Here is a 560,028-nt window from a genome sequence, read left to right as displayed (position 1 = left end):
CATATCATACTTTACAGTGAAACATGAGATAATATTTACTGATTGTTCTTCCTAGTGATGCTATTATATACTTACTGCCAAAAGAAACCCAAACCATAGAAACATATAAAGAAGTTTGTATGGTAAAAAGAGATGTTTCCAATGTGTTCCATTTACTGACAAAACTAACAAAGAGTCAAGTGTTACCACAGTGTGTCTATTCTTATGAAATGCTCACACGATTTCCAAACTTTACATGCTAATCCTGCACAAGACAAATGGTGCATCTGGAGTCATGGATCTATGACGTCATGTGATGCGTTCATGAGCATCGGTTCACACAACATTCCACTGTGTTCGTTTGTGCATCAAACCTATCTAATATCTCTTGAATAATAATTACTCATATACATGTATTAACCATTTTGTTAACCAGCATGTATGGTAATCGCCTTTCAGTTGGCGGTGAGTATATGTGTGAAGGGATGGTGAGGCATTGTCATGGTTTTACAAGAGGTATGTTTATATTATGTACCGGTACCTCAGACAACTTATTACAGAAGAGATTGATGGTTACTGTACAACAGAGACCATATAATAGATCTATTATATGATCTCTGTTTACAAGAAGAGTTTACATGTGTATATACAATTATATATGTTGATACAGTTGTTAGTATTTATTGTACAGGCTGTTTCAGATACACCACGGGTGGCATTGGAAAGGAAATCTTGTCAGTTAGCTCTTGTCCCTTTGTGTTCTGTGTTCTGTGACTTTGTTCCCAGGATTCAACCAGTATTTCCTTTCTTTGTGAGATAAATTAAGAGAATCACCCTCCTAACTTGTTTAGTTCAGTCTGACTACTGTATGGGGTGTTTGGCTCAGTGTCCAAAACTCAGCAGGGTGAACTGAGAGCCTTAAGGGCCAGCACATATAAAATAATGTAGGCCCAGAGGAAAAACTGTAGGCCCAGTGGAAAAACTGTAGGCCCAGTGGAAAAAACTGTAGGCCCAGAGGAAAAACTGTAGGCCCAGTGGAAAAACTGTAGGCCTAGTGGAAAAACTGTAGGCCTAGAGGAAAAACTGTAGGCCCAGTGGAAAAAACTGTAGGCCCTGTGGAAAAACTGTAGGCCCAGAGGAAAAACTGTAGGCCCAGAGGAAAAACTGTAGGCCCAGTGGAAAAACTGTAGGCCTAGTGGAAAAACTGTAGGCCCAGAGGAAAAACTGTAGGCCCAGTGGAAAACACTGTAGGCCCTGTGGAAAAACTGTAGGCCCAGAGGAAAACCTGTAGGCCCAGAGGAAAAACTGTAGGCCCAGTGGAAAAAACTGTAGGCCCTGTGGAAAAACTGTAGGCCCAGAGGAAAAACTGTAGGCCCAGAGGAAAAACTGTAGGCCCAGTGGAAAAAACTGTAGGCCCTGTGGAAAAACTGTAGGCCCAGAGGAAAAACTGTAGGCCCAGTGGGAAAACTGTAGGCCCAGAGGAAAAACTGTAGGCCCAGTGGAAAAACTGTAGGCCCAGTGGAAAAACTGTAGGCCCAGTGGAAAAACTGTAGTCCGAGTGGAAAAACTGTAGGCCCAGTGGAAAAACTGTAGGCCCAAACAGGGAGACATACTCTTGCAATACAAATTACAAAACACAAACAGTCAACTAGAAAGCATTTACTGCTATCACACCAAATTCCCAGAGAGTCTGTGGTGATAGATGAAGCTTACATTTATCAGATAATTATCAGCTTGTAAAACGTCTTTTCAACTACATGTCATTTGAAAGGTCTAATCCTTCTGTTTATAAGTATGAAAGTTATGTTATCACATTACTTAAATAATGCTTAATAAATAATTACTTAGATAAACTGTTGGCCATAAGGGCCTGCTAAAATTTAAAACTTTCAGCCCAAAAACAAATCTGTTGGCCTTGGGCCTATGGCTGATGTCTATTTCGAACACTTGTTTGGTTGGCATCTTGCAGGTTACTCTGACGAATTCAGGGACGCACATAGGGGTTGCACTTGAAATACATGTTTGTTGTTTGTTTGTTGTTTAACGACGCACTCAGCAATATTCCAGTTATATGAAGGCGGTCTGTATATAATTGAGTCAGGACCAGACAATCCAGTGATTGACATCATGAGCATCGATCCACGCAATTGAGATCGATGGCATGCATCAACCAAGTCCGTGAGCCTGACCACCCGATCCCATTCATCGCCTCTTAGACAAGCATAGTTGCTTTTTATGGCAAGAATGGGTTGCTGAAGACCTGTTCTACCCTGGATCTTCACGGGTTATGTCAACAAATGAGTCTATTACATAATAGATTAGCAAGTTTTAGAAACATTGGGGTCTGGTGCACCATGGGCGTGGACTCTGGAAAGATTTCCTCTGCCTAACCCCTGCTTCAAAGTTTGCTTGGCTAAGGTAACTCTAACTCTATGTAAATGATGTTTTAATACTTCCAGCCAGAGATTATGAAGTCTATATATCTGCATTTAGAATTTGGAAGAACATGAATACGTGACACTTTTTAAGGATACCAACTTCTGTTATTCCTTGTCACAGCGTTTCAGAGCATCTTCTTGCTCCTACATCAGGTGAATGCTGAGTAAGTGCATAGAGTAACTACACCTCCAGTGTACCTATTGAATCATCTCCAGTTAATCCCATTGGTTTCGTTATTATATTTTCATCTTTGTACATTCATCCAACCTTGTGTTGTGTAAACATATAATGATCTATATATACATATACCTTAACTCTATGCACTTACTCAACATTCACGTTATCAGGAGTAAGAAGTAGTTCCGAAACATCGTGACAAGGAATAAAAAGAAGTTGCTATCCATACAAAAGTCATGCATTCAGGGATTAAAAACAATTCGAGGCTGCGTTATGGATGGAAATATTCACAGCAGTCCACCCCACATCACATCAGTGTGACCTGAAGCAATGGGTTCAAGATGCCAAACTAGGGCAGATCGATCAGATACAAGTGATACGGACCAGCGACAAAACTGTCAAGGCAGTTTGGTCCTGAAGCCTAAATTGTTCAATTTGTTTGTTTGTTGTTAACGCCACACTCAGCAATATTCCAGCTATATGACGGCGGTCTGTAAATAATCCTGTCTGGACCAGACAATCCAGTGATTGGCATCATAAGCATCGTACCACTCCATTGGATAAGATGACATGCATCAACCAAGTTGGTGAGTCTGACCACCCGATCCCGTTAGTCGCCTCTTGTGACAAGCATAGTCGCCTTTTGCAGCAAGCATGGGTTGCTGAAGACCTATTCTAACTCGGGTCGTCAAGGGTCTAAATTGATAAAAAGAAACAGGTATTGTCAAGATGGTAAAATGAAACCGAAAAGCAACCAGGGGATGATTAACCCCCAGGACATGAATAACAGTCCCCACACATCCCATGTAAATGCGCGCCACACCTCAAATTTAGCTTTGATAAAGTGAATGTTAAGTCGTACCTTTGAACAGAATGACGATCAGCTGATGTCTCTTTCAGCTATGTCATTATCAACAACACTAACCATCTTCACGAGGCAATAGAGTTAACTGACTTTAAAAGTCGTTTCCACCCTTGCCGAACTAGGCTGGTATTATGGAGTTAAACATTTTGGCTGGACAAACGATGCACACTCCAATCAAAATCGCGCAATGAAATCGAAATCCCGTTCGTAAACTGTCGTGCAGATTTCGGTCGATTGCAGGATTTGCAAAGCTAAGGAGAGGCTTAGAAGGGATTAAACTCGTAATAGCCACTAGTAGTGCCACGATCGAACCCAGGAATTCCAGCCTCGTTCGGCAAGGGTGGAAACTGGACTTTTATAGTCAGTTTACTCCCTTGACTCGGGAAGATGCATCAAACAAGATATGATGAGGGTCATTTCTTGCCCATGTCGAGCAAGCACACTCCCCTACAAAACCATATGAGGATACTCACCATCATGAACATACAAGGAGCAAGGATACTCACCACCAGGACCATATATGGAGCAAGGATACTCACCGTCAGGACCATATATGGAGCAAGGATACTCACCATCAGGACCATATATGGAGCAAGGATACTCACCATCAATATACTATATGGAGCATGGATACTGGCCATCGGGACTATATATGGATAATGATAGTCACCATCGGGACCATATAAGGAGCAAGGATACTGGCCACCAGGACCACATATGGAGCAAGGATACTCCTCAGTCCAGCTGCTACGAGGGCTGGCTGAAAAGTTCTAAGCCTAAGTGGGATATCTCAATCGGATTGAAACAAACTTTTGCCACCAACTAGTACAATCATTTAATGCATCATAGACATGAGAACTGCAACTGTAGTGTTATTATTGTCTTTGTACCAGACCATCTTGTGAACCTACCCATTGAAATCACCAGAAATGGACAAAACTGGCAGTCATGAAGTACCTGCAACTTAAAGGGCAAACTCCAACACAGATACATGCTGACATGGTCTCCACTTTAGGGGATGATGCCCCTTCCTTTTCCACTGTAAAGAAGTGGGCTGCGGAATTCAAGCGTGGCAGAAAGAGCCTTGACGATGACCCGAGTCCAGGAAGGCCTTCAACAGCAACCATTCCGGAAAACATTACCCGGGTGCATGACAAGGTGATGGCTGATCGACGATTGATCACTCAACATATTGCCAGTGTTGTGGGCATCTCTCATGAGAGGGTTGAGCACATTATCACCAACGAGTTGGGAATGACAAAAGTTTCTGCAAGATGGGTGCCAAAGCTCTCGACAGTGGATCAGAAACGTGTCAGATTCCTGACGTCCCGTGACAATTTATGCCGTTTTGAAGCAGATCCCAATGATTTATTGGCCCGATTTGTAACCATGGATGAGACCTGGATTCATCACTTTCAACCAGAAACCCAAACTCAGTCTAAACAATGGAAGCATCCGGAATCACCAGCCCCCCCAAAAGCCAAGTCAGTTCCTTCTGCTGGAAAGGTGATGGCTTCAGTCTTTTGGGGTTCCAAGGGTATTCTGCTGATTGAATATCTTGGAAAAGGCCAGACTATCAATGGAAGATATTATGCTGACCTACTGAGTAAGTTGCGTGAAGCTATCAAAGCTAAGCGACGGGGCATGCTCACTAAAGGAGTCCTGTTCCACCAAGACAATGCTCCTGTTCACAAATGGGTGGTTGCCATGTCAGCGATCCATGATTGTGGCTTCGAACTCATTGACCATCCCCCTTATTCACCCGATTTGGCCCCTTCAGACTTCCACCTGTTTCCCAAAATGAAAAAGGAACTACCCGGTCGCCATTTTCCTCGTAATGATGACGTCATTTCCGCTGTGAATGATTTCTTAGGGTGGCTGAAGAAAATTTCTTCTTGACCGGCGTCCAGGCCTTTCAGCATCGCTGGCAAAAGTGTGTAAACCTGGAAGGGGACTATGTGGAGAAATAAATGAAGACCATCGACTTGGTACGGGTCTTTCACAGTTAGGCTTAGAACTTTTCGGCCAGCCCTCGTATATTACAGACGCTGAGCCCAAGTGTCCTGAATAAACGGAAACACAGCTGTGTTACTTGACATCTAGCACAACACACAACAGTCCCAAGTTCACACGCCAAAGGTCCGGTTGCATTCTCCACATGGGTACAAAGTGTGAAGCCCATTTCTGGCGTACCGCGTGGTGATATTGCTGGAATATTGCTGGAACCAGCGTAAACCCATACTCACTAACTCATTCAAAGAGAACATGCGCGGCAGTAGATGTCAGTACCCAGGTGCTCCTGGTACAGAGTGAACGAGAAGAGGGATGACAAGATCTACTGGACGAGCAGAGATCTCAGAGGGGAGACGTCAAGGAACATCCACCTGATCGGTTGAATATCAGAAAATGGAATCAAAATATCCGTCGACGAATCAGTCAGGAATACAGGATTCACGTTTTCATGTTGATTTTTCGATGAAGCAATACGTGGGGGAAGGGCAAGCTGATAAAGTTGATATATTTCCTGTTTCCATGTATTATAGTCACATTACAGGATACAACACGGTTTACATATATTCAAGAAATTGTCCAAGTGTACGAGTTTGTTATTGGTCGGGAGATAAAACATGTAAAAGGTGAAGTTTAAGACGACAGCAGCCAGGTTAATTGTGGATGGGTGAACGACTGGCGAAAAGATTATAATGGGAAGCACGTGACAGGACGATTCTTCGTCGTTGACGTTGACGTAGTCGTTGGTGATGTGCAATCTTAGCCGACGCCACGACTGGCTGTTCACTCCGTCCTGCCTGTCGATGACCTTGGCCAGTCTTCCTGTTTGACCACGTGGGTGCAGATGTGTCATATAACGTACCATGGTGGAGATCTTGGTTAGAATTGGTTTTCAGCAACCCATGGTTGTCAGATCTGGCTGTCAGACTTGACGACTTGGTTGATGCATGTCATGGTATCCATATTCCGTTGATAGATACTCATGTTGTCAGTCACTGGATTGTTTGGTGCAAACTCTATGATTTGCATGCTGCTGTCATATAGCTGGAATATTGCCGAGTGCTATAAGTGGCGGTGGGGTAGTCCAGTCAATGAGAACTATGGCCGTAGGTTAGCCAAGTGGTTAAAGCGTTCCCTCGTCACTCCGAAGACCCGGGTTCGACTCCCCATAAGGGAACATTTTGTGAAGCCCATATCTGGTGTCCCCCGCCATGACATTGCTGGGATATTGCTAAACGCGGCGTAAAACAATACTCACTCACTCGGGCGCATTACTCGCGAAACCCTAAGTGTGTCCTCACTGTTGTCCATGATTGTATGTACCGTATTTCCTCTATTAGACGCCCGGGCTTCTAATTATTTCGGACAAGCCTTTGACCCGGCGTCAATAAGAGGCCCGGCTTCTATTAATACCCCCATTTTACTATGACCACGAATTTAGGTCCCAAAAAGGGATCATTAATTATATCAATTGATCGACCCGGCGTCTTTTAGAGGAAATTCGGTATGTATTACAGGTAGCCGTGGTTATTAGTGACATTAGTAGGCAATAGTGTTCTCTTCAAAACTCTAATTTGTAATTTCCATGCAAAATATCAGTATATGTAATGAGACCAGATCCCTCCGTTATGTGAATTAAGGTACAGGTTGTTTGTTTGTTTGTTGTTTAACGCCGCACTCAGCAATATTCCAGCTATATGACTGTGGTCTGTAAACAATCGAGCATCAATCCACGCAATTGGAATCGATCAACCAAGTCAGTGAGGCTGACCACCCGATCCCGTTAGTCGCCTTTTACTGCAAGCATGGGTTGCAGAAGACCTATTCTATCCCGGATCTTCACGGGTCAGAGGTACATGTGATACCTCGGGCAGCAATGCAGTTGTGATGGTGCATAGTTTCACTGTTAACCGCATACCGACAGACCCATAATATCAACTGATTCTCGAAGTGTCTGTAAGTTACAATTAGATTTTAAACAACAAATTCAAAACGTCAACGACAGAGACTAATCAGTCTCGAATATCTGCCTAATTAGATTCCAGTGGACGGAAAGGACAAACATTAAATTTTGTGAATAGATCGCTGGAAACCAGTGATGACACAGGGTGTTCGCGAAGAGGGTCAGCGTGACCTCTCTCCGCAGCAGTTACACAATTTTCATCTAAAATATTTGTTTGTTTGTTGCCCATGCCAACGCCACACCCAGTAATATCCAAGCCATATGACGACGGCCTATCCGGATCAGACAGTCCAGTGATTGATATTATGATCAATGATCCACGCCGTCAGGGTACGACGTCAGGTACATTTTGTTTGTTTGTTTGTTTGTTTAACGCCACACTCGCAGTCTATAGATAATCGAGTCCGGACAGGAAAATCCAGTGATTAATATCATGAGGTTGGTTGGTTGTTTGTTGTTTAACGCCGCACTCAGCAATATTCCAGCTATATGACGGCGGTCTGTAAATAATCGAGTCTGGACCAGACAATCCAGTGATTGACATCATGAGCATCGACCCACACTATTGGGATCGATGACATGTATCAACCAAGTCAGCGAGCCTGACCACCCGATTCCGTTAGTCGCCTTTTACGACAAGCATCGTCGCCTTTTACGGCAAGCATGGGTTGCTGAAGATCTATTCTACCCCGGAATCTTCACGGGTCTGACATCATGAGGTAGATCCTCGCAATTGGGATGCGATGACTTGCATCAAAGTCAGCGAGCCTGACCATCCGATCATGTTAGTCGCCTCTAACGACAAGCATAATCGCCTCTTACGGCAAGCAGCTGTTGCTGAAGACATATTCTAACCCAGATCTTCACGGTCGTACAGCTTGGTACAAAGGTTGCCATAATTTTGAAGATGTGGTATAAAAACATGGACATACGAACTTTATATTAAACTGTTGTGAACAGGTTGCATAAGAGATGTGAATTTAACTGAAGTAGGACTTACGCGAAACTACCGACTGATCTATTTGCGTCGTGACGTTAACACCCATTTCACCTCACCTCCGTGCATCCCTATCTTCAGTGCGTCACACACGCCTTTATAAACCTTTACACACTCTTCTATTAAGTGGTTTACACAGCCATCATTCGTTTATATTGTAGGGCGGGTTATAGGGTACACGTGAAAAGCCGTTTTAGATGTGCTTGATAACAACTGAATATCTCAAAAGTGTTTCAAATCTCAAAAACTGTTCTTGTGGTTGTCAATTTTAATTCGTATTTATCATATCGTAGACAAACTATCCTGGGATTGATCAATTGATCTCAGCATTTGGCATGACAAAAGTGTCCGACGCAGTTAATTGATCTGAAGATTTGAGAGTTCAATTGTCGTTGACTAACCTTCTATAGTTTTATGATAATCACATTTTCCTACACAGTGAATTGATCTAAATATTTGAAAGTTAAACTGTCATTGACTACACTTCTATAGTTTTATAATCTAATTGATCCAAAGACACTTGTCGTGGATCAAACCTTGGCAAGTTTAGTATTTTCGTATTCCGGAGTTTCCATTAAGAGAAACAGATGCATGACTATATAGGACGAAACCTGTGTTGATCAGGAAAATAGCATCATTCACTTGGGGAAAATAGTCGATTGTGATTGGTCAGTCAGAGGTTTCGAATCAGAATAACCAACTAAATTTATCATTTGAAAGCCCACCCTGTTTATTTGATTTCATATTCAATTTAGCCCCGCCAAATACAATTAACATAGTCCTACATTAAAAACACAGCATGTTTATGTCCTGATTACGCCCTCAGCTTCCTAGTCAGAAGAAAACAGTATAAACTTTGTAGGCGGTAAATATCAGCACGCCAATGTTTGATGGCTTTAAGCAAATCTGACATTCAAGTCCGTTAATTTACACATGTAGCACCATGGTGCTACCAGGTGTGAACACGTGCTAGTCCATTTGTAATGTATGTCTTATTATACATACGGTTGTTTGTCTGTTCTATGACGGCGGTCTGTAAATAATCGAGTCTGGACCAGACAATCCAGTGATTGACATCCGCGCAATTGGGATACGATGACATGCATCAACCAAGTCAGCGAGCCTGACCAACCGATCCCGTTAGTCGCCTCTGACGACAAGCATTGGGTTACTGAAGACCTAATCTACCCCGGATCTGCACGGGTCTATTATATATATATATATATATATATATATATATATATATATATATATAGGGGCGGTGGGATAGCCTAGTAGTTAGAGCGTTAGCTTGTCACGCCGAAGACCCGGGTTCGATTCCTCACATGGGTACAATGTGTGAAGCCCATTTCTGATGTCCTTCGCTTTATATTGCTGGAATATTGCTAAAGCCGGCTTAAAACAACCCACGCACCCATGCTTATTATATGTAGAAAACATGCAGATGCTACGTTAAGTAATTAATCTTATCTTAATAAAAGATGACAGCATTGACAAATACGTCAATAGTGACGGGTTGTTGACAAGCCCTATATATATATACACTCTAGTGAACCCGGATCTTCGCATGTAGAAAAAACAACGTTTATTTTTAAGGTGGAGAGAATAACAAGAATGAACGAAAGGCAGGCATGCGTCGTATGCATTCATTGTCACATGACCACAGCGGAGAGATACATACTCGCATGACATGAGCTAGGCCTAGGGAGAAGGATACAGTTCACGCCGAGTCTAGCAGTGCACGATGACACAGTGTAATACTGGTATCACGGTGGGGGTGATCGCTTCCATTCTGGTGGCGGTGGGTCTAGGAGCGACTCTGTACGTCAGCACGACGGGTAGCGGCAACGGTGGGAATACGACCACCACAACAACGACCCCGTCAACTACAACAGGGTAAGACAGCCATGGTCCCAGGTGTGTGTGTGTGTGTGTGTGTGTGTGTGTGTGTGTGTGTGTGTGTGTGTGTGTGTGTCTCTCTCTCTCACTCTCTCTCTCGATATGTATAGTATTGATGATGATGATGACGATGATTTTGTTTCTTTGCTGCGTTTAGCTAACCGTGACATATTCAATGTGAGCGTATGGTATCTGTCTTGTCCGTCGTCCGTCTATTAACATTGAAACTTAAAATCTCTTTCATCCCATTAGATTTGAACTGATCGGCTTAAAAGTTGTACCCATGTAGGGATTCGAACCCAGTCCTTCGGGTTGACGAACTAACACTTTAACAGCTGATCTACCAAGCATGTATGTGTTAGTGTCGAAAAATGGATACAGAATGAACGTTTTTTCACATTTGCCATGACATGATGACAAGGTTCCTAGCGTGTAGAGTTCGACCAGTGGTTCATCTATAGAGACCCGCGAAGATCCGGGGAAGAATAGGTCTTCAGCAACCCATGCTTGTCGTAAAAGGCGACTAACGGGATCAGGTGGTCAGGCTCGCTGACTTGGTTGATGCATGTCATCGTATCCAAATTGCGTGGATCGATGCTCATGATGTCAATCACTGGATTATCTGGTTCAGACTCGATTATTTACAGACAGCCGTCATAGAACAGACAAACAACCGTATGTATAATAAGACATACATTACAAATGGACTAGCACGTGTTCACACCTGGTAGCCGTCATACAGCCGTCAAATAAACAAACAAAACAGTTACAATACGTCGTGTCGACGGAATGTCGGAGGAATATAAACATGACACACTTAATGAGTGAGTGAGTGAGTGAGTGAGTGAGTGAGTCGGGTTTAACGCCGCTTTTAACAGTATTCCAGTTAAATCACGGCGTGTCAGTTTAATGTGGGAGGAAAGCCCGAAGTGATGCAGGTCTTAGACGTTTACCACTTCGGTGAAACCCACGAGCACGGGTATGGTGCTGATAAACCTAGAAACATAATCGGGGCGAACCGGGATTCGAACCCACAATCATTGGTTTCTGGCGTCCCCAAGTGACGCGACCCTGCACAGCGAATCGCGGCGCCTTAGACGACTGGGCCACCCGTGCCCCCGACACACTTAATGAAACCATGGAGCTAGGGTATGATGCTGATCATAACCGGATCATAATCGGTGTACATATGTGATCCCACAAGCAGCAGATCCGACCGCCTCCGTGGTGTAGTGGTTGGGAGTCTGCCCGGAGGACAGATGGTCGGCTTGGATCACCGGCCGAGTTATACCAAAAGATGGTACTTGTTGTTACCCTGTCTGGCGCTCGGCATTAAGGGGCTAAATAAAACAAGGACTGGTCGGTTCGGAGTCAGTATACTGTTTCTTAATGGGAGATTCTTGTTAAACTGCGGCATGGTGTCTCAGTGGGCTAGCACTATAAAATCGGCATTAATCCGGCCTAGTACAAGCAGACACACACACACGCACGCACGCACGCACGCACGCAAGCACGCAAGCACGCACGCACACACCAGAGCATCCTGGCACAGCTAAGGGACACAATTGTGCATGGCTATTCACGACAGCTTTGGACACGGATTATTGACTAGACCCGCCACACCCTGGAGAGAAACGTTTAGCGACGTTGTCGTGTTGTGTAACGTGGAGCTGTTTACGTGGATGTACCTAGAAGATGTATACTGGATAACGACTGGCTTGACGCTGCACCAGGAAGTGAAGTTGTCGGTGGTGGGTGGATCGGGTCGGGGTAATACAATCTGCGACAGAGCATGACAAACAGAGTAGGTGAGGTGAGGTGAGGTGAAGTTCAACGTCTCGCGCGCGTGCGTGTATGTGTCATACATACAAACAAATAGAAAACAAAAAAAGACAAACAAACACACAAACACACGTGAATGCATTTCGTTATATAAGTGCAACAATATTGAACGCGGCAGTAAACACCATTTCCCCTCACCTTACCACTATATTCCATGGTAGCTATAACCTGACAAATGAAACCACCGAACTATTGTTCTGTTGTTTTTATCAATTGCCGTATTCTACACTACTGCGTGGATGATCAGGCAGGTGCCCATACGCGGGACAAACTAATTAAAAGGACAAACTCCTGTTCACAATCATAAGAAGCATGTGTTTGCGAATCACTATCCAACAGTCACGATAAGGTTTGTTTGTGCTCATTCTTTGTCTCTGCAACTTGTGTCAACGTATCACTGCCCCATCACCACGTGACGACATTTCAGGTCTATGTATTCCCCCTTCATCCGGGAAACGATATTGAGCTCTAGGTATTGCCTTTATCCGAGTAATCGCATTGAACTCTTGGTATTGCCCTTTAACCGAGTAACGACATTGAGCTCTAGATGTTGCCCTTTATCAGGGTAACGACATTGAGCTCTAGATATTGCCCCTTATCAGGGTAACGACATTGAGCTCTAGGTATTGCCCTTTATCAGGGTAACGACATTGAGCTCTAGATATTGCCCCTTATCGGGGTAACGACATTGAGCTCTATATATTGCCCTTTATCAGGGTAACGACATTGAGCTCTATATATTGCCCTTTATCAGGGTAACGACATGTCAGCTCAAGGCATTGCCCTTTCAATCGGATTCAACTCTATGTATTACCCCTTAAATTTGTAAGGACATTTCCGGTAACATCAATTGATGTTTAGGTATAGCCCCTTTATCCAGTAACGACATTCGATGTCTAGATAAAGCCCATTTATGCAGTAACGACATTCGATGTCTACGTATAGCCCCTTTATGCAGTAACGACATTCGATGTCTACGTATAGCCCCTTTATGCAGTAACGACATTCGATGTCTCGGTATAGCCTCTTTATCCAGTAACGACATTCGATGTCTCGGTATAGCCTCTTCAACAGGGTATATACGTCCTTGTCGTGTCATTTTATCCAGTTGGCGGCATATGTTTAATCTTAGTATTGTCCCCTCAGTAAAGTAACGACGTTTCAGAACTCCTTACTTCTTCGTGAGGTTAATCAAGCAGGTTTCCCGTCAATATGTCCGCCAACTTCGAATGAACAATCGATGGTGTCATAGTATTGGCACTAGATTCGCCTTTGTCTGTTTAAGGAACCCTTACCAGACGCCATGCGGGCTCTGTGGCCCTGAGATCGACGTGGCGTTGAGTGTAGTGAACTCCCTGGTTGAGCCCTACTTCAATCATTCCGTTGAACTGTACGGGATGAGACAACGAGAGCTCATCTTCTTCTTGGAGAATGCAGCGAAAAAGCAAAGGGAGTTCAGGTATATGTTTGACGGTGTGAGTACAAAGGACAAAGTCATCCTAGATCCAACTACAAACTTACTCTATATTTATAAGAACTAAATATAAATACCATTAGCCCATCCACTACCATTGCTTCGTAACAACCGATATCCAATAGCCAATATAAGCCTTCCCAATATCCTTCAAACAACGTTGATGATATATTTTAGCCTTGTCTCTGCATATGTGTTCGAAAGCCTTCACTACAGGATAGTGGTTTCATACATTGACACACCAGTTGCCGTGGGTATTGTGGAGGTGCTAAATTGAAAATCTAGCGTCGTTTCAATTGTCATCTATTCTTTCTATACATCAGTGTAATTGGACTAAAGATTATTTCTTCTCTTAAATAAAAGCAATCAAACTCAAAATTATACGAAATCTCTGATGAGAGATATTCTGTTTTGTCTCCATTGTTGCTATTATGTCTCTATTGTTATTTCTATGTCTCTATTGTTGTTATTATGTGTATATTGTCGTTATATTTGCCTCTCTATTGTTGTTATTGTGTCTCTATTGTTGTTATTATGTGTCTCTATTGTTATTATGTGTATATTGTCGTTATATTTGCCTCTATTGTTGTTATTATGTGTCTCTATTGTTGTTATTATGTGTATATTGTCGTTATATTTGCCTCTATTGTTGTTATTATGTGTCTCTCTTGTTATTATGTGTCTCTCTTGTTATTATGTGTCTCTATTGTTGTTATTATGTGTATATTGTCGTTATATTTGCCTCTATTGTTGTTATTATGTGTCTCTATTGTTATTATGTGTCTCTATTGTTATTTTGTGTCTCTATTGTTGTTATTATGTGTATATTGTCGTTATATTTGCCTCTATTGTTGTTATTATGTGTATATTGTCGTTATATTTGCCTCTATTGTTGTTATTATGTGTCTCTATTGTTGTTATTATGTGCAGGTTTGCCGGAAACTATCATGAGAAGTGGGGCTTTTTCATCGACACCATCAATGGATTGAAGGCTGACTTCAATCTGAATAAAACATGGTGGAAGATAACAGATCAGGACATGGTGTCTCTCTCTCTAGGTAAGGTCAGGGTCCATTCGCAGGACGGTGACAAAATTATTTTCACTGATCACTGATCACTACTATTTTCTGGAAATCAGCCATGCAGGTGCCTCGCTAAATTAGGATTAAGAGGGAGGGGGTCGTCTCGTAAGCAAATGGTAAATAATTCAGGGTTCACCAAATTAGACAGACAGACAGACAGACAGATCGTTTATTAATATCTCGACTCAATATATGATCATAAATATACAAGATAAAATACATAAACCATGAGCCGCTCCCTACGGAACTAGTTCTACGAAATACTAACAGAAGTCCAACGTGATATTCATCCTCAATAAAAAATACAATACAATACAACATTCCTCTCAGGTAAAGGAAAGCTATCTTATCTTCCAGTTTCAACTCTTAAGGAGGCAAAACCACATCTGAAAAATGCCAATATGCCCGTCTATTTACATAAAATTCAGTACCAACTTCATTTTTAGAAAGTTGAATATGTTCGAAGCTTATTACCGCCTGTGCCAGTCCTACCATCCGATTTGACACTGCTTGTTTCCATTGGTCATTAAATATACGATTGAGACACAACAAAAAGGAATTTACAATGGTCAAGGCTAAGGTCAGAAAATTTTACATGTACTCTAAAATTCCGATTTCGTTTCTTTTGTAAAACCAAAGCTTGTTTACTCTTAACTCGATTTCCATCTAAATCACACAAGCGCCTGTACAATCGCAGTCAACAACAGTGACATGTCAAACCATATCACAAAAACTATCATTTTCTGCTGCATACAATGACATCATTAATGTTCAATTTAAAAAGTAGGGGCGATAACAAACAGTGTAAGTATACCAGGGTGTATAAAGGCCATAAATGCGTACAGAAATCTGACATTTTTTATAAAGTGACAGCTTTAAACGTATTTCAATTCCCACCAACTTTACTCCATTTATCCCATAGTAATGTCCTATCAATGACAGTCCTATGTCTTTTTAAAATCAATAGCTGTAAAACTGGATTGACGTCGGGACTTACGGCTTTCTATAATAGAAGTCATACAGTCGCGTCCTTTTTTTATTATCATGAATGAGTTTCATTACACGACTTTTTGTATGCTCGCAATGTTCGGGTATTTATGTTAGGTGGACTGTAGGCTAACAATACAATTGAGGAGCTATTCATATAGGAAGAACCATTTCAAGTGTAATTGAAAAGACATGACGGTCAGATATGAATCGTATTTCAATCATTAAAACGCTACCTTTTGAAACACAGATGGTATTCCGAGCTGATTTGTTGTTCAGTCAGTTCGTGTCCTATTTACAGCGATGACTTCAGCATTATTTGTGTTGACAAGAGAGACCATATCGAAGTTCTTGTGAATGTTAACTCTTTGAAAATGTAGCATACTTACAACTTCACACATGCTAATACACCCGTGAAGATCCGGGGTAGACTAGGTCTTCAGCAACCAATGCTTGCCGTGAAAGGCGACTGACGGGATCGGGTGGTCAGGAAGTCGTAGTTGAAGAGAGTATCTAGTAGCATTATTTGGTAGCATTAGTTGTAACATAGCAGTAGTAGCAGTAGCAGTAAACGTAGCAGTAGTAGTAGTACTAGTAGTAGCAGTAAAAGTAGCAGTAGTAGTAGTAGTAGTAGCAGTAAAAGTAACAGTAGTAGTAGTAGCAGAAGCAGTAGTGGTAGTAGTAGTAGTAGTAGTAGTAAAAGTAGCAGTAGTAGTAGTAGCAGCAGCAGTAGTGGTAGTAGAAGTAGTAGCAGTAAAAGTAGCGGTAGTAGTAGTAGCAGTAAAAGTAGCAGTAGTACTAGTAGCAGCAGCAGTAGTGGTAGTAGTAGTAGTAGTCAAAGTAGCGGTAGTACTAGTAGTAGTAGTAGTAGTAGCAGTAAAAGTAGCAGTAGTAGCAAAAATAGTAGCAGTAGTAGTTTTGGTAGCGGGAGAAGTAGAAGTAGTAGAAGTAGTAGTTGTAGTAGTAGTAAAAGTAGTAGTAGTAGTAGTAGTAGTAGTAGTAAAAGTAGCAGTAGCAGTAGTTGTAGTTGTAGTAGCAGTAGTAGTAGTAATAGTAATAGAAGTAGTAGTAGTAGTAGTAGTAGTAAAAGTAGTTGTAGTAGTAGTAGTAGCAGCAGCAGTAGTAGTAGGAGTAAAAGTAGCGGTAGTCGTAGCAGCAGTAGTAGTAGCAGTCGTAGCAGCAGTGGTAGTAGTAGTAGTAGTAAAAGTAGCAGCAGTAGTGGTAGTTGTAATTATTGTAGTCCAGTAGTAGTCGAGGTGTAATTGAGACACTTAAGATATCCAGACGGCCTCTATGAGTGAGTGAGTGAGTGAGTGAGTGAGTGTATTTTGACGTCGCTTTTGGCTGGGTGAAGCATGGCGAAGGCGCGGGCCTCTTTGGTGAATCCCACAGGTGTGATGATGACAGACGGGTGATAGTAATCCGGCCACGTCTTGGACTCGAACCCACGCTCAGCAGATCCTGCTGCATGCTTGGAGATGACGTCACACGGAATCAGACGCTGTCATTTGCCCTAGCTTCTTATGCATGTTTCAACACATTGTGGAATTTTGTTAAATGTTCATCATTCGTTAAGTGAGGTTGCCGTGGACATTATGACTGTTTGGCCATTGTTCTGAATCAAATGTCCAGGTGCAGAATCTTTGGGGACAAGTTTTCTCAGGACTACTGAAGTCACATGCATTTAAATGTGCATGCTTATCTAAGAGATACTGAGGTCGAAAATTGGTTCCTTAATGTATGTCTAGTGTTACGTCCCTTTCTACACATTTTGGGCGGTCAGACCTAAGTGAGAAACTACGTGAAAGTTTAAAGGGTATAAGAGATAGTTACCCAGACTGAACTAACCGACTGCATTCGTCACCACTCGCCCCTTTCCGTAACCTGCAAGAAGACTCGTCCCCCTATCGATGAATGTTATGTGCGAAAATACGACAAATCATTTAGAATGCGCGTATGGTTTCAAGTTCTTCGTCAAAGAATCCCTCAGAAATAATTTCTGTTTTTACATATGTCTTGCATCTAAAAATATACCCAAGACACAGTTAAATGTGTTCAATCATACTGTATAATTTCGCATGTCCTGATGTGCTTTTAATTGCATCTGAAATATAAATGATATATTGGGAAATATATGTGAACCATTGCGCAACGAAATTGTTTTAGGTATGCCCGTTTGCGCTAAGACGGAACCCGGTTGCAAAAATGGCCACAAGAGGGGCACGAGTCGCTATTCGGCTTGTCCCGGAATAACGCGAGTTGGTCACGAATGAACCGACTGGTGCCGTAAAAACGTCAAAAGGTTACGTCCATGATCCATGTTTTTATTATTTACTTTGTGGCTGCAATGGCAACACGTTTTCTGAGTAGCTATTTAAACTCAAATATATGAAAAATGTGATTCTATTTTCAGGGGTCAGTTCCTACGTCCCTCAACACCAGGAGACGCTCATCTTCACCTTTGTGCAGAGCGACGGCCACTAAATCACGGCGAGCCACGGATGTTGCACATGCGTCGTCTTATATGAAATGAGGAATTGTTAGATCTGTGATTCTGTATGTCTGTTTTGTCAATGTTAATACCGACTTCCTGCTATATATAATATATTTTTAAACGACTAAAATGTCTCTGCTACAGCGGAATTTATCTTATTGTGTTAAACGAACGGGCGAACAAGTGTGTGTGTGCGTGTGCGTGTGCGTGTGCGTGTGCGTGTGCGTGTGCGTGTGCGACTTCCATGATATGTCCTCTTGAAATGGAAGATTTGGAATGATTATTAATAAATAACTGTTACAGGCATACTGTCTATCACGCTGTCGGCTTGTACTTGTCCAACTTTAAAGTGGTGGCTCACATCACGTCTGCTCTAACGAGGAAACACTCGATATGTATATGAAACATGACATATTTCCTGGGTTAAAAATTTCGAATTGGAGAGCAGCAATATGTATATTAATGGTTTCCGGTCGCGTGTTTTCTGGAGGAGTCCTTCACATCCGCCGAAATGACTGTCCACTGATTGGTGAAATATGATTTCGATGGCACAAATCAGGACAATTTTGAAAAGAACGTTTGCATTGCATGTGTCGAGTGCATTTATGTCAATCAGCCGTCATAGAAGCGAGTGAGAATGGTTTTACGCCGCTATAAGCACTATTCCAGCAATTTTCATGGCCAGAAATGGACACCAGAAATGGGCTTCACACATTGTACCCATGTGGGGCATCAAACCTGGGTCTTCGGTGTGACGAGCGAACGCTTTAACCACTAGGCTACCCCACCGTCCCCGTTATAAAAAACGTCCTCCAGCGCATGATTTATGTACTTAAAAAGCCAGTGGATCTTTTCTCACTCTCCACTAGAAGCGAGGGATTACAAATTGGACATATTTATTGACATTTTGAGTACGGAATGTGAATTCTGACAGGATATTCAGCTGACAGAATTGGTTTAATCAACATGAACGGGAAGGAGCTCGGATATTGACCTCGGATATTGACTTGCAACAGTAAGTTGCATGATGTACGAATGTGTTCTCACTGGACGGCGAATTGCATTTTAGACAGAGCGGTAGGTGGCAGGGATGGGCCTTGGCTGGGGTGGGAGGATGTGTGTGTCTCTGTGTGTGTGTGTGTGTGTGTGTGTGTTATTAAATGTTGTCTTACATACATAGTCATGATGTCCCAACTCAAATTGTATCGAGACGGTCAAAATACCACCAATCTGAGGCGCACGTAAAATCCGCCATACATCACAATGAATAAATAAAAGCACAAAACCCTTTCCATATTCACAAGAAATCCACTGTACGAATCCGACTATATACTATCAAACAGCGATGACACCAGGTTTTCACGGTAACAGAGCGCAGCCTGCCCCGCACCCGTCACAAACACACGCACAGGCAAGTGAACCGCTCTTCTGAAGTGATACACGGGAACACATAACAAAATAGGGAATTGCAGCCGTCATCATTTTTGTCACTTATGCGCTAAACCCGGAAACGTCCCGCACATGTCTACCATAAGATCCCGAACGGGCCACCGATCGAACAACGTTTCGCATGACCCCGCCCCTCAGCCCCTTGGGGGCCAGCCCCACCATTTGTACAATTTTGAATCCTCACCACCAGGGAATGTCCCAACCATATATGGTTGATATCTATATCTTAGTTCCAGAGAAGAAAACGCTTAAAGCAATATAGCCATATTACCCCGATTTGGCCCCGCCCATCAGCCCCTTGGGGGGGGGGGGGGGGGGGGGTCAGCCCTACCATTTATACAATTTTGAATCCCTACGACCGGAGAATGGTTCGAACCATATATGGTTGATATCTAGCTCTTAGTTCCAGAGAAGAAAACGCTTAAAGCAATGTAGCCATATTACCCCGATTTGGCCCCGCCCCTCAGCCCCTTGGGGGGTCAGCCCCACTATTTGTACAATTTTGAATACCCACCACCTAGGGATGCTTCCAGTCAAATTTTGTTAATTTCCAATTAGTGGTTCAGAAGAAGAAGTCGTTTGATAAAATTGTTGATGTACTGACGACAAGCGGGGGCACGGGTGGACCAGTCGTCTAAGGCGCCGCGATTCGCTGTGCAGAGTTGCGTCCCTTGGACACGCCAGAAACCTATGATTGTGGGTTCGAATCCCGGTTCGCCCCGATTATGTTTCTAGGTTTGTCAGCACCATACCCGTGCTCTCGGGTTTCACCAAAGTGGTAAACGTCCGAGACCTGCATCACTTCGGGCTTTCCTCCCACATTAAGCTGACCCGCCGTGATAAAACTGGAATACTGTTAAAAGCGGCGTTAAACCCAACTCACTCACTCACTCACTGACGACAAGCTCACCTTGGTCCTTCTACAAATCACTTCATACTAGTAGGAAGTGGCGCGTCACAACGAGCTGAAAAGGTACAGATCAACTCATAATATGCATTGGTTCGTTACAGCTGGAGCTGAAACATTGGAGACCAACTCATTATATGAAGTGGTGCGTCACAACTGGAGCTGAAACAATGGAGACCAACTCATTATATGAAGTGGTGCTCACAACTGGAGCTGAAACATTGGAGACCAACTCATATGAAGTGGTGCGTCACAACTGGAGCTGAAACATTGGAGACCAACTCATTATATGAAGAGGTGCTCACAACTGGAGCTGAAACACCAACTCATTATATGAAGTGGTGCGTCACAACTGGAGCTGATACACTGGAGACCAAGTCATTATATGAAGTGGTGCTCACAACTGGAGCTGAAACATAAGAGACCAACTAAAATGAAGTGGCGCATCACAACATGAGCAAAAACATTTGAGACCAATACATGATATGAAGTGTTTGTTTGTTTGTTGTTTAACGCCGTTCTCAGCAATATTCCAGCTATATGACGGCGATCTGTAAATAATCGAGTGGTGCGTCACAACGGGAAATAAAACATTAGAGAGCAACGAATTAAACGAAGTGGTGCATCACTACTGCAACTGAAACACTAGACTCCAACCCATTATATGAAGTGGTGCATCGCAACTGGAGATGAAACATATGAGAACAACTCAATACATGAAGTGGTGCATCACAACTGGAGCTACAACACTAGAGACCAACTCATTATACCAGGAAGTGGCGCTTCTCAAATGATTCTGAAACATTGAAAGACCAACTCATTAAAATAGGATTTTGCATGTCTGAACTGGATCTAAAACATTAAAAGACTAAATCATCGTTAATGGAGGTGGTACATTTCAATATAGACTATAGTTTTGATTTTGTTTTTGAAATGATCCTATGGTAGTGAAACGCAAATCGTTATAAATCTCTACAAAAGTTACTTGCCGGAACGGGTATGCACAACAGAGATCCATAACACGAAATCTTTGCATTGACTATTGTGCTTAATAATGGCCAAACGGAGTCAGTGTATCTGTTCATTTGAACCGGAAGCTGAGAGCTTTTTAATATCTATCAGTATATGTGCTCTTGAGATCAGACTTCCCGACGACCTCAGCTGACACTACAACTGCCTTTCTACGGTAACTGGGGTATCATTGGGTGTGGACAGCACCCGCAACTCATTCTTACACTTCACCATGAATGCGGAAGGTTATACTTTCTCCACTACTCGGAACATTCGGACCAGCAAAATACACCCCTATATCTACTGACCACATTCTTCACAGAGAAAGTCCAGCATAACATGGCTTTCTCAGAATGGAGCCCACATGACCACGGACAGTTGCAATGTGTAACCCATGTCCAGGCACCTTGGTCGTCTAGGTATAACCTACAATTGCAGAAGGACATGCCTACATTCAGTCAACGTCACTGTGACTATAGAAACTATATGAAGTTAAAGTAGCGCCGAGTTTAAAGCATCATATTGAAAAAATATGATTCTGTCTGGAAAAATAATCTGCTTCGTCTAAGTGATGCGTCTCAACTGGACATAAATCATAAAAAACAGCTCATACTAGTAGGAAGCGGCGCGTCACAACTGGAGCTGAAACATTTGAGAACAACTCATTATATGAAGTGGCGCATCACAACTGGAGCTGAAACATTAGAGACTAACTCTTATGAAGTGGTGCGTCACAACTGGGGCTGAACCTGGGCTTGACTGGATTTGGGGGCTTTAACGTCTACTTCACAGTTAATGTATTTCGTAGACGGGGTAGGTGGGGAATGATAAATATGAATACTATTATAAATATAGATAAATCACCATACCCCAAAAAACTATAACTGAAGGGGTAAAAACTGATAACACGTATGTCTATAATGTTTTCATATAATGTATTCATAATTAAGAATGATATCTTTAGTTATTATTACAAGAGAGGGTATAGATGGTTTAATGAATTTGGAAGAGTTGTTAATAATTTAAAACACAAAATTATAGTATGACAACTAAAACAGCTCCTACTACCCTAATATAGTATTAACGATGCATATATATAAAGTATAGCATAATGGGTTATAAATGTATTACAGATAAGCTGTAATTAGATATTGGACCTACTGAAGAAAGAATAAAGGAATAAGAGCCTAGCCTAAGTCTATAATCGCTGGGGTGGGGAGTCGTGGTGGCGAGGTAGGGAAGCGATTATTGCAGTGAGCAGTGTTATCGTGTCCTTGACATTGACATTTGGCTGAGTAATTGATGTTCTTTGTTAGTGTTAAGGATAAGTGGAATTTCGCGCGCGGACGAAGAATACAGTTCGCGCTGGATATTTCGATCCCGATTCTAAATGGGAAAAGGTTTGCTTACATTATGAGATATTGAAGCAGAGTTTATTTGGGATGTTCTAAAATTTGTCCCTGAGTTTAGCATTAAGAAGGAAATTGAAAATGGAGTTGTATATTGCTGGAGGGTTGAATAGTAAGGAAATGTTGTGCTGATAGTGAGATGGGATAGAGTAATACTAGTTGAGGGTGGAAAGTGCTATAAAGTGGACAGCGGTTAAAAATGTGATCTAGATCTGCGGAAATGAGGCAGTTTGTACAGTAACCATTTAGATGTCTGTTTTGCTTAAATAAATTATAGTTAAGATGTGTATTGCCACTGATAATAGGGGATATTATTTTATAAAAAAAAGGTCGAATTGTTAAAAATTGTGGCATTTATAGATAGGTTTATGAAATATAGTCTTAATCCAGGTTAATCCAGTAGAAATTTTGAATTTTGATGGATTGTTTTATTTAAGATTTCAGCTCGGATTTGGAAGTGTGAAAATCAATGGATGGTGATGGATGAGTCATGGCTACTTTAGTTGCTATGTCTGAAATGTTGTTACCAGGTCTGTTGGATTGGTCAGGTACCCACTGTAGACTTATAGATTTATTTTCTGATTTTAATTCTGAAATGAAATGTAATGATGTTGTATATTAAGTCGGGTCGGGTTTTGGAATATTTGTTTTGAATTTGTTTTAATGAGCCAAGAGGGTCTGAAATAATTAGAGAGATGTTTTGTTTAAGGGGTTTTACTAGATGGAGGGCTGTAAGTGTGGCTCATAGTTCAGCAGTATTAGTAGTAGTATAATTTTTATAATGATAATTAGGGGTTATTGGTTTGGCCTAGTCTACATGGATACCTAGTCCTGTGTTATTGTTCTTATCTTGTGAGGCGTCAGAGTATATGTGTGTGGGGGGTGGCCAGTTGGTATGTATGTGGTTAAAATTAATGATGGATTTTTCTGTAGGGGAGATGTTGGGTTGCGTATGTAGTACACTGTGTAGTGAGGTTTCTGTTTCTGGTGCTGGTTGATCAAGTATATGATGTTTGGGTGGGGGAGTGTGTTTAATGTTGGTGGGATTGTGGGTATGTAATAGTTTGTATAGGTGAGTAAGGTATGGGGCTTTTTCTTGGTGGGTTTTGAATATTTTTATTGTGATATTTTTGTGTGAGTGTTTTGTATATTGGGTTATGTTGGGCCCCAGCCCTGTACTTTAAGCTCGATTGATGTCTGTGGTGTGTGATTGAGAGTGTGCCTGTCATAAGTAATAGTGTATTGTGGGCAGTACCAGTCCTGGTACCTGTGGCTATGATTTATACTTGTAATGCCACTTAGGACCGGAGCGGCATAATCTATTTTGATTGTATTTGTGTTATATTTATACAAGGAAGTGTTTGCTTGCCTATCCCCAGTCAGTTCCTCTGATGGCTATCATTAGGTTTAAGTCTTTTTCGCAAGAGTGGGCCAGTTTTGAAATATGGGGAGTCCAGGAGGGGTGTTGGTCAAATGTGACTCCTAGAAATTTTGCTTCTTTTTGAAATGTGATTTCTTCATTGTTAATTTGAAAGCCCCAATAAGCAGACCATTTCTGAATACTGTTAAGTGCAGACTGTATTTTGGTTTTAATTAGGTTTGATGAAGATGAGAATGTCCAGAAGGAAATGTCGACTGCAAATTTTGCTTTTGACATATTATTGTTTTTAATATTTTTTGGAAAAATGTCATCAATCATGAAATTAAATAATGTCGGCGACAATATGCTACCTTGTGGGGTGCCATTTTCTTATGGTCGGGTATCTGATAATGTTTCAAGGGATTTAACTGTGATATTTCTGTCTGTTAGGAAAGAGTGTATGATATATAAAATTCTCCCATTAATGGCTTTCATTTCTAATTTTTTAATGAGGCCATTCTGCCAAACCATATCGAAATCTTTGCTGTTTGTGTCATGTATTTGGTCTATGTCTGTTTGGTTGCATAGTTTTGTAAATAGTTGCCAGTTAACTTTTTTAAAATAAAATTTTATTAAATTGTTATGAAAGTATAATCGCATACCGGAGCAGTTACAAAATGGCGAAGTGAGTGTTTTTGAAATGACGTAGTACATATGACGTCACTTGAGAAAGAAAACAAAGACGATAACAAGCGGAAGAATTTGTTTGACAACAAGGCCACGTGTTATCGTTGTGGTTGTTGCGTATCATAAAGTGAAGGGTGTTAAATTATTACAGAGTCACAGAGTGTTTGATTAATATTATGATTGTAACTTAGTGTGACTATGTAAAGTTGAATGCGTGTGCGTGTATGAATGGATGAGAGTGAACACATGATGTACATAGGATACTTTGGTAGGCTTGGAATTAAAATTAAGATTATAAGTTAAGGTCAGGCGAGCCAATAACACCATTTAGCTAAATATTGCTGAATTACATTATATAAAGTGGCGCGACACCACTGGATCTAAAACAGGAAAGGTACAAAGTCACAGTGACTATATCGAAACTTTATGGAGTTAAAGTAACGCCGGGATTAACCATAACATTGAAACATTCGAAACTAACATATGAAGTGGCGCATCACAATCGGAGCTACAACACTATAGAGACCAACTCATTATCTTGAAGAAAATGATTCTGTCCGGAAAAATAATCTGCTTCTTCTTAGCTCAGACATTAAATGACCAACACATAATAATAATAATAGTAATAAGATTGGGCACATCTCAACTGGATCTGAAACATTAGAGGGCATAACATTAAACTGGGAGGTGGCGCATCTCAACTGGAGCTAAAACATTAGCGAACATCACATTATACTAGGATGTGCCGCATCTCAACTGGAGCTAAAGTATTAGAGACCAGCCCATTATATGAACTAGAGGCCACACACCTGGAGCTAAAGTATTAGAGACCAGCCCTTTATATGACCTAGTGCCACACACCTGGAGCTAAAGTATTAGAGACCAGCCCATTATATGACCTAGTGCCACACACCTGGAGCTAAAGTATTAGAGACCAGTCCATTATATGAACTAGTGCCACACACCTGGAGCTAAAGTATTAGAGACCAGCCCATTATATGAACTAGTGCCACACACCTGGAGCTAAAGTATTAGAGACCAGCCCATTATATGAACTAGTGCCACACACCTGGAGCTAAAGTATTAGAGACCAAGCCATTATATGAACTAGTGCCACACACATGGTGCTAAAGTATTAGAGACCAGCCCATTATATGACCTAGTGCCACACACCTGGAGCTAAAGTATTAGAGACCAGCCCAGTATATGAACTAGTGCCACACACCTGGAGCTAAAGTATCAGAGACCAGCCCATTATATGAACTAGTGCCACACACCTGGTGCTAAAGTATTAGAGACCAGCCCATTATATGAACTAGTGCCACACCCCTGGAGCTAAAGTATTAGAGACCAGCCCAATATATGAACTAGTGCCACACACCTGGAGTTAAAGTATCAGAGACCAGCCCATTATATGAACTAGTGACACACACCTGGAGCTAAAGTATTAGAGACCAGCCCATTATATGAACTAGTGCCACACACCTGGAGCTATAGTATTAGAGACCAGACCATTATATGAACTAGTGCCACACACCTGGAGCTAAAGTATTAGAGACCAGCCCATTATATGAACTAGTGCCACACACCTGGAGCTAAAGTATTAGAGACCAACCCGTTATATGAACTAGTGCCACACATCTGGAGCTAAAGTATTAGAGACCAGCCCATTATATGAACTAGTGCCACACACCTGGAGCTAGAGTATTAGAGACCAGCCCATTATATGAACTAGTGCCACACACCTGGAGCTAAAGTATTAGAGACCAGACCATTATATGAACTAGTGTCACACACCTGGAGCTTAAGTATTAGAGACCAGCCCATTATATGACCTAGTGCCACACACCTGGAGCTAAAGTATTAGAGACCAGCCCATTATATGACCTAGTGCCACACACTTGGAGCTAAAGTATTAGAGACCAGCGCCTTATGACAGGAGACCAAGTCATTATAGGAAGTGGCGCGTCACACCTGTAGCTGAAACGTTAGAGATGAACTCATTGTATGAAATGAGGCGTCACAACTGGACCTGAAACATTAGAGTCTAACTCATTATATGAATTGGCGCGTCACAACTAGGGCTGAAACATTAGAGACCACGGACTAGATTTTCGAAGGGATCTTAGATACGATTAATCTTAACAACTTACGTTCAAATATAAGATATCTCAAGTTTAAGGGATGTTACGATCCCTATCAGAAAAGTCATTTGTGTTAGAGATTGAAAAAGCGGGGTGTTTTCCAGTGATGTCACGGGTATGTCACAGCTGCTGATAACAACAACAACATGGAGAAATGACACGGAATTCAAAATCACATTTTCAGGTCACACTGTTTAACACGCAACTTTTTGAGTGACAGTCCGTTCAATGCTACATATGTCCAATATGTAGACGTTTTGTTCCTATGACAAATGATACCATGACTACCCGGACACAAATAGTGAGTGAGTGAGTGAGTATGGTTTTACGCCGCTTTTTGCAATATTCCAGCAATATCATGGCGGGGGACACCAGAAATGGGCTTCACACATTGTACCCATGTCGGGAATCGAACCCGGGTCTTCGGCGTGACGAGCGAAGGCTTTGCTATGCAGAGGCATTTTTCAAACCCAATAAATGTTATAATCAATAAGTGTATTGTTAGAGTACTGTCGGAAATGCTAGAAAACTGATTTTTGCCTGTTAAAAAAGGATATAATTTTTTTACAGACTGGTGTTATTGAATATCGAGTAACTACCGATCGTCCTACCTGCGGTTTGAAGTATTTCAGTCAAAAGGAGTCCTATCGACAAGTTTAAAGGAGACAAATTCGAACAAAAACAGGAAGTTTACATTTATTCTAAGTCCAATGATGGCAGTCTGAAACGGACTATAGAAATATGCGCACGTGACTCCGTTATAATGATAATAATGTAGTCTTCATAAAACATGTAATCCACACACAAAAATCATTTTGAGAAAATTCTAGATGTGCATCCTCTAAAATAACAAAATGACGCTGCGTTTGTTTTGTTAACGTTGCTCCCATGATGCATGTTACATTACACTTGCATAGTCATAACCACGGTACACGATATGGAGTCTGTACTGGGAAATGTATACAAGTTCTTTACACTTTAGAGAGATAGAGGGAAAACATTTATTAATTTAGATAGGGTGAATTACCAAACTGCCCAAGCTATATGGTTTTCAATTCATACCATAAAGTCTACCGTATGATAAATAAACCAAACAGGTATAGGGGTGTTCTCAAAAACAAAACTGGGACGTAAAAGGATATTAGACAGCTTTGATACAGGGTGATTAGGCGTAAAGTGTACAAGCTTTATGAGCAGAAGGTAACCCTGACTTGCAGTAGAATTTAGGAGGAATAAAAAATACAGTTAATGTTAACTGCACTAACTATTGACCTCCAAGAGATGGGATTTCTATACACTGCGCGTGGCGATGACCGAGCACTTTTTAGGGGAAAATATTCCATCCTGTCTATGAGGTCACATTATCTCCGCACCATTCATAACTATCACAGTCAGGGCGTCCAGATAATTTACCTTGATGAATCATTCCATTAAACATAATTCTTAAAACATGTCTTTAAAATGAGGAATGTGTAACTTGATTTAAAATCTGATGATGTACATCACGTGACAATGTTCATATCCAATCTGCATTGTACTATGGGCCTTGATGCCTAAAATACTGAATAAACTGTCATTCCACTAACTACCTGTGGCTATCGGCAGATGGACAAAAAGCATCCATAGACCATCAGGTGAAGGTAATCGTGTCATTGTTTTGCACGAGGCAACCCATGATATGGGGCTTTTTGATGGATGTGTGCTTGTTTTCGATGCGAAAAAGAAAACTGGTGATTTTCATAAGGTAATTATACGAAGTGATGTGTTCATAGACTGGTTGGAACTTCAGCTATTGCCCATTTTAAACAAAGTCAGTGTCATTGTAATAGATAACGCCAGTTAATATAACGTCCGGGAATCGGATACTGTCGCCCAAACCATGAATAGTCTGATGGCGACCATACAGGAATATATGACATTGTCGACTTCAGACCATATGAAACGAAAGTTCAACTCATGGATAAAATTCGTCTGAATAAGAACCCTGTAAAGTACAGGACATATGTGCTGGTGGCACAACACGGTCACGTTGTCTTACGTACGCCAGTCAGACATTCAGTCAGCTCAACCCTGTTGTGTCTATCTTGGCTAAGTGTAAAGGGTTCGTGGCAAGACATAACACAACATTCAAAAGTACAGGACCCGTGTAGACCCGGGGTAGAATAGGTCTTCAGCATGCCGTAAAAGGCGACAATGCTTGTCGTAAAAGCCGACTAACGGGATCGGGTGGTCAGGCTCGCTGACTTGGTTGAAGCATGTCATCGATCCCAATTGCGTGGATCGATGCTCATGATATCAGTCACTGAATTGTCTGGTCCAGACTCGATTATTTACAGACCGCCGTCATATAGCTGGAACATTGCTGAGTTCGGCGTTAAACAACAAACCAACCAATCAGATTCATATACGTCATCAGCGGAGATAAATGCTACCTCACGAAATCATCTGTAGAACAAGAAATACTTCTGGATTCCAAAACCGCAACCTTCCTATACTAATCCCGTTTCAGAGCTCTTGATTATTCCATCATGTTTCCAAGCAAATATAATGCAGTACATATCCTAAATTGCTACCCCATCAACGCACATGTCAATTAAGTACAATAACAGCAATATTTTGAGACCAACCCCCAACTCGGTGACATTTACACCTGTGAGAATGCACGGGACGGTGTGAGGTCATCACCTCGGGACAGGTGTTAGGTAATTACCACACGAATATTTTCGAAGTTGATCATCATTTTACCTGTAAAAGTACATTTTAAGGGTGATCACAGAGTTAGTTAGGACAGGCTAGTTAAGGGCAATTTGCGTTATTTTGATATATGCTCTTTATAGTCCTATGACTTGTATTAATTAAATGAAGCCAGAAAAGCAGTTTTCTAGCATTTCCGACAGTACTTTACCACATTATTAGAATTGAAATAATGTGCAAAAAAGATACTTCACAATTTCCCTTCTAATGATCCTCTCGCGAGAGAGCAGAGCTTTATATAAACACATCGCGTACAAAGTCAAAGACGAAAGTAATTAAAGGACGTTATTCTAAATGACTATGACGAGACCTATGATCAAATAGCAGGTGTTCAGCATTTAAGATGCGTGTTCAGGTCTGATGTTACTTGATGTATTCTGGATCAGTTTCACAATTCTGCTTGTTTTTGTGTTTATGTCAAAAGACAAGTTTATTGAGAAATCACTAACATTATAACCAGGAAACACTCAAAACAAAAACTGTTCAGGAAGCAGCGCACCCACGAGCGAGTTACAAAGACAATGTAAGTTTCTTTTGTTATTTACGTATCCAATATATTTCACGAATAAACAAAGGACTCAAATACAATATCAAGCTATTTGTATTTAGATGGTGTAATTTTTTTTTAAACCTATCTAGATCCATAATTCTCATCAAAATTTGAAAGTGACACTTTCGTTCACAAAGGGAGATAATTAAGGAATTGTCAAGTTATGTTGTCTCATGCAACACGCTACACGTTAACGTAAACATATTTAATGTAGTCCTTTTCTATCCCTTTAAATTAAGTAGACATAATAAACTGATTTGTCTGATTTGATTTAAATTTGGCTGAGGAGCGAAATATCTACATTGCCATTGTGTAAAATCTATTCCAGAACTTAGTTCGATGACGCTTGACTTGTCTGAAAGCATTGCTGAGGGTCAATTATATACATGTAGTACTTGTCCGGTGACCCTATCCTTTACAATGATATTATTGTTTGAATGGTCTCAAGTATCTATATTTTGTGAATATAAAACGGGTAAATGTACACTTAAATTTTAAAAAGACCAACATCAATTATTATTTGGAAATCGGTACACTGAATACAAAATTCAAAGTTTATTGTTGTAAATCGTCTATTTTATATTGATCAGTAAATTTCATTCAATAAACATTTTCTGCGAAAATATATTGGAAAGTGAATTGTGGACAATGTTCAAAATATGTCACTTCTCTACGACATTTTAAACCCAAATGAGCATGGGAACCCCTTTTTTACTTGATTTTTCAAATCGCCATTCTCGAAAATACGATACGAAAATATGTGCTTAATATTTGCTCACAAAATATCAATAAATTGGTATATTTAATGGTATACATCTATGTCGTTAATCACCTCTTTTTAAAGAATGCAATTAATCAATAGACAATATTTTATCACTTGTAAAAAAATGTCTTTCAGTAATATAGATAACCTAGGTGTTGTTTTGAAAACGAAACCAAACACAATTACTTTTGCTAGAAAAACATTAAATATACTCTTTATACAACTATACTATACTGCCCCTGAGTTATCAATAATTTCACGGTCATTACTATAGAGCCTGCCGACACCTTCCGTTTTAATCCTTCCCAAAGTATCGAAAAGGTATGTTGTTTCACACTTCTTCAGCATGGACTCGGATAGAAATATATTGTAAGCTATCGATTCCATAGTCATGTGGATCGCTGTCGCGATTAAGAACATTTCTAACGTGATATCTTCGATGCTTCGTGTTTTTTCGAAGTGTCAGTTTGAATCACACAGTTTAACAAAATGAAATGTCAATCTTTGAACGTAAAGCAGATTATTTGTTTGAAAAATATCTATGGCAAAGTATGCCGCCATCTTGGATGAAGATAACATAAACTTACGACAGGTATGGGGCTATCTTAGATTTATGACAATCTTAAGATATCTTAGGGCTACGATAGTTTCGAAAACAGGCTACGATAACCTACGATTTCCTTACGATAACTTTACGATAATGTTAGGGCTAAGATCGTTTCGCAAAAAATCTAGCTCATTATTATAGAAGTGATGCGTCTTAGCTGGATACTGACACATTAAAAGACCAATTCATTTGAATAACCATAAAATTGAAAACGATATGTCTGTATCTGCATCGTCTAAGAGATCTAGATGGAACTCAACCTGAGCTAAAACATTAAAAGTATAACTCATTTTAATAGGAAGTGGCGCGTCGAACTTGTTATTGTAGGAAGTGGGATGTCACAACTGAAGCTAAACATACGAGACGAATTGATTATGATAGGGTTTCATGCATTTGAGCTGGAGCCTAAACATTAAAAGACGCACTCATTATGATTCATTCATTCACATTATTTCATGGTATAATCGGCCGTAGCAAGTACTATCAGCGACAGCGACAGCAACATCCCGGCATCAACATCAGCACAACGTCCGTCTCGCAAACAGCTTTCAACCTCCACCACTAAGTCTCCATCTAAAGCCTCCGACCCTACCACAATCCAACAAAGTCCTGTCCGCATTCTTCTTCAAATAAATAAAAGCGACAATACCCTTACCACATTCAATATAAATTTCTGCTAAAAGCAGAGTCGAATGTACGATTCCGACTATGTCATGAGCATGTGTTTACGAATCACTCGAGAATAGGGATTATACCAGGTGTTCGCGAAAAGGTGAGCGTATCCTGCACCACCGGTGGCACCCGTCACAAACACATGTAAAGGCAAGTTAATTGTTCACCTGAAACAACTCGGGGACATAGCCCATGGAGCCAACTCTAAAACTCTTAAACTTACCAAGAGGATAAAAACATTAATATAAATTAATAAGCATCTACTTTCAAAATTTCAAAATTTGTATTACAAATTGTTAATCTATATTGACATAAATCCCTTCACACTAAAAGTATTACTAAATGGCACATTTTTTCTGACTCGACCCATTTCGACAAAATAAGTTCAAGAATTCACAGTCATTGCAGATCTAAACTCTGCAACTAAACACCACAGTGATCAATGTACACACTGCAAAACAACCGATGACCTTGACATCTGATATTTATATCACGATCAGTAACAAACTTCTGTTCGAGCTCTATACATCAAAACATAAAAATCAATCAAGCTTTACTCTTCAGACCATTTAATGCATCAACAGTCTTCTAAGCAATTTCAAATTTCATTATAATATACAGCCAATATTTTAGATTAATCTTTGACAAAACAAAATTCCAAACAAACCAATTGCCATATATATTGAATCTAAATTCGTTTTTTAAATATATTTGTATGCATGTAGATGTCGGTCAATGGGTGCAGGGGTTTAGCAAAGTCTCACCTTGTGAAGATTTGTTGATAAAAATTCCGGAGGAAAACGTGGCACCTAACCTCACCCCTCCCTATTTAGACACTTGTTCTAAGTTTGCCGTTGCTTACGGCGGACCAAACAACTACCTTCGTCGGAGTAGGACTGCTGAAAAGACGGAGCTAAACTCGTTTTTATTGCAATTAATGCTAAGTTTTACAGATATTAAACCAACACTTTGAAGGTTTCACAAAGAAAACAACATGTATTGATGTTACTACACCTTTCATAGCGGAGCTGGACAAGATAGAGCTGCAATGAATGGTTAAAATGGTCATTTCGCAGCAAATACTCTGTATGTATGCATATGTTGTTGGCCAATGGGAGGCGTTTGACAAATTACCTTGTGAAAATTTATTGAAAACAATAATTCGGTGTGTGTATAGTGTGCACGCGCGGGTTCGAATTCCGACATGGGTACAATGTGTGAAGCCCATTTCTGGCGTATTCATTCATTCATTCATTCATTCATTCTCTAAAAAAAACCTCTAATATATTAACACTGCATAATTGTGTTGGGGAAGCCGTTATGACGGCAACGAAACTGTTTTCTCTTGTTTACATCACTGGTGTTTTATGGAGAAATCAAGTTATAACGTTCGCCCCTGTGATAAAATCCGTGTGTGAAACCCATCTTTGGTCTTCCCGTCGTAATGCGGTAAAAATATAATTATAATTGTGTAATTGGTCAAGTTGAAAACACCAACATAGGTGTAAGAACATAAACAGAATTTAGAATCAATATGTTTTATGTATATGCTGTATTCTTACATAAAATAATATGCTTTATACATTAACGACATGGGACAATCTCCCCCATGCCCCTCCACACACACACACACGCACGCACGATGGCACAGTGACAGAGAAACGCTCTTACCGGCCTGGTGCCCTGGTACTGTTTTGTATCGACTAAAACATCACATCATCTGCGAATCGTTACACCCATATCGATTATTCGTTTACATAATTATTTGTTCACCAACAGATTGTTTAATTACATATTGCTGCACTTACCATGTCGTTTTCTTCAACGTCCTCTCCAGAGTGAAAACATACGGCAGGACAGGAAATCACGCTGAAAAATGTTTCTTCGTGAAATGTCTCCATAATGCACATGACATACCCAAGTTTTAAACGTAGCGTTCAAAGTAGCGCGTGAATGATATAAACATGAGAAATAGGGGTCTAAACCCATTGTAATCTCGATTTTAAATGAATTCTATACAGCTTGTTGAAATTAATTTAACATGCACCGGTGCATTGAAAAAGTAAGCGTCGTCTGCTTCGATCCTTCTGTCTGGATTACGCGCAGGAAAAACTCGTGCACCGGAAGTGTTTCCCGATTGGCTAAACTCGTACCCATGACATCACGTGACTATTCTGGTGAACACCTGCATGAAATATACAACACTTCTAACCTGATTTGACATTTGTTTATATAAATAATCTGAACCGACAAAGCCATTGGCGGTCCCGTTTGTCCAGCGAGGTTAAAGCGTTGACTCGTCACACCAATTAACCACATGGGTACACCATGTAGAGCCGATTTTGACGCCCCTCTCGGTGGTATGGCTTGATTTTGTTCCAAATTTCGCAAATGATTTTGTAATAATAAATGGTAATTTTTAGCGGTATTCATCATAATAAAATGGAGATGTAATACAGTGGATGGTAGACCATGAGTTGCCACTTCAATGCATTTTAATCATAATTATGATTATGAAAAGTGAATTATCAAAGAATTATGAACAATATGTATAAAGTACCACACAAGCAAAAACGTATTAATTGAGGGTCAAAGGAAAGTATACCGAGTTTGTATTTCATGTAATGGAAAATCATTGACAGAACTGTTGTTTAATTTGATTATGTCTATTTAACCATCTTTCATTCCTGCAACAGTTTGTGAAAAGTAATCTGTGTGAATCTTTTTGTGTAAAAATATATTGGTTCGATGAAGACAAGGGTAGGAAATGAACTTGCAACAACATAACCCCTAACATGTTTGAAATGTTATTAATTTATTCCGAAAAGAGCAAATTTATTGATTTTCAAGATAAGATATCAAAGATACCCATCAACGCAATTCATATGGTCGGTCCGTTAGAATGTATTAATTGAGAGTCAATTTTAAAGAAACCGTTCAGTTTTAAGTATCCCAGTATCCAGTGGTTCAGAGAATAATGGTGTGTGTGTGTGTTTGGGGTGGGGGTTGGGGGTGGGGGTTGGGGGTGGTGATGGGGGGTGAGATTGTGGTGGTTAAAGCGTTTGGGCGTCACGCCGAATGCCCGGGTTCGATTCCCCACAAGGGTACAACCCGTGAATTGTCGTAAAAGGCGACTATGCTTGTCGTAAGAGGCCATTAACGGGATCGGGTGGTCAGGCTCGCTGATTTGGTTGATGCATGTCATCGTATCCCAGCTGGGTGGACCCGTGAAGATCCGGGGTAGAATAGGTTTTCAGCAACCCATGCTTGCCGTAAAATACGACTATGCTTGTCCTAAGAGGCCACTAAACGGGATCGGGTGGTCAGGCTCGCTGACTTGGTTGATACATGTCATCCATCCAAATTGCGTGGATCGATGCTCATGATGTCAGTAACTGGATTGTCTGGTCCAGACTCGTTTATTTGCAGACCGCGGTCATATAGCAGGAATATTTTTGAGTGCGGAGTTAAACAAAAAAACAAATCTTAGGCACCGCAATTCGCTGTGCAGTGTTGCGTCCATTGGGCACGCCTGAAATCTGTGGTCGTGGGTTCAAATCTCGGTTCGCCCCGATTATGTTTCTTGGTTTGTCAGCTCCATACTCGTGGGTTTCACCAAAGTGGTAAACGTCTGAGTCCTTGCAACGCTGGTGTGCCAAAGGGACGTTACTTTGCTCAGAGAGTTGCGGGGTCTTAGACGACTGGGCTACCCGTGCCTTCTCATGGAATAGAAGAAGATAATATATATGACGTGAATGATATACAATATATAGCAGCAGATGGGAACAGTTTTTAGTTTAACTATAAAGGTGATACAAGATATTCTGGAAAAGTGTAAAAAATGCATGAGGTGGTGATATTTTCTCCTTGATATCCCACGCATTTCGGTACACATGTACCTACGCCCACTGAATTGCGATCCCTGGAGATAGGAGTATACAATCGTGACGTTGTAAGATAGGGGATGATTTGCACAATGTGTATGTGGGAGGGTATATATATATACGAGTACAGCCATTAAACTTATTTGAATATTACTGATTTTTGCATTAACAAACAAACAAAGAATACGATACTTCGGAGTTAAAAGGTGTACAATTATGAATGTATGCATATTCATATGCGTTCATGAATGCGATTTACCCCCCGCATTTTACTTTTAAAAATTCCTAATTGGGGTAGAGGTGACTATGCTTGTCGTAAGAGGCGACTAACGGGATCGGGTGGTCAGGTTCGCTGACTTGGTTGATGCATGTCATCGATCCCAATTGCGTGGATCGATGCTCATGATATTAATAACTGGATTGTCTAGTCCAGACTTGATTATTTACAGACCGCCGTCATATAGCGGGAATATTGCTGAGTGCGGCGTTAAACAACAAACAAACAAAACAAAACCTAAGGAGGGTAAGGGGGTTGGGGGGATCGCCATAGAACCTCGCTGTGTTGTCCGTCTTACAAAATATATTTTTTCTAGAAACAGAATGAACTTACAATTATATCTGAAAATGAGGGTTTACCCCCCTTGAACTCTCCTGTGTTGTAAGAATCTACTGATCTGAAGACAACGTTCGGTAATAAAAATGGTGGCCAACAAATCCTCTCGTTTCGACCATATACAAGAAACTGCACATGCGTGGAACGTTTTTCATTCGACAACTTAATAATAATAATAACCATTATAATAATAATCCATTTATATGGCGATGTACTCCATGCATAAGCATGTTCTAAGTGCTTAGACATTTATTACCCCGGTCAATGGATCAGTGTGCGCTAAACAATTATTCTCAGCTCCCTGGGGCGCTTGAAGGTTAACAACCACATTGCCATCTCTTCCTACCGGGCACATTCACTGCTGGGTGAACAGAGGCACAATTCGAACAAAGGAGACGCCACATATGCTGCATGGGCTTCAGGACCGAGGCCTTAGAAACTCTCAGGAACGCGGTCACCCATCCAAGGACTCTCTGCGACCGACGTTGCCTAAAGGGCAAGTTCACACGAAAATAAACCTATTTTTTTCTACTTAGGAAGTGTTATCCGAAATATAACATTTGTTAAATTTGACCACTTCCTAAATGGCATTGTGAATTCATAGCTTTCGGCAATGGGAGCCGTGCCAGTTTACACTTGTCAGAGGGGTACACAAAATACGTGATCTAGACTACCAGTTGCCGGACTTTCATTTTGTGGAACATCGGTGGCTGGTTATTTTAGATCGCCGACTTTGTGTGCTAGCGATTAGGTGCCTCACTTTGGCAGTGTGCGTTCGAATCGTCCACAAAAAGAACGAGAATCTGTACTTCACTAAGAAAGAGTTATTCCACATATAAGATTTGTTCTTTTTTTCTTGTACTATTTCATCATGAAAAGTATTTACCTAGCAGTTTCAGAGGCAAAACAACACACATATCACAAGTACCTAATTTATTTTATTCATTATATAGGTTCATATTTTTCACATTTACCGAGAAATATATTCCATAATAAACACACCATGGCTTATGCCCCTTGCAATATGACGTCATTGGTACCAGTTGATAAAGGAATGACGTAATAAAACTTTATTAGACTCGTTTCACGTGGTGTAGGTACAGCGGGGTGTGGTTCTATCTTCTCAGATGCGCAGCCTATTGTATTGCTCAAAACACAACGCTAAGCACAATTAATCTAAATTATGTCTTTTCCAAAATCGCAACTGAGAAGACAACAATGCATGGATAACATACTGTAAGATACCCGATGATGGTTGGCAGGGTCCGTTGTATGAATTGCGCTTATTCGTTCATTTGTGTTGCGGATATTGACTCTTGCTGAGTTGCTGTCGTGTTCCGTGAGAGTTTATACCTGCTGGTTCTAAGACTGATCGGAAGCGGATGGTGTACGAACCTTATATGGAAACGGGCTAAAGGGACAGCACTCTCATCAAGACCCTGACCTGGCTGTTTCTGTAAACAAATGCTGTAAAGTTGAAGTAACTCGGGTAAGTTTGCTGTTTAGTTATTAAATAGATAAAATCTTACCACAGTCGTATTTAAGGAATGTGGTTAATCAGGAGTAAGGTGATATTTGTTCGTTTCACTTGATTATCCTGAATATCCGCGATGCTGTCTCGTTTCCTGCATGGTTATGTCGCTACTCCGTCATCAGCTGATCATTGCAGTATGCAGCTAATTCATGCTGGTGGAGTAAGTTGTGTTACGTATGTTGTCCCTCTACAATATTCATGAGTGGGCGTGGCTTATGTATGCACGTGACACTATCTTCCGTAAAGCTAGTTCACGCCTGACGAACGCATCGCTGTCTCGCCTGTCATTGCGTGATACGATGTTTCACTCACAATCGTATACATCAGGTATATAATATGTAGTTTATGTGTCTTTGAAGATTGTGCTGTACTGTATTTGCGAGCCTCGACTTCGGACAGATCGAAAATTTCGCGAATTACAGAGTCAACCCAATGCCGAAATTTCGAAATGAAATCTTCCAAAAGTTTACCCTTGTTATTTGTCTGAACACTACCCCAGAGTGGATTGTGCCCATTCAAATCACCCATAATATTACAGGGCTTGGGGAGTTGATCATAAAGAGCTTGAAGTTCAGATTGTCGAAGGGAAGAATATGGTGGAATATAGAGCGAACACAAAGTAAAAACTATCTGTAAGGTTACAGGGACGACTACAGCTTGAAGAGGAGTAGCAAGATGAACAGGGCTGCGGATAACGCCGTGTTTCTTGAATATTGAAGAACCTCCAGTGGCTTTTGCACCTGGAGGTGAAAAGACATTGTAGGAGGTATAACCTCTTATATCGAATTTATCAGTGTCTTTGTGATATGTTTCTTGTTGACATATAACGGATGGTTTGAAATCCTGAATTAAAAGTTGTAAATCATTATAATTATTCTTAAGTCCTCTACAGTTCCATTGTATTAAATGTGATGATTGAGTCACGGCGGCTCAATGGGTGATCTCTCACGTGAACGTGAGGAAGAAGACCTCCTATCGCTACTGTCTGACGATGGAGTCACCCCCATGTCTAAAGCACTGAAGGAGTTGTGGAGAGATATTTCTGAAGGAGACGGGGTATTGGATGTCTGATTTCTATTTAACTTTTTTCTTTGTTTTTGTGATAATTTTCGGTCCAGAACAACTGGTTCTTCAGGAGGAGTCTGAGACAAAGTCTGAGTCTCTGCCTGAACACTATCGGGTGGTGATGCAGACTGACTGTCAGATACATCGATGTTAGTGATAGACGCAGTGATAGACTGGTTGAACAGAAGTTACCCATGTCAAATCGGTTTAACACTGAACAGATGAAGTGGTTTTAACAGGATTTGCCACAGGAGGAGAGGAATTTAGAGTTGAAGGGGATCTTGACTGATTGCCAAGCTTCCTAGCATCTGCAAAAGATATGTTTTTTCACATTTTAGTTTCAGAATTTGTGTTTCCGTTTGATACACAGGGCAGGATTTGGAAGTGGCCATGTGTTGGCCTTCACAGTTGATATACTTTAGATCTAGACTACAGTCTGTACGGTCATGGTTGCCACCTCAACGATTACAAACGATAGAGCGTGTACAGGTTTTTGAACCATGTCCAAACTTTTGACACTTATAGCATCGGAGTGGATTGGGGACATACACCTCCACTCCGATTTTAACATAACCAGCTTTAATTGAGTTCGGAACCGTTGGACGGTCAAACGTGAACAGATATGTGTTCGTGTTAACGATATTGGATTTTTCATCATTTTGGGTGAAACGTTTAACTGACTGACCTCCTTGATTTTGAAGTTCTGAAACAATTTCAGCTTCTGACATACCCGACAGTGAACGTGTCCTGTCACGGACAATGCCACGGCAAGCGTTCAGAGTACGGTGTGCAGAAACAACAACCTTCACATTAGCAAACCGGGTGATTGATAATAAATTGATAGATTGCTGCTTTCGCACACATTCCACCAAAAGAGATCCACTGCGCAAACGTGTCAACCATCACCGCAATAGCCATGAACAGCTTTAGATATAGAGAAAGGATTCAATTTGATTGGTTCATGATCTGCAGCTTCAATCACAAGGAATCGAGCCCAGGAATCAACATGTGTATCAGTCTCAGACGAACTTGTATCTAAATGCCTTCGTTTAGAACCTGAATGATTTTGAGCCATGGTGAAAGAAAATAATTCAGCAACCCTGTTCCCCACTCACCATGGGGTGTCAACAACGACAGTGTTAAATTGCATCGGATCTCCAGGATGCAAACACCAGGGATACAGGGCTGTTATGCGCCAGTGAATATGACACAAATGGCAATATTTGTATACCAAATAAATGCCAGACTGGTTCTGCCCATGACAATAAAATGTATATATTGAATTTGGAGGTCAAAAACACCAGATTGGCCCATTAGCCACCGCCTTCTGGTTTTGGACTCTAGGCAAAATTTTATAGCATAACATTTTCATAAACAACATTCAATTACAGCAATCAAATAATGCAGAAGAATTTCAACATGAATGTTTCCCATACACAGGGCATGGCGTGACCAGCCGATTGATAGAACCGGGCCCATTCTACCACCCGTCTGGGTGAAGTTAGGGTCGAAGTGGTTTGTTGGGCAAAAGGAACACCGAACACCGGTGCCCTCAACCACCAGAATCCCGTCCTCCACCGACACAGGGGCGCAACCCACGGCAAACAGGTTGCCCAATTTGATCGCCTTTTACGACAAGCAATGGGTTGCTGAGGACACATTCTACCCCGGGTCCACACGGGGGAAGAGCGATTAGCGTTACCCAGCACTCACCACGGGGAGGTTGCGTTTCACGAGTGCCATGAGGACATGCAACAACCAAGTCAGTGAGCCTGACCACCCGGTACCGTTAGTCGCCTTTTACGACAAGCATAGTCGCCTTTTACGGCAAGAATGGGTTGCTGAAGACCAAATTCTACCCCGGATCTTCACGAGGGACAATCAAACGCGCCCTCATTAAACGCTGTCAGAGAATATAGGAGGCAGGTGGTGTTCAGTTGTCATCGTATTTGATAGTTGAATTACTCTGATATGGCACGGGCGTGTGAGTGAGTGAATTAGGTTTAACGCCGTTTTAAACAGTATTCTTCTTATATCACAGCGTATCAGTTTAATATGAGAGGAAAGCCCGAAGTGATACAGGTTTCAGACCTTTACCACTTCGGTGAAACCCACGACCACAGGTATGGTGCTGACAAACCTAGAAACATAATCGGGGTGAAACGGGATTCGAACCCACAATCATAGGTTTCTGGCGTGTTCAAGGGACGAACGTCTGCACAGCGAATCGCGGCGACTGGGCCACATGTACCTAATTCTGAGTCACGACGAATGGAATTTACTATTTCCTTGTGAGCACACCGTGAATAATTATTCATCCTTCCACTGCTCAACCGGATCCATGCTTGTTTGGAAACACTGATTTTGAACGCATCGCCCGAACACAGTATCCACTGTTTACTGACGAGAGGACGTATGCGACGGAACAAGGTAAGTCTGAATGTTATTCCACATATCTAGGAGCGCTGGTTTATCAATCTGAGAGACACGTGGACTAGTCCATAAACTAAACTAAGGCACGTCCATAAACTTTCTGTCGCAAAATATTGATCGGTATTTTTAACAGAGAAGCCGGAACGAGGAAGTAGTTTATTTTTCAATAAGTGGAGATATATCTATATTACGTCTACACGTGCACATACCTTACTTACCTGTCACCAGTATTGCATTGTTGTTAGTTTATTCCTAATGGTTTTAGGCTGCGAACATCACTGACCATGTAGGAATGTAATTCAAGTGTGACAGTGCGTGGGAAGGGGTCATGTGCACCAGACCATCGTCTTTTGTTACACCCAAGTCAAGAGGGGACAAGACACTATTGAAAACGAGGGGTGCGGTTTGTGAACGAGTTAACATACATGTGCAAAATGCCGCTAGATGTAGTTGGTAGTCGTGTTGTTTTGAACACCTGACAAGAAAAATGAATTACATATAACTGCTTCGTATGTTTCATTAGGGCTAGGCAACAATGATCCCGTCATTACAAATAGGACAGGCTCGTTAGTCAGCAATAATAATGAGTTCAGAGGTCACATGACAATGACGATCCAAAACGTATTAGTTTCCTGATGATAACTTGAACACATATTTGAAAACGAGATCAACGTTATAAATATGAGACGTCAGTATTGTGATGTATGAATGAAATGTGATAAATGCAATTCAAATGAAAGACGTTGACACAAATAAACATAAGTGTATAATAACTTATGATGAATAATGCTTATGATAATACGAAGGGTAATGATATGAATGCAATGCAATTGAAAGAAATAGATATTAAAAACCTCCCAATAATTTGATAATTTCAGTTTCTGCTTTTCAACGTGTCCACAAATGGACTGTCTCATTTTATTTGAGAGGTTGGTCAGTTTTTTTAAGTTTAGGTAGAATGAGAAGTCACCGTGGATAGAACGTTTGTCCGGAGAGCGGAAGGTCCGAGGTTCGATCCCTCGGGTGCGTCATACCAGAAGACGTTACAACATGGTACTTGTTGCTACCTTGCCTGGCGCTCGGCATTAAGGGGCTAAAACAAGGACGTCGGCTCGGAGTCAGTATACTGCGTCTGGGTGGGATATGGGATATGTTAAACTGCGGCATGGTATCTCAGTGAGCATGCGGACTAGTACACGCACACACACACACACACACGCACACACACACACTCTCTCTCTCACACACTCACTCACACACATACGATCTCTCCCACACACACACTATCTCTCTCTCTCTCACACACACTCTCTCACACACTCTAACACACACACTCTCCCTCTCTCACACACACTTTAACACACACACACTCCCTCTCTATCTCACACACACACTCTCCCTCTCTCACACACACTCTAAACACATACACTCTCTCTCTCACACACTCTCCCTCTCTCTCACACACACACTTCCTCTCTCTCTCACACACACACACATACGATCTCTCCCACACACACTCTCTCTCTCTCTCTAACATACACTCCCTCTCTCACACACACAAACTCTCTCTCACACACACACTCTCCCTGTCTAACACACACGCGCGCACGCACGCACGCACGCACACACACACACACACACACACGTGCATGCATTGACATGGCTATATTAATGCAAAAATCTGGAACGCGACCTAAAACTCCATTTCACCTCACCAGGAATTGAATAAGTCGCCGTAAACGAAACAATAATGTGCATTCTTTTCTACAGAATCGCAGTTTTTCATTTACTTACAGACAAAACTTACAGACCTGAAACCCACACGTGTATGGTGAGTGAGTGAGTGAGTTGGGTTTAACGCCGCTTTTAACAGTATTCCAATTATATCACGGCGTGTTAGCTTAATGTGGGAGGAAAGCCCGAAGTGATGCAGGTCTCAGACGTTTACCACTTCGGTGAAACCCACGAGCACGGGTATGGTGCTGACAAACCTAGAAACATAATTGGGGCGAACCGGGATTCGAACCCACAATCATAGGTTTCTGGCGTGCCCAAGGGACGCAACTCTGCACAGCGAATCGCGGCGCCTTAGACTTAGACTGGGCCACCCGTGCCCCCACATGTGTATGGTACTATCCGGGGGAACTACATGTATTCTTAAAGATGGATGTGTTCCGATAAGTAAATTTGTAACCTGTACCTCACCATAAGAATATCATAAGTGTTCCACAAACAAACAAAAAACAAATCACATTTACGAGCATGCAATTGTCTTTCCAGATTCACCTTCAGACTTAGTTCTTTACAATGGAAGATGCTATTCAAAAGATTCAGCTAACTATAGCATATAAATGTTTTCTTCTTAATGTTTTCCTTAATTTTCAAGTTCACGTCCGTGTAGATTGGTTTTCTTGTTGTTTCAGCATCATAGAACACATTTCTCTCTCCACTGCGTGAACATCTTGTGTTGGAATAACGATGATTGTTTTTCAATGTCTGGGAAATGTCCACTGAAGAGAGCATATGTTGAATACCTGCAGGAACCTGCTACGTTAGGCATTTCAAAAACTGATGTTCCGAAAATAAAAGTCTACGTCTGACATAATGAATCTGACGTAATGAATGAATACTAAATATCTGAATACTGCAGCCATCCAAGCTAGCGACCCCGGCAGTGTCTTGTTTAGTTATTCAAGACTGTGAGTTCAAATTATTTCATGACAGAGCCTTATCATTATCTCACCTAATAATTTAGTAATCTAATATGGTTCATGTCTTTATGGTAGTAGTGGGCGCGTCCTCTCACAAGAAGATGTGTAAGATGAGGTGAAATGGTGTTTAACAGCGCGTCCAAGTGAGTGAGTGAGTATGGTTTTAGGCCGTTTTTAGCAATATTCCTACAATATCGCCCGGGGGACACAAGAAATGGGCTTCACACATTGTACCCATGTCGGGAATGGAACCCGGGTCTTCGGCGTGACGAGCGAACGCTTTAACCGCCCAAGATTATTGCACTTATGCAGCGACGTGTGTGTATGCGTGCGTGCGTGCGTGCGTGCGTGCGTGCGTGCGTGCGTGCGCTCGTTAGCCCGGAATGATGCCGATTTCTGTGCTAGCCCACTGCTATACCATGCCGCAGTTTAACATGAATACCCCACTCAGACACAGTATACTGACTCCGAGCCAACCAGTCCTTGTCATAGCCACTTAATGCCGAGCGCCAGACGGGGTAACAACAAGTACCATCTTTTAACGTTTTTTGGTATGACGCGGCTGGGGATCGAACCCCGGACCTTCCGCTCAGAAGATGTCTAATTGTAAAAAAAGTGTTTAATCCTTGTCCGATATCTTACATGTGTTTTGATACCTAAATATGTTTGTATCCTAAACTGTTTAGAATGCAAACGTCTTAAATTATCAAAGAATATCATACAATAGTCAGATAATGAAGTACATTTAATATCTAAGTGTGTTTGGGTTGGGTGATGTTATCAAATAAGAATATGTGATTGATCACTTAAAGAATTAAATGGTATCACACAACGATCGACATTTCTCTTCTGACTTATGACCCGCCGTGATATTGCTGGAATATTGCTAAAAGCGGCGTAAAACCATACTCACTCACTCACTCACACTGACTTATGCTTGATTTCATTGCACTGTAATCACATTTCCCCCAAGTCTCTGCGTGAGTTTGATATAACTACTGTTACAACACTAGATCTGCTGTAGACGTACGCTCAAAACATTTTGAGATCTTTGGATGTTGTGATCTTTGGATGCTGTGATCCTGGCGCGTGTTATATAAAGCCTCTGATCCTTTTTAGGACATGTACACAAATCCTAAGTGCCTGTTTTATACGTTAACACATTTTTAATGTCATCGTATCCCAATTGCGTGGGTCGATACTCATGATGTCAATCACTGGATTGTCTGGTCCAGACTCGATTATTTACAGACCACCGTCATATAGCTGAAGTATTGCTGAGTGCGGCGTTAAACAACAAATAAACAAAACAAATAACACATTTTTACAGTGTATAAATGTGGTAATATCCTATTTCATTGTACGAAATCTTATTGGCAGATTTAGTATTGCAAAATGTATTTTACAGTGTGTTTGTTTATTTGATAATATGAGGTAAAGGTACATTCCCCTGTGTTATTATTAAACTGAAAACATGTTATTTTCATGTAGACTGACTCATAATTGAAAGTATATTAATTTATCCTTACTAAAATATATATCATCAGTTGCATTTACAAAAATGTTTCAGAACATGTAGGGAAAACGTCACTCACAAACGTTATACCCCCAAACCATTTAAATGAACAGCGCACGCGTTTTTGTGCATGAATAACATTTTGGACAATACAGTTGTATTTAGCTTAAAAAACTGTTTATAAAAAAAATCATGTCAGATATAAGTGACATGACTCTTTCTGAGATGTGTGAACATTACGGAAAATGGTGTTCGTAGATACAGAAAAAGATGGTCTACAATGGCTAACGATGTTGAGTCCAGTAGTCCGTTTGGGAGTCAATTGGATTCAAGACGAGTGACATGTGATTAAAAAAGTCGGGGTAGGCAAGTAGCAACAAGATTTCAAGTCTTAAGGAAACCTATCTGTCAAACAAGTGCTAGTTCGTTAACAGGCCTAACAACTGCATTATTCCAATAGAGGTTAGCACACCACCAACTGTCGCAGAGTGTGTTCGATGAAGTAAACTTCGTTTTCTGATAATAATAATAATAATAATAATAATAATAATAATAATAAACAAAACATTTTCAATATCCAATAGAAATCTCTGCATAAACAGAGTCGATTGTACGATTCCGACTATATCATGAGCATGTGTTTATGAATCACTATGAAATAGAAATGATACCAGGTGTTCGCGAAAAGGTGAGCGTATCCTGCTTCACTGGTGGCATCCGTCACAAACACATGCAAAGGCAAGTCAATTCTTCACCTAAAAAAAACACGGGAACATATGGTACAAGGCTACTCTTAATTGTTTTGTGTTTAACAAATATATATGCTGCCTCTTCTTGATGCGTCTTTAATAATGCGCTTCGACCAACTAGATGTATAACGCATTATACCTGACAATACAGATGTGTTGGGCCTGATTCATACTTGCTGATGCGATACAAATGACCCCTGGTCAAAACACATTTGTTTTGTCAATAAGTGTATCCATGTCCCACACACCAAGAGCATATACACTGTTCTTGCATATCAACAACATTACATGGATTTTATTGAGCAGGTTGCTTGCCATCACAGGCGACTATGCTTGCCGTAAAAGGCGACTAACGGGATCGGGTTGTCAGGCTCACTGACTTGGTTGATGCATGTCACCGAACCCAATTGCGTGGAAAGATGCTCATGATGTCAATCACTGGATTGTCTGGTCCAGACTTGATTATTTACAGACCGTCGTCATATAGCAGGAATATGGCCAAGTGCGGTGTTTAACAACCAACCAACCCAATAGTGTGGATTGATGTTCATGATGTCAATCACTGGATTGTCTGGTCCAGACTCAATTATTTACAGACTGCCATCATATAGCTGGAATATGGCTGAGTGAGGCGTTGAGAGTTTAAATCTTTAAATGGTATGCTTATTCAGCAATATTGAAACTGTTTACGTACATTCCAATAATATTGAAAAATAGAGTCAACATTCCTTTCTATGGATATCATGGAATGGTGATTTAGAGGCATTTGTCTTCAAGGGTATGTGGTTGATTAAAGTCAAATTTCAAATGATAAATTTCACCTGGAGGGAGCTTTTTAAAACATTCTCTCAGTTTCTTTACATAAAGACGAATACTAGGAAGTTTGGATTTTGAAACAGCATGTCGCATAAATAAGTCTTTATTTGTTTTTTATTGTGTGTGTGTGTGTGTGTGTGTGTGTGTGTGTGTGTGTGTGTGTAGGCGGGGAGAGATGAAGGCTATTGTAAACTTTTTTTAAACAATTTTTAAGTACAAATACATTCCGAAATTAAGATAATAGGTACGTGTGTTCCATTGGCATATGCCGTATGTTCTAATTGCATGTTGTTGTACTGGCAAATTGACGCCAACAGTGTCAATTACTTTCTGTTTCAGATGGCCGCCGCTAGAAAGCTGGAGAGGCTGAATGAAAACCTCTTGTCTTGTTCCATATGTACAGAGGGATACAAAGACCCTTGTACTCTGACCTGTGGCCACACCTTCTGTAAGGGCTGCCTTGCGGAATTCCTGAAGACCAGACAAGACGCCATCAGAGCCAAGTCCATCCTGTGTCCCTACTGTCGTCAGATGACCCGAGTTCCCCAACCTGACAGACCAGTGGAGGAGTGGGTGAAACAGATCAAGCCCAGTTTCCTCATACAGGGACTACTGGACACTCTGGCATGTGAGGAAAATCTTGCTGGTGGTACGTGCTGACAAATAGAAAAAAACCAATATCCCAACCTTTTTTAATTTAACTATTATTGCCTGATTAAATTATATACATGTAACACGATAAAAGAATGCATTCAGTGCAACGTATATAAGTGGTAACAAAGTATGTTATGACTGCTCCTGTAAATAAAAACGACAAAGCCCTTTCCATTTTTACAAGAAATCTCTTCCAAAAGCAGAGTCGATTGTACGATTCCGACTATATCATATCAACATGTGTTGATGAATCATTACCAAATAGGGTTGATACAAGGTGTTCTGAAAAGGTGGGGGGAACCTGACCCAAAGGTGGCACGCGTCCCTTGTCACATGTCAAGGCAAGTCAACTGTTCATCTGAAAAAAACCACATGAATGCATGGTAAAATAGGAAATTGCAAACGATATAATTTTTATCACCGATGCGTCAAATACCATAAAACGTTTTGAAAGTTTTACTGAGGCTTTGAATGATGTAACCTTGATCAACAACTTCTGAACAATGAGCCTCATGATGCTCTTTGGAATCTTGGCAGGAAGAGCATCCTCGATTGTACCTCAAAAGTTGTGAATTTTAGCACCAAAGACTGAAGGTGCAGAATACTGTTCAATATAAAGGGAAAGACTATTGAAAAGTTGAAGTCATCCCTCTTGTTATATACTCATACAGAAGAGAATTGACTATTTGATGGTTATTGAACGATATCAGATCATCGATATACCTGAAGCTTAAGTTTGACTTCTTGGCCAAATTACATTGTTTTGACTTTGCTAATCCGAGCTGAAATTCCGATTCAATTGCATAAAGAAACAGATCCGCAACAAGGGGAGCACACTTGATGCCAATGGGGATGCCTACTTCTTGCCCAAATGTCTTTCCCCCATATTCCAGCAATTCAATATTGTTTTCACAGAAGACTTCAAATGACATTTGCTTTCATTTGTGACAGTGCTTGACTAAGATGCTTTCCTGAAGTGAAGTTTAAAAAGACGCCGCACTCAGCAATATTCCAGCTATATGACGGCGGTCTGTAAATAATCGAGTCTGGACCAGACAATCCAGTGATTAATATCATGAGCATCGATCCACGCATTTGGGATCGATGACATGTATCAACCAAGTCAGCGAGCCTGACCACCCGATCCCGTTAGTCGCCTTTTACGACAAGCATAGTCGCCTTTTACGGCAAGTATGGGTTGCTGAAGACCTACTCTACCCCGGAATCTTCACGGGTCACTATCGAGTTGTCAATGTCAAGTGAAAGACGTGATGATTTGTAAGAGGCTGTGTCTGTGTATATGAATTGATTCGTACACTTAAGTTGTGTGGTAGTGATGAGCATGGGTCTGAAGCCCAACTACGAGTGTATTGAAAACAACATCTGTATTGAATACATGTGTATTAAAATAACATTTGAAACTCAAAAACAAGAAGAATTTGTGAATAAACTTTCTCAAAACAGCTCTGTCTGTTTGTCATGCTGAATAAGGTTTTCCTTTGTCATATTTAGGTACTGACAGCTGTTGCAGCTTCTGCCGGAAACTTGGAGACACAAATCCAGCTATCTCTTGCTGTCAGGACTGTGATGTCCCACTCTGTGAGAGATGTGTGAAGATGCACATGGCTGTTCCTGCTACATCGAATCACACGATCGCTGATCTTGGAGGAGCAGTGAAGATCACAGGAAAAGAAAGACCAATTTGCAAGGATCACAACGAAGTCGTGGATGTATGCTGTAGAGACTGCAACAAAGCAATTTGCCAAAAGTGTTGTACTATATATCACAGGAAATGCGATTCTGTGGTCACTCTTGAGTCCTTGATGTCTGAAATGGAAAGTGTTCTGGAACAGAATAAGAAACTGATCACACAAAGGTTTGACGACAGGAACAAATACCTTCTACAACACAGATCACAGATTGATGATATCAGCCACAACAAAGACGCAGTAGAGTCACAGATCAGACTGGAGTCACAGAAAGCCATGGACGTGATTAAACGGAAGGAGAAACAGCTGCTGGAGGAGCTGAATGAGATGACAGAGAAGCAGTCTGGACAACTGAGGGGATGGATAAAGTCAGGGGAAATAGACATGCAGATGTATCAACAATACATAGAGTACATCACCCAGGTGTTGAAGTCTGGGAGTGAGACTGACATGTTTCACATTTACCAGATGTGTCGGTCAGGGGCAATCAAGGAGGCAACAGGCAGGGAAGTCGATTTCACAGACAGAATAAGTGATTCACAACCAGTCTTCGTCAGTGAAATAGATGTGAAGAAATTTGACAAGGATGTGCGACTTGGTAGACTAAAGCACAATACATTTGACAAAATTGAAGGGCCACTTTGTAAAATACAGGATGACTCTTTTAACGTCAAGTGCACACCAGTGTTACACAAAACATTCGATATCAGGGTTGAGGGCGACAAGAAGAAGCCCGATCCAGCTGATGTCGCAGTCCTGGTCGTTGATGGCGTAGAGGCACTGGTGGTCTCTGACTACAATAATAACTGTCTGAAGTCCCTCTACACAAAGAACAACCAATCCCTGTACAGTAAACTAGATCTTGCAAGTGAACCACTCACTGTGACGCGGTTGAGTGACAACCAGGTAGTTGTATCTTTCTGGTCACGCAATGAAATTGTAACTGTACAGGTGACCCCTGACCTTGTACTACAGTCACGCGTACCAACACAGAAGACGTACAGATGTCTGACAGCCTTGAGCCCTTCAACATTAGCAGCAGGCTGTTGGCATCCTCCCTGTGTTGACATCCTGGATGTATCGGGGAGGGTGTTGAGGTCAGTCAGTTCACTCAGTACTGGGGATAACCTGATAAGCAGATCCAGGTTCCTCTGTAGTACAAACGAGGGCAACATCCTGGTGTCAGATGGTGGGTACGTCTACTGTATTACCCCCGAAGGAGATGTTGTCTTTATCTACAACCCTAAAGGAGACAGAAGACTGAGGGGACCACAAGGCATGACAACTACCAGCACAGGACACATCCTTGTGGCAGACAACTGGGCACACAAGGTGGTAGTACTGACAGCAGCAGGGGGGTTTGTCAGAGACCTGCTGACATCACAGGATGGAATTGAGAAACCATTCGGTTTGTTTCGCTGTGAACAGAAACTGTATGTTGCGCAACAAAACGAAACTGTTAAAGTTTATACGTCTCAGTGAATTCTCTGTTACATTTAATTCACGTTACAGATTCACGTGGATCACATTAATAGTTCGTTTCCACGAACCTTACTTTAAATGTGAATGTGTGCTTGTATTTGTGTTGTGTGGCAAAAAACAACTCGTTCATTCAGAAAAAATAGTACACTTCAAAAGAACTATTAGTTGACTTGTTAGATGAACCTGATTAAACTATCTCCTCCTTGTTCATTATGATTGATTGTGTGCATAGATACGGGAGTGGCATAGACACCTGTACATGCAGAACTCTTATGCTTGTAGTGACCGCCTCCGTGGTCTAGTGGTAGAGCGTCCGCCCGGCGAGCGGAAGGTCCGGATTTCTTAAAAATGGTACTTGTTGTTACCCTGTCTGGCGCTCGGCATTAAGGGGCTAAAACAAGGACTGGTCGGCTCGGAGTCGGTATATTGTGTCTGATCATGAGTTGGGGTATTCATGTTAAACTGCGGCAAGGTATCTCAGTGAGGTAGCACTATAAATCATTCCGGGCAAGTACAAGCAGACACACACACACACACACACACACACACACACACACACACACACACACACAGTGTGTCGGATAATTCTGGTTAAAGGGGGATAATTTTGTGAGTTCCATTGTTTAACATTTATATGAACTTTTAAACTACAAGTTTGATTGTGGTGTTGCGCACAAAAGTGAACATTTAACATGTTTATATTAATGTTCATAAATTGTGGTCCTGTATTAAATTACAAACATGTTCTTTGGCCTGTGGTCTTGAATATTGAATAAAGACTTGAAGCTGAACTTGAACATAAATTATACGATGTACAATGTTACTATTATTTCCCTATTAAAGCATACAATTCATCCAGTCAGTGGCATGATGCTGTTTAAGGTCCTAACCAACCCAGGGGCGGTCGGGTAGCCTAGTGGTTAAAGCGTTCGCTCGTCACGCCGAAGACCCGGGTTCGATTCCCGACATGGGTACAATGTGTGAAGCCCATTTCTGGTGTCCCCCGCCGTGATATTGCTGGAATATTGCTAAAAGCGGCGTAAAACCATACTCACTCACTCACTCCTAACCCACCCTAGTCTGGCGTAGACGAGCATTATCATCCTGGTAAATATGTGCTACATTTAGGTGAGTGTGTTTGAATGGAATGACAGTATTTTCGATGATGTTATGATTGTACTTATCACAATCATCTTTCCATGGATCACTTTGATCTCAACTGTGGCATAATACCTGAAGGCAGCCCACACCATTACTGCCCCTCTTCCCACAGCACCAGTGGGCAAGACCCGTGAAGATCCGGGTTAGAACAGGTCTTCAGCTACCCATGCTTGCCGTAAAAGGTGACTATGCGTGTCGTAAGAGGCGACTAACGGGATCGGGTGGTCAGGATCCCTGACTTGGTTAATGCATGTCATCATATCCCAGTTGTGTAGATCGATGCTCATGATGTCAATCACTGGATTGTCGGGTCCAGACTCGGTTATTTACAGACCGCCGTCATATAGCTGGAATATTGGTGTTTGCCAGTAGATCAGTGAAACAGACCAGATGAACTAACATAAACACGATTATCTGATGTTGGACCAGCAACGTAAACGCTGAAACTTACAAACGCGGCGACGGGTGATTTAGTCAAATAAATATCAGGTTTCCATGAGAATTGTGTATTTAATGATAAAAACATTTAAATTGGTCATTCGTGTGTGTCGCTATCTGTCTAAGTAATAAGTCCAATAATCTTCCATTTATGAGTGAGTGAGTGAGTGAGTGAGTGAGTGAGTGAGTTGGGTTTAACGCCGCTTTTAACAGTATTCCAGTTATATCACGGCGTGTCAGCTGAATGTGGGAGGAAAGCCCGAAGTGATGCAGGTCTCAGACGTTTACCATTTCGGCGAAACCCACGAGCACGGGTATGGTGCTGACAAACCAAAATCATAGTTTTCTGGCGCGCCCAAGGGACGAAAGTCGTCTGCACAGCGAGTCGCGGCGCCTGGTCCACCCGTGTCCCCTTTTCATTTATGAGTTTCAGACATGTCATTTCGGGTCATGGAGCCAATGTGCAAAGCGTCACAATGCTATAGCCCAAACACGGTTTTATGGGACATGACACGACGGCCACATGCATACCCAACACGAACTTGGTGACATATGCGCGTGCAGATCACGTTGTTAAAATGGAGGGGATTTGATATGATGTGGGATAGGCAAACGTGGTATCACAAATTCATGACATAAATTTTGGTTTGCTTCACATTTTACCATCATGATAAAGGGAATACATTTCATACGCATGTCAGTGGTAACAGAACATCCAGGGTAGAACAAGTCTTCAGCAACCCATGCTTGCCGTAAAAAGACGACTATGCTTGTCGTAAGAGCCGACTAACGGGATCAGGTGGTCAGACTCGCTGACTTGGTTGGGGCATGTCATCGTATCCCAATTGCGTAGATCGATGTTTATGATGTCAATCAGTAGATTGTCTGGTCCAGACTCGAATATTTACAGACCGCCATCATATAGCTGGAATATTGGTGAGTGCGGCGTTAAACAACAAACAAACAGACAGAAAGTATGTTATGGCCGCTTCATCTAGCTGATACTTTACGCTCACATTTAACTGCGGTTCAGTTCCAGTCATAAGTCGGGTAGCCTCGTGTTTAAAGCGTTCGCTCGTCACGCCGAAGACCCTGGTTCGATTCCTTACATGGGTACGATGTGTGAAGCCCATTTCTGGTTTCCCCCGCCGTGATGTTGCTTGAATATTGCTAAAAGCGGCGTAAAACCATACTCACTTACTCAACCCAGTTATAAGTATTCTCTTTTCCCTGTGTTGGCATAGCGTAAATCTCAATACATTAATTGTAAACCTCAGGGGTAAGTAGGTGAGGTGAAATTGGGTTTAACGTCGCGTCTAAGATTATTGCACTTACATAGCGACGTGCATGCACGTGTGTGTGGCTGCTTGTACTCGTCCGGACTGATGCCGATTTATAGTGCTGATTCATCACTGAGATACCATGCCGCAGTTTAACATGAATACCCGATTCGGACACAGTATACTGACTCCGAACCGACCAGTCCTTGTTTTAGCCCCTTAATGCCGAGCGCCAGACAGGGTAACAACAAGTATCATCTTTTAACGTCTCTTGGTATGACGCAGACGGGGAGCGAACCCCGGACCTTCCGCTCTTCGGGCGGACGCTCTACCACTAGACCACGGAGGCGGTCGGGGGTAAGGAAGACAGAATGCAGAGCATATATAATTCTACGGAGTGTTTCATGTAGTTAAGAAACAAACAAAATAGGACGACAGAAAATATCCCAATGCAGATGTGTGCTGAACCGGTGCTTATCTATGGTCGTACGTGGAAAACACAATGATGTTCTCGTCGCGTTAACGATGTGAGGTTGTTCACGGTATTGGTCAACTTCGCCCAAACGCAACAGTCCCCAAACAGTTGTGCGTGCTTGCTCATGGGGTCACAGACTGTGACAGGAGATCCGATTCCCTTTGTAACCAGTCTCGTTGTGTCTGTCAAGTAAACGTCTCTGTATTCGGACCACTGTGTTGCATGTCATGTGGACCTGAAAACCCTACAACGAGCTGGCTGCTGTTTCTTTCAATATTGAGAGTGAATGAGCGAATTTGTTGAATTTAACGCCTTGTTCAACATTTTGTTTTGTCTAACGTCGCACTCAGCAATATTCCAGCTATGTGACGGCGGTCTGTAAATAATCGAGTCTGGACCAGACAATCCAGTGATTGACATCATGAGCATCGATCCACGCAACTGGGATAAGATGACATGCACCAACCAAGTCAGCGAGCCTGACCACCCGATTCCGTTCGTCGGCTCTTACGACAAGCATAGTCGCCTTTTACGGCAAGCATGGGTTGCTCAAGACCTATTCTACCCCGGATCTTCACAGGTCTCAACAGTATTTCAGTATATTACCACACAGCAGCTTAATGTGAGAAGGAGACCAATGTTTACCACGTAGTTAAACAAGTACGGGTATGGTGCTGACAAACCCAGATTCTTAATCACGGAGAATCTGGGATTCGAACCCAAGTTCATAGTATCCTGGCGATCTTAAGGGACGTAATGTTGTGCAGCAACTTTTGGGGACTCTGGGTCAAGCGTGCTCCTATGACACTGAGAAGGAAATTTATATCTTTAATACCATATCCATCTGAATGCAACTTTTGTAAAAAACACCAAAAATATTTTTCATTTTCCCAATAATTATTTGGAACATTTTTATAGCATGGCTTCACTTTTTACACTTTGCTGAACTCATTGCGAGTATAGAACTGACCTCTATAATATATTTAGATGCAATTTTACACATCGGTGTATGATAATATAGAAAAAGAAACACCCACGTAAATAAAAGCGACAAAACCCTTTCCATATTCATAAGAAATATCCGCTTAGAGCAAAGTCGAATGTCGATATCATGACAACGTGCACTATGAAATAGTGATGACACCTGGTGTTCGTGAAAAGGTGAGCGAATCCTGCCCCACCTGCGATACTCAACACAAACACATGCAAAAGCTAGTCCGTTGTTTACCTGTGAAACGCACGCGAACATATGGTACAAGTCAAAATAAGGAATTGCATCGGACAACATTTTTTGTCATTGACGCGTCAAATTGAAAATGTCCTCCACATGTCCACTATAACACCTTAAAAGCTTTACTGAGGCCTTGAATGTTGTTACCGTGATCAAACAACTTTAAAGCAAGGATCGTATGACACTCTTTCAAATCTTCCTCAAAGAGCATGCTCGATTGGAGCTCAAAAGTTGTAAAGCGTCAAATTGAAAATGTCCTCCACATGTCCACTATAACACCTTAAAAGCTTTACTGAGGCCTTGAATGTTGTTACCGTGATCAAACAACTTTAAAGCAAGGATCGTATGACACTCTTTCAAATCTTCCTCAAAGAGCATGCTCGATTGGAGCTCAAAAGTTGTAAAGCGTAGACACCATAGGCTAGATGGCTGGTCTATTGCTCGACGTAACGGGAAAGTTGGCTTTTAGAAAGTTGAAGTCATCCATCTTGTCATACAGTCTTGTGGAGAGTGTTCGTGTCATTCTGAATCTTTATTCCTAGATCTAAACATGACAGCTGAGGCGGTTTCACTGTTCTCCTTTGTTCTAGTTCATTTCGGCACATTAGTGGAAGGGAATTGGCAATTTGACTCTCAATAAATAGCAAGAGTTTGGGAATCGGCTCGCTAAGCAGAGGTACCACTACACACGACGAACCCACACAACAACACAAAACCTGAATGAATAAACACTCATTTGACAGCCATAGAATCGTTATATAATCAATCAACAATAGAATGCCTACAATCAATTACAAGACCATGTTTACAATCAGTTACAGAAGTACATAAACGTTAAGAACATCACATGACCATGATATACTATTAGAATCATTACACAATACATACTACATTAGTCACCATACGTATTCCAAGGTACACAACGTTATACAACGGTATACATGTGATTTGAAATAATGTACCCTACATACTCCAATACATTACCCGAGTGGGCATTCGCTCAAGATACATTCTAGTTCAGCCACACTACATATTCCAAAAGGTAAACAACGTCATAAAGGTATCAGAATAATAATTAGGCCTAATCTATTTACAGCAGTATCACAGTGGTAATATCTACACACCTATGATATTTGCAATTACCAAATGGACTTGCAGGTATTGCCAAGGGTAATAGCATATAGTAAGATTTAACACAGTACAAGACAGTAACGTTTCGTTCCTGAGAGAACAAGCATGAAATACTCATATCCCCCCGCCAATATGACATGTCCGGTTGTGTGCAATGCATTAGCTCCTGTGATCTATGCTCACTGGGCCTTTTTGTAAATGGCCTAAATTGCAGAACTAGAAAAAGTTATTACTGGTGTTGTTTCCCATCTGCAGTTTATGATAGAATATGTAACTGTATTTGTAATGAGTAAGGATGAGACATATGGACGAACAACTTCTTTATTACAATTAGGATCTATGGTTTCTGTGTAGGTTCTAACACCGTTATCAAGCAAATGAAGTACAGAGTATGGTTTACAAGAATATATACAGGATAGGTCTAAGTCATTTTCAGTCTAAGTCAAAGTCGTTGCCATGGAAACTCGAATTTTTTTTTTTTTTAAATCCCAAACTATCAAGAGGCACCACAAGACCTATCTATGTTTGGTGAAGAAATATCGTACGCGACCGCGTCATACCAAAAGGCGTTAAAAGATGGTACTTGTTGTTACCCTGTCTGTCGCTCGGCATTAAGGGGCTAAAACAAGGACTGGTCGGCTCGGAGTCAGTATACTGTGTCTGAGTGGGGTATTCATGTTAAACTGCGTCATGGTATCTCAGTGAGCTAGCACTATAAATCGGCATCAGTCCGGACTAGTACAAGCAGCCACACAAACACACACACACGTACATGCACGTCGCTATATAAGTGCAATAATCGCGACGTTAAACCCCATTTCACCTCACCTTCACCTCTTTATCAACGGGACACGGGTGGCCCAGTCGTCTAAGGCGCCGCAATTCGCTGTACAGAGTTGCGACCCTTGGGCTCGCCAGAAACCTATGATTGTGGGTTCGAATCCCGGTTCGCCCCAATTATGTTTCTAGGTTTTGTCAGCACCATACCGAAGTGGTAAACGTCTGAGACCTGCATCACTTCGGGCTTTCCTCCCACATTAAGCTGACACGCCGTGATATAACTGGAATATTGTTAAAAGCGGCGTTAAACCCAACTCACTCTTTATCAACGAATTAGCTCAACAAATTCAGCAAAACTGTTCTGAAGGCACCCAGAAACTAAAAAAGTTATTTCTTCTTTTGTTTGCCGATGATAAAGTTATATCTACAAGCACAATACCTGGACTACAAATGCTACCTTGGCATCATCAAAGTTGACATTGAAGTGAAAGGTTATTATACACGTGATATTCGTAGCACAAAGTTCATGGCTTTAAGTTTTTGGTCATTTTGGTTCGTTGGTTTTGCAAATGTATTGTTATCTTGGAAATAGATACAAAGGCACTTATATTCAAGGACACATTCAAGATGATTTCATTTAAACTAATATGTTTTTTAAGTCGGACGCATCCTCCTAAAAATTATTACTTTTGTTTTATCGACATTTTGTAAGTCTTAAAGTTTTACAATATAAGTAAAAAAAGCTTTTTTTGATAGGACAATCAATACAATGTCCAGGGGAGCTCCCGGAAATGTGGCATCTTGAATACATATCACCGGATCCTGGTTGAACAAATACACGCAACTACGGACATCTTTCACATAATAATGCCAGTGGTAGAAACTGGTACATCTCTGCTGTGAGGTTCTGCAGTTGAAACTCAACCATAGTTAAAGAGCAGCCTATACATGTATGTTCCTATGACTATAGACCTGTGAAGATCCTTCAGCAATCCATGCTTGTAAGAGGCGGCTAACGGGATCGTGTGGTCAGGCCCGCTGACTTGGTTGATGCGCGTAATCGTATGTCAGGTGCGTGGATATCCGTGATTAAGAATATTGGTTTGTCAGCACCATACCCGTACTCGTTTCAGCACGTGGTAAAAAGACCCGTGAAGATCCGGGGTAGAATAGGTCTTCAGCAACCCATGCTTGCCGTAAAAGGCGACTATGCTTGTCGTAAGAGGCGACTAACAGGCTCGCTGACTTGGTTGATACATGTCATCGTATCCCGATTGCGTGGATCGATGCTGATGATATCAATCACTGGACTGGATTGTCTGTTCCAGACTCGATTACTTACAAACCGCCGTCATACAGCTGGAATATTGCTAAGTGCGGCGTTAAACAACAAACAAACCAATCATATGACTATACTCATGACACATTAACTAGCGATATGAAAAGATTGGGAGCCCTTTAACTGTCAAAATATATTGTCAAAAGGAGGAGTGAGTGAGTTGGGTTTAATGCCGCTTTTAATAGTATTCCAGTTATATCACGGCGTGTCAGTTTAATGTGGGAGGAAAGCCCGAAGTCGTGCGTTTTCCACTTCGGTGAAACCCACGAGCACGGGTATGGTGCTGACAAACCTAGAAACATAATCGGGGCTAATCAAGATTCGAACCCACAATCATAGGTTTCTGGCGTGTCCAAGGGACGCAACTCTGCACAGCGAATTGCGGCGCCTTAAAGGTCTGGGCCACCCGTACCGGCGTCAAAAGGTGGATGACATAACCTGCATACAAGCATCCTTAACCCAACCACATAATCGATATATAAGGAACTCTGTCCCCAAGATCGTATGTCCAGAAATAATCGGAATCACTTGTTCGTCTCCTTTTCTTTTGACGATCCAGATAACCATTGGGGTTACAATCTGCGCATGCGTTAAACCAAAATCCACTTCCAAATCTCACGGCGCAATTTTGGTCAGAATTGTCGTTATCTCGATCGTACGTGCTGAATGCGCAGTTTTTAAGTGGGGTTAAACTATCCCCCATCGCGTTCCTACCTATACCTTCCGAGTGTGAAAAATGCATGCGATAGTCATCTTTCTCGTTTGAAAGAGAGAAATGATAAAATCCCTGTTGCTTATAATCATTTGGGGTATTCTCAAATCTGATTTCAATTGTAAGCACCACTGTCCCTGGTTTACATATATGGTACATTTTCTCCAGCCCTAGCCAATGATCACCACCGAGGCGTCCAAAGCCGTCACGATATTCTGCCCAACTCCTGTTGAAAGGTTCCTGGAAGCTGTCCTTGCGCCATTGGATGATTGTTCTTCCTCCAAACCACATACGACAAAAAACTTTAAATGGCGTAGATGCAGACGCTGGTTGGATGAAGTATTGGCCGTGCCCGTAGCCGAATCCAGCAGCAAATCCTTCTTTGCAATCTGCAGAATATTGGTCAAATTTAGTATGTAAATATAAGCTTATCGTGATCCTTTGAAATCTCTGCTAAAATCAGTCTTCTTGTACGATTCCGACGATATCAAAAGCATGCGTTTGTGAATCACTATGAAATAGTGACGGTACTAGGTTTGCGCGAATAGGTAAGCGTATATATCTAGCTCCTGTCACTAACACATGCTAATTCAAGTCATTCGATCACCTAAAAACACACGGAGACAATTATAGCCAATATGTTAAAGATAAAATGGTGTTATAAACTAGCCACATGAAGAAACTGTGCACGGAGAAAATATAGATATAAGGGCACACCGTCCACATATGAAATATAGGTTTGAACACAGCAATTATTGGAGACATTCAAACGCTCATGCACGTGCCATGCGATATGACGTCATTGATGGGGGGCCTTTCGCTGTCACTTTGGAAAGCATGATCTGTGGTCATTCAAAAATTCAAAACTTCTCAGGCGCCTTAAACGATTGGGCCATCCGTGCCCCTTCTGGTCGTTTGAGGAAGTATGAAAAGTTTATGTTAAATGGATAGGTGCTTGATATTGTCTCCACATACAAGTATCTGGGTGTTCATATTGCCAGATCAGGGGGCACGGGTGGCCCAGTCGTCTAAGGCGCCGCGATTCGCTGTGCAGAGTTGCGTCCCTTGGGCACGCCAGAAACCTATGATTGTGTGTTCGAATCCCGGTTCGCCCCGATTATGTTTCTAGGTTTGTCAGCACCATACTCGTGCTCGTGGGTTTCACCGAAGTGGTAAACGTCTGAGACCTGCATCACTTCGGGCTTTCCTCCCACATTAAGCTGACCCGCCGTGATAAAACTGGAATATTGTTAAAAGCGGCGTTAAACCCAACTCAGTTAAGTTAAGAAGTTAAGAAGACTATGGTTAATTAATTATGGCTGATTGGGGGCGGTCGGGTAGCCTAGTGGTTAAAGCGTTCGCTCATCACGCCGAAGACCCGGGTTCGATTCCCGACATGGGTACAATGTGTGAAGCCCATTTCTGGTGTCCCCCGCCGTGATATTGCTGGAATATTGCTAATAGCGGCGTAAAACCATACTCACTCACTCATGGGTAATTGTCTTGCAAAGATACAATCTTATAATTGTGAGTGTTCTATATCTTGTTTTCGGTAGTATATGATGTTACAGTGTGTCATAAGGTTGTCCGTAAATGTTCTTTTTGACATTTGATGTATGTTTAACTTGAATTGTGTTTCTTGTCTTGTGCAAATCTACAAATATATGTACTTGCATATAGTAATTTGATAAACACCGCTGTGAGTGAGTGAGTGAGTGAGAATGGTTTCACGTCGCTTTTAACAATAATCCAGTAATATCACGGGGAACACCAGAAATGGGCTTCAGACATTGTACCCATGTGGGGAATCGAACTCGGTCTTCGGCTTGACGATCGAACGCTTTAACCACTAGGCTAGGTTGAGTTGAAAGATAAAGTTCGTGGTTTATGCAGACAGCCTGAAATGTTTATGTACGACAGATACATATTTCCCGAATTTAATTAAGGATTGACTGTGTATTTTTTTCGGTTCATTGAGGTATGAATCGAAAAACCGATGTGCAAACTGTATGAATCCCCGTAGCGGATTCTTACAAAAGTTTGCACATCGGCTTTTAGATTCATACCTCAATGAACCCAAAAAAAATACACAGTCAATGCTTATAATTAAATTCGACAACGTAAAACATGTTTTATCTACAATAGCTTAACCCAAAACAGTTGCATATATCAAAACAGACAAAAATGACGACATTGATCAACATTCCAGGTGTAGGAATACATACAGTGGCGTGACATGAATCAGGTGATCGTTTAATTTATGCACATAACTTGACACGCCTACACAGTCAGTAGCCAATCAACGGAGAGTGGGGTTAAAACAATGTTCATTGGACCTGTCAATTAAGGCAGGAGGCGATATATGGGCGAACCCGGGTCTTCGGCGCGACGAGCGAACGCTTTAACCACTAGGCTACCCGACCGCCCCCGTCTGTGTGATGAAGCTTACACGGTAAACCGTAATCTTAAGATGAAAATGCGTCACTTTTTTAATGCGAGCATGGGGCATTCGAATTTTTCGCTATAATTTCATGTTTTACAGTAAGTAAATATATCACACACATTTCATTAGTTTCATTGCTTCAGTATATGTGCATGTTATGTGTTGCGCGAAAATGGATCTTCAAGCATGCGGTCAAAGGCTCCTTTAATCTAGGCCACCTTCACCTACAGTAACCGATTTCTCATGATATCACGACAATCAGTCTTTTCCTTTGAGAAAAGGAGAAGAATACTTCTGAGAATACTTTAGCATCTTGTGATGTAAATCTTAGTCATGCCCACAATAAGACCAATTCTTCTTTAATGGAATGAATAAATGTGAAAAATAAACCGGAATATATCTCCGGAAGAGAAGTGGCAGTTTCGTTGACATTGTACTTACCTCTCATTAAACGCTGGCATTTTGAACCCACGTAACCATTGACACATCGACATCTCGAGTCGGACTGCAGAATACCGCCGTTCATGCATACTTTAACCTGAAATGTTAACCAAATACGATATGTAAACAATTTAACTCTGCACGTCTTTTCTGCTGATGCGGCGTCTCGGTCCTGTAACCATCAGGATGCGCTTAGATAGATGGTGGTCCTCCTTTGGCGTGGTCTCACGTGGTCTAGTGCTGCGTGACGTGGCCAGTCTGGTGCATTCGTGACCAACTCGTGTTATTCCGGGACAAGCCGAATAGCGACTCTTGCCCCTCTCGTGGAATTTTTTGCAACCGGGTTCCGTCTTAGCGCAAACGGGCATACCCAAAATAATTGTCAACTCGTCGCGTTATGGTTCACATATATTTCCCCATATATTATATATATTTCAGATGCAATTTAAAGCACATCTGGACATGCGGAATTATACAGTATGATTGAACACATTAACCTGTGCCTTTGGTATATTTTTAGATGCAAGACATATGTAAAATCAAAAATTATTTCTGAGGGATTCTTTGACGAAGAACTTGAAATCATGCGCGCATTCTGATTGGTTTGTCGTATTTTCGCACATAACATTCATCGATAGGGGGACGAGTCTTCTTGCAGGTTACGGAAAGGGGCGAGTGGTGACGAATGCAGTCGGTTAGTTCAGTCTGGGTAACTATCTCTTATACCCTTTAAACTTTCACGTAGTTTCTCACTTAGGTCTGACCGCCCAAAATGTGTAGAAAGGGACGTAGCACTAGACATACATTAAGGAACCAATTTTCGACCTCAGTATCTCTTAGATAAGCATGCACATTTAAATGCATGTGACTTCAGTAGTCCTGAGAAAACTTGTCCCCAAAGATTCTACACCTGGACATTTGATTCAGAACAATGGCCAAACAGTCATAATGTCCACGGCAACCTCACTTAACGAATGATGAACATTTAACAAAATTCCACAATGTGTTGAAACATGCATAAGAAGCTAGGGCAAATGACAGCGTCTGATTCCGTGTGACGTCATCTCCAAGCATGCAGCAGGATCTGCTGAGCGTGGGTTCGAGTCCAAGACGTGGCCGGATTACTATCACCCGTCTGTCATCATCACACCTGATTTGCAGCGTGAAGTAAGTTTCCTTTAACCAAGGTATTAAAGCCTATTTACTGTTTAACACTGTATAATTTCTTTTGATTGGCAGAATATTTTGATTTTCAGCCATATATATATATATATCTGTTTTTGGAAAGGTACGATTGCTAATATGATTTTCAGCTGCATGCGTTGGCTTTACACAGACTCTATGTGAATATTTCATTATTGCTGAAAAAAAAGATCAGAATTTTGCCAAAAGTCCAACGAGAAATCTGTAGATAAAACTGGGGTAAGGTAAAACTGAACATGGCAATTTGACTTTTTTGACGAACCTTTTTTTACGCGAAACTTTTGTACAAGGGAGTTGAAAATGCTTGCCTTTTAAAACGTTGACACATGAGACTGTGTTCGAGTCCTATTTTCGCGGTGATGACGTTTCTTAGTTTGCAGCCTTACACCCGTGTTAGTGAGTTCAACAGAGTGGTACAACATCTGAGACCTGCATCAATCTCGGCTTACCTTGTAAACGCCGCAGTATAACTGAATATTGTGCAGGGGGTGTTTAACCAAAGGCACTCACTTACTCCAATTGTCGGACATATAAATCGAGCCGGCTTAAAGTGGGGATCGGGTCGAAAGGCTCCGTCAGTTGTCTGAATGCGTACCATCCTACCCAGTAGCGATACTCGTTGGTTTCAATCAGAGGTCTGGTCCATCTATCATTTGAAGCTTCCCGTCACCGGTAAATATTAAATAGTAAACGACAACGTCAGAGAAATTAGCCACCGAAACAGATCCCATGGGTTGTAGAAGGGAACATAGCGGTAAAAATTATATAAATGGATCAATGAAATTCAGTGATGGCGTCGTGTTTTTGCGAGAACCGGTCCTGCCCTACCGGCAGCACCCGCCAAAACAAAATTTGCATAAAGAGGTGAGTGGTTGTTGCACGATACCGTGTAGAAGTACTACTCCTTTGCGACGGCATGTCCTCAAACAAAACGGGGGCGGTCGGGTAGCCTAGTGGTTAAAGCGTTCGCTCGTCACGCCGAAGACCCGGGTTCCATTCCCGACATGGGTACAATGTGTGAAGCCCATTTCTGGTGTCCCCCGCCGTGATATTGCTGGAATATTGCTAAAAGCGGCGTAAAACCATACTCACTCACTCACTCACTCCTCAAACAAACCAACCAGTCTTTACTTTACGTTTATTTTGAATTGCGTCTATACAAATGCAGATATTCTGCTGCTTATAAATGAAGACAAATGCTGTAAGAAATGTGTTTTTCGCAACTCAGAGAGAGGGGCAGTAATATCTCAACCCAATCCTTACATGTTTGTAGCTTAACTGACTCATGAGTGTATGATTAAACTCGGGGACCAGACCAGATTACACAACCAATTAATACAACACGACACGAGTAACATATATATGTGTTACTTGAGTAAGAATATGCTTACCCTTTTCTCGAACACCCGGTGTCATCACTGGTTTTCATTCATATAAACTGACGATCTTACGTAAGAAGGGGGACACGTGAAGATTCCGGGGTAGAATAGGTCTTCAGCAACCCATGCTTGCCGTAAAAGGTGACTATGCTGTCGTAAAAGGCGACTAACGGGATCGGGTGGTCAGGCTCGATGACTTGGTTGATGCATGTCATCGATCCCAATTGCGTGGATCGATGCTCATGATATCAATCACTGGATTGTCTGGTCCAGACTCGATTATTTACAGACCGCCGTCATAGAGCTTGAATATTGCTGAGTGCGGCGTTAAACAACATACCAACCAACCAACCAACCAACCAACATAAGAAGGGATACCGAATTTCGGTTGGTGAAATATGTAGTTTACGTTTATAAATGGTCATGGTATTGTTCGACAGAAGTTAAGAAATAAAAACTCGTCGCAAGGAAATTAAGGCAATGAGCGCGTGCAAAATGCCGTTGTGAAGTAAACAAGCAATGCACGCGAAGCACATAAAGTATAAAAACAGTGCCTTGGTAAATGAACGTTAGCAGTCAATAGTAAAATACCGGAGAAGGTGAGGTGAGATGAAATGGGGTTTAACGTCGCGTCCAAGATTATTGCACTTATATAGCGACGTGCATTCACGTGTGTGTGGCTGCTTGTACTAGTCCGGACTAATGCCGATTTATAGTGCTAGATGTCTGAGATACCATGCCGTAGTTTAACATGAATACCCCAATCAGAAACAATATACCGACTCCGAGCCGACCAGTCCTTGTTTTATCCCCTTTATGCCGAGCGCCAGGCAGGGTAATAACAAGTACCATCTTTTAACGTCTTTTGGTAAGAAATCCGGACCTTCCGCTTCCCGGGCGGACGCTCTACCACTAGACCACGGAGGCGGTCACTACAAGCATAAGAGTTCTGCATGTACAGGTGTCTATGCCACTCCCGTATCTATGCACACAATCAATCATAATGAACAAGGAGGAGATAGTTTAATCGGGTTCATCTAACAAGTCAACTAATAGTTCTTTTGAAGTGTACTATATTTTTCTGAATAAACGAGTTGTTTTTTGCCACACAACACAAATACAAGCACACATTCACATTTAAAGTAAGGTTCGTGGAAACGAACTATTAATGTGATCTCCGTGAATCTGTAACGTGAATTAAATGCATCAGAGGATTTACTGAGACGTATAAACTTTAACAGTTTGGTTTTGTTGCGCAAAATACAGTTTCTGTCCACAGCGAAACAAACCGAATGGTTTCTCAATACCATCCTGTGATGTCAGCAACTTTTAACGTCTAATGGTATGACCCGGCCGGGGATCGAACCCCGGACCTTCCGCTCTCCGGGCGGACGCTTTACCACTAGACCACGGAGGCGGTCAAAATACTAAAGAACACAGCAAGGCTAACTGGTGAACAACGAGAGAGAGAGAGAGAGAGAGAGCAGTTGTGAGAGAGTGGGGCAACTTACCCGCACTTCGCAAGCATTATGCACTGTACGAAAACGACAATCACCACGTTGACGCAACGTTAGGGGGACTGGCGGAGTGAGTGATTGAGAGAGTGAGTTGGGTTTAACGCCGCTTTTAACAGTATTCCTATTACATCACGGCCTCTCAGCTTAATGTGGGAGGAAAGCCCGAAGTGATGCAGGTGTCAGACGTTTACCACTTCGGTGAAACCCACGAACACGGGTATGGTGCTGACAAACCTAGAAACATAATCGGGGTGAACCGGGATTCGAACCCACAATCATAGGTTTCTGGCGTACCCAAGGGGCGCAACTCTCCACAGCAAATCGCGGCGCCTTAGACGCCTGGGCCACCCGTGCCCCCGACTGGCAGAGCTTCAGATAGGCCACGAGGGGGAAGTCGTCACGTCACAACAGCCATTGAGGACCGCTATCTCACCACCTTGCATCTAAGGTACATAACATATTCCTCACAGCGACGTCATCTACACAGACGGCGCTTAGACGTGTTACCCGTCGATCACCCTATACGTTGCCGACTTGGAGAGCATGGCATCAGGGCCTATCGGCCATTCGGAAGAATGGTGTTGACGAGGTAACATCGGCTTCGACGTTTGCAAGCTCCTCACAGCGATAGCCCGTTTGCGGAGCTCACTATACTATCGCTGCCACCAGTCAAAACTCCCCACTGTGATAGGTGGCCCCAACCATGCTTGGAGTTGAACTCGCAACCGAATGACCGTTCTGTTTACAAACAAGTGACGACTGTCGTGACGCCGAATACACTTATCACTGCTAAATTACTTTCTTCGTTTGTCAATTTGAATTTCTATTTCATTAAAACTATCATGTAATTGATAAAGTGAGAATGTAAGAGAGATGTTGGTTGATCATCCGCTAGTCTGCAATCTCGAACCAATCTGATTATGCAAACAACAAAGTAAATTCATCTGGAAAACATGTCAGTCGTGAACCTTTTCAAAATGAAATATGAAGGCATTCCCAAAGACATAAACAAAAGTATAAACGTAACTACATATGGGGTTGGAGGCCAAATTTCAAGATTCTTGTAATGGGATCTGATGAGATCCGACGGAATACCTCGGCTCCTTGTTGTATTCACTTGACGGTACCCTTTGTCAGTGTGCTAGTTTCGTGTAGGACATGTGTTCGACAGAGGACAGAACTGATGGTCATTGATGGAAATCTTAATGCCCAGCGTTACACTGGCCTCGTGTTATCGTTCTTGGTGCGCAACCCCAGGATCTTGTTTCAACAGGACAATGCAAGACCTCACACGGCTCAAGAACCTCATGAAGGAGTAAGCATATACTCCGAAACGTTGTGTTTCTCATAATAAAGAAGTTGACTTCATAAATTCTCTTCCTTATGTGTATCACTTCTTATTGCCCAGGACCGCCTCCGTGGTCTAGTGGTAGAACGTCCGCCCGGAGAGCGGAAGGCACGGGGTTCGATCCCCGGGCGCGTCATACCAAAAGACATTAAAAGATCGATCTTGTTGTTACCCTGTCTGGCGCTCGGCATTAAGGGGCTAAAACAAGGACTGGTCGGCTCGGAGTCAGGATACTGTGTGTGAGTGGGGTATTCATGTTAAACTGCGTCATGGTATCTCAGTGAGCTAGCACTATAAATCGGCATCAGTCCTGACTAGTACAAGCAGCCACACAAACACACACACGTACATGCACGTCGCTATATAAGTGCAATAATCTTGGACGCGACGTTAAACCCCATTTCACCCACCCACGACCAACACTACCCCAGAATCTTCGGGTGTGGGGTAGGATTGATAAGCTTACCTTTGACATGTAATGACTTAAGATGAAATCCTTGGGTTAATTATTAAATTCGTACAGATATAAGTGGACGCATGTACATTGTAGACGTTTGTACGTTGTTTGACTGGATAACCTTTCAATTAACAAGTGCACCCATACCTTGAAATAATAAAATATTTCCAAATGAAATTCCATCTTCGAGCAGTTGCCATTATCAAAGTCCGTGTTGAGGAAGCACATCCTGGAGGAGGAATCGTAATGGAGGGACTCGCAGGAATCATCTTCAGAACATGTTCTTCCACAGTCCACCTTCGTCACATCGCGAATTATCAAGGCTATGAACTGACGCTTCATGATCTGCCCAGGACACGAGCTCAGAGCTCGGTAGTTGTCGGTGTGTATCATACACACTGGCGTCAGAAGACCAGCCAGAATACAACACAATGTATGCATTGTGTGTGGCATCCACAACGTTCCTCTGCATGTGCTTAGACAACTGCCACCGACAAATGTCATACCAGAAGGAGATAGCATCCCACGGTTGTCTTGGATACGCCTCGAGCTCTCTTGCGGTAACTGTATCTCTTATTTACAACACGGTAACTATTATGCTCAAAAAAGGTAGCGGATATTCGGAAAGACTTGTATAAGCAAAGTAATGGACAGCGTGAATATCTATCAGAAAAAAAAAATACATTGGCATTGAACGCATCTTTGAGAACGTGAAGACTCACTGTCTCTTGACCACATATAATCAATATGGAGACGGGGCATATCTTGACTCCAAACAGACATTGCATGGAGGTGCGTGAGTGTAGTTCATGAGTTGGATCGGCGCCAGACACAGTTGCAGAAGGTCTCTTGGTGGTGGTTGTCGTCGCTGTACACGTCTGTGTGTAGGGGAGAGGCATGGGGACATCACGGTAAGTTCTTGAACACAAAAGCATTGTCCTGGCGCTGAGCAAACGGTACGACGTGTGTTGCGATGATGTCCTGGCGCTGAGCAAACGGTACGACGTGTGTTGCGATGATGTTGTCCTGGCGCTGAGCAAACGGTACGACGTGTGTTGCAATGTTGTTGTCCTGGCGCTGAGCAAACGGTACGACGTGTGTTGCGATGATGTTGTCCTGGCGCTGAGCAAACGGTACGACGTGTGTTGCGATGATGTCCTGGCGCTGAGCAAACGGTACGACGTGTGTTGCGATGATGTTGTCCTGGCGCTGAGCAAACGGTACGACGTGTGTTGCGATGATGTTGTCCTGGCGCTGAGCAAACGGTACGACGTGTGTTGCGATGATGTTGTCCTGGCGCTGAGCAAACGGTACGACGTGTGTTGCGATGATGTCCTGGCGCTGAGCAAACGGTACGACGTGTGTTGCGATGATGTTGTCCTGGCGCTGAGCAAACGGTACGACGTGTGTTGCGATGATGTCCTGGCGCTGAGCAAACGGTACGACGTGTGTAGCGATGATGTCCTGGCGCTGAGCAAACGGTACGACGTGTGTTGCGATGATGTTGTCCTGGCGCTGAGCAAACGGTACGACGTGTGTTGCAATGTTGTTGTCCTGGCGCTGAGCAAACGGTACGACGTGTGTTGCGATGATGTTGTCCTGGCGCTGAGCAAACGGCACGACGTGTGTTGCAATGTTGTTGTCCTGGCGCTGAGCAAACGGTACGACGTGTGTTGCGATGACGTTGTCCTGGCGCTGAGCAAACGGTACGACGTGTGTTGCGATGTTGTAGTAGTCAACGGTGACGCATCTCTGGCAGGTGTGACGATTTGTTTTGTCCGTCATCTCAGCCAACACCAGAACTGCCAACCACCCCCCCCCCCCCTCCCTCCCCACACACACACACACACCACACCCGTCCCCATCCCCACCCCCACACCCTTGCCTTAACGGTCATGAGGCTCTATTGCTGGTGTCTGATGATTATACCATGACATAACCAAACCGTCGCAGGACCATTATTGAAATCTAACATGACAGGATTCATTGCTGAACATCAGACGAGACCAGTGGGTACTGGTGCAGGGTTGGGTTGGCGGTCACTTAAAGTACTCACGGTAATGAAAAAATATTTCGACCTCAGATCTTAAATAAATGCAGTTAATATACAAAATATGTACATATTCCAACAACTCAATTAGTACTAATTGGGCCTTGGCACATATACAGCGTATCAAAGGTTTTTATGCCTTTTTACAAGTAAAAGTGTGTAAAAATGTGAATAAAACAAACTATTGTGAAACAGGGCATAACCAGGTGCAAGTCGATCAAGGTGAATGTCCATGAGCTATGACACCTTAACGACAGGTGAGAACAGGTGCATAATGCCTATAGTCTGTTTCTGCTATGTCAATTTGGACTTAGTTTTATTTTTGAATGTTGAAAGTGCCGACAAATTACCTCCTGTAAAGTACATTTTGTATTGTTCACTGAGATCCAACTAGCAAATCCAGACCAGTACTTTTCGAGTTGTTTTGTTATTTCATATTTACAGCGAAGTAACACTTTGTGTCGAGTTTTAAATTGAGACCAACAGTTTTTTTTTAAATTTCCGTGAGTACTTAAGTCGAAACATGGCTGTCATGAAATGTGACAAACTGTTTGTGCGCGGACCAACGGCGGATACAGCTACATCACTTTTAAAAGAGTGGTCCAACATATCAAAACCATTATTTTACTGCCTGCCTGCAACATACACCATACACTACGTGTGAATTACAAAAGGAGGGGGCGGACCCCTATAATCCCTATATGTTTTGAGTAATATATTGCCGTAGCATCTGGCCAAGCTCATAAAGTATGAATTCATGTTTTGGTGTTATATTGTGTATCAACTGAAAAAACCATAGACATAAATTATGCATATTTACGAAGTGCTCATATTACGAGTTTGTGTTCACGATAAAATGAGCATATATGTTTGGAATGTTACGAAGCTTTATATGCATCAGCTCTAGGGTCGAGTCCTGCTTTTTAATGTATCAAATATATACTGGTACTCGGCATTATGAGAATACAACAGAACCGGTCGGCTCGGAATCAGCATACTGTCTGAATAGGGAAGCACACACAAACACACGCGCGCGCATGCACGCATGCACGCACGGACGTACGCACACACACACCACTCTTACATTTAATGTCAGGATTATGAAATGGACTATTCATGGAACGTGGCTATATAATCTTGAACGCGACGTTAAACTGCCTGACCTGACCGTAACTATATTTAATTACTCTTTACTGGCGTTTGATTACAATCGACTGAACTGTTGCCCCAAATAAACCTCACATGAAGAAAAGAATCCACAACAGGATAGTTATATGCATAAGTTATGCCGACTTCGAAGTGACCAATGCAATTGGTTGGCTACATGTATACAACACCACAAAGAAGTAATAGTAAACCCGAAAAAAACGAATGTTCTTTAACTTCTTTGGAGTAATTTTTACTGACGCTGTTACTTTGGGTCTTCGGTACATTTACATGTGCAAAACCTCAAGATTGAGGCCCAGTCGTCTAAGGCGCCGCGATTCGCTGTGCAGAGTTGCGTCCCTTGGGCACGCCAGAAACCTATGATTGTGGGTTCGAATCATGGTTCGCCCTGATTATGTTTCTAGGTTTGTCAGCACCATACCCGTGCTCGTGGATTTCACCGAAGTGGTAAACGTCAGAGACCTGCATCACTTCGGGCTTTCCTCCCACATTAAGCTGTCACGCCGCGATATAACTGGAATACTGTTAAAAGCGGCGTTAAACCCAACTCACTCACTCACTCAAATTAAAGAATAAATATCTAATGGAATATTACTGACTGGCGTTACACACCATCTCCCACCCTACTTTTGACTTTAACATCTTTTCACGGAGACAGGAGGTCCACGATGCAGAATGCAGGGTTGATTGGGGGGCGTGGGAAACACGGCTGACGTTCCGAGAGAGGAACCCAGCACATGGTTCGCCAACATCACTGTCTCCAACACCGGAAGGACTCTTTTGACCTTGGGGAGTTCATGGTCTCGGGGGTCAGTTCGTCTCGTTTGTTCTGATTTTGTGTATACATGTATCTGCGGTTGTATATACCAATTCGGATAGATGCATGATTTTGCTTGTGTGTTTTTAAAAGAGGGTGCATATTTCGGTTTGTTGGCCAAAAGCACATGTCAGATTGTACTGAAATCAAACGAAATATAGTTGTGAGGCTACGAACATATAAGGGGCGGTCGGGTAGGCCAGTGGTTAAAGCGTTCGCTCGTCATGCCGAAGACCCGGGTTCGAATCCCGACATGGGTACAATGCGTGAAGCCCATATCTGCCGTGATATTGCTGGAATATTGCTAAACATTTAAGCGGCGTAAAATCAATCTCACTCACTACGAACATATGTAAGGCAAACTGGACTATTCGGATAGATGTGAAGCGCTACTGTTTCGTTAATATTTTTAACACAAATAACATTTATAGACTCAGCATTAGATGGTGCATCCTCCCTACACCCTGTGCTAGTTGTATTAACCATGTTGCCACCTCACTATACCGTCCTAGTTGTATTAACCATGTTGCCACCTCACTATACCGTCCTAGTTGTATTAACCATGTTGCCACCTCACTATACCGTCCTAGTTGTATTAACCATGTTGCCACCTCACTATATCGTCCTAGTTGCATTAACCATGTTTCCACCTTACTATTCCGTCCTAGTTGTGTTAACTATGTTTCCAACTCACTCAACCGTCCTAGTTGTATGAACTATGTTTCCACCTCACTATACCGCCCCAGTTGTATTATCTGTTGCCACATTACTATACCGTCCTAGTTGTATTAACTATGTTGCCACCTCACTATACCGTCCTAGTTGTATTAACTATGTTGCCACCTCACTTTACCGTTCTAGTTGTATTAACTATATTTCCATCTCACTTCACCGTCCTAGTTGTATGAACTATGCTTCCACATCACTATACCGCCCCAGTTGTATTATCTGTTGTCACATTACTATACCGTCCTAGTTGTATTAACTATGTTTCCACCTCACTATACCGCCCCAGTTGTATTATCTGTTGCCACATTACTATACCGTCCTAGTTGTATTAACTATGTTGCCACCTCACTATACCGTCCTAGTTGTATTAACTATGTTGCCACCTCACTTTACCGTTCTAGTTGTATTAACTATATTTCCATCTCACTTCACCGTCCTAGTTGTATGAACTATGTTTCCACCTCACTATACCGCCCCAGTTGTATTATCTGTTGCCACATTACTATACCGTCCTAGTTGTATTAACTATGTTTCCACCTCACTATACCGCCCTAGTTGTATAAACTATGTTGCCACATCACTATACCGCCCCAGTTGTATTATCTGTTGCCACATTACTATACCTTCCTAGTTGTATTAACTATGTTGCCACCTCACTATACTGTCCCAGTTGTATTAACTGTCTTGCCCTCTCACTATACCGTCCTAGTTGTATTAACTATGTTTCCACCTCACTATACCGCCCCAGTTGTATTATCTGTTGCCACATTACTATACCGTCCTAGTTGTATTAACTATGTTTCCACCTCACTATACCGCCCTAGTTGTATAAACTATGTTGCCACATCACTATACCGCCCCAGTTGTATTATCTGTTGCCACATTACTATACCTTCCTAGTTGTATTAACTATGTTTCCACCTCACTATACCGCCCCAGTTGTATTATCTGTTGCCACATTACTATACCGTCCTAGTTGTATTAACTATGTTGCCACCTCACTATACAGTCCTAGTTGTATCAACTATGTTTCCACCTCACTATACCGTAATAGTTGTATTAACTATGTTTCCACCTCACTATACCGTCCTACTTGCATCAACTATGTTTCAAACTCACTATACCGTAATAGTTGTATTAACTATGTTTCAACTTCACTATACCGTCCTAGTTTTATTAACTATTTTTCCACTTCACTATACCGTAATAGTTGTATCAACTATGTTTCCACCACACTATACTGTAATAGTTGTATTAACTATGTTTCAACTTCACTATCCCGTCCTAGTTGTATTAACTATGTTTCCACCATACTATACCGTAACAGTTGTATTAACTATGTTTCCACCTCACTTTACCGTCGATTTGTCAACATGATAGTTCGTGTGACGTCACCTATATTCGTGAATCTGTTCCACGAAACTACTTAGTGTAGCATAATAGCTTAAATCCGCCTTGTATGGCTACACAATTGCATCCATTCTATCTAAATGCATTGTATATGCCTACACAGCCGTGACACGACCTAACATTACTTCTGTCACTGGTGGAATGCAATTTTCCTACGTTCCACCGACCGTATCCTCAGGCCGAGGGACTACTTCCGGTATGGCGTCACTTGTTGACAGTGAGATCAGTTGTGAAATAGCTCAGACTGGAGAGAGCTTGCCGGTTCGAAACCGAGAAATGTGAGTTGCGATTCTCGTATTTGATATTTCTTGTATATTTATTAACAGAATGTAATATTGTTAAAGAATAATTATATTCTTTATGACATAATAAATGTTTATTGTGTATTTCTTTATTGTGAAATTATTCTTGATAATTTTAATTATTAAAACTGTGTGGTTGGAGGTATCGGAAGTGATCCACAATTCGCTACCCAAAGCTCTTCCGCAATACCTACCCCCAGAACCGTTACAATCCACTGTAAAATCTCACAATACCTTCAACGTTGTATTAAGTATATTTTCAATTCACTCTACCGTACTAGTTGTAAAACTATGTTTTCACCTCAATCTAACGTCCTAGTTGTATTAATTAGCGATTCGCTGTGCAGAGTTGCGTCCCTTGGGAACGCCAGAAACCTATGATTGTGGATCGCCCGGATTATGTTTCTATGTTTGTCAGCACCATACCCGTGCTCGTGGGTTTCACCGTGGTAAACGATTGAGACTTGCATCACTCCGGGCTTTCCTCCCACATCAAGCTGACACGCCGTGATATAACTGGAATAATGTTAAAAACGGCGTTTAACCCAACTCACTCACTCACTAACTCACAATTAACTATGTTTCCACCTCACTATACCGTCCTAGTTCTATCAGCTATGTTTCCATCTCACTATACCGTCCAAGTTGTATTAACTCTGTTACCACCTCACTATACCGTCCTAGTTCTATCAACTATGTTTCCACCTCACTATACCGTCCTAGTTCTATCAACTATGTTTCCACCTCACTATACCGTCCTAGTTCTATCAGCTATGTTTCCACCTCACTATACCGTCCTAGCTGTATTAACTATGTTTCCACCTCACTATGCCTTCCTGGTTCTATCAACTCTGTTACCACCTCACTGTACCGTCCTAGTTGTATTAACTATGTTTCCACCTCACTATACCGTCCTAGTTCTATCAACTATGTTTCCACCTCACTATACCGTCCTAGTTGTATCAACTATGTTTCCACCTCACTATACCGTCCTAGTTGTATCAACTATGTTTCCACCTCGCTATACCGTCCTAGTTGTATCAACTATGTTTCCACCTCACTATACCGTCCTAGATCTATCAACTATGTTTCCGACTCACTATGCCGTCCTAGTTCTATCAGCTATGTTTTCACCTCACTATACCGTCCAAGTTGTGTTAACTCTGTTACCACCTCACTATACCGTCCTAGTTCTATCAACTATGTTTCCACCTCACTATACCGTCCTAGTTGTATTAACCATGTTTCCACCTCACTATACCGTCCTAGTTGTATCAACTATGTTTCCACCTCACTATACCGTCCTAGTTGTATTAACTATGTTTCCACATCACTATACCGTCCTAGTTGTATTAACTATGTTTCCACCTCACTATACCGTCCTAGTTGTATTAACTATGTTTCCACCTCACTATACCGTCCTAGTTGTATTAACTATGTTTCCACCTCACTATACCGTCCTAGTTGTATCAACTATGTTACCACCTCACTATACCGTCCTAGTTGTATTAACTATGTTTCCACCTCGCTATACCGTCCTAGTTGTATCAACTATGTTTCCACCTCACTATGCCGTCCTAGTTCTATCAGCTATGTTTCCACCTCACTATACCGTCCAAGTTGTGTTAACTCTGTTACCACCTCACTATACCGTCCTAGTTCTATCAACTATGTTTCCACCTCACTATACCGTCCAAGTTGTATTAACTCTGTTGCCACCTCACTATACCGTCCAAGTTGTGTTAACTATGTTACCACCTCACTATACCGTCCTAGTTGTATCAACTATGTTTACACATCACTATACCGTCCTAGTTGTTTTAACTATGTTTCCACCTCACTATACCGTCCTAGTTGTATCAACTATGTTTCCACCTCATTATACCGTCCTAGATCTATCAACTATGTTTCCACCTCACTATACCGTCCTAGATCTATCAGCTATGTTTCCACCTCACTATACCGTCCAAGTTGTGTTAACTCTGTTACCACCTCACTATACCGTCCTAGTTCTATCAACTATGTTTCCACCTCACTATACCGTCCAAGTTGTATTAACTCTTTTGCCACCTCACTATGCCGTCCAAGTTGTGTTAACTCTGTTACCACCTCACTATACCGTCCTAGTTGTATCAACTATGTTTCCACCTCACTATACCGTCCTAGTTGTATTAACTATGTTTCCACCTCACTATACCGTCCTAGTTCTATCAACTATGTTTCCACCTCACTATACCGTCCTAGTTGTATTAACTATGTTTCCACCTCACTATACCGTCCTGGTTCTATCAACTCTGTTACCACCTCACTATACCGTCCTAGTTGTATTAACTATGTTTCCACCTCACTATGCCTTCCTGGTTCTATCAACTCTGTTACCACCTCACTATACCGTCCTAGATCTATCAACTATGTTTCCACCTCACTTTTCCGCCCAAGTTGTATTAACGTCTTTAGCGCGAATCATCACAGAACATAGTAAAACACATTTCATCATCACTGTCATACTCATAATTCTTTACATGAATATCCTAGAATTGCCTATTACAGAGGAAGAAATAGAAAAGGCTCTCCAGCATATACAAAATGGCAAATCTGTGGGTATAGATGGGATTTTGATTGAAATGTTAAAAAGTATATCAGACAGTTGTATGCCATTTTGTATTTGCCTCTTCAATAACAACTACAAATCTGGTATATTTCCTTCAGTTTGGACCCAGTCTATTATAGTACCGCTACATAAGAAGGGAGATACGAAGATTCCAGACAACTACAGGGGAATTTCATTATTAAGTTTTATAAGCTAGATATATACGGGTGTTCTTAATAACAGACTTTCCAATTGGGCAGAACTAAAGGACAAAATACCAGAGTCGCAGGCAGGTTTCTGATCTGGGTATTCCACCACCGATCATATGTTTACTTTACACTCTATTGTAGAAACGTATTTGATTAAAAAGAGGAAAAACCCATATGTTGCATTTATAGACTTTAAGAAAGCATTCGACTATGTAAAAAGAAATAAACTATGGTACTAATGTAATGACCTGGGTGGATTTTTTTTATCAGCCCTAAAAGCCATTTTCTCTTCTGTTCAATCATGTGTTAGACAAACTTCCTCATGCACCGATTTCTTTTTCTGTCCAAATGGTGTACGCCAAGGTTGCATACTTAGCCCTTTGCTATTTCCCTTATTCATAGGGGAACTTCCAAAGCTATAAACGAAAATGGTAAACATGGCATACAATTATTTCCAGATATTTATGAAATGTTGCTACTGTTATTTGCACATGACGTCATCCTTGTCTCGGAATCTATTGCGGGGTTACAGACTCAGCTTAACATCAATGGGTTTTTTTCAGATACATGGGGATTAACTGTTAACATACAAAAATCAAACGTAGTTGTTTTCAGAAGGGCAGACATCCTATCTACCAGGGAGAAATGGACATACACTACTGCCTAGAAGTTCATTCCCCTTACACGCATGGGCACCGCGTTACGCAACCCGTGTGCACCCCGTTGGTCACTCGTGTGGAACCCGTCCGCCACGCGTGTGATACCCGTGTGCAACGCGTGACACACTCATTAGAGGGGGAACAAACTTTTGACCAAAGGAGGATCCATGTTAAGCTGAACTTGGTGGTGGTAACAAGGAGAGACATTTTTGATACCCCGACGAAAAATGCTAATACACATGTTATTTTGTGTACTTGCTGATGTCTCATTTTTAGATTGTGATTTTGTAGGAAAATATGAGTACTGGTGTGGCTTCTACATGATGTTTTGCGATGGTGTTAAGAGAATACTCGATCCTAGTAAATATTATTGCCTTTCAAATGTTTTTTTTCTGATTTGACATTAAATGTCTGTAGTACGACTTTCAGTGATATATATTTATGAGGCTTGGCGGGGCATTGTTTTTATTGGACCCTAATTGCTTCATGATGGTTGGGTCTCTTTGTCTCAGCTCCATAGCCGTGACGCTGGAAAAGAGCAGCATTTAATTAATGAGAGTAGGTTATATCATGGAAGATACACTTGAGGGAGAGGGTTCTACTAATTACCGTGCCACAGGAAGAGACTTGTAGACGTGAGAGCGGGGTTGTGTATAAGATGGCCGTTGCATAATGGCCGGCAGGAGAGATAAACATTGAGCTAAAGCACTTTTGTTTTCACGGGCTTGTTGAATAGTTTCCCAGCGCTACTGTCAATATATCTTCTACTTGATCCTTGATACATCATTTTGGCATTAACAATATATTATTTTCAACGTACATTATTAGTTTACTAGTCATTTGTTTTTGAGTATTTGTCAAGTGTGTTTAGCTAACAAGCAATAATGGTAATATATGGTGACATGTAAATATAAAACGTCTCACGTAAAACGTCGTAAGTACAATAGTAAATATAAATATTCAAATCACATCAAAATACAATTATAATAAGATACATATGTAATTCTAAAACCTGTGTTCCACATTCAGAGCCAGGCGGAAAACTGATTAAGTAAAGGGAAGAAGCTTGCCCTTACACATATGTAGAGACTGTATTAACAACTTCTTTAAAACAATTAAGAGCGACGTTTCTAATCTTATCCTAACTTATGTTTAAGTTACATGGGCAGCAAGCTAGATTATTTACATCAAGACAGTGCGAATATTGTGTTCAATAAAAGAAAACGTTGATAGCTTTTTAACACCCCTTGTTGTACTATTAAACAAACTGTGGACATATTCGCTTATTGTAATAACATCTAGGTAACAAATAATATCTTTTTCTGAAATCAACTTCAGGAACAACAGATTCCCGTGGATTTTTCTCTATTAAAGGGACCGCCTCCGTGGTCTTGTGGTAGAGCGTCCGCCCGGAGAGCGGAAGGTCCAGGGTTCGATCCCGGGCCGCGTCATACAAAAAGACGTTAAAAGATTGTACTTGTTGTTACCCTGTCTGTCGCTCGGCATTAAGGGGCTAAAACAAGGACTGGTCGGCTCGGAGTCAGTATACTGTGTCTGAGTGGGGTATTCATGTTAAACTGCGGCATGGTATCTCAGTAAGCTAGCACTATAAATCGGCATCAGTCCGGACTAGTACAAGCAGCCACACACATACGTGCATGCACGTCGCTATATAAGTGCAATAATCTTGGACGCGACGTTAAACCCAATTTCACCTCACCTCTCTATTACAGAAATCGTTCCGCTTCATTAGTCTTTTGAAATTACTGTCCTTCCAATACAGTTTCTTGTTATGTTAGTGAGGTGGTTGGGCGTTGATTTCCTCAGATGTGGAAGTTGAACATGTGGAAAACATTGAATGTCTATATCAAAGCAAGAAGTAGATACACAAACGAACATCAGTAACATACTTGGTGCCGCGCACATATGGTAGACATTCACGCGAAAGTCCAGGGCCAGCGATGTGCCTTGCGTGCTACACATGCTTGCCCTGTTTTTGAAATCGTATTGTGATATGTTCTGTACAAGAAAACATTGACTGTCCATACTATCTGCACAAGAACACATTGACGGTCCATAGTATCTGTACTGGAAACATTGACGGTCCATAGTATCTGTACTGGAAACATTGACGCTCTATATTATCTGTACTGGTAAACATTGACGGTCTCTATTATCTGTACCAGAAAACATTGACAGCCCATACTATCTGCACAAGTACACATTGACGGTCCATAGTATCTGTACTGGAAACATTGACGGTCTATATTATCTGTACTGGTAAACATTGACGGTCTCTATTATCTGTACCAGAAAACATTGACAGCCCATACTATCTGCACAAGTACACATTGACGGTCCATAGTATCTGTACTGGAAACATTGACGGTCTATATTATCTGTACTGGAAAACATTGACGGTCTATATTATATGTACTAGAACACATTGACAGTCCAAAATATCTGTACAAGAACACATTGACCGTCCATAGTATTTGTACTGGAAAACATTGACGGTATATATTATCTGTACTAGAAAACATTGACGGTCCATACTATCTGTACAAGAACACATTGACGGTCCATAGTATCTGTACTGGAAAACATTGACGGTCTATATTATCTGTACTGGAAATCATTGACGGTTCATAGTATCTGTCGAAGAAAACATTGACGGTTCATATTATCTGTAGTGGGAAACATTGATGGTCTCTATTATATGTACTAGAAAATATTGACAGTCCATACTATCTGTACTAGAACACATTGACGGTCTATATTATCTGTACAAGAAAACATTGACGGTCTATATTATCTGTACTGGAAAACATTGACAGTCCATACTATCTGTACTGGAAAACATTGACGGTCTATATTATCTGTACCTAAACACATTGACGGTTCATATTATCTGCACAAGAAAACATTGACGGTTCATAGTATCTGTCAAAGAAAACATTCATGGTTCATAATATCTGTACTGGAAAACATTGACTGCCCATAGTATCTGTACTAGAAAACATTGACGATCTATATTATCTGTACTAGTACACATTGACCGTCCATAGTATATGTACTAGAAAACATCGACGGTCTATATTATCTGTACTAGAAAACATTGACCGTCCATATTATCTGTACTAGTACACATTGACTGCCCATAGTATCTGTACTAGAACACATTGACTGCTCATAGTATCTGTACTAGAAAACATTGACGGTCCATGTTATCTGTACTAGAAAACATCGACGGTCTATATTATCTGTGCTAGAAAACATTGACCGTCCATATTATCTGTACTAGAATATATTGACGGTCCATAGTATCTGTACTAGAAAACATTGACGGTACTAGAAAACATTGACCGTCCATATTATCTGTACGAGAAAACGTTGACGGTCCATAGTATCTGTACGAGAAAACATTGACCGTCCATATTATCTGTACGAGAAAACATTGACGGTCCATAGTATCTGTACTGGAAAACTTTGACGGTCCATATTAACAAAATCCAACAGATTCAGACAATGTAATATTCACTATCACACACATTGTTTTTTTATGCTTTTATAAACAACTACTATGGTAGCGCTGTCGTCATAAAACACTGTACGTTGTGATTTACTGTGAATTTCGAGTTGATTGTGACATGAAAGTTTGAAACGTACCGAGGTGATGCTTTACGATGGATACGAAGTACACAGATACAATAACCCTGTATTAGCACGTTTGAGAGGCACGTCACGTTTACCAACTGATTGAGTCCGGCTTTCGACGTATATACGATGTGCACTGAGTGGGTTTACCAGAACTGCTTCTACCGAGTCCCTTCAATGCTTGATTGTAACACAAAAGGTAAGCACCAGTTTCTTTTTGTTGGATATTACAGATTTGTAAATGACAATAAAAGCTAACAGAATTCGTTCTAGCACACGCAAACGCCTGGGGATAAGCGACAACTATTAGGAAGATACGAGTTGATCCTCGTCTCTGCCTCGTTCAGTCATGGGCGCCATGGGGACTTGAACGTCATCCAAACGCATTATCATCAAATCTAAACTTAACGAACCATAGAATTAGACCTCGACTCATTGAAAGCAGTTCACTGATGTAAGCTCACACTTTAAGACACGGTACAGGTGTAGCAGGGCGTGGTGTCACACCAAACAGTTGACATCTTCACCGCCTGCTGACGAGGTCCTAACTTTATTGGTCTTGTTAACTTTTTCAATTAGATAGATCGATAATTTATTTGTACAAAACTGTTAGGCAACAGGCCAATAGTATACAGCATTTAGGAAGCGGTTTTATACAACATAAACTTATTTCTAACTGACATCGCATGATACATATATATTGACAAATTGCGTATAACATCAAGTTTAACTGAAGATATTCGAGCGAAAAATTTGTGGATACTTGGATTAACAAAAAAGCTGTCTTTTTAAGTATATACTTCTTAGATTTTCACATGTGTGGAATATTAACAGGAAGTGATATCCATCTTCAATGAGATCTAGATTACACTAATTACAAAATCTTAATAGTCTACATCAATATCTCTAGTGATCTTTTCGCGATTCCGAGCCTTGCGCATTACCATTGTCACCACCTGGTTGAGTGGCTTCCTTCCATCAACAAAACTTTCTCTTATTAATTCTTACAAAATACAAAACAGAAAGTGAGGAGTGGGAAATGGGACATATCCCTACGTGAAAAAATACGACAGTAGTAGTGGTGACATCTCTATCATAATTGTACTATCTAAAGCATAAATTTGGCGTACGAAAAGCGTAATATTTGCAATCACCTGGAATGACTCATGTGGGCAAAACTTAAAACGAATATGTCCGCAATCCACAAACAATGACTTCATTAATGACGAACATTTACCAACCCGCGACTATCGTGTCAACTCCCCTAGCAATAAACTCGCATCTAAATTCACTACTGTTCTACTGTCGGCTAGTCCCAATGGCTAGACTGGACCCTCGTGGAATGGGCCATGCCATAAAAGTCCAGCAACCGAACTCTAATTTTAAAAAATAGACGGTCCGACCTTGTGTTTATGGTCTGGTGAACACAGGTCAGTGGTTCCTCATTAACTCAAGATTCACGTCTCACTGTTTTGTTTTATCTCACTATTCATTTGATACATTTGTCAAATTCGACTGAAACCTGGTCCCGTGTTACATGTATGGCACACGCATGTGCAACGAGTGACCCACGTTTGCTCAACGCGTTAAGCACCCGTGTCACATGCGTGTTACACGCGTTCTCAACGCGTGTTAGGGGAATGAACTTCTAGACAGTACTGTACAAAGACACCTCCTGCCCATAGTTAACAGTTAATAGTACTTGGGTGTAATATGCTCTTCGACAAAGTGTATTGCTGATCCAGCAAATCGTGGAAAAGGGTCTTTGATGGTAATAAATATAAATTTGAATAGAATAGGAATGATTGATCCAAAAGCATATTTTAAAATATTTGATACACAGGTATTACCAATACTTTTATAAAGGTCAGAAGTATGGGGTTACCAGCGGTATCAATTGGAACGAGTTCATCTTTTGGCATGTAAAAGTTGTTTGAAGGTGGGAAAACAAACGCCAAATGCCATTGTCTATGGTAAATGTTGCCACTACCCGCTCAATGTCAATGTCCGCATTATAAAGTATTGGTTAAAATGGACCAGGATGCATGAAGGGCGTATCCCAAGAAAAGTATATAACATGTTGATGTATTTCGACAACATTGGTCATAATACCTGGGTAGCATCTATTCGCAACATTTTGTTTTGCATAGTTTGGGATTTGTATGGTTAAGCCAGTCTGTTGGGGGCAATATAACTCCCATTGGGGTATTTAAAACGCGTCTTGTAGATGGATTTCGTCAAAACTGGATGTCAACACTCAACAGTAGTACCCGATATATGATGTATAAAGAATAGAATACACTATTTGAACCTGAACGATATTTGAGTATTATCAATAGCAACATGAACACAGTGTTTTTCTTAAATGAAGATGTAATGTTTTACCTTTACGACAGAACGAGGGTAGATGGCAATGTATTGAATCATATTTACGTATGTATTCTGTTTGCAATATGTCTGTTGAAGATGAATAGCATTTCGTATTTATTTGTAAACATTATACTGAACTGGGTAAAGTTTATTTGCCAGAATTCTTTTGGAAATTTACAACTCTATATCAATTCAAAAGTTTATTGTGTACAACGCAGGATGAGTTATTAAAACGTCTGCAATATTATGTATATTATGCATACAAACAAAAACCACACGAAATCGTAAAAACCATGTAATGTGCTTCACATTGTATTATTGGCATTGTATTTCTTGTAAATTTATATGGGCCAAAGGCCTGCACGCAAATAAACTAATTTTGACTTTGACTTCATGAACATCAGTCCGTGTTTGGAAGAGCCACAGCACAGTTACTTTAATTTAATAATTTATATCTGCAAATCAACTTATAATAAAGAACGTATGTGTTTTGTACTAATAAACTGTATTTAGTGTATCGGTTAGAAGGGACATAACTTGTTATAGCCACTGGTGACGCTACGATCGAGCCCAGAAATTCCAGCCTAGGTTGGCAAAGTGGAAACTGGATTTTTTACAGTTAGTTAACTTCCTTGCCCCAGGAAGATGCCTACCCGAAGACTGGTCAGGCTGGTCGGTTGATGCATAACATCGTGTCCTAATTGCATAGATGGATGATCACTGGATTGTCAGGTCCAGATTTCATTATTTACATATAGCTTGAATATTGCTTCAAACAACAAACAAACTATAGGTAAATAGAACTCTCCTTGATTGTGTGGCAGATGTGGATTCGTTCTCTGTTCAAGAACAGGGCTATAATACATTGATGTGAGTAAGGGAAAACTGTAAAAACTTTTAATCCATGCTATGATTCAGAGCATTGGTATTCTTCTTGTGAATTTAACAACAGGTACTCAAAACGTTCAACAGTATTAGATATATAGAGGATATTTCATGTGTTGAGTGAAATATCATATTTCTCTTATCGAGTGACGAGTGGCGCGGCCACGAGTGAACATATCTCCTTTCCCCCGTCACTTAAAACATGATATTTGACACATGGAATATCCCATTTACTATATACCTTTGTGTAGTTGTCGACCGTAATTGTTTTTCTTTTTTCTTTACAAATGTAAAACCTTATGACGTAAATTCTTACTACCTATCAAGCAGGGACGTTTCACCACCCCTTGTTATTGCGACTTAGAAAGTAGTTCCGAGTTTGCAAAATCTTAAAATATATAAACGAAAGTAATAAATAAACATTTGAGGTCACTTTTGCCTTCTCTTAAACATTGTTGATGGTGTATTTGCTTTATTCAGATCTATTTGCAGAAGCACGATAGTGTTAATTTATGATCGCCCCACTCTCGTCTTGGAATCTACTTCAGTGGTAGTGAGTGTACCGGGTGAACATACATGGGTGTGACGTGTACATACTGAAAGCCGCACTTCATGTTATACACTTGCCATTATCCCCATATAGTTTCATGTTATAGTTTCATGTTTCAGGGCACCGTCCACAAAGCGACCGTAGCGCTACGACTGTCAACCTTCCGAGACTGACCACCCGATGGACGAAGTCGCCTAATATACCTCGCGAACACCTGGGCCCACTTGCACAAAGCGATCTTAGCGCTACAACTATTGTAAGCCTATGTTAAAGTATGGGAGTTACGATCATCTTAGCGCTAAGATCGCTTTGTGCAAGTGGGCCCTGGTGTCATCACTGATTTCCAGTGATCCTTATTAAATACTTTTCGCCTAATGGAATCTGTATCGGCGGCGTTCACGTTTAGCAAATACTAAGTTTTAATAGTGTTGTCTCGATTCGATAACCTATTGTTAGGTGTGATTCCCGTTCGTGGAATTTGGTAGACCCAAATATATATATATACAGGACCCGTGAAGATCCGGGGTAGAATAGGTCTTCAGCAACCAATGCTTACCGTAAGAGGCGAGTAACGGTATCAGGTGGTCAGGCTCGCTGACTTGGTTGATGCATGCCATCGTATCCCACTTGCGCGCATCGATGCTCATGTTATCAATCACTGGATTGTCTGGTCCAGACTCGATCATTTACAGGCCGCCATCATGTAGCTGGAATATTGCTGAGTGCGGAGTAAAACAACCAACAAACAAACTCTTCCTTTATTGATCCTGTGTTAGGCTTTATATCATCCCCTAGACGAGGAAACAGTCTTTGTTTCCGAACACTATGATAACACCAGTTTCCCGCGCTCTTCATAAAGGTAATCTTACCATCACCTCCTTTGACGTACTATATAAAGCCAGGGACCAATTGCGATATGTACTGTATTTTCACCATCTAAATCTATAGCTAAATCATAGGGGCGGTCGGGTAGTCTAGTGGTTAAAGCGTTTGCTCGTTGCACTGAAGACCCGGATTCCCGACATGGGTACAATGTGTGAAGCCCATTTCTGGTGTCCCCCGCCGTGATATTGCTGGAATATTGCTGAAAGTGGCGTAAACCCATACTCACTCACTCACTGACACGTCAGCGCCATCACGATAAAATCGAACTTATTTCCAATGTTAACTTGTTCAAACTGTTCTTTTCTCCTGCATGATGTGCTGAGAGCAACATGCCCGGGAATGTGTTACACTGACGGAGGGCGATGTGAGTCACCTGGCTAGTCTGCCGCAACTGTTATCTCCCGTGGCCCGATAACCGTGTCACCGTTGTGTCAATATACCCTTGTGTCCAGGTGGCATATGTACCAGATACCAATCTGTGGGAATTGCGACATAGGGTTGGCCTGCTTCTCAACACGAGGGACATGGCGTTTTGGCTTTTACGAAAGGGGCGTTTGATGGAAGCAATTCGTTGATTGGAACCAGACAGAAGGCCTAAGAATGTTTCAGTGGAAGGTAATGTTGATGTTTCTTGTGGGTGCTGGAGTTGTCCATATTTACCAAGAATCTTAGGGACCGGTCAGTTATTGTAAAGGGGTGTCAGACGGAATCAGGGGAGGGTCACTGAAGAAATATGACAGTCTCTTGGTAAGGGTAATGAAAACGACATTTTATAACAAACTTTTAAGTGCCTTTGCATTTTGTCTTTTGAGGGAAAATCATGAGAGAAAGTACTTAGTGCATCACAAACCTCTGAACCCCTGTAATAAATGACCGGTCCCTCAGCCTTGCTCAATTCTTGTTCTAAACGTTTTGATCCTCGACGATCGGCATTCTCTGCATAAACCATCACTCTGTCTAAGCTATCATTTCTTTTCGGTACCACATGAGTCAACAACTTTAGTTATTTATATTACACACGTGTTATTCCGGGACAAGCCGAATAGCGACTCGTGCCCCTCTCGTGCCCATTTTTGCAACCGGGTTCCGTCTTAGCGCAAACGGGCATACCTAAAACAATTGTCAACTCGTTGCGCAATGGTTCACATATATTTCCCCATATATCATATATATTTAGATGCAATTAAAAGCACATCAGGACATGCGAAATTATACAGTATGATTGAACACATTTAACTGTGTCTTTGGTATAGTTTTAGATGCAAGACATATGTAAATACAGAAATTATTTCTGAGGGATTCTTTGACGAAGAACTTGAAATCATACGCGCATTCTGATTGATTTGTCGTATTTTCGCACATAACATTCATCGATAGGGGGACGAGTTAAGAGTTAATTCTACCAAGAGTAAAATCATTATTTTTCGTAAGGCAGGTAGGCTTAAAAGCTATGAAAAGTTTTTTCTTAATGGCAGCCCTCTTGACATAGTCCCCAGTTATAAATATCTTGGAGTACATTTTTCTAGCTCGGGTTCCTGGTATAAAACTCAAAAGATATTATCCCAACAAGCTTGGAAGGTAATATTATTGTTACAATCACATATGTACAATTTTCACAAACTTCCCCTGAAAATGTTACTTCGTATTTTTGATGTTAAAGTACTGCCCATATTATTATATGGCTCAGAGATAAGTGGATTTCATCCCTCTAAAGATATTGTAAATGTTCATGATAAATTCTGCAAGCTTATTTTGAAACTAAGAAGAACTGTTCCTAATATTGTAGCAAGAGCTGAACTTGGGAGATACTCGTTAAAAGTAAACCAACATCTGAAAATTATTAAGTACTGGCTGCGTTTATTAACTCAGAACAAAAACAGTTTATTATATCACACGTATGTGTACCAGTATGACCGGGCAGAAAAAGGGTCTAGATTGCTGGGCACTTAAAGTTAAAAATCTGTTATTTTCCTTTGGATATGGTGAAATATGGAATAGACAATCAGTTTCTTGTATCCATTCATTTATATCCGCTTTTAGAACAAGATGTATTGATATTGATAACCAGTGTCTCTTTGAATCTTTTGACAAATTATCTTCATTATATTTGTATAAAACAATTAAGCTATCAAATGAATATGAAAATTATTTAAGTGTTGTGAATATTGCTGCATTTAGGATTATTCTCTCACAGTTTCGCACGTCGAGCAGTGATCTTATGGTATCACAGGGTAGAAAGTTAAGTATTCCAAAGTGTGAAAGACTTTGTCCATTTTGTATCATTCCAATTGTGAATATTGTGAATATTGTGAATATTGCTGCATTTAGGATTATTCTCTCACAGTTTCGCACGTCGAGCAGTGATCTTATGGTATCACAGGGTAGAAAGTTAAGTATTCCAAAGTGTGAAAGACTTTGTCCATTTTGTATCATTCCAAGTGTAGAAACAGAATACCATGTTTAGTTTGTCCGTTTTATGACGATCTTAGAAGAAAATTTCTGCCTAGTTATTATCATACATCTCCATCAGGGCATAAATGTAAAGTTTTATTTACCTCCAGTAATGCTTTCACAATCAATAATCTTGCCAAGTTTACATTCTTTGCTCTTAAAATGAGGAGCAAGCAGTTGTCCATTATATAAACTACTAATTCTACCACCATATGTATATGGTCTCAGATACCCTTGTACTGATTAGTATTGATATTACTACATGCACTTGTGGCGCAACATGTTTGAATGCTTGAATATATATATTGTAAAATGGGCCTGTGGCCTGATTTACTGAAATAAACCACTACTACTGTGATAGGGGCACGAGTCTTCTTGCAGGTTACGGAAAGGGGCGAGTGGTGACGAATGACACACGTTTAAGTTAATTTGCTTTCGCTTGGTTTATGACGTCATATACCAACCCATTGTTTCATTGATTATGAACCATATTTCAAATTGGGTCCACTGAAGAACGATAATGACATTATCTCAAATTCTTCTAGGGTCATCTCCATTTACAACTTAATTGGAGGTTAAACCAACTTTCGACTCAAGTAAATATTTAACAGCTGTAAAGTCTATCTATCTAGAACAGCAGCAGGTTTAAGTGTTGCCGACCCCGGAACCATTAATTGTTCAATGTCGGAATTTTCCTCTCTTTGTCACTATCTGAGTCCTATCTGGGTCAAATGTTATCTTGGTTTCTTTCCGTCTCCATTCAGAGTTTGTTCTACATTTTGACCTATATCAGTTTGATCATTCGTCACCACTCGCCCCTTTCCGTAACCTGCAAGAAGACTCGTCCCCCTATAGATGAATGTTATGTGCGAAAATACGACAAACCAATCAGAATGCGCGCATGATTTCAAGTTCTTCGTCAAAGAATCCCTCAGAAATAATTTCTATATTTACATATGTCTTGCATCTAGAAATATACCCAAGGCACAGTTAAATGTGTTTAATCATACTGTATAATTTCGCATGTCCCGATGTGCTTAATTGCATCTGAAATATAAATGATATATGGGGAAATATATGTGAACCATAACGCAACGAGTTGACAATTGTTTTAGGTATGCCCGTTTGCGCTAAGACGGAACCCGGTTGCAAAAATGGCCACGAGAGGGGCACGAGTCGCTATTCGGCTTGTCCCGGAATAACACGAGTTGGTCACGAATGCAGTTTGATACGTCTTTCTAAACCTGATTTCTTTTCTTAATCAGACTATATTTTATTATCTACATCTGTGTCCCGACTATCACTGCCAATACCCAGGGTACTCTTCAGCAAGCACTATGCTTGTCGTAAGAGGCGACTAACGGAGTCGGGTGGTCAGGCTCGCTGACTTGATGTATGTCATCTTATCCCAATTGCGTAGATTGATGCTCGATTATTTACAGACCACCGTCATATAGCTAGATATTGCTGAGTGGAACTTTAAACAACAACTGTTTTTTTTAGCTGTTAACCCGGCCTCCTTTGGGAATTTCCCACTCGCAACAGCAGTTCACCATGAGCTTCAGGTCTTCATCTCACAAGTGTTGTTTGTTTGTTTTTTAACTCCGCATTCAGTAATATTCCAGCCATAAGACGGCGGTCTGTAAAAAATCGAGTCTGGACCAGTTAATCCAGTGACTGACATCATGAGCATCGATCCACGCAATTGGGATACGACGTATATATGTAGGCACGCATAGGTGTAGGCACGCATATATGAAGGCACGCATAGGTGTAGGCACGCATATATGTAGACACGCATAGGTGTAGGCACGCATATATGTAGGCATGCATAGGTGTAAGCACGCATATGTGTAGGCACGCGTATATGCAGGCACGAATAGGTGTAGGCACGCATAGGTGTAGGCACGGATATATCTAGGCACGTATAGGTGTAGGCACGCATAGGTGTAGGCACGCATATTTGTAGGCTTGCATAGGTGTATGCGCGCATATATGCAGGCACGTATATGTAGGCACGCATAGGTGGAGGCACGCACATAAGTAGACACGCATAGGTGTTCTGGCTAAAGGTTGTCGGCATCAAAAAAGCTGTTGGTGGAGAACGTTTGTGCAATTCTCAGTCCTGAATAGGCACAATATGTGACAACGTCTCAAACACGTCTCGGCCTTGGAGTGACTGGGAACCCGTCCTTCAATCAAGAACAAAGAACGTTTTCTTCTTTCCTGCTTTCGTTTGGTAAAGTATCAACACATACACTTCTTGTTGAAAGGGGAATTATTGCTCCTCATGAATACTCTATCAATATGTGGTACTCTTGGACGTTTGTATGAGGTGAGCAAAGTAAATAGTTTTATCATGATCCTAGATTTAATAGTAATTATTGGTTGGTTGGCTAATGAACTGGACAAAACGAAGAAAGTGTAAAACTCACGACAGTCGTAGCGCTAAGGTTGTTTTGTACAACGGCACCCTGCACAAGAAGGGGTGCAGTTTTTATGTATCCGACGACGAGTTGTGTGCAACTTGAGCCTGTTTTACGATTAGTACACTTAAATTGTCAATCACTATATGATTGTAATATGAAACTTTTGTAATATAAAGCGTGTGTGTATGTAATTACCAAGTGGATTGTAGTCTCTTAACCTTTAGCCTGCTGAATTATTTTCACACTTCTTACCCCTGCCTGCTGGATTAATTTTAGCATAAGGCGCTCTAAAGAGGGTGGGTGATTTCAAACAGTCGGTGCCTCATTAAACAAGGGCCAATTGAAGAAATATTTTGCACATTTATTCCTGATAGAAAACTACACAATTCTATATAAAAATATCCTGATGTTTTCAATAATACCAAGGTTAAGACCAAAGCGAACACAAAATTTGTAAATTTTCTTGAACTTACCTGAATTGCGTTATTGAAGGTGGTTTGCATTTCATGCTAGGAACCTTTTAATATCGTAACATTTGTGCAAATTGATTTCAATAATCATATCTCCGATATCTTAATTTTAATTGAGTAAAAATTCGGGTTTTATAATCGGCATATATCAGCGCGATGGTGAATTATGAACCATTTCAGTGAATTTATTATCTAAACGTTAAACAGAAAAATAACTTAATTATCGAGGTCATCATGTCGGTTGCAGAAATACGAATATTCGGGTTAATCTGACGTGTCATGTAATAAAATTTGCAGGAAACAATTAATGACTTATAAATATTCACTAATCCTAATTTCAAGCGTTTTGGTTGAATATTTACGATATACAAAAATAAACAACCCGTGTCATGATGCTAGCAGACGTCCTAAAATCAAACATGGCGCCTTCGCCCGACCTCCGCATAACTTATTGCTATTTTAATATCAACAAAGTTTACATTGCCTTTATAAATATAACTTGGCGAAAGTTGACGATCTTCTCAATCGAAGAATGTTTTATTCGTCATATTCCAATAAATATGACGAGAGAAAAAATGAAAATAAAGATCGTGAATTCTTACAGCACTATTTCAATAAGTGCAAAGGTCACCGGATGTGTTGTCACAGACAGGGGTAGTCTGCTGAAAAGCTTTCGAAACAAAACAATTACAGTAAATTTTGAAATAGTTCGCCTATCACAAATAAATATAAGTCGATACACAGTATCAGTAATCACCACTAACATGAAATAAAAATGTGACTTTGACGATATAATTCGCGTATTAGTTAATCCGTTTGACCTTGCATGCTCCCGTGACCCGGAAACGGTAGACGATAAATCAACATGCCACATGCAAGTTTCTCGGTATCTTTTATTTGAACTTCTGTTGATATTTAAGAATCACCATTTAATGTTGTGAATATAAATGGGACATGATTCATATTTCTGCGATGTACACGCTGATAAGTTTCACTACAACAAGTGTATCCCACGTAATACGTCTATGGATATCGTCGATCAGCAAGATCACCCTCTACAACAGGTGCGCGAAAATGGGCTTGACAAAACGTGTTTCAAAATAACATCCCCGCGTTGCTGAATATGATAGGGTATATATAAGCAATAAAATGCTACGTACATATTTTCGGTGTTAGTTCCACATTACATTTAGGATAGTTTTCCTTTCGGGAATACATTCATAGATTCTAGCATAATTCTAGAACAGTTACACGAAGGATTTCTAAATTTATTCCAAAAATATGAAGACCACCATGATTGCGTATTGATGACAGATTTGTACTTGTTTAATTATTTACAGCTGTTTACAGGTTTAAAAATTTTAAGTTATATTTAATAGTTATTTTTCCCACAATGATTGTGTGTGGGGACAGTAAATATTAGTCTTTGCATCAACTTCAATTATTATCTTTAGTTTAAACATATTTATTCAACAATTATTATCTTGCACTCTGAAAATCAACTATATGAATAAGTAACTCTCTGATGTCATCATTTTAATTTTAGTATTCCATGAATAATGAATAAATCAGATCCTTAACATATACATACTAAACTCATATGGACATTAATCTTGTGCATTATGTGTTTTTTTTCCAAATAAAACAATTCTGAAATATAATTTAATAGGAATTAATTTAATTTAATTACAGTAACAGTACTTGTAACAGTACATGACATTTTTGTTTGTTTAATCACAAGAACCATGGTGGCACATGAGCTGGTAAGTTTGCCATAGGTTTCTTAGAAAATGCTATCTCAGTCTTCTGGTTGGAATGAAAAGAAACATGCCTGTGTACATGTTTACCCTTGCCAGATGTATCTTTTCCAGTCAGCCAATCCATTACTTTTGTTCACCTTATGTGGTCTATTTTATACCTACAGGTACTGCTTCCAACCTGTTTTTTCTTTGTATGCAATCACAGTATGACAACTTCCTCAGCTGGTGTGTATAAAAGTTCCCCTGTCATCATGAAAAAAGAATTATAAAGGAAGGTCATATTTTCATTCAAAAACATATCTGTCTTTCCTTGAATACTCTTTGTCTAAGTGCCAGAAATGCCAGTGTCATAAAAAAACTTTAAAAAGATTTTCATAAGGACTTTTCTTAGATAGACCTAGATCTAAGTCAAACCATGTGACTAGTTGGGTAGAATTATACTTATAAGCCCTCATTTCTGAGGTGTCCATATATTTCACATTTTTAGGACTAAACGTGATCCGTGTAGATCTGCCTGTTTTGTTATGTAAAACAAATTCTTGTCTTAAAAAATGAGAAAAGGAATCATTCAGACGAAATTTTTTATCCCATTAATTCACGAAAATCAGTTGAAATGTACAGTGGTGACTTTTGTACCCAAATTTCTAGTAATTTGTTATCCAAATGGGTATGTGATTTTGTAGATCTACCTAGAATTATTTCAAAGATATACATTAATTTGGTGTCTTAAACTTAACATAATATCACTTTCCTATCAAAACAATTCATTCTAACTTAACTGGCCTCTCCTTCAGTGACAAGACGTCAATTTTCTCTCAACACTAAACAATCAATTTCAAGGATCACAGTCATAATCATATTTGGAACTTGATGAAATATTTTATCATGTGTTCTGTTCATCTACATGAAAACATAAATATAATTATAGATCTATTGTCTTATTTTCTTAGGTACAAATTCACAAAGTATTTTGGGTACAATTTAATTTGTTTTGGGTACAAAATCACATATATAGGAGCCTAGAATCTATATATTTACACTAGCCTACCTCGTTGTGTACCAAAATTCTATCGGTTCAGAGGACGGGAGGTTCTCAGAAAGTTTTCAACAACATCTTTAATATTTAAATTGTTCTTTTTGTAATGTTAGACCAATAACAATATTATGTTATTATTATGGCATATCAATACGTTGTATCGCTCTCCGTTGCGTTCGTTTTTAGAAAATATTTTTCAAATTAAAATCATCGAGCGTGAAATCCATTACGGTTTCGGATTTTGACTTACACATTTGATGGCGACAATCACGAAGAAATATGAAACAAATAGGAGTGAAGACTGCTCTCCAGATCAATAAATAGTAAATAGTTGACGAAAAATAGTAAATTATGTATTTTCTTTTGAATTTGAATCTATTTCGGAATTTCTTTATGATAGCTTACCAACTTTTGCATATTTTGCTTCCATGTGTCACATGCGGTACGTGCTTCCGGTTTCAGAAATGATAGCTAAAATTGCAAGTATTTTGATTATTTCTCGTAAAATGCATTATTTTGCTATTGAATGGTTTACCTAGAATGTATATCAGTTCAGATTTTGCGTATCATCCAATATTTGTCATTTTTCGCAGTGTTTGTTGACTTTGTTCAACTCAACAAATAGCGAGTTAGGCCACGCCCAAACGTATCTCTTACGTTTGTCGGCTTGTCAATGTGTCGGAAAGTTTATCAAACGAAATCATTTGCAAACTCTTTAAAAATGAAATTCTTTTTACAAAGATTGATACATACATGTCAATCATTTCAGAAAATTAAGTTAGATGTAACAAAATGATTGTAATAGTCTAACGGGATAACTATGCATGTGGAGTTGTTTGTTTACCGCCGTTGCCATGATCGTACAAGTTCCATCCAATCGATGATGTTACGATTCAGATTGTTTTTATTTACAATTAGTTACACCGAAAGTTGCTAATTTTTAGAAATAAAGGAACATGAGTGTTTTCCGTTCGTCAGCAAACAAAAAATTATGATCGAATAGGAAAAATGATGAAATTATAAAGAAAATATCGGACTGCATGCCGCTCAACGTGAAGTGCCAAAAGTCAACAATGGCCGTTTCTGGTAGTTGTGTGCCAAGAAGTTTGGCCGAAACTTTTTTAACTCGCGATATTTTCTTTTTGAGGTAAATAAATGACTGAACGTTTTGATATTGAGCAAGCTGAGCATTTATGCATGTCATACGTAATTTAAATGTTACGCAGAGCCTTCTTGGTAAATAGATATGGCGAGTTTTATTTTGGGGTGTTGTTATGCCATTCGCCTGTCGAATGGGTTCGACATCAGATGCACGGGGATGGACACCTCTGTCGAATGGGTTCGACGTTAGCGTGCAGAGCTTTAAGTGGAGATGTGCCTGTATTCACTGAGTTGAGATGTGTCTGTAGCCACCAAGTGGAGGTGTGTCCGTAGTCACCACGTGGAGGTGTGTCCACAGTCACTAAGTGGAGATGTGTCTGTAGTCACCAAGTGGAGGTGTGTCTGTAGTCACCAAGTGGAGGTGTGTCCGTAGTCACCACGTGGAGGTGTGTTCGTTTTCACTAGGTGGAGATGTGTCCACAGTCACTAGGTGGAGATGTGTCCACAGTCAGTAAGTGTCTGTAGTCACCAAGTGGAGATGTGTTTGTAGTCACCAAGTGGAGATGTGTCCACAGTCATTAGGTGGAGATGTGTCCACAGTCAGTAAGTGTCTGTAGTCACCAAGTGGAGATGTGTCTGTAGTCGCCAAATGGAGGTGTGTCTGTATTCACTAAGTGAAGATGTGTCTGTAGTCACCAAATGGAGGTGTGTCTGTATTCATTAAGTGGAGATGTGCCTGTAGCCACCAAGTGGAGGTGTGTCCGTAGTCACCACGTGGAGGTGTGTCCACAGTCACTAAGTGGAGATGTGTCCACAGTCACTAAGTGGAGATGTGTCCACAGTCAGTAAGTGTCTGTCGTCACCAAGTGGAGATGTGTCTGTAGTCGCCAAGTGGAGGTGTGTCCGTAGTCACCACGTGGAGGTGTGTCCACAGTCACTAAGTGGAGATGTGTCCACAGTCACTAAGTGGAGATGTGTCCACAGTCAGTAAGTGTCTGTAGTCACCAAGTGGAGATGTGTCTGTAGTCGCCAAGTGGAGGTGTGTCTGTATTCACTAAGTGAAGATGTGTCTGTAGTCACCAAATGGAGGTGTGTCTGTATTCATTAAGTGGAGATGTGTCTGTAGCAACTAAGTTGAGATGTGTCCACAGTCACTAAGTGGTGATGTGTCTGTAGTCACCAAGTGGAGGTGTGTCCGTAGTCACCACGTGGAGGTGTGTTCGTTTTCACTAGGTGGAGATGTGTCCACAGTCACTAGGTGGAGATGTGTCCACAGTCAGTAAGTGTCTGTAGTCACCAAGTGGAGATGTGTCTGTAGTCACCAAGTGGAGATGTGTCCACAGTCATTAGGTGGAGATGTGTCCACAGTCACTAAGTGGAGATGTGTCTGTAGTCACTAAGTGGAGATGTGTCTGTAGTCACCAAGTGGAGATGTGTCTGTAGTCACCAAGTGGAGATGTGTCTGTAGTCACCACGTGGAGGTGTGTCCACAGTCAGTAAGTGGAGATGTGTCCACAGTCACTAAGTGGAGATGTGTCCACAGTCACTAAGTAGAGATGTGTCCACAGTCACCAAGTGGAGATGTGTCTGTAGTCACCAAGTGGAGATTTGTCTGTAGTCATTTAGTTGAGATGTGTCCACAGTCACCAAGTGGAGATGTGTCTGTAGTCACCAAGTTGAGATGTGTCTGTAGTCACCAAGTGGAGATTTGTCTGTAGTCATTTAGTTGAGATGTGTCCACAGTCACTGAGTGGAGATGTGTCTAATCTGAATTCGAAACCCTTGAAAGTCTTCTGGACTTCTCCACGGCGTATGAATACCTTTCTGTACAGTGTTGTGTTTCTCGGTCGTATTTTGAAATACGTGGTATACAGCATGGCGATTGACAATGTGTTGATTTTTACATTCAGTTTGATTAATATTTCTCCCCTAAAATTATTTTTTGACCTCTCTTCTTGCGGCTTGCAATGGAGAGACAGAACAACACAAGACCTGCGTTCCTCCACCATCACTGTTACCCAACGACGAAATATTACGACGTGTACAGAGCAAATGATCGATTTTTAAATATTAAATATTTACTACGTATATTCATATTTGTTGGTGAAGAATAAACGTTTCAATCCCTCCGTTTCACGCTGACGACTATATTGAAAATAGTCTCAACAACACCCGCAAATTCGAAATGAACATTTTTGGATATTAACAGGAGATAGTCAAGTGTGTGTATCAGTTTACCGCTGGGATAAATAGAGGTTAATACACGCTCGGATGTATGCGATTGTTCACACGAAACGAGGGTCAGAAACATCAATAATTCCCGAGCGAGAGCAGTAGAACATACTCGCGAGTGTTTTAATTTCTTCACTATCCATTAGCTTTATGAGGTTTGTTGGCGAGATAAACAACTGCATCCCGTTGTCAATATTGATTGAAGAATAGTTCGCGTATTGATATCCCAACACCGCTTGACATTGAAACCAATCGCTCATTAAGGAGTGCGCTTATAGAAATAGTGCCCAAGAAATAGTCGTTTTTCGGCAATATTCAAGTAATAACTGAGAAAAGAGTCACTTGACATTTAGTTCACCAATGCAAATTTATGAATTACTATGACAGACAGACAGACAGACAGACAGACAGACAGACAGACAGAAGTTTATTCAATATTTTAGGCCATATGACCTATAGTACCGAAGTGTTGTTTTTTTGTATCAACATTGTACAGTCACGTGTAGGTAATAATAAGTTTACATAAAATATTAACGTCTAATTTAAAAAATCTTCTTCAGGAATATTGACAGAGATGATATTGTATTTGCATTGCAGGAGTTCAACAAATTTCTCATCAGTTGTTCATCTTTGTACATAGTTGAAATCATAGGGAGGTATCTATTTCTAAGAAACTGATAATATTTACAAATGAGAAGTACATGAAACTCATCCTCAACATAGCCTTCATTACAATAACGGCATAACTACTTTCTTTATCTTGTACAGTTTTCTTTCTGAGATTGTTAACATTAAAATTATGTAATGATATACACAATTTACACAAAGATCTTCTCAAAGTTCTATCCTGAAGTACAGATACATATTTTTCAGGAACAAGTAAAGATTTAAAATTCGTATAATGGCATAAAAACCTTGAGGATGATATTTGACAGAGCCAATCTTGTGAAAATATATCAACTAATCTTTCCTTAAGCATGAAGATAAATAGTTATCATTTCCAACATCTTGAGATATCCATGCAAGAGAAAAACCAGACATACAAAGAATATTTCTGATATCAGACACCCATAAACAATATTTACCCTTTTCATCCATTACTATGAAATATATACATAATAAGCGGAAAAAAATAAGTGTCCTTCATACAGAGAGGATTAGTGTAAATGTTTCGTTATTGAAAATGACAACGTTATATTTGATCAATCGTCTGATCCATGTTTTAGCATAACAAAATCTTTGACAAAACCCGTAACATGAAACAGAGCGTCTCGTCCCTAAATGAGGGATGGTGTTTCAACTGAATTAAGAAAGTCAATATCGGGTGTGACCGCCATTTGTGTTAATACAGGCGAGCTAGCGTGGCACTGACGACACCAGATGCTTGAAAACAACCTGGTGATATTGTTCCACATGTCAACTAAAGAATCGTTAAACTGACCTAGAAACACGGACTGGTCACTCCATCTCATCCCAGACATGTCCTAGGGGGTAAGGTCCCGCCGAAGACCCGGGTTTGATTTTCACATGGGTGAAATGTTTGAAGCTCATTTCTGATGTCACTCATCTTGATATTGCTGGGATATTGCTCCAAGCGGCGTAAAACCACACTCACTCACTCACTCACTCACTCACTCACTCACTCACTCACTCACTCACTCACTCACTCACTCACTCACTCACTCAATCACTCACCCACCCACCCACTCACTCACTCACTCACTTAGACACAAAGGTTAAGGTTAAGTTTCTAGGTTTGTCAGCACCATACCCGTGCTCGTGGGTTTCACCGAAGTGGTAAACGTCCGAGACCTGCATCACTTCGGGCTTTTCTCCCACATTAAGCTGATCACTCCGTGATTTAACTAGAATACTGTTGAAAGCGCCGTTAAACACACGTCACTCACACACTCAATCCATAGATCCATAACAATTTCAAGGTCTCCACTGTTTGAATTAATGGGCTTATTAATGAAAGTTTTGTGTAAAAATATATGTCACATTTATTCCTAGATTATTGTTTTATTTAAAATAAACATATCGTTTCGTTCAAACGAGATTGCTACGTTCTTACGAGATTGCTGCGTTCTGTAGTATGTGGTAGTAAACATTTATGAATGAAAAAGGTAGTTCCCCATTCCGATGAGGTCACAGAGTCAAGGTCGTTTATCTGACCAATGAAAATCCTTATAGGGTATATTACACGTGTGCAAAATATGACATTTATGTACTTGGTTATTTGAGACGATATGGATAATAAATATTTAATAAGTTTGCTATTTCAATCTATACTGAATGGTTTCAAGGGACAAAAGGGATGATAGTGTATACATGGCTATCCACCATAGACCAAACATATATAGCTTCATGTAATCCGGGGCCACATTTAACCAAGGAGTGGTAAGTTATTTAATTATTCAAACTGTTAGATTTTGTGTAGGAATAACTTCCAGTGAAAGAACATAGCTCGTGAGGAGACGGGCATGCGTGACAGTAGGACAATACCAGTAGACAATATGACAGACAAGGGTAGACCGTGGATGCACTAGGACATGACACGGGTAGACAATATGTACACCAGGACAGACACGGGTAGACAATATGTACACAAGGACAGACACAGGTAGACAATATGTACACCAGGACAGACACGGGTAGACAATATGTACACAAAGACAGACATCGGTAGACAATGTGTACACTTGGACAGACACGGGAAGACAACATGTACACAAGGACAGACACGGGTAGACAATATGTACAGTAGGACAGACACGGGTAGACAATATGTACACTAGGACAGACACGGGTAGACAATATGTACACAAAGACAGACATCGGTAGACAATGTGTACACTTGGACAGACACGGGAAGACAACATGTACACAAGGACAGACACGGGTAGACAATATGTACAGTAGGACAGACACGGGTAGACAATATGTACAGTAGGACAGACACGGGTAGACAATATGTACACAAAGACAGACATAGGTAGACAATGTGTACACCGGGACAGACACAGGTAGACAATATGTACACCAGGACAGACACGGGTAGACAATATGTACACTAGGACAGACACGTGTTGACAATATGTACACTAGGACAGACACGTGTTGACAATATGTACACTAGGACAGACACGAGTAGACAATATGTACAGTAGGACAGACATGGGTAGACAATATGTACACTAGGACAGACACGTGTTGACAATATGTACACCAGGACAGACACGTGTAGACAATATGTACACCAGGACAGACACGTGTTGACAATATGTACACTAGGACAGACACGTGTAGACAATATGTACACCAGGACAGACACGTGTAGACAATATGTACACCAGGACAGACATGGGTAGACAATATGTACACTAGGACAGACACGTGTTGACAATATGTACACCAGGACAGACACGTGTAGACAATATGTACACTAGGACAGACACGTGTTGACAATATGTACACTAGGACAGACACGGGTAGACAATATGTACACCAGGACAGACACGGGTAGACAATGTGTACACCAGGACAGACACGGGTAGACAATATGTACAGTAGGACAGACATGGGTAGACAATATGTACACTAGGACAGACACGTGTTGACAATATGTACACCAGGACAGACACGTGTTGACAATATGTACACCAGGACAGACACGGGTAGACAATGTGTACACCAGGACAGACACGGGTAGACAATATGTACAGTAGGACAGACACAGGTAGACAATATGTACAGTAGGACAGACACAGGTAGACAATATGTACACCAGGACAGACACGGGTGTTCAGGGGTGAGTGGCGAACAGAGAGGTAGACAATATGTACACCAGGACAGACACGGGTTGACAATATGTACACCAGGACAGACACGGGTAGACAATATGTACAGTAGGACAGACACAGGTAGACAATATGTACACCAGGACAGACACGGGTTGACAATATGTACAGTAGGACAGACACAGGTAGACAATATGTACACCAGGACAGACAAGGGTAGACAATATGTACACCAGGACAGACACGGGTAGACAATATGTACAGTAGGACAGACACAGGTAGACAATATGTACACCAGGACAGACACGGGTAGTCAATATGTACAGTAGGACAGACACAGGTAGACAATGTGTACAGTAGGACAGACACGGGTAGACAATGTGTACAGTAGGACAGACACAGGTAGACAATATGCACACCAGGACAGACACGGGTAGACAATGTGTACACCAGGACAGACACGGGTAGACAATATGTACAGTAGGACAGACACAGGTAGACAATATGTACAGTAGGACAGACACAGGTAGACAATATGTACACCAGGACAGACACGGGTGTTCAGGGGTGAGTGGCGAACAGAGAGGTAGACAATATGTACACCAGGACAGACACGGGTTGACAATATGTACACCAGGACAGACACGGGTAGACAATATGTACAGTAGGACAGACACAGGTAGACAATATGTACACCAGGACAGACACGGGTTGACAATATGTACAGTAGGACAGACACAGGTAGACAATATGTACACCAGGACAGACAAGGGTAGACAATATGTACACCAGGACAGACACGGGTAGACAATATGTACAGTAGGACAGACACAGGTAGACAATATGTACACCAGGACAGACACGGGTAGTCAATATGTACAGTAGGACAGACACAGGTAGACAATGTGTACAGTAGGACAGACACGGGTAGACAATGTGTACAGTAGGACAGACACAGGTAGACAATATGTACACCAGGACAGACACGTGTTGACAATATGTACACTAGGTCAGACACGGGTAGACAATATGTACACCAGGACAGACACGGGTTGACAATATGTACACCAGGACAGACACGGGTAGACAATATGTACAGTAGGACAGACACAGGTAGACAATATGTACACCAGGACAGACACGGGTTGACAATATGTACAGTAGGACAGACACGGGTAGACAATATGTACAGTAGGACAGACACGGGTAGACAATATGTACACAAAGACAGACATCGGTAGACAATATGTACACTAGGACAGACACGGGTAGACAATATGTACACAAAGACAGACATAGGTAGACAATGTGTACACCGGGACAGACACAGGTAGACCATATGTACACCAGGACAGACACGGGTAGACAATATGTACACCAGGACAGACACGGGTAGACAATATGTACAGTAGGACAGACATGGGTAGACAATATGTACACTAGGACAGACACGTGTTGACAATATGTACACTAGGACAGACACGGGTAGACAATATGTACACTAGGACAGACATGGGTAGACAATATGTACAGTAGGACAGACACGGGTAGACAATATGTACACTAGGACAGACACGTGTTGACAATATGTACACTAGGACAGACACGGGTAGACAATATGTACACTAGGACAGACATGGGTAGACAATATGTACAGTAGGACAGACATGGGTAGACAATATGTACACTAGGACAGACACGTGTTGACAATATGTACACTAGGACAGACACGTGTTGACAATATGTACACTAGGACAGACACGGGTAGACAATATGTACAGTAGGACAGACACAGGTAGACAATATGTACACTAGGACAGACACGTGTTGACAATATGTACACCAGGACAGACACGGGTAGACAATATGTACACCAGGACAGACACGTGTTGACAATATGTACACTAGGACAGACACGGGTAGACAATATGTACAGTAGGACAGACATGGGTAGACAATATGTACACTAGGACAGACACGTGTTGACAATATGTACACAAAGACAGACATAGGTAGACAATATGTACACTAGGACAGACACGTGTTGACAATATGTACACCAGGACAGACACGTGTTGACAATATGTACACTAGGACAGACACGGGTAGACAATATGTACAGTAGGACAGACATGGGTAGACAATATGTACACTAGGACAGACACGTGTTGACAATATGTACACTAGGACAGACACGTGTTGACAATATGTACACTAGGACAGACATGGGTAGAAAATATGTACACTAGGACAGACACGTGTTGACAATATGTACACTAGGACAGACACGTGTTGACAATATGTACACTAGGACAGACACGTGTAGACAATATGTACACTAGGACAGACACGTGTTGACAATATGTACACCAGGACAGACACAGGTAGACAATATGTACAGTAGGACAGACACGTGTTGACAATATGTACACCAGGACAGACACGTGTTGACAATATGTACACCAGGACAGACACGGGTAGACAATGTGTACACCAGGACAGACACGGGTAGACAATATGTACAGTAGGACAGACACAGGTAGACAATATGTACAGTAGGACGGACACAGGTAGACAATATGTACACCAGGACAGACACGGGTGTTCAGGGGTGAGTGGCGAACAGAGAGGTAGACAATATGTACACCAGGACAGACACGGGTTGACAATATGTACACCAGGACAGACACGGGTAGACAATATGTACAGTAGGACAGACACAGGTAGACAATATGTACACCAGGACAGACACGGGTTGACAATATGTACAGTAGGACAGACACAGGTAGACAATATGTACACCAGGACAGACAAGGGTAGACAATATGTACACCAGGACAGACACGGGTAGACAATATGTACAGTAGGACAGACACAGGTAGACAATATGTACACCAGGACAGACACGGGTAGACAATATGTACAGTAGGACAGACACAGGTAGACAATGTGTACAGTAGGACAGACACGGGTAGACAATGTGTACAGTAGGACAGACACAGGTAGACAATATGTACACCAGGACAGACACGTGTTGACAATATGTACACTAGGTCAGACACGGGTAGACAATATGTACACCAGGACAGACACGGGTTGACAATATGTACACCAGGACAGACACGGGTAGACAATATGTACAGTAGGACAGACACAGGTAGACAATATGTACTTCAGGACAGACACGGGTTGACAATATGTACAGTAGGACAGACACAGGTAGACAATATGTACACCAGGACAGACAAGGGTAGACAATATGTACACCAGGACAGACAAGGGTAGACAATATGTACAGTAGGACAGACACAGGTAGACAATATGTACACCAGGACAGACACGGGTAGACTATATGTACAGTAGGACAGACACGGGTAGACAATATGTACACCAGGACAGACACGGGTAGACAATATGTACACCAGGACAGACACGGGTAGACAATGTGTACAGTAGGACAGACACGGGTAGACAATATGTACACCAGGACAGACACGGGTAGACAATGTGTACACCAGGACAGACACGGGTAGACAATGTGTACAGTAGGACAGACACGGGTAGACAATATGTACACAAGGACAGACGCGGGTAGACAATATGTACACCAGGACAGACACGGGTAGACAATGTGTACACCAGGACAGACACGGGTAGACAATGTGTACAGTAGGACAGACACGGGTAGACAATATGTACAGTAGGACAGACACGGGTGTTCAGGGGTGAGTGGCGAACAGAGAGGTAGACACGGGGAACTTCAAGACAGATGATAGATAGATAGATATATCATCTTTATTTCCTCCATTGATATGAGATATTACGGTGTTCTACAAATGTATATATATAACACCTGATATATTGTATGTACAGGCAGTTTCACATCGTTATCAAATAATGTTTCTTAGTAGGTTTTTCCACATTTTAACAGTTTTACAAACACGGAGCATTATATTTGTCCATAGATTGTATTCAATTGCCATAGTACTTTCTGTTGGCAAACCGCCAAGTAAAAAGGTCAGAAAGAGATGGGTGGACAAGGGGAACTTCAAGACATATGTGGTTTGTAGGGGTGAGTGGTGGAGAGAGAGGTAGACAAGGGGAACTTCAAGACAGATGTGGTTTGTAGGGGTGAGTGGTGGAGAGAGAGGTAGACAAGGGGAACTTCAAGACAGATGTGGCATGTAGGGGTGCGAGGTGGAGAGAGAGGTGGACAAGGGGAACTTCAAGACAGATGTGGCATGTAGGGGTGCGAGATGGAGAGAGAGGTGGACAAGGGGAACTTCAAGACAGATGTGGCATGTAGGGGTGCGAGATTGAGAGAGAGGTGGACAAGGGGAACTTCAAGACAGATGTGGCATGTAGGGGTGCGAGATGGAGAGAGAGGTGGACAAGGGGAACTTCAAGACAGATGTGGCATGTAGGGGTGAGAGATGGAGAGAGAGGTGGACAAGGGGAACTTCAAGACAGATGTGGCATGTAGGGGTGCGAGGTGGAGAGAGATGTAGACACGATGAACTTCAAGACAGATGTGGCATGTAGGGGTGCGAGATGGAGAGAGAGGTGGACAAGGGGAACTTCAAGACAGATGTGGCATGTAGGGGTGCGAGGTGGAGAGAGATGTAGACACGATGAACTTCAAGACAGATGTGGCATGTAGGGGTGCGAGATGGAGAGAGAGGTGGACAAGGGGAACTTCAAGACAGATGTGGCATGTAGGGGTGCGAGATGGAGAGAGAGGTGGACAAGGGGAACTTCAAGACAGATGTGGCATGTAGGGGTGCGAGATGGAGAGAGAGGTGGACAAGGGGAACTTCAAGACAGATGTGGCATGTAGGGGTGCGAGATGGAGAGAGAGGTGGACAAGGGGAACTTCAAGACAGATGTGGCATGTAGGGGTGCGAGGTGGAGAGAGATGTAGACACGATGAACTTCAAGACAGATGTGGCATGTAGGGGTGCGAGATGGAGAGAGAGGTGGACAAGGGGAACTTCAAGACAGATGTGGCATGTAGGGGTGCGAGGTGGAGAGAGATGTAGACATGGGGAACTTCAAGACAGATGTGGCATGTAGGGGTGAGAGGTGGAGAGAGATGTAGACACGATGAACTTCAAGACAGATGTGGCATGTAGGGGTGAGAGGTGGAGAGAGAGGTGGACAAGGGGAACTACAAGACAGATGTGGCATGTAGGGGTGTGAGGTGGAGAGAGATGTAGACACGATGAACTTCAAGACAGATGTGGCATGTAGGGGTGCGAGATGGAGAGAGAGGTGGACAAGGGGAACTTCAAGGCAGATGTGGCATGTAGGGGTGCGAGGTGGAGAGAGATGTAGACAAGGGGAACTTCAAGGCAGATGTGGCATGTAGGGGTGCGAGATGGAGAGAGAGGTGGACAAGGGGAACTTCAAGACAGATGTGGCATGTAGGGGTGCGAGATGGAGAGAGAGGTGGACAAGGGGAACTTCAAGACAGATGTGGCATGTAGGGGTGCGAGATGGAGAGAGAGGTGGACATGGGGAACTACAAGACAGATGTGGCATGTAGGGGTGAGAGGTGGAGAGAGAGGTGGACAATGGGGAACTTCAAGACAGATGTGGCATGTAGGGGTGCGAGGTGAAGAGAGATGTAGACACGATGAACTTCAAGACAGATGTGGCATGTAGGGGTGCGAGATGGAGAGAGAGGTGGACAAGGGGAACTTCAAGACAGATGTGGCATGTAGGGGTGCGAGATGGAGAGAGAGGTGGACAAGGAGAACTACAAGACAGATGTGGCATGTAGGGGTGCGAGGTGGAGAGATGGTTGGACAAGGGGAACTTCAAGACAGATGTGGCATGTAGGGTAGCGAGGTGGAGAGAGAGGTGGACAAGGGGAACTTCAAGACAGATGTGGCATGTAGGGGTGCGAGGTGGAGAGAGAGGTAGACAAGGGGAACTACAAGACAGATGTGGCATGTAGGGTAGCGAGGTGGAGAGAGATGTAGACACGGGGAACTTCAAGACAGATGTGGCATGTAGGGGTGCGAGGTGGAGAGAGATGTAGACACGGGGAACTTCAAGACAGATGTGGCATGTAGGGGTGCGAGATGGAGAGAGATGTAGACACGGGGAACTTCAAGACAGATGTGGCATGTAGGGGTGCGAGGTGGAGAGAGATGTAGACAAGGGGAACTACAAGACAGATGTGGCATGTAGGGTAGCGAGGTGGAGAGAGATGTAGACACGGGGAACTTCAAGACAGATGTGGCATGTAGGGGTGCGAGGTGGAGAGAGAGGTAGACAAGGGGAACTACAAGACAGATGTGGCATGTAGGGTAGCGAGGTGGAGAGAGAGGTGGACAAGGGGAACTTCAAGACAGATGTGGCATGTAGGGGTGCGAGGTGGAGAGAGAGGTAGACAAGGGGAACTACAAGACAGATGTGGCATGTAGGGTAGCGAGGTGGAGAGAGATGTAGACACGGGGAACTTCAAGACAGATGTGGCATGTAGGGGTGCGAGGTGGAGAGAGATGTAGACACGGGGAACTTCAAGACAGATGTGGCATGTAGGGTAGCGAGGTGGAGAGAGATGTAGACACGGGGAACTTCAAGACAGATGTGGCATGTAGGGGTGCGAGGTGGAGAGAGAGGTGGACAAGGGGAACTTCAAGACAGATGTGGCATGTAGGGGTGCGAGATGGAGAGAGATGTAGACAAGGGGAACTTCAAGACAGATGTGGCATGTAGGGGTGCGAGATGGAGAGAGAGGTGGACAAGGGGAACTTCAAGACAGATGTGGCATGTAGGGGTGCGAGATGGAGAGAGATGTAGACACGGGGAACTTCAAGACAGATGTGGCATGTAGGGGTGCGAGATGGAGAGAGATGTAGACAAGGGGAACTTCAAGACAGATGTGGCATGTAGGGGTGCGAGATGGAGAGAGAGGTGGACAAGGGGAACTTCAAGACAGATGTGGCATGTAGGGGTGCGAGGTGGAGAGAGAGGTGGACAAGGGGAACTTCAAGACAGATGTGGCATGTAGGGTGAGAGGTGGAGAGAGATGTAGACACGGGGAACTTCAAGACAGATGTGGCATGTAGGGGTGCGAGGTGGAGAGAGATGTAGACAAGGGGAACTACAAGACAGATGTGGCATGTAGGGGTGCGAGGTGGAGAGAGAGGTGGACAAGGGGAACTTCAAGACAGATGTGGCATGTAGGGGTGCGAGGTGGAGAGAGATGTAGACACGGGGAACTTCAAGACAGATGTGGCATGTAGGGGTGCGAGGTGGAGAGATGGTTGGACAAGGGGAACTTCAAGACAGATGTGGCATGTAGGGGTGCGAGATGGAGAGAGAGGTGGACAAGGGGAACTACAAGACAGATGTGGCATGTAGGGGTGCGAGGTGGAGAGAGATGTGGACAAGGGGAACTACAAGACAGATGTGGCATGTAGGGGTGCGAGATGGAGAGAGATGTAGACAAGGGGAACTACAAGACAGATGTGGCATGTAGGGGTGCGAGGTGGAGAGAGAGGTGGACAAGGGGAACTTCAAGACAGATGTGGCATGTAGGGTAGCGAGGTGGAGAGAGAGGTGGACAAGGGGAACTTCAAGACAGATGTGGCATGTAGGGTAGCGAGGTGGAGAGAGAGGTGGACAAGGGGAACTTCAAGACAGATGTGGCATGTAGGGGTGCGAGGTGGAGAGAGAGGTGGACAAGGGGAACTTCAAGACAGATGTGGCATGTAGGGGTGCGAGATGGAGAGAGAGGTGGACAAGGGGAACTTCAAGACAGATGTGGCATGTAGGGGTGCGAGATGGAGAGAGAGGTGGACAAGGGGAACTTCAAGACAGATGTGGTTTGTAGGGGTGTGAGGTGGAGAGAGAGGTGGACAAGGGGAACTTCAAGACAGATGTGGTATGTAGGGGTGTGAGGTGGAGAGAGAGGTGGACAAGGGGAACTACAAGACAGATGTGGTATGTAGGGGTGCGAGGTGGAGAGAGATGTAGACACGGGGAACTACAAGACAGATGTGGCATGTAGGGTAGCGAGGTGGAGAGAGATGTAGACACGGGGAACTTCAAGACAGATGTGGCATGTAGGGGTGCGAGATGGAGAGAGAGGTAGACACGATGAACTTCAAGACAGATGTGGCATGTAGGGGTGCGAGGTGGAGAGAGAGGTGGACAAGGGGAACTTCAAGACAGATGTGGCATGTAGGGGTGCGAGATGGAGAGAGAGGTGGACAAGGGGAACTACAAGACAGATGTGGCATGTAGGGGTGCGAGGTGGAGAGAGATGTAGACACGGGGAACTTCAAGACAGATGTGGCATGTAGGGGTGCGAGATGGAGAGAGATGTAGACAAGGGGAACTTCAAGACAGATGTGGCATGTAGGGTAGCGAGGTGGAGAGAGATGTAGACACGGGGAACTTCAAGACAGATGTGGTATGTAGGGTAGCGAGGTGGAGAGAGATGTAGACAAGGGGAACTACAAGACAGATGTGGCATGTAGGGTAGCGAGGTGGAGAGAGATGTAGACAAGGGGAACTACAAGACAGATGTGGCATGTAGGGTAGCGAGGTGGAGAGAGATGTAGACACGGGGAACTTCAAGACAGATGTGGTATGTAGGGTAGCGAGGTGGAGAGAGATGTAGACAAGGGGAACTACAAGACAGATGTGGCATGTAGGGTAGCGAGGTGGAGAGAGATGTAGACAAGGGGAACTACAAGACAGATGTGGCATGTAGGGTAGCGAGGTGGAGAGAGATGTAGACACGGGGAACTTCAAGACAGATGTGGTATGTAGGGGTGCGAGGTGGAGAGAGAGGTGGACAAGGGGAACTTCAAGACAGATGTGGCATGTAGGGTAGCGAGGTGGAGAGAGATGTAGACAAGGGGAACTTCAAGACAGATGTGGCATGTAGGGGTGCGAGGTGGAGAGAGAGGTGGACAAGGGGAACTTCAAGACAGATGTGGCATGTAGGGGTGTGAGGTGGAGAGAGATGTAGACAAGGGGAACTTCAAGACAGATGTGGCATGTAGGGGTGCGAGATGGAGAGAGATGTAGACACGATGAACTTCAAGACAGATGTGGCATGTAGGGGTGCGAGATGGAGAGAGATGTAGACACGGGGAACTTCAAGACAGATGTGGCATGTAGGGGTGCGAGGTGGAGAGAGAGGTGGACAAGGGGAACTTCAAGACAGATGTGGCATGTAGGGGTGCGAGGTGGAGAGAGAGGTGGACAAGGGGAACTTCAAGACAGATGTGGCATGTAGGGGTGCGAGATGGAGAGAGATGTAGACAAGGGGAACTTCAAGACAGATGTGGCATGTAGGGGTGCGAGGTGAAGAGAGATGTAGACACGGGGAACTTCAAGACAGATGTGGCATGTAGGGGTGCGAGGTGGAGAGAGAGGTGGACAAGGGGAACTTCAAGACAGATGTGGCATGTAGGGGTGAGAGGTGGAGAGAGATGTAGACACGATGAACTTCAAGACAGATGTGGCATGTAGGGGTGCGAGGTGGAGAGAGAGGTGGACAAGGGGAACTTCAAGACAGATGTGGCATGTAGGGGTGCGAGGTGGAGAGAGATGTAGACAAGGGGAACTTCAAGACAGATGTGGCATGTAGGGGTGCGAGGTGGAGAGAGAGGTGGACAAGGGGAACTTCAAGACAGATGTGGCATGTAGGGGTGCGAGGTGGAGAGAGAGGTGGACAAGGGGAACTTCAAGACAGATGTGGCATGTAGGGTAGCGAGGTGGAGAGAGATGTAGACAAGGGGAACTTCAAGACAGATGTGGCATGTAGGGGTGCGAGGTGGAGAGAGAGGTGGACAAGGGGAACTTCAAGACAGATGTGGCATGTAGGGGTGTGAGGTGGAGAGAGATGTAGACAAGGGGAACTTCAAGACAGATGTGGCATGTAGGGGTGCGAGATGGAGAGAGATGTAGACACGATGAACTTCAAGACAGATGTGGCATGTAGGGGTGCGAGATGGAGAGAGATGTAGACACGGGGAACTTCAAGACAGATGTGGCATGTAGGGGTGAGAGGTGGAGAGAGAGGTGGACAAGGGGAACTTCAAGACAGATGTGGCATGTAGGGGTGCGAGGTGGAGAGAGAGGTGGACAAGGGGAACTTCAAGACAGATGTGGCATGTAGGGGTGCGAGATGGAGAGAGATGTAGACAAGGGGAACTTCAAGACAGATGTGGCATGTAGGGGTGCGAGGTGGAGAGAGATGTAGACAAGGGGAACTTCAAGACAGATGTGGCATGTAGGGGTGCGAGATGGAGAGAGATGTAGACACGATGAACTTCAAGACAGATGTGGCATGTAGGGGATGCGAGATGGAGAGAGATGTAGACACGATGAACTTCAAGACAGATGTGGCATGTAGGGGTGCGAGATGGAGAGAGATGTAGACACGATGAACTTCAAGACAGATGTGGCATGTAGGGGTGCGAGGTGGAGAGAGAGGTGGACAAGGGGAACTTCAAGACAGATGTGGCATGTAGGGTAGCGAGGTGGAGAGAGATGTAGACAAGGGGAACTTCAAGACAGATGTGGCATGTAGGGGTGCGAGGTGGAGAGAGATGTAGACACGGGGAACTTCAAGACAGATGTGGTATGTAGGGTAGCGAGGTGGAGAGAGATGTAGACAAGGGGAACTACAAGACAGATGTGGCATGTAGGGTAGCGAGGTGGAGAGAGATGTAGACAAGGGGAACTACAAGACAGATGTGGCATGTAGGGTAGCGAGGTGGAGAGAGATGTAGACACGGGGAACTTCAAGACAGATGTGGTATGTAGGGGTGCGAGGTGGAGAGAGAGGTGGACAAGGGGAACTACAAGACAGATGTGGCATGTAGGGGTGCGAGATGGAGAGAGAGGTGGACAAGGGGAACTTCAAGACAGATGTGGCATGTAGGGGTGCGAGGTGGAGAGAGATGTAGACAAGGGGAACTTCAAGACAGATGTGGCATGTAGGGGTGCGAGGTGGAGAGAGATGTAGACACGGGGAACTACAAGACAGATGTGGCATGTAGGGTAGCGAGGTGGAGAGAGAGGTGGACAAGGGGAACTACAAGACAGATGTGGCATGTAGGGGTGCGAGATGGAGAGAGAGGTGGACAAGGGGAACTTCAAGACAGATGTGGCATGTAGGGGTGCGAGATGGAGAGAGAGGTGGACAAGGGGAACTTCAAGACAGATGTGGCATGTAGGGGTGCGAGATGGAGAGAGAGGTGGACAAGGGGAACTTCAAGACAGATGTGGCATGTAGGGGTGCGAGATGGAGAGAGAGGTGGACAAGGGGAACTTCAAGACAGATGTGGCATGTAGGGGTGCGAGGTGGAGAGAGATGTAGACAAGGGGAACTTCAAGACAGATGTGGCATGTAGGGGTGCGAGATGGAGAGAGAGGTGGACAAGGGGAACTTCAAGACAGATGTGGCATGTAGGGTAGCGAGGTGGAGAGAGATGTAGACACGGGGAACTTCAAGACAGATGTGGCATGTAGGGGTGCGAGGTGGAGAGAGAGGTGGACATGGGGAACTTCAAGACAGATGTGGCATGTAGGGGTGCGAGATGGAGAGAGAGGTGGACAAGGGGAACTTCAAGACAGATGTGGCATGTAGGGGTGTGAGGTGGAGAGAGATGTAGACAAGGGGAACTTCAAGACAGATGTGGCATGTAGGGGTGCGAGGTGGAGAGAGATGTAGACAAGGGGAACTTCAAGACAGATGTGGCATGTAGGGTAGCGAGGTGGAGAGAGAGGTGGACAAGGGGAACTTCAAGACAGATGTGGCATGTAGGGGTGCGAGGTGGAGAGAGATGTAGACAAGGGGAACTTCAAGACAGATGTGGCATGTAGGGGTGCGAGATGGAGAGAGATGTAGACACGGGGAACTTCAAGACAGATGTGGCATGTAGGGGTGCGAGGTGGAGAGAGATGTAGACAAGGGGAACTACAAGACAGATGTGGCATGTAGGGGTGCGAGATGGAGAGAGATGTAGACACGGGGAACTTCAAGACAGATGTGGCATGTAGGGGTGTGAGGTGGAGAGAGATGTAGACAAGGGGAACTTCAAGACAGATGTGGCATGTAGGGGTGCGAGATGGAGAGAGATGTAGACACGATGAACTTCAAGACAGATGTGGCATGTAGGGGTGCGAGATGGAGAGAGATGTAGACAAGGGGAACTTCAAGACAGATGTGGCATGTAGGGGTGCGAGATGGAGAGAGATGTAGACACGATGAACTTCAAGACAGATGTGGCATGTAGGGGTGCGAGGTGGAGAGAGATGTAGACAAGGGGAACTTCAAGACAGATGTGGCATGTAGGGGTGCGAGGTGGAGAGAGATGTAGACACGGGGAACTTCAAGACAGATGTGGCATGTAGGGGTGCGAGGTGGAGAGAGATGTAGACACGGGGAACTTCAAGACAGATGTGGCATGTAGGGGTGCGAGATGGAGAGAGAGGTGGACAAGGGGAACTTCAAGACAGATGTGGCATGTAGGGGTGCGAGGTGGAGAGAGAGGTGGACAAGGGGAACTTCAAGACAGATGTGGCATGTAGGGATGCGAGATGGAGAGAGAGGTGGACAAGCGGAACTACAAGAAAGATGTGGCATGTAGGGGTGCGAGGTGGATTAACACAGCTTACCTTCTTTGTTTACAAGGATAAATTGTTTGACCTTTAAGAGATTACAAACGTTGCATATTTTGTCACCTCAACAATTGATAACACCTAACGCGATTCAACGAAGCTTTGTAAAATATTTAAAGCTTTAATTTGTAGTTGATATACATGGTACATTTTAGCTTTACGTGATTAATGTTTTGTTTTCTGTAAACACAACTCAATAGTGTGTTGCTCTCAAGCATCACTCAGAGGCAAACACTTATCGATCCACACGTTTACTGAACGTCACAGTTGACAAACAAAAGAGTTATCCGCCCCTGGCAGGAGAAATGTTCGAGGGACAGACACACCTTGACAGTATGTAAAAGTAATTTGACTGGGCGTGTAGAGCCTCCTTGGAGTCACGTGTTAACCTCTAATTGACTGGTATGTGAAAATACTGACATCTTCAACGTTATCGGGGTCTTAGGACCGACGCCACAAAATGACACGTGTGTCGTATCAAATATCGGATTGCTCAACATTGCAGACTGAATTAGGGCGAGATGACAGAAACAGGCACGTGTGTACGTGGAGGTAATTATATTCTGATTAAACATTGTTGTTTTGTAAAAACATAACAGGAGCACACATTCTTAGTGAACAAAGTTTGTTTCGAAGTATATTTTTTATCATCTCTCAGGCACAAGGATCATTTTAAACTTGTGTTTTTGTGTAACTGTTCCGTTAATGTGACGGTATTGTGTTGTGGCGTCTGTCGGTAGACAGTTCCTAAAGTGCAAATGTGGGGGGTTCAGACGGGAGATAAAGGATTGGGGACATTCCGAGGTTACGCCGCCCATCCCGATCAAATATGTGTCCATGACCTATTCGTGCATCTGGATGTTACCTGAGGTTGCTGTTGACATAGTCACCCACACCACCAGGCCGTGTTAGCAGATTTCTGGTCATCCCGTATCATACTACCTGGCGTGTGCACAACTGACAGGAAACAATACGGGTAGATATTACGGGTATATTAAATATGCACTTCTTTTGGAGCCGACTTATTCACGTTTTCACAGACGTCACTAAAAGACAAAGAAATCAATTATTTCCTTCACCGACTGCATTTTGATATTTGACTTGCGAATGGGTGTGCGTATTTAACTGATGATGATGTGATGTTGTAGGTGGATGAAAGTGACCTCAGCAGAAATTCCATTGACTGGATCAAGATGGCCGAACTTAAGACGGGATTCAGAGGTGATATTGTCCGTTCTGATGTATCTGGGACATTCACGGCTTTGGGACGTATCTGTGACACTGCCTACAAACATACTTGGGGAATGGAAGACCTTATTGAGGTACCTGTGACATTCGTTAACAATTCGCGTGTGTGAATAGTTGATCACTCTAACACATATGTGACATTCGTAACGAATTCGTTGTATACTCTCCAGGGAGCTGAGAATGATTCTTGATTACATTCTGATCCAGTGACCGGGGTAATAACAGCGCTTTGAGCATGCCCCTGAGTGGTGTGGAAATATGCGCAATATAGATGGCCTATTATTATTATATACTACATGTGTGACACTGTCTGGAGACCCACTTGTGTGACGTTTGGCCCATATACTACATGTGTGACACTGTCTGGAGACCAACTTGTGTGACGTTTGACCCATATACTACATGTGTGACACTTTCTGGAGACCAATTTGTGTGACGTTCGGCCCATACACTACATGTGTGACACTGTCTGGAGACCAACTTGTGTGACGTTCGGCCCATATACTACATGTGTGACTGTCTGGAGACCAACTTGTGTGACGTTTGACCCATATACTACATGTGTGGCACTGTCTGGAGACCAACTTGTGTGACGTTCGGCCCATATACTACATGTGTGGCACTGTCTGGAGACCCACTTGTGTGACGTTCGGCCCATATACTACATGTGTGGCACTGTCTGGAGACCAACTTGTGTGACGTTCGGCCCATATACTACATGTGTGACACTGTCTGGAGACCAACTTGTGTGACGTTTGACCCATATACTACATGTGTGACACTGTCTGGATACCACCTTGGTTGTGTTCGGCCCATATACTACATGTGTGACTGTCTGGAGACCAACTTGTGTGACGTTTGACCCATATACTACATGTGTGGCACTGTCTGGAGACCTACGTGTGTGACGTTTGACCCATATACTACATGTGTGACTGTCTGGAGACCAACTTGTGTGACGTTTGACCCGTATACTACATGTGTGGCACTGTCTGGAGACCTACGTGTGTAACGTTCGGCCCATATACTACATGTGTGACACTGTCTGGAGACCAACTTGTGTGACGTTTGACCCATATACTACATGTGTGGCACTGTCTGGAGACCTACGTGTGTGACGTTTGACCCATATACTACATGTGTGACTGTCTGGAGACCAACTTGTGTGACGTTTGACCCGTATACTACATGTGTGGCACTGTCTGGAGACCTACGTGTGTAACGTTCGGCCCATATACTACACGTATGACAGATGAGACCGACAATGATGTTGCGACCGGGCTGCATACAGAGGGGGCACATTGGTACCCTTACAGCCGTCTTCTCCCTACAGTTCCTGGTGTTGTTGCCTCTACTCTGCTACACTATGCCCTTCTCTTTATATTTCAAACTGACAACACGGAGAGCTGATGCATCAAAACAAGCTGTTTTACTGAACAGAGAAAGGGTGAAAAGGGCACGAGGTTATATTGAGAACTTGTCCACAGACAACTCTAGGTATTACACATCCCTGCTAGAGAAGGGCAACCAAGTGTTCCTGGCTGTGGCTGTATTGACAGTCAACAGGCCTCGCAGTGATGACGGTAACAGGACAATGGGATACCTCGTACAGTCAGCAACAGCTCTTGATAAGTTCGCCAAAAGCAGGGAATTTATGGGCAAGACATTTGTATTTATATGTAACGTCGACGTGAAACCTCACTCACACAAAGACGCTGTGGATCTCAAGCGATATCTGCCATTTACAGAGAGGTATGGGTCGTCGGACTTCCACTCACGAGACTTTCATGTTCCCAACAACAAAACAGTTACCTACGACCAAATGCTTCACGAGGATGTGTACGAGAAAGAGACGTATGATTATATGTATTGTATGCGAGTGGCCCAGTCACTTGGGCCTAGGTATATACTGATGGTGGAAGATGACGCCGTCGCCCACCCCGATCTGGCCCCAGTGCTACACTACACCCTAGGGAACCACTTTGGCCCTAACACAGACATGATTCAACAAAATAAGAGTTTCGCATATCTAAAACTGTACTACCCACAGAGATGGCAAGGCTTCGCGTTTGAGTTGATTCGTCTTCTTGAGCTCTGCAGTATTAGTTGTATTGGTGGGGGCTTTTTTGTATTTGTCATGTACGTATTGACGTTTGTGGTGAAAGGAAGAGTGATGGTAAACAAGCTCTATGGGCGGTATTTCCTTATGGGGATGTTATTCTTGATGCTTACTGCTATGGCTGTTGGTCGACAGAACGTATTGGAGCTTAGGAGGGTGTCCAAATACCTGTACCAGTTCCGCTCTTCCCCAGGGTGCTGTACTCAAGCAATGCTTTACCCCACCCACATGGTCCGACCCCTTGTGTCACACCTCGCCGCCGCGCCCCCCGGCACCCACACCGACCTCATCATCTACAACTTCACACGGACGACGGGCACGCCGGCCTTCCAGCTTGAGCCCAACTTGTTCTACCACGTGGGAATGTACACATCATTGAAAATCGGCAACAAACGCCCGGATGAGTTCCTTTTTCATTTGTGATACGGAACCGCTACAGGCTGGGTTTATTTGTTTGCTTGTTTGGTTTGTTTGTTGTTGAACGCCTGCAAATAATCGAGTCTAGACCAGACAATCCAATGATTGATATCTCGAGCATCGACCCACCCAATTCGAATACGATGATATGCACCATCCAAGTCATTCATGATCAGTTATGTTAATATACACTTAACCCTTTTGTTTGTGTCGTCTCTTTTACACATGCTAGCATTCTTTCTGGTTCTATTAATACAAGGACGGCCTCCGTGGTCTAGTGGTAGAGCGTCCGCCCGGAGAGCGGAAGGTCCGAGGTTCCATCCCCGGCCGCGTCGTACCAAAAAAACGTTAAAAGATGGTACTTCTTGTTACCCTGTCTGACGCTCGGCATTAAGGGGCTGAAACTAGGACTGGTCGGCTCGGAGTCAGTATACTGTGTCTGAGTTGGGTAGTCATGTTAAACTGCGGCATGGTATCTCAGTGTGCTACCATTATAAATCGGCATTAGTCCGGACTGGTACAAGCACACACACACACACACACACACACACACACACACACACACACACACACACGTACATGCATGTCGCTATATAAGTACATGCACAATAATCTTGGACGCGACGTTAAACCCCATTCCACCATATGGTACTCAGTTTGAGATATATATATATATATATATATATATATATATATATATATATATAGAGAGAGAGAGAGAGAGAGAGAGAGAGAGAGAGAATGTACTTGAGTCATGGTTGTGAGGACATATTAGGTTTTCCGTCGCGTTCAAAATAAATGCACTCGAACAGCGACTTATGCCGGTTTTATAGTGCAAGCCCACTGAGATACCATATTCATCAGTTTAACATGGATGCCCACGTATTGTACAGACCAGTCCGCTTAATGTCGAGCGCCAGGCAGGGTAACAAGAACCATCTTTCAACGTCGTTTCGTATGACGCGAACAGGGGATCGAACCACCGGACATCCGCTCGCCAAAGACAAAATGTGCTCTTGGCTTGGCGATAAAATAAGAGACATAGTTGTAAGTATATATCTGTTTATTACATGGTAAGGATATATATGATGACTGAAAAGAACTCTATATACAGATGTGCTTTGCCAGTTCGATATAAGCCACGGGGAAGTCAAGGTTCTGCTTCTGGCCAATCTCGGCATATTACCTCAGTCAACTCCTTTGAAAACCTGGCATAACCTTACGATTGTCTCTCACACAGTTTATCAACATGTGTGTGTATTACACACTTCCGGTTGCATGCTGGGTCCAACACACTTGGCGACATGACACGTCCTCAGTCTGATCCTTGTCCCTCCACCACACGCCTTGCTGCAGGCGGACCAGGGCGCCCAGGGACCCCATCCCACTGACCCTGGAAATTACGCACGATGAATCTTGTTTGCAGCATAAAGAAACCACATAAACACGAAGCTATCTTGTGTCTTTGATAACCGTATGATGGTGCTGCTAGAACGAATACTGACGCATCACATTAAACTTTAACCTTCGTCCTAACCTACAGCACGAACGTAAACGTCAATCACAGTGGGTCATGGTGTGTTTGTGAATAAGGCACTACCACAGAGTGTCACTGTGTGTTTGTGAATAAGGCACTACCACCGTGGGGCATGGTGTGTTTGTGAATAAGGCACTACCACAGTGTGTCACTGTGTGTTTGTGAATAAGGCACTGCCACAGTGGGTCATGGTGTGTTTGTGAATAAGGCACTACCACAGTGTGTCATGGTGTTTCTGAATAAGGCACTACCACGGTGGGTCATGGTGTGTTTGTGAATAAGTCACTACTACAGTGAGTCATGTTGTGTTTCTGAATAAGTCACTACTACAGAGTGTCACTGTGTGTTTGTGAATAAGGCACTATCACAGTGGGTCATGGTGTGTTTGTGAATAAGGCACTACTACAGAGTGTCACTGTGTGTTTGTGAATAAGGCACTACCACCGTGGGGCATGGTGTGTTTGTGAATAAGGCACTACTGCAGAGTGTCACTGTGTGTTTGTGAATAAGGCACTACCACCGTGGGGCATGGTGTGTTTGTGAATAAGGCACTGCCACCCTGGGTCATTGTGTGTTTGTGAATAAGGCACTGCCACAGTGGGTCATGGTGTGTTTGTGAATAAGGCACTACTACAGAGTGTCACTGTGTGTTTGTGAATAAGGCACTACCACCGTGGGGCATGGTGTGTTTGTGAATAAGGCACTACTGCAGAGTGTCACTGTGTGTTTCTGAATAAGACACTATCACAGTGGGTCATGGTGTGTTTGTGAATAAGGCACTGCCACCGTGGGGCATGGTGTGTTTGTGAATAAGGCACTGCCACCGTGGGGCATGGTGTGTTTGTGAATAAGGCACTGCCACAGTGGGTCATTGTGTGTTTGTGAATAAGGCACTGCCACAGTGGGTCATGGTGTGTTTGTGAATAAGGCACTACCACAGTGTGTCATGGTGTGTTTGTGAATAAGGCACTGCCACCGTGGGTCATGGTGTGTTTGTGAATAAGGCACTGCCACAGTGGGTCATTGTGTGTTTGTGAATAAGGCACTGCCACAGTGGGTCATGGTGTGTTTGTGAATAAGGCACTACCACAGTGTGTCATGGTGTTTCTGAATAAGGCACTACCACGGTGGGTCATGGTGTGTTTGTGAATAAGGCACTACCACAGTGGGTCGTGGTGTGTTTGTAAATAAAGGCACTACTAAACCACTTCAATACCATCGTGTGTTTGTGAGTGAGCAATAAGCACCCCGTTGTGAAAGATAAAAACAAAGCCACAAGGCCCTGTAGCTCACCTGGCTTTAGATGTTATAAGTTTATGACACTTCACTTTGTAAAATGTGATTTTGAAGGATTTTTAACCACAAAAAAAACAGTGATTAAACAAGACAAGACGTCTTCATAAAAAACAACTGAAATGCCAAATTTCAGCCTCATCAGTCAAGCAGTGTCAGAGGAGAAGATGCCAAGATCTTGTAACAGCAAGGTGTCGCGGGGTATTGGGGTCCATGTACCTATGAAGCAGTCCATCACAAGAAGCCCCTTCTCCATGTGATGTAGGTCCCTACCAACTATTATCAGCCAAGGTCAAACTGACACATCAGTTAAATTGGCTGAAACTGTGGCCCGCCGTCCGTGGACAATTTGGTTCTGCTCAAAATTGTTTTGCAATATTCTCCTATGTCAAAAAAAGTAGGATTGTTAAACTTCCCTAGGCCATACTGCCGACGGCGTCTCCCAATGTTGCAGTAACATTGACTTTTCGAACTAAAATGTGTTTTCCCTGGCTACCATATGCGAAAACAGATTCGTTGCCGTTACTCCCAAATATGTGCAGATAATTTGACGGCGTCTCCCAATGTTGCAGTAACATTGACTTTTCGAACTAAAATGTGTTTTCCCTGGCTACCATATGCGAAAACAGATTCGTTGCCGTTACTCCCCAATATGTGCAGATAATTTGACGGCGTCTCCCAATGTTGCAGTAACATTGACTTTTCGAACTAAAATTTGTGTGCCCTGGCTACCATATGCGAAAACAGATTCGTTGCCGTTACTCCCCAATATGTGCAGATAATTTGACGGCGTCTCCCAATGTTGCAGTAACATTGACTTTTCGAACTAAAATGTGTTTTCCCTGGCTACCATATGCGAAAACAGATTCGGTTCCATTACTCCCCAAATGTGCAGATAATTTGACGGCGTCTCCCAATGTTGCAGTAACATTGACTTTTCGAACTAAAATTTGTTTTCCCTGGCTACCATATGCGAAAACAGATTCGTTGCCGTTACTCCCCAATATGTGCAGATAATTGGATGAAAGATTGCTGTAGGCTTGTGTGCAGTGGGGACAAATGATATAAGATATTTGTGTTGCCCATGACAACCGTGTCACTTTGGTGACGCTTACCATTGTTACATACGTCATCAAGGTCTAAATTCATCATATCGCAAAACTGGAACGCATATGTTAAACCGCACTACGTAATACACCAGCGCAAAATTTCAAAACAGTTTGAGAAAGGATGGTCGATTAACAGCCATTAATTGATTCCTTAAAATGGCTGTCTTGGTGGTCATGTTAAACATCTGATACAAAGCACGTGAGCATTTTTTAAAAGACACAATATCGAAGATAATTCATGCAAAGTTCATGTCGAAAATGCATTAACATTCGAAAACGAGGTACGCGCAAGTCAAAAGTCGATCAAAATTCAAAATATAATTATTATGCAAAAAATGACATTTTCAATATGGCCGCCAAAATGGCCATGTTTTAAATCGGAGCGGAATTCTGCGAGGACATTTTAGAAAAACAACACGAAGTTTAAGCTCCGTAGGCTTTGTACATTAGACGCAAAGACGCATACAACATACATGTCTATTATTACGGTGAGCTGAGGTGAAATGGAGTTTAACATCGCGTTCAAGATTATTGCACTTATATAGTGACGTGCGTGTATATATATATGTGTGTGTGTGTGTGTGTGTGTGTGTGTGTGTGTGTAGCTGCTTGTTCTAGTACGGACTAATGCCGATTTTATAGTGCTAGCCCACTGAGATACCATCCTGAAGTTTAACATCAACACCCCACTCAGACACAGTATACTGACTCCGAGCCGACCAGTCCTAGTTTCAGCCCCTTAATGCCGAGCGCCAGACAGAGTAACAAGAAGTACCATCTTTTAACGTTTTTTGGGTACGACGCGGCCGGGGATGGAACCTCGGACCTTCCGCTCTGCAGGAGGACGCTCTACCACTAGACCACGGGGGCGGTCCATATAATATAACGGACAAAGAACATTATTGTCATGAACATCCACACAATAAACTGAAAAGACATTACGAACACAACAAGTAACGTAACGGTTTTATTATAAAAAAATAACAAAACATGCAAAATACAACAAACGATTGATACACACAGAAACAAAATGAGAATAGGGTGAAGGAAACTAGCATGACTACGGTATTGGTGTGAGGCATGCTATGTACAACACGTCACACAACACGATACATCCAATGCTGAAACGTTCTATGTTAAATCTTGTTCTACGAATGAGTTCGAGCAAGTTTCAAAAGAGCAAGATGACGAGATGGCAGAGAGGTGAGGCAAAGATTATTACCATTACAGTAAACTACGTTTATAACGAACACGCTTATAACGAACTGACGGATATAACGAACTTAGTTTTTAGTCCCGACCATTTGTTGTAGATATGCTGTATGTATGCTTATAACGAACTACGGTTATTACGAACTAAAATTAGTGGTCCCCTCGAGTTCGTTATAACCGTAGTTTACTGTATTAGTAACACTGAAAAAGCATCGGTTCCTAGCAAAGTAATAAATATCAAACTTGACGGATCATACTTAGTAGTGAGTGAGTGAGATGGGTTTAACGCCGCTTTTAACAGTATTCTAGTTTTATCCCGGCGTGTCAGTAACAGTGAGAGGAAAGCCTGAAGTGATACAGGTCTCAGACTTTAACCACTTCGGTGAAACCCACGAACACGGGTATGGTGCTGACAAACCTAGAAACATAATTGGGGCGAACCGGGATTCCAACCCACAATCATAGGTTTCTGGTGTGCCCAAGGGACGCAACTCTGCACAGCGAATCGCGGCGCCTTTACATATTGAATAGGTGTTGCATCAGTATCATTAATAATATCATATCCCCGATACTCTGATACCACTATATTCAAAGTGCATAATCTCACAGTAGTTAATAATTCATTCACAAATCTTAGAAAAAGGGACCCTTTAAACCAAAACAATTACGTGTCAAACGTCAATGCCTGATAGCAACCATCCTGCTGAGACCGATTCCATGCGGGTATAAGGACAAATAGTAGTGAAAAAATATATGAATGGATAACTGAAAATCAGCGATGACACAAGGTTTTCAGAAAGGTTTAAGCATGTCCTGCCCTACCGGTAGACCCGTCACTCACACAATTTACATAACAAAGAACCGTATTCGATGTAATAAGCGCCCAGGGCGCTCTCGAAATTAGAAATAGGTGGCTCTTATAAGAATATTATTTTGGTGAAAAAAAAACAGAGTTGAAAGATAAATTTCGTGGTTTATGCTGACACCCTGAAGTGTTTATGTACGACAGATATATTTTTCCAGAATTTAATTGCCCATAATTAAGGGTGCATATAACACACGAGTGCGTATTATACGCGAATAAATAAGTCTTGTGTACATTGATCAATCGGAAGGGGTGCTAATTGGGCTTGTTCACTAGCCAATACATTAGCAAATGTCGCCGTGGGCGCTTATTAGAGCGGGGCGCTTATTACGTCGAATATGGTATGTGTTTGCTTGATTCCTAACGCCGCACAGGAATACTTCTAAGAATGAAAATAAAATAGAGAAAAATCAGACCTTAGTTCTTCATTTTAAGATCCACTTTGTTTCTTAGAAAGGAGGTAAGATAAAGACGGAAAGGAGAGGGTGTGTGTGTGTGGAAAGGGGGTGGGGTGGGGGGTGGGGGGGAGTGGGCCCAATGTTTAGTGAGTAAGTAAGGATAAGATGCATTCATAATTAACTTCTTTATTACAATTAGAAGCGACGTTTCTGTGTAGGTTCTAACACCGTTATCAAGCAAATGATGTACAGAGTATGGTTTATATTACTGACTTCACCAGTCAATATGTTTACCCTTTTGTGTACGTAACAGGCTTCTCCACCCCAGTGTTACTACACCTTAAATCTACTCTACTGAATAAACACTGCCTCCCACCTGTATAAAAAATTCTTTTCAACCACACTCTGAAATCATATCAATACAAAAACAGAAATTCTGTGAATACCAAACTCACAATAGATATGTGTACCCTACTCACACACATGAGCCCCAAAGAGGGACAGGTCAGCCGAAATTACTCAGACAGAAGGCGACCTCTTAAAAACTTAAAGCACCAACAACAAAATACTCTGTGCATCACTAGCTTGATAACGGTGTTATAATCTACACTGAAACGTCCCTCCTTATTGTAATAAAGAAGTTGTTCATCCATATATCTTACCCTTACGTACTCACTATGGTTTGGTTCTCTCCGTGTGGCATCAAATTACAGTGCATTTAATTTTCGATTTCCCCGATCAATCTTGATGAAAAACAACCCACAAACCAGAAGCACATTACAACGTGGCTTTAGGTCATTAGAGGATGAAATGTACAAATTACAAGAAATAATCAATGCAAAGATAAGGAGACAATGCAACGCATGAGAGACAGCAAGGCGAGGACGACGACCACTGATTAGATTGAAACCCATACGATTACCGTTCCTGGTAATATGTAGGTGTCCGTGTTTGTGTTTGTTTGTTCGTTCGTGTGTTTGTTTGTGTTTGTTGGTTAACAATATTACAGTTTTCTGACGGCGGTCTGTAAATAATCCAATCTGGACCAGATAATTCTGTGATTAACATCATGAGCATCGATTTATGCAATTGGGATCGATGACATGCATCAACTAAGTCAGCGAGCCCGACCACTCGTTTCCGTAAGTCGCTTCTTAAGGGTATGGTCTGCTGAAGACGAATCTTCACGGGGACCTTTCTAGTGTACGTGTGTGTTGACAGTGATTGAGTGAATGAGTATGGTTTTATGCCGCTTTTAGCAATATTCCAGCCATATCACGACGGGGGACACCAGAAATGGGCTTCAAATATTGTGGCAATGTAAAGAATCGAACCCGGGTCTTCCGCGTGACGAGCGAACGCTTTAACTACTATTCTATCCCCACCGCCCCGTGTGTTGACAGAGTAGGATTTCATAAGTACGTCTAAATCATATAACGCTGACGTCAACGCTTGACCGTCATGTCTGCCACCATACGCTTGGGGTGACGTTGACGAACAATATTAAAGATTTTCGTCAGAAGCTATCTACTACCTAGGGGCCACACGTCGCGCTGCTGTCCCTCACTGCTACGACCGCACGACATCAACTACCACAACTAACTGTGGCAGAGAAAGTTGTCGGATACGGAAAACAAACAACAAAGAGAACATATATAAGACACCACCAACAGATTTACAGATTTAGATTCATCATTAGACAGAGACACAAAAACAGATTTAGTTGGTTTGTTGTTTAACGCCGCACTCAGCAATATTCCAGCTTTATGACGGCGGTCTGTAAATAATCGAGTCTGGACCAGACAATCCAGTGATTGACATCATGAGCATCGATCCACGCAATTTGGATCGATGACATGCATCAACCAAGTCAGCGAGCCTGACCACCCGATCCCGTTAGTCGCCTTTTACGACAAGCATAGTCGCCTTTTACGGCAAGCATGGGTTGCTTAAGACCTATTCTACCCCGGATCTTCACGGGTCCTCGACAACAGAGAAGGACCTGACAGCGCTAGACGCATCAATGGACACGGACTCAACAACAGAGCTAGACTCAACAATAGACAGACACAACAAGAGAGTTCGCCCGTCGGTGCCTCGAACTTTCATGTACTAACGCAGTGAAAATATGTTTATCTACATAACTATTTTAGTCTCGATGAAATGTTTTTTTAAGCGCAAAATAATCGTTAAATTATTCAAAATGTTTACAAATAATTTATGGTATAAAATTTAAGCAAATGTTGACTGGGGTCACGTAACGTGTACAACCATATTCGAATTGTTTGTCTGAAATCGGTCAGCTCATGATAATTACTTGAGAAAATCACAGTAGGGTTTCATTACATAATTGTCTCAGATCGTCCTTGAGTCAACAGCTTGATGTTATTTTTTGTATTCAAAACTCGATAATGTATCTGCTATAACGAACTCATTGAGCAAACGAAACCGTTCCAAGACGACCCGGAAATTTGCAAAACACTGGCAATAACTTCAGTACCACGTATTGTCGTAGTCGTCGTCGTCGTTGTGATTGTTGTACGTATTGTAGCTATCGTAATCATTGTCGTAATCGTCGTAGTACACATCGGCACTGTAATAATCACCTCCTTCAATGGAGTAGCCTGCTTCAAAGCCGGAAAAGTCGTTGTAAGAGTCGTCGGATTGGAAACGGACGTAGAGCGCGTTGCTGTCGTGCTCGAAGTGTGTCGAGGGGCCGTTTCCACACATCCTACAAGTACATACATTATACATAGGTGTCACGCTATAAACATAATACATAGGTGTCACGCTATAAACATAATACATAGGTGTCACGCTATAAACATAATACATAGGTGTCACGCTATAAACGTTATACACTGGTGTCACGCTATAAACGTTATACACGCTATATACATTACACATAAGTGTCACGCTGTATACATTATACCTAAGTCTCACACTATACATTGTATACATTATACATCATACAAAGGTGTCACGCTATATACAATATACATATGTGTCACGCTATATACATTATACACATGTGTCACGCTATATACATTATACATATGTGTCACGCTATATACATCATACATAGGTGTCACGCTATATACATTATACATAGGTGTCACGCTATATACATTATACATAGGTGTCACGCTATATACATTATACACATGTGTCACGCTATATACATTATACATATGTGTCACGCTATATACATTATACATAGGTGTCACGCTATATACATTATACATAGGCGTCACGCTATATACATTATACATAGGTGTCACGCTATATACATCATACATAGGTGTCACGCTATATACATTATACATAGGTGTCACGCTATATACATTATACATAAGTCTCACACTATACATTGTATACATTATACATCATACATAGGTGTCACGCTATATACAATATACATATGTGTCACGCTATATACATTATACACTGGTTTCACGTTATATACATCATACATATGTGTCACGCTATATACATTATATATCATACATAGGTGTCACGCTATACACAATATACACCCCACACTGAAGTTTTGTTTGTTGTTTAATGCTGCTCTCAGCAATATTCCAGCTATATGACAGTGGCCTGTAAATAATCGAGTCTGGACCAGACAAACCTGTGATTGATATAATTAGCATCGATCTAGGCAATTAGGATAAAACTCATGATATACATCAACCAAGTCAGCGAACTGACCCCGATCCCGTTAGTCGCATCTTAAGAATAGTCGCCTGTTTAAAGCATGCGTTGCTGAAGACAGCCAAGTGATAATACTGGGAGCAATGAACCACACTATCAGACTACGATGACAAGCAATCAACCAAGTCACGGACTTGACAACCCGATCCTGTTAGTCACCTCTTCCGGCTAGCAGAGATAAATTCTAACCCGGATCTTCGCGGATAAAGGTGAGGTGGTGAGGTGAAATGGGGTTTAACGTCGCGTCCAAGATTATTGCACTTATATAGCGACGTGCATGTACGTGTGTGTGTTTGTGTGGCTGCTTGTACTAGTCCGGACTGATGCCGATTTATAGTGCTAGCCCACTGAGATACCATGCCGCAGTTTAACATGAATACCCCACTCAGACACAGTATACTGACTCCGAGCCGACCAGTCCTTGTTTTAGCCCCTTAATGCCGAGCGCCAGACAGGGTAACAACAAGTACCATCTTTTAACGTCTTTTGGTATGACGCTCGCGGATAAAGAGCGGAGGTTCTTTTCACTAATCTATATCATGCGTCATGCAATTGATGCAACTGGTAATTTGGAAACACCGTGTATTGGTATTTATGGAAGGTTTACTATAAAGGAGGCGTGACTTACTTGGGTCCCACGAGGTGAGGCCCGAGGGTGCGAACTTCCACCCAGTCATAACCACACGGAGCGTCCTCGTCATCCTCCATCTCAAACTTGTTGAACCACAACTTGATGCTGGAGCCGGGGGGACCCTACAAAACAGGAGGGTCACGAAGGAGAGATTTAAAAAAAAGATTTATTATTCATAAAAATGTTTTTGTTTGAAAATCAGCTTAATACTTAAAGTCATCTTGAAAAAAATTGGTCATTTTGGGGCGCAAGAAAATATCAACAACACTAAAAAATGATATTTTTTTTTATCCATCTGCGTACATCACCGTTCAATGTTATAATAAATTTAATTATCATACCTTCTTGTCAGAATGATGAGATTTGATTGGTCCACGTGATTTTGATAAAATACTGTGAAACCCACCTTGGAGGGTAAACCATTTCTCAGTGGAGGAACAAATCTCTTATATCCCGCCACGAGCAATACAGGCTGCACGTGGATTTCTCAGAGATAGAATACATCCCTTATATCCCGCTTCAAAGCAGAAATCCGCCCGTTTTTCCCGAGTCAACGAAATTCACGTGACCTAGCACAGGTTAACCTCAGCTCAATCGAACAGGTGTTTTCTATCAATTTTGCATTTGTTTTAATTCTTTTACGATGTCACATTAAAACATGTCTGTAAGATAAATGCATCCTCCGGTTCGTGGTATAAAACCTAACGCTGGAGGCATAAAACCCCATGTTCCCCTCGTGATACTGTCACAGCTTATGATATTTCCCGATATGTACTGTCGTCGTCAATGTCGCATGGTGGTGGCGTACTCACGAGAATGAGCCAGTGACACGTCACGGGGCCGCCGTACCCGTTAGGGTAGTTGGGAGTGGTGAAGGTCCCGTCACGAGTGGTCAGTACTCCCCCGCAATCTGAGCAGAAAACAGTCACATTGAAATCTTAACTCCATTCAAGCCACTATATAAAGAGCCAGTAATATTTCTTTAAATCTTAATGTAATGAATGGCACAAAGGTTATATTCCTAAGATGATGTATATATAGATATTTTACTGCATATGGTAGCTCGGTTACTTTAAATCAGCCTGTTTGTTTGTTTGTTTGTTTAAGACAACTACGAGTGGGAGTTGTTTATCGTACAATAAAACACTGCAGCGAGAATAAACCATGATAGGCGCAGCCCGGAGTGGTTTTTTCTCCTTGCAGTGTTTTATTGTACGCTAAACAACGACCACAAGTCGTTTATTTCTTATATGAGCTATCAACATTTTATATCTTTTTTAAGGATGTCAATAAATTGTACAAGCTTCAAAAACTTTTACCCGTATTTAAATAATGATGACTCCCCGAATACAATCCGACCTCGGCAATGTCGGACAACTCCATTTTATGTACGGGGGGTTAAGTTTGGTATACGCACTATTTTTACATCGATTATCTGTGCCTTTATCTCCCAATACCGATTGTAATATCTCTCCCACTTTCGGGTGCGATCGTTAGGGCCATCGCATTTAACTGCGTTGCCGTGCTACATCTATGGGGATCAACTCAATAGACACTACCCTCTCAAAAATAATGTCGCCCTAGTTACGTCATCAAGTTGTGAGCGCAGGGTCGTATCTCCAGAAATGACATCATGATAGAACAATGTTCTATCGTGAAATAAACCACGCTTCGTTCTTCATTGTTCTTTGCGATTTATCCCGTAGCTATTTCATATTCGTTATTAAACGCTGCACCCAGCAATATTCCAACAAAGTCAGGGAGCCTGACCAATGGATCACGTTAGTCTCCTCTTACTGGTATGCTGAAGACCAATTGTAACCCGGATGGACATGAGAGAAGATCCGCCTGTAATTTAGGAATACCAATGAACCCACGAGTGAGTGAGTGAGTTGGGTTTAACGCCGCTTTTAACAGTATTCCAGTTATATCGCGGCGTGTCAGCTTAATGTGGGAGAAAAGCCCGAAGTGATGCAGGTCTCAGACGTTTACCACTTCGGTGAAACCCACGAGCATGGGTATGGTGCTGACAAACCTAGAAACATAATCGGGACGAACCGGGATTCTAACCCATAATCATAGATTTCTGGCGTGCCCAAGGGACACAACTCTGCACAGCGAATCGCGGCTCCTTAGACGACTGGGCCACCCGTGCCCCCCAATGACCCAGGAAAAGCTGTTGACACTCACGTGCTGTCGAGGAGATGACCTCGTCACAGGTGTCACCGGTCAAGCCCCAGGGGCACATACAAGTACAGTCGGCACCCATGAAGCCCATGTTGTTACAGTGAAGGGAAGATGGACAGTGTGCTGAAGGAGAAGTTAGTTTGACATCGGGTGCTTCATGTATAATGGTAAATTAAACAAAACGTTTTCACTAAAATCTTGAAAGTGAAAACATATCTGACTGATTCAGAATCATAAATTACAGAAATTGTGACAAGATTATATACGTTCCTATTTCGAAAGACAACGTCGTTACCTGCACAGCCGTAGAGGTCGTTGGCGGTCTTGACGTCCATGAAGCTGAGACCATCTCTTTGTCCCATGAAGCCCTTCACGCCATCCTCCTTGGGCAGAATAGTGGGTGACTTCCCGTCCTTGCTGTAATACTGTCACAAGGGATATACTCTCACACACGCTGTGGTACTGTCATAAGGGATATACTCACACACACCTTGTGGTACTGTCACAAGGGATATACTCACACACACACTGTGGTACTGTCATAAGGGATATACTCACACACACGCTGTGGTACTGTCACAAGGGATATTCTCACACACACTGTGGTACTGTCACAAGGGATATACTCACACACACCTTGTGGCACTGTCACAAGGGATATACTCACACACACGCTGTGGTACTGTCATAAGGGATATACTCACACACACGCTGTGGTACTGTCACAAGGGATATTCTCACACACACTGTGGTACTGTCACAAGGGATATACTCACACACACCTTGTGGCACTGTCACCAGGGATACACTCACACACACGCTGTGGTACTGTCACAAGGGATATACTCACACACACACACACTGTGGTACTGTCACAAGGGATATTCTCACACACGCTGTGGTGCTGTCACAAGGGATATACTCACACACACGCCGTGGTACTGTCGCAAGGGATATACTTACACACCCGTTGTGGTACTGTCACAAGGGATATACTCACACACACATGCTCAATAGATAAGAGTGGTGTATTGACGTTCCCGTCGCTGATACACTACTTCAATAAGTTCAGTTATTTGATAAATATTTAAAGACTTTGTGTAGAGCCTTTGCGTAAGAGCGTCTAAAACGTGAGTACGCGAAAAATTGAAATTGAATTCTCGCGTTCTCGCGATGTCGTGTATTTGTGGTTTAATTTGAGATTAAAGTCGAGATTGTCCAAATGTCGCATTCTCGCGCATTTTGTGATATGTACTAAAAAGACAAGAACGCGAGATTTTTGCCAAATCTCGCGTTTTCGCGATCTCGCATTCTCGTGTTTGGGGCATATTTAACTCGTTTCCAAATGTCGAGATCGCGAGAGTGTCCCTTACAGTATTCCATATATATCCTATTCAGCACCTCACCAATGGACCTCTATGACGGAAAGAAACACGTCTACTCACCAGTGAGCCATAGTGCATTACTGAGCCGATATCGTAAGGTTCATCCGTGCGGACCTGGGAGGTTCCGTACTTCTTAAAGTTGTACTGAAACTTGGGGGTGACATTCTCCATGTGTACAGACACGTGCTCATCTCTGTCAGGGCGGGACTGCTCGTGGTAGAATCCCAACACGTGGCCTATCTCGTGAGCTATAGACCCCATCTGCCACAACAACGTCATTCACAGCGTCTCAATCAGTTATGTTCATATGGTAATGTTAAACTCTCAAAACCTAGCCCTGTGTCGTAACTGATCGTTAAGACTAATGCATCATCTGTCGATTGGCATTTCAGAATGTGTGTAAGACGAGGTACTTATGGTTCAATGGCCGTATTTACATCAAGGCAGACAGACTTACAGTGTTACATCTGGAGCCGATAGATGTTTCTTGTCCACCAGCAATCCGTCCTATGGCCGACTGGCACCTGAAGAACAACACACGTCAACCTTACTGAAGACACGCCACCACCCGCTCTCCGTCCGTTCATATATCATTAACGTAAAAAAATGGCCGAATTGTGCACTTTGAGCTAAAAGCATGAAACTTGGTCCCATGAAAGCTTTAACCATGGTGATTAATTCTGGCTATAGGCCCAAACAAAATGGCCGCCATTTTCAGGATGGCCGCCATTTCAAATATGGCCTCCATTTTATGCCTGAAATTTCGCCTGCTTCTTAATAGGAGCGTGCTACTGAAGCTATTATTGAGAAGAACTGACACAATTAATACTATGAAAACCAATTACTACTTTGATAAGAGTTAATATGTTGAAAAATGCAAAACAACTAGTTAAATCGTTTAATTTGAGGTAAAAATGGTTGAAAAAAGTTTCAAGCAACTGACTGAGATTGTAGAATAACCGTCTGTTGGCACGTGTCCTACCAACTTTTCAACACTGTGTCATTAGGATTGGTTCGATGATGTACCCCCTTACCTCGCACCTTGTAGATGGTGTACCCACTGACCACGCACCCTGTAGATGGTGTACCCACTGACCCCGTATCCTGTAGATGGTGCACCCACTGACCCCGCATCCTGTAGATGGTGTACCCACTGACCCCGCATCCTGTAGACGATGTACCCACTGACCCCGCACCCTGTAGATGGTGTACCCACTGACCCCGTATCCTGTAGATGGTGTACCCACTGACCCCGCACCCTGTAGATGGTGCACCCACTGACCCCGCATCCTGTAGATGGTGCACCCACTGACCCCCCATCCTGTAGATGGTGCACCCACTGACCCCCCATCCTGTAGATGGTGCACCCACTGACCCCGCATCCTGTAGATGGTGCACCCACTGACCCCCCATCCTGTAGATGGTGCACCCACTGACCCCGCATCCTGTAGATGGTGCACCCACTGACCCCCCATCCTGTAGATGGTGCACCCACTGACCCGCACCCTGTAGATGGTGCACCCACTGACCCCGCACCCTGTAGATGGTGTACCCACTGACCCGCACCCTGTAGATGGTGTACCCACTGACCCGCACCCTGTAGATGGTGTACCCACTGACCCGCACCCTGTAGATGGTGCACCCACTGACCCCGCACCCTGTAGATGGTGTACCCACTGACCCCGTATCCTGTAGATGGTGCACCCACTGACCCCGCATCCTGTAGATGGTGTACCCACTGACCCCGCATCCTGTAGACGATGTACCCACTGACCCCGCACCCTGTAGATGGTGTACCCACTGACCCCGTATCCTGTAGATGGTGTACCCACTGACCCCGCACCCTGTAGATGGTGCACCCACTGACCCCGCATCCTGTAGATGGTGGACCCACTGACCCCGCACCCTGTAGATGGTGCACCCACTGACCCCGCATCCTGTAGATGGTGCACCCACTGACCCCACACCCAGTAGATGGTGTACCCACTGACCCCGCACCCTTTAGATGGTGTACCCACTGACCCCGCACCCTGTAGACGATGTACCCATTGACCACGCACCCTGTAGATGGTTTACCCACTGACCCCGCACCCTGTAGATAGTGTACCCACTGACCCCGCACCCTGTAGACGATGTACCTAAATACCCCACACCCTGTGGACGATGTACTTAAAAACCCCGCACCCTGTAGATGGTGCACCCACTGACCCCGCACCCTGTGGACGATGTACTTAAATACCCCGCACCCTGTAGATGGTGTACCCACTGACCCCGCACCCTGCAGACGATGTTCTTAAATACCCCGCACCCTGTAGACGATGAACCCACTTACCCCGCACCCTGTAGACAATGAACCCACTTACCCGCTGCCTGTAGTCGATGTACTTAAATACCCGGCACTCTGGTCATCTTCCCGAGGCAAGGGAGTTGACTGACTGTAAAAGTCTCAGTAGAAACATAGAAACGCCTGGCAGAAGAATTGCCCACTTACCCCGCACCCTGGTAGAACTTGACGCGACTCTCGTCGCCGAGTCCAGGGGAGTACTCCCTGAACCTGATGCAGGTAAGATCTTCCCAGTGGTGTATGGCTCGGCGGATGTTGTCCCGGTAGTTGGATGCTGTTTATGTACAAAAAGGGGATCTTCACAACATGTCCGAGACATGGCTCTCTGATTTTTATCAGTGCTGGGCCCCGTTCCGCAAAGCGATCTCAGCGCTAAGATGGTCATAAGCCCATGTTAAAGTATGGGAGTTACGATCTCCTTTGCACTAAGTTCGCTTTGTGGAAATGAGCCCAGGACAATCAATGGCTTTTGTCCTATTCTTTCTGTGGCATACATTGTAATTGAGGAAGCTGCATCTTCCCGAAGCAAGACCGTCCTCTAGCCTCTTTTTTTTTTTTATCAAAGTCTTGTTTCCACCCTTGCCACATCAAGCCCGCTTTTCTGTGCTAAATATGATTGGACTATCGCACATACCGAAAGTCCAATAAGAGAACGTTTCACCATATCAACATCCACGACTGGTACACCTTCGTATGAAAGCGATGTACCGCTGCCTGTCTTTGTTGACACGTCTTTTCATCGAAAAACTATTGCCTATGTTTTTGTGTCAGGGATGAAATCGCGAATGATTTCGTTATCTGATCGACAAGACCATCGCCTATGGTCGCCGCAATCTTTGTGAAGCTGTACGAGATAAGAACAGCGATCTGATTGGATATCGCGTTTTCATTACAAGAGGCACAACTTGTGATCTACGCGAGGTGGCGCCAGGGTCGACCCCAGAAAAGTTGCCTTGATGTGGCAAGGGTAGAAACTAGGTTTTTATATAGGCAAGTGGACACGCTTGGCCCAAGAAGACGAGGAAGCTGATGCACATAAAGGGTGTTATTTACTGGCGGCATTGTAACACGATCTAAACAAACGTACGTAAATCAGAATCAAACTCGTAGGCGACGATGTTGTTCGGCCAGAGGTACTGGTCCTGTGCAACAGCCTTCCTCCTGTAGCGGGAGCCGCCCGGCTGACCGTCATTGCCGATCATCATCATCTGTTCTGGGGTCAGCTTCATGTCCGACTCATACGCCCCGTCCACACCCGTCTCCTCCGGGGGCATGTTGGGGCGGGCTATCTTCTTGCCAGTCGCCAGACGAAGCGCCTTCGTATTCAGACGACTTGGTCCCTGAAATCAACAACACTTGTTTTATCTGCTGCTACTTCTACTACTACTACTGCGACTACTACTGCGACTACTACTACTGCTGCTGCTACTACTACAGCTACTGCTTTTTCTACTGCTGCTGCTGCTACTGCTACTGCTACTACAAATATTATTATCATTATGTACAGATTAAAATAAAAATGCAGCGAAGAGGGTTTGGGTGATCCTGGCACAGTCAGGCTGGCTAAGCTCATCATCAGCTCAGGACCCTTGCCCCCTCTACACGCAGCCAAGATAGCGAATGGGACTTCTCCCAGGAAGCGTTGCCTAGTGGAACCCGCCCAGAACTTTTCGGAGAATGTGAAGACTCCCAAACAGTACAGCCTTCAGCATTACCCAGATTGTCAGAAGGGCTGTATTCCTGGTAGCAAACCCGGGTACTCTCCCAATGTCAGTCACAGATTGGCAGGTACCAAACCTAAGGCATCGAGAACAATGGGGAGTCGGACAACTTGGTATATGGGATGCAAGCGTGACATTTCGAAAGTGAGGTCCGTACATTTGCCATGATTTTCCTGATTTTTTTCAATCACATAAATGTCAAAAGGGAAAGAAAATGCAATGATATAAATGATTTCATTGGATTTATCAAAAAAGGACAAGGTCAGATTTGTAGGCCTGGATATGTCTGATATGTATTTATTATTTTCCATGACGCCCTCTACATACTCTGTGCCGTACCATTGATGGACATCTGTGTCAAACTCACAAGCATGGTGAAGACGGTAATAAAAGGATCGAGCTATTCCATCAAGTCGCTTAAGAGACTGTGTTTGTGCCAAAGCTTGGAATCCACTGACAATGTGTTGGAAAGTCTCATTAATTTCATTGCATAATCTACATTTCATGTACAGTTTGATGCAAAATCATACATTGACGGGTCGCGTGAGAAGTGACTGGTCCTGATCAGCAAACAGAAAGCTTTCTGTTTCACTTTTCAGGCCAGCCGATTTCATCCAAGCAAAGGACTCTGCAGGGTTGGTGTTCTTCTCAACACACTGCCCATAAACTCGATGCAGTGGTCGTTCAGAAAGCCTCTCCCTGAAATACTGAGTCGGGGTCGATTTTATCAGGCACTTCGCTTGGTTGACACTCATATCTGTATCATAGCCATTAACAAAATCAACATTTACATTGAGATTATGTCCCACATTCTTGGCTCCAACTGTGGAATGCCTTGTTTTCATCATCAGTATTGACATGCTTCACATGGGGATCATCAGACAAATAAATGTGTGTAAAAGTGCACAAAACAATTCTGTCATGAAGAGCCTCCAAGTTAATCAAACCACACCCTCTATTATAATTGGTAAATATAAGCGATTGAGCGAGGTTGGTGGGGTCTATTGTCTGACATGAATCTTCGTGTGAGTTTGTCAATACCCTGAAGAAGAATACGAAATGACGGGTGCAGCATAAGTATTCGCGGATTTAATTTAATTGTGAGCGTTCAGCTATGAAATCCAGATTTTCATAAGTCTACATTTGTATTCTGCCGGAAATTTGTCTTTGATATTGGCATTCTGAAGTTTGGCTGTAACCTGCTCCCGCATCAACATTGCGTCGTTTCAGACGAAGACTGTTGCATTTGTCGAGCCTACAGGGATTCAGGATTATAACCTTCCTCATTGCTAAGTTAAAGGCTTAAAGGATTTAGTGACAAACAGAAAAACAAAGGACTAAAAGAATAGCCCTGAAATATTCCTCTTCTAATAGAAGTGGGAAGTAGTAGTAGTAGTAGTAGTAGTAGTAGTAGTAGTAGTAGTAGTAGTAGTACGGTGGTGATGAAGATTATGATAATGATGATAATGATGAAACAACTGATTAAGCCATGGCGGGAATGTTGTTATGATTCTTAAACATAATTAGGAGATAAACATAATGTATTTTCAATGTCGAATTAGGTTTAAGACTGAAAATGAAGAACTTTTCTATAAATATTAGCTTACGCGGTGATAGGACCGTCAAATCGGCAGTTTCAATCAGAGGGGGTCTGTTGTGATTTGATAGCCTCTGATTGAAGAATCAAATTCGAGTAATTTCTTGGGTGAGTGAGTGAGTTGGGTTTAACACCGATTTTAACATTATTCCAGTTATATCACGGCGTGTCCGTATATTTTGTGGGAGGAAAGCCCGAAGTGATGCAGGTCTCAGACGTTTACCACTTCGGTGAAACCCACGAGCAGGGGTATGGTGCTGAAAAACCTGGAAACATAATCGGGGCGAACCGGGTAATGTCTTGGGCTGTATAGATTGCCTAGCACGTGACCTGTAATAAGGTATCATACTGTAAGAAGCACTCGGCATCCTTCCACAAAACACAGTAAGTCACCCGTTACATGAAACAACTATGGTTCACTCTTACAGCCACAATAAGGCGTCCTACTCTAAGACACATCATTCTTACGACCACAATAAGACGTCCGTCTACAAGAGCGAATGAGTGAGTTTGATTTTACGCCGCTTTTAGCAATATTCCAGCAATATCACGGCGGGGCCTCACACATTGTACCCATGTCTGGAATCGAACCCGGGACTTCAGCGTGACGAGCGAACGCTTTAACCACTAGGCTACCCGACCGCCCCCCTACTACAAGAAACACCTACTGATCATTCTGACAGCCACAATGAGGCGTTCTACTTCAGGGGTCGTATTACGCAAGATACCAAAAGACATTACTTGTTTTTTATTCCATATTATTCCCCTGTATTCCCTTTCCTTGCAAGTTTTTTCTCGACTGAAAAATGAAACATGGCACGGTCTGCTGTGAAGCGATAGGTATTCAAATAATAAAGTCTTAAACATTGTTTCAATTATGTTTTGGGGGGCATCTTGACAACGTAATGACCCTTCACTGCCCCGGAAGAGATAAAGGCGAACTTTTGCAAGCATGGCGTTTTGTCAAAGGATTTAACATTGGCTTAAGGCTGTAATTACTACACTGCTTCGGTACGTCACTGTAGCTTAACTGTGACCCAGTCGCCGACTCAGGTACCGGAAGCCTTGGTGGAAACATCATGTCCGACTCCTGACTTGAGTCACTTCGCATGTACACTCGGGACAATTAGGACGTCTACCAGCTTGTTCCTCCCGTGTGCTAACATCACATGTAACAACACAAGGTATGTGGCAGAAGGCTTCCACTTCCCTGTTGCAGTCCATCAAGCAGATTCGTGTACCGGCCTTGACACTGTAGCGTTACACCATATATGATATCGCGAACCAATTGAGCCCTGGCGCCGTCTGTATGCCTCGTAGTTAACACTGAGTGATGAGGTGGTGATTATATTTCAAATACATTTTTTTTATTTACAATAAAACAAATCAAAATTTAAAGAAAAAGATGAAGTCATAGGGTTCAATCCCAACCCAATAAACATAGAGTGAGTGAGTTGGGTTTATGCAGCTTTTAACAGTATTCCAGTTGTATCATGGCGTGTCAGTTTAATGTGGGAGGAAAGCCCGAAGTGATGCAGGTCTCAGACGTTTACCACTTCGGTGAAACTCACGAGCATGGGTATGGTGCTGATGAACCTAGAAATCAGGGCGAACCGGGGTTCGAACCCAGAATCATAGGTTTCTGGGTACCCAAGGGACGCAACTCTGCACAGCGAATTTCGGCGCCTTAGTCGCCTGGGCCACCCGTGCCCCAAATTAGACATAGACATAATATATCAAATCCAGATTTACAGGACAGAATTATATACAGGTTGATTATCATGATTATATAAATAGGCATTAACAGAAGGCGACCACTGACAGACAGATATTGTACAGAATCTCACGACAAAGTAGGGCTATACAGACATACAATGATCACACGGCAGCTACCCTATGCATAGTCCTCGCTCATCGTCTCTTCATCATTGACACATGACATGACAAATATAAACCGCCGGTGTAAAAAAAAGTTTACACTTAAAATTGGATTTAGCAAAACAAGATAAACCTTATCAAAACGTTTACCAGTATCAAATACATCACCATCGAATGACCATTCGGTTTTTTAGCGATAATAGAACATACTTTCTTTTGCCCGGCAGTGCATTAAGCAAGATCGAGCCTAATTGAAATATATATACACATCACTGATTAAAGATAAAACATGACAAAAGAAAATATCCTATAGGTTCATAAACTATACTTTTGAGATATAAAATTCTAAATTTAATTTTTAAATCTAACAATATTTGTAAAAGGAAACAAGTAAATATCTAGAAGGTCAGAGGAAACAAAAACGTGCTCCTACCTGCACCGACCTTGCGTCACCTTCTATAGCCCATGCATGTAGTACAAGGAGACTTAAGAGAAGAAGTCCCATGATGCGGCTGGGGAGTGACTTGTCACAGAGGATGAGGATGAAGACGAGAAAATCTTCATTATATACCAAATCCATCGTCATCAGCCGTTTGCTAACCTCCTCACCTGCTTCCTACTTGACGTTCTCAACCAATGAAAATTCTCATAGCAACTGTTAAGCAGATGGCGGTAAACGGGCGTTTTTCCTACGGGGTAATTGATATGGCCATCTCCAGACTTAATTAAACTGTTGATTGTGACATAGCTACACTGGCCAGCCAACGATACAATCTGCGCCATAAGATAAGTGTTTGTCATTGCAAATTGTAACTGTTTGTAAAATATGGAAATATTTGAATTCTCTTTTTTGACGCGTACCATACCCGTGTTCAGGTGAACAATTCATTTGGCTTTGCGTGTGTTTGGGAGGGGTGACACCGGTGGGGTAGGATACATTCACCTTTTCGAGAACACCTGGTATCATTACTATTTGATAGTGATTCATAAACACATGCTCTGGATATAGTCGGAATTGTGCAATCGAATCTGCTTTTAGCAGAGATTAATTATGAATCTGGAAAGCGTTTTGTCGTTTTAATTTCTTTAAATGGTTGACTGTCTTAAATGGCTGTTGTTTTATCTTGCTAGAAACGTAAGGGCCTCTGAGAATTTGTAATATCATTTTGAGAAAAGGAAAATCTAACTAGCAGCGATGTACAAATATTGACATCCCTATTGTCCAGAGCATTGGGCAATCACCATCTGGACACTAGAACACGTCCCACACTAAACGCAGTGGGTTTACAGGGCGGAAATGCTAATATTTGTTTTTTTTGTAAGATGGAGACAAATCGGCTTACTCGGCGTTTGACAATACACGAAGTCGAGGTTTAACATTGGATCAGACCGCCGTAAAGGCAAGTGTCACGCACACAACACTGTTGTCCACTAGCAGGTTACACCATAACGCAGAAAGACACGTTACATCTCCTCGATATGGGCAAAGGGTAAAAAAGACCAAGCCCCGATACTGTATACGTAGTATCAACAATGACCACCTACTTGCTTAAACACCCTTCACAATAACATGTTCTAAACTAAAAAAAATCTTTCTTACATGGGAGAGATATCGTTAACGATGTAGTGCACAGAGAGGGAGAAGCGTGAAGTTGATGAAAACATGAATATGGAGATAAATACGGATTATAATTAGTGATAAACAACTTAAAGGATCTGCTTGGTTGACGTAATACAAATATTAGTCCCGTGGAAAAGAATTTCATTCAATAGTGAGGCGTGATGAGCGGAAATGGGGTTTAACGTCGCGTCCAAGATTATTGCACTTATATAGCGACGTGCATGCATGTGTGTGTGTGTGTGTGGCTGCTTGTACTAGTCCGGACTGATGCCGATTTATAGTGCTAGCCCACTGATATACCATGCCGCAGTTTAACATGAATACCCCAATCGGACACAGTAAACTGACTCCGAGCCGACCAGTCCTTGTTTTAGCCCCTTAATGCAGAGCGCCAGACAGGGTAACAACAAGAACCATTTTTAACGTCTTTTGGTATGACGCGGCCCGGGATCAAACCCCGGACCTTCCGCTCTCCGGGCGGCGGCTCTGCCACTAGACCGCGGAGGCGGTCTTCATTCAATAGTAGCTAAACTTTATGATTATATTGAAGTAAAGAGAAGGTGGTTTGTTTGTGGTTTGTGTAGGTTTTAATGAATACAAATTAACAAGGGATAACAATGAACGAATGTCACCTCTCCAAACTTATTCACTATATTATTAATTTCTTGTGTTAAAGATCTAATATCTGCGTTCTGCTGTCATACAGACAACCGGATATTTTATTGGGTATTTAAGGCTGCAGGCCCAGTGTACAGTTAACAGTTCCGTTTTAGTTGTTTTCTCCACTGTCCTGGGTTAGCAATATTACAAACTGTTACGCGATTTGCGTTGAACCTTTGGCGCCAGCGCAGCATACCCAGAGAACCAGGCTTGTAAATAACCGAGTCTGGGCCATAATCAGCAGGTTCAAAATAACGTAAATTCTCACGAGCGATGACGAACCTTGGGCGCAGCCTGGTAGCGCCAGTGCAGCATACCCAGAGAACCAGGCTTGCAAAAAACCGAGTCTGGGTCGTAATGAGCAGGTTCAAAATAACGTATATTCTCACGAGAGATGACGAACCTTGGGCGCGGCCGGGTAGCGCCAGCGCCGCATACCAAGGGAACCAGGCTCGTAAATAACCGAGTATGGGCCATAATCAGCAGGTTCAAAATAACGTAAATTCTCACGAGAGATGATGAACCTTGGGGGCAGCCTAGTAGCGCCAGCGCAGCATACCCAGAGAACCAGGCTGCCTTGGGTGATTCTCATCATGAGTCTTGGAACCCAGTGTGAACCTTTCTCATGCACAGTTCATTCATCAGAATGTTATTAACTCTGTCATGAGAGATGCCTACTGTATTGGCTATGTGACGTGTCGTGTGTCATCTATCTTCCATTGTCATAACATGTAATTTATCAACATTTCATTAGTTGTGGCAATTGAAGTTCTCTGAGTTTGGATCATCTCTAAGGCTCTCTCCTCCCGTCCGTCTTGAACTCCCACGTATGTCCGCAGGGGTGGCTGTTAAAACTGATGACTAGCCAATATTGTCCATTTCTTTAACAGAGAGTAAGTGAGTATGGTTTTACGCCGCTTTTATTCCAGCAATATTACGGCGGGAATGGGCTTCACACATTGTTCCCATGTCTTTCTGCACCTCAAATACCATAACCAATAGATGTAAGCATCACTACATTTATTGTTTGATCAAAGAACGTCGAATCCCGGTTCGCCCCGATTATGTTTCTAGGTTTGTCAGCACCAAACCGTGCTCGTTGGTTTCACCGAAGTGGTAAACGTCTGAGACCTCCATCACTTCGGGCTTTCCTCCCACATTAAGCTGACATGCCGTGATATAACTGGAATACTGTTAAAAGCGGCGTTAAACCCGACTCACTCAAAGAACGTAGAGTATGGAACACATCAAATAATGTCTCAAATTAGAACAGTATGTTAACTGAGGGGGTATTATGTCAAGTACCATCAAAATATGATATGACTCCGATGTATAAAACAGGAAGACATGTCCATCCCTGTTTTGTACTGGATTCCAGCGGGAAATTAAAATCCATACAATCCACAAAATGCACCACCAAATCCCTGTCTCAACAATAAACCATAATCCTAAACACAATCAAAGAAGGATTTTCTGTTAATTCACAGAAAGTATTTGAGACATGTGGAATTAATACCATGTAGATTCGTTAAACCCCTTAGGATTTGCTTGAATTTTTGCAATGTCAGAAGAGCATCAAGATCATGTCAAAACATTTGATTTATCAACTTTTGACTTCACTATCCCACACGACAAGCTTACGAGGAAATGTATTCCTTGATCCATGGGGCATGCGTCGCTAATCATGGTGGCCATAGATTTAGTTACATATCTATCTTCAGAGATTCAGGTAAATTTGTTAAAATTGAAACAAATGGGAGAAAAATTTGAGAAAATGTATGTGAAATGCTGGACTTCGTCACATATACCATGAGTGTGAAAATTGGGGTTAAGACATTTGGTCTGTTTCTTTATGAATGTGGAATTTCTGCTCGGACTGGCAAACTCAAAACAAGGGAATTTGTCCGTTTTACTTAAGTTTCGGGCAAATCGATGATCTAATATCGTTCAGTAATGGTCACATAGCCAATTCACTTCCATTGAAATAAGGGTGGTGGGGTAGCCTAGCGGTTAAAGCGTTCGCTGGGTTTGACGCTGGGTTCGATTTCCCACATTGGTACAATGTGTGAAGCCCATTTCTGGTGTCCCCCGCCGTGATATTGCTGGAATATTGTGGCGTAAAACCATACTCATCCACTCCACTGATTTAAGCCTCTGAATTAGAAAAAAAGTCAAGCGAGAACGTCTCATCTGTTTCATATTTCGATCTTTGCAAGAAGATTCAGAGTGACAAAAACCTATCCCCAGGATTGGATGGCAAGAGTGATGACGCTAACGAACTTACTACTTACTTGACGTTTTTTATCTACTTAAAAGCAGCAGTGTCTCTGCACTTGTACACAGCAGACGTAATTCAAAATTGATGAAATTAGTTTTTTAGTTGCAGCAAAACCAGTAAATTCGCTATCGTGTGGCTGGATTTCTGGTCCATCACTTGATTGTCTGATTTGTTTTGCCGCGGCGGCATGGCAAGTTTGTTTGTTTGTTGTTTAACGCCGCACTCAGCAGTATTCCAGCTATATGACGGCGGCCTGTAAATAATCGAGCCTGGACCAGACAATCCAGTGATTGACATCATGAGCATCGATCTCCGTAATTGGGATACGATGACATGCATCAACTAAGTCAGCGAGCCTGAACCCCCGATCCCGTTAGTCGCCTCTTGCGTCAGGCATGGGTTGCTGAAGACCTATTCTACCCCGGAATCTTCACGGGTCAGTGAACAAAAGTAAGGTTTTCAGTTTCACCTGTGTCTGCTGTATTTCTACGATTAGTTGCACATGATTTGGGAACATTGTTTCGTGTTCGAAACCAATTTGTACAATTTGATTTTGGTATAGATCTTAAGCTCGTCAGTGTATATAGAAGGCTAGATGATTATGAGAAGGAAAGTTATTTCCAAAACATCAGCACATGTTTCAGATAACAAACGTTGTTTTTGGTTACCTTTCAAAAAAGATTTCTTATATATTTCCAAACGGGGTCGATATAGGGCTCATATACGTTACAACACCCAATGACTGAATGACGTTACTTGCAATCGCAATGGTTTCTTAAACCCACTTTAGTAATGGTAAACGTTATTCCAAACATGTGAACGCTATTGTGAGCATGTTTATTCTGCATACGTGAGTCGTGCATGGTTGCGACGTCCTGTGACGGTGCCTCCTGCCCACATGTAGGGGGCGGGTCGATACCGGCCCGGCGGTCAACAGGTGGTTGTGGCGTCACGCGCACTCGGCTCCTTTACCGTTACTCCACTCCCGGAGTAGAATAATAACGCTCCCATATTAATCAGTAGCTTAAAGGCAGCTTGATTTTGAAATCATTTGTGATCGATCTATTCCATCAGATAACTGTTTATTACTTTCTGCAGTTTCCGTTCTGAGATACGAAAAGCAATCTTAAACCCTGATGTTATTGCTGACCACTTGAGATGACAAAGTGACCACTTGAGGTGACAAAGTGTTATATTAACAGGCCGTACATGTTTCGTAATCGTACTCCACTTCTTTCACGAGCGGACCGCCTCCGTGATCTAGTGGTAGAGCGTCCGCCCGGAGAGCGGAAGGTCCGGGGTTCGATCCCCGACCGCGTCATACCAAAAGACGTTAAAAGATGGTACTTGTTGTTACCCTGTCTGACGCTCGGCATTAAGGGGCTAAAACAAGGACTGGTCGGCTCGGAGTCAGTATACTGTGTCTGAGTTGGGTAGTCATGTTAAACTGCGGCATGGTATCTCAGTGGGCTAGCACTATAAATCGGCATCAGTCCGGACTAGTACAAGCAGCCACACACACACACACACACACACACACACACACACGCACACACACGTGCATGCACGTCGCTATATAAGTGCAATAATCTTGGACGCGACGTTAAACCCCATTTCACCTCACCACTTTCACGAGCCTTATATTTCTTCATGTGTTGAGTAGACTAAAAAGGTGGGACACGACACAAAACTGAATTGAAATCTTAAGCAAACACAACCAAAAGGCGTAATCGAGCGTGCAAAAAACAGTACATTTTACCACAACGTGTTCTCTACCTATTGTTTTTTTCAAGAAACTTTGAAAATATTCTGTCCTTGTTCCTTTAACTTGAGTTGTGTACGTATTAATTATTTGTTTGTTTGTTGGTTTGTTAACGCCGCACTCAGCAGTATTCCAGCTATGTGATGGCTGTCTGTAAATAACCGAGTCTAGACCAGAGTCCAGTGATTGACATCATGAACATCGATCAACGCAATTGGGATACGATGGCATGTATCAACCAAGTCAGCGAGTCTGACCACCCGATCCCGTTCGTCGCCTCTTGCGACAAGCATAGTGGCCTTTTACGGCAAGAATGGGTTGCTTAAGACCTATTCTACCCCGGATCTTCACGGGTCACGTAATGATTAGCATCGTCCACATACCATTAAGATCATATGAGGCTATCGGCGAGTTTGTTACTTCAAATGTACACATTATGGATGGTACCAGCCCCAGAATGGTACCGTCTTGTAAAATGGTATTCCGGGTGCCGCATTGTATAGTACGTTCGCTGAATGCCATAGAATGTTTATCTGGTCCGCGGATGCCAATATTTAAATGTTGAAATTTATATTTCGTCTTCTTTCCAATCACTCTTTCTTGTGATAACTATTTAGTTCTTAGCTCATGAGCACGCATGCGCATTCTGTGTGAAAATCACGGCCCAACGGGATCGGGTGGTCAGGCTCGCTGACTTGGTTGACGCATGTCATCGTATTCCAATTGCGTGGATCTATGCTCATGATGTCAATCACTGGATTGTCTGGTCCAGACTCGATGATTTATAGACCGCCGTCATACACCTGGAATATTGCTGAGTGCGGCGTTAAACAACAAACAAACAAAGCTAATCTGCGCGTACCAGGTGTGTACACTGGCGTGACTCAAGAGTTCTTAAATTGGACGCCGAGACAAATTAAGGGTTGTATCGGATGCCTTGGGTGGGGGTGGGTGAGGGAGGGAGGGAGGGGGGGGGGGGGGGGGGGGGATGTGGGATGGTGTTGGTGGCACCCTCATTATACACTAGCAGACGGAACTGAAAAGTTGAAATTACAGCCAAACACGCCAGCACATACACGTATCACACAGGCAGGCAAGACGTGGGAATTTCTCGACATGCTGCCAACAGACCGTAGCAGTCGGACTTCCCTGTCGTCGTCACTGCAGCTAGGGCTGAGAACAAACTGTTGGGGAGGTTCCTCATGTGTATACACACCGCGTCAGCAAAGTGGCCCGCGATAGGCGTTGTGTTTACTATATTCAGGCACGTAATAGTTTGAAGAAAGAGAGAGTGTGGCAGATGTGGGCGCCCAATTCTCTCAACCCGTCCTTAATACCCGACAAAAAGATACTAGACAAAGACATTATTAGCTGAACATATTATAATGTTAGTATAACAGGAAATCCTTGTAACAAATGTTATATTTGGGATAACACGTTCTTAGTAAAGTACAGATTCTAGTACTTCTTTGGGTTGAGTCCCATCCGGGGACTTTGTGTGCTGGCGATTAGGTGCCTCACTCTGGCAGTGTGGGTTCGAGTACCGGATGGGACTCAACCCCCCAAAAATTCTAGAATCTGTACTTTACTAAGAAAGTGTTATCCCAAATATACCATTTGTTACATGTCACCACAGTCTACATTGTATTGTGTTCAGGAAAGCCTTGATATATTACTTGCAGACTCACTGCAAAGGATGAGATAGGGGCACTCACCGGTATGTGCATGAGGTCTACTTATCCCTGTATCCAACATCAGCTGTTATATAGGCCCATGCTGGGGGCGACATAGAGACGTCGGACAGTAGACAGTAGGCTAACCCTTGAGAACCTGATATAGATAGATTAAAACATGCACAATGTTATAGTTACCGAAAGGTTACCGTTATTAAATATATAACATCAACGCCAGAGAAAAAGCCGTCTAGATTATCTGCCGAAACAGATTCTTTTGAGCGTAAAGCAACTATGATGAAAATTATGTAACTCGATCACTGAATATCACTGATGACACTTTTGTATTTTGTTAATTAATGGTGTCATATTTAAAAAGAGTGTTAACTTTAAAAAATCAGATGATGTTGGCTTAATCGGTTCGATGAAAGAGAACTGCCTAAAAGTTGGACCGGGCCATGATACACCAAGGGTATTATTGGCAAATTATTCAATTGTCCACGACCATATACTGACGCAAATTACACACGACGTTGGGCAATCACGCTCGGAATGTGCAACATATTCTACTTCACGTTTGATCGTGATATTTGTATCCTTACATGACACACAAAACCGATTCTCATATGTCAAGTGTATATTTAAACATATCCGACATGTTTATCCCAATCAAAAGTTGAGTAGCATAACAGAATATTGCAAGGGAGTCGCTAAAACGTTAACAATTCGGGAGGTCTCCGAGCGAGGTTGTCAATGTTGCATGTAAAGAATTAAAACGTGACAAGTACTTGCAACGCCTTTGAACTGTCGTGAGTTAACATTTGTCCAACTTTGATGTATCTGACAAGAAAGCCATTTTTCTCGTTGCAATCTACCACTCACTCCATTAGCGTAGTCAGACGTGTTCAGTCTCACTCGGAAAGGCAGTCAAAAACCTTCAAGGCTCCAGATAATTTGCTAAGCCATTGAGTATTTATTCATATGTTACCATTCACAATAGGTATTGATAGCTTTCTTTGGCCAATAAGTATATGTTACTCCTGTCTGTTTGGATATTTTACACCAATGATTAAAGATTTTCTTTAAAATAATTCTGCGTAAAATGTTATTTCAGGTCACGTAATTGGTATTTGTTTGCGTGCTGCCGCAAGTGTGCAAACTCCCAACAGCGATATACAAATCTCATTAGGTGGACAGGCTCGCTGACCTTGTTGACACATGTCAGCGTATCCCAATTCGCTTGGATCGATGCTCATGTTATCAATCACTGGATTGTCTGGTCCAGACACGATTATTTACAAACCGCCGTCATATAGCTGGAATATTGCTGAGTGCGGCGTTAAACAACAAACAAACAATAAGCACATTTGTATGCATTATTCAGAGCAGTAATTCCTGAAACTCAATCAGTAAGTAAAAATCTTAAAAGTTTAGAAATACATGTACACAAGGCGAAAAGAAGTTATAATTTCGTGTTGTTGTAAACTATTTGCTTTCATATATTTTCCATGCGTATTTGTACGCAAGCAACTCAAAATTAATTGGGTAATGGAGATTCAGTGTGCGTATGTAAGGCAGATATACAGCTTATTTAGAATTAGTTGGTTTACAAACACTTTGGCCTAAACTTCAATGTAGGTGGTCTGACTTTCAGATAAGTTCTGTTGTTAATGAGTGAAAAGCATACAAGTTTTAACATGACAAGATATTTAACTGATTGTTGTGGTTTGGTTTTTTTAGAATAAAGCTTTTTATACCTATTATTCACATTTCTTTCGAACAGCAGTGATAAACTCTCGTGTGTGTATTTCATTTCACCCTATTGTAAAACAGAGTGGGCAAAAATAAATGTCGTCAAATGTCATTTTCTTTTTACTAATTTACGGGTTTTTCTATCGGTCGGTCTCGTAAACCAAATAAAAAAATAAAAAGATAAGGCCGTACATCATTTGTGACCAACTCGTGTTATTCCGGGACAAGCCGAATAGCGACTCGTGCCCCTCTCCTGGCCATTTTTGCAACCGGGTTCCGTCTTAGCGCAAACGGGCATACCTAAAACAATTGTGAACTCGTTGCGTAATGGTTCACTTGTATCTTGTATTTCCCCATATATTATATATATTTCAGATGCAATTTTAATCATATCTGGACATGCGGACTTATACATTATGATTGAACACATTTAACTGTGTCTTGGGTATATTTTAGATGTAAGACATATGTAAAATCAAAAAATATTTCTGAGGGATTTTTTGACGAAGAACTTGAAATCATACGCGCATTCTGATTGGTTTGTCGTATTTTCGCACATAACATTCATCAATAGGGATACGAGTCTTCTTGCAGGTTACGGAAAGGGGCGACCGCTGACGAATGGACCGTACATATAATAAAAATATGAATATGCATATCACTTGGTGAATTTCTTGTATTCCTTAAACATTGAAACATTGAATTGGAGCTGCGCATGTACAAACGTCGAGGAGTGATACCCAGTTGCAGCGTTAGTCCACAAGTCCCTATTCCACAAGAAACCTTCAACGGCGAAGACGACTGATACTTTGAGTGAGTATGGTTTTACGCCGCTTTTAGCAATATCTCACCCATACCACGGTGGGTGACACCCGAAATGGGCTTCACACAGTGTAACCATGTGGGGAATGAAACTTATGCTACTATCACACCAAAGTAGTTTTATCCCGTTCTACCCCGTTCTAAAAAAATACTAGAACGGGCTGTGATCACGGTTAGAGCGCGTAAAATACGATGCTAGTTCGTTCATCAGCAGTCCAGTCTGCAGTCCATTTGTATCCAGTTCAGATCGTGTAAAAGTGCCCGTTCACCTCATCCCGACAACGTTTCGAAGCAGTTCCAGCACGTCCGTAGCCGTTCTGAACCCGTTCTAAACCAGTTCAACCTCGTTCTACCTCGTTCACAATACGTCCAAGCCAGTTCTAACTTATTCTTAACCCGACCAACTCGTTCGCAGTGCGTCCTCATCTCGTCCCAAGTGCGTGTGTATTCGCGTCCTGGTCCGACTCCTATGGATACCGAGCGCGTTGTAGTCAGTCTTCATTCAAGATCAGGGCTCCGAGCTGTACACATCATGCCTCCAAAGAGAAGTCGACCCGGTCGGTGTGCACACGTACTGAAATTTATGTCCGACTGCACCACGTCGTAACACGTCCCTAGTAGGTTCGAAGTACGGCAATTCCGTTAATAATACGTCTTTCTCGTTTTAAGTACGTTGTCAATCCGACTAATTGCAGAACGAGATGGACGGGATAAAATTTTGAGCAGAATCAAAGTTCTAGAGCACCCTCCCCGTCCGAGCCCGTCCATGACGTTCGTAAAAAGACTGTCAATAGTTGCTACTACGTCCACTAAGTTCATACACAGTTGGAGCTCGTTCGACAACATTTTCACGAACGTACTGAGAACTAGTTTGGTGTGATGGGGGTATAAGCCAGCGTCCCTGCTGATGTGAGACATGTCTTGGTTGACTACAGGGTATCCCTCAACCACCCAGTGTTGTCTCTGTTAGGCAGCAACCACACTCGAAACGTGTAAAGGAGATTCGATTCCCCACATGAGTACAATCTGTAAGCCCATTTTTTGGTGTCCTCGACGTGATATTGCTAAATATTGCTAAAAGCGAATGAAAATCAAACTCACTCGTGAAGTCGGCGTAGCTACTGGGTTGATGGAATGGGACACACTATTGTTTGTTTGTTTGTTGTTTAACGTCACATTCAGCATTATTACAGCTATAAGACGGCGGTCTGTAAATAATCGAGTCTGGACCAAACAATCCAGTGATTGACATCATGAGAAATGACCCACGCAGTTGGGTTACGATGACATGGATCAACCAAGTCAGTGAACCTGACCACCTGATCCCGTTAGTCACCTCTTATACAAGCATGGGTTGCTGAAGACCAATTCTAACCCGGATCTTCACGGGACTTATACACTCTGAACACAGATTCACATTTCATCTTCAAACAACTGATTACCGGGGAAACCTTCAACATCAATAACGTCGGTCAGATTTTAGATCACGTTTTCGGGCTACGCTTATGGATATTATTATTTGAAATATATATAGTAAACGCTGCAACTAAAATACACGATATCGGAATATATTACTCCGTATATAATAATGGTTTCTGGTACAATTTATTCCGACCTTTGCATCACCAAGTTATTTTATTGGGTCTTTTATAACTGAATCAACGGGAGATTGGGTGAAAACGTGTGAAATAACTGATTGCTATTTCCGGCTTAGTTTACGAGAAAATACAGACGGTAGTGTTAATCCCTGCATTTAAAACAATGCTTTGTTATACAGGAAATACAACTTAAATGGTAAATCATCATGTCTAGTGAATCATATAGAAATTTCACTTTTATTAACCAAGTTTGTTTTCACCTGTTCGTTCACCTGAATTCTCGGAAGGGATACGATGTAGGGTTTTACAGCTCAAATACTCGACTAATCTCATGCATACAATATTAGCTCTTTTGCCTCCGTAGAATTTGGGTAGGGGAGGTAACTGACATGGGATTAGGGTATCCAGAAATTCGTTTATCCGAACAATAAGAAAACGCAAGTGTCCGGATAAGCGAGGTTCGACTGTAGATGAACGCCCCACGCTGTCAACGTACGTGCCAACCAAGTCATCATGCTTATCCACTTAATCCAGTTTAGTCACGGCTTATGACAGACTATAAAGTGCTGGGGACTTGTTCTAACCCAGGGCCCCGTGGGGGTCATGCTATAGGACATCTCCGAGTCGAACCTCGTACATATCCGTGAATACATCCCTGTTATAGTTTGTCCTGGGCAGCTGTCAGGTCGGGTAGACTTCAGCGCTTCTGACGGTGGCAGTTCTCAGTACTGGATGTTACGCTTGTTGCACTGCCCATTGCTTCTTTCAATATTGACACTCTCTTCTAAATAGACCTTTAATACGAAAGCCTAACGGTGCCACTTTGGTTCCATAATTTATTTTTTTTCAATCGAAATTTCTCTTTATTTCAATTATTCAACTAATCGAAGTAACGAAAACAACCCTCGAAATTTGGAGTAAATAATTGAAATGTTGTTTTAATGAACTTGAAATAACGAGTAAAAAATAGAAGTAACGAGAAAATAATTGAAATAACGAGAAATTTCGATTTGGAAAAATAAAATTAGGTACCAAAGTGGCATCTTTAGGCTTTCGTACTTTAATGGAGAATACAACTTTTAATTTGTATTTTGATATAGCTGAATGTCGTCATTGAGGTTTCCCATCGCCTACCGCTGGGATGACTTAGTGACCTGTGACCCTCTTTCTAAACAGGGCCGTGGTTTACCAGAGCACGCAAGCATGTCGTCACATTCTGCTGTTGGCAGACTCTTCGATTATTTTCGTTTGATGGACAGGAACAGTTTTACCCTTCTTACTAGGGCTGGGACGGGTAACTCGGGTATCTGGGCTGGGTACTGAGTAGGGTACCCACAGGACTACCCGGACCCGTGGTTAGTCACGTGATATATTGTTTTATGACAAAAAGTATCTAGAACTCTATGGTTACACTACAAGTCACCAATGTTCGTATTTCTTTCTGACTATGCACCCATTCCTTCTGACTTTTCATATGGCTGAATAAAGATATAACTTAATTCAACTTCAGTATATGCTTGACCAGATTGTTTAATACATGTATCTAAATACGTTTTGCCAGGGCTAGGGTAAAACAAAATGCACAATCGGACATTTTGTACCTATCTCTTGAGACCTACAGTGGGTACCCGGGTAGGGGCGGGTAATAGGGCGTTGGGTACCCGGGTAGTAAATTCGGACTCGTCCCAGCCCTACTTCTTACAATACGACTGCTGCGTATTTCTCCCGTTGGTGGGAAGACAGGCAAACAGCCGTGTCGCCCACCTGCTTATTTCTTTTTGGGTGGAGTCAATCAGTTTGTGTATTGCTGTATTCGACGGTGTGTGTTGTGTTTTGTTTGAAATTCCTTCAAAACTTTGCTTGTTCTTAATAGGCAGAATCATTAATCCCAGATTTTGTACAGAACAGGACGCAACATTTGCCTCAAATTTAAACTCTCTCAACCCTCCCCTTAACGGAGAGACATCATAATTCTCCATTCCAGAATGGAAGACTTTGCTTTGCTGGACTCATTCCATCCGATGCATTATTGCATTATACTGCGCTGTCTAGTTCCATACAACTACATACTACATACTACATATATCTAACCACCCCTGTGGTCTCGTGGCACAGCGTCCGCCCAGAGAGCGGATGGTCGGGGGTTCGATTTCCGACCGCATCATAACAAAAGACGTTAAAGATGGTACTTGTTGTTACCCTGTCTGGCACTCGGCATGAAGAGGCTAAAGCAAGTACTGGTCGGCTCGGAGTCACTATACTGTGTCTGAGTGGGGTATTCATTTTAAACTACGGTATGGTATCTCAGTGGGCTAGCACTATAAACTTTGCATTAGTCCGGACTAGTACAAGCATCCACACACACGCACGCACGCACGCGCAATATAAGTGAAATAATCTTGAACGCCACGTTAAACTCTATTTCACCTCACCTCACTCACGTCACCTCACCTCACCTAGGTATATTTCATATATGAACCAAAATTAATATCTTTGTTTATTCCCGGTAAAAGTCTGATTAAACAGTTAATATAGAGCTTCATCTTTTACGCTGCACAGAATATCATGCGAGCCAAAGGTGGAATGAAATGAGGCTCAACATCGGTTCAAGATCAATGCACTTATATTGAGACGTGCATGCACTCTGTGTGTGTGGCTGATTGTACTAGTCTAGACTAATGCCGGTTTTATAGTGCTAGATACCATGCCGCAGTTTAACATGAATACCACTCCGACACAGCTTACTGACTCCAAGCCGACCAGTCCTTGTTTTATCCCCTTAGTGCCGAGCGCCAGGCAGGATAACAACAAGTATATTTTTTTTTACGACTTTTGTTATGACGCGGCCGGGATCGAACCCCGACCTTCCGCTATCCGTGAGGACGCTCTACCACTAGACCATGGTGGCTGTTAAATATATGTAGCATGTAGTTTTATGGAACTAGATATGGCAGTAAAACGCAGTAATGCATCAGATGGAATGAGTACATAGCAAGCAAAGTCTTCCAGATTCTCTATCCACTAGACCCGTGAAGATTCCGGGGTAGAATAGGTCTTCAGCAACCCATGCTTGTCGTAAAAGGCGACTAACGGGATCGGGTGGTCAGGCTCGCTGACTTGGTTGATGCATGTCATCGTATCCCAATTGCGTGGATCGATGCTCATGATATTAATCACTGGATTGTCTGGCCCAGACTCGATTATTTACAGACCGCCGTCATATAGCTGAAATATTGCTGAGTGTGGCGTTAAACAACCAACCAACCAACTCTATCCACTAGACATAAAACAAAAAGCTATCTAAAGGTGGAATTCAATGTAACTATATCGTATATTGAACATGCTGATGTCACATGTACCAAGTTACATCGAGAAAGGACGAAAACGTTGACGCTGATGAATATACATGAGTGGCATAGTCCCATTATATTCCATGGCTGAAGGGTATAGAGTAGCACATTAGGTACATGCAAGTTCAATTGCAGAGCATTTTAGTAACAATATATTTCTTAATGTACAGTGAAAATGACCTGTGAAGATCCAGGTCAGAATAGGTCTTCAGCAAGCCATGCTTGCCATAATAAGCACTATGTTTTTCGTAAGAGGCGACTAATGGCATTGGGTGATCAGGCTCGCTGACTTGGTTGATGCATGTCATTGATCCCAATTGCTTGGATCGATGCACATGATGTTAATCAGTGGATTGTCTGATCAAGACTCGATTATTTACAGACCTCCATCATATAGCTGTAATATTGCTGAATGCGGTGTTAAACAACAAACAAACAAACAGACAAATACAGTGCACATATTCTATTTCATATCTGAATGGATGAAGATGAGGCAAGTCTATGTTCACAGAAGTGATACTGCTAGTGTGACAGACGATCCATCAACAGACCCTGAAGGTGAGTAAGGTAAAATGGGGTTTAACATCACGTTCAAGATACCCCACTCAAACACAGTATACTGACTCTGGGCCGACTAGTCCTTATATTAGCCCCCAAATGCCATGTGCCAGGCAGGATAACAACAAGTACCATCTTTTAACATCTCTTGGTATGACACTGAGGATGGAACATCCAACCTGCTCTCCGGGTAGATCCTCTATCCATTAGACGACGGAGCTGGTAGACCTTGAATGATGCCACACGGTTCAATTTACCTTGAATGAGTGAGTGAGTGAGTGAGTTGGGTTTAATGCCGCTTTTAACAATATTCCAGTTATATCGCGGCGTGTCAGCTTAATGTGGGAGGAAAGCCCGAAGTGATGCAGGTCTTAGACGTTTACCACTTCGGTGAAACCCACAAGCATGGGTATGGTGCTGACAAACCTAGAAACATAATCGGGGCTAACCGGGATTCGAACCCACAATCATAGGTTTCTGGCGTGCCCAAGGGACGCAACTCTGCGGCGCCTTAGACGACTGGGCCACCCGTGGCCCCTCTATTAATCTTGAGTCTGCATATATACTCTAACCAACCCTGCATTACTCTGTGGATTTCGGCCATTCTCAGAGACTGAAACTCGCCTGTGGACATTTGAGAAATCTTGACATTATTTCAGCAGCAGCAGAAACTGCCAATACATCAAGCAGTATTACAGTGAAGAGCATCATGACAGTGTCAAGTCTGATCAGCTGCTACCTGAGTCTCTTCCTGGTCTCTTCTTTAAGAAAACAGTTTGACACACATCAAGAAAACAATCATTTATTATACTGAAGCAACTTGCCATTTGCACTGTGACCACATTGCACTTCAACAGAGGAATAATGATATTTCAAATAAACTGAACATTACCATTCGGTACAAACACAATAATAAGGCACAATATTTAGAGTCAACATAAATCTCATATAAAATCTTAGTGGATAACAGCAAAATAATGGTTTTTGGCACGTGGTGTGGAAATGCAGGGGGCATGAAGTGTGGAAATGCAAGGGCACGTGGTGTGGCAATGCAGGGGGCACCTGGTGTGGAAATGCAGGGGCACGTAGTGTGGCAATGCAGGGGGCATGAAGTGTGGAAATGCAGGGGGCATGTAGTGTGGAAATGCAGGGGCACGTGGTGTGGAAATGCAAGGGCACCTCGTGTGGCAATGCAGGGGGCATGTAGTGTGGAAATGCAAGGGCACGTGGTGTGGAAATGCAGGGGGCATGTAGTGTGGAAATGCAAGGGCACGTAGTGTGGCAATGCAGGGGGCATGAAGTGTGGAAATGCAGGGGGCATGTAGTGTGGAAATGCAGGGGCACGTGGTGTGGAAATGCAAGGGCACGTGGTGTGGCAATGCAGGGGGCATGTAGTGTGGAAATGCAAGGGCACGTGGTGTGGCAATGCAGGGGGCATGAAGTGTGGAAATGCATGGGCATGAAGTGTGGAAATGCAGGGGCATGAAGCTTGGAAATGCAGGGGCATGAAGTGTGGAAATGCAGGGGCATGAAGTGTGGAAATGCAGGGGCATGAAGTGTGGAAATGCAGGGGCATGAAGTGTGGAAATGCAGGGGCATGAAGTGTGGAAATACAGGGGGCATGTAGTGTGGAAATGCAGGGGCATGAAGTGTGGAAATACAGGGGGCATGAAGTGTGGAAATGCAGGGGCATGAAGTGTGGAAATGCAGGGGCATGAAGTGTGGAAATGCAGGGGCATGAAGTGTGGAAATGCAGGGGCATGAAGTGTGGAAATACAGGGGCATGAAGTGTGGAAATGCAGGGGCATGAAGTGTGGAAATACAGGGGCATGAAGTGTGGAAATGCAGGGGCATGAAGTGTGGAAATGCAAGGGCACGTGGTGTGGCAATGCAGGGGGCATGTAGTGTGGAAATGCAAGGGCACGTGGTGTGGCAATGCAGGGGGCATGTAGTGTGGAAATACAGGGGGCATGTAGTGTGGAAATGCAGGGGCATGAAGTGCATTCCCTTGAGGTATGCCAGGTCAAACCGGATCTGTCTGCATGCAACACTGGATCAAGAAGCTAATCGCCCTCCACTTGGTGGAGGAGGAAGAGATTACACAGACTGTTTCTGCTAATAGTTCTCACTGGCAAACCACATCAAGCCTAAGCCAGGATCAGCCTCCAATACCAGGAAACATACTTGCACTTGTGCCCAGTATCTACTATTTCAATGGAGAAATAGTAATAACTGAAACGACTGTCAACTATTTTTTCCCATACATGTTTATAGTTTCCGTGTAAAAAATTATGAATTAAAACACCAGTGATTAGTTTTTTTTGTACTTTAGCCATAATCTTCTAAACAAAATAACTAACAGGACATAATCCCTTGCACTGAAACAAAACGCAATGATGGGCCCAGGGTGTATTTCGCCCTCTCTGTGACGCCACTACTAGGTTATCTCCTTCAGGAGTTGACTCACAGTTAAACACAATTCTATTACATTCTACATATGAAAAAAACATAACTTGCAGTTTACATAAACAGATAACGAAAAATTGCCATTTTCACATCTTTGGTATTGGCCAAAACAAAATATATCTCCAGCCTAAAATGGTTTGCCACATGGAATATCAAAGTTGAATGAATGTCTGTCATCACATGATGGTCTCCTTGAGAAATGAGTATTTGGCACAGCTATCACAGATACCCAGTCTGTGTGGTATCGATCTGCAGTGATCGGTCAATGGTACAAGCCATACAGCTTGTTCTCTTTGGCAATATGACTGTCTGATTGTAGGTGGGCAGACAGCGTTCTTGGAGTCTTGCACAACACATCGCACAGCTCACAGGTCACAGTGTCACTCCGGTGCCTGCGGACAGGATAATGTTTCACAACATACAATGCTGGGTTCCTCAAATGCTACTCCAAAAAAGTTAAGGGCCACCTAATTATTTAATATCACTAAGGTAATCTCTCCTGATAAACTAAAGTAATATGAAAAAATCAGGTGATCCACTATTTGTGAGTAGTACTTACTGCTGCTGTTAATGGTTTAATGACATTTCGTGAACCTACATACTGATGAATGTTGACCGATAGCAGAGGTGCCAACCCTAAATGAAGCTCTGGAGTAATCGGTGGGGTAAAAAAACATAATTTCATGTGGAAAAGAGTAATGCTAAGAGCATCATGGTGTAGGTTGTCGCTTTGACCTAGACTTACGTGAAACATTGCTACACATGCATTGATGTTTGTAATACAGCCGCATAATTCTAAAAAACAGGGCGTTTAAGCTCAAAATAAGCAGAAACTTCACTTGTGTTGGAATGGATTATAATGATTATACCTCGAAGTTGAATATCAAAGGAACCCAAAAACATAAAAAAATGGACATCAACATCCATAAAGGACTAGAACCAACAGACGTTCCATAACGACATGTGACGACCTCGCCATTGACATCAATCAGAGCCATATTTCAACAAACACATTGTATTTTGTATATTTTTGGAAATTAAAAAAAGATGCTCACCTGCGAAAGAATTTAATTCAAGCTGTTGTTTGGGTGAAAGCCTTACCCGCCCCCCCCACCCAATCCTGTTAATTTAGCAAGGCGACAAAGATGACAACAAAAACTGCATTCTTGCCGTAACACGTGGTCAAAGCTCTACACATTCATAATATTCATCATGTGAAAATATATCAGTAACTCAATCGCCGAAAGAGAATGTGGTGTTTCGAACCCCCAAGAAGTACTGCTGTACATGCAGTTTGTTCCCTGTAGAATGCTTCACGTGACTGGTGCACACTTAATTTGCTCTCCATGAGATTTTATGCATGTAAATAATTTGTGAAGAAAATGTGAAAAATCGTAATTTGGGGAGGACAAGCTTATACGTAATAACGTAATTTTAAGCCCATAAGCTTCACTATTCAAACAAAAGCATAAGCATGGTTGGCATCTCTGTTATAGCAGACCCTTAACAGAGATCGCTATGTTTCTCTTCAGTGTGTGTGCGTGTGCGTGTGCGTGTGCGTGTGCGCGTGTGTGGTTTTACGCCACTTTTAGCAATATTCAAGAAATATCACAGCGGGGGACACCAGAAATGGGCTTCACACATTGTACCCATGTCAGGAATTGAACCAGGGTCTTCGGCGTGACGATCGAACGCTTTAACCACTTGGCTACCCGACCACCCCTCAGCTGCCATGAGCACAATAGAGATAACCTAACCTGATGGAGAGTGTCTTCAGCTCCTGCAGATGGTGTTTCAGGTAGTCACTGTGACGGACTTCATCAAGGAGGGAGATTCTCTCTGTCTCATCCGGTCTGGCCAGTCGAATGGCATAATGAGGGTTGAGCAGAACTAGTTCGTCAGTGTCCTGCCGGCATGATGGTGGCTCCATCAGGTACTTCGGGGCAATCTAAAACAAAATAATAATAAACATTAACAACAGTGTGCATATTTAAAATGTGCCAAATCCATGCCAGTGATAGCAATGCCTACATGATGCCAGTGATAGCAATGCCTAACTGATGCCAGTGATAGCAATGCCTACATGATGCCAGTGATAGCAATGCCTACATGATGCCAGTGATAGCAATGTCTACCTAATGCCAGTGATAGCAATGCCTAACTGATGCCAGTGATAGCAATGCCTACCTGATGCTTGTGATAGCAATGCCTACCTGATGCCTATGATAGCAATGTCTACCTGATGCCTATGACAGCAATGTCTACCTAATACCTGTGATAGCAATGCCTACCTGATGCCAGTGATAGCAATACCTACCTGATTCCAGTGATAGCAATGCCTACCTGATTCCAGTGATAGCAATGCCTACCTGATTCCAGTGATAGCAATGCCTACCTGATTCCAGTGATAGCAATGCCTACCTGATGCCAGTGATAGCAATGCCTACCTGATGCCTGTGATAGCAATGCCTACCTGATTCCAGTGATAGCAATGCCTACCTGATTCCAGTGATAGCAATGCCTACCTGATGCCAGTGATAGCAATGCCTACCTGATTCCAGTGATAGCAATGCCTACCTGATTCCAGTGATAGCAATGCCTACCTGATTCCAGTGATAGCAATGCCTACCTGATTCCAGTGATAGCAATGCCTACCTGATGCCAGTGATAGCAATTCCTACCTGATGCCAGTGATAGCAATGCCTACCTGATTCCAGTGATAGCAATGCCTACCTGATGCCAGTGATAGCAATGCCTACCTGATGCCAGTGATAGCAATGCCTACCTGATGCCAGTGATAGCAATGCCTACCTGATTCCAGTGATAGCAATGCCTACCTGATGCCAGTGATAGCAATGCCTACCTGATGCCAGTGATAGCAATGCCTACCTGATTCCAGTGATAGCAATGCCTACCTGATTCCAGTGATAGCAATGCCTACCTGATTCCAGTGATAGCAATGCCTACCTGATTCCAGTGATAGCAATGCCTACCTGATTCCAGTGATAGCAATGCCTACCTGATGCCAGTGATAGCAATGCCTACCTGATTCCAGTGATAGCAATGCCTACCTGATTCCAGTGATAGCAATGCCTACCTGATGCCAGTGATAGCAATGCCTACCTGATGCCAGTGATAGCAATGCCTACCTGATTCCAGTGATAGCAATGCCTACCTGATTCCAGTGATAGCAATGCCTACCTGATTCCAGTGATAGCACTGCCTACCTGATTCCAGTGATAGCACTGCCTACCTGATTCCAGTGATAGCACTGCCTACCTGATTCCAGTGATAGCAATGCCTACCTGATTCCAGTGATAGCAATGCCTACCTGATTCCAGTGATAGCAATGCCTACCTGATTCCAGTGATAGCAATGCCTACCTGATTCCAGTGATAGCAATGCCTACCTGATGCCAGTGATAGCAATGTCTACCTGATGCCAGTGATAGCACTGCCTACCTGATTCCAGTGATAGCACTGCCTACCTGATTCCAGTGATAGCAATGCCTACCTGATTCCAGTGATAGCAATGCCTACCTGATTCCAGTGATAGCAATGCCTACCTGATTCCAGTGATAGCAATGCCTACCTGATTCCAGTGATAGCAATGCCTACCTGATGCCAGTGATAGCAATGCCTACCTGATTCCAGTGATAGCAATGCCTACCTGATGCCAGTGATAGCAATGTCTACCTGATGCCAGTGATAGCAATGCCTACCTGATGCCAGTGATAGCAATGCCTACCTGATTCCAGTGATAGCAATGCCTACCTGATGCCTGTGATAGCAATGCCTACCTGATTCCAGTGATAGCAATGCCTACCTGATTCCAGTGATAAGCCTTATCGTAGTTACAAGGCTCAATAGGCTCTCTCCTTTGCTCCACCAGGCTGAAAGAAGGCAATAAAAACTCAATCTTAACAATGTATCAAACATTCATCAAAGCTGGTATCTCATTGCAATCTTTCCTCTAAAAGTGTACAGCTCTAGTATGTTGCATTTATCTAACCAATTTGTCCCCACACGCTTGCATGCACTCTTGCACACACACACTCTAACATACCCACACCCACAGACACTCCCAAATACACTCACACACAGACAGAAACTCACACACACTACTCACTGACACCCCACCCCACCCCACACACTCTCACACACAGGCACCCACACACCGACACCCACATACTCACACACAGAGACACCCATCCACACAGACACCCCCACTAACACGCACACCCTCACTCACACACAGACACCCACACACCGACACCCACATACTCACACACAGAGACACCCATCCACACAGACACCCCCACTGACACACACACCCTCACTCACACACCGACACACACACACACACACACACACCCACACCCACACCCACACACGAGCCCCACCGGAGTAGCTTGTTCCTGGCGTTGTCCTGCAGCTTCTCTATGGCACTACCACTCCAGGACACAGCGTCCTGCTTCCCGACCGTCACATTGATGGCAAGACGCACACAGTTGATCTGAAAACACACAATACATTCAAAAAGACAATTAAGCAAAACCAGAAACCCCTGAACTGTCATCCACCATAGATATTGTGTCGGGCCCATAGTTTCAAATTTGACTGGGTCAGGCCTACAGTAAATTTAGGTGTCGATATATTTGTCACAATAAGCTGCATTTTTTTAATGAGGGCCCTGAAGAGTTTAGTCAGGGTTTGCAATTTCAAAAGTCTGTGGGTCCTGATGGCAGCCTGGCGATTTTTTTAATTTCAGACACTTCCTCAAACACAACATTTAAATGCCATCATGGCTTCTGAACTTCAGCTCTCTAACAGCAAACCACAAAAGGATCAGAACAGGAGGTACAGTGGTCCCTCGCTACAACGCTACCAATGGGGTCCAAATAATTGGTGGGCGTTATAGACGATGAGCCGTTTAACCGAGGCCGAGGTGGGGGAGCTCGCTCGGCCAATCTCACGATCTTCGCCTTGTCTCGTACATTGCAATGATACAAGTTGTTTACTGTTCATAGTGTAAAAATATATATCCATTATGTTTTCGCCGTTTGTTATTATTTACAAGCCTTAACTGTCACATTCAATGTGAATGTAGTCTACTTACATGAAAATATCGATCGATAATGGTAGTAACAGACGCTATGAGTGAAGAGCCAATTACAATTCATTACACAAGTACAGAGTGATTCAGTGGCATTGATTGGTCATGTTGCTTAAAATACGGAAAACGAGAGTTTTGACCAGCACTATGCGCATTCATACACATTCATGCAAATATAGATATACATTCAAGCCAGATTAATTGGTTTGATACGGTTACTTGATCCGAATCAAAAGGAATGACCGCTATGTTGTGACAGCAACTACATGTGAGTTGACAAGTGTCGCCTCAAATTGGATTGCCCACTAATTAAGAAAATAAACTTCGCTTGTGGTTCTCTTTTATTGTATGCATGCGCTTCTAAGATCAAAGGATGTATAGTGTGAAAAGTTAACTAGTAGAACAATCGTTTTTCCGGGACTTGCCGCGGATGTTTTCAAACAGATTTTTAGAACTCCATTCAGCGATAAACGGTTGATTATGCAATGAGAAGTGTTATGTGCAAATGAACAACGAACACCAATACAATCACGACTGTGTAAAACTCTCAGTATTAAAAGTGTACATAAATTTTGGGAGCCATGCGATACCGCGCGTGGTAACCGAGGTAGCGCTTTATCGAAGAGCCCAATAGCGAGGGATCACTGTACTTGCCCAAGCCGAATTCACATGACATGAGTTTTCAAGGAAAGAATAAATTTTGTATCTGAGCAGCAGGCTAAATAGAAAACAGCCTTAAAATCTACATCCCCCGGGAAAGGTGATTTCTTCAAGAGGGTCATTGCAGGTACACAACTAACCAGGTCAATGTCCTCATCATTGATGTGAGTGTCAAAGGTGACCTCTATGTCATGGTCAGGAAGGATGGGATAGTTGGTCTTGTCTTCATATCCAAGGCCACAGATGGCTCCAGTGTAATGGGTTCGTTTTGCATTTGTCCTGGAGAAAAACACACATCAGTTAATAATACAGCCAGATGAAGCAAGGGTTGAGGACGAAAATTGTACAATGCAGTGGAATGCAGAAACTAAACCCTGAAGATCATGTAGAGATCAATGTTGCAGTTATCACTAATACATACACATAGCTACTTACTACCACACACCCTTACAACTAAAAAGGTGTTTACATTAGGGACCGACCATTTGACAATCGGAGGGAGAGTGAAAAAAATATGAAATTGCCACAAAAAATACATTGTTGTAAGATGTTTTTTCAAAAACTTAATATTTAGCCTCATAGTTTTAATTAAAGATTTATCTGTTTTTTTTACAAAATCCTCTTCAAAAACAGAAGCAGCAGTACCATTCCTCCACTGAATGTCCAAAACACTCCCTCCAGAAACTTGTATCATAAACCATTCTGACTCTACCAAATCAGGTCACCTCACCCTTATCTATCCATGCCACCATTCTGTGCCTCTAGCTAGCTACCCTAAAATAAGCACTTTCAGTTTAATGGCATCACTTCCGGTTTGTGAAAACGCATATCTTCTGAAACAAAATTCCTGTCATGCCTCTTGGTATCCCAGTAGAAATAGTGACTTTGACCTTCAATATCAGGTGCATGTATTTCAAGACCGTCAATTCCAACATCAAACATGATCACGTTGTACCAAGATGATTCAATGTGAAAACGGCATATCCTACTCATTGAAAGGAGGTCACTGCGACCTGTCATCGCTCTCATCATACATGTGTATTCAGATAACAGAACAACATGTATAAGTCTTAAACAATATTGTCAGAAATAGGTATTTTAGTGAAAATGGAAAACATACTTTACAAATGACCTTCACTGTGACCCTGACCTCATACATAGGTCAATGATAACCGGTAGCGACCTGGGCACTGCTCTAAGGAAGACACGACCTGGGCACTGACCTAAGGAAGACATGATCTGGGCACTGCTCTAAGGAAGACACGATCTGGGCAATGCTCTAAGGAAGACACGACCTGGACACTGCTCTAAGGAAGACACGACCTGGGCAATGCTCTAAGGAAGACACGACCTGGGCAATGCTCTAAGGAAGACACGACCTGGGCACTGCTCTAAGGAAGACACGACCTGGGCACTGCTCTAAGGAAGACACGATCTGGGCACTGCTCTAAGGAAGACACGACCTGGGCAATGCTCTAAGGAAGACACGATCTGGGCACTGCTCTAAGGAAGACACGATCTGGGCACTGCTCTAAGGAAGACACGATCTGGGCACTGCTCTAAGGAAGACACGACCTGTGCACTGCTCTAAGGAAGACATGACCTGGGCACTGCTCTAAGGAAGACACTACCTGGACACTGCTCTAAGGAAGACACGATCTGGGCAATGCTCTAAGGAAGACACGACCTGGGCACTGCTCTAAGGAAGACACGACCTGGGCAATGCTCTAAGGAAGACATGATCTGGGCACTGCTCTAAGGAAGACACGATCTGGGCACTGCTCTAAGGAAGACACGATCTGGGCAATGCTCTAAGGAAGACACGACCTGGACACTGCTCTAAGGAAGACACGACCTGGGCAATGCTCTAAGGAAGACACGACCTGGGCAATGCTCTAAGGAAGACACGACCTGGGCACTGCTCTAAGGAAGACACGACCTGGGCACTGCTCTAAGGAAGACACGATCTGGGCATTGCTCTAAGGAAGACACGACCTGGGCAATGCTCTAAGGAAGACACGACCTGGGCACTGCTCTAAGGAAGACACGATCTGGGCACTGCTCTAAGGAAGTCACGACCTGGGCAATGCTCTAAGGAAGACACGACCTGGGCACTGCTCTAAGGAAGACACGATCTGGGCACTGCTCTAAGGAAGACACGATCTGGGCAATGCTCTAAGGAAGACACCAACTGGGCACTGCTCTAAGGAAGACACGATCTGGGCAATGCTCTAAGGAAGACACGATCTGGGCAATGCTCTAAGGAAGACACGACCTGGGCACTGCTCTAAGGAAGACACGATCTGGGCACTGCTCTAAGGAAGACACGATCTGGGCACTGCTCTAAGGAAGACACGACCTGGGCAATGCTCTAAGGAAGACACGACCTGGGCAATGCTCTAAGGAAGACACGACCTGGGCAATGCTCTAAGGAAGACACGACCTGGGCAATGCTCTAAGGAAGACATGATCTGGGCACTGCTCTAAGGAAGACACGATCTGGGCACTGCTCTAAGGAAGACACGACCTGGGCACTGCTCTAAGGAAGACACGACCTGGGCACTGCTCTAAGGAAGACACGACCTGGGCAATGCTCTAAGGAAGACACGATCTGGGCACTGCTCTAAGGAAGACACAATCTAGGCACTGCTCTAAGAAAGACACGATCTAGGCACTGCTCTAAGGAAGACACGACCTGGGCACTGCTCTTAGGAGGACACGACCTGGGCATTGCTCTAAGGAAGACACGATCTAGGCACTGCTCTAAGGAAGACACCATCTGGGCACTGCTCTAAGGAAGACACGACCTGGGCAATGCTCTAAGGAAGACACGACCTGGGCAATGCTCTAAGGAAGACACGACCTGGGCACTGCTCTAAGGAAGACACGATCTGGGCACTGCTCTAAGGAAGACACGACCTGGGCACTGCTCTAAGGAAGACACGATCTGGGCAATGCTCTAAGGAAGACACGACCTGGGCACTGCTCTAAGGAAGACACGACCTGGACACTGCTCTAAGGAAGACACAACGTGGGCAATGCTCTAAGGAAGACATGATCTGGGCACTGCTCTAAGGAAGACACGACCTGGGCAATGCTCTAAGGAAGACACGATCTGGACACTGCTCTAAGGAAGACACGACCTGGGCAATGCTCTAAGGAAGACACGACCTGGGCAATGCTCTAAGGAAGACACGACCTGGGCACTGCTCTAAGGAAGACACGACCTGGGCACTGCTCTAAGGAAGACACGATCTGGGCACTGCTCTAAGGAAGACACGACCTGGGCAATGCTCTAAGGAAAACACGACCTGGGCACTGCTCTAAGGAAGACACGATCTGGGCACTGCTCTAAGGAAGACACGACCTGGGCAATGCTCTAAGGAAGACACGACCTGGGCACTGCTCTAAGGAAGACACGATCTGGGCAATGCTCTAAGGAAGACACGATCTGGGCAATGCTCTAAGGAAGACACGACCTGGGCACTGCTCTAAGGAAGACACGATCTGGGCACTGCTCTAAGGAAGACACGATCTGGGCAATGCTCTAAGGAAGACACAACGTGGGCAATGCTCTAAGGAAGACACGATCTGGGCACTGCTCTAAGGAAGACACGATCTGGGCAATGCTCTAAGGAAGACACGACCTGGGCACTGCTCTAAGGAAAACACGATCTGGGCACTGCTCTAAGGAAGACACGACCTGGGCACTGCTCTAAGGAAGACACGATCTGGGCACTGCTCTAAGGAAGACACAATCTAGGCACTGCTCTAAGGAAGACACGATCTGGGCACTGCTCTAAGGAAGACACGACCTGGGCACTGTTCTAAGGAAGACACAATGTGGGCAATGCTCTAAGGAAGACACGATCTGGGCACTGCTCTAAGGAAGACACCATCTGGGCAATGCTCTAAGGAAGACACGACCTGGGCACTGCTCTAAGGAAGACACGATCTGGGCACTGCTCTAAGGAAGACACGACCTGGGCACTGCTCTAAGGAAGACACGATCTGGGCACTGCTCTAAGGAAGACACGACCTGGGCACTGCTCTAAGGAAGACACGATCTGGGCACTGCTCTAAGGAAGACACCATCTGGGCAATGCTCTAAGGAAGACACGACCTGGGCAATGCTCTAAGGAAGACACGATCTAGGCACTGCTCTAAGGAAGACACGACCTGGGCACTGCTCTAAGGAAGACACGATCTGGGCACTGCTCTAAGGAAGACACAATCTAGGCACTGCTCTAAGGAAGACACGATCTGGGCACTGCTCTAAGGAAGACACGACCTGGGCACTGCTCTAAGGAAGACACAACGTGGGCAATGCTCTAAGGAAGACACGATCTGGGCACTGCTCTAAGGAAGACACCATCTGGGCAATGCTCTAAGGAAGACACGACCTGGGCACTGCTCTAAGGAAGACACCAACTGGGCACTGCTCTAAGGAAGACACGACCTGGGCACTGCTCTAAGGAAGACATGATCTGGGCACTGCTCTAAAGAAGACACGACCTGTGCACTGCTCTAAGGAAGACACGATCTGGGCACTGCTCTAAGGAAGACACGATCTGGGCACTGCTCTAAGGAAGACACGACCTGGGCACTGTTCTAAGGAGGGCACTGTTCTAAGGAAGACACGACCTGGGCAATGCTCTAAGGAAGACACGATCTGGGCAATGCTCTAAGGAAGACACGACCTGGGCACTGCTCTAAGGAAGACACGATCTGGGCACTGCTCTAAGGAAGACACCATCTGGGCAATGCTCTAAGGAAGACACCATCTGGGCAATGCTCTAAGGAAGACACGACCTGGGCAATGCTCTAAGGAAGACACGATCTGGGCACTGCTCTAAGGAAGACACGATCTGGGCACTGCTCTAGGGAAGACACAATCCAGGCACTGCTCTAAGGAAGACACCAACTGGGCACTGCTCTAAGGAAGACACGACCTGGGCACTGCTCTAAGGAAGACACGATCTGGGCACTGCTCTAAGGAAGACACGACCTGTGCACTGCTCTAAGGAAGACACGATCTGGGCACTGCTCTAAGGAAGACACCATCTGGGCAATGCTCTAAGGAAGACACGACCTGGGCAATGCTCTAAGGAAGACACGATCTGGGCACTGCTCTAAGGAAGACACGATCTGGGCACTGCTCTAGGGAAGACACAATCTAGGCACTGCTCTAAGGAAGACACCAACTGGGCACTGCTCTAAGGAAGACACGATCTGGGCACTGCTCTAAGGAAGACACCATCTGGGCAATGCTCTAAGGAAGACACGACCTGGGCAATGCTCTAAGGAAGACACGATCTGGGCACTGCTCTAAGGAAGACACGATCTGGGCACTGCTCTAGGGAAGACACAATCTAGGCACTGCTCTAAGGAAGACACCAACTGGGCACTGCTCTAAGGAAGACACGACCTGGGCACTGCTCTAAGGAAGACACGATCTGGGCACTGCTCTAAGGAAGACACGACCTGTGCACTGCTCTAAGGAAGACACGATCTGGGCACTGCTCTAAGGAAGACACCATCTGGGCAATGCTCTAAGGAAGACACGACCTGGGCAATGCTCTAAGGAAGACACGATCTAGGCACTGCTCTAAGGAAGACACGATCTGGGCACTGCTCTAAGGAAGACATGATCTGGGCACTGCTCTAAGGAAGACACGACCTGGGCACTGCTCTAAGGAAGACACGACCTGGGCAATGCTCTAAGGAAGACACGATCTGGGCACTGCTCTAAGGAAGACACGACCTGGGCACTGCTCTAAGGAAGACACGATCTGGGCACTGCTCTAAGGAAGACACCATCTGGGCAATGCTCTAAGGAAGACACGACCTGGGCACTGCTCTAAGGAAGACACGATCTGGGCACTGCTCTAAGGAAGACACGATCTGGGCACTGCTCTAGGGAAGACACAATCTAGGCACTGCTCTAAGGAAGACACCATCTGGGCAATGCTCTAAGGAAGACACGACCTGGGCACTGCTCTAAGGAAGACACGATCTGGGCACTGCTCTAAGGAAGACACGATCTGGGCACTGCTCTAAGGAAGACACGACCTGGGCACTGTTCTAAGGAGGGCACTGTTCTAAGGAAGACACAACCTGGGCAATGCTCTAAGGAAGACACGATCTGGGCACTGCTCTAAGGAAGACACGACCTGGGCACTGCTCTAAGGAAGACACGATCTGGGCACTGCTCTAAGGAAGACACCATCTGGGCAATGCTCTAAGGAAGACACCATCTGGGCAATGCTCTAAGGAAGACACGACCTGGGCAATGCTCTAAGGAAGACACGATCTGGGCACTGCTCTAAGGAAGACACGATCTGGGCACTGCTCTAGGGAAGACACAATCTAGGCACTGCTCTAAGGAAGACACCAACTGGGCACTGCTCTAAGGAAGACACGACCTGGGCACTGCTCTAAGGAAGACACGATCTGGGCAATGCTCTAAGGAAGACACGACCTGTGCACTGCTCTAAGGAAGACACGATCTGGGCACTGCTCTAAGGAAGACACCATCTGGGCAATGCTCTAAGGAAGACACGACCTGGGCAATGCTCTAAGGAAGACACGATCTGGGCACTGCTCTAAGGAAGACACGATCTGGGCACTGCTCTAGGGAAGACACAATCTAGGCACTGCTCTAAGGAAGACACCAACTGGGCACTGCTCTAAGGAAGACACGATCTGGGCACTGCTCTAAGGAAGACACCATCTGGGCAATGCTCTAAGGAAGACACGACCTGGGCAATGCTCTAAGGAAGACACGATCTGGGCACTGCTCTAAGGAAGACACGATCTGGGCACTGCTCTAGGGAAGACACAATCTAGGCACTGCTCTAAGGAAGACACCAACTGGGCACTGCTCTAAGGAAGACACGACCTGGGCACTGCTCTAAGGAAGACACGATCTGGGCACTGCTCTAAGGAAGACACGACCTGTGCACTGCTCTAAGGAAGACACGATCTGGGCACTGCTCTAAGGAAGACACCATCTGGGCAATGCTCTAAGGAAGACACGACCTGGGCAATGCTCTAAGGAAGACACGATCTAGGCACTGCTCTAAGGAAGACACGATCTGGGCACTGCTCTAAGGAAGACATGATCTGGGCACTGCTCTAAGGAAGACACGACCTGGGCACTGCTCTAAGGAAGACACGACCTGGGCAATGCTCTAAGGAAGACACGATCTGGGCAATGCTCTAAGGAAGACACGACCTGGGCACTGCTCTAAGGAAGACACGATCTGGGCACTGCTCTAAGGAAGACACCATCTGGGCAATGCTCTAAGGAAGACACGACCTGGGCACTGCTCTAAGGAAGACACGATCTGGGCACTGCTCTAAGGAAGACACGATCTGGGCACTGCTCTAGGGAAGACACAATCTAGGCACTGCTCTAAGGAAGACACCATCTGGGCAATGCTCTAAGGAAGACACGACCTGGGCACTGCTCTAAGGAAGACACGATCTGGGCACTGCTCTAAGGAAGACACGATCTGGGCACTGCTCTAAGGAAGACACGATTAGCAATATTCCAGCAATATCACAGCTGGGGACACCAGAAATGGGCTTCACACATTGTACCCATGTCAGGAATCAAACCCGGGTCTTCAGCATGACGTGCAAACGCTTCAACCAATAAGCTACCTGACCGCCAGAGTCATGAGGATGACCTTGACCCTTGACATGACACATAAAAATGATGATATGACATCCTTAGATATCCAAGCAGTGCATGGTTTCAAAAACAAAGAGCGCTTGAGGCAACAATTATATCCAGGTTAAACCTATACGTGGAGGAGAAGCTGCAGTTTCACCTGAGTTCTGCCACAGGAGCAAACAGCAGACACATGAGACCTGGCAGGCCTGGGATCAGTGGCATGATCGTCGTGTCCCTTGCCATCATCACTGACCCCTGGGGGTTCAGACCAACAAATGCTGCCACCATCATGCGGGCGTGGCTGTTCTGCGGCTCGTCATCTATGGCTACAGAGTTGATGCTGTCCTGGTCTATCCTAGAGCCTCTGGCACAAAACAGAAAACATGACAGCACCTTTCAATACTGACAATATTCTTAGGACGCAGCAGTGGGAATGTTTACACATAAAATTTGTGTCTTTGAGATATACAGGAGGCCAATAGAGTTACAGGTACATACATGTGTCTGTGAGAGAGGGGGTAGAGGTACATACATATATCTGTGAGAGAGGGGGTACAAGTACACACACATGTCTGTGAGCACGGGAAAGTTACATGTGTCAGTGAGAGACGGGGTACAGTTGCACGTGTCTGTGAGAGAGGGGGTACAGGTACACAAACGTGTCTGTGAGTGCGGGGGTACAAGTACACACACATGTCTGTGAGAGAGGGGGTACAGGTACACACATGTGTCTGTGAAAGAGGGGGTACAGGTACATATGTGTGTCTGTGAGAGAGGGGGGTAGAGGTACATACATGTATCTGTGAGAGAGGGTACAGGTACATACGTGTGTCTGTGAGAGAGGGGGTAGAGGTACATACATGTGTCTGTGAGAGATGGGGTACAGGTATATACGTGTGTCTGTGAGAGAGGGGGTACAGGTACATACGTGTCTGTGAGCATGGGGTACAGTTACATGTGTCTGTGAGAGAGGGGGTACAAGTACACACACATGTCTGTGAGAGAGGGGGTACAGGTACACACAGGTGATAGCTACATACCTCAGTCTGCCTACGAACGTCATGCTGTGGAAGCTCATCTCCAGAGGACTGTGAGGACCTATCAGTTTTACCTGTAATGTGAACAAACATTCAAAACACAATTTGTTACCGAAATACAGATTTATAAAGTTTTACTCATTCAGTTTGTTGATGTATTGATGTGTGACTCATCAAAAGCTGCTTACCATGCGCTGGGAACCCTTGAGGGCAGCTCTTGTTTCACGTGGCATTTCCACATTCATCCATTCTTCCTTCTGTCCTGATATCGCCCTATCTGGAGACACTGTCATACTCATGGCCTCCGAGCAGCGTTCGTCATGATTTTGCTTGAAATATTAAAAAAATAATCATGACCACAAAGTCTTACTGATTTGAGGCAAATTACTTGTATATAGGCCATCTGGTTGAAAAAGAGTTTGAAAAGTTGGGTTTATAAAATGTTTGAAAAGTTGGGTTTATAAAATGTTTGAAAAGTTGGGTTTATAAAATGTTTGAAAAGCTGGGTTAAAGTGTTTGAAAAGCTGGGTTTAAAACGTGTTTGAAAAGTTGGGTTAAAGTGTTTGAAAAGCTGGGTTAAAGTGTTTGAAAAGCTGGGTTTAAAACGTGTTTGAAAAGCTGGGTTTATAAAGTGTTTGAAAAGCTGGGTTAAAGTGTTTGAAAAGCTGGGTTTAAAACATGTTTGAAAAGTTGTGTTAAAGTGTTTCAAAGCTGGATTTAAAACATGTTTGAAAAGCTGGGTTAAAATGTTTGAAAAGCTGAGTTTAAAACGTGTTTGAAAAGTTGGATTAAAGTGTTTGAAAAGCTGGGTTTAAAACGTGTTTGAAAAGCTGGGTTTATAAAGTGTTTGAAAAGTTGAGTTAAAGTGTTTCAAAAGCTGGGTTAAAGTGTTTGAAAAGCAGGGTTTAAAATGTACATGTGTTTGAAAAGCTGGGTTTAAAATGTGTTTGAAAAGTTGGGTTTAAAACGTGTTTGAAAAGATGGGTTTATAAAGTGTTTGAAAAGATGGGTTAAAGTGTTTGAAAAGCTGGGTTTAAAACATGTTTGAAAAGTTGTGTTAAAGTGTTTCAAAGCTGGATTTAAAACATGTTTGAAAAGCTGGGTTAAAATGTTTGAAAAGCTGAGTTTAAAACGTGTTTGAAAAGTTGGATTAAAGTGTTTGAACAGCTGGGTTTAAAACGTGTTTGAAAAGCTGGGTTTATAAAGTGTTTGAAAAGTTGAGTTAAAGTGTTTCAAAAGCTGGGTTAAAGTGTTTGAAAAGCAGGGTTTAAAATGTACATGTGTTTGAAAAGCTGGGTTTAAAATGTGTTTGAAAAGTTGGGTTTATAAAGTGTTTGAAAAGCTGGGTTTATAATGTGTTTGAAAAGCTGACAACATCTCACCTTGGACAGAAATGACTCCTCAGCATTATCTGCATAGCCCTTTCTGACCACTTCTTCATTGACCACAACTTGCTGGTTGTTCAGCTTCTTCTCAATCACCTCCAGCCTCAAGGCACTCCTCTCTACTGAAAACACCTGCATCCAGGAAGTAGTACCAACCTCAGCATCAGGACACACACATCATCATCGTATTAACCTCATGCTACATCGCACACCTGGACAATACTTCAATACTTCGTCTCGGTTACTTACACTGCAGGGATTTCAATCTGGACAGTCACTATCTAGTTGGGTCACTCACAAGTGGGTGAAACTGGGTGATTTCAATCTGGACAGTCATTACCTAGTTGGGTCACTCACAAGTGGGTGAAACTGGGTGATTTCAATCTGGACAGTCACTATCTAGTTGGGTCACTCACAAGTGGGTGAAACAGGGAGATTTCAATCTGGACAGTCACTATCTAGTTGGGTCACTCACAAGTGGGTGAAACTGGGTGATTTCAATCTGGACAGTCACTATCTAGTTGGGTCACTCACAAGTGGGTGAAACAGGGAGATTTCAGTCTGGACAGTCACTATCTAGTTGGGTCACTCACAAGTGGGTGAAACAGGGTGATTTCAATCTGGACAGTCACTATCTAGTTGGGTCACTCACAAGTGGGTGAAACAGGGAGATTTCAATCTGGACAGTCACTATCTAGTTGGGCTACTCACAAGTGGGTGAAACTGGGTGATTTCAATCTGGACAGTCACTATCTAGTTGGGCTACTCACAAGTGGGTGAAACAGGGAGATTTCAATCTGGACAGTGACTATCTAGTTGGGCTACTCACAAGTGGGTGAAACTGGGTGATTTTAATCTGGACGGTCACTATCTAGTTGGGTCACTCACAAGTGGGTGAAACTGGGTGATTTCAATCTGGACAGTCACTATCTTGTTGGGCTACTCACAAGTGGGTGAAACTGTGTGATTTTAATCTTGATGGTCACTAGTTGGGTTACACACAAGTAAGTGAAAATAGGGTGATCTCGATCAGGATATTCAGTATCTATTTCATATACACACTATTGAGTTAAAACTGGGTTGATCTTGAATTAGTGAAAAATGAACAATTGTCTGTTTGTTTGTTGTTTGTCAGCAATATTCCAGCAAAGTGACGGCACAATGTAAAAAATCGAGTCTGGATCAGCATGTTCAGATGAACCAGTGATCGATGTTTTGAGCAACGATCCACAACGTTGGGGTACAATGACATGCAACCACCGAGCCTGACCACACGTTCTATCAAGTCACCTCTTATGACCAACAGAGGCTGCTGGGGGACCAATTCTAACCGGAATTCCCATGGGGCAGATCAACAGTTGACTCACAGCTGATGAGAGATTATTAATACTATGAGATGAGCTTTACCTGGGCATACAAAATCTTGTTGATGTACTCATTGGTGAACCATGCGGTAGACTCTTTGCTCCAAACTCCATCAGGACACCTCAGACTAGATGGGCGAATGTGAGCCAGGTAGCATTCAAATGCCTAGAGACACCAAACATGAAATCATATAGTAGGAACAACTACAACTGAAAAAACACGAAATAACACCCAGGCTCCAGGTTCATAGTGTGCGAAATGTTACAAATGCTTTCCATTATAAACAACTAAGGTGGCATGGGTGGCCTAGTTAGCTGAGGCACGTCAATTCGCTGTGCAGAGTTGTTTCCCTTGGGAACACCAGGAACCTATGATCATGGGTTCGAATCCAGGTTCGCCAATTGTGTTTGTAGGGTTATCAGCACCATATCCTGCTCATGGGTTTCACCAAAGTGGTAAATGTCTGAGACATACATCCCATCGGGCTTTCCTGTCACATTAAGCTGAAACACCATGAGAAACTGGAATCAGTGTCTGAATCTCAGCAGAGTAAACTGAGAGCCTTAAGGGTCAGCACATTTCAAAAACTGTAGGCCCTGTGGAAAAAAACTGTAGGCCCAGTGGAAAAACTGTAGGCTCAAACATTTTAGCTGAAGCAGGGAGACATACTCTTGCATTATAAATTGCAAACCACAACCAGTCAACCAGAAACATTTACAGTTATCAAACCGAGTTCCCAGGGACTCGGTGGTGATAGATGAAGCCTACATTTATCAGGAAATTATCAACTTGTAAAATATCTTTGCTACTACACGTCATTTGAAAGGTCTAATCCTACTGTTTATAAATATGAAGGTTACAATTGGCCCAAACATCATTTTCAAGGGTTATTTTTTAAATAAAGAATTTCATTGTTTTGTTTTTTTGGTAAGGTCTTGTAAACCAAAGAAAGAAAGATACATGGCCACAGGTGTGCAGGGCTTCAGGAGAACACACCTGGAAGGGGATCTGCAGCAGCTGGGGAGGCAAAGCTCGAATGTGATCTCGTGACACCATCTCCATGTTGCCATAGTCAACAAAGAACACCTGTCAACAAAGAACAAGATCAACATGTGTTTCACATTAGAGCCACAAATACACTCACATTACAATTAGCCGGTGAAAGTAGTCAAAGACCAAAATGTGCGGAGGAAGAGAGTATGTTGGCAACCAGTCCATGATGCATGGTGATCCTCCAGGACCACCCTGTTCCATGCTTTGATTGCAGATGTGCCAACCAAACAGTTCTCTGTTCAGGTCTGGCAATCATGTCCTGTTTCCACTATAAGAAAGTTTAAGACATTCCTTTTGGATCGGCACTGCCACTTCAGTACCCCAAGGTCACATCCCAGCACAGGCCTCAAAGTTGCGACTAAAACAGTGGCCAATGCGACCTAAATTTCAATTTGTCTACTGTCTAAAATTCTGAGGTAGCCAAATGACTACCTTCAAAAATATCTTGTGGTGACTAAATTCTATTGCTACACATATGTAGACACAAAAATAAATGTGTCTGCTACTGATTGTACTTGCAAATAATTCCTCCTAAAGTCAACAATGAATATTAATGTTAATGTGATTAGTAGTTTATTTTAGTTGATAGTTTATTGGATAAGCAAGGATATACCTACACAATCTAGTAACATAAATTGCATCATTGTTTGAGTCACAAATAACAAAACTCAAGTACAGCATGTACAGTTTCCACTAATATACAATTCCAAGACTAGTGCTATGACTTGTACATATAATAGTTATTTGATAAAAGATCATTTCAAATGCTTTTGGCTACCTACACTATTGGCTTGACTTCTTGATTGTACCACTGGCTACCTGGAAAAAAATACTTGTAGCAATATGGCTACTTGGTAAAAAATTAAACTTTGAGGCCTGCAGCACACATTCCTTATGATTCAGTGAGTGAGCATAAAGCAGGGGCTTCCACACACTACAGTGCTGCAAGGTGCTCACTGCTATCTGTGTGGTGCTTCTGACAGAATAGTTCGTACCTGCACCACGTTTCCTCTGATCTCCACAATCTTGCACATAGAGCAAGGGCTTCCACACACTACAGTGCTGCAAGGTGCTCACTGGCCATCTGTGTGGTGCAACTGACAGAATAGTTCGTACCTGCACCACGTTTCCTCTGATCTCCACAATCTTGCACATAGAGCAAGGGCTTCCACACACTACAGTGCTGCAAGGTGCTCACTGGCCATCTGTGTGGTGCTTCTGACAGGACAGTTCGTACCTGCACCACGTTTCCTCTGATCTCCACAATCTTGCACATAGAGCAAGGGCTTCCACACACTACAGTGCTGCAAGGTGCTCACTGGCCATCTGTGTGGTGCAACTGACAGAATAGTTCGTACCTGCACCACGTTTCCTCTGATCTCCACAATCTTGCACATAGAGCAAGGGCTTCCACACACTACAGTGCTGCAAGGTGCTCACTGCTATCTGTGTGGTGCTTCTGACAGAATAGTTCGTACCTGCACCACGTTTCCTCTGATCTCAACAATCTTGCACATAGAGCAAGGGCTTCCACACACTACAGTGCTGCAAGGTGCTCACTGGCCATCTGTGTGGTGCAACTGACAGAATAGTTCGTACCTGCACCACGTTTCCTCTGATCTCCACAATCTTGCACATAGAGCAAGGGCTTCCACACACTACAGTGCTGCAAGGTGCTCACTGGCCATCTGTGTGGTGCAACTGACAGAATAGTTCGTACCTGCACCACGTTTCCTCGAATCTCAACAATCTTGCACATAGAGCAAGGGTTTCCACACACTACAGTGCTGCAAGGTGCTCTCTGGCCATCTGTGTGGTGCTTCTGACAGAACAGTTCGTACCTGCACCACGTTTCCTCTGATCTCCACAATCTTGCACATAGAGCAAGGGCTTCCACACACTACAGTGCTGCAAGGTGCTCACTGGCCATCTGTGTGGTGCAACTGACAGAATAGTTCGTACCTGCACCACGTTTCCTCGGATCTCCACAATCTTGCACATAGAGCAAGGGCTTCCACACACTACAGTGCTGCAAGGTGCTCTCTGGCCATCTGTGTGGTGCAACTGACAGAATAGTTCATACCTGCACCATGTTTCCTCTGATCTCAACAATCTTGCACATAGAGCAAGGGCTTCCACACACTACAGTGCTGCAAGGTGCTCACTAGCCATCTGTGTGGTGCTTCTGACAGAATAGTTCGTACCTGCACCACGTTTCCTCTGATCTCCACAATCTTGCACATAGAGCAAGGGCTTCCACACACTACAGTGCTGCAAGGTGCTCACTGGCCATCTGTGTGGTGCTTCTGACAGAATACTTCGTACCTGCACCATGTTTCCTCTGATCTCCACAATCTTGCACATAGAGCAAGGGCTTCCACACACTACAGTGCTGCAAGGTGCTCACTGGCCATCTGTGTGGTGCTTCTGACAGAATAGTTCGTACCTGCACCACGTTTCCTCTGATCTCCACAATCTTGCACATAGAGCAAGGGCTTCCACACACTACAGTGCTGCAAGGTGCTCACTGGCCATCTGTGTGGTGCTTCTGACAGAACAGTTCGTACCTGCACCACGTTTCCTCGGATCTCCACAATCTTGCACATAGAGCAAGGGCTTCCACACACTACAGTGCTGCAAGGTGCTCACTGGCCATCTGTGTGGTGCTTCTGACAGAATAGTTCGTACCTGCACCACGTTTCCTCTGATCTCCACAATCTTGCACATAGAGCAAGGGCTTCCACACACTACAGTGCTGAAAGGTGCTCACTGGCCATCTGTGTGGTGCAACTGACAGAATACTTCGTACCTGCACCATGTTTCCTGGAATCTCCACAATCTTGCACATAGAGCAAGGGCTTCCACACACTACAGTGCTGCAAGGTGCTCACTGGCCATCTGTGTGGTGCTTCTGACAGAATAGTTCATACCTGCACCATGTTTCCTCGAATCTCCACAATCTTGCCCCTGTAGAAGGCGACGGACTCGTCCTGGTAGATGGCAGCACAGTAACTCCCAGGCGCCAGGAACCCGGTCACCTGCAGAAAACACATCCAACGTGTACAGGAGGACCTCATGAAGCAGCTCACACCCAGAAAGTCTGGAGACTTTCTACAAAAACCTCCGGAAGCATCACATTACATTAACACTACTGATTTTTCTCATCACTAAAAAGAACGTAGGAAATTCAACAAAACAGCAACATTTGAGTAAACTAGTTTCAAAGATTATTATTAGAACTATAACATTTATCGATACAATTTTACTTCATGTTCATTGTTCACAGTGGATATTTACATCATAAACATATTACCAGTTATTTGTTTGTTGTTTAACTGCTGCACTCAGCCATATTCCAGCTATACGACGGCGGTCTGTAAATAATCAAGTCTGGACTAAACACCCCAGTGACTGACATCATGAGCATCAATCCACGCAATTGGGATACAATGACATGCATCAACCAAGTCAGCAAGCCTGACCACTCAATCCCCATAGTCAGCTCTTACAACAAGCATAGTCGCCTTTTACGTCAAGAATGGGTTGCTGAAGGCCTATTCTACCCCGGGTGTTCACGGGTCGACTTGTAAAGAAAAGATGTATACAATACTGTACCTGCATCAAGGCAGTGGAGCTGTTGAGCTGGTCCTGCACGTGTTTCAGCTGACTGATAGCCATGTCCGAGTAGTACTGCGCCCAGAAGTGGCCAAACTCCACCACCTGCTCAACAACGCCAACAAGGAGGATACATAGGATATTACAGGATGATAGTACCTGGTATTGTTTGTTGCTTGATGCCGCTCTCAGCAATATTCCAGCTATATGACGGTCCATCTTCCTGAGGCAAGGGAGTTAACTGACTTTAAATGTCCAGTTTCCACCTTTGCCGAACTTGGCTGGAATTTCTGGACTCGATCTTAGCACCAACAGTGGCTATTACGAGTTATGTTCCTTCTATGCACCCCTTACTGACCAATCAGATTCCATCTCTCATAGCACTTGCATTGCTTCAAACAAAATGGGACCGCCTCCGTGATCTATTGGTAGAACGTCCGCCTGGAGAGCGGAAGGTCCGGGGTTCAATCCCTTGCCACATCATACCAAAAGACGTTAAAAGATGGCACTTGTTGTTGCCCTGCCTAGCACTCGGCATGAGGGGGATAAAACAAGGACCATTCGTCAGAGTTAGTATACTGTGTCTGAGTGAGGTATCTGTAATAAACTGCCACCATGGTATCTCAGTGGGCAAGCGCATAACACTGGCATTATTCTAGGTTAGTAACAATCCACCAACCAACACACCCACCCCCACAAATACAAGCAGCCACACACACACATACATACATGCATGCATTATATGTGTAATAATCTTGGACGCGACGTTAAACCCCATTTCACCTGATGTAGGTGTACAGGTGAGGTGAAATGGGGTTTAACGTCGCGTCCAAGATTACTGCACTTATATAGCGACGTGCATGCACGTGTATGTGTGTGTGTGTGGCTGCTTGTACTAGTCCGGACCGATGCCGATTTATAGTGCTAGCACACTGAGATACCATCCCGCAGTATAACATGAATACCCCACTCAGTATACTGACTCCGAGCTGACCAGACCTTGTTTTAGCCCCTTAATGCCGAGCGCCAGACAGGGTAACAACAAGTACCATCTTTTAACGTCTTTTGGTATGACGCGGCCGGAGATCGAACCCCGGACCTTCCGCTCTCCGGGCGGACGCTCTACCATTAGACCACGGAGGCGGTCCAGGTGTCCAGGTGTACAGGTGTGGAGACTTACGGCAGTGACCATGATTAGGACTCCGGACACGGAGGGTCTGGGGGGTTCTACAACTTGCCCAAGGCTTTCTTGTGAGGACCCCTTCAGTCTAAAACAGCATCAGGGCTGGCAGGTAATACGTAGTCATTTGCAAAAATTACACATTTTCACTAGAAAAACCTACAACTTTATGGAAAACTTCTTCTGGTGTATTGCACTCCAGCTTGATAATGGTGAAAGAATCTACATCGAAAGTCGCTTTATGCAATAAAACAGAAGTTCTAGAACTTCTCGATTGGCAATCAAACATATTTTAGCAACCCGACTAGCTTGGTAAGTTGGAGAAATACTGTGTACCAGTAGTTTGATACGTTTACAATTCATTTGGCTCATTAGGGAGAAACTAAATTTCTATAAGCGAGCATCCATTTGACTTCTATGGAGGAGTGGGAACTTTTGCCTGGGTGAAGGTTGAATAATTTTTCACTACTTCGCATCGTATTTCTCAACAAACGAGGCAGGGGTTAAAGGCGTAAATTTAATTGATGATTAACAGCTACTTTCTGTTGGACCTTTTTATTTCTAAAATCAAGCAACGATTTCAAAGTATTTTCATTTTTTTCTTATTGTTGCTTTTGACTACTGTCAGTGGAAACTGTAAACCCAAATATGAGTGAGTGAGTGAGTAAGTGAGTGAGTGAGTGAGTGAGTGAGCGATTGAGCGAGTGCGCGAGCATGGTTTTACGCGGCTTTCAGCAATATTCCAGCAATATCATGGCAGTGGACACCAGAAACGGGCTTCACACGTTGTACCCAAGTGGGGAATCGAACTTGGTCTTCAGCGTGACGAGTGAACACTTTAACCACTAGGTTACCCCAAAACACACAGACACACACCCAAACATAAGAAAACTGTCACCTTGAAATGAGAGTAGCCAGCAGTAACTGACCCAGGGTTGCCTCACCTGTTGGTACGGAGCTGTCCCTGGGAAGCCACTATGTCTTGGGCTTTGTGCAGGTTGCTGGCTATGATGTTAGCATCTTCCCTTGTGTACATCTCCACCTCGATGGGGATCCGCAACAACCTGTACACACCAAACACATCACAGTTACAACTTTACACAGTGTTAACCATCAGCTACAACTTTACACAGTGTGAAACATTAGCTACAACTTGAATACAATGTACACAATCAGCTACAATTTGAATACAATGTACACAATCAGCTACAATTTGAATACAATGTACACAATCAGCTACAACTTTACACAGTGTGAACCATCAGCTACAACTTGAATACAATGTACACAATCAGCTACAACTTGAATACAATGTACACAATCAGCTACAACTTGAATACAATGTACACAATCTGCTACAACTTGAATACAATGTACAAAATCAGCTACAACTTGAATACAATGTACACAATCAGCTACAACTTGAATACAATGTACACCATCAGCTACAACTTGAATACAATGTACACAATCTGCTACGAATTTTTACAATGTCACATTAAAACATGTCGGTAAGATAAATTCATTGTAGCAGGATCATTCGGGGTACATAGGGTTTAATGCATCCCTCGTTTTATACCACTTGCCTCCGGCCTCCGGCTCGTGGGATAAACCCTAACGCGGGACACATAAAACGCCATGTACCCCGAGTGATCCCTCTACAACTTATAGCGTCAGGCGTTGCCAAAGGATGCGACTCTGCATGATGAATTGTGGCACCTTAAACGATTGGTCACCAGTGCTCCAGAGTGGATGGAGCGAGTGAGTGAGTTGGGTTTAACACCGCTGTTAACATTATTCCAGTTATATCACGGCTTGTCAGCTTAATGTGGGAGGAAAGCCCGAAGTGATGCAGGTCTCAGACATTTACCACTTCGGTGAAACCTACGAGCATGGGTATGGTGCTGACAAACCTAGAAACATAATCGGGGCGAACCCGGATTCGAACCCACAATCAAGGGACGCAACTCTGCACAGCGAATCGCGGTGCCTTAGACGACTGGGCCACCCATGCCCCCGTAGTGGATGGAAGCTAAAACAGGGGTGACAGTTACCTGAGCTTGATGGCCATGTAAATACCCTTGTGTACTCGAGACTCACACAGAGTGTTGCCCTTCCATGGGAACTGGATGAAAGCCCTGCATAAACATGAGACAGGCATGAATTACAACATACAGACACTCCTCAACATGATCTTCATTCCGTGATGAATGGCGCATCTTCTACACGGCATGTGGTGGTGGTGTGAATTTACTGCAGGAACCACCTCCTGACGCTCGAAGTAAATGTGTTGTACAGCTTTGGAAAAAGCACCTGCCTGTTTCATTTTAACATTTTGTAATTGGTTGTGGTTGAATTGTTTATGCCAAGAACTCACAATCATGGTCAGCTAGAACTTACTCAAATTTCTCTGTGAATGTTTGTTTTGTGTGATTATTTCATGTTGTTTACTGCCGCACTCTGTAATATTCCAGATATACGACATCAGTCCGTAAATAATCAAGTCTGGGCCAGACAATCCAATGACCATAGATTCGCGCAATTTGGATATGATGACATGCATCAACTAAGTCAGTGAGCCTTGCCACCCGATACCGTTAGTGCCTCTTACGACAGGCATAGTTGCCTTTTATGGCTAGCATCTGTTCCTGAAGACTTTTTCTACCCTAGATCTTCACGGGTCCACTGTTTCAACTTACTTTGTTTCCTCAAAATTGATGATGGGAGGCGGGTCCCGGCTGCACTCACTGAAGATGCATTGTAGCTTCTCCTTGTACAGCATGCCCTGATTGGCTGGCAGTCCCTTGAGCTGAACACAGAGAACTCAAAGGTCATAGTGTTCAGTGCCGATTACATGTAGAGCTATCCTAATAACAAGTCTCAGTTAAATAACCTTGACCTTCCATCTCAGCCATGAACTCTAATGCATACAAAGTTTCATCAAATTCTAATAAGAACTGCTCAAGAAATTGTGAATACAAATGTTTTGGGACGTCTGCTTCAGATGCAGTGACCTTTACCTTCAAAATCATACGATCAAGAGGATTACTTTGTGATGTTACAAATATGTGTACCATGCTGACAATACTTCCTGCAAATCATTCCATTAGTGTCTGACCTTCAAAGTGACCTTGACATTTGAAACGTTCATGTCAGTTCACTGCAAGCAAGGGGAGCCCTAGAGGTGATTCACTCATTGAGATATATCATGTGGGCTGTATATCATACAAACTGCACATGATTGGAATGTTAGGAAATACTGTAAGGCAACACCACTTAAGCTCTCGCCAAGCCACATGATTGGCCAATCAGAATGCGATACAGAATCCAACAAATTGTTCGACAACTTTAAACCTGTCTGAATTTTATCTAAGTGACAGATGTTTTAAACATATATTTGACAATGGCACTCAGAAACATCAGTATCACCGGAAATGTAACATGATTCATTATAAGAAGTATACATACTGTAAATCTTGAAATTAACGCGAGCATGAATTAAATGCGAAAAATGCGAGGGGTCTTTGCTCGCATTTTTAAACATCGCATTTATATCAACAATAAGACATTTTGGATAGCAAAAATACCAACTTAGACATACGCTGATGTATTCCACACCACTGTTTATTGAGCAGCACTTGTATATAAAGTATATAAACAATGTCATTCAAACACTAATTACGTCTTGTGAATTGTCACTGCTGGGGTCAAGACAAAAGTTCTACTCACTTATATCATCACTGATTACACCTGCAAGTCCAGGCAGACGCCACACTTTGTTCTTTGCGACTGCGTCAAAGGCCGACCCGAGCCAGCGCGCATGTATTGCTTTTGCAGAAGTACTCTACTCAGCGCTAAAAAGCGGTGCTATTTAGTGTGTGATTGGATTAATGTAAGGTTGGATTAAGGTGAGGATTCTAAACCTGACTGAGGACATTTTCTTTAGATAGAAATCCACTGATGCTTGAGAGGAGGGGGTGTCGCATTCATATTGAGTCGCATTTTTTACTAGGGTCCAGTGGTCGCATTCATTTGGAGACGCATTAATTTCACGATTTACAATATTTTTTCAAAAATACCATATATGTTGATGACTAATTTGTCCATATTGTTGGAGGTGAGGTTAACTCTGCACTGGCGATAGATAGACAGAGGGACAGACAGACGGATGGACAGATGGACGGATTGACAGACAGACAGACAGACAGACAGAGACAGACACAGTAGGATTCTGCAATAGACCAAAGGCTACTGCAACAAGTCAGACTTGCAATTCAAGTGACACATCTGCAACAAATGAGTTCTGAAAATGATTACTCACTGCAACAGTGTTCATGGGATCATGGTTGGACAGAACTCGGATAGCATCCCCCTCGTCTACCTCGCCACGCAGGAAGTAGTTAGGATAGAAGGCTCCACACAGCACCAGCTGAAACACACAGACACGTCCAGCAACCCCGTCCCTCCAGGACCCACTTGCACAAAGCGATCTTAGAACTAAGATGATCGTAACTCCCATTCTTTAACATAGGCTTAAGATAGTCTTAGTGCTAAGATCACTTTGAGCAAGTGGGCCCAGGACTAGAATCAAATAGCAACATATTTATACACCGTAGCAGTGTTCCGTGTTCCGGTAATGTTTTACTGGTAAAATTGGGCTTGGACTGGTAATTCATGTGACCGCCACTCCCCGTAGAATGGCAAATAAAGTACCTTATAAATCTTTGTTGTTGAACATAACATAGGCAATATTCATGTAAGTATATTTTTCGATCGAAGTCAGCTTGTCTGTTACCATCAGGGTTTACCCTTGTCTATTTTTGGTGCAATGAAATAACATTCACTTTGCTTCAAGGTTAAATATATATTTGTAGCGACTTAGTCTCGAAATATTTTTTTTTTAAATACAGAGTGAAAATTGCGACTGAACTTTGTGTGAATGACATGTAGATCTAACTAAGTTACGTCAGAGATGACATCATTGCCATTGCAGTGAACATGGAGTTGAAAGAATTAAAACCAGGTAATTTCACATGTGTTTGTATTTGTTGAAAGTTGGAACTGACAAAAATGAGTGTCAGTTTTAGATACAGGAACACTGCATTGGTTAGCAAAGCTTTACCTTGAGAAGCAGCCTCTCCTTGGATGAGTTGTAGTCTCCCTTAAAGAATGGCGGTCTGCTGGCCTTCTGGATGTTGAACCTCTCCAGCCGCTGCTCAAGCTCCCGGATCAACTCGGATGTCTGCAGACAACACACACTGATTACTGGCTGACACACTGGCTGGCTCTAGGTGTCGAGTATGACACACTGAGTGGCTCCAGGTGTCGAGTATGACACACTGGCTGGTTCAGGTGTCAAGTATGACACACTGGCTGGCTCCAGGTGTTGAGTACGACAACCAGGAAAGTTCACCAATTACTGACTGTATCTGACCACCATATCAGATCACTGATTACTGACTGCATCTAACAACCAGGTAAGATCACCAATTACTGACTGTATCTGACCACCATATCAGATCACTGATTACTGACTGCATCTAACAACCAGGTAAGATCACCTATTACTGACTGTATCTGACAACCAGGTAAGTTCATCAATAACTGACTGCATCTGACAACCAGGTAAGATCACCAATTACTGACTGCATCTGACAACCAGGTCAGATCACTGATTACTGACTGCATCTGACAACCAGGTCAGATCACTGATTACTGACTGCATCTAACAACCAGGTCAGATCACTGATTACTGACTGCATCTGACAACCAGGTAAGTTCACCAATTACTGACTGTATCTGACAACCAGGTCAGATCACCAATTACTGACTGCATCTGACAACCAGGTAAGATCACTGATTACTGACTGCATCTGACAACCAGGTAAGTTCACCAATTATTGACTGTATCTGACAACCAGGTCAGATCACCAATTTCTGACTGCATCTGACAACCAGGTCAGATCACCAATTACTGACTGCATCTGACAACCAGGTCAGATCACTGATTACTGACTGCATCTGACAACCAGGTCAGATCACTGATTACTGACTGCATCTAACAACCAGGTCAGATCACTGATTACTGACTGCATCTGACAACCAGGTAAGATTACTAATTACTGACTGCATCTGACAACCAGGTCAGATCACCAATTACTGACTGCATCTGACAACCAGGTCAGATCACTGATTACTGACTGCATCTGACAACCAGGTCAGATCACTGATTACTGACTGCATCTGACAACCAGGTCAGATCACCAATTACTGACTGCATCTGACAACCAGGTAAGTTCACCAATTACTGACTGCATCTGACAACCAGGTAAGATCACTGATTACTGACTGCATCTGACAACCAGGTAAGTTCACCAATTATTGACTGTATCTGACAACCAGGTCAGATCACCAATTTCTGACTGCATCTGACAACCAGGTAAGATCACTGATTACTGACTGCATCTGACAACCAGGTAAGATCACCAATTACTGACTGCATCTGACAACCAGGTAAGATCACCAATTACTGACTGCATCTGACAACCAGGTCAGATCACCAATTACTGACTGCATCTGACAACCAGGTAAGTTCACCAATTACTGACTGTATCTGACAACCAGGTAAGTTCACCAATTACTGACTGTATCTGACAACCAGGTAAGATCACTGATTACTGACTGTATCTGACAACCAGGTAAGATCACCAATTACTGACTGCATCTGACAACAAGGTAAGTTCACCAATTACTGACTGCATCTGACAACCAGGTAAGATCACTGATTACTGACTGCATCTGACAACCAGGTAAGTTCACCAATTACTGACTGTATCTGACAACCAGGTAAGATCACTGATTACTGACTGCATCTGACAACCAGGTAAGATCACCAATTACTGACTGCATCTGACAACCAGGTCAGATTACTAATTACTGACTGCATCTGACAACCAGGTCAGATCACCAATTACTGACTGCATCTGACAACCAGGTAAGGTCACCAATTACTGACTGTATCTGACAACCAGGTAAGATCACTGATTACTGACTGTATCTGACAACCAGGTAAGATCACTGATTACTGACTGCATCTGACAACAAGGTAAGTTCACCATTTACTGACTGCATCTGACAACCAGGTCAGATCACTGATTACTGATTGCATCTGACAACCAGGTAAGTTCACCAATTACTGACTGCATCTGACAACCAGGTAAGATCACTGATTACTGACTGCATCTGACAACCAGGTAAGTTCACCAATTACTGACTGTATCTGACAACCAGGTCAGATCACCAATTACTGACTGCATCTGACAACCAGGTAAGATCACTGATTACTGACTGTATCTGACAACCAGGTAAGTTCACTGATTACTGACTGTATCTGACAACCAGGTAAGATCACTGATTACTGACTGTATCTGACAACCACGTAAGATCACTGATTACTGACCGCATCTGACAACAAGGTAAGTTCACCAATTACTGACTGCATCTGACAACCAGGTCAGATCACTGATTACTGACTGCATCTGACAACCAGGTAAGTTCACCAATTACTGACTGCATCTGACAACCAGGTAAGATCACTGATTACTGACTGCATCTGACAACCAGGTAAGTTCACCAATTACTGACTGTATCTGACAACCAGGTCAGATCACCAATTACTGACTGCATCTGACAACCAGGTCAGATCACTGATTACTGACTGCATCTGACAACCAGGTCAGATCACTGATTACTGACTGCATCTGACAACCAGGTAAGTTCACCAATTACTGACTGTATCTGACAACCAGGTCAGATCACCAATTACTGACTGCATCTGACAACCAGGTCAGATCACTGATTACTGACTGCATCTGACAACCAGGTCAGATCACTGATTACTGACTGCATCTAACAACCAGGTCAGATCACTGATTACTGACTGCATCTGACAACCAGGTAAGATTACTAATTACTGACTGCATCTGACAACCAGGTCAGATCACCAATTACTGACTGCATCTGACAACCAGGTCAGATCACTGATTACTGACTGCATCTGACAACCAGGTAAGTTCACCAATTACTGACTGCATCTGACAACCAGGTAAGATCACTGATTACTGACTGCATCTGACAACCAGGTAAGTTCACCAATTACTGACTGCATCTGACAACCAGGTAAGATTACTAATTACTGACTGCATCTGACAACCAGGTCAGATCACCAATTACTGACTGCATCTGACAACCAGGTCAGATCACTGATTACTGACTGCATCTGACAACCAGGTAAGTTCACCAATTACTGACTGCATCTGACAACCAGGTAAGATCACTGATTACTGACTGCATCTGACAACCAGGTAAGTTCACCAATTACTGACTGTATCTGACAACCAGGTCAGATCACCAATTACTGACTGCATCTGACAACCAGGTCAGATCACTGATTACTGACTGCATCTGACAACCAGGTCAGATCACTGATTACTGACTGCATCTAACCACCAGGTCAGATCACTGATTACTGACTGCATCTGACAACCAGGTAAGATTACTAATTACTGACTGCATCTGACAACCAGGTCAGATCACCAATTACTGACTGCATCTGACAACCAGGTCAGATCACTGATTACTGACTGCATCTGACAACCAGGTAAGTTCACCAATTACTGACTGCATCTGACAACCAGGTAAGATCACTGATTACTGACTGCATCTGACAACCAGGTAAGTTCACCAATTACTGACTGCATCTGACAACCAGGTCAGATCACCAATTACTGACTGCATCTGACAACCAGGTAAGTTCACCAATTACTGACTGCATCTGACAACCAGGTCAGATCACCTATTACTGACTGCATCTGACAACCAGGTCAGATCACTGATTACTGACTGCATCTGACAACCAGGTCAGATCACTGATTACTGACTGCATCTGACAACCAGGTAAGTTCACCAATTACTGACTGCATCTGACAACCAGGTAAGATCACTGATTACTGACTGCATCTGACAACCAGGTAAGTTCACCAATTACTGACTGCATCTGACAACCAGGTAAGATCACTGATTACTGACTGCATCTGACAACCAGGTAAGTTCACCAATTACTGACTGTATCTGACAACCAGGTCAGATCACCTATTACTGACTGCATCTGACAACCAGGTCAGATCACTGATTACTGACTGCATCTGACAACCAGGTCAGATCACTGATTACTGACTGCATCTGACAACCAGGTAAGTTCACCAATTACTGACTGTATCTGACAACCAGGTCAGATCACCAATTACTGACTGCATCTGACAACCAGGTCTGATCACTGATTACTGACTGCATCTGACAACCAGGTCAGATCACTGATTACTGACTGCATCTAACAACCAGGTCAGATCACTGATTACTGACTGCATCTGACAACCAGGTAAGATTACTAATTACTGACTGCATCTGACAACCAGGTCAGATCACCAATTACTGACTGCATCTGACAACCAGGTCAGATCACCAATTACTGACTGCATCTGACAACCAGGTCAGATCACTGATTACTGACTGCATCTGACAACCAGGTCAGATCACCAATTACTGACTGCATCTGACAACCAGGTAAGTTCACCAATTACTGACTGCATCTGACAACCAGGTAAGATCACTGATTACTGACTGCATCTGACAACCAGGTAAGTTCACCAATTATTGACTGTATCTGACAACCAGGTCAGATCACCAATTTCTGACTGCATCTGACAACCAGGTAAGATCACTGATTACTGACTGCATCTGACAACCAGGTCAGATCACCAATTACTGACTGCATCTGACAACCAGGTAAGATCACCAATTACTGACTGCATCTGACAACCAGGTAAGTTCACCAATTACTGACTGTATCAGACAACCAGGTAAGTTCACCAATTACTGACTGCATCTGACAACCAGGTAAGTTCACCAATTACTGACTGCATCTGACAACCAGGTCAGATCACTGATTACTGACTGCATCTGACAACCAGGTAAGTTCACCAATTACTGACTGTATCTGACAACCAGGTAAGATCACTGATTACTGACTGTATCTGACAACCAGGTAAGATCACTGATTACTGACTGCATCTGACAACAAGGTAAGTTCACCAATTACTGACTGCATCTGACAACCAGGTAAGATCACTGATTACTGACTGCATCTGACAACCAGGTAAGTTCACCAATTACTGACTGTATCTGACAACCAGGTAAGATCACTGATTACTGACTGCATCTGACAACCAGGTAAGATCACCAATTACTGACTGCATCTGACAACCAGGTCAGATCACCAATTACTGACTGCATCTGACAACCAGGTAAGTTCACCAATTACTGACTGTATCTGACAACCAGGTAAGTTCACCAATTACTGACTGTATCTGACAACCAGGTAAGATCACTGATTACTGACTGTATCTGACAACCAGGTAAGATCACTGATTACTGACTGCATCTGACAACAAGGTAAGTTCACCAATTACTGACTGCATCTGACAACCAGGTAAGATCACTGATTACTGACTGCATCTGACAACCAGGTAAGTTCACCAATTATTGACTGTATCTGACAACCAGGTAAGATCACTGATTACTGACTGCATCTGACAACCAGGTAAGTTCACCAATTACTGACTACATCTGACAACCAGGTAACTTCACTGATTACTGACTGCATCTGACAACCAGGTAAGTTCACCAATTACTGACTGCATCTGACAACCAGGTCAGATCACCAATTACTGACTGTATCTGACAACCAGGTAACTTCACTGATTACTGACTGCATCTGACAACCAGGTAAGTTCACCAATTACTGACTGCATCTGACAACCAGGTCAGATCACCAATTACTGACTGTATCTGACAACCAGGTCAGATCACCAATTACTGACTGTATCTGACAACCAGGTAACTTCACTGATTACTGACTGCATCTGACAACCATGTAAGTTCACCAATTACTGACTGCATCTGACAACCAGGTAAGTTCACCAATTACTGACTGTATCTGACAACCAGGTCAGATCACCAATTACTGACTGCATCTGACAACCAGGTAAGATCACTGATTACTGACTGCATCTGACAACCAGGTCAGATCACCAATTACTGACTGCATCTGACAACCAGGTCAGATCACCAATTACTGACTGCATCTGACAACCAGGTAAGTTCACCAATTACTGACTGCATCTGACAACCAGGTAAGATCACTGATTACTGACTGTATCTGACAACCAGGTCAGATCACTGATTACTGACTGCACCTGACAACCAGGTAAGATTACTAATTACTGACTGCATCTGACAACCAGGTAAGATCACCAATTACTGACTGCATCTGACAACCAGGTAAGATCACCAATTACTGACTGCATCTGACAACCATGTAAGATCACTGATTACTGACTGCATCTGACAACCAGGTAAGATTACTAATTACTGACTGCATCTGACAACCAGGTAAGATCACTGATTACTGACTGCATCTGACAACCAGGTCAGATCACCAATTACTGACTGCATCTGACAACCAGGTAAGATCACTGATTACTGACTGCACCTGACAACCAGGTAAGATCACTGATTACTGACTGCATCTGACAACCATGTAAGATCACCAATTACTGACTGCATCTGACAACCAGGTAAGATCACCAATTACTGACTGCATCTGACAACCAGGTAAGATCACTGATTACTGCGACAGCCATACACAACTGGGCTCACACATACCTCATTGATCCTTCTGATCTGAATGAAGTGGGATTCCCCCCATTTCCTCTCTGTCATTCCAGTCCGCTTGAAGGCGTGGTGCTTCTTGTTGTTTTCCCACACCTAAACCAGACAAAGACCTCAGTACCAACATTGTTACAAATATCGCCACCAGTGACTATTACGAGTTATGTCCCTTCTATGCCCATTCTATTGACAAATCAGATTCCACCTCTCATATCAGTTCAAACAAACATGGCAGCTCCAAGTTAAGACGATCTGATCGATGTTCAAGATGTAAATCTTAACGGGTCTTACCTCGTGAAGTGCATCAAATCACATGAGCACCTTGATTAAAAACATGAAAAGATTTGGATAATATCTGTCGACAACCAGTTGACAGTACATCTTATGCAAATCATGCAGTTGACTGAACTCTGCACATTGAAATCAATGTTGTTTAAGAACCCGATATCAATTACGTCACACAATTTTAATTGGACTATGCATAGACCCGTTAATCCAGCACAAATATAACTCGATAATTCCAGCCTAGTTCAGCAAGGGTGGAAACTTGACTTTTAGAGTCCGTTAACTCCCTTGTTTTGGGAAGATGATAGACATGTGGAGTAGCACTATCTGGCGACACATGGTGTACGCCCCTTTTTACCTTGTAAGCATTAAGGATAGCAATGCAGTCACTCAAGGAGAAGGCTCCCCAGCTGTACTTGTGCCTGAAACAATTGGATTTGTGATTTCATCCACAGGAATCAAACTATTTGTGAGTATTGGATCTATGTCATGTAGCAGTGACCCTTGAATCCTTGAACTGTGTTTATATTAGAGTTAGTGAGTGAGTTGGGTTTAATGCCAATTTTACCAGTATTCCAGTTATATCGTGGCCTGTCAGCTTAATGTGGGAGGAAAGCCCTAAGTGATGCAAGTCTCAGATGTTTACCACTTCAGTGAAACCCACGAGCACGGGTATGGTGCCTTTAAACCTAGAAACATAATCAGGATGAACCGGCATTCGATCCCCCAATCATAGGTTTCTGGCGTGCCCAAGGGACGCATCTCTGCACAGCGAATCGCGGTGCCGTAGACGACTGGGCTACCCGTGCTGTGCCCTCGTCGCTATAAGACATGTCCAGATATAGAATTTGGTTTACACCATCAACATGATCAATTAGGAGATAAACATACTGTGTTTTCAATGGAGAGCAAGGTAACCTGTAGATTTAACCACACTAAATTGAATTTGGACCCGAAAACGCAGCGTGACATGTCAAATGTTATATTTAGCACAGTTACAGGCAACCAAGCTCTACATTGAAAACACAGTATGTTTATCTCCATTCTACCATGTCTAAATAGAATGTGATCTCTTTGGTGTTTGCAAATATACTGAGTGAAGAGGCATGGGTTGAGTCCAGTGTTTTGAGTGGGTTATCGATCTGAATTACAGAATCACCGACAACAGCCTGTAAACAAAATATGGCGCTGTATATGCTCAAGTAGTTTGTTTACACTGTAATACTTCACTCGAACAGAAAAGCCGCAAATACCAAGCTCTCAGTTATCCCCAAAACATCGATTTCTATCTTGTTTTCTGCACAAAATGTATTGCCACAAACCTTTTGTATTTTGTGATATAATTATTTTAATATGCCTACTGACAACGACCGAAAATAAGTACTATCATATGAATATTAGCTTCCACGGTGATGCGGACATCAAACCAGCTGTTTCAGTGATTTGGGGTTTACTGTGATTCAATAGCCTCTGATTGACCAATCAGAATCTAGTAATTTCCAAATTCATGGTAGAATATTGTTAATCCTCCATGAACCAGTCTGATACCCTATTCATAGCATTGTATATGGCCACTGGCCATCTTAATATTGATGGACAAGTTGTAGTCACATATCACATATCACATAAAACACCTTGTTGATACTGACTTATTTGGTGTATTATCACATTTGACCCATGTTTATATAATAATCTGCCTTCTCTAAAAATTGAACAAGCAGGAAAGCCATCCATCAATAACCATAAAAAAAATATCCAGAAGCCAGTATCAGATGAGTGTCAACCAGATGAACAGGTACACAGTCAACTACAGATCCTCTGTCGAACACCACTGAAGACATCTTTCCAAGGCAAGAGCTTCCACCAACCTTTTTATCAAAGTCTTGTTTCCACCCTTGCCACATCAAGCCCATTTTCCTGTGCTAAATATGATCGGACTATTGCACATATCGATAGTCCAATCAGAGAATGTTCAACATAAACAACTGCTACACCTTTGTATGAAAGTGATTTACCACTGCCTGTCTATGTTGACAGGAATATGTCTTTTTCATCTTTTAACCCCCCAAATGATTGCTATGTTTTTGTGTTTCAGGGATGAAATAGCGAATGTTTTCATATCTGATCGACTACGTAGCCGCCTCTGGTAAGTGGCCATCTTTGTGAAGCTATACGAGACAAGAACAGGGATCTGATTGGATATCATGTTTTTATTACAAGGGGCACAACTTGTGATCTACGCGAGGTGGCACCAGAGTCGAGCAAAGAATAGTGGCCTTGATGTGGCAAGGGTAGAAACTAGGCTTTGATATAGGCTATTGGACATGCTTGCCTTGGGAAGATGAATTAAAGATACTGCCAAGTACAGCACTAAACAACAAACCAAGCAAACTGACTAACTTTCTGTCATACTTCACATATTCATGTACGTAATGTGAGATTTTACAGAGAATTTGGCCTAAATCTAAAAAATATTTGTCAGGCTTATATACAGGTCAAGGTCAATTTCTCCCTGATCACTGACAGCTTTGATTGGCTATCAAGCTGGACTGGTCAAAGAATTTGTCATTATCCTAGTTCTTTTTCCAATGAAAGTTATACAGAACCAAAATACTAATATTCTAACAAAAACAGTTCAACTAAGATTAAGTATAGTAATATTAAATGCTTGGGTCGTCCTTAACATTTCTTGAGTAGTAATATGGGTCCTGTGTCTGTGTTCTCGAACGGCCCGAGCCGGATCATAAACACCACCCCGGCTACAGATTTGGCGCCCAGCGTGGGGCCGAGCACGTTCATATTACATTAAGCAAAATAAGCCTCAGTACCCTACTATGTGGCCCGGGACATGCCTTCTGTTGACGGGGGAGTATGTAGCAGGGCGTGGAGTCATCCCACAGATGACATCCTTACCTTGTCAGCTTGCTGACGGGGTTAACCTCTTTGGTCATGTGGACAAGGCGTCCAACCTCGGATCAGAAGGTCCGTGGTTCGAATCCCATCACAGGACTCGGAAATTTTATGGCCGCTACAAGTAGTACACAAAACAGCCAATACATTGAGCACTTTCACCTAAAACACACTCACTCAAAAGCTTTCAGCTTGGCCTTGAAAGGTCTTGCAAAAATACTCTTGAGCGACAGTGCTGCCCCAATGATAAGACATTCTTCCAGAAGACAGAAGACATGTCCAAGGACAAGCAGTTTCCCGATACGGATATCGACTGGCAGGTCCGCGAGTACCCTCCCGATGAAAGTCAGCTCTCCATCATACTGGCTGTTCAATGTGTTGTTTGACGTGGCAAGGGCCCCCACCTGGAACAAAACCAAGTCACTGGATTCTTTGTAGACCACATCACTTGTCAATAATCATACTCACACTGGAACAAGCAGGCAGACAAGTTACCTGATGTGTCTGTCAAGATTGCCCTGAACGGCATCGAAGCTCCGTACATTGACAAATAGGCAACTGAGATTGCTGCACATATACACACACAATGCTAAGAGTTTAAGAAAGTCTTGTTCTAAATTCTGCATTTTCATGTATTCACAGAAACTTGTAAGTTGATATCGTATTTAAGTTTTTTTGTTTAATGACAGCGACATGGAGTATGTATACGGCATATTTTGTCATTCATAAATATAGAAAACTGTCGGACCCTGAGTTATGTAAGGGATAGATCTGAATGCCTTTTCATTCATTTGCACATATTTCTTGAACTAACACATGTCATTGATTTTGTTTTTTTAACTGTTGCTCAATGCTGCATTCAGCAATATTCCAGCTATGTGACGCCGGTCTGTAAATAATTGAGTCTGGACCAGACACTCCAGTGATTGACATCATGAGCATCAATCCACGCAATTGGGATACAATGACATGCATCAACCAAGTCAGTGAGCCTGACCACCCGATACCGTTAGTCGCCTCTTACGACAAGAATAGTTGCCTTTTACGGCAAGCATGGGTTGCTGAAGACCTATTCTACATGGATCTTTAAGGGTCCATTGTCATTGAAGAAAATGAAGGAGGTAATACTTCTTTCAGGTTGAGGATAGTTCTCTCAATATCGTCCAGTCTGGGAGGGGACAGGGCTAGACCCAGCAGACGTCTCGGCTCCCCCATGTTGAAGATCTTCGTCTTTAGAACCAGGGTCTCCAAGGGACAGCGCTGAGCACAACACAAAGAAGTCAGTGAATAGATCACACAACACATAGAGGTCAGTGAATAGATCACACAACACATAGAGGTTAGTGAATAGATCACACAACACATAGAAGTCAGTGAATAGATCACACAACACATAGAAGTCAGTGAATAGATCGCACAACACAACGAAGTCAGTGAATAGATCACACAACACATAGAGGTCAGTGAATAGATCACACAACACATAGAGGTCAGTGAATAGATCACACAACACATAGAAGTCAGTGAATAGATCACACAACACATAGAGGTCAGTGAATAGATCACACAACACATAGAGGTTAGTGAATAGATCACACAACACATAGAAGTCAGTGAATAGATCACACAACACATAGAAGTCAGTGAATAGATCGCACAACACAACGAAGTCAGTGAATAGATCACACAACACATAGAGGTCAGTGAATAGATCACACAACACATAGAGGTCAGTGAATAGATCACACAACACATAGAAGTCAGTGAATAGATCGCACAACACATAGAAGTCAGTGAATAGATCGCACAACACATAGAAGTCAGTGAATAGATCACACAACACATAGAAGTCAGTGAATAGATCACACAACACATAGAAGTCAGTGAATAGATCGCACAACACATAGAAGTCAGTGAATAGATCGCACAACACATAGAAGTCAGTGAATAGATCACACAACACATAGAAGTCAGTGAATAGATCACACAACACATAGAGGTCAGTGAATAGATCACACAACACATAGAAGTCAGTGAATAGATCACACAACACATAGAAGTCAGTGAATAGATCACACAACACATAGAAGTCAGTGAATAGATCGCACAACACATAGAAGTCAGTGAATAGATCGCACAACACATAGAAGTCATTGAATAGATCACACAACACATAGAAGTCAGTGAATAGATCACACAACACATAGAAGTCAGTGAATAGATCACACAACACATAGAGGTCAGTGAATAGATTGCACAACACATAGAAGTCAGTGAATAGATCACACAACACATAGAAGTCAGTGAATAGATCGCACAACACATAGAAGTCAGTGAATAGATCACACAACACATAGAAGTCAGTGAATAGATCACACAACACATAGAGGTCAGTGAATAGATCGCACAACACATAGAAGTCAGTGAATAGATCACACAACACATAGAAGTCAGTGAATAGATCGCACAACACATAGAAGTCAGTGAATAGATCACACAACACAGAAGTCAGTGAATAGATCACACAACACATAGAGGTCAGTGAATAGATCGCACAACACATAGAGGTCAGTGAATAGATCGCACAACACATAGAAGTCAGTGAATAGATCACACAACACATAGAAATAAGTGAATAGATCACACAACACAACACATAAAAAACAGGGGATAAATTGAAAAAACACAAGGCCCGCATAGGACATTGTGGCACCACACAACACAAAATTCCTTGGCTATCATCAATCACTATCCAGGCACATGTAGGACGTTGTGCCATCACTCAACATACATTCCTTCGCTATCATCAATCACTAACCAGGTCCTCTTACGACATTGTGGGAGAAAAGCCCGAAGTGGTGCAAGTCTCAGACTGTTGACAAACCTAGAAACAAACTCAAGGCAAACCAGGCTTTGAACCCACAACCATAGGTTTCTGGTTAACCAAGGGACACAACTCTGCACTGTTAGGCACACACAACCCATTGTGGCACCACACAACACGCATTTCATCACAAGACAACTTGTCAGTAGGAAAATATGTTTGTGAGGTCCTGACATCTGTACCTGCATCTCTGGTATTCCATAATCAGGCAGACATTGACTGAAGAATGTCTTAGTCACCATGAAGTAGCAGCGGCCGTTGGAAACACGTCCAGCTCGACCTGTCAACACGCGTGGAATAACATTCACACATTTGTCTTGGAAACGTCAAATAATCATGAGTGAGTGAGTGAGTGAGTGAGTGAGTGAGTGAGTGAGTGAGTGAGTGAGTGAGTGAGTGAGTGAGTGAGTGAGTGAGTGAGTGAGTGAGTGAGTGAATGTTTACTACTTCGGTGAAACCCATGAGCACGGGTATGGTGCTGACAAACCTAAAAACATAATCAGGGCGAACCGGGATTCGATCCCACAATCATAGGTTTCTGGCGTGTCCAAGGGACGCAACTCTGCACAGCAAATCAACATGTCCCTTAATCATGATACAGGGATAGAAATGTAGGTTTCTCCAGAGTGCCGCTGTGCACGACACTCACGAAAATGTTTAGCTCACTTGAACCATCTTCAGTCTCGGTGTACGAAATTTCACACTGAGCTAGACAGTAAGGAGTAGTAATGGAGAAAACTGGCCTCCATCCTCTTCTCTGAGCTTGATCACATCCTATTTATATCTGATTATTTTTTAGAAAGAACATTTATCCCTGGCTTTGTACAATATTCATCAACACAAGTTATTTTTTTTTCAAAATGATGATTTTTAAGTGTCCCCTTTAGCATGTTTATGTCTGGCGCTAAGACAGTCAAACTCCCATACTTTAACATTGTCTTATGACAGTCGTAGGGCTATGATATCTTTGTAGAACGGAGCCCAGGAAGACTTCTTGAACCTCTCCTTATAAACTTCGCATAGCTATTGACACAATAACTCAAGGCTTTTCATACACTGTAATATGTTTGTTTTTGTTTGTTGGTTTGTTGTTTAACGCTGAACTCAGCAATATTCCAGCTATATGACGACGGTCTGTAAATAATCAAGTCTGGACCAGACAATCTAGTGATTGACATCATGAGCATTGATTTACACAATAGGGATACCATGACATGCATCAACCAAGTCAGCGAGTCTGACCACCCGATCCCGTTAGTCGCCTCTTACAACAAGCATGAGCTGCTGAAACCAATTCTTACCTGGATGTTCACGGATCAGTGAAATATGTACTCAAACTATTCTTATCCCAACAACTGCAGTTAGTTAAAGTGTTGAGGCCAACATAGGCCTGTGTAGAAGAACTGGGATTGCTGACCTTTCCTCTGTGTACAGTTGGATTTGGCTGCCCAGTCCACAATCAGATGGGTGTAGTTGGTCATGGGGTCGCACACCAGGTTCTTGGTGAGGCAGAAGTCGATAACTACACATGCAACAGGACATTTAGGTGTGATTAGTGCCAAATGATTTGGCCATTGGATCCATGTTGAGTCATGGACTCAACAATGGGTATGTACTGTAGCTTCTTAGACCATTGTGACTTGCTTTGTTTGTGTGTTTGTGTGTTTGTTGTTTTAAGCAGCACTCAGCAGTATTCCAGCTATATGATGCGGTTTGTAAATAATCAACTCTGGACCAGACAATCTAGTGATTGACATTATGATCTATCTACGCAACTGCGATACAATGACATGCATCAACCAAGTCAGGGAGAGCACGGTCCACCGACCCTGTTAGTAGCCTAAGCACAGGATGTCGAAGATCAATTCTAATCCAACCTGCTCAGTGACTTGAATACTGACAAATATATACCTTAAGGTGTTCTTATATGACCTGTCTACAATTGAGTGAGTGAGTGAGTGAGTTGGGTTTAACGCCGCTTTTAACAGTATTCCAGTTATATCACGGCGTGTCAGCTTAATGTGGGAGGAAAGCCAGGAGTGATGCAGGTCTCAGACGTTTACCACTTCGGTGAAACCCATGAGCACACGTATGGTGCTGACAAACCTAGAAACAAAATTGGGGTGAACCGGGATTCGAACCCACAATCATAGGTTTCTGGCGTGCCAAAGGGACGCAACTCTGCACAGCGAATCGCGGCGCCTTACACGACTGGGCTCCCATTAATCCATGTTATCATCCAGACTTTTGACAGGATCAATATTGACATAATAGGGTGGCCAACGATTGTGACACAATATCCATATGGGACTTATTAAATCAATAATGGTTTGAAACAAAACCTAGGCGAAACAAAGCACTCTTGTTACACAGGATTTGGGGGTCAATTTAGAGGGTACTTGGAACTCAATACAGGGTACAAGAGACACAAATAAAATTGCATAAACTAAAACATTTCCTATGCATAAAAACTTCCTTTACAAATTATACTTTTTCAATATTACATTCAGTAATTCAACTTCAAATTGCTCCCTTTTTTGACCTAGGAACGTGTCCTACAAGTTTCTGTCTGTGATTCACATTCTGCCTTTGTACGTGTGATTTTGAGTTTTGTGTTTGGTTGTATTCAGATTCAGGGGAGTGGCTTGCACCCTCAACGACCTTCACGGATCCTTAACCAGCTGAACTGACAATTTGTGTATGCTTGTTTGAATGTGTTGAAGGAGATATTTGAAACAATATGCTTCAGATCAGCTTGAGAGCCCTCAGGGACAGACACATACATACCATACTTGATGTCTGGAACAGTGATAGACGACTCAGCGATGTTGGTAGAGAGTATCACCTACAAAACAACCAGTGTACAGTCAAGTCTCGTTAATCCGACAATAGGCTTTATCGGACACTAATATTGGGAACCGATAAATCAGTGCTATTTAGACCCGTTATTCTCGACTCCCGCACACCTAATCTGCAACGAATTACCGAAATCACTCATTAATCAGTCTCGTTAGTCCGACACAGTGATCAGCGTACTCATTGGTCATCTGCCCGCAAGTACACAGCCCGTGTTTTGATGCGAGATGAGTCGGCTGGTAACTGCATATTACAACGACTGAAGAGATAAACTTGCTTAACAATAAACAATTAATGCTTTAAATAAACAAAACAGGATTAATCACATGCTTAGATTACTTCAATCTCATTAAAATCAGATACAAGTTCTTGCTATCGCCGAGGGCATCTCATTAAAGATCACGTCAGAACAACCTTCGGGATTAACGGTACTTGAATGTCATTCACATAACATGGAGACACCAACAAGACAACTTATGAAAGAATCAGTTGTTCTTTAACGTCTTTTATAAAGCCAAAAGGAGAAGTTCTTTCTGCTGATGGAGCTTGGTTTTATTTAGTCATCTCTCATGTATGTAATGGAGGCTGTTTTTACTGAGTACACAGCATATTAACCTGTCCATTCCATAAGTCTAGCATTCAAGAATCTCTGATCAGCCCTGACATGGTGTCGGCCATGAGAAGGTGACGTCACATCCGTGACACACAGAACTGTACCCGTTGAAGTTTTAGAACGGTTGTTAGGAACTCATACTCAGGAGCGGCTGTGCTGGTCTGAATGAAACATGACATTTATCTTACCTCACACATGAATGTCAGGTTCTGATTGGCCGAAAAACATTTGACTATTTTCCATGTACCCCGCTAACATGCCATGTCCATTCCCTGCTTGAATTGCTGAATTGCTGTAACATTTGGAACATAACAACCACAATTCTGTATCTCGAATTAATTACGTAAGATGCCATTCTCCGGCTAGTTACGATATTGTTTTAATGACAGAGATCAAGGGGGAATAACACCAAGTTTATGTTCTGTCATCTTCCCTCACCCTTTGGGTACATCAACTCATGTCCCCCTTCATCTTCCCGAGGCAAGCATGTCCACTAGCCTATATCAAAGCCTAGTTTCTACCCTTGCCACAAGGCCATATTTCTTGGCTCCACCCAGGCGCCACCTAGCATAGATCACGAGTTGTGCCCCTTGTAATGAAAACATGATATCCAATCAGATCGCTGTTCTTATCTCATATAGCTTCACAAAGATGGCGGCGACCTAGTCGATCAGATAACAAAAACATTCGCAATTTCATCCCTGACACAAAACATAGGCAATCATTTGGGTTTTTAAAAGATGAAAAAGACATATTCCTGTCAACATAGACAGGCAGTGGTAATTCACTTTCATACGAGGGTGTACCAGTCGTGGATTTTGATTTTGTGAAACGTTCTCTGAATGGACAATCGATATGTGCAATAGTCAAATCATATTTAGCACAGGAAAGTGAGGTTGATGTGGCAAGGGTTGAAACAAGACTTTGATAAAAAGGCTAGTGGACGCTCTTGCCTCCTTGTGATTGTCAGACAACTGTTCATCTCACACTCAGGTCTGGCATGGTCTGAGCGCCCATGTTAAGCAGTTGCAGCAGAGATTCTGGTGTACTTGTCTGGGTGCCAGCTCTGTTGTGTGTTGTAACATCTTATGTACATATTAACAAACAGTCAGATGCAACCAAGTAGCATCAGCGTTTCATGTACAAACAACTCTCCAACTTCCCTACTATCTGACAGATCTTTAAGGAAGTTCCTGTCATAAGGCATCATTGAATTGGGTCAGGGTGTTTTATACATGGGGCTAGATTTTGTAGAAGAGTCACTCTTCAGGCAGCTTGGAAATCTGTAACGCTGCTGAGGAGATCAATATTTTTTTCTGTGCCTCCCATCTCCCGCCCACCCTGAATTTTCATTCAGACGGAAAATAATAATAATAATTATGGCAATGCTTCCCATTGCTGTGGAGATGTATGCCATAAAATACTCTTGCCACTCTACTCATAAAACCCTGGGTTAGCTTGATCTCATCTTCCTGAGGCGAGAGAGTTAACTGACTTTATAAGTCCAGTTTCCACCCTTGTCAAACTAGGCTGGAATTATGGAGTTATGTTTGGGTTGGACTAGTCTATGCATAGTCCAATCACAATCGTGTAACAACATTGATGGTTTGTGAACTGCCGAGCAGATTTAGGACGACTGCAGGATTTGCAAAGCATGTGTACCACCAGCTCGGCATCAACAGATATTTGTCAAATTAATGTTTTAATCAAGACACTCATGTGATTTGATGAACTTTGCGAAGTAAGATCCTCTTAATTACAATATATATCTTGATTATCGATCAGACTGTCTTCACTGGGCGCCGCTATTTCGCTCAAAGCAAATGCAATCTATATGAGAGGTGGAACCTGATTAGTCAATAGGAGGGACACAGAAGGGACATAACTCATAATAGCCACAGGTGGCACTACAATTGAGCCCAAAAATTCCAGCCTAGTTCGGCAAGGGTGGAAACTGGACTTTCATAGACAGTTAACGCCCTTGACTCAGGAAGATGGCTTGATCTATCTTCGGCCATATTTATTAAGAATTTGTTTCCAAGGGCAAGTCAATCTACGCCTTAAATTAATGTTAAGACTGGTACCAAGTGTTCTGAACTTTAAAATGTCCTAAAATAAGTTACGCAATTGGTTAAAAAAATAAAAAAAATATTGGCTTTTTAAAAATTATTTTCACATGCCCCCCTCTTGCTGGTTGAGGTTGGAGATGAGAAACAGACAAAAAAATATTGATGGCCACATGGTCTCATCTGTGTCCCTGACAATCACTGTCATGCACCAACCTTCCTCTGCCCCTTGAGTGCTGGCTCAAACACCCTCATCTGTTCGTCCTGGGTGATGGTGGAGTGTAGCGGGATGACTTTCAGGCTGAAACACATGCCGAGCTGCAGCACTGAGGTCATCCCTACATCAAATATGCATCTGGATATTTAGGATTAAGCAAGGCAACTGTATAAAAGGACAAGACTACACTAAATTTTAAGACAAAAATACACACTCTCTCCTTGGAAATGAAGCTTTAATATACTTCAAAATCCTAGTTTTATTATATCTATAACATGACCAAACTGCAATTAGGAAACAATACTCTGAATAAACATGTATTAAAGCAACAGTTCATCACTTTATCACTGACTTCTAGTCGCTTCTGACCTCCTTGTTACATAGGCTATCTTTGCATATTGGGCAAGACAACCTGTAAAACAAGGCCAGAAATTGGTCCGGCCTGAGAGAGATGTTACTTATCTAAGGGAGATGTTACTCAACTAAGGGAGATGTTACTCAACTAAGGGAGGTGTTACTCAACTAAGGGAGATGTTACTTATCTAAGGGAGATGTTACTCAACTAAGGGAGATGTTACTCAACTAAGGGAGGTGTTACTCAACTAAGGGAGATGTTACTCATCTAAGGGAGATGTAACTTATCTAAGGGCGATGTTACTCAACTGAGGGAGATGTTACTCAACTAAGGGAGATGTTACTTATCTAAGGGAGATGTTACTCAACTAAGGGAGATGTTACTCAACTAAGGGAGGTGTTACTCAACTAAGGGAGATGTTACTTATCTAAGGGAGATGTTACTCAACTAAGGGGGATGTTACTCAACTAAGGGAGGTGTTACTCAACTAAGGGTGATGTTACTTATCTAAGGGAGATGTTACTCAACTGAGGGAGATGTTACTCAACTAAGGGAGATGTTACTTATCTAAGGGAGATGTTACTTATCTAAGGGAGATGTTACTCAACTGAGGGAGATGTTACTCAACTAAGGGAGATGTTACTTATCTAAGGGAGATGTTACTTATCTAAGGGAGATGTTACTTATCTAAGGGAGATGTTACTTATCTAAGGGAGATGTTACTTATCTAAGGGCGATGTAACTTATCTAAGGGAGATGTTACTCAACTGAGGGAGATGTTACTCAACTAAGGGAGATGTTACTTATCTAAGGGAGATGTTACTCAACTAAGGGAGATGTTACTCAACTAAGGGAGATGTTACTCATCTAAGGGAGGTGTTACTCAACTAAGGGAGGTGTTACTCAACTAAGGGAGATGTTACTCAACTAAGGGAGGTGTTACTCAACTAAGGGAGATGTTACTTATCTAAGGGAGATGTTACTCATCTAAGGGAGATGTTACTCAACTGAGGGAGATGTTACTCAACTAAGGGAGATGTTACTTATCTAAGGGAGATGTTACTTATCTAAGGGAGATGTTACTTATCTAAGGGAGATGTTACTCAACTAAGGGAGATGTTACTCAACTAAGGGAGATGTTACTTATCTAAGGGAGATGTTACTCAACTAAGGGAGATGTTACTTATCTAAGGGAGATGTTACTCAACTAAGGGAGATGTTACTCAACTAAGGGAGATGTTACTCAACTAAGGGAGATGTTACTTATCTAAGGGAGATGTTACTCAACTAAGGGAGATGTTACTCAACTGAGGGAGATGTTACTCAACTAAGGGAGATGTTACTTATCTAAGGGAGATGTTACTCAACTAAGGGAGATGTTACTCAACTAAGGGAGATGTTACTCATCTAAGGGAGGTGTTACTCAACTAAGGGAGGTGTTACTCAACTAAGGGAGATGTTACTTATCTAAGGGAGATGTTACTCATCTAAGGGAGATGTTACTCAACTGAGGGAGATGTTACTCAACTAAGGGAGATGTTACTTATCTAAGGGAGATGTTACTTATCTAAGGGCGATGTTACTTATCTAAGGGAGATGTTACTCAACTAAGGGAGATGTTACTCAACTAAGGGAGATGTTACTCAACTAAGGGAGATGTTACTCAACTAAGGGAGATGTTACTTATCTAAGGGAGATGTTACTCAACTAAGGGAGATGTTACTCAACTAAGGGAGATGTTACTCAACTAAGGGAGATGTTACTTATCTAAGGGAGATGTTACTCAACTAAGGGAGATGTTACTCAACTAAGGGAGATGTTACTCAACTAAGGGAGATGTTACTCAACTAAGGGAGATGTTACTTATCTAAGGGCGATGTTACTTATCTAAGGGAGATGTTACTCAACTAAGGGAGATGTTACTCAACTAAGGGAGATGTTACTCAACTAAGGGAGATGTTACTTATCTAAGGGAGATGTTACTCAACTAAGGGAGATGTTACTCAACTAAGGGAGATGTTACTCAACTGAGGGAGATGTTACTCAACTAAGGGAGATGTTACTCAACTAAGGGAGATGTTACTTATCTAAGGGAGATGTTACTCAACTAAGGGAGATGTTACTCAACTAAGGGAGATGTTACTCAACTAAGGGAGATGTTACTCAACTAAGGGAGATGTTACTTATCTAAGGGAGATGTTACTCAACTAAGGGAGATGTTACTCAACTAAGGGAGATGTTACTCAACTAAGGGAGATGTTACTTATCTAAGGGAGATGTTACTCAACTAAGGGAGATGTTACTCAACTAAGGGAGATGTTACTCAACTAAGGGAGATGTTACTCAACTAAGGGAGATGTTACTCAACTAAGGGAGATGTTACTTATCTAAGGGAGATGTTACTCAACTAAGGGAGATGTTACTCAACTAAGGGAGATGTTACTCAACTAAGGGAGATGTTACTCAACTAAGGGAGATGTTACTTATCTAAGGCCGATGTACCTTATCTAAGGGAGATGTTACTTATCTAAGGGCGATGTACCTTATCTAAGGGAGATGTTACTCAACTAAGGGAGATGTTACTCAACTAAGGGAGATGTTACTCAACTAAGGGAGATGTTACTCAACTAAGGGAGATGTTACTCAACTAAGGGAGATGTTACTTATCTAAGGGAGATGTTACTCAACTAAGGGAGGTGTTACTCAACTAAGGGAGATGTTACTCAACTAAGGGAGATGTTACTTATCTAAGGGCGATGTTACTCAACTAAGGGAGATGTTACTCAACTAAGGGAGATGTTACTCAACTAAGGGCGATGTTACTCATCTAAGGGAGATATTACTTATCTAAGGGAGATGTTACTCAACTAAGGGAGATGTTACTCATCTAAGGGAGATGTTACTCAACTAAGGGAGATGTTACTCAACTAAGGGAGATGTTACTTATCTAAGGGCGATGTTACTTATCTTAGGGAGATGTTACTCAACTAAGGGAGATGTTACTCAACTAAGGGAGATGTTACTCAACTAAGGGAGATGTTACTTATCTAAGGGAGATGTTACTCAACTAAGGGAGATGTTACTCAACTAAGGGAGATGTTACTTATCTAAGGGCGATGTTACTCAACTAAGGGAGATGTTACTTATCTAAGGGAGATGTTACTCAACTAAGGGAGATGTTACTCAACTAAGGGAGATGTTACTTATCTAAGGGAGATGTTACTCAACTAAGGGAGATGTTACTCAACTAAGGGAGATGTTACTTATCTAAGGGCGATGTAACTTATCTAAGGGAGATGTTACTCAACTAAGGGAGATGTTACTCAACTAAGGGAGATGTTACTCAACTAAGGGAGATGTTACTTATCTAAGGGAGATGTTACTCAACTAAGGGAGATGTTACTCAACTAAGGGAGATGTTACTTATCTAAGGGCGATGTTACTCAACTAAGGGAGATGTTACTCAACTAAGGGAGATGTTACTCAACTAAGGGAGATGTTACTCAACTAAGGGAGATGTTACTTATCTAAGGGAGATGTTACTTATCTAAGGGAGATGTTACTCAACTAAGGGAGATGTTACTCAACTAAGGGAGATGTTACTCAACTAAGGGAGATGTTACTTATCTAAGGGAGATGTTACTCAACTAAGGGAGATGTTACTCAACTAAGGGAGATGTTACTCAACTAAGGGAGATGTTACTTATCTAAGGGCGATGTTACTTATCTTAGGGAGATGTTACTCAACTAAGGGAGATGTTACTCAACTAAGGGAGACGTTCCTTATCTAAGGGCGATGTTACTTATCTAAGGGAGATGTTACTCAACTAAGGGAGATGTTACTCAACTAAGGGAGATGTTACTCAACTAAGGGAGATGTTACTTATCTAAGGGCGATGTTACTCAAGTAAGGGAGATGTTACTCAACTAAGGGCGATGTTACTCAACTAAGGGAGATGTTACTCAACTAAGGGAGATGTTACTTATCTAAGGGAGATGTTACTCAACTAAGGGAGATGTTACTCAACTAAGGGAGGTGTTACTCACCTAAGGGAGATGTTACTTATCTAAGGGAGATGTTACTCAACTAAGGGAGATGTTACTCAACTAAGGGAGATGTTACTTATCTAAGGGCGATGTTACTCAACTAAGGGAGATGTTACTCAACTAAGGGAGATGTTACTCAACTAAGGGAGATGTTACTTATCTTAGGGCGATGTAACTTATCTAAGGGAGATGTTACTCAACTAAGGGAGATGTTACTCAACTAAGGGAGATGTTACTCAACTAAGGGAGGTGTTACTCAACTAAGGGCGATGTTACTCAATTAAGGGAGATGTTACTCAACTAAGGGAGATGTTACTTATCTAAGGGCGATGTAACTTATCTAAGGGAGATGTTACTCAACTAAGGGAGATGTTACTCAACTAAGGGAGATGTTACTCAACTAAGGGAGATGTTACTCAACTAAGGGCGATGTTACTCAATTAAGGGAGATGTTACTCAACTAAGGGAGATGTTACTTATCTAAGGGCGATGTTACTCAACTAAGGGAGATGTTACTCAACTAAGGGCGATGTTACTCAACTAAGGGAGATGTTACTCAACTAAGGGAGATGTTACTTATCTAAGGGAGATGTTACTTATCTAAGGGAGATGTTACTCAACTAAGGGAGATGTTACTCAACTAAGGGAGATGTTACTTATCTAAGGGCGATGTTACTCAACTAAGGGAGATGTTACTCAACTAAGGGAGATGTTACTCAACTAAGGGAGATGTTACTTATCTAAGGGCGATGTAACTTATCTAAGGGAGATGTTACTCAACTAAGGGAGATGTTACTCAACTAAGGGAGATGTTACTCAACTAAGGGAGGTGTTACTCAACTAAGGGAGATGTTACTCAACTAAGGGAGATGTTACTCAACTAAGGGCGATGTTACTCAATTAAGGGAGATGTTACTCAACTAAGGGAGATGTTACTTATCTAAGGGCGATGTTACTCAACTAAGGGAGATGTTACTCAACTAAGGGAGATGTTACTCAACTAAGGGAGATGTTACTTATCTAAGGGCGATGTACCTTATCTAAGGGAGATGTTACTCAACTAAGGGAGATGTTACTCAACTAAGGGAGGTGTTACTCAACTAAGGGAGATGTTACTCAACTAAGGGAGATGTTACTCAACTAAGGGCGATGTTACTTATCTAAGGGTGATGTAACTTATCTAAGGGAGATGTTACTCAACTAAGGGAGATGTTACCTATCTAAGGGCGATGTACCTTATCTAAGGGAGATCTTACTCAACTAAGGGAGATGTTACTCAACTAAGGGAGATGTTACTCAACTAAGGGCGATGTTACTTATCTTAGGGAGATATTACTTATCTAAGGGAGAAGTTACTCAACTAAGGGAGATGTTACTCAACTAAGGGAGATGTTACTCAACTAAGGGAGATGTTACTCAACTAAGGGAGATGTTACTCAACTAAGGGAGATGTTACTCAACTAAGGGAGATGTTACTTATCTAAGGGCGATGTACCTTATCTAAGGGAGATGTTACTCAACTAAGGGAGATGTTACTCAACTAAGGGAGATGTTACTTATCTAAGGGCGATGTACCTTATCTAAGGGAGATGTTACTCAACTAAGGGAGATGTTACTCAACTAAGGGAGGTGTTACTCAACTAAGGGAGATGTTACTCAACTAAGGGAGATGTTACTTATCTAAGGGCGATGTACCTTATCTAAGGGAGATGTTACTCAACTAAGGGAGATGTTACTCAACTAAGGGAGGTGTTACTCAACTAAGGGAGATGTTACTCAACTAAGGGAGATGTTACTCAACTAAGGGCGATGTTACTTATCTAAGGGCGATGTAACTTATCTAAGGGAGATGTTACTCAAATAAGGGAGATGTTACTTATCTAAGGGCGATGTACCTTATCTAAGGGAGATGTTACTCAACTAAGGGAGATGTTACTCAACTAAGGGAGATGTTACTCAACTAAGGGAGATGTTACTTATCTAAGGGCGATGTTACTTATCTTAGGGAGATATTACTTATCTAAGGGAGAAGTTACTCAACTAAGGGAGATGTTACTCAACTAAGGGAGATGTTACTCAACTAAGGGAGATATTACTTATCTAAGGGAGAAGTTACTCTACTAAGGGAGAAGTTACTCAACTAAGGGAGATGTTACTCAACTAAGGGAGATGTTACTCAACTAAGGGAGATGTTACTCAACTAAGGGAGATGTTACTCAACTAAGGGAGATGTTACTTATCTAAGGGCGATGTTACTCAACTAAGGGAGATGTTACTCAACTAAGGGAGATGTTACTCAACTAAGGGAGATGTTACTCAACTAAGGGAGATGTTACTTATCTAAGGGCGATGTAACTTATCTAAGGGAGATGTTACTCAACTAAGGGCGATGTTACTCAACTAAGGGAGATGTTACTTATCTAAGGGAGATGTTACTCAACTAAGGGCGATGTTACTCAACTAAGGGAGATGTTACTTATCTAAGGGCGATGTAACTTATCTAAGGGAGATGTTACTCAACTAAGGGAGATGTTACTCAACTAAGGGAGATGTTACTTATCTAAGGGCGATGTACCTTATCTAAGGGAGATGTTACTCAACTAAGGGAGATGTTACTCAACTAAGGGAGATGTTACTCAACTAAGGGAGATGTTACTTATCTAAGGGCGATGTAACTTATCTAAGGGAGATGTTACTCAACTAAGGGCGATGTTACTCAACTAAGGGAGATGTTACTTATCTAAGGGAGATGTTACTCAACTAAGGGCGATGTTACTCAACTAAGGGAGATGTTACTCAACTAAGGGAGATGTTACTCAACTAAGGGAGATGTTACTTATCTAAGGGCGATGTTACTTATCTTAGGGAGATATTACTTATCTAAGGGAGATGTTACTCAACTAAGGGAGATGTTACTCAACTAAGGGAGATGTTACTCAACTAAGGGAGATGTTACTCAACTAAGGGAGGTGTTACTCAACTAAGGGAGATGTTACTCCACTAAGGGAGATGTTACTTATCTAAGGGAGATGTTACTCAACTAAGGGAGGTGTTACTCAACTAAGGGAGATGTTACTCAACTAAGGGAGGTGTTACTCAACTAAGGGAGATGTTACTCATCTAAGGGAGATGTTACTCAACTAAGGGAGATGTTACTCAACTAAGGGAGATGTTACTTATCTAAGGGAGATGTTACTCAACTAAGGGAGATGTTACTCAACTAAGGGAGATGTTACTCAACTAAGGGAGATGTTACTTATCTTAGGGAGATATTACTTATCTAAGGGAGATGTTACTCAACTAAGGGAGATGTTACTCAACTAAGGGAGATGTTACTTATCTAAGGGTGATGTTACTTATCTAAGGGCGATGTTACTTATCTAAGGGCGATGTAACTTATCTAAGGGCGATGTTACTTATCTAAGGGAGATGTTACTCAACTAAGGGCGATGTTACTTATCTAAGGGCGATGTAACTTATCTAAGGGAGATGTTACTCAACTAAGGGCGATGTTACTCAACTAAGGGAGATGTTACTTATCTAAGGGAGATGTTACTCAACTAAGGGCGATGTTACTCAACTAAGGGAGATGTTACTCAACTAAGGGAGATGTTACTCAACTAAGGGAGATGTTACTTATCTAAGGGCGATGTTACTTATCTTAGGGAGATATTACTTATCTAAGGGAGATGTTACTCAACTAAGGGAGATGTTACTCAACTAAGGGAGATGTTACTCAACTAAGGGAGGTGTTACTCAACTAAGGGAGATGTTACTTATCTAAGGGAGATGTTACTCAACTAAGGGAGATGTTACTCAACTAAGGGAGATGTTACTTATCTAAGGGAGATGTTACTCAACTAAGGGCCATGTTACTTATCTAAGGGAGATGTTACTCAACTAAGGGAGATGTTACTTATCTAAGGGAGATGTTACTCAACTAAGGGAGGTGTTACTCAACTAAGGGAGATGTTACTCAACTAAGGGAGATGTTACTTATCTAAGGGAGATGTTACTCAACTAAGGGAGATGTTACTCAACTAAGGGAGATGTTACTCAACTAAGGGAGATGTTACTTATCTAAGGGCGATGTTACTCAACTAAGGGAGATGTTACTCAACTAAGGGAGATGTTACTCAACTAAGGGAGATGTTACTTATCTTAGGGCGATGTAACTTATCTAAGGGAGATGTTACTCAACTAAGGGAGATGTTACTCAACTAAGGGAGATGTTACTCAACTAAGGGAGGTGTTACTCAACTAAGGGCGATGTTACTCAATTAAGGGAGATGTTACTCAACTAAGGGAGATGTTACTTATCTAAGGGCGATGTAACTTATCTAAGGGAGATGTTACTCAACTAAGGGAGATGTTACTCAACTAAGGGAGATGTTACTCAACTAAGGGAGATGTTACTCAACTAAGGGCGATGTTACTCAATTAAGGGAGATGTTACTCAACTAAGGGAGATGTTACTTATCTAAGGGCGATGTTACTCAACTAAGGGAGATGTTACTCAACTAAGGGCGATGTTACTCAACTAAGGGAGATGTTACTCAACTAAGGGAGATGTTACTTATCTAAGGGAGATGTTACTTATCTAAGGGAGATGTTACTCAACTAAGGGAGATGTTACTCAACTAAGGGAGATGTTACTTATCTAAGGGCGATGTTACTCAACTAAGGGAGATGTTACTCAACTAAGGGAGATGTTACTCAACTAAGGGAGATGTTACTTATCTAAGGGCGATGTAACTTATCTAAGGGAGATGTTACTCAACTAAGGGAGATGTTACTCAACTAAGGGAGATGTTACTCAACTAAGGGAGGTGTTACTCAACTAAGGGAGATGTTACTCAACTAAGGGAGATGTTACTCAACTAAGGGCGATGTTACTCAATTAAGGGAGATGTTACTCAACTAAGGGAGATGTTACTTATCTAAGGGCGATGTTACTCAACTAAGGGAGATGTTACTCAACTAAGGGAGATGTTACTCAACTAAGGGAGATGTTACTTATCTAAGGGCGATGTACCTTATCTAAGGGAGATGTTACTCAACTAAGGGAGATGTTACTCAACTAAGGGAGGTGTTACTCAACTAAGGGAGATGTTACTCAACTAAGGGAGATGTTACTCAACTAAGGGCGATGTTACTTATCTAAGGGCGATGTAACTTATCTAAGGGAGATGTTACTCAACTAAGGGAGATGTTACTTATCTAAGGGCGATGTACCTTATCTAAGGGAGATGTTACTCAACTAAGGGAGATGTTACTCAACTAAGGGAGATGTTACTCAACTAAGGGCGATGTTACTTATCTTAGGGAGATATTACTTATCTAAGGGAGAAGTTACTCAACTAAGGGAGATGTTACTCAACTAAGGGAGATGTTACTCAACTAAGGGAGATGTTACTCAACTAAGGGAGATGTTACTCAACTAAGGGAGATGTTACTCAACTAAGGGAGATGTTACTCAACTAAGGGAGATGTTACTTATCTAAGGGCGATGTACCTTATCTAAGGGAGATGTTACTCAACTAAGGGAGATGTTACTCAACTAAGGGAGATGTTACTTATCTAAGGGCGATGTACCTTATCTAAGGGAGATGTTACTCAACTAAGGGAGATGTTACTCAACTAAGGGAGGTGTTACTCAACTAAGGGAGATGTTACTCAACTAAGGGAGATGTTACTTATCTAAGGGCGATGTACCTTATCTAAGGGAGATGTTACTCAACTAAGGGAGATGTTACTCAACTAAGGGAGGTGTTACTCAACTAAGGGAGATGTTACTCAACTAAGGGAGATGTTACTCAACTAAGGGCGATGTTACTTATCTAAGGGCGATGTAACTTATCTAAGGGAGATGTTACTCAAATAAGGGAGATGTTACTTATCTAAGGGCGATGTACCTTATCTAAGGGAGATGTTACTCAACTAAGGGAGATGTTACTCAACTAAGGGAGATGTTACTCAACTAAGGGAGATGTTACTTATCTAAGGGCGATGTTACTTATCTTAGGGAGATATTACTTATCTAAGGGAGAAGTTACTCAACTAAGGGAGATGTTACTCAACTAAGGGAGATGTTACTCAACTAAGGGAGATATTACTTATCTAAGGGAGAAGTTACTCTACTAAGGGAGAAGTTACTCAACTAAGGGAGATGTTACTCAACTAAGGGAGATGTTACTCAACTAAGGGAGATGTTACTCAACTAAGGGAGATGTTACTCAACTAAGGGAGATGTTACTTATCTAAGGGCGATGTTACTCAACTAAGGGAGATGTTACTCAACTAAGGGAGATGTTACTCAACTAAGGGAGATGTTACTCAACTAAGGGAGATGTTACTTATCTAAGGGCGATGTAACTTATCTAAGGGAGATGTTACTCAACTAAGGGCGATGTTACTCAACTAAGGGAGATGTTACTTATCTAAGGGAGATGTTACTCAACTAAGGGCGATGTTACTCAACTAAGGGAGATGTTACTTATCTAAGGGCGATGTAACTTATCTAAGGGAGATGTTACTCAACTAAGGGAGATGTTACTCAACTAAGGGAGATGTTACTTATCTAAGGGCGATGTACCTTATCTAAGGGAGATGTTACTCAACTAAGGGAGATGTTACTCAACTAAGGGAGATGTTACTCAACTAAGGGAGATGTTACTTATCTAAGGGCGATGTAACTTATCTAAGGGAGATGTTACTCAACTAAGGGCGATGTTACTCAACTAAGGGAGATGTTACTTATCTAAGGGAGATGTTACTCAACTAAGGGCGATGTTACTCAACTAAGGGAGATGTTACTCAACTAAGGGAGATGTTACTCAACTAAGGGAGATGTTACTTATCTAAGGGCGATGTTACTTATCTTAGGGAGATATTACTTATCTAAGGGAGATGTTACTCAACTAAGGGAGATGTTACTCAACTAAGGGAGATGTTACTCAACTAAGGGAGATGTTACTCAACTAAGGGAGGTGTTACTCAACTAAGGGAGATGTTACTCCACTAAGGGAGATGTTACTTATCTAAGGGAGATGTTACTCAACTAAGGGAGGTGTTACTCAACTAAGGGAGATGTTACTCAACTAAGGGAGGTGTTACTCAACTAAGGGAGATGTTACTCATCTAAGGGAGATGTTACTCAACTAAGGGAGATGTTACTCAACTAAGGGAGATGTTACTTATCTAAGGGAGATGTTACTCAACTAAGGGAGATGTTACTCAACTAAGGGAGATGTTACTCAACTAAGGGAGATGTTACTTATCTTAGGGAGATATTACTTATCTAAGGGAGATGTTACTCAACTAAGGGAGATGTTACTCAACTAAGGGAGATGTTACTTATCTAAGGGTGATGTTACTTATCTAAGGGCGATGTTACTTATCTAAGGGCGATGTAACTTATCTAAGGGCGATGTTACTTATCTAAGGGAGATGTTACTCAACTAAGGGCGATGTTACTTATCTAAGGGCGATGTAACTTATCTAAGGGAGATGTTACTCAACTAAGGGCGATGTTACTCAACTAAGGGAGATGTTACTCATCTAAGGGAGATGTTACTCAACTAAGGGCGATGTTACTCAACTAAGGGAGATGTTACTCAACTAAGGGAGATGTTACTCAACTAAGGGAGATGTTACTCAACTAAGGGAGATGTTACTCAACTAAGGGAGATGTTACTTATCTAAGGGCGATGTTACTCAACTAAGGGAGATGTTACTCAACTAAGGGAGATGTTACTCAACTAAGGGAGATGTTACTTATCTAAGGGCGATGTTACTCAACTAAGGGAGATGTTACTCAACTAAGGGAGATGTTACTCAACTAAGGGAGATGTTACTTATCTTAGGGCGATGTAACTTATCTAAGGGAGATGTTACTCAACTAAGGGAGATGTTACTCAACTAAGGGAGATGTTACTCAACTAAGGGAGGTGTTACTCAACTAAGGGCGATGTTACTCAATTAAGGGAGATGTTACTCAACTAAGGGAGATGTTACTTATCTAAGGGCGATGTAACTTATCTAAGGGAGATGTTACTCAACTAAGGGAGATGTTACTCAACTAAGGGCGATGTTACTCAATTAAGGGAGATGTTACTCAACTAAGGGAGATGTTACTTATCTAAGGGCAATGTTACTCAACTAAGGGAGATGTTACTCAACTAAGGGCGATGTTACTCAACTAAGGGAGATGTTACTCAACTAAGGGAGATGTTACTCAACTAAGGGAGATGTTACTTATCTAAGGGAGATGTTACTCAACTAAGGGAGATGTTACTCAACTAAGGGAGATGTTACTTATCTAAGGGCGATGTTACTCAACTAAGGGAGATGTTACTCAACTAAGGGAGATGTTACTCAACTAAGGGAGATGTTACTTATCTAAGGGCGATGTAACTTATCTAAGGGAGATGTTACTCAACTAAGGGAGATGTTACTCAACTAAGGGAGATGTTACTCAACTAAGGGAGGTGTTACTCAACTAAGGGAGATGTTACTCAACTAAGGGAGATGTTACTCAACTAAGGGCGATGTTACTCAATTAAGGGAGATGTTACTCAACTAAGGGAGATGTTACTTATCTAAGGGCGATGTTACTCAACTAAGGGAGATGTTACTCAACTAAGGGAGATGTTACTCAACTAAGGGAGATGTTACTTATCTAAGGGCGATGTACCTTATCTAAGGGAGATGTTACTCAACTAAGGGAGATGTTACTCAACTAAGGGAGGTGTTACTCAACTAAGGGAGATGTTACTCAACTAAGGGAGATGTTACTCAACTAAGGGCGATGTTACTTATCTAAGGGCGATGTAACTTATCTAAGGGAGATGTTACTCAACTAAGGGAGATGTTACTTATCTAAGGGCGATGTACCTTATCTAAGGGAGATGTTACTCAACTAAGGGAGATGTTACTCAACTAAGGGAGATGTTACTCAACTAAGGGCGATGTTACTTATCTTAGGGAGATATTACTTATCTAAGGGAGAAGTTACTCAACTAAGGGAGATGTTACTCAACTAAGGGAGATGTTACTCAACTAAGGGAGATGTTACTCAACTAAGGGAGATGTTACTCAACTAAGGGAGATGTTACTCAACTAAGGGAGATGTTACTCAACTAAGGGAGATGTTACTTATCTAAGGGCGATGTACCTTATCTAAGGGAGATGTTACTCAACTAAGGGAGATGTTACTCAACTAAGGGAGATGTTACTTATCTAAGGGCGATGTACCTTATCTAAGGGAGATGTTACTCAACTAAGGGAGATGTTACTCAACTAAGGGAGGTGTTACTCAACTAAGGGAGATGTTACTCAACTAAGGGAGATGTTACTTATCTAAGGGCGATGTACCTTATCTAAGGGAGATGTTACTCAACTAAGGGAGATGTTACTCAACTAAGGGAGGTGTTACTCAACTAAGGGAGATGTTACTCAACTAAGGGAGATGTTACTCAACTAAGGGCGATGTTACTTATCTAAGGGCGATGTAACTTATCTAAGGGAGATGTTACTCAAATAAGGGAGATGTTACTTATCTAAGGGCGATGTACCTTATCTAAGGGAGATGTTACTCAACTAAGGGAGATGTTACTCAACTAAGGGAGATGTTACTCAACTAAGGGAGATGTTACTTATCTAAGGGCGATGTTACTTATCTTAGGGAGATATTACTTATCTAAGGGAGAAGTTACTCAACTAAGGGAGATGTTACTCAACTAAGGGAGATGTTACTCAACTAAGGGAGATATTACTTATCTAAGGGAGAAGTTACTCTACTAAGGGAGAAGTTACTCAACTAAGGGAGATGTTACTCAACTAAGGGAGATGTTACTCAACTAAGGGAGATGTTACTCAACTAAGGGAGATGTTACTCAACTAAGGGAGATGTTACTTATCTAAGGGCGATGTTACTCAACTAAGGGAGATGTTACTCAACTATGGGAGATGTTACTCAACTAAGGGAGATGTTACTCAACTAAGGGAGATGTTACTTATCTAAGGGCGATGTAACTTATCTAAGGGAGATGTTACTCAACTAAGGGCGATGTTACTCAACTAAGGGAGATGTTACTTATCTAAGGGAGATGTTACTCAACTAAGGGCGATGTTACTCAACTAAGGGAGATGTTACTCAACTAAGGGAGATGTTACTCAACTAAGGGAGATATTACTTATCTAAGGGCGATGTTACTTATCTTAGGGAGATATTACTTATCTAAGGGAGATGTTACTCAACTAAGGGAGATGTTACTCAACTAAGGGAGATGTTACTCAACTAAGGGAGGTGTTACTCAACTAAGGGAGATGTTACTCAACTAAGGGAGATGTTACTTATCTAAGGGAGATGTTACTCAACTAAGGGAGATGTTACTCAACTAAGGGAGGTGTTACTCAACTAAGGGAGATGTTACTCATCTAAGGGAGATGTTACTCAACTAAGGGAGATGTTACTCAACTAAGGGAGATGTTACTTATCTAAGGGAGATGTTACTCAACTAAGGGAGATGTTACTCAACTAAGGGAGATGTTACTTATCTAAGGGCGATGTTACTTATCTTAGGGAGATGTTACTCAACTAAGGGAGATGTTACTCAACTAAGGGAGACGTTACTTATCTAAGGGCGATGTTACTTATCTAAGGGAGATGTTACTCAACTAAGGGAGATGTTACTCAACTAAGGGAGATGTTACTCAACTAAGGGAGATGTTACTTATCTAAGGGCGATGTTACTTATCTAAGGGAGATGTTACTCAACTAAGGGAGATGTTACTCAACTAAGGGAGATGTTACTCAACTAAGGGAGATGTTACTTATCTAAGGGCGATGTTACTCAACTAAGGGAGATGTTACTCAACTAAGGGAGATGTTACTCAACTAAGGGAGATGTTACTCAACTAAGGGAGATGTTACTTATCTAAGGGCGATGTTACTCATCTAAGGGAGATATTACTTATCTAAGGGAGATGTTACTCAACTAAGGGAGATGTTACTCATCTAAGGGAGATGTTACTCAACTAAGGGAGATGTTACTCAACTAAGGGAGATGTTACTTATCTAAGGGCGATGTTACTTATCTTAGGGAGATGTTACTCAACTAAGGGAGACGTTACTTATCTAAGGGCGATGTTACTTATCTAAGGGAGATGTTACTCAACTAAGGGAGATGTTACTCAACTAAGGGAGATGTTACTCAACTAAGGGAGATGTTACTTATCTAAGGGCGATGTTACTCAACTAAGGGAGATGTTACTCAACTAAGGGAGATGTTACTCAACTAAGGGAGATGTTACTCAACTAAGGGAGATGTTACTTATCTAAGGGCGATGTTACTTATCTAAGGGCGATGTACCTTATCTTAGGGAGATATTACTTATCTAAGGGAGATGTTACTCAACTAAGGGAGATGTTACTTATCTAAGGGAGATGTTACTCAACTAAGGGCGATGTTACTCAACTAAGGGAGATGTTACTCAACTAAGGGAGATGTTACTCAACTAAGGGAGATGTTACTTATCTAAGGGCGATGTTACTTATCTTAGGGAGATATTACTTATCTAAGGGAGATGTTACTCAACTAAGGGAGATGTTACTCAACTAAGGGAGATGTTACTCAACTAAGGGAGATGTTACTCAACTAAGGGAGGTGTTACTCAACTAAGGGAGATGTTACTTATCTAAGGGAGATGTTACTCAACTAAGGGAGATGTTACTCAACTAAGGGAGATGTTACTTATCTAAGGGAGATGTTACTCAACTAAGGGCCATGTTACTTATCTAAGGGAGATGTTACTCAACTAAGGGAGATGTTACTTATCTAAGGGAGATGTTACTCAACTAAGGGAGGTGTTACTCAACTAAGGGAGATGTTACTCAACTAAGGGAGATGTTACTTATCTAAGGGAGATGTTACTCAACTAAGGGAGATGTTACTCAACTAAGGGAGGTGTTACTCAACTAAGGGAGATGTTACTTATCTTAGGGAGATGTTACTTATCTAAGGGAGATGTTACTCAACTAAGGGAGATGTTACTCAACTAAGGGAGACGTTACTTATCTAAGGGCGATGTTACTCAACTAAGGGCGATGTTACTTATCTAAGGGCGATGTAACTTATCTAAGGGCGATGTTACTTATCTAAGGGAGATGTTACTCAACTAAGGGAGATGTCACTCATCTAAGGGAGATGTTACTCAACTAAGGGAGATGTTACTCAACTAAGGGAGATGTTACTTATCTAAGGGAGATGTTACTCAACTAAGGGAGATGTTACTCAACTAAGGGAGATGTTACTCAACTAAGGGAGATGTTACTTATCTAAGGGAGATGTTACTTATCTAAGGGAGATGTTACTTATCTAAGGGAGATGTTACTTATCTAAGGGAGATGTTACTCAACTAAGGGAGATGTTACTCAACTAAGGGAGATGTTACTCATCTTAGGGAGATGTTACTTATCTAAGGGAGATGTTACTCAACTAAGGGAGATGTTACTCAACTAAGGGAGATGTTACTTATCTTAGGGAGATGTTACTTATCTTAGGGAGATGTTACTCAACTAAGGGAGATGTTACTTATCTAAGGGAGATGTTACTCAACTAAGGGAGATGTTACTCAACTAAGGGAGACGTTACTTATCTAAGGGCGATGTTACTTATCTAAGGGCGATGTAACTTATCTAAGGGCGATGTTACTTATCTAAGGGAGATGTTACTCAACTAAGGGCGATGTTACTTATCTAAGGGTGATGTAACTTATCTAAGGGAGATGTTACTCAACTAAGGGAGATGTTACTCAACTAAGGGAGATGTTACTTATCTAAGGGAGATGTTACTCAACTAAGGGCGATGTTACTCAACTAAGGGAGATGTTACTCAACTAAGGGAGATGTTACTCAACTAAGGGAGATGTTACTTATCTAAGGGCGATGTTACTTATCTTAGGGAGATATTACTTATCTAAGGGAGATGTTACTCAACTAAGGGAGATGTTACTCAACTAAGGGAGATGTTACTCAACTAAGGGAGGTGTTACTCAACTAAGGGAGATGTTACTCAACTAAGGGAGATGTTACTCAACTAAGGGCGATGTTACTCAACTAAGGGAGGTGTTACTCAACTAAGGGAGATGTTACTCAACTAAGGGAGGTGTTACTCAACTAAGGGAGATGTTACTCATCTAAGGGAGATGTTACTCAACTAAGGGAGATGTTACTCAACTAAGGGAGATGTTACTTATCTAAGGGCGATGTTACTTATCTAAGGGAGATGTTACTCAACTAAGGGAGATGTTACTCAACTAAGGGAGACGTTACTTATCTAAGGGCGATGTTACTTATCTAAGGGAGATGTTACTCAACTAAGGGAGATGTTACTCAACTAAGGGAGATGTTACTCAACTAAGGGAGATGTTACTTATCTAAGGGAGATGTTACTCAACTAAGGGAGATGTTACTTATCTAAGGGAGATGTTACTCAACTAAGGGAGATGTTACTCAACTAAGGGCAATGTTACTTATCTAAGGGAGTTGTTACTCAACTAAGGGAGATGTTACTCAACTAAGGGAGACGTTCCTTATCTAAGGGCGATGTTACTTATCTAAGGGAGATGTTACTCAACTAAGGGAGATGTTACTCAACTAAGGGAGACGTTACTTATCTTAGGGAGATATTACTTATCTAAGGGAGATGTTACTCAACTAAGGGAGATGTTACTCATCTAAGGGAGATGTTACTCAACTAAGGGAGATGTTACTCAACTAAGGGAGATGTTACTTATCTAAGGGAGATGTTACTCAACTAAGGGAGATGTTACTTATCTAAGGGCGATGTTACTTATCTAAGGGAGATGTTACTCAACTAAGGGAGATGTTACTCAACTAAGGGAGATGTTACTCAACTAAGGGAGACGTTCCTTATCTAAGGGCGATGTTACTTATCTAAGGGAGATGTTACTCAACTAAGGGAGATGTTACTCAACTAAGGGAGACGTTACTTATCTAAGGGCGATGTTACTTATCTAAGGGAGATGTTACTCAACTAAGGGAGATGTTACTCAACTAAGGGAGATGTTACTTATCTAAGGGAGATGTTACTCAACTAAGGGAGATGTTACTCAACTAAGGGAGATGTTACTCAACTAAGGGAGATGTTACTCAACTAAGGGAGACGTTCCTTATCTAAGGGCGATGTTACTTATCTAAGGGAGATGTTACTCAACTAAGGGAGATGTTACTCAACTAAGGGAGATGTTACTTATCTAAGGGCGATGTTACTTATCTAAGGGCGATGTACCTTATCTAAGGGAGATGTTACTCAACTAAGGGAGATGTTACTCAACTAAGGGAGATGTTACTTATCTAAGGGAGATGTTACTTATCTAAGGGCGATGTACCTTATCTTAGGGAGATATTACTTATCTAAGGGAGATGTTACTCAACTAAGGGAGATGTTACTCATCTAAGGGAGATGTTACTCAACTAAGGGAGATGTTACTCAACTAAGGGAGATGTTACTTATCTAAGGGAGATGTTACTCAACTAAGGGAGATGTTACTTATCTAAGGGCAATGTTACTTATCTAAGGGAGTTGTTACTCAACTAAGGGAGATGTTACTCAACTAAGGGAGATGTTACTCAACTAAGGGAGACGTTCCTTATCTAAGGGCGATGTTACTTATCTAAGGGAGATGTTACTCAACTAAGGGAGATGTTACTCAACTAAGGGAGACGTTACTTATCTAAGGGCGATGTTACTTATCTAAGGGAGATGTTACTCAACTAAGGGAGATGTTACTCAACTAAGGGAGATGTTACTTATCTAAGGGAGATGTTACTCAACTAAGGGAGATGTTACTCAACTAAGGGAGATGTTACTCAACTAAGGGAGATGTTACTCAACTAAGGGAGATGTTACTCAACTAAGGGAGATGTTACTCAACTAAGGGAGACGTTCCTTATCTAAGGGCGATGTTACTTATATAAGGGAGATGTTACTCAACTAAGGGAGATGTTACTCAACTAAGGGAGATGTTACTTATCTAAGGGAGGTGTTACTCAACTAAGGGAGATGTTACTCAACTAAGGGAGATGTTACTCAACTGAGGGAGATGTTACTCAACTAAGGGAGATGTTACTCAACTAAGGGAGATGTTACTCAACTAAGGGAGATGTTACTTATCTAAGGGAGATGTTACTCAACTGAGGGAGATGTTACTCAATTAAGGGAGATGTTACTCATCTAAGGGAGATGTTACTCATCTTAGTGAGATGTTACCTACTTGTGTTTTGCTTCATGAACTCTCAATTTGTCGTACAAATCCGAGATTTCACCATAACCTGTGGAAAATGATTAGCATTACTTTTCAGCGTGAAAGTGAAAAAAGCAAATCCATCCATCCATCCATATAATGGCAGAATGATAATAATAAATAAGTGTATACATGCTTCCTTCACATTTTCTGGGTCAAATAGGTTTGTAAGATTAAGAATATAACCCAAGAATCTGGAGCAAATAAATTCCAAATATCTGTGATCCTGTTTGTGACGTTAGGTGTGCGTACCTGGCAGGAAGCACAGCACAGTTCCCCGGACAGGGGAGAAGTTAGTGTCTTTGTCCAGTCTGATAACAGAGAGGCATTCAAGGAATAAATACATCACATGAACATCGAATGAGAGTTGGGGTGAGTGAGTGAGTATGGTTTTATGCCGCTATTAGCAATATTCCAGCAATATCACGGCGGAGGACACCAGAAATGGGCTTCACACATTGTACCCATGTCGGGAATCGAACCCAGGTCTTCGGCGTGACGAGCGAACGCTTTAACCACTAGGCTACCCGACCGCCCCACATCGAATGAGAAATAGTTCTCATGGAACAAGCTGAAGAGCTGAAGAAATAAAGAAAATAACGAACAAACGATTATTGTTAAACTTTATCAAACATTTACTGAATGTCACATTGAAAAGACGCAGATCTGTAACAGTATTTACCATGTACTTGTTTAATGAGTTCATGGTATTTCAAGTTGAGCAAGACAACAAACATGTACCCTTGCTCTTTGCGTTCCAGTGAGTCGAACTCACAGATGAGTTTCACCGCCATGTTCTCGATCTCCTCACTCAATTCAGGCTTGCACTCATCGAACTCAGGGAGCTGCAGACAGGGAGCGTGTGAAATAAAACATTACGGACAACTGGAGGTCACCCAAAACAGGTCACACAACATGACCGCCCAACCTGCATAAAATGTGTGTGTGTGAATGTGTGTGTGCATGTGTGTGAGCGTGGGTGCCAGTGTGTGCTTGTTGTTTTCAATGCTGCACTCAACAACATCCCAGCAATATGATGGCGGCCTGTAAATAAACAAGTAAACACGAACCAAGTCAAAGCGCCTGACAAACCAATCTCTAATTTCGACTCTTACAATCTGCATACATAGCTAGGTACCGATTAAAAAACCTAAACACTGACAATGACCTACGACTTATTTTGACCAAGCACTGAATCTAGGGAAGGTATATAGCTAGTTTAATGATCCATGCATTACTACCTTTTGAGAAAGTGCAACTGAAACATTTTAGTGAGTTTTTTTTCTAATAACCTTGACCTTTGAACTTTTTATGACATGTGTGAAACGAATTCCCCAGAAGAAATCAATGGTGGAGTCATCTCTAATTTCAATAATGTTGGTGTAGTACACATAAGCAAAATCACCGCCAGTGGTCAATTCCTTCAACACCTTGAAGCAGTCTCTCTCCCAGTGCTGCAAATTAAACTTTTGTAAATAAAGAAAGACAGCTTTTACATCTATGTTCATAATATGTGCTGCAGAAAAGTTAGTGGATTCTATCAAATCTTTTCATGAACACACAGAGGAATTACAACAGTTTTGCTTCAGAATTTAACTTCAGAATACGGTTACCAATATCGCACAAGTAATTGTCACAGGTACTTCTTTTGATGCTTGCATTGTTTGTTTGATGTTTAACGCTGCACTCAGTAATATTCCAGCTATATGACGGCGGTCTGTAAGTAATGTAGTCTGGACCAGACAATCCAGTGATTGACATCACGAGCATCAATCCACGCAATTAGGATACGATGACATGCATCAACCAAGTCAGCGAGCCTGACCACAGATCCCATTGGTCGCCTCTTATGACAAGCATAGTTGCCTTTTACGGCAAGCACTGGTTGCTGAAGACCTATTTTACCCCAGATCTTCACGGGTATTTTGATGCCTGTAAGATAGATACAATATAAGGAATGGTCTCCCTGGATTTATAATTCCCAAAAGGCTTTAAGTCAATGCTTACCACTCCAAGTGTGGGAGTGAGATCGTCAGCATAGAATTCCGACACCCTGAAGACTCGGCCCTCTACGCTCACCACCGGTGCCGGTTCCAGGCGATCTCGCACTGGCAGGGCAAAGTAGCTGGCAAACAGGTCACAGTCGATGGTGGCTGACATCAGGATCACCTGCAGGACAGAGCTTCACAGATCAATCACTGACCACACACAGATCAATCACTGACCACACAGATCAATCACAGGCCACACACAGATCAATCACTGACCACACACAGATCAATCACCGACCACACACAGATCAATCACTGACCACACACAGATCAATCACTGACCACACACAGATCAATCACAGACCAGACACAGACCAATCACTGACCACACACAGATCAATCACCGACCACACACAGATCAATCATTGACCACACAGATCAATCACTGACCACACACAGATCAATCACTGACCACACAGATCAATCACTGACCACACACAGATCGATCACTGACCACACACAGATCGATCACTGACCACACACAGATCAATCACCGACCACACACAGGTCAATCACAGACCACACACAGATCAATCACTGACCACACACAGATCAATCACTGACCACACACAGATCAATCACTGACCACACACAGATCGATCACTGACTACACAGAGATCAATCACTGACCTGACACAGATCAATCACAGACCACACAGATCAATCACTGACCACACACAGATCAATCACTGACCACACACAGATCAATCACTGACCACACACAGATCAATCACTGACCACACACAGATCAATCACTGACCACACACAGATCAATCACTGACCACACACAGATCAATCACAGACCAGACACAGACCAATCACTGACCACACACAGATCAATCACCGACCACACACAGATCAATCATTGACCACACAGATCAATCACTGACCACACACAGATCAATCACTGACCACACAGATCAATCACTGACCACACACAGATCGATCACTGACCACACACAGATCGATCACTGACCACACACAGATCAATCACCGACCACACACAGGTCAATCACAGACCACACACAGATCAATCACTGACCACACACAGATCAATCACTGACCACACACAGATCAATCACTGACCACACACAGATCGATCACTGACTACACAGAGATCAATCACTGACCTGACACAGATCAATCACAGACCACACAGATCAATCACTGACCACACACAGATCAATCACTGACCACACACAGATCAATCACTGACCACACACAGATCAATCACTGACCACACACAGATCAATCACTGACCACACACAGATCAATCACTGACCACACACAGATCAATCACCGACCACACACAGATCAATCATTGACCACACAGATCAATCACTGACCACAGACACAGATCACACAAGGGAAACACAGATCACACATGGGACACACACAGATCACACATGGGACACAGAGAGATCACAACCAGAACATTTAAGTTCCACTGACCTTAACATGTTGTGAGTTGGTACGCAGCAACTTCCTCACTATCAGCAAGGCAAAATCTGACTCTTGGTCTCGTTCATGCACCTGAAAAAACAGGTATGACTTCACAACTGATTACTCTTGTCTGACTGTTGTGCAACGTCACACCATTGAAAATGTACTCAATCGTAACATACTTTTGACTCTCTCATCATTAATGTGCATAGAGATATACTGTAAATCTTGAAATTAACGCGAGCGTGAATTAAATGCGAAAAATGTGAGTGGTCTTTGTTCTCATGATCATTAATGAAACTTCACATTTATGTCTCCAAAATGACTATCAACAATAAGACGGCCTCACTGCACACTTAGGATAGCGGAAATACCAACTTGAATATAAACACAAATACAGTTTATTGAGCAGTTGTAACAAGTATATAACAATGTCATTCAAAGAATAGGAATTACACAATAGGCATCCGGTGAGTTATCACTGCTGGGGTCAAGAGTTCTACCCAGTCATGTCAAACTAGGCATCATTGACCACTCCAATCAGTTGTTGGTTCAATTATTTTATTGCCTTTGAACTTCCTTCATGCCAGTCAAAAGAATAAACATATAAACTGGGTGTTGTTTTTAGGAAAACACTTTTTATTGTTATTATGGAATTGCTTTACGCAGTGCTAATAAGCGGTGCTATTTGTGTTAGATTGGATTCAGGTGAGGATATGTATCATTCCACTGGGGATGGGGTGGGGGGAGTCGCATTGATTTTGAGCTGATTTTTTGGGTAGGGGTCAGCAGTCGTATTAATTTGGAGATGCATTAAATTCAAGATTTACAGTATGTAAAGAAAGAGCCTGAAGGGCACCACACATTTCAGAAGGAGTGGTCTTTGAAGAACTGCAGACTGACCTCATCAAGGATCACATGCGTGAACTGCAGCATATTCTTTGTTTTAATCAGCTTCTCTCTCAGTACCCCAGTTGTACAGTAGGTGATGCGAGTGTCCTCCGAAGTTTTGTTGTCCATGCCAATCTGAATAAGGAATAGATGTTACAATCATCATTGGGAATACACAAAACCTGTTCTTGTAGAACTAATTAACTGATTTTCTCTTTGTACTCCATTTGTTTTTAATGTGTTTTGCATATTCTTACAGTTATGAACAAATGTTGGAGCTGTGTGATAGGTTTTGCCTCTCAGCTGGAATAAACAAGATGTTCACACAGCTCTTTCTCTCTGTCAAAAATAAACAAAGAATGTATGTAGGAGTAATGCAGGATAAGTAAAAAATTGCCGATTTGCCTGCATCATGTCTCTAGTGAGGTGAGGTGAGGTGAGGTGAGGTGAGGTGAGGTGAGGTGAGGTGAGGTGAGGTGAGGTGAGGTGAGGTGAGGTGAGGTGAAATGGGGTTTAATGTCGCTTTCAAGATTATTGCACTTATATAGCGACGAGCATGCATGTGGGTGTGGCTACTTGTACTAGTCCCGACTAATGCCAATTTTATAGTGCTAGCCCACTCAGATACCATGCCGCAGTTTAACATGAATACCCCACTCAGACACAGTATACTGACTCCGAGCCGACCAGTCCTTGTTTTAGCTCTTTAATGCCGAGCGCCAGACAGGGTAAGAACAAGTGCCATCTTTTAACATATTTTGGTATGACGCAGGCGGGGATCGAACCCCAGACCTCCGTTCTCGGGGCGGATGCTCTACCACTAGACCACGGAGGCGGTCTCCCTAGTCAGACACAGTGGTACAGTCTTGATGAACAGGCCACTACCTGGTATCCACAGATGCTTCCAAGTGTCCAGCTCCTCTCAGAGCACACCCTCCTTGCCACGCTGACTGCGGCAATACGACGTGGCTGTGTGATGATGATGTTGCAGTGCTTGTGTTCCTGGGCGTAATGGTCCAGGATGTACTGGGGCACCTGTGTGGTCTTGCCGGAGCCGGTGGAGCCCTGGATCACGGTCACCTGGTTACTCTCTATTGTGCTCAACAGCTGCAACACAGGCCAACAAGGTTAGCGAGAGGGAAATATTGTTGAAGTACATGAGACAAGTCCTGACAATCCTGTTGATACATACATATATAGTGATCCAGCCATGAACTCCAAAACAAAAGAATCAATACTGCCAATAGAATGATCTTCCTTGACAAATCCAAATCCCATTTTATATATTAATAATTTCAACTTTGAAACCCAGTCAATATTTCCAATAGTACTAGATTATAATATTTTTTGGGAAAACGTGAGGTTAGGATACACAACAACTTATGCCAGTATTTAAGGCTTAAAAAAAAAGAAAAGAATTTGTTCTCAGGTAAACTTTTTTTAGAATATAGTGCGGTTGGGCGCTGTCTTTTTTGTGTGGTTGTTCAAACAAGCAAGTAACCAATAAACAGTTGTGTAATCAATAAACAGTTGTGTAATCAATAAACAGTTGTGTACAATCATCCTGGAAAAGGGCCTTCCAACATAAATGTATTCCTTGATAGTAAAATACTGGAATACAGTATTTGACCACCGTTGGACTTGGAATATTCCATATATATATGGAATATTTTCCACATTCACCACAAACGATGTGGTTGGGTGTGGATAATTTTAAACCAAGGGAATATTTACCTGCTAACACCTGCACTTTTCCTACCTCAGAGTCACTATTACAATCTAATCCCCCTGGTCCAGCTCCGTATAGGAGAACAGACATTACTTTCAAGTCAAATATCTTAAAAAATACCTCATGTGAGAGAGGTTTCAACTTTGAAAGGGATTTTAAATACCAAACAAAACCTTTTTGGAATGCCGAGCAGAACTGAACAGAGCTTTTTCAAGGATTTGTTTTTGTGAAAATATAATTCCCAGATATTTATATACAGATACACGCTCAATTTGCTTACCCTGAAAATACCATTTTTCGTTCTAAGATGCTGTGCATCCATTTTTAAAGAAAACCACTCTAGATTTATCAAAATTTACTACTAAAATATACAAGTAAAATCCTAGATATTTTTTTATATTTGTATACTTATCCTGCAATACTCCTTAATGTATTTACTGCTTGTTCTTGACAGAGAAAAGAGCTGTGTGAAGGTCTTGCTTGAAAAAGTTGTTTCAACAAGCTGATGGGCCAACCCATCGGCTAACTTCCGCTGTTCGAAGAGGCGGTGTCGTTGTCTACAGCGTTCCTTGGACCGACCGATGTAACAACACAATGCTCTCATATGGCACAGGAGGAGCTCTTTTTCATCTTCCGCATCAACTATCAATGGAAAGTGGTTCTTGGCAATGAAGTCCCAGCCCCGTCCGAGATCAACGGCTCCATGCGCTCCTTGCTCAAAGTGGAGCTCCTTGCTCCAAGGCGTGGAGTTCGCTAACACATACTGCCTTAGCGAGTGCCAGGAAGAAGGCAGTTTTCTTCGTCAGGTGGTAAAACGTCGCCGCTTTGAGTGGCTCAAAGGGCATGTTTCTCAGCAGGGTAAGAATCCCAAGCTGGTGGACGAAACTCCGAAATGCCTGTATTTTCGGGATTTTTGTCATATACCTATCCTCCAGAACGGCCAGAACAGAGTTGAGAGCCACAAGGTAGGTCATGATGGTACTACCCTTGAGCCAACACTTGTGGCAAAGAGAAGGAACTCGGCCAGGAATTGAGGTGATGCAGTGGCGAGGTCTTGATGTTTTTCCCTGCAAAAAACTCTCACAGGACAGCCACTTGTCATCATAGAGGCTCCTAGTGGATAGACGATGTGCCATCGTGATGGCCTTTGCCATTCTGGCCGAGTACCCTCTAGCGTTTAACACTCTCTGTAGATGGACCAGACGTGCAGACATAACCCGTCTGGTCCCAGATATTGGCGCCTGCTGTGGGGATGGATCAGGTTTTGCCAGTTCGGGAGTGGCACCAGGTCTTTGTCAGCTAGTTCTCTGAGGTCAAAGAACCAGGCCCTCGCCGGTCACCAGGGTGCAACCAAAGTCAGATCAAGGCATCGCATCAACTTGATCTTTTGGATGATCTTGGGAAGGAGTACAGGAGGCGGAAAAGTGTACACTTTTAGTCCTTCCCAGAGTATCCTGAAGGCATTGAATGCGCAGGCCAGGGGATCCAGTACCGGCGATATGAATGTCGGTACTCGATGGTTCTGGCTGGTGGCGAACAGGTTGATGTTGGGGTGACTGTGCTCCCACTCTGTGGGGGCGACTTTATCCGTCTGGGATAGAGCGTCCGCCAGGATGTTGCGACAGCCCAGAATGTGTTGAACCTGGAACTGGATCCCCAGAAGATCCACCAGGTTGAAGAAGCAGAACGTCTGTTGTAGGAGCAAGGGTGAGTGAGTCTTGATTCCTGAGGCACCAGACGACAGTTATGTTGTCTGTCGAAATGGAGGGACGGGCGCGTAGGAGGGTCTGTTTCCAATGGGAGACAACCAGAATAAGCACCTCCAGTTCTAGGTTGTTGATGTAACACTGTAGCTGAGCGGCGGACCACAGCCCCGAGGTGACCTGTCCCTCTAGATGTGCGCCCCATCCATGAAGGGAGGTGTCAACAAAGAGGTGTAACGAGGTCGTAAGCCCTGTCAAGGAGATGCCGCCTAAGACATTAGATTCTACAGGCTACCACCGGAAATGAGGTTTGAGGTGATCCGGGAGGACGCAGTTGGAGCCTTCCTCTGTTGGTCAAGTCCTGAGCTGAGGTTAGGAGGCCCAGGAAGACTTGCCACTGGCGCAGTGTGCGAGACTGGTGGAACGCCAGGACCAAGTGAAGTTGTATACGGTCCCTGGATACAGAGAGACCGAGATCGGTCTGAAAGAGGCCGCCAATGAACTGAAGACGGAATGAGGGCATCAGCTCTGACTTCCTAAGTTTGATCTTCAAACCCAGTTGGTGGGTAAAGTCTCTGTTATGAGTGACCATGTCCCAATGAACCGAATATCCTTAAAATGGAGGTATGAGGCCATTCGCTTGGTAAAGAAATTCCAAATGGGAGGACTGCCCATTAGTAATGGACTCCAATAAATATGAAGAAGAGGTACTTCCGGTCATCAGGATAAATCGGGACATGGAGATATGCGTCCTCAATATCCAGGCTGATCAGTGCATCGTGCGCCTGGATCTTGGAGCGTGGTCATCTTGAAGTAAGGTGGATGCGCCAGGTAGCATTTGTTGAATGAAGTGAGGTTTGGAATCATCCTGTATGTGTCCGAGTCCTGCTTGGGGACCAGGAAGATGGGTGAGTAGAAGCCAGTGTTATGGCTGGGGAGTGCCAGCAGCGACGCAATGTTCTGGTGTAGGAGTTGCTGTTCAGAAGGGGCCGCTGGGCCATCGGTTGACAGGAGAGCAGCTCCTAGACCAGGGCGTCCGGCAGAACGAGCTGCTGCCACTACGACGAGAAGGCGTACTAGCCGAGGTGGAGTCCAGAGAGCATCAGGAGGTAACTGACTGATCCAGTATCGGTGCGAGAGAATGGGTCTGTATTGGCGTATGTAGAGGCGTATGTAGAGGCGTACTGCGGAGAAGCACCACGATAGGCGCCTACAGAGGCACTAGAGGCGGAGCGTGTAAAGGCATCTGTATAGGCGCCGTTTACTGTATAGGCGCCATATGGAGAGGCGCTTGTAAAGGCGTATGTATAGGTGCAGGGGCTTTAGTTGAGGCTGAAGGCGTCGGCGTCTGCATGTACTGTTGATAGCCATAGCCTAAGGGTGTCAGTATGGTGAACTGTGGTCATGATAGTGGATGCCGCTGTGTAGACGGACGTGGTGGTGGTCGTCAAAGTGCTCTGTGTCGACATGGAGACAGGTCTAGATGAAACCATGGCCGCTGTAGATGCCGGGGAGTCTCTGTCCGAGGATGCTGTGAAGGCAGTCCGTCTGAAAGCTGTGCGCCAAGAACAAGAACATTAACTCAAAAAAGTCAAAACATGTGAGGGCTGAACAAGTTTATGAGCAGATCAAAAACAGGTCTTCCTTCTGCTAGTGACAGAGGTAATGTGATGATCCTTGACGTCACTTCCCCTGGTCACGTGGGAGCTGTGTGATAGGGTTGGTCTTTCAGCTAGTTGAAACAACTTCTTCAAGCAAGATCTTTACATAGCTTGTTCTCTCTGTCAAGAACGAGCAAGTAAATGCATAAAGGAGTTCTGCCAGAAAAGTAAAAAATAGACATACCAATCCTCCATAAATATATTAGGCTCCGCAACAGACAAACCTGAAATCTTTTTTAATGTACTCCAAAATGCAAATTATTCATCAATAATTGTCCAGACTTATCCTGGTATAACTTGTTTTTATCCCTGATGATAGCTTTAAACTTATTTTAGCACATATAAAATCATTCAACGACTGATCACTATTGCATTTCCTAAACACAGTAAACAATCATTCTCTCTCATGACAGTAGTATTAACATTCACTTTCAAACCATGGCTATCAGCATAAACTACAATTATTGTTTTTATGTTTCATACATACGACAGCTTTACAAATTGCTTCAGTAAATAAATCTATTGCTCCATTAATATTAGTTAACATAAAGTCTAAACAGTCATCCAACACGGATACAATATTATCTGACAGTAAATTATCCCTAAACTGATCTGTATATAATCAAGGCTTATATCAAACATGTTTTTGGCTTTTACTGCTCTATTTGAGCATCAATCATTATTCACAGAAGAAAAAGTAGATTGGAATCTGAGGTCATATTTAAAAACAACAATGAGGATTCAAAATAATTTCCAAATTATTCAATACTTTAGAGGCAAAACTATTACTAAAGTTCACTGAAAACAAACTTTAGTTAAGCTCAATTTGTCAACCAGTTTTGGAGAAATCAATCTCATTAAAATCAGATCTTAGTTCTCGCTGCCGCTAAACAAAGATCTGAGGACATCCAATTATGGGTCCCGTCAGACCGACCTTTCGTAAACTCTGACTGACCAATGGAATTACTGACAAGAAGTTGACATTAGCCAATCAGAAGGCAGCTTTCTCGTGCTTTAAGGCACTAATTTCAAATTGGTGACTACGCTTAGAAACATATTTTGACAAATTCTCGCTTAAAAATTTGAAACCTGAACAAAAGAACATTCTCGAAATGCTAATGTATGGTCCAGATTGTATAGATTCAGTTGTTAAGCCCGTAACAATCGTTCGGAATACCCCGTTTTAAAGTTTTCGAGGCTGCATGATTAGAAGTCACATTCCGACTGTCATTTTCATGATCTGGTAAGCAACGCCGATTGGTCGGATGAAAGGTCGTTCTGACGTGACCCCTAATGGGATGTCCTCAGATCTTTGTTTAGCGGTAGCGAGAACTAAGATCTAATTTTAATGAGATTATGGAGAAATGGAAATAGGAAAATTATCTACTAACAAAATATGACATATCAAAACACAAGCTCATAGTCATTTTGTTCTTCTGGCCAGAGGAGTCTCAAGGACATAAGAAATGCCGCACCTGTTCCTTGTGGTATGTGATGGGCAGTTTCTTGTCATAGGTATGGGCAAATTGGTAGTTATCGTAGACCTCAACAGCTCCAGGGGGAACCAGGTCTTCTGGCATCCCCACGGAACCTGCCACGGTGCTGTCTAGTTCCAACTGCTCCAGTCTCCCAGCCATCCCCCCGGTGGACATCGGCCCGGCCTCAAGCGGCTGCAACACACATTCCAGGCATCATTGCAGGAAGTTCAACGCACACAATACTAGGGCTGCAACGAATACACTGTGAGGCGAATACGATTCATATCACGAATAAAGAGGACGTGAATGCGAATATTAATTCACAAATACAATGAAAAGTCAGCCGTTGATTTATCATTATTATTATTATAGTCAGTGAAACAAGAACAACATAAATTATTTGACATGGTTTGTTAATTATTAATATATTATACTTTTATATACTGCACTTATCCAGGTAGTCATATCTGCTCAAATGTGACAATGACCAGTGACCACATTACTGTCAAATTAAATATTATAAGAGTGTTGTCATTGAAAGAAATCTATGTATATAATATGTTCTTATGGATATTTTTAGGTACAGGGTATGTAAATGCACATGATTGCATTTTAATAAATATTCGATTCTAGTAGCCACGAATAACGAATTCAATTCATGAATGGTTACGGTTCAATTCACCGAATACGTGAGTGAATTGTAACAGCCCTACACAATACATAGACATGATGTTGAAACAATTAAAACCAAGGAATTTTCATTAGGTGTTTTTTTTTGTTAAAAAATTGGGACTGACAAAAATTGGCGAGACTGGTATTTTATAGAAATGCCAGCCTACTGGGACGGGAGATAAAAGCCAACAGGAACTCTGATAGAGATTCTATTTATCATCCAAAACCATTCAATTTTTTTTAAATTTGTAAATAGTAATAACCAGTCTCATGTGTGTACAAAGAACAGCTAACCAGCCTCAGTGGTAGAGATATTACTGATGTTATTTGATTGTGATGTCATGGTAGTGAGTGAGTTAAGTTTTAAGTCACATCGGCAATATTTCAGCCATATCGTGACTATCAAAGGTTTAAGATTATAAATACTTTGAAAATGTATAAAAAACCTGCCAACGATGGGCAGTAAAATAACTAGACATATCACAGAGAAATATTTAAAACTAGTATGGAGTCATAAAATTGATATTACGATACATAACAATACATTATAAAAACAGGCTATGATCTCCAACAACTGAAGGTAGATCACCACACTGGGGACCATGGGGACTTACAGTACTTTTGCTACCTGCATGGACCCCAGCTGGATTTACATGGAAACCAATATGTCACACTGGTCTGTAAGGCATTGTGATAGTAGAGGTATATCCTAGGAGACATCAACACTCAAGAGGCTGCACCCAAGCGATATCTCCTGTGGCAGCCAGTTTTGGATGATTCAGGGGTAGATTTAACAACAAGTCTGTATGTAGGCAGCAGGGCTTGCTCCTTTTAAAAGTTACTGGCCTTTCTCCAAACTAACTGGCCTACAACTGAATGTTGCGTAGCCACCTAGTGGGGCTCTGAAAATTTTAGAACGCCTCACTCCTGAAACACCAATTCCTGCACTTTTACATTTACATCAATCCATGGAAACTGATGAGCAGATGAAGATGTTGTACACAACATTACAAAGTGACGGCTTGTTGTTATACTACCAACATGACGGCATATATCTTTTCTCATCGAAATTACATGATTCACGAGCAGTGTCCAATAAACAAAATTAAACATACATGGATAAGGGGTGAAATTTTGACTAGCCAGACAGGCCATCTATGTACCATTTCAGCAAGCCCTTTGTAATTTTAACTGGCCACTGGCCAACAGTTAAATCGACCCCTGTGATAAATCAGCAATAGCACTTGGCACTAGTCCTGTTGTCCTTGCCAAACTACCCAATAGTTAGGATATCAAAGGTAAAAGAAGAAATTTGCCATTATTAAGGGTTTTTCTACATGCTATCATTGTAATTAAGGATTCTTACAAAAGTTTGCACATATTTTTTTTTTTATTCATACCTCAATGAACCGAAAAACATATAATCAATGCTTATAATTAAATTTGACGTAAAACAGGTTTTATCGACAATAGTTAAATCAAAAAGAGTTGTGTATTTCAAAACAGACAAAAATTACGAGATTGATAAACATTCCAGGTGTAGGAATACATACTGTGGCGTGACATGAATCAGGTGATCATTTAATTTATGCACATAAAATTACACGCCTACACAGTCAGTGGCCAATCAACGGAGGATAGGATCAAAATAATGTTCATTGGACCTGTCAATTAAGGCAAGAGGCGAAAAGAACTGCACCAGTCAGACTGTAACAAACCGGAAGAAATATGTCCGGGAGAAGGCAGCTGTTTAAAAAAACATGGTCAGTTACCGCCAGATTCAAACAGTGAATTTTAGTGAATGCAACGAGAATTTAATTATAAACAAGTAGACTAAAAATGTTAGTTTCCATCACTGTAAATACACCATGACACAGCAAGAACATTACCACAGTGTACATGGTGTACATTCTAGACTTGGTAATATGAATCAGGGCTCTATTTAAGGAAACCGATTTAACTTGCACTAGTGTCATGTTGAAATGAAAAGATAGTTGCACCTGACAATACCGGGTTTCACACTGGTCCCATAAACTTATCAAGGTTGAAACATAGATGCATAAATTAGTTTTAAATAAGTCAAATCTCAGATCTCTGATGACCGTGTCATGTGTCATGAAGTACACATAACACTGGGATTTGTGGTGTAGTGCTGTAAATAAAACTTCGCAGTACTGAGTGTGTTCAAAGATTGATGCTGTGAGGACATGTAAGGGCAGACAAAAAAGTAGACATCTGTTGACATGCACTTGGTGCATACAGACTTAAGTATAAGGTTGCATTTTTCAAAGATGGGTTGCACTGGTGGATGTTTTATATAGATAAACCGATCCCTGTGAAGGCCTAAAGGGTACCGACTAAAAGATAAACTGAAAGTGAAAATGAGGACATTTCAAAGAATTAGAAGTTATTGATCAATATTCACTTCTGAGGGATACAGAATAGCCCACTTTTAACTTGTCTAAAGGCTGCATGTTTCCACATGTCCATGAATGTGTAAACCTTTTATCGAGGCAAGGGAGTTAACTGACTATAAAAGTCCAGTTTCCACCCTTGCCGAACTGGGCTGGAATTTCTGGGTTCGATTGTAGTGCCGCCAGTGGCTATTACGAGTTATGTCCCTTCTATATCCCTCCTACTGACCAATCAGATTCCACCTCTCATATCACTTGCATCTACTTCAAACAAAATGGCAGCGCACAGTGAAGACGATCTGATCGATAATCAAGATTTATACCGTTATAAAACTAGTCTTACCCCGCGAAGTACATCAAACTACGTGAGCACCTTGATTTAAAACATGAAAAGATTTGGAAAATATCTATTGACGCTAAGTTGGTGGTACACATGCTTTACAATTCCTGAAATTGACCGAAATCTGCACGACAGTTTACAAACCGGAAGTTGATTTCATTAAGCGAGTTTGATTGGGCTATGCTTAGACTCGTAAGTGCAGCCAAAACATAACTCCATAATTCCAGCCTAGTTCGGCAAGGGTGGAAACTGGACTTTTATAGTCAATTGACTCCCTTGCCTCGGGAAGATGGGTTCCCCATATCATGCATATCACCTACAAAAATTGTACAAAATGGTTCAGAAGGAATCACATTATAACCATGATATAATAATTGTTCGGTACTTAAATGACTCCAAGCAGTTCACTGCCTGATCATTGTCTTGGCCCATTGGGGTCACGTGTGAGCCAGTCGTCTAAGGCGCCACGATTCGCTGTGCAGAGTTGCGTCCCTTGGGCACACCAGAAACCTATGATTGTGACCCCGATTATGTTTCTAGGTTTGTCAGCACCATACCTGTGCTCGTGGGTTTCACTGAAGTGGTAAACGTCTGAGACCTGCATCACTTCGGGCTTTCCTCCCACATTAAGCTGACACGCCGTGATATAACTGGAATACTGTTAAAAGCGGCATTAAACACAACTCACTCACTCACTCACTCACTCTTGGCCCATCAGTACATGTATTTGTATTGAACTCAATTCAAACACAAACCATGCTAACAGCATCAATAAGCAGCCCCACACATAGCACAGCCTAGACTGAGATCTGCTGAGAAACATGCCATCACCTCCACAAGAAGTAGTATAGGTAATGGGGGTTCTGCCGCAACTCCACTGGAGCAGGATTCATATACCTATACTGCTACTACAGGAGGAATTTTTTATGCCAAAATGATGATGCGATTTAATGATAGTCATAATTCGTATTAAAAGAAATATCAATATTAATTAATAATGGATAAAATTTACTATAGCCCACGAGGATATTGGAAAGGTGTAGGAGCAATAAAAAAATTAGCCACCGCGGCTAAGGTATCTAAAGATGTGGCCAAGGATTGGTTAAAGAAACAAGCGATGTGGCAAATATATTTACCGGCACCGTGTTATATACCGAGGAAGAAGTTTGATATTTTTACAACGAATGAAGTTCATCAGGCTGACCTCTTGTTTCTTCCCCACGATAAGGTAAAACGCAAAACGTATAAATACGCTTTAACCGTTGTGGATGTGGCTAGTCGATACAAAGAGGCTGAGCCATTAACATCGAAAGAATCAACAGAGGTAGCTAATGCACTGAGTCGCATATATAAACGCGGACCACTAAAATGGCCTAAGCTATTTCAAGTAGATCCCGGTCGCGAGTTTATGGGATCGGTAACTAAACTGTTAACAAAGAACGATGTCAAAATCGTCCGTGGTGAAAGAGAGGCCCACCGCAGTCAAGCTATTGTCGAAAGATTTAACAGGACATTAGCGGAACGTTTGTTTGGCTATCAGTATGGGATCGAAATGAAATCGGAACGATTGAGATCAACCGAATGGGTGACACGATTATCAGCCGTTGTATCAGCGCTGAATAATGAAGTAACGAGATTAATAGGGAAGAAACCATCCGATGCTATTAAAATGAAATCAGTGACTTCCGAATCTTCAGCACCGAGGAGAGGCAAAGAACGAAAACTTCCGGATAGAGTAAGGGTAAGATATTTATACCAGCCCGGTGAACTCGAAGGAGGCCTACGTCGCGCAACCGATCCCATATGGTCCCTTAAGACGTATAACATTAGTCGATTGGTTACGAAAGAAGGAGAGCCTATTCTTTATTATCTTCAAGATGGACCGGGTAGGGCATTTGTACGAGAAGAGTTGTTCATAGTTCCCGATGGTACGGTATTACCACCATAACCATAAGCATAGGTATTTACACCATCATTATCAATCCATCTCTTTGTATCTAAGGGGGATAATGATGTCTTGTTCATTCTTAATCCATATATCCTATGATCGTAACTTCTTAAAGAGTTCATCTCGTGTTTGAACGTTCTACCGTTGAATAATGATTCTTTATACTGTTCGTGTTTGATATGCTTTTTTACAACATACTTCTTAACGCCCTTAGCTTTTCTTATCTCTCCATTATCGGACTTCTTTATAGAATACATCTTAGGTCTTAATCCCACATACTCCGCTATAGGGGTCCCAGCACATTCATCCTTCATCTTACCTAACACCTTTTTATTTACAACGCTGTGCAGTGGATTATCTTTTGGGTAATCGCTCGTGTCGTACATATCTATTTTTTCTGCCATATCTTTATACACATCCTCGGTTTGTATTTCCATCAACAAAGAATCTGTGTCGGTATATAACACCTCGCATCTATCGCCGTATTGCTTCTTAAGTTCGTTGTAATAAAAGTCATACATTAAGTGTTTTGACAAGTCGAGAATACTCATACCGACGTACACCGGTCTGTTGAATTTTATATTAGTCTTCTGCATATGCAACGCGGCTAAGTCGTTATCGAATATCTTGCTTCTGTTAAAAGCCGGACTGGCTATAAGTTTCCTGAGTCTTTCTTCCTCATTAGATCTGACTAATTTAACATCAACACGCTTCCTTAGATTCTCCATAGTTTTACCAAATACCGAGTTATTCATGAGCTTATATAGATTCTTTTCGAAATCGCTGGTAGCTATCTTTCTTAAATCTGTGTTCAGCCTTATATAGGGCTCCATCCAAGGGCTTTGATCGAACTTTAGAACTCTGTGTATTTTCTTAAGTTTCATACCTAACGATAGATACAACTGGAGATTTCTGTAGTGAACTATATATTTTGTCTTATCCATCAAATTTGGTACGAGTTTTTCTACGTTAGCTAACCTACTATTACCCATCAAGGAGCGTTGATATTCCGACATCCAATCTTTATTAACCATTAATCTTTCGGGAGCTAGCGGATAACTGTTATGGTCTTTATGTAACGAACTTGGATATTCCAAGTCAACTTCTAGTATGTACCCTTTATTCACTTCGATATTATGGATATTATTCACATTGATATCATTGACCCATTCAAAACCACCCGTGGGTAAAGGTTGACTCATAGCCCATCCGTACAAATTGTTAGCGTCGAGATATAATATGTGGGTGTCGGGTTTACTGGGATCGTATCCTTCCACTAATTTATTATTAGCCTTAGAATACCTTTTAGCTGCCATCGATATACCACCTCTTAATCCTTTCTCAATAAACAAGTGCATATCGTAATCTGTGAGTAATTTTAGTTCTACGCCGGTCTTATTCAACAATGCATCCCACGATAGTCCGGGACTGGAATAGTACCATGCCGGGTCCAAGCCATATTGTTTGAAACACGTCTTTCTAAATATCTCGAATATATCGGCGAGTAACAGTACATCGGTTTTTAAGTACAGATCGTGATAATCGCCTAAATTCTTACAACCTAATTTATCCCACACCGTCAGAGCGTGTTCATAATCGGCATCTGTTATTCTAGATTCTGTTAAGTTACTATAGAATGATTCGAGGGGTGGTAATTCAGTTTCTTCGAATCTAGACCAATCATCCATATATTCGTAAGGATATACACCTTTTCTCAGCAACAAATGACGAGTTATCTTATCGGTATATTTATTTGTTATCGCGAAGTCATCGGGATTGTTCGCATTAGCTAAATTGTCCAGGGAAGATAACAGAAACTGTACGGAGTCTATGAATCTAAGCCCATTACTTTGCTTTGTTCTAGATTTCCCATCCTTGTCCCTATAATGTATAGGTTTAGTCAACGAGAACGATATGTATTTTTCCATATTGTTAGGAATGCACGTTAAACCGCCGTCGGTCTTCGAGATAGCTTGCATAATGAGATGTGAATCGTATCCCCTAAGGTTGTGAAACACAACGGGGATGGGTATTGTTTGAGAATTCATTTTTAGTTTCAAGTTACACTCGTTATGAGCGGCTCCCCGATAATTACCCGTGACGTGACAATGATCTCTTACGGAATCCCCATCCAGGGGTTTATTACAAACGTGACAACTCGTTGACTTCTTATGAGCACTCCAATCATCCCTCGTCATACGCATGGGTATCTTACACGATAAATTTTCCCTGATTATTCTCTCTTCATTTTGTAGATATTCTAGGAACTTTCCCGCTGCATCGGGACCTCTGTAAATCACGGGCGGGTTTGTTTTCCCATCATACCTTACAACTATATATACCCACAAGGAATATGTTCTTGAGTTTTGTAGGTAAAACTATTATCAGTATTGCTACGGGTGGTATTTTCTATGGGTTTGATAAGCGCTTCGAAGTCGGCGTAAATTACGTACGGTACTGGCATTTGATTACAATAATGTTCAAATTTTAATATATTTTTTCCTTCTTTAGGCATATCGATCCTGATAGCATTCTGTCCAACACCTCTACAGTCTTCTTTATGCGCTTCTAATAGATCTTGTCTGCTGTACCCATGCAGGCATCTTTCGCAGAAATATTTCTTTTCTTTATGTTTTGTTTGATCGTATAATAGCCTGTTTAAACTCTTTATCCACGTATAATGATATTTACCATCTTTTTCGATCAGAAATGAATTGATTCTGGGGATATTTTCCGGAGCGGAGCTTATCCTGTGTACAACAATTCCTTTAGAATGTCCGAAAACATTTATAGCTAAATTATTTTGCTTTTCTACCTTATCAATTTGTGATATTGGTGTAGGTTCGTCTATACCATCGAAGTTGAGTCCATCGTTTTGAGGATAGCTAGAAGGTCTATTTGCAATTTTAGAATCTACGGGGAACAATGCAGATCTTATCATCATTCTTAAACAGTCATCGGATTTATTTTTTACGTTAATTATGGCTTTTTTCTTCTTATAATACGGAGGTAAATCTATATAAGATCCACCTTTGAAGGGCATATAATTCGCTATATCTAAATATAAACTATCGATTTTATCAACACCCCAACCCGAACCTCTATTAGTCCAGCGTTCTAAAGTTTCCTGTATTCTCTGAATTGATGTATCTAATGATGAGTTTATAGTATCGTATTCGGTTATAACTTCTTGATTGCTACGGAAATATGGTTCGGTATATTCGGTGCTATCGTCTGTGTTACTTTTACTCAATGTCATTTTAATCGTCAGCTGGTATTTTATACTATGTAAATCATCTAATTCCTCGTTAATTTTACTCGATATGATGGGCTTAATATCGTTAACATCCATGTTGGAATTAATATCCATCTTCCAACCTCTTAGATATTTACCAACGCCGGCGGATGTGGGTACAAATATTAATTCTTGTTGTTGATTATCATCATCATTATTATGTTGAATATCATTATCAATAGGTTGATTATTATCTAGTAAAGCGATCAATTCAGCTCTTCTCATTCGAGAATAACCTCTCAGCCCACCGTTTCTCGCTCGAACTTTGAGTTCTCTAACAGTCTCGGGTCTGTTGTATTCCAAACCGAGTAAATCAATCAATTCAGCTTTTCTCATACGAGAATATCCACGCAGTCCACTTTGCTTTGCCATAGCTTTTAATTCTCTGACAAAAACCATTGTGGTTGAATGGTATATGCAAAATGAGACAAATGTCTAATTGGTTGTTTTCATATATCTAAATACATATTCTCCCCAACCTATTCCTCTCATTGATGTAATCTCTCTTCCTAGCATAAATAATCTGGTTCCTGACCCTATCAGCACCGTGTTCCTTGCATAAACAATAACGACCTTTGACCCCTATCCCGCATACAGAACACGTATAGTTGATGTTTCCGCGCCTGATGTAATAGTTGTGTATCCCGCAGTAAAAAAAATCAACACAGCGTCGGTTACAAAGGGTAGTCTTCCCCATGAGTGTAAACTTGCAGTTATTCATGGTATATACATCTATTATATCATTTGTCTAAATGCAAATCACAGCTACACTGCGAGATATTGATTATGCATAGCCACAGCTGTCACTCCGACTTATGCATGGTATAGCTGAAAATCAATACAGAAGTCAATCCCAACATGATAAATGTGACCTCTCGGTTCTTTTGTTCCTCTGACGGTGTATAAAACTGACTCATTGTTGGTCTCGGTATTGGGTCTAGTTTTTTCCCATAAACGAGGAAGTATTCGTGCATGGCAGATTCGACATCCTTAAACGTTTGAATTGAATGTCCTTCCTTAATCAGTTGTTCATGAATAAAGTCTAATCTCTTCATTCTCTGTTGTGTATATTGTAACTGGGCTGCTTGGTATTGTTCTAAAGCTTTATTATGTCTTTTCTGCTCCGAACCTCTCATACTAGAAAATAAAAAATTACTCCCCGAAAAAGCTAGAGCATTAACAATAGCTCCACCGACCATCATCGCAATTGATGCCATATAAAATATTCAAATGTTTATATAAATATAAATATTCAAATGTTTAATTACTTCATTATGTCTTCCGGGATAAGTCCTTGTTTGATGAGCATATCCTTCGTTGCCATAGCTAATCCAATATCCAGAACCATCATTGGTATGTCATATCCATTAAAATCTAGCTTGGGAGGTGTGGCTTTAGTAATCATTTTAACCATACGGGCATAGCCAATGGCCAAGCCGGTGACCACCGCTGAATGATACGTCGCGTTTACCAACATTTTACCGTCTGTAGCTGGAGTAGTCATGCTTCTTATAGCATTATATGAGGACTAACCTCTAATTGAACTTGTTGTTGCGGCGGGGGTGACGTTTTCTCTTCTCCGGACTTATAAAAGAACCATACAACCGCTATACCAGCAACTCCTACTAGTGCCCATGTTTTAATAGCATTAATATTTGAATTATTTATTAATTTCGCTTTGCGCGCCAGCCCTCCCTTTCTTCCTGCAGCTATTTTTTTTGGGTTCTTAGTAACTCTGGGTTTTAGTATTTTCTCATTCACATGTTGTGTTTTCTCATTCACATCCTCATTCACTTGTTGTTCCGCAATCTGTTGTTGCGTTTCCACAATCTGTTGTTCCTCGTTCACAATCTGTGGTGTCACCTGTTGTGATTGTGTCTCCATTATTATTAAGTGGGCACGTATGTTTAAATTGACAATACCTAGCCGTTATTAAAGCTGTGGTGAACGGAGCTAAGAACATTCCGTATCTATGATAAAACTCACAGCTCACTGCGCTTATAGCGTGTTCGATGAATGGGTCTTTCTCGAGAGATTCGCATAAATACAGGCGATGTTCTGCCGGGATGGGGAGAAACGTACTAGCTACTGCTGTGTATAGTTGTAATATAGAAGACCCTATCGTTTTAGTCATGGTAGCTCCCAGTCTAGACTCGTAACGAGCGTACAGTTTTTTAATCTCTTCGTCGGTCATGTTATCTATTTTTTCGATGGTATAATTTTCTCCCAAATATTGGGAACATTTTCCACCGGCTACCAAAGCGGCGAGTCTTTCTCTATGTTTATCTAAAGATTTATCTGTAACATTTTGATCTGCATCAGATTCTTTGAGCATTTGTTCGATGAGTTCGTCGCATTCCATAATGTAATACCTAAGGAGATATTTAAGTCTAACATAATATAATATGACATATCCAATACAACCCGTAATAATGAACTGTTGTGAAAGAATGAGGATTTCGAACCACATTTTTATGTAATATTAACCGCTAATGTTCAATTTATCTAATTTTTACTATAATTTGGCCACATTTTGCTACATTTTTGCTACATTTTTGCCACAATTTTGCTACAATTTGCTACATTTTGCTAAGCAATTGCATAAGCAGCTGGTTGATCGGTTTTTAATACGAGTTTACAGTGCTTCGTTGCCGCTAACACTTTTCTGACTTTGTCTCGTTCGCCCTTGGTATAAATGACATCATTTTCGCGTAAACATTCCTCAAATGAATCTCGATCTTTGCAATGAAACAGTGCTACCCATTTGGTCTGCTCTCTGAGATCTTTCAGGACAGAGTTGTATTTTTGAGTAAGTACCCAAACGCTATGTTGAGTATGCCGACCGGAGAATGCTAAATACGAAAGCATATCTTTCTCTTTTGTGAGTTCTTTACTAGCGCTGCAATCGTCTATTACGAAAAGGGTCATTTCTCCTTTGTATTTTTCGTGACATACTCGGAGGCAGTCTTGTAAACGATCGCCCGGATCGACTCTGTGTACCCCGTCGTCATTCATTACCCAATCTCTTGATAGGTATGTTTTATTAACGCTTATAGTCGGGCACAGAATAATGATATGATCGAAAACGTCCCGATAATGACTTTCTAAAATATCTAGAATAAAGGCTGTTTTTCCGCAGCCCGTTTGCCCGCATATGATAGCGCAGTGCGGATCTTTAGGTAAAAGATTATCAATAGATTGCTTGCACGAATCTCCCATTCTGTATATTAAGTTGCGCATCCATAATCACGTACAAATATATGTTTAATTTACCAGCCGCTTCCTGGAGCTTCGTTATCTGTATGGTGGCACCCTCGCTAGCATTTTCTATTCTCCTCCCACTGCCGTGTAATTGGTCATCATCCGTTGTTCGCATGTCGAGCCATAGCGCGTACTTCGTGGTGAGGTATTCACCCATCGATACACTCCCGAGAGACAGATCTTTCACGACCGCGTTAACTTCGGGAGAACGTTTTATAGAAGGAAGTTTTTTAATCTCATCCCACTGGTGATACGCTAGCATTCCTTGGCTATATAGTTGATTAGGAATGCCCTCGATAGTCAATTCTACTTTTGTAATCTTGGGATTGTAGAACTTCTCGGTATTTCTTTTAAACGCATCGGAGGGGTCCTCGAACAACATTAAAATACCCTTCAACGACCTCGTGGGAACGTTTAGATTGATATTCCACATCGTATCTTTTTTGTCCCTCGTGATCTTTCGGTGTCGCAGCACGCGATCGTACAAAATGGCTAAACTTCCGGTATACTGGTTACGAATTTGTCTGGCTAATTCGGGATCCGTTATCATATCGTACTCCAGCGATATATTGTCAATGGAATAGCTAGCATCATCATTAGCAGATCTGATTACTCTACCGTAGTCATTAAAAGTGAGTTCGTATTCTAACCTATCGCCTAGGGATGCTTGATAAAAGGGCATGTGGGAATCTAGTAATTCAAAGTCTAGGGGAACATAGAATCTGTTACCTAATGCGTCGGCAACAGCCTTATCTTTTTCGTTGGTATCAACACCATTTTCAGCACCCACGCGCAGTCTCAATGTGTTCTTATTACAAATACCTTGGTACTGTAAGTTTTCCCGCTCTTTATCCGTTCTCCAGAGATCCATGTAGCAATAGTATACATCGCTATCGTCGATACTCAAAACCTCATTATCGCTAATTTTAATGGCGATTTTCTTAACGATAGCACGACCTATGTTCTGAACGGGCTCCCTGTTAACGTCTGTAGAAGTCAAACTAATCGTAAATGCTAGTCGGACAGTTCCCGGAACTAACACATCGTGTGCGCCGAGATTAGGAAAGCGAACCAGAAGCGTTTGATTCTGATCGATGGTACTAGGGTTATTAGTTATAGTTACAGACTGACGAATTGCTTTGACCCCTAATGGATCTCGAAGTCTACGTAGTGGGTTTAACTTGCGTCCGTATTGCGAAGACATTGTTTATATTGAAATTATGTACCCTATGTTTAATATAAAAATGGCTAATTTTGAACATAATGAATTAGATCTAAGTACATTTGATGACTTTGATAACCCAAACGAAGAGGGTACTGATGAAACCAACTTTGGTGGCACGAATCTTAACGATGAAATTTTACAATCAACCGTCAATGATTATTACGATGCCTTAAAAGATGATAAAAATTATGTTATCCCAATAGGTCGTGAGTATTCAAAGTTTAAGCTAGATGGTAAAGGAATATTGCGAGTGCGTGACTCTCCGCATATTGATCTTATGCATTATAGTACTCGTAAGCCCCTAGCCTTGTCTACTATAGCTGGTAAACATAGCCGCGAGTTTGTTCGTGATAAATTAGGTTTTGTAGAATACGGACGAGCAAAACTTCCCGCAAAGACTACTAAGGTTCTTCGAACCGTGCGTACTGAACTCGGTAATACAGATGATTTGGAAGCTGCCTCTAACGTGGCCTCGAACGGACTCGGAGAAATCTTAGATACCTATTACGATAATTCCACGTTCAGTGTATCACCATATTCAGAGTTCAGTATTAGGGAATTACGAGGTCTTGACAAGGCAATGCGAACAATGCGGGGAGAACTCATCAATAATATAGCCATGATATCCGAAATCGACAAGCATATAGCTCAAGAGAAAACAAAACTCGAACAGGCGGGCGATGAGTTCAGTAGACGCCGCGTAGCAGAAAGATTACGTAACTTAGAAGACGAAAGATCGGCCCGCCTCGAAGCTGCTTCCAGTAATAGAAAGGCACTTCGTTCTCAAATCAGTCGTATTCGAGAAACTATCGATCAAGTCCTCAACGATGACACTACACTGGCCGATAAAATTAAAACATTGTTCAGAGAACAGGGAATAACCATTGCCAGTATTTTAACCGCGTTGGGTTTTATTATATCGACTTTGACTCTCTCGTTAACAGGTGGCAGTACAGGTGGTGGAGGTACACCGCCCAGCGATAAAAATGGTATAAAAGAGTGGATAAAAAAGCATTTAAAAGCATTAGGTTCAGCACTGGGAAAGCTCGCTGAGAAAGCCGCGGCCGCACTTCCCGGTATAATAGGGAGTGTTGTTTCCTGGCTATTGAATTTATTAGCTAAGACCCCCACTTGGCTTAGTCAAAACTTGTGGGGGTTGATCGTAGCAATTGCCGGGCTGTTGTACGTATTCGCTAAGAACTATTTATCCACCAAATCAGTTCGCTAACCAAATCATGAGTAAGCCAACCGAGACTCCACCCACTACGAGCGCTGTTTTTTCATCGATATGTTGTTGATTTTTAGCCTCAATATGCGGTGGTACTTGTGCGTGAGTAGATGGTTGAGCGATAGTTGGTGTTTGCGGCTTGACTATTCCCTTTTCGCCTGTGATCGTTTGCGTTATTAATTCGACGTTAATATCTGAATTTATACCTGGTTTTTGTTGATCGGTAGCGATAACAATTTTATTATTATAGCCTATCACTTGACCGATCTTAAGTTCCATATTACTCGGAGACATGTATAGTCCCGGCGCATAAACGAAGTCCACTTTGGATTGAGCGTACTGTAATGCATCTTGAAAACGCTTTATAGACGATGGTATGTCAACTGGTGAATTAATGGCGTCCTCCACGTTTGCGACAAACTGTTTTTGCACATCGAGCGCCGTCCCAGTACCGATAATGGATGTTCGTGTTTGCGATTGTGCACCGAGAATTGCCCATACATAAGTTCTTATCGATTCATTAAATCTTACAAATCCTGGGTTAGTAAAATTATTTTCCGTTTTATCATTAAGAAATTCATTCCAAGCGTTTGCGGTATCGTTCATTTGTATAAATTTTGTAACAATATAAGCCAAACCACCCTTAAAACTCATAAGGGAACCTCTCCAATCGTTACTCGAAAGTTCCCAGCCATGATTAAGATTATGCAATCTTACAAAAAGATTGTCTTTCTGTAAGAATTTAAATGGATCGAATGGTTGATGAGTTTTTTTAACTAAATCATCGCTGACTTCTTTAACAGTTCTTTGTCCGCTGTACGGAACACCTAGACCATGGTTTGCTCCTTTAATGCGCCAATCTTTACTCGTAGAAACATTAAATTCATTACAAATACGCTCATACGCGGACCTATCATAATTATTATTTGTGGAATTCCACGCTCGATCCTGCGGTAATGGAGCACTAATTTCTTTAAGTATACGTCTAATCTGATAATACACATGAAATAATAAAACAGACTTATTTAGCATAAATCCTGGGGCATTAACAGATACGCCACATCCCGTTGTGGCACACCATATGGCAAAGTTTAACTGATTCTGCCAAAATTGCATCGGATTGTGAAACCAATCGTGCACCATTTTATCGCTAGTTGCCGTGACCCTGTACTTTTCAAAGATATCGGGGAATTTAACGAAAAATTCAGCACCAGAGGCAGTTACTATAATCGATTGATTAGTAATGTATCTCGATTTCATATTTAAGTTATGATATAGTATCATTGTATATTTAATATGTATGTTACACTACCTGGAATAACAAATTGTCAGTCTATTGAACTGCTTCATACTATCGATAACTCGGATGGACAACTCGAAGTAGCTCTATGCGATGTAACGTATTACCCGCTGTGGACCAATATAAGTGCTGCAAAAAGGAATAATAAGATGATTATACCAGGTGAAAACAGGGGTAGGGAAAAACTCATTATTATACCTGATGGGTATTACAGCGTATGCTCACTCAATGATGAAAATTTTAAGTCTAATGGAATGAGTATCACACAAAATGAGTCGAATGGGACAGTGAAAATATACACTGGAAAAACAGGTATAATTATTGACGAGAACTTAGCAATTACACTTGGATTTGGACAGTCAGTAGTATTACCACCTAAAAAAACAGTGACTGTATATGCATTACCCGATTTAGTTCCCTATAAAGAGTTGTGCATCCATCTTGATCAGATCAGTACAACGGATAATATTCAACAAGAAAGTCCTTCAACTCTACTCAGATGTGTTCCAGTTAAAGATGAAAAATATAATAGTGGTAGAACGGAATCTTTCTCAACATTACAATATAAAAAATTAAAGCGTGGTATTATTTCAGACCTCAAAATTTCTGTATTAGATGTAAAACATCAACCTGTACATATAGGATACTTAAGTGTAACACTCCATATTAAAAATAATGGTTAATTCCATATTTAAGTTATGATATAGTATCATTGTATATTTGATATGTATGTTACACTCCTGGGAATAACAAATGGTCAGTCTATTCAACTGCTTCGTACTATCGATAACTCGGATGGACAACTCGAAGTCGCTCTATGCGATGTAACGTATTACCCACTGTGGACCAATATAAGTGCTGCGAAAATTAATAATAGGATACATATATTAGATGAAGATGCTCCTGACAAATACATTACTATACCTGATGGGTATTACAGCGCATGCTCACTCAATGATGAAATTTTTAAGCCTAATGGAATTAGTCTCTCACAAAATGAATCGAATGGGATGCTGAAAATCGACACTGGAGAAAATGGTGTAATTCTTATCCCATACTTAGGAATTACACTTGGATTTGAGCTTAAAATTATAAGTTCTAACGAAACACAACATGGAAATACATTGCCCGATTTAGTTCCCTATAAAGAGTTGTTCATCCATCTTGATCAAATAAGCACGACGGATAATATTCAACTAGAAAGTCCTTCAACTCTACTCAGAAGTGTTCCAGTGAAAAATGAAAAATATAATAGCGGTAGAACGGAATCATTCTCGTTATTACAATATAAAAAATTGAAGCGTGGTATTATTTCAGACCTCAAAATTTCTGTATTAGATGTAAAACATCAACCTGTACATATAGGATACTTAAGTGTAACACTCCATATTAAAAATAATGGTTGATGCATCAGGCCCTGGAACAGTAAGACAATGTAATACAATTGCGCTTTCCGATCTCGGAGACACAGAAGGATTTGATAAACCCGGTTACAATGGTAAGTTATACGCTTTACACTTACACGATAATGTATACAAGCGGAAAGAAGTCACATTCACGGGTAATCTAGGAGATTTAAGCGATGTCGATGTTAGTAGACTCCTTAAAAACACTTCGTACAATATTACTCGCAACGACGATAATAAATGGACTATGGTCGAAGCAAACATCGAGTGGCTACTGAATATCGTCATTACCCCACCTTATGTGATGATGGGTAAGGGACATAATTTAACTAAGATAATAAATAGTGGCATCGTACTCGCGGCTTATATCCCATCAAAACGAAAAAGTGTGTTGGTCACTCCCCTGCCAGAAAACCCAGGTCATATGTTATATAGTCGTCCGGCCTTAAAAAATGTTACTTTAAATTTGGTTACTGAATTCGAAGATATTAAAGATAACTTGAGTGCAATACCTAATCTTTCTACGCTTATTATTGAAGTCTTGTTCGGAGATGCACCGGAAGATGCCTTTGAAATATTACCAGGTCTATCGATTAAATGGCTAAAGAAACACCAACGTCAACGTTGCAGTATTATTCATATCGGAGCATCGCCCGTTGCAACCCTCGAGGGGGGTCCAAATTATTAAAAGTGACAGTATTTCTCTTTCTAAGATATTCTTGCCGTATAATATACATTTGATAAGATTGATGTATAGTCTCAAAACATTTAAGCAAGACCAATTAAAGACTATTATATGATCGTAATATACACTATGAGTTTATATCCGGCGCTCGGTGAAGCATTTGAAAAGATGGAAACTGTTGATGGATTTCGATTACATCAAATAAGCGACATAAAACATCGAATAGGGAAGGAGAGGGAGTTGAGACTTGGATTGTATAAAAAGTATCGCAGAGCCGTGAATGCTCTGGACGGAGTTGACACCGCTCTTGTAGTATCTGGTATGGGACTCGGTGTAGCGGGTATCGGTTTACTATCAACTATAATCGCCGCGCCTATCGTGCTTGGCATGGAAATAACCGCTGGAGTCTCGGGACTGGCAGGAATAGCGATAAAATTCATTTCTCGTAGGTTACAAAAGAAAGCATTAAAACACGATAGTATTCGGATACTCGCCGAAGCAAAGTTGAACAGCATTGAGAATCATATTTCGACAGCAATGGCCGATTGTAAGATATCCGAGGATGAGTTTCGTTTAGTGCTGTCGGAACTCACCAAATACAATAAAATGAAGCAGGAGATTCCATCAAAATCTCGTAAGACCAGTGGTATTAGCGAAGACGAGAAAAAAAAGTTCATAGAAGAGGGGAGGCAACAAGCGCGTCAATTATTCCGTGCCAAAACCAAAGAACTGGTTGGAGATTAAAAATAGATTGTTTACTATCGTGTGATTACATTTAGACAAATGCTAACATAAATATATAATAATGGAGAAAGCTATTCAATGGAAAGAATTACCACAAGGTTTTTATTATATCAGTGATGTCAAACAAACCAAATACGGTTATCAATTGTTTCTTATCAATTTACAAAAAGAGTGTAGTTATATAGTCTGGTCTCCTAGTAAAATGAACGAAGAACTTAATAAAAATGTTGAATATCGCTTTATCGATAAAAATAATAAAGAATATTTTTATTACCATTTAGACTCATCTAAAGCAATGATTGGCCCCAGGTATTGGTGAGCTAGAGCCAATTTAACTTAATCTTATGACTATCATTAAATCGCATCATCATTTTGGCATAAAAAATTCCTCCTGTAGTAGCAGTATAGGTATATGAATCCTGCTCCAGTGGAGTTGCGGCAGAACCCCCATTACCTATACTACTCAAGACTCCTTATGCCAGGATCTGAGAACATCTGTGAAACCTCCATAACACAAACCTTTGTAATTCCATAGGGCTAGGAGCTGATGGGACATGACAGTCCTCATCACCACAATGGTAACACTCTGCCTTGCTGGGACTACATACTTGACATACTGTCCACAGAATTTTTACCAGGCTCTAGTGCATACACTACTGGTCACCGACCAGTTATTGCCATTTTATTCATGTTATTTCTGAAATATTCTGTGTACAAAGTTAACAGTGCAAATAACTTTGGTTTGGGTGAAGCTATGAGCAAATGCTCATATTTCTGTCCATGGGAAAAAAATCAGTAGATTTGTTATAACGCGACAACAGGGAATCAAAACAGTGGAAGGTGAAATTTTCCGTCGACCAGCTGTTCCAGCTATCGCCATCAGCCGGCATGTATCACATGATCATGTGCACCGCTTCAGTTGTACAAATTACATTTTCTATTTTCTCTGGTAACGCCTTCAATTTTTATATTCATTACAATTAATAAGAAATGCTTTTATCAATTTGTCGCCTTCAAACTGACGTACACAAAGTTTAATTTACACTATCCTCAACACTATGGATTTCGTGATATATCGAGGGTTGTGCATTTTGGGGAAAATAGCTCAAATAGGTTTCAGAATTGTAATTTGGGAAGAAATTATGTAAGATTGTAAGCGATGACAGAACTGAATGTGCATCACTGTGTCTCTTCTGAAGTTGTATTTGAGTAAGGTTGGTAGTTTTCTTCATTATTTGTGTATAAATATTTCTCTCCTTGTAAAAGTAAAATGAGATGTGATCACGTGAGGGCTTTCTAATGGGATATTGGCTATAATGGATCATCGGCGATAACTGTTCGCTGGTGAGTAAGCACGACCCACGGTTTGGGTGACTGCTTGGTCGAAGACGTATGACCCTCTATTTCTGGAGTTATTCTAAGCAACTGGTCTTGGATGAATGAAACAAGGCCTATTGTTTACACTAGTAATGGGTAGTTGTACGAGGTGTTGAAGTGCGGATGTGGGAATGATCCTCACCTGGTAGTGCTTCAGTAGATGTTGTTCCTCCTCATCCTGGAACTGCTCGGCATACCCGTGCTGGTCCACAGACACGTTCCTACAATACACACAGTATCAATATACCCGTGCTGGTCCACAAACACGTTCCTACAACACACACAGTATCAATATACCCTTGCTGGTCCACAGACACAGTCCTACAACACACACAGTATCAATATACCCGTGCTGGTCCACAGACACGTTCCTACATCACGCACAGTATCAATATACCCTTGCTGGTCCACAGACACAGTCCTACAACACACACAGTATCAATATACCCGTGCTGGTCCACAGACACGTTCCTACAACAAACAAGGGTGAAATACTTTTCATGAGCTCCAGTTTGTGTGTCGCATCAAGGAAACAACATTGAAATTAACCAATGTGTGGGCTTACGATTGAACCAGCAACATTCAAAAGTCCAGTATTACTAGACACAACAAAATGACTTTATTGAGTAAATGATCAGATGAATCACCTAGTGAATAAAATAATGCAGAATAATGGTAGAATAGGTCTTCAGCAACCCATGCTAGCTGTAAAAGGTGAGTATGCTTGTCATAAGAGGCAACTAACGGTATTGGGTGGTCAGGCTCTCTGACTTGGTTGATAGATTGTGTGGATTGATGCTCATGATGTCAATCACTGGATTGTCTGGTCCAGACACGATTATTTACAAGACCACTCTCATATAGCTGGAATATTGCTGAGTGCAGCGTTAAACAACTAACAAACAAATAAAATAATGAAGTTGGCATGGTCCGAATTGCAAACAGAACGTTTTCAAACACTTGCAATCACTTGTCAGCGCAAGTTTCAATGCAATCCAAACACCACAACATAAATACAGAAATCCTATCCTGCAGTACTACTTGACAGACTGAAATACAGTTGAAAGAGGCATTCTTCTAATTTTGTCTAAAACAAAAACATTATTTCACTTTTTTTGAAATCTTAAAATGTTTATTCATCTTGGAAAAACCCAATAGATTGATGAATAGATGAGTGAAAAAATATTGGTTACCTAATGAAAAATGCAGTAACCCAACTAGAAACCTGCAAGTAAAAACTCAGTTGCTCAAAAAGTTATCTGGAGCTCTGAAATTTGCACTAGTCCAATAGTCCTTACCAAACTGTGCAATAGTTAATTAAGGTATCATAAGGACTAGATCTAGTAGAAATTTGCCATTTTTAAGGGTTTTGCTCTATGTTAACATTATAAGGACTAGTGGAGTAAAACTGTTAGTTTTCTAATGCTGTTAAGAGTAAGGGGTGTGTGGCAGGTAAAATGGGTCCAGGTGTGGGTCCAGGTGTGTACTTGGGGGAAATACTTCCTGCCTGTACCCCCCTCCAAAAGTTATATACAGTCAAGTCTCGTTAATCCGACACTCGTTAATCCGACAATCGGCTTTATCCGATGCTAATGATGGGAACCGATTAAATCAGTGCTAATTAGGCCCGTTTATCCGATAGTCTCGCACTCCGACTCCGACACACCTAATTTGCAACAAATTACCGAAATCACTCATAAATCAGTCTCGTTAATCCGACACAGTCATCAGCGTACTCCGTGGTCATCTGCCCACGAGTACACAGCCCCATGTTTTGATGCGAGACGAATCGGCTGGTAGCTGCATATTACAACGGCTGCAGAGATAAACTTGCTTAACAATAAACAATTATGCTTTAAATAAAAAGAAAACAGGATAAATCACATGCTTAGATTAACTCAATCCTATTAAAATAAGATACAAGTTCTCGCTCACAACGAGGACATCCCATTACAGGTCACGTCAGAACAACCTTTCGTGATCTATGACCTACCAATGAAATGACCAACAGGAAGTCGACGTTAACCACTTAGAAAGCGGCTTTCTTAAGCTTTAGGTACCAGTTTCAAAGTTGCGACTTCCATTCCAGACTATGCTTTTTAAAGTATTTTGAATAAGTCATACAGTCCGTAACAGTTGTTTTGTGTTAAACTTTAGAAGTTGCATGATTAGAAAACATATTCCGCCAACAATGTAACATAACAATATGAATATTAATTTTATTTTTTTTATTACGTGTTTGAATCCTTATATCTATCGTGTAGTTGTCCGATTTTCGATCACGAACGTTGATACTACTTTATTTCGTGTATCCGACATACTCGTTAATCCGACATAATCATATGCAACCATCAATGTCAGATTAACGGGACTTGATGGTAAGTGTGCACTGCTGCGCATTCCTTTTAATCACATACAGTCAAGTCCTATTAATCCAAAATGGTTGGTTGCATATGATTATGTCGGATTAACAAGTATGTCGGATAAACGAAATTAAGTAGTATCAACGTTCGTGATCGAAAATCGGACAACTGATATAAGGATTCAAACACGTAATAAAAAATAAAAAATAAATATTCATATTGTTATGTTGCAAGGGTGTTACTAGAATATGTTTTCTAATGATGCAAGCTCTAAAGCTTAGCACAAAACAACTGTTACTTATGACTTATGCAAAATACTTTAAAAAGCATAGGCTGCAATGGAAGTCGGCTGTTTGAAACTGGTACCGAAAGGTTGTCCTGACTTGACCTGTAATGAGATGTCCACGGTAATAGCGAGAACTTGTATCTGATTTTAATGAGATTGAGGTAATCTAAGCATGTGACTAATCCTGTTTTCTTTATTTAAAACATTAATTGTTTATTGTTAAGCAAGTTTAACACTGCAGTCGCTGTAATATGCAGCTACCATCTGACTCGTCTCGCATCAAAACACGGGCTGTGTACTCGCAGGCAGATGACCAAGGAGTACGCTGATCACTGTGTTGGATAAACAAGACTGATTAATGAGTGATTTCGGTAATTCGTTGCAAATTAGGTGTGTCGGAGTCAGAGTGCGAGACTGTCGGATAAACGGGTCTAAATAGCACTGATTTATCGGTTCCCATCAGTAGTGTCGGATAAAGCTGATTGTCGGAATAACGAGACTTGACTGTATATTTTTAAGGGGGGGTACGGGCAGAAGTCATACCACTGACAAAAAAACATCAATTGCTATTTCCTATTAAGATTTGTTGCTGTTTACTTTTGGAATAAATGTGTTGTCATTTTAGGTATTTGTGCCTAACGTTTCGTTTCTGAATTCTAGGTAACCGAAATCTGCTATCTGTACTGGGTGTTGGATGTTCGATGAGTCGATGAGAAGGGGCGTTTTTAAGGTTTGCAAAGAAATGATCGAAAAACATATACTGCATATAGAAATGTACCTTTTATAGGGTGGAAGGTGATTTGGAAAGTCATTCTCCTGCACTCCATGTACTCTTCCAGTGAGTGGATTAAAATCACGACCGCCAGTGAAACTTCGTGGTACAGACTGTATCGTGGACTTCTTCTTTGTCGACTCTTTTCCTATCTTGAACCAGTCGTCAATGTCATCCAGCGTAATTTCAGTTGTTAATCTGCTCATTTTGACAAAACTCTACCAACTTTCAGTCTATGAAGTGTCAACACGGTTTCGGATATTGCGCCAAGTGGAGCTGGCCACCGTGAGTTTCGCACCCAGGGGTCGTCTCAAAAATTGCAGCAACACGGATATGGCACCAAGTAGAGCTGGCTGCCGTAAGTTTCGCACCCAGGGGTCGTCTGAAAACAAACATTTTCTGATAAAGATCTTTTCAACATTAAATTTTATTTTACGTTAGCATTCTCAAACAGAATTGTCAATATAATTTGACACTTGCATTGACAACAAGACTTAATCTAGAAGATGTCATTAGCTCTATACATAAAAATGTTACAGCCCACATATATAGACCGAAAAACAAACAAAACGTTTGGTAACTTTGCCTAGCCTACATAGACTCAAGGTACATACACAAAATATTAGCACCTGTTGATTTGATGATTATTATTTCGGTTCGTGGTATCTGTAGAGGAGTCATTCATATAAAATTTTACTTTAAGGAAGAGAATTTCTTGATGTCAACTTCTTTATTATGAGAAGACCCGTGAAGATTCCGGGCTGGAATAGTTCTTCAGCAACCCATGCTTGCCGTAAAAGGCGACTATGCTTGTCGTACGAGGCGACTAACGGTATCGGGTGGTCAGGCTCGCTGACTTGGTTGATGCATGTCATCGATCCCAACTCCGTGGATCAATCCTCTTGAGGGGTCACGGGTGGCCCAGTCGTCTAAGGCGCCGCGATTCGCTGTGCAGAGTTGCGTCCCTTAGGCACGCCAGAAACCTATGATTGTGGGTTCGAATCCCGGTTCGCCCCGATTATGTTTCTAGGTTTGTCAGCACCATACCCGTGCTCGTGGGTTTCACCGAAGTGGTAAACGTCTGAGACCTGCATCACTTCGGGCTTTCCTCCCACATTAAGCTGACACGCCGTGATATAACTGGAATACTGTTAAAAGCGGCGTTAAACCCAACTCAAATAAAAAAGACCAATCCTCTTGATCTGCTCAACGGCTTCCTTAAGATCACTCACATCCAACAGAGCGATATGGTTATATCCTGTGGTTTGAACAGATAGTGTTTTCATTTGCCTGTCGCAAATGAATAATGTGTAATCGATGGCGAGTGATAATTGGGCGTTGTATGCCATGGAGAAACTTTTCTGTTGGAAACTGTCAATTTCGGACAGGAAGTAGATGACAATATCCTTCACTTGAGAGATACATTAAAGTCTAAAATCTGATTACTCAGACCTTGAGGATCATTGCCAATTTGAAACCTGAAATTCGATGTAGTATCATCAAAGATTAGTGTGATCGCCATGATTCGCAAATTCACTCTTTTGAAAGAAACTTCCCTAAATCTTATTTAAAATATACGCAAAACTTATTATTATGCATGAGTCGAGAAGAAAGTCACCTTGTCGCCATCCATCTCAAATATATGAGAAAGTGTACAGATGTAATGTATTGCTTGTCTCAAGTTCTAGGGTGTGGATGCAATGTCAAGATCCTTTCGACAGCAGGGAGCAGCAATCAGCTTCAAATTCGCAACATTTCGGAAAACACAGACGTTTATTTACACGAACAAATAGGTTTAACACAGTATACCCAATATAGCAACAAAAAAACAACCAACAAAAAACAAAACATATGACATATAGGCTTCAGTGCTTTGTCGCCCGATATTCTATACGGGTCTTGAAAGCTGCAGGCTTACCAGTTGGCAAATGTCAATCATGTTGTGTATACATATGTACATACAATAGGCGTGGGACACTCGGCACACTCGTTACAGAGAGCATATTAAATTTGTGATTTTAGGAACAGACTAGGGGCTTTGCTAAGCATTACGAGAGTTGTTTTTCACAAAGAAAGTATCATATAACGTTTTCACTTATTTATCCTGTAATATAATCATGGAGTGTCTCTCTCTGTGTCTGTGTGTGTGTGTGGTCGTTTTTCAAGACATCCATCAAAACTTGAACTTTTTTTATGCAATTAGAGAGGCCACATACATTTCAGCAAGAGCGGTGTGTGTGTGTGTGTGTGTGTGTGTGTGTGTGTGTGTGTGTGTGTGTGTGTGTGCGTATTTTCCGAAGGATCGTACAAGACTCGGGTTTGTAACCACCATATTCAACCTCAGATCAAAAACATTACTTCGTGAACTTGCGTCCTCTGAGGAAAATCTGTTGTTGTTTATCATTTTTATTATGATTTAAAAAAAAAATTCATTATGTTTGTTTTATCTTCATACATTTTATTTGAAAACATGGTTGGAAGGGAGATCATTCCTAAGTACGATTTGCGAGGTGTAGATGTACCCCCCCACCCCCACCCCCCTCACACCACACCCCCATCCCCCCCCCCAACAACAACAACAACAAAACAAAAACAAAAAAAACAAGAAAAAAAGAATTGATAAATTCAAAAGTGATATGAGTTTCCATGTTGATAACGATTTCATTCGACAAGTAATGGGAAGAGCACGTGGGTACTATTTAAAATGGGAATGTGTAGTGGATAAATCACTGATCGCAACTGACTTTCGAACTAAAGAAATTTGTAAATATCAAGGAACCAATCGAATTTTTAATCAAAATTCTAACCAACCCGTGGCAATTGTTCCCTCAATGAATGATATATCTATAGAAGAAACTTCAAGACTACCTCGACAATAATGTAAACAACATCAGCAACCGACAGTATGGGAAACATATGATGGATCCAGCATATGGGGAAGGCTCATGCCACTGATCGGCACATTTGCCAGTAAAAAGTGTCAGTGATCTGACCCCCATCTCTGTGTTATTGTTTATATCCCCCTTCAGCAACAGCTGTGTTGTGGCGAGACTGTCCTTTATCTGATGGAACCGGGGGTCAGGAGACATAGACTTACACTGGCTTTTCCCAAAGCATTAATAACATTTTTGTGTCTTATTATTGTACTTATTCACATGCTACATTATTTGTCTAGTGCATACTAGGTAGTATATATGACCCTGTTCATATAATATTTTTGTTTCGAAAGTAAATACCGTAAGAGGAGTTTGACCAAGAAAGTCTATACTGTGAGTGAGTATGGTTTTACGCCGCTTTTAGCAATATTCCGGCAATATCACGGCGGGGGACACCAGAAATGGGCTTCACACATTGTACCCATGTCGGGAATCGAACCCGGGTCTTCGGCGTGACGAGCGAACGTTTTAACCACTAGGCTACCCGACCCGCCCCAAGTCTATACTGTGGGGGGTTTATAGTTAAATTGAACACTTTTAAAAATATTCTCCAAACAGTTAAGAGCTCCTGAATTATGTTTCCATTAATATCCCCACCACCAACCCTTCTCGCCACCTACAGTCAAGTCTCGTTAATCCGACATCGTTGGTTGCACATGATTGTGTCGGATTAACGAGTATGTCGGATAAACGAAATTAAGTGATTTGTGATCGAAAATCGGACGTCTTCACGATAGATAATAACCGTGTGTACCTTGTAATAAAATCATTAAAAACGAAATATTAATATTGTTATGTTGTTTATTCATTCATTCCTTATTTTATAATTAATGACTGTGCAAAAATAATAATAATTTTCCCATTTATACATAACAATAGAGACATTACTCACTGAATTTATCACATGATCAACGACACACGTTTCCCCGTGTAAATGCAAGTGCTACTGTCTTAACAACTTGCTTCATCTACTTAAAATGGTCTGTCAGTGTTTTCTGTTTCTAACATTTTGAAGGCACATTTCTCAAAGTGATTTCGGCAATTCGTTGCAAATTAGGTGTGTCGGAGTCGGAGTGCGAGAATGTCGGATTAACGGGACTAAATAGCACTGAATCAATCGGTTCCCATCATTTGTGTCGGATAAAGCCGAGTGTCGGATTAACGTGTGTCGGATTAACGAGACTTGACTGTATATTTATGTACATTTTAGTTCACTTTTCTGTTTCAGCATGCATGTTCCAGTGTTTTTCTATTGAATTCAATTATGCGTTTTTATTCTATTTCTCCATTCTGGGTCATCCTAAATAAGAACACACACCCCGCCGGCTGCTCAACGCCAGTCTCCCGTCAACACGTCAAGGCCAAATGATGACAGCACTTTTGTAATCTGATACCACATCTCCAAATAAAAGACTGCAGCGCGGCCCCCGGAACAAATCCCTTCAGTGAAGGTTCACAGGAACTGATAAAGACGAGGACGGCTGGATAAGTAATTTGCAAGCTGTCTCTTTCTTTACTTCCGGCTGGTAATGCATTTACATTATACAATATCATCTTCAATTAGTTCCACCTATTATATCACCAAGCGTGCCAAATTAAACAGGTAAAGTAGCCATATAGATTGTAAAGATATATATCAGTGTGTTCTTGTGTTAAAATGCATTTGTTTCTCATCAGATAATCTTATCAGTTAACCACAACACATTGGTAAAGAAATATATTTCCAAGGGTAAACACGATTATCTTAGTAATACAGTCAAGAAAATTACAGTCACATCATATGCTTCTTCTGCATAACTCCCAACCTGTAAAATTGATGTTATGCATGATGCTCTATAACCTGTCTTGGAAACTATAAAGCTTCCCTCAAACACGGGAGGATATCTATACAAACGTCCCTATGGAAATAGCCTGAAAACTTCGTGGCACGCTGGGAGCCTCGCATGTTTCGCATGGAAATAATTTAAAATACGGGTTAGAAATATTATTATCTCTTTCTTCAACCAGTTAGGCATAAAATAACTTTAAAATAGTCGCTCTATATCCTGTCTCGGAAACTATATAGCTTCCCTTTACCACAGGGGGTTGTCTATGCAAACGTCCCTATGGAAATAGCCTGAAAACTTGGTGGCACATCTGGGAGCCCTGCATGAAACAATGATATGAAATACTTGTAATATCCCAAAATGTATTATTAAAATACGTTTTTAAAAAAATATGGTCTATCAATAAAAAAAAATTAAACTCTTACCTTCACACAGAAAATATATCTCTCCCAAATTGAGACAAAAAAGTCCTGTGGTATGGAGAATAAGCACAATGTTCATTCATGAACCAAGAGAGACCAAATGCAGGTCACAACACTGTTATTTATAGGGTAAATAGGTGTTGACATATCTGTACACTGTGTGCTGCGCAAAAAACAGGAGTATTCAAATTACAGTTGGGCTCGAGTAACGGTAACTAGAGACGGTCTCAGAAACGCCATTGTTTTTTAAGTATTCCCTTACACAACGGTCGTGTTTACACAAGCGTTTCCTTTCAACTGTGCTTGGGGGGGGGGGGGGGGGGGGGGGGGGGGGGAGCATGGTAAAAACTTTTTAACTTGTTCAGTGTGTCTAAAACGTTCTTCTTTAATAAAATTAAAACCACTGGCTTATTTATCGATATTACACATACGGGTTATGGGTCGCTCTTTTTAGATTTGATTTTTGGGTTAGGTAGTATGTAACCCAGACACGAACTGAGCAATGCGGTCCACATGTTGGAATTGGTTTGGTTTAGACTCAAATTCACTATGCAAGTTATCACAACGATATAAATGATAACAATTTGATGGATGTGTCCACTGCTGACACCTACTGCTGTCTACTGCAGCCGGTAACCAGCCTGTCACTAGACTCTAACTAGCCTGTAACCAACATGTACCTAGTCGGTAACCAGCCTGTAACTAGACTCTAACCAACATGTACCTAGTCGGTAACTAGACTGTAACTAGCCTGTAACTAGACTGTAACTAGACTGTAACTAGCCCGTAACCAGCATGTACCTAGTCGGTAACCAGCCTGTAACTAGACTCTAACCAACATGTACCTAGTCGGTAACCAGCCTGTAACTAGACTGTAACTAGCCTGTAACCAGCATGTACCTAGTCGGTAACCAGCCTGTAACTAGACTGTAACTAGCCGGTAACCAGCATGTACCTAGTCGGTAACCAGCCTGTAACTAGACTGTAACTAGCCGGTAACCAGCATGTACCTAGTCGGTAACCAGCCTGTAACTAGACTGTAACTAGCCTGTAACCAGCATGTACCTAGTCGGTAACCAGCCTGTAACTAGACTGTAACTAGACTGTAACTAGCCTGTAACTAGCCTGTACCTAGTCGGTAACCAGCCTGTAACTAGACTCTAACTAGCCTGTAACCAACATGTACCTAGTCGGTAACCAGCCTGTAACTAGACTGTAACTAGCCTGTAACCAACATGTACCTAGTCGGTAACCAGCCTGTAACTAGACTCTAACCAACATGTACCTAGTCGGTAACCAGCCTGTAACTAGCCCGTAACCAGCATGTACCTAGTCGGTAACCAGCCTGTAACTAGACTGTAACTAGCCTGTAACCAGCATGTACCTAGTCGGTAACCAGCCTGTAACTAGACTCTAACTAGCCTGTAACCAACATGTACCTAGTCGGTAACCAGCCTGTAACTAGACTGTAACTAGCCTGTAACCAGCATGTACCTAGTCGGTAACCAGCCTGTAACTAGACTGTAACTAGCCTGTAACCAGCATGTACCTAGTCGGTAACCAGCCTGTAACTAGACTGTAACTAGCCTGTAACCAACATGTACCTAGTCGGTAACCAGCCTGTAACTAGACTGTAACCAACATGTACCTAGTCGGTAACCAGCCTGTAACTAGCCCGTAACCAGCATGTACCTAGTCGGTAACCAGCCTGTAACTAGACTGTAACTAGCCTGTAACCAGCATGTACCTAGTCGGTAACCAGCCTGTAACTAGACTCTAACTAGCCTGTAACCAACATGTACCTAGTCGGTAACCAGCCTGTAACTAGACTGTAACTAGCCTGTAACCAGCATGTACCTAGTCGGTAACCAGCCTGTAACTAGACTGTAACTAGCCGGTAACCAGCATGTACCTAGTCGGTAACCAGCCTGTAACTAGACTGTAACTAGCCGGTAACCAGCATGTACCTAGTCGGTAACCAGCCTGTAACTAGACTGTAACTAGCCTGTAACCAGCATGTACCTAGTCGGTAACCAGCCTGTAACTAGACTGTAACTAGACTGTAACTAGCCTGTAACTAGCCTGTACCTAGTCGGTAACCAGCCTGTAACTAGACTCTAACTAGCCTGTAACCAACATGTACCTAGTCGGTAACCAGCCTGTAACTAGACTGTAACTAGCCTGTAACCAACATGTACCTAGTCGGTAACCAGCCTGTAACTAGACTCTAACCAACATGTACCTAGTCGGTAACCAGCCTGTAACTAGCCCGTAACCAGCATGTACCTAGTCGGTAACCAGCCTGTAACTAGACTGTAACTAGCCTGTAACCAGCATGTACCTAGTCGGTAACCAGCCTGTAACTAGACTCTAACTAGCCTGTAACCAACATGTACCTAGTCGGTAACCAGCCTGTAACTAGACTGTAACTAGCCTGTAACCAGCATGTACCTAGTCGGTAACCAGCCTGTAACTAGACTGTAACTAGCCTGTAACCAGCATGTACCTAGTCGGTAACCAGCCTGTAACTAGACTGTAACTAGCCTGTAACCAACATGTACCTAGTCGGTAACCAGCCTGTAACTAGACTGTAACCAACATGTACCTAGTCGGTAACCAGCCTGTAACTAGCCCGTAACCAGCATGTACCTAGTCGGTAACCAGCCTGTAACTAGACTGTAACTAGCCTGTAACCAGCATGTACCTAGTCGGTAACCAGCCTGTAACTAGACTCTAACTAGCCTGTAACCAACATGTACCTAGTCGGTAACCAGCCTGTAACTAGACTGTAACTAGCCTGTAACCAGCATGTACCTAGTCGGTAACCAGCCTGTAACTAGACTGTAACTAGCCTGTAACCAGCATGTACCTAGTCGGTAACCAGCCTGTAACTAGACTGTAACAAGCCTGTAACTAGCCTGTACCTAGTCGGTAACCAGCCTGTAACTAGACTGTAACCAACATGTACCTAGTCGGTAACCAGCCTGTAACTAGACTGTAACCAACATGTACCTAGTCGGTAACCAGCCTGTAACTAGCCCGTAACCAGCATGTACCTAGTCGGTAACCAGCCTGTAACTAGACTGTAACTAGCCTGTAACCAGCATGTACCTAGTCGGTAACCAGCCTGTAACTAGACTGTAACTAGCCTGTAACCAGCATGTACCTAGTCGGTAACCAGCCTGTAACTAGACTGTACCTAGCCTGTAACCAGCATGTACCTAGTCGGTAACCAGCCTGTAACTAGACTCTAACTAGCCTGTAACCAACATGTACCTAGTCGGTAACCAGCCTGTAACTAGACTGTAACTAGCCTGTAACCAGCATGTACCTAGTCGGTAACCAGCCTGTAACTAGACTGTAACTAGCCTGTAACCAGCATGTACCTAGTCGGTAACCAGCCTGTAACTAGACTGTAACAAGCCTGTAACTAGCCTGTACCTAGTCGGTAACCAGCCTGTAACTAGACTGTAACCAACATGTACCTAGTCGGTAACCAGCCTGTAACTAGACTGTAACCAACATGTACCTAGTCGGTAACCAGCCTGTAACTAGCCCGTAACCAGCATGTACCTAGTCGGTAACCAGCCTGTAACTAGACTGTAACTAGCCTGTAACCAGCATGTACCTAGTCGGTAACCAGCCTGTAACTAGACTGTAACAAGCCTGTAACTAGCCTGTACCTAGTCGGTAACCAGCCTGTAACTAGACTGTAACTAGCCTGTAACCAGCATGTACCTAGTCGGTAACCAGCATGTAACTAGACTGTAACAAGCCTGTAACTAGCCTGTACCTAGTCGGTAACCAGCCTGTAACTAGACTGTAACTAGCCTGTAACCAGCATGTACCTAGTCGGTAACCAGCCTGTAACTAGACTGTAACTAGACTGTAACTAGCCTGTAACCAGCATGTACCTAGTCGGTAACCAGCCTGTAACTAGACTGTAACAAGCCTGTAACTAGCCTGTACCTAGTCGGTAACCAGCCTGTAACTAGACTCTAACTAGCCTGTAACCAACATGTACCTAGTCGGTAACCAGCCTGTAACTAGACTGTAACTAGCCTGTAACCAGCATGTACCTAGTCGGTAACCAGCCTGTAACTAGACTGTAACTAGCCTGTAACCAGCATGTACCTAGTCGGTAACCAGCCTGTAACTAGACTGTAACTAGCCTGTAACTAGCCTGTAACCAGCATGTACCTAGTCGGTAACCAGCCTGTAACTAGACTGTAACTAGCCTGTAACCAACATGTACCTAGTCGGTAACCAGCCTGTAACTAGACTGTAACCAACATGTACCTAGTCGGTAACCAGCCTGTAACTAGCCTGTAACCAACATGTACCTAGTCGGTAACCAGCCTGTAACTAGACTCTAACTAGCCTGTAACCAACATGTACCTAGTCGGTAACCAGCCTGTAACTAGACTGTAACTAGCCTGTAACCAGCATGTACCTAGTCGGTAACCAGCCTGTAACTAGACTCTAACTAGCCTGTAACCAGCATGTACCTAGTCGGTAACCAGCCTGTAACTAGACTCTAACTAGCCTGTAACCAACATGTACCTAGTCGGTAACCAGCCTGTAACTAGACTGTACCTAGCCTGTAACCAGCATGTACCTAGTCGGTAACCAGCCTGTAACTAGACTGTAACAAGCCTGTAACTAGCCTGTACCTAGCCGGTAACCAGCATGTAACTAGACTGTAACTAGCCTGTAACTAGCCTGTACCTAGCCGGTAACCAGCATGTACCTAGACTGTAGCCAGCATGTACCTAGCCGGTAACCAGCTTGTAACTAGACTGTAACTAGCCTGTACCTAGCCGGTAACCAGCCTGTAACTAGACTGTAACCAGCCTGTAACCAACATGTACCTAGTCGGTAACCAGCCTGTAACTAGACTGTAACTAGACTGTAACCAGCCTGTAACCAACATGTACCTAGTCGGTAACCAGCTTGTAACTAGACTGTAACTAGCCTGTACCTAGCCGGTAACCAGCCTGTAACTAGACTGTAACCAGCCTGTAACTAGCCTGTACCTAGTCAATATTATGTACAATATCATTACGCATACCGGGGAAAAGAATAAGCACCACACATAATTTTATTAATGTCTTGCCTTTACTCTGACTGTAAAACTTGTACGAACACACAATGTGGTCAAATGTAACAAATGTTACATTTGGGATACCACTTTATCAGTAAAGTACAGATTCTCGTACGTTTTTTTTTTGGGGGGGGGGGGGGGGGGGGAGTTGAGTCCCGTACGGGATTCGAACCCACACTGCCAGAGTGAGGCACCTAATCGCCAGCACACAAAGTCAGCGATCTAACCCACTCAGCCACCGAGGCTTCCACGGAAATGAAAGTCCGACAACTGCAATATAAAAACAAGTGTTTCTGTTTAAACACAGAAATAAACACTGAAGCTGCAACACTCACAGGGCTGCTTAAAATTGAATGCACATTAAGACGTTAATAAATAAACACACACAAACATGTTTATACTCTTGCAACACTATATAGACACTTGTACATGTTTATGTTAGAATACATGTTCAGTGATAAACACTAACGACTGAGTCAGTAAGACTAGGGAGAGTCCAGGGTGAGACGTTTCACTAAAGTGATCCATTTTGTTCCTTTAGGTCCACTGTAGGCATCTCCCACCACAATCTGCTGCAGCAATCCAAGCGCACGCGTATATATATGTCTGGGTAGCGCTGATCAAATACATCATACGCTGCCAGTAGCATAACTGCTGCATCCAAGATAGATGCAGCTTGGCAAGCTATCTTCGTCCTGTCACCCACATTGTAGGCTGTCGTGAAACTGTTGTCGTCCTTATTGACGACTATGATGAGGCGTGGCGAGGTGAATTCCTTGGATTGAAAAAATGCTTCTTTGACAGAAGCCACATCATCCACCTGAAAGTTAAACATTAAATATAAAAAGCAGAGATTTGATAAACTTGTAAAAACGCCTGCATTTATAAAAAGAATGGTATCTTTAACTAAGGATGAAAGTCAGTTGGTCATTTTCATATAGCATAATGTTAAAAGTTAGAATTTTAGGGGTGACAGGATACTTAAACCACAGGTCGAAAAAAATCCTTATGACCCCAGATCACGTTATTATTAAGCATACTGTTTGAGGGATTGAGAGATGAACCTTATGGACACTAATGATTGACTTGGTCTTTTTAGATCGTCCTTTGTCAGCTGCAACAGCCTTTTCCATGCCCACCAGTAAGTCTATTTCTGTTATGTCATCTTTCTGTAATAAGATTCGTAATATCAGTTAAATTACCGTTATGTCCAGCATCAACATACTTCAATGTTCTATATGTATCATTAACTTGAAGTGGGGAAAGAACAATAACGATATATCTTGTGTAGTGATATTGTCACAGACCATAGCAATGTACGTCGTCATTATCTTTGTGACGTAATTGAAAACAGGTGGAGATACTCAATCCGTTGAGTTTTCGATTTCAGTTACTGAATAATGGACTGAATTAACCGTTGAACATGATTTTGTCTGATAAATATTTCACCCTAAATTATATCCAAACAGGCTGTCAGTACTCAGTACTCACACGCAGTCCTTCTGAGAAACATGGATACGCCTCAATTATGGGCTGGATCTTTCCGTCGGGTAGATAAGTCATCCACCTTTTTCTGTTCTGATGCAGATGCCGGAGAAGCAGCTTGATGTGGGTGTTACTTGGTTTGGCCTTGTCCCATTCAGCTTGAAGTTCTTTGAGATTGACAGAATATTCTTCTTCAAACAAGAGATCGTTATTAGAAATGCTCATTCTAAATCTCTTGACGGGTGTGGTTGATGAGCAAGAACGGGGAGATCTTGGTGATTTCAATTTTAACTGTAACCTCGTGATCGAATTCTGCAGCTAGGCTTCATGCTGTAAAAAAATGTCAAAATAATATTCGATGAGGCTCAATACATAATGTTAAATTATCAAAATGCAAGTTGCATCCATGTTCGTCATATGTAATCATATTTATATAAAATAGCATAAAGAATCAGTGTAATAACTCTACTTCGGCAATCTGTATTTTCAATTCAACTGGTCGTAGTTTCCTAAATCTTTATAAGGATCCTTTAATGCATTAACTGATTGCAATGCCTGTTATAGTATATATACACCAAGAAAAAAGTTAAGCACACCCCTATTTCTGAACCATGACAAATGGCAAAAATCATGGCATGGGATGACTGACCACAGGAGCTGGGCTATACCAATGTCATGGGATAGAACACACATTTGACAACAAATAAAGAAGATATTGGTGAGTTGTGACTGAAATTTACTGACAAAAACATCATGGTAACACAGGTACTCTTTTTTACTTTAGACAATACCTAAAAAAGTATGGAGCTGCAGGATTAAGTAAACGAGTTACGTTTGATGTTTCATGTGAAAATGTTCCTTAAAGTCTCTACTTGACATGACACGTGAAACAGATCAGTAGCGGGTATAACCGCCACGTGCCCGGATGACGCATTCCATCCTACGTTCATGCCTCCATTCATGCCTCCGGTCAGACGTTTGATCTGTTGATGGGTCAACAACAACCACTCCTGATGCAATGCCTTGTACAGGAGGATCTCGTGCCTGTATGCGCCGCCCCAGAATATCCAAAACATGTTCAAGGGGGTTCGAATCTGGGCTCATTGCTGGCCAGCGTTGAGTCGTTATTGCATTGGCCCTCATGTAATCTACATGCGAACGATGAGGCCTGGCATTGTCATCCATGTACTGAGGTCGAGTAGCAAGAGGGTGGTTGTCAAAATGAGGAACGACGACTGGCCTCAAAACGTCCCGGATGTACTGAACCCCTGTTATGTTGCCCCTTATGGTGACCAAATCCACCCTGCAATCATGAGAGATACATCCCCTTACCTTTACCAAGCCCCCCGCCGTATGCAACAGTCGGTTTAATGTACCCGGGGGTGTATGCCGTGTTCCAGTGCCTCCAAACTCTCGTTTTTCCATCAGTGACGTGGAGCAGAAAGCGACTTTTGTCTGACCAATGGATCCGTCTGCAAGTTCTCAGACACCAGTTCTGTCGCGCAATAAACCATGCTAAACGATCTTGTGGTGATTTCTCAACAAGGGACGCTTTATGACTCGTCTAGCCCCCAGTCCTTCTGCTTTCAGCCGGTTTCTGACGGTTCTGGTGCTGAAACGACGATTGGGCAACCACAGCTGTTTCAGACGAGTACTTGTTAAAAAGGGTTGTCGGCGTATGAGATGAAGTAGGTCCCTGTCTTCGCGATGTGTCGTCACAGGAGCTCTTCCGGATCTGGGACGGTCCTGTATATCACCGGTCTGAGCATGTTTCTCGACTAAACGGCTGACACAGTGTGATGCTACCCCAAATTCCAACCAATGGCATTACAAGGCATTCCTGCGTTATGCATGCCGATTATTTGCCATCTTGTGGCGTTTGATAATCGCCTTCGTGCCATGGTCACACAATGTCACGAAATAACTGTTTAAAACCGAGCTTAAGAAAGCAATTTTAACATTTGGATATACTTCTTTTATTGATACTTGAGGGTAGCATGCTGCACGGGCACACCATGCATGGAACGTGAGCTTTCGTCACGCATGACGGATTACATCATCTCAAGAGAACATAGTTCTTCCCGAAATTATATCTTTCACGATTGTTACAAATATTGGGACCAAACAATAATGAAATATATTAGGGTGTGCTTAACCTTTTTCTTTGTGTATATTAATCTAGAGCAATTGTTGTTTTCGCATTTCAGTTTTACCATATACAGATACATTAAATGATTCTAAACATAACCAAGGCTTTGTGCCTTCCATTTGTAGGCATGGATACGCTTTAATCATTTTTTTCCTATTTCCTGGTAAAAGGAACTTTCTCGTATCTCGGGATATCTTTTTAAAGTAGAATTGGCTGACTTCTTTCAAGCCCCTATTGAAGACGCTGATGTCCCAATTGTAGAGGTCAGGGATCTCAATCTTTGAGGGCGGTGGTAAAGCTGGTACGCTGTGTTAAACCTTCACTACTGCAGGGACTGTAAACAAACAAACAACATCACAGCAACATAATTGTGAATGTGAACAGCATACAGTATATCATAAAATGACTTTAAAAAGCAATAGAGTCATTTGATACAGTCAAAGAGGCATTTGGAAAAGTGTGACAGAGAGGATGAACACCAGGTTACTGATGGATGTGTATGTCCCATTATCCCAAATGTAATGCTAAATTGAATCTGTTCTAATGATCCCATAAGGGTTGTGATATAATCATCAGGGGAATCTTTACTTGCCGGAGATTCCTCCGAACAAATTTCCACACTGGACGCACACGGATTGTAGGTTGACAGTAGATCTACAGAAGCTGCTACTGGAGACACCTCTCGTGGTATCCACTGCTGGTCGCAGGGAATGAGCATCATCGCCTGGTCACTGAAGTATTCTGGTGCATCCTCCTGCTCTATCTCTGTATCGTCCGCCTCCAGAACACAGATGATGCTTGTACACGAACCGATACCCAAGCGATCCCTTCCTTAAATTGATTAAATAATATGCCTTATTGTGTTTCTGTATGTTGGAGGTGATTCAAGTATGTATTACGATATACACTCTTCAAAAAAAGAAACGCACAGGTAGATTTTTAGTAAATTTATTGCACCTAATAAAGTCGATATATTTAATATAATATCATAGATACAAATATGAACTTTTTGAGCTCGATAGTCACATGTTGTCGTTGTACAAAGGCATTGAAAACTAATCATTGTCATGTCACATAAGGCCACAAGGTAGCGCTGAACTCAGTATCTCGTGTGACCGCCACGGGCATAATGGCTCTGCATCTCCTCGATACTGACTGGATAAGTGTACTTATTCTGTCCAGCGCAATTCTGTATCATTCTGCTTGTAACGCGTTGGCCAGTTGTGGGAGTGTCTGCAGTGTGTTCTGACGTTGACGTACACATCGATCGTGTTCATCGCAGAGGTGATCGATTGGGTTGAGATCAGGAGATCTCGATGGCCAGGGCAAGCCGTTGATGTTGGCATTATGAAGGCAGTCCATCCTGACACGAGCTGTGTGCGGTGGAGTGATGTCCTGTGAAAACAGCTCCCTCTGGCGGTCAATGATTGGAAGAAGGTGAGGTTGAAGAATTTGATTCATGTAGCGATTTGCTGTCAAATTTCCCTGAACCACAACCAAGTCTGATCTTGTGGTGTAGGATATGGCCCCCCACACAATGACACTACCGCAACCGAAATTGTTGAATTCACGCAATCAATGTGGGGCAAAACACTTATTTCGACGACGATAAACACATTGTCTTTCATCTCGCCGGTAGAGAAGCGAAACCACACTCGTCACTAGTTTCTCACATTCCAAGGCTATAAGGTATGACAACAACGCAAGCATCGCTGTTGATGGATCTGTTGCAAAACAGGGACGATAACTGGTCTTCTGGGTCGGAATCCAGCCTCGCGAAGACAGTCCTGACAGTCTGGTCCGATATCCACCTCAAACCAGGGATGCGTCCTGCAGTCTCCGTAGCTGTGGCATTTGTAGGCGATACAGTCGAATGTAGCGATCCTGTGCAGGGATGGTAACTCTTGGTCGGCCGGTTCTCGGACGGTCTGCAGTCGACTTTAACTGTGTGTATCGGTCCCAAAGGCAGCAAATGGCGCTGTGGTGGACGTTGAAGTGGCGTGCAACAGAAGACTACGATTCCCCTCTTTGGATACGCCCTATGGCGATGTTCCTATTTGCAACGCTTATTCTCGGCATTTTCGAACTTGCAAAATGTTGACAATTATAGCCACTACCACGAGTTACGAATGCCATAACTTGCACGTGCATTTTGCTTTACTGTTTTCCTCCATGACATTTTTTAACAATTGTGAAAACAATGCCGTTTAAGACATTGCAAATCGACAATGGCTGCGTTTTGACGCACCGTTTGTCGAATATCAGGCGACCAACATTCCACATATATCCAATTTACATCCCGGATTTTTTGTGTAGTTAGGTTCAATGAACTACATACTACCTGTGCGTTTCTTTTTGTGAAGAGTGTATATTGTGAAGATTAAGTCACAACGGTAACCAGTCAAAGGGCGTTTCGTCACAGTTTAACATGAACATTAATAATTCATTCCCTTAATGAGAGCACCAGGCAGGATAACAACACGTATCATCTTTTAAAGTCTTTAGGTATGACGCGACAAGGGAAATGAACCACTAGCAGATGCACTACACCACGGAAGTGGTCCAGTATGGGTACAGCATAGCAGAGGCCCAGGTCAACTACACATTCCATTTACTTTCAAAGAAAGATGTCTACGAACAGTGCACTTCCTCAGCTACAAAAGTGATCATACAAATCATGGTAGCCAAAATGAAAGATGAAGTATGGGCGTGGATAGTGAATGAGTTGGGTTTAATGCCGCTTTTAACAGTATTACAGTTATATCACGGCGTGTCAGCTTAATGTTGGAGGAAAGACCGAAGTGATGCAGGTCTCAGATGTTTACCAATTCGGTGAAAACCACGAGCACGGGAGTATTTGGTAGCAGAACTCCAGGACCGCTCCTGGCTTCTGATTGGACGGTTTCTGTGATGACGTCACTTCCGGTTTCACGTCATCAGAGGTCACGTGACCTCCGCAGCGCATTGTGGGTCCGGTTCCGGTGGGGCGCGCGCATCCAAGATAGCGGCATTTTCGGTTGCTGAATTCCCCTGAATTCTAAAGGTGAATCGACTTGCACAGACATGAACGTGATGTAGGTATGCCTTCGTGATGTACTTCGTGTCTCCATGCAAACGTGGTGTCACGCGTGTCTCCATGCAAAACGTGGTGCCACGCGTGACTACAAACAGACGTTTATCAATATGATTATGACGTTGTCACCCGTTCATCCACGCCGAGGTGTTGGCACTCGTGTATGCCTACATGCGTACTATCACGCGTGTCTCCATGCACGGACGTACATACATTCTATATACGTCTTTGCTCCATGCAAACGTGGTGTCATGCGTGTCTTCAAACGCACGTTTATCAATATGATTGTTTATCATATTTATATTTATAAGGATAGAGAGAGATCGATAGACATACGTGATGTTTTACTCGTGTCTCCTAGGAAACGTGATGCCACTCGTGTACACATACATACATACATACATAGCAACTTTGTTGCTAGGTTGACGTCATATCGCCGGAGGATCTTGCAACACAATTTCACAAACCACATCATCGGGTATTATGACGTGATTGTAAACTTTGAGGTGCAAGGTATTGTAGCACAATGACAGTCGTTCGTCTAAGTTAAAGTAGGTGAGTGGCGATCACCTTCGCTACGCTCATGTTGTGGAACGAACCGCCTGAATTTCTAAGGGTGAACCGACATGCTTACTTACTTATATTGGAGATTTTACGTGCGCTTTCCGACTGCAGCGTATTTCGCACACGGGCCCGGCCAGGCCATTTAATGTGTTTCCGAAAAGGGCAAAAAGTTTTTTGGCAATCCAGTAGGGGTGTTTTAGTGGTTGCTTATATAGAATTTTGGAAATTTTGAGATTTGGAGGGTTTTGGGGGCGAACTAAGGGAGCTGAGTATGGAAGTTTGTTAGTTTGATTATGTGGTTTGGTTTTGGTAGTTTATTGGGGTTTTAAATGCGACTTATTAGTCCTGTTTTGATTAAGTATACGCCTAAGGCTTTGAATTTTTCTATTTTATTTTGTGGGTTTAGGATTATTTCTAGAGTAAGAGCCTCATTTAGATTTAGGGTGGTTTGTAGTGTAGTTTAGTGTGTTAGGTAGTGGGTGCAGTGTATGAGTGTGGTTCTGGGGTTTCTTGTTGTTTGCAATGTGGGCAGGTTCCTGTTGCGTGTTTTTTTTTATATTTTAAGGCGGTTATTTAGGTTGGTATGTCCTGTTTGGAGTTTAGTGATTACTCTGTCGATTTGTTTGGATGGATGTAGAATTTTTGATTTGGTAAGTTTTTTTTGGAGAACCTTTTTGATTTGGCTATTTGAGTTAAGATATAAGTTATGCCAATTTTTTGTGATTTTTTGTTTGTTGACACTTTTAATTTCTGATTTGAAAATGGGTAGGTTTAAACTTTTTTCTGGGATAGTTTAGCTGCTTTATCGGCGTTTTCATTGCCATATATTCCCACGTGGGCGGGGATCCAATTAATACTATACTAGCCACATAAAGAAACTGTGCACGGAGAAAATATATTCTGGATTGAAATACAACACAGCAAGAACAAAATGATGCAGACGCTGTAGCAGCTGAATGATCGGACCATAAGAAAAATGTCAACGGGACCTGAACATCTGTTACGATGACGTCAGAAGATCAAAATGGAGTAGGGGGTCAAACGACAAAGTCACAAAGTCAATAACGGGTATGACCACCCCGTGCGTCGGCAACGCATGGAGTCCACCAAATGGGCATGGAAGGCCTGGGGAATGAATGGCCTGCCATATCCTCCTCAAATCCTGTGCCAAGTCACGGACGTTATCGGGAGGATGTGGAAGACGGCGCTCCATTTCATCCCACACATGCTCTATTGGGGAGAGATCTGGAGAATTTGCAGGCCATGGCAGTAACATGACATTGTTATGGTGAAGGAAATCCATTGAGACCCTAGCCGTGTGAGGACGAGCGTTGTCCTGTTGAAATGTAAATCCCGGGCCATGACGTTGCAGGAAAGGAATGACCACAGGCCTCAGAATCTGATCTCTGTAGCCAACACCGGTGAGATTGCCCTGAACAACCACCAATGGGGTTCGGTGCCGTGCTGTTATCCCAAACGATTCCTCTCCACAATACAGTTGCGTGCATAACGCTCTCCCAAACGCCGGTAGACACGTTGGCGCCCGTCACTGTGGGAAATGTTGAACCTCGATTCATCTGTAAAGACAACATTTCGCCACCATATTCGACACCATCTTAGACGGTTGACGCGATGACGGTGTGTCAGGATGGGACGTATGGCAGGGCGTCGTGGTCGAATCCCGTACTGATGTAAACGATTCCTGACAGTGTTGGGATGGATACGGCGCAGTCCAGGAATTGTCTGGGACGTCGTTACTGCCGTTTGGAACCTGTGTCGGAGATGTGTAACTCGAATCCATCTGTCCTGTCTTGGCGTCGTTACTCGGGGACGTCCTGTACGTGGGTGGTCGGCAACGTCATTTGTGTTCTGATAACGCCTCACCAATGCCGACATCGTGTTAGGATGGCATTGGAAATGTGTTGCCACCTGTTGTTGCCTCATTCCCGCTCGGATCATTCAAATGGCTTCATGACGCTGTGCAGCTGTCAATCTTGGCATGATTTGCTTGTGATATGCTTGTGTCTGCGCCTGAGAAGTTTTGAATTTTTGAATGACCACAGATCATGCTTTCCAAAGTGACAGCGAATTTTGAGTTGCACATGCTGTGTACAGCTGCACAGGATGCACGTGCAGTAACACATTGCACGTCCATAAGGCCCATCAATGACGTCATATCGCATGGCACGTGCATGAGCGTTTGAATGTCTCCAATAATTTCATATGTGGACGGTGTGCCCTTATATCTATATTTTCTCCGTGCACAGTTTCTTTATGTGGCTAGAATATTTGTTTGCCTGCCTCAGTTAAGTCGTTTGAGCTTTTTAGTGTTTGATTTATTAGTTTAGGGCCTGTTTTGGTGTTTTTATTTTGGAGGGCTTGTAGTCCACTGTGCGAGTCGGTAAGTATTAAGATTTTGTTTTGTTTTTTAGATTGTTGATTATGAAGGGCTGAGGCTATGCCCATTAGTTCGGCCGTGAATATTGATTGATTGTTTGGGGGTCTGTAGGATTGTGTGGCTTTAGTTGGTTGCGTGATGTGGACTCCGAAACCTGTGTGTTTGGAGATCGGGACGACATGCACAAACATGAGCGTGGTGTAGGAATGCAGGGAGAGGATCGAAATGTTCCCTGTTTTGTTTGGTCCAACACGCTGAGCCCTGGTTTTCCACCAAGCAATACCGCTGCCACCGCTGCCTCCACTCTAGCTATTGCGGGCCCAAGGAAGAGCAGGGGATCCCATGCTTGACATGTCAACGCTGGTTCCCAAATCAACAGTGGAGACAGACCCCCATGACTCATCAGAAGTGCTCAGATGAAAGACATCCCTGCTTAGTGTGTCGAGAACCCATGACCCCAAACCATCGCTGTTATATGACACCCCTCCGTGAAGCCCACTATGAAGAGGAGGAGGGGGAGGAGGAAGAGGAATGCTACAACCAAATCCAACAAGCCAACGTCAAATACGTCTTCAATGATTTTGAATGTAAGCAAGACACGGGGGAGCACATTCCAAATTTGTGCGTGGTGCAGTTAGGATGTGGACGATGCATCGGTGAAGCGACCAAGGAGTTGTGCGAACACTTTCCATGGAGAGAAGAAGGTTGTGGTCCCAGCTGCGAGATCGTGTTTTGAGGTCCCACCACCCTACACGATGTGTGTGTCTGGTTGACGACTCTGGCCGAAAAACCCAAGAAGAACCAAGAGGAGTTGTGCGAACACTTTCCATGGAGAGAAGAAGGTTGAGGTCCCAGCTGCGAGATCGTGTTTCGAGGTCCCACCACCCTACACGATGTGCGTGTCTGGTTGACGACTCTGGCCGAAAAACCCAAGAAGAACCAAGAGGAGTAGGGCAGCGCACGCAAGGAGACAACGGCACCACTAGGTAAAAGAAAACAGGATGGAACCCTCAGGCCATCCCTCAACAAAACGTCAACGACGTCCATCACCCCAGGAGGAGGAGGAGGGAAAGGGGGAGGATGCCATGGAGGTGGACGCACCCACCCCATTGGAGGAGGAGGGGATGGAGACGAAGAAGAACACTGCCGTTCAGAAAGAGGAGCTTTTTTATGTGATGGCACATAACGCGCGATCCTATGATCTGCACTTGATCCTGAAGGGCCTGTACCCACATCTGGTGAAACTCCCCACCATGAATCGGATTGGACAACAGATTTTACAGGTGACCCTGGGACGACTGTGTTTCGAAGACAGTTTGAATTTCATACCCAACCCACTGAAAGCATTTCCAAAGACCTTTGGACTGAATGAACTGAAGAAAGGGTATTTTCCCCCCTTTTTCAATACCGAAGCCAACCAGACCTACAGAGGTCCTTCTCCACCAGCCGTCATGGCATGTATCCACTTACCTGGTCCGCTAAACCTTCTATGGAGGACGCACCAATGCCACTCGATTATGCTACGAAGCCCAAGAAGGTGAAACCATCAAGTATATCGATATCTGTTCACTTAATCCCTACATTTGCACTTTTTATGTGACGATGACGTCAACCATGACCCACAATGCCCTGCGCAGGTCACGTATAATGGTCACTTATTTGCATATCACGTGACCATACTTTTCCCTTGTTTGTAAACAAACACGCTTTTTCAGAAATCTGTATAGAACGGACTAATGCAAGTAGTTGGGGGCGCTTTATATTTTTTATTTTGCATAATTATATGGATATGCAACTACAACTGCGACAGTGAGTTGGATGACAATATATATTTATACATGAAAGTGACCGTTTCGCTAGCTCTCCAATGGGCTTCGATGACAGCACGCGGAGCAGTACAACCAATGTAAGCAAAGGCTAACTACGCAAAAACAACTAGGATTAGGATACTTTCTTAATGAACTGTAACCATTCTTTGACATTTGTTTATGAAAATGTGTAGACTTGTCAAACATGAAACGAATGAAAAGCATATGCAATATCTTGTAAGGACAGTGTTCGAAATACCTGCCTGCCCGACCGTCCGAGACGGGTTGATTTCAACTCGGGCTGCCAGATTTTCAAATCCCCCTGCCCGACGGTCGGGTTATATTTCATGTGTGAAAATATTCAAAATATTTCCCAATGATAAGCATTAATTCACATGTAAAGATGAATGATAAAATGTAACCAAAAAGAAACCCCGTTAGCTTATCCTGAGAAACATATGATTATAGTGGGCAGGTATGGCAAGCCGTTTTCACATTTATTACGGAATTACAGATATCTTCAATTGTTTTAAAGATATCTTGAAATGAATTGAAGATATCTTGAATGGAATTGAAGATATCTTGAATGGAATTGAAGATATCTTAAATGCAGATAATTGTAGATATCTGCAATAAAATTTAAGATATCTTCAATTGTTTTAAAGATATCTTGAAATGAATTGAAGATATCTTGAATGGAATTGAAGATATCTTGAAAAGAATTGCTGATATCTTAAATTCGATTATGATATCAAAATATGATTTAAAGATATCAAAATGTCATGTTTTGTTATGATGTCCTTAATTCAATTCCTGATATCTTGAAACTAAATACAGATATCAGTAATTAATAATTGATATCTTCAATTGTTGCCAATATTAAAGATGTTACATTAATAATGTTACTAAAATTAGATAACTGATATCAATAATTGATATAAAGATATCATCAAAAGTATTAATGATATCTTTAATTGGATGTTTGATATCAGTAACGGTCAGAATTAATGATATCTTGAATTGAATTAAAGATATCTCTAATTGAATTAAAGATATCTGTAATGCATTTGTGGATATGTATAACCTATTTCAAGATATCTTAAATTGAATTTAAGATATCTTGAATTTATTTCTAATATATGTATGTACTGTAGGATGGTAATTGTTTAATGATATCTTAAATACATTAAGAGATATCACAAACTAATTTGTTGATATCACCATAACATTTTAAGATATCAGTAATTGTATTATGGATATCAGAAATGAATTTAAGATATCTTTAAAAAAAAATTGATATCTTTAAAACATGATTGATATCTTTAAATAAAATACCGATATCTTTAAAACAATTGAAGATATCTGTAATTCTGTAATAAATGTTAAAACGGCTTGCCATAGGCAGGCAGGTTTTGGTCAGGGCTGGCAAGTATTTCAGCTAGCCAGTCCTGTGGTCTGGCTGAAATTTTGGGGAGTTTCATACCCTGGTAAGGACTCTGAAAGATGTGACGAATCGTCACATGGCACTGATCTGTGGCAGAGGTACTATGCTGGCTGGCTGCCGGCCGCATGGAACTCTGGGTAGGAGAGTGGGAGTCCCGCTACCAACTACTACACACAGGTATGGTGCTGACAAACCTAGAAACATAATCGGGGCGAACTGGGATTTATCTCATAGCCATGTTAACCTTGTCCCCTTCATAAAGATAGGTTTTTGATACTGTCCCAAAAGGTGTCATATCTGTGATGCCATTTGTGATGCTTCTTTGTCACACTGAGTGGAAGGATTGTAAAGTTTTTCCAATTTACCGAAGTCAAGAAGCAGTGTTTAGCTTCAAACCTCCTACACCATTGATACCTTCCCGGTCCAAATAATAAGATCTGATCTGGAATATGTAGTGCATCTTAGGCCTACCTGGACTTTGGGTACTCTTGTTTGTACAGGGTGTGGTGTTCAATGATAATGATCCGCAAATCTGCAACTGTTTCCTTTTTTACAGATATGTTAACGACTAGCATAGCAATTTGAAACAGCTTTAGAAGCTTTCCATTTTAGATCCGCTTGGGGAATCTTTAGTTCAAGAATAAGACCCCATATAGGGGTAACATGGCTGATGAGGTTTGTTTGATCTTAAAATCCACAATGAAGTGTTGTTTTTGGATTGGTTCAGGTTTGTGTATTTCCAGAAAACTATGGAAAAGATGCTGATGTAAGCTGAACCAATGCTTCAATGCAGTAATGGAGGAAAAGGGCCATCTCATATGGTACAACCGCTTTATGTAACACATGCATAATGATAATGTACTTTACAACGGACATTGTCAAAATGCGTCAGATCGCATAAAGGGCCCTTACAATTGATACCTCAAATTTTACTCTAGTACTGGTGAGTACCTTTCGCTAGCGTTGCGTCAGAGAGAACGTTACATTTACAAAGATGATCGTCATGGCTGCGCAAACGTAAATCTGAACTTTTGAATATTTTCTGCATGGCCTCTTGTGTAACAAAACATGTTCGACAAGGTTTTGAAGCGAAAGAAACGCTTTCCTTGAACCCCGCACCCCCACCCCCAGCCAGTTTGCACCAAGCGTATCTGCGTATACCATTACCACTGCTCCATCAATAGTACAATTCAGACCCTGAATTTTCAGCGCAATGCCACCTGAAGCCCACCTGTTAACACAATCTTAAAAATCCCGTAGCAGTTTCCTGGTTCCAAGGCCTGAGATGGATTGTTTTAGCTATGCCCACGAATTTCTTGAGGTATGTTACCAAGTGTGAAATAAAACATGGTAACTTTGTGTTTCTTGACATGAGTGCCAAGAGGATTTGCAATTTCTAAATCGTCAGAATTAAGAATGATTTGCAATGCTTCTTTGTTTCTGCAAAATATAGGATGGTTTCTCAAATAGCTACCGTCGCAGTTATGGCTCATAACTATATCGTGTGAAACATGACTAGTTTAAGGAAATGGCGAACTTCTGGAATCTGTAAAACGCGTTCATTTGATTTGAGGAAAGGTATTATGACACCAAAATCTTTAATTACTTTGTTTTCTTAAGTTTTCTTTGACATAGTTTTTGGTCAACGTTTTTGATAGCGTAACGGGGGCTTTACTCTAAAATTATTTCGTTTTTCAAAATCGCGACTGAGAAGACAACAATGCATGGATAACAAACTGTAAGCATCCCGATGATGGTTGGAAGCGTCTGTTGTCTGAGTTGCACTTATTCCTTCATTTGTGTTGCGCATATTGACTCTTGACTGATCTGAAGCGGATGGTGTACGATCCTTATATTGAAACGGGCTAAAGGGACAGCGCTCTTATGAAGACCCCACTGACTGTGCTGTTTTTGTAATCGGACGAAGCGCTTCGTGGTAAAATTGCTCACGTGAGGCAGTTTTCATCAGCTGATGAACGTCAACAAATACAACTTCAATCCTTATATTGACAGATCCATAAATCATATAAAATAATCCATGCCTTAAAGCGAACTATATCAACGCGGAGATTCGTGATGACGTGACGTCATCCGTCCAAACATTCCATTTGGAAATAAAATACACAACACAAACACACATATCCAAATCTGCTTGCCGTAAAAGGCGACTGCGCTTGTCGTAAGAGGCGACCAACGGGATCGGGTGGTAAGGCTTGCTGACTTGGTTGATGCATGTCATCGATCCCAATTCGATACTCATGACTTCAATCATTGGATTGTCTGGGCCATACTCGATTATTTACAGACCGCCGTCATATAGCTGGAATATTGCTGAGAGCGGCGTTAAACAACAAACCAACCAACCAATCAATTCACGCCGCGCTTTGAATATCGGACAGTGGGTCACTCGCACCGTCGGAGTTCCCGGCTGTGCAATCCAAATTTTGCGGGTTCCTTGATCTATCAGCTGAATTTATATCCTGTCCGTACCGTTTTGGAAGAGGGAAATCAGAGTGTTCGCCAAAGACATTCTTGTTAACTGTTCGACCCGATACTGAAGACGTTAAAATCAACAAACTTAAGTCTGCTTGCATGTCAGTGACAGCTTCGAACGAAGGGCAAGGTCACCATCGGAATAAGAAAGGACAACCGTGATCTACTACTCACAGCGTTTTACGCTAGGGAATGTTATTGTTCGCATTTGGGATGTTCTGGGCCACAAAATCAGAAGTCAGGCACACTTCCACGGAGTTTTTAAATGATTTTTATCGGAACTGTTCACTTTAAGGGAACAATGCCACAAATTACGTTTCGAAGGGGACACTGATGGCACAACCAGATATATACCCAGATAGTTAAAACTGATTTCATTTCACCACGCTTATCCTTTTATGTTAAATCAAATTGAAAGTCGAGAAAGTGGTTGGGTGCGTCACACTCATTGGGACCCTCGATCTATCGATCGGTAGTAGATCATTGCAAATGGATATAGCTCGATTATATAATGTATGTAGTAGCTCTGTGCATAACTAATTAAGAATTGAACGTCAGTTTGGATGGGTTCATTGAAGTGTGAACGATTTAAAAGCGCTGGTTAAACCACGGACTTGTATAAGTTATACAGGTCCGTGGTTAAACTGTGTGAACATCCGAGCTTGCGAGGAAGTTCACACGAAAGTTTAACCAGCGCTGACCAATCAGCTTCAAGAATCAGTAATTGCACACTGCACATATAAAAAAAAGATATTACACTGCATATTTTCGCCCATATGGGTCTTCGTTGTTTGTTTGTTGTTTAACGCCGCGCTCAGCAATTCTAGCATTCTAGCTATATGACGGCGGTCTGTAAATAATCGAGTCTGGACCAGACAATCCAGTGATTGACACCATGATCATCGATCCACGCAATTGGGATACGATGACATGCATCAACCAAGTCAGCGAGCCTGCCCATATGGGTAATAAAATATAATAAGTTTATATTATTTTGACGATTACCCCAGTTATTACGCACAAGCGTCCTATTTCATTTCCAAAGTGACATTTTACTTTCCAGAGTTGGACAATGCAGTTGACAAAGAAGGCAAATTGATGCAATTCATGTTGATATACATGTACCTAACATATATGCATGCAGCGTGATTTAGCATACATTCCGTGCCATGTCTAAGTTAGATGACAGGAAATACTAAAGGTTCTTGTTTGGCATCTACAACAGAGAAGTAGTATATTTGAACTTTTACAATGGCATGTTTATCTCTGTTGTTTTCCAGTGATCCATTCATATAATGTTAGTACTGGTCTTCAGCAAACATGCTTTTAGTGAGGCGACTAACGGGATGCATGTCATCGTATCCCATTTGCGTGATCGATGCTCACGATGTCAATCACAGAATTGTCTGGTGCAGACTCGATTGTTTACAGACCCGTGGTTATTAAGCTGGAATATTGCTGACTGCGGCTTTGAAAAACAAACAAAAATGTTTCAATGGCCTTAAATATTGATGTCACCCTATGGGGAGTCCGAAGTAGGTGTTGCCTCAAGTAACCTGTGATTGTCGTTAAAGGCGACTTACTTGGATTGGGTAGTCGGACGCGGTGGCTTGGTTGATTGCGCGTCACAGTACCCCGAGTGTGTTAATATTTGCTGGTGCCGTGGCTACTTGAAGCAAAGTGTACCCAAAACACTTTTCTAATTACAGTGGATGTATTATATGTGTTTATTATTCTGTTCAAATAAATATCTTTGTCACAATGTACCCCATAGTTTGAGTTCTGTGTGTGCACTAAATGCATGGGTATGGTGTTATACGCTTCGCGGCGGAGGACTGTAGAAACGGGCTTCCATTGAAACATTAGCCAGATGTAAGGAATCGAACTCGGCCGTTTCGGCGTGACGTGCCAAAACTTGATTGAGACACTGGGCTATCTCACTGCTATTATGGACATATTTCCTTCACACACAAAATATTACCGTGCACAGTGGAATCTGTCGAGACAGGACTTTGACTAATCAGATTTTGTAATACAAGGCGATATCAATTGTACCGATTATACTATGATTCATAATAAGACTTCTTTGAGTCTTGTTTTTATTTACATTTGTTATCCTCTGTTATAATATTCCTAATACAGGCCTCTGTAAAAATCAGACTCCCTTCGGTCCCACAACAAGTAAAACGTTCACTTCGCTTGGATGTCAAAACAATGATCAACGCAATGAAGTCCAAAGCAGATATTCCACTGTACACATTGAGTGTCAAAACTTTCCACTGACTATTGTGCTAAATTAATGGTCAAACGGTTGGTCTTCATTTTAACCTGAAGGTAAGAGCTTTTTAATATCTCTCAGTTTATGTGCTCTGGAGATCAGACTTCCAGACGACCTCAGCTGACACTACAACTGCCTTTCTACGGTAACTGGGGTATCATTGGGTGTGGACAGCACCTGCAACTCATTCTTACACTTCATCATGAATGCGGAAGGTTATACTTTCCCTGCTTCTCGGAACATTCGGACCAGCAAAATACACCCCTATATCTACTGACCACATTCTTCACAGGGAAAGTCCAGCATAACATGGCTTTCTCAGAATGGAGCCCACATGACCACGGACAGTTGCAGTGTGTAACCCATGTCCAGGCACCTTGGTCGTCTGGGTATAACCTACAATTGTAGAAGGACATGCCTACACTCAGTCAACGTCACTGTGACTATAGAAACTATTTGGAGTTAAATTAGCGCCGAGTTTAAACCATAATATTGAATAAATGATTCTGTCTGAAAAAAATATTCTGCTTCATCTTTGTGATGCGTCTCAGCTGGATATGAATCATAAAACATTCAGCTCAAAATGGAAGGAAGTGGTGCGTCACAACTGGAGCTGTAAAGGTAGAGACCAACTCATTATATGAAGTGGTGCGTTACAACTAGAACTACATCACTAGAGACAAACCCATTTTTTCATATGGAAAGGTGCTTCACAACTGGGGCTGAAACATTAGAGACCAATTCATGATATGAAGTGATGCACAACAACTGGAGCTGAAACATTGGAGGACAACTAATATGAAGTGATGCGTCACAACTGTACCTGAAACGTTGGAGACCAACTCATTATATGAAGTGGTGTTCACAACTAAAGCTGCAACATAAGAGACCAACTAATATGAAGTGGTGCATCTCAACTAGACCTGAAACATTGGAGACCAACTCATTATATGAAGTGGTGTTCACGACCGGAGCCGAAACATTAGACGCCAACTAATATGAAGTGGTGCGCACAACTGGACCTGAAACATTAGAGACCAACTAATATGAAATGGTACTCACAACTGGACCCGAAATATTATAGACCAACTAATATGAAGTGGTGCGTCACAACTTGACCTGAAACTTTAGAAAACAACTAATATGAAGTGGTGCGTCACAACTTGACCTGAAACATTAGAGACCAACTCATTATATGAAGTGGTGCGTCACAACTGGACCTGAAACATTGGAGACCAACTAATATGAAGTGGTGCTCAAAACTGGAGCTGAAACTATAGACCAACTAATATGAAGTGATGCTCACAACTGGAACTGAAACATTAGAGACCAACTGATATGAAGTGGTGCGTCACAACTGCCCCTGAAACATTGGAGACCAACTCATTATATGAAGTGCTGCTCACAACTGAAACTGAAATATTAGAGACCAACTAATATGAAGTGATGCGTCACATCTGGACCTGAAACATTGGAGACAAACTCATTATGTGAAGTGGTGCTCACAACTGGAGTTGAAACAATCGAGACTAACTCATGAAGTGTCACATCACAATCAGAGCTGAAACATTAGAGACCAGCTCATTATATGAAGTGGTGCATCGCAACTGGAGATGAAATAAAAGAGACCAACTAATATGAAGTGGCTGTTCACGACTGGAGCTGAAACATAAGAGAACAACTTTTTATAGGAAGTGGCTTTTCACAATCGGAGCTGTAACATTTGAGACCAACACATTATATGAAGTGTTTGTTTGTGGTTTAACGCCACACTCAGCAATATTCCAGCTATATGAAAGCGGTCTGTAAATAATCGAGTCTGGACCAGACAATCCAGTGATTGACATAATGACCATCGATCCACGCATTTGGGATCAATGACATTGACCAACCAAGTCAGCGAGCCTGACCACTCGATCCGGTTAGTCGCCTCTTACGACAAGCATAATATCCTTTTATGGAAAGTATGGGTTACTGAAGACCTGCTCTACCCCGGATCTTCACAGGTGTTAGGAAGTGGTTGTTCACAACCAGAGCTGAAACATAAGAGAACAAGTCATCATATGACGTGGTGTGTCACAACCAGAGTTGAAACAAAGGGGAACAAGTCATCATATGACGTGGTGTGTCACAACCAGAGCTGAAACGAAGGGGAATAAGTCATCATATGACGTGGTGTTCACAACTAAAGCTGCAACATTAGAGACCAACTAATATGAAATGGTGCATCTCAACTAGACCTGAAACATTGGAGACCAACTCAGTATATGAAGTGGTGTTCACGACCGGAGCTGAAACATTAGACGCCAACTAATATGAAGTGGTGCTCACAACTGGACCTGAAACATTATAGACCAACTAATATGAAGTGGTGCGTCACAACTTGACCTGAAACTTTAGAAAACAACTAATATGAAGTGGTGCGTCACAACTTGACCTGAAACATTAGAGACAAACTCATTATATGAAGTGGTGCGTCACAACGGGACCTGAAACATTGGAGACCAACTAATATGAAGTGGTGCTCAAAACTGGAGCTGAAACTTTAGACCAACTAATATGAAGTGATGCTCACAACTGGAACTGAAACATTAGAGACCAACTAATATGAAGTGGTGCGTCACAACTGGAGCTGAAACATGACAGACCAACTCATTATATGAAGTGCTGCTCACAACTGAAACTGAAATATTAGAGACCAACTAATATCAAGTGATGCGTCACAACTGCCCCTGAAACATTGGAGACCAACTCATTATATGAAGTGCTGCTCACAACTGAAACTGAAATATTAGAGACCAACTAATATGAAGTGATGCGTCACATCTGGACCTGAAACATTGGAGACAAACTCATTATGTGAAGTGGTGCTCACAACTGGAGTTGAAACAATCGAGACTAACTCATGAAGTGTCACATCACAATCAGAGCTGAAACATTAGAGACGAGCTCATTATATGAAGTGGTGCATCGCAACTGGAGATGAAATAAAAGAGACCAACTAATATGAAGTGGCTTTTCACGACTGGAGCTGAAACATAAGAGAACAACTTTTTATAGGAAGTGGCTTTTCACAATCGGAGCTGTAACATTTGAGACCAACACATTATATGAAGTGTTTGTTTGTGGTTTAACGCCACACTCAGCAATATTCCAGCTATATGACAGCAGTCTGTAAATAATCGAGTCTGGACCAGACAATCCAGTGATTGACATAATGACCATCGATCCACGCATTTGGGATCAATGACATTGACCAACCAAGTCAGCGAGCCTGACCACTCGATCCGGTTAGTCGCCTCTTACGACAAGCATAATATCCTTTTATGGAAAGTATGGGTTACTGAAGACCTGCTCTACCCCGGATCTTCACAGGTGTTAGGAAGTGGCTGTTCACAACCAGAGCTGAAACATAAGAGAACAAGTCATCATATGACGTGGTGTGTCACAACCAGAGCTGAAACAAAGGGGAACAAGTCATCATATGACGTGGTGTGTCACAACCGGAGCTGAAACAAAGGGGAACAAGTCATCATATGACGAGGTGTGTCACAACCAGAGCTGAAACAAAGGGGAACAAGTCATCATATGACGTGGTGTGTCACAACCAGAGCTGAAACAAAGGGGAACAATTCATCATATGACGTGGTGTGTCACAACCGGAGCTGAAACAAAGGGGAACAAGTCATCATATGACGTGGTTTGTCACAACCAGAGCTGAAACAAAGGGGAATAAGTCATCATATGACGTGGTGTGTCACAACCAGAGCTGAAACAAAGGGGAACAAGTCATCATATGACGTGGTGTGTCACAACCAGAGCTGAAACAAAGGGGAACAAGTCATCATATGACGTGGTGTGTCACAACCAGAGCTGAAACAAAGGGGAACAAGTCATCATATGACGTGGTGTGTCACAACCAGAGCTGAAACAAAGGGGAACAAGTCATCATATGACGTGGTGTGTCACAACCAGAGCTGACACATAAGGGACCAACACATAATACCAGGCAATGGCGCTGCTTAAATTGGTCTAAAACATTGAAAGACCAACTCATCAAAGTAGGAATTTGTACGTTTGAACTGGATCTTAAACATTACAAGATTAAATCATCGTTACTGGTGGCTGTACATTTCAATACAGACTATAGAGTTTTGATTTTGTTTTCACAATGATCCTTTGGTAGTGATACGCAAATCTATATAAACCTCTTCAAAGGTTACTTGCCGGAACGGGTACACACCACAGAGGTCCATAACTCCAAATCTTTCCACTGACTATTGTGCTAAATTAATTGTCAAACGGTTGGTCTTCATTTTAACCTGAAGCTTAGAGCTTTTTAATATCTATCAATATATGTGCTCTGGAGATCAGACTTCTAGACGACCTCAGCTGACACGACAACTGCCTTTCTACGGTAACTGGGGTTTCATTGGGTGTGGACAGCACCCGCAACTCATTCTTACACTTCACCATGAATGCGGAAGGTTATACTTTCCCTACTACTCGGAACATTCGGACCAGCAAAATACACCCCTATATCTACTGACCACATTCTTCACAGGGAAAGTCCAGCATAACATGGCTTTCTCAGAACGGAGCCCACATGACCACGGGCAGTTGCAGTGTGTAACCCATGTCCAGGCACCTTGGTCGTCTGGGTATAACCTACAATTGTAGAAGGACATGCCTACATTCAGTCAACGTCACAGTGACTTTAGAAACTATTTCGAGTTGAAGTAGCGCCGAGTTTAAACCATAATATTGAAAAAATGATTCTGTCTGGAAAATATTCTGCTTGTCTATGTGATGCGTATTAGCTGGATATGAATCATAAAGAATCAGCCCATAATAGTAGGAAGTGGTGCGTCACATCTGGATCTGAAACATATGAGACCAACTCATTATATGAAGTGGCCGTCACAGCTGCAGCTGAAAGATTGGAGACCAACCCATTACATGAAGTGGCGCGTCAGAACTGGATCTGAAACATATGGCACTAACTCATTATATGAAGTGGCCGTCACAAATGGCGCTTCAATACTTGAGACCAACTTATTATATGAAGTGTTGCGTCACAACTGCAGCTGAAACATTTGAGACCAACTCATTATATGAAGTTGCACGTCACAACTGCAGCTGAAACATTAGAGACCAACTCTTAGGAAGTGGTGCGTCACAACTGGAGATGAACCTTGACTGGGATGGATTTAGGGGATTTAACGTTTACTTCACGGTTAATATATTTCGTAGACGGGGTAGGTGGGGAATGATAAATATGAATAATATTATAAATATAGATAAATCACCATCCCCAAAACACTATAACTGAAGGGGAATAACACCTATGTCTATAATGTTTTCATATAGTGTGTTCATAATGATGTATGCTATCTGAAGTTGGTATTACAAGAGAGGGTATAGATGGTTTAGCATAATGGGTATAAATGTATTACAGATAAGCTGTAATTAGATATGGGGCCTACTATAAAGAAAGAAAAAGGGAATAAGAGCCTGAAACAAAGGGGAATAAGTCATCATATGACGTGGTGTGTCACAACCAGAGCTGAAACAAAGGGGAACAAGTCATCATATGACGTGGTGTGTCACAACCGGAGCTGAAACAAAGGGGAACAAGTCATCATATGACGTGGTGTGTCACAACTGGAGCTGAAACAAAGGGGAACAAGTCATCATATGACGTGGTGTGTCACAACCAGAGTTGAAACAAAGGGGAACAAGTCATCATATGACGTGGTGTGTCACAACCAGAGCTGGAACAAAGGGGAACAAGTCATCATATGATGTGGTGTGTCACAACCGGAGCTGAAACAAAGGGGAACAAGTCATCATATGACGTGGTGTGTCACAACCGGAGCTGACACAAAGGGGAACAAGTCATCATATGACGAGGTGTGTCACAACCAGAGCTGAAACAAAGGGGAACAAGTCATCATATGACGTGGTGTGTCACAACCAGAACTGAAACAAAGGGGAACAAGTCATCATATGACGTGGTGTGTCACAACCAGAGCTGAAACAAAGGGGAACAAGTCATCATATGACGTGGTGTGTCACAACCAGAGCTGAAACAAAGGGGAACAAGTCATCATATGACGTGGTGTGTCACAACCAGAGCTGAAACAAAGGGGAAAAAGTCATCATATGACGTGGTGTGTCACAACCGGAGCTGAAACAAAGGGAAAATATTCTGCTTGTCTATGTGATGCGTATTAGCTGGATATGAATCATAAAGAATCAGCCCATAATAGTAGGAAGTGGTGCGTCACATCTGGATCTGAAACATATGAGACCAACTCATTATATGAAGTGGCCGTCACAGCTGCAGCTGAAAGATTGGAGACCAACCCATTACATGAAGTGGCGCGTCAGAACTGGATCTGAAACATATGGCACTAACTCATTATATGAAGTGGCCGTCACAAATGGCGCTTCAATACTTGAGACCAACTTATTATATGAAGTGTTGCGTCACAACTGCAGCTGAAACATTTGAGACCAACTCATTATATGAAGTTGCACGTCACAACTGCAGCTGAAACATTAGAGACCAACTCTTATGAAGTGGTGCGTCACAACTGGAGATGAACCTTGACTGGGATGGATTTAGGGGATTTAACGTCTACTTCACGGTTAATATATTTCGTAGACGGGGTAGGTGGGGAATGATAAATATGAATAATATTATAAATATAGATAAATCACCATCCCCAAAACACTATAACTGAAGGGGAATAACACCTTTGTCTATAATGTTTTCATATAGTGTGTTCATAATGATGTATGCTATCTGAAGTTGGTATTACAAGAGAGGGTATAGATGGTTTAGCATAATGGGTATAAATGTATTACAGATAAGCTGTAATTAGATATGGGGCCTACTATAAAGAAAGAAAAAGGGAATAAGAGCCTAGCCTAAGTCTATCATCGCTGGGGTTGGGAGTCGTGGTTGGGAGGCGATTGATGGCGGTGAGCAGTGTTATTGTGTCTTTGACCTTGACAGTAAACTGGGCAATTGATGTTTTACGTTAGTGTAATGGATAGAAGAAAACAGTTCGCGCGGGATATTTCGATCCCGATTCTGAATGGGAAATTGTTTGCTTACAGTATGAGATTTTGAAGCAGAGTTTGTTTGCGATGTTCTAAAATGTGTTCCTGCGTTTAGCATTAAGAAATTGATAATGGAGTTGTATATTGCTGGAGGGTTGAATGGACTGAAAAGTAAGGAAATATTGTGCTGATAGTGAGATGGGATAGAGTGATAAAGTTGAGGGTGGAAAGTGCTATAAAGTGGACAGTGGTTAAAAAATGTGATCTAGAACTTCGGGAATGAGGCAGTTTGTACAGTTACCATTTAGATGTCTGTTTTGCTTAAATAAATTATAGTTAAGATGTGTATTGTCACTGATAATACGGGATGTTAATTTATCAAAAAAGGTCAAATTGTTAAAATTGTGGCATTTATAGATAGGTTATGAAAGTCTTAATGAAGGTTAATCCAGTAGAAATTTTGAATTTTGATGGAATGTTTTATTTTAGATTTCAGCACGGCTTTGGAAGTGTGAAAATAAATGGATGGAGATGGATGAGTTATGGCTACTTTAGCTGCTATGTCTGCAATGTTCTTACCAGGTGTGTGACTATGTAAAGCTGAATGTGTGTATGTGTATGAATGGATGAAAGTGAACACATGATGTACATAGGATACTTGGATATGCTTGGAATTAGAATTAAGATTATTAGTTAAGGTCAGGCGGGCCACTTACATTATATGAAGTGGCGCGTCACAACTGGAGCTAAAACATTAAAACTACAAAGTCACAGTAAAATAACATTAAAGTAGGAGGTGGCGCTTCTCAACTGGAGCTAAAACATTAGCGAACATCACATTATACTCATTATATGAATTGGCGCGTCACAACTGGGGCTGAAACATTAGAGATGGAAGCGATCTCAGATACGATTAATCTTAACAACTTACGTTCAAAGATAAGATATCTCAAGTTTAAGATCAGATACATTTTCGAAACTATCTTAAATATGTCGCAGATCGTATAAAGTTACGACCTCTATCAGAGAACTCATTTGTGTTAGATATTGGAAAAGCGGGGTGTTTTCCAGTGATACCACGGGTATGTCCAAGCTGCTGACAATAAAAACAACATGGAGAAGTGACACGGAATTTATAATCATATTTTCAGGTCACACTGTTTAACACGCAACCTTTTGAGTGACAGTCCGATCAATGCTACATATGTCCAATATGTAGACGTTTTGTTCTTATGATAAATGATACCAGACTACCCAAACAAAAATAGCATTCGTGTGCCATGCAAAGTAAGTGAGTTTGGTTTTACGCTGCTTTTAGTCATATTCCAGCAATATCACGGCGGGGGACACCAGAAATGGGCTTCACACATTGTACCCATGTCGTCAATCGAACCCGGTGTAAGGTGCCAAAATCTACCCCCCTTCAGAGTATACCCGGGTAGATTCTGAGAACTCCCAGAGTATACCCTCGGGGGTTGATTCTGGGAAAGGGGGGTAGATTCTGGAAGGCCCGCGAATCTACCCGGGTATACTTTGATGGGGGGTGTGTGTATACTTTCAGACTTTACACCGGGTCTTCGGCGTGACGAGCGAACCCTGTGCTATGCAAAGACATTTTTCAAACCCAATAAATGTTATAACCAATAAATGTAGTGTTACCACATTATAGTTATTAGAATTGAAATAATGTGCAAAAAAAGATACTTCACTATTATCCCTTCTAATGATCCTCTAGCGAGAGAGCAGAGCTTTATGTAAACACATCGCGTATAAGGTCAACGACGAAAGTAATTAAGGGACGTTATTCTAAATGACAATGACGAGACCTGTGATCGAATAGCAGGCGTTCAGCATTTAAGATGCGTGTTCAGGTCTGATGTTATCTGATGTATACTGTGTCAGTTTCATAATACTGCTTGTTTTTGTGTTTATGTCAAAAGTCAAGTTTATACAGATATCACTCACATTGTACCAAGAAACACTCAAAACAAAAATTGTTCAGGAAGCAGTGCACCCACGAGCGAGTAATAATGGCAATGTACGTTTCTATTGTTATTTACATATCCGATATATTTCACGAATAAACAAAGGACTCAAATACAATATCAACCTATTTGTATTTAGATTATGTAGTTTTTTTTAAAACCTATCTACTATTATCTCGATACATAATTCTTATCAAAATTTGAAAGTGACACATTCGTTCACAAAGGGAGATAATTTAGGAATTGTTAATTGTTTTTTCCCAGTGAGTACCCGGATGTATAGCAGAAATCTAGACTAGTTCGCGACCTCTGCTGCGCCATTCGTAAGCGCATTAGTCGCTTTTATGGGTAGTAATAAGGGCGTATGGTCACATTGATCAACAACATGAAATACAGTTTTCGAGATAATAAGGAAATGTAGGTATCTTTGTGGGTAGCATCGGTAATGGTGACGAAGTTTTCATAAGTCATTTGCTTGGTAATTTTGCGATTTTCGTTTACACTATTTTGACTTGCAACACAAAGTAAATATTTCACCTGAGCATTGCTTTTTTATAGTGTGTATATTTTATTACAGTCAAAATGTGTAACATTTTCAAATTTATTAAACGCCAAAATATTCAGTTATATTACAAAGTGACTGAAAACATTTCCATCTGTATTATTTTGATAACGAATTCCAAACATTTTGATGTTTAATGTCATCACCCAGAGACTGAAAATGTTACGTTGAAAAGTACATTTCTATGTTGTTTGGCTTCTAATCCTACACAATCTGTTGGGACGTTTGTAGGCCCTTTTGGTCGTCTTGATCAATCTGGACAGATCTTTGAGTCAAAATGACTGAAATATTTACACATTTTATAAATTGCCTGAGAGAATCACATATTACAAATTGACGGCAATATATACACGCTTACAAAGGAAAAGACCCGTGAAAACAACGTCTATCGCTCATTTAAGAATTTCCCAACCAAGACGTAGAGAAACAAGGACGAATCGGTTCAATGCTACAGCAAATGAAGGAAATCAAAATGTGAACATCATAATTACAACCTACCAAATTTATGTGTATAAATTTTAGGCAGCTTCCTTATTCGATGTCACGTGTCTCTGTAACAATCATATATTTTAAAAGATATATATCGTTTCGGGATATTATAACCCGTGTTCGTTTCTCAACTGATCACTTGGATTGTTTCAGGTGTTTCGAATAGGTGTCAAGTCTCAAGGGGCGGCTGAAAAAGCCCACGTGACAACTATTTTCATAACATCCACGGTTCCTAAAAATCCATTGAGTGATACAGAACAATGATCAATCAATCAACGTATTATCAGTTAACCCTTTGAACAAAGTATGTTGTTTTTACATCGTCACTTCCCGCCATGATATGAGTGTATTCCCTTTGTTTTAGTAAACCTAGACATGTAAACATTCACTTTTGACATATCCACTGTGCAAGATAACAGTGATTAATCAATCAACGTATTTTCTGTTAGTCCTTTGATGACTAGGAACGATCTCTTGCTGGTCTGCCACGTGCATATTACATAACACACATTTCACCTCACTTCAAACCTGGATTTAGATTGAATAATTACCCCAGACACAATAAATGCCAAATGGGAACCTTTGTCAGGTAATTTAAGTGGTGCTACCACTAATTGTACCTGTAATAAATTCATTAACTAAACATCAAGTGAATGACGACAAATACACAAGTGTAGGGTTATACGAGAAAACGTGGATGACAACAAGGGAGTAGTAATCGTATTATCGACGCAATCCGAAATCCGAAAATGCTTTCACTGCATGGATACTTTTTTTAGTATTAAACTATAACCATCTGGGGTATTTCCAAATGACGACATCCGATGAGCTCCGCCGTTCTTTTTGTCTGTTTGTTTAGGCTGAAGAAATTAATTAACATGCGCCCTTTGTCGAAATCTTTGTAGATCACAGTTAACCAATCAGTGTTTATGCAAAAATGCGTAAAACAAATATTGCTTACAGCCTCCAAGTTTATCTAGCTGTCCTAGACGGTAGCCCAGTCTCTGGTCACGCTCAGTTGCGTTGCGTATCATCCGGGTACTCACGGGGGGAAAAACAATAACAAAGGCAACAACCAGTCCGAGGAATTGCGTTAGATCAGTGCCCCTTTAAGTTATGTTGTCTCATGGAACACGCCACAAGTTAAGGTAAAATTACATTAAATCTGGCTGAGGAGCGAAATATCTACATTCCAGAACGTAGTTCGATGATGCTTGGCTTGTCTGAAAGAATTGCTGAGGGTCAATTAACAGTATGTGTCCGGTGACCCTATCATTTACAATGATATTATTGTTTGAATAGTCTCAAGTATCTATATTTTATGAATATAAAACGGGTAAATGTACACTTTAATTTTAAAAAGACCAACATTAATTATTATTTAAAATCGGTCCATTGAATGCAAAATTCAAAGATTATTGTGGTGAAAATGTCTATTTTATATTGATCAGTAAATTTCATTCAATAAACTTTTTCTGCGAAAATATATTGGAAAGTGAATTTTGGACAATGTTCAAAATATGTTACTTTCTACGACATTTTGAACCCAAACGAGCTTTGGGACCCATTTTTTACTTGATTTTTCAAATTGCCATTCTCGAAAATACGATACGAAAATATGTGCTTAACTTTTTCTCTCAAACTATCAATAAATTGCTACATTTAATGGAATATATCTATGTCGTTAATCACCAGGTTGTAAATAATGCAATTTTCCAGTGGACAATATTTAATCACTTGTCAAATATTTGTCTTTCCGTTATATAGAGAACCTAGGTGTTGTTTTGAAAACGAAACCAAACACAATTATGTTTGCTTGAAAAACATTAAATATACTCTTTATACAAATATCCTATACGCATATTTGATCACAGGTATTTCCTTGCTAAATCAATAAGATTAGCTGCCCCTGAGTTATCAATAAGGTCACGGTCATTACTATAGAGCATGCCGACACCTTCCGTTTTAATCCTTCCCAAATTATGGAAAAGATATGTTGTTTCACACTTCTTCAGCATGGACTCGGATAGAAATATATTGTAAGCTATCGACTCCATAGTTATGTGGATCGCTGTCGCGATTAAGAACATTTCTAACGTGATATCTTCGATGCGTTTTTCGTGTTTTCGAAGTGTCAATTTGAATCACACAGTTTAACAAAATGAAATGTCAATCTGTGAACGTAAAGTAGATTATTCGTTTCAAAAATATCTATGGCAAAGTATGCCACCATCTTGGATGAAGATAATATAAACTTACGACGGGTATGGGGCTATCTTAGATTTATGACAATCTTACCATATCTTAGGGCTGCGATTGTTTCGAAAAATGGCTACGATGTCCTACGATTTCCTTACGATAACTTTACGATAATTTTAGGGCAACGACCGTTTCGCAAAAATTCGAGCTCATTATTATAGTTGGTTGGTTGGTTGGTTTGTTGTTTAACGCCGCACTCAGCAATATTCCAGCTATATGACGGCGGTCTGTAAATAATCGAGTCTGGACCGGACAATCAAGTGATTAATATCATGAGCATCGATCCACGCAATTGGGATCGATGACATGCTAATGAAGATTCACTCGTCTATGATCTTAATTTAAAATGGAGCACCTCAACTGGATACTGACACATTAAAAGACCAATTCATTTCAATAACCATAAAATTGAAAACCATAATGTCTGTATCTGCATCGTCTAAGAGATCTAGATGGATCTCAACTAAAGTACAACTCATGTTAATAGGAAGTGGTGCGTCTTAAATGGAACTAATACATTAAAAGTCTAACTCGTTATTGTATGAAGTGGGATGCCACAACTGAAGCTAAAACATACGAGACAAAATGATCATGATAGGGTTTCAGGCATCTGAGCTGGGGCCAAAACATTAAAAGACGCACTCATTATGATAATTCATTTACATTATTTCATGGTATAATCTGCCGTAGCAAGTACTTTCAGCGACAGCAACATTCCAGCATCAACATCAGCACAACGTCCGATTCGCCAACAGCTTTCAACCTCCACCACTAAAAGCTCCATCTAGAGCCTCCGACCCTACCACAATCCAACAAAGTCCTGCCCCCATTCTTCTTTAAATAAATAAAAGCGACAATGCCCTTACCACATTCAATAGAAATCTCTGCTAAAAGCAGAGTCGATTGTACGATTCCGACTATGTCATGAGCATGTGTTTATGAATCACTCGAGAATAGTGATGATACCAGGTGTTCGCGAAAAGGTGAGCGTATCCTGCACCACCGGTGGCACCCGTCACAAAAACATGTAAAGGCAAGTTAATTGTTCACCTGAAACAACTCGGGAACATACCCCATGCAGCCACCATACCGGCCGCCATTGCTGGCGCCAGTCATGCCCCGACGTTCATTCAGCTTGGACCACACTCTATGAAGGTTCATACTTCAATGAACTCATACAAAGTGAAAGTCCATTCGTAGGTAATCCCTAAAGGTAGCCCTGAAGGCAAGAACTGGAACCTTCCTTAAGACATTACTTATATTATCTGACCTATTATCTCCCCCCGCCAACTCTAAAACTCTTAAACAATCAAAACAATAATATAAAATAGCATCTAATTTCAAAATTTCAAAATTTATATTCCCAATTATAAATCTATATGGACATAAATCCCTTCATACTGAAAGTATTACTAAATGGCACATTTTTAACTCTACCCGTTTAGACAAAATAAGTTCAAGAAGTCACAGAGCCATTGCAGATAAAAAACTCTGCAACTAAACACCAACTGACAACTGCTCTCTATATCACGATCAGTAACTAACTTCTGTTCGAGCTCTATACATCAAAATATAAAAACTATCTAGCTTTACTCTTCAGGCCATTTAATGCATCGACAGCATTCTCGACAATTTCATTATAATGTACAGCAAATATTTTTGATTAATCTTTGACAAAACAAGATTCCAAACAAACCAATTGTCATATATATTGAATCTAAATTCGTTTTAAAAAATTCTTTGTATGCATGTAGATGACGGTCAATGGGTGCAGGGATTTAGCAAAGTCTCACCTTGTGAAGATTTGTTGATAAAAATTCCGAAGGTAATAGTGACACCTAACCTCACCCCTCCCTATTTAGACACTGGTACAAGGTTTGTGGTTGCTTACAGCAAACCAAACAACTACCCTCGTCGGAGTAAGACTGCTGAATCGACGGAGCTGAACTCGTTTTTATTGCAAGTTACCAAGTTTTATTGATATTAAACCAACAGTTTGCAGGATTCACAAAGAAAACAGCATGCATTGATGTTACTACGCCTTTCATAGCGGAGCTGGACAAGATAGAGCTGCAATGAATGGTTAAAACGGACATTTCGCAGCAAATACTCTGAATATATACATATGTTGTCGGCCAATGTGTGGAGACGTTGGACAAAATTCTCCTTGTGAAAATTTATTGTAAAAATTAATTCGGTGTGTGTGTAGTGTGCACGCGCGGGTTCGAATGGGCACAATGTGTGAAGCCCATTTCTGGTGTCCCCCGTCGTGATATTGCTGGAATATTGCTAAAAGCGGCATAAAACCATACTCATTCATTCATTATCTAAAAAATAATGATAAATGATATACCACTTGTTCGTACGGGTGGAGTTTAGAAATGGTATATCAACACTGCATAATTGTGTTGAGGAAGCCGTAATGACGGCAACGAAATTGTTTTCTTTTGTTTACATCACTGGTGTTGTATGAAGAAACCATGTTAAAACGTTCGCTCCTGTGACGAAAATCCGGGTCTTGTACCCAAATTGGGTAAAATGTGCAAAACCCATCTTTGGTCCCCCGTCGTAATGCGGTATACGCATATATATAATATATAATTATATATTGATATAATTATAATTGTGTAATTGGTTAAGTAGAAAACGCCAACAACATGGGTGTAAGAACATAAACAGAATTTGGAATCAATATGTTTTATGTACATGCTGTATGCTTACATTAAATAATATGCTTCATTCACTGACATGGGACAATCTTCCCCACCCCCCTCCACACGCTGTTACCGCCCTGGTGCCCTGGTGCTGTTTTGTATCGAATATAACATTACATCAACTGCGAATCGTTACAGTCACAGCGATTATTCGTTTACATAATTATATGTTCACCAACAGATTGTTTAATTACATATTGCTGCACTTACCATGTCGTTTTCTTCAACGCCCTCTCCAGAGTGAAAACATACGGCAGGGCAGGAAATCAAGCTGAAAAAATGTTTCTTGGTGAAAAGTCTTCCAAAATTTTAAACGCAGCGTTCAAAGTAGCACGTGAATTATATAATCATGAGAAATAGGGGTCTAAGCCCATTGTAATCTTGATTTTAAATGAATATTTTAACATGCCTGCATTTGATAAACTAAGCGTCGTCTGCTTCCATCCAGAGTCCGGATTACGCGCAGGACAAACTCGTGCACCGGAAGTGTTTCCCGATTGGCTAAACTCGTAACTATGACATCACGTGACTTTTCTGTTGAACACCTGCATGAAATATACAACACTTCTAACCTGATTTGACATTTGTTTATATAAATAATCTTAACCGACAAAGCCATTGGCGGTGGCGTTTGTCTCGCGAGGTGAAAGCCTTGACTCGTCACACCAATTCACCACATTGGTACACCATGTAGAGCCGATTTTGACGCCCCTCTCCTTAATATGGCTTGGATTTTGTTCCAAATTTCGCAAATGATTTTGTAATAGAAAAATGGTCAATTTTAGCGGGATTCATGATAATAAAATGGAGATATAATACAGTGGATGGTCGACCATGAGCTGCCAAGAGCCTTAACATTTTAATGCATTATAATCATAATGATGATTATCCAAGAATTATGAACAATATGTATAAAGTACCACACGAGCAAAAACGTATTAATTGAGGGTCATTGAGAGTATACCGAGTTTGTTTTTTTATGTAATGGAAAATTATTGAAAGAACTGTTTTTAAATTTGATTATGTCTATTTAACCATCACTCATTCCTGCAACAGTTTGTGAAAAGTAATCTGTGGTTGAATAATTTTGTGTAAAAATATATTGGTTCGATGAAGACTAGGGTAGGAAATGAACTTGCCGCAGCAATATTCCAGCTATATGACGGCAGTCTGTAAATAATCGAGTCTGGACCAGACAATCCAGTGATTGATATCATGAGCATTGATCCACGCAATTGGGATTGATGACATACATCAACCAAGTCTGCGAGCCTGACCACCCGATCCCTTCAGTCGCCTCTTACGGACAATATTGTCGCATTTTACGGCAAGCACGGGTTGCTGAAGACCTATTTTACCCCGGATCTTCACGGGTCTGGAGTTACGGAAAGGAGCTAGGGTTAATAATAAGTTTTATATTGATATATGCAAATATACTGCGACAAGCACAAAGTTCTGTAGCTCACCTGTAATTTCTGGAATATTTTCAAAATAATAAAACTATCTATAAACACTATTACCACGAAATACCAAACCTATTCACAGAAGTTTCAATACAGTAAAAATACGTGCATATTCCAGAGAAACCCATACTGGTGTTATAAGCAAAAACTCTGAGGTCATGATGATGCATTAAAAAATAAGTAATACTTTTTTTTAATTAAGTTAAAGTAAATAATGTCATGCTCTGTATGGTTTACATGGATATGGATATGGAATGGATATGGATGCTGGGATGATTAAATTGAACAATAAGTTTGATTTGTATGATGTTTCTGTATCAATTTTCGGACATTCCATGTCAGATTTCTTTAATCAGTCGTTAAATTCCGCTTTAAACGAGAAAATGCCTTCCGAAAGAAGCAAAAGGCCTCACACATAATTTGTATATTTTTTCGCTGTTGGTACAGTGGTCACTAAGCTGGTAGCCGAATATATTCCCGGGACCCCCAAAATTCATTGCCGAGTCCCCAGGACTCGCAATTACACAGGCTTCGGTAAATCCTTGCGACACCATTGCTGGGATGATCGCTCAAAGTCACTGTCTTCATGCAGTTCAAACGTTCATCACATGAGACTATTGCTTCATATGGATGTCCGTTCCCGTGTTTTTTCAGGTGAACAATTAACTTGCCTTTGCGTGTGTTTGTTACGGGTGCTACGGGTGGGGCAGGATTTTATCACCTTTTCACGAACACCTGGTATCGTTACTATTTGATAGTGATTCATGAACACATGATCATGATATAGTCGGAATCGTACATCTGCTGTTAGCGGAGAATTCTAATGAATATGAAAAGGGTTTTGTCGCTTTTATCTATTATAGATACGTAAAGGCTAAAAGACGTTTACAGATAGATTGTTAGGTGATGTTGGCATTCCGTTGAGACTTTATTGATTGCTGACTGATTGTTTGTCGTTTAACGCCACACTCAGCAATATTCAAGCAGTATGACGGCGGAATGTACATAAGCGAGTCTGGACCAGACAATCCAGGGATTGACATCATGAGCATCGACCCATGCCCGACAATCCAGTGATCGATGTTGTGATCACTCCGTCGGAGTACGATGACACGCAATGAACCGAGTATTCGAGTCTGACCACCCGATCCACTAAGTCGACTGAACGACCACCCCATTTAACTCCGCTGTGTTGTCCGTCTTACAAAATATACTTTTTCAAGAAACAGAATAAACTTGCATTTATATATTACCCCCCTTGAACCCTCCTGTGTTGTAAGAATATACTGATCTGCAGAACTGACTGACTGAGTATGCTTTTACGCCGCTTTTAGCAATATTCCAGCAATATCACGGCGGGGGACACCAGAAATGGGCTTCACACGTTGTACCCATGTCGGGAATCGAACCCGGGTCTTCGGCGTGACGAGCGAACGCTTTAACCACTAGGCTACCCGACCGCCCCACTGATCTGCAGAAAACGTTCGGTAAAAAAATGGTGGTCTCCAAATCCTCTCGTTTGGACCATAAACAACGAACTGCACAGGCGTGGAACGTTTTTCATTCGACAACTTAATAATAATGACAACAATAGCAATAACAAAAATAAGAATAATCCATTTATGTGGCGATGTACTCAGTGCATAAGCATGTTCTAAGTGCTTAGACATTTATTACCCCGGTCAATGGATCAGTGTGCATTAAACAATTATTCTCAGCTCCCTGGGGCGCTAGAAGGTTAACAGCCACATTGCCGTCTCTTCCTACCGGGCACATTCACTGCTGGGTGAACAAAGGCACAATTCGGACAAAGGAGACACCACATATGCTGCATGTGCTTCAGGAGCGAAGCCGTAGGAACTCTCAGGAACGCGGTCACCCATCCAAGGACTCTCCGCGACCGACGTTGCCTAAAGGGCAAGTTCACACGAAAATAAATGTAAATGGCATTGTGAATTCATAGCTTTCGGCCATGGGAGCCGTGCCAAAAACAAAAGTTGTCAGAGGGGTACACAAAGTACGTGATCTAGACTACCAGTTGTCGGACTTTCATTTTGTGGAAGCCTCTGTGGCTGAGTGGGTTAGATCGCTGACTTTGTGCAAAAGCCACAAAAATACATTGTTGCAACATGTTTGTTTTTGTTGTGTTTTTAATCTAGGCCCTATACTTATTATTTAAAAAGATATCAGGTTTTGCTGGTTTGTAGCTGACAAAATATCCAATCTCTATACAAAATCATGGGCCTAATAATTCATGTTTGATTCAATTTACACGCATATACAATCTTTACAGTACATTTATACATAAAATAAATCAAGAAAGTTACCGTTTTGTATTTTGTGATAGTTAGATATAGATGACAAACGTGTTAATGTTTCTATGTTGTATCTTTCAAATATGTAGTTTTGAGCAAAGTCACACCACACACTGATGCTCAGAAAGTACAGGTCCCCAGAAGAGCCTCAGTCCATCATGGTGTACAGTCGCTGTCCAGTGTACACCAGAAGCATGGCACACCATGCGTCACAGTATGAGGTACAAAATAATATTTTGACAATAAATAATCACACAATGTATCTACTATATGCAAATATATTCTTGATTGATGTAAAAGTGTAGTGTGGATGACATATGAAAGTATAGTGTGAATGACATTTAAAAGTACAGATCTGATACAATTTGTACACAGTTAACTGATGACATTTGCTTTTGAACAAGTTGCCACTAAGCATTTAGCCAGTGCTTGTGCTATTGTCTTCAGTCTTTTCCCCCGGCCTTCGCCCTTGCCCAAAACTACCTCATCCAGCACCAGCCACCCTGTATTACAGAAACTTATCCAAAGAAACAGCAAAGGCTGATTGTTGTCAGAGACCATAAAACAAGATTTCAATGAAAAAAGTCTATTTTAGTGAGCACAGAGAAAAACAGTACAGGCATCAGATGGAAATCGTTCACGAATCACCTCGACGACACAAGATTGAATAACTCTGATTCTTCAACTATTTCTGCACATCCAAAACGTGAACCTCTTGTTTATGAGGTGTAGATAGATTCTGAAATGAAAAAGTGTCTTTTATTAGTCGCACAGTACAAAACATTACACAAATATCATACTGTTTAAATATATATTTTTGTCATTCAATCTGGAGGGAAGCACAATGAAGAAGCAACTTATAATGATGATATATGCATAGTTTTTATACCATGTTAATAATTCAATAATAGCCAAAACTGTTTATAATTTTCTATCAGATTGACATGATGTGTTTATTACTATTGGTTTGAATACTACTTGAAATAATGTGAACATGTTTCAATATCACTGATGTAATTTCATAACCTTACAAGCTACATATGTTTTCATAATTGTCTCGCAAATAAACATTTATGGTACTGGAGATTTATTTTACATGTCAGATTTGTTTGTTTTGCATGATAGATCTTCAAATGCATATTAAAATATATTGATGAAAGCAAATCATACCATGTTTTTTCTTTACTTTATTTTCAAGTGTTCATATAAAATAGGGGGGTGGAGTAGCCTTGTGGTTAAAGCATGTGATCGCTACCCTGAAGTCCCAAGTTCGACTCCCACATGACTACAATGTGTGAAGCCCATTTGTGGTGTCCCCCCGCTGTTATATTGCTGGAATATTGCTAAAAGCGCCGTGGAACCCCACTCAATCACTCATATAAAAAACGATTGCAGATTTCATAAATCTGAACTTACTTGAAGATGTAAAACCATCTTAATCTGAAACTGTTCCAGATGATTGCTGAAGGGAACAACAATACATAATTATTATTATGATTTACATATTCCTTGATTGTGGGGTTCACAGGTCCTTCCTTGGGTACATATACGCTCGTACATCTGTTTCCACCTTTCTTTAGAGTCACAACATTAAATTCACAAAGCAAGGAATTTAATCAAAGATTTCAGGTTATATTTTCTTATGAAATTTGAGCTCTGGTTCATCTCTTACTGGTCCACTGGTGTAAACAGCTCATTGCATGAGGCCTACATACTGTATTTTGTTATGAAATTGGATTTTTACTACATGATATTAGGTATGTTAACATTTAGAACACACTAAACACAGGTTATGGGGTTTCTCTGCATGCGAATTTCCAGTCAGTTCGGACAAAGTTTTAGGGGGTGGTTGTTACAGATGATTTGCCCAAAACGTCAGGTCAGGAGGTCTAACTTTCCAAACAAAAATTTACAATTTCAAATATTTTAATTAATTTTCAACAAGTTTTCATTATAGTTTCTTAAATAATTTATATATATATATATATTGATAGTGACAGTAAATGAGCTTTTTGTAAATATTTTACATATATCTGGCACACTCAATTAAACAACCCACTATATTACATAATTAATTATATATTAAACCTCCCATATTTTTTTTAGTTTGTAAACATTTTTTTAAAAATCTGGCCCCATAGTGGATAATAAATAGTTTCCCTGCAAAGTTGCAATGCATTTTCTATTAATGCTTGTCAAAACAAACCAAAAACCAATTATCTATTACATAGATATAGGCCTCCTGCAGTAACTGGTTTCAAACACTTAAACACATCAATGGAGTAATCTATCGTTTCACTTTCAAATGGGGGCGGTTTTGCTTGGCTGGTGCTGGTGTGACATACGGAATTCAGTTACTTATCCATAAAATATGGCAGGTATTTTGAAATCGGAGATAAAAAAGAAATAGACTCTTTTTTACCCCAGTACGTTTCCACTCGGCAACTGACTTTTGAAACGTACTAGGACGTACCCCATTTTCGTGTTACTCAAAGCATATGCTCTCGTAATCAGCTGGTAATGTGTAATCTTGTGAGACAACGTTTGGCGACAGATCGTATTTGTTTTTGATTTTGCCAAGTAGCACTGATCTGTAGCCTATTTAAGTTCGTGTACCGCTTGTTTCGGTGGGTCCCCCCGGCTCTCACACGAGGACAGAATTGCTCCCATAGGTGCTCAATAGGATTGAGATGTGGACTTCTTGCTGGCCAAGGTAAAGTGTCGATTGCATTCGGCGCTAATGGTCCAACACTGCGCGACTTCTGTGAGGCCTGGACAGGTGTTGTCAACAATGAAAACCAGTCGTGAACGAAGGGGGTGACGGTCAAAATATGGGATCCCCTCTTTATAAAGATCTCGTCGACGTAACGTTGCCCTTTTAAGTTTCCTCGAGCTGTTATGAAATCCAGTTTACAGTCATAGGACACACCACACCAAACCATGACGGAACCACCACCAAACGGCACCCTGGGAAAAATGTTGATCGTAAACTGTATATTGACGTGTCCATACACGGTGACGTCATACAGTCATGTGCAGGAAGTAGCGACGTTCAGCAGACCTGGCATCCGCCTCATAGAATTCAAGTTCCAGTGGTGACGGGTTATACCCAGCGCTAAACGCTCCTGGCGATGTCCATAGGGGAAAGCAGTGGACGTCGGAAAAGGGCGTCGAGCTTGTTGTTGTTTAATGCCACACTCAGCAATATTCCAGCTATGATGGCGGTCTGGACCAGACAATCCAGTGATTGATATCACGAGCATCGATCCACTCAATAGGGATACGATGACATGCATCAACCAAATCAGAAAGCCTAACCACCCGATCCCGTTAGTCGCCTCTAACGACAAGCATAGTCGCCTTTTACGGCAAGCATGGGTTGCTGAAGACCTATTCTACTCCGGATCTTCACGGGTCAGGTCCAGTGGTGACGAGTTATACTCATCGCTTAACGCTAAACGGAGATGTCCATAGGGGAAAGCAGTAGACGTCGGAAAAGGGCGTCGAGCTTGTCAAGCGGCTTCTCTGCAACGTCTTCTCGCTGTACTGGCTTGATGAGAGACAGTTTCCTGTATTCCAGTGACGCCTGATAATTGTGCTTTTCAATGTTGCGCAATATGAATTAAGGTCCTGTTATCACGCGGGGTTGTCATCCTAGCTTGAGCTTCCTGACCTTGGTCTGTCCTTGAATTGTCCTGTTTGCCGTGCTTCTGTTCCAGACAACTTATGATAGTATGGTCGAAGTCGAGATCCCTGGCTAAGGCATGATATGACATTCAAGTCCTATGCATACCTAAAACTTTAATTTTACATTTCTGTAAGACGACGTCTCATCACGACATCATATCTTTTTTCCAAATTTAAAAATACTGACATCCCAGACATATACCTTCGCCAGCTGATGGAACAGACTTTGGCTTCTTCGTCGATGGAGACGTTAGATGTCTCCACTGCTTTGACTGTTGTTCAGTCTCTGGTGGATAGTTGTGATCCAACTCATTCATGATTACAAATTCCTCAAAATCATCCGCGTCTGCTTCAAAACAACGAGGACTCCGAAGCCTCAGGACACAGGGTGCTGAAACCTACAGCATGCACAGTTCCTTCGCCAGAATGTTCTCAAATCTCTCTTAAGATGCCTACTGTATTGGCTACGTGACGTATGATGAGTCGTCGATCTTCCATTGTCATAACATGTAATTTTTCAAGTTCCTTGGTGGTGGCGGTTGAAGGTTTTCCGGATCTTGGATCATCTTGTCTCTCTCTTCCCCCTTCTCAACACGGTCGCCTTATGTTGACACCATGTCCACATGGCAATGACAGCCATATTGAAGACTTTTTCTAGGCATCATTCAGCCAACTCTTTTCAAAATGTGATGTGATTTGCTGTAAGTGTAGTGAGTTGTGGGGCTCAACATAGGTGGGTATCGTTTTGCGAAAGTTTGACCATGATTTGACCATGCTCCTAAATGCGCTCAAAATTACTCTCTGTAAACAGCTTCCCCTCTGAAAACTTTAAGGTCGTGATTCACAGCTTGCACTTGCATGTTCATACATGGCGACCCTTTTTGGATGTGTGCATGATTTCTTGGACCATGATACTCATATGAGTGGTTTGTGTTTTAATATGAACACCATACAGTGATTGTTTAGCTATTAGGTGCTCATAAAACACTTATGAGCATAAAACGCTTACGCAATGCCACGGCTTGCTGAAACTCAACGTCTACAGGCTGTGGTTTTGCTGCAAACAGGAATGACGCAAACCGAAGATGCCAGACATTTTAAATGTTCACATTAATACTTTGAGACGTTATCTACAGTAGGGCAACACCCATGACTTGACACAGGCCGGTCATCCACGTGTGACGTCATGACATATTCGGTTGGTTCATTTACGGAATCGATACCAAACTGCTACATTATCAACCTGGACAATTCGTGGGAGAACCGTATGCAACCGAATGAGGGAGCTCAACAAAATGCGACACCCACAATATTTGCTTTAAAGTTAGGCATACCTTGCATGGTGTAGACAGCATATGAGGTTCAGAAGACAAGACTGGGACTGTGTACTGGTCACAGGTGAGTCCAGGTTTCATCTGGTCAACTCTGAAGGGAGAACCTTTAATCGACGCTTGCCCTTCTCAACTTGGTCCGTTTGGGCGTGGAAGTGTAATGGTATGGGGTTGTACCACAACTCATGGGAAGATTTGTTTTGTTCGTTTGTTTATTGTTTAACGCCGCACTGAGCAATATCTCAGGTGTATGTAAATAGTCGAGTCTGGACCAGACAATCCAGTGATTGATATCATGAGCAGCAATCAATGCAATTGAGATGCAATTACATGAATCGACCTAGTCAGCGGGCCTGACCACCCGATCCTCTAAGACAAGCATAGTCGCCTGTTATAGCAAGCATGGGTTGCTGAAGACATATTCTCACAACAGATCATTGGTAATGGTAATTTGAATGGCATATTTCCTGAACATAGCGACCCGTGAATATTCCGGGGTAGAATAGGTCTTCAGCAACCCATGCTTGCCGTAAAAGGCAACTATGCTTGTCGTAAGAGCCGACTAACGGGATCGGTAGGTCAGGCTCGCTGACTTGGTTGATGTATGTCATCGTATCCCAATTGCGTGGATCAATGCTCATGATATCAATCACTGGATTGTCTGATCCAGACTCGATTATTTACAGACCGCCATCACATAGCTGGAATATTGCTGAGTGCGGCGTTAAACAACAAACCAACCAACCAACATGGACATAGCTCTGATCATATTCTACCCTTTATGCAAATGCAGGGACATGACGTCACATTTCAGCAGCTGGGTAATACCCGTAGATATTGACACATGCGATATATATTGACATTGTTCCATGAGTTGTTACACCACCCTCTTTCAGGGCGTGCCACTCTGTCTCCCATTACCATATATGGGTCTTGTCAATAAATCCGTCATGATGAAACATTGATCAGATGAATGACCAAATATCATGTTGTTATTATCAAGAACATAACATTTACATTTACACAACTTTATGTGAAGCACAGTTACTTTTTTCCATTAGTATATAAAATATTTGGCCCCTCCTGTTTGGAAAATATATTCTGTCGGAAACAAAACCCCAGGACTCCCAAGACTACATAAACTGATTTCTGAGGAAAGAACCCACAATTCACATTATGACTATTTTATTTTGATTCATCTGGTGTTGAATTATGCAAAAACTATAATACAACATACTCGTTACAACAAATGTCATATTTGGGATAACACTTTCACAGTAAAGTACAGATTATCATACTTTTTGGGGTTGATTCCCGTCCGGGATTCAAACCCACACTGCCATAGTGTACCAGTTGTCGGACTTTCATTTCTGTGGAAGCTTCAGTGGCTGAGTGGGTTAGATCGCTGACTTTGTGTGCAGGTGATTAGGTGCCCAACTCTGGCAGTGTGGGTTCGAATCCCAGACGGGACTTAACCCCCAAAAGAGTTATCCTACATATAACATTTTGTTACATTTGACCTCTTTTTAAATAGCATTGTGTGTTCATACTCATTACAGTCCTATGGACCAATCAGATTCCACCTCTCATACCACTTGCATTTGCTTCAAACAAAACAGTGGCGCCCATTGAAGATGATCTGATCGTAGATCAAGATCTATATTGTAACAAAACGGATCTTACTTCGTGAAGTGCATCAAATTACATGAGCACCTTGATTAAAATAAAAATGTAAAACTATTTGGAAAATATCTGTTGACAACGAGTGGGCGGTGCACATGCTTTGCAAATCCTGCAATTGACCTAAATCTGCATGACAGTTTATGAACTGGATTTCGACTTTGTTGTGCGATTTTGATTGGACTATGCATAGACTCGTTAAGTCCAGCCAAAATGTGACTCCATAATACCAGCCTAGTTCGGCAAGGGCGGAAACAGGACTTTTATAGTCAGTCAACTCCCTTGCCTCCTGAAGATGACCTTGATAGACCTCCGCAACCTCTGCTGGTATTTACCAGTGTCTAGTCCTTTTGATTTTTTTCCCCATAGATCGCCATATTATTTGTGTGAATTAACGAAATCACATTTTCGTACTTTAGTTGCAGATTCAGACAAATACGAAAAATATTGCGAACGGCAGCTATGCGTTAATCAGTGTACACTCCGCATCCAGCTGCTTCTGTCTTCAGATGGGGCTTGTCATGGTTGTAACAGAGTGGTCATTTACAGCCTTCTAGTAACTGTCTCATTCCAAAACTTCTCGAATGATGAAGCCTGCCATGTGCATGTTTACAAACATTCCAGGGTTGACATTGACATTAAACTTGCACTTCATACGCTGCAATATCATCACTACAAACAAATTGTCAACAGTTTCTACTGCTACATATTAATACACCTATACACCAGTGTATTTAAACAAATTTGATTGTTCAAGAAAAGAAGTACCTACAAACTATTAGTACTAGTACTTTACAATTTTAAAACAAGCACTGTAGTATTATCCAGATACTAGAATTATGCCCTTTCTTTAATATATTTCACAAACAAATGCACTATTATACGGCCCCCAACTTCAGTAAGATTGTTAGATACTGTTTGTAGGACACAAACTAGCAATGAAGGCAAATTCAGATTACAGAGAACACAAGATTGTTTCGACACACATATCTGGTTTGAAAAATCTACTCATTCAAACTTTCTCAAGCGAGTCTGGAAAACAATTACTTTACTCTATACAGTCTCACATTTCCTGTACGTTACACAATATATATCACACACAAGCAACAACAGCTATGTCTTCCCCGCTCCAAATATTCTTGCTGTAAGGCTGAGGTTCCTCGTGTTCAAGTCACTGACAGTCCGTTCTAGTTCACGTATCTGGGTACCTTGCATTTCTGTAATCAGTCCTAAATCTTGTATGTTCTGCTCTAATGACATTAGTTTTTGTTTCTCTCTCTCCTCCTTGATCTCCTCCTTTGTCGCAGACCTGTTGTACTCATACATCAGTGTTCCCACGGCGATGGAGAAGATGATGAACTCTCCCAACATCTCAGCACCAAGCTCCGTGGCCATCTCATCATTCAACTTGTCCACATGCTTGGCTCGACCCAGTCCCATCAGATTGAGGCGGAAGTTGACCTCACACCAGTGGTACACTGACAACAGAGGACAAAGTGAATTAGCAGTTGATCTCACACCAGCAGTACACTGACAGTTTGTTTGTTGTTTTACGTCGCACTCAGCAATATTCCAACTATATAAGGGCGGTCTGAAAATAATCGAGTCTGGACCAGACAATCCAGTGATTGACATCATGAGCATCTATCCACTCAATTTGGATACAATGACAAGCATGAATCAAGTCAGTGAGCCTGACCAACCGATACCGTTAGTCGCCTCTCACGACAAGCATAGTCGCCTTTTATGGCAAGCATGGGCTGCTGAAGACCTATTCTACCCCGGATCTTCACGAGGTACACTGACAGAGGATAGAAGTGGATTACTGTATTCGACTTAAAAAGTGCCCCGCTCTCATATATTGAACAATCCCAATTAGCACCTGATTGTTCAATGTACACAAGAGTTTTTATTTGTGTATAATACGCACTCATGTCTTATATGCACCCTTAATTATGGGCAATTATTTTCTGAAAAATATATCTGTTGTATATAAACATTACAGGCTGTCAGCATAAACCACCAAATTTACGATCTTTGAACTCTGTTTTTTTCACCAAAATAATATTCTAATAAGAGCCCCCTATTTCCAATTCTGAGAGTGCCCTGGGCGCTTTTTAGTCGATTATGGTAGCAGTTGATCGAACACCAGTGCGACAGTGAGACCACCTCTCCCTCTCTCTCTCTCTCTCTCTCTCTCAGACAGTCGATGTACAATACAATGGGGATTAACAGTTGGGATTAGCATCTTATAAATACCGGCAATTAAGTGTTTCAAGGCATATAGATGTCATGTCTCCAGGGCAATTAGCCTTTGAAATTAAATGTTCATTCAGACAATTGTTGTCGTAAATCGGTTGCTATGACAATACTCTGTCATTGTTTTTTCGTTAATAATGTATTGTCATCTCTCACAAATGGTTTCCTTGAATGTATGCATTAATATATATAATGTCACAAGCTCAGTGACTAGTCTGTCAGACAGTGACAACAGGCAAACTAGTTCCAGCTTGTATTTTAGACAGCGGAAAAACAATACAGGAAAAAATACAATTGCCAACATATATGTCTTTTCAATTGTGACAGTGATTCTTTTTCGTGGCAATCGATCAGTCTGCATGCAAGAGTAACTGCCCTTTATCAAAGGGAAGCTACTCTAGTCTAAGAGAGTTCACGCTTGCTTAGTCTGCCTGGTCATATTACATTTTCATAACGTTACAAAATGCAGCCCAAGGTCATGCAGTCAAATGCACCAAGTACTCAAGAATGACCCTTTGGTACCTGTTTGACAGACAGGCATTGTGGTGAATATTAGGGTGCCGTTCCACAAAGTGTTCTTAGCGCTAAGACAATCATAACGCCTATACTTTATCATAGACTTACAACAGTCGTAGCACTAAGATCGCTAAGTGGAATGGAGTTGGTTGGTTGGTTTGTTGTTTAACGCCACTCTCATCACTATTCCAGCTATATGATGACGGTCTGTAAATAATCGCGTCTGGTAAGACAATCCAGTGATTGACATCATGAGCATTGATCCACGCAATTGGGATACGATGACATACATCAACCAAGTCAGCGAGCCTGACCACCCGATCCTGTTAGTCTCCGCTTTTGGCAAGCATGGGTTGCTGAAGACCTACTCTACCCGGGATCTTCACAGGTTGCAGTTTTACTGACACCATGGACATTGGCAATATCATTGTCCAATGCACCCTTGGAGAAATACCTTGACATTGAGGTATTTGGTTGGTTGGTTGGTTGTTTAACGCCGCACTCAGCAATGTTCCAGCATTATGACGGCGGTCTGTAAATGATCGAGTCTGGACCAGACAATCCAGTGATTTCCAGTGATACCCTGGAATCTTTACAGGTCGACATTGAGGTAAGGTGGTATGGCACGGGAATGCTGGGGTTGATGTTCAAGTCTGTCACTCACTTTATCAATAACATCAGGGTTCGACCTGTTGAGGAAGAAGCTTAAAAAAATATAAGAATTGGTTCTGAGGCAATGACTTTTGAAAATATGGTGCAGGCGGGCAGTGTTTTTTTCTTTTCTGCTTGTTGAAACTGGTATGTAATAAACAGTTTTGTACCATCAACCTGGGAAAAGGCCTCCCTACATAAACAAGCATACAAACTCCTATTGCCACCATGACAATAACACAAGATGGGCAGAAAAGCAGTACACATGTAAAGGGAAGTAACTGTGTGCTATATTGTATCACATTAGGATTTTGTTTGTTTTGAAAATGGAAATAAGAACGAAATTTATGTGGCGGACTTTATGATGATGAGGGCAATGCCTGAGAACCAAGACTATTATTTTTTTCAACCAAACATTCAGAAAAGTATAATATTTTGTCTTTCTTGTTATTTCATCCTTCTTGTTGTTACAGTGAGTGAGTGAGTGAGTGAGTATGGTTTTAGGCTGCTTTAAGCATTATTCCAGCACTACCACGGCTGGGGACACCACAAATGGTCTTCACACATTGTACCAATACTGGGAATCGAACCCAGGCCTGCTGCGTGAGGAGTGAATGCTACAACCACCAGGGCTTCGGCCAACCACGGCATCCATTACTATTACATGACCAAAGCTTATCATGACACTCCATGTCATGGACACATTGAGGATATTATTACGACTAACCTAACTTTACCTGTCACAAATCATGTTCCGATCTAGAGATTACACAATAAACTCGCACCACAGGACATGAGTAACAGCACTAGCTGTCTAACTGTCTAAGGTCATGATCAACACATTTCGTACGTACGCTGTGCTGGTGGCATGCACACATATCTCTTGAAAAACGGACTGCTTTTTGCTCTCCGCTTGAGGGCGTTAGCGACAGGCTTGCTGACCTGTTTGACAAGGAGAGAGCCGAGTTTTACCAGGGGGAAGGCACCAGCAACCATTCTCGGGCAGTGAATCCACTAAATGTGTATGCTGAAGTCATTTAGAGTTACCTCCCCCATCATTAGACTGAGTTCCTGGATTTACTGCGCGTACCAACAGTAGAACCAGTTTACCCTAGCAAACGAAACCAAGCTTCTTACAGCACAGGAACATGCCGTGAGTTGGGTTTAACGCCGCTTTTAACAGTATTCCAGTTATATCACGGCGTGTCAGCTTTATGTGGGAGGAAAGCCCGAAGTGATGCAGGTCTTAGACGTTTACCACTTCGGTGAAGTCCACGAGCACGGGTATGGTGCTGATAAACCTAGAAACATAATCGGGGCGAACCGGGATTCGAACCCACAATCATAGGTTTCTGGCGTTCCCAAGGGACGCGAATCGCGGCGCCTTAGACGACTGGGCCATCCGTGCCCCCACAGGACCATGTAACTAATATTCGGCCTCGTCTTCGAGTTTTTGCGAATTTGTTTATAATAATTATTAGTGACATGGTCCTGTGCTTACAGGGATAACCCGTTCGTGAAGTTCTCTGTATCTACTGTCAGCATAACACACACGTAGAAAAAGTTAAACAAAACAATTTTAACACAACTTGCCGTAACAATATCCTGTCCACATAGCCGAAATCTCACTGAACACCAAAGCCCTTTTGGGGGGTCCATTAAAATATTCAATACGTCATTGGAACAAATGGGTAAGCCAATGTAATGGTGTTGTAGGGGTGGGTAATTAATCAATAGAGAATTGAACATGTAAACCTGTTTTACTTAAATGTATATAAATAGTCAAACAGGGAGTCCAAGAAGCCAAGAATTTGATGTAATTAATCGGATATCTGGGAGAACGGTTTGCGGGACAGAACGGCGAGTATGGTTCTACGCCGCTTTTAGCAATATTCCAGCAATATCACGGCGGGGGACACCAGTAATGGGCTTCACACATTGTACCCATGTCGGGAATCGAACCCGGGTCTTCGGCGTGACGAGCGAACGCTTTAAGCACTAGGCTACTCGACCGCCCCGCGGAACAGAACTAGACAGGTCGAAGGTCATTTGCTGATTACTTGCAGAACGTTTGCGAAGTATACGTCTATTGTATAGAAACCTAGCTTTTGAATAAAAAATATTTCTGAGCTGAACCAAGACTCATTCCTGTGGACAGTATCCTAGGCCGAGAGGGGGCACGGATTGCCCAGTCGTCTAAAGCGCCGCGATTCGTTGTGCAGAGTTGCGTCCCTTGGGCACGCCAGAAACCTATGATCGTGGGTTCGAATCCCGGTTTGCCCCAATTTTGTTTCTAGGTTTGTCAGCACCATACCCGTGCTCGTGGGTTTCACCGAAGTGGTCAGCGTCGGAGAGCTGCATCACCTCGGGCTTTCCTCCCACATTAAGCTGACACGCCGTGATATAACTGGAATACTGTTAAAAGCCGCGTTAAACCCAACCTACTCACTCACTCCTAGACCGAGAACCAAATTAAAGAACCCCTGGTTACACTCCGAAGTTGCTTGAAAAAATAATTATACTTCAGACTGTTGAAAAAATTACATTTTAATATTTTATTAGGCTCATAGTTTTAATTAAATATCTAATGATAATTCTCCACCCAAATCCCAATCCCAACCGACCCGTGAAGATCCGGGGTAGAATAGGTCTTCAGCAACCCATGCTTGTCGTGAAAGGCGACTAACGGGATCGGGTGGTCTGGCTCGTTGACTTGGTTGATGCATGTCATCGATCCCAATTGTGTGGCTCGATGCTCATGACATTAATCACTTGATTGTATGGTCCAGACTCGCCGTCATATAGATTGAATATTGCTGAGTGCGGCATTAAACAACAAATCAACCAACCCAACCCCAACCCCGAATATGAAATGGTGGGTCGATCCCTTATTTTTGCTCATCACGCTGAATTCAATATTTAAGTCTCAGCTACTATTTCATGGGTATTACAATATGTGTCATACCAATGTTATGAAACGAGTGGATAGTTGGGGTATCTGACGAGCGAAAGCGAGTCAGATACCCCAACTATTCACGAGTTTCATAACATTTGCTTACACGGGAGCGAGTTTAGTATTTTATTTATTACTTGCCATTTATAACGTTTTTAGAATTATACTGTTGAGTGTGAATAGGCTGACACCTACACGACCCACGGCATAATCCAATTGAGTTCAACATAATAATGCTTCAAACACGTCAAAAGTTGAAACGTATGAATTTAGAACCATACAATCGTCAACCTTCAGAATTCAGGCGTCCGTTCCACAAAATTATCGTAGCGCTAAGGTTATCGCAACTCACATACTTTAACTTAGACCAACGACTGTCGTGCTACAGCACGATCGCCTTGTGGACCGGGACCTTGCACCTCAAAGTTTACAATCACGTCACAGTACCCGATGACGTAATTTGTGTAATTTTGTTGTAAGATCCATCGGCGAAACAATGCCATGTGACGTCAGCCTAGGAACAAGGTTGCTGGGGTCATCGAGTGTGCATGAGCTCCTCTCAGTGATCTATCATCTCCACCCGCAATGTCGTTGAATAAGCCAAGGGATGTCGAGAGCTCTCAATATTTGTTCGTAAAACGTGTTCCGAGAGTACATAAGCACGCGTTTAGGTATTACACAATGTGTAATACAGCTGTATGTTTATTAAACGGGTGATCTCTTCACGGGCAAATAATAAATATATTTATCATCCAAAACTGGCTCCCACTAGAGATATCGCTTGGGTGAGATCAAGCGATATCTACACTGTAGATATCGCTGCAATGAAATTGCATCACAATGCTTTGCAGACCATTGTGACGTCATTGGTTACCATGATGTCACAATTAAATGACATCACTAATGGCTCGGCTACTGAAGTTGTTAGCAGTACTTTTTACACTTAAGACACTGCTTATTACTGTCTACAAACTGAAAAAGTTGGAAGTATGATGTTGGATGATAAATAAAATCTCACCCTCGTGTCTTTTGATATCAAATATATCAACACTCGTTGATGAAAGTGGAAAAAATTCTCGGCAAGCCTCGGAGTTTTCCCACTTTTATCAACTCGTGTTGATATATTTGATATCAAAAGACACTCTGGTGAGATTCTCTATATGCTTGTCTGAGGCGACTGACGGATCGTGTGGTCAGACTCACTGACTTGGTTGATGCATGTCATCGATCCCAATTGTGTGTATCGATGCTCATGATATCAATCACTGGATTGTCTGGTCCAGACTCGATTATTTACAGACCGCCGTCACATAGCTGGAATATTGCTGAGTGCGGCGTTAAACAACAAACAAACAAACATCACTCACTGAATGTTTGTTCACAGCGCTCTCAATTTAATATTGTGTTGTCCTCATTCATCGATGAGACACCTCGAGATTTTCACACATATTGCGTGATGCACGCTTTTCTCTGCTGTCATAACGTGCCCGAGGTTAAAGACTCAACGATGGCTTTCACACGTTGCTGGGATTCGTAATTATTATCTGTTAATAGCTTCGTGTTCTCTTAAAACGACTTTAATCAAGACTTTTTTTATTCATGGAAAACACTTTGAGCAGCATATTGGAAAAAAAGGTAACACGTCCGTATAATTATACACATGGGTTTGATATCGAGCTCTGTTTCGTTTCTGGAAATAATTTAATATGCGAAATCATGCTGGTAGAATCTATGCACGATTTTCCGGTGATAACATTGTATCGATCAGGCGCATGTCAGGCATATTTACCTCCCTTTAACCACAATCCGACAGATCATTTCCAGGCGACACTTTGAGATTTAAAATAAGTTAACCTCACCCGCAAAACAGAAACTATTTTTAAGCACCCATCAACAAATGAGACTGGAAAAAATCGTTACCACCGACATTAATTCACGTGAGTTGTGCAAGCTTCTCAGCTGTTGTTATAGAAACACAATTCTTTGGCAGCGCTGCTCCAAGAATATATTGATAGATGCATGAATATTTATGACCTTCGATTGCAATGGCGGATGTGCTTGTTTGGTGTGTTTATCCCTAGATTCTACTATGTATGGTGAGTTGACAGTATCACTGTTGGGATGAACATCATTATTATACGTATCCTAGAGACGAAATCTTCCAATGTCACATTTGTAACAGGCGCGATAGCAACTAGGTCACACTGGAGCACCAGCTGCGCTGCCTTTTGTGGTCTACCTGTGCACTGAGACACGGCGTCAATGTTTATCACATGTCAATATACGAGTTCCTTTGGTGAGCGCTTTGCAGGGTCGACTTTCCAAAATGTCCCTGTTTACCATTCCATGCTTGTGCACGAATCTACCTGTCGAGAGATGGAGAATAGACGCAGTGTTTATCTAATATATATGTTTCTGCCTGTACTGTGTATAAAATATAGAGGTTATCACGCGAGTGTGTTTTGGTGGTAAATATCCCGTATTAGGAATTAACATTGTATTTAGCGACCCTTGGCTCAGTGGTAACTCACAACCTTATTGAGTCCCTAATTCTACAGTCATACAAAGGTACCTTTTGCAGGAAATGGTCGTTATTAATCACCAACATAGCCCCACATCAGAAACCTGGATTCCATTTTTTGGACAGAGCGTATGACCAAGTATTAATTAAGAGGCGTGTATTGGACTCCTAGCATCTAATAGAGGAAGTATGGCAATGTGTTTTTGAAGTGTCATTTACATTAGCTCTGTTAGGTTGATACTCATCATGAAACTAGTCAGCTGAATATTGTTGTTTTTAGTTTTGGTAATGAAAAGATGTTTTGATACCTGATTGTTAAGATACCTATTTCAGACATGTTTTAGAGTGACAAACATGTTGTTTGATGAAATGCCCCGTTATGACTTGTACCATACATGTTCACATGAATTTTGTCATGATGAACAATTGACTTTCCTTTGCATGTGTTTGTGTTGGATGCCACAGGTGTAGGAATGGGATGGGTAGCTCAGGTACTTGGGTTTTTACTGGGCATGATAAAAAAACTAATGAACGATCTTATCAGAAATCATTAAAAAAGTTGAGAAACACTTCCACCTTTTCGAGGCAAACAACAATAAAAACACACCCAAAACAACTATTCCATGCATGGAAAACAAAGTCTGGTAGTAAAATGCACATGTGTGGTGTGGGGTTTAGCAACACTTGAAAAGTGCCAGTATTACAGCTGTGTGATATTAACATTCATCTAAAGTCAAAGTGTAAAAATAATATATTATAGTTGTAGAAACCAACAGCAGAGAACCCTTGTCACAATTTCCACTCATTCATCCATACCATTTGATTAACCTTGGAAGCATGGCGTATAGTATTGATCTTTGAGGCCAACTTAGGGTTCATTTAAAACCGCATCAATGAACAGGTTAATTATACACTGCCTGGAATACTATTGATAGTACTGTTAGCTTATAGAAAGGAATTGCATGTACCGTATTCGACGTAATAAGCGCCCAGGGCGCACTCAAAATTAGTATTAGGGGGAGCTTATTAGAATTTTATTTTAGTGAAAAAAAACAGAGTTGAAAGATAAATTTCGTGGTTTATGCTGACAGCCTGAAATGTTTATGTACGGCAGATGTATTTTTCCAGAATTTAATTGCCCATAATTAATGGTGCATATAACACCGGAGTGCGTATTATACGTGAATGAATAAGTCTTGTTTACATTGATTAATCGGAAGGGGTGCTAATTGGGATTGTTCACGTGCCAATATATTAGCAAATATCGCCATGGGCGCTTATTAGATCGGGGCGCTTATTACGTCGAATACGGTATTTAATAGTTTCCATGTTTAGGCAGAATAGTTTTTATTACAAAATATACAAAATATATATACAAAATAAAATTGCTTAAAATTCAATGTAGGTGGTCGAAAAATATATATTTAATAAATGTTAACTTCCAGATTACCACTGCTCAATTCACCTATTTGTGAAAGAGAGTGTTATTTTTTTTTATTTCATACATCACAGTCAAAAATATATTCTTCCAGTCAGATCAACTTTATGTTGTTATTTAACACTGCACTCAGCAATATTCCAGCTATATGACGGCGGTCTGAAAATAATCGAGTCTGGATCAGACAATCCATTGATTGACATCATGAGCAACGATCATCACTATTGGGATACGATGACATGCATCAACCAAGTAGGTGAGCCTGACCACCTGACACCTTTAGTCGCCTTTTACGACAAGCATAGTCACCTTTAAGGGCAAGCATGGGTTGCTGAAGACCTATTCTACCCCGGATCTTCACGGGTCCTTTTGTAAAGAGTCTGTCTTAGTTGACATTATAAACTGTTGACTATGTATCCAGGAGTGCAATGGAACTATTTTTTTCTTTCCATTGAAAATAAGTTCAAATATATTTATGGTATTTGCAAGAAAAGATTCGCTTCAGAGCAGAACTCAGGAAATGTTATATAGCATATATTTAAAATGTTGAGAAACACTTTTTTCTCATCTTTTCAAGGCCAACAACTATATTAAAAAAACACACCAAAAAACAACTATACTGTGCATGGAAAACAAAGTCTAAGGAAGTAAAATGCACATGATGTGATATGGGGTTTAGTAGCACCTTAAAAGTACCTGTATTACAGCTGTGTGATATGAACGTTGATCTTAACTTGTTATACACCTTTTGTAGGGAATGGTTTTAAATACAACACAAATAAAACATATCTGGTAGTCACCAAGTGTTAATACGAAAATTCATGCCCTCGAAAGCAAATCTCATGTTGTCAATGCACAACAATACAGCTATTTATTTATAATGATCCTAAATTAGAGTTCTCTCTCAGGATTTTCTATGATTGATGGCCTATCATCACCTAGTGGTAAGAAGGAATCTGTTTCAATGATTCTGCTGATTGATGAGTGTATGTATGGCAGAAAGCTTCTGTCCTGCAGAGACATTTGAACCTATACGGCACTGACAAACCTATAGTAACATAATCAGGTTGTCCACAACTGTAGGTTGCTGGCGTATGGGAGACTAGCTATGGTGTCAGGCAAACCAGTGGCTGATAGCATGAACAAAGACCCACACTGTCGGGTGTGACGAGGCCAGTCCAGGTGACATAGTGTTAGTATCAGATGTTAACTGGTTATTTATGATGTGTAGGGAGCATGGGTTTCCTTATCGTCTAAGACATTGCAATTGACTGTGCAGAGTTGCATCCCTTGGGCACACCAGGAACCTATGTTTGTGGGTTTGGAATCCCAGCTTGCCCCAGTTATGTTTCTAAGTCACTTTACCTGTGTTCGTGGTTTCAGCAAGTGGTAAATGTCTGAGTCTGACACACTGTGATATAACTGGAATACTGTTCGAAGCTGCGTTAAACCCAACTCACTTTATGACCGATTCTATATCCCCGAATATCCAAGGGTTGTGATAGATGCAAAGCTCTTGTAATGTTAAGTTTTCTGTCATCCATCAGTTGTAGGTCTGACAGATATATTTGGACATAAGGTATGCTCATGTCAAAACAATGACATGAAATTGACCCACTTAGAATTTTATTTTTCGTAATTAGTCAAATAATTTGACTACTTGAATAGTGTAAGACTCCAATACATTGGGCTATAATTAGTATACTACTCAAAAGAAGTTAAAGAACACCTGATTCTTTCGCATAACAATAGCCAATCTATCAGATAATATAAGGGTAACGCAATTTTTCAGGGCATTATCATTTGCAGAAGCCTGAGGTCTTCCATTAACTGCCCAATGAAAGGAGGGCAGTTGAAAAGACCAAGGGCTTCTGTAAATGATAATGCCCTGAAAAATAGCGTTACCGTTATTATAGCTAAAATGGATGGAATTTGTTATCAAATAAAAAGAAACAACAATATCGGTTTTGAAACATTTACTACAATCGACACAAATGTCACTAACCCATTTAAATTACAAATATGGAAACGTCATAGAACAAACCAGATGATGTCACTATTGAATGTGACGTCACCTATCCCTATCCTAAGACGTCACCTAACAACGGGCGTGATAATGGCCGGTTGTCAAGCAATATGAGGGCATTATCAAGTTACAGTGGCCTGCTCATTTTTGATAATGTGCGGGCGGTTTAATGATAATTCTATCCATTTTAGCTATAAACTATAGTAATATGAGTATTTCTGTTGTTCTTTAACTTCTTTTGAGAAAATATATATATATATTATATCCCTCCCCCAATAGAGACACTAGGGCTGGGACGAGTCAAAGTTTACTACCAGGTACCCACCCCCCTATTACCCGACCCTACCCGGGTACCCTTTGTAGGTCTCAAGAGATAGCTACAAACTGTCCGATTGGGTAAAGTTTGACAGTAATCATGGCAAAATGTATTTAGATACACATGTGAAACAAAATGGTCATGCATGCACTGATGTTGACTGCATAAAGTTGTTTTTTTTTAAAACATAAAAGTCAGAAGGAATGCATGCATAGTCAGAAAGAAATGGGAACATTAGTGACTTGTAGTGTGACCATAGAGTTTCAGATAAGTTTTGTCATTAATCAATACATCACGTGACTAGCCACTGGTCTGGGTAGTCCTGTGGGTACCCGGGTCCTCCTCAGTACCCACCCAACCCGACTACCCGAGTTACCCGTCCCAGCCCTAAGAGACACATATCCCAGCACTCATGTGAAGAGTTGTATACCCTGGCATATCAGGATCCCCTGTGGGTTTGAATCCCAGATTAAGATCCTTTGTTTGTCAACACCCTTTTTGGTTTTCTTCCATGTTCTTCTGACAAGCTGACATGCTGTTATAATTGACATGCTGTTCAAGGCAGTTTTATCGAAACTCGCTCCCTTGAATGCCATCACAAGAATGACGTTCTGATAGGATCACTTGTGGACTGAGGTTTGTTGTGGCAATAAACGTGGCAGTTGTGAAACAAGAATCAGAGAGTGCTGTGAGGAAGATCATGACAAAAAGAAATTTCAAGTTTGAATTGGACACCATGAGAATTCATCTTTGGACATTATGGATAGATTTTGAGATTAACTCATTTTTACATACCAGAAGGTACTTAGGGAAATGTTAAACTTTATATAGGTATTATGTTTATATATTGGCCATACCATTTCCGAGTTCCATCAGCGTTAGAAACCAACAGCTTTTGTCCACTTGGCCTCATAATAACATATAGCAAAACCCTTAAAAATGGCAAATTTCTACTATTCCTTATGATACCTTAACTATTGTCAGTTTGGCAAGGACTACAGGACTAGTGACAATTTCTAACCCTGCCCAGGGGCGTTGGGGTAGACTATCATTTAGTCTATGAAATCTTATATTACACAATACCATTCTCGACTCTAAAAATAAAAATAATAATTTTCCCTATGCTGATTTCATAGCTAGCAATAGCTGGCTAGACTTGCTTTTGTATGCGTTTCTAGATTATTGTTTTAATTTTTCATAAAATAAATATATTCCACAGTCATAGTGCAGGACTAGCGTTGGGGTAGCCTAGTAGTTTAAGCGTTCGCTCGTCGCTAAGAAGGGTGCAATGTGTGAAGCCCATTTCTGGTGTCCCCTGCCATGATATTGCTGGAATATTGCTAAAAGAGGTGTAAAACTATACTCACTCACTAACGCTGCCCATTTTGGGATTAGAACCATGGACTTTCTGATCTGAGGTAGGAAGCCTTGTCCACTTGACCAAAGAGATTTACCTTGTCGCAAGGAAAGGATGTCATCTGTGGGATGACTCCGTCCTGCTACGTTTACAAAAAAGGTTCAATCTCATTAAAATCAGATCTTAGTTCTCACTATCGCTAAACAAAGATCTGAGGACATTCCATTACGGGTCATGTCTGACCACCTTGCGCAAACTTTGACCGACCAATCAGAAGGAAGCTTTCTCGTGCTTTCGGCACTAATTTCAAATTGGCGACTACACTTCGAAACATATTTTGACAAATTCTCGATTACAAATTTGAAACCTAAACAAAAGAACATTCTGGAATGGCTAAGAGATGGTCTAGATTCTATGGACTCAGTCGTTAAACCCTTAACCATCGTACGGAATACCCCGTGTTAAAGTTTTCGAGGTTGCATGATTAGAAATCACATTCCGACTGTCACTTTCATAATCTGGTAAGCGACGCTCTGATTGGTCAGATGAAAGGTCGTTCTGACGTGACCCCTAATTGGATGTTCTCAAATCTTTGTTTATTGGTAGCAAGAACTAAGCTCTGATTTTAATGAGATTGAAAAAAGGTTTTGATGACAATATTGCATTCCAAACTTGGGCTGTAACGTTTTACTTGGGTGTTATATGATATAGATCTCAATGGTAAAGTCCCGATATGATACAGGATACCAATACTTAACACTGGAGATAATCAACCATAAAAACGAATGAAAGATTCCGAACCAAAATTTAAATATTTTGTAAATTTTGGTAAATTAAGATAACAGTGGCTTGAAAATGAATGTAATGCCATTAGGAAGTAGTATTTAACCTTAATTTTTATATTATATTATATCTTATGTCTTATCTCTCATCTTATATATATTTGTATCCTTTTGAGTCTAGGCAGGCATGTGCCCCGCGGTGAAGAGCCAGGTTAGATTTGGTCTTCAGCAACCCACACTTGTCGCAAAAGTGATCGGGTGATCCGGCTCGCGAACTTGGTTCATGCATGTTATCATATCCCAATTGCATGAATCGATGCTCATGATATCAATCACTTGATTGTCTGGTCCAGAATTGATTATTTTACAGAATGCCATCATATACCTGGAATTTTGCTGAATGCAGGTTTAAACAACAAATAAACAAACAAACAAACAAACATGCATTGTACAGTGGTGTATCAACTTGAGACTGTACAGTGCTTTGGCTGTATTTTTTCGAGTCCTTTTTTCTTCATTGTGATTTACACGACTAATAACCCACGCAGTTCCAGTAGTTGCATTATGTATCAAGCATCCTTTGCCTGAACAGAGAATGTGTGAAGTGATCATTGGCCCCTCAGACTGGCCTCTATGGTAAGTCAGATGAGCTTCCTTGTACTCACATATTGCTTGTGAAGGTTCCATGAATTAATGATGGTATTGATTCACAGACCTAATCCCTGGCGCTGGGTGAAATGCTTCAAGTTCTTCTCTTCATTGTGGTCCCCCACACCCAGTGGTATCCCTGCATGACAGCACCTTGACTTGACCCACAGTGCTGGACATGCCATTTACATACCTCATCAGGGGCGGTGGGGTAGCCTTGAGGTTAAAGCATCCACATGGGTACAATTAAACTAACATTTAGTCTCTGAAATCTTATATTACACAATATCCTTCTTGACTCCAAAAAAAAATAAGATTCCCTATGCTGATTTCTATTGTGGAATAGAGCTAGCTAGGGCTGGCTAGACTTGCTTTTGTATGCGTTTCTAGATTTATTTATTTTTCATAAAATAAATATATTCTATGGTCATGGTGCAGGACAAGGGTACAATGTGTGAAGCCCGTTTCTGGTGTCCCTGGCCATGATATTGCTGGAATATTGCTAAAAGTGGCGTAAAACAATACTCACTCACTCACTCACTCACTCACTCACTCACTCACTCACTCACTCACTCACTCACTCACTCACTCACTCACTCACTCACTCACTCACTCACTGCTTGTTGTAAGAGGGGACTAATGGGATCGGTTGGTCAGGCTCGCTGACTTGGTTGATGCATGTCATCAATCCCAATTACATGGTCATGTTGCTCATGAAGTCAATGACTGGATTGTCTGGTCCAGACTCGATTATTTACAGACTGTCGTCATATAGCTGGAATATTGCTGAGTGCTGCGTTAAATAACATACAAATAAACAAACAAACAAAACCTAGTGAACGTTGTCCCTGTGAAACACTCCCATGCTGACACTGACGTAAAGTTTCAGGGGACAATGTATGCCATCTAAGCAGTAAAGTTCACGTGTGTGCAAGCGTGCGTGCATGTGCACACTTGTCACCTGTCGGTTTATACCAGCCGGTTTATACCAGTCGGTTTATACCAGCCAGTTTATACCAGCTGGTTTATATTGCAAGCCCACTGAGATACCATGTCACAGTTTAACATGAATACCCAATGCAAACAGAATAATGACACCGACCCGCCCAGTCCTTGTTTTATGCCCTTAATGCCAAGCACCAGGCAGGGAAACAAAAAGTACCATATTATAAGGTCAGGGCATTTGTATCCCCTGCATTTTTCAAAAACTATTTAAGGGAAAGAAATTTTACCCACTGATATTACTGCTTTTCAACTTGGTGCCTGGTATCTGCAATGTGGACAACATTTCCCAGAAATTACTGACTTTACAGTGACAGTTTGCATGCTTTTCTAAGTGATAATTGTCAAGACCGAATTTGAACATTTCTGCTGTAGAATTATTTTTTTTACAGAGTTATGGCCCTTGCTCTGTGCTTTCAACTAAGTGCATAGTGTCTGCAATGGGGACAAGTTTTCCCAGAACTACTTAAGTTAGATTATCTAAGAGATACTTATCAAGACTGAGTTTGAGAAATGGTGCCCCAAATTATTTTTTCCGGAGAAGGGGCTTTTTGTGTGTATTAATTTCACATTGAATCATTCTTTCTGACAACATAAAGCAACCCTAGTGCCTATCTCTTCTTGAGGCTTTGTAGGACTAATTTTTCATAGTTTATGAATCATATTCACTTCTATATGAAGAAACAAAATTCTTATGTACCCCATGGCGGGGGATAGTGATAACACCGTTTTCTTGTTTAAGGTCTTTTGGACCACTGTGTACGTTTGTATAGATTTGAGTGAATGAGTGAGTTGGGTTTAACACAGCTTTTAACAGTATTCCAGTTATATCACGGCATGTCAGCTTAATGTGGGAGGAAAGCCTGAAATGATGCAGGTCTTAGACGTTTACCACTTCGGTGAAACCCACGAGCACGGGTATGGTGCTGACAAACCTAGAAACATAATCGGGCGAACCGGGATTCAAACCCACAATCATAGGTTTCTGGCATGCCCAAGGGATGGAACTCTGCACAGCGAATTGCGGTGTCTACGACGACTGGGCCACCTGTGCCCCCTGCATAGAATTGAGCAGTGGTTAGTTTTGCTGATCGTATCTTTTATCTTGTAGGGAAAAAATTTTGAATGAAGGAAGTAAAAAAGTCATGAGCTACCAAGGTTTCCAGTTTTGTCTGCTTATTTTCTCACATGCAAGGCTGTATATCTACTGAAAATCTGGAAATTAATGCGTCTCCAAATAATACGACTGCTGACCCCTAGCCAAAAATGCGACTCCCCCCACCCAATCCCCAGTGGAATGTTACATATCCTTACCTTAATTCAACCTTACCTTAATCCAATCAAACAGCAAATAGAACTGCTTATTAGCACTGAATAGAGCATTTCCGTAAAAGGAATGAAGAAGGTAAAAACATCACACAGTTCATATATTTACTGGCATTAAGGAAGTTCAAAGGCAATAAAATAACTAAACCAACAACAGTTCACTCATCGGTATGCAGAGAAGGTGTAAAAATATTTGACATGAGTGGGTAGAACTCTTGCCCCCAGCAGTCGTAACTCACTGGATGCCCATTGTGTAATTCCTATTGTTTGAATGACATTGTTATGTACTTGCTACAACTGCTGCTCAATAAACCGTGTTTGTGTATATATTCAAGTTGGTATTTCCGCTATCCACAGTGTGCAGTGAGGCCGTCTTATTGTTGATAGTCATTTTGGAGACATAAATGTGAATTTAATTACCGTATTCGACGTAATAAGCGCCAGGGCGCTCTCAAAATTAGAAAAAGGGGGCTCTGATTAGAATATTATTTTGGTGGAAAAAAACAGAGTTGAAAGATACATTTCATGGTTATGCTGACAGCCTGAAATGTTTATGTATGACAGATATATTTTTCCAGAATTTTATTGCCCATATTTAAGGGTGCATATAGCACACGAGTGCGTATTATACGCGAATATATTAGTCTTGTGTACATTGATCAATCGGAAGGGGTGCTAATTGGGATTGTTCACGTGCCAATATATCAGCAAATGTCACCGTGGGCGCTTATTAGAGCGGGGCGCTTATTACGTCGAATACGGTAATGTGAGCAAATACCACTTTTTCCGTTTAATATAGGCTCATATTAATTTCAAGATTTACGGTATTTGGAGATGGTGAAACAGTAGGAAGAAATGTGGATTCAGCTTGGTCCAGTTCTTTTATGTACGCTCTTTTGTCCAGAGCAAGTGAAGTGGAATAAGTTGATTCTCCATAGATATCCTCCTGTGCAGGTTAGTTTATATAACATGACGTGTACTGGTAATCAATATGTTGTGAGGGTCGTGTGTTTTACCCAGTCGACCATGCCCTCACCCACACAGGCCTGTACAGCATTCTGCTTCACACTCACTTCCCAGCCTTTGTCACCTACAATGCTGTCTTGTTTCTGTGTCATGTGAGAGCAGTATCTACATAACGGAAATGTTTAATGATACTGGCCCCTGAATGCCACAGCATCTTTGATCGTTGAAGTGTATGACGGGGACAAAGAACCAGCTGCTGTTTATGATCCCGGTAAGCCACAAAATACAATCAGAAACGTTGCACACTGCTGTGATAATTCTTTGTACTGATAATCGTTAATAATGGTAACAGCATGGTCTGTCTGTTGGGATAAGAGGTAGGAGAACTCTTGATACGTCTGGTAGATGCTCGTAAGAGATGTTTCAGAAATTTGTATGGAGAAATGTTGGCAAGAATACAGCTAGAGGAATGCTGGGACTGATGTGGTTTTTAAACTGATGCAGTAAGTTATATATCCTATTGCAAGGACTAGCCTAGACCTATTGCCTACCACAGTTTCTTTCAGAAAGTGGTCTCTGATCTCTCGTATCTTAAAACCAAACATCTCTCACTCACCGACCCGTGAAGGTCTGAGTTAGAGTAGGTCTTCAGCCACCACTGCTTGCTGTAAGAGGCGACTATGCTTGTCGTAAGAGACGGGTAATTGGATCGGGTGGTCAGGCTTGCTGACTTGGTTGATACACGTCATCGTATCCCAATTGCATAGGACCCGTGAAGATCCGGGTAGAATAGGTCTTCAGCAACCCCTGCTTGCTGTAAGAGGCGACTGCTTGTCGTAAGAGGCGGCTAAGGGGATCTGGTAGTCAGGCTTGCTGACTTGGTTGATGCATGTCATCGTATCCCAATTGCATGGATCGATGCTCATGATGTCAATCACTGGATTGTCTGGTCCAAACTTGATTATTTACAGACCGCATTCATATAGAGAGATTATTGCTGAGTGCGGCTTTAAACTACAAACATACAAACAATCTTTTGCTCATGAGTGTGATTTGATTCGATGGCTATTTGTAGCATTGTCATTCAAACTGAACTCAATTCAAAGCCTTGTAGTACTTGTGAATAGCTCGTGAGTATTTAATCCTTATAGAATAGAGGTCATTTATCATCTGGGCACTGAACACAGGACAAAGTGCAACCAAATGCATGTTTATTATTTCTATACTTCTAATAATGACATGTTGCATTCTGGGGGCCTCTGTGGTCTAGTGGTAGAGCATCTGCTTGGAGAGTGGACAATCCTGGCTGTGTCATACCAAAAGATGCTAAAAGAAGGTACTTGTTGTTGCCCTGCCTGGCTCTCGTCATTAAGGGGCTTAAGCAAAGGCTGGATGGCTCAGAGTGAGCATACTGTGTCTGAGTGGGCTAGCACTATAAAATTGGCATTGGTTCGGACAAGTACAGGAGCGATCGGGTAGCCTAGTGGTTAAAGCGTTCGCTCGTCACGCCGAAGACCCGGGTTGGATTCCCGACATGGGTACAATGTGTGAAGCCCACTTCTGGTGTCCCCCGCCGTGATATTGCTGGAATATTGCTAAAAGTGGCGTAAAACCATACTCACTCACTCGGACAAGTACAAGCAGCCACACACAAACACACACATATGTGCCATATAAGTGCAATAATCTTGGACCTGACGTTAAGCCACATTTCACCTCATCTTACCTCTGGAGATGTGAGATGTTTTCCACCCCATCAGTGACCATGTCAGATGTATTTTGCTCATCATTGTGTTTTTCAATAGTTATAATATTCAGTAAATTTATCTTCTAAATTGGTTTCGATCTATGTATGATGGGCAATACACTGTTCAGAAAATGTGTTCAAGAAAACGAAACCTAAATGTTGACCGGAACAACATCAATATCTTTGGTTAAGGTCAAACCGGTTTGTAGGTGTCAGACAAAATGCTGGATTGTGTGAGACTTTCTGATTCAGTCATGTTGTTGGATTGACAGGTTATAGGCATCTGGCTTACTGTTTTATGTGTCACTGCATCCAATTTAAAAACTCTTGTGTCATATATATACTCAATGTTAGTAAGAATTTTGACAGTCCATGACTATGCATGTGCGACCATGTGTGCTTATAAGCTTGGGGCTAATATATTATTGATTTTTCGAAAGATTAAAAGGTAATTAATTTCAGCATTGAAATATTGGCATTTGCATACCAGATAAACATTTCAGCTGCATTTCAAGCGTACTGCCCGTCGCGTTCTTCGCGCTCATCCTGAAGCTATGTGAAACCTGCTGACATTTACACAAGTTACAGTTTAACAGAACTCAAACAAGATGAGATTTGATATCTGTGGAAATCATTTGTGTTTGCATGCTTTTCTTATGTTACTCATAGGTTTTTGTGTAGCCTAGTGGTTGGAGCTTTCATTTGTCACCCCCAAGGCCCGGGGTTTGATTCCCCACATGGGTAAAATGTATGAAGCCCATTTCTGGTGTAACCCGTCGTGATATTGCTGAAATATTGCTAAGTGGCATGAAACCATCCTCCCTCCATCCCTCGACCGCCTCTGTGGTCTAGAGGTAGAGCGTCCGCCCGGAGAGCGGAAGGTCCGGGGCTCGATCCCCGTCCGCGTCATACCAAAAGACGTTAAAAGATGGTACTTGTTGTTACCCTGTCTGGCGCTCAGCATTAAGGGGCTAAAACAAGGACTGGTCGGCTCGGAGTCACCATACTGTGTCTGAGTGGGGTGTTCATGTTAAACTGCGGCATGGTATCTCAGTGGGCTAGCACTATAAATCGGCATCAGTCAAGCAGCAACACACATACACGTGCATGCACGTCACTATATAAGTGCAATAATCTTAGACGCGACGTTAAACCTAATTTCACCTCACCCTCCCTCCCTCACTCCCTCATGGAACAAAACGGAACAGAAAGAAACGGACAAAGCTAGATCCCTGAAGATCTGGGGTAGAAAAGGTCAACAGCAACCCATGTTTGCCGAAAGGAGCAACTATGCTTGTCATATAGCTGAAAGATATTGTGGCGATAAACAACAAAAAAACAAACAAACAAATGTGCTGACCAAAGTTGTGCTTATGTTGCAGGACAGCAGTGGTAACCATAACAGCTGAGTTTCCTGAATGGGGTTCTACAGTAAGTGTTGATTGTTTGTCTGTCTGTCTGTCTGTCTGTCTGTCTGTTGCTGTGTCACATATTCATGTTTTGTCTGTCTGTTGTTCCTGCTTCTCAATCTACAACTTTTACAGACCGATATGAATACATATAAATACACATGATCCCTTAAAGATGGTTCGCTGTTATCCTTTGTTGGCTTTCATATATTAAGAAGTACATCATCGTACACATTATTTGGAGAAACTACGTAATGATTAACACATGTTCATTTCTGGTTGTAACTTCATTTGGAAACCATTTGGTAGAAATATTATCAACATGATTTTGTGCCAAACTGCGGTTCTAGAACATGACAGTTGTAAGACTGATACTGTCATGACTGAGTTCAGCTGTACCACAATCCTGAGCATCTGCCCAGAGAGTGGAAGGTCGATGGTTCGATCCCAGGCCCCAGCCATGTTAAAAGATAGTACTTGTTGTTACCCTGTCTGACACTCAGAGGTAGGGGTCGGGTAGCCTAGTGGTTAAAGCGTTCGCTCGTCACGCCGAAGACCCGGGTTCAATTCCCGACATGGGTACAGTGTGTGAAGCCTATTTCTGGTGTCCCCCGCCGTGATAATGCTGGAATATTGTTAAAAACGGCGTAAAACCATACTCACTCACTCGCTCTGACACTCAGCATTTAAAGGGGAAATTACAAGGACTGGTCAGTTCGTGGTTCGTACACCGAGAAAGCCTCCTTGTTAGGGTGGTAGGACTTCCGCCCGGAGAACGGAGAGTCCGGGGTTCTATTACCGGCCGCGTCATACCAAAAGATGTTAAAAGATGGTACTTGTTGTTACCCTGTCTGGCACTTGGCATTAAGGGGCTAAAATTAGGACTGGTCGGCTCAAAGTCAGTATACTGTGTCTGAGTTGGGTATTCATGTTAAACTGCGGCTGCGGTTAAACTGCGGGGCCTGCGGTTAAACTGAGGTATCTCAGTGAGCTAGCGCTATAAATCGGCATCAGTCCGGACTAGTACAAGCAGCCACACAAACACACACACCTGCATGCTCATCACTATATAAGTGCAATAATCTTGGACGAGATGTTAAACCCCATTTCACCTCACCGTTTACTGCGACCGATTGGGGTATCTATCTCAGTGGGCTAGCGCTATAAATCGGCATCAGTCTGGACTAGTAGAAGCAGCTACACACATGCATGTACGTCTATGTAAGTGCAATAACAATGAATGCGATGTTAAACCCCATTTCTCCCCTCACCCCATGTGTTCTGGCTCTGGATGTTGTGCTATGTGTTGTGTGTATTTCTGCAGGCCTGCGACTGTGAGTGTTCCTCCTGGTGCTACATGCGTTGTCTGTGACTCCACATCGACCCGTACACTACCCTCGGTGTTGTCAGTCTCGTAGTGATGTGTGTCTAGTGCCGCTGTGCATCTTTGAGGTCTGCTGCACCAGGGGCACGTGCATGTCCACCACTCCCAGCAGAGGCGCACGTGCAGTACTTCTGTCACAATGGTTGTAGATGGTAGGTCTGCATACAATAACTCTGATTCTCTCTTGTCTATCTCTGTCAACAGAAGTTAAGGCTATTTTACAGTGTCAGAAACTAACAGTTTTAGGCCACTGGTCCTTACAATGATAACATACCGTATTTGACGTAATAAGCGCCCCGCTCTAATAAGCATCCACGGCGATATTTGCTAATATATTGGCTAGTGAACAATCCCAATTAGCACCCCTTCCGATTGATCAATGTACACAAGACTTATTTATTCGCGTGTAATACGCACTCGTGTGTTATATCACCCTTAATTATGGGCAATTAAATTCTGCAAAAATATATCTGTCGCATATTGCATTTCAGTCTGTCAGCATAAACCACGAAAATTATCTTTCAACTCTGTTTTTTCCTCCAAAATAATATTCTAATAAGAGCCCCCTATTTCTAATTTTGAGAGCGCCCTGGGCGCTTATTACGTCGAATACGGTATAGCAGAACCCTTAAGAAAAGGCAACTTTCTACTTGTCCTTATATACCTTAACTATTGGGCAGTTTGGCAAGGACTTCAGGACTAGTGCCAATTTCTAACTGTTTTAACTTGGACCGCCTCCATGGTCTAGTAGATAGAGCGTTTGCCTGGAAAGTGGAATCTCAGTTGTTCGTTTTCTGTCTGTGTCAAACCCAACACGGGTTAGATGATTGCACTTGTTTTTACCCTGCCTGGCGCTCAGCATAAAGGTAATTAAACCAGGACTGGTTGGCTAAGAGTCTGTATACTGTCTTAGTGGTGGCATAGTAGTAGTCATGACATTGAAAAAGACTGTTTCCATAAAATAAAAATGTCCTTCTAATCTCATTATTTTAAATTAAGAATAGGTCAAGCATTTGATCAAATCAATGAAGTGATTCTTAGTCTTAGGACTGGAGACTACCATATTAACCACTGATTAAAAGCCAGAGTCGTGGGAGCTATAAGCTTTGTAGACCATGGATACTATTCACAGAACCATGTCACATAAAATATTTTTAACAACATTGTATTGAGATCCATATTTAAAAAGTTATTCAAGAACTCCACACTTAACAGTGAAGTGAAACACAATGTGTGATTCTTCCTGCGTGATGCACGTGAATATGTTCCCTTGCCCTGTGCACCTTGCCAAGTGCACCTTACCTTTTGGCCAATGTCGTTATGGATTACATGGATGCATGTGTGACTACGATTTCTTGCCGACCAATTCAATCACCTACCTCAGAGACAATATACTGATATGTGGTCTCTGCCTGCATACATTGTCCCCCAAGTCGCTACTCAAATCAAAGGACCCATGAAGATCCGGGGTAGAATAGGTCTTCAGCAACCCATGCTTGCCGTAAAAGGCGACTATGCTTGTCGTAAAAGGCGACTAACGGTATCGGGTGGTCAGGCTCACTGACTTGGTTGATACATGTCATCGATCCCAATTGCGTGGATCGATGTTCATGCTGTCAATCACTGGATTGTCTGGTCCAGACTCGATTATTTACAGACCGCCGTCATATAGCTGGAATATTGCTGAGTGCGGCGTTAAACAACAAACAAACAAAACTCAAATTAAAGGGAAGTAACTCTAATATGAACTTGATATAATCTCAAATCAACACAGGACATGTTTGGAATTTGTGTGTAAAGGTTACGTTTTCTGCGTCATAACTTCTATTGAAACTATCGATTGTTATGCATACTATCAACAGTACTATTAGTGCTTTTAAGTTTCTACTGATGTTGTAAAATCGTAAGGCAAACAATTGGGAATTCACCAATATTTGGATTTATTACCTACGAGGACAAATATATCGGGTCCATTAAAATCCTATGTGCCCGGGGTCATATCACGTCATGAGACAACAGTGTATTGTTTCCGCATCCAAACGGCATTGTTGACATTGTTATAAATCTTATTGTGACGTGAGGTCGGAATGACGTCACTAGAAACGACATCAAAGCTGAAGATTGTTGACGTCATCCGACAAATTGTGGTTGCTGTCCTGATAGGTAAACACCAAAATTCTCTCTGTATGTAGAACATTATATTCATGTTCATGTCATACTATGTTTACGACACTTGTGCCTAAATACCAAAGTTTAATCACTCGTGGCGTAAACATAGTATGACATGAACACTCATATACAGGGGTGAGAATCTCCCACAGTATTTTTTTACCACAAATTTCTTAAAATCTGATGACCAAGATCCACTGAACCCCCATACACACCCCAAAATTATGGACCACGCTCCGTTAAAAGTAAGTTTCACCTGAAGAGGAAAATATCCTTTCTCATCCCTGCGTAGTACTGTAAATCGTGAAATTTATGCGTCTCCAAAAGAATGCGACCACTGGACCCTAGCCAAAAATGCGACTCAATGCGACACCCCCTCCTCTCAAGCATCAGTGGATTTCTATCTAAAGATGTCCTCAGTCAGGTTTAGAGTCCTCACCTTAATCCAACCTTACATTAATCGAATCACACACCAAATAGCACCGCTTATTAGCACTGAGTAGAGTACTTCCGCAAAGACAATACATGCGCCCTGGCTCGTGTTGGCCTTTGACGCAGTCGCAAAGAACAAAGGGTGGCGTCTGTCTGGACTTGCAGGTGTGATCAGTGATGACATAAGTGAGTAGAACTCTTGTCTTGACCCCAGCAGTGACAATTCACAAGACGTAATTAGTGTTTGAATGACATTGTTTATATACTTTTAATACAAATGCTGCTCAATAAACAGTGGTGTGGAATACATCAGCGTATGTCTAAGTTGGTATTTCTACTATCCAAAATGTCTTATTGTTGATATAAATGCAATGTTTAAAAATGCGAGCAAAGACCACACGCATTTTTCGCATTTAATTCACGCTCACGTTAATTTCAAGATTTACAGTATATCCTCTTTTAAGCGTTACACTCCTATACATATTACATGTCCATGTTGATTGGCCAATGAGACATATTTAGCCCTGATACAACAAAAAGAGAGTATTTTCTGTATATTTTGTTTAGCAAGGAGAAGCTACCAAATTATGTTCCTTAAGGGTAATAAATAATATGCCAAATAAAACACAATCTATTTGTCTTGATGTTAGTAAATATTGAATTCTTAATTCTCAACCATAGCTACCATAATGCCATGACAGAACACTACATTCATTAGCTTTTAGTACAGACCTTGGGGCCGAAATCTGCTGGTGATGCATGCTTTTCATCAGTTTACCCTATCATCAAAATAACACCCTAATTTTGAGTACAGAATAGGATGTTTTATGAGCATACAGTAAAGTATGGTGATAATGAACTCAAAGGGACCGCTAATTTTTATTTGTTATAACCGTAGTTCGCTATAAGCATAATGTACAGGCTTCATACAGCAAATGGATGGGCCAAGAAATAGTTCGTTGTATCCGTCAGTTCGTTCTATCCGTCAGTTCGTTGTATCCGTCAGTTCGTTGTATCCATCAGTTCGATATAAGCGTGTTCATTATAAACATAGTTTACTGTAGTTTTTCGTAACAAGTGAAAACAATACTTGTCATTTACTACTATGACTTGCTTTTGTTCTTGAGGTTTTTTGAAATAGTATTTTAATCTAAGGACCTCCTTAACAGACTTGGAAATTCATCTTTGCCTGCTGGCCCAAGACTACAAAATTGTGCCAAGGACAAGTAAAATTCCAATGATGATAGTCCTTATTGACTAATTCTGAGCCAGTTCTAAATGGTTAAAGTTTGCTACAAATTGGAACTGAATAAAACTGACAGAAAATGTAAACAAAGTAAACATTTTTTTTTTCAAGCCGACTAGCTGCACACTCTGAGAACCAGTGGAATTAGGGTAACACTAGTCTTCAGGACTAGTCTTTAAAAAATGATGATGAAGTCTTTATGATGAAGACTCCTTGACTTGATTCCCAGCATGGAGTGAACAGATACTCAATCAAGTGAATTGGTAAATTAGTCTGTTGGGAAATCACAGTTTTCAGCAAATGTTGCCTGTCTTGTCTAGAAAAGAGACTATGAAGCTAAAACATTGGGGTAATCATAGACTAATGCTTAGTCTCTGAAAATATATAATTTTGATAGAAACAAACAACTATATTTAAGTTGAAAAGGAGCCCAGTGACTTGGGGGATTCTGGGGAAAATCTAGACTTGCTTCATGTAGGATTATAGCATAACAGTAAGGCCTGGGGGAAGGGAAATTGATGTGGTTGAGGGACTGTGAGACAAGCTAGGGTAATCATTAGACCCTGCATGGCAAGAGGTTGTAGATTTGTTGCGCTTGATGTCACACATACAGTTATCCCTCTCTGTGTCTGAAAGTTGTCATGTAGGCCAGTCGGTACTGCCCTCCCTTTGGTTACACCTCTGACAATAGAGGTTGCAGTAGAATGACCCTCCAACCCAGTCATCCATGGAGACAAGAAACTTTATTGTTGTGCTTCATCAGAAGCTTCTTGTGCAGGTGTGTGGGGAGGCTTGTTTTATTCCAAGTTCCAGGGACATCAGATACACAGGACCTGCTTGAATTCTGTACAGAGCACAAAGCCATGGAGTTAAACTTTGATGATGGTGTGTATGGTGATTGACCAGTGTTGGTTTAAGTCCCCGGTTGTAGTGCCTGTTTCATCTTTGTGACTAGTCCTGCACCATGACCGTGGAATATATTTATCTTATGAAAAAAAAAAAATCTAGAAATGCATACAAAAGCAAGTCTAGCCAGCTCAAGCTAGCTCTATTCCACAGCATAGGGAATTTTATTTTATTTTTAGAGTCAAGAAGGATATTGTGTAATATAAGATTTGAGACTAAATGTTAGTCTACTTTGTGACAAGAGGATCATTTGAATTTTTCAGTGTTTTTCATATCGAGCAACAGCTCCAACTTACAGCATCAGCGTCTCATATTGGTCAGTTACTTTAGAGCATGTATGCATTGTATTCAAATTACTTACTTTTCCTACAAGCTTATCCATCAAGGGGTCACTGTCAACGGCCTGGTTATGTCTTTCCGTGAAGATCCGGGGTAGAATAGGTCTTCAGCAACCCATGCTTGCCCTTAAAGGTGACTGTGCTTGTAAGAGGCGACTAACAGGATTGGGTGATCAGGCTCGCTGACTTTTCTTTCTTTTTTTTGTGTGTCATTGTGTTTTTTTATTTTCGAGTGAATTTTTTTTTGTGGACATTTTTTATTCCTTTCAAAGGGTTGTACATCAGGTACCAAGGTTGTACAGTAGGTTTAATCAATTGTAGTGAACATACGTTACATGGATGTACATTTCTTGTGATATAAATATAGCATGTATAACTGAAGTATATATATATATATATGTTACAGGAAACGAGTATAATCAGTGATTAAGTCTAATAACTGGAAATTTCAGTGATTATGTCTAATAACTGATTCACTCGGTGGTTATGTCTAATTACTGAAATCTTCAGTAATTAGACATAATCACTGAAATGAACCAAGGGATTTTATACTTGTTTACTGAAAGCATATTCCTGCCTTGTTTTTATAATGTGTGCTAGTTTTGAAATTAGATTAGCTATCAAAGTAAATACAACTCCTGTAACCAGATACCTTACACAAAAATCACAGAAATAAGCTTAAACAGTTCAATCTTTTATTTCATAAAATGGTATGACGTGAATGGTATGACAAATAGCAGTCAGATGGACATTCAGGAATGTTTGTTTGCACATGAAAGACTTGAATGACATCTAGAATTACATTGCATCTTGGCCTTAAAACATTTGCAGCGATTGGTCTGACACCGTTTAGATCCAACACAATTACACCTTACAAAGCCTTGACCACCACAGACTGAGTCAAGTTGAACCGCTTGACGCAAAGAGAGTGTTCAATCGGTATTGAAATCGTCAGCATTATACAGTTTGGTTTGGTTCAGTAATTAGACATAACCACCGAGTGAATCAGTTATTAGACATAATCACTGAAATTTCCAGTTATTAGACTTAATCACTGATTATACTTGTTTCCTGTAACATATGTTTTGATTTCTATGGACAACTAGCGAAGCCTTCTCAAATGTTGTTACAACACATGATTCTGTTTGTTTACAGGAGATTGGCTTAGTACAGGATTATGAAGCCTTCTCACAAGTTATTATAAAAGGCAGGGATATGCTTTCAGTAAACAAGTATAAAATCCCTTGGTTCATTTCAGTGATTATGTCTAATTACTGAAGATTTCAGTAATTAGACATAACCACCGAGTGAATCAGTTATTAGACATAATCACTGAAATTTCCAGTTATTAGACTTAATCACTGATTATACTTGTTTCCTGTAACATATATATATATATATATATATATATATACACACACACACACACACACACACACACACACACACACACACACACACACACACACATGATATGTTTCAAGCATTTATGATAGTATTGCTATTTGAGGCGTTTCTGATCTATAGCATTATTGTACAGGGCAGGCTCGCTGACTTGGTTGATGCATGTCATCGTATCCCAACTGAGTGGATCAATGCTCATGATGTCAATCACTGGATTGTCTGGTCCAGACTCGATTATTTACAGACCACCTTCATGTATCTGAAACAAGCATAGTAGCCTTTTACCAGCCATATGTAAGTTGGGAGGGGGGTGCTCGATATGTTTACTAGAAGTTGACCACCGTCACTGCTACAGTTGTTTTTTTCAATCACATGCTTATGACAGATGTGAGAGACTTTGTACCTGATATGCCTCCTATATACACATTGGGACATGTGATTGGATGATTGCATGTCAAGGTCACTCAGTATGATCTTGGCAACAACAAAAGGCTTGACCATTAAGTGTTAACACTTTATGTGCATTTTCTCTGTGTATATATGATTTTTATCACTTTAATTATTGAGGGACCGCCATATAGGGTCAAGGTCACTAGAGTTCACATTGAGCCACAATGCTTGAATTTCAAGAAAGTTTTGTTTAATAATTTTAAAATATCTAACACATTCAATACTATTGTCATTCACTTTGAAGGTCATTCATTTATGAAATGGCCTGTAGGATCAAGGTAGTTTGTGTATGTAGGACCTCCATGCCATGTTTAAGGAGTAAATACATGACACTGTTATAATATGGACATGAATGATTAAAACTAGTTGTTAGTAATGAGTAAATGGTTTCATAAAGCTAATGAAGGTATTAAATATAGAAGTAAATTTACCTAATTCTCTGAAGGGGGGCACGGGTGGCACGGGTGGCCCAGTCGTCTAAGGCGCTGTGATTCGCTGTGCAGAGTTGCGTCCCTTGGGCACGCCAGAAACCTATGATTGTGGGTTCGAATACCAGTTCGCCCCAATTATGTTTCTAGGTTTGTCAGCACCATACCCGTGCTTGTGGGTTTCACCGAAGTGGTAAACGTCTTAGACCTGCATCACTTCGGGCTTTCCTCCCACATTAAGCTGACACGCCGTGATATAACCGGAATACTGTTAAGAGCGGCGTTAAACCCAACTCACTCACTCACTCATTCTCTGAAGTCAGGAGTTTAACAAGTATCTGTCTATTGTAACTGTTAGGAGTGTACCCTTTCGTTCATTCCTATATGCATCACAGGTGAATAAGACATAATATTCATCTTTAGTTTCAGACATATAGGACAGACCCTTAAATGTTCAACATTTTCAACCAATGTTAATCATTATCTCGATTAAACCAAGTCTAACTCTTACAGGTGTATTTTTAAGCTTTCTATTGATTGCCAGATGTCTTTCTAATTGTCCCCCGCCGCGCGAAAACGCGAAGCGGGGGATATAGTATTCATGACCGTCCGTACGTCCCACCTCTTTGTTGCCGCGATATCTCAAGAACTAAACACTGGATTGTCTTCATATTTGGAACTATGGTGTATATACAGACTCCGCAGACACCAGTCGGTTTTGGTGACCTTGACCCCATTTTCAAGGTCACAGCAGGCAAATCTGCTTTTGGAGTTGGAAAACGGTGTTGCCGCGATATCTCAAGAACTAATCTCTGGATTGTCTTCATATTTGGAACTATGGTGTATATACAGACTCCGCAGACACCAGTCGGTTTTGGTGACCTTGACCCCATTTTCAAGGTCACAGCAGGCAAATCTGCTTTTGGAGTTGGAAAACGGTGTTGCCACGATATCTCAAGAACTAATCGCTGGATTGTCTTCATATTTGGTACTATGGTGTATATACAGGCGGGGGACATTTCGTCACTTCTGTGACAAATACTTGTTCCTTTCAAAATATCAGCAATGTGCATACATCATACCTATGTTTCTAGGCTTGTCAGCACCATCACGCTCCTCAGATCTACAGCCTTTGTCTTGTCACAAGAGGGGGGACAGGTGGCCCAGTCGTCTAAGGCGCCGCGATTCGCTGTGCAGAGTTGCGTCCCTTGGGCACACCAGAAACCTATGATAGTGGGTTCCAATCCCGGTTCGTCCCAATTATGTTTCTAGGTTTGTCAGCACCATACCCGTGCTCGTGGGTTTCACCGAAGTGGTAAACGTCTGAGACCTGCATCACTTTGGGCTTTCCTCCCACATTAAGCTGACACGAATCGATATAACTGGAATATTGTTAAAAGTGGCGTTAAACCCAATTTACTCACTCACTCATTCCAGGGAGGGATGGTCAGGTAGCCTAGTGGTTAAAGCGTTCGCTCATCACGCCGAAGACACGGGTTCGATTCCCGATGTGGGCACAATGTGTGAAGCCCATTTCTGGTGTCCCCTGCCATGATGTTGCTGGAATATTGCTAAAAGCGGCGTAAACACCATACTCACTCCCTCACTCATTCCACTGGGGATGGGGTGGGGGAAGTTGTATTCATATTTAGTCGCATATTTTGGTTGGGGTCAGCAGCCATATTAATTTGGAGACGCATAAATTTCATGATTTACTGTTTATATTGGTGCTAAACTTTAGTTCTGCTTCCCGGCTTCTACATCATGAAAAGTAACAGCACACGCTGTATGACATCATGACGTCACTCGTAACCGTCACTCGTAACCGTCACTCGTTTACAAGCACACACGTGGTGCTGTTGTAATGATAATTTATCATCATATCCGTATTCGACGTAATAAGCGCCCAGGGCGCTCTCAAAATTAGAAATAGGGAGCTTTTATTAGAATATAATTTTGGTGAAAGAGTCGAAAGATCGTAAATTTTATGGTTTCTGCTGACAGCCTGAAATGATACAAAAGAAAAGATATATCTTTCCAGAATTTAATTGCCCATAATTAAGGGTGCATATAACACACGAGTGTGTATTATACACAAATAAATGTACACGAATTGTGTACATTGATCAGTCAGAAGAGTGCTAATTGGGATTGTTCACTAGCCAATATATTGGCAAATATCGCCGAGGGCGCTTATTAGAGTGGGACGCTTATTACGTCGAATACGGTAATAAGTTGTCAACTTGTCTCAAGGGGTAGATGATGTGATGTACACTCTGTGTGACCCTATGTACCCTGAGCCCTACAGGGTCAAATATATGTCCGTAGTTTAACTCAGCCAAACGTGAAGCAGACAAGCAAACAAAACTTCCGTTTACCAAATGCATTTGGATAAACATCGATTCATTTCAACCGATCGAAACATATTCGAGATATGCAAATTACCTAAGATGTGTTCTGATTGATTTCTCAGTGGGCTACATGAGAAGGATACATGGAAAATAATGGCTTGCTGCTTAACCAATCAGAATCTAGTATTTGAGTGTCAGGTGACACAATATATAGCCACATTTCCCCCTCCTATTCTCTAAAGAAACTGAATCTACTGATATGTTGTTATTGTAACAGTATAATACATTTTTATATATGCTGTAAACCTTGAAATTAACAAGAGCCTGAATTAAATGTGAAAATTATGAGTGGTCTTTGCTCGCATTAACTAATCTTCGCATTTATGTCTCCAAAATGACTATCAACAGATGCGTCACTTCACACATTGGATAGCGGAAATACCAACTTGAATTTAAACACAAACAACTATGTATATTTCACATCATAGTTTAATGAGCAGCAGTTGTAACAAGTATATAACAATGTCATTCAATTGCAACACTGCGTCAAAGGCTCACTCACTCAACGCGTACCGATAGGCTTCATCACACTCCTCAGATCTACAGCCCTTGTCTTGTTATCTGCCTTCAAGTTTGTTGACACCTTCTCTGCATACCAATCAGTGAACTGTTGTCGGTTCAATCATTTCATTGCCTTTGAACTTCCTTTGAACAGAATAAACATATAAACTGTGCTGTTTTTAGGAAAACACTGTTTATTGTTTTTATGGAAGTGCTCTAGTCAGCTCCAGTAAGCAGTGCTATTTGCTGTTTGATGGGATTAAGGTAAGGATGTGTATCATTCCACTAGGGATGGGGTGGGGGGAGTCGTATTGATACTGAGTCACATTTTTAGCTAGGGATCAGCAGGCGTATTGATTTGGAGATGCAATAATTTCAAGATTTACAGTATATTAAACTAAACAATATGTTAAGATCTCTCAAGATTCAGAGGAAATAATTCCTATAATTATGGAGAAAAAATATCAAATTGTCAGATGATTATTTACCACTAGACATTTAATAATAATATAAACTTTGTCAATAAACTGTAATATCTTAAACTGTAAACACAAATATGTCTAAACTTTCACCCTGTTTCCTACACTGATGTATTCTCTTAAATTACTAGTACATCTAAAGCCATGATATATCTCGGGAAGCCTTGTCATTCTTCAGGGTGGCCGGACCACTCAGCTCAGATCTTGAGGACATCTGTAGGGTTGAGTTGTCTCCCTTGGACTGTCATCAACTGGATCTCCTGCTTCAGAAATGTTGTCACCATCATTGTGGATGAATTACGAGTGATCTTATGATTGCCTTTTCCGACGGTCACACCTTTCTTGTGAGTCACTAGATAAGTTCTGGGTTGAAGGTTGCAGAGAACTTGTGTGTCTGTCTGTGTGTGTCTGTGTGTGTCTGTGTGTGTCTGTGTGTCTGTGTGTGTCTGTGTGTCTGTGTGTGTCTGTGTGTCTGTCTGTGTCTGTCTGTGTCTGTCTGTGTCTGTGTCTGTGTTTCCTCTTAGTGACACAGTCTCCAACTGCAATGGTTTGGCAATTCTTACTTTTATTTTTGTTTTATTTTAGCATCTCTGTGACGTACATCTGTGTCATTGTGTTCTAAACACACTTCAGGAATCTTGTTCTTCTAAAGCTCTGCTGGTGTTTTGCCTGTCATGCTGTGACGAGTTGTTCTGTGGCCAATAGAAACATTGGTAATTCTCGTTTCCAGTCTCTTTGCAGTTCTGAACACTTTGATGGCTTTTAGTAAAACCCTATTCAATCTCTCAACACCACCATTTACTGCTGTCCGCTGTGGTGTCATCCTGGTAGTTAATTCAGTTCTATAATGAGGCCTGATACTTTTCAGTCTTCATGAAAGTTAAATAATTGCTGAGATTTACACAATTGCGGTATTCTTTTGAACAATTTAACCAAACAAGAATAATAAAGGATATTTTTATTTTGACATTTAAAATTCTTTGTGAATACTTTAGAAATTCTCTGGACTGATGAGATTAAGCACATTGTCCTAGACTGCATACTAGATCGTATATATTGTATACTCCCCAGGGAGCTGAGAACGAAAATAGCGCACAGTGATCCATTGACCAGGGTAATAATGTAGCGCTTTGAGCCTGCTAGGGTGTGGATTGGGAGCATTATTAATATGCACATTATTTTATCAATGCATGACTTATGAATAGACTTTAAGGCTTCAAGAGTTCAGCCTTTTGGTTTCTTTGAGGAAGTTCAAACCATTTAGAGAAGGTAATGTTGCAGCTGTTAATCATAGTCACATATGCCTTATCATGGAACCTCCCCTTTATAAGCCAGTTTGTGTGAAATGGATAGAAATATTCCATGAAACTGCTCAAAGGGCGGACTCTTCAAGAGAGTTGAGTTGTTTTGAATCGTCACGATCAGCACTTTCTAGCGTGTCTTGGACAGCTGCTGCTGTTAAATAGCAGGATGTTTGTGTGAATTTGTATTTGCAGGAAGGGGCAAAAATTTGGAATGTTGAGATAATGCTCTTTGGAAATTAAAATTTAAAAAAATGGCCATTAATTGCCTTTTCATTAATGTCCCCTACTTAAGTTCACAAGATCAATAAGTTAATAAACGGTACTTCTTCTTGTCAGATTAGTGTACTATTCAGATTGATGGATTAGATTTCTGAATGTTAAAATAGAGACGTGATTCCTCCACATGTAGTGGCCGTGTGAGTCCGTGATGAGTTTTGAGCTACAGACATTCTCACACCAAAGTAGTTAAGTTATCTGCCATGGTAATGATGTCATCTTTGAAACCCCTGCTACCTGGACCTTTCATTGCTTCCAGACCTGTGAAGATCCGGGGTAGAATAGGTCTTCAGCAACCCATGCTTGCCATAAAATGCAACTATGCTTGTCGTAAGAGGCGACGAACAGGATCAGGTGGTCAGGCTCGCTGACTTGATCGATGCTTGTCATTATAACCCAATGGCGTGGATCGATGCTCATGATGTCGATCACTGGATTGACTGGTCCAGACTCGATTATTTACAGACCACTGTCATATAGCTGGAATATTGCTGAATGCGGCGTTAAACCCCAAAACCCCAAAATCATTACTTCAGTTTAGCTCATCAGAACTGAATGTCCATTGTTAATCCATCACACTGAAGTTAACTTTGGACTTTTTCTCTGAACCTTCTGAAGAGATAAGTCTAAGGTTTATATTAATTTTTTTTTAAAATGAAAAAATATCAAATTGTGAATAATCTTTCAGAATGTTTGTCTGAGAAACCCCAAGGTGAAACTTTGAAAAAATGTGTGGGACTATTATATGACTTCAATTTGAAATTTAAACATACTTTTTAAATGTGGCAAATATTTAAACATCATCTTTACTGAAAATTCAAGGATAATAAAGCTTACATTTGGGTGACATGTAGCGCTGGGGTTCCTTTTTAATTGTAGCTTTCAGATTACTTTTTTTCTTAAATTTGTGAAGAAAATCATGAATTTACGAATTATTCAGGACAAGTTGAAAGGAAAGACGACAATAAGTGCTGCACCTATACCCAATCCTATTGTCATTTTGGACAATAAGATATGTTTAGACAAACTAGTGGAGACTTTGTGTACGTGATAATGACAATATGTTTCTAACATCCTCATCTGCACTCAACATGGCCATTGTTTGTGATGTTGTAAAATAAGATGTCTTCCTTATCATACACTGCTTTATTACCCGGGGTGGTCGGGTAGCCTAGTGGTTAAAGCGTTTGCTCGTCACGCCGAAGACCCGGGTTCGTTTCCTGACATGGGTACAATGTGTGAAGCCCATTTCTGGTGTCCCCCGCCTTGATATTGCTGGAATATTGCTAAAAGCAGTGTAAAACCAAACTCACTCACTCACTCACTCACTTTATTACCCATTTGGTTCTCTGTAAACAGGTATCATAAAAAGTGGTACAAAACATGTTTGTCATAACACATATACACAAACTTTGATCTTTCCGGTACTACTTTTGATTTTTAAATTCTTTCATCCACTCATTCATAAGTTTGATCGGGGGCACCGGTGGCCCAGTCGTCTAATGTGCCGCAATTCTCTGTGCAGAGTTGCGTCCCTTGGGCACGCCAGAAAGCTATGATTGAGGGTTTAATCCCAGTTCTGTACTGGTGGGTTTCACCAGAGTGGTAAACGTCTGAGACCTGCATCACTTTGGGCTTTCCTCCCACATTAAGCTGACACGCCGTGATATAAATGAAATACTGTTAAAAGCGGCATTAAACCCAACTCACTCACTTACTCACTCATAAGTTTGATCACAAATGTGAGCATGTGAATGGATACCTCAGAATGTGGGTATATTAATATAATAGTACAGTGTACATGACGCATTTGCACAGATACATAAGTTGATCAAAAACTACATACATGTTTCAGACCGTCTCTGTGGTCTGGTGGTAGAGCGTCCACCTGGAGAGCAGAAGGTTCGGGGTTCGATCCCCGGCCGTGTCATACCAAAAGACGTTAAAAGATGGTATTTGTTGTTACCCTGTCTCGGGCTCGGCATTAAGGGGCTAAAACAATGACTGATCGGCTCGAAGTCAGTATACTGTGTCTGAGTGGAGTATTCATGTTTAACTGCGGCATGGTATCTCAGTGTGCACACACACACACTAACACACGTGCATGCACGTTGCTATATCTGTCGGATATATAATATGGGACACGACATTAAACCCCATTTTACCACCTTTCATACATGTGTCATGTAAAAAAATAATATTTGGCCAAATAAGTGAAATAAGAAAGTAAATGAAGTTTCATGTAAAATTGCCCGCTGTCTGATGAACTGGAAAACATGGTCCGACAAAGGAAATTAATTCAGGCCTTTGACAATTCCTGTATACAAAATGAAAATAGACGAATGCTGACCTACTGTTCTTTGTCTGGTTATGGGTAGAACTGATGGGCAGATGTGAAGAGCTTTGACTATCAAGGGTCTCGATTTACAAAATAAACTGAATCTGTATACTGCTCATTTCTTTTCCCTGGAAAATCTAAAATACATGTAATTAGAAAATGGCATCAAAGATAACTTACTGATGCTGATGAGGTTGTGATACAGTGTTTGAAATAAGTTTCTACCTGTAGGCCCGTGTTAGGTAGATATTTTGTCTGCCCATAGTTTCAAATTTGTATGGGTCCTTATGGCCAGCAGTATAATTTACGTGTCAATTTATTTGTCACAAGAAGCTGCAGTTTTTTTTAAATGAGGGACTGAAGAGTTTAGTCAGGTCCTGTGGCTTCTAAAGTCTGTGGGTCCTGATGGGAGCCTGGCAATTTTCAGACACTGTTGGGATACCATATTATTCAACATCAACAGATAGTTTCCAAATCTTTTCATGTTTTAAATCAAGGTGATTTGATGCACTTCACAAGTAAGATCCGTTTTGTTACAATATACCGTATTTTCTTGAGTATAGTGCGCACTTTTTTTCGAAAAAACACAGCTGTGTAGAAGGGGGTGCGCATTATACACGAATTATGAGTTTGGATGTTTTTTCCCCCATGGAAAGACATTACCGTGAGCACAAAACACCGGAAATACCATGTCAACAAATCCATACTGAAGTACGCAAAATAATCATGTAATTACACTTTCTGGCTATAAAAAGTGTTCTTTGTATATCTGGACTTATGTTTGTAACTTATTTCATTGATTTTATTCAAAATTCCTTATAATATTGTTTTTATTAATTTTGGCGAAATCGTGTGTGAAGCGATCGGAAGATCGCACAACTCACCGTTATTAACAGCAACCACGGTCAGAATACCGCTATTGACGCCTTGAAACAAACTTTAGTTGACAGAGAATGGATACATATATCATAAATGACATACTTTGACTCGTTAAAAGTCATATTTGTTTTTGTTTGACGATTCTATGTCAACATGAAATTCTCGCGATCACGTGATCACGTGCGCGTGAGCCTTGACGGTGACTGGTCAGACATGTTCCATGTAAAAAATAATACCCGGGAATAGGGATCAGCTGCTTCGCTTAGGGTTATTATTATTTTAAATATATTTAGTAAAGGTTGCATATAATTAAGAAAATAATGGAATATATTATTCCTGATAAATAAAATAGTTTCAGATACAATTGTTGCCGATCCTTGCATTTAAAAATCTTATAAAGTTATATCATTGGGTGTTTCTTGACCGAATCACCGGTCGATTCCAAGAAAACGTGTGTACAGCTGATTGCTGTTTCCAGCTTAGTTTACGAGAAAATACGCAAGGTAATCTTAATCCCTAAATATAAAACAATGCCTAGCAGAACAATAAATACTATTTAAACGGTAAATAAACATGTCTGGTGATTTTTTATCTCAAATTTCGAATTTGTACTAACGAAGTTTCTCAGCACCCGTTCGTTTGCCGGACTTCGCTGAAAGGGTACGGTGTAAAAAATTTCTGCGCATAATATTCAAATTTCTTTTTTTCCAAAATATTGAACCCGCTGGAGGGGGGTGCGCATTATACATGGGTGCGCACTATACTCAAGAAAATACGGTAGATCTTGATCTACGATCAGATCGTCTTCAGTGGGTGCCGCCATATTGTTTGAAGTAAATGCAAGTGTTTGAGAGGTGGAATCTGATTGGTCAATAGGAGGGACATCGAAGGGACATAACTCGTAAAAGCCACTGGTGGCGCTACAATTTAACCCAGAAGTGTTAGCCTCGTTCAGCAAGGGTGGAAACTGGACTTTTACCTTCAGTTAACTCCCTTGCATCAGGAAGATGGGTAAAGAGATAATGATTGTGTCTGTGGGAAATCATCAAGAAGTGATGAATCCCCCGTGCTCCCCACGTATCGGTAATGAGTGGTCCGATAATGAGTAGTCCGTACATAATGAAGCTGACATACATAGGGTTCTGAGACCACGAGAATGTATAGACATGTACTTCAGCGATTTCTTGTTAAAATGCAGCCATTGTGGACGCAAATATGTTCCCCATATGTTCTGGTGCAAGCGATATACCAGGAGTTTTGTTCCTGTGAACAATATACCTGGGCAAATATGTTCCCCATATGTTCTGGTGCAAGCGATATACCAGGAGTTTTGTTCCTGTGAACAATATACCTGGGCAAATATGTTCCCCATATGTTCTGGTGCAAGCGATATACCAGGAGTTTTGTTCCTGTGAACAATATACCTGGGCAAATATGTTCCCCATATGTTCTGGTGCAAGCGATATACCAGGAGTTTTGTTCCTGGGGAGCAATATACCCGGGAAAATATTCCACAGGAACATATTTACTCTCTGACACTGTGACGCCACTCTGTTGTTTTATCTGTAGATTATATGTAACAAACTGACAGGTTCCGAAAATGATCAAATACATAGTATTTTCTTACTTTGATGTTGTATTTTAAGTCGTATGTGTATCTGGAGATCTGTTTCCTGGCAGAAACTATTTAGATATAGTATAAAATGATCGTGCATACAATGAAGTTGGCTGTCAAAGCTTTGTCTTTACTGAAACATATAAATTCAGAAGGAATGTGCACATGGTCAGAAAGAAATGCCAACATTAGCATCTTACTTGTGTAACCATGGAATGATATTATTGTCATAATAGTCGGGAAGTCGTGTGGTTACTAGGGTCCTACTCAGTACCCACCCGACCCGAGTTACCTGTCCAGCCCTAGTAGAGCGTCTTCTAGATATTGATCAATGAATTTAATATTTGATTCAATGTCTAATGGAGGGTGTAAGTTTTGACACTGTTCCAAGTAACTTGACGAGTATTGAGGATACATGTACTCAGAGCCCCCAAGCTGTCTGTAGTGTTGATTGATCTGACTTGTAATTGCTGTGATTCTCCAGAGGCAGTCTGTTACAAGCAGCCACACTGGTATGTCAGTCCTGGAGGACTTGATGACCACTTTGCTGTACCTCACCTTCAGGTTCATGGCGACCGCCTCCGTGGTCTAGTGGTAGAGCGTCCGCCTGGAGAGCGGAAGGCCCGGGGTTCGATCCCCTGCCGCGTCATACCAGTAGACGTTAAAAGATGGTACTGGTTGTTACCCTGTCTGGCGCTCGGCATTAAGGGGCTAAAACAAGGACTGGTCAGCTCGGAGTCAGTATACTGTGTCTGAGTGGGATATTCATGTTAAACTGCGGCATGGTATCTCAGCAAGCTAGCACTATAAATCGGCATCACTCCGGACTAGTACAGCCCCACAAACACACACACGTACATGTACGTCGCTATATAAGTGCAATAATCTTGGACGCGACGTTAAACTCCATTTCACCTCACCTCAGATTCATGGCTGTTGATGCTCTCCTTACAGCCATACATTCGTTATACACGTAGCTGCCTGGAGAGTGAAGGTCGGTGGTTGATCCCGGTCACATCAAAAGACGTTAAGAGATGGTACTTGTTGTTACCCTGCCTGCCATTCTTAAAGGGCTAAAATTTTACTAGGACTGGTTGACTCGGAGTCAGTATACTGTGCCTAAATTGGGGTATCCACATTAAACTGCGGCATGGTATCTCATTGGACTAGTACCAGCATCCGCACGTCCACATATACACACACATGCATGCATTTTGCTATTCAAGTGCAATAATCTTGAACGTGACATTAAACGCCATTTCACCTCCGGGGCGGTCGGGTAGCCTTGTGGTTAAAGCGTTTGTTCGTCACGCCGAAAACCCAGGTTCGATTCCAGACATGGGTACAATGTGTGAAGCCCATTGCTGGTGTCCCCCGCCGTGACATTGCTGGAATATTGCTAAAGCGGGGTAAAACCATACTCACTCACCATTTCACCTCCCCTCACCTCACATTCATTTCCCCATCCATGAACATTCCCCACAAGGCAGCCAGGGGAAATTACCATCAGAAGATCAATGTTTGTATTGATGTCCAGATGCCTGGGTCACAAAGACCCCCAACTATTGTGGTATTGGACACGGCAGGATCTCTCCCAGGGGTGAAGCATGATGTATGCCCGTCGAGAATGCCTAGGAGAAGGTCATACAGGTCACTGATTGGAGATGTTAAACTGCTAATGAAAATATATTGCGATATTGATTTTTTTCTCTATCAACCATGAATAGACCTGTGAAGATCCAGGGTAGAATAGATCTTCAACAACCCATGTTTGCCGTAAAAGGCGACTATGATTGTCGAAAGAGGCAACTAACGGGATCAGGTGGTCAGGCTTGTCATCGATCCCAATTGTGTGGATCGATGCTCATGATGTCAATCACTGGACTGTCTGGTCCAGACTCGATTATTTACAGACCGCCAACATATAGCTGGAATATTGCCGAGTGCAGCGTTAAACAACAAACAAACAAACAAACAACCATGAATGATACATTTGGTACATTGTCATCAGCTTTCTACCCATGAAGATCCAGGTTAGAATTGGTCTTCAGCAACCCATACTTGTTGTAATTGGTGACTAACAGGACAGGCTTGTTGACTTGGTTGATGCATGTCATCGATATTGCATAGATTGGAGCTCATGATGTCAATCACTGGATTGTCTAGCCAAGACTCGCCATCATCTGGCTGCAACATATCTGAGTGCACTGTTTAACAACAAACAAACAAATATTCCTTTCAACCTGCTTGTCACTTGTTCCAAAGACCATCATATCTAGTATACATGTTGCTAAGTGCAAATACGTGAGCGCATGAATATCTATGAGGGTAATATTATGGTGAGCTAAATACTCTGACATTTCAGCACCGGACCTGTGGACAAAACTGAAATGTGTCCCTTCTAATCTGTTTAGGATTTTGGTAATGAAATAGCATGTATGCGGACAGAGCTTAATATGATAATTTAACTAAAATGAAAACATTTATGACCTCCGCCCACATATATTCCGAAGGTGAAATTCCCTTGTGTAATTACCCCCATGCGACTGCAGCTATTGCCCAATCATCCATTCTTTCCCTGACTTGGTGCAGCATTTAAACAATTGCTTCTATTAACATACCAAGTAATGGCCCCATTTTCTCAATTACATCAGGGAGGCATATTTGTGCCGTAATTGTTAATAATGCCAAGCGGCGATTAGACAAGTGGAGAACTTTATGGAGTTATGGAGTTAAGAACGTTGTGGTCATGTTGAAGAAGGTGCTGGCCGTGCTGCTTCTCTGTTGTGGCCTTCACTGGACTGATGAGGTCAGCAGGAACAGCACGTCCATACACAGAAAAACAACGGTTGTTCCTAGCACCGCGGGACATTCGACAGAAACAAGCAATGTCGGGGTATCGGATACTGGGGAGGAAGGTGGACCTGATGTCACCAGTGTCGGCACTGTCACTACCCTCAGTGACGACAACCAAAACAATGTGACCAATGGATCGGAGGTGAGCAGTGCCATCACCAATGACGAGGATGTGGACTACGTTGATGGAGAGGAGGCATCCCTGGTGGTTGCTGCAGGTGCTGGGGATAAGCATAACACCTCCTGGGGTGGCAACTCCACGGATGGCAACTCCACCGATTATGATTTGTACGGCAACACGACGTACGATTACGAAGATAATTACACAGACCTATTCAGTAATGATTCTATTGGTGTTTTTATCAAGAAGAAGTTTCATAGAGAAGGTCAGTTTGGGTATCTTTAAGTTATTTTTCTGAATTTCTACCAATGGTTACCTGTGTTCCATATTGTTTGTTTGATATTTAATGCCACACTCAGCAAAATTCCAGCTATATGACGGCAGTCTGTAAATAATCGAGTCTGGACCAGACAATCCAGTCATTGACATCATGATTATCGTTCCACGCAATTGGGATACGATGAAGCCTGACCACCCGATACCGTTATTCGCCTCTTATGACAATCATAGTCGCCCGTTACATCAAGCATGGGTTGCTGAAGACCTATTCTACCCAGGATCTTCACGGATTGTGTTCCGATTGAATTGTACCCTGTGTGAAGCTGAGACAGTCTTTATATAATTAGGGGGCGGTCGGGTAGCCAAGTGGTTAAAGCGTTTGCACGTCACGCCGAAGACCCGGGTTCGATTCCCGTCATAGGTACAATGTGTGAAGCCCATTTCTGGCATCCCCTGCCAGTATATGCTGGAATATTGCTAAAAGCAGCGTAAAACCAAACTCACTCACTCACTCACTTTATGTAATTAGGGTAATTATTAATTGCATCAATAACTTTTTGTTTTGAATTACTTGTATCAAACTCACTTGGACTGTCAGTTGCCTCGAATCTAGTTCCCCTTTAGAGCTAGGGTGTATTTCACACGACGCCTAAGTTATTGTCAGTGAAACACAGCCTTGAATATGTTAGCAGCTATTGTGTCGTAGGTATGGTAATATAGTACTATTGCCACTTGCAAATGAAGTATCCTTGCGTATCTATGTATGTATATATGTTAATAAATGCTAGCATCTGTCGGTATTAGTCGTCCAACCAATGGCTGATAGTGAGGAATGTTTTGACAGGTGTAAGGTAGTGAGGTCAGGGAAGATATTTTATATGTCACAGATACTGTTCTTTGGGGACTAGATCGGTTTTGTAGTGTGGTGTTTGAATAATGTTCATTTCAACAATAGGTTCAAGGTGACTTGAAGTGTGACAAACACCTGTCGTGTAGTGCTGTAGAAATATACACTGCTATTTAGTTCACTTTAGTCAATATAAACACCTAAAATATATTAAAGAACACCTGATTCTTTTATATTTCTATAATTCATCTGTCATGGTTTGACAGATTAACCAGAGATGCCAACAATTATTTTTGAGTTTAAAATGAAGCTATTATGCTTGTCCTCCCCAAATTACAATTTTTAACGGGGGGCACGGGTGGCCCAGTCGTCTAAGGTGCCGCGATTCGCTGTGCAGAGTTGCGTCCCTTGGACACGCCAGAAACCTATGATTGTGGGTTTGAATCCCGGTTCTCCCCGATTATGTTTCTAGGTTTGTCAGCACCATAACCGTGCTCGTGGGTTTCACCGAAGTGGTAAACGTCTGAGACCTGCATCACTTCGGGCTTTCCTCCCACATTAAGCTGACACGCTGCGATATAACTGGAATACTGTTAAAAGCGGCGTTAAACCAAACTCACTCACTCACTCATTACAATTTTAAACATTTTTTTTATGAATTATTAACATGCATAAAATATCACGGAGAGCAAATTGTTAGTGCACCCGTCATGTCATTCGTGACCAACTCGTGTTATTCCAGGACAAGCCGAATAGCGACTCGTGCCCCTCTCGTGGCCATTTTTATGACTGGGTTCCGTCTTAGCGCAATTGGGCATAGTTAAAAGAAATGTCAACTCGTTGCGTAATGATTCACTTACTCTTTCCCCTAAGTCATCTATATGCAAGATGCTATTTAAAACACATCAGGACTAACAGTTAAACGTGTTCAATCATACTGTATAATACTGTATCTAGGGTATATTTTTAGATGCAAGACGTGTAAAATCAAAATTATTTCTGAGGGATTCTTTGTCCGAAGAATTTGAAGTCATATGCGCATTCTGATTGGTTTTGTCATATTTTCGCACATAACATTCACCGATGGGGGACGAGTCTTCTTGCAGGTTACGGAAAGGGGCGAGTGGTGACGAATGCCGTCATGTGAAGCATTCTACAGGGAGCTAATTGCATGTACACCTATTTTTCTCCGGAACACAAAATTCCACATTGTCTTTCTGGAATATAGTTAATAATGTATTGTCACAGGATGAATTTTATGAATGTGTGGAGCGTTGACCACATGTTTTGGCTAGACTGCAGTGTTTCCCCCACCATGTTTGGTCACCTTGCTAAATTATCAGGGTTTGGAGGGGTTTTCCCCAAACAGCTTGAACTAAATGTTTTCATAAGTGAATGTAATTTTTAAGTAAGATATTCAAAGTACAGTGTGTTTGTTGAAATGTGACCCTGATGGATGTCACTAATGAGATTGTCCCATGCCGTTGTGGAACTTCTGTTTTCCAGTACTTTTTGGATGTTGTCAATTATTTTCGATTTTTATGGATTGCTTTGATATTCAATTTTGAGGCATAATCATAATAATCCATTCAAACACTAGTGGAGTAATTTTTTTTTCTGCTTATTTTGAGCTTTGTTGCCATGTTTTTTTAAATACTGCCGCCTTTGCATGTGGCTTTATTACCACTTTGTTTGTTTGTTTGTTTGTTTGTTGTTTAACGCAGCACTCAGCAATAAACCAGCTATATGACAGCGGTCTGTAAATAATCGCGTCTGGACCAGACAATCCAGTGATTGACATCATGAGCGTCGATCCACGCAAATAGTCGCTTTTTACGGCAATCATCAGTTGCTGAAGACCTATTCTACCCAGGATCTTCACAGGTCGGCTATAGTACTTGCATCAATGCAAGTGTACCCCTGTTTCACATATGTCTAGGCCCAACGAAAATGTCGAAGCGAAGCCTGCATCATGGCATGATGCTCTTAACATTACTCTTTTTCACATAAAATTATGTTTTTTTTTACATCTCTGGATCAACTATAGTATTTTTTTACATATCCTGCATTACTCCTTAATGCATCTACTGTTTACCTTTGACAAAAGAAAGCACCTAGTGATGGTCCAAACCGATGGGAAAAAAAGGTTGTTTCCACTTCAAATCTACTTTTCTAAGGACACATCGCAGCTGTCACGTCCAGACACGACACAATCAGAAGCCCTCCTGTAGTTGATATTTCAACTTTACAGCCTTGTAGACAACAATGTGCTACTCTGCTCTTCAACAGCAACTTACAATCACAGATTTCGTCTGCATGCTTGGTTCATCCTAGATGAGCGCTGAGCCCTAAAGACTCTTCGGCTCAGGCAGCTAAAGCCATTGTTTTGGCACGCCCCCCATCTACCTGGGGCTATACGATGATAAGTGGTGATCGTTTGAAACCTTTTGTCACGTGAAAAGTCAAGATCCCACTACAGCAGTCACCACAATTAATGGCCAAGTACCTCCTACACTTGCGTACCAAACTACACTTGAAAGGCAGCACCATTCCGGAGAATCGTAAGATGACCAAAGTCCTGGAACTACAGGCCCTTCTATGCTCATTCAGGCTTGAGGATCAGAAGGCCAAGTCCGTCCCCCTGCTTTGTATTTGAATGTGGTCCTTGTCTAAGAGATGTGGCACTCGAAGAAGTCGAACGTGTTCTTAGCTTTGGCCCATTGGTTATAACCCAGCAAGTTACCAACCGACACAACTCCCGACACAACCCCCGACACAACTCCTGACACAACTCCTGTCCAAAGCCAGTCTTACCCGACTCGTGCAGTGTTTTGAGATGCTCATTAGGGGGATTATCATGATTTTTAGCTCGCACTATTTTCTTCTTACTGTATCCCAACTGCATGGGACCCGTGAAGATCCGGGATAGAATAGGTCTTCAGCAACCCATGCTTGCCGTAAAAGGCGACTATGCTTGTTGTAAAAGGCGACTAACAGGATCGGGTGGTCAGGCTCGCTGACTTGGTTGATGCATGTCATCGATCCCAATTGCGTGGATCAATGTTCATGATATCAATCACTGGATTGTCTGGTCCAGACTCGATTGGTTACAGACCGCCGTCATATAGCTGGAATATTGTGGAGTGTGGCATTAAACAAGAAACAAATAAACATTTAGTCACCTCTTAGAATAAGCATTGATTGAGGTCGACCTATATTCTTACCCAGAATTCCCACGTGTCTGTTCCCGTGTCGTGTAAGTTTGTCAGGCTGTGTACCTACCCAGCACTCAGTGTTATGTGGTAGTGAAATCTGATGAGGCATATTGAGTCCTCTTTATAAAATATATTTTTTGTTTGTTGTTAACACCCCACTCAGCAGTATTCCAGCAACATTGAGGTAGTCTGTAAATAATCAAGCCTGGACCAGACAATCCAGTTATGGATGTTATGGCACAATGGCACACAGTGAACCAAGTCCCTGAACCTGACCACTAGTCCCCACTTACAGGGTTATAAAAAGTCCCATGTCTCAGTTTGAATATGGCTTTGATAGTTCTTTCAGAAAAGAGTGGTACTAAACAGTGCTATGTTGACAATAGTAATGTGTGATGGTGATGCTGTCTCGCTCATTGATGCCTGGCTTTCTTTGATGCCATCTATTTGTATGGATTCTAGAACTTGCTCTGACCTTCATGTAATGGAGTTTGGCAAAGGGTTTGACCAACTAGGTCAGTGATGACGTGCGAACAGAGTTCTGACTGGTGAGCCGCTAAGTGAATCGCCCTCAGTTTGCCACCGGTTCTCACAATCATACAGAATGCATACCCAATTAAACATTTTCCTGCTTGACCGCAGATAAAGACAGTCCACCCTATTTCCAGCTCTTATTAGTTCTGGTCATGGAAGCCTTTTTGATTGAATGTTAGGTCAATATTCAATACTGGTAGTACTTGTGGGAGATTTCCTAAGCTCCACTCTTTGAGGGTTTCATTGTAAATATGCTTTGATCTTTCATTGTGAAGTAATGCTTATAATCCAACAATTGGATTGACTGCGCAAAGCTCTTCCTATACCGGGCTACAGGAAGACAAGACTGTGTTGATACAGATTAATGTAAAATCAGCTCACCGCCACTCTCCATCCTCACTGTGGGCCTTCTTATTGATTAGCAGGCTACTGTATCATATATAAATTGTTCAGAGCTACCTCCGTATCTTTGCAAATGCTAGTTTGTGAATTGATGACATTAGCCAAAACTCTGAGGAGGAACTGCATTATGAGATGTTATACTAATGAAAAGATTGCATCTTCAAACTGCAGGATTGTTTTTCTTGAAACTGGTCCAAGTATTTGAATGAGTGTTACAGTGTTATGTCAAAGAGTTTGACGGCTTGTGTTCAGTGGAAGCAGTTTCATATTATGTATAAAAGTAAGACAAGATTGCAGTTAGTAGTCATGCTCTTCTGTCCTGTGAAGGAATGGAAATAACCGAGAAACTTTACAAGACTGAATAGTGGTAACACATAGCAAGCAATACCCCCAAAATGTTTGAAATTCTCTAAGGATACATTTAACATTAAAAAAACAAAACTGGTCCAGGCCAGCAGCCGTGTGCTGATTTCTGGAACAGGATCGGGTGGTCAGGCTCAGGTGGTCAGGCTCAGGTGGTCAGGCTCAGGTGGTCAGGCTCAGGTGGTCAGGCTCAGGTGGTCAGGCTCAGGTGGTCAGGCTCACGGGGTCAGGCTCAGGTGGTCAGGCTCAGGTGGTCAGGCTCACGGGGTCAGGCTCAGGTGGTCAGGCTCAGGTGGTCAGGCTCACGGGGTCAGGCTCAGGTGGTCAGGCTCAGGTGGTCAGGCTCACGGGGTCAGGCTCAGGTGGTCAGGCTCACGGGGTCAGGCTCACGGGGTCAGGCTCAGGTGGTCAGGCTCAGGTGGTCAGGCTCAGGTGGTCAGGCTCACGGGGTCAGGCTCAGGTGGTCAGGCTCAGGGGGTCAGGCTCAGGTGATCAGGCTCAGGTGGTCAGGCTCAGGTGATCAGGCTCAGGTGGTCAGGCTCAGGTGGTCAGGCTCACGTGGTCAGGCTCAGGTGATCAGGCTCAGGTGATCAGGCTCAGGTGGTCAGGCTCAGGTGGTCAGGCTCACGTGGTCAGGCTCACGTGGTCAGGCTCAGGTGATCAGGCTCAGGTGGTCAGGCTCAGGTGGTCAGGCTCAGGTGGTCAGGCTCACGTGGTCAGGCTCAGGTGGTCAGGCTCAGGTGGTCAGGCTCACGTGGTCAGGCTCAGGTGGTCAGGCTCAGGTGGTCAGGCTCAGGTGGTCAGGCTCACGTGGTCAGGCTCACGTGGTCAGGCTCAGGTGGTCAGGCTCAGGTGGTCAGGCTCAGGTGGTCAGGCTCACTGACTTGGTTGATGCATGTCATAGTATCCCAATTGCGTAGATGAATGCTCGTGACATCAATCCCTGGATTGTCTGGTCCAGACTTGATTATTTACAAACCATTGTCAAACAGGTGAAATAGTTTAGAAATCTCCTCTGATAGTTGAGTAGGCTGAATCGTTTCTTGGATGATCCGAGGAGGCGGCCTTGTCAGCTTTAGTGATTGGATGCATGAAAATATCTGTATTACATTATTTTTGTTTACCTGGTAATAGGTTTAATGGCATCTTCCCAAATCAAGGGAGTTAACGGACTTTAAAAGTCCATTGAATTTGAATCTATTTCAGAATTGTTTTGATGATTGTTTACCAACTTTTGCATATTTCGCTTCAATGTGTCATGCTGTTCGTGCTTCCGGTTTCAGAAATAATAGCTAAAATTGCAAGTATTTTGATTTTTTTTTTGTAAACTGCATTATTTTGCTGTTGAATCGTACAAGTTCCATCCAATCGATGATGTTACAATTCAGATTGTTTCTGTTTATAATTAATTTCATTGAAATTTGCTAATTTTTAGAAATTAAGGAGCTTGAGTGCTTTCCTTTCATCAGCAAACAAAAAATTATGATCGAATATGAAAAATGATAAAATTATAAAGAAAATATCAGACTGCATGCCGCTCAACATGAAGTCAACAATGGCCGTTTCTTAACTCACGATGTTTACTTTTTGAGGTAAATAAACTTCTGAAAGTTTTGATATTTTGCAAACTGAGCATTTAAATATCCTCAAAGCCTACTCGTTAAACAGTCATAGCGAGTTTCATAGGTGCCTGTCGAATGGGTTCGACTGTAGCATTTAGGGTTACTAAACCATTCAAACTACCAGTGGTTATGCCCACTTATAAATATGTGGTATGAGGTCAGAAAATATTTGAATGTAAATATCTTCAATTAAAATTATTTCCATTATTAAAATGACTTCAGCTTATTATATTCTATGATTTTTATATGGGGATCAAATTCACTTTCATCCTTGATCAATGTCAGAAAAATGTCAATAGTTTTGTAACTATTTTCACAATCATTGTCTTGAGACTGACGATGTAAAATAATAGAAAAAAACATGCGTGATCTTAAGGCAAGATGGTTAAGGTTAAAAAACACAGTCAAAAAGCTAACAACGTGACATGTCACTGTAAAACGTTTCCGGCAGTCTGAAGAACTTAATGGTGTTTCTATTGTGGGACATCATAGTGAACCTGAACATTACTCCATCCTTTGCATGAAAGTCAGGATGTTAGAGAAAATGTACCATGCATCTAATGGCTTCAGTGCAGTCAACTGTTTAGGTCATCAAGAGAAAATCCTTGGCTTTTGACTGTTGTGCACAACAATTCCATATACAGTGATCCCTCGCTATTGCGCTCTTCGATAAAGCGCTACCTCGGTTACTACGCGCGGTAACGCATGGCTCCCAAAATTTATGTACACTTTTATTACTGAGAGTTTTACACAGACATAATTGTATTGTTGTTCGTTGTTCATTTGCACATAACGCTTCTCATTGCATAATCAACCGTTTATCGCTGAATGGAGTTCTAATAATCTGTTTGAAAACATAAAAAATGATAAATTGAAATGGAATACGTATTTCAGACATTGTGAAATGTGACACATTTAATAAATGAATGATATTACAGGTAGATCTAGGTCAATAAAAATATATACTATTTTGGCGTGACGTGAGATAAACACATATTGATGATTTGAGATTTGCCGAGCGCGCTCCCCCGCCTCGGCCTCGGTTAAACGGCTCATCGTCTATAACGCCCACCAATTATTTGGACCCCATTGGTAGCGTTGTAGCGAGGGACCACTGTAGATGACAAAATAAATAATGGACTGCCAACATCAATGTATGGAGACTGTTTCCATCTTCCCAAAGCCGCTGCTGCAGCCATGGTCACAAGGAAGGATGAAGGACAGATATGACACCATTGATTTGGAACAAGACAACATGCTTTTTCGTTAATATATCAAACAACCCAAGCAGCTTTAGTGGATGAATGGTTCTACAAACAGTAAGAGCTCTCAGTATCCACGAGGGAGGATAGTTCTTGATATTGCTTTGAAACGTTTGGCCAAACCACAGACTCCATTAAATCAGGAAAAGACTATGTTCCTGAATTTGAAATTTGCAGACAAAAGAGAATTTATCCTTAAGATTGAAGTAACATTCTCAGACAAAAATCAGTTTCCCTAAATTTTCTGGCAATATTTCAAATTTGAGGAACCACCAACAGATTCATTCTCCTATACAAAGACCATCTCGTCAAAATTGTTCAATTGTAGGAACGTTTTGTAGAACGGACTTGGTAGCTCCACTCTATTTGGACAACATGTAGGTCATATAATCACAGGTGACTTCTCTATTGTTTACAGTAACAACCTTCTTCAGTTATTTAAATATGTCAAAAAATATCGTGAAGAGCCTGCTCGTTGGCAAGCCTCGTAGTTTTCCCACTTTAATCAACTTGTGTTGATATGTTTGATATAAAAAGACACGAGGATGAGATTTTATTTATCATCCAACATCATTGAGATTCTCTATTTGTACCATATGTTCCCATGTTTTTTCAAGTGAATAATTGATTGGCCTGTGCATGTGTTTATGATGAGTGCCACCGATATGCTCACCTTTTCACAAACACATGGTATCATCACTGGACTCTGCCCTTACCAGAGGTATCTTATTACAGAAAGCGTTTAGCCACTTATATGTACAGCCACAGCAAACATGGCAGGAATAGAAACTTAAAACTTGATACAATATAAAAAGGAATTCTTGTGGATGAGATCGATGTAAATAAATCTCGCCACTTTCAATTAAAGAATTATGAGCTTCTAATGTCAGTGGGAATAATTGTCCTGAGTAGAAGTTCATTGATAACGGATGTAAAGGTATGCACACTTAGATTGATCATACATGAACACAATGGCCGACGGAAACATCTGGTGACAACGGCTTGCACATACACTGCAGCTTGATGCTTCTGGCAGACATATTACCTGACAGTGGCCATCTGGTGCTTGTCCCTGGAGATAGCAACAGGCAGTAGAGGGCAGACCTGCCAGCGGGGCATTCCACACCCATGGAACTTATCGGAGACAGTAAGCACTGTTCTTGCACCAATGTCCTGATTGTGAACCTTTGGAGAATTCAGGGTTGAACTCTAATTCTTTGGACTTGTTGCCAATTTATTCTTTTGCAGAGTCTTTCGATTCCCAACATGGGTACAATGTGTGAAGCCCAATTCTGGTGTCCCCCGCCGTGATATTGCTGGAATATTGCTAAAAGCGGCGTAAAACCATACTCATTCATTCATTCATTTTGCAGAGTCTACATTATTTGAGAAGTTGTTTTCACTGGATTTTTTCCTTGCGTTCGAATCAATCATGAATGTTTATGAATGTAGGATTTGTGTTTATCGCTGTCCATCTGAAATATGGTGATGTGATTTTAAATATTAATTCACATTTACGTATTGAAGTGTACATGCCTGTTTGACACAAGGTCGTTTGGTCAAAACAAGGTCATGTGTATTCTGTTACGTTTGTTAAACATACGTCTCTGTGTAGTTATTTGAATTTCAATGCGGTTTCTGTGAAGTGTTCTTTTCTGCAACAGGAATAAATTCACCATGGTAACCAGATTATTGATATGATTGAATTCATTGATCTGATTCTCTGGTTGGCTTATATATGACTGTCACATGGCAGGAGTACTGCTGTGCGGCGTAAAACAACAAACACATATTTAAAAAACTGGCTTGAGAACTCAGCTGTAACTGATTTTACTGATATATATATTTGCATATTGGTCTAACAATATGTAAGATGAGATAAGATGGCGCCGTTCTTGTGACTGAACCAAAAGGTTGTTGGTCTGATATTGCTGGTGCGGTTTATTCATCCCCATAAACAGTCAGCATGGTATATTGTTTTGTTTTGTACTCTGATTATTGCCCCTGATGTATTCCATGTCATCATCTCTGAAAACACAGGATTTCAGAAGCAATATTGGCGCTACACTTCGGACACATTCTGCAACCATTTTAGCCATAAAAACATTTATTGGCCATCTAATGAACCTTAATATGTACATAAATGTATATTTTGATATGTTTGTCGGTTATTACTTTTGACATTTTCTATAACCATGTTTTTTATTAATATTGTGTTTGTGCTCACATCTGGGTTGACAGAATTGCTCACCAAACCAATATATTCTAGCGCCTCACAGGCAGCTTGGGTTGTATACTCCCCAGTGAGCTGAAAATGAAAATCGAGTGCTCACTGATCCATTGACTGGGGTAATAATGTAAGCGCCATGAGCACACAAGCTTGTATGGAGTTTGGCGCCATACAAACTTGTATGCTTTTGACCTGAAAGCCATGTGAACGCTAGAAGAATTTTTACATCCACCTCACGTCGGGTACCCATTCCCGGGTGGGTGAACAGAGGCAATTTTGAATTAAGTCACTTGCCCAGGATGACACCACAAGTTTTGTCACTTGTGTTTCAGGTGTATGTACATATTCGTGTGTCCACCATCTGGTCACCTACCATCGGACGAGTGGGTTCTTTTGAGAGCACAGGGTGAATGTACTGTACACTAGGGGTAGTGACAACACTGTAAGGACCTGTGAACATTGTTGGTCATTTTTGGCTCTTTGAGTCTTTCAACACCGCTGCAAGTGGAACGGCCACGACGTCATGAGTCCCTAAACTCCACAGGCCTGTCTGTGTACCAGCCACAAAGCAGCCACTTCCAAATAATACATTGTTTCATGAACCTACCTGTCATATTATTCATATATTTAATCTGTCACTTTTCACAGCCAGAAAATCTGTATTTCATTTGAGTTGATTCGCTGTGCAGAGTTGCGTCCCTTGGCCACGCCAGAAACCTATGATTGTGGGTTCGAATCCCAGTTCGCCCAGATTATGTTTCTAGGTTTGTCAGCACCATACCCGTGCTCGTGGGTTTCACCGAACTGGTAAACATCTGAGCCCTGCATCACTTCGGGCTTTCCTCCCACATTAAGCTGACACGCCGTGATATAACTGGAATAGTGTTAAAAGCGGCGTTAAACCCAACTCACTCACTCACTCACTCACTCACTCACTCACTCACTCATTTCAGTTGATCATATGTTATCATTAGATATAAAATTATGAACTATTTCCCACAATGTCATTGGAAAAAATATAATCTGGGACACGTGCTTAGACAATGGGTCCATTTCAAACATGTCAAAGAGCAATATAAAGATGTTTCAAACAAATCGTAAATAATGAAATAAAGTTATAAATACAAAATTTAAAAATATTTCTGAAAAATGTCAAACTTACATTCAAGTTACTATTTCCATCGTTTGTGCGATTGTGTAATGTAATGATGTTTAATGCCAAAATATGTGGATGAGAAATCTTTGTCACAGGTTGTAACCAAGCACAATATGTCAACAAAGTTTCCATATTTAGGTTGCGGTTTCCTGCTTAAAACGTTCAGAATAACATGATTTAATCAGGGACATTCCTCTTAATCTGAAATATATCATTCAAGAGGACAGTGTCCATTGCTGTAATTTGACTGGCTGCCTTAGATCACGTGCTTGAATTTGAAGTATTGTGACATAAGGATCGTGACTTGTCAAATCACAATCCTTACATTCGATTACAGCAGAAAAGCTTTTTATCAACCAATTTCTATCCAATAAAATCACATGTTACAACTACGAAAGAACTCCTGGTGAGGTTAGTGTAATATTATTGATGTTCAAAGCTTTCTAACAATACCGAACATCGACTGAATCTTGGCACATGTTAGTCATACAAAGCTTTGAAAATGGAGGTATTTCCAGGTAGCCACCATTATCGGTAAATATGTGATGAGAGATAGTATTTAAGATTCTTTTTGTCATCATTTTCTGATTACTTTATCAATGAAATTAAAAATATATGAAAGATAAGTCGATATTTTGAAATATTAAAATTGTCTAAAATTGCCATACTTTTCACTTCCTTGGGGACCCGTGAAGATCCAGGATAGAATAGGTCTTCAGCAACACATACTTGCTGTAAAAGGCGACTATGCTTGTCGTAAGAGGTGACTAACGGGATCGGGTGGTCAGGCTCGCTGACTTGGTTGATGCATGTCATTGTTTCCCAATTGCGTGGATTGGTGCTCATGATGTCAATCACTGGTTGTTCTGGTCCAGACACGATTATTTACAGACCGCTGTCATATAGCTCGAATATTGTGGAGTGTGGCGTTAAACAACAAACAGACACTTCCTTGGTGCTTAATCTGGATGTTATCAATGTGGTAGCTTACTTTTTATTTTAAAAACAAACTTAAATAAGTTGTAAATACTTTATTTAAATAATATGATAAGCATGACTTTCATATTTATAAACAGTATGATTATGCCTTTTAAATGGTGTATGACATGTAGTAGTCAAGATGTTTTACAAGCTGATAATTTCCTTGATAAATGTAGGCTTCATCTATCACCCAGAGTCTCTGGGATCTTGGTGTGATAGTAAAAGCTTCTGTTTGACTGGGGGCGGTCGGGTAGCCTAGTGGTTAAAGCGTTCGCTCGTCACGCCGAAGACCTGGGTTCGATTCCCGACATTGGTACAATGTGTGAAGCCTTTTTCTGGTGCCCCCCGCCGTGATATTGCTGGAATATTGCTAAAAGCGGCGTAAAACCATACTCACTCACTCACTCTCTCTGTTTGACTGGTGTTGAAAGAGTTAAATATCTTCTCTGAAACTGCCAGGCTAAATAAGCTGAAGTTTGACAGGTATGATTTTCCCAATTATGATGAGTTTTTTGGTTCAAATCCTTGCCGCTTGGTGTTTTTGTGAAATAATTGAAAAAATCTGTATGGCATTAGAAACATTCTCCTGAGAAGGTATAGATGGCTCAGAATTGAAAGGAATTTAACTGTTATGTGCTGCAAGAATGTTCTTCAATAGTACATGCATTAAAGCAGATTTAGAAACATTGTTGAAATTTGGTTACTTCATACAAATTAAGGGGAAGGCAACCAGTAAAGGGACCACCACCATTTATGAGGTATCATTAATTCAGAGATTTTTTTGTGTGTGCTATGTGAGTGAAAAAACAATTAATTGACAAGGCACGACATCGTCCGTTTTAAAGCTATTCAGTTAATTTTTTTGTTATTTTGGAGGGATGACATAGATTATACATCCATTCTTAACTCAATACCAACCAACTGGCCCCTTGCCTGGTAGCCAGACCCGTGAAGATCTGAGGTAGAATAGGTCTTCAGCAACCCACGCTTGCCATAAAAGGCGACTATGCTTGTCGTAAGAGGCGACTAATGGGATCGGGTGGTCAGGCTCGCTGACTTGGTTGATGCATGTCATCAATCCCAATTGCGTGGATCGATGTTCATGATATTAATCACTGGTCCAGATTCGATTATTTACAGACTGCCGTCATATAGCTGGACTATTGCTGAATGCGGCGATAAACAATAAACCAACCAACCAACTTGCATCAGCAACAAAACATTAATCTGTGAATCACCCTTGACAATTACTCATCCCTTCAGGTTAAGGTGACACATATTGTACAATGCCCACTCCACACAGTTGTCAAACAAACCACTCCCGATATTTATGATATTGATCATCGTGACATGTTTCTCATAACCTGTGTCATCCGTGAACTCAACAATTATTACTGACAGTATCTGGTGTCATTGGTTCGTGTATGTTATTGATTGTATTGTTAAATGATTGATGTGAGTATGTGTGTGTTGTCATCTGCATGTTGTGAGTTAGCACAGTGTTGAGGTAAACTGGCAATATATGCCAGGTGTGTAGTGTCTTGTTCTGTCAGTGATATATTGCCCCAGTCATTATTGTACTGTGCCACCAGATGTGATACGAGGGTTGGCTGAAAACTTCTGAGCCTAAATTTTGGTTGTGAATTCTTTTTTTCTTACTTTACACTCAGCAATATTCCAGCTATATTACCATAGACTGCAGAGGCACTTGTAGGAAGTATATTTTCCCCTTGTCTCTGTATAATAGATTTACTATAGACTGCAGGGGCACGTGTAGGAAGTATATTTTCCCCTTGACTCTGTATAATAGATTTACTATAGACTGCAGGGGCACTTGTAGGAAGTATATTTTCCCCTTGACTCTGTATAATAGATTTACCATAGACTGCAGGGGCACTTGTAGGAAGTATATTTTCCCCTTGTCTCTGTATTGACAATTTACCATAGACTGCAGGAGCACTTGTAGGAAGTATATTTTCCCCTTGTCTCTGTATTGACAATTTACCATAGACTGCAGGAGCACTTGTAGGAAGTATATTTTCCCCTTGTCTCTGTATTGACAATTTACCATAGACTGCAGGAGCACTTGTAGGAAGTATATTTTCCCCTTGTCTCTGTATTGACAATTTACCATAGACTGCAGGAGCACTTGTAGGAAGTATATTTTCCCCTTGTCTCTGTATTGACAATTTTCCATAGACTTCAGGGGTGCTTGTAGGAACGGGGTTGAAAATTTATGAAAAATGTTACTTGACCAAGGGCAAGTATGACCAACATTCTTACTTGCCAAATGTACTTACCGAAAATTAAGGCAATAAATTCAGAAAAATGTAACATCTACAGAACTGTGAATCAGAGCTACAGTGTTCCCTCACTATTGCGCCCCTCAATATAGTGCTAACTCGGTTATAGCTGGCGGTAATGAATGGTTCCCAAAATTTATGTACATTTTTAGTAAACTCAAGATTTACACTAACACAATGTCTTTTCATTTGAGGGGGCACGGGTGGCCCAGTCGTCTGAGGCGCCGCGATTCGCTGTGCAGAGTTGCGTCCCTTGGCTGGCCAGAAATCTATGATTGTGGGTTCGAATTCCGGTTCGCCCCAATTATGTTTCTAGGTTTGTCAGCACCATACCGGTGCTCGTGGGTTTCACCGAAGTGGTAAACATCTGAGAACTGCATCACTTCGGGCTTTCCTCCCACATTAAGCTGAAACGCCGTGATATAACTGGAATACTGTTAAAAGCGAGGTTAAACCCAACTCACTCACTCACTCTTTTCCTTTTTGCAAAAAGCATGCAACACCAGAAATCACAATCAATATATCCGAAATGAAGTCCTCAATTTAGTCCTATTATCATACTATCTGGTTATAAAAACATGTTCGTTGTATATCTGGACTTATGTTTGTAGAATATTCCATTATTTTATTTGCAATTTCATTCAATATTATTCAGATTAATTTCGGTGAAATTGTGTGTAAAGGGATCACGGTCAGACTATCACTATCGACCCCTTGAAACAAACTTTAGTTGACAGGGTATGGATGTATATATCATAAATGCTATACTTTAACTTGTTAAAAGTCATATTTGTTGTAGTTTGACTAAAGTATTTGCGATTTATAGCGTGTGAGCCTCAACGGTGACTGGTGTATTCAAATAAAATATTTCATCAAAGCTAGGCCTAATGAAGCGTCAGAAGTCGGCACTAAAACTACCTCGCATTAAAAATTCCAAGAAATGTAGTCAACTGTCCGTCATTCAATTTCCAAGAAGCATGTGCCATATATGGAATTGTCACTACGATTTATCAATGAAACAAGCCTAATTGACCTGCCTATCATCGAAGTGTATTAATTCCATTGATTGACTGGTGGAACTGTATGCAGATTAGATTGCCAGTTTGGGACACTAGCAAAATATTAGCCAATGAAATATCTTAACTTGATCACATGATAACATTCTCATGAAACTTGACCCAGTTTATTTTGTGTGGCTTACTTGTCCACAGGCATGCTTGAAAATATATATTTCTTGCCGACAACTAAACCTTACTTGGCACAGGCGTCGGGCAATGGTATTTTTTATCCCCTGAAGAAGAATATTTTCCCCGTGTTTCTTTATTGAACTATGTACCATAGTTAAGTTCCAGGGGTCCTTGTCTGAAGTTTATATATATATTTGAAATAATTTAAACCCATGGTGCAGATTTTGTGGTGCTGTATCTGATGCCAGTTGTTTGTGTCCTCAGTTCCCCTCGAGGCTGTTGCCTTCCTCGGAGCAGTCGGGGCCTTTCTGGTCCTCTTGGTCATCTTCTTCCTCTACCTTAACAAGTCCCTGTGCTTCTCCGAGTGTGGAGGCTTTCCATGCATCGACAAAATACCAAAGAAAGACAAGACTTTCAATAAACTGGGTGAGTATGTCTATCAGTGTGCCTTTTGCAAAACGACAATTAACTTGACATATAAAATCTCAAATGAGAAAAATATATTTCTGTGCCTTGAATTCTACAAATGGTTGATTCCGAAGTGGCTTTATTCAATTTCCTGGATGGAAATGCCAGACCTGTGTGATGAGCTCTTCATCCAATGTAACTGGGCACATATCTGATCTGGAGTTGATCTGACCTTTGTTTAGCACTTAGTGAACTGTTATGCCTCCAATCCATGTCCTGGTATAAGGACGTGGGTTCTCTTTCCCCAGTGGCGGCTCTGGTAGCTGAGTCTGGCTTCCCAGCTTATGATCTCATGACAATAAAGGTAATATTCCCCTACCAATGATCTCTTGACAATTCAGGTAATATTCCCCTACCAATGATCTCTTGACAATTCAGGTAATATTCCCCTACCAATGATCTCTTGACAATTCAGGTAATATTCCCCTGCCAATGATCTCATGACAATTCAGGTAATATTCCCCTGCCAATGATCTCTTGACAATTCAGGTAATATTGCCCTGCCAATGATCTCATGACAATAATGGTAATATTCCCCTACCACTGATCCCATGACAATTCAGGTAAGATTTCCCTGCCAATGATCTCATGACAATAATGGTAATATTCCCCTACCAATGATTTCTTGACAATTCAGGTTGTATTCCCCTACAAATGATCTCATGACAATTCAGGTAATATTCCCCTGCCAATGATCTCATGACAATTCAGGTAATATTCCCCTGCCAATGATCTCTTGACAATTCAGGTAATATTCCCCTACCAATGATCTCATGACAATTCAGGTAATATTTCCCTGCCAATGATCTCATGAAAATTCAGGTAATATTCCCCTACCACTGATCCCATGACAATTCAGGTTATATTTCCCTGCCACTGATCTCATGACAATTCAGGTAATATTCCCCTACCAATGATCTCTTGACAATTCAGGTAATATTCCCCTACCAATGATCGCATGACAATTCAGGTAATATTTCCCTGCCAATGATCTCATGACAATAATGGTAATATTCCCCTACCACTGATCCCATGACAATTCAGGTTATATTTCCCTGCCAATGATCTCATGACAATAATGGTAATATTCCCCTACCAATGATCTCTTGACAATTCAGGTAATGTTTCCTGAATAGGATCTCATGACAATTTCAAAAATATTCCCAGCTTATGATATCATGACAATTCAGGTAATATTCCCCGCCCATGTACTTGTGACTGTGTATGATATTCCGCTTGGCCATGTAACAGTATGGTTTATATCCCCTAGCTGTGCCCTGGCTGGGTGATGGATCTGTGTGTTGCTATGATGCATGGTGATGTCATGCACATCTTCAATTTCAGAACATATTTGCAGACATTTGTTGACTTTCCCTAGTTATTCATGTGCAACTGTCATGTAATGAATTTTCACTTTGATGTGCATGCCGTGTGCGGAGTTGTATTCTGCAGCGTGCACGCTGCTGTAGCCATGGCGTGGCAGCGTTACAGGAATGTTAATGGCAGCCCAGTATAGAATGCAGGAATGGTTATAGAAATCACTCACTACACTATTTATTCAGCCTTCATGGATTCAGGGTTGGTGATAACACTGCTTCAGAAAGGCTGCTGCTTCAGCTCTATAGTCTTCAGCATCCCATATGCTTGCCGTAAAAGGCAACCATGCTTGTTGTAAGAGATGACTAACCCCAAAATGTTTGAAATTCTCTAAGGATACTTTCAACATTAAAAAAAACCAAACTGGTCCTGGCCAGCAGGCTTGTGCTGATTTCTATCCTTGGAACAGGATCGGGTGGTCAGGCTCACTGACTTGGTTATTGCATGTCATCGTATCCCAATTGCGTGGAACGATGCTCATGATGTCAATCACTGGATTATCTGGTTCAGACTTAATTATTTACAGTCCGCCATCATATAGCATCTCCCTTTGTCCTCCAAACCAGATGAAGGGATGAACCAAAGACTTAAGGAAGAGTCTTAGCGCAATGATAGGATTCAGTGTTGTTAACAAAAATAATTTATTATATTGAAAAATCTTTGAGAATCTTTATGCATCGTCTTGTCAGAAAGCAACATGCTCAGAGAGCTGATATATTGGAGCTATCATCTTAGGCGCTATATGAGATTGCCTTGTGGAATGGAGCCCAGGCTCCTGTTCCACAAAGCGATCTTAGCGCTAAGACGATCTTAACTCCCATACTTGAACATGGGCTTACGACAATCACAGCGCTAAGATCGTTTTGTGGAACAGGGCCCTGAGGACTAGTCCAAGCAACCACACACACACATGCTTTATAATATACGTGAAATAATATTGAACACAACGTTAAATTCCATTTGACCTCGTCTCCATGCTTTTCCAGTGTGTTGCTTGTAGTGTTCATTCCGGTAATAGCAGCATTGACTGTAGGAAAGTGCAGGAGGGAGGTTAGTCATGATGAACAGGGCTTTGTTCCACAAAGCGATCTTAGCGCTAAGACGATCGTAACTCCCATTCTTTATCACTGACATACGACAATCGTAGCGCTAAGATCACTTTGTGGAACTGGGCCTAGGCTGGGTGATTGTGTACTTGGCAATGTAAACACTTTGTCTCCGACAGCGTCAGTCCTACTCTTCCTGAATTAAAGCCTTCACAGAGCAGCTGGCTTCTTGTTGTATTTACCAAATTTGTATTGATTTGTGTTCAGAGAAAGCCGAGCATGTAACACAATGTTATTACAATGAGTTAAATGTCACCGAATCGTGAAGGGAGATAATCAGGGAGTTATGAAAGTTTGATGTTTGACACTGCCACATCATCGGTGATCCTAGTTACTGTATGAAAGTTTTATGTTTGACACTGCCACATCATCGGTGATCCTAGTTACTGTATGAAAGTTTGATGTTTGACACTGCCACATCATCGGTGATCCTAGTTACTGTATGAAAGTGTGATGTTTGACACTGCCACATCATCAGTGATCCTAGTTACTGTATGAAAGCTTGATGTTTGACACTGCCACATCATCGGTGATCCTAGTTACTGTATGAAAGCTTGATGTTTGACACTGCCACATCATCGGTGATCCTAGTTACTGTATAAAAGTTTTATGTTTGACACTGCCACATCATGTGTGATCCTAGTTACTGTATGAAAGTTTTATGTTTGACACTGCCACATCATCGGTGATCCTATTTACTGTATGAAAGCTTGATGTTTGACACTGCTACATCATCGGTGATACTAGTTTCTCGATGAAAGCTTGATGTTTGACACTGCCACATAGTGAGTGTTGCTAGTTTATGAAGTTTGATATTTGACACTGCCACATAGTGGGTGTTGCTAGTTTATTAAGTTTGATATTTGACACTGCCACATAGTGGGTGTTGCTAGTTTATGAAGTTTTATATTTGACACTGCCACAAAGTGGGTGTTGCTAGTTTATGAAGTTTGATATTTGACACTGCCTCATCGTGGGTGACGATAGTGTTGCTACTGCTCCCAGATCACAAGGAAATGCCGACAGGACTCGGGCTGACAGACAAGGAGAAGGCTCAAGGTGAGAGAGCAAGAGGCCTTCACCTCTCTAGCATGTTCCCAGCCATGGGTGATGGACGGGTTGACTTTGACATGCGTCAACTATTTACTCTCTTCTTCTATTTCTCCCTGACTCTTGTCAAACTCCTCACTCCTCATGGAGCTGATGTATTGGTTCAAACAGGACTTCATATCTTACTAGCATGTTCGTAGCAGATCTGACTGCATCCGGAGAGAAGTTGCATGACCTTATTTTCAGGATTTATAATCTACTTTACTCTTGTACATAGTCATCTGCTGCATGGTCTGCCCTGTTTACAGTTGTGTTCTTGTAAACATGTTCAGAAACAATGAACAATGTCTGACACTGATGAGTTGTTGACTCTTCCTGTACTCATGTTTGATATATTTTTCACTGGGCTTCAAGTGGGATTTTTTTAAAGGTTTTATTTATCGTCACGTGTCCGATAGAGCAGGTCATTTGGGTCATACAGCACTGAAGTACACACACTGCAGACTCCCCTGTACTGTGGAGGGGCGGGCGGGTAGCCTAGTGGCTAAAGCGTTCGCTCATCATGCCGAAGACCCACATGGCTACAATGTGTAAAGCCCATTTCTGGTGCTGGAATATTGCTAAAAGCGGCATAAAACCATACTCACTCAATGTACTGTGGGTGTGTGGACGATGTACACACAGTCTCCCCGTACTGTGTGAATGTGTACACACAGACTTGCCTGTACTGTGTGAACATGTACACACAGACTCGCCTGTACTGTGGACGATGTACACACAGACTCGCCTGTACTGTGGATGATGTACACACAGACTCGCCTGTACTGTGGATGATGTACACACACTCGCCTGTACTGTGGACGATGTACACACCGTCTCTCCGTACTGTGTGAACGTGTACACACAGACTCGCCTGTACTGTGGACGATGTACACACAGACTCGTCTGTACTGTGGATGATGTACACACAGACTCGCCTGTACTGTGGACGATGTACACACCGTCTCTCCGTACTGTGTGAACGTGTACACACAGACTCGCCTGTACTGTGTGAACGTGTACACACAGACTCGCCTGTACTGTGGACGATGTACACACAGTCTCCCCGTACTGTGTGAACGTGTACACACAGACTCGCCTGTACTGTGTGAACGTGTACACACAGACTCGCCTGTACTGTGGACGATGTACACACAGTCTCCCCGTACTGTGTGAACGTGTACACACAGACTCGCCTGTACTGTGTGAACATGTACACACAGACTCGCCTGTACTGTGTGAACATGTACACACAGTCTCTCCGTACTGTGTGAATGTGTACACACAGACTCGCCTGTACTGTGTGAACATGTACACACAGACTCGCCTGTACTGTGTGAACGTGTACACACAGACTCGCCTGTACTGTGTGAACGTGTACACACAGACTCGCCTGTACTGTGGACGATGTACACACAGTCTCCCCGTACTGTGTGAACGTGTACACACAGACTCGCCTGTACTGTGGACGATGTACATGCAGACTCGCCTGTACTGTGGACAATGTACACACAGACTCGCCTGTACTGTGGACGATGTACACACAGACTCGCCTGTACTGTGGACAATGTACACACAGACTCCCCTGTACTGTGGACGATGTACACACAGACTCGCCTGTACTGTGGACGATGTACACACAGACTCGCCTGTACTGTGGACAATGTACACACAGACTCGCCTGTACTGTGGACAATGTACATGCAGACATTAATGTGCATGGATCAAAGAAAACCTGTTATAAATCATGAACCACAACCTGTTTGAATACACACCTGGTATGTCAACCTGTATGCAACTGCTTCAAAGTGTACAACAAACAGTGTCACATCTAGTACATATTTTTACTTGTAACATGTCTGACATGGATTGTTACAATGTCAACATTGTATAGAATGTAGTGATTATCCAAGGTAATCCAAGGTAATGACTGTTGATCTTTGAGAGAGAACGTGCAGACATCACTGATGTTGTAGGCCCGTGAAGATCCTGGGTAGAATAGGTCTTCAGCAACCCATGCTTGCCGTAAAAGGCGACTATGCTTGTCGTAAGAGGCGACTAACGGGATCGGGTGGTCAGGCTCGCTGACATGGTTGATGCATGTCATCGATCCCGATTGCGTGGATCGATGCTCATGAAATCAATCACTGGATTGTCTGGCCCAGACTTGATTATTTACAGACCGCCATCATATAGCTGGAATATTACTGAGTGCGGCTTTAAACAACAAACCAACCAACCAACCTCCCTGTATACTCCTTGGTTATGGGCTTTGTGATGTATTTTGCAGGGTTTCTTAGGAAATATACTCTGGTTTGTGCAATACTCTGAGGAGGTTATAACCGAGGAATTCATGCGCTTCAGTATTATCTCGTAATCTCATAATATGCATCTGCCTTTAGAAGGTGCTTCTGGGTGTTGATGGTATGGCTGTGAGTTGGTAAAGGTGAAGCACGCGAACTATTCTACCCAAACCCAACACATTAAACATGAAGTATTTGTGATATTATTTGTGCAAATAGTTTAAATAATACATATAATTAATTATCTTAATCAAGTACAATTCGTTAAAGTTACATGTGTAAACTCCCTGTGGTGTTCCAGGTTAGAATTGGTCTCCAGCAACTTATGCTGGTCGTAAAAGGCGACCAAATGAATCGGGTGGTCAGACTTGCTGACTTGGTTGATAGCGTGTCATTGTTTACATTATCAATCACCCGGTTGTCCGATTCAGACCTGATTATTTACAGGTCGATGTCATATAGCTGAAGGGGCAGTCGGGTAGCCTAGTGGTTAAAGCGTTCGCTCGTCACGCCGAAGACCCGGGGTTCGATTCCCGACATGGGTACAATGTGTGAAGCCCATTTCTGGTGTCCCCCGCCGTGATATTGCTGGAATATTGCTAAAAGCGGCGTAAAACCATACTCATTCACTCACTCATATAGCTGGAGAACCGTGAATATCCTGGGTTAGAATAGGTCTTCAGCAACCCATGCTTGTCATAAGAGGCGACTAACGGGATCGGGTGGTCAGGCTCTCTGACTTGGTTGATGCATGCATCGTATTCCAATTGTGTAAATCGATGCTCGTGATGTCAATCACTGGATTGTGTGGTCCAGGCTCGATTATTTACAGACCGCCATCATACAGCTGAAATATTGCTGAGTGCAGCCTTAAACAACAAACAAACATAGAGCTGGAATATTGCTGAGTGCAGCGTTAAACAACAAACAAACAAACATATAGCTGGAATATTGCTGAGTGGGCATTAAACAACAAACAAAACATGTAAAGTTATATTAATAAATTACAATTTCACAACCATTTTGGGAGAAGCAATGGCTCTGAAGTATTTAGTGTGTGGTATAATGCTGAAGTATTTGTGGTCTTCCAGCCTCCAGCAGACAATGACAGGCCAGATCCCTTGGGGAGAATAAAACTCTACCCAGTTGTCCGCTTGTCAGTGTTCAATATCTGAGTGCACCAAGACTTCTCTGTAGCCTCTTACACAGCAGTTAACTTGAGTGGAATGTGTGGTTCCTTGCCTCCCTGCTTCGATGACGGTAGTTCCACCTCTTATATGGAAGAGGAGGATGTGTGCAGTATTTCAGGGGATGTCACACGGGTTAGGTGGCATGGTCGACAAAGCTGTAGGGAACCATATACAGCTTGTACTGGATAAATGTTCCTATCCTTGCTGTAGTCCAAAGTTCAAACTTGTTTCGTTTTTAGACTCTCAATATTAATTATTGCTTTAGTTCACAGTGAAGTCATCAGCTGAAATTATATATGATACTAAATTGTATGAAAATGCATCTCAAGATAAATGAATACGAATGATGAATTATTTTGTTTTTCTTGTTGCTCACTTGGGTTCTTTTCTCAACCACACGCTTATGGCAGATGTCGGAAACTTCGTACCTGATATAACTCCTATATATCCCTGGAGAATTTTCCTGACATATGATTGGTTGACATTGAAGGTCAAGGTCACTTGGGCTGAACTTGGCTTGTATAAACAGTAACATGAGTGTTTGTCGTTCAATGATCGAAACATGGTGTTTGGATTGTTTTCTAGGGTAGCTAAGGGCTCATTTGGAAAAGATTATTGATGACCTCTGATGAAGGTCAAGGTCACCAAAAACCTTATTGTCATAACATGGAATATCACATTCGCCGTTTTAAGCACCCTCCTCCAATAGATCCAACAGACAGACTTTTTCACCAACAATCTACAATTAATTTTTGTAAGCACACAGGACACACTACCAAGTCTGAAATTCTGTCCATATGTTCTTGCATGTATATACATATGTTGCACAAAATACATTTTGTTTTGACATACACCATTTAATCACGTTATCACAGTGTTTCTGTGTTCATTACTGCCATCATAATTATAAATTTTTCGGTGAATTCACGTGATAATCTATTGGCAGGTGACACAAACTCACTGAATGCTGTCATGTAGCTGGAAGTTGCTGAGTGCTACGTTTAACAACAAATGAACTAAATGTTACAAAATCAACATTTTGTTAAAGTGAGTCATGTCATAGGCATTCCTCCTTCACAAACAGACTGCTTCACCATGGTTTAACATCATACTATTATGAAGACCTGATCACAAATGCACAACCAATTACACAGTACAACAGCTTCAAAGCAATATGAAAGCAAGAAAAGTAATATTCTTTTACAACAGTCTCTATGCAAAAAAGAAAGAAAATATGTTAATATATTTCTGCTGATGTCTTTTGTGATATTGAAATAACATTATTTTAGCATTTAGTTTCAGAACTCTCTCACTGTTATTGATTTGTTTACTGGAATATAAAAAAGTAGGCTGTTGCCAGACAATTTGTGCGCTGTCGTGGTCATGCATAACTGACATATTATTCAGGATATTTGGTGCCATGCAGTCCCCCCAGAACTGACTACATTGATTAATTTGACCATCTCTAAGGGCAGCTTATTTTTCCTTAGTTTTAAAATGGCGCCAGGAGAGGATATGAGTTCTGCTTCTCTGAACATTCAATTATATCTGTGCCAGTGTGTAGAAAGTGGAGCATGCCTTGTGACTAGAACTGTTGACTTTCATTTGGCGCCAGATCCTGTGAAGGATCAGTGTGTTTTGTACCAATTGAACATGTTATAAAAGATATGCTTTTCTGTAAAATGAATCCAAAACATGACAGCACTGTTACTCAAACACTAATAAAACAAATAATTATAAGGTTATAAATAATTCTTTGGAATAAATGTATAATTACCTAATGTTTTAGAGATTCCTTATGAACTGTTAAATATTATTTCCCATCTCTTAGGACTTAGAAACCGATTTAGCATCAGCCGAGTGTGATGACTACAACCCACGATGAAGACTTGACCAGCTTTGCTGAATGTGATGAATTCTGTACCGACAATCCTGAATGTGATGAATACAATACCCACAGTGCTGAATGTGATGAAGTCTGTACCCACAGTGCTGAATGTGATGAAGTCTGTACCCACAGTGCTGAATGTGATGAATACAATACCCACAGTGCTGAATGTGATGAATGCTGTACCAACAATGCTGAATTTGATGAATATTGTACCCACAGTGCTGAATGTGATGAATGCTGTACCCACAATGCTGAATTTGATGAATATTGTACCCACAATGCTGAATGTGATGAATATTGTACCCACAGTGCTGAATGTGATGAATGCTGTACCCACAATGCTGAATGTGATGAATGCTGTACCCACAATGCTGAATTTGATGAATATTGTACCCACAGTGCTGAATGTGATGAATGCTGTACCCACAGTGCTGAATGTGATGAATGCTGTACCAACAATGCTGAATTTGATGAATATTGTACCCACAATGCTGAATGTGATGAATGCTGTACCCACAGTGCTGAATGTGATGAATATTGTACCCACAGTGCTGAATGTGATGAATATTGTACCCACAGTGCTGAATGTGATGAATATTGTACCCACAGTGCTGAATGTGATGAATACAATACCCACAGTGCTGAATGTGATGAATGCTTTACCCACAATGCTGAATGTGATGAATATTGTACCCACAGTGCTGAATGTGATGAATGCTGTACCCACAATGCTGAATGTGATGAATATTGTTCCCACAATGCTGAATGTGATGAATGCTGTACCCACAATGCTGAATGTGACGAATGCTGTACCCACAGTGCTGAATATGATGAATGCTGTACCACAATCCTGAATGTGATGAATATTGTACCCACAATGCTGAATGTGATGAATGCTGTACCCACAATGCTGAATGTGATGAATGCTGTACCACAGTGCTGAATATGATGAATATTGTACCCACAATGCTGAATGTGACGAATGCTGTACTGACAAAGCTGAATGTGATGAATGCTGTACCGACAATGCTGAATGTGATAATGCTGTACCACAATGCTGAATGTGATGAATACAATACCCACAATGCTGAATGTGATGAATGCTGTACCCACAATGCTGAATGTGATGAATACAATACCCACAATGCTGAATGTGATGAATGCTGTACCCACAATGCTGAATGTGATGAATACTGTCCTGTATTACATACAGCTGTGCTATGTGAATGATAATTATTCATCCTGTCAGTAGGGGCACAAGGGCACAGGGGGTTCAGTCATCCTTTGTGCCGCAATATGTTGTGCAGAGCGTCCACCCGAAGTTTTATCAACAACTGCGTCATACCAAAAGACGTTAAAAGATGGTACTTGTTGTTACCCTGCCTGGCACTTGGCATTAAGGGGCTAAAACAAGGACTGGTCATCTCAGAATCAGTATACTGTGTCTGAGAGGGGTATTCATGTTACATCTGCACTGGTATCTCAGTGGACGAGCACTATAAATCAGCATCAGTCCGGACTAGTACAAGCAGCCACACACACCTGCATGCACCACGCCTCCAACATTAAGCTGACTACACCAGGATATCAATTAAATACTGTGTACGCTGTGTTAAACCCTGGGTCTGTCAACTGATGGTCTGTGTGAAAGTTGCATAATTAACTCAGCGTCAGAAGAACACAAGGGTACTGCTGTCCGGTAAGGCTGTCTCAAACAAAGCTGTTGATATCAATTATTGATAAGAATTAGCTGGTTCTAGCAGCATGTATGGATTGACTTGGGAGTAGCAGTGTAAGAATCTAATTGCTATCGCCTTACAATGAGTGATGTGTGAGCAATAGATCTTTAAGTAGACTGCCCAGTCCTCTTGCATCACCCGCTGAACACAGCTATGGAAACGGTGTACCTACGAGATCATCGCTGTTGCCAAAGAATTGCAGAAGTTCTGCCGTTCTGTTGCCATTTTAAGCTGCTGTAGCGTTTCACAAGGCATGACAGAGGTCATGAGTAAATATTGATCAATCAATAATATTGCTGTCTTAAGGAGGTCAAGGAGTTTTGAGCTCCTGTGTTTTTTAGCCTACGTAAACCGTGCCTTTAGTCACATACCTAAACACCTCTGCCTAAAACTGATTTGTCGAGAATATCTCTTCTTGAGATAGTGAATCAAGTCCTTGGATATACAGTTGAACCTCATTGTCTTGAACACAGAGGACCATGATATCTGATATATCCGATATATATATGAGACATAGACATCCAGGCAGATGAAGTAACAGTATTATAGATCAATAGCAATATGATTTCCCACAAATCTAATTATGTACACAACACAACAAAATTCTATTGTAGTCAAAATTGGGAATGAGTCCAAGTTTCAAGACAGCACTTTGTATTTATATCTCGAACTTGAAGTAAGAAGACAAATTTATATGCATTGGTGTAGGGAGGTGGTTGGGACCCGTGAAAAGTTCGTGATATTGGAACATTTGGGATAACAGTGTTTTGACTGTATTACAATTCTGAGATTTGACCTTAAATATTAGAAGCAGTTTTTGAGATGACATTTCCAACTAATTGAATTACAGTTATGTAGCTGGAATATTACTGAATGCGGTGTTATACAACAAACAAACAAACTAATTGAATTAAGGATGGCCATATTTGCTTGTATCATTGATTTATTTGCTTCCGCAACTCACTGATGAGAATTCTAGTGTGTCACAATTCACCTGCTGTGATCAGTGTGTAGATGGGATTGCCTCCCTTGGCAAATCAATATCGCCCAGTGTTTACAGGTCGTTTAGCAGACCATGCGATAGCTTAAGTCTAGTTTGTGTAGCTGGTTTGTGACATGGAGAGGTGGAATGCAAGGATGCAGGGTCTTTTTTAGACAATGCTGCATTGCCAGTGGTGTCACACCTAGAACAACGAAGGATCCCAGTTTTTCTGATGGACGCATGCTGGACAAGGATAAACCTTTCTGTCAAAGTTTTCCTTTGGAGATGATAAGAGTGCATCCATGTAATGGACCTCTTGGTATGTGGTGTTGATGTGAGAGGATTACACGTTATGTTCCTTGCTGGCTGTTCCACACTGGAGTTCTGCCATTGATTCATGGTTTGGATTGAGGGAGAAATTTTACATTCCAGTCTTCAGGGATTACCATATATTGCCTGTGTGTGCTGCAACCATTGCCAACGAAGCAGCTTCTTGTGAATGGCACTGCCTGCCACTCAGGAATAGCGGAAGTATTGATACGAGATGTTTCTCGTGTAGGATGTAGTACTGGAGGAGGGTTATAGCTGTGGTGTCGATGTTCGGTAATAAACTCTCGGGATTCGACTTCTCGACAAAAAGTTTGCTGGCCCTGTGCTGTGGGTTCAGTCAGAAGTCCCCCACCGAGCCCAAGTCCCAACAAGCCAGGGGATATGACAGCAGTTGTGACGAAACTGACTGTATCACTCATGGGCTAAAGAAATCTACCTCCGGCCTGAGTGACCACTCGGCCAGCACAGCTAAAGGGTCAGACGAGAGGAAGAAGAAAGCAGCGGCCAAACGGAGGAAGAAAGATGAGAACACAGACTCCGTTGTAGTCAATGGTTTGTATTGTATTGCAATTTGGGCGGGTGATGGACCTATCAGAGCACGACTGTCTCATTCCATATCTGTTACTCTGGGTTACTCTGCTTTGTAGGAAGCATGTTAACAAATACCATACCCTCAACCATAGCATGCTCTTCATTCAGGATATATGTATTTAATCTTTTTTTTCACAAATGGCCTTGTGACAACCTACAGAGCATACAGCTCTGGTATATATATTTTCTGTTCAACCCCCCCACATCAGGTGGTGTCCATGCTGTCGAGGAAATGATACCTTATATCATTTCACTTGTACAAGCTGTAGATTTGTGGAAATGTCAAAGCAGTATGTTCCTCGAATGTCCAAGTAACGGTGAAATTAAATACTCTCAGCTCGAGGCATTGATTTGGAGCTGAAAATAAAAATACTTATTGTCTGCTTTTAACTGTGATGACGTTAAGATCTGACTCATTGACTCCGTCATCAAAACCTGGAGTTAATTTTAATTATTTTTTGTGTGTTAATTTTAATTTTTTAGAAAACTATGCTGTTCGATCTGCTAAACATTTATGTCTACCCAACCATACATTATACACTTGAAACACTTGACCAGCTCGGTGGTGTAGTGGATAGAGTGTCAGTGTTCGATCCATGGCCGCATCGTACAAAAAGGTTTTCAGAGATGGCACTTGTTGTTTCCCTGCCTGCTGCACATCATTAAGGGGATAAAACTGGGACTGGTTGACTTGCAGTCAGTATAATATGTGTAAGTGAAAGTGCTGTACAACCAGCAGTAGTATGGACGAGGACAAGATGTGACGTGACACCCTGTTCCATCTCATCTCACATAAGACACTTCTTGTATACCCCAAACAACTCGGTTATATGTCTACATTCACTGGCCAACTTGTTCCATCCCATATATCACTGAGTTTCATTATTACTCCCCACCATGAAGTGGAAGGGGGATATTTGAATGGGTGCTGTCTGTCCGTCACGTTTCGTTTCTGGAACAGAACTAAAAAAACATGAGATCTATCTTAACCAAACTTGGCACATAGGTAGGTCTGGTGGTGAACTGGGGCATTTTGATAATTTGGGATTTTTGAAAATGTGTTTTTTTAGTTTCCATGGCAACAACTTTGACTAAGATTGAAAAGGGCGCTAGCAGATCTTGAAAACTGTACAATATGTTTTCACCAAACTTGGCACATAGATAGGTCTAGTGGTAAACTTGCACCTTTTGACAGTTTGGGATTTTTTTAAACTTTATATTTTGAATTTCCATGGCAATGACTTTGACTCAGACTGAATATGGTGGTACTGCTCGATTCCAGAGCAGATCTTGAAAAACAGAATTCCGATCTGATTTTAAACATGAAATGTCATTTTGGGCCATAATATTTCTGGATGTATCATTATGAAACTTAATATATAGTATGTGAAGTGCATGGCAACAAATTGAAACAGGCCTAGATTGTCAACGGACGTCGGCCAGCAGTTTTGCCAATTTGTCAGTTAACCAGTGGCTGGTTAAAGGCATTTGTTCTGCTGTCGATTCAAGGGCTAGGGACCTGCAACACTTCAAAGACTTGGATCTTTTTTGTGACAGACTACTGAAAAGAGACATGCTCGTGTGAGCTTTGCACTTTTAACATGATGTGAACTGTCTTCTCTGAGACTACTTGACTGATGAAGCGCAAGTGGTTCCTTTTATGGAAAACCCTCTGTTCAAATCAGTGTGAATTTTTAAGTTTTTATTTCTTCAAATATCAAAATAAATTTTTAAAAAAGTTTATAAATGTTATTGTTAAGAACCACAGTTCACAGGGCTTAACCTTTGTGTGAATGTAATGACTACAATAAGCCATCAAAGTCATGTTTCTTCAAGGCATCAATATTTTATACTGAAAACGATGTTGCATAAGTCAATTTTTTTCTTTCCCCAAAATCTTTTGCACTGATTTACTCTGGAAGTAATAAAACAAAATAAAGTTGAAGTGTCATAAAAATTATTTCTTCATAAATCATGGTGAGCTACAGAGCCTTGTGGTTCGATATCTATTAATTACCGAAGGTGAAGTTGATGCACCTGATCTGCTAATTCAATGAGATATGGTCTGTGTATTAGTTTGAACACACCAGTTAAGCCTTGGAACTAGTGTTACATAGTACATCTTAAACTAAATTCAAGTCTATGATGCTCGAGACTTGAAGGAGGTGGTGTCCATGACGAGGTCCTGATGGCTTCCACATTGTTATTTCTGCACTGCTTCATATGCATCAATAATATATGTTTGTTTTGATTAGATCCATTGTGAGGTGGGCTTATACCTTGTTTGTGAGATGATTTATTCACTAGCTAATGAGCTACATGTCCTGTGTCCTGGCCTGTCTGTCTGTCCAGTGTCATGGCATGTCTGAACTGTGTCATGACCTGTCTGTCCTGTATCATGGCCTGTCTGTCCTGTGTCATGGCCTGTCTGTCCTGTGTCATGACCTGTCTGTCCTGTGTCATGACCTGTCTGTCCTGTGTCATGACCTGTCTGTCTGTCCTGTCTGTCTGTCCTGTGTCATGGCCTGTCTGTCTGAACTGTGTCATGGCCTGTCTGTCCTGTTTCATGGCCTGTCTGTCTGAACTGTGTCATGGCCTGTCTGTCCTGTTTCATGGCCTGTCTGTCCTGTGTCATGACCTGTCTGTTCTGTGTCATGACCTGCCTGTCCTGTGTCATGACCTGCCTGTCCTGTGTCATGACCTGTCTGTCCTGTGTCATGGCCTGTCTGAACTGTGTCATGACCTGTCTGTCTGTCCTGTGTCATGGCCTGTCTGTCTGAACTGTGTCATGGCCTGTCTGTCCTGTGTCATGGCCTGTCTGTCCTGTGTCATGACCTGTCTGTCCTGTGTCATGACCTGCCTGTCCTGTGTCATGACCTGCCTGTCCTGTGTCATGACCTGTCTGAACTGTGTCATGACCTGTCTGTCTGTCCTGTCTGTCTGTCCTGTGTCATGACCTGTCTGAACTGTGTCATGGCCTGTCTGTCCTGTGTCATGACCTGTCTGTCCTGTGTCATGGCCTGTCTGAACTGTGTCATGGCCTGTCTGTCCTGTATCATGGCATGTCTGAACTGTGTCATGGCCTGTCTGTCTGTCCTGTGTCATGGCATGTCTGAACTGTGTCATGGCCTGTCTGTCCTTTATCATGACCTGTCTGTCCTGTGACATGGCATGTCTGTCCTGTGTCATGGCGTGTCTGCTCTGTGTCATGGCCTGTCTGAACTGTGTCATGGCCTTTCTGTCTGTCCTGTGTCATGGCCTGTCTGAACTGTGTCATGGCCTGTCTGAACTGTGTCATGACCTGTCTGAACTGTGTCATGGCCTTTCTAAACTGTACCCAGCTGTATCTGATCTGCATCATTCAGCCCCTGTCTGTCCTGTGTCATGGCCTGTCTGAACTGTATCATGGCCTGTCTGAACTGTACCCGGCCATATCTGATCTGCATCATTCAGCCCCTGTCTGTCCTGTGTCATGGCCTGTCTGTCCTGTCATGACCTGTCTGTCCTGTGTCATGGCCTGTCTGAACTGTGTCATGGCCTGTCTGAACTGTGTCATGGCCTGTCTAAACTGTACCCAGCTGTATCTGATCTGCATCATTCAGCCCCTGTCTGTCCTGTCATGACCTGTCTGTCTGAACTGTGTCATGGCCTCTCTGTCTGAACTGTGTCATGGCCCGTCTGTCTGTCCTGTCATGGCCTGTTTGAACTGTGTCATGACCTGTCTGTCCTGTGTCATGGCCTGTCTGAACTGTGTCATGGCCTGTCTGTCCTGTGTCATGACCTGTCTGTCCTGTGTCATGACCTGTCTGTCCTGTGTCATGGCCTGTCTGTCCTGTGTCATGACCTGTCTGTCCTGTGTCATGACCTGTCTGTCCTGTGTCATGGCCTGTCTGTCCTGTGTCATGGCCTGTTTGAACTGTGTCATGACCTGTCTGAACTGTGTCATGGCCTGTCTGTCCTGTGTCATGACCTGTCTGTCCTGTGTCATGGCCTGTCTGTCCTGTGTCATGGCCTGTCTGTCCTGTGTCATGGCCTGTCTGTCCTGTGTCATGACCTGTCTGTCCCGTGTCATTCTCTCATTACACAACTGCCAGAGCATGGCATGCCTCCCGAATAGAAATATACATGAAAGACAGTCATTTTGGGTTTGGGAGTTGGAGAAGGATGACTAACAACTTGTAAGAGTTGTCATTAATATGCAAAATATTCATCAGACATTTTAACCTTCCTTTTTGCTTCCTGTAAACATTGTTTGAGGTCATGGCGTGATGTCCCTACAGCCATGCTGCAGGACAAGGGCGGTGGCACAGTTTCATTGGCCATGTCTTCTCCTCTGTAGTCTGATGGCTGGGAGAGAGAATCCAAACAGCTTTATTGATCAAGCACATGATCCACTTCTGGAATTAGGTTTATCCTGCCCTTGGAGACTTGATCTCATTTTTACAAGCACAGTAATTATCTCCGCAGGAATATGGCCATATAGGTTTAGCTGAAATTTTAAATTACTATTGATCTCTAGAAGACTGGTAAGACAATTGTGAATTTAAAAATAGTTAAGGTTTAGTTCAAATTGACTTGCCTTTAATAGGTGTTCAGGAGTGTGTTACATATTTAGAAAAATGCTCTTCATGAGCATATTGTTTCTAAAGAATCATTTCTTCAAATATGTGATGTCTTTGCTTTAAAATCTGATTTAAGTAAAAAGTATTTAAATTCTTTTTTTATTTTACATTTTGTGTGTGTTCAATTTCGTTGGCAATCACTAAGGTCAATAATGTTTGATGAAAGGCAAAGAAGACATGTTGCTTCACTGTCATCTGGGACATCAATGGATACTTAAACAATTTATATACATACGACTAAATGTCATGCAAGTATTTATCTGGACATTTGCCAAGGCCAGACTTAATGGAAAAGAAAGGTCCAGGGCTTAGTGGCATTCGTTAATGCTAGACCCAGGGTAATAAGCCCCCACTACACTGAAACGTCTGTATGTGATTGCTGGACACTATACGTTGTAGCACAGTGTCCAACCCAGAATTGAAAATCAAGGGGTGACTTGTCCCCCCATCATGTAGAAAATAGGGGGGATTTTGAAAAAGTAGGGGGGAATAACTGCTTTCTTCAAAAATGTCTTATTTTGTATTATGTACTGGAACATATAAAAGTGTAACAGCTCAGAATAAAGAACTGAAATGAATAACAATGCTTTGTGATTTTTTCTATCAGTAGTAATTACAGTGACTGTGGTTTCATCATTGTCTTTTTTAGAACATCTATTTTGATTAAAAAAGTCTGTATTTTTTTTGTTTTTGCGCGACATTTTCACTATTCAAAAGATCGTCTGCAATGACAGTCGGCGATTCATATCGTGTGATTTCAGAAACGAAACTAAAACGAACTAAAATGATCAAAAATATTTTCAGAACTATTCAAGATAGAATATTTATTGTTTTTAACATCTTGTCAAAGGTTTTTGATTACTAAACAACAAAATACAACATAATTTTGATCAAAGTTTTGATACGCTTTCTACTAAAGTAAATTAAATTGCGTTTCCTATTCAAATCCTGTCGATAATTTATTCAGGAACCCAAGGGACGTAACTCGTAATCGCGCGGTCTGGGTTGGACACTGGTAGCAGGATCACAAGGGGTACATGGGGTTTTATGGGTCCCGCGTTAGGTTTTATACCACGTGCCAGGGGTGGGGCCAAGATGGGTTACACAGTCTTTTATCAAGATCACGTGGACCAGTCAGATCTCATCATTCTGACATGGAGGTATGATAATCCACTATATACACACAAGCTATATTGGATCCTTTTTCAAAGCGATAACAATTCCTTGAAGGTAGTATAGATATAGATATGTATACAATAGGGCTGGGATGGGTAACTCGGGTACCCGGGTCGGGTGGGTACTGAGTAGGACCCGGGTACCCACAGGACTACCCGGACCCGTGATTAGTCACGTGATATTTTGTTTACTCTATGGTTACACTACAAGTCACAAATGTTCTCATTTTTTTCTGGCTATGAACCCATTCCTTCTGACTTTCTTTGAATAAAGATATAACTTGAGTCAACTTCAGTGTATCCATGACTAGATTGTTTAATACATGTATCTAAATATGTTTTGCCAGTGCTATGGTAAAAAAATGCCCAATCGGACATTTTGTACCTATCTCTTGAGACCTACAGTGGGTACCCGGGTAGGGTCGGGTAATAGGGGGGTGGGTACCCGGGTAGTAAATTTGGACTCGTCCCCGCCCTAACCGACAACAAGCTGGAGTTCTGATGGTGAAGGGGTGCCATCCTACTATTGCATGTAAATTCTGCTCCTATTCTTTTAATGTAACCACAGTCATATTGAGTTCATTTTGGAGGGGACCGCCTCCACGGTCTTGTGGTAGAGCGTCCGCCTGGAGAGTGGAAGGTCCAGGGTTCAATCGTTAAAAAGGTGGTACTTGTTGTTACCCTGTCTGGCACTCGGCATTAAGGGCTAAAGCAAGGCCTGGTCAGCTCGGAGTCAGTTTACTGTGTCTGAGTGGGGTATTCATGTTAAACTGCAGCATGGTATCTCAGGGGGTTGGAACTATAATTTAAGTGCAGTATTCTTGGACGCGACGTTAAACCCCATTTCACCTCACCGCATTATGGATGGTTCTCTTTATAAGAGGGGGAATAATCATGACATGATGTTATATTGAGGAAGTTGATAAGAAAGACAGCCTTGTGCCCTCAAGAAATCTATCCCTTTGGATGAATGAAATTTCAGCGGCAGATAATGTTCCTACTCAGTAAACATTTGCCCCTACGAGGAAATCCCTGGTTGTAATGACCCCATAGCAGCTATGTGGTTCTGTAGCAAGTGTAGTTGTCCGCTGATCCAAGGCAGAGTTACATCTGATGTGGGTTGCCAGCGATCGAGTGAGACACATCAATGTTGACTACATGAACTCTTCAGCCGGTAGATGAAGGGCTTTACATACAGGATACCAACAAAATATTCTTGCCATGGCCACTTCAGCAACGTATGATCGTGGGTTCGAATTCCAGTTGGCACCGATTACGTTTCTAGGTTTGTCAGCACCATACGTGTGCTTTACCAAAGTAGTAAATGCATCAACTGCATGACTTTCTCTCCATATTAAGCTGACACGCTGTGATATAACTGGAATACTGTTCAAAGCGGTGTTAAACCAAACTCACACACTGTTGGATCAGTGAAGATCCGGGTTAGAATAAGTCTTCAGCAACCCATGTTTCTTGTAAGAGGCTGCTAACGGGATCGGGTCGTCAGGCTCACTGACTTGGTTGATGCATGTCATTGTATCCTAATTGCGTGGATTGATGCTCATGATGTCAATCACTGGATTTTGTGGTCTTGATTTGATTATTTACAGGCCGCCGTCATATAGCTATAATATTGCTGAGTGCAGCGTTAAGCAAGCAAGCAAGCAAACAAACAAACCAACCACACTCTTTGTTGCCCTACCTTCACAAGCACAAGCACAAGATGCTGGTACATGTAGGTGTGCTGGCACTTTACACATGGATGCTGGTTAACTGATCAGAGGGAAAGATGGTGGTCACAAATAGGGTTGCGACCGGGTACGAAAACTGAACTCGAGTACCCGACAAACAATACCCGAACCGGACTCGAGTACCCGTAGTTCAATGTTGTCCCACTTGTTTGTAATGCTTTTGCAAAAAAAAGGTCATCTATTGATCTATTCTAAGGTATTATGTTTTTTATTAAATGCCTGCATGGCTTCCCTAAAACCACAAGTGACGCAGAATATCAAAGTAAATGCTCTTGTGTTTAAAACTTAGATGCTTTTTCATGGAACTCGTCGAACTACCTGCGTAGCTGATACATATGCCACAGAGACGGCATTTGGTCTTTTTCTTTGTGTCATCAAGGTCAGAATACGCCCAAACATTTGAACGTTTGTCCGCTTTGTCGTCCATTTTGAAGTGACTTACAAGTTATCTCCCCTGAACAGGTACTCGAGTCCTAGGCTACCCCACCCGTTATCGGGTACTCGAGTACCTGTCGCAACCCTAGTCACCAATTATCAGAGGTTGATCTTCATTTGCATCAGTTGATCTATGAGTGCCAGGCTTGTTTAAATATTGCTGTAATTCAGGCAGGAAAGGGACAGTGACTGATAAATGAACCTATAGAAGCTATATTTGTGTAGTGTGTGAAAATGGTGTGATCTGCTTACTTCACTATTTCTGTGTACCGGATTTAAGAGGGAGCAGACGCCAGGTCACTCATTACAAACACGGTATTTCCTGTATTTTTCGTCTGATGTCTAATTCAATAAAGTTGTTGCAGATATGAAAAAGAATTTTCTTTTCACTAGACATAATTGTATCACAGCTATGTGATGATTACTCAATTACTTTCAGCACATTGAGAAACATGGAGCTGGAATCAGTTTGACAGATAATCAATTCCTTCTAGGGCAGAAAGCCTGTCCAATCCTCACTGCAAGCTACACATGTTGTGCCATGTGCCGTAAGAGTTTCTTGAGAAGATTATTTCGACAAGATAAAGCACTGTTTGGGAATGTATGAATGGTAGTTACAAATATTTAACTTGTCAGTTTCAGCTTTACAGGACAACTGCAGCGTGATTTACAGAAATTTCGCGTATGATAGAAGTCAAATGTGTGCACATCACGCTATGTCTTATTCCATGCATGTTCTTTGTCCTTTCTGTGTTCTTGTAGCTCTGGTGAATAAAAAAATGTAATGTATGTTTATCTGTAAAATGAATTTTCATACCTTAAATCTCATGATTTATTACATCAATGATTATGAATTGAATCTTGAAAGTTAGCTTAAAAACATGCTGGGTCATTTGAAAAAAATATTACTGATCAGATTTCGTTCGTTTGTTTATTTGTTTTTTAACGCCGCACTCAGCAATATTCCAGCTATAGGACAGCTGTAAATAATAGGTCTGTAAATAATGGAGTCTGGGCCAGACAATCCAGTCATTGACATCATGAACATCGACCCATGCAATTGGGAAACGATGACATGCATCAACCAAGTCAGCGAGCCTGACCACCCGATCCTGTTAGTCGCCTCTTACGACAAGCATAGTGGCCTTTTACGGCAAGCATGGGTTGCTGAAGACCCGGATAAGGCTGGAATATTGCTGAGTGCGGCATTAAACAACAGACAAACAAACAAACTTAGAGGTGTCTGACACTGTATTCTGGCAGTTAATGTATACTTAGAAGTGTCTGATACTGTATTTCAGGAACTTCCTATCAGTACGATGATGAATCCTCCAGTGATAGTGATGACGAGGTGCTCAAGCGTTACCAGAACACTCTTGCCACACACAGAGGCAGCATCCGCAGCAGTGTCCGAAGTGGGAAGAGTGCTCGCAGCAGGAAGAGTCACAAGAGCATCAAGACGGATGTACCAGCAGGTAATAATAATAATAATAATAATAATAATAACAATAACAACAATCTATTTACATTGCACCTAATATGCAACTTTTACATGTTCGGTATACATACATAATAAATAAGACTTAAGCGCCAATCTTCAGTAGCTCTGAATCTATCTTTCTTGGAATTGAGTAATTATAGGTCATAGGTTCGTGGCATGCCCAAGGGATGCAACTCTGCAAAGTGAATTGCGGAACCTTTGATGAAAAGGCCACCTGTGCCCCCTGAATTTTGAAGTAAATTTGGGACAATAACTTGTCTGGTATTGACAGATTTCACTGTACATAGATTCTGTTCACTACCCCTGTCTGCCTGCAGGCCATGACACAGATCAGTGTCTTGAGAAGCAATTCCTTGACCATGGACTGGAGTTGTATGCTTCAGAAATCAATACCACATTTCTAGTCTAGCCTTCTAGTTGCATGGTGAACACCTTTAAAATGACAATTTGTTTCTGAAGAAGCTACATGATTAAACATAATTGGTCTGTGTAATATAGGTTTCAAAAGGGAAAGTAGTCGTGATCAATTTTCTTTTTAACAAAATGTTTTTTTATTATCTGCTTCAGCGTAAGTTTTACTTTAAGAATCTTTTCAACTTTCCAGACAAACAATTGTTTGAAGTATTTTTTTTACTTTGAGAGTGATGCAGCCAAAACACGAGCATCGTCAGGGATTTACCTGATGGAAAATATTACATCCTCAAAATTGAAATTGGACACACATGGTTCGTCCTGCCCACCCCATGGGATGCAGAACACGAATGGCTGATTGAATCATTAAAATGATTCAGTTGGCGCCATTGTTCACTGTCAATCAAGATGGCACATCCATGTGGGTGAAAGAATTTCTAACAATGAATCTGATAAGATATGTCATGGCGTTGACAAATGTGAGACAGAAAAACAGACCTCAATCCATCTGAGATAGTCAGGATGTTGCTGGAAAACTGATGGTTTGCAAATGCAGTATTAGTGAGGATTAAATCCAGATTACAAGGATGTTCTGATGTGTGTATCAGGGCATGAAGTCCTCCCACAGAAGACATCCTAACCTTCTCAGCTTGCTGACAGGGTTAACCTCTTTGGTCATGTGTACAAGACATCTGACATTGGACCAGAAGGTCCATGGTTCAATTAAAATCACAGGACTCAGAAATTTATGGTTGGTACATTGGCATGGTGTTTGGAAAGGCTTTGTGATGTCTGAGATGGGTGGGTAGGCTTGTATTTTGTTAATGGGAGGTCACTGTGGACGGGTTTTAACTCCCCTCGGATTGGTCAGTTTTGAATATTTTGATTTTTTTAAATTATGTTATGACTGTCACAATGATATGATATAATGCTGGATATGTAGTTATTTCAGAAAAATATGAATGAAAAACTTTTCAAGAAACCATCTTGCAAATTGCTTCCTCCGTGATGTCATGTCTGATAAAGCATTGTCTGCACATTGCTTCCTCCATGATGTCATGTCTGATGAAGCATTGCCTGCACATTGCTTCCTCCGTGATGCCATGTCTGATGAAGCATTGTCTGCACATGTCAAGTGTTTTTCTTCTGGCCTGTTCAAGTACACAAGAATGGTTATCTGAGTGAAAAATCTAATAAATACAGTTTATTAAATAAAAAAACACTTCCATATTCTGAAGAAATCTCAGCTAAAAGCAGAGATGATTGTATAATTCCGACTATATTGTGAGCATGTGTTTATGAATCGCTATCAAATAGTGATCATACCAGTTGTTCACTAATATGTGAGTGTATCCTACCCCAATGGTTGCACCGTTCACAAACACATGCAAAGGCAAGTCAATTGTTCGCCTGATACAACACAGGAACATATGGTCCAAGTCAGAATAGGGATTATAAAACGAATTCTGTTGTTCTTCAGAGTCCAATGGTACCTTTACATGGATTTTCAAAAAAAATCTTTATAAAATTTCACAGTGTATACTTCTTAGAAAACATTATTGTTCTAATAGGTATTATTAAAAACCATTCACTTTACACACTAAAGGTGAACAACTACAATTAATTGTTGATATTTTAGGCAGATGTGTAGCTCCATTTTGTTTCAACAAATAATTGATCGTATGGATATCATGATGATAATCTGTACAGCATGGACAAATAAGCCGGAGCTCTCAACAGCAGAATGGTCAGGCCGTAGTTCTGTGATTTAAAGCGGGCAATAATAGCTGTATCAACCAAAACTGGGATAGTGCTGGCACCATGGCAGCCAGCTGTTAACCAACAGCCCATGCTGTCCATAAACACTTGTCTCTTCCAGTGGTAATCTATAATTCAGTGTTCTGCACTATGCTCTTGGTGTAATCCCTGTGACATGTTATTGCCAGACAAACAAATAGAGGAAGCTGCTTCTCTGGCAGAGAAAGGTCAAGCAGCAGGTGATGTGAGCCCCCCTGGGAGTGACGAAGAGGAGGATGACAGTCCACATGGTGCTGCAGTGGACCTGTCCCCAGAACAACAAGCATCCGTCAAGTCCACCTCAGTACCAGATCTAGATGACCAACACACATATGAAAACAAAGCCTTTTTGACAGAACGCTCGGCCTCCCTGTCCGGCAGCGAGCAAGCGTTGTCAGCTACGGACAGAACCATGTCTAATGATGTAAGTATGCATTGCCTCTACCATTGTTTCGTGAAACAGTCAGTGTTTTGGTTGATCTGTAACCTGCAAGCACATATATCATAGTATTTGACATATCAATGTGTTCTATTGATTTCTAGGCAGTTGATGATTGTCATGGGAACATTATGCAGCTTGGGGAATGTTCAATATGGCACTGTTTTTCTCCACAATGGCTGACAATAGGTCCTTTGATTTTGTTGGGAAGGCCTATGGATCATTTAGTGACTATACGGGTCCAGGAATAATGATGATATAGTAATCCGAGGTTGACACTTCATCAATAACATCACACTTTCATTCTCATCATTCATACATTATCAGTTCAACCAAGTCGCACACGCCAACAGCATACAAATAATTTTGATGCTAGATTGCATGCATTCGGTATCAGTATGGGGAATTGTCAAATTTCCCAACAAAACAGCCCATGTTACACTGGGTTATGAGAGTATTGACAGGAGAAGCACTGATCTTTCTGTGATGGGGGAGGTTCTGGGGCTATCTTTCATCCAATAATGGCCAGGCTTTAGTGGGTGATTGGATTGTCTGAGAGGCGGATTGCTGCCTGACTCTGTTGTAGTTTATCCAGCCTGGGGAAAGTGAAGTAACACAATGCCGTGTGGGCTATCACTGGGCAGGACTGGTCAGTACTGGTCAGTACTGGTCAGTGTGTCCTCAGGGATGTGCTGCCCTATCATGCTATCTACCCCGGTACACACCTGTTATCTCGTGACCACCACACCCCTCCCCCCCTGTCATTATCCACCTCCACCGCCATGTTGATCATGTGTAGGGTAAAGCACGTCCGGTTTTTTTTATGATATTTAAAACCAGCATCTGCGGGATAAGGGTTTTAAATTTCATAAAAACCTTGGGGGGAAGTGTTTTATCAAACTTATAAACAGAAAAAAAAGAAACTTAAAACAACATTTATCAACATTTTTTTGTTCCAAACATACTTTCCATGAACCTTAGGAAATAAGTGTAAAATATCTGTTGCTGGTTCTTGAAAAAGACATTCTAAAAAGCATTGCAATTTATCAGCTATCAGCGCCTCTGTAGCCTAGTGGTACACTCAATCGGCTTCAGATACGAAGGTTGCGTGTTCGATCCTCGGGAATATAAAGAAAACATTTGTCATTTTGATATTACATTTCACTACATGTTACAATCTGAACGAAGGTGCATTAATAAATTGCCAAGGATATTATAAAAAATACTCGGGATATTATCACTCATATAGAAAATATGCCTGGAATATCCTATAAAATCCCCGGGATATTATCACTCATATAGAAAATATGCCTGGAATATCCTATGAAATCCCCGGGATATTGTCACTCATATAGAAAATATGCCTGGAATATCCTATAAAATCCCTGGGATATTGTCACTCATATAGAAAATATGCCTGGAATATCTTATAAAATCCCCGGGATATTGTCACTCATATAGAAAATATGCCTGGAATAGCCTATAAAATCCCCGGGATATTATCACTCATATAGAAAATATGCCTTATCCTCTCCTTCCTGACCAGCATTGTGTGCTATAAATTATTCTGATACTGTTGATTGAGCTATGCTGTGTGATATTGTTAAAAATGTGAACTCATTCAAACGTAACCATTCAAGACCACTTATGTAATGTTCCAGTTTATGGGGCATATATTGGTTTGTTCATGGCTGAGTAAGTTCATTTCTTTCAACATGACTTTGATCAATTCTTTCTGTGATCTCAGACACGTTGATTCTAGCTTGTCCCAAGTTGATGATGTTTGTCTAATAGTTTTAACCATTTAGTGTTTGTGTTGGTACAGCAGCTAGTACTGTAACTACATCACACTGTGTTGTGTCGGGCATTGTAGTGCAGAGGGTACATGATTTGTACAAGATACACAACGTTTCAGGAATTATGATGCTGCATGTGTGAGATCTCTGGAGAACATGAGACCTCCATATAGAACATTAAACTCATGGGATCATTGGAACATTAGAACATTAGATAGAACATTAGACTCCAGATAGAACATTAAGCTCATTGGATCATTAGGTAGAACGTTAGATAGAACATTTGACTCACTTCCTGATAGAACATTAAGCTCATTGGATCATTAGGTAGAACGTTAGATAGAACATTTGACTCACTTTCAGATAGAACATTTGACTCACTTCCAGATAGTACATTAGACTTACTTCAAGATAGAACATTAAGTTCATTGGAACATTAGGTAGAACGGTAGATAGAACATTTGACTCACTTTCAGATAGAACATTTGACTCACTTCCAGATAGCACATTAGACTTACTTCCAGATAGAACATTAAGCTCATTGGATCAATGGAACATTAGAACATTAGGTAGAACATTAGACTCAGCTATAGATTGAACAGATACATCTACTATAGGCTTAAAACTTCATCTGAACAATATTCAAGTGTAGATATTGTAGATATTGGCATGCAGGTTTTACTTCTGTTCACAAAAACAACATAAATATTCAGTAATTGACTTGTAAAGACATCTGAGGTGCATGGAACTGAAATGTTTGGGAAATAATACAGTAAACTACATTTATGACGAACATGCTTGTAACTGTTGTTTAGGTCCTGGACATTTGCTGTATATTTTAGTTGAATGCTTATAAATAATGAACTGTGTTTATAACAAACTGAAGTTAGTCATCCCTTTGAGTTCGTTATAACTGTAGTTAACAGTATGCTGTTAAAGTATTTTGAAACGGACGTGACCTGACCAGTTGAAAGAGTGTCTTTATCCTCAACATAAACTGTATGTGATGTAGAAACTTACCTTAAAGTCAGTTGAGGGATGGTCCGGTAGCCTAGTGGTTGAAGCGTTCGCTCATCATGCCGAAGACCCAGGTTCGATTCCCGACATGGGTACAATGTGTGAAGCCCATTTCTGGTGTCCCCCGCCGTGATATTGCTGGAATATTGCTAAAAGCGGCGTAAAACCATACTCGCTCACTTAAGTCAGTTGTGTGTATTACCGTTTGACAGTTCGCAAATGACATTCATGAAAATTTAGTTGATTAAAGATTGTGTTTCATATTTTGTGCATTTATCCAAGAATAACAGTTATTAATTGTATAAATTTGTGTACCACTGTTAAGGCTTTGGTTCAAATGTTGCAAGTTGGTGTATCCGCTTTTGAGAAAGTAGTTCCAGATCAAGTTATCAAAAAAAACCTTTCAATTTGGATTCCAATTTTAATTTAGCATTTTAAAATAATGGAAAATGGATAGCATAACACACTTTGTAATTATGTACATAGACAAAAAAATGATTTTCTATCATTATTGATTGTTTTTTTTCTAAAACAGTTTAAGAAAAAAACATTTATTGGGTATGTTCCTGACATTAATGATTGGGACGAAACAGATGTTGTTATTGACCCAGTGAATCAATTGTCACAAATTCAATTTTCAAGTTCATTGACATGTCATTTCTTCTTTATATGAAAATATACAGCTCATAACATTTAGATTGCTTGTAATTCAATATATGACATCAGAATTAACATGACCATTATTGTCAGCCAACAGTCAACTGGTCTATAATTGTCCAACATAATGTTGGTTACTACTGTGGTGACCCGTGAAGATCCGGGGTAGAATAGGTCTTCAGCAAACCGTTCTTGCAGTAAAAGGCCACTATGCTTGTCGTAAGCGGGATCGGGTGGTCAGGCTCGCTGACTTGGTTGATGCATGTCATTGTATTCCAATTACGTGGATTGATGCTCATGATGTCAATCACTGTATTGTCTGGTCCAGACTCGATTATTTACAGACCGCCATCCTATAGCTGGACTATTGCTGAGTGCGGCATTAAACAACAAAGAAACACATAAATACTACATGTACTGTCAAAATTATATGCTGAATATGCAGAAAATTAATCACAGTTGTAATCATCACTGCTTCCATCTGGTTCATGGTAAGCCTCTTGAAGAACTTCTAAACAAAGATACAAGGAATATTTGTATTGCTCTTTCCAACACAAATATTGATGTTTAGCAGTGTCAGTGTGGCTGTTGTATCACAGGAGGTGTAGATTGATCTCACAGCTGAATGTATGTTGCCACTAGTGGCAGATTCAAGCCCGGCAGCCTTTCCGATGTGTGTTAAGGATATGCGAAGCAAATCCTTGCTGTGTAATGAACAAGCAGCTTACTTCCATTTACTATTGATTTTGAATTATGTGAGTGTTGTAATGAAACTTGCATGAGGACATCGTGCTTACAGGAGCATCCAGGGCTAAATGTCTTTGATGAGGCTGTCACTGACACCAGGATGTACTCTGCATCAACTCATCAGTCCTACTTCGCCCAGTGTCAGTCTTCATCCCTCCCTGGCCCAGCGTCAGTCTTCACCCTCCCTGACCCAGCGTCAGTCTTCATCCTCCCTGGCATAGCATCAGTCTTCATCCCTCCCTGGCCCAGCGTCAGTCTTCATCCTCCCTGGCCCAGCGTCAGTCTCCATCCCTCCCTGGCCCAGCATCAGTCTTCACCCTCCCTGGCCCAGTGTCAGTCTTCATCCCTCCCTGGCCCAGCATCAGTCTTCATCCCCCCCTGGCCCAGCGTCAGTCTTCATCCTCCCTGGCCCAGTGTCAGTCTTCATCCCTCCCTGGCCCAGCATCAGTCTTCATCCCTCCCTGGCCCAGCATCAGTCTTCATCCCTCCCTGGCCCAGCGTCAGTCTTCATCCTCCCTGGCCTAGCGTCAGTCTTCATCCCCCCCCTGGCCCAGTGTCAGTCTTCATCCCCCCCTGGCTCAGTGTCAGTCTTCATCCTCCCTGGCCCAGTGTCAGTCTTCATCCTCCCTGGCCTAGCGTCAGTCTTTATCCCTCCCTGGCCCAGTGTCAGTCTTCATCCTCCCTGGCCCAGTGTCAGTCTTCATCCCTCCCTGGCCCAGTGTCAGTCTTCATCCTCCCTGGCCTAGCCTCAGTCTTCATCCTCCCTGGCCCAGTGTCAGTCTTCATCCTCCCTGGCCCAGTGTCAGTCTTCATCCCTCCCTGGCCCAGTGTCAGTCTTCATCCTCCCTGGCCCAGCATCAGTCTTCATCCTCCCTGGCCCAGCATCGGTCTTCATCCCTCCCTGGCCCAGTGTCAGTCTTCATCCTCCCTGGCCCAGTGTCAGTCTTCATCCCTCCCTGGCCCAGTGTCAGTCTTCATCCTCCCTGGCCCAGTGTCAGTCTTCATCCTCCCTGGCCCAGTGTCAGTCTTCATCCCTCCCTGGCCCAGTGTCAGTCTTCATCCTCCCTGGCCCAGTGTCAGTCTTCATCCTCCCTGGCCCAGCATCAGTCTTCATCCCTCCCTGGCCCAGCATCAGTCTTCATCCCTCCCTGGCCCAGCATCAGTCTTCATCCTCCCTGGCCCAGCATCAGTCTTCATCCCTCCCTGGCCCAGCATCAGTCTTCATCCCTCCCTGGCTCAGTGTCAGTCTTCATCCCTCCCTGGCCCAGTGTCAGTCTTCATCCCTCCCTGGCCCAGTGTCAGTCTTCATCCTCCCTGGCCCAGTGTCAGTCTTCATCCCTCCCTGGCCCAGTGTCAGTCTTCATCCTCCCTGGCCCAGTGTCAGTCTTCATCCTCCCTGGCCCAGCATCAGTCTTCATCCCTCCCTGGCCCAGCATCAGTCTTCATCCCTCCCTGGCCCAGCATCAGTCTTCATCCTCCCTGGCCCAGCATCAGTCTTCATCCCTCCCTGGCCCAGCATCAGTCTTCATCCCTCCCTGGCTCAGTGTCAGTCTTCATCCTCCCTGGCCCAGCATCAGTCTTCATCCCTCCCTGGCCCAGTGTCAGTCTTCATCCTCCCTGGCCCAGCATCAGTCTTCATCCCCCCTGGCCCAGTGTCAGTCTTCATCCCTCCCTGGCCCAGTGTCAGTCTTCATCCTCCCTGGCCCAGTGTCAGTCTTCATCCTCCCTGGCCCAGTGTCAGTCTTCATCCTCCCTGACCCAGCGTCAGTCTTCATCCCTCCCTGGCCCAACGTCAGTCTTCATCCTCCCTGGCCCAGTGTCAGTCTTCATCCTCCCTGGCCTAGCCTCAGTCTTCATCCTCCCTGGCCCAGTGTCAGTCTTCATCCCTCCCTGGCCCAGTGTCAGTCTTCATCCCTCCCTGGCCCAGCATCAGTCTTCATCCCTCCCTGGCTCAGTGTCAGTCTTCATCCTCCCTGGCCCAGCATCAGTCTTCATCCATCCCTGGCCCAGTGTCAGTCTTCATCCCTCCCTGGCCCAGCATCAGTCTTCATCCCTCCCTGGCCCAGCCTCAGTCTTCATCCTCCCTGGCCCAGCATCAGTCTTCATCCCTCCCTGGCCCAGCATCAGTCTTCATCCCTCCCTGGCTCAGTGTCAGTCTTCATCCCTCCCTGGCCCAGCATCAGTCTTCATCCTCCCTGGCCCAGTGTCAGTCTTCATCCCTCCCTGGCCCAGTGTCAGTCTTCATCCTCCCTGGCCCAGCATCAGTCTTCATCCCCCCCTGGCCCAGCATCAGTCTTCATCCTCCCTGGCCCAGTGTCAGTCTTCATCCCCCCCTGGCCCAGCATCAGTCTTCATCCTCCCTGGCCCAGCGTCAGTCTTCATCCCTCCCTGGCTCAGTGTCAGTCTTCATCCTCCCTGGCCCAGCGTCAGTCTTCATCCCTCCCTGGCCCAGTGTCAGTCTTCATCCTCCCTGGCCCAGTGTCAGTCTTCATCCTCCCTGGCCCAGCATCAGTCTTCATCCCTCCCTGGCTCAGTGTCAGTCTTCATCCTCCCTGGCCCAGTGTCAGTCTTCATCCTCCCTGGCCCAGCATCAGTCTTCATCCCTCCCTGGCCCAACGTCAGTCTTCATCCTCCCTGGCCCAGTGTCAGTCTTCATCCTCCCTGGCCCAGCATCAGTCTTCATCCTCCCTGGCCCAGTGTCAGTCTTCATCCTCCCTGGCCCAGCATCAGTCTTCATCCCTACCTGGCTCAGTGTCAGTCTTCATCCTCCCTGGCCCAGTGTCAGTCTTCATCCTCCCTGGCCCAGCATCAGTCTTCATCCCTCCCTGGCTTAGCCTCAGTCTTCATCCTCCCTGGCCCAGTGTCAGTCTTCATCCTCCCTGGCCCAGTGTCAGTCTTCATCCCTCCCTGGCCCAGTGTCAGTCTTCATCCTCCCTGGCTCAGTGTCAGTCTTCATCCTCCCTGGCTCAGTGTCAGTCTTCATCCCTCCCTGGCCCAGTGTCAGTCTTCATCCCTCCCTGGCCCAGTGTCAGTCTTCATCCTCCCTGGCCCAGTGTCAGTCTTCATCCCTCCCTGGCCCAGTGTCAGTCTTCATCCTCCCTGGCCCAGTGTCAGTCTTCATCCCTCCCTGGCCCAGTGTCAGTCTTCATCCCCCCCTGGCCCAGCGTCAGTCTTCATCCTCCCTGGCCCAGCATCAGTCTTCATCCTCCCTGGCCCAGTGTCAGTCTTCATCCCCCCCTGGCCCAGCGTCAGTCTTCATCCTCCCTGGCCCAGCATCAGTCTTCATCCTCCCTGGCCCAGTGTCAGTCTTCATCCCTCCCTGGCCCAGCGTCAGTCTTCATCCTCCCTGGCCCAGCATCAGTCTTCATCCCTCCCTGGCCCAGTGTCAGTCTTCATCCTCCCTGGCCCAGCGTCAGTCTTCATCCTCCCTGGCCCAGCATCAGTCTTCATCCTCCCTGGCCCAGCATCAGTCTTCATCCTCCCTGGCCCAGTGTCAGTCTTCATCCCTCCCTGGCCCAGCGTCAGTCTTCATCCTCCCTGGCCCAGCATCAGTCTTCATCCCTCCCTGGCCCAGTGTCAGTCTTCATCCTCCCTGGCCCAGCGTCAGTCTTCATCCTCCCTGGCCCAGCATCAGTCTTCATCCCTCCCTGGCTCAGTGTCAGTCTTCATCCTCCCTGGCCCAGCATCAGTCTTCATCCCTCCCTGGCTCAGCATCAGTCTTCATCCTCCCTGGCCCAGCATCAGTCTTCATCCTCCCTGGCTCAGTGTCAGTCTTCATCCTCCCTGGCCCAGCATCAGTCTTCATCCCTCCCTGGCCCAGCATCAGTCTTCATCCCTCCCTGGCCCAGTGTCAGTCTTCATCCTCCCTGGCCCAGCATCAGTCTTCATCCTCCCTGGCCCAGTGTCAGTCTTCATCCTCCCTGGCCCAGTGTCAGTCTTCATCCTCCCTGGCCCAGTGTCAGTCTTCATCCTCCCTGGCCCAGTGTCAGTCTTCATCCCTCCCTGGCCCAGTGTCAGTCTTCATCCCTCCCTGGCCCAGTGTCAGTCTTCATCCTCCCTGGCTCAGTGTCAGTCTTCATCCCTCCCTGGCCCAGCATCAGTCTTCATCCCTCCCTGGCCCAGTGTCAGTCTTCATCCCTCCCTGGCCCAGTGTCAGTCTTCATCTTCCCTGGCCCAGTGTCAGTCTTCATCCTCCCTGGCCCAGTGTCAGTCTTCATCCTCCCTGGCCCAGTGTCAGTCTTCATCCCTCCCTGGCCCAGCATCAGTCTTCATCCTCCCTGGCCCAGTGTCAGTCTTCATCCTCCCTGGCCCAGTGTCAGTCTTCATCCCTCCCTGGCCCAGCATCAGTCTTCATCCTCCCTGGCCCAGTGTCAGTCTTCATCCTCCCTGGCCCAGTGTCAGTCTTCATCCCTCCCTGACCAAGGGTCAGCTAGTAATATAATCTTATAATTACAAGCAAGACACTGCTCACCCACGTTGTGAATATGTCCAGTGCAGCAAGAGGGGTTATTAATATGTATGTGTGGCAATCCATTCTGTACACAAACATGACAGCAACTGACTAAGAAAGTGTATTTTGCAGACAACAGAGAGCCTGAAATTGGACACTTTTGTATATCCTTAAATCATAACTGGGATAGGACCAGCACTATTGTTCCCTGTGTTTTGACACTTACAGTATTGGTACTTCCAGGTCACGCAGTTCCATGCAAGCAAGCTGTGTGCAAACTGGTGGTGTAATTAGAGACTATTAAAAGTGTACACTGGAGTAACGGCATGTGTTAATTGTACTGGACGTGTCATTTGGAGAGGGAGTCTCAGTTGCTGGTGAGGGAGGTGGAACTTATTGATCAATGCTGCCCAATAATTGCTGGGTCAAATACTCCCCTACTATAATCTTTGTTTATTGATTGTGCAAATTAAATCTGTGGTACAATGAGTGCAAGTGATGGTTACTTTGACGAGATCCAGATGTACCGATCTGCAGCCGTACCATGTCATGTGGTAGCATGGTGTACAGCAGACAGTATAAGCTGCTACCTGGGGAATAGGCTAGCCAGCCTGCAGCAGGGGAGTGGTATCCTGTCCAGTTCCTGACATCCATTGAAAGGGCAGGTTACTGGTGGGGGTGGAGGTTGTAGGTGGGGGTTGTTGGTGGTGCGGTGAGGTTGTAGGTAGGGGTGGAGGAGGTTGTAGACAGGGTGTGGGGGGTGGGGTTGGGAAGAGGTTGTAGATGGGGTGGAGGAGGTTGTAGGTGGGGATGGAGGTTGTAAGTGGGGATGGAGGTTGTAAGTGACTATGGAGGTTGTAACATGGAGGCTAGGCTTCAGGTATATTGTAGGTGGAGGTTGTATGTGGGAGCTGAGGTTCTAGCTGGGGGTGGAGGTTGTAGGTAGCATAGAGGCTAGGCTGCAGCAGTGGTGGGGAGGGTAGCTGGGGTGGAGGTTGTAGCTAGGCTGTGGCTGGGGTGGAGGTTGTAGCTAGGCTGTGGCTGGGGTGGAGGACGTAGCTAGGCTGTGGCTGGGGTGGAGGATGTAGCTAGGCTGTGGCTGGGGTGGAGGTTGTAGCTAGGCTGCAGCAGTGGTGGGGAGGGGGAGGGTAGCTGGGGTGGAGGACGTAGCTAGGCTGTGGCTGGGGTGGAGGATGTAGCTAGGCTGTGGCTGGGGTGGAGGATGTAGCTAGGCTGTGGCTGGGGTGGAGGTTGTAGCTAGGCTGTGGCTGGGGTGGAGGTTGTAGCTAGGCTGTGGCTGGGGTGGAGGTTGTAGCTAGGCTGTGGCTGGGGTGGAGGTTGTAGCTAGGCTGTGGCTGGGGTGGAGGTTGTAGCTAGGCTGTGGCTGGGGTGGAGGTTGTAGCTAGGCTGTGGCTGGGGTGGAGGTTGTAGCTAGGCTGTGGCTGGGGTGGAGGATGTAGCTAGGCTGTGGCTGGGGTGGAGGACGTAGCTAGGCTGTGGCTGGGGTGGAGGACGTAGCTAGGCTGTGGCTGGGTGGAGGACGTAGCTAGGCTGTGGCTGGGGTGGAGGATGTAGCTAGGCTGTGGCTGGGGTGGAGGTTGTAGCTAGGCTGTGGCTGGGGTGGAGGTTGTAGCTAGGCTGTGGCTGGGGTGGAGGATGTAGCTAGGCTGTGGCTGGGGTGGAGGTTGTAGCTAGGCTGTGGCTGGGGTGGAGGACGTAGCTAGGCTGTGGCTGGGGTGGAGGACGTAGCTAGGCTGTGGCTGGGGTGGAGGTTGTAGCTAGGCTGTGGCTGGGGTGGAGGATGTAGCTAGGCTGTGGCTGGGGTGGAGGACGTAGCTAGGCTGTGGCTGGGGTGGAGGATGTAGCTAGGCTGTGGCTGGGGTGGAGGACGTAGCTAGGCTGTGGCTGGGGTGGAGGATGTAGCTAGGCTGTGGCTGGGGTGGAGGATGTAGCTAGGCTGTGGCTGGGGTGGAGGATGTAGCTAGGCTGTGGCTGGGGGTGGAGGACGTAGCTAGGCTGTGGCTGGGGTGGAGGACGTAGCTAGGCTGTGGCTGGGGTGGAGGATGTAGCTAGGCTGTGGCTGGGGTGGAGGTTGTAGCTAGGCTGTGGCTGGGGTGGAGGATGTAGCTAGGCTGTGGCTGGGGTGGAGGACGTAGCTAGGCTGTGGCTGGGGTGGAGGACGTAGCTAGGCTGTGGCTGGGGTGGAGGACGTAGCTAGGCTGTGGCTGGGGTGGAGGTTGTAGCTAGGCTGTGGCTGGGGTGGAGGATGTAGCTAGGCTGTGGCTGGGGTGGAGGTTGTAGCTAGGCTGTGGCTGGGGTGGAGGATGTAGCTAGGCTGTGGCAGGGGTGGAGGTTGTAGCTAGGCTGCAGCAGTGGTGGGGAGGGGGAGGCTGTGGCTGGGGTGGAGGATGTAGCTAGGCTGCAGCAGTGGGGAGGACACTAGGAGGAACCCAGCTTGAACACCGCCAGTAGTCACTTGATCCTCTCAGACTGGGGAATCCCCTGTAATTAGCTCAGCGGTATGCAAGGAAGTAGGCAGGTGGGGAGGGTAGCTGGGGTGGAGGACGTAGCTAGGCTGTGGCAGGGGTGGAGGTTGTAGCTAGGCTGTGGCTGGGGTGGAGGATGTAGCTAGGCTGTGGCTGGGGTGGAGGATGTAGCTAGGCTGTGGCTGGGGTGGAGGACGTAGCTAGGCTGTGGCTGGGGTGGAGGTTGTAGCTAGGCTGTGGCTGGGGTGGAGGTTGTAGCTAGGCTGTGGCTGGGGTGGAGGTTGTAGCTAGGCTGTGGCTGGGGTGGAGGATGTAGCTAGGCTGTGGCTGGGGTGGAGGACGTAGCTAGGCTGTGGCTGGGGTGGAGGACGTAGCTAGGCTGTGGCTGGGGTGGAGGTTGTAGCTAGGCTGTGGCTGGGGTGGAGGACGTAGCTAGGCTGTGGCTGGGGGTGGAGGACGTAGCTAGGCTGTGGCTGGGGTGGAGGATGTAGCTAGGCTGTGGCTGGGGTGGAGGACGTAGCTAGGCTGTGGCTGGGGTGGAGGACGTAGCTAGGCTGTGGCTGGGGTGGAGGACGTAGCTAGGCTGTGGCTGGGTGGAGGACGTAGCTAGGCTGTGGCTGGGGGTGGAGGACGTAGCTAGGCTGTGGCTGGGGTGGAGGACGTAGCTAGGCTGTGGCTGGGGGTGGAGGACGTAGCTAGGCTGTGGCTGGGGTGGAGGACGTAGCTAGGCTGTGGCTGGGGTGGAGGTTGTAGCTAGGCTGTGGCTGGGGTGGAGGACGTAGCTAGGCTGTGGCTGGGGTGGAGGTTGTAGCTAGGCTGTGGCTGGGGGTGGAGGATGTAGCTAGGCTGTGGCTGGGGTGGAGGACGTAGCTAGGCTGTGGCTGGGGTGGAGGACGTAGCTAGGCTGTGGCTGGGGGTGGAGGATGTAGCTAGGCTGTGGCTGGGGTGGAGGACGTAGCTAGGCTGTGGCTGGGGTGGAGGATGTAGCTAGGCTGTGGCTGGGGTGGAGGACGTAGCTAGGCTGTGGCTGGGGTGGAGGACGTAGCTAGGCTGTGGCTGGGGTGGAGGACGTAGCTAGGCTGTGGCTGGGGTGGAGGATGTAGCTAGGCTGTGGCAGGGGTGGAGGATGTAGCTAGGCTGTGGCAGGGGTGGAGGATGTTGCTAGGCTGTGGCAGTGGTTGGGAGGGGGAGGCTGTGGCTGGGGTGGAGGTTGTAGCTAGGCTGCAGCAGTGGTGGGGAGGGGGAGGCTGTGGCTGGGGTGGAGGTTGTAGCTAGGCTGCAGCAGTGGTGGGGAGGGGGAGGCTGTGGCTGGGGTGGAGGATGTAGCTAGGCTGCAGCAGTGGTGGGGAGGGGGAGGCTGTGGCAGGGGTGGAGGATGTAGCTAGGCTGTGGCTGGGGTGGAGGATGTAGCTAGGCTGTGGCAGTGGTGGGGAGGGGGAGGCTGTGGCTGGGGTGGAGGTTGTAGCTAGGCTGCAGCAGTGGTGGGGAGGGGGAGGCTGTGGCTGGGGTGGAGGATGTAGCTAGGCTGCAGCAGTGGTGGGGAGGGGGAGGCTGTGGCTGGGGTGGAGGATGTAGCTAGGCTGTGGCTGGGGTGGAGGATGTAGCTAGGCTGTGGCTGGGGTGGAGGTTGTAGCTAGGCTGTGGCTGGGGTGGAGGTTGTAGCTAGGCTGTGGCTGGGGTGGAGGTTGTAGCTAGGCTGTGGCTGGGGTGGAGGATGTAGCTAGGCTGTGGCTGGGGTGGAGGTTGTAGCTAGGCTGTGGCTGGGGTGGAGGATGTAGCTAGGCTGTGGCTGGGGTGGAGGATGTAGCTAGGCTGTGGCAGGGGTGGAGGTTGTAGCTAGGCTGCAGCAGTGGTGGGGAGGGGGAGGCTGTGGCTGGGGTGGAGGATGTAGCTAGGCTGCAGCAGTGGGGAGGACACTAGGAGGAACCCAGCTTGAACACCGCCAGTAGTCACTTGATCCTCTCAGACTGGGGAATCCCCTGTAATTAGCTCAGCGGTATGCAAGGAAGTAGGCAGGTGGTCCAGGGATTGTTTTTGCTGTGAGATATGTCTGCCATGTCTTTGGTTCTTGAATTATGTACATTAAACAGACTTGTGTGATGTAGTGAGATCTTTTTTGGACTGGTTCTTAGGGAAGGAGATCGATGTCATCTTCTGCATCCTTTAAGGAGTTGTGAGTATTTTGACCTGAAAGAAGCCATGTACACTGGCTGGCAATAACTCAGCTCCCATAGCATGATGCTGCAGGTAGATAGAAGAAACGCTGGGTACGTCCAAATTGTTATGTCCCCAAAAGTCAACTTTGCACATGTGCATTTTAGCAATTCTCAATGCTGATTGGTCAATTGAAGCTTCTTGTTGCAAAAATATTATATGACATCATTCATTGTTCACAATGTTGATTACATGACGTCATCTGAACAAAAGGCTGTCTGCTGTGAAGTTTCTCTGTCGGTGTGACATATTATGTTTTTCCTTCACTGTCTCCAACCTACTTGTGACCGCCTCCATGGCCTAGTCGTAGAGCGTCTGCGGAAGGTCCGGGGTTCGATGTCAGGCCGCTTCATACCAAAAGACTTTAGCACACATGCACGTCACTATATAAGTGTAATAATCTTGGACGCGACGTTAAGCCCTATTTCACCTCACCTCACCTCACCTCACCTCACCTCACCTCACCTCACCTCACCTCACCTCAGGGGCACTTCACCTCAGGGGCACGAGTGGCCCAGTCGTCTAAGGCGCCGCGATTCGCTGTGCAGAGTTGCGTCCCTTGGGCACGCCAGAAACCTATGATTGTGGGTTCGAATCCCGGTTCTCCCCGATTATGTTTCTAGGTTTGTCAGCACCATACCCGTGCTTCTGGGTTTCACCGAAGTGGTAAACGTCTGAGACCTGCATCACTTCGGGCTTTCCTCCCACATTAAGCTGACACGCAGCGATATAACTGAATACTGTTAAAAGCGGCGTTAAACCAAACTCACTCACTCACTCACCTCACCTCACCTCACCTACCCAAAACTCAGAATTATGTATTTATTATCTGTCCCTTTTGAATGAACGCTGTAAGTCCCTCGGCAAAGGCGGATTAACACCATTCATTCACTCAGGACAGATAATCCGTAATTCCCCGTAGCTCATTGGTTACTCTCAAAATACTTCTCAGTTTTATATTACCATCCACTGGAATAGGTGTTCCACCACCATGATGCGTCACACAGCCCAGAACATGACTGATCTGATCCTACTTGTTTTGTGTCTTCCAATCACTGTCTGTGCCTCATCACCCAAAATAATTGTGGGCAACTGACCTCCAACAGTCCAATGAAGTTTCGTCTTGCTAAAGTGCACCCTTTTCCAATGATTCACAGGATTAATTATTATTTTCTTTGTCCCAATTCTTCTCTTGAGGTCTTTTTCAAGTTATCTTCTAGCATTTCTGGAAGACATGTATATACTAGTCACAAAAAGAAACTGTGCGTTGTTAAAATTCTTTCTAAATTTGAAAATATAACAATGATCATTTCCATGTAAACTTTACTAGGTGGATATAGAGATCATAAAAAGATGGCAGACCAGCATGTTTAATGTCCACGACATTGACATTACGCGTCCAAACGCGGGGCAGGGGTCAAGCAACAATGTCACAAACTCAAAAACGGGTGTGCCCACAGGAGTCCATCAAATGGGCATGGAAGGCTTGTGGAATGGCTTGCCATATTCTCTGCAACTCTGCTGCCAAATTACGAACGTTATCTGGCGGATTTGGTACATGGCGTAGACGTAGCTCCATTTTAATCCCACCCATGCTCTTTAGGTTAGAGATCTGGTGAGTTTGCAGGCCAAGGCAGTACTTGAACATTGTGCTGTTGAAGAATAGCCATAGCAACACTAGCCATGTGAGGAGGGGCATTTTCCTGTTAGAATGTCAACCCTCGGCCATGACATTGAAGAAACAGAATTGCTACTGGTTAGGGCTGGGACGGGTAACTCAGGTACTGTAGTGGGATTCAACACAAATGGTCCCTTTTGAGCTTTATGTTAATCTTTGGCCTTGTTTTGATCCGAGCTCTTAAATTCTTTCCGTGGACCAATTTAGATCAGTGTTAGAATAGGTCTTCAGCAACCCATCCATGCCGTAAAAGGCGACTATGCTTGTCGTAAAAGGCGACTAACGGGATCGGGTGGTCAGGCTCGCTGACTTGGTTGATGTCTTTGTATCTCCATTACATAGATCAAGTGCAATAATCCTTGGATGCAACATATCACCTTACATCTCATCACCTAGGCCTGGGTTCAATCCCTCACATAGGTACAATGTGTGGAGCCCATTTCTGGTGTCACTGCAGGTTTGCGGGATTATTGCTAAAAGCGGCATAAAACCGTACTCACTAACTCAGTTAACTGACACCTCACTTAACTGTAAGCTGCATTCTAACCGTCTTCTCCTCACAGGAACACCTGTTTGATGTCAGTGACCTGCAAGGGGACCCACCACTGATCTCCAAATGTGGAAGTTTAGAAGTGAGCTTCAAGTATGAAGCCAAGCGAGGCAAGATGAGCGTGACCATCCATCAGGCGCGGGAGATCCCGGCCAAGGACCGTGGTGGCGCCAGCAATGTCCAAGTACGCATGATGCTACTGCCTACCAAGAAACAGAAATTCAAGACCAAAGTGAAAACAGGAGAAAATCCCACCTTTGATGAAAACTTCGCATTCTCCAAAATCTTTCCAGGTAAGTACAATTTTCTCACAGTGATGTCACAGTGAAGCATTAGACAATGTCAATAATACCAATAATACCAGCAGTGAGAAAATTAGGGCTGCCTATCAATACAGATCATAAAAATCGATACTTGTTAACTAAATATCGATCAATAATCGTTAGATATCGGATAAGTAACTTTGAGCAAATACGCCAAATACCGTATTCTACCCATTAAGCGCCCAGGACGCTTAAAAAAAGACAGAAGGGGGGGGGGTGGGGGGGGCGCTTATTGGGACCAAATTGGCGTAAATTCATCAGTAAGCCTTACCGTATTTTCTTGAGACTTGTGCGCACTTTTTACAGAATACAGTCTTGCCACGCTTATACGGACCTCAAATATCTGGAAACCTCGGTTCCCGGACGATTTTCATTTAAAACAAAATAATTACTATATAAATTTTCGGAACCGGGTGGAGGGGGGCGCTTATTGGGGGAGGGGCGCGAATACGGTAGTCCAAAAGAAAACATATTTCGCCCCACTGCTGGGCGGTGGCACATTTATGCATGGATTACCTTCTAGACATTTAAGATATAACAGAAACAGTTGCTTTCCATCTTTGGCAGGTGACATGATTGACAATAACAAGTCTGTTTTGGTAAATCTAATCTTTATTTCATCACAATAATTCGTGTAAGGTATTATCGATGACACAATTTTCATATTGATAATCGTAAATATTTCTTCCCATCAGTGATAATTCTGATTATCGATCTTTTTAGCCAGCCCTAGAGATAATGCATGTGTCCTCAGGCCTCAAAGTTACGATTAAATGGTCGCCAATGTGACCTAAATTTCAATATGTCTACTGTCTTAAATTCAGAGGTAGCCAAATGACTACCTTGAAAAATATCTTGTGGCGACTAACTTCTATTGCTACGCATATGTAGACACAAAAATAATTATGTCTGCTACTAATTGTGCTCACGAATAATTCCTCCTTAAGTCAACAATGAACCGAAATACATAAATATTAATGCAATTAGTATTTTATTTTAGTTGATTGGATAAGCAAGGATATACCTATGTAATCTAGTAAAATTGCATCATTGTTCGAGTCACAAATAACAAAACTCAAGTACAGTTTCCACTAATATACAATTTCAAGAGTAGTGCTATGACTTGTACTTGTAATAGTTATTGGATAAAAGATCATTTCAAATGCTTTTGGCTACCTACAATATTGGCTTGACTTCTTGATTTTACCACTGGCTACCTGGGAAAAAACTACTTGTAGCCAGGGGGCACGGGTGGCCCAGTCATCTAAGGGGCAGATGCAGAGTTGCGTTCCTTGGGCACGCCAAAAACCTATGATTGTGGGTTCGAATCCCGGTTCGCCCAGATTATGTTTCTAGGTTTGTCAGCACCAAACCCATGCTCGTGGGTTTCACCGAAGTGGTAAACGTCTAAGACCTGCATCACTTCGGGCTTTCCTCCCACATTAGGCTGACACGCTGCGATATAACTGGAATACTGTTAAAAGCGGCATTAAACCCAACTCACTCACTACTTGTAGCCATATGTCTACTTGGTAAAAAATTAAACTTTGAGGCCTGGCCATTATCACAGATGATGTCCATGGTATGGGGATCCGAGTGCGACTCTATGGACTGGAGCGTATGCGACGAGAGCGTATGATCGGAGAGAGCATCGTGGGCTTTGCATCTTTGAACCTGGATGAGGAGACGACTCACTGGATGGTGCTGGAGCCGAGGAGCAACCTCAGTGTGAGTTCCACTAACATACCATATACTTGCACCCCGTGAAGATCCAGGATAGTTGTAAGAGGCAAGTGGTCAGGCCCGCTGACTTGGTTGATGCATGGCATCGTATCCCAATTACGTAGATCGATGCTCATGATGTCGGTCACTGGATTGCCTGGACCAGCTCAATTATTATGATGATATAGCTGGAATATTGCTGAGTGCGGCATTGAACAACAAACAAACAAACAAACCATATATTTGCAGCATTCCACAAAGTGACCTTAGTACAACGTTAGTCATAAATGTATGTTAAAATATTGGAGATATGATTGTCTTAAGGCTAACATTGCTTTGTGGAATGGTGCCACAACTATACTGGTGATGGGTTCCAAGATAACAACACCATCTCATTTTGTTCCTGAACAGAATTATCAGACTGGCATTACATCTTCTTGAAACTTTACCAGACTGACAATGGCTAAAGTGGTGCCATCGATAACCATAATGAGCTATCATCATCCAAGCAACAGTAAAGTTGACAGAGCTTACACAGAGGAGCTTTGGTTGTCTTCATCCTGTTCATTCAGACTTTAACTCAGAAATATTCAATATATCTCCTTGAAATTCATTTAAGATATTACTTTGATAATTTTTGCATTTTGGAGGTATAAACATAAAATCCGGTATGCACAATGTGTGTTTAAGTTCAAAAGATACACATGTGTGTGCACCATTTTCTTTACGTTTATGATGCCATATACTCCCCAGGGAGCTGAGAACGAAAATGAACACTGATCCATTGACCAGGGTAACAATGTTAGCGCTTTGGGCAATGCACCTTGTGCAAGAAATCTAGCGCGATGTGAATACTCACATTATTATTATAAACGAAAACCATACTGAGGTCAATTGTTATAGATAAATATGTCAACAATAATGACTTCATAGACTGCTTATCTGATGATTAACACAAAAAAACTGCAGTCAACAATACAAAGTCAGAGACATTCTTCAGCACAATAATGTATTGCAGGCCCCATTCTGTTATCAGCCAATCAGAAAATAGCAGTCAGCAAGCATGGACTATTTTCACAGCAGTTTCAGAGTCTCTTGGCTACTTTTATGTTTTATTAATATAATTCAGCAACCGTTTTTTCTGTATTTCTTTTTCATTTAACAGAATAGATGCACATGTTAGTCTGGGCTATTGCTGACTTCATCTTTTTGTTGATATCAGAAGTAGACCTACTAGAACACGCACCCGTGAAGATCCGGGGTAGAATAGGACTTCAGCAACCCATTCTTGCCGTAAAAGGCCACTATGCTTGTCGTAAGAGGCGACTAACGGGATCGGGTGGTCAGACTCACAGACTTGGATGATGCATGTCAACGTATCCCAATTTCGTGGATCGATGCTCATGTCAATCACTGGATTGTCTGGTCCAGACTCGATTATTTACAGACCGCCGTCATTTAGCTGGAATATTGCTGAGAGCGTCATAAAACAAGAAACAAACAAACTCAAGCTAGAGTGGGTAGCTGCTGGTGAGCCATTGATGTGCAGGCATGGCCGCTGTCACTGTTGGACATTGATATTCCCTCAAGATGCCAATTTGTAAATATGGAATAGAAGATGAATATCATTTTGTGTTTCTTGGTCCTGCACACAAGAATATAAAGAAATGATATCTTCCAGAGCAATTTTGTAATCATGTTTATATGTACAAATGGTAAATATTCTTACCAACAGTATATACTGATTTTTATCACCGGGTTACATAGGTATTCATATAATATGCATATTAGACACTGTCAGTTGTCAAAGTAGTCATGATCTTTTAATGTGTTGGATCAGGGATTCATCGACCCTGGATTCTTCTAAATTGGATCACGCCGAAGACCCGGGTTCGAATCCCGACATGGGTACAATGTGTGAAGCCCATTTGTGGTGTCCCCCGCCGTGATATTGCTGGAATATTGCTAAAAGCGGCGTAAAACCATACTCACTCACTCATAATTGGAAAAGATTTTATTTCACCACAATTACCCTTATTTCCCCCCTGCTGACACATCATACACATTAAATTATTTTCAAATTTCTCAGTGTTTTGAAAAGGTCTTCTATGAAACTTAGGAAGCTCAATTTGACATTAATATTTGCTATATTGTCCGGTTGACAAGGGGCACGGGTGGCCCAATCGTCTACTGCGCCACAATTCACTGTGCAGAGTTGCGTCCCTTGGGCACGCCAGAAACCTATGATTGTGGGTTCGAATCCCGGTTCATCCCGTTTATGTTTCTAGGTTTGTCAGCACCATACCTGTGCTCGTGGGTTTCATCAAAGTGTTAAAAGTCAGAGACCTGCATCACTTCGGGCTTTCCTCCCACATTAAGCTGACACGCTGTGATATAACTGGAATAATGTTAAATGGGGCGTTAAACGCAACTCACTCACTCATTCCATTCGACGAGTCGTAGTAACATTTCTTGCATAATAAAATCTAGATGTATGTCCTGTGTCTTTGATAAGAATTTGTCGAAATTAACTCCCTTTGACTTCCGACAACAAATGACAAAATGCGAGGCTTCAAGCAGACAATGGTGTTAAAGATGGCGAATTCATATATTCTTATCCTTATTTTTCCCCCTCATTCTGTGGTCCAGTTTAAAAAAAAAGTGTTCTTACTTTGACAACAAAAATCGGTGATCCAGGAAAAAAAAGAAATGGCCTTTTTGTACATACTGCCATTAATCTCAATTGTCACCCGATTGTACACTTGAACATGGGCCAGAGGCTGACGTGCAATAACTTTTCTTTGACTTTGAGTGGAAAACTCATCAAGTTCCAGTACGATCAGTACGAAAGTAATTGCTTCAACTCGACTCGAAGTCTGGCATGATGACATTTTCCAACCAGTTAATGATTTCTTTACTTGCTATTTCTTGCTATTGATTGATGTTTAACACCCAGCCTATGATGTTTCAGGGCAAGGGAGGTTTAGTATGTATCTAACACTACAGCAACACATACTATAGATGTGTACTATATAGAGTCTTAGCATCTCCCTCCAACATCCTGTTCACCTCCTCCACTACTTACTGTCACCTTGAACCAGCTGGAAGACAATGTCAATATCAGTTGTCCACCTGTCCCTCGGGGGGGAAATGGGTTGATGAACCCTGTATGTTAGATTATGTTCCCCGAGCCCTCTGTTAATGTTCCCCGAGCCCTCTGTTCGTCAATGTTCTCTGGGCCTTCTGTTCGATAATGTGCCCGAGCCTTCTGTTCGTTAATGTGCCCGAGCCTTCTGTTTGATCATGTCCCCGAACTTTCTGTTCGATAATGTGCCCGAGCCTTCTGATCGAAAATGTGCCCGGGCCTTCTGTTTGATAATGTCCCAGAGCCTTCTGTTCGTCAATGTCCCCAAGCTTTCTGTTCGATAATGTGCCCGAGCCTTCTGTTCGATAATGTGCCCGAGCCTTGTGTTCGATAATGTCCCCGAACTTTCTGTTCGATAATGTGCCCGAGGCTTCAGTTCGTTAATGTTCTTTGAGCCCTCTGTTCATTAATGTTCTTCGAGCCTTCTGTTCGATCATGTGCCTGAGCCTTCTGTTCGATAATGTGCCCGAGCCTTCTGTTCGTTAATGTTCTTCGAGCCCTCTGTTCCTTTATGTGCCTGAGCCTTCTGTTCATTAATGTGCCCTGAGCCCTCTGTTTGTTTATGTGCCCGAGTCCCTCTGTTCGTCAATGTGCCCGAGCCTTCAGTTCGTTTATGTGCCCAAGTCCCTCTGTTCGTTAATGTGCCCAAGTCCCTCTGTTCGTTAATGTTCCCAGTGCCCTCTGTTCGTTAATGTTCCCCGAGCCCTCTGTTCGTTAATGTTCCCTGACCCCTCTGTTCGTTTATGTTCCCCAAGCCCTCTGTTCGTTAATGTTCCCTGATCCCTCTGTTGGTTAATGTTCCCTGACCCTTCTTTTGGTTAATGTGCCCCGAGCCCTCTGTTCATTAATGTTCCCTGAGCCCTCTGTTCGTTAATGTTCCCAGTGCACTCTGTTCGTTAATGTTCCCTGAGCCCTCTGTTTGTTAATGTCCCCAAACCCTCTGTTTGTTAATATGCCCAAAACCCTCTGTTCGTTAATGTCCCCAGTGCCCTCTGTTCGTTAATGTTCCCAGTGCACTCTGTTCGTTAATGTTCCCCAAGCCCTCTGTTTGTTAATGTGCCCCGAGCCCTCTGTTCGTTAATGTTCCCTGTGCACTCTGTTCGTTAATGTTCCCTAAGCCCTCTGTTTGTTAATGTGCCCCGAGCCCTCTGTTCATTAATGTTCCCTGTGCACTCTGTTCGTTAATGTTCCCCAAGCCCTCTGTTTGTTAATGTGCCCCGAGCCCTCTGTTCATTAATGTTCCCTGTGCACTCTGTTCGTTAATGTTCCCCAAGCCCTCTGTTTGTTAATGTGCCCCGAGCCCTCTGTTCATTAATGTTCCCTGTGCACTCTGTTCGTTAATGTTCCCTAAGCCCTCTGTTTGTTAATGTGCCCCGAGCCCTCTGTTCATTAATGTTCCCTGTGCACTCTGTTCGTTAATGTTCCCTAAGCCCTCTGTTTGTTAATGTGCCCCGAGCCCTCTGTTCATTAATGTTCCCTGAGCACTCTGTTCGTTAATGTTCCCTAAGCCCTCTGTTTGTTAATGTTCCCTGAGCCCTCTGTTCATTAATGTTCCCTGTGCACTCTGTTCGTTAATGTTCCCCAAGCCCTCTGTTTGTTAATGTTCCCCGAGCCCTCTGTTCATTAATGTTCCCTGAGCCCTCTGTTCGTTAATGTTCCCACTGCCCTCTGTTCGTTAATGTTCCCTGAGCCCTCTGTTTGTTAATGTCCCCAAACCCTCTGTTTGTTAATGTGCCCAAAACCCTCTGTTTGTTAATGTCCCCAGTGCCCTCTGTTCGTTAATGTCCCCAGTGCCCTCTGTTCGTTAATGTCCCCAGTGCCCTCTGTTCGTTAATGTTCCCTGAGTCCTCTGTTTGTTAATGTCCCCAAACCCTCTGTTTGTTAATGTGCCCAAAACCCTCTGTTCGTTAATGTCCCCAGTGCCCTCTGTTCGTTAATGTCCCCAGTGCCCTCTGTTCGTTAATGTTCCCCAAGCCCTCTGTTTGTTAATGTGCCCCGAGCCCTCTGTTCGTTAATGTTCCCTGTGCACTCTGTTCGTTAATGTTCCCTAAGCCCTCTGTTTGTTAATGTGCCCCGAGCCCTCTGTTCATTAATGTTCCCTGTGCACTCTGTTCGTTAATGTTCCCCAAGCCCTCTGTTTGTTAATGTGCCCCGAGCCCTCTGTTCATTAATGTTCCCTGTGCACTCTGTTCGTTAATGTTCCCCAAGCCCTCTGTTTGTTAATGTGCCCCGAGCCCTCTGTTCATTAATGTTCCCTGTGCACTCTGTTCGTTAATGTTCCCTAAGCCCTCTGTTTGTTAATGTTCCCCGAGCCCTCTGTTCATTAATGTTCCCTGTGCACTCTGTTCGTTAATGTTCCCCAAGCCCTCTGTTTGTTAATGTGCCCCGAGCCCTCTGTTCATTAATGTTCCCTGAGCACTCTGTTCGTTAATGTTCCCTAAGCCCTCTGTTTGTTAATGTTCCCTGAGCCCTCTGTTCATTAATGTTCCCTGTGCACTCTGTTCGTTAATGTTCCCCAAGCCCTCTGTTTGTTAATGTTCCCCGAGCCCTCTGTTCATTAATGTTCCCTGAGCCCTCTGTTCGTTAATGTTCCCACTGCCCTCTGTTCGTTAATGTTCCCTGAGCCCTCTGTTTGTTAATGTCCCCAAACCCTCTGTTTGTTAATGTGCCCAAAACCCTCTGTTTGTTAATGTCCCCAGTGCCCTCTGTTCGTTAATGTCCCCAGTGCCCTCTGTTCGTTAATGTCCCCAGTGCCCTCTGTTCGTTAATGTTCCCTGAGCCCTCTGTTTGTTAATGTCCCCAAACCCTCTGTTTGTTAATGTGCCCAAAACCCTCTGTTCGTTAATGTCCCCAGTGCCCTCTGTTCGTTAATGTCCCCAGTGCCCTCTGTTCGTTAATGTCCCCAGTGCCCTCTGTTCGTTAATGTTCCCTGAGCCCTCTGTTCGTTAATGTTCCCCGAACATGAAGGGGAACACAAACTAACATAGAGGGGACATCAACCCATGTCCCCCGAGCGACCGGTGGACAACGAAGTTATCCTGCCACACACCTAGTTGTTTTATGGGTATCTCTTATGCATGCATGCTTTGATCCCACTTGGTAACTACGAAGAATGCCAGTTCGGCATTTGTAGCAGATGGCAGAGAACAAACAAAGTTATTCACCCTAGATCTATTTCATTTAGAAAATATCATTAATATCTGACGTCTTATATCATTAATTTGAGATAAAATATTGCAGTTGGTATTTTCCAAATGTAATGACAAGCATAAGAAATGCCCTTACATCTTAGCGGGTTACATGGAAAATAGTAGAATGTTTTTCGGCCAATCAGAACCTGACATCCATGTGTGAGGTAAGATAAATGTCATGTTTCATTCAGACCAGCACAGCCGCTCCTGAGTATGAGTTCCTAACAACCGTTCTAAAACTCCAACGGGTACAGTTCTATGTGTCACGGATGTGACGTCACCTTCTTATGGCCGACACCATGTCAGGGCTGATCAGAGATTCTTGAATGCTAGGCTTATGGCCGACACCATGTCAGGGCTGATCAGAGATTCTTGAATGCTAGGCTTATGGCCGACACCATGTCAGGGCTGATCAGAGATTCTTGAATGCTAGACTTATGGCCGACACCATGTTAGGGCTGATCAGAGATTCTTGAATGCTAGACTTATGGCCGACACCATGTCAGGGCTGATCAGAGATTCTTGAATGCTAGACTTATGGCCGACACCATGTCAGGGCTGATCAGAGATTCTTGAATGCTAGACTTATGGCCGACACCATGTTAGGGCTGATCAGAGATTCTTGAATGCTAGACTTATGGCCGACACCATGTCAGGGCTGATCAGAGATTCTTGAATGCTAGACTTATGGCCGACACCATGTCAGGGCTGATCAGAGATTCTTGAATGCTAGACTTATGGCCGACACCATGTTAGGGCTGATCAGAGATTCTTGAATGCTAGACTTATGGCCGACACCATGTCAGGGCTGATCAGAGATTCTTGAATGCTAGACTTATGGCCGACACCATGTCAGGGCTGATCAGAGATTCTTGAATGCTAGACTTATGGCCGACACCATGTCAGGGCTGATCAGAGATTCTTGAATGCTAGGCTTATGGCCGACACCATGTCAGGGCTGATCAGAGATTCTTGAATGCTAGGCTTATGGCCGACACCATGTCAGGGCTGATCAGAGATTCTTGAATGCTAGGCTTATGGCCGACACCATGTCAGGGCTGATCAGAGATTCTTGAATGCTAGACTTATGGCCGACACCATGTCAGGGCTGATCAGAGATTCTTGAATGCTAGGCTTATGGCCGACACCATGTCAGGGCTGATCAGAGATTCTTGAATGCTAGACTTATGGCCGACACCATGTCAGGGCTGATCAGAGATTCTTGAATGCTAGGCTTATGGCCGACACCATGTCAGGGCTGATCAGAGATTCTTGAATGCTAGGCTTATGGCCGACACCATGTCAGGGCTGATCAGAGATTCTTGAATGCTAGGCTTATGGCCGACACCATGTCAGGGCTGATCAGAGATTCTTGAATGCTAGACTTATGGCCGACACCATGTCAGGGCTGATCAGAGATTCTTGAATGCTAGGCTTATGGCCGACACCATGTCAGGGCTGATCAGAGATTCTTGAATGCTAGGCTTATGGCCGACACCATGTCAGGGCTGATCAGAGATTCTTGAATGCTAGACTTATGGCCGACACCATGTCAGGGCTGATCAGAGATTCTTGAATGCTAGGCTTATGGCCGACACCATGTCAGGGCTGATCAGAGATTCTTGAATGCTAGACTTATGGCCGACACCATGTCAGGGCTGATCAGAGATTCTTGAATGCTAGACTTATGGCCGACACCATGTCAGGGCTGATCAGAGATTCTTGAATGCTAGGCTTATGGCCGACACCATGTCAGGGCTGATCAGAGATTCTTGAATGCTAGGCTTATGGCCGACACCATGTCAGGGCTGATCAGAGATTCTTGAATGCTAGACTTATGGCCGACACCATGTCAGGGCTGATCAGAGATTCTTGAATGCTAGGCTTATGGCCGACACCATGTCAGGGCTGATCAGAGATTCTTGAATGCTAGGCTTATGGCCGACACCATGTCAGGGCTGATCAGAGATTCTTGAATGCTAGACTTATGGCCGACACCATGTCAGGGCTGATCAGAGATTCTTGAATGCTAGGCTTATGGCCGACACCATGTCAGGGCTGATCAGAGATTCTTGAATGCTAGGCTTATGGCCGACACCATGTCAGGGCTGATCAGAGATTCTTGAATGCTAGGCTTATGGCCGACACCATGTCAGGGCTGATCAGAGATTCTTGAATGCTAGGCTTATGGCCGACACCATGTCAGGGCTGATCAGAGATTCTTGAATGCTAGGCTTATGGCCGACACCATGTCAGGGCTGATCAGAGATTCTTGAATGCTAGGCTTATGGCCTACACCATGTCAGGGCTGATCAGAGATTCTTGAATGCTAGGCTTATGGCCGACACCATGTCAGGGCTGATCAGAGATTCTTGAATGCTAGGCTTATGGACAGGTTAATTTGCTGTCCTCAGTACAAACAGCCTCCATTACATACATGAGAGATGGCTAAATAAAACCCAGCTCCACCAGCAGAAAGAACTTTTGGCTTTATGAAAGAAGTTAAAGAACACTGATTCTTTCATATTACTATAGTTAGTCTGTCGTAACACCCCACTCTTTCATGCCACGAGATACTAGCTATAGTAATATGAAAGATTAGGGTGTTCTTTAACTTCTTTTGAATAGAATACAAAATTCCGTATTAGAATAGAGCAATAAATTTTTTTATCTTGATCAGATTTCAACACAAACCCAAAAATTAATTAAAATGTAATCATTCTTTTTTAAACATCCTATTTAATGTTAGAATCACAAAACAAATTCAAATGTTCCAGTTCTTCCAGGGGAATCTATAACGATATTTCCTGATTATCAAATGTTCTGCAGTGTTAAGTTCACTGCTGGATCAGGCTTTTTTAATTCTGGTCATCCTCTCATTTACTGTTTAACTAGGCTACTCATTGTCCAGCTCAAAAATTATCAAAACCATCCTGAAATTTGAGAGCAACTGGAAAAGTGAAGAACACATTATAAAAAAACTTGTTATCCTACATGGGGGACTGGTAATTATTATTGGGGCGGGTTTCGGGGTGGGGGGGGGGGGGGTAGGTCTCAGGACCAGTATCATATTCGCTGACCCCTCATTTTAAGTAACATTTTTAATCCCCACCAACTACATGTAACATATTTCCAAGACACACAGCCCTCCCTATAAAAATTACCAAGACCCTAAATAATATTGAAATTTAATGTTTTTTAATTTAAAAGAATAGAACTGTCATTTTTTTTCAGCCACCCCATTTCACCCCAAAACACACCCTGTTTTAATATAAAAAAAATTCTCCCCTACCCCCTTCCACTTCACTGTGCCATTTTTTCATGACTCCCCCCTTAATCCTAGCGAGTACTGAAGGCGAGTGTGTAGACTCTCATGTATGTAGCAGGAAGTCGCCAGGTCGTACATGACATTGACACAGCACCCTTCTCACCTGCATGTAGCTTCACTTAGTTGCCAGGCAACCCACACTCACTTCCAGCTTGCAGAATATAATGTACTTGCTTCATAACCGGTCTCTACCTGCAGCTTACATCTTCTCAAACAAGTCTTTCATAGGCATTCTCAAACATTGCTCACATTGCAATCTCATTAAAATCAGATCTTAGTTCTTGCTATCGCTAAACAAAGATCTGAGGACATCCCATTAAGGGTCACGTCAGAATGACCTTTCATCCAACCAATCAGAGCGTCGCTATCCAGATCATGAAAGTGACAGTCGGAATGTGTTTTCTAATCATGCAACCACGAAATATTTAACATGGGGTATTCCAAACGACAGTTACGGGTTTTATGATTATATCCATACAATCAAGGCCATCTATAAGCCATTCCAGAATGTTCTTCTTATCAGTTTTAATTTTTTAATCGAGAATACGTCAAAATATGTTTCGAAGAGTAGTCGCCAGTTTGAAACTAGTGTCGTAAAGCTCGAGAAAGCTTCCTTCTGATTGGCTAATGTCGATTTCTTGTCAGTCATTTCATTGGTTGTTCAATATTCGCAAAAGGTCGTTCTGACGTGACCCGTAATGGGATGTCCTCAGATCTTTGTTTAGCGGTAGCGAGAACTAAGATCTGATTTTAATGAGATTGCTTACATTGGTACATTGCTTACATTTGGCTTTCTTAAACATACATCTTGGTTGTATGCTAAACACCTGTCTGCTGACTGGGAGAATGTGCCATGTACAATTGGTTCAGATTGTGCAGATATGATTCTAGATTAATGATTTATGTGATTCACTGATTGGCATGTTGAACTCCTACTATCTGACATGGATGGATTTTGCTGATTGGACTTGTCACAGTTTAAGAATGGCACTGTAGTAGTGGAGCATATACCACAGAACTTTCTCTCTTTAGTTTTGACTTGTAGAAGCTTTATGATGAAACATGTCATCTTTCCTGAGTATGGGTGGCCATTCAGTAAAAAAATACAGAGGTCAGAGAAAGGACAAAAGTACGCAATAGTAGTCAAATCTTACGAATAAAGCATTAAATGTAACTAATAAAGGTGAAAATACAAAAGAAACGGACACTGGTTAAAATAATACAAAGTTGAAAAACAACTCCAGTACGCAATAAAATAGTCAAATGTTACGAAAAGACATCGTTTGAAAAGAAAGAACAATGCGTACTAAAGAACGTCAGTGCGCACCAAAGGATGCTGAACTACTAAAGGATGTTGACAATAAAGAATGCCACATGGCACTCCAATTAGTAATACATTCTACGTTTAATTGGCTTGTCCCGCTGTGTATATGATAACTGCATGCCAAGGTGCACATAGTATTACGTCATTTTTATAACATCTGAAAAGTGAACATTGCGCGAGAATTACGTTGCGCTGTGTCAACCTCAGACCATAAAATTGCTCTGTATTTTTTAACCGGCATCTGTTTGTTTTGTATTTTGACCTTTATTAGTAACATTTAATACTTTATTCGTAACATTTTTTATTTGAACTATACTTTTTGACCGAATGGCCGCCCATACCTGAGTTCAGGTTTTGTAATTATAGTAACCTTTTCTATTGGTGTAAAAAACTTGACTGATGAATATTTACACAACTGCATACCTTAATACAGAAATACTGGTCTATCTGATAAATGAAAAGCTAAGACATCTGATTTATTCAGCATTAACTGTTAATTTTTGTCGTTTGTCATTTAGCTGTTGTGAGGCGTAAAATCTGAAGTGTGTTGTATAATGCGTTCCAGCATGGGGACTCTGGTTTTGATGTGTCCAGCTTGTCCAGGAGTGACAGCGCTTCCTCCACACAGTCTCTCCAACATGGCGGAATGCCGGAGCTGCTCATTGGGCTAGCCTACAATGGCACGACTGGTCGACTCTCCGTGGAGGTCATCAAGGGAAGCAACTTCCGCAACATGGCCATGAACAGGGCTCCAGGTACGGTTTGTTTGTTTGTTTGTTTGTTTGTTTGTTACAAAGAGGATATTATATTTGTCTTCATGTCATACCATGTTTATGACGCAAATGTTTAAATTTCGGTATCGCTCGCCCTCGGGAAATACCAGATTTAGGCACGAGTGTCGTAAACATAGTATGACATGAACAAGAATATAATGTTCTATTTATTACCGAAGAAGATGTCTACAAATTGAGACAAATTATAGTGTTTACCAAGGACAGCAAGTCGCAACAACACCGAAACCACAACTTGTCGAATGACATCAACAATGCCGTCCGGATGACAGAAACAATACACCGCTGTCTCATGACGTGATATGACTCTAGGGCACATATGATTTTTATGAACCCCGATATGTTTGCCCTCATAGGTAATAATTAGCAATATTCCAGCTATATGATGGCCGTCTGTAAATAATCGAGTATGGACCAGACAATCCAGTGATGTGAGCATCAATGTAGCATCTATAGCTTATGATAGGGCTGGGACGGGTAACTTGGGTACTCGGGTCGGGTGGGTTCTGAGTAGGACCTGGGTACCCACAGGACTACTTGGACCCGTGGTTAGTCACGTGATATGTTTAATGACAAAAACTCACTATAGCTCAGTGGTTACACTACAAGTCGCTAATGTTCGCATTTCTTTCTGACGATACGCACATTCCTTTTGACTTGTAAATGTTTGAGTAAAGATAACACTTCAGTCAACTTCAGTGAACGCATGATCTGATCGTTTGATACATGTATCTTAATAGCTTAGGCCAGGGCTGCGGCAAAACAATTACCAATCGGACATTTTTTCCCTAGACTTGCAGTGGGTACCCTTGCTTGATGCATGTCATCATGTCCCAATTGCATTGATCGATGCTTGTGATGTCAATCACTAGATTGTCAGGGCCAGACTTCATCATTTAAAGACCGCTGTCATATGGTTAGTGTAACGTTAAACAACAAGCAAACTGAGATTTTACCAAGTCTTCCATGGGAGAATCTCTTTGCATTTGATGTTCAGGTAAAATGTTTAAAGTATCTATCTGTGTTTTGACTTTTGGTCAGACGAGATTTGAAATTCACACTCCAGAGTCCACAAAGACACCCGTTATGAACATGCGCCTAAATTCTACTGCCGCTTGATTATGATTAAAAAACGTAGACAACTCAGAAGAAGAGAACACCCAGTTCTTTCACAGAGCTCCAGATAAGCTGCGTATCTGCATAAAATACCCATAAGAAATACAGAAAAACGCAGTAAAATAAAAACCAAGCATATCAAATATGCAACGAACATTACAGATAAGCTACAAAAATAAAACTTGTGCGTATCATCAAAATATTGTGAAGTAACCCTGCGTATTCGATTAGCAAATCAGCAACTTATTTTGAAATTATAAACGGGCATTCCGTCAACCTTGCCAAACTCCACGATGACAGTTACATCACGATCATTTGCCATCACACTTTCTTGTGGAAGTATCGTGGTATTTTTGAGTCCTATAAAGCTCTCGAACCCACACGACACCAGTTTGCAGGGTCTAGATGAATAGTGTTTTTAAATATTTAACTTAAATACCCACATGTGTAAAAACTAGTGGGTAATAGAAATTTGAATACCCAGATAGAATTACTGATACCCAATGATTTTAAAATGCATTGGTAAAATACCCACAACACCAAAAGCTTATCTGGAGCTCTGCTTTCATATTACAATAGTTAATCTGTCAAGGCATAGCATGACAGTTTTAACTCAGCAGTGTGAAAAGATTGGGTGTCCTTTCTCTTCTTTTGAGTGGTATCGATAGGTACTTCACAGTTGCCTCTACCTTAGCAGTGTGAAAAGATTGGGCATGTTTGAAATATTATTTCACTTGATAATATAAGGGTAACGCTATTTTTCAGGGCATTATTATTTGCAGTATCCCGAGGTCTTCATTAACTGCCCGACCAAGGAGGGCTGTTGAATAGACCGAGGGCTTCTGCAAATGATAATGCCCTGAAAAAGAGCGTTACCGTTATTATAGCTAAAATGGATGGAATTTGTTATCAAATGAAAAGAAACAACAAAATCGGTTTTGAAACATTTACTGCACGAATGTCACTGACCTACTTATACAAATATGGAAACGTCATAGAACAAACCAGATGACGTCACTATAATACGTGACGTCACTTTCTCTACCCTATGACATCACCTAACAACGGGCTTCATAATGGCCCGTTGTCAAGCAATATGAGGGCATTATCAAGTTACAGTGGCCCGCTCATTTCTCATAACTTGCGGGCGGTTTAATGATAATTCTATCCATTTTAGCTATAATATCAGGATATATTTTTTCACACTAGTTCGACAAGTTAAACTGATGGTTCTTGATGGTTCCATGGTTTCATTGCAGACACATATGTGAAGCTGACGCTGATGTCACCCACTGGGCAAGAGCTGCAGCGGTGCAAGACATCGGTGCGGCGTGGACAGCCCAACCCGCTGTTCAAGGAGACGTTCATGTTCCAGGTGGCGCTGTTCCAGCTCCCTGAGGTGACACTGATGGTGTCTGTCTACAACAAGAAGAGCATGAAGAAGAAGGAGATGATAGGATGGTTCTCCCTAGGTAACGTGTTCCTGGCAGTGTGGTGTGGAGCCTACCATATTTTCTTGAGTATAGTGCACACTTTTTTTCCAAAAAACACAGCTGTGTAGAAGGGGGTGCGCATTATACACAAAATAATGAGTTTTGATTGTTTTTTTCCCCATGGAAAGATATTACCATGAGCACGTAACACCGGAAATACCATGTGAACAAATCCATACTGAAGTACGCAAATTAATTTGTAATTACACTGTCTGGCTATAAAAAGTTTTCTTTGTATATCCGGACTTATGTATGTAACTTATTTCATTAATTTTATTCAAAATTCCTTTTAATATTGTTTTAATTAATTTCGGCGAAATCGTGTGTGAAGCGATTGGAAGATCGCACAATCACCGTTATTAACAGCAACCACGGTCAGATTACTGCTATTGACGCCTTGAAACGAACATTAGTTGACAGAGAATGGATGCATATATCATAAATGCCATATTTTGACTCGTTAAAAGTCATATTTGTTATAGTTTGACGATTCTATGTCAACACGTAGTTCTCGCGATCACGGTATGTTAAGGGACACTACCTGATGGACCTGCCCCAAGAAGACCCAGGGTGGACTTGTTCTTCAGCAATCCTCTTGTCGTAAGAGGTGACAATTGGGATCAAGTGGTCTGACTCGCTGACTTGGTTGATGCATATGTCATCATATCCCAAATGCGTAGATCGATGCTTCTGATCCTGTCATATAGCTCGAATATTGCTGAGTTTGGGGATAACAACACACAGACATGATGTGCAGTATCGTGCCAGGGGAGGCTATCTTGGTGTGGTGCTAAGGGAGACAATCAGATGCTCTCTAAATATGGTGTGGTGCTAAGGGAGACAATCAGATGCTCTCTAAATATGGTGCGGTGCTAAGGGAGACAATCAGATGCTCTCTAAATATGGTGTGGTGCTAAGGGAGACAATCAGATGCTCTCTAAATATGGTGCGGTGCTAAGGGAGACAATCAGATGCTCTCTAAATATGGTGTGGTGCTAAGGGAGACAATCAGATGCTCTCTAAATATGGTGTGGTGCTAAGGGAGACAACAGATGCTCTCTAAATATGGTGTGGTGCTAAGGGAGACAATAAGGGGTTCTCTTAATATGGTGCGGTGCTAAGGGAGACAATCAGATGCTCTCTAAATATGGTGTGGTGCTAAGGGAGACAATCAGATGCTCTCTAAATATGGTGTGATGCTAAGGGAGACAATCAGATGCTCTCTAAATATGGTGTGGTGCTAAGGGAGACAATAAGGGGTTCTCTTAATATGGTGCGGTGCTAAGGGAGACAATTAGGGGTTCTCTAAATGTGGTGTGGTGCGAAGGGAGACAAATGGGGGTTCCCTAAATATGGTGCGGTGCTAACGGAGACAATAAGGGGTTGTCTAAATATGGTGTGGTGCTAAGGGAGACAATCGGGTGTTCTCTAAATATGGTGCAGTGCTAAGGTAGACAATCGGGGTTCTCTAAATATGGTGTGGTGCTAAGGGAGACAATCGGAGGTTCTCTAAATATGGTGTGGTGCTAAGGGAGACAATCGGGGGTTCTCTAAATATGGTGTGGTGCTAAGGGAGACAATCAGATGTTCTCTAAATATGGTGCAGTGCTAAGGTAGACAATCGGGGGTTCTCTAAATATGGTGTGGTGCTAAGGGAGACTGTCTGGTTCTCTAAATATGGTGCGGTGCTTAGGGAGACTAGCAGATTTCTTTTAAGTAGGGTATGGTGTTAGGCGATTGTCAGATATTTTCAGTGCTGCAAGAGACGTCAGTTTGCTTTGCTTTATGTGTAAGAACTTCCTCCAGACGGTTGTCCCCATATAATGTGGGGGGGATATAGCGATCAGCCAGCCAGCCAGTCTGTCTGTCCGTCTGTCTGTCCGTAATCATTTCCTTTTCCGGGGCAGAGCTCGAAAACCATTCAGTGTATTTGATCGAAACTTGGCAAATCTATCAGTCACATACTGAAGTGGTGCCTTTTGCTATTTTGGAATTTTAGAAATTTTTATTTTTTAAGGTTCCATGGTAACAAGTTGGACTTAGTTTCTATAAGGATAGTGTTCATTTCCGGAGCATAACAAAAAAACTGTTAAATACTTTCTTACAAAACTTTGCATGTCTACCAGGCACATACTGAACCCAACTCACTCACTCTCCGCTCAGGAGATTGTCAGATGATTGTCAAGGAACAGATGAGGATATGTTGACGATCAACCTGGCGGTGTGCTCTGTCGGTTTCATGTGCTTTAAACATTTGAAGCAAATTCTTTTTGACAATGACAAGGCTATGTCTGTTCAAGAGAGAATTGTGTGTTTCAGGCATGAACTGTAGTGGGGAGGAGGAGGGCTCCCACTGGGTCGACATGAGGGAGAGTAAAGGCGAGCAAGTGTGTCGGTGGCATGTGTTGCTGGAGTCATAGCCAGCCGGCCCACAACAGACTCTAGCCAGCCGGCCATACAACACCAGCTACAACAGACACCAGCCAGCCGTCACACAACACCAGCTACAGACACCAGCCAGCCGGCCACACAACACCAGCTACAGACACGACCCAGCCAGCCACACAACAGACTCTAGCCAGCTGGCCGTACAACAGACTCGCTAGACGGCCCTACAACACCAGCTACAGACACGAGCCAGCCGGCCGCACAACACCAGCTACAGACACGAGCCAGCCGGCCACACAACACCAGCTACAGACACGAGCCAGCCGGCCACACAACACCAGCTACAGACACGAGCCAGCCGGCCACACAACACCAGCTACAGACACGAGCCAGCCGGCCACACAACACCAGCTACAGACACGAGCCAGCCGGCCACACAACACCAGCTACAGACACGAGCCAGCCGGCCACACAACACCAGCTACAGACACAAGCCAGCCGGCCACACAACACCAGCTACAGACACGAGCCAGCTACAGACACGAGCCAGCTACAGACACGAGCCAGCTACAGACACGAGCCAGCTACAGACACGAGCCAGCTACAGACACGAGCCAGCTACAGACACAAGCCAGCTACAGACACAAGCCAGCTACAGACACGAGCCAGCTACAGACACAAGCCAGCTACAGACACAAGCCAGCTGGCTGTACAACACCAGCTACAGACACTAGTCTGGCTGGACCGCACACAGACAGCACTCAACACTCTTACTATACATTGCCGCAGGAGTGTACAGGCAAATAGTCCAATACACATTAGACCTTAAATTTTTTTTAGTTGGTTAACAAGACAGACAGACAAAAACTTGAAATTAAAGATAAAGTAAAATGATTTTGACAACACATATTTTGGCCACCTGTTTTAAAATTACGGTAGGCAAAATGAAAAAAACATACAAGATTTTATCACCGCTGCTCATAAGAAATAGTGAATAATACATATTAAATCTTTTTTTCTAACACAAAAAAAACCAATCAATTATGTTTCGGTATTGTTTCACAATTATTCTTCCATGATGGTGTGCCCTACAAGTTTGTTTTTCATTGTTTAGTAGCAGTACTAGTCTGGATTTTAAGAATATTTTTGACTACCTTCATTACATTTTAGGCCAAAATATTGTAAACCAACTAATAGAAAATATAAGGCCTTATGTAGATGTGCAGAACTTGTAACACTGCACTTGTGCAATTCTGTTTAGGCATTTTCAGACAAGTCATGTTAGGGTATGTTTTAGCTTGGCTCATCACCAAATGCTTGAGTGAAGTTTAAAACAAATCCAAACATTTTGTTCTCCATGAAATATAACAGCAGGATGTTGCCACCATTTCTGTACATTTTTTATCTGGTGAAACTCCCCGTCACTGCTATGTACAGATGATGCATTGTTCAGATTACCGAAACCGAAACCGAATAACAACGAGATGACAAGTTGAGGACTTGGTGATGGAGCAGTACCCTGAGTGGGTCGTGTACCCATCACAGCTTCATCTCCATTTCCCACTAGGTGTAAGATGTGTACTCTCAAGAAAGACCCGTGAAGATTCCGGGGTAGAATAGGTCTTCAGCAACCATGCTTGCCGTAAAAGGCGGCTATGCTTGTTGTAAAAGGCGACTATACTTGTCGTAAGAGGTGACTAACGGGATTGGGTGGTCAGGCTCGCTGACTTGGTTGATACATGTCATCGATCCCAATTGCGTGGATCGATGCTCATGATGTCGATCACTGGATTGTCTGGTCCAGACTCGATTATTTTACAGACCGCTGTCATATAGCTTGAATATTGCTGAGTGCGGCGTTAAACAACAAACAAACAAACAAAACTCTCAAGAAAGCTCTACATGCGAAATACTTATTTCTTGTTGTATAGTTTACCATTGATATTGATATTGACCATTGGCAATATATGAGATCACATCTTTATTCTGCTCTTGTTGTGGCACCCCATTGGTCTTGACAGATATTGTTCTAGGACCACTTCCACAAGGCGATCTTAGCGCTACAACAATCGTAAGCCTATGTGAAAGTATGGAGTTATGATCACCTTAGTGCTAAGATAGCCTGGTGGAATGGGACCCTGTATATTATATATGTATCAAAGATCAGTTATTTATTTCACAAAGAGAAAAGGAATGCATGAATGCTCCAATCACTGTGTTTGTTTACTTCAGCCCACTACAGATTGTAATGCTAGATTAATATACACCTCAAACAAAGTTGGACAACCCTTGATTGTTTCATATGATTAGTTAATCTATCATGGCCATGACATTAATTATAGTCGTACGAAAAAATTGGGTGTTGTTTTACTTTTTTTGTGTAGTATATATATTGCCTCATTAGTTACGTTTAGTATGGGAATATGGGGGCACTGGTGGCCCAGTCGTCAAAGGCGCCGCTATTCGCTGTGCAGAGTTGCGTCCCTTGGGCACGCCAGAAACCTATGATTGTGGGTTCGAATCCAGGTTCGCCCCGATTATGTTTCTAGGTTTGTCAGCACCATACCCGTGCTCGTGGGTTTCACTGAAGTAGTAAACATGACCTGCATCACTTCGGGCTTTCCTCCCACATTAAGCTGACATGCCGCGATATTACTGGAATACTGTTAAAAGCGGCATTAAACTCAACTCACTCACTGACCGGTATGGGCATGTGGTTCTAGTTGTCTTAGCTAACATCCACCTGTCCGAGTTAACGTTAAAATGCTGTAATTTGCTTGGGAGAGAAACTTGCAGGATCTTCTCACCACCGTCTTCCCGAGGCAAGCGTGTCCAATAGCCTATATCAAAGCCTAGTTTCTACCCTTGCCATATCAAGGCCACTTTTCTTGGCTCGACCCTTTGCCACCTCACGCAGATCACCAGTTGTGCCCCTTGTAATGAAAACGCGATATCCAATCAGATTGCTGTTCTTATCTCATATAGCTCCACAAAGATGGGGGGGCGGTGGGGTAGCCTAGTGGTTATAAAGCGTTGGCTCATCATGCCGAAGACCCGGGTTCAATTCCACACATGGGTACAATGTGTGAAGCCCATTTTCCGGTGTCCCCTGTGGTTATATTGCTGAAATATTGCTAAAAGGGACATACAACTCAACCAAATTGATATGTGCAATAGTCCAATCATATTTAGCACAGGAAAGTGGGCTTGATGGGGGCAAGGATGGAAACAAGACTTTGATAAAAAGGTTAGTGGACGCTCTTGCCTCGGGAAGATGTCTCACCACAGGTCACAGCTCTGTATCTTGTCATGAATGTTTTCCTTGTATGTCATTGTCAACTAAGATAACTTGTATATTGCTAACCCCACATGAGAGAAATGTTTTGCCTCTTGTGTTACGTGTGGAGATGGCGTGTAAATACTGTTTGAGATGTACAGCCCAGACAGATGTATTGTGCGGAGACGCTCAAGTCGTTGTTGAACCTTCTCGTTCCTCTGATAACTTTGCAGATATTTCGGTTGTGATGGACGTAATGTTGGTGATATGTGTAGGAAAGCTAACCCTCTGTTGACACTGTGCTGTTTGATGTGTATTGAAGGATGATGTTTGACTGGGGCTTCGTCAAGTGCTTGACCAGTTTTACTATATGCTGCTTGTGTATCCAGCCTTACACCTGCCTGACCCACTTGTCTAAGACGTGGCAATTTCTTGTGCAGAGTTGCATCCCTTGGGCATGTCAGGAACCTGTGATCATGGGGTCAAAACCGGGGTTTGCCTGGATTGTTTCGAGTGTTGTCAGCACCACACCCGTGGGTTTCACCAAAGTGGTAAACATCTGGCACCTACATACTTCGGGCTTTCCTCCCACGATAAGCTGACATGCTGTGATATGACTGGAATGCTGTTCAAAGCAGCGTTAACCAAACTCACGCACAGCCATCCAGGCAGTGTCTCCCTCACCTGGCCTCCATCTTCAGGAGATCAGTAACCCTGTGAAGCTCTTCTAAAATATCTCATCTTCTGCAGTTAACCTACATCATTCAGCTTAAACATTTGATGTCAGACTGACTTAGTAGCTACAAGGATGGTCACAATTGCTTTGCCGTCAACATAATCCACTTTTATTCAATTTTTGTCATTGTATTACATTCATGATGTTTTGTCTAAAGAATCAAATGTAATATTTGTTAACTAAACATACCCACATGAAGTTTTGTCCTGGTACATCAATTGAAATACTTGTGTTGCAGACCGAAGTTCCATGTTTGTTACGTTATCTAATAAGTTCGGACAGTCGACATGTCCGGTGTGGGGCAAGGGTGGCCCAGTCGTCTAAGGCGCCGCAATTCGCTGTGCAGAGTTGCATCCTTTGGACACACCAGAAACCTATGATTGTGGGTTCGAATCCTGGTTCACCCTGATTATGTTTCTAGGTTTGTCAGCACCATACCCGTGCTTGTGGGTTTCACCAAAGTGGTTAAACGTCCGAGACATGCATCACTTCGGGCTTTCCTCCCACATTAAGCTGACACACCGTGATAAAACTGGAATAGTGTTAAAAGTGGCGTTAAACCCAACTCACTCACTCAACATGTCCGGTTGTCTTGGTGTTACTGGATACAGCAACAAAAGGGAGCAACCATTTGATTTTCAGTGGGGAGGGGATTTTTGTTTGATCAGCCTGTTCTTATTTTTTTAATGTTTAGGAGCTCAATAAATTTTACCAAATAATAGATTATAATAACAAACTGAGTTCTCTGGACACTGGTCTGCAAGCAAGCAAAATGTAGCTAAGGAAATGGCTGTTATGTGATATATAGTCCATAAAACAATTATCAGATGATCTGTGATCTCAAAATGTTATTTATGAACAAACCATGATGGTCTCAAAATAAAGAATATGAATGTCACACTTATTACTATGAACCACCGACATGTGATGTTAGTCAGTGTTGACTCTGTTGATACCAGTGTAAGTCAGAGGAATCGGAGGACACAATGGTACCAAGTGTTGACGCTGTTGGTATATACCAGTGTACGACAGGGGACGTATAAGACAGATGATCACTGAGACATACTGCCTCAGTACCAAGTCCAATGATCACTGAGACGTGTACTGCCTCAGTACCAAGTCCAATGATCACTGAGACATATACTGCCTCAGTACCAAGTCCAATGATCACTGAGATGTATACTGCCTCAGTACCAAGTCCAATGATCACTGAGACGTGTACTGTCTCAGTACCAAGTCTGACAGATCACTGAGACATATACTGCCTCAGTACCAAGTCCAATGATCACTGAGACGTGTACTGCCTCAGTACCAAGTCCAATGATCACTGAGACGTGTACTGCCTCAGTACCAAGTCCAATGATCACTGAGACGTACACTGCCTCAGTACCAAGTCCAATGATCACTGAGACGTATACTGCCTCAGTACCAAGTCCAATGATCACTGAGACATATACTGCCTCAGTACCAAGTCCAATGATCACTGAGATGTATACTGACTCAGTACCAAGTCCAATGATCACTGAGACGTATACTGCCTCAGTTTAAACTGTTCGAGCTGCACCCTGTTGTGAGGGAATATGTTCCTCTGTTCAACAGGGTCCACATTAAATGTTCCAGTACATGCTTAATAGTCCATTGCTTAGAATAAATGTGTTAAGTTCATGTTGTGTTTGGTTTATCACAGCTGCACTGTCCTCTCCATGCCTGCAGTCACCTACTAGGTCAAGTAGCCGGCAATCATCTCAAGTTTATGTTCCAAGTTTGTGATCATGTTTTATCGATTGCCAGTATAATGTACGATGGCAACCAGGCGACACTAGGGCCTGGCAGAGAGCTGGCTGGGGTGACAGGCAGCTGGGTGTGTCCTCTCTCTACCTCCACCACTCCCTCTGATTGTACTGTCACTGTACTTCTACTGCAGAAAATATGTTTTGGTAAATGTATCATACACTATCATGTTTCACGTTACCAATAAAGCCAAAGCTGTATGGATTGCCTTGTTGTTTTTATGAATGTGGGGCAACCCTCGTCAACCTGAAGGTGTTGTTGTCTGATATTTTACAGCCGTATAATGTGTTTGTCTCCATGTGGGAGCAGGCTTTAAACCCGGGCTTCGATGTCTTTGGAAGATATGTGTAGCACGTCCGAGGGTTTTTAGGATATTTTAAACCTGCATTCGCGGGATAAAAGCCCTGAGGTTATCCCAAGGATAAGAGTTTTATACAACTTATAAACCAAAAATTAAACTTAAAACAACCTTTATCAACATTTTTATGTTTCAAACATACTTTCAATGAACCTAAGAAACGGGCGTGTTGCTGGCGTATGGTACTTGAAAAAGACATTCTTAAAAGCATTGTGATTTATCAGCGCCTCTGTAGCCTTGCGGTACACTCAACTGGCTTCAGATACGAAGGTTGCGTGTTCATTTGTCATTTGATTTTACATTTCATTACATTGTGTTAAAATTCAAAATAAATTTCTAGTGATAAACATTCATATGTTACAATCTTAAAAGATACATAAAATCGCCAGGATATTATAACATATTATATAACAAATATGACTGGGAAATGATATAAAATCCCCAGGATATTATATAACGCGACTTAAGACGACTAGAGAACAATAGCATTAAGTCACTGGAGGTTTATGATGTGGCATACTTACCAGTAAGATCTCGGCTGTGTGCTAACCCTTGCTTAGCTGCAGATAGGTAACATTTTGAAAATTGATAATGTGCGTAAAATATATATATATATATTAATGTCATGTAAGTAACTGGTCCCCTTTGTTCTTCTGAGATGTTGAAAATGTAGCATATCAAGATTGACAGACACACACATTTGAGCTAGGTGATCTGATGCTCAATACTTGGGACAAGTCCCCTGTCAGGCTTGTAGCAGATGTACTTAGGTTTTGATTGTTACTTAATACCACACTCAACACTATACCAGCTATGTGACCGCTGCCTGTAAATAATCTAGAGCGGACCAGAAAATCTAGTGATTTGTATTGAGAAAAAGCATAGGAATAGAAAACCTTATTTTCAATATTTTGATATAGTATGGTAAGTCATCATGCCATATTACCGATCAGAGAATGATCATGTGTAATAACTTGAATGAATGGTGTCCCTTGACAAAGGATCTGGACAAGGGCTGGGACAAGTACAAATTTGATACCAAGGTGTCCGACCCCCTATTACCTGACCCTACCCGGGTACCCACTGTAGGTTTCAAGAGCTGGTGACTTAATGTCCAATTGCGAACTGTTTTCCGGGAGCCCTGGCAAAAACTATTTAGATATATGTATAAAACAATCTTGTCATGCATACACTCAAGTTGACTGAAGCTTTATCTTTACTCAGTCAGAAGGAATGGATGCGTAGGCAGAAAGAAATGTGAACGTTAGCGACTTGTAGTGTAACAATGGCTTTTTATTATCATTGTCATTAAACGATATATGATCACGTGACTAACCGTGAGTCCTGTGGATACCTGCGTCCTACTGTGGACCCATCCAACCAATACCCAAGTACCTGTCCCATTCATTCACTCGGAACAGGTTATCTGTAATTTCTCGTAGCTCATTGGTTATTGTGTAATTATATATCTCGATAAGTCTTGGTGCAGTGAGTCATCATATGAGTGAGTGCTATTATCCAGAGGTGCGGTCGGGTAGCCTTGTGGCTAAAGCATTCGCTCGTTGCCCCGAAGACCAGGATTCCAGACATGGTACAATGTGTGAAGTCCATTTCTGGTGTCCCCTGCTGTAATATTGCTGGAATATGGCTAAAAGCGGCTTAAATTTAAACTCACTCATTCACTCTCCTATTGTTCCGGAGTATATGGTTAATGACATGTTAACATACATCAGAGAAACAATGTTTGCCCAATCATTGTTTTTGATATAAAATAAGTCAAGATATCTCGGGTACATTTTTTATTACATCATAACCAACATTGATAAAAAAGACAAGTGGTAAGACTGCCATATATTATCGTGTTGGTGCTATCTCAGTGTTAGTCGTCACACAGCACATGGCCACTATGTATGTGTGTCACAAGCCTAGGCTATAAATGAGTGAGTATTATATTAAGTGTGCCCACTTTAAATGCTCCATAGGTTCACATAAAAGTGCTCACAAGTGAACAAGCTATATCACAGTTACCTTGAATTATGCATTCATTAAGTGCAACCTACGTTGTTTTATAAACACTTTTAAAACTTGGTTTACGACACTCAAATATTGAAAAAATATAAAATTGGAAATTAGTTGTTTTTATATTCTGCCAACCAGAAACAAGAAAAATAACAAAAGTATTTACTGACTAGTAAAATAAAAACATTTTTTTAAATATTATTATTAAAAACTGTTGAAAATATTTCTTAAAAATTCAAAACAATGAATTATCATGAATCCATATTCTTCCCATCTCAAAATTTTATTTTATTTTCCTAACTTAGGAAACAAAAAATATATATTTTATTTTTTTCAACCTACAGACCTGATTTTGCGAGCTGTAATCCGTAACACCCCACCCAATCCCCCCTCAAAGTCTGGCTTTGCTCAGAGATTTCACATTGGTGACACTCCTGCCTGCCAATAGTGTTTTTTGTGTTAAAAAAATATTTAATATTCAAGGGAAGTATGCCCAGATGTAGCAGGAGAAAAATAGTTCCCTGGTGCTGATGTTTAATATTTATATTTGATTTTAAACAACTTGCAACAAATAGTGGTTTGAACCTTTAACATTGAATCATGTGCTGTTTGTTTTGGTTTCAATTTTGTAAAACTTTGGATGAAACGAAAGTTGGTATGACCTTATTGAGGAAACAACAGTAATTATTGTGAAGGGTACAGTGATAAACATTTAGTAGGAACTTTCTTTCATCAGTTAGTATAAAGTCTTCCCAATGTCATACTGAAAGCCACTCCTTTCAACTACCGGTAATCAGTTATTCTGTAAACTTCATGCACCAGGGGGCTGCACTGAGCTCCACTGCACAGATGGAAGTGAAATTATTTTATATTTTTACCTTACTTAGTCAAATAAATATACCCAGTCTAACACTATTATGTACTATTCATCAATATTTATTCTATTTATATTATAATATTGAAAGAACGTGTCACTAAAAAGACCCTTATTCTACGGTCTTCCCTAAATGATATCTATATTACACAAAAGAAGTTAAAGAACACCCGATTCTTTCATATTACTGTAGTTAATCTGTCATGTTCTTTTAACTTTTGAGTAGTATATATATATGTGTCATCACAATGAGCTGCCTTGAATCAGAATACGGTACATAAATATTAAATATCTGAACTGCTACATAAAAATAGCAGACAAATATTATCATTAACATTCTCTCCACATATACTACATACTAGGGATGGGTATTGGATGTTTAAAGTGTATCACAGTATTTTACAATGCACAAGGTCGTATTGCGATACGTATCACAATATATTGTATAATTCAAAATTTTGAATTCAGAAGCAATTTGAAACATTAATGCAGGAATTAATGTTCATATTAATATGGAACAAAACAAGATGCTGGAACAGCATAATGTTTACTAATTCAATAAATATGGAAAGGATGCACACTCCGGGACAGTGATGACTTGGTGCTAACCACCAGAGCTGAATGTGAGAATGTGAACTTGGATTTTGGAATTACGGAAACATTTCGAATGATTACATATTTGCCAAGTGTATAACTTTAAACACATGATAAAAATTGCTATTTGAAATCACCCGATATACCGAGCATAAAAACATGATATTGTGATATGTATCATGCAATGACCGAACCTCAATTTACCGAACTACCGGTAATACCGCGCACCCCACTACATACATGTCACTATACATATTCCATAACAATACTTGACACAAGTTATCACAGTCAGAGCTTTGGATTTGTGTAAGTAATAAATAAATGAGGTTATATGAGTCGTATCATGATGTATAATTGTCAGAGGACTAACATGTACAGACCATCCAAATCATGTCAACTAACATCCTGGTACTTACACGTTCAACTCCATTGACCCTCTCTCATCTCTGATTCTAAACACAATTAAGGCACCAAAGGCAATTTGGATTTCCTTTCAGAAAATGAAAAGCCTTATACATCCTGGAAAATATACAAGAAGTTGCTACACTCAGCGATTAGTATCGTGTAAATAGTTAAAGGGAGATCACTCTACATCCAAGTGTCACAACCAAACAGGATATACATGTGCTTAAAACAAGTATGGACATTTTCTTTAGTATTAACTTGGCAACATACTTAAAAGTAAAGAAACAGGAAACATTCAAACATGATACTGAAATGTTTAGAAGTGTGTTGGTTAGTCTGGTGTATTTTGAAGATAAAACAGGTGTCTTGACATAGGGCTTTGTCAGAGACCATGATCTACTTGAATGAGTCACTGCTTGCTGATCTGCACCTTGGACAAGTAGTCACAAGTTGATGATATACTTGAAAGTTGACTGCCTGCCCACCATCCTGTACCTTTGACAGGGGGCCAAATCCCCTTCTATCGGCATCCGACATACCACTTAATTTGTCTTGGCATGCAGTTTAAGGACTCTTGAGTCATAGCAGTGTACACAGCTGGTCCTAGTAAATTAGAATGGGATTTCACAAAGAATGCATGATTATGCATGTTTACATGCTTAGGGCTAAATATTTTATTGATTTGCCATTTAAATATTGGCATCCTTTCACCAGGACTCGGTATCCAGTGTACCAAAGGGGGTTGGCACCCTCTTGGACAAGAAGGGACAAGTTGCTGATCTTCTACTTGACTGAGTACCGGCCCGCTGACCTGTAACTTGGACGTGTAGGGCTCAACAGGTCAACTTGAGACATGTACAGTGACGAAGGTTGTTGGGAAGAGCTGTAACATAACAATGAACATTAAGACAAAAATGGAACAGATTGTTTTGTGGTAATGGTGTTTAAAAGAGAGATATCCAATCAGAAGCGTTTGGTACTGTTGGTACTTGCCTTCTGTAAGCGGTTGACTTGGAACTTGCAGTGTATAGAGAGCCAGGTCCAGTGTGCCTCTTTGACCAACTACTACTGGAGTATTGTGGCTGTAGTGCAGAGCTGGCACCAGACTGACCCAGGCCTGAGTCGACCTGTGAGGGAGAGGACAGTCGTGAGTGGGTGGAGGAGAAACTGCAGCGGCAGGGAGATATTGATCTGGATCGGGAGTACGGAAAGTCTCGCTCCCTCTCCAACGCCATCTGCCTCCTGAGTTCCACCAGGTAGTCCTTGTGGTGTCTGGGGGAAGCATGTGATGCTTGTGAGGATGTAGAGAAGATGCTGGAGGTGTCCCAGCTGCTGTCGTGGTGCTCACCATAGTCATAGTGAGACAGGTGCGAGCGCATTCTCAAGTCATTCAACTCATCTTCTGAGGCAGCCAATGCACTTCTTTTCCTGAGATCAGTCAAAAAGTGAACATATTTCTCCATAGCATCTACAGCAGAATCAGTGCTGGAAACTGATGGTGACCTCGGATAGGTAGACCTTAAGAACTGTTCTTGCTTTTTTGACCTCTCATAGAACAGTTGTTCCCACATTCTCTCCAACTTGAAGGCTTCAATCTCGGCTCTTCTTTTCATTTTCATGATCTCCCTGTTGAGAAACCTTTTCCTGCTGTGGCCTCCAGCTTGGATGTGCCTCACTTCATCCAGACACAGTTTTATGGCTTTCTTGGACTCTTCAAGTTCAGCTCTGCTTTGGAAGATGATTTCCCTTGTGATGTTGATCATTTCCTTGCTTCGAGAAGAGCTTGGAAGGCTGGCCTCAAGTTCCCAGGAGTCTTCCAGAAGGGCCAGCAACTGATCAGTCTGTCCAATAGAGTAGTTGAGTTTAGCCTCAAGTAGTTCAACTGTCAAACAAGATGGCAAGTTGGGAATGTGTAAGGCAAGAAGTTCAATAATCTCAATTCGTTCAGAAGCTAGTTTGTTCAGCTCAGAATGAATCTGTGTTGTTTCATCATCTGTCATCACCGCTTTTGAAGATCTCCTTCTGTCTGCCCACTTGTTGCTATGGAGATTGGTTACGTTAATCTCCCTGTAGTAACTGTTCACCCTGTCAATGAGACTTCTCTTGAGGTTTTCAGAATGGAGGGAGTTATAGGTTGAAGGTGACACATCATCCTGAACCACGGAGACCGGCGACGCCCTGGGTGTGAGGGAAGAGTCACTCCAATCATCATGCAGGTCCCCTGTTGATGTACCAACCTCGACACGGATTACCGGAATCCCCCGAGGTTTGGTCAGTTCCTGGAGATCAGCTGTAGTGGTCCCGACAGTGATCCGTGGCTTCACATACTTCCTCAGGTCGTCAGTGCTTGTACTCATATTATGCTTTGGTTCAGCTCCAACCAGCTTGTTCACCATAAATGGTTTCAGTGTAATGGTCCATGCATCACATCTGTAAGGACACAAGTTCATTGCATTTGAGTATTACCAAAGTAGACACAAGTTTATTTATAATGAATTACTTTTAGGGATCGAATACTAAGGCCGCACATTTTTAATCAAGTGGTTTCAAAACATCCTAAAAAATCTGGTGCCTGTTATATTTATTTAGTTTGTTTTGTTTGTTTGTTTGTTGTTAAATCCAGCTATATGATTGCGGTCTGTAAATAATCAAGTCTTGATCAGACAATCCAGTGATTGACACCATGAGCACTGATCTACGCAATTGGGATATGATGACATACATCAACCAAGTCATTCAATCCCATTAGGCGCCTTTTACGGCACGCATGGGTTGCTGAAGACCTTTTCTAACCCAGATCTTCAGGATCTTCATGTGATGAGAGTGAGACTATGACAATGAGATAATACTGTTCTCTCACATCAACCAGACCTACCAAATATCACAGCCATAGTTCCTAGGTCACATTAAACATTCCCTTTGAATGCAGCTGTGGGCAACAGTGCCTAACCTGATGCTATTGTATATTCTGTCATAATTTGTGATTTAAGTTAAGATGTTTGGACAGGTAGTGAGTGAGTGAATTGTTTTAAAGCTGATTTTAACATTGTTTTATCACAGAATAAATCTTGGCACATTTAGAAGAGGTTATTATCAACACTGAGGAACCCATGATCCCTCATATACATGGGGATGACAAACCAAGGATCATCACTGGAGCAAATCTGGGACTCAAACATATCACCAGCAGATCAACACTCAACTAGACACATCACCAGCAGACCCAGGCTAGACTAGACACATCACCAACAGATCCAGGCTGGTCTAGACACTTCACTGGCAGACCCAGGCTGGACTAGACACATCACCAGCAGACCCAGGCTAGACTAGACACATCACCAGCAGACCCAGGCTAGACTAGACACATCACCAGCAGACCCAGGCTAGACTAGACACATCACCAGCAGACCCAGGCTAGACTAGACACATCACCAACAGATCCAGGCTGGACTAGACACATCACCAGCAGACCCAGGCTAGACTAGTCACATCACCAACAGATCCAGGCTGGACTAGACACATCACCTACAGACCCAGGCTAGACTAGACACATCACCAGCAGATCCAGGCTGGACTAGACACATCACCAGCAGATCAACATTCGACTAGACACATCACCTGCAGATCCAGACTGGACTAGACACATCACCAGCAGATCCAGTCTGGACTAGACACATCACTGGCAGATCCAGGCTTTACGAGACACATCACTGGCAGACCCAGGCTGGACTAAACACATCACCTGCAGACCCAGGCTAGACTAGACACATCACCAGCAGACCCAGGTTAGACTAGATACATCACCTACAGACCCAGGCTGGACTAGACACATCACCAGCAGACCCAGGCTTTACGAGACACATCACTAGCAGACCCAGGCTGGACTAGACACATCACCTGCAGACCCAGGTTAGACAAGACACATCACCTGCAGACCCAGGCTAGACTAGACACATCACCAGCAGACCCAGGCTGGACTAGACACATCACCAGCAGACCCAGGTTAGACTAGACACATCACCTACAGACCCAGGCTGGGCTAGACACATCACCAGCAGACCCAGGCTGGACTAGACACATCACCAGCAGACCCAGGTTAGACTAGACACATCACCAGCAGACCCAGGCTAGACTAGACACATCACCAGCAGACCCAGGCTGGACTAGACACATCACCAGCAGACCCAGGCTGGACTAAACACATCACCTGCAGATCCAGGCTTTACGAGACACATCACTGGCAGATCCAGGCTTTACGAGACACATCACCAGCAGACCCAGGCTGGGCTAGACACATCACCAGCAGACCCAGGCTGGACTAAACACATCACCTGCAGATCCAGGCTTTACGAGACACATCACCTGCAGATCCAGGCTTTACGAGACACATCACCAGCAGACCCAGGCTGGGCTAGACACATCACTGGCAGATCCAGGCAGGACTAAACACATCACCAGCAGACCCAGGCTAGACTAGACACATCACCTACAGACCCAGGCTGGACTAGACACATCACCTGCAGACCCAGGCTGGACTAAACACATCACCAGCAGATCCAGGCTTTACGAGACACATCACCAGCAGATCCAGGCTGGACTAGACACATCACCAGCAGATCCAGGCTGGACTAGACACATCACTGGCAGATCCAGGCTGGACTAAACACATCACCAGCAGACCCAGGCTAGACTAGACACATCACCTACAGACCCAGGCTGGACTAAACACATCACCTGCAGACCCAGGCTGGACTAAACACATCACCAGCAGATCCAGGCTTTACGAGACACATCACTGGCAGATCCAGGCTGGACTAGACACATCACCAGCAGATCCAGGCTTTACGAGACACATCACTGGCAGATCCAGGCTGGACTAGACACATTACCAGCAGATCCAGGCTGGACTAAACACATCACCTGCAGACCCAGGCTGGACTAAACACATCACCAGCAGACCCAGGCTAGACTAGACACATCACCAGCAGATCCAGACTGGACTAGACACTTCACCTGCAGACCCAGGCTGGACTAGACACTTCACTGGCAGACCCAGGCTGGACTAGACACTTCACTGGCAGATCCAGGCTGGACTAGACACATCACCTGCAGACCCAGGCTGGACTAGACACTTCACTGGCAGACCCAGGCTGGACTAGACACATCACCAGCAGACCCAGGCTGGACTAGACACATCACCAGCAGACCCAGGCTGGGCTAGACACATCACCTGCAGACCCAGGCTGGACTAGACACTTCACTGGCAGACCCAGGCTGGACTAGACACTTCACTGGCAGACCCAGGCTGGACTAGACACATCACCAGCAGACCCAGGCTGGACTAGACACATCACCTGCAGACCCAGGCTGGACTAGACACTTCACTGGCAGACCCAGGCTGGACTAGACACATCACCAACAGATCCAGGCTGGGCTAGACACATCACCAACAGATCCAGGCTGGACTAGACACATCACCAGCAGATCCAGGCTGGACTAGACACATCACCTGCAGACCCAGGCTGGACTAGACACATCACCAGCAGATCCAGGCTGGACTAGACACATCACCTGCAGACCCAGGCTGGACTAAACACATCACCTGCAGACCCTGGCTGGACTAGACACATCACCAACAGATCCAGGCTGGACTAGACACATCACCAGCAGATCCAGGCTGGACTAGACACATCACCTGCAGATCTAGGCTTTACGAGACACATCACTGGCAGATCCAGGCTGGACTAGACACATCACTGGCAGACCCAGGCTCAACTTGACATATCTCCAGCAGATCCAGGCTGGACGAGACACATCACCAGCAGATCCAAGCTGAACTAGACACATCACCAGCAGACCCAGGCTTTACGAGACACATCACTAGCAGACCCAGGCTGGACTAGACACATCACCTGCAGACCCAGGTTAGACTAGACACATCACCAGCAGACCCAGGCTGGACTAGACACATCACCTGCAGACCCAGGCTGGACTAGACACTTCACTGGCAGACCCAGGCTGGACTAGACACATCACCAACAGATCCAGGCTGGGCTAGACACATCACCAACAGATCCAGGCTGGACTAGACACATCACCAGCAGATCCAGGCTGGACTAGACACATCACCTGCAGACCCAGGCTGGACTAGACACATCACCAGCAGATCCAGGCTGGACTAGACACATCACCTGCAGACCCAGGCTGGACTAAACACATCACCTGCAGACCCTGGCTGGACTAGACACATCACCAACAGATCCAGGCTGGACTAGACACATCACCAGCAGATCCAGGCTGGACTAGACACATCACCAGCAGATCTAGGCTTTACGAGACACATCACTGGCAGATCCAGGCTGGACTAGACACATCACTGGCAGACCCAGGCTCAACTTGACATATCTCCCGCAGATCCAGGCTGGACGAGACACATCACCAGCAGATCCAAGCTGAACTAGACACATCACCAGCAGACCCAGGCTGGACTAGACACATCACTGGCACATCTTGGCTGGACTAGACACATCACTGGCAGACCCAGGCTCAACTTGACATATCTCCCGCAGATCCAGGCTGGACTAGACACATCACTGGCAGACCCAGGCTCAACTTGACATATCTCCCGCAGATCCAGGCTGGACGAGACACAGCCACCTCAGTGCAATATTCTATTTAAAATACATTCACCTGCTCACATGAAACCAACAACATTCGTATATACTGAACAAGACATCAATGAAACTAATGCACTTACTTGACTTTCTCCGTCTGTACAGATACATGCTCCACAAAAGGCTTGGGGACTTCCTCTGGTTCCCGGACCTCATGAACAAAAGGCTTGGGGACTTCCTCCTCATGAACAAAAGGCTTGGGGACTTCCTCCTCATGAACAAAAGGCTTGGGGATTTCCTGTGGTTCCTTTTCGTGAACAAATTCTGAGAACTTGTCCCATGTCACCTCTCCACATAGCATGTCAATCATGTCCACAAATAGTTCCTCGCGGTCTTCCAGCCTTGGGGCCACCACAATGGCTTTCCTCTCTTCCCAGATGTAAGACTCCTCATTGGTGGCAGCTGGCAGTTTAGGGCCGAGATTTCTCCTCGTAAGAAACATGTCCACCCTTGGCGCTAACCATCTCAATTCCTTCTGAAAGTATTCCTGGAAAAACCTTGGCCCATATATGTTAAACCCATTTTCCATCTCACTGCTATAGCCATGGACAAAGTTGTCTGCTCCTATGGGTTCTGAGTTTCGCCTTTGGGTTGCATGTGTCAGTACAGTAGCACTAGAGCACGTCTTCTCATCACGGATATCATCCTGGGATCTCACTTTGCGATTTACCCAATCATATACTTTATAGCTTTCAGTTCCTGCAAAATTTTCCTCACCAGGTATCTTTCCCTGATAGTATCTTTCTGGCAGTGCTCTATCCGACTTTCTCAAGAAATCATGTTTGGCATTCGCAGGTGCCTTGTATAACCTGTCAATAACAGATTTGCCTGGTTCAGCCTTTGGACTCTGAGGGGCTTTATAAGAAGTCTCTCCAGAAGATGTAAATGACTCCATACCCACAGAATTAATAGAGGAGTTTGATGCTGAATTTCTGGCTCTGCGAAGAGACTCTTGAGATCCAAGGCTGCTCAATGAATTCCTCACTATCAACCCCTTGTCGACCGGAAGACCAGCCTTGACCTTGAGTCTGCTAGACGATTGCATTGGCTTCTGCCGGAGCTCTTGTGCCCTTGTCATCTTTATCTCGGGTGGAGACGATGTCTTCTTCCTTGCTGTGCCTGGTCTGTGAGGTGGTGAGCTTGACATGTTGGAGAGGCAGTAGGGAGGCTTCAAGAGAGAGACTAGTTTGACCTGTATGGAAATACCTACAAAGGAAAATCAAATATATAACATATCAATATGAGGTATAAATAGCTGGAATTGCAGCATAAGCCATACTATGTACAATGTACACTTGTTCTATACTACTAAAGAATATAAGGAACACCCAATTCTTTCATATGAATGAAGTTAATCTGTCATTCCATATTACTATAGTTGATCTGTCATACCATATTACTATAGTTGATCTGTCATACCATATTACTATAGTTGATCTGTCATGCCATATTACTATAGTTGATCTGTCATGCCATATTACTATAGTTGATCTGTCATACCATATTACTATAGTTGATCTGTCATACCATATTACTATAGTTGATCTGTCATACCATATTACTATAGTTGATCTGTCATGCCATATTACCATAGTTGATCTGTCATTCCCTATTACTATAGTTGATCTGTCATACCATATTACTATAGTTGATCTGTCATACCATATTACTATAGTTGATCTGTCATACCACATTACTATAGTTGATCTGTCATACCATATTACTATAGTTGATCTGTCATGCCATATTACTATAGTTCATCTGTCATACCATATTACTATAGTTGATCTGTCATACCATATTACAAAAGTTGATCTGTCATACCATGACAAATTTACATAAATATGAAAGAATCGGGTGATCCTCAACATTTTGTGAGTAGTATATATTACCGTGGGAGGAAAATTAAAGGAAGAACACATTAGTAGGACCTTTGAAATGTCCATTGTCTTTGATAACCAGAATCTCCCAAAAACGGAGTGGAATATAATCTGTGGTGCTGCTTGAGACCTCAGTACACTTCGTCCAAAGCAGGATACATGTACGTATATTGACGTGAAAACTGACGCACATGAAAACGCATAAGGCTTAAAAAAAGAAAAGAATTGGTTTTCTGGCAATGACTTTTGAAAGTGTAATGCAGGCATGAAGTGGATTTTTTTGGCTTGTGCAAACTAGTATGTAACCAAATAAACAGTTGTGTGCCATCAACCTGGGAAAGGGCCTGTTTTTAGGTATTAGGGTTTTTAAAATTCTTTTTAAAATGGAAACAAAAACAAAACGTGTGGCAGACTTTATGATGATGCAGGCGATGCAGATGATGTGTCTGAGTGAGTGAGTGAGTGAGTGGGTGGGTGGGGTGGGTGAGTGGGTGAGTGAGTGAGTGAGTGAGTGAGTGAGTGAGTGAGTGAGTGAGTGAGTGAGTGAGTGAGTGAGTGAGTGAGTGAGTGAGTGAGTATGGTTTTACTCCGCTTTTAGAGCAATATTCCAGCAATATCACGGCGGGGGACACCAGAAATTGGCTTCACATTGTACTGATGTCGGGAATCGAACCCGGGTCTTCGGCATGACAAGCAAACACTCTAACCACCAAGCTACCCGACCGCCCCGGCAGTGTCTGAGAACCAAGACTATTATTATTTTTAGCCTAATGTGAATTTTGGAAATCATTTTCAATGAACTTGGCATGTGGATACCAAGTGGTAGTGAGGCCTGAAGACATACACCATGCAATAATGTCGGAGTTTGAATCCTCATTTACGTGGTCATACCTGGACATCACCTTCCAGTCACTTGCTACTTTTCAAGAGTCACACTCAACTAAGTGATTTCAAAGTGTTACAGTAGAAATCTCCACTATATGTGAAAGTAAACCTCTTAATGAGCTTTGTATAACACAGGTGACATAAGACAAATCCTGTTCTGTAAATATGCTTCAGTGAAGCTGTGGCGGAATGTTGATCCGTCAGCTTACATAAGGATCACCAGCACTTGCAGTGTTCATAGACAGAACGGCAACAGCTTTAGGACTGCCTTAGGATATATTTAACAATTTTTTCTCAAATACACTTGACTTGTTTTAATAGTAAATAAGAAAGCCCCAAAACACAAAAAACAGGGAATTTCTAATTATTTAGAAGTTTTATTGCTAATTGTTTAATTCAAAGGGCTTAGATTGACAACACTTGATAGAAGTTAAAAATAGTTTTTCTTCTACTTGGAGACCATTTTATTGTCTGACTGATATAAATATTCTAAAGTTTTTTAATTGTTTTAATAGTAAATAAGAAAGCCCAGTAACACAAAAAAGAGAGAGAATTTCTAATTATTTAGTACATTTTATTGCCAATTGTTTAATTCAAATGGTTTAGATTGACAACACTTGATAGAAGTTAAAAATAGTTTTTCTTCTACATGGAGACCATTTTATTGTCTGACTGATATAAACATCTAAAGTATATATATCTGAAGGGATATTGCGTTCTCCCTGACTGCACATGTACAATACATGTGGGACATTCTTAAAAGAATTTATTGTCTTGTTTTGGTATTGGGGCCGGGTAAAACAATTTTACGGGAATAAGTTGACAAAATGAACTAACAGTACAGTCCAAAATAATGTTACACTATCAGAGACCATGTATTTGTTATTTTTGAATGCTATACAGTATGATGTAAGGATAAGGTCATGGATGAACAACTTAAAAAAATCACTTGCTTGATAACAGTGTTAGAACCTACACCGAAATGTCGCTCCTAATTGTAATAAAGAAGCTGTTCATGATTATACCTAAGCCTTACATAGTCCTCAACTCCTAAATGCCTCTCAAAGAAGCTATGCAATATGATGTCAATAACTTATATAATCTGTGAATTCCTTTGATCTTGAGTTTGATACCGGGAAAGCGTCACTCGCATAATCATGAACCTGAACTGTGGCCACGAAAGCTACGCTTAATTATACCTATATTTGTCAGAATTTAGCTTTCTTGGCCCATAACTGTTGACTTATATGTAAATAGACAAAACAGTACTACGGAATGATTATACCCTCAACAAACCTGGGTTGTGACGATCCCGTGCACTCTGGTTCTCACAATGTGAGAGAAGAAAACACTCCCACACAGTGAGACAAGTGCGAGTCAAGTGAGGCAACAAACCTGGGTTGTGACGATCCCGTGCACTCTGGTTCTCACAATGTGAGAGAAGAAAACACTCCCACACAGTGTAACAAGTGCAAGTCAAGTGAGGCAACAAACCTGGGTTGTGACGATCCCGTGCAGTGTGGTTCTCACAGTGTGAGAGAAGAAAACACTCCCACACAGTGAGACAAGTGCAAGTCAAGTGAGGCAACAAACCTGGGTTGTGACGATCCCGTGCACTCTGGTTCTCACAATGTGAGAGAAGAAAACACACCCACACAGTGAGACAAGTGCAAGTCAAGTGAGGCAACAAACCTGGGTTGTGACGATCCCGTGCACTCTGGTTCTCACAATATGAGAGAAGTAAACACCCCCACACAGTGTAACAAGTGCAAGTCAAGTGAGGCAACAAACCTGGGTTGTGACGATCCTGTGCAGCCTGGTTCTCACAATGTGAGAGAAGAAAACACACCCACACAGTGCAAGTCAAGTGCAAGTCAATTAAGTGAGGCAGCAGGGGGAGGTTAACACAACAGCATCCTCCAAACACAAGCACCTGCTACAGCACTGTCACCCAGCCTCCTTACCATCGAACACATCAAACCATGCAAACACTGCAGTCTTCAGTAGGACACCCACTAATTGATCCAAGGAGTCGCATCTCTTAAGGCCTAGCAGGATGAGAAGAAACATCTATTCTCTACTGAAAGTGAGTGCTGTGTAGACAATCAATAGTGTTCTGTGGCAACAAGCACCAACGAAGTGTGGGTCCAGACAGTGGAGCTGACCGATCCCCGCTGACCAACCAACCTACCTGCTCTGATGGAGACGCTACCTGCAGCCAGTTGGCTGGGCTGGATGTCATGCTTGGCCGGTCACGCTATCATTGCTGCCATCAACCAACCGGCTTGTCATGTTCCATGATCAATAAACAGACAATTAGGAAATCAATAATGTATACTCAATAACTCCTGATGAAACCAGTTTGGCAAATCTGCTCTAACCCAGATGACAGTTGACATAACAGGATAATACACTAAGTTGCAGAGGAAAAATTGGCTTTTATAATGTCCATCCTTGACTTACACCCATCAAATGTCATTTTGACACAGAAAATCAAATTATGTTTGATGTTCACATCCTGTTATCATATTTGTCATTAACAATTCTAATATAACATGTATTTCAAAATTCTAAGAATCTTTTGCCTATCAGTTCGCATATATAAAGCCATAGGTATGTATGAGCATTTAACTGAAGAGAGTAACAGAGAAGTGTGACATTATGTTACTAGATGTTCCCAGCACCCTGACCACCCCTGAGACAGTCAATGTCCCCACACCCTGGCCACCCACCCCTGAGAGAGTCAATGTCTCCAGCACCCTGGTCACTCACTCCTAACAGTCAATGTCTCCGACACCCCGGCCACCCACCCTGAGACAGTCAATGTCCCCAACACCCTGATCACCCACCCCTGAGATAGTCAATGTCCCCCACACCCCGGCCACCCATGAGACAGTCAATGTTCCCACATCCTGGCCACCAATTCCTGACACAGTCAATGTCCCCACACACCAGCCAGCCCTGAGACAGTTAATGTCCCCACATCCTGGCCACCAATTCCTGACACAGTCAATGTCCCCACACACCGGCCAGCCCTGAGACAGTTAATGTCCCAAGCACCCTGATCACCCACCCCTGAGATAGTCAATGTCCCCCACACCCTGATCACCCACCCCTGAGAGAGTCAATGTCTCCAGCACCCTGGTCACTCACTCCTAACAGTCAATGTCTCCGACACCCCGGCCACCCACCCTGTGACAGTCAAGGTCCCCCACACCCTGATCACCCAGCCCTGAGACAGTCAATGTCCCATTACCCTAGCCACCCACCCTGTGACAGTCAATGTCCCCACATCCTGGCCACCAATTCCTGACACAGTCAATGTCCCCACACACCGGCCAGCCCTGAGACAGTTAATGTCCCAAGCACCCTGATCACCCACCCCTGAGATAGTCAATGTCCCCCACACCCTGATCACCCACCCTTTAGACACTCAATGTCCCCACACCCTGGCCACCCACCCTTTAGACAGTCAATGTCCCCACACCCTGGCCACCCACCCTTTAGACAGTCAATGTCCCCACACCCTGGCCACCCACCCTTTAGACAGTCAATGTCCCCACACCCTGGCCACCCACCCTTTAGACAGTCAATGTCCCCACACCCTGGCCACCCACCCTTTAGACAGTCAATGTCCCCACACCCTGGCCACCCACCCTTTAGACAGTCAATGTCCCCACACCCTGGCCACCCACCCTTTAGACAGTCAATGTCCCCACACCCTGGCCACCCACCCTTTAGACAGTCAATGTCCCCACACCCCGGCCACCCATGAGACAGTCAATGTCCCCACACCCTGGCCACCAATTCCTGACACAGTCAATGTCCCCACACACCGGCCAGCCCTGAGACAGTTAATGTCCCAAGCACCCTGATCACCCACCCCTGAGATAGTCAATGTCCCCCACACCCTGATCACCCACCCTTTAGACACTCAATGTCCCCACACCCTGGCCACCCACCCTTTAGACAGTCAATGTCCCCACACCCCGGCCACCCATGAGACAGTCAATGTCCCCACACCCTGGCCACCAATTCCTGACACAGTCAATGTCCCCACACACCGGCCAGCCCTGAGACAGTTAATGTCCCAAGCACCCTGATCACCCACCCCTGAGATAGTCAATGTCCCCCACACCCTGATCACCCACCCTTTAGACACTCAATGTCCCCACACCCTGGCCACCCACCCTTTAGACAGTCAATGTCCCCACACCCTGGCCACCCACCCTTTAGACAGTCAATGTCCCCACACCCTGGCCACCCACCCTTTAGACAGTCAATGTCCCCACACCCTGGCCACCCACCCTTTAGACAGTCAATGTCCCCACACCCCGGCCACCCATGAGACAGTCAATGTCCCCACACCCTGGCCACCAATTCCTGACACAGTCAATGTCCCCACACACCGGCCAGCCCTGAGACAGTTAATGTCCCAAGCACCCTGATCACCCACCCCTGAGATAGTCAATGTCCCCCACACCCTGATCACCCACCCTTTAGACAGTCAATGTCCCCACACCCTGGCCACCCACCCTTTAGACAGTCAATGTCCCCACACCCCGGCCACCCATGAGACAGTCAATGTCCCCACACCCTGGCCACCAATTCCTGACACAGTCAATGTCCCCACACACCGGCCAGCCCTGAGACAGTTAATGTCCCAAGCACCCTGATCACCCACCCCTGAGATAGTCAATGTCCCCCACACCCTGATCACCCACCCTTTAGACAGTCAATGTCCCCACACCCTGGCCACCCACCCTTTAGACAGTCAATGTCCCCACACCCTGGCCACCCACCCTTTAGACAGTCAATGTCCCCACACCCCGGCCACCCATGAGACAGTCAATGTCCCCACACCCCGGCCACCCATGAGACAGTCAATGTCCCCACACCCCGGCCACCCATGAGACAGTCAATGTCCCCACACCCCGGCCACCCATGAGACAGTCAATGTCCCCACACCCTGGCCACCCACCCTTTAGACAGTCAATGTCCCCACACCCCGGCCACCCATGAGACAGTCAATGTCCCCACATCCCGGCCACCCATGAGACAGTAAATGTCCCCACACCCTGGCCACCCACCCTTTAGACAGTCAATGTTCCCACACCCCGGCCACCCATGAGACAGTCAATGTCCCCACACCCTGGCCACCCACCCTTTAGACAGTCAATGTCCCCATACCCTGGCCACCCCTGAGACAGTCAATGTTCCCACATCCTGGCCACCAATTCCTGACACAGTCAATGTCCCCACACACCGGCGAGCCCTGAGACAGTTAATGTCCCAAGCACCCTGGCCACGCACCCCTAAGACAGTCAATGTCCTGAGCACCCTGATTACCCACCCCTGAGACAGTCAACGTCCCCAGCACTTCAGCCACCCACCCCGAGACATGTCCCCAGCACCCAGATTACCCATCACTAATACAGTCAATGTCCCGACACCCCGCCCACTCTGAGACAGTTAGAGTCCCGAGCACCCTGATTACCCACCCCTGAGACAGTCAATGTCCCCAGCACTTCAGCCACCCACCCCGAGACATGTCCCTAGCACTTCAGCCACCCACCCCCGAGTCAGTCAATCTGCCACTGATCCTTCTACTGCTCAGCACAGCAGCACCACACACAATAACCCGGTAAGCACCACTGTGGGATATTATGTTTTACTAATGAACCTGTCTATTGACATGAAAACACAAACACGCCAACACAAACTCCACCTCATAAAAACTATGAATAATTCATCTTCAAATTTCCCCAAAGCATCAGTTCTTTTATATTGGTCATAACAGCAAACAAAATTTTATAACTATATCATGTTACACTCAAACCTGTTAATCTCGAGACCATGCCTTCCAAATTACTATTGTGGGGAATTACATCAAACGGATGTAACGATGTACCTGTGATCTTTAATCTGGAAATGTATCTTTCTGGATGATATCACCCGGAACAGCAATGTCTGGATGAATGAGGTTTCACTGTAAATTGTTCCAATATACTATTTCCAGAGAACAAATTGCATCCTGAAGACAGCTGCTAAATTAACAGAAGCTGCTTAGACAAGCATATCATACGTATACACATCAAATATCTGAATACAATAAACAAACAATTTACTTCTGGGATTGTACTTGGGGGACATTAACACATAATTCATAGGAAGTGACATGCCATGTTTGCAATCACTGAAGTGAGTTATGACATGTTTTATAAATCTCGCTGTGTCCTAGTAGAGTTCTTCTTAAAATCTTTCCAGTCGAACATCGATCAATCTCAGGTTTCACATCGATCACACAACAAATGACCTGCAATTCTGATAAAATCATTTGGCCATTGAGCAACGGAAATTGCTTTCACTGTTATTACCCCCTCTGAAGCAAATATGGTTCAATAATCTTGATAACATTTTTGTGCTGAATTCACACTTGGAACAAGCACAGAAAATATTCACATGGGAATCTGACAAGGTAGAGTTGAGCAATGGTATCACTTAAAACACAGATCGGCAGGAACCATCATTACCAATTATATACTTGCTTCAAATGCAAACAGACAAAAATAATGTCTTTAATAAATGTTAATTGTTCATTTCAATAATATATTTATTCCTGCATTTCTACATGTATGTGGGGCGGTTGGGTAGCCTAGTTGTTAAAGTGTTCGCTCGTCACGCCGAAGACCCGGGTTCGATTCCCGACATGTGTGAAGCCCATTTCTGGTGTCCCTCGCCGTGATATTGCTGGAATATTGCAAAAAGCGGCGAAAAAAAAGCAGGATCGTTTGCCATGAAGCAGATCCATATGGTCCCTAAGGTAGCCTAGTCTGCTTATCCAGCTCATTCTGAAGGTTATTGATGTGCTAACATGTTTAGCTAATTGTTGTAACATATACCTTATTACATTCAAAGCTCGTTTGTAGACTAGTACAAGCAGCCACACACACACATGCATGCACGTCGCTATATAAGTGCAATAATCTTGGAAGCAACCTTAAACCCTAGTTCACCTCACCTAACCAAAACATGTCAATGCAACAATAAATTAATCTCTCTCAACAAAATTGATCACATCTTCAAGGAAACTATACACTTGCATTTTGTCGTGAGTTGAGTACTCAAACTTTAGAAGTCATGGCAACAACGGCTGCTTTACTCACATGTTTGAAGAAGGAACTGAGAGTTGAGATACCGGCCCTCAGCTGCTGCTATAGGGCTCTGCTCATGCTTCCAGCTCACTACATTATGAGCTGGCCTGTACATAGGACTGATTGCCAGACATGCTCATTAATCATAAGCTATACCGTACATGTCTCCATAATGAGCTGGTGGTAGGAGCTGAAATGCAACATTGCTCTCCACACAATATACCTATTACCTAAAGCTCATCACGCTTTCCGATGATACAACGACATAGTTCTGTCTCTATGCTTGTTGACAGAGGACATAGTTAACCTCCTTCCAGAGATCAATGTAAGGACAGGTGCTTGTTGACAAAGGACATAGTGAACCTCCTTCCAGAGATCAATGGTAAGGATAGATGCTTGATGGCAGATGCCATAGTTAACCTCCTTCCAGGGATCAATGTAAGGACAGGTGCTTGTTGACAAAGGACATAGTGAACCTCCTTCCAGAGATCAATGTAAGGACAGGTGCTTGTTGACAAAGGACATAGTGAACCTCCTTCCAGAAATCAATGGTGAGGACAGGTGCTTGATGGCAGAGGACATTGTTAACCTCCTTCCAGAGATCAATAGTAAGGACAGGAGCTTGTGGGTAGAGGACATAGCTAACCTCCTTCCAGAGATCAATGGTGAGGACAGGTGCTTGATGGCAGATGCCATAGTTAACCTCTTCAAGAGATCAATGGTAAGGACAGGTGCTTGATGGCAAGGACATAGTGAACCTCCTTCCAGAGATCAATGGTAAGGACAGGTGGTTGTTAGTCAACGCCATAGTTAACCTCCTTCAAGAGATCAATGGTGAGGACAGGTGCTTGATGGCAGATGCCATAGTTAACCTCTTCAAGAGATCAATGGTAAGGATAGATGCTTGATGGCAAGGACATAGTGAACCTCCTTCCAGAGATCAATGGTAAGGACAGGTGGTTGTTAGTCAACGCCATAGTTAACCTCCTTCAAGAGATCAATGGTAAGGACAGGTGCTTGATGGCAGAGGACATTGTTAACCTCCTTCAAGAGATCAATGGTAAGGACAGGAGGTGAGGTGAGGTGAAATTGGGTTTAACGTCGCGTCCAAGATTATTGCACTTATTTAGCGACGTGCATGCACGTGTATGTGTGTGTGTGGCTGCTTGTACTAGTCCGGACTGATGCCGATTTATAGTGCTAGCTCACTGAGATACCATGCCGCAGTTTAACATGAATACCCCACTCAGACACAGTATACTGACTCTGAGCCGACCAGTCCTTGTTTTAGCCCCTTAATGCCGAGCGCCAGACAGGGTAACAACAAGTACAATCTTTTAACGTCTTTTTGTATGAGGCGGCCCGGGATCGAACCCTGGACCTTCCGCTCTCCGGGCGGACGCTCTACCACAAGACCACGGAGGCGGTCTGGTAAGGACAGGAGCTTGTGGGTAGAGGACATAGCTAAACTACTTCAAGAAATCAATGGTGAGGACAGGTGCTTGATGGCAGATGCCATAGTTAACCTCTTTCCAGAGATCAATGGTGAGGACAGGACACTGATAAATAAAACTACTGCAAGGACCCACTGTTCACCGAACCAGTCTGCAGCCTGGGACAGGGGTCATACTTTGCCTCATTAGAATAAAGATATAGAAATCAGCCAAGCATGGAATTGTGTGACTGCAAGCCCAGGTTGTATGGTAGTGTAAACAAGTCAGATCTTACATAATGGATGTGTAATACCTTTCCTGTAATCTGTTGCATGGTGTGCGTACAGAAAGTTCCCTCAGCCATGAATGTCCCACAAATAATGGCTGTTGATGTTTGAACTACAAGGGGAAACCAACTTACAGCCTAGCATACTTTCACAGACCTGTGTTAGGAGCTGGAGCCCTGATTAAGCCCTTGCTTACAGCTGAATTATTTCATTAGTAGTTCACAGTGAATGGAAAGATGTTTAGCTTACTTTATGCATACACACAGGCACTATTAAAACTTCAGTAGGGTAGTGTAGGGTATTAACTATATACAAACACACGACACTAGTACATTTGTGGTAGGGTAGGGTAGAGTGGGGCAGGGCAGGATGGGGTGGGTTGTGGCATGGCGGGGCAAGGTTGGGATGGGGCTGTGTGGCGTGGGGCGGGGAAGGGTAGGGTAGGGTAGGGTAGGGTAGGGTAGGGTAGGGTAGGGTAGGGAAGGGTAGGGTAGGGTTGATCTTCCCCTGCCGTTCCCCAACTGGTAGATCTTCCCCTACTGTTATCCATCTGATTTATCTTCCCCTGCCGCTATTCAACTGGTTGATATTCCCCTGACGTTAGTCAACTGGTTGATCTTCCCCTGCCGTTATTCAACTGGTTGATCTTCCAAGCTGTTATCCAACTGGTTGATATTCCCCTGCTGTTATCCAACTGGTAGATCATCCCCTGCTGTAATCCAACTGGTTGATCTTCCCCTGTCGTTATTCAACTGGTTGATCTTCCCAAGCTGTTATCCAACTGGTTGATATTCCCCTGCTGTTATCCAACTGGTAGATCATCCCCTGCCGTTATCCAACTGGTTGATATTCCCCTGCTGTTATCCAACTGCTTGATCTTCCCCTGCTGTTATCCAACTGCTTGATTTTCCCCTGCTGTTATCCAACTGCTTGATCTTCCCCTGCTGTTATCCAACTGCTTGATCTTCCCCTGCTGTTATCCAACTGCTTGATATTCCCCTGCTGTTATCCAACTGCTTGATCTTCCCCTGCTGTTATCCAACTGGTTGATCTTACCCTGCTGCTATCCAGCTGGTTGATCTTCCCCTGCAGTTGTCCAACTGGTTTATCTTCCCCTGCTGTTATCCAACTCGTTGATCTTCCCCTGAGATGATCCATTTATCTAATACCCTTACACAGTAGCCATATGTCCTACAGATTCCCACCCACCACAACCATGAGACACTTGTTGGTGCCCAAGGGGCATAATGGATTCATTAATAACAGTGAGTCCACATTTATCCTCTTATCAGGTCATATGAACAGCCCGTCATATACCCCTATGATAAATCCAGTATTAATAATGTCAGTGCTTATCTGTTACATGAAGCCTATTTAAATGTCAGAGCATGGAAAGTTATACCCAGCACAATGTAATATCCAGGAAAGCTTTGTGTTAATGCAGTCAGTCAGGCTTCTGCTTGGCCTCTACGTCAACAACTGTTAACTGTTACCATACAGCATTAATTAAGGTATTACTAGCTTTCCACTAGCCTATTGATGTTTCAGTCAGTAATATCAGGACCTGAAAGACTGCTCTGTCATGACAAACATGGGCAATTATATCATTACATAATAGATAATTAGATATGGACCCAGCTTGATAAGAATCAACTCCTTGCTTCAGTTGAATGTGGCAGGGTAGGGCAGGGCGGGGTGGGGTCGGGCAGGGCAGGACAGGGCAGGGAAGGGTGGGGTGGGGTGGGGCAGGGCGGGGCAGGGCAGGGCAGGGCAGGGTATTTCATATATACATCCCAATTTGGAACAGTTTCAGGATGGATTAAAAGATAAACAGTAACAATGCACCCATTCTCACAACATTAGGAAACACATCTACATCCCCCAAATCACAACATTTGTACAAATCTGTTTACACCTGCATTTGGATGACAAAGAATTATAGTATGGAGGGTTTTTCACATTTTTACCAGGTATTGTTTTTGGATCACTGAACAAGTGCAAACACCCACATGAACATAAGCTTAAGGTTTAATACCAACATGCTTTCAGGTGGCAGGGTTGAAGTAGTAGTAGTAGTTTCAACATGAACATAGTGATAACAAGGGGAGAGCTGTTGACAGTGATGGACAATGCAGGTGGGTGCATGGGAAGATGCAGCACCTTTGGAGATCACATCTGATCTACTTCTGACCACGGCCCCCCTGGGAAGTACTAGGGAAGTAGCAGGCAACACACCGTAACTTGTTGTAATCTGTGTGTTGGGATACACAACACTACAGGCAAAATGGTAAAATACACCACTAATGGATTAGATGGTCACGCTATGTGAGAGTGAGTATGGTTTTATGCCGCTTTTAGCAATATCCCAGCAATATCACGGTGGGGGACACCAGAAATGGGCTTCACACATTGTACCCATGTCGGGAATCGAACCCGGGTCTTCGGCTTTAACCACTGGGCTACCCACCCGCCCCTCACGCTATGTGAGACAACACTAGAGTTCATGAACATCAAACCATTATGATGAAGTCATTGTTGTTGTAGATTCTGAACCAGGAATTCACTGGCCATTTGGAACATGCATTTTAACAAGTAAAACTGACACAACTATAGGTCATTATGCAAATTTATATATCAACAATAATATGATTTAAATCGGAGAAATCACTTGATTTCACATTTAAAATGAACAGATTCTCATGTTTTGTTCATTACTGAACAGTCATGATGCATATTTTTGTGATTTCCAAACCCGACTGGTAGAGCTACAGATTATCTATAGTCATATGAAAAAAGTGTGTGTTCTTTAACTTCTTTTGAGAAGTATATATTAATTAATGGTGCTCAAATCATGTATGGGATTAAGTGTTGGACAGAAATCCCAATGAATAGTGACAAAGAGCATATTATAAACTTCTGTGACATGGAGAAGTTTTAGATAGGGTGTGTTACTTTCCCCTGTAATACTGCTCCACACTGCACTGACGTATTGATGGCAGAATCAAATGTCATGGTTATGGTGAAATAAACTACGGAAGCTTCACTTAATGTTTGCTCAGAGTTAAATTGTTCTGACAACTTTCTGTCTATGTTTGCATTAAAATACATGTAAGATTGTTCTTCTATTTTTTCACAATAAAATACATGTAAGAGTGTTCTTCTATTTTTTCACAATAAAATACATGTAAGAGTGTTCTTCTATTTTTTCATGGTTGAATGGATATATACAGTACTGATAATACCTTACTGTTGTGTAAGTCTTAAACCTACTGCCAGCGTGTTCAGTTTCTGTGTATCTCATCTTACAAGTTTAAGTCTTCAAGTCATCACAGATGGTGATACCTCTTGGTGCCAGTGTCATCGAGTGTTCTGAAAATTGGTTCACCTGGAACTTTATCTCTAGTAATGTGGAACCAACTTTACCAGAGAACCAATGTACAAGTTAGATCTATTCCTGCTTGAACTAACTTCTCAGTGGAACTAGCCTGGGTGTGTAACCGTATTAAATAGCATGTTACCATGAGGAGTCTCTGTATCAGGGGATAACCTGTGACAGATACACATCACAAATAACACAAGTCTAGTTGGAAGATGGGCCAAGACATTTAAATGGCCTGAATCAAAACTCATTTTACCAGTTATTTGGCAGCTAGCATAAATTAACCTGAACTGTTTGTATACAGGGATTAAGCCGGGATTCAAAACAAAGTGCTCCAGCAATTTTGGAAAAAAAATGTTATTTTACTAAAAAATGGCATTTTTTTAAAGTTCTTATTTCTTAAATTCAGAGGTATTTTAACATTGTATTATGAGATTGTATTCAATGAAATAATATGAAACTAAGCATTGAAGCCTCTTTCTTTGTTTTTGGCCCTGTTATCAGTGAGATACAGGTTAGCTATTAGCAAATTAGCTATTAGTTACATGAATTGGGAAATATATAATTCGAATTTGGGACCTTTTAATGACATTTGCAGCAGATTTGGCATCGATTATGAGCAGGTCTACATAAATCCCCGGTATACCTTTAGCTATCAATACAGAAGAACTAGAACAATTGGTAGATGTAAAGTATTTACCTGTACAGCAGATAGCAGTTCTCCTGCATGTCCAGGTACACACAGCCCAGGAACACACAGCCTAAATAGCTGACTGTCACCAACTCCTGGCAATCAGGCCAGCACTAGCTCCAAGGACTTGGTATGCCTGGCATAGATACACACACAACCAGTTTACACAATAGTGTGACAATGTCGGCTCTCACATAACAATGATCTAAGCTGTCAATCCCTCTCGGCTGCATAGTCAGCTATTGAAGAGATGACAAATCACTCTCTAATGGCTAATTTGTGATAATGCACCCCACAATGTGGTAACATACCGGCAACAGTGCTAATCATCAGCTGGACATGTCACTGTACACCCACATTCAACAGTCTCAGAAAGCAGCTTCATGCCAGAGTCGGAGTGGTGAGGTGTATCAGGTAGTGGTCAGTCTTTGACTTCAGTGTATGATGGCACACTAAATGAGCACCAACTGGGAGTTCACCTTCCGAGGTAATCACCACCACAGCCATTGTGGCCACTGCATACACATAGTAGACATCTCACAATCAGTTAGAGCGCCACCTGGGATTCTTACAGAAGAAAAAGAGAATAGTGGTGGCACATGGTCCTGTGTACAGTGCACAGGTCAGAGTGAGTGAGTGAGTATGGTTTTACGCCACTTTTAGCAATATTCCAGCAATATCACGGCGGGGGACACCAGAAATGGGCTTCACACATTGTACCCATGTCTGGAATCGAACCCGGGTCTTCGGCGTGACGAGCAAACACTTTAACCACTAGGCTTCCCGACCGCCCGCACAGGTCAGAAATCAGGTGAAGTTAAACAACATTTGTCGCGGAGAGTCCTTGGATGGGAGACTGTTTTCGGCCGCCTGGCTCCTGAGAATTCCTAGGTATCCTTCTTGCCTGACACTGAAGTGCACGTAGCACATGTGGCGTCTCCTTAGGCAAGTGACTTTGTTAAAAACGTGCCTCTGTTCACCCAGCAGTAAATGGGTACCTGGTGGGATGAGAGGGTAATGTGACTTACCCTCCTAGCCCCTGAAAGCATACTCCCCAGGGAGCTGAAAATAGTTGCACACTGATCCACTGACCAGGGCAATAAAAAGGTAAAGCACCTGTGAACAGCCCAGCTGGAACTCAGCAATGGACGAATAGATTATTACTGTTATTGTTCCTGACAGTTCTGGATTTTTTTGTTATATACACCATGATGCTATGTAGTTACCTGTTAACTACATACTATGAACAACTCACTGATGATAACAATCAGTATCACATACTAATAACTTTTTGTGAAGCAACATAATTTTACAACATGTCCAGATACTTTCAGAGTGGATCAGTTAATTTTGTGCCTCTGTTGTGAGAGCATAGGCCTTCTTCACTCTATTGAATTACTCAAATGATTTAAGGTAAGATGAGGTGAAATGGGGTTGAAACGTCGCGTTCATGGTGAGACTAGTGTGTGTCTGTTCATGGTGAGACTAGTGTGTGTCTGTTCATGGTGAGACTAGTGTGTCTGTTCATGGTGAGACTATGTCTGTTCATGGTGAGACTAGTGTGTGTCTGTTAATGGTGAGACTTGTGAGTGTCTGTTCATGGTGAGACTAGTGTGTGGCTGTTAATGGTGAGACAAGTGTATGTCTGTTCATGGTGAGACAAGTGTATGTCTGTTCATGGTGAGACTAGTGTGTCTGTTCATGGTGAGACTAGTGTGTGTCTGTTCATGGTGAGACTAGTGTGTGTCTGTTCATGGTGAAACTAGTGTGTCTCTGTTCGTGGTGAATTGAATTCACTGAATCAAAACAGAAACAGTCTACCATTAATAGCTTCTTACATTTATAAGATAAAACTTCAATACAGTAAAAGTATGAAAAGACCTCTAGATGTAACATGTAGCTTGCCAGGAATATCAACAGTGCAACCACAGTACCCACCATTCTAACACTTCAACCAAAACTTTTCTCTGCACACTCACTTAGCTGGGCTGCATTGCCCCAGAAAAGAACAAAGATGGAAGATCTGTAAACAACATTCACGTCCATTAAATCAGGTTTAGTGCCTCTTGGACAGTTTTCCACACATATTATTATTCCAGCATACTGTGCTGGCACAATAGCCTTCACTGTTGAGCCTGTGTACACATTTATTGGATAATACTTAGTATTATGTTGTTTGCTGGTTTCACAGCATTGCTCCGTGTGCCGTTAAGCCCTGGCATTCATGAAATGGATTCAGCATAATCAGGGATCCTGTATGCAGGGCACTATAAATCTGTAATGGTCCTAATCAGAAAAGATCTGGGTTAAAGCTGGAACCTTGACTTGGACCAGGTGCTTAATATGTCAGTATACCATAGGCTTCCATGGGGTTGGTCACTAGGTGGATGGCATGCTTTTGTGTAACAGATTGAGGAGATGCAGTAAATAAGGCATGCCTTGAGAGTCCCACACAAAGTGTGCTTCTAGAGCTGCTTCAAGATTCATCTGCTTCATCTATCTGCTTATATGTGTGGTGATTCTGGAAGAATGCCACAAGTTCAACAGCTGTTCAATACTGCGAGATAATGGATCATGGGTGGCCAAAAGCGCCTTCATTGTCTCATATGGAAAATGTCTTGAATGGACAAATCAACATATAGTCTCCTATTAAGAATACACCTGATAAAAAAGTGCTACACCCTACTTCTGATCTTGTACCCCACTTCTGGTCTATTCTTTTGTTAAACTTGCACTGGCCGATTCATCACCGATACAATGACACATGCAGACTGTAACACACATACAGTGTATGTTTTTTTCGTTCACAAGTTAAAGCAGAGATGAATACAAAAAAGAGGTGCTATATAGTTTTGGGACAAATATTTTCAACATCTGAAGTAGGTGGCAGGAAGGAAAAGTGTTACACATGTTATACCACACTTTCTTGTGTAATATAGAGAGAATCTCACCCTCGTGTCTTTTGATATAAAATATATCAACACGAGTGGATAAAAGTGAAAGTATTTCCACTTGTATCGAGTGTTGATATATTTGATATCAAAAGACATAAGGGTGAGATTTTATTTATCATCCAACATCATTCTTCCAACTTTTTCAATTTGTAGACAGTAATAAGTAGTGTCTTAAGTGTAAAAAGTACTGCTAACAGCTTCAGTAGCAGAGCCATTAGTGATGTCATTTGATTGTGATGTCATGGTAACCTATGATGTCACAAAGGTCTGCAAAGCATTGAGATGCAATTTCATTCCAGTGATATCTACAATGTAGCTATCGCTTGATCTCACCCAAGGATATCTCCTGTGGAAGCCTGTTTGGGATGATAAATAGACACCAGGGCATAGTGTGCATCTCCCTCTTTGGCGTCTATCATAAATCTTAATTTGGTATGAATGCAAAATCAAAACATTCACATAGAGTCGGAGTATGCATATTTGTAATTATTTTCTACACATTGTAATTATTTAAAAAGCAAGTTGGACTAATCTAAAATTGATCAAAATCCTATTATTTACCAAATGTTTTAAGCAATTAGGTGAACTAACAGATTATGGATGACTGTAGGTAGTTTTTTTTAATATAAGTTTAAGGGATTGGGTGGTACTGGTTAAAGTGATCGCTTGTCACCCAAAAGTCCTGGGTTCAATTCACACATGGGTACAATGTGTGAAGCCCATTTCTTGTGTCTCCTGCGGTGATATTGCTGGAATATTGCTAAAAGCAGTGTAAAACCATACTCACTCACTGATATAAGTTTAGAATCATAAAGCAAGAAGAAAAACGGTCTGGCAAACCACAAAATCATGTAAACAGTTTGAACTACATTAGCATTATAAAGCGAACTAGACACAATAAATCTTAAAGGTTCTCCTCTTTTCTTTTGGCGATTGTAAAATTAACCAAAATTACAATAATAATCTAAGGTACATAAGCATGATAAGAGTGTCACAGTTAAAATTTATACTTGTTACTGAAAAATCCCAAACAAACAATAATTGGCTCCTTAATCCTTAATCAGTACCACAGTATTGGCTCTGTACATATTCTGTCGTGGATCCTAACATAGCTCCATGTTATTCCATATTTCATATTTCATATTTCATATTGTGCAATATCATGGAAGGCAAATTATTGTGCATGTATTACATACTGGGCAAATATACAGTGACAGTCTTCCACATAGTGAAAGGAGAGCTATTGTCATATATTGTAGTCCTATTTATATGAGGTCTTCTGCTGCAAATGAAATTAGTGCTGACTAAAGACCAGAAACAAAACATCTTACCACATTTCCTCTATTAGACGTCAGGGCGTCTATAATTTCCTTCAAGCTGTTGACCCGGCATCTGTTTAATGTTGGCAAAGTGCCACTTCACTTCCTTACATGCCATAACGTGATGTGACAGGCTTCTATTTTTTGGACAGAGTGTATACGTAAGACCGGCATCAATTAGAGGTCGGTGTATATTGGAGCCCTGGCTCTAATATAGGAAATACAGTAATTGTCTTTAATAACCTGTTTGTTTTCCACATACTGGGCAAGATTCTGTTTTCAAAGGAAGATGTAGGGTGATCCAGAAACCCACAGACCCACCCTTTGTGTTCATGTATTGGGAATATATTAGAAGTCATTGTTTCCAATCATTTGAATAGTCATTCTAAACTATTCTCTCTGAAAGGTTCATACTTATGCTTCAACATAAGTTTTTTGCTGGAGCAAGCAGGCGAGAACAAACTTAGTCACAACACCATTTGTGTTTCTTGTACATTTACCTTGACATACAATTCATTTTTGCTCTTGTGCTCTACAGATTATTAAAAAAAACATATCATAAATAAAACATCTTATTACATAACAGTTACTATTTCAAAGGGAATTGAAAGTGTAAGTTCTAAAACTAACTGAACAAATGTTTGATCCAAAACAAGATATTATTACTTACTTTACTTAAGTTTAGTTTCATTTTGAATGCATAATTTGCAACAGTGGTGATTTGTTTGTGTGTGTTTGTGTGTGTGTGTGTGTGTGTGTGTGTGCACGTGTGCATGTGTGTCTGCATGTAGGTGTTTGTGAGCACGTATGCGTGTGGGTTTGTGTCAGTCTCGTTCTCAAGCTCCTCACAGCGATAGTCCGTTCGCGGAGCTCTCTATACTATCGCTGCCACTAGTCAAAACTCCCCACTGTGATAGGTAACCCGAACCATGCTTGGAGTTGAACTCGCAACCGAATGACCGTCATGTTTACAAACAAGTGACGACTGTCGTGATGCCGAATACAGTTACCGCTGCTAAATTACTTTCTTTGTTTGTCAATTTGAATTTCTATTTCATTAAAACTATCATCTTTAAATGCTAAAGTAAAAATGTAAGGGAGTAGTTGGTTGATTTTCCGTTAGTCTGCAATCTCGAACCAATCTGATTATTAAACAAACAAAGTAAAACATGGTCAGTTGTAAACCTTTTCAAAATGAAATATGATGACATTCGCAAAGACATAAACAAAAGTATAAACGTTACTACATTTGGGGTTAGAGGGCAAATTTCAAGATTCTTGTAATGGCCGCGCCCACACTGGTGGCAGCGATGTTACCGAGATTATTACGATGGTGTCACGCACTGGGAAGGAGCTTGTCTCATTCTGTTACAAGGGAGACAACTCTGCAGAGAGTATCCCAGTTTAGCAGTGTTGCAGTATCAAAAGCAGACACTGAAAGCCCATACACATACATGTTACATCATATGACTATGTCCTGTTTCATTTTCTTTTATCATTCCCAGATCACAATAATGGCAAGCCTTTACATCATCTCAAAAAACAAATCTTACTGAATTTACAATCAGGACAACCATATATCAAATATCTTCATAATGTAGGAGATACACATCAGTGTTTTAAAATATGTGTCTGTGATTGTGTAATCAATGCCCGGAAATACCTGAATGTTGTTATTTCCAGACATTGAATACTAAATAAAGCTGGCAAATTTGAATACATACAAGGCTTATTAAGAAAGTAACCACAGAAGATATCTGTAATTGACCCTACCACATTTTTTCAAAGTATGCTCAGCTGTGAGACAATAACAACATCACTGGAATGCAGTGACATCATGAAGCAATGGAGAGCGTCAAATAGTTTCCATGACAAATGAACCGTTGGGTTAGCAGATTGCAGAGACAAATCAACAAAAGTACAGCTTATCTTACAAATAATCAACAAAACATATGTTTCTATAAAGATGCCACATTTTTGTCTTGAGCTAAAACTGTATTTTTAGCCCAAAAAAGTATTATTCTACATTTCCAGGTTTCAAGTCCCACTTAACTATGGCACACAAAACCGCATTTGAATCCAAGATGGTTGGTTTCTGGCATCTCAAGGGATGCAACTCTGCACAGTGAATCACGGTGCCTTAAGACATCAGGGCCACCCGTGCCCCCTGGTGCAAGTGGCTACTAGAAGTAGAGTACAGGTAATATATAGATGATATCTCATGTGTCGAGTGAAATATCATGTATCTCTTATCTAGTGACGGGGGAAGGAGATATTTTCAAAAGTGGCATAGCCACTTTTCTTAACTTCAGGAAACTCAGTCTTTCACACTGAAGTATATAATAATAATCAATATTACATGATGCATCGTGACCTGATACAAAGAGCCAGGCTACACATTCCAGTATATTCCCAAGAGTGAATGAGCTGGGTTTAACGACGTGTTTAACAGTATTCCACGTATCACGGCGTGTCAGCTTAATTGTGGGAGGAAAGCCCAAAGTGATGCAGGTCTCAGATGTTTACCTTTTCGGTGAAACCCACAAGCACGGGTATGGTGCTGACAAACCTAGAAACATAATCGGAGCGACACTGGATTTGAACCCACAATCATAGGTTTCTGGCGTGCCCAAGGGACCCAACTCTGCACAGCGAATCGCGGCGCCTTAGACGACTGGGCCACCCGTGCCCCCAAATTCCTAAGAACAACATGACCATTGAAGTTTATGAAAATATAGTTTATATGAAGAAATACGTATTTACAAAATAAAAGTTAGTCATGTTTTGAAAATGAAGTGACAGCATGAACGTTAAACAGTAATAATTGCAACAACAAAATCAATGTTTTTGACATAATATCATGTGCTGTGTGTGACTTCATCCTGTAAACAAAGTGTGTGTGATTCAACCATTCTCTTACTGATGAGACAAATCTCATGATATCAAGTATGATAGCTGAAAATAATTTACATGGCCGTAGTGTCATAAATTGATAACTTGAATTATTTTACTCTCAATAAATTATATGATATTATACAAAATGCAATCAGCAACACACATTAAGACAACACGTAACAGGAGAATGAATCTACTTGTAATACTGCCTAGTATCATGTGGTCAGTAAAAACTACAACAAAATTATGAAACTGTATGACTAACAAATGAAACATGCAACAAAAAACATGAAGAGGAATTCCGCTCTAAGATAAAAATGCTATAAAACATCAAGTCATGCTGACATTCAAAGATTGTTCAATCGTGTCTAAACCCCAGCAACAAAGGCTTGAATGCATACAGCCAGTATCAACTTTTGTCTGAAGGCACATATAAAGAGTTTGACTTCGTCTGTGAGAGTAAAACATATGTTCCTATACACAACTGTTTTCTAACAATATGTAACAAAACTACATGCATTCTCATAACATAACAAGTATCACTATATGATCTGTATCCGATGTATTTGGGTTACGGAGACACATGACACACATATATCTGTATGATGGTAGTAAAACATGAGACGCTATCCTCTCTCAAACATATCACAATTCGCTTTGGTTATAAGTATGTATCAACAAAAACTCATAAAAACCTCATAAATAATACTAAGAATGACATTTGTAAATAGCTAACAATGTATGTGCCATTCCGCACAGCTATCTGTATGGAGGGAATCATGAATCAATATCAAAACGCTCCCAGTGAAGCCAGCACATAGTCTACTTTTCCTGAACACTCCTATCTTTGGCAGACCTGTTTATTTCACACACAATGTTGTTTGCTATGACTGCTATCATCTGTGAGATGACTTAGAACTTGCACCACATCCAAAGACACGGGAAATACTGTTCGACGCTTGAGGCCGGAAAGGTACAATAAATAGGCAATGTCTTGTTGAGGTATCCACATATAGTCCCTGGCATACTGTGGTATTTGCACTCACCAAATCACACAAGAAATATCATTAGTTCATTTGGCACAAGTGGGAAGTGTTTATCACAGGATGCTATGATTGAACAATAAATTTGTTTCAAAACAGTATCCAACTTTTGACATTCATTTCTCTTGGGTGAAATCTAACTCAGTCTATACACCTCCTGGTCCGCCTGTAAATCTTGGCTTTGACATCCCTGGAACTGATTGGTCTGCTCCGAGAGTACCTATTCTCATCGCTGGTGGAGATGTTGGAAGCAAAGGACATAAAGCTGGTGGAGGAAGACTCTGCCAGGGACTCAGTAGAGGCATGCAGGTCACTGACTACGGAGGGGGCCGGGGAGAGGGACTGGCGCCGGCTTCCCTGATTGTCCCAAGGCGAGATGTGAGGTGATGGTGATGGTGGACAGCCGGGGACTGGGTGGATGATGGTCTGGATCCGCCGCTCACTCCGAGCCAGGTGGTCCCTGGCATAGGCAGCATAGCTACTGAAGGACGATTGTAGTGATGCATACTGGGAGTCATATCTGGAATGAAAAAATACATCTGTTTAGAGCTGTGACGGGAGAAAAAAATGGACTTGAATATGTCTTTGCGTTGGGGGGAAAAAACATCAAAACTCATTATGGCGTGTATAATGCGCACCCCCTGCTACACAGCTGAGTTTTTTTGAAAAAAAGTGTGCACTTTACTCAAGAAAATACGGTAAGCGTTTGTGATTACCGACTCGGACATTTACCATATTTATCAACAACAAATCTGCATTTCGCTTGTTTCAACTCGCACGACACAGTGACCGCTGCTGACTAGTCACTGCTACTCTGTTGAATCATAAGTAATAGCGAAGGGAGGCAACTCCAGAAATATAGTTCATACACAAGAAATAAAATGCACAGATGAAATATGAATCGTTTTGTGTTGTTTGCATTTTAATGAATGTGAAGACTTCATATGGTAATTTTGATGTCACTTTACTATTTCTAAGGGGCCCAGTTGGCCCAGTTGTCTAAGCTGCTGCAGTTCGCTGTGATTAGTTGCATCCCTTGGGCACGGCAAAGCCTATGGTCATGGGTTCAAATCCAGGTTCTCCACGATTATGTTTCTAGGTTTGTCAGCACCATGCCTGTGCTCATGTGTGCCTGTGCTCAGTGATTGACATAATGAGCATCGATCAATTGGGATACAATGACATGCATCAACCAAGTCAGCGAGCCTGACCACCCCATTCCATGAATCGCCATATACAACAAGCATGGGTTGCTGAAGACCTAGCTATTCTACTCCGGATCTTCACAGGTAGTAGTAGTAGTAGTAGTAGTAGTAGTAGTAGTACACACAGACAACCAAGTCCTTGTGAGTGATCTGATTGCTTACCGAGAACTGTTATCCATGAGATCAGGACTGCCAGAGGACCGGCTGTGTTCCTCTCTCATGCTCTGGATCTCATCATCTATGGCCTGATGACAAAATAACATTAACTGAAACATTTATCATACATTTTTGCCACTATCAATCATAAGAATTACAAGGCTCAAAGTCCTGAATGAATGATCCCTCTGACCATAATATAAATGTCAATGCCAGAGGTGAGGTGAGGTGAAATGGGGTTTAACGTCGCGTCCAAGATTATTGCACTTATATATAGCGACGTGCATGCACGTGTATGTGTGTGTGTGTGTTTGTGGCTGCTTGTACTAGTCCGGACTGATGCCGATTTATAGTGCTAGCTCACTGAGATACCATGCCGCAGTTTAACATGAATACCCCACTCAGACACAGTATACTGACTCCAAGCCGACCAGTCCTTGTTTTAGCCCCTTAATGCCGAGCGCCAGACAGGGTAACAACAAGTACCATCTTTTAACGTCTTTTGGTATGACGCGTCTGGGGATCGAACCCCGGACCTTCCGCTCTCCGGGTGGACGCTCTTCCATTAGACCACGGAGGCGGTCTGTCAATGCCAGAGAATAATCTGACTCAACTATCAGCTGAAACAGATTTATATGCTACAACAAGAACTTCTTTGAAATTCTTTGCTGAAGTTAGATGGTGACGATCAGAACTGAAAATACATCTTGGTTTTAATTTATTACATAAAAAATAAAAATAAATTAAATTAAATTAAATTATTTGACATATGACAGGAAAATAATTTATGTCCACAAAATGCAGACTATTTATCAAACTTCTCTTCTGCAGGTCCACACTGAGCTCCCCACCAACCGTTGTAACATGAGGGAATTATGTCATCTTTTGACAAACATGGTAAACAAGAACACAGACTAAGATTTAGCTATTTTAATGAACTCACTGTGCATAGATAAAAAAGTGTGTAGACGTTGACTCTTATTTCCATGTGTATAACCTGATGATCACATCACATCAACACTAAAAGGGCATTTCTGTAACAGGCATCTCGGGACTGCTTAAGACGTGTATTCACCATAAAGGATTTATTACTAAATACATAAATTGCAAGTGATAACATGGTACCAGATTGGCTAACTAGCTATCTCCTTTTGTGTTTACGTTTCCCATAAACCAAGAAAGAAATTAGGCCATGCCTGCTAATGCTGTTGTTGCCTGATAATAAAATGGACAGGCTTGTGTTTAAAGCTCTGAACTATGTCCCTGCTTTCATATCAATTGTTGTCTACAGTTATTTTTATGTTAATGAATAAATAAACATTCTGTGAAGTTCTTATTGTTGACAGATTTACTTATAAGAATTGACTGCAATATGTTTTTGCATTTATGGAGTCATGAATGTAAAACTATTTGTGTGCACACTTTGCTTAAATCCACATAGTGGATTTACACAGTCTGCACCCTGTTTTTTTACATTTATACCGACATAAATGCAAAAACCATTGAAGTCAATTCTTAAATAACCAATATTGCCTGTCAGTACATGACATACACTGCACAACATATATTAAGATGTGTTTATATTCCATACAAAAGACATAAGTAATGTGTTTGCACTTGAGTATTGAGTAAATTAAACTCTGAACTTATTTTATCTTATTCATACTCAGTATGAAGTCAACATGTGCCTTATTACAATAAGGGTTTGCTTGGAAATATCATAATTTTAATCTGAAAAACTTTGAAAACGCATATTCATCTTTAAATCAATATAAGAAAAGATGTGGTTTTTGCTCAAGTCCAACTCCAAATACATCGAACAACATTCGAAGTCATACCCAGAACAGCTAAATTTGATTTTTGTGGCTATCTTGTCAAATATTACAAAAGCATGGAATCGATGTAAGTGTTTGAGTACATATTGAGCATTCTGCTCGCTACTTTCTGCACTATGTACTACCTCCTGTGTGATGCTCCTGTTGTTACTGCCAGCTCTCTGCGGTGTATTCAAGACAGAAAAGGAAGCCGATGAGGAACGGGGTGAGCTGAAACAATACCAATACATACATTACAGTCGGAACACCAAGAACTGATCTAGTCTTATATACACGTGAAGATTCGGGTTAGAATTGGTTCTTCAGCAACTCATGCTTGTCATAAGATGGGACTGAGTGGTCAAACTCGCTGACTTTTTTGATGCACGTCATCCCATTAGCTTAGATCGATGCTCACTTTATTGTCTGGTCCAGACACAATTAATTAGAACTGGAATATTGCTGAGTGCGGCATTAAGCAACAAACAAACAAAACTATTTGCAACATAATGTGCACCAGATCATTGAGAATGTTTTTTAAATAAAAGAGAGGCCTTAGTATTCCCTTGAAGTAAATGAAACTTATAACATGCTACATTTCCCCTGAACACACCTGGTCATTGGCACTGACATGAGCCTCTGCCTGGCTTCCAGCTGCCTCAGTGAAGACTGCGCCTCCAGAATCTGCCTCTGGTTCAGCTGTCTGATGATGGCAGTTTCCTCTATCAGTTGATCTGGGTCAACACCATTTGACATGATCTGGGCGGCTGACACACTCCGGGAGGGGGGACAGTAAACACTGGTATCGCGGTAACTGTTGTGACTGTAGAGGGAACCAGTACTGTGGTGTCTGGACATTGATTCCAAATAAATGTCCCTTGTGTCGTTTGTTCTAGGCACACTGTAGCCATGATGATTGTACATTGAAGGGCACAGGGTTCTATCGGGAGAGAAGCTGGATTCTCGAGATGAATTCAGAGAGTACCGGGATTCAGTTAAGTAGTAATCTGATATTGGGGATACTGATCTTGATTTGATTTGCTGAAGCTCATCCTCTGATTCTGCTACAATTTTCTTCCTGAGGCCAACAAGGTGCCTCTTGCGCTGTTTTGGTGTCATATAATTGGGGGTAAATTCTGGCGCTGACTGCTCAAAGCTCGGAGAACTCCGTCCTCTCTCTGTTGCCCCAGATGTGTGTGGCTTTAGAGGACTGTAGCTGCGAGTTCTCTGATACATTTCCTGTTCCCGTAATCTCTCCAGTTTGAATGATTCAATCTCAGCTCTCCTTTTCATCTTTACAATGTCACTGTTTCGAGCCTTCCTCCTCCCCCGGCCTCGAGACTTCAGACGCTGCTTTGTTTCTATAGCAGCTTCCATTTCCCGTCTTGACTCTTTGAATTGCTGCCTGTAGTTGGAGACATATTCTTTGGTGACTCTGCTCAGACCAGCATTACTTGCTGTAAGTTCAACATACTCTTTCTCCCACGAATCTTCCAGGGAGGCAAGCAACATATCGGTCTGTCCAATGCAATAGTTCATCTTAGCTTCCAGTAGCTCCACAGTGAGGCTCGAGGGCAAGTAATTCAGTGAGAGCAGTTCAATGATTTCTATTCTTTCCCTTTCAAGTCTCTCTAGTTCCGACTGAATTCTAACGGAGTCTGTTGATGTTGACTTCACAGACACCTGACGACATCTGTCACTGCTGAAGCTGGAGTCAAAGGTGGAATCTTCACAATCTGTCTGTGTGAACTCATCAGAACTATCCACACATGCCTCCACTCCGGTGCTCACATAACTCCTGCTTGGTCTGCTAGTGGTGTGTGATGGACTATCACTGGCTGACAGATAGCTATCATCATCAATTATCTCCGGCATGGTTGACGGTGACATACAGGGCGTGGTCGAGTTGTCACTGAGAATGTCCTCCACAACATCATCGCTTACATTAATATGAATCTGAGGATGGCTATGGTGGTTCAAATAATTAAAGCTATGGGTTGTCTGTGTTGCACTTGCACGTGGATGTGGAGTTTGTGAGCAGTCACTTACTGTCACAGGTTCAGGAGTCTGTGTGGTTTCACTGATGTTAGCATTCAAGATTTGTGATTCAGTCGTATCTGATGGTAGTACACACAATTGTCTGTTTTCACTGCCATTTTCACTGCTGTTATTCTTGTTCATGTGTGTTTCTGTACCAAAATAGTTATCTGAAGAATCTGATGATGGCAAAACACTTTTTCTCTCCATATTTTCCTGTTCAAAGCTGGTCCTCTGACTGTTATAGGCTTGTTCTGTTGCAGTGCCTATTCTTAGAGTAAGGTCCTCAACTTCTAATGCCTTCAGTATTTCTTCCCGGTTTAGTTGTGGTTCTCGCTCATCAGTGTGTGCCGGCCTATCTCTCTGAGTGTCTGGTGGACTGCCTTCCATGCTGCCATTGTTGGAACCACCTTGTTCAATGACAGTAACTGGAGACATGCTGCTTGAAGAGGAGGATGGTGGAGACCCTCTTGATTTGGGAGATAGTGTTGTGGATTTTTCCCGTGAACGTTCCAGAAGATCCATCATCCGCGAATGTTCTCTTCTAAGCCCATCAATGTCTTTTCCTACAGTTGTTAGCACTGATGGAAGTGATAATTCATCACTCTGTACATTTGTTATGCAACCCCTTTCAGTAAAAGTATCTTGTGGAGATTCCTCATCTGTAAATGAACCAGGATTTGTTTGAAGTGCAGGTTCTGAATTTCTTCCTTCTATTAGATTCAGCTTCCTGGTTTCAGGTGATTTAACCTCACGTTGAAAACTAGGTCCTGAACCGGAAACATTGGCCACGACTTCTGGCAAATCTGTTTCACTGTTCCCGTTCACAAGAGAAATCCTATTTTCAGAATATACAAGCGTTTCAGTATCACATATATCACTTTCTGTTTGAACACTGGTTCTTGTGTCATATAATTTCTCCATACGTGCATCCTCCTCTTCTGTCCGGACACAAACACCGGTTGTAGTTACATGATTTTTAGCATGTTCCAAATTTTGTTGACTCTCCACTGAATGATTTTCATAATGTTGAGTTTTGATATCTTCATCTGTCTGTAGCAAGTGCGGTAACATCTCTGTGGATGATGACTCCTGTTCCTCATCAGTTTGTACACCAACACAAACATAATCTGTAAAGTCTGCAGACACAGAGGCATCCTTCATGGCAGATCGTTGGACTTTCCCATCCTCCTCATCACTGGGGTGGAAGAGTTCTAAATCTGTTTGAGCACTGCTTGTCAACTGGGCATGAACATCAGAGAACATACTTGAACCTCTTGTCAAACTGTCATGATGTGTAAAGTATGCAGACACAGAGGCATCCTTCATGGCAGATCGTTGGACTTTCCCATCCTCCTCCTCATCACTGGGGTGGAAGAGTTCTGAATCTGTTTGAGCACTGCTTGTCAACGGGGCATGAACATCGGAGAACATACTTGAACCTCTTGTCAAACTGTCAGGATGTGTAAAGTCTGCAGACACAGAGGCATCCTTCATGGCAGATCGTTGGACTTTCCCATCCTCCTCCTCATCACTGGGGTGGAAGAGTTCTGAATCTGTTTGAGCACTGCTTGTCAACTGGGCATGAACATCGGAGAACATACTTGAACCTCTTGTCAAACTGTCATGATGTGTAAAGTCTGCAGACACAGAGGCATCCTTCATGGCAGATCGTTGGACTTTCCCATCCCCCTCCTCATCACTGGGGTGGTAGAGTTCTGAATCTGTTTGAGCACTGCTTGTCAACTGGGCATGAACATCAGAGAACATACTTGAACCTCTTGTCAAACTGTCATGATGTGTAAAGTCTGCAGACACAGAGGCATCCTTCATGGCAGATCGTTGGACTTTTCCATCCTCCTCCTCATCACTGGGGTGGAAGAGTTCTGAATCTGTTTGAGCACTGCTTGTCAACGGGGAATGAACATCGGAGAACATTGGCAAACCTCTTGCTAAACTGTATGTCCTATTGGTAGACATATTTTGACCATGCTGGCTTAGTGATGTGCTATCAGTTTGTGTAATGATTGAATGTGATCTAGTGCCAGTTTGGCTGTATGTTTCTGTCATGTCATATTGTTGTGATGGTCTTCTCAGTGATACACCTTCGACCGTTCTGTAGTTAATTAGATCTAGTCTTGCTTCTCCTGAATGCTGTTGTTGATAGTTCATATGCTGTGGCCTTGCATGGTACTGATGAACCCTTTCTGTACCTCTCTGCATCAAAGGATCAACTGATACACTTAACGTCTGGGTTTCAGAGTCAGTCATCTTACCTCCAGTAGAAGAATCAGTTTGTGCAGATGCATCGCACAATCTCACATTCTGATATTGTCTTTGAATATGACCATGTGGAGAGGAATCTGTATTCTGACTCTGTCCATGAAACACTGCCAGTCTGTGTTCTTCATTGCTTGTATTAAGTATTCTGGAAAACTGTCCTTGTCTCACAGAACTCTCATTATCAAAATGTAGCTGATTTCTGATGGGTGTTTGATTTTCTGAGCTAGTCCTATGGATAGCAAGGCTATCTGTTTGAGTTGATACACTGGAAAGATAGCTTCTGCTGGAAGCAAATGAGGTAACAGATGGGGAGTTGGCCAAGGAGCTAAATCCTGAGTCCCTCCTGGTCAAGGCATAGTATTCTTCATCTGACGAAAAGTCTCGATACTGGTAGCCTACATCAGGAGGCAGTGGGTGAGGTGGTTGACGTCTCATTGTTCTGCTTGCCATATATTTAGATGTAGGAGGTGGCTGATATCCTTTCACTGTCTCATTTGTTTGTGATGTTTGTGACTTCATGCAGACATCTGGGGTAATGTTCTCTTCATCGGTTTGAATTCCGGCAGTACTTACATTACTTCCCACGTTATCTGTCTGAGTACTACACTCATTCAAAACGCATGTCTGACTCCACTGAGATACATGATGGATGGCAGTAAGAGATGATTGATCTCTTTGTGAACACTGTGATATCTGTTGAGATGAATATTTCTGAGATGAGACTGGCTGCCAATTATTTGGAGGTTCACCAATATCTTGAAAAGGTTGAGATTGTGTAGAACTGTTAGAATGATTATGTTCTGTTATCAATTTTGCATGTCTCTGTAAGTCTGTAATGCATTCACTTTGCGGATTCATCTCAGAGATATGTGTTGCATGTCTTGATGAATTTTCAGCCATTGATTGAGTCTTTAGTTGCCATACAACACTTTCACATGACGGCATTGTCCGATCAACAAGTTCTTCATGTTGGGTATCAATGGAAGGATTAGTTTCCATGCTTTCTGCCTGCCCCAGCATCAGCCTTGGCTGTAATCCAGAAAGTCCATGAGAACTAATTTCTCTTTCCTGATCTCTCACACTATTTGTGTGGTAACTTTCATCTCTACCAACAGGGATAACAGTTGGAAGAACAGCATCCTTATTCTCCTCTTGAGGCTGCTTGTAGTTATCAACTGCTTCTATAATTCCTGGGAGAGATCTGTGCACAGTTTCTGATACTTCATATTTAGGCAATGTCTCTGATGGCGCTGATCTTTCCACTGGAACTTGGATTGCAGCATCTGTTTCATGCAAGTAGGAGTTGTTCGTTGTTTCTTTGACTTCAGTAGCTGATCTTGGTACATCTACTTGTGGAGTAGCTGTTTCCTTACCTGGCACAAACACATATATTAAACTCTCACTAGAAGAATGTGCACTGTCTCCAATTGCTTTCGCGGCAGAAAGAGATTCATATGATAAGGACTGTTCTGGAAGTTCTGGCTCAGGGCTTTCACTGGGGATATTTGACATTGACAGAGACTTTTCTTTGGACATTGCATATCCCCCTTGATTTATCTCAACACTCTCACCATCATGAACAGTTGTGATGCTAGAGCTTTCTCTTTCTGTACAGCCTGTGTTCAAAAGTGGATGTGGCTTATCCTCCATGTCTCCTTGTCGGCCATTATGAGTGTGAACCCTGGTGGTGGTACTGGTTGTACCTGTTTCCACTGACTGCAGCACTAGAACCTCAGGGCTGTTACTTGTTGTGTGTCTAGTCTCACATGAGTTACCTTCTCCTTGCCCCAACTCTACTTCATCAGCATCATACACATTCCCTGAATCTTTCAGTGAGGCCCTTTCCCGTACTTCATCCTTGGAAACTAATGTAAGGTAGTCTTCAGGTGACAATGTTTCATGTGATGTCTGTCCAACTTGACGTTCTTGTTGGTAGATATGTTTTGGTGTGTCTTGTTCTTTACTTTGGCTACTTCGTGGGGATGAAGACTCAAGGTCAGTGTAGTCAGAACTTATGGCAGAGTCACTCTGATCCCTGTATTTCAGCTTCTTAATTTCTTCTTTAACTTCCTTACGTAAAGCTTTCCTTTCAGTTTCAGTTTCAATATTGTCAATGTTCGAAACTAGTTCCAAAAGGTACCTGTTCTCTTTTGTTTTTGTGTTATGTACTGACAAACTTGGTTCTGATCCAGATATTACAGGCTTCAGAAAATCAGTGGATGGCATTTGAGAGAAATGTCTGTCTGACATCTGTGGACTTGTCATTTCATTGTTTGATTCTGAAACATGTTCTTCTCTGGTCTTCTCAAGTCGTACAACTGATGCTTCTGGTTGCAAGGACTGAGTGTTACTTGTGGCATTATAGGGATTTACATTCACACCTTTGGTGCCATTTGTTTCACAAAGAATATGATGCTGAGAATAAGGGGCATCGTGGTGAGAAATGTTATCGCTGGTTTTCACATTTTCAACTGATGCTCTTTCACGCACAAGACTGTCACTGGAGTCCATCTGATAAGTAGAATCAGTATCACCTTTCCTCTGACCAGGATCATTTGTATTCAGCTCTAATGCCAACTGTAAACTCGTGCTATATCCAGCATTTCGGCCATGAACCCAAGTGGTTGTAATATTGGCAGGTTCAATAGATTTAGCTCCTTGCTTCAAATCAGCTCTTGCCAAAGGATTTTCAGTGATTTTTCCTAACACAGCTTTGCTTTTCATGAGTGATTGTGAGTTTTCTTGAGAACTTCTTTCGGGGAATAGACTGCCTGAGTTTTCACGCTTCACATTTAAACCCTTATAGTCAGTGTTATGTGGTTCCTCTCTGTGATTATAAGAATCAAACACATCAAGTAATGCTTTCCTGTCTTCTCCAGTAATGTGTACATAGGGCGTTTGTTTGGCTTCTTGATGAGCATCAGCTTCCTTCTGGCCAACATGCTGTTGCCAAATTCTTTGATCATCGGATATAAAGAAATCAACTGTCTCTGTGTCTTCCCTGTAATCATCAGCTTCCTTCTGGTCAACACCTGGAGGTGCATTCTTGTCATCATCAGATACAAGTACATTTGCAGGTCGTGTGGTGTCTTGCTGAGTATCAGGTTTCTTCTTAACACTCTGTTGCCAACTTCTACGATAATCAGATAGGAACAAATCAATTGAATCTGTGACTTCCTTGTAATCGTCATCTTTAGAATGGTCATCATCAGTTACAGGTACAGAAGATGTTTGTTTGGATTCTTGATGACAATTAGCTATCTTCTCAAAATTATGTTGCCCAATTCTTTGATCATCAGATATGAACAGGTCAACTGTCTCTGTATGTTCCCTGTAATCATCAGCTTCCTTCTGGTCAACAAGGGACGATGCTTTCCTGTCATCATCAGTTACAGGTACAGAGGATGTTTGTTTTGCTCCTTGATGAGAAGCAGCTTCTTTCTCTTTGACATGCTGTTGCCAATTTCTCTTATCATCAGATATGAACAGGTCAACTGTCTCTGTGTGTTCCCTGTAATCATCAGCCTCCTCCTGGTCAACAAGGGACGATGCTTTCCTGTCATCAGTTACAGGTACAGAAGATGTTTGTTTGGCTTCATGATGAGAAGCAGCTTCCTTCTCTTCAACATTTTGTTGCCCTATTCTTTGATCATCAGATATGAACAGGTCAACTGTCTCTGTGTGTTCCCTGTATTCATCAGGTTCCTTCTGGACAACATCTGCAGATGCTTCCTTCTCTTCAACATTTTGTTGCCCTATTCTTTGATCATCAGATATGAACAGGTCAACCGTCTCTGTGTGTTCCCTGTAATCATCAGTTTCCTTCTGATCAACATCTGCAGATGCTTTCCTGTCATCATCAGTTACAGGTACAGAGGATGTTTGTTTTGCTCCTTGATGAGATTCAGCTTCTTTCTCTTGGACATGCTGTTGCCCAATTCTTTGATCATCAGATATGAACAGGTCAACTGTCTCTGTGTGTTCCCTGTAATCATCAGCCTCCTCCTGGTCAACAAGGGACGATGCTTTCCTGTCATCAGTTACAGGTACAGAAGATGTTTGTTTGGCTTCATGATGAGAAGCAGCTTCCTTCTCTTCAACATTTTGTTGCCCTATTCTTTGATCATCAGATATGAACAGGTCAACTGTCTCTGTGTGTTCCCTGTATTCATCAGCCTCCTTCTGGACAACATCTGCAGATGCTTCCTTCTCTTCAACATTTTGTTGCCCTATTCTTTGATCATCAGATATGAACAGGTCAACCGTCTCTGTGTGTTCCCTGTAATCATCAGCTTCCTTCTGGTCAACATCTGCAGATGCTTTCCTGTCATCATCAGGTACAGGTACAGAAGATGTTTGTTTGCCTCCTTGATGAAAATCAGCTTCCTTCTCTTGGACATGCTGTTGCCCAATTCTTTGATCATCGGATATGAACAGGTCAACCGTCTCTGTGTGTTCCCTGTAATCATCAGCTTCCTTCTGGTCAACATCTGCAGATGCTTTCCTGTTGTTATCAGTAACAAGTACAGAAGATGTTTGTTTGCCTCCTTGATGTGAACCAGCTTCCTTCTCTTCAACATTCTGTTGCCCAATTCTTTGATCATCAGATATGAACAGGTCAACTGTCTCTGTGTGTTCCCTGTAATCATCAGCCTCCTTCTGGCCAACATTTGCAGATGCTTTCCTGTCATCATCAGTTATAGGTACAGAGGATGTTTGTTTGCCTCCTTGATGAAAATCAGCTTCCTTCTCTTCAACATTCTGTGGCCCGATTCTTTGATTATCAGATATGATCAGGTCAACTGTCTCTGTGTGTTCCCTGTAATCATCAGCTTCCTTCTGGTCAACATCTGCAGATGCTTTCCTGTTGTTATCAGTAACAAGTACAGAGGATGTTTGTTTGCCTCCTTGATGTGAATCAGCTTCCTTCTCTTCAACATTCTGTGGCCCGATTCTTTGATTATCAGATATGATCAGGTCAACTGTCTCTGTGTGTTCCCTGTAATCATCAGCTTCCTTCTGGCCGACAAGGGTAGATGCTTTCCTGTCGTCATCAGTTACAGGTACAAAAGATGTTTGTTTGCCTCCTTGATGAGAATCAGCTTCTTTCTCTTGGACATACTGTTGCCAAATTCTTTGATCATCGGATATAAAGAAATCAACTGTCTCTGTGTGTTCCCTGTAATCATCAGCTTCCTTCTGGTCACAATCTGCAGCTGCTTTCCTGTCGTCATCAGTTACAGGTAAAAAAGATGTTTGTTTGGCTCCTTGGAGAGAATCAGCTTCCTTCTCTTGGACATGCTGTTGCCTAATTCTTTGATCATCGGATATAAAGAAATCAACTGTCTCTGTGTGTTCCCTGTAATCATCAGCTTCCTTCTGGCCAACAAGGGTAGATGCTTTCCTGTCATCATCAGTTACAGGTACAAAAGATGTTTGTTTGCCTCCTTGATGAGCAACAGCTTCCTTCTCTTCAACATGCTGTAGCCCAATTCTTTGATCATTAGATATGAACAGGTCAACTGTCTCTGTGTGTTCCCTGTAATCATCAGCTTCCTTCTGGTCAACATCTGCAGATGCTTTCCTGTCATCATCAGGTACAGGTACAGAGGATGTTTGTTTTGCTCCTTGATGAGATTCAGCTTCTTTCTCTTGAACATGCTGTTGCCCAATTCTTTGATTATCAGATATGAACAGGTCAACTGTCTCTGTGTGTTCCCTGTAATCATCAGCTTCCTTCTGGCCAACAAGGGTAGATGCTTTCCTGTCTTCATCAGTTACAGGTACAAAAGATGTTTGTTTGCCTCCTTGATGAGAATCAGCTTCTTTCTCTTGGACATGCTGTTGCCCAATTCTTTGATCATCGGATATAAAGAAATCAACTGTCTCTGTGTGTTCCCTGTAATCATCAGCTTCCTTCTGGTCACAATCTGCAGCTGCTTTCCTGTCATCATCAGTTATAGGTACAAAAGATGTTTGTTTGGCTCCTTGGAGGGAATCAGCTTCCTTCTCTTGGACATGCTGTTGCCTAATTCTTTGATCATCGGATATAAAGAAATCAACTGTCTCTGTGTGTTCCCTGTAATCATCAGCTTCCTTCTGGCCAACAAGGGTAGATGCTTTCCTGTCATCATCAGTTACAGGTACAAAATATGTTTGTTTGCCTCCTTGATGAGCAACAGCTTCCTTCTCTTCAACATGCTGTAGCCCAATTCTTTGATCATCAGATATGAACAGGTCAACTGTCTCTGTGTGTTCCCTGTAATCATCAGCTTCCTTCTGGTCAACATCTGCAGATGCTTTCCTGTCATCAATACTTACAGGTACAGAGGATGTTTGTTTTGCTCCTTGATGAGATTCAGCTTCTTTCTCTTGGACATGCTGTTGCCCAATTCTTTGATCATCGGATATGAACAGGTCAACTGTCTCTGTGTGTTCCCTGTAATCATCAGCTTCCTTCTGGTCAACATCTGCAGATGCTTTCCTGTCATCATCAGGTACAGGTACAGAGGATGTTTGTTTTGCTCCTTGATGAGATTCAGCTTCTTTCTCTTGGACATGCTGTTGCCCCATTCTTTGATCATCAGATATGAACAGGTCAACTGTCTCTGTGTGTTCCCTGTAATCATCAGCCTCCTTCTGGCTAACAAGGGTAGATGCTTTCCTGTCATCATCAGTTACAGGTACAAAAGATGTTTGTTTGCCTCCTTGATGAGCAACAGCTTCCTTCTCTTCAACATGCTGTAGCCCAATTCTTTGATCATTAGATATGAACAGGTCAACTGTCTCTGTGTGTTCCCTGTAATCATCAGCTTCCTTCTGGTCAACATCTGCAGATGCTTTCCTGTCATCATCAGGTACAGGTACAGAAGATGTTTGTTTGACTCCTTGATGAGATTCAGCTTCTTTCTCTTGGACATGCTGTAGCCCAATTCTTTGATCATCAGATATGAACAAGTCAACCGTCTCTGTGTGTTCCCTGTAATCTTCAGCCTCCTTCTGGCCAACATCTGCAGATGCTTTCATGTCATCATCAGTTATAGGTACAGAGGATGTTTGTTTGCCTCCTTGATGAGCATCAGCTTCCTTCTCTTCAACATGCTGTTGCCCAATTCTTTGATCATCAGATATGAACAAGTCAACTGTCTCTGTGTGTTCCCTGTAATCTTCAGCCTCCTTCTGGCCAACATCTGCAGATGCTTTCATGTCATCATCAGTTATAGGTACAGAGGATGTTTGTTTGCCTCCTTGATGAGCATCAGCTTCCTTCTCTTCAACATTTTGTTGCCCAATTCTTTGATCATCAGATATGAACAGGTCAACCCTCTCTATGTGTTCCCTGTAATCATCAGCCTCCTTCTGGTCAACATCTGCAGATGCTTTCCTGTCATCATCAGGTACAGGTACAGATGATGTTTGTTTGACTCCTTGATGAAAATCAGCTTCCTTCTCTTGGACATGCTGTTGCCCAATTCTTTGATCATCGGATATGAACAGGTCAACTGTCTCTGTGTGTTCCCTGTAATCATCAGCTTCCTTCTGGTCAACATCTGCAGACGCTTTCCTGTCATCATCAGTTACAGGTACAGAGGATGTTTGTTTTGCTCCTTGATGAGATTCAGCTTCTTTCTCTTGGACATGCTGTTGCCCCATTCTTTGATCATCGGATATGAACAGGTCAACTGTCTCTGTGTGTTCCCTGTTATCATCAGCTTCCTTCTGGCCAACAAGGGTAGATGCTTTCCTGTCATCATCAGTTACAGGTACAGAGGATGTTTGTTTGCCTCCTTGATGAGAATCAGCTTCTTTCTCTTGGACATACTGTTGCCAAATTCTTTGATCATCGGATATAAAGAAATCAACTGTCTCTGTGTGTTCCCTGTAATCATCAGCTTCCTTCTGGTCACCATCTGCAGCCGCTTTCCTGTCGTCATCAGTTATAGGTACAAAAGATGTTTGTTTGGCTCCTTGGAGAGAATCAGCTTCCTTCTCTTGGACATGCTGTTGCCTAATTCTTTGATCATCGGATATAAAGAAATCAACTGTCTCTGTGTGTTCCCTGTAATCTTCAGCTTCCTTCTGGTCAACAAGGGTAGATGCTTTCCTGTCATCATCAGTTACAGGTACAAAAGATGTTTGTTTGGCTCCTTGATGAGCAACAGCTTCCTTCTCTTCAACATGCTGTAGCCCAATTCTTTGATCATTAGATATGAACAGGTCAACTGTCTCTGTGTGTTCCCTGTAATCATCAGCTTCCTTCTGGTCAACATCTGCAGATGCTTTCCTGTCATCATCAGTTACAGGTACAGAGGATGTTTGTTTTGCTCCTTGATGGGATTCAGCTTCTTTCTCTTGGACATGCTGTTGCCCAATTCTTTGATCATCAGATATGAACAGGTCAACTGTCTCTGTGTGTTCCCTGTAATCATCAGCCTCCTTCTGGTCAACATCTGCAGATGCTTTCCTGTCATCATCAGGTACAGGTACAGAAGATGTTTGTTTGTCTCCTTGATGAAAATCAGCTTCCTTCTCTTGGACATGCTGTTGCCCAATTCTTTGATCATCGGATATGAACAGGTCAACCGTCTCTGTGTGTTCCCTGTAATCATCAGCTTCCTTCTGGTCAACATCTGCAGATGCTTTCCTGTCATCATCACTTACAGGTACAGAGGATGTTTGTTTTGCTCCTTGATGAGATTCAGCTTCTTTCTCTTGGACATGCTGTTGCCCAATTCTTTGATCATCAGATATGAACAAGTCAACCGTCTCTGTGTGTTCCCTGTAATCTTCAGCCTCCTTCTGGCCAACATCTGCAGATGCTTTCCTGTCATCATCAGTTACAGGTACAAAAGATGTTTGTTTGCCTCCTTGATGAGGATCAGCTTCCTTCTCTTCAACATTTTGTTGCCCAATTCTTTGATCATCAGATATGAACAGGTCAACTGTCTCTGTGTGTTCCCTGTAATCATCAGCTTCCTTCTGGTCAACATCTGCAGATGCTTTCCTGTCATCATCAGTTACAGGTACAGAGGATGTTTGTTTTGCTCCTTGATGGGATTCAGCTTCTTTCTCTTGGACATGCTGTTGCCCAATTCTTTGATCATCAGATATGAACAGGTCGACTGTCTCTGTGTGTTCCCTGTAATCATCAGCCTCCTTCTGGTCAACATCTGCAGATGCTTTCCTGTCATCATCAGGTACAGGTACAGAAGATGTTTGTTTGTCTCCTTGATGAAAATCAGCTTCCTTCTCTTGGACATGCTGTTGCCCAATTCTTTGATCATCGGATATGAACAGGTCAACCGTCTCTGTGTGTTCCCTGTAATCATCAGCTTCCTTCTGGTCAACATCTGCAGATGCTTTCCTGTCATCATCACTTACAGGTACAGAGGATGTTTGTTTTGCTCCTTGATGAGATTCAGCTTCTTTCTCTTGGACATGCTGTTGCCCAATTCTTTGATCATCAGATATGAACAAGTCAACCGTCTCTGTGTGTTCCCTGTAATCTTCAGCCTCCTTCTGGCCAACATCTGCAGATGCTTTCCTGTCATCATCAGTTATAGGTACAGAGGATGTTTGTTTGCCTCCTTGATGAGGATCAGCTTCCTTCTCTTCAACATTTTGTTGCCCAATTCTTTGATCATCAGATATGAACAGGTCAACTGTCTCTGTGTGTTCCCTGTAATCATCAGCTTCCTTCTGGTCAACAAGGGACGATGCTTTCCTGTCATCATCAGTTACAGGTACAAAAGATGTTTGTTTGCCTCCTTGATGAGAAACAGCTTCCTTCTCTTCAACATTCTGTTGCCCAATTCTTTGATCATCAGATATGATCAGGTCAACTGTCTCTGTGTGTTCCCTGTAATCATCAGCCTCCTTCTGGTCAACATCTGCAGATGCTCTCCTGTCATCATCAGTTACAGGTAAAGAAGATGTATGTTTGCCTCCTTGATGAAAATCAGCTTCCTTCTCTTGGACATGCTGTTGCCCAATTCTTTGATCATCAGATATGAACAGGTCAACTGTCTCTGTGTGTTCCCTGTAATCATCAGCCTCCTTCTGGCCAACATCTGCAGATGGTTTCCTGTCATCAATACTTACAGGTACAGAGGATGTTTGTTTGCCTCCTTGATGAGAATCAGCGTCCTTCTCTTCAACATTATGTTGCCCAATTCTTTGATCATCAGATATGAACAGGTCAACTGTCTCTGTGTGTTCCCTGTAATCATCAGCTTCCTTCTGGTCAACAAGGGACGATGCTTTTCTGCCATCATCAGTTACAGGTACAGAGGATATTTGTTTGCCTCCTTGATGAGCATCAGCTTCCTTCTCTTCAACAAGGGACGATGCTTTCCTGTCATCAGTTACAGGTACAGAAGATGTTTGTTTGGCTTCATGATGAGAAGCAGCTTCCTTCTCTTCAACATTTTGTTGCCCTATTCTTTGATCATCAGATATGAACAGGTCAACTGTCTCTGTGTGTTCCCTGTATTCATCAGGTTCCTTCTGGACAACATCTGCAGATGCTTCCTTCTCTTCAACATTTTGTTGCCCTATTCTTTGATCATCAGATATGAACAGGTCAACCGTCTCTGTGTGTTCCCTGTAATCATCAGTTTCCTTCTGATCAACATCTGCAGATGCTTTCCTGTCATCATCAGTTACAGGTACAGAGGATGTTTGTTTTGCTCCTTGATGAGATTCAGCTTCTTTCTCTTGGACATGCTGTTGCCCAATTCTTTGATCATCAGATATGAACAGGTCAACTGTCTCTGTGTCTTCCCTGTATTTATTAGCCTCCTTCTGGTCAACATCTGCAAATGCTTCCCCGTCATCATCAGTTATATGTACAGAAGATGTTTGTTTGCCTCCTTGATGAGATTCAGCTTCCTTCTCTTGGACATGCTGTTGCCTAATTCTTTGATCATCGGATATAAAGAAATCAACTGTCTCTGTGTCTTCCCTGTAATCATCAGCTTCCTTCAGGGCAACATCTGGAGGTGCATTCTTGTCATCATCAGATACAAGTACATTCGCAGCTCGTGTGGTGTCTTGCTGAGTATCAGGTTTCTTCTTAACACCCTGTTGCCAACTTCTACGATAATCAGATAGGAACAAATCAAGTGACTCTGTGACTTCCCTGTATTCATCAGCTTCCATCTGGTCAACATCTTCAGATGTTTGTTTGGCTTCTTGAGTATCAGCGTCCTTCTCTTCAACATCCTGTTGCCCAATTCTTTGATCATCAGATTTGAACAAATCAATAGTGTCTGTGTTCTTCCTGTAATCTTCAGCTTCCTTCTGGTCAACATCTCCAGATACATTCCAGTTTTCACCAGGTATGTGTACATAAGGCGTTTCTGTGTCTTCTTGGTAAGCACCAGCTGTCTTCTCCACAAGATTCAGTTGCCTAATTCTGTGAACATCAGATTTGATCAAATCAGTTGTCTCCGTTTCTTCCCTGAAACCATCAGTTACCTTCTGGTCAACAAGTACATCAGCTGTTTGTTTGGCTTCCTGTCGAGTTTCAGCTTCCTTTTTGGTAACATTCTGTTGCCTACTTCTGCGATCATCAGGTATGAAGAAATCACTTGTTTGTGTGTCGTCCCTGTAACCAGCAGTTATTTTCTCATCATTTCCTGGATAGGCTTCCCTGTCTTCATCAGGTACATATACATTAGCTGTTTGTGTGTCTTCTCTCTCAGGGTCAGCTTCCTTTTGGTCAACATCTGCAGATGATTTCCTGTCTTCATCAGAAACGTGCACAGCACATGTTTGTGTGTCAATCATCTGTTGTTCCACGTAATCATCAGTTTCCTTTTGATCAACACCTGGAGATGCTTTCCTGTCATGGGGTTTGAGTACATGAACTGTTTGTCTGTCTTCTCTGTGAACATTAGCTTCTTTCTCAACATCCTGCAGCCTGCTTCTCAGATCCTTACATATGAACAGATCAACTGTTTGTGTGTCTTCTCTGCTATTATCAGTTACCTCCTGCCCAACATCTTCAGGAACTTTCCCATCACCATCAGATATGTGTACAGAAGATGTTTGTTTGGCTTCTTGATGAGCATCAGCTTCCTTCTGTTCAACATTCTGTTGCCCAATTCTTTGATCATCAGATATGAACAGGTCAACTGTCTCTGTGTGTTCCCTGTAATCATCAGCCTCCTTCTGGTCAACATCTGCAGATGCTTTCCTGTCATCATCAGTTACAGATACAGAGGATGTTTGTTTGGCTCCTTGATGAGCATCAGCTTCCTTCTGGTCAACATCTGCTGATGATTTCCTGTCTTCATCAGAAACATGTACAACATCTGCTTGTGTGTCAATCATTTGTGTGACTTCCTTGTAATCATCAGCTTTCTTCTGGTCAATAGCTGCTGATTTCCTGTCTTCATCAGAAACATGTACAGCATCTGCTTGTGCGTCAATCATCTGTGTGTCTTCCCTGTAATCATCAGCTTTCTTCTGGTCAACATCTGCTGATGATTTCCTGTCTTCATCAGAAACATGTACAGCATCTGCTTGTGCGTCAATCATCTGTGTGTCTTCCCTGTAATCATCAGCTTTCTTCTGGTCAACATCTGCTGATGATTTCCTGTCTTCATCAGAAACATGTACAGCATCTGCTTGTGCATCAATCATCTGTGTGACTTCCTTGTAATCACCAGCTTTCTTCTGGTCAACATCTGCTGATTTCCTGTCTTCATCAGAAACATGTACAGCATCTGCTTGTGCGTCAGTCATCTGTGTGTCTTCCCTGTAATCATCAGCTTTCTTCTGGTCAACATCTGCTGATGATTTCCTGTCTTCATCAGAAACATGTACAGCATCTGCTTGTGCGTCAATCATCTGTGTGTCTTTCCTGTAGTTATCAGATTCCTTCTTGTCAAAATCTGCAGGAACCTTCCTGTTATCATCAGGTATGAGTTCATTACCTGTTTGTGTGTCTTCTCTGAGAGCACCAGCTTCCTTCTCAACACCAAGTTGCCTGCTTCTCTGATCACCAGATACATACAAATCCATTGTTTGAGTGTCCTCACTGTGACCTTCAGACATTTTGGTGGTTGTTCTGTCTGGCAAAACATGACCTTGCTGATGTTGGTTACCCATTTGGTCTTCTGTTGGACTCTCCCTGATCACTTCATGGTGTACATGTCCATCACAAAGATCTATGTCACTACTGCCAGGTGAACTGTCTGGTAGAATGTGATTGTCTGATGCAACAATTTCTATCTCTTTGGTTGCTGTTGAATAATGTCCACAAATTGGATTATCACTTTCAGAATCATCAATGATGTGATCTGTTTCAAGTATGATGCCAGATACTTGACCATATTCCGTTATGTTTTGATGTGCTGATGTTGGCACACCACTATTTATTTGGTTCCTCGCTTCTCTTTCATCATTAGAAACAGTTTCATCAGACACATTCACACTGCATTCACTGCCTGATGCTTCAATTACTTGTATGGAAACATTACTTTCAGGTGCCAGGTTTTCTGCTTTTCTTAACTGTTGTCCTTGATTAACATTCATATCACATGGAGTTTGGGGCATAAAAGATGCTGATGATTGTTTGAAGTCATCTGTGCTTGGTATCTGAGAACCATCAGCCTTGGGACCTTGAGCCATTTCACCACGATGTAAACTATGCTGCTCTACAGGAACACTTTCAGACTCATGAGAGGACCTATTCAAGTCTGCATTCCATTCTAAGTCTCTTTGATCTTCCTTGGTACTCTTTTCAAACTCCATTTTTAATAATACACTGTTAGGACTTTGTTCACCAGAAGAAGTAAAGTTTTGTTCAGTACTCTCAGAATGTAAGGTGCCATCTCTTAGGGACATTTCCTGAGGTTGTGAAGGCACATCAGCTCTACTGTGACTTCTGTCTCCTATACTATTATCTTCCAAATCCAGATCAGAGGAAGTCACAGGTACTTTTTCAGAATCTTCTTGAGACAACTCCACTATGACAGAGCTATTTATAGCTTTTGTATTGTCCTTTCTATCACTCTCAGGTACATGTTTGGTCTTAGCTTGTTCATCATCTGACCTTTCTTCTGGTATGTCATGTAGGAATGTTGTTGAAGCTCTATCTATGCAAGGCAAAGACTGTACTGAACCCATTTCATCTGTAACCTTTGTCTCATCAGAAGACTTGATGGGTTCATCTCTTCCAAGTGTGTCATCACTAACATAGGGCAGTGTCATGCCACTCATACCAGCTAGAACACCCTGGCCATCAGCAAAATACAGAGCTTCTGAATTCCCAAAGTCTGAATTGACAAATGACTGTTTGATGGTTTCAGGAAATGATGTTTTGTTCTCTTGAACATGGATTGTGCTTTCTGTACTTGGGGAGACAGCATTTTGTTCTACAAGATGCAAATCAGCCCTAGGTTCTGTTGAGTAAGTTGCCACATCCTTATTGACATCATCAACAATGTATTCTGTGGTAGCCTTTCCTATAACAACCCATGGGGAATTAGATCTACCTTTCAGGTTAAGATCTGCATCCTCAGCATTCTGGTTGATGTGAAAGGGCTCAACCTGCCCCACTTGCACAGTTTCTGTCTGCCACTGAGGAAGTTCTCTGTGATTGTCTGTACTTAATGTTCCCCGCTGACTTGGGTTGCTTTGAGAACCATCACTGATGCCACTGACTTCGGACACAGGTCTTCCAGAATGTTGTGGATTAAGCAGAAGTGTTGTTTTCTGTTCTCCAGAAGAATCAGATACTCCTTCTAAACTATCGTCACTCATCTCACAGGGTTCATCAGAATAGTCCCTATCTAGTTCACAATTATCACCACACCCAGTTAGGCTTTGGGGATTGCTTCCAGAAATCATGTGACTTTCGGGGACTCCATCTCCTATGTTTGTCATCCCACTTTCTTTGGAGACAGCAGTTGGAATGTTCACAGGGCTTACAACATTCTTTGAACACACAGTCCCTTCAGCTTCATGCTCTATTTGCCCAAGCACTGAATCTCCCTCATAGACATAAGCAGCAGAATTGAAGTCCTCTTCCACAATCTGCCGCTCAACAGAGCTTTCCCTGCTAACACTGGAGTCTTGTAGAACATCCTCACACTCTAATGAATGATTGGACTCATACATTTTCTCTGTTACAATCACACCTGTGTCACGATTACCATTTCCCTTTTGCAACAACACTTTTTCTTTGGTGACTGACTCAAACCGGTCTTCTGTTTGGAATGTTTTAGTCTCTGTCAAGTTGATATTGATACTATCTGGGATAAAAGTTGCAGCAGTTTCTACCTGCCCACCAGCAATGGCTTTTGGTTTTAATCCATATGTTCTGTATTCAGTTTTTTCAACATTGTAACTAATGTCTGTCTTATCTTCATTGATAGTGACTTCATATTTGATTGTACTTCTTGAATTGTCATTTCTACTCTTAGTTGTAGAATCACGACTGACTCTAGTAACTGGATTTTCACTTTCACCATTTTGTACAGTTTTAGATTCCAATGAAGGCTCCTCACATGAATCTTTTGTGTTCTTGGATTGTTCATCATTTGCCCACACTACAGTGGGTGTAACAGTCAAGTTAGATCTCTTGGTGGCAACTCTCGTACTTTTAGTATATAGCTGTTCCGATGGTACAGAAGAGGGTACTGGTGAGAGAGAATCTCCTTCCTCTGAGCTCCACATATTGACAGGAGACCTCCTCATCTGTACACTGGCCCCCTCAGTCTGAGTGAAATCATTTGACATGCTGCCATCACTCTGGCCTGGGACACCCCTGGCATTGTCTGTGTCACTTCTTCCTTTCTCCAATACTGAGTTGTCACCAAGTCCTTGAAACAAAACTTCATCTGCTGGGGACTGAGAAAATCTCCGCATGACAGTTCCTAAGTCCAATGCAGGCATGTCATGCTGATGAGATCCAGCATTGTCTACTGAACCCAAGCCAGCCGTCAACTGGTCCATGGAATTTGTAAAGTTTGAGAATTCTTCTAAAGTCTCTTGATTTTCCTCTGGGTGAGTGAGTTGCTTCCCATCTGATTGAGTGAGTGAATCATCAGAATAGACACCATCAGTGTCTGAACTTTGATATTCATCTGAACTATGGTGTCTCCCTTTGTGCTTTGACACGGGGCGTCTTCTGCGTCTGGTGCCGGAGCCAGGTCTGGAGGACTGTCTTGAGTGATTAGCTGAAACAAGGAAAACAGTTTAGATACATGCCAGAAATGTCAACCTAAATTTTACATGAAATATTTCAAATTCTGAGTAATGAAATGTCAAGACAACCATTTCATATTTTTATCGTGAATTTCAGGCATTTGAGAAAATGAAACACTCATCCATATGTAACAATCAGAGGATCATTTGACATTCTTGCTCATCTATTTGGCTATCAAGCTTACTTTTGTTTTAAATGAGTCAATAACATGTTGGTAGTTGTTATCCCCAAACCTTCAGATGTCAGTATGATGGCACATGGCTGTTTCCTACTAGATGAGCTAACTTTGGACATGATTGACCTTTCTACAAAGTATAAATGTTTACTTGTATGTATTTCACTTTGAAAGCTTTACCATAAGACCTTATGTATAACGATTCAAGTCTAAAAGTTATTGCTTATTTTGTTACCTTAGTTAGTTTAAGCTAGTTACCATGCAGAGATTGTAACCACTGTTTTTTTAGCTAGTTAAGATTCAGTGAAACCTGGTAATGATATTATAGTCATATCAACTTTTATAGGAACATGATGATGTTGAATTGACAATGATATTGTCACATTGTTTTAAATAGTGTACAGATTGATAACACATTCCATTTTATCATATTTAATTAATTCATGTACCACGCATTATCTTGCCCAGCCATGTATTATGAACAAATAACACGGCAATGGAATATTTTTTGTTTCTGTTCATCCCGATTATGTTTCTCAGTTTGTCAGTACCATACCCAAGCTCCAAAGTGGTAAGTGTCCGAGACCTGCATCACTTCAGGCTTTCCTCCCACATCAAACTGACACATCATAATACAATTATAAAACTGTTCAAAGTGGCAATAAACTCACTCACTTACTATTTTGTTTCTGATCAACCAGGGCAGTTAAATGTAACCATTGTAACATATTATAATTGGTATGTTTCGCTTGGCTTGAACAGTACCTCTATGTACTACACACTAGCTACTCACCAACAGTAGATTACACAAAGCAGAGGTGACTGAGGTGACTGAGGGTTTGGCATTATTCCAACACTGGGATTCATTCCACTAAGGCGTGAGATATTGCATACTTGACAACTAATCTGATCAAATACATTCTTTCATCGCCATAAACAATATATAGGTCCTATAGCACTTGCTCCCATACTCAATACACATGCACACACCAACTGATTATAACATATCTTTATGATTTATCAATGAATGAATGATTGACCGTGCTTGTCAGCATGCAAAATTATTAAGAAATAATTCTTTTAAATGCAGAACTTAAAATTACTTGTATTTATTTTACTGAAGTTTGCATGTTTAAAAAAAATCTATATATCTAGTCATACCTCCAAAATAGTGACATCATAGAGGATAGTGTAATTTGACCTTTTTCAGAATTTCTTTTTCATATCAAATTTTAGAAATCCTAATTCCTACATGAACAAGTGTGACAATTGGAGATTACAGAGAAAATATGCAAAGTTTTGTGTCACTTGTCCAGATATGTGTGGGTTCTTGATGGACTCAGTTCTTTGTGTGCCAATATATGCAGTATATGACTGCTCGGACAATACAGGGTGGTAAGTTTCAGGGTGTTTTTTTTAAAAACAGTTTTCCTGTGAAGATTAAGATAAAATATGCATAGCTGGTCTTAGGATACAGAAAATGTGATAAATATCAGGTGGTAAAATCAACATGGGTAAATAACACACACCATGCATATCTGAACCATGATACATAATTTAAACTTAAGGGCGGGGGGGGATGTTGTTTTGTAACTTTAGAAAATTGTTTGGAATGACAGATAGACCACACTGTTCTCCATGTACATAAAACTTAGGACAGTCTTGTTTTTAGAATAGATATTACCTCAGTAGATACTGCAATATATTGGGAGCTAAGATGATTGACCAGTTATTCCCACTGATTGTGCATGCAGATCGTATTTTCTACATACTAAGGTCAATATTACAATGTCAAAGTCTGCATGGTCAGTCACCGCCACCGTCAGAGAAAAATCACTGCCGCGTTTCCACCCTTTTGTCCATCAATTTTGAATTGAAACCTAATTTGTGAATGAATTTCTGTGAAGATTTAGGTCAAACAATACAAATAATAATTAAACATGTTATATATATGTTACCCAACATACCAGATTACAGAATAAATATTGTGTACCACATGAAAAGCGTATTGCAGTATACCGTCAATATTACGCTGTTCTAGTAGATACGTAACCTTATATATAGTTATGTAAACATACCTGATCCTCCGAGTGAGTCATCTGACAGTTGGTCTTGACTGTCGGAATCACCAGCTTTAGGTCTTTGACAAGGTCGTTTGCTCCTGCGTCCATTGCCACTGGAAGCTCCCACGGAACCTCTGAGAGGAACACAAAATGTGTACACAATTAGTAAGAAGACGAAGTGTATGAGAGACAAGTACAGTCCCCAGAGAGACATGTCTCTACTGCAGGCTTCAACCTCACCGACACCACACCATGCAGCAGGAACTCTCACAGATGACTAGGAATTGTAGATTCATGTGACAGTGAGTGAAATATTGGTTTCCCTCCAACCAATAATCTGGAGGGTATGTTCCGTCCTCTAAGATGCCATATAGGTATGTCTTGAACTAAACAACCCACTAGATAAGCTGTTCCTTCCAAATCTGGGTGCCTGCCAAACTACTTGAGACGATCACACATTTTAAATCAATAAATGGATCACTAATCCATTTGGGTAGAGGCATGCAGAGTATAGGTGTTGGAAATCTGCTATCTATCAGAGTGGAAAAAAGTTCTCACAGCGACCTTGTAACATGATACACCTGCCGAGCAAACCGCTCAGGTGTGTCACTATCAGCAATGGGATCTGTCCAGGCCTATACATACCCTGGCATGTTAAATCAATATATACAATACAACCTTGGGGTTTGTCGTCTGATTGCCAAGTACCGGTAATAAGTAGCTAGCCTATAAGCAGAAAAACTAAAGACTTGTATATCAAACAGTCTGGGAATAGCCTTATTGTAAAATGTGGTTATTAACCTAGCTTGCAAAAACTCTCAAAATCTTATTAGCCTTCTCAAACACCACAATCACGGTAACTGACACCTAGTAAATAATCGTATTACACATCACTTACAAAGCTTACCGGTAGTATTCTTATGTTAATTCACTTTCTTATGCCCATTGACATTCACGCAAACTTTAGGTTCACATTATTTTGGTTTGGGAAAGGATTTTATGCATATGTTTCAATTTCTGTTATTTTTCAATGTAAAACACATATCTTAATTTTCTGTAGTTGAAGGCTTTGAAAAATGTAAATTTAATTCCTTATGTTGTTGAATACTTGCATAAATATAGCTCAGAGCATTAAGTGATTCCAGGCTACAATTCCAAATGTTCTTCATTATCTACCATGTCTACAATAGCAGAAGTTTAGCACCCATCACAATGGCAAAAATATACACACAATCATCACTTCATGGACTATATATAATAGAAAAAAGTGTTATGATTCAAATACATTTGCATGTAATTTCTGAGAGAATTCTTTAACATTTCTGAGATTATGAGAAATGTTAATTCAATGTAAATGAAGAATATACTTTCAATTCCTTCAGCCTCGTTAAGGTCAGGATTTGTTTCGTTACTTTGTTGTTTAACACCACAGTAACCAATACTCCTGGCCTGGAAACAATCAAATCAGGACGAGACAAAAAAAAACCAGGTGTGTAGTTTCAGGGACAGGAAGATATCATGCAAATGTTTAAACATCTATATAATAATAATAATAATAATAATAATAATAATAATTATAATAATAAGTTATATTGCAATACAATCCACTGTGCATGTTTAAAACAAATACCGGAATCATTCTGGGGGAGTGGCTGCAGGATCGTGTATAGGTACAATAAAACAGTTAAGTGTTCTGCAAGACTGGCTGTCGTTTAAACCATCAAGAACTTAACACAAACTGGTCACAGTGTACTTCCAATCCAAGATAAAGATCTTGATCTTAATCAAGACAACTCCTTAAGATCCAACAAGTACCAAGGCTCAGGACTGCACACAAAAGTGCACCAGTAACGGAATAAATGATACAACTAGGATCCTTAGAGTAATCAACTACTTGAGGGTCAAAAGTCATACATGGTTTATTATCAAAATATAAATCATATTGTTCATTCAGCACATTACAACTTCTGACTGCATAATAAACAAGAAAACAGTGTTATCACTATCCCCCACCATTTGTGCAAATTAGAATTTTGTTTGTTCTTACAGTGGTGAATATTAACTAGAAAAAATTGAATTGAAAGTATATTTTTTATTTACATTGAATTCACATTTATTGATAAGCATGGATGGCATTTAGCATATAATTAAGGAAAATGATATAAGACATCTTTGTCGATCTAATTTTTTAAATAATTTATATAAATACAAAGCTCTCAAGTGTAGTATATTCATGTCACAGGAGTTAAATAGTTTGCAAACATAATTCTACCTTAATAATATTTCTGTAATGAGGTAGGAAAACTCTCAAATGAATATATTTCTTACATACAAAGTAGATATAGTATTCATCTTCTAAATGAAGGTCACAGTCTTAACATACAGATTCTGTACGAGCCATACTTAACCTTTTATAAATAATGTTGGCTCGAAAGTTAAAAGGGATATTCGAAATTTACACATTGCTCTAACTAATTGTTTGTCAGTTTCAGTACAGTCAAGTACTGTTATACATAATTTGGGTTGCAGGAGAGAGTTTATATTAGCATAAAGCGCTAAAAAAGTAGATGACTCCTAACTGTGGTACCATGTTTGGAAATATATATCTCTAAAGCATATTCGATAAAAACAAAAAAAACAACATATTCTTATCACCTGCACCTTGGTATAACCACACATTAAACAAGAAAACAGCGCTATCACTATCCCCCTCAATGGGGAACATAAGAATTTTGTATGTTCATATAGACGTGAATATAAACTAGAATAAATGAGTCCTATAATGCCTTAAGTAGAGATAGGCATTAGAGTCACTTTATGTCATCAGAAAAAAAATGATTAAATGTGAAATTAATACACACAAAAGGCCCCTTCCCTAGAAAAAATAACTTATGCCCCAATTCTCACACTCAAACTTGATAAGTATCTCTTAGATAATCTAACTTCAGTAGTTTCTGAGAAAACTTGTCCCAATTGCAGACAATATGAACTTTGTAAAATAACATGGAATAAGAGCCATAAATGTGTATGCTCAAAAATAAAAAAAAACATGTAGCCATGGAAGTAACTCTGGGGAAAATAATTTACAGGCCCAATTTTCTAACACAGTTTTGACACGTATCTTATAGATAAGAATGCAAAGTTTCATTCATGTAACGTCAGTAGTTTCTGAGAAAACTTGTCACCATTGCAGACACTATGCAGTAAGTTGAAAAGCATGGAGCAAAGGCCTAACTCTGTAAGTTAGAATTAAAGACACAAATTTTAGTACTCATTTCAGATCATGACTAGTAATATCAGTGTATCAAATTTCATTTCTCTTATTGAAATGGTTTTTGAAAGAATTTGTTGCCTTTGAGAAGCGGACGGACCGATGAACTCAGCGGGGGATAATTACACATACCCGGTACTGACTGTATAATAAATGTGTGCACACACAAATTGGATTTTGAGGCCCTGAGATCTTCTCTATTGTACTTTGCTTGGAAATGTGAACATTTAACATGCATGTCTAATGCTGCCAGTTCCACATTACACACATGATATAAAAATGTAACATGTCTGAAATTCAATATCAAATACCACACTGACAAAACAATAACATTAATGAAGCTGAAAGTGTTATTACTAATTGAAGGTGATCTACAGCCTCTGACATACGACAGCTATCTAATACAACACCATGTACCCACCGTTGTAGGTGCTGTAAAGCTTTCTGGAGCTTCTCCAGCCTATCAGCATCAGTCATGGATTCTTCAGACAACTGACTATGGTCCTCCTCTGGTGCCACCTTCAGAGTATCCTCAGTATCCTTGACAACTCCACACCCAGTATCCAAGGGTGCCCCACTGTCCTCACCATCCACACCAAGTGCATCTGGAACACTGCCTAACCTCACTTGCTGTGGTCTTGCAACAGTGTCACCTTCTGGCATTGAACAATTGTCTTTAGGGTGATTATCATCATCCAGAGAATCTGAGAAACTATCTCCTTTATCACCATCAGTCTTGTCACTATCATCAACACACTCACTTGGAACACTGGTTTCTGGCATATGCTCCCCAGGCACTGCATTATCACATGTGTCTTCTATTCCTAAAGAGTTTTCTGCTGCATTATTGGGACTAGTATCACCTGGGTTGGAACACACACTTTCTATAATCTCAGGGCATGAGTCAAGTGATGAAACCATTGGCCCATGTCCATCAAGCACAGTAACATCTGTGCCTGTACTGTCACTGTGTTCCTCTGATGCATTATCAGCTAATGGGGAAGTGCTCCTGTAGGGCCTCACTGTATGATCGAGGTTATCATCCACACTCAATGTATTTCCAGACTCACTTTCAGTGTCATTGTTTGTAGTGTATCTGTTTCCATTACCAAGCTCAGCCAATATCTTATCTATCTCAATCCCAACTGGCATTGAGTTTGGTCGTTCCCATCTCCGTGACTTCTTCTTCCGCAAAACCACCTTACTTGTATCAATGGTAACATTAGGTGCAGAGCGCATTTGACTGTCTGCTGTTTCCGTTTCCTCACCCACTGCTTCCGGCACTTTAGGCAAACTTGATGCCCGTGAAACACAGCGTGATAAAGGTCTATTTCGTAATGGCAATGGGTCCAAGGGCCCTAAAGGAGTTTGCAATGCGGCATCTTCAGGATGCAGAAGGGAAGCAGTGTTCTTAACCTGATCTTGTCTGGGCACCTTACCACTTGGCTTGGGACACTTAGCATGCTTCTGCTTAAGAGGTTCTGAACCTGCATGAGAATGTTTATGTGGTTGGGGTGGGGATGAGCTGGCTCGTTGTCCATTACCTTTCTTTAAGAACTGATGTTTCTCATGCGGTTCAGTCTTTGATCTCTTTGTTCTTCTAGGGCTGGAAGTAGGAGAACGAGACAAACGTACACCATGGCCTTTCTGCAGAAACTGATGTTTTGGCACAGTGTCCTTACTTGAGTGGTCTAGTCGCTCTGTTGACTGTGAGGGTGAAGATAATGGAGAAGACGATCGATCTCCCTTCTTCAAAAAGTCAAATTTTTTATGGGGTTGGGGTGTATATAATCTATTCACAATAGAGCGGACATTGTTAGACAAGCCCTTCTTTTTACTATTAGATCTTGCCAGGCCAGACACATTTTCAGAAGAAGCAGAAGTCTGAGAATTCAAGGATTCCTGGCTGCCTGTAGGTGTAGCACTCTGAGAATCTGATGGCTTTTGCAATAAATACTTTTTCTTAATTTGGGGCTTTTCTGACAGTGACCACAGGCTTGTGCTTCTTGAAGACGGCTCAGTAGAGGACGACTGATGAGAGATGGGTAATTTCTCAAGACTAATTCCAACCTTGAGAGTTTTCGGAGTGTCTGACTTGACATGCATAAGGTCCTTCTTTTCCTGAATAAAAAATTGCAGCTGCTCTTTCTCAGTCTCCAGTTTCCTGACCTCCATATCCTTGTTGACAATGTCCTTGTAATGGTCAACATCCTTTATGATGTGTTCCTCTTGCTGCTCCACCTCCTGCTGCTTGTGGTTAAGCTCAGACAGTAACTTGTCATGCCTGGCCTTCAGCTCCTCTGTTTGGGTCTCAAGCTCTTTCAGCTTTTGACGTTGATCTATTTCGGTCAAAAGCTCCTTCTCAACCAAATATTTTAATTGTCCTTCTACAGATTTCTTATGGTGTTTAATCTCTTTACCATCTTCTCCTTTCACTGGCAAGTCTTCACTGCTGTCTGATCCAGTTGAGGCATCGGTGGCGTGTTTGTCTTTTCCTTCCAACACAATCTTTAGTTCATCTTGAAGTCTTTCCTCAACTGGAAAACAAAATATGATTTAATGACATACGATATACACCCTTGCATGGATTAAATGATAAAGTATAGAAGTGTGTGATATTATCAGTATACCACGATATGAAATACTAATAAATACATATCATAACCCATAAATGTTAAAAGTGTTAACCTAAAATGGTGAGTAGGATCCCAGGTCCTCCCTTGGAATATTTTGTTATTTTGTATGTTGAGTATACATTAGTTCAAGGTAACAATGATTTCATTTCTGATCCTCAGGTATATGAGATTACATGTTTACTATATTTCAATATTAATAACAAGGCAAACACTGAATCACTATTGCATAGTAATGATGCCAGGTGTTTGCAAAAAGGTGAGCATAGCCCAAAGCACTGGTGGCACCTGTCACAAACACATGCAAAGGTAAATCAAGTATTTACTTGAAAAAGCATGGTAACATATGGTACAAGTCATTTTGGTCACTCAGCCATCAAAAGGATGCTTTCTTTAAATTTACTTTTGAAAAATCTAAGAAAAAGATCATTATTATTTGATATCATTTACAAAGTTGAACAGACTTTGAAGTGTCAGACATCAGGTATAATAGTTTGATGGAAGAAGAAGGAAGGATGGATGTATGGTAATGATCAACAGATGATGGGAGGAGATTCTGAAAATGCAGTATCACCAGATTTACGGACGTATTTGAAGGTGAGAGGTAAAAAAAGGGCAAAAAAAACCCAAATCAAACATATGTAACATTATTTTTGCCCACTCAACATACCTACTGCCTAACAAATTCCATAAAGTTAATTGCAAAGACAACTACTTAAGAAAAAAAAATAGGAAGAAAATAATACGGCTTCCATAGTGGCAATATTTAAAAGCAGATCTAAAACATTATAGAAACAACATTTCTTGGATCTTCTATCCCACTGTTGTTACCTCCACATGTGTATTGTATCAGAGATGTAAAATGACTTAAGTATAATTATATGGCCACTCACAAAACATGATTAAAGAAGCTCACATGAATCTAAACAGTTAAACTGAATCCATCCAGAAGGCTGGGGAAGATGATTAAGAAGAAATGCCATATGACTTAGTTAATATATCAGATATACCATACAGAGTAAGTGAGCGGATGAATAAATGTTTTATACAACACTTAGTAGTATTGCAGAAAGGTCAAGAACCCATGTATTGTACCAAACCCAAGTCTTCACTACCAAACCAACACTACCATGCCGACCTGTATCAGTCCAAACAACCGCAGTCTTCACGACAACACCACCACCACCATGCCGACCTGTATCAGTCTAAACAACCGGAGTCTTCACGACCACTACACCGCTACCATGCAGACCTGTATAAGTCTAAACAACCGGAGTCTTCACGACCACTACAGCGCTACCATGCCGACCTGTATCAGTCTAAACAACCAGAGTCTTCACGACCACTACACCACTAACATGCCGACCTGTATCAGTCCAAACAACCGGAGTCTTCACGACCACACCACCACCACAATGCCGACCTGTATCAGTCTAAACAACCCGAGTCTTCACGACCACACCACCACCACCACCACCATGTATCAGTCTAAACAACCGGAGTCTTCACGACCACTACACCACTACCATGCCGACCGGTATCAGTCCAAACAACCTGAGTCTTCACGACCACACCACCGCTACCATGCCGACCTGTATCAGTCCAAACACTTAGAGCTCATGATATCAGTGAAAAGTTTCCCGGAGTCAGTGAACGTTGAATAACACCACAGTCAGCAATGTTCAAGATACTGGTATGTCAAAGTGACTATAAATAATTGAGAGCCTGACGACCTCATTTTAGTGTTAGATAAGCACACCTTACTTGGGACTGACTGTGACCAGAATTTCCACTGAGGTTTAATGATGATATAAGCACAGTAACTTTTCACATATTGGAAGATAAAGTGCAGATTTATTTGATTGTTTGGTAGAACAAACATAAACAAATAAACAAAACAAAATTAAATATTACATATTGACTGAAATTCTTATTGAATTTAGGGACTGAGCATTTCTTATTCTGATGGGGTGGGGTTTAGTGTAATGGGGTGGCCTGGGACATTATTGTCAGTTATGTTTCAGATTGTTGATAAGAAATTGTCTCCCACAAAAGATACATTGTTATATATATCAAATGGTCTGTCCCTTGTCAGGGTGGCTGAACTCACGATCTCTCTTCTGCTGACGTATGTTGTGGAGGTCTTCCTGGACTCGAGACTTCTCCTGGTCCCAGTCCTTCTGCTTCTGCTTCATCTGCTCCTCAAGCTCCTCCTTCTCTCGCTTCATCTCGGCCATCTTCTCATAACGGGCTGTCAAAAACTGTTCCTCAGACTCCTCATTTGCTGCCTTCTGTCTTTCAAGTGTCGTCGTCAGCTTCTCCAGTTCTTTCCTGAAGGAAGACAAATGTACACACCTCATGGCCACATTGTTTGACATAACATAGGTTAATACTTACTATTGTAACACACTATATTGTAACATCAGAAATGCACCAAATGTGAAATCAAGAAAACCACTCTCCTGCACAAAGGGGCACTCTAAAATTTGTAATACCCTTTTAACAAATACTAAAACATCAAAAGGCACCAGATCAGCATGTGTTTGATACATACCAAAGTAGGCAAAGTTTCATAATAAAATATTTTAATGGTTACCGAGTTATGCTCCGGAAACAAAATGTGGCGGACAGCACCCATTTCTAAAACATCCTCCCAATTCATGGTGGGGGGTAACAACTGCTTAGGATGGTGATACCTTCTGTAGTAATTTATTCCTCCTATATGATCTCTGATAAAGGTTTAACATTACTCTCATACATATGATCAATCTTATAGAAATCACATTGACACTTCGGACATTTTATTACTTTTCTGCCACAGTCAGCAATATTCCAGCTATATGATGGTGGCCTGTAAATATCTGAATCTGGGCCAAGCAAACCAATAGTTGACAGCATGAGCCAAGATCCATGCTGTTGGAGAATAATGACACACAATCGCACATTCTGGCAGCCTTACAACAAGCAATTAGTGCTGGGGACTTATTAAGAGCTGGAATCCCCAAAAGGTACTCTTCTGATGTCTTAAACTTAGTAACTTAAACTGCAAGAATACTGAGAGGGAATTATAACACAATCTTGATGGTGATGAGTTACTCTATCCCTGCAGCACAGATAGATCAGTATCAAACAAGCACCTGCTTGGTCTGAAACCTACAGGGTAACATGTTTCATTAACAATCTATAATACCCTCTATTTTCTCTAGCAACCATTACTCTCAACCAAAACACAAGCATTTGTATCAGAAACATAGACACAATAATTGTCAGTTTGACAACCTTATCTCCATAGCTGCAAACGAATTGTCACCTCAGTGTCCTGCAGGTGCTTTGTGTGCGTACACCGACACACATCTAGATCAATACCATGTGCAGTCAGTCTTCCATGCACGCACCTTCCACTGTTTGTCCACATTGATCCTGCTACATGGCAACACTTGCAACACATCATCAAAGACACTCAGTTCTTTCACACCACTGTCTCGTTATTTACCTCACATTGCTCACTGATTTCTTATATCAAATAGACCATCTAGGCTCCATTGAATGTTCTGGACTATTTGCAATATTATAGATCTAATTTTTCAATTGAAGTTTTACACAACATCCTTAATGCATGTTGAAGTACTCCTTGACACAGCAGTAGTTGAACTAAATATAATTTTAATAAAGGATCAAAATTAGTTTTGAATTTTGTGATCCATTTACAAAATTCAATTGCTGGAATCTTCCATGCAAGTGCATTAATTCTAGATGTATCAATTAATACCAGGCTATCAATCAAGTAAACCAAGAAATGTACCACACATTATTGTACATTCCCATTACTTACAGCAAAACACAGTTGTTTCAGAGTAGATGTCTAACATGCAATAAATGCTATTTTTTATGGTAAAAAGATAAGCCCCCAAATGAGTTCCAGCGAAACTCATAAGACCGAGGCCCTTTTGTCTGGAGACCCTGCCTTCTAGAGAATTTGTGTAGGAAATGTCTATGCACAACGAATGGACTTTGTGCCCATGTCACCCTAATTATGTTTCTACGTTTGTCAACAACATACCCGTCATACCCGTGCTCGTGGGTTTCACCGAAGTGGTAAACATCTGAGACCCGCATCACTTCAGGCTTTCCTCCCACATCAAGCTGCCACATCATAATACAACTATAAAACTGTTCAAAGTGGCAATAAACTCACTCCCCTACTATTTTGTTTCTGATCAACTGGGGGAGTTAAATGTAACGCCATGATACACCATGTTATAACTAAAATACTGTTAAAAGTGGCGTTAAATCCAACTAACCCACTCACTCTATGGTACTGATTATACGCATGATTTGTTAATTTGGAAAGGATTGCAAACGGTCCCAACATATTAATGGGACCAACACCCCAGACAATGGATAAACACCCCCTGAAACACTTTCAGATCAGATGAGCTTATGATGGAGCATTCTTACTGAATCTCGTATGGTATTAGAAGAGATTTCAATGTAAAGCACATTATCACTGCATATTCCCAATGAGACATGCAGAAAATGGAATTCTAAATGCATGTGCTTGGATTAGCAAAATATTCCAGTTTCCTACTGCCAGATGGATGGTAGACAACCGGACGTTCAGTTGAGCTATTAAGGAGATATTTGCTTTATTTATTAATGTCACCTAATCCACCGGTAGAGTATTCAGACGGGAGGTAGATCCTTCTCTGAATAGGACACATATATACCCATATGCCCCTGCAATTAATGACAAAGACATTAGGAAAATACATGTATGTCTCTTTTCACTCAAATATATCCAACGCCTATTATCAGTTAGACTCATACATATTTTGAGTAAATAAAGTGCGGGACTGCACCGGTGGTATACTCGTTAGTGTAGCTAGAATTACTAGTTTCGTCGAGTTTCTACTCATCAGACTGATTACCAGCTGTTGTGTTAACCTTTTTATTTTGTCCACCATAAGAGAGACAAACCAGTCTCCTTACACTTCAATTCCAAAGAACAATGTTGAATACAACCCAAAAATAACCCTGAGATTGTAGAAACCACCACCAAGAGAAGAGCTCTTGAACTTAAGTGGATCTTTAAACTCCAAAGTTTCCAATCACGCGGTCTCAATGATAAACTTGTAGGCTGAGTATCTATTCAGTTTTGCCTTTCTCATACATATTTTGGTCTATGTCTTACCATACAGTGAACGTGGACCCTCAATCTCTACTAGTTATTGCAGCAAACAGTGGTGAAATAGTCCAGCAATAACCACACTAGCCATGCTATCTGATACAGCCACTTTTGGGTTCAACATTTACAGCTTTAGGACTCAATGATATATAGTTGTCAAAGTGCATGAATATCTTTACGGCAATCTACACTGCACAAAGCTGTCATTACTGACAACTCTGTCATTCAAACCATTATTACTAGCAATGTAAACACTAAAGCCGTGTATGAAAGACTATTAGTGCCCCTCTCTGCCAGCTGACCAGGTTTGTTCACAATGTGGTAGCTCTCAGCTATACCACGAAAGTCAAAATAGGCTGGACAACTGCCAAGTTCTTTGTTCTCATTTCACAGAAGAATATAGAAACAGTTTATCAGGCTCCTTGGGTTTTCCTTGTGCCGGGCCACATGACAGGTGTTTACAGATCAAGGACTACTTGAACTGCTTCTCTTGCGGAGCTATTCACAGATAACACACCTGAGGTCACACCAATCTCCAAACATCACATTTCATATACATTCAACTGTGTTCTTTCAAACATGGACAAGCTTTACCCTCTTTGCTCGACAATTAAATGATCGTAGAATTGAACGACATTATTAGGTCATATTCATATGAGGAAATTCTGTATCATCTTTGGCCGTCTGAGTTTTTCCTTATGTAATAGGAAATTCAATAAGGGCAAATGTGACAGACTGAATTATGGTGAAAATTACCGTGGAAACCTGATGTTATATCATATCATATGTTATATTGTAATAAGTTTGGGGCATTTGGGTTGTGAGTGGTGGGAATAGTTCATAAATGCTGAATCATTTGAGTTACTTCAGTGGTTTTATTTGTAGATGTTATGTTTCATCAAGGTAATTGGGTAGAGGTCAATAGTTCAATACCGGTAGTATTTGGTTAATGTTTTTTTGTGACTCTAACATAAGTTCTGATAATGGCTGGAATAGTGGTTACAATGGAATTTAAGCTCAATGCGAAACATGGACAGGTATATCTCCTGCCTAACAGAGCATATATGTGTGCTTAACCATGTTATGTGACCACCTGTGCCACCTGTCTGACCATGCATGCCATATGCCGGCACTAAGACAGTTGGATCTGTTATGATAATACTCACAGTGTAAGCCTTGCTAGCTTGTGGAGCATGTACTAGCTGTCATTTCAAACATGATCATGGTTATATTTGTATTGCAATGACTGTACCATGCTTAACAATCACTTACATGAACGCCAATGTGTCACACCCCTCACACAGAATGAGGTAAGGCCATCAGTGAGAGTTCACATCTCCCCAGGGTGGCGGCGGTGCACATACCATGCTGGTGTGTACTGTCTCCAAGACACTACACAGACACATGTCACACTACTCAACAACGTCAATACCATGCCACAATGCAGGTCAGAGCATGCACTGTGGTTGAGACCGTCATCTAAACAGGTAGTGACGAAGGACAATGTTTCACTGTGTCCACAACAGCCTTGCTACCCAGAAGCATAATTATTGACAGATACGATGTATTATTAGGCCTCCACCTAGACCAACCTGGTGTTCAGCACCAACCAGGAAATAGTTCTATCAAATATTTTCCGACGGTGCAAACAGCCTCTTTGGCTCACAAACAACTTTCTCTGCTCACAATCAGTGTTTTCATTTCATGTACATTGTATAAACAACATAGCTTACTCAATGCATTATTTTCGGGGCACTTCAAACAGTTATTCCCCTGTTGTGGTATTACAAATTAGCAATCAAATGCTTAAAAATATACACATTTTTTATATATATATATTCAATCAAATACTCACTTCACATTGTATTTCATAAGGAGGCATTTATTCCAACTTGCATAAGCATTTTTGTTAAATTATTTTCTCTAAGTCAATCATCTTGAGCTGCTGGAGTTGGTGCTGAGCTTTCCTTAAGCTAGGTGGCGCCACAATGGTTGCTTGGCAAGTAACCAGGATGCTGAGTTAACGCCACAGATGTACAATTAAATAAGTAGGCAGAGTGCAGAGAAGTATTACAAAGCTTGCAGTGGTAGGCACCTCAGGTTATTTTGTGCTCAAGGATGCATGGTTGTGATGACTGGATATAGGGGAGTACCTCCTTAAAATGGTTGCTTATCTCAAACACAGCTGAACTGGTTGGGCTTTACCCACTGTCATGTCATGTTCTGAGAATCCTGCCCTACAATTGGTGGTACTCACTGTGCCTGATCCACTTGCTCCTGCTCCGTGTGGCATGTCCGCTCCACCTCCACGCTTCAACATACAATCAATGGCATTACACATCTACCCATACATACTCGCCTCACATAGACCATGTTTTCAGAAACAGATCCATGGATGCGAGGAATCCCTAACATTTAAATGACGGATTAAGTCAACATATTGATCTTTCCTTTCTGCATAGGTTGTATAAGACTCATTGGCGACCAAGGCCAACATTCTACCACAATCAAAACACTTACTAGCACACTTACTGCTCATTGGTATAACCTACCATTGTATCATTTATTTATAATGCTTTCTCTTTTCATGTTTTTTAATATACCATCATATCAGCATCAAGAGTACATATGATATGAACATATGTGTACATTGTATTAGGTAAATATTCTTCCATCTCACAGTTCCCATGTTTCTGTTTGAAACACAATAACCCTAACATCGTCTATATGTTTATTCCTTTAATAAAATATAAAAAAATATCAACACTTAAAAAAGAAATAATGTTAATCAACTACTAAATATTTATTCCTTAGGCCATGCCATAAGAAATATTAACGTTTAAAAGATATAACATGACATCAATGTCTAAATATTTATTTATTACACTATGTCATAAAAAAATTAACACTTAAAAGGAAATAATGTCACATATTGCTTTAAGTACATCACATAAAATGTATCTGTCTACTGGGTACTGACTAGATCCAAATGTGTGCTAGTGAAGTACAAGATTTTTGGACAACACTACTTCTCGATGATGTGATTACTACCACAGCCACGACTCAGTTATACACATCACTTCTCATGTACAACCAGCATCTCATCAGTTACAAAAATAACATTATGGTATTTGTAAAATCAAAAGCATTATCAGACATTTCAGTTTCTTCTCATCAATGACATAAGCTCTACCAGGCATATGTTTTATAAACTGTGGACTTCTACAATGGATCAGGTCCCCAACACACACCGGCCACTACCAGCATGATGTAGAAAGCACCAGGAGCACTCCACCCCCCCCCTCCCCAGAAGCAGCAAGCACATGTCAAACATACCATAATATCTGCAGATTCAAATATTATCATCTCACTAATAACTTATAAGTGATAAATATATAACAAGACAAATCACATACAGTAATTGTCATGTGTTAGTAGTACTCATTACAATCATTTCTAGTTGTTGACACTAAGATCTATATACTCTACTTACAGGTAGTCTGCAAATACAATAAAACTAACAAAAGTACACAAATTCGGGTCCAGAAGGGACCCACGCCTACTGAAAGAGGATTTTGATAAAAAAAAATTGGACCCCCCTCCCTTTTGAACATGCTGGATCTGCCCTTGGTACATACCATCCAGTTCCCCCTGCTGGTGCCTGGAGACATAAAGGAGTATCAGCATCTTGTCTGCTGATCTAGCCTCAAGTAGCACTTGGAGACATTGCCATGGAGTTTGGATGGTTCAACAACGTTTGTTGATGTATTTTATGCTAAAAGATGTAAGGCCAGTATTTGTTTGTATTTATGGCTAAAATATTTTTGTCCAAAAACTCAGGTTGGTTAGCTATAGAATACATTTTAAAACATCAATTTAATTATTTATTTTATACAAATTGAAGTAGGTTGGGGGGGTTGTGTGTGTGTGTGTTAAGATAATTAATTCAACTTATAGTTTTTTAAGTAATTTATTCATATTAACAGCGACATTAAATAGTTTTGTTTTTTTTACAGTTTACATATTTATGATCGGTGAAATAATAGACCCCACTGCTTGCCATTTTTTTCTTCTCCATATCCATTTTTGGGGAGTTGGCAGATTTGCATCCAAGCTTTAAAAAAGTATGGCTAAAATAAGAAATAAACGATGATTGGGAGTTGTTTATCATACCATAAACACTGCAGGGAGAATAAAACAATGAGGGGTAAATTCTCCCTGCAGTGAGTTTCTTATGAGATATCAACAGTATGTACAGCCTCTTTAATGCTGTTGATAAAATGTGCAAGCTTTAAAAATAGTTACCTTAATTTTAATAATGATGACTCCCTGAATAGAATCTGACCTCGGTAATGTCGGACAAGTCTATTTTATGAACAGGTAGGTTAAGTTTGGTATTTCCCGCATATTCTCACAATCCTCATGTCGATCATCTGTACCTTTTCTCCTAATACTGATTGTCATATGTCTCCCACTTTTGGAGGCAATCGTTTGGCCACTGCGTTTATCTGCGTACCCCAGCTTCATCTATGGGGAACAACTCACTATACACTTCCCTCTAACAAATAATGTCGTCCAACATATGACGTAATCAAGCTGCGAGCGCATATTCAAATCTCTTGAAATGACGCCATGATAGAACAATGTTAAATTGTGAAAATAGATGCTTCGTTCTTCATTGTTCTTTGCAATTTATCACGTATCTATCTTATATTAGTGATTAATTCTGTTTTGAGTGGGCTCAAAAGTGATGTGAAATCAGCATCTATCTTACATTGATTGTACTTAAACATAGTCTTAATAGTCTTACTCTAGTACATAACACATGTAAGAGTTTAATCCTTGACAATATCAGCTGTGACATCACAAAAATAGAATGTCCCCACCTTGTAAGAAAAAGCTTCAGGGAAACATGTTTTAAAGTGATTGGTAGTCTAACGTAGATTAGCTAGGGGTAGAGTGGGATATATAAAGCTGACACTATTGCTCAGGTCTGTTGATAACCAGTGATATAATATCACCTATGGGAGTCAGGATTGGATAATAAATTCATATCTACCGGGTACAAGGACCATCAGTCACACAATCCCCACACATTGTGTACAGTATGGTGATCATAACAACAAGCCAGTCAGACTCATCATCTGCGTATACGTAATGTGGTCACTAGGTAGTGGTGTTAATTCTACAGGAACAACCTACGTTCAAAATAAAATACTTCACTGACAGCAATATTCAGTGAGTGAGTGAGTATGGTTTTTGCCGCTTTTAGCAATATTCTAGCAGTATTCCAGCAATATCACGGCGGGTGACACCAGAAATTGGCTTCACACATTTTACCCATGTGGGGAATCGAACCCGGGTCTTCGGTGTGATGAGCAAACACTTTAAACACTAGGCTACCCCAGCGCCACTGGCAGCAATGTTCAGCACTAAAAATTAGTTCAAGTAACTATGAAAGTAGTTTTATTGGAAAAAATATGGGTGCACAAAATAGAAAATATTTAACACACAGATCTAAATACAGATCTTCACTTCAGGCTACTTGAGTTAGGAGTGAATTATCATGTGAAGCTCAAAAACAAGACATGCACTGTAAAAGCAAATCCTACCCAGCTACAGCTACTCCCATGTCCCCAGCAGAGGTGCAGTTACAGCTACAGGTGCTCTAAGCTAAGTGCCGCAGGCCAGCCCTCGACACAGGAGGCATGCATGCACCTCACACAGCCAGTTGTTAAAGGTGTGACAGACCACTTCAAACTCTGGTATCACCTACCAGGCCATGCACACTCACAGGTTACAAGCAGCTCAACACAGACCTCGGGAACACAATCATTTACACTGTTGTCAGCATGCAACACTACAGGTGACAGTTAGAGCTATCAAACAGGCTGAGGTGATGACTGCAGAACCACATGGCAACACTTCCACACCTTGAATATATGGCAGCCATGTACTGAAGTGACTATGGGGGCAGTGGGGAAGTGCTGCCATGGAGGTGGAGGTCATCACAGCGAAGGCAACTAGGTGGAGCACACTGGACCATCTCCCACTGTCAAACTTACCATTTCTCAGCGGAGGGAAGACTGACCAGGCAAATACAAAGTGCATTCATTAGTTACACGGGAGTGGTTCATGCATTATCTCATGCACAGGCCATGCCTAGCTCATTCCTCATCACTTGGGCTTTAAATAATATATGAAAAATAATATATATGATGGCGCCAAGGTTTTATTTTTTCCAAATAATAAGCAGTGTGAGAACATTGAGTCATTGTGGGTAGTGCAAGAGTCACATGTCCATACTCAATTGTAAACATATTATTGTCGAGTACCCTAATGTTGAATGTCAATCGAAACATTTTGAGCGAGCTACCTGCCAATATTCTAGCTCATTCCTCATCACTTGGGCTTTAAATAATATATAAAACATAATATATATGATGGCGCCAAGGCTTTATTTTTTCTAAATAATAAGCAGTGTTTAATTCATTGTGGGTAGTGCACGAGTCACATTTCCATACTTGATCGGAACATATTATTGTTGAATGCCCTAATGTCAATAGAAAATATTTTGAGTGAGTGACTTGCTAATATTCTATTGTTGACTGATAAAATTGGATAACTAGATATATCTTTAGCAGCTCAAAGGACTTGAGTTAACAATGTTTCACCGCAGTGGGCCATTGAGATAGGTGAGCTACAACCAACGATGTGGACTGTTACCTGTTCATGACACACTGACATGTCACAGGACTCTATGCTATCTATCAGCCTCACACAGCCTTCCACTCTCAGCTGTGAATGCCCGAGTGACTTGCTTAGCACAGTTGCTAGTACGAAACACAGTGTATGTCTGTTATCAAGGGGGCTTAGGGACCAAGGTTCTAATTACCGGGATACAAGAAATGTGCATGAGGCAACAAAAATGGCAGACACTTCGAGGGATACAGAAAACTCTCCACTTCGAATTCATAAAAGAAGTACATATACCTTGCTCTGAAGATTCTTTTTTTACTCAAAAGGATATGGGAATATGAAGTGAACAAATGGTGTAAAAAAAAGAGACAGAGGTAAGCAGAGAGAACCATATTGTTGTTTTCTCAAGCAGAATGGAAAAGACAGAATAATTGCAGAGTGTCAAAAACAGCCATGACAGTTCCCTTAACAGCTGCCACTAGGTGTTCCAGCTATATTACCATTTTTGCAACATGTTCATAATTCATTTTGTCAAAATAACCTCTATTCTACACATTTGAAACATACAGCCTAGACAAAACATCAACTGCATAATTTACCTGAACATTCCACTATGCACATGATAAAGAAACAAGTTTGCATATATATCATAGTAAACTAACAGATTTACAGAAAAGAGCTGTCTACCATTTCGCCATTGGTTTACATCTACCCATGTCTATATGAATGAACTGATAATATATATCTTGTATATCTAAAGTCTGTAGTGTAGGCTGGTGGTGCTTGCCACTGGTTATAAACATGCATGAACAGACAATGCCTTTTAGAAAGTGGTCAAATGCAACATATGTTACAGAATACACTTTCGTTAAAAGTAAAGTAATAATTCTAGGACTTCTATAGGTGGAGTCCCACTCGGGACTCAAACCCACACTCTCAGAGTAAGACACACTAAGCCAGTGACCTAACCAACTCAGCCACGGAGGCTTCCAAAGTATGTGATCTAGACTACAAGTTGTTGGACTTCCATTTTGTGGAAGCCTCAGTGGCTGAGTAGGTGAGGTCGCTGACTTAATGTGCTGGCGATTAGGTGCCTCACTCTGAGAAGTGTGGGTTCAAGTCCTGGATGGGTTCCCCCCAAAATGTACTTGAATTTGTACTTCACTAGGAAAGTATAATCCCCAATATAACATAAGGTATACAAACATGCAGACTAACATTCCCATCTCAGGGTAGCACAGACACCCTGCTGAAGCAGCACTACCACCTGCGTCATAGTGGGAACATGTTCCACCACCTGAGACTGTGACGGCAACACCACAGCACTACTACATCACTGGCTACTACAACAGTACACGGCCAGTCTCCAGCTGACTAAGCAACACCCTCACTGGCAGCACTGCACGCCACTGCAGTACAGGAGACATGACAGACAACACTCTGGACAAGTCGGTGCTCACCTTGGTCGGTACCACAGATGCTGCATTGCTGACTGATGATCAGGAACACTGTCCATGCTACCTTCCTGTAACGAGAAACACAAACAGATCTCACTACAGATGGCAAATGATACAGTTTCAGACACTGCAAGCTTCATGTGGGAAGTCAATACTTGATCCACGAGCTTGGTCATAAAGAATGTTTGCACTCAAAGTACAGTGAGGCCTTATTTCTATTTTAGTCGACCAAATGACATAAAAAAACTGAATTTAGAAAAAGAGAAAAAAGAATTTTGATAATTTTCTTTTTGGCCAATCTCATTAAAATCAGATCTTAGCTCTTCCACCCGTTAAAAAAAGATCTGAGGACATCCCATTAGGGGTCACGTCAGAACGACCTTTCATCTGACCAATCAGAGCGTCATTTACCAGATCATGAAAGTGACAGTCGGGATGTGAATTCTAATTATGCAACCTTGAAAACTTTAACATGGGGTATTCCAAACGGTAGTTATGGGTTTAATGACTGTATCCATACAATCTAGACCACATATTAGCAATTCCAGAATTTTCTCTTGATCAGGTTTCAAATTTTTAATCGAGAATTTGTCAAAATATGTTTCGAAGCATAGTCGCCAATTTGAAATTAGTGCTGTAAAGCCTGAGAAAGCTGACTTCTGATTGGCTAATATCGACTTCTTGTCAGTCTTTCATTGGTCGGTCAAAGTTCGCACAAGGTCGGTCTGACGTGACCCGTAATGGGGTGTTCTCCGATCTTTGTTTAGCGGTAGCAAGAACTAAGATCTGATTTTAATGAGATTGCTTTTTGGCCGACTCTGTTTTACAATCAGTTGAACAAAAAACAATGTCTTATCAGAGCTGTTCATAAAAAATGGCGAATAATATGTAGACAAATCTTTATTCTAACAAACAAAGAAAGAAAAATCTTTCAGGGATCTTTTGGTATTGTGATGGTGTGACCTACAAGTTTGTTTTTCATTCATTAGTAGCAGTACTAATCTGGAAGTTGATTAAAAAACAAATCTTTTGACCACTTTATTGAATTTTAGGCGAAACATTTTGTAAATCTACTAATAAAATATAAAAGGTCTGACCTCCTCACACATGTTCACATGATACGTACATTCATACTGGCTGCCTGAATCGGGTTGATGTAACGGAACATCTGTGTCCTGCCCAAGAACACAATGTCACCTGGAAAGACAAAGTAACATTCAACAATTAGGATAAACGTCATAAACCATGCTTGTAGCTGATATTCCTGAACTTAAGATATGTCTGTCATGTGATAACACTAAATGTGAAAATTGAAAATGAGTAAATATATCAAAATACAGAAAATACGTGTATGAGAGTCCTTGTTTTTCGAATATTGACCCAAAGGTATCATTTTAAATTCACTTGTTAAAGTTTATGATGCCTTTAAACCATCTTGTTTCAATAAATGTTACGACCAGACGCCATCTTGTTTCCTAGCAGATGAGTCAATATTCATCATGTGACAGGTCAGTGAGTGAGTATGGTTTTACGCCACTTTTAGCAATACTCCAGCAATATCACGATGGGGGAAACCAGAAATGGGCTTCAAACACTGTATCCATGTCGGGAATTGAACCCGGGTCTTCAGCATGACGAGCGAATGCTTTAACCACAAGGCTACCCGACCACCCCTGTGACAGGTCAATATTGATCAATATTCAAGGTCAGTGTCAGTCACGTGGTTTGGGGGTCTACATTAAAATGTGGTATGACTAAACAATAGAATTGCAAAATTCTTAATAGAAGTATAACAAAGTATAATACTGACCCTGTGCTAGCACCTTTGAGGCAACAGCTTCAATTCCATTAACAGTTAAAAATGCACCATGACGAGGTATGATGGTCACCGTCCCTTTCCAGTTCTTAAGAACACAGTGCTCAGCCTTGATGTCAGGTCCATTAAGAACTGCAACATAATCACTGATATGTAGGCATGGAACTTTACTTCATCAATCTAACGTTACAGATAATAGCTTTCTTCATATATTATCTGCCAAGAACTTTTTAGCAGTTAAACTAGTTAATAATTAAACAATATTGAACAACTAGGCATGATATAAGTTCTTGACCATATTGCATACTTACTGCATATCATTACTTATAGAACATTTGCCCAAACAAATTCAATGTGGCTGCATTGATGGCTGTTTTAAACCAGATATTAATTAATAAATTCTGAGAAAACTATTTAAAGACACTATGCACATGATAGAGTGAATGTTACTGGATAATATAGACAGTTGTATAAGGTCAGACCCCCCCCGTGTAGGGTGTGATGACACACAGCTGAGACTCCCTGGCGGTCGCCCATCCTCAACTATTCATGCAGCAGCCAAGGCTGTGGCTTATGGTCAACTTAAAGTGACAGTACATGGTTCTCTAGTCTGCTCTTATGGTCAACTTAAAGTGACAGTACATGGTTCTCTAGTCTGCTCTTATGGTCAACTTAAAGTGACAAATGACAGTACATGGTTCTCTAGTCTGCTCTTATGGTCAACTTAAAGTGACAGTACATGGTTCTCTAGTCTGCTCTTATGGTCAACTTAAAGTGACAGTACATGGTTCTCTAGTCTGCTCTTATGGTCAACTTAAAGTGACAGTACATGGTTCTCTAGTCTGCTCTTATGGTCAACTTAAAGTGACAGTACATGGTTCTCTAGTCTGCTCTAATGGTCAACTTAAAGTGACAGTACATGGTTCTCTAGTCTGCTCTTATGGTCAACTTAAAGTGACAAGTGACAGTACATGGAACTCTTTTCTGCTATAATGGCCAACTTAAAGTATCTGGGACTGGGAACTCTATTCTGCTCTGATGGCTAACTTAAAGTATCTGGCACTGGGATCTCTATTCTGCTCTGATGGCCAACTTAAAGTATCTGGCACTGGGAGCTCTATTCTGCTCTAATGGCTAACTTAAAGTATCTGGCACTGGGAACTCTATTCTGGTCTGATGGCCAACTTAAAGTATCTGGCACTAGGAACTCTTTTCTGCTCTGATGGCCAACTTAAAATACCTGACACTGGGAACTCTATTCTGCTCTGTTGGCTAACTTAAAGTATCTGGCACTGGGAACTCTATTCTGCTCTGTTGGCTAACTTAAAGTATCTGGCACTGGGAACTCTATTCTGGTCTGATGGCCAACTTAAAGTATCTGGCACTAGGAACTCTTTTCTGCTCTGATGGCCAACTTAAAATACCTGACACTGGGAACTCTATTCTGCTCTGTTGGCTAACTTAAAATACCTGACACTGGGAACTCTATTCTGCTCTGTTGGCTAACTTTAAGTATCTGGCACTGGGAACTCTATTCTGCTCTGATTGCTAACTTAAAGTATCTGGCACTGGGAACTCTATTCTGCTCTGATGGCTAAGTTAAAGTATCTGGCACTGGGAGCTCTATTCTGCTCTGATGGCTAACTTAAAGTATCTGGCACTGGGAACTCTATTCTGCTTTGATGGCCAACTTAAGTATCTGGCACTGGGAACTCTATTCTGCTCTGATGGCCAACTTAAAGTATCTGGCACTGGGAACTCTATTCTGCTCTGATGGCCAACTTAAAGTATCTGGCACTGGGAACTCTATTCTGCTCTGATGGCCAACTTAAATTATCTGGCACTGGGAACCCTATTCTGCTCTGATTGCTAACTTAAAGTGACAGGTACTGAGAGTTATTTTCTGCCCCATTAGCTAACTCCTGTTTGCAGCAAATACACCAAATTTCACCTTAAAAAATGCATATTTGTTGAAGGACATATGTGTCACAAAATTGCAGTATCACTAGATTCAAGTTGGTAGATGTATGTTCAAAGGTTATAGAAGTACAACATAGAATATATAGCCAATCCATATCATTATACTAATATTTAGGCAGAGATGCTATAACATCTGTTCACACTTACCAATTGTCTCCTGATCTGTCAAGGAACATTTACTCCCAATGTGTGTACTTCCTTCCTGAAAGGGAGAAAGAGTCTGATCACCATGATTGCTTGTCTGAACTTTCATTGTCAGTTGAACAGTACAGAATTGCCACCTATGTGTGTGCTTGACCATAAGAAGTATTACCAGCCTTTCAAATTCACACTAGTCCTCTTGTCAAAGACTGCACAATTGTGCTGAGGAAGTAAGAATCCATTGATGCTAGTCCTCATTGACTGGTAGCATATGAGGGCTGTCATTCTGAACCTTCTATTTTGCTACAAATTGGAACTGAATAAAACTGACAGAAGTGTAATCATAGAAAACATTTTTGTTTTATTCAAGCAGGACTCTGAGGACCAATGTAATAAAGTTTACCAATCCTCTGGATTAGTGTGAAAAAACTGAATTTCTACAGCTGGTCTAACCTTAATGTTGTAGATCTTGATGCCTGTTCTGCGGATGTCGTAGTCTAAGCCAATGAAGTAGGGGACCTGGGAATCTATCTCCACCCCGGAGGAGCTGGCCCGGCGCCCCAAGCTGCTGATATTGATGTCAGTGTCCTGGAATACATAGAGTGAGGAGAAGCACTGTAGCTAGGTGATGACAGGTGCTTGCTTCTGTGTAGAGGTGTCAGCATAAGGAAGCCTATATTTTAGGTGTATGGTGGGTTGTCATGCTTTTTGTGGTTTGTGATATTTTTGAGTTTCAGTCAGGTGAGTTAAAAACACGTAACTAAATCGTTTGGTGACAAGTTCTAAAATACAAACATTGAACAGACTCATTATTGGCTATTAACGCAAATTGTTTTGTCTTATGTGCTTGGGATTATTGTATTGCAAGTACATCCCCCCGAAACCCCCCCCCCCACCACCACCACCACCCCTACCACACACACACCATTTCCAAAATGTTGTGCACCCCTCTTTACGTACCAAAACCACTATATCTGAGCCTGCTTGTTTGTGGTGTGGTGTGGTGTGGTGTGGTGTGGTGTGGTGTGGTGTGGTGTGGTGTGGTGTGGTGTGGTGTGGTGTGGTGTGGTGTGGTTTGTATGATGGGTGGTCTGTCGTGTGTTTTGACACTGTGTCCTCCATACAACCATGTTCAGTGTTCCACCACTCACCTGCATGATGGCGTGGGCTGTCTTCCACTTGTTCTGCACTTCCTCAGTCAACTTGTTTACCTGAACATACAGCAGGATATATGCACATATACAGTAGTAGTTCTCACTGTCTGACTGATGAGGGAATCAAAATATATCATTCACTTGGCTATATTCCAAAACTTAATATTTAATAAATAATGTTGATATGATTTACTTCTTAGTCATGTTAGACCAAGCTTTTAATACAATGGAGAATTTGGGTCTCGTTACATCGCAAGACAACCTCCCTAAGTTTAATAAACTGAGAAGAACTGCAAAAGACAACCCAGTACACTGTTAAGACTTGGTTAAAAAGACATAGCATGTGGGTATAACAATGGATCATCCAAAACCTACTTCCACAGAAGATATTGTTTGAGTGAGATCAAGCAATATATCCTAGGAGATATCAGTACAATGATACAGTACCATTGTGACATCATTGGTTACCATGACATCACAATCAAATGGCATCACTAATTTCTCTGTCACTGAAGTTGGTTAGCTGTACTTTTTACACAAACACTTAAAAACTTTGAAAAAGGATTTTGGATGTTTGCTGCTTACCAGGGATTGGTCCTGCTTAAGTCTGTCGGATAGAGTCGAGTCAACCTGCAAACAATCAGTAATACAAAAACTTCCTGAATCTAATAAAGCCAAGTCAATTATTTATAATTTCCTTGTTCACACAGAAAACCCTTTATTCCTAAGTCAAGTTTCATGCACGGAAGGTGCCACCATTGACAAATTCACTTTACAATAATATGACTAGTAAGTCATCAGCTAAAATCTAACACTTAAACAAGATCTTTAGTTAAACATAATCTGACCTTCAAGAAAAAGTGACCTGTTCAGCTTGTATGAAATGTAAGTAGTAGCTAGCAACTGAACATTTTACCGTCATTTGGACACACTCTTATAAAGATTAATCATGGCCTGTCTGAACACCACAAAACATGTTAAAATGGTTACATGGTTACTGCGACGGCCATAATATGAGTTGTAATGAATTTAGTAACAGATTCTGTGACGCAGCTGGTAAGATGGGCAGAACGATACACAACAGCTATACATCCAGCATCAAGCACACTTAAGAACTTTCTTCCTTTATACAACAATATTTAAGAAAGAAAGTGAGCCAGGAAAGAATGATGAAAGAAATACACTTATATAAAACCCTGGTAAGGGTTCATCAAATCCAATCTGTTACAGTAGGTGAGTTTGTCATTACACCAATAAGATGGTCACCTTTATTACTGTGGATGATTGTGTCAGCTAAACAAGACAGAGGCATAATACATCAATCCACATGAGCCATCCCTGTATATTACCAAATTCATGCACATCATATCTGTACAAAAATCATCATAAAATAAACCACGACCATCTACGAAGCTCAAATTATGATGCAGAAATAAAGAAGAAAGCTTTGTTAAATTCAAGAACTGATGTGATAGAAGTGTTAGGATGAAACGTCTTGGCAGTGTCCCAATTAGATCATGTCATGTTGGTACCTGTTCATCTGAACCAGGACTCACTTCCTGCCCATCGGAAGGGACGAGGTAAAATGTGTCACTGCCTCGTCGGCTCTGCTGAAACAACACAAGACTACCATGCAACATTGCCTCACAAGCATACTATCTATCTAACATGTGCGTCTAACTACAAACTGCAAACTCAAGCAACATGTAACTTGGTCTCGAACTATTTTCTCGATCTACAGAACGTTACACAGAGGCTAAGGCATGTACTGAAGTCCATCGATTAGGAGCGAGTGAGTCCCGTTTAATGCCACTTTGAACAGTGTTTCAGTTATATCGTGTCATGTCAGCTTGATGTGGGAGGAAAACCCCGAAGTGATGCATGATTACCTTTCCGAGAAACCCAAGAGCAAGGGTATGGTGCTGACAAACCAAGCCACATAAGCAAGGGATACAACTCTGCACAGTGAAATACGGAGCCTCAGACGACTGGGACATCCATGCACCAATTACAACAATAGTTGCGTTTAGAGCGTTACAGCCTCAGCCTCTATGTGGTGAATATACAAAGCAACTCATACGTGCACATGCAGCACAACATCATTCATCTACAGCACAAGGGGCTAGTATAGGGCTGCATCAGGGACTTATCTAGGATTCCAAACAATGTGCTCCTGGCAGGCAAGTTGGGGAAAAATCATTATTTGATCAATACTGAGTTCATTTATTCTTTAATTCAAAGGTATTTTACCAACAAATTTTCAGCATTGCATTCAATGCAATAATCCACAGCTAAGTATTAAAGTCTCTTCCTCTATATCATGTTTACTGGGCAGTGAAGTACAAGTCTCTACAAGGCCTAGGAGTGAGTGTGTTAAAATTTGATGTCGCATCGGCATTATTTCAGCCATATAGCGACTACAAGGCCAATATATTGGTCAGAACTATATCATCACGAATTGGTAAGGACCTAAATTCCAATTTGGGAATACCGAATATCGCCCTCTGAGCAGGTCTAGATAAATCCCTGTGCATGCACAGACACTGTCAGTAAATGGCTCTAATAGCAAGCACTGAACCTCAGAGTTTGCATAAACAAGGATAACTAATCACTCACACTAGTATGGAATATCACACCATGTGGAAAAAATGTGTTCTTGAAGATAAGTAAATAAATCTATAAACACTCATGTATGGAAGAGTGGTTCATTATACATGTATGAACATGTGTGTGTGTTCTGCTTTACATAAACTCACCAGCTGTGACGCCTCAATCATCTCCTTCAGCATAGTGATCTCATTCCGCAGCTCACGAATAGTGGCCACATTAGGGTCCTGCAATGGTTCATACAACAGAGGTCGTGTTAAGGAAAACCGAAACTATACTCTGTAAGTACTTGTATTTATTCTTATATACTGAAGAGGTTTTAAAAAGTATAGATGTATGGGAATGAACTGTTGTTTGACCAAAAACTGACTGATAAATGTTCACTTAAAGGAGTACCTCATTCACTTTCGGCTTATTGACGATGCTCTTGGCCCTCTGTGCATAGCGCAATGTGCTGATTGTCTCATTGTAGTAAATACTTGCTGGAGATATGGCTGAAAGGGGACAAAACATACATCCATCATGTGTTCAACTGAAGAACAAGGCACATCTTCATATACATCATTGCAAAGTGAATCTGCAGTTACATAATGACTAGAAACATACACTGTGGCAATATTCTGTGTAACTTCATGCTTTGAACAAGAAAAATGCAACATGCGACTCTTTTGACTTTGAGTTATGATAGGTCAAATAATTATGAATTAAAGACTCTATCTTACCCAATACAAAGTTTTTTCTTTACCCATATATAGTTACTGACATGTGAGTTAATGAGGTTCTGTTTCAAATGTGAAATTACAGTCACCTCTAGCTCAAACTCACAGGGCCTAATACAATCCCTTTTCACATGAATAATTACATTGAAAAATAAAGTGGATTATTACCCATAGGGTTAGAAATAATCAAGTAAATAAATATCACATGTGCACTAGTGCCGATATCACCTCACACACCAGTCTATTGTTTATGTAATCCAGATGGCAATCTTGACGTTATTTGAATCTTATTATGACATAAAGTCGGAAAGACGTCAATAGAAACGATATCATAGCTGAATATTGTTGAAGTCATTTGACAATTGTGTTTTTTTAAAGATTGCGGTCATGATCAGAGCATTTTTTTCTGAATGGGAGCTTAAAAGGATTAAGATAAAATGGGTAATAAAGAAATTATTACACTCGTATGTGTGTCATACTGATTTTAGGAAACACGTGTTAAAGTTTATGTATAACCCTCGTTTTTGCTCAGTTTTGTATAATGAGTGTGACAAAAATGATCGCATAATATTCTCTATTTTTCCCAGAACCAATTATTTTCTGGACATCATTTCCCAAGTGGCGGCATGCCAAATCTGTAAGTGTATGACATACTGGCGATCATGATGGTCTTGGAGTTGCCCCCCAGACTGTCCTTCAGCAGCCAGGTGAGGATGGAGTCCCTGTATGGGATGTAGAGTGAGCGCTGTCTCCGGGGACTGGACGGCAGGCTGGACATGCTTTCACCACCACTCATACTTTGGAAACTCTGGGAGGACCCCATGTTGTCAAGGCTCCACGACAACAGGGACTTCTCAGCTGCAAACAGTCACAAACATCACGTTAGATCTTTAAACTTTACACTGACTTTCAACAATAGCTAGCACCATCTCAATTCTGACCAGAGGATAACAGGGATCTTGCAGCTACAAACACGATCACAAACCTCAAAGTAGATCTTTCAACTTTACACCAACTTTTGACAAAAGAGCTAAAACATTCTCAAAGTTATATACGTTGTCAGTTTGTGAAAGCGTATACTAAACTAATATATGAACAACAAACATACATAACACCACTCACTATGATAAAACAATACCATTTGAACAGAGCAATCAGTCAATTCAAGGGAAACAACTCCTGCTGGCGTGATTGTTGCAGCTATTTAGTAGTGATGTTTCAATGTTTATCCAATGTATCTCACCGAGACTCTTGATGACATTGCCCAGTGTGACTAGTGACTTGTTGATGTTTCCGCCTTCTTTCAGTTGAACTCTGTTCTCGGAACTGTACGATGGATTAGCTCTCTCACTGAAAGCAAACACAAAGCATCAACTGAAAGCACATAAAGAGCATGTCACTACAAAAATACCCTGATGTGCACAAAAAGTGAGTGAGTGAGTTGGGTTTAATGCCGCATTGAACAGTATTCCAGTTATATCCCATCGTGTCAGCTTTATGTGGGAGGAAAGCCAAAAGTGATGCATGTCTTGGACGTTTACCACTTTGGTGAAACCAACGAGCATGGGTATGGTGGTGACAAAACTAGAAACATAATTGGGGCAAACCCAGGATTCGAACCCATGATCATAGGTTTCCAGCATGCCCAAGGTCATAGGTTTGTAGCATGCCCAACCCACCCACACAGCCACTGAGGCTTCCACAAAATGGAAGTCCGTCAACTGGTAGTCTAGATCACATACTTTGCATACCCCTCTGGTAAGTGCAAATTCAAATGGCTCCCATGTCTACAGTGTCTTTATAGAAGTGGTCAAAGGTAACATTTGTTACAATTGGGATTACACTTTCTTCACTTTGGGGGGGGGGGGGGGGGTTCAAATCCCAGGTGGGACTCCAACCCAAAGTGTAGTAGAATTTGTACTTTACAAAGAGAGTGTATCACAAATCATATAGTGTTCTGTGCACCTGTACAGCATTAACAGAAAAGAGGACAACTCATGTTGAAAGCATGTTTACTTGAGAAACCAACTGTAAGTGTATATTTCATAGGCAATGCCTCAGAAGTAACAAAGCACCAACATTGGCAATGTTCAGTTAAATGCTGCATCATATATGCTACTCAAAACAAGAAGAACACCCACAATTGAAAGGCTGTGTGTCGCAAAAACAGGGCGTGCCTTAACTTGTTTTGAGTAGTGTAGAGGATGAAAACAAGCCTGAGAAACATATCTCCCTTCGTCAAGGAGGTAACGGGATTACTATTGGCTGGTGCCTGAAACCCTACCTTCCTGCGAGGTCCACAAGGTGGATCTTGCTGATGATCTCATGAGGCAGGCCATCCTCCAGCTTGTCCTGCAATAGAACACAAACAAGGGATGATTACAGTAAGAAAACATAGAGAATACGAGGCTTGCACTCATACAAACTGATTTCCACTAGGGCTGGATGAGTCCAAATTTACTACCTGGGTATCCGACCCCCTAGCACCCGACCCTACCCTGGTGGTTACTGCAGGTCTCAAGAAATGGGTTCAAAATGTCCAATTGTGAATTGTTTTACTGGAGCCCTGGCATTTACTATTTAGATACACGTATAAAAACAATATGATCACGAGTACAGCTTTATCTTTATGCAAACTTATCATGAAACAACATATCATGTGACTAACCATGGGTCCGGGTCGTCCTGTGGGTACCTGGGTCCTACTCAGGACCCGCCCAACCCAGCTGTATCAAAGTGTGTTAGCCATTCCAGCCCTAATTTCAACACACCACTTACTTTCACAGGACTTGTAGTTGACATCAATAAGAAGATGATTCACAGACACAGTGTCTAAGTCATGACCATCTCATCATGGATGGGTACCATCTGACTAACGTTTTAATGATACCACACATATGGTTACCTCATATCATCCCCATGCTATGCGTTTTCGGACACTAAGAAACATTCATAGTTTTCTCTCTAACCACATGAACAACTGTAAAATATCTCATTCACTTTTAAAAGACAATTTTCTCTAAAAGTCATCCGAGTATTTACAATGTCTGTGTGATGCTACACCCCCTGTTAAAGCCGAGTAATTGCGACAAACATGCCCATCTGAAAACCTATGACGTCCAAAAACCTATGATCCGCCGATATACAATCTGTGGAATTAATGCAGAAAAGACCTGCTTGAAATATTATTTTCTCTTACAGGAGAGTTGATATGATTAATGAATATTCCTGTATCCACTAGGCAAGCCACCAGGGTTTTTAGTAGGAGATGATGGTAGGGTTTGTTTCTTTGTTTGTTTGTTTGTTGTTTAATACCGCATTCAGAAATATTTCAGTTATTTGACAGCAGTCAGCAAATAATCAAATAAGCACCAGACAATCCAGTGATTGACATCATGAGCATTGATCTATGCTGTTTGTTTGTTGTTTAATGCCACATTCAGCAACATTCCACGTATGTGATGGCGGTCTGTAGATACTCACTTCCAGATCTGACAATCAAGTGACTGACATCATGAGCATCGATCTACACAATTGGGATCTGATGGTGTGTATCAACCAAGCCAGCGAGTCTGACCAGCAATCCTGTTAGTCACCTCTAAGCATAGGTTGGTGGGGGACCAGTTCTAACCCTGAATCTCCAAAAGCTCTGTGAGTGGTACCTGGGTATAAACAATTGTGAGGATGGCATGGCTGCGGCTGCTGTGTTCATGCATGTGGGTGGCTGCTGTCGTCCGGTTCTCATTGCCTCTTGCCAGTAAACTCTGAAAGGTCTCATCGTCCATTACTGCATGCCGTGACAGATCTACAAAATAACATCAAATACATGTCTCATCTTGAAATGTGTGTTTCTTCCTAGATCATGTCACAGTTGAGTTTACGTTTGAGGACGTCTTTCGAGACCCCACAAATATTTTGGCTTATTATCAAGATAATGTATGGTAATGGATAATGCTAATGCAGTTTTAAAATAATATTATCATACAGTTAAACACCATTGTGTTGAACTTATCCGAGGTTCGATATCACCGAAAATCATAAATAAAGAAGGAATATACAGGGACCAAGTTTTTACTTCGAGGCAACCGGAAGTTCGCCACATCAAAGTTACCAACAATGGTGTGTGATCTGTCGAATGGCAAAGTCACCAAGGGTCTGATCAGATTAATCAACAGATTTACTATAGACATACAAGACATTGCAGTTCTTTAACTTTGTGACCAGGCTGACTTACCCTCCACATATGGTCCTTCCTTGGGGTGCTCCCTGACCTTGAGGGTGTGCCGCTCACTCTGTCCCATGGCTGGTGGGGTCAGCAGGTCTCGCACCCGTTCATTGTAGATCTCAAGGTAGCTTAGCAAATCCAAAATAAAGATATTTCATACACATTTTTGGCCCAAACGTTCAGGATGTTAGGTGCAAAAAAATCAAAAATCCAAACCTTGACATCAGTTTTAGTTCCTCAATATGTTAAGTAGGTAGGAAAAATGAATTGTGGGTTGGGAGGAATAGGGAAAGAAACCGCAAATGACGGATTGCCTGTTTAATGCAACAATAGATTCATGAATCAACCCTTTCCAAAATCTTCTGTTTCAGCTTCTTCCCAACTTCACAAAGGATGCCCTTCAATTTATTTATATTGATAGTGACAGTAAATGAGCTGTTTATTCACAACGTTACTTATTTCTGTTTGGCAGAATGAAGAAACAACTGCTTTTCATTTTTTAGATATTTTTTCAGATTTTAATTTTGGGAAGTTGTGGAATTTAAACCAAATTTTTAGAAATTGTCTGGCCTAATGACAGAGAACTGTTCCAGTCTATGGATTCAGTCTACACACTGTGTCATGTCATATTTGTTTATGTAAAGAATTCTGCCTGCATGACCCAGGGTAGAGGACTTGCGATGTGACCAAATACAAACATGCATGCACTTTCAGTCTTACAGACGACTAACTGATGTTGGTGATGTAGATATGTGCAGAAGGTAGATGCAAGGTAACCAGATGTAGACAAGGCAAGCACACACTCAAGGGTGCAGACAAGTGAGCAGATTACTGCTACTCCCCATATTACATAAAACAGGCACTATTGCTCACCAGGTACATTCAAAGTCAGCTGAATGTGTAATGAAGTCTTCAGCCATCAAGTGAGGAAAAGTTTGAAATGTTTTCATATTAAGTGGAGTCATGATGTCTGATTGATGCGAGAGGACAGTGTGATCTCCGTGAAATATTTGCTAAGCATTGCCATGACAACACACATCCTTGTAGAGCATCACCGAAAAGCAGTTACAAGCCAAAGTTGCAAAATCATAAACAAAGGCCAAAGTTGAGTGAAAATAATGGTGTGTAAAAGCAAGTATCAACGTTATTATCTAAACTAAGTTCATTGTAATATTCTTAACCAGTTTATAAATATTATATATCCCATCAAGTATAAGCTCTCTGGGTACTGTCTGAGATGTTTAAATAATTTTCTCATTTCATGAATATTTTTATTTAAGTTATTTTAAGTTAAATATACATGTATTTAAAATTTCACATCATTAAAAAATCCCAGTCACATTGATTTCTACACATCTTCATAAAATTTCAGCTCTCGGACCTTTGTGGTTTCTGCAATGAAGATTATTCAAGATTTCTAAAAGTTTTTTGGTGTTTTTTTAAATCTGTGTTATTTAATACATATCATAAAAATAGTTGGAGTTTCCTAGACCTTTCGGCTGATTTTTGCCAATTTCAGCCCCCAAGAAATCTTTTTATTCCCCAAAATGTAGTTTTTCATTTGGAAGCCATTCACAAAGGTGAGTCGTTTCATGGAATGAGACATTTTCCAAATGTTTAGGCTCTTAGTAGAAGTGGTCAAGACAAAGAAGAATGTGCCATGCCACCATCTTCCATGGTGAGATAACAAATAACTTGTCTATAAAACCTGACGGTCACATTTATAAGTATTGTAACATCTACGCAGTTTGATTTCAAATTTGTAGAATATCCATTAAGAAATACAAGAGATATTCTTTAAAGGCCCTCTCTCAGGCTTAAAAAAATAGAAGAATTGGTTCTCAGGCAATGGCTTTTGAAAATATAGTGCGGGCGGGTGGTGTTATGGTTTTGGGGGGTTGTTGAAGCTGTTGTTGAACGTTTGTTTGCAATAATTTTGGCAAAATCATTTTGTTCTCAAGTATTGTAGCATTTCTCTGCTGGGGTCGTGTGTTCAAGACGCAGAATATTTCAAGATTTTTTTAAAAATGGAAATAAAAATGAAACGTGCGGCCAATCTCATTAAAATCAGATCTTAGTTCTCGCTACCGCTAAACAAAGATCTGAGGACATCCCATTACAAGTCACGTCAGAATGACCTTTCATCCAACCAATCAGAGCGTCGCTTTCCAGATCATGAAAGTGACGGTTGGAATGTGTTTTCTAATCATGCAACCTCAAAATATTTAACACGGGGTACTCCAAACGACTGTTACAGGTTTTATGATTATATCCATACAATCTAGGCCATCTGTAAGCGATTCCAGAATATGTTTTTTTTATCAGTTTTAAAATCTGTAATCGAGAATACTTCAAAATATGTTTCGAAGTGATTTCTTGTCAGTCATTAAATTTCATTGGTCGGTCAAAGTTCGGGAAAGGTCGTTCTGACGTGATTTTAATGAGATTGACGTGCAGCAGACTTTATGATGATGTGCCTGATAACCAAGACTATTATTTTTTTAGCCTTAGCTTTGCAGAATTATGGAGCAGAGATCTAACGATGTTATGGCCTGTAATTTAACGTGGAGTAAATTTGTTTGACCTACCTGACATCCACTCTGTGGCTATTTCTGTGCTCATTGTTCTCCCCAAGCACATGTATGTGACTGAACAGCCCCTGCAATACACAACACACATGTCTGAACAGCCCCTGCAATACACAACACACATGTATGTGACTGAACAGCCCCTGCAATACACAACACACATGTCTGAACAGCCCCTGCAATACACAACACACATGTCTGAACAGCCCCTGCAATACACAACACACATGTATGTGACTGAACAGCCCCTGCAATACACAACACACATGTCTGAACAGCCCCTGCAATACACAACACACATGTCTGAACAGCCCCTGCAATACACAACACACATGTATGTGACTGAACAGCCCCTGCAATACACAACACACATGTATGTGACTGAACAGCCCCTGCAATACACAACACACATGTCTGAACAGCCCCTGCAATACACAACACACATGGATGTGTCTGAACAGCCCCTGCAATACACAACACACATGTATGTGACTGAACAGCCCCTGCAATACACAACACACGTCTGAACAGCCCCTGCAATACACAACACACATGTATGTGACTGAACAGCCCCTGCAATACACAACACACATGTATGTGACTGAACAGCCCCTGCAATACACAACACACATGTCTGAACAGCCCCTGCAATACACAACACACATGTCTGAACAGCCCCTGCTATACACAACACACATGTCTGAACAGCCCCTGCAATACACAACACACATGTCTGAACAGCCCCTGCAATACACAACACACATGTATGTGACTGAACAGCCCTTGCAATACACAACACACATGTATGTGACTGAACAGCCCCTGCAATACACAACACACATGTCTGAACAGCCCCTGCAATACACAACACACATGTCTGAACAGCCCCTGCAATACACAACACACATGTCTGAACAGCCCCTGCAATACACAACACACATGTATGTGACTGAACAGCCCCTGCAATACACAACACACATGTCTGAACAGCCCCTGCAATACACATGTCTGAACAGCCCCTGTAATACACAACACACATGTATGTGACTGAACAGCCCCTGCAATACACAACACACATGTCTGAACAGACCCTGCAATACACATGTCTGAACAGCCCCTGTAATACACAACACACATGTATGTGACTGAACAGCCCCTGCAATACACAACACACATGTCTGAACAGCCCCTGCAATACACAACACACATGGATGTGTCTGAACAGCCCCTGCAATACACAACACACATGTCTGAACAGCCCCTGCAATACACAACACACATGGATGTGTCTAAACAGCCCCTGCAATACACAACACACATGTCTGAACAGCCCCTGCAATACACAACACACATGTCTGAACAGCCCCTGCAATACACAACACACGTCTGAACAGCCCCTGCAATACACAACACACATGTCTGAACAGACCCTGCAATACACATGTCTGAACAGCCCCTGTAATACACAACACACATGTATGTGACTGAACAGCCCCTGCAATACACAACACACGTCTGAACAGCCCCTGCAAAACACAACACACATGTCTGAACAGCCCCTGCAATACACAACACACATGGATGTGACTGAACAGTTCCTGCAATACACAACACACATTTATTACAAATAGGGTTAAAAATAACCAAGTTCATTCAATCGTATTTGCACTAGTGCATTAGTCCCATCATCCAGCATTATTTACATCATTCATATTTTATTGTAATGTAATAGTTTTAGGTACAAATTTGAATCAATGGAACTTTTAATTATTTATTTTATTCAAGACATCCTACTGGGTGATCAGTGGGCTGTGGCTGGCAACACAACACAGCCCAGTTAACCAGATCCCTAACACCATCACTTTGTCACAACACACTATGCATATGAAGGTATCTGAGTGACGGACAGGGTTTCCTCAAACATACAAAGCCTTATATAATAGAGTTCTGATAACTGTCTTTGATAAACATCCTGTGTTATCATAATCAGCATAACAAGTAATGATTTGTATCAAACTATAGCCTTAAGCTTGTCCTGGCTATTTAGCTGCAACAGTGTTGACATTGCGATAAACCCATACAATCAACTGGACCTTGGGTGCAACCCAAGCACCCTATCTGAATCTATTCACTATTTTCACACATTGAGTAAGCCTTATTTACTAGTCATTTTAAAGCCATTCATAAGGAACTGACATGAGTCAGCCATAGTGAGTCACTCAACCAGTGGGACAGTACCAACTACAGAGCTTAGCTGTCTTTATCTGGATCTTCACTGCAGATTATGTACAGCCAAACCCTAATGTTTGACACTGGACAGTATTTCCGGGGAAAGTGTCAAGCAACAAGTGACTTGTATTCGTTTGCTCTGAGACATGGCAGTCATAAGGTGAACATTAACCCTTCCACTTGATCAATCATGGAACAAATTCCGGGGTACATTCAAGTACTGCTTTATTATGTGCCATAGCAAGCACCTGCAGCAAGAACTGATGCTATAGCAAGCACCTGCAGCAACTTATGCCATAACAAGCACCTGCAGAAGCAATTGTTGCCATAGAAAGCACCTGCAGCAACAACTGATGCCATAGCAAGCACCTGCAGCAACAACTGATGCCATAGCAAGCACCCGCAGCAACAACTGATGCCATAGCAAGCACCTGCAGCAACATATGCCATAGCAAGCACCCGCAGCAACACTGATGCCATAGCAAGCCCCGCAGCAACAACTGATGCCATAGCAAGCACCTGAAGCAACAACTGATGCCATAGCAAGCACCTGCAGCAAAATAAGAACTTCAAAAATCCCAAATTTTTCTAAGGGCACAAAGTTTGGAATCCTACATAAATCCCCCACACAGTAATCACACAACATGCAGCTGAACTGAGTTGGTCATAGGTACAACACTCATTTGGATCAGATTCTACTAACACATACAATCTATGCTATATACATAAGGTCAAAGAACAACTCACATCTCCTATCCTGGGTATCACTCCTTCTTCACTCTGCAATAAAGTATGAGTTCATTTATAGAGTATTTGTCAGTAGAAATAAGAGCATGATTTATTGTTTCAGTGATGAAGTTAAGCGTTGAGCATCAATATCAATATCATCATGATCATTGCATTGAACAGTTTTCTATCGAATGTTGCATAAATCTCCCACAAAACAAACATTGATCATGTGCTAGAAAACCATATGAGAACAGATTTTTATATATTTTTCCTTGTTTATGGAAATATGGCCAGAAATTTAGATCAGTATGTAAAAAAAAAAAAAAAAAATATTTTTTAGGATTTCCTCTAAATTTGAAGTAGGTAGGACAAAAATGTGGGGGCGGGAGGAATAGGTAAATAAACAACAACAAATGTCGCGGCTGGATTGGCTGTTTAATGAAAAGAAATATTTTTCTTGAGTCTACACATTCCAAAATCTACTGTTTCTGCTTCTTCCCAACTTTTAGGGAGCAGTGGAGAGGAGGCTGGAGGCCTTAAATATATTCATTAAAGCGACAGTAAGCGGGTTTGGTTTGTAACATTTTACTTATTTCTGATCAGGGGAATAAAAAACTCACTGCTTGTCACTTTTTAGATATATTTTCAGATTTCATTTTTTTCAAGTTGGCGGATTTGTAAACCAATTTTTAAAACAATTTGTGGCCTGAGTACCACACTTTCAACAACACTCATATCACTGCATATAATCATTTATCATAATGAAGAGTTTTTACAAATATGTTTGTTTGTTTGTTGTTTAACGCCACACTAAGCAATATAACATCTATATCGGTCAGTAAGGAATCAATGGTGGACCAGACAATCCAGGGATTGATATCATGAGCATCGATCCACGTGATTGACATGACATGGCATGCAATGACATGCATCAACCAAGTCAAAAAGCCTGACCATCCGATTCAGTTTGTCGCCTCTTACAACAAGCATGGTTACCTTTTATGGCACGCATGGGTTGCTGAAGACCAACTCTAACCCAGATCTTCACAGCTACATATATGTAAAATATACAGTGACCTAGTCTTACATATGAGACAACCAACCATCTGAAGTGATATCATGTATGTAAACTTGGCAAAATGAAGTTGACATGACAAAGCACAACCTTTCCCACTGTGAATCAGATGATGATGATGATGATGATGATGATGATGGACAATGAAACTGACTGCCACGAATTAGGGTGTTGTTGTCATTACACAATATTCCTTGCAAGACCTGACCTTACCAAGTTTCCCATCATTGTGTATGTCTTGCCTGTTCCTGTCTGGCCATACGCAAACAGACAGGCATTGTATCCTTCCAAGGCAGCCTGCAGCACCTCTGTTCCCAGATCTTGGTACACCTGAAGCAGAGAACTCTTAGTTAGCCTCGTATCCCATGTCCCATGCGTGGAACTATTTATCATCCAAAACTGGCTCCTGCAGGAGATATCGCTTGGGTAAGATCAAGCGATATCTACATTGTAGATATCGCTGCAATGAAATCGTCACAATCAATTGACATCACTAATGGCTCTGCTACTGAAGCTCTGCTACTGAAGACACTGCTTATTACTGTCTACAAACTGAAAAAGTTGAAAGAAGGATGTTGGATGATGAATAAAATCTCACCCTCGTGTCTTTTGATATCAAATATATCAACACTTGTTGATATATTTGTAATCAAAAGACACTCGGATGAGATTCTCTATAGCTATGCGAAAGAAGTAAAAGAACACACTATTTTTTCATGTGTCTATAGTTAATCTTTCATGGCTGGTGGGTATTGCAACACACAGCCTTCCAATTGTGGGTGTTCTTTAACTTGTTTTGAGCAGTATACTTGATTTTGTCATCAGCATCAGCATCAGCATCAGGTCACAATAACATGACAATCATATGAACAGATGGTTGGCTGCCAGATCGCCATGGAATCTAACATTTATTAGAAGTACTTCTTTCTCAGTCATGGTTGGCTGCCAGATCGCCATGGAAACTAATATTTATTAGAAGTACTTCTTTCTCAGTCATGATTGGCTGCCAGATCGCCATGGAAACTAATATTTATTAGAAGTACTTCTTTCTCAGTCATGATTGGCTGCTAGATCACCATGGAATCTAATATTTATTAGAAGTACTTCTTTCTCAGTCATGGTTGGCTGCCAGATTGCCATGGAAACTAATATTTATTAGAAGTACTTCTTTCTCAGTCATGGTTGGCTGGCAGATCGCCATGGAAACTAATATTTATTAGAAGTACTTCTTTCTCAGTCATGATTGGCTGACAGTTTCAGATTAAGACAGTTACCACAGTTACGAAATGCAGAATTTCAAAATTCAAAGTATTTGTAGCAATACATTTTTCGAAGAAGGTTGATGTTGAGAATATTAAAATTTTACTGCCCACAGAGAGCCGGAAACTTGTCACTTCTCTGTCTCAAACAACTTTGTCATATATTGTGCCCTGACTGCAGAATGCTGTGACATAATATACTACTCCAGTTTTGATAGGGACAATCAGACATGTGGTTCAACTTCAACGTACACTTGACATATGATAAGAATAAGTTTTGTATATCATGGAAAGATAAAAAATATCGCTATCTAAAAGTGGAGTAGTATAATTGTGAGGGGTTTAGAACTGAACCCTGCCAGGTTCATGTCCCCTTCTTCACAGAAGTCTCCACGGAATGTTTATTACAAAGTAGCCGAGTATATATCAACATAAAGGTGTCAAACACACAGGAAAGGCATGTGCACAGTTGATCAATCAGTTTCACTGCATAAGCCCACTATTGTACACATGCAGGCCACGATGGTTCAGCCCTACATAACGACTGTCCATATCTGAAAATATGCAACATTGTAGGTATTTATTCAGATGACATTAGCATGTTGAGACGCACAGCCTTCTCCCGAGTTCTTTCATTCTGTCACGCATAGATGTATGTGACCCTGTGACGAAGCCAAGTGTCAGAATACAAGACAATTCTCATGTCATCTGGGCACAAAGGACACAGATCACAAGGAACAGTTTTACAAATTATACACAAAATAATTAAGTTCTTTCATACAGACAAACCTAATTACCCATGATTACCATGCTAACTTTGCAACACAAAAACAGCCATATCGTACTTCCTTGATTAATGCCCGGGTGCATATTTCTTTCAGACACTCTTTCCCTTGGCGTTTAATCGAAAAGATAATAATGGGGACAACTCCATGCATAAAAGCTAATGGAGGTCTGGCATTTATTCACGGCCCAGCATTTAGTTGAGGAAATACAGTAGGTGACATTCACAGACAGACATCTTTCACACAGAGACCTAGTTGTCAGGTTGTCACAGAAAATCTTCTGTGCAAATACAAGATGAAGTGTTGTGGCTTGATATGAATTCTAGATTATCTGGCCATGTATTCATGTATATACACTGAAACCCTCTTGATCCAGACAGCTGCATTCCCCATAAATCATCTGGATTAAGGAATCATGAATATGTCCCTTTACTTATATTCATTAACCTATCACCGTATTACCCAATATTGCATGAAGTTCCTCACAACCTCGGTTAAAACTAGATGGGAAGTAAATTAGTAACCAGCTCATCTTCCAAAGCATGGTTTTGAAGCAGCCCTCTTCCAAACCCAAATTTAAAGCGGTTCTCATCCAAACCTAGGTTTTAAGACAGGTTTTAAGACCTAGGTTTTACATTGACATTTTGTAGCTATCAAACTAGCCTTTTGATACGAATATAATGCTGATTTTTGATTGTTTAAAAGTCACAATTTTATTTTTACATGAAATTCCACAACATGAATGAAACCTGCAACCTCACATATCATGTTAAATTTTGTAACCCTCTGTTTTCCCACTCAGCCACCGGGACAGGCAATGAAAGGTTGTTCAATTTTACATGTCGTGACTGCAGTTGTGTCCATGTTTTTTCTCTCGAACGCATTGATCGAATTTTTGGTATAGCGCAACACACTGTATTGTTTCAATAACAGGTATCTCAATGTTTTCTGATTTTTTCTGGTATTTCTTGCACTTAGACAGTTCATAAGTTGGATAAAAACACTCCTCGGTTTGGTTGAAAATATTGAACCTCAAGCTCGGGAAAAGCCCTCAGACCTACAGCCTTGGGCTTTTCCCTCACTCGTAGTTTTATGTTATATCCTTAACTTAATCGTTCTCAGTTGTGATCACCTGGAAGGCAAGGTTTCTGGATTAACAGGGTTTGGACTAACATGGCTTCACTGTATGTATGTAGTTTGTATAGAATGCTTCCAGTAGGCATCAGGAAGAGCAGAAGAAAAGAATATTCTGCATCCCATGGGACACACAATATGCATTGTACCAAAATCTTGACAGATATATAAAGGTCCTATAATTTAAGTATTTATCAAGCTGTAGAGGACAGCACAATACACCACTGGGACTATTTCATCACTTTACAGGATGTCCTATTTCCTGGAAGGACCCTGGAAATTAAGTATTGGGATACCATGGACCCCTAGTTTCTAAGTCGAGGTAATACCCTGTAATATGATTTACTAATTATTCAAAATATGTTTATGTTGGAACTCATCAATTGGGGTGGTGGGGTAGCCCAGTGGATACAGTTTTCACTCATCAAAGATCCAGGTTCAATTTCCTGTAAGCAATGGTATGGTTGCAATGCATGAAGCCAATTCTTGGTATCCTGCAGTGATATGACTAGAATATTTGAAAAAGCATTTAGCCATACTCACCCACTTACTACATTTAATGATGGATCATAGCTATCATGTGTCATATCACAATTCATATATTTAGTTACATATCATAGCATAGCAAAGTGTATCATTACAGCCCGCTGCAAATGTATACAAGGCCGAAGACAGGTCTGCACACAACATGAGCTATCTGACCAACCGAGAGTCATGCCTCACTGACTGCATTGCCATGTACGCAAAGATAACAAGACTACACACAGACTAATCATGGGATCTTCGAGTACTCATATCGTGTTACATACTGCTAATAAACAGTTTACAGTCTCTAACACACTGTGATTTCATAATTATTGATCAATTAGACTACATGTATCACTATAATCAAACCTTCATATGCATACAAACTGACTTTGTTTAAAGTTCACAAAATCTATTAAAGCCAATTCATTAAAATCATTCCTAACTTTTAGTCATGTGGTATGTAACCTTTGACCTCGTCAGTACTGACAAGGATTTGTCTACAAATTAGATCCAGTCATATTTAAGTTGCCATGTTGCAGAAACCAGTTTGAATTTAACATGACCCGTCTCTTAAACAGGACTATCAAAATGGAAACTTTGGTCCCATTTGATCAATATTCGTCTGGAGAAATTATCAGGAAACAAAGCCACGATGGAAGGATGGTTACGGAGCACACCTTCCTCACGAGTAATGCAGTTTTCTGACCTTATTATCATATGTGTGTATTCATGTGGCAGTACAATCCATAAACACTAAAATAACAAATCCATTACTTACAAACACTTACTTTTCATGCAAATTGTGCCCATGACGGTGCTACCAGTATGGAGAACACCTGGTGTCATGACTAATTTTCAGTGATCCACTCATAACTGTCACTGCTCTTTTGCCTTTTATCATGTTAATGCCCTATGGAATCTGTTTCAAAACTGGTTATTCTCTGGCACTGTTCTTTTAAATATTTACACATAATCAAATCTCAATATATATACGTTTGACCAATCGCTTAATTGCAGACTTCATAAACATGTATCGATATTCAAATAAATGCACATACAAATAAGCATAGAAATAAATACAGGAAGAGCTACACAGCTACACTACACTGTGGCCACACCAGCTGTGTCAAAGTGACAACTGAACTTATTGATATCCCTGCAGGGACTCTTGAATTAGGCTTCTTTCAATTTGTCTTACACTTGGCTTTATCTGGGCCTCTGTTGAATGTTTTGCAATTCTTGTATAAGCAAACTTGAATCCAGCTTAGGATACCATGCATAGATCCCTTTCAATCTGATTACCAGGCTACACCTAATGCCTTTATATGTTGTGTAACCATACAAGTGATATGTATGAGGAACACTCCATTGGATAACCTCTATAGCAGACATGTATGGGGAACACTCTGTTGGATAACCTCTACAGTAGACATGTATGGGGAACACTCCATTGGATAACCTCTATAGCAGACATGTATGGGGAACACTCTGTTGGATAACCTCTATAGCAGACATGTATGGGGAACGCTCCATTGGATAACCTCTATAGCAGACATGTATGGGGAACACTCCATTGGATAGCCTCTATAGCAGACATGTATGGGGAACACTCTGTTGGATAACCTCTACAGAAGACATGTTTGGGGAACGCTCCATTGGATAACCTCTATAGTAGACATGTATGGGGAACACTCTGTTGGATAACCTCTACAGTAGACATGTTTGAGGAACACTCCATTGGATAACCTCTATAGCAGACATGTATGGGGAACACTCTGTTGGATAACCTCTATAGTAGACATGTTTGGGGAACGCTCCATTGGATAACCTCTATAGCAGACATGTATGGGGAACACTCCATTGGATAGCCTCTATAGCAGACATGTATGGGGAACACTCTGTTGGATAACCTCTACAGAAGACATGTTTGGGGAACGCTCCATTGGATTACCTCTATAGTAGACATGTATGGGGAACACTCTGTTGGATAACCTCTACAGTAGACATGTTTGGGGAACGCTCCATTGGATAACCTCTATAGTAGGCATGTATGGGGAACACTCTGTTGGATAACCTCTACAGAAGACATGTTTGGGGAACGCTCCATTGGATAACCTCTATAGAAGACATGTATGGGGAACACTCTGTTGGATAACCTCAACAGAAGACATGTTTGGGGAACGCTCCATTGGATAACCTCTATAGCAGACATGTATGGGGAACACTCCATTGGATAACCTCTATAGCAGACATGTATGGGGAACACTCTGTTGGATAACTTCTACAGAAGACATGTTTGGGGAACGCTCCATTGGATAACCTCTATAGTAGACATGTATGGGGAACACTCTGTTGGATAACCTCTACAGTAGACATGTTTTGGGAATGCTCCATTGGATAACCTCTATAGTAGGCATGTATGGGGAACACTCTGTTGGATAACCTCTACAGAAGACATGTTTGGGGACGCTCCATTGGATAACCTCTACAGAAGACATGTTTGGGGAACGCTCCATTGGATAACCTCTATAGTAGACATGTATGGGGAACACTCTGTTGGATAACCTCTACAGTAGACATGTTTGGGGAACGCTCCATTGGATAACCTCTATAGTAGGCATGTATGGGGAACACTCTGTTGGATAACCTCTACAGAAGACATGTTTGGGGAACGCTCCATTGGATAACCTCTATAGTAGACATGTATGGGGAACACTCTGTTGGATAACCTCAACAGAAGACATGTTTGGGGAATGCTCCATTGGAAAACCTCTATAGTAGACATGTATGGGGAACACTCTGTTTGATAACCTCTGCAGTAGACATGTATGAGGAACACTCTATTGCATAACTTCCACAGTAGACATGTATGGGGGCCACTCCATTGGATAGCCTCTACAGTAGACATTATGGGGGCCACTCCATTGGATAGCCTCTATAGTAGACATGTATGGGGAACACTCCTTCCTTGTATTACTTCTTAGTGAACTATATGTGGGGAACATGTATTCCTTGTGTAACCTCTACCGTGAACTATATGTGGGGAACTTCCACAGAGGACTCCTTCCTCAAAGTAACATATATGGCTAGTGTATATTGTGCAGAAGGTTTCTGACTTCTGAGCTGTTCTCCAATACCGACAGAACATAATCTGCATGGTCATTGGTACTAGAAACTAGATTCAGTTGTTACAAAGGTTACATTTTCTTTAAATGCAAATAAAGCAGAATTTCTTATCAGGCATTGGGCTCACAACATTCTCAAGAGTAATGTCACTACTTGGTTTACACAACTCTAACCAAACAACTCTCAGCATCTTACTGGAATCTAATCATTAATAAAGGGTTCCATGTATAAACACTCTCCTCAATCTCAACATCAGACTTATGTACATGGTCTTATCACAAGTCCAAATATACAGCCCACTTTACAAATTCCTTCATTGAAAGAATAAAGAAGTACACGTGAAATAGGGCCAGCTTGTGATAAGACCTCTCACTGACCGGCCTGGCCAATGGCACAGTGCCATTAACACACACAGGCTGAGTCACTGGTCCAAGTCACACTTACCCTGGCCTCCAAATCATCAGGACTACGGTCCACAAAGAGATCATAGCACGACAATGATTGTAAGTCTATGTTAAAGTATGGGAGTTACGATCACCTTAGCGTTAAGATCGCTTTGTGGAACAGGGGCCTGCTTAGTCCAACAACTTATGTAACAACCCTAATGACAAGAGTACATGGTCATTGATTTGTCACAATCATCAGGCTATGAATTTAGACCAAGCATGAAATACTCATATCCCCCACCAATATGTAATGTCCGGTTGTGTACTGCCGCCATTTTCAGTCTTAGTCAAAGCCGTTGCCATGGAAACTCGAAAAATACATTAAAAAAAACCCAAACTATTAAAAGGCACCAGGTCACCACTAGACCTATCTACCGGTATGTCCCAAGATTAGTTAAGATATCTCTCATGGTTTTTTAATTCTGCTCCAGAAACCAATGGAGATGCATTGATATTGTTTACATACCCGTACATTACTGTGTGTACAAGCTAACAAAGTACTAGACAAGTTCTACACTCGTTATTACTCAGCCCCAGACTGGTCCTTCTCAGATAGTGTCAGCACAATACAGACTTCAAAGACATACCACCCTCTCAATATTCATACCTAGGTACTTCTCGCTATGCAGTTTGTAATATTACTCCCAGTGTTTATTTTTCACTTTAAAACTGTGATTTGACTTTGATCAGGGGTAGACTCATCCCTTATCAACTAAATGCAAGGCTTACCTGCAATTTGTGATATTTCTAGGTTTACACATTGGCATTACAATCAATTGATGCACTTCATATGGTCTCGTAGCATGCAGTTTGTCAGTAATTATATTCTGTTGGGGGTTAAATGATGTTTAATATCATGTTCTAGATTATTGCACTCATAAAGCGATGTGCGTGTGTGTATGTGTGCGTCTCTCTCCTTGTACTAGTGTAATGACTGGACTAACGGCAGTTTTATAGTGCTAGCCCACTGAGATACCACAGTTTAACATAGATACCCCACTCAGACACAGTATACTGACTCCAAGACGACCAGTCCTTGTTTTAGCCCCTTAATGCTGAGCAACAGGCATGGTAACAACAAGTACCATCTTTTAACATAGCTACAAACTGGTGGTGCTTTTAGCAGCCCAGTGACTACCAAATGTATATTGATACAAGTCCTCAAGTTGAAAGCACTATGAAAACGAAATGTCTTTATGAATCTCTCAGTAGGGGATCAGCTGCTGTATGTAATTGCTTGAGGGTGTCAGAAGGGCGTCTGTTCCTCAATAGACATGTGACAGCCACCTTGGAGTGCTGTAGTGAACAAGGGAGGGTGAAGACTACGAGCAAACAGGTCTGGAGTGAGTCGCATATCAACTGTGTTGGGCCCATACAGAGCCTCAATCCCAGCTCACACGGCTAAACACTCAGGGGCTTCGGGGTGGAGATAAGCTTACTTACACACTGATACAATTCACATCGATACAAACACATGGGACAACCAAAACTAATTAATGATCAAACTATACCCATGAGAGATATTAACAGCACCTTCTTGGTAATTATGGAAAGTTCAACCATTTAGGAATTTCCTGTAATAGCCCCATGACACACAGTGTAATTAAGCTCTTGTGATTGATACTGATTGACAACACCTAAGACAAGCAACTTTTTTGTCCAAGTTGAACACTGTAATACTAAGAAAAGGCCATCTAGTTGATCTGAGTGAGTGAGTGAGTGAGTGAGTGAGTGAGTGAGTGAGTGAGTGAGTGAGTGAGTGAGTGAGTGAGTGAGTGAGTGAGTGAGTGAGTCGGGTTTTACACCACTTTGAACAGTATTCCCAGTTATATCACGGTGTGTCAGCTTAATGTGGGAGGAAAGCCCGAAGTGATGCAGGTCTCAGACGTTTACCACTTCTGTGAAACCCATGACCATGGGTATAGTTCTGACAAAGCTAGAAACATAATCCGGGCTAACCTGGATTTGAACCCACACATGGTAGGTACACATTAAACAAATGTTAACATGTACACACATATGTCCATATAACATTTGGAACATTTGTTGAGCAATTCACAAGATGAGCAACTGGAACCTATTTTGACTGATCAGAGGTTAACATCATAACAGCTTATCTTAAGGTTGTGGAATATTTACATCACAGATCAAACAATCACCAGATTCCAGAGCTTCATTCAAATAAAAGATCAAATACATGTAAATGAAATACATTGCAAGAGATTCTATGGCCTGTGTTTGGCTAACCAAGCCATTTGTTTTGCATGTGTGCTTACCATAAACTAAAAACAGGCTACGCCCACTAACAGAATATAGTTTCCTGATTGGCTGATTATAGAATGGGTGGGGCTTGTATTGCATTATTGCGCTGAATGATGTCACTGATTTCGGGTAGTTGTCCAGTTTCTTGTGTCTTAATGATTGTATTAGCAGTCTGTGAAGTTATTTTGCTTTAATACCTCCACAGACGCAAAAAATGTCGAAGTCAAATGAAAAATATCCAAAAGCTCAAAGCATGTCCTAAACACATATGCATGAATAAATGGAAACAGAAAAAGCCACACAACAATTCAATATGGCTGTTGGTATGGCCATGTTAGAAATTGGATCTATATTCTAACACTCTATAGACACCTTTGTCTTGTTAAAGCTGTGATCATATACCAAAAACTTCAGCTATGTAAATCCAATGTTTTCAAGAAATTGTCCAACAAGGAGAAAAACTAGATTTGCTAATAGAAAGCTGCAAGTAACATCGAAACATTCATCATTGTCACTTTCTGAAAGACACTTTCCCGAGCAGCCACACTCCTAGCACACGCTATTCAAAAACAGTTAAAGAACGCACAATGTTTTTATATGACTATAGTTAATCTGTCATGGCATGAAGAAAATTGGCATGACAGATTAACTAGTCATATGAAAAAATGGGGTGTTCCTTAGCTTCTTTCGAGTAGTTGATGTGTACATCAAAGCCTCCCTGCAAGACAGCACAAGCATGTCTGCGATAATAAATCATGCCTGTAGTATCATCAAGGTGCAAATTAAGTGCACCAGTTAAATATTGACGACACAAACATTCTCCTCTTTGACTGACTCACCACACACAACCACACACAGAATATAGATCCAGGTGGCTTTGTAGCTCACCTGGACTATTTGTAACACTACAGATCAGTTTAGTTAAACTTACAATGACATAACTCATACTCCAATCCTAAATATACTTGCAAACATAACAGCAAAATTTTCTTTCACAATAAACATACTTTCTGTATGTTAAATTATGCATTGACACTTCTAACTGTCAGAAGACAAATGCTCAGTTTCAACACGACTACCATGACAGGTATGGCAAAATCTGTTCTCAAGTCAGCAAGCAATCTTTAACCCACTGGTCCACACACACAAAAAAGATTAATCAATCGATTACAAAAAGACACGAAGGCACAAAGGTCATAAGTGTAAATTCCACCCTGTGCTTTAGAAATTACTCGATTGTGATTGGTCAATCAGAGGCTAATAAATCACAATAAACCCCCTCTGATTGAAACAGCTGGTTTGACAGCTACATCTGCGCGGAAGCTAATATTAATAGAAGAGTACTTTTTTCAGTCATTATCGGTAGGCATATTATCGGAAGGCATATTTAAATAATTATATCTCCAATTACAGGTTACAAAATGGAAAGTTGAGGTTACTACAATATTCAAAGGATGTGTGGCAACACATTTCGTGCAGAAAACACGATAGAAATCTACAAAGAGAATGCATTTTATGTTTTGGGGACATTAGAGACCTTGGAATTTGGCGCTTTTCAATATACGACTGTGATGTCATATTTTGCGTCACAATAAGTGACATGACGTCATAATGGTGGTGACATGTTCGGGGAGAATGAAAGTTCTGCAGAGCTTGCTTAATTTTCTTAATGGGCGCCCCCCCCCCACCTCATGTTAGCTTACCAAGTTGTCGTGCTTATATGCTTTCAATGCCTGTGATGTGTTGGAGTGAAGTATTACAGTGTAAACAAATTGCTTGAGCACATACAGCGCCATATTTTACTTAAAGGCTGTTGTCGGCAATTCCGTAATTCAGATCCCACTCAAAACACTGGACTAAACCCATGCCGCTTCACTCAATATATTTACTAACACCCACTATTGCTGGGATCATATACACAAAATTTCAGCTCCATAAATTCAGTACTTTCACCATGTTCAGAGTAGATGCCAGAAACGGAGGACCATGCTGCTGGTACTATGTCGGAGTACAGTAGGAAGGGGATTCTGAACTGTTTGTTGCCACAGCTGGAATCATTTATGCATATCATCAAAGGACTTGTAGTGCAGAGATGTTGAAATTATGAAAAACGTTTAGAGTGGCTGGACACACAGAGGAGAATGCGCCAGCTGAAGACTCAGTTGAACCTTTAAAGAAGTGAATTTAACTGTTCTACTTATCTAACCAACTGGATGGGATAAAATAGATTATATATTTCAGCATCGTCAAAGTATAATTAAATATGGCACATGAATATTATAAACCATTCTTCTACCTACACCCAGCCAATAGTCGCACCTCACTGCATGCATTGATGTGCTGTCAGGTAGTAGTTAACAACAGACATATAATCAGGCTAAAGTATGCATGGACACAACGGGAATAATGTTGAATTGTTTCACACAGTCATGGCTCTTAGAGAGGTTGTCCAAACAAAGCCATGTCAATCCATAGGGTCCGGCACTAAACTATAGGTTCCGGCACTAAAAGTTAGGGTCCGGCACTAAACTATAGGGTCTGGCACTAAAAGTTAGGGTCCGGCACTAAACGTTAGGGTCCAGCACTAAACATTAGGGTCCGGTACTAAACGTTAGGGTCTGGCACTAAACGTTAGGGTCCGGCACTAAACGTTAGGGTCTGGCACTAAACTATAGGGTCCGGCACTAAACGTTAGGGTCCGGTACTAAACTATAGGGTCTGGCACTAAATGTTAGGGTCCGGCACTTAAAAATTCCAAATAATAACAACAATGATGATTATGATGATTACCATCTCATCCTACCAGGTACCCACTCACTGCTGGGTGAACAGACACATATTTAGAACAAAACAACTTGCCAAAGATGACACACATGTGTTACATGTGCTTCAATGTGGCACAGGATCAAAGGTCTAAAAACTCTCAGGGTCAAGCTGCAGAAACGGTCACTCATCCAAGGACTTTCCACGACCAAAGTTTCTTAACTTCACCTAATTTGTGACCTGTGCACTATGCACAGTACCAGGTGCCACCAGACCTATAACATAAGCTATAAAGATTTGAAGCATTCATATGCCAATTATATACTTCCCTTGCATGTCATCAATGTACAACCAACAATCTTACCACTTCCTGTGAGGCATATCCCTGTTGTTGCGAGTCTCCCATGGAATCATAGCAGTAATCAAATGTGAAGTGCTTGACTCGCTCTCGACTATCCCCATACTCCGGCACACCTTCCAGCTGAAACACCACCACAACATGATGTACACAACATGGATCAAGGCACGATAATATTAGCATATTGTCTTCCTGAATATGACTATATAACATTTGTATATTGTCTTCCTGCATATATGCCTGTAATGTAGCTGGCACATATAAGGCATACCTTCATAATTGAGCGTGCTGAGAGATAGTAGAGGCAGAGAGGAGAGGGGGTTGAAGGCAGAGCTTAGAGAGGGTTGGAGGCAGAGCTGAGAAGGGGTTGGAAGTAGAGCTGAGAAGGGGTAGGAAGTAGAGCTGAGAAGGGGTTGGAAGTAGAACTGAGAGGGGGTTGGAGGCAGAGCTGAGAAGGGGTTGGAGGCAGAGCTAAGAAGGGGTTGGAGGCAGAGCTGAGAAGGGGTTGGAGGCAGAGCTGAGAGAGGGTTGGAGGCAGAGCTGAAAGGGGGGTTGGAGGCAGAGCTGAGAAAGGGTTGGAGGCAGAGCTGAGAAGGGGTTGGAGGCAGAGCTGAGAGAGGGTTGGAGGCAGAGCTGAGAAGGGGTTGGAGGCAGAGCTGAGAGAGGGTTGGAGGCAGAGCTGAGAAGGGGGTTGGAGGCAGAGCTGAGAAGGGGGTTGGAGGCAGAGCTGAGAAGGGGTTGGAGGCAGAGCTGAGAAGGGGTTGGAGGCAGAGCTGAGAAGGGGTTGGAGGCAGAGCTGAGAAGGGGTTGGAGGCAGAGGTGAGAGAGGGTTGGAGGCAGAGCTGAGAAGAGGGTTGGAGGCAGAGCTGAGAGAGGGTTGGAGGCAGAGCTGAGAAGGGGTTGGATGCAGAGCTGAGAAGGGGGTTGGAGGCAGAGCTGAGAGAGGGTTGGAGGCAGAGATAAGAATGGTTGGAGGCAGAGCTGAGAAGGGGGTTGGAGGCAGAGCTGAGAAGGGGTTGGAGGCAGAGCTGAGAGAGGGTTGGAGGTAGAGCTGAGAAGGGGTTGGAGGCAGAGCTGAGAGAGGGTTGGAGGCAGAGCTGAGAGAGGGTTGGAGGCAGAGCTGAGAAGGGGTTGGAGGCAGAGCTGAGAAAGGGTTTGAGGTAGAGCTGAGAAGGGGTTGGAGGCAGAGCTGAGAGAGGGTTGGAGGCAGAGCTGAGAAGGGGCTGGAGGCAGAGCTGAGAGAGGGTTGGAGGCAGAGCTGAGAGGGGTTGGGGGTAGAGCTGAGAAGGGGTTGGAGGCAGAGCTGAGAGGGGGTTGGAGGCAGAGCTGAGAAGGGGTTGGAGGCAGAGCTGAGAGAGGGTTGGAGGCAGAGCTGAGAGGGGTTGGAGGCAGAGCTGAGAGAGGGTTGGAGGCAGAGCTGAGAAGGGGTTGGAGGCAGAGCTGAGAGAGGGTTGGAGGCAGAGCTGAGAAGGGGTTGGAGGCAGAGCTGAGAGAGGGTTGGAGGCAGAGCTGAGAAGGGGGTTGGAGGCAGAGCTGAGAGGGGGTTGGAGGCAGAGCTGAGAAGGGGTTGGAGGCAGAGCTGAGAGAGGGTTGGAGGCAGAGCTGAGAGGGGTTGGAGGTAGAGCTGAGAAGGGGTTGGAGGCAGAGCTGAGAGGGGGTTGGAGGCAGAGCTGAAAGGGGTTTGGAGACAGAGCTGAGAAGGGGTTGGAGGTAGAGCTGAGAGAGGGTTGGAGGCAAAGCTGAGAAGGGGTTGGAGGCAGAGCTGAGGGTGGTTGGAGGCAGAGCTGAGAAGTGGTTGGAGCCAGAGCTGAGAAGGGGGTTGGAGGCAGAGCAGAGATGGGGTTGATGGCAGAGCTGAGGGGGGTTGGAGGCAGAGCTGAGAGGGGACTGGAGGCAGAGCGCAGAAGGGGGTTGGAGGCAGAGCTGAGAGGGGGTTGGAGGCAGAGCTGAGAAGGGGTTGGAGGCAGAGCTGAGAGAGGGTTGGAGGCAGAGCTGAGAAGGGGGTTGGAGGCAGAGCTGAGAGGGGGTTGGAGGCAGAGCTGAGAAGGGGTTGGAGGCAGAGCTGAGAGAGGGTTGGAGGCAGAGCTGAGAGGGGTTGGAGGTAGAGCTGAGAAGGGGTTGGAGGCAGAGCTGAGAGGGGGTTGGAGGCAGAGCTGAAAGGGGTTTGGAGACAGAGCTGAGAGAGGGTTGGAGGTAGAGCTGAGAGAGGGTTGGAGGCAAAGCTGAGAAGGGGTTGGAGGCAGAGCTGAGGGTGGTTGGAGGCAGAGCTGAGAAGAGGTTGGAGCCAGAGCTGAGAAGGGGGTTGGAGGCAGAGCGGAGATGGGGTTGATGGCAGAGCTGAGGGGGGTTGGAGGCAGAGCTGAGAGGGGACTGGAGGCAGAGCGCAGAAGGGGGTTGGAGGCAGAGATGAGAGGGGGTTGGAGGCAGAGCTGAGAGGGGGCTGGAGGCAGAGCTGAGAAGGGGTTGGAGGCAGAGCTGAGAGGGGGTTGGAGGCAGAGCTGAAAGGGGTTTGGAGACAGAGCTGAGAAGGGGTTGGAGGTAGAGCTGAGAGAGGGTTGGAGGCAAAGCTGAGAAGGGGTTGGAGGCGGAGCGAAGAGGGGGTTGGAGGCAGAGCTGAGAAGAGGTTGGAGCCATAGCTGAGAAGGGGGTTGGAGGCAGAGCGGAGATGGGGTTGATGGCAGAGCTGAGGGGGGTTGGAGGCAGAGCTGAGAGGGGACTGGAGGCAGAGCGCAGAAGGGGGTTGGAGGCAGAGCTGAGAGGGGGTTGGAGGCAGAGCTGAGAGGGGGCTGGAGGCAGAGCTGAGAAGGGGGTTGGAGGCAGAGCTGAGATGGGGTTGATGGCAGAGCTGAGGGGGGTTGGAGGCAGAGCTGAGGGGGCTGGAGGCAGAGCTGAGAAGGGGGTTGGAGGTAGAGCTGAGAGGGGTTGGAGGCAGAGCTGAGAAGGGGGTTGGAGGCAGAGATGAGAAGGGTTGGAGGCAGAGCTGAGAAGGGGGTTGGAGGTAGAGCTGAGAGGGGTTGGAGGCAGAGCTGAGAAGGGGGCTGGAGGCAGAGCTGAGAAGGGGGTTGGAGGCAGAGATGAGAAGGGTTGGAGGCAGAGCTGAGAAGGGGGTTGGAGGTAGAGCTGAAAAGAGGGTTGGAGGCAGAGCTGAGAATGGTTTGGAGGCAGAGCTGAGAGGGGGCTGGAGGCAGAGCTGAGAAGGGGGTTGGAGGCAGAGCTGAAAAGGGGGTTGGAGGCAGAGCTGAGAAGGGGGTTGGAGGTAGAGCTGAGAAGAGGGTTGCAGGCAGAGCTGAGAGTGGGTTGGAGGCAGAGCTGAGAAGGGGTTGGAACGCAGAGCTGAGAAGCAGGAACAAGGAACTAAAATTGAAGAAATATATGATAATAATTACATATGATAATAATCAACACTGACTTGATCTTTAATTACATTATCAATGAATAGTACTTCAGTCATTCAAAACAATAACTGGTCCATCTGACATTTTGGCATCTGTGTGTATATGACAACATTTTCAAGAGCTTAACGTCATGACAAGTTCTGGCATTGATATAACATGAAGTGATCAATCATTTTGTGCAGCTATGATTCATGATTACACAAATGCAGTACACCTGCTGAGGGGCACTCATACATGTCAATCTTAAATACCATTGAATCACTATCAGAGGACATGCATAGAAATATGGCAATTGGCCATGCCGACCATTGTTCGACATTCTCTCCGCTTTATCTGATTACACAACGCAGTGAATGGTTAAGTATAATGCTCATAATCCCCTCTATAAGTCAGTTTGCCATTGTGTGTGTAAGTAGACGTTCACAACCTGTAAACAGGCGGTTGTTTGTCACACCATATACCCGCAATTTATATTGTAAACCATATCTTGGTTTTAAATAACCATTTCTGCAGTATAATATCATTCAGTGATTATTTTGATAACGTTAAAAGAGCCTTTGAGGATGTAACAATAATCAGAACTGTATGTTATCTGCCTGATAGTGGGTGAGGGAGCTATTTACAGCACCTCCTTGGTAAGTTCATCCTTCTAGGAATTTACTGAATAGCCCATGACACACAGTGTATTAGAAGCTCTAGTGATCGATACTGATCAACAACACCTAAAACAATCAAACTATTGCGAATACTGAACACTTTAATATTAAGGACTGCCATCTTATTTCCATCAGAGTGAGTGTTTGTTTGTTTGTTTGTTTGTTTGTTGTTTGACGCTGCACTCAGCAATATTCCAGCTATATGACGGTGGTCTGTAAATAATCGAGTCTGGACCAGTGACCAGTGATTGACTTCATGAGCATCAATTCACACAACTGGGATACGATGACATGCATCAATCAAGTCAGTGAGCCTGCCCACCCGATCTTAATAATATTCCAGGAATATCATGGTTGGGGACACCAGAAATGGGTTTCACACATTGTCCATGTGGAGAATGGAACCCTGCCCCACCGCCATTTTCTGATTGATAAGAATACTGACAACCTCACTGCTTTCTCTGCTCTGAGAGTGGCCATGAATCAAAGGAGATAATTTCAGCAGCTTACCTGTACCCACTTGATACATAGGGGTTGTCACGCGAGTGTGTTTGGGGTTTGCTAATATTCTGTATTTGGAATAAACATTGTACTTAGCGAGCCTTGGTGGTACAGTGCCTAAGCAATGCAGGTTTTGGTTGTATGTGTGCATGAATATATAACGTAAATAGGTCAGTGATTAGTCAGTCGGACAATAACAACAGTCAAAACAGTTCCAACTGAAACCTTTTTTTTCAGACAGTGGAATTACTACATGTAGCCAAAATGACAATTGCCAAGACATATTTTTTGTATTTACCTTTCGTGACAATCTATCTGCTGGAGTAATTGCCCTTTATAAAAGGGAAACTACCCTAGTCTATAAGACATCATGTTTGCTTTGAATCTGCCTGGCTTGTCATAACATTACGAAATGCATTCAGATGCCCACACGGCAACCAAAAATAAGGTAATATTTCAGACATATTTAAGCTAAAACTATCTGTTATAAATTTGTAAAAAGAGCCTAGCTGTAAAGTTCTTCAAGCACAGATATAGAAAATGATCCCGCTAGTTTCTCGTATAAGTTTTCTCGCATAGGTTGCCTCATCCACATCTTTTAGAAACTGATTTTTGGTGGATTAGACTATTATTTTGATAATGATAACAATTATCCCAGTAATTTGTCCAGATATGTGATGGTTAATTCTGACTGTATCAGTACCACCGAGGGGGCGGAGTGCCCTGTTTGTTTTTTAAACACAGAAAGGAGTGCCAAACTGATATTTCTATATTCGCACATTTATCCGTACATGACCCCAATGAATACAGTTTTTATCCGTTGGCTTTTTCTTGCCGAGAAACCTACTCATTGGCCCATGATAAAAATATCGAGGAAATGTCATTAATGATATGCTTTAAAGAGTTTCTGGCAACCCTTACAATTTTATTTTATGGTGTTTAAATTTTCATACTTTTTTCTTAAAAACTGGAAGTCATAATCTGCCTATTTCAGTGTTTTGAATAACAATATTCAACTAGAACCATTGCTCTTCCGGCAGATACATTATCTAATATTATACAATTAGGAAAATATTACTTTTTAGTAATTGCACATTTGTAATAATAATTCCAGGGACACTTTAGGACATGATATCGACATACTTATCAAATGCAATATTCAAAGTTGGATTTTCTAATGAAGTTTACACGAGAGAAAAATACAATTTAGCTAACTGTGAATGTAATGTTTGACACATTAACTATGTTGTTTAACAGACTTAACATGCTTAAGGCCTAATCTTTGTTTGCTTTATAGATTATCTAGGCCTATAAGCTAAGATGAAGTAGGCAAATAATAGTCGAGCATGTCTGTAAATCAGTTACAAAAGAAATTAAGAGAACATGGCAAAGTTTATAACAATTATTTTAAGGCCTTTGATTCTGGGTATTATTGTCAAAACATTTGATGATTATAAGGCTATTGTGTTCAAAATTACCATATATTTTCATTTTGGGGCAGGTTTCAACATACTATATGCTCACTAAAAAAACAAGAAAAAACATTTCCTGACTTACAAATAAACTTGACAAGATTAATATTGTATCTCAAATATACCCCAAAACAGTTGATACATTCTGCAACCCATGCTTGCCGTAAAAGGCGATTAACTGGATCGGGTGGTCAGACTCGTTGACTTGGTTGATGCATGTCATTGATCCAATGTGCATGGATCGATGCTCATGATATTAATCACTGCATTGTCTGGTCCACACTTGATTATTTACAGACCGCTGTCATATAGCTGGAATAGTGCCGAGTGCAGCATTAAACAACAAACCAACTAACCAACATACTACATAAAATAGGAACTGGTGTAATATTTGTAACACAAAGTTCTAGAATGTAAATACTTCAATCTCATGTAGGCTCCTGTTCATTCATATACCAACAGACCATCATTTATTAAAAACATATACAATGTTGAAACACAGGGAATATCAACTTTATCTTACCTAATACTATAGCTTACGTCTGTTATACCACTGTCAATGACTACAAAAACATGTGTACAACATTATCATAAGAGTAACAGTTCACTGCATAATGCTGATTGTATTTTTTAGGGCCATTGACTAGCAAATAATCAATGTCCCAGCCAGTTTACTTTCAAAAGCACTACGTAAATGTTTAAACATAATATCCAAACATGATATCATTGTGACAACTTCCTTTCTAATCCATTGTCAATCTGTCAAAACTTTTGTAAACTTGTGTCGTCTGCTATAGTTGAGACTTCGTACCTTGACATTGTTGATGCTGATATTATCTCCACTTGCGGTCACTATGGAGTACGCTTTCTTGTCTGTCTCCCTGCAAATAGACGATCACGTCAATGGAGGAAATAGTATGTAAGTTGTAATGATGCCACGATGCTGACTGGCACACTCACTTAGCGACTCCAAAGCCCCAAGCGCCAACCACTAGGTCGTATCATATGTTGATTGTTTGGTGTTTATGATTTGTATTTAAACTGTGATTCTAGACTTACCTGCCACTAAGGGGGCGAACCCTGACCGCTACCCTCACAGTTGACATTACTGTTATAAAATATCATCCATTTTCACTCGGAAATCCACGCAATAATTGCATTTTGTATGTCCAAATGCCAGCCACAAACAAGTATCTACACTCTCACAAACTTGTGTGGACTAGTCCACTTCGTCTGCGGGGAGCAGGGGTGCGGGCTGTACGCTGCTAATCCATTGAGTGGATTTCCGTTCAATAGCTGGTCATTATGTCTGTGATAAAACAGTACAGCGGTAAAAGGATTGATTGTCGATAAGGGATTTGTTAAAAGCAGGTCAGATCATGTTCGTGCGACCGTGGAAATTCTGAGAAACTGAACAAGTTCGACACAGTTATTGTTCACATGGCAGCCAGTGGATTGAGAGAAATGCCAGGTAGACATGGTCTGGTGGGTCTGAGATTGTATTCTCTGCACGGTGCCATCAGAGGCATGTGCGAGGAAACACCCACGGACTAAGTGTGGAGGAATGGCGCCAACTAGGGTACAATTATTTGACTTATAGACAGTCGTTTAAGTCGGTCACTGTTTGACTTTGCGTTCTCTTTATCCGATTAGCTTTATACGTAAGAAAGCTAAAGATCAAGATGTAACCTCATACCTGATTGTTCTCTGTAAAATGTATCGAGTGGGTATCCAGTGTAACCGTTTACTCATGAATTAAATGCATGTTGCTCCCCGATCCCGTCTTTTATCTAACCAACTTTCCTTTTTTCTGATTTCCCTTTCTCCTTTTGAATATTAATTTCCCGTTCCTTTCGCCATACATCGCACCCATCTCAGCTTCTTACTGCCCTGCCTAGATTCACCCCACCCCTCTCCCACCCACCCACACACGTTACTCGGCCCCTGTACCCACACTCCAGTATTCTTACTGCCCAAACAAGAATCATACCCCACCCCCCCCCCCCCACCCCCCCCCCCCCCCCACCCCACCCCAACACACACGTTACTCGGCCTCTGTACCCACACTCCAGTATTCTTACTGCCCAAACCAGAATCATACACCACCCCCCCCCACCCCAACACACACGTTACTCGGCCTCTGTACCCACCCTCCAGTATTCTTACTGCCCAAACAAGAATCATACCCCACCCCCACCCCCAACACACAAGTTACTCGGCCCCTGTACCCACACTCCAGTATTCTTACTGCCCAAACAAGAATCATACCCCAACCCCACCCCCACCCCAACACACACGTTACTCGGCCTCTGTACCCACCCTCCAGTATTCTTACTGCCCAAACAAGAATCATACCCCACCCCCACCCCCAACACACAAGTTACACGGCCCCTGTACCTACCCTCCAGTATTCTTACTGCCCAAACCAGAATCATACCCCACCCCCACCCCCAACACACAAGTTACTCGGCCCCTGTACCCACCCTCCAGTATTCTTACTGCCCAAACCAGAATCATACCCCAACCCACCCCAACACACACGTTACACGTCCCCTGTACCTACCCTCCAGTATTCTTACTGCCCAAACCAGAATCATCCCCCACCCCAACACACACGTTAGTCTGCCCCTGTACCCACCCTCCAGTATTCTTACTGCCCAAACAAGAATCATACCCCACCCCCACCCCCAACACACAAGTTACACGGCCCCTGTACCTACCCTCCAGTATTCTTACTGCCCAAACCAGAATCATACCCCACCCCACCCCCAACACACACGTTACTCGGCCCCTGTACCTGCCCTCCAGTATTCTTACTGCCCAAACCAGAATCATACCCCACCCCAACCCCAACCCCACCCCCACCCCAACACACACGTGACTCGGCCCCTGTACCTACCCTCCAGTATTCTTACTGCCCAAACCAGAATCATACCCCACCCCAACCCCAACCCCAACCCCAACCCCACCCCAACCCCACCCCCACCCCAACACACACGTTAGTCTGCCCCTGTACCCACCCTCCAGTATTCTTACTGCCCAAACCAGAATCATACCCCACCCCACCCCACCCCAGTATTCTAACTGGCCACCCTAGAATCT

The 560,028-nt window shown here is 42.1% G+C and overlaps 10 protein-coding genes across 24 annotated transcripts; 4 read left to right on the top strand and 6 right to left on the bottom strand.

The window, feature by feature from the left end:
- The first annotated feature begins 10,077 nt into the window (after window positions 1-10,077).
- LOC124132336 lies at window positions 10,078-18,349 on the top strand. The gene is made up of 4 exons (XM_046496217.2): window positions 10,078-10,326; window positions 13,457-13,630; window positions 14,576-14,703; window positions 18,128-18,349. Exons 1-4 carry the CDS (start codon window positions 10,175-10,177, stop codon window positions 18,196-18,198), a joined length of 525 nt encoding a protein of 174 aa, XP_046352173.2. The 5' UTR covers window positions 10,078-10,174; the 3' UTR covers window positions 18,199-18,349.
- Window positions 18,350-41,823: 23,474 nt separating this feature from the next.
- LOC124132335 (protein wech-like) lies at window positions 41,824-52,019 on the top strand. Its single transcript, XM_046496216.2, has 3 exons — window positions 41,824-42,047; window positions 48,182-48,491; window positions 50,009-52,019. Exons 1-3 carry the CDS (start codon window positions 42,033-42,035, stop codon window positions 51,685-51,687), a joined length of 2,004 nt encoding a protein of 667 aa, XP_046352172.2. The 5' UTR covers window positions 41,824-42,032; the 3' UTR covers window positions 51,688-52,019.
- A 7,021-nt stretch (window positions 52,020-59,040) lies between these two features.
- LOC124132422 (angiopoietin-related protein 5-like) lies at window positions 59,041-63,430 on the bottom strand. Its single transcript, XM_046496332.2, has 3 exons — window positions 63,119-63,430; window positions 60,237-60,623; window positions 59,041-59,090 (listed from the first exon to the last, which is right to left on the bottom strand). Exons 1-3 carry the CDS (start codon window positions 63,201-63,203, stop codon window positions 59,041-59,043), a joined length of 522 nt encoding a protein of 173 aa, XP_046352288.2. The 5' UTR covers window positions 63,204-63,430.
- Window positions 63,431-69,806: 6,376 nt separating this feature from the next.
- On the top strand, window positions 69,807-119,224 carry LOC124132334 (post-GPI attachment to proteins factor 4-like). 6 transcript variants are annotated; one of them, XM_046496215.2, is made up of 3 exons: window positions 87,551-87,917; window positions 116,387-117,517; window positions 117,728-119,224. In XM_046496215.2, the coding sequence occupies exon 3, from the start codon at window positions 117,739-117,741 to the stop codon at window positions 119,026-119,028; it is 1,290 nt and encodes a 429-aa protein (XP_046352171.2). In that variant the 5' UTR covers window positions 87,551-87,917; window positions 116,387-117,517; window positions 117,728-117,738; the 3' UTR covers window positions 119,029-119,224. The 6 variants fall into 6 exon arrangements, with proteins under 6 accessions (XP_046352170.2, XP_046352171.2, XP_048259180.1 ...); XM_046496214.2 differs by lacking the exon at window positions 87,551-87,917 and adding an exon at window positions 69,807-69,933 and having other exon boundaries at window positions 116,387-119,224; XM_048403223.1 differs by lacking the exon at window positions 87,551-87,917 and adding an exon at window positions 115,177-115,640 and having other exon boundaries at window positions 116,387-119,224.
- An 843-nt stretch (window positions 119,225-120,067) lies between these two features.
- On the bottom strand, window positions 120,068-141,420 carry LOC124132447 (protein SpAN-like). The gene is made up of 11 exons (XM_048403222.1): window positions 141,330-141,420; window positions 136,788-137,040; window positions 135,848-135,974; window positions 133,814-133,880; window positions 133,417-133,617; window positions 132,267-132,396; window positions 131,975-132,094; window positions 130,597-130,694; window positions 129,782-129,906; window positions 128,043-128,167; window positions 120,068-120,415 (listed from the first exon to the last, which is right to left on the bottom strand). Exons 1-11 carry the CDS (start codon window positions 141,399-141,401, stop codon window positions 120,267-120,269), a joined length of 1,467 nt encoding a protein of 488 aa, XP_048259179.1. The 5' UTR covers window positions 141,402-141,420; the 3' UTR covers window positions 120,068-120,266.
- Window positions 141,421-157,758: 16,338 nt separating this feature from the next.
- On the bottom strand, window positions 157,759-265,406 carry LOC124132330 (ATP-dependent RNA helicase TDRD9-like). The gene is made up of 38 exons (XM_048403221.1): window positions 265,337-265,406; window positions 260,156-260,531; window positions 256,871-256,949; window positions 236,831-237,025; window positions 231,148-231,369; window positions 230,275-230,397; window positions 229,381-229,461; window positions 227,885-228,046; window positions 226,619-226,722; window positions 226,130-226,188; window positions 225,848-225,905; window positions 206,145-206,229; window positions 203,181-203,238; window positions 201,811-201,915; window positions 200,576-200,673; window positions 198,638-198,769; window positions 197,687-197,913; window positions 194,958-195,021; window positions 194,309-194,410; window positions 187,650-187,769; window positions 186,849-186,956; window positions 185,227-185,336; window positions 184,582-184,665; window positions 183,472-183,591; window positions 182,528-182,615; window positions 181,348-181,452; window positions 180,663-180,770; window positions 177,676-177,765; window positions 176,722-176,844; window positions 175,312-175,446; window positions 174,118-174,258; window positions 173,933-174,003; window positions 173,050-173,256; window positions 165,352-165,490; window positions 163,839-163,951; window positions 163,262-163,328; window positions 161,194-161,384; window positions 157,759-159,828 (listed from the first exon to the last, which is right to left on the bottom strand). Exons 2-38 carry the CDS (start codon window positions 260,353-260,355, stop codon window positions 159,699-159,701), a joined length of 4,404 nt encoding a protein of 1,467 aa, XP_048259178.1. The 5' UTR covers window positions 260,356-260,531; window positions 265,337-265,406; the 3' UTR covers window positions 157,759-159,698.
- Window positions 265,407-313,847: 48,441 nt separating this feature from the next.
- On the bottom strand, window positions 313,848-318,169 carry LOC124132328 (putative OPA3-like protein CG13603). The gene is made up of 2 exons (XM_046496206.2): window positions 317,966-318,169; window positions 313,848-315,163 (listed from the first exon to the last, which is right to left on the bottom strand). The coding sequence occupies exons 1-2, from the start codon at window positions 318,105-318,107 to the stop codon at window positions 314,799-314,801; spliced, it is 507 nt and encodes a 168-aa protein (XP_046352162.2). The 5' UTR covers window positions 318,108-318,169; the 3' UTR covers window positions 313,848-314,798.
- A 3,694-nt stretch (window positions 318,170-321,863) lies between these two features.
- Window positions 321,864-433,540, top strand: LOC124132327 (synaptotagmin-14-like). Of its 10 annotated transcripts, none has more exons than XM_048403218.1 (14): window positions 321,864-322,001; window positions 335,576-335,624; window positions 336,927-337,138; window positions 373,785-373,946; window positions 377,477-377,530; window positions 395,871-396,044; window positions 398,428-398,702; window positions 414,326-414,605; window positions 416,206-416,363; window positions 419,329-419,343; window positions 427,911-428,100; window positions 430,512-430,724; window positions 433,065-433,200; window positions 433,309-433,540. In XM_048403218.1, exons 3-13 carry the CDS (start codon window positions 337,126-337,128, stop codon window positions 433,163-433,165), a joined length of 1,635 nt encoding a protein of 544 aa, XP_048259175.1. In that variant the 5' UTR covers window positions 321,864-322,001; window positions 335,576-335,624; window positions 336,927-337,125; the 3' UTR covers window positions 433,166-433,200; window positions 433,309-433,540. The 10 variants fall into 10 exon arrangements, with proteins under 10 accessions (XP_048259175.1, XP_048259177.1, XP_048259174.1 ...); XM_048403219.1 differs by lacking the exon at window positions 321,864-322,001 and adding an exon at window positions 332,527-332,717; XM_048403220.1 differs by lacking the exon at window positions 336,927-337,138.
- Window positions 433,541-441,081: 7,541 nt separating this feature from the next.
- LOC124132326 lies at window positions 441,082-454,072 on the bottom strand. The gene is made up of 4 exons (XM_048403210.1): window positions 453,923-454,072; window positions 449,945-451,067; window positions 444,181-445,617; window positions 441,082-444,070 (listed from the first exon to the last, which is right to left on the bottom strand). Exons 2-4 carry the CDS (start codon window positions 451,006-451,008, stop codon window positions 443,971-443,973), a joined length of 2,601 nt encoding a protein of 866 aa, XP_048259167.1. The 5' UTR covers window positions 451,009-451,067; window positions 453,923-454,072; the 3' UTR covers window positions 441,082-443,970.
- A 19,850-nt stretch (window positions 454,073-473,922) lies between these two features.
- Window positions 473,923-558,089, bottom strand: LOC124132417. Its single transcript, XM_048403471.1, has 29 exons — window positions 557,986-558,089; window positions 557,738-557,807; window positions 550,909-551,025; window positions 538,455-538,571; window positions 537,185-537,217; window positions 534,209-534,279; window positions 531,630-531,748; window positions 531,058-531,200; window positions 529,680-529,747; window positions 528,639-528,745; window positions 528,050-528,253; window positions 527,073-527,170; window positions 526,826-526,903; window positions 524,655-524,699; window positions 524,067-524,126; window positions 523,369-523,503; window positions 522,922-522,976; window positions 520,789-520,926; window positions 520,105-520,175; window positions 518,981-519,046; window positions 514,461-514,483; window positions 513,080-513,133; window positions 507,748-507,968; window positions 503,426-505,541; window positions 499,749-499,867; window positions 477,570-497,466; window positions 477,103-477,187; window positions 475,149-475,231; window positions 473,923-474,301 (listed from the first exon to the last, which is right to left on the bottom strand). Exons 1-29 carry the CDS (start codon window positions 558,030-558,032, stop codon window positions 473,923-473,925), a joined length of 24,819 nt encoding a protein of 8,272 aa, XP_048259428.1. The 5' UTR covers window positions 558,033-558,089.
- Between the last annotated feature and the right edge of the window lie 1,939 nt (window positions 558,090-560,028).

This window comes from Haliotis rufescens, unplaced genomic scaffold (assembly GCF_023055435.1).
Source record: "Haliotis rufescens isolate VD_foot unplaced genomic scaffold, xgHalRufe1.0.p SCAF_3, whole genome shotgun sequence".
NCBI lineage: Eukaryota > Metazoa > Mollusca > Gastropoda > Lepetellida > Haliotidae > Haliotis > Haliotis rufescens.
Note: the sequence above shows the minus strand (reverse complement) of the source record. Positions and strands in the feature narration are given on the sequence as shown.

Coding starts and splice junctions, on each gene's coding strand:
- LOC124132328 (XM_046496206.2), bottom strand. CDS start 318,107: ATGGTTGCTGGTGCCTTCCCCCTGGTAAAACTCGGCTCTCTCCTTGTC. Junction 315,164..317,965: donor GTGCATGCCACCAGCACAGC/GTACGTACGAAA, acceptor CTCTGTTGTCAG/TGTACCACTGGTGTGAGGTC.
- LOC124132334 (XM_046496214.2), top strand. CDS start 117,739: ATGAGACCGACAATGATGTTGCGACCGGGCTGCATACAGAGGGGGCAC.
- LOC124132422 (XM_046496332.2), bottom strand. CDS start 63,203: ATGAACGGCGGTATTCTGCAGTCCGACTCGAGATGTCGATGTGTCAAT. Junction 60,624..63,118: donor ATGCCAGCGTTTAATGAGAG/GTAAGTACAATG, acceptor AATATTCTGCAG/ATTGCAAAGAAGGATTTGCT. Junction 59,091..60,236: donor TTCACACTCGGAAGGTATAG/GTAGGAACGCGA, acceptor TTTCAACTGCAG/AACCTCACAGCAGAGATGTA.
- LOC124132330 (XM_048403221.1), bottom strand. CDS start 260,355: ATGAGCAGATTAACAACTGAAATTACGCTGGATGACATTGACGACTGG. Junction 206,230..225,847: donor GTTCATGAAGCAAAACACAA/GTAGGTAACATC, acceptor CATGTGTTTCAG/CCTGAAAGTCATCCCGCTAC. Junction 201,916..203,180: donor TGTTCCAGACATCAAGTATG/GTATGTATGTGT, acceptor TTGCATGTGTAG/TTATCGACTTCTGCCTCACC.
- LOC124132327 (XM_048403211.1), top strand. CDS start 356,912: ATGTTGAAGAAGGTGCTGGCCGTGCTGCTTCTCTGTTGTGGCCTTCAC. Junction 377,531..395,870: donor AGACAAGGAGAAGGCTCAAG/GTGAGAGAGCAA, acceptor ACTGTATTTCAG/GAACTTCCTATCAGTACGAT. Junction 428,101..430,511: donor GGCCATGAACAGGGCTCCAG/GTACGGTTTGTT, acceptor GTTTCATTGCAG/ACACATATGTGAAGCTGACG.
- LOC124132335 (XM_046496216.2), top strand. Junction 48,492..50,008: donor TGAGGAAAATCTTGCTGGTG/GTACGTGCTGAC, acceptor TGTCATATTTAG/GTACTGACAGCTGTTGCAGC.
- LOC124132336 (XM_046496217.2), top strand. CDS start 10,175: ATGACACAGTGTAATACTGGTATCACGGTGGGGGTGATCGCTTCCATT. Junction 10,327..13,456: donor ACCCCGTCAACTACAACAGG/GTAAGACAGCCA, acceptor TGTCTGTTTAAG/GAACCCTTACCAGACGCCAT. Junction 14,704..18,127: donor CATGGTGTCTCTCTCTCTAG/GTAAGGTCAGGG, acceptor TTCTATTTTCAG/GGGTCAGTTCCTACGTCCCT.
- LOC124132326 (XM_048403210.1), bottom strand. CDS start 451,008: ATGTCAAGCTCACCACCTCACAGACCAGGCACAGCAAGGAAGAAGACA. Junction 445,618..449,944: donor GTACAGACGGAGAAAGTCAA/GTAAGTGCATTA, acceptor GTGTCCTTACAG/ATGTGATGCATGGACCATTA. Junction 444,071..444,180: donor AAGTCAACCGCTTACAGAAG/GCAAGTACCAAC, acceptor GTTATGTTACAG/CTCTTCCCAACAACCTTCGT.
- LOC124132417 (XM_048403471.1), bottom strand. CDS start 558,032: ATGTCAACTGTGAGGGTAGCGGTCAGGGTTCGCCCCCTTAGTGGCAG. Junction 514,484..518,980: donor ATCTGTGGTACCGACCAAGG/TGAGCACCGACT, acceptor TTATGTCTCCAG/GCACCAGCAGGGGGAACTGG. Junction 507,969..513,079: donor GAGCAAGTGGATCAGGCACA/GTGAGTACCACC, acceptor GTCTTCCTTCAG/GAAAGAACTGGAGAAGCTGA.
- LOC124132447 (XM_048403222.1), bottom strand. CDS start 141,401: ATGGGACTTCTTCTCTTAAGTCTCCTTGTACTACATGCATGGGCTATA. Junction 130,695..131,974: donor GGTCATCTCCTCGACAGCAC/GTGAGTGTCAAC, acceptor TTTTCTGCTCAG/ATTGCGGGGGAGTACTGACC. Junction 128,168..129,781: donor CCTCACCTCGTGGGACCCAA/GTAAGTCACGCC, acceptor ATGTACTTGTAG/GATGTGTGGAAACGGCCCCT.